General features: G+C 55.1%; 6 protein-coding genes, 1 non-coding gene and 1 pseudogene across 17 annotated transcripts; 4 read left to right on the top strand and 4 right to left on the bottom strand.

Moving 5' to 3' along the window:
- The first annotated feature begins 64,619 nt into the window (after positions 1-64,619).
- LOC115836515 lies at positions 64,620-64,745 on the top strand. The gene has a single exon (XR_004031588.1). It is a non-coding gene; the product is annotated as a U6atac minor spliceosomal RNA (small nuclear RNA).
- A 4,755-nt stretch (positions 64,746-69,500) lies between these two features.
- WDR5 (WD repeat domain 5) lies at positions 69,501-94,369 on the bottom strand. Of its 2 annotated transcripts, none has more exons than XM_030818140.1 (14): positions 93,892-94,369; positions 89,798-89,936; positions 88,793-88,901; positions 88,038-88,111; positions 87,589-87,678; positions 87,204-87,293; positions 86,907-86,990; positions 81,331-81,386; positions 77,356-77,402; positions 74,862-74,937; positions 74,030-74,063; positions 73,636-73,710; positions 72,808-72,895; positions 69,501-71,507 (listed from the first exon to the last, which is right to left on the bottom strand). In XM_030818140.1, exons 2-14 carry the CDS (start codon positions 89,876-89,878, stop codon positions 71,407-71,409), a joined length of 1,005 nt encoding a protein of 334 aa, XP_030674000.1. In that variant the 5' UTR covers positions 89,879-89,936; positions 93,892-94,369; the 3' UTR covers positions 69,501-71,406. The 2 variants fall into 2 exon arrangements, with proteins under 2 accessions (XP_030674000.1, XP_030673999.1); XM_030818139.1 differs by lacking the exon at positions 93,892-94,369 and adding an exon at positions 93,534-93,800.
- A 21,127-nt stretch (positions 94,370-115,496) lies between these two features.
- Positions 115,497-116,038, bottom strand: LOC100599311 (annotated as a pseudogene).
- Positions 116,039-126,024: 9,986 nt separating this feature from the next.
- BRD3 (bromodomain containing 3) lies at positions 126,025-162,204 on the top strand. Of its 3 annotated transcripts, none has more exons than XM_030818137.1 (12): positions 126,025-126,141; positions 140,443-140,768; positions 141,561-141,698; positions 142,737-142,884; positions 143,858-144,072; positions 146,004-146,375; positions 149,029-149,157; positions 152,410-152,601; positions 154,099-154,334; positions 157,466-157,758; positions 158,963-159,088; positions 160,081-162,204. In XM_030818137.1, exons 2-12 carry the CDS (start codon positions 140,556-140,558, stop codon positions 160,194-160,196), a joined length of 2,178 nt encoding a protein of 725 aa, XP_030673997.1. In that variant the 5' UTR covers positions 126,025-126,141; positions 140,443-140,555; the 3' UTR covers positions 160,197-162,204. The 3 variants fall into 3 exon arrangements, with proteins under 3 accessions (XP_030673997.1, XP_030673995.1, XP_030673996.1); XM_030818135.1 differs by having other exon boundaries at positions 158,960-159,088; XM_030818136.1 differs by lacking the exon at positions 126,025-126,141 and adding an exon at positions 139,449-139,549 and having other exon boundaries at positions 158,960-159,088; positions 160,081-160,925.
- A 47-nt stretch (positions 162,205-162,251) lies between these two features.
- Positions 162,252-168,331, bottom strand: BRD3OS (BRD3 opposite strand). Of its 2 annotated transcripts, none has more exons than XM_030818138.1 (3): positions 168,229-168,331; positions 167,675-167,920; positions 162,252-167,557 (listed from the first exon to the last, which is right to left on the bottom strand). In XM_030818138.1, the coding sequence occupies exon 3, from the start codon at positions 166,993-166,995 to the stop codon at positions 166,741-166,743; it is 255 nt and encodes an 84-aa protein (XP_030673998.1). In that variant the 5' UTR covers positions 166,996-167,557; positions 167,675-167,920; positions 168,229-168,331; the 3' UTR covers positions 162,252-166,740. The 2 variants fall into 2 exon arrangements, 1 of the variants encoding a protein (XP_030673998.1); XR_004031472.1 differs by having other exon boundaries at positions 165,657-167,557; positions 168,211-168,269.
- A 25,410-nt stretch (positions 168,332-193,741) lies between these two features.
- Positions 193,742-414,009, top strand: VAV2 (vav guanine nucleotide exchange factor 2). 7 transcript variants are annotated; one of them, XR_004031471.1, is made up of 30 exons: positions 193,742-194,440; positions 244,399-244,515; positions 317,387-317,445; positions 343,278-343,346; positions 363,182-363,284; positions 365,294-365,308; positions 366,365-366,463; positions 368,219-368,287; positions 369,343-369,443; positions 377,823-377,922; positions 379,083-379,178; positions 379,865-379,933; positions 383,684-383,770; positions 386,199-386,284; positions 387,061-387,193; positions 388,295-388,309; positions 389,653-389,762; positions 391,126-391,227; positions 391,953-392,041; positions 394,810-394,826; positions 395,577-395,598; positions 396,630-396,757; positions 398,029-398,103; positions 399,415-399,467; positions 400,434-400,550; positions 403,768-403,855; positions 405,322-405,445; positions 406,349-406,401; positions 407,235-407,389; positions 411,804-414,009. XR_004031471.1 is itself a non-coding variant. In XM_030818129.1 (30 exons), exons 1-30 carry the CDS (start codon positions 194,237-194,239, stop codon positions 411,849-411,851), a joined length of 2,637 nt encoding a protein of 878 aa, XP_030673989.1. In that variant the 5' UTR covers positions 193,742-194,236; the 3' UTR covers positions 411,852-414,009. The 7 variants fall into 7 exon arrangements, 6 of the variants coding, with proteins under 6 accessions (XP_030673989.1, XP_030673990.1, XP_030673991.1 ...); XM_030818129.1 differs by having other exon boundaries at positions 406,315-406,401; XM_030818130.1 differs by lacking the exon at positions 365,294-365,308 and having other exon boundaries at positions 406,315-406,401.
- Positions 414,010-437,349: 23,340 nt separating this feature from the next.
- SARDH (sarcosine dehydrogenase) lies at positions 437,350-510,637 on the top strand. Its single transcript, XM_030818128.1, has 21 exons — positions 437,350-437,382; positions 440,498-440,858; positions 442,098-442,276; positions 443,207-443,386; positions 444,505-444,628; positions 444,827-444,927; positions 455,882-455,986; positions 457,456-457,585; positions 461,746-461,832; positions 462,162-462,252; positions 466,413-466,554; positions 469,763-469,846; positions 471,753-471,866; positions 478,552-478,690; positions 480,560-480,673; positions 484,358-484,505; positions 489,603-489,696; positions 502,849-503,011; positions 503,749-503,917; positions 507,324-507,459; positions 510,199-510,637. The coding sequence occupies exons 2-21, from the start codon at positions 440,528-440,530 to the stop codon at positions 510,322-510,324; spliced, it is 2,757 nt and encodes a 918-aa protein (XP_030673988.1). The 5' UTR covers positions 437,350-437,382; positions 440,498-440,527; the 3' UTR covers positions 510,325-510,637.
- A 4,197-nt stretch (positions 510,638-514,834) lies between these two features.
- Positions 514,835-537,592, bottom strand: DBH (dopamine beta-hydroxylase). The gene is made up of 12 exons (XM_030818127.1): positions 537,251-537,592; positions 533,997-534,143; positions 531,527-531,784; positions 530,392-530,568; positions 529,656-529,758; positions 526,022-526,188; positions 522,230-522,373; positions 521,723-521,761; positions 521,032-521,091; positions 517,391-517,518; positions 516,831-516,990; positions 514,835-515,839 (listed from the first exon to the last, which is right to left on the bottom strand). Exons 1-12 carry the CDS (start codon positions 537,587-537,589, stop codon positions 515,708-515,710), a joined length of 1,854 nt encoding a protein of 617 aa, XP_030673987.1. The 5' UTR covers positions 537,590-537,592; the 3' UTR covers positions 514,835-515,707.
- Positions 537,593-562,931: the final 25,339 nt, after the last annotated feature.

Genomic DNA, 562,931 nt, shown 5'->3' with positions numbered 1-562,931 from the left:
CCAAGGTGGCAAGTGGGAAGCCACAGAGCAGGATGCCCCCATTTTTGCCTGTCCTGACCTGGGCCCTGCCCTGCCTTCGTGGTTGGGAAGAGGTGGATCTAGCTGGGAAGGGCAGAGCCCTGGCTCCCAATGCCCGCCACCCCCTACATGGGGTAGGCGCCTCCCCACGTCTGAGCTTATAACCAGGAGTGGGCTCTGGCCTTGGGGCTGCCGCGAGCCAGAGGGCACTGGAACAGCCAACCCCAGGACCCCAGCCGAACCGTCGGGGACAGCCCCTGGGGGCAGAGGAGCATCCTCCCGCCTGGCTGCAGCGGGACACGGCCCGGTCAGAGGCCCAGCTGGGAACTGGGTGTCGAGCCAGAGCCAGCCAGCGTTAGGATTGCCAGGCTGTCCACCCCTCTGGCTCCCAGCCACTGGCGGGGGACTCCACAGGCGGGCTGAGCTCTGGGCACCTGTGAGCCAAAACCGCTCAGAAACCACAAGGCCAATAAATCCACTTTCTAAAGTGGCCAGTGAGAGAGGGAGGCACTGCGGTTTGGGTTCTAGCAGCCCCAGCCCACTTAAAGCACCAAAAGGCCTGGGGTTGGGGGATGTTCCCTGACCTGTCCCCAAGTCCTAAGCCTTGGGTGGACTGCAGGTGACAGGAATGCAGTAAGGACCCTTTCATGTGTCCAGCACTGTCCTGGCCCTGAGAGGCCTGACACCTGGGCACCTCTCTTCCCAAAAGGCAATGAGAGCTTTGTTCCAGCCGGTAGGGGGTGGGCTGAAGCCACAAGGTGAGAAAGTGGCACAGCCATGCCAACCAGACAGCAGTAGGACCCAACCCCTGGCCCACACCATCTTCCTCCCACAGCCCAGGGGTTCGCGGGACAGGACTGGCTGTCCCTCCCTCCCTCAGCCCACAGTGCTTGCACAGCACCCTAGACCTACCGTCGCTGGGTGCCACAGACCCCATCACCCGGGAGCTGGGCCCCACGACACCAGGCGAGGTCACCTGAACTCATCCAAGCTCACACAGTCAGTAAAGGGACAGGGCTTTGAACCCAGGGTCCCAAGAGCTAAATCTCAGGGACAAAGACTCAGCTAAACTCCTCCCCCAAAAGGGGAGAAAGGAGGAAGGGGGACAGGTACCCAGCGTGGAGTAGCAGGGAGAGGGGAGGTGGGTTCGGCCAGAGAGCCAGGGGTGTGCTCGGGCGTGCACAGGAGGCAGGGTGGGCATTGGCCAGGCCCGGCCATCACCTGAGCTCCTCCCCCTGCACCTGTGAGAGGGGTTCCTTCTGCCTCAGGGCCCAGCCCCAGGTCCTGCCCCACACATCCTCAGAAGGCCCCGGCGGGGTAGTCAACTCCTCAGCAATTACACTGGACATGAAGGACTTTGTGAGGCTGGCGTCCGTCCCCAAGGCCATGCATTCACCCTGCAGAGGGAGGAGAAGGTGCTCCCTTTGGGGAGGGGGCCCCAGCATCCTGGGGTGGGACTCCAACAACCCCCACCCCTTGCCTCAAATACCCACCAGAGCCCTTGCCTTATAGAATGCGGGCCTTGCTCAGGCGGTGGACCTGCGGGGAGAAGGGTAGGGCGCTCAGGCGGTGGACCTGCAGGGAGATGCCAGGGCCTATGAGAATTAACACTGAGGGGTGGATGGATCCCTGGGGAAATTTCTCTAGGCAAAGACCCCCAGGGGGCTGCTGAGGGAGAGAGAGGAGAATGAGAGCACTGAGCCAGAGGCACGAGGTGGGAGGCGAAAACAGAACGGCCCTCCCAGGACCCAGTGGCATCCCAAAGACAGAGCAGCCAAGGGCAGGGGGTGGGGCTGACCCGGGCCATCAAGGAAAGAGGCCACCAGAGAGGCCACCAGACCCGGGGGCGGGAGTGGGAAGTACATGTTTGTCCCTCCTCCAGCCCAGCGGACATCAGATAAGGCTGCGAAGGGCCAGGCTGGGGAGAGGCTGCAGTCGCCTGGATGGGGGAACCTCTGCGTGCCTCAGTGTCCTGCTCTGTACAGCCCCCACCCTTGCAGCACGGACCTTGAAGGCTGCTGTGAGGCTCAGGCAGGCTATGCAGTCTGGGTGCTGAGCCTCGGAGCGCTGGACAGCGGGACTTTCCCTCCCAGCCCCCATCCAGACAGCCAGGGCCTCCCTTACTGCTCTCCCCCAGGAGGTGAAGGCAGGCATAGGCTAACCCCACCCAAAAGGGGTCCCTGCCCAAGTGGTAGAGTGGCACAAGTCCTGGAGTGGCAAAATTTTGAAGAACAAGGCGTATCGAGCAGGCTTGGCGGGTGGCCCGGCAGGTGCAAAGTAAAGGCTCAGGAAGTCTCTCGGTAAAGACGGGGTTGGACCTGAACTAGGATTCCTGGGACCTCGGACCCCAGGGCCCTTCCCTCGGGAAGCTCTGACAGCTCCCTCCGCAGGGCTGGTGCGCCAGGAGCAGCTTCCGACGCTCTGGGCAACCGAACGCCTTCCACTGCTGCAGAGTGTGGTGCTTCGGGGTGCCCCTGGGCTTCAGGTTTGATGTGGCTGCACGCGGGCAGGGCCTCTTAGCCATCAAACAGCCACCCAGCTAAAAGGCAGAGAGCAGCCTCCACAGGTGACCCAGAGGAGACGCCACTCCCCAGAGGCCAAGGAAGACTCCAAGTCTCTTTTCACAGGGTGAGTGGTCATTTAAGTGCTCAGGTCTTATGCCCAACTCTCCTACCCCAGTTCATCACAGACTTCTAAAAGACAGGGGTTAGCCCACGACCCCTTGCCTGACAACCTTCCTGGGCCCCCAGTTACCCCAGTGAAGGTTTTGAGGCATCTCAGCTCACTCACCATCCACAGGCTCCACCACCCAGCACTGACCCTTTCCCAACTCAGCTCCCAAAACAGATGTCACAGCTCCTCCTCCCAGGGCCCCTTCCCAAAGACCTCCAAGACATTCAGCTTTACCACAAGGTACCTCCCAGTCTGCGCCTGCCCCTCCAATGACTCAACCCCCAGCACCACCCCCCTGCCCGCTGCAGCTACGTCCAAGGTGGTCTGCGTGCATTTTCCCTGGTCACACATCAGTATGGATATGGGGCTCCTAGAAGTCACCCCGTAGCTGAAGGCATGGAGTTTCGGGCCAAGGAAGGCTTCTGGACTTTGGGTCAGCCGAGTGAACCTCCACTGCCCAACTCCCCATGTCACCTCCAAGCTCCCCCACTCTCCCCTCCCTTCTCAGAACCAAGGCCTTCAGGGGGACAGTGGCCCCACCGGCCCCTCAGAGAGTTGGTGGCAGGAATAGTTTGAGATCCCTGGGGTCTGGACAGCGGGGAAGTCTCTGCTCCCCTCCCCCGTGAGGGGCTAAGATGGGGGAGCTGAGCACCCTCTGACCCCCAGAGGCGTCCCTGGGTCGTGGGACTCCAGCAGTTGTCTGGCGAGGGCAGAGAGGGGTCTGGGAGTGGATCCCAGGGTTCTATCACCAGGCAGGCGGGAGGTCACTGTCCTGCATAGCAGGCTAATTGGGGTCTGGCAGGGTGCACTCTCAGACAGCAGGTCTGGCTGTGTAGCCCTGCACGCTGAACTCCCCCCACGACACACCCCAAAATCCAAATTGACCCAGCCCCATCCCACCTGGGCTGCCCCAGGAGGCCCCTGAGCCAGGCCCTTTCCCAGCCAGGAGGCACCAGGATGTCTGGGAGCTTCCCACCCAGGGATGTCACAACAGGCAGGGGGCTGGGCGGCCAGGAGACACGCACGCTCCAGGGGCTTGGGAGGAGATGGGGGCTGGCCACATAAACCGTGACAGTGAGCCGTGGCTGCGCTTATCCAAACAGTGGATGTCAAACCCCAGCTCCCAGCAGACAACGTCTCCCCCACAGGAATTGCCTAACGGGTCTGTCGAAACGGTTTCAAATTCCCGCGCCGCCGGCCCTCCAGATGCTGCTGGGGCCAGGCCTCCCAGCGGAACCGACTCCCCAGCCCCCTGCCTCCCAGCCACCCAGGAGCGCCCAAGGTTTGGGAGACTACAGCCCCAGAGCAGGGGCTGAAATGTCAGGTTCCTCTGGGCCCTGGGGCAGAATGCAGCGTTGGACTCGGGGCTGGACAATTTCTCGTTCCCAGAAGGGTCGGAGGAATGTCATCTGCTTGACCCCAGGAAGCGGAAAAGACTCCTGGGTGGCTTGGGGCCTGGCAGCCCTCCCACAGGGTCCCGCCATGAGCAGGGACCCCCATCTTCCTCACATCTTGGTGGGCCCTTGGGGAGCAGGACGGGTCTTAAACCTGCCCCCACCAATGCAGCTCCGGCCTCAGGAAGCCCCCAAGCTCATGATTCTGCTCCGGTCTCAAACACCCTAGCTTCTCCTCCGGGTCACAGTGCAGACAGGCCAGCATTAAACACCACCTCCCCCACTTTCCTTTCTCGAACAAAGGGCAAACCCAACCCCACTCCTCTCTCTGTCACTTACCAATCTTTCCTTTCGTCTACAGAATCTATTTTTCCCTAGTCTTCCCACCATGACTCAGCGCTTTATAAAGTACCATTGGATATGACCTCATCTCATCTCCAGGAACCCACCATGAAACAAGTGTCACCACCACATCTTACAGGTAAGGAAACTGAGGCTGGGGGAGGTGACAGGACATGGCCAGGACCACAGCCCAGAGCCGCAGCGTTTGCTCCTGTGAGCACCCATCTGCCTTGCTCTGAGGGAGAGCCAAGCTCTGCCCCTGCCCACCTCCCACTGCCCAGCAGAGCAGCATCTCCTGCCTCAGACTCCTTCTGACTGGCCAGCCTACATCACCTGGTTCCAGTGGGCAGTGGACCTGGCACAGGCAAACAACCCCTGGGGGCAGAGCACCCCATCAGACAGACTCGCTGTGGCCTGAGCCTCCCTGGGCCTCTTCAAAAGGGGGAGGTGCTTGCACAGGTGTGGTTCTGCAGGGGGAGGCACTTCTGCAGGTGTGGTTCTGCAGGGGAGGTGCTTCTGCAGGTGTGATACTGCAGGGAGAGGCACTTCTGCAGGTGTGATTCTGCAGGGGGAGATGCTTCTGCAGGTGTGGTTCTGCAGGGGAGGCACTTCTGCAGGTGTGATTCTGCAGGGGGAGGCACTTCTGCAGGTGTGGTTCTGCAAGGGCTCAGGGCAGCTGTCTAGGGAGGGCTGCTTCCCTGTAACAGTCCTTTGGCTGCAGGGCCAACCTCAGAGGAGGCCCCCACCCCTAAGGGACCCCCAGTTCCTCACTCATTGCCCTGGTGAGGGGTCCGCCATCCAGGGGCTTCCCCTGGGCCTTCCACCTCAGAATCAGATTTTCCTGGGTCCTGCTCAGTCTCAGGCTCACCAAGGCCCCCAACTCACATGGGGAGGCAGGAACACCCCAGACTGGTGCCCAGGGGTGGGTCAGGCTCACGGCTCATCAGTCAGGTGCCCCGGACAGCCAGAGCCCTCCCTGGGCCTCAGTGCCTTGTAAACAGGAGAGGGACCTAAGAAGCTGGTGTGTGACTGGGTTCTCAGTGCACTGATGGTGACGGCACTGTCCTCTCGGGAGGGCTCAGGTCCTCATGCTCACTCGGGCCTCAGCCCGGCTGCTGGGCTCCCTGCCGGGTTCTGGGTGGGCAACGCTGGTCTCTGGGCCCGCACCTCCTACTCAATTCATGTCATGACCGTGGGACCCCAAGCAGAAGCCAGAACCTTCCAGAAGTTCAAAGGTGAGCCACCCCATCAGAGAGCCCTGCTGTCCAGCTCCGCCAAGTTCAGGGGCCTGTCCAGGATGCCCGTCCACCTTAGGGCCCGCACTGCACGGAGCACCAAGGCAAGTTAAAAGTTTTATTGATTGAACACAATTGAGTGTAAGTAGTAAAAGTTCTCCTGATGTAACCCACTTTTTCTTAATGGGTAATCTCAGACACTCCAGTTTGTATGGTAAAGGAGGTTTAGGACAATTTAATAGCTCATAAAATTTTATAGTCCCAGTTGAAATCAGAGTGCTAACTCCGGCCTGCTCAGCTATAGAGCTGTCGTTTGCTAAATGCCTCTCATCTATTTTTTTCCCCCCATTTATTGGAAAGTTAACATCTGCTCTGCTATGGTCGGGGAGAGGGGGGTCGGGAAGAAGGAAAAAACATGATCTATTTCTTCCAGAAGAAAGGTAAGAGATTCGGGCTCTCCTGGCAGCATCCTCTCCCAAGCACACGATTTTCCTTTAAGTCAGAAAGAGGTTCAGTAAACTGGGGCTGACCCAGAGTTCACCGAACTCCACAGCAGGCGCCGGTCCCCCATGGTGGCTGCTGAGAGATTTGAGTGTATCCAGGCCAAGGCCACGTCCGGGGATCAGCCAGAATCTGGTAGAGTCCATTAACAGTCATGCCCTGGTAATTTATGAAGCACCTACTGTGTGCATGGTCGGGGGTGGGAAGGGGTGCAAAAAAATAGGACACAAGCTCACCAGCTCCCGAGGAACTTACCCTCGGAAACTAAAACTTCAGAAGCAAAGGGGACGAGGGCTCCGGGAAGAGGCCGGGGCCCCAGGGGTGTGTAAAATGCAGGCGGATGGAAGTAACAGAGCCTGGGGTTCTGCCTGCCGTGCTCACCAGCAAGTCCCTGACCTTGGAGAGCCTCAGCATCCTTGTCTTTCAAATGAGAACCACACTGGCGCCTACATCGTAGGGTCAGCGTGAGGATAAAATAAAGTATGGAAAACAGCCGGTAGCTGGAACTTGAGACATGTTACCAAAAAGAGAGAGATTGAGAAAAACAGTTTGGCAGTTCCTGAAAAAGTTAGACATAGAATCAGCCTAGCGCCCAGCGTGCCACCCCTAGGGTTACAGTATGCCCAGGAAAATTGAAAACTGGCACCCAGGCAGCTTCACATACACACAGGTTCACAGCAGCGCCATTCACCGCCACCAAGAGATGGAAACATCCAGAGGCCCTTCCCCGGATGAAGGATAAACAGAATGTGGCCCATCCTCATCCCTGCAGTGGAATGCGATTCAGCCATGGAAGGAGCAAGGCACTGACACAGGCCACAATGTGGATGAATCCTGGAAACACCATGCTCAGTGAAAGAAACCAGACATGAAAGGCCAGTGTGGTGTGATTCCATTTACACGAAATAACCAGAACAAGTAAATCCTTGGAAATAAAAAGCAGGCCAGGTGATGTGTGGCTCATGGCTGTAATCCCAGCACTTTGGGAGGCCAAGGCAAGCAGATCACTTGAGCTCAGGAATTTGAGACTAGCCTGGGCATCATGGCAAAATCCGTCTCCACAAACACAAAAGAATTAGCCATGCATGGTGGCGTGTGTCTGTGGTCCCAGCTACTCAAGAGGCTGAGGTGGGAGGATCGCTGGAGCCCAGGAGGTTGAGGCTGCAGTGAGCCAAGATTGCACCACTGTATTCCAGCCTGGGTGACAGAGTGAGACCCTGTCAGGAAAGGAAATGAAAGGAAAGGAAAGGAGAGGAGAGGAGAGGAGAGGAGAGGAGAGGAGAGGAGAGGAGAGGAGAGGAGAGGGGAGGGAAGGAAAGGGAGGGGAAGGGAGGGGAGGGAGGGGAGGGGAGGGGAAGAGAGGAGAGGGGAGGGAAGGGGAAGGGGGGAGGGGAGGAGGGGAGGGGAGGTGGGGAGGGGAGGGGAGGGGAACGGAGGAGAGGGGAAGGGAGGGGAAGGGAATGGAGGGGAGGGGAGGGGAAGGAAGGGGAGGGGAGGGGAAGGAAGGGGAGGGGAGGGGAGGGGAGGAGAGGGGAAGGGGCAGATTGGTGGTGTCGGGGGATGAGGAGTGGACAATGAGGAGTTGACTGTTCATGGGTATAGGTCTCCTTTTGGGGGGTAGTGACAACGTTTTGGAACTAGATAGAAGTACTGGTTGTACAACATTGTGAATGAACTAAATGCCACTGAATTGTACACTTTAAAATAGTTAATTTTATGCTGTGTTAATTTCACTTCAATAAAAACAAATGCTTTAATGAAGGAAATTCAGACACACAAGCATGACACACGGAATGCCCGCTGGGCCAGCCCCAGACACCGTGCCTCCTTTAACCCTCCAGGCTGTGCCAGGAGCCATCGGCTCTCTCTCCAGCTGACAGTGGCAGCGCAGAGGCTGGCAGGCCAGTGCCCGGTGGTCATGGCCGGCGGGAGGATGGTGGATCAGGTTGGAGCATCTATGAAGTGCAATGGTGAAGCCTGCCTCCTGGGGCTGAGGGAAGAGCTAAATTAAGCTGGAGATCATTGATGGGGGGATGTGTTATAAACGGCTAAAGGTGGCTCGAACAAGCTCTCAGGTACGCTGGCCGTGGATGCCAGACAGTGACTGCCATGGGATCCAACCTGCAGGGGCTGGGGCAGAGCCGCCACCTGCCCAGGCTTGCAGGAGGCCTGCTCCTCTCCCCATTGTCCTCCAGCTATGCTGTCCCCTCCTGACTTCTCTAGATCCCTCCCAAACTTCCCACTCCAAATTTCCGCCGGTGAGTCAGTGCTGCACAGTACATAGCAACTTGCCCAGAGAGAAGGTCTGCCATGGCCCAGGGCCACAGAGGAGGGTCCCAGACACACATGACCACCAGTAAGGTGGATCTCAGGATCCCTCTCAGCCATTGGAATCCCTGCTGACCAGCTGCACCCCGTCCCGGCCTCCTGGGCTTTTGCCCACCTCGGTAACAGGATAAAAAGGTGTTAGCCGAGTGCAGTGGATCACTCCCGTAATCCCAACACTTTGGGAGGCCAAGGTGGGTAGATCACCTAAGGTCAGGAGTTCAAAACAAGCCTGGCCAACGTGGTGAAATCCCATCTCTACTAAAACTACAAAAATTAGCTGAGCGTGGTGGTGGGCGCCTGTAATCCCAGCTACTCGAAGAGGCTGAGGCAGGGGAATCACCGGAACCCAGGAGGCAGAGGTGGCAGTGAGCCGAGATCACACCGTTGCACTCCAGCCTGGGCAACAGAGTGAGATTCTGTCTCAAAAAAAAAAAAAAAAAAAAAAAAAAAAACAAAAAAAAAAGATGCTGAGACCTTTGCCTCCTGCCACATGGCAGCATCCATGCATGGTGAGGCAACACTGTCAACAGACCTCAGGTGCCAGAGCACAGGTGGAGGGAAGCCGGGAGAGAGGCACAGTGGGACCCGTATCGCCGCTCAGTGGCTGCCGGGGCTGTGGGGGTTCCAAGGCTCCAGGAGCTGCGCTGAGACGGACTCACCACGTTAGTCTCGGACCAGGTCGGAGGAAGCCTCCAGTACTGGGAACCTTGCTTGACTGGCAGCAAAGAGGCCTGCCATGGAACCTGCACACCTTCCAAATGCACACATACCCTTTGGGGTGTACTTATGCCCTGGAAAAGCAGAGAAATATCCCAGAAAAGCCTATGCATTTCTTTCCTACCCATGATGATGCCTCATGCGCAGAACAATAGAGATTTCCAGAGCACTGGCCTTTCCTCAAGGCGGGCTCACCACCTTCTCCAAGGGGCCAGTTAGGAGGGTGGGGTTTTGTGGGGTTTTTTTTTTTTTTTTTCTATTTCTTAAGAACTGTTTAGGTTTACAGCAAAAGTGGGAGAAAGGTACAGAATTCCCATATACTGCAAGGGGCAGGTCTTATGGGTCCCTGGCACCCAAGTCTCTGGTGAGGGTCTAGCCACTGAAGGGCAGGGCTGGACGGTGGCCAGCGGCAAACTGACCAACAGCAGGCACCCGCATCCTATTCTCATCTGTAGCTAGAACAAGGGGCAAATTTCCCCACATCATGAGCCCACGTGGAAACTTCACAAACCGTCGAGACAGCAGCAGGTGTCTGCGGCCCTGCCTTCCCCCGGAGCCCTCTGCTGCCCACCCTGCGTATCAGACCCCATCGCCATTGACACATACCCTTGGGGCCTCCTCCCAAAGCCCTCGGTGGTGTTGAAGTTATCCTGGGACTTTGCCCGGCCCCCCACGCATAGCGCCCTGGAACTCACGTGATCACTGTCTGTTGAATGACGACTGAATATTGAAAGGGAAACCACTGTGTTCCAGACACCTGAGTTAGAAGCCTCGCCCTGCCCCTCGGTTGTTCTGTAACCTGGTGCGTGTTACTCAATCTCTTGGAACGAGGAGAACACCGCCAGGGTACACAGACCGGCACTGCGTCCCCAACACTCCTGCTCACCCACGAACCTGAGGGATAAAATGACTTTGTAGGGGGTCTCCATACCCACGCCACTCCCAAAGAGAGAGCGCGCAGACAAGGCCTGTTTATTTCACTTGTGTGCGCCCTCAGGAGAGGCCCAGGGATGTTGGCACAGGTGCATTGTGGGCCCCGAAATAATCAAATTGCGGAAGGAGAGAGAGGGAGAGAGAGCGGGAAGGGTAATTGAATATCGGAGCGGAAGCTATTCTCAAGTCAGCCATTTCATGGTTCTTTCTCCTGTTTATGTTTTCTAAGAGATCTCCAAAATAAAATAGTTCTATTATTTTATGACTCATAGATATACGTTATAGTGATAACATATTACAGCTACAGCAACGATGCTTATGGAATGGCCGCTCCGTGCCACGCCGGAGAACTCTGCAAGGTGAATCTCTCTCGCGCGCGCCTCATAGCTGGGGAAGCCTCGGCTCTGAAAGGCCAGGCTCCGGCCACGCCATCCAGACCACGGGGCCACGGGGCCACGGGGCCACGGGGCCAGCTGAGCCCGCAGTCACTCTCCTCCTCTGCTCCTCCGCCTCTAAAAGGTCCTTTTCAGACGCTCAGGCACTCGCAGGCGCCCCTCTTTCATCATGGTTAGGCGCCACACGCTTTTCATCTCCAAGTCTGGCTACTGCAGATGCAGAATGAAAAACGAGCCAATAACAGCAAACCCGAGCAACTCGGCACGAAAGGCAATAACCGTGGTGAGGGGCCAGGCGGCGATTCCAGCCAGACAGATGAGCGGGCGTCACGGGCTCCGGGTGACGTAGAAAGGGCACAGAAAGGTCTCACCCTGAAGGGAGAGAACATGGGGCAGGGGCTGCAGTGAGTGTGGAGACCCGGGTTCCAGCTCCCTCTCTCCTCGTCCTGCCGGGGACTGGGCCAGGTAGACTTGGGCCCTCTGCCCCTCGGCTTCCAGGTCTGTCAAATGGGGCAATAGGAGAGTGCTGACAGCCCAGGGCTCCCCTGAGAGCTTTAAGAACACACCTGGAAAGTTCTAGCACAAGGTGAAGACTCTAAGAACGTTAGTGGCCACCCCGTTTGTGAACTAGGCACAGTCCTGTAGATCTCAAATGACCACCTTTCAAGTGAGGACAACACGGGTGGTGACGGTGCTGGGAAAAAAGAACTCACGCCTCGGCCATGAGGCCTCTCCGAGAAAGGGACAGGAGGCAGTGGCACTGCCCATGCAGAAGCATGGCCACCCAAACTCAGGCAGGCGGGTCAGGTGGGTCCCAAGGACTCTCAGTCCTTGCTGAATGGTACAGTCCCCTGGGGAGAGACTCTAAAACATTCCTGCCCAGACACCACCCCCAGAGACTGGGATTTCACTGGCCTGAGTGTGGCCTGGGTAGAGGATGCTTAGAACCAACCCCAGGTGGGCCGGGTGCGGTGGCTCACGCCTGTAATCCCAGCACTGTGGGAGGCCGAGGCGGGCGGATCATGAGGTCAGGAGATCGAGACGATCCCGGCTAACACGGTGAAAGCCCATCCCTACTAAAAATACAACAAATTAGCCGGGTGTGGTGGCGGGCGCCTGTAGTCCCAGCTACTCGGGAGGCTGAGGCAGGAGAATGGCGTGAACCCAGGAGGCAGAGCTTGCAGTGAGCGGAAATCACACCACTGCACTCCAGCCTGGGCGACAGAGTGAGACTCTGTCTCAAAAAAAAAAAAAAAAGAACCAGCCCCATGTGTCTGGCTGGGCTGAGAACTGCCAGCCCAGACTGCCTGACGCCTGTGCCCCACAGGGCACCCTCCAGTGGCTCCCACCTCTGTGCCCGCCTGAAGGGGCCTCAAGGCTGCCAACCACCCCAAGTGGGTCAGCCACACCCAGCCTAGCACAGCCACCTTGTGAGGGTTCTGCCCAAGCCCCACAGCCCTGCAGCCATCTGTGGGGAGCTACTGACCACCCAGATGTGATCTTGCAGATGCACAGAAGACCAGGTTTCCACCACCCTGAGCCAAGGAGGCCTCTGCCATAGAGAGAGGCCATCAGAGTCCAGTGTCCGGCAGCGCCCTGCCTGGCTCCGGAGCCTGGGGCAAAAGGGAATGTCAGGACCGCTGACCCTTTTCCTCTAAAACTTCAGTATTTCCTTCCTCATCGATATCTTGCATTCGTTTTGCATTAACTTTATTTAAAACATTGCATTAAAACATCATTTCTGCCTCTCTCCTCGCACTGGTCCCACCCTGGCCCCTCTCCAGCCCTCCAGACTCTGATGGCTGCAAGCTTTACACGGGTGGCCCACCAGGCCCTGCAGCAAGTGACCCTCCCTGCAAGCTCCTCCTGTCCCCAGAGCGTCTATTGTCATCACGACACCAAAATGGCTGAACACTAGGTGGCTCCACTCCCAAGGGGCATTTTGGAAATTCAGGAAAGGCTGTTTTGAGTTGTCACAATGACCTTCAGTAAATACACAGGCCAGCCCTGCAGGTAACTCCGTCCCTGGTCTTACCAGACGTTCAGGTAAGCAAAGAGGCTGCTTATAATTACCTGAGCTAGAATCTTAGAAAATACGTCTTGGGGATCTTTGCTGCACATTTAATCCTCGCTGACTTTTCTAGGAAAGCATCTCCTGTGTCCATTGAAGGGAGGGCACGTTGCTGCATTTGGAACTTGACCACCTGGGAAAGTCACATCACAGGCACACGCGCAGCTGCTGGAGGCCGGAACGCCAGGCCTGGCCTGTCCGCATCGGCCGTGGGGGCTGGCGTGGGGATGTGATGACCCAGGCATGCCTCGGGGGGGCTTCTGGGCTCCCCCTGGAGACAGAGCCAGGCCTTTACATATTGAAAAACACACGATTTTATCATACAATTTCCCTTTAATTCCTCCGCCATATAACAGGGCATTATATTGACTCTTGCAAAATCGTGTGTGAGGTGAGTTATCTCAGCTATGATTTTCTTTTCAGATGGTACAGGGAGTGCCCCTGGCCTGAGGAGGGTGAGGATGAGGGGTTGTCAGTGGCCCAGGATGCCATTACAAAATGCTGGTGCCCAGGCTGCACCCCAGGATACTGATATACGTGGTCCGGGAGCAGCCTGGGTTGGGCTGGGGGCATTCTCCAGAGCAGCTGAGGTTAAGAGTCCCTGGGCCAGATGCATTCAGTCCCATCAAGGATGTTATCTGGGCGCTCTCGGCCTCCGTTTTCTCATCAGCGAAATGGGAATGATGAGATGGCCCGAAGCCATCCACAGACACTGGGAATGGCTGCCTTCATTCCTTCATTCTCCTTCCGGTTCTCCTGACCTGAAGGTCATAGGAGCTGAGAGCCTGCGCCTCCTCGGGACAGCCTACCCGGGGCTCCCCATTCCTCCGTTGTCGGGGAAAGTAGCTCAGTTACAAGTGGCCAATCTAATGTGGCCTATAGGATAATTGGCCAATAGGATAATAGGGCCCCAGCGTACGTGCGTACGTAGTAGCTGCGTGTTACTAGGTCCACGGCAAAGGCCGGAGATTCTCAGGGAGGAGAAGACCCATAGAGGCTGTTTTACCTGCAGGTAATTCCCGCAGAGGGCTGTGGGGGGCCCAGGGGGAGAGGCTGGGAGCCAGTCTGCAGGAAAGGAGGGAGCCGGCCCTTCTCCAGAGCAGTCCTGGAATCTCTGTTGCTGCCATGCAGGAGGAAATTGGAGTCCCAATGCTTCCTTAGCCAACGACCTTTGAAGGCATCTGGCTGGAACGAGAGAGAAGCCGAGGGGCTGAGCGGCTCTGAGGTGCCACTCCTCGACCTCTGTTCCCCCTCCCCCCCCACATGGCTTAACCTTTTTGGTGTTGGCTTGTTTGTGAGTTTGGTGACACTTCCCCAGCTGTTATGTCAATGGAAGCAGGGCTCCTCCTAACAGAGTCCTGCCTTTCAGCCCAAGGACACCTCCCAGTCCCCCCTCGAGGCCCACCCCGCTGGCCACTCTCCCCCAGGCCAGGCAAGTGCTGGGGAGGGCTCCACTGTTGTCCACAGGCAGCCAGGCCTGTGAGAGAAGACCCCCACCCCGAGAGCCCTTCCTGGGCTCCAGGTCCAGCGACGGACGAAGGGACAGACGGCATGAGGTCCTCTCCCGGCTGTCACGGTGAGCATGGAGCCGCCTCTGCTTTCTCAGCAGAGCCCAGCTGGGCCCGTTCCAGGCTGCCGTCTGTGTGGCGTGCAAAGAAAGAGCCCTTTCCAGTGTTTTATTTACATACAGCACATTACATACAGGAAAACGCCGCTTTTTCATCCACAGCTCTGGGAGTTTTGACCAATGCATGTGGTCATGTCACTGTGACCATAATCAAGATATAGCACCCTCCATCCCCACAAGGAGCCCCACGGCCCTGGCAACGGCAGCCCGAGCTCTGTGCCGACAGCAGAACCCGACCAGCACAGCCTTGTGGGGCAGCTCCAGCGATGTGCACCTTTTTGTCACCGAGTAGTATTCCATTGCAGGGGCGGGCCACAGCCTGTTTATCCAGCCCCAGCTGAGGGACATCTGGGTTGTTTCCTGTTTTTGCTTAGTCAGGTTCTAAAAACTGGTTTCTCATCTCACAGCCACCAGCTCGGGAACAAAGCTCTTTACAAATGAGCCGCTGTGTGCTGACATCCGGGCGATCATGGAGCTCCCCTGGCGGTGAGGCTCAGGGACCCCCAGGCACCCGCACGTTCTCAACCCCAGGCAATCTGGCTCCAAGCTCCTGCCCAAAGTTGGCAGGCTGGGGGCTGCTATGAGGCCCAGCTGCACCCAACTCCCTAGAACCCTGGGCTGTTTATAAGGGAGTGACAGAGGCCTGCGGTCTTGAGGATGCCCGAGGAGGGCTGCTGCCCCTCTGAGCCCCTGAGCCATTGAGCCCCCTCGCCTCCCCACATGGGTGGCATGTTAGGGTTGCTCCTGCCTTCCCCCAGCCCCTCCAGGGGAAAAAGAATGGAATGACAGGATGCCAGCTAGTGATGAGCTGAGCCCAACCCCAGCACAGGGCCTGGGTGGGACTCAGGGAGATGATCACGGGCAGCATGCAGCTGTTTCTCAGCCCTGTCGGCCATGGCCCACGACTCCCTTTGTTCCCAAGGCAGGGGATGGCTGGGCTCAGGGGTGGCCTCGTGGGTGGGGGCTCCTGGCCTACTGGCTGCCCTTGCGTCTCTGCTGCCCGCCAGCGAGGAGATCACTCAGGCCCTGATACGATCGCCGCGGGACAGGCGGAAATTGGAATGTCCCGGGTGCTTGATCGAGGCAGCTTTTGAGCTGCGGCCACAGGGACATTAGAAGCCAATGTAATGGCCTCATTCAGCTCCCCTCGCAGCCCCATGACCTTGGACAGCCTGAGAGCCTGTGTGCTGTTTTGATGAAAAATCAGGAGTTAGGGAAGTGAGGGAGGCTGGCACGAGGGCAGGGTGGCTGGGCAGGAGCTCTGGTGTGCTGCTATCCGTCTGTCTGTCCTCACTGGCTGCAGGCCACCTGCCCCCTACCACGGGCCATCCGTCCATGCTGGCTTCCTGACAACAGAGCCTGAGGACCCCAAAGGGACAAAGAAATCCTCACCCCAGGGGACCCTGGGTACAACCTGTGATGAGGAGGCTGGGGCCTCAGCTGGGGAGGGGAGGGGCTCTCACAGGATAAAGGGACCCCCCCCACCTGAGCTCCCACTCGGGCCTCAGTCTCCCCATCTCCAGTAGCTCAGCCGCCTCCGCCTCCGCCTCCCCTAGTGGCATCTGAGGGCGTCAATGGAGCGCTGCTGTGTGTCCCCTGTCCACACGGCCCCTGCTGCTGGGCGATCACACAGCCCCTTTTCCGATGGAAACCAAAGTGACTCGCCCCAGGCCACACTGCACAGGATGGGACAGCCCCTGGCGGGCCTCCCCTCTGCTACTCAAGCCCCAGGCTCTTGTGTAAAGACGGCCAGGCCAGGACCCTTCTCCCACTTGTCCCAAGTTCAAAGTCAAGAAACCTTGTCCACCCCAAAACCCTGCTCAGCTCCTGGGGCTGGCACTTCTCAGCCAGCACCTGCCCAGGCAGAGCCCATGAGGCCAGCCCTCCCCTCACTGTCTGCAGCTGCCTCCAAACCCGTTTGACACATCGGCTCTGATGAATAGTGCCTGAGCCATGTTGGAGCATCTGGGGGCTCACAGCCCTCCTTCCCTCCAGGGCCCTGGCAGAAAGGCCAGCAGGGTCTGCAGCCGTGTGAAAGGCCCGCAGAGGGGCCACCCCCTCACAGACACACACAAAGGCATTGCGACCTCAGGCTGACCCCAGCCTTGAACCAAGAGCTGATGGATGTGGGGCAGGGCTGGGGGCTGCCCATCACTCTCCCAAGTTGGGAGAGGAGTCTTCCTGTACCACCCCACCCCTCCCCAGAGGTGCAGGCAGCATTGCCCAGCAGACCTAGGAGATGCGGGTGGGGAGAATTCAGATAGGATGGCCCTGTCACTGCTTCCCCTCCCCCAGGCCTAGGATTCTGTCCCAGGGCTAAGTCTTCTCCCAGCCTGAGCCCCTTCTCTTGGGCTCCTCCTGCCCACACAGTCCAGAACCAGTGGATGGAGCCAGCTGGAAACCAGGTGGGCTCCCTGCGGGAAACTGCCTGGGAACCTTGGCTCTCTCTTGGCTCTGCTCTGTTCTCCACTGGCCCCTCCTTGAACTCCCCTGGGATTCTGGAAGGACGGGCCCCTCCCCAGGTGGATCAGACCCTCTTGTCCCAGTCTTGGGGAACCTCCAGGCCAACCTTCCACTCCCTGAGCCGAGTGTCCCCGATCAGCATCCTGGGCAGGCAGGAGCAGGCAGCCCCACTCTGAGGTCAGAACAGGCAGCCCCACTCTGAGGTCAGGATGAGGGAAAACAAAATGCACACTGGTAATAGCCAGTGGGCACAATGCTCTTCCCAGAGGACAAGCTTTTCAATGTTGTAATACTCACAGCAACCCCACTCAGCAGGGTCCATGTGGACAAAGGACACACAGCAGCACTCCATTGACACCCTCAGATGCCACTAGGGGAGGTGGAGGCAGCCGAGCTACTGTCTGACCTGAAGTCAGACAGGTCCCACCTTCCACTTTCTGGTTTTCCTACTACTTCCTGCTCCTTTTTAGAAAGTGATGAAAGGTCCCTTTTCCATGATGGGAATATTGAGGCATGAAGGGTTAAATTGGCACCCCACCTGGCCCTGTCTACCACTACTCACATCCCATGTCCCTCCTTATCCCCTCAGGGGCCCCTCACTCAGTACCACAGACATGCTCACTTCTACAAGAAGGCTTGGATGGTTCAATCCCTGCTCCCAAAGACGGTGAGCCCTGGAACTCTTACCTGTGTATCCTCCTCGTTCTTGTTCCCAGCATGTTGCACACAAACTGCATGCAGTAGATAGTGAAAAATGCTGACCTACCAGGCCACTCCTGGAGTTGCATAGGGACCACCCTGTAGCTGAGCCAGAGACCAGGTTCTCACGTGCTCCACTGGCCCAAGAAGGGAGGAAATGGGGGCCAGGAGGTGAAGGGAATTCCCTTTACCACATGCTCCCCAGGGCCTGGCTGAGCCCGCTGCTCTGTCTACACCTCCCCTCATAACTCCTACTGGTGAGTCAGATGGTCTCCCTTGGTTAGGAAAATGAGGCCCAAACAGGTGAAATTACTTGAGTTTGATTACTTGGGAGCTAGAGGCAGCCCTGGAGTTTGAACCCCAAGTCTTGACACCACCCCACACTGGCTCTCGTGATACCTGACACATAGTAGGTGCTCAACAAAGGATATAGGACAGAAAGCCCCTGAAGACTATTCCAGCTGCAAACACTGCCCCTCGCCCACCCCAAAGGGCACATCCTCAGCCAATCTGCAAGGGCACCAGCTGCCCTTGCCCTACGTACTCATGGTTGTTCAAAGCCCTGTGGGGTTTTTAATCGTCCCCCACATGCACACAGGTGTGATTTATAAAGTGGGTCTTAAACCCCACTGCCTCCAATCAGCAGATGAATGCAGGGTCTTGGCAGCATACACTGGGCTGTGCATTTGGTCCTGAATAAGTCACCCTTGACAGTTCCTGCCATGGTGCCAACAGCAACAATAGAGATATGTCATCCCCTTTGCAGGGGTTAGGGGCAGTCACACCCTTGCCAGGCCAGAGGGCAGTGGGATTGTGGCTTCTAAGGGTCCTGGAAGGACAATGTTATTGCTGCCCACAGTGGCCATGCCATGTGGCCTCCTCCACAACCCCAGCCAGGCGGACTTGGGGTATGAAGCCAGTGAGGGCAGGAGTGCAAGGCTTGGGTGAAGCTCTTGGGGGTAGGAGAGGGGGAAGAGCAAGCCCCAGGTGTGGGGGGCAGGGAAGGTGGGAGAGACTTACACCCTCCCTGTTCTGACCTCAACCCTCCTTTCCACTCCAGGGTGCCTCCAATGGCAGCCCCATCTCCCAGCCCTGAGTCACCATCACTCCTCTCTTGGGGCCTCCCCTGTGGGCTACCCTCTGCCTTCTGTCTCTACAGCAGCTAAAAGGCCAGGGAGGAGGCGTTAGATCTGGAGGCCAGACTCTGCTGATGAGCAGCTCATAAGTGATGGCATCTCTGGGCCTCAGTTTCCCCATCTGTAAAATGGTGCCTATGCTACGAGGATGTGGTATGTTTTCAGTGAGGCACAATAAGTAAGGCAGTGGCACGGAGCTCAGGGAATGCCCCAGCACCCCACCTCTCGGCACAAGCCACCAGAGCTCTCCTCCTGAGGAGAAGGGTGAGCCCCTGGCTCCCGGCTCCACAGCCCAGACTTCTCTCCAGCCACCAACCCGAGTCTCAGCCCCCCACCCCCTGCAGCCTTGGAGGCCGCTGGGCAGCGGCTCTGGCTCACTTCTGCTAATCCACAGGGCCCCATGGGCCTAGCCCTGCCAAGTTCAGGCAGCTCCAGCCCCAGCACCCCCAGCGAGGGGGGCTTCCGTGGAGCTGAGGCCTAGTTGGCCACACACCGTCCACGTGGTTGGGTTGGTTTGTGGCAGAAAGGCTGATGGGCTAGAACTCGGGGTGGGGACTGGAAATCTCCAACCAGCAAGATGAACTGACTCCGACGTGGCCAGAAGAGGTCCCACGGGGGCCCCTCTAGTGCGTAGAGACCCTGCCACACTGGTGTGGGAGGTCCAGGGCCCGAGTAACACACCCAGTTGCTGCGGACCTGGGAGCGGAGGTTCCGAGCTCTTTGCCCTGCTTGTCCCCCAGTGTGTGCCAAGACTTCCCTTGCCAAATAATTTCCCAAACAGGTTTTTAGAAGAGAGTTGGCAGAGAGCGTTCTGGCTGTGTCTAAAGGAGACAAAGGAAAGCGGAGAGTCAGCATTTGCTGGGGCTGCTTTGACCCCAGTAGAGCATTTTGGCCCCATGAATGATGATTGCAATGTGTTCATGGGTGACACGATGAAGAAACTGGGAGGGCACTGAGACTCGGTTTCCAAATCCACTGGGGATGCTCATTCCAGCTGCTGGGGAGCCTCTGCGGTGGAGGCTGCAACTGGGGCGACCTGGGGGCTGTGGCCCATCAGCACCAGGGCCATGGTCACAGCAGACAGCCTGGGACCCCAGCCACCGGCCTCCATTCCCGGGGTCTCTCGGAGATGAGGTTTGTACCAGGGACTCACAAGCCCCCTCCCCAGCCTGGGCTCTGTTGATGACAAGGTCTTCCCCCACTGATGCTCAAACAATAAGTTTGATGGGCAGTTCTGCACCCTGAGTCCACGCAGCTGCCCCTTTCTGAGCGTGTAAATGTCCTTTATTTTCTGCAGTGCTGGCGATTGCAGTCGGCATCTGGAGATGTGGTTGGTTTCCTTGAGAGAATTAGCCACTCTGTTAGTCCTCAGATGGCTCCCTGGGCTTGGGCTGGACTTGCTGTAGAGTTAGGATTAGGGTTAGGGTTAGGGTTAGGGTTAGGGTTAGGGTTAGGGTTAGGGTTAGGGTTAGGGTTAGGGTTAGAGTTAGGACACGTGTTCACTGGAACTTGCTCAAGGGCAGGAGAGCCTGGAAATGCCTCATGAAGAAAGGCTGGGGTGGGGGCCATCCACCGTCTCCACTGCCGGCAGCTCAGGGGCACCAGGAAATGGCCACCATTTTGTCCATGGGAACCCGGGATCTTCGTCACCTAGGCCCATCAGTGTGCACCCTGGCACACATCGAGTGGGGGTCTTCCCTGCCTCTGTGCCCCGCCCCCACCTCTGTGACTACTGCTTAAAGCACTCAGTGGCAGCAGGCTCCAGCCAGCATTTGAAGTAGGACCCTACTCCAGAGCTCAGGGAGGCCAGGTCACTGGCCAGGGGCACGGTCACCAGGGGACAGGAACTGATCGGTGCACCCCCCCCACAAACAATCCTCAGCCCCGAGCACCCTGCTGTACCGGGCCGTGAGCCCTGACACCTTGGGCCTGAAGCCCAGAGTCAGATTCGTTTTTCTCAAAACCCACACCGGGAGGCCCGATCCTGGAGGGGGACCGGTAGAAATTCTCTGCAGCCATCATGCATGCTTGGCTGAGCCCCCAGCCCCAGAAGCCAGCCCTGCCACTCCTCCTGCAGGCAGCGTGCGGGGCAGCCAGTCTCCCTGAGCTCCCAGGCAACTGGGCCTCAGCTTAGGGACAGGGACAGGGATGTTTCCCCTGGAGGCTTCCAGGGCCCAGGACCCACCCCTTGTGGTGCATCCTTCACATTCCCAGCTCAGAAAGTTCTTTCCCAGGGAATGCCCGCCCAGCCCAGCCTCAGGAGCTCTTGCCTACGCCTCGGCTCTGCATCACTCTTCCTGCAGGCTGAAAGCACAGGATCCATGGATGCAGAGGCCACTCCTCACGGCCTGCACCATCCTCCTTTCCTGTGCCAGTGACAGCGACACCCCCTGACCCGCCAACTCTCAGGTAAGTCACTGAGTCACTAAGCCCTCGAACCATCTCACCAAAGCTGGGGACAAAGGGTCTTTGTCCTGCTTCAGGAGACAATGTCCCAACACGTTGCTGTCCCCCAAATGTCCCCAAGCCACGCTGGGTGTCTCACCTGTGTCCACCAGCTCCAGTTTCTCACTCATTCAACAACTCACCTTGAACCTAGACGTAAACAATATGGAGCACCATCTTGTGCGTCATGCGGCCTGTGGTGTATTGGGAAGACAGGTTGGGAGGACGGCAGTGGGGGCGGGGAGGGGCTGCTCCCGGAAGGGATGAGGAGAAGGCAGTACAGTGCCCCTCGAGAATGGAGTGGGTTTGGCAACACAGAGGTCACTGGAGCCCTTGGTGAGACCTCTTTTGATGCTCAATACTCCACTGGTTTAGTGGAGCTTCCAATTCCAGGAAGAGAAACTGACAACTCATTAGTGAACATGAATATAGTTTCTACACAGCAAATCAAACAAGTAAGGGACTGGGAACAGTGGGGAGCAGGTGTGGGGGAGGGCAGGACCCTGAGGAGGGGACACATGAGCTGAGGCTGAATACAGTGAGGGTGGGGACCCCGAGAATACCTCGGTGCAGGGTGGGCATTACAGGTGTGGGGAATGGCGAGTACAAAGGCCCTGGGGTGGGAATGAGCTACACGCTGGACCCAGGGAACCTGGCAGAACACAGTGTGGCAGGGTGCCCAGGAGGGTGTCACGGGGTTGGCAGAGCCAGATGGAGAATGGGGGCTATTTAAGGAATAGGAAGACAGGGGAGGTCAGGTTTCCGGCGTGGATGTGCTGCTGTGAGCTGTTGGCAATTGTCCGATTCAGCCTGTAAGCTGTTGAGATGCTGAGGTGTTGAGTGGGGGGACAAACATCTGGATCACAGGGTGGAGGTCAGAGGACCGCAGGGTAGAGATCAGAGAGGTCAGAGTTGGGTAGATGCATGTGGGGCTATCACCATAGGAATGGCATTTAAAGGGACTGGACTGTCGGCCGGTCATGGTGGCTCATGCCTGTAATCCCAGCACTTCAGGAAGCCAAGGCGGGCGGTTCACCTGAGGTCAGGAGTTTAAGACCAGCCTGGCCAACATGGTGAAACCTCATCTCTACTAAAAATACAAAAATTAGCTGAGCATGGTGGCACGCATCTGTAATCCCAGCTTCTCGGGAGGCTGAGGCAGGAGAATCACTTGAACCTGCGAGGCGAGGCGGAGGTTGCAGTGAGCTGAGATTGCAACATTGCACTCCAGTCTGGGCAACAGAGTGAGACTTTGTCTCAAAAAAATAAAAATAAATAAATAAATAAAATAAAGGCACTGGACTGGGAGGATCCTGGGGAGGGGTGTACATGGGGCTTAACCCAGGCCCTCCTGGGTGGGGAAAAGGCAAAAGAGCCATGGAGAGAGACTGAGAAGGTGTGGCCCATTATGTAGTGGGAGGACTGGTAGGGAGGACTGGTGGGGAGGACAGGTGGGGAGGACGGGGGAGGACAGGGGGGAGGACAGGTGGGGAGGACAGGTGGGGAGGACAGGTGGGGAGGATGGGGGGAGGACCGGTGGAGAGGACAGGTGGGGAGGATGGGGGGAGGACAGGTGGAGAGGACAGGTAGGGAGGACAGGTGGGGAGGATGGGGGAGGACAGGTGGAGAAGACAGGTGGGGAGGATGTGGGGAGGACAGGTGGGGAGGACAGGTGGGGAGGACAGGTGGGGAGGAGGGAAGGGGGACGGGTGGAGAGGACAGGTGGGGAGGATAGGTGGGGAGGACTGATGGGACGGGGGCTCCCAGAAGGCACCAGGAGAAGGCAGTACAGGGCTGCTGGAGAATAGAGTGTGTTTGGCAACACAGAGGTCGCTGGAGACCTTGGCAAGACTTCTTTTATGTCAGATTCGTTTCTACGGGGACTGAGGAAGAGGAGTCTATAAAGCGAAATAGCTGTGGGGTGTCGTGGGGTTGGCGGGCCAGCTTGGCTGGGGGTGGCCAGGAATGAGCCCGCACACAGGGAAGTTGACAGGGCGGATGAGAGCTGCTCTGAAGCCATCCTGACCCCAAACTCAGATTTCCCCCCGGCTGCATTTTGATTCTTATCCCCACCCCCAACCCCTCTTCATGCTGCAGCCAGAGGAGGCTGGGGTTCAGGGAAGACCGAGCTGCAGCTCCCCAGCAAATCCCAAGTCCCTCTCCGGCTCAGGAGGCCCAAGCTCCAGCCATGCCCCTTCTCAAGCCCCTGTAGGAAGCGCTGCCTCAGCCTCAGGCACTGGGTAGACCTTCTCCATATGCCCCTGGTGAGCCTCACTCCTCATGGTCCCAAACTCTCAGAGGCCTCAGCTGTGTGTCCAGCCTGGCTCAGGGTGGGCACTTAGACACAAACACAGAGCCCTAACCTTCGACCTCCCACCCTCCCCTTCCTCTCTGCTCCAGTCATCCAGCTTCTTCTGGAATGTCTCCCATGATGGGGTGCTCAGCATCACTCAAGCCAGCTGTGTCCCTGCTTTGGTTTTTCCCCTGGTATGAGTTCGGGGCAAGAGCAGGGAGCCGGGGCCCATCATAGTGCAGGGGTGGGGGCTCTCCCCAGCTGGGGGGACGTCCCAGGTCTCCTGGGAGACCTGGGCACCTGTGCAGCTGCTGTGCACAGGCAGGAAGACGGCGGCCTCCACTGACCAATCTCTCAGACGACTCATCGGCTGTGACACACGCCTTTTCATTTGGACCCATTAGGGTAACCTGGTGGAAATAAAGCATCTATCATACCCCAGGAAAGTGTCACACAGGTATTCCCAAATTCTCTTTCTCCACAGCCCTCAGAGGTCTGACGGCCATTCATACCCATCAACCGGGAGAAAAATAATGTCGTTTCCATAATGCACACCCTCTCCGCGGAGGCGCTATAAATATGTAGAGATGACATCTCCGCAGCGCGGCTTGTGTGAGTGATGTCATCTTGGGGGGTTGCCTAGCAACCCCGACAACGTTTGGGAGGCTCTAATTCTTGAGTGGGATAAAGTCACATTTATGCAGTTCAGTTAATCAGCTTCCTGGCAACTCTGCCAAGATGATCTCATTTTATTCATGATTATTTTATGTGAAATGCACTTTTAGCTCTAAGAGAACACAAAGATTTAATTCAAAACTCGCTATTGCTTTGTGTTTCCAGGGTGTCGTTAACACGGCGTCCATGCAAATAACCATGGTAACACACGGATAATTAGTATATATGGCACACGGTATTAATACAGAGCCGGGGCCGGCTCCCAATCAGCGCCGATTACCGCGTGTTATTACTGGAGTAATTACCTGCAGTAACACACAAATTGAACTAAATGGTCAATTGAAGTAAAGTGAATGGCTTTTTATTCTAGTCCCTAAATAATGTGTCTGCTTGGCTGAGTAAATAAAAGGTAAATAAAAGTCTTAAATTGATGGCCTCTCCCCACCGCCCCTCCCTGGGTGGAGAATTGGGCTTCGTGGGTCTTGCAGTCTGGTAACCAGACAGTTACTCCTGGAAGCATCTGCCTCTCCTCCAGCCTCCCCACCTCAAAAACGAGCACCCCCATCAAGCATCCCTGCAGAGCTCTGGCCCATATTAAAAATTCCCAAGCCCTGTGTGCCGTCTTACTCATCCCCCCAGAGAAGAGGGCACGGAACTTTCCAGATAGAAGATGAAGAGCAAAAGGCAGCAGCCTTCCTCCCAGGGATGTTTTCTTGCCCCTCTGGTAGGTGGGGCAGAAAGGAATCACTGGCTTCCTGTTACAGGATGGAAGCGGGGAGGGGAGGTCAAAGATCACTTCTGCCTTATTAGCAGAGCGTTTCTAAAATCCCATAAACTTAGAAGATCTTCAAACAGGAAGTCACACTGGACCTCTCAAAGAGACAGGGCACATTCCGAATTTGAGCTGCTTCGCTCCCTTCAGAGAGGGACAGGGAGAAGGGAATGCATGCAGGCGATCCTCGGATTGGGCGCAGAGGAGACCAGATGCCCAGCGATGGGGACAGGGGATAGAGTCAGTCTTATTCTGGTCCTTTCTCTGTGACAGGAGCAGTGTCGGGACGGAAGCAGGCCTGGGGAGGTGGGAAAGAAACGTCAAGTCCTTCGTTTGGCTGCAGGGTGGTTCCGACCCCCACTGTCTGGGATGATGGGCCAGGGTGCCCACATGGGCATCGAACGCCTAGAAGGCAAAGACAGAGTGCAGAGGAGTATAAAGAAGGCCTGGCTTCTCAGGGCTTTTCTGAGGGAGCCGTGTTTAAGCTGAAACTGGAAGGGTGAGGGAGGTTGCAGGGAAGGAGTTTGCAGGGAAGGAGGTTGCAGGGAAGGAGGCTGCAGGGAAGGAGGGCAGAGGAGGACAGTAGCAGTCAGGGAAGGGCCAGCAAAAAGCCCTGTGCCTGAGAGAGGCCACTCCACTGCACCACCATCTTGAAATGCCACATGTGTGGAAATGCGTAAGTACAGAAATCTAGGAGGAGGAAAGAAAAACATGGCTTGAAAACCCACAGCCATGTCTGCATTCCAGGGTGGCAGGGGCAGAATTCATTACAGGGCAAGCTGCTCTGTTACTCAGAAAACTCTCTTAAAGGACTTTCCTTGTCAAGGTGAGGCCACCTGTCTACTCTGGATTGGAGAGTCTGAGACCAACCAAGAGAGCAGATTGCATTTCAAAACAGAGGAATTTCTGATCAAAACACTTGCAGGTGCACAGCTGCTCACACCCACTGCCCCAGCACAAGGCAGCCATCAATGCAATATAAACAAGGGGCCCAGAACATATGCCTGGGCTGAAAACAAGACAAGCCTCTCACAAATCAGAAACAGAAGGAGCACAGTGAGCACCACAGCCCACAGGGCTCCAGGTTGGGAGTGGCAGGATCTGGACACTCAGCACTCCCAAAGGGCAATAAGGACTGGAATCCAGTTCAGGCCAGGATACAGGCTTGCAAAAGAGGGCAAGAAAACAGCTCAGCAGCCTTGGTGCTGAAGTTATAGTTTAGGGACACTGCAGTCTATGGAGGAGGCAGGTGGTAGGGGTGGCAGGGAAGGGCTGACGCCACAACCTCAAAATGAGAAGCCTCACCAAGATGCCTTCTGCCTCCAGGACCATATCTGCTTTGTGCTCCATGTCACAGCACTGCAGAAACACCAACTTAAGATCTGATTCTAGACTAGTCAGGGAGAGAAAGGGAGCAAACGATATAAAACCAGATGAAGCAAAACCTCAACTCCTCCCAATCGAAATGAGCAAACTAACATTTTAAAACACAAGAAGAAATGGTAGGAAGAAGAAACTGATTTTGTATGGCAATCTGACAAAGACTTCAAAATAACATTGTGTTCCATAATGACATAAATTAAAGGCTCACATCTATTGAAAAATGAATAATATTATCAATATATCCAAAAATCGTATGAAACTGGACAAAATGGGAAAATCTTAAGAACAAATACATAACTCATTGAAACAAGCTCAAGAAGAAATAGAAAACTAATAGAAATAGAAAAACTAAGTAGTCCTATAACCATTCCATGAATTTAATCAATAATTTTAAAAGAAAAAAACTTCCTAAGTAGAGAACCTCAGTTCTAGATGACTTCATTGGTACCAAATGTTTAAGTACAAGTTACAGTAATTCCAATCCTGCATAAACTTTACCAGAAAATAAACAGGATATACTCCTCAATTATTTTGCAAGGATAGCATAAATTTAAAATCAAACCTCACCAAAACTATGAGAAAACTAAGACCTAAATAAATGGGCAGCATATATCATGTTCATAATTTAGAAAACTCAACATTATGAAGATGTTAATTCTCCCAAATTCTTGTTTTAAAGTCAGTTTTATTGAGGTATAATTATCTAGAGCATAACTTACCTTTTTTTAGCATATAGTTCTGTACGTTTTAACAAACTGAAATAGTCATGTGACCACCACCGTAATCAAGCTATAGAACACTTCCATTACTCCCCAAAATTCCCCAGGCCCTTTTGTAGTAAATTCACTCCCCCAGCCCAGTAAATTTATTACCCCAGCCATTGATCTGTTGTCTGTTCCATAGTTTTGCCTTTTCTAGAAAGTAATTTAAGTGGAATTATAACTATGCAGCCTTTTTGAGTCTGGCTTCTTTTTTGAAAAATCATTTATTTTTATTAAAATACAGACAGGGTCTCGCTATGTTGCCCAGGCTGGTCTCAAACTCCTGGGCTCAAGCAATCCTCATGCCTTGACCTCTCAAAGTGCTAGGATTACAGGAGTGAGCCACCACACCTGGCCTGGCTTCTTTTACTTAGCATAATTCACTTGAAACTCACTCATGTTCTTGCATTTATCTATAGCTCATTCATTTTTCTTGCTGAGTAGTATTTTATTATATGGACATACCATGGTTTACAGAATATTTGAATTGTTTTTCCAGTTTGGGACAATTACAAATCATGCTGCTATAAACATTCATCCACAGATTTTCATGTGATTTATCTTGAATAAATATCTAGGAGTGGGATTGCTGGGTTATATCGTAAGTATATGTTTAACTTTATGAGAAACTGCCAAACTGTTTCCATAGTAGCCATGCCATTTTGTGTTTGCATCAATAATGTACAAGAGTTGCAGTCGCTCTGCATTCTCACCAACGCTTGTCATTGTCAGGTTTTAAAAAAGCCATTGTAACAGCTGTATAGTGATATCTCATCTCAGCATTACATAATGACTAATTACATTGAGCATATTTTTCTGTCCTTATTTGGTATCCATAAATATTCTTTTGATGAACTGTCCATATCTTTTGTCCACTTTTTATTTTGGTTGCTTACTTATTATTGAGTTTTGAGAGTGTTTTATATATCTGGCTACAAACTCTTTGTCAGAATTGTGTTTTGGAAATGTTTTCACCAAATCTGTGAATTGCCTTTTCATTAATTTTTTTAATTTTGATAAAGTCTAATTTATCAAATTTTAAGCAGGTTGTGTTTTAGTTGTCAGATATAAGAAATCTTTGCCAAAACCAAAACCACAAATGTTTTTCCTATGTTTTCTTATAAAAGTTTTATAGTTTCAGATTTAAAAGTTAGTTTACGTTCTGTTTTTTGTTTGTTTGTTTTTTGAGACAGAGTCTTGCTCTGTCGCCCAGGTTGGAGTGCAGTGGCACAATATTGGCTCACTGCAACCTCCGCTTCCTGGGTTCAAGCAATTCTGCTGCCTCAGCCTCCCAAGTAGCTGAGACTACAGGCGTGGGCCACCACGCCCAGCTAATTTTTATATTTTTAGTAGAAACAAGGTTTCTCCATGTTGGCCAGGCTAGTCTCGAACTCCTGACCTCAGGTGATCCTCCCAAAGTGCTGGGATTACAGGCGGGAGCCACTGTGCCTGGCCTAGGTTGTGTTTTCAGTTCATTTTTGTATATGGTGCAATGTGTGAGTCAAATTTCATTTTTTTTTTTGCATACAAATGTCCAATTATTCCAGAATCATTTCTTTAAAAGATGGTCCTTCTATATTGAGTTATACTGAAACTTTGATGAAAATAAATTAAGTATATATACATGGGAGTGTATTTTGGTTCCACTGATCTATTTATATACCTTTTGCCAACACTGCACTGTCTTGATTATCATAGCTTTAAAGTAAGTCTTCAAATCAGACAGTGAGAACCCTCCAAGGTTTGTTCTTTTTTAAAAGATATTTTGGCTCTTCTAGTCTATTGCCTTTCCATATACATTTTAGAATCAGCTTGTTGATTTCTACAAACACTCCTGCTGAGATTTTGATCAAGATTGTATTAAGTCCCAAATTTCAGAATAATTGACAATTTAACCATATTGAGTCTTTCAATTCATGAACATAGTATATCTCTCCATTCCGGTCTTCTTTGATTTCTTTCATTAGTGTTTTTCGGTTTCAACATAATGATATTGTACACGTTTTGTTAAATTTATACCTAAGCATTTTACGGTTTTGATGCTATGGTAAATGGTATTGTTTCTTTTCTAATTTCAATTTCAAAGGATTCATTTCTGGTCCACAAAATTATAATTACTTCTTTGTATATTGACCTTGTATCTTATGACATTGCTACACTTGGTTTTTTGGGTTTTTTTAGAGATGGGGTCACTGTTGCCCAGGCTGGAGTACAGTGGTGCAATCATAGCTCACTGCAGCCTCAAACTCCTGGAGTTCCCACCTCAGTCTCCCAAGTAGCTGGTATTATAGGCATGAGCCACCGCACTTGACAAAATGAGCTCTAAGAAAGCTGAGTCTGGAGCAACAGACCCAGAGTAAGCCAGTCTCAAAGGTGACCAGAAATAGTGTGCTACTTTTATTATTATTATTAGAGAAAGGGTCTTACTTTGTTGCCCAGACTGGTCTCAAACACCTGAGCTCAAGTGATCTTCCCACGCCAGCCTGCTGAGTAGCTGAGACTACAGGTGCACACCACCATGCCTGGCACACTAATATTAGTTCTAATAACTTTTTCATAGATTTTTTGAGATTTTTTATATAATCACATTGAATGGAAATAGAAGCTGTTTCATTTCTTCCTCTCCAATTTGTATATCTTTTATTTCTTTTTCTTGCCTTATTCCACTGGCTAGGCTTTCCAGTACAATAATGACACTGCATACCTTTGCTTTCTTTCTGATCTTGGAAAATATTTAGTATTTCATTATTAATTAGATATTAGCTGCAGGTTTTTTATAGATGCCTTTTATGAGGTTGAAGAAACTCCTTTCTCTTACTGGTTTGCTGAGAGGTTTTTTTCATGAGTAGATGTTGAAATTTGTCAATGCTTTTTTTAATATCTATTAAGATGATCATATGGTTTTTCTTTTTTAATCTGTTGGTATCATGAATTACATTAATTCCTTTTTTTTTTTTTTTTTTTTTGAGACAGGGTCTCTCTCTGTCACCCAGTCTGGAGTGCAATAGCACAAACACAGCTCACTGCAGCCTCAACCTCCTGAGCTCAAGCAATCCTCCTGCTTCAGCCTCCCATATAGCCGGGACCACAGGCATGCTCCCCCACCCAGCTAATTTTTTTAATTTTTTGTAGAGATGGGGTTCTCACTTTGTTGCCCAGGCTGGTCTCCAACTCCCGGGCTCAAGTGATCCTCCCACCTTAACCCCCAAAAGTGCTGGGGTTATAGCCACCATACCTGGTCTGATTATTGTTATGATGATGATGATTATTATTATTGAGACAGGGTCTCATTCCGTTGCCCAGGCTAGAGTGCAGTGGCATGGTTGTGGCTCACTACGGCCTCAACCTCCTCAGGCTCAGATGATCCTCCCTCCTCCCAAGTAACTGGGATTACGAGTGTGCATCACCACGCCCAGCTAATTTTTTTTATTTGCCATGTTGCCCAGGCTGGTCTCCAACTCCTGGGTTCAAGTGATCCACCCACCTCGGCCTCCCAGTGCTGGGATTACAGATGCAAGCCACTGCACCCAGCCCTGATTGTTTTTTGAATGTTGAACCAGACTTGCATCCTTGCATAAACCTCATTGGTCAGATGTGTTATCCTTTTCATAGATTGCTGGATTTGATTTGCTGGTATTTTATTGAGGATTTATGTGTCTTTGCTCATGGGGAATATTGCTCTATAGCTTTCTTTTTTTTTTTTCAATCTCTGGTTTTGATATCAAGGTAATGTTGGCCTCATAAAAAGGGTTGGTAATTGTTCCCTCCTATTCTATTTTCTGGAAGAGATAATGTAGAGTTGGCATTAATTCTTTCTTAAGTATTGGTAGAATTCACAAGGAAAGTCATCTAGGCCCAGAGTTTGTTATTGTTGTTGTTAGGTTTTTAACAACAAATTTAATTTCTTTAATTTATATGGTACCATCTATTTTTTCTTGAGTGAGCTTTGGTAACTGTCTTTCAAGGAATTTGTCCATTTTTTCTAAGTCGTAAAATGTGGGAACATAAAATTGTTTGTAACATTCTTTTTGTTTATTTCTTTAGAGACAAGGTCTCTCTCTGTCATCCAGGCTGGAGTGCAGTGGTGCGATCATAGCTCACTGCAGACTCTAACTCCTGGGCTTAAGCAATCCTCCCACCTCAGCCTACCAAGTCGCTGGGACTACAGGCCCACACAACCATGCCCAGCTATTTGTTTGTTTGTTTGGTTTTTGTAGGAAATCCTCTTGCAGTGTTCTCTATCTCATCATCTACCTAATTACAGAAACCAGAAACCTCAAACCCTCACCCCCAAATCTAGTCTGTCCCTACATTAGTTGATGGGATCACTTTACACTGTTTATCCCACCGACTTTCCTCCAGCAGCTGCCAACACCACCAGCACCAGCATCAGCACCAGCTCCTTAACCCACATCATTGTCTACATGATTAAGTTGGCTTCTAACTACTCTGCCCACCTCGCTCCAGCAACTCTCCTGTCTACTCTATGAAGGGGAGCTGGAATGAACCTTCCAAAGGTCACAAACCTGACTGCATCATCCCCCTGCTTAAAACTCTCCAAATATTTTCTACTGTTTTATTGTTTTAATACCAACTTTCTTTTTTTTTTTTCTTTTTCTTTGAGACAAGGTCTTGCTCTGTCACCCAGGCTGGAGTACACTGGTGCCATCACAGCTCACTGTAGCCTCTAACTCCCAGGATCAAGTAATCCTCCTGCCTTAGCTTCCTGAGTAGCTGGGATGACAGGCACATCCACCAAGCCCAGCTAATTTAAATTTTTTTTTTTTTTTTTTTTTTTTGTAGAGACAGGGTCTTGCTATGTTGCCAGGCTGGTCTCAAACTTCTGGCCTCAAGTGATCCTCCTGCTTTGTCCTCTCAGGGCACTGGGATTACAGGTATGAGTCACCACGCCCAGCCTATAACGTTCTGTATTAACCTTTTAATATCTGTAGGACCTGTAATGATATCTCCTCTTTCATTTCTGATATTGGTAATTTGTGTCTCTTTTTTTCTTGATCAGTCTGATCAGAGACTTGTCAATTATATTAATCTTTTCATAGAAGCAACTTTGGTTTCCTTGATTATGTTTTCCTATTGCTTTTCCGTTTTCTATTTCATGGACTTCTGCTCTTGTCTTTAGTGTTTCCTTCCACCTGTTTCCTTTAAGGTTGTTTTTTGTTTTTTATTTTTGAGACGAAGTCTCGCTCTGTCGCCTAGGCTGGAGTGCAATGGCACAATCTCGGTTCACAGCAACCTCCACTTCCCAGGTTCAAGCAATTCTCCTACCTCAGCCGCCCGAGTAGCTGGGATCACAGGCGTGCACCACCACCACAACCAGCTAATTTTTTGTATTAGTAGAGACAGGGTTTCACCATGTTGGCAAGGCTGGTCTCGAACTCCTGACCTCAAGTGATCTGCCCGCCTGGGCTTCCCAAAGTGCTGGGATTACAGGAGTCAGCCACCATGCTCAGCCTGCTTTAAGTTTAATTTGTTTCTTTTTCTAGTTTCTAAAGGTGGAAGCATAGATCATTGATTTCCTTTTATTAATATAAGCATTTAATGCTATAAATTTTCCCTTAAACATTGTTTTAGCTATATCACACGAAGTCAATATGTTCTGTTCAGACATGTTATAAGAAGTCAGTATAGTTTATTTTGGTGCAAAAAACTTTGAAATTCCTATGTAGCTTATTCATAATAGGCATTTTCCATGAAGTTGTCAAAGATCTCCAGAATCCCACTTTACAATCCCAGTTTAATTTTTTAGTCATCTATTGATCCATTCGACAAATATTGTGATGCTTACTATATATAAAGCACTATGCTAGGCTGATCAGAGAGATGGCTATTAATCAAACTATCACATAAATAAATATACGATGCTGTGAGGCAGAGGTTAAGGAGGATGCAGCATGGGTCAGCTTCTGGAGGCTGAGGAAGAGCTAGTGCAGTACAGAGCACCAGCACAGCAGTGGGACTGGCGAGCGTAGAGCCCTTGACAGAAGCGGGACCTTCAAGGGGTTGCATGAGGAAGAGGAGGGGCCTTCTGGCCTGTGGTGAAGCTGGAGGGGTCAGCAGTGGCCAACCTATGCAGGTCTCTGCAAGTCAGGTAGGAAAAGTTGATACCAGCCAGGTGCGGTGGCTCACACCTGTAATCCCAGCACTTTGGGAGGCCGAGGCAGGAGGATCACTTGGGGCCAGGAGTTAGAGACCAGCCTGGGCAACATAGCAAGACCCCATCTCTACTGAGAAATTCAAAAAATAGCCAGGTGTGGTGGCACACACCTGTGGTCCTGGCTACTCAGGAGGCTAAGGCAGGAGGATCACTGGAGCCCTGGAGCTCGAGGCAGCGGTGAGATGTGATTGTGCCACTGCACTCCAGCTTGAATGACAGAGCAAGACCCTGTCTCAAAAGAAAAAAAAATGATAAGGATAAAAAAGAAGGTTGGTATTAATACAAAGAACAATAGGCAATATTTGAAGAGTTTTAAGCAAAGGGATGAGGCAATGGCATTTGTATTTTAGAAAGGTCACTCCAGCTTCCCTCCATAGAGGCAGAGGTGCCAGAGCACATGTGGGCAAAGTAGTTAGAAGTCACTGCATTTTTTTTTTTTGAGATAGAGTCTTACTCTGTTGCCCAGGCTGGAGTGCAATGTCGTGATCTCAGCTCACTGCAACCTCCACCTCCTGGGTTCAAGCAGTTCTCCCCGCCTCAGCCTCCTGAGTAACTGGGATTACAGGTGCCCACCACCATGCCCAGCTAATTTTTGTCATTGTTGGGTTTTTGTTTTTTGTTTTTGAGATGGAGTTTTTGCTCTTCACCCAGGTTGGAGTGCAGTGGTGCAATCTCAGCTCACTACAACCTCTGCCTCCTGGGTTCAAGAAATTCTACTGCTTCAGCCTCCCTAGTAGCTGGGATTATAGGTGCCCACCACCAGGCCCAGCTAATTTTTTTTTTCTATTTTTAGTAGAGACAGTGTTTCACCATGTTGGCCAGGCTGGTCTCAAACTCCTGACCTTAGGTGATCCACCCACCTCGGCCTCCCAAAGTGCTGGGATTACAGGTGTGAGCCACCGCACCTGGCCTAATTTTGTATTTTTTTTTTTTTTTTGAGACGGAGTCTCACTGTCACCCAGGCTGGAGTGCAGTGGCACGATCTCGGCATAGAAATGGGGTTTCGCCATGTTGGCCAGGCTGGTCTCAAACTCCTGACCTCAGGCAATCCACCCACCTCAGCTTCCCAAAGTGCTGGGATTACAGGTGTGAACCATTGCACCCACTGTTTTTTTAAGAGACAGGGTCTCACTGTGTTGCCCAGGATAAGTTCCTGGCCTCAACTCATCCTCCTTCCTCGGCCTCCCAAAGTGCTAGGATGGGATTACAGGCATGAGCCACTGTGGGATTACAGGTGTGAGCCACCGTGCCCGGCCAGAAGCCACTTTAGTCTTGTAAGCAATGATGTGGATTAAGAGGCTGGCACTGGTGTTGGTGGTGATGGCAGCTGCTCTAGGAAAGTCGATGGAAAAACCAGCGTAAAGTGGTCACATCAACTGTCATAGGGGCAGACTAGATTTGGGGGCGAGGGTTAAGGAACATTAGATTTCTGGTTTGTGTAATCAAGTAGATGATGAGATAAGAACACTGCAAGAGGACTTCCTTTTTCCTGTGGTTGTGTGTGTGCAGATTTTTTTGGTTGTTGTTAAGGCAGTGAAGATGTGCAAACAGGAAGAATCTCATTTTTTTTACCTAATGCCTTCATTCGAGTTATTTATATGTGTATTTCCTCAATTAGCTTATGAGCTCTTTCAGTCCAGGAAGCACTTTTTATTTTCAAATATAACCCCAGAGCTTAGCTCATAGGTTTGTTTGTTTGTTTAATAGCATGGCTTTCCTTAAATTAAAAAACAGAGAAAAAATGTTTTAAATAAAATTAAGCACAGCAACATAAAAAACACTTTCAATATCAGTAAAACACAGGACAAGATTCAAGGAAATCCATGTAGAGGCATTATTAGTATTTTTGCTAACTTGGACAATCAAAGCTTAATCCGATCTTGACCTTATTTTTCAACTATATAATAAAGCCTTAAAAATATTCAGAATCTCTATTCTAAAGTCAGAACTAATTTTGAGGATTTGAAAAAAGAAAAAAATTGGGGCCGGGCACAGTGGCTCATGCCTGTAATCCCAACACTTTGGAAGGCCGAGGTGGCATCACGAGGTCAGGAGTTCGAGACCAGCCTGGCCAATGTAGTGAAACCTCATCTCTACTAAAAATACAAAAAATTAGCTGGGCGTGGTGGCGGGCACCTGTAATCCCAGCTACTCAGGAGGCTGAGGCAGGAGAATTGCTTGAACCTGGGAGGCAGACGTTGCAGTGAGCCAAGATGGTGCCATTACATTCCAGCCTGGGCGACAGTGTGAGACTCCATCTCAAAACAAAAAAAAGAAAAAAAAGTTTATATGGTGTGTTTTTTGCTTGTTGTTTTGTTATTACTACTATTATTATTATTTTTAGACAGAGTTTTGCTCTTGCTGCCCAGGCTGGAGTGCAATGGCGCGATCTCGGCTCACTGCAACCTCCACCTCCTGGGTTCACGCAATTCTCCTGCCTCAGCCTCCCAAGTAGCTGGGATTACAGGCATGCACCACCATGCCCAGCTGTTTTTCTATTTTTAGTAGAGATGGGGTTTTACCATGTTGGTCAGGCTGGTCTCAAACTCCTGACCTCAAAGGCTCCACCCACCTTGGCCTCCCAAAGTGCTGGTATTACAGGTGTGAGCCACTGCACCTACTGTTTTTTTTAAGAGGCAGGGTCTTACTATGTTGCCCAGGATGAGTTCCTGGCCTCAACTCATCCTCCTGCCTCGGCCTCCCAAAGTGCTAGGATGGGATTACAGGCATGAGCCACTGTGTCTAGCCAATATGTTGTGTTTTAATTTTCATTCAATTCTAATATGTTGTAATTTCCGTTGCCGTTAACCATTCCCCTGTGGCCCTGGAGAGACAAGATACGCAGGGGCTGGGAGACACATAGGCGGGGACTCTGGGATTCTGTGCTGCCCCAGGCCAACCCCCAGAGAGCGCCTCGAAGGAGAGAGGCTGCATCAGAGTTCCCAGGCCTTCCTGAATGCCTTCCCAGCACAGACTCTCTCAGGCCATCCTGCCTGGGGTGGCATTAGGGCTGCAGCCTTCCTGATGCTGGGCCCCTCTTAGCACCCAGGGCCCACTTCACCCATGCTCCGAGGGGGACGGGTCCTTCCCTGGGTAGCTCTGTGTCCACTGGCCTCACTGCTGGCCAGAGAGAGGGTTAGCACCTCTTAGTCTTGATGTCCCTGAGCGCACAGCGCTCATTTTGGAGTAGGGAGCATTAGGATTCCTTATCCAAGGTCACCAGCCAGGAGGGTCTGGTGTCAGAGCAGAAGTGGGACAGGAGTCTTCCGGAGGTGTCCCCAGGACTCGGGGAAGGTTTACTGCAGGAAGCAGTGCTGTACGGAGCCAGGGTTGGGTGTGTGGCGCCAGCATCACCCGGATGCTGTCACTCTTGCTTTCCTTGTGGAACCTGAGTGGGCATCTGTGTTTCTGAACCAAGAGGCAAGGACACGTTTGAGAAGAAATGCCAAGTCCTGAACCACAGCTTCACCCCACAGCCAGCTGTGACCCTGGCATGGCTGCTGGCTCTGCTCATGGGCCAAGGAGGGCAGGGGATGACCCAGAGCCCCCGCCTCACCATGCTCACCTCGGACCCCTCCTGTTACTCCTGGGACGAAAAAGGGAAGCGAGGGAGAGAGTGCGGGCAGTGGGCAGGTGCATGGGACCTGCCTTGGGCACTGAGCTCGCCCAGGATGCCGCTCCCAGGAGGCTCTGCCCCGCCCTGCGGAAGGGTGCCTTTTCCGCGAGTCCCCACCGGCCACAGGTGCCCAGCCCAGGCCCTGGCAGGGGGCAGTGGCTGGCAGGGCCCCAGCCCGAGTGCCTTTGCCACACTCACCACCCCCACACACTAGGCCCCTGATGCAGCATCCTCCCCCGGCCCCTTTGTGCTGATGGCCCCCAAGCTCCTCCAAGATGCAGAACCTGCCGGTGGTGTCGTGTTCTTGTACCAAATTAGCCACACTTAACTCAAGTGCCCGCCGCCCGAGCCCGCTGCAGGAGCTGACTCACTCACTTGAGGCCACTCGAAATGCACAGGTCCCCGGAAGCCCTCGCCTTCCACCCAAGGCTCTGCCGAGGACCTGACTTCAGCAGGAGCTCATTTTAAGGGGCTAGGGGCAGAGAGTGGGGGCTGCAGCCATTTAAGGAGGCAGCTGTGCCCGCAGCTTTGCTGCAGCTCTGCGGGGGCGGCTCGGTCATTCTGCCATAAGAGCAGCCCCGTGCAAGAGGCGATGGCGACAGATCTAAACCTCAGGCTGTCCAAATCCGGCCCCAGGAGAGATGAAGCCTCAGACTCTCCCTCCTGAGTCCTCCCGTTGGCCTCTCTGGGTGGCCTGAGCAAGGTGAACCCAGGGGGCTCAAGCCGTGGGGAAAACAGAGGGGCTCCAGGTCCCAGGGCACAGCCCACAAGCCCCAGCTTGGTGTAGCTGCTGAACGCCTTGGGCAGTCGCCTGCTCCTCCGGGAGACTGAGTTTCATGGTAAACCAGGCCTCTGCATTCCCACTGAGCCCCCACCAGCACTGACCCCAGAGAAGAGATGCAGAAGCCCAAAGAACCCCCGCTGCATCTCCCCCACAAGCCCACCTCCCAGTGTGTCCCCCACCTGCCCACCTCCCACTGTGTCCCCCACCAGCCCACCTCCCAGTGTGTCCCCCACCAGCCCACCTCACCTGCCAGTGTGTCCCCCACCAGCCCACCTCCCAGTGTGTCCCCCACCAGCCCACCTCCCAGTGTGTCCCCCACCAGCCCACCTCCCGCTGTGTCCCCCACCAGCCCACCTCACGGTGTGTCCCCCACCCAGCCCATCTCCCGCTGTGTGCCCCACCAGCCCACCTCCCACTGTGTGCCCCACCAGCCCACCTCACGGTGTGTCCCCTACCAGCCCACCTCCCGCTGTGTCCCCCACCTGCCCACCTCCCACTGTGTGCCCCACCCAGCCCACCTCACGGTGTGTCCCCCACCCAGCCCACCTCCCGCTGTGTCCCCCACCAGCCCACCTCCCACTGTGTGCCCCACCAGCCCACCTCACGGTGTGTCCCCTACCAGCCCACCTCCCGCTGTGTCCCCCACCTGCCCACCTCCCACTGTGTGCCCCACCCAGCCCACCTCACGGTGTGTCCCCTACCCAGCCCACCTCCCGCTGTGTCCCCCACCTGCCCACCTCACGGTGTGTCCCCTACCCAGCCCACCTCCCGCTGTGTCCCCCACCAGCCCACCTCCCACTGTGTGCCCCACCAGCCCACCTCACGGTGTGTCCCCTACCCAGCCCACCTCCCGCTGTGTCCCCCACCAGCCCACCTCACGGTGTGTCCCCTACCCAGCCCACCTCCCGCTGTGTCCCCCACCAGCCCACCTCCCACTGTGTCCCCCACCAGCCCACCTCCCAGTGTGTCCCCCACCAGCCCACCTCACCTCCCAGTGTGTCCCCCACCAGCCCACCTCCCAGTGTGTCCCCCATCAGCCCACCTCCCACTGTGTCCCCCACCAGCCCACCTCCCACTGTGTGCCCCACCAGCCCACCTCACGGTGTGTCCCCTACCCAGCCCACCTCCCGCTGTGTCCCCCACCAGCCCACCTCACGGTGTGTCCCCTACCCAGCCCACCTCCCGCTGTGTCCCCCACCAGCCCACCTCACGGTGTGTCCCCTACCCAGCCCACCTCCCGCTGTGTCCCCCACCCAGCCCACCTCACGCTGTGTCCCCCACCATCCCAACTCGCCACACCTCCTCCTGGTGCTCCTGCTGAGACCCGTGCTGTCCCCACCCCACCAAGAACCCCCAATGTCACTGACAGAGCTGCAGAAGACCTGCTGGTTGGGGCCAATCCAGTGCGGGGGTGAAACTCTAAGAAGGCAGGTCAAGGGGCTTTCAGATGAGCTCTGCCCAGGTTCAGTCCCTCCTACCCCACTGCTCTGTGGCTGTGTGACCTCAGGCAAGTCTCTGACCCTCTCTGAGCCTTGGTTTCCTCATCTATAACCTGGGGATAATCATTCCTGCATCACTGCATCTGAAAGATCGGCCCAGTGTTTGGTACGCATCAAAGTCTATGGACACCTGTTGAACAATTGAACAAAAGAATGAATGAGTGGGCCAGGCATGGTGGCTCAAGCCTGTAATCCCGAAAATGAGTGAAAAATGAGTGAGTGAATGAATGAAAGGATGAATGAGTGAATGAATGAGTCAATGAATGACTGAAAGGATGAGTGGATGAATGACTGAAAGGATGAATGAATGAGCGAATGAATGACTGAAAGGATGAATGAGTGAATGAATGAATGTGTGAGTGACTAAATGAGTGAGTGAATGAATGAGTGTGTGAATGACTAAATGAGTGAGTGAATGAGTGCCTGCTGACAGCACTCTCAAAGCTCCATGCCATGGGGCTGGTGGTTTCAGCTTCTTGGGAAGCTCCTTAGGGAAGGGACCCCAGATAGGGTGGGCTGCTGTGCAAAGAGCACTGGAATGAGAGTCCAGAGACACTGGCATCAGCCCAGCGTGTCTCTTCCCACCCGCGACTGCTGCCCTCTCTCAGCCACAGTGGCCTCTCCTGTTGGCCGCAAACAGTAATTCCTGGCTCACCGGACAGCAGGGAGGTGGTAAAAGTCACGTTCTCTGCCAAGGGAGCCTGGTGTGCGGCGTCATTACCTCTCTAGCCACCACAATGGCGCTGAGTCCTATAAACTCTGCTAAAGTCTGTGTTTCGGCCCAGCCACAGTGGCTCACGCCTATAATCCCAGTGCTTTGAGAGGCTGAGGCAGGAGGATGACTTGAACTCGGAGCTGGAGACCAGCATGGGCAACATGGTAGGAACCCTGTCTCTACCCAAAAAAAATTAATTAATTAATGAGCTGGGCACGGTGGCTCACACCTGTGGTCCCAGCTACTTGGGAGGCTGAGGCAGGAGGATCTCTTGAACCTGGGAAGTTGAGGCAGCAGTGAGCTGTGATTGCACCACTGCACTCCAGCCTGGCTGACAGAGTGAGACCCTCTCAAAAATACAACAAAATCTGTGTTTTGTTAAATTAAAAAGTTATACATAAAGGGAACACCCCACCATCCCCTTTGGGGGACACCTCCAGAGGGAAGGTAGGACCCCCAGACTTCAAGCTCCAGGGTCAGGGCCCCGCCTGTTGAGTCCTTGGTGAACGCCTGCCCGAAGCTGCAAGCCCCATTCTGAGGGAACAGAAGGACAGGAGTCAGCCTTGGGAAGAGGCGGGAGAAGCGCTGTGAGCAGTGGCCCTGCTTCCAGCCACTCCAATGACTGGGAAGTCCAGGCCACGCTCCACACCCAGAACCCGGCCCCACAAAACCGCCCAACAGGAGCCGGCCCAGGGACTAAGGGTCAAGAGCCGATGGCAGCAAGGATGGAAGTAATCTCAAGGCCTGGGACCTGCAGGGACCCATGCTCAGCCCCCAGAAGGCTCCCAGGGCCTCCACAGTTGGGAAGTGGGGCGAGAGCGGGTGGCTCGGAGCTGAACTGGCTGAAATTCTGCCCTGGAACATGCACTTCTTTCTCTGCCACAAGCTTCTCCATGCTGGGCACTGTGCCAGCCCCTTCACGGGTAAAGGGGAGACCCTCAAGCCGCCGGCAGCTTTGTCACCAGGACCCAGCATCTGCTCTCAGAGAGGCCTCAGCATTTACCATCAGGACACAGGGGCTGGAACCAGGGCCCAGAGCTGCACCATCCACCACAGGGCTGCTGGCCTCGCTGGCCCCGGAGTGCTCACAGGTGGCCGGCCCTTAAGGGGACCCTGTGCGCATGAAATACAGCCCTGTCCCAAAGATTCGACACGAGAAATGATTGCAGGAGGCATTGTTCTGTGTTGATTACCTGCTGAGATGACTGCATTTGGAGTACGTTGAGTTCAAAGCTCATTATTGAAACTAATGGCACCTGCCCCATTTTCCTTTTGTACATGGTTGTTACAAATTGAAACTTTGCTGTGTGGCTCACTCGCATTCTGGTTCCTGTATAGCGCAGGTCTGGAACCCAGCTGCGGGGAGGTGGGAGGGGGATGGTGGGATGGAGAGGCGCAGGGCCTTGGGGACACACTGGGGAGGGCACTAGCCACAGGGAGCCCAGCAGGGGGGCATGTGGCTGCGAGGAGGAGCCCCTATCCCACTCTGCTCAGTGCCCTGGGCCTCACCTGGGGCTTCCAGTCTCCCTGCTCCGGACTTGGCCTTCCCGGCCTCTGAGCAAGGCCTTCGGGTCCTCACTCCCACCACGTGCCTGGGTTGGGCCCACTGCATCAGGCCCTGCTTTGCACCTGATGGAAGGAGGGAGGGAGCAGGAGAGCCTGTCCTCCCATGGCAGGGCCACCTCGGCCACCCCACCAGCAGCTGCTTCAAGACCAGCAGCGCCACCCCCCTCTCAGCTGCCACCCCCTTCAGACTGCCAGGAAAAATGAATAAGCAATTAGCTATCCCTCCCAGCCACCCTGCACCGGACGCCCACTCCCTCGCCTGCCTTTCCGCACCTCCTTGCTCTCTTTTCACCTCCCTCTCTTCCTCTTCCTCTCTCCCTCCCTCTCTTGCTCCCAACCTCCCTCCACCACTCTCAATTTCTGCCTCTCTCTCTCTGTTGCTTTCTCTCTGTCCTCTTTCATCCCACAATGGTCTCTCGCCCTCTCTGCCTCTCCACTCTCCCTGTCTCTCTGTCTCTGTGTGTGTGCATCTCTCCGTCTATCTGTCCTCCCTCATCCTCGCAATGGTCTCCCGCCCTCTCTGCCTCTCCACTCTCCCTCTGTCTCTGTATCTCCCTCTGTCTGTCTGTCTGTGTGTGTGTGTCTCCCTCCCTGTCATCTCTCTCTCTCCCTCTCTCTCTGTCCTCTCTCGCCCTGCCCAGTGGTCTGCCCCGTCTCCGTCCCTCCACTCTCCTTCTGTCTCTCCCTCCCTCCACCCCGCACTGCAGCCCCTAATAGCACGGCGGAGTGGGAAGTGAAGCCGCGCCGCACACAGTCACAAATCTTCCGTATTACTCCCTCTCCTTTATTTACACCGGGCACACAGTAGCAATTCAATCTGAAAAAGGGCTGTGTTTTCGGAGGCGCGCAGCCCAAGAAATTGATGTTTGTGTTAATCAATCTTGTAGGAGCCTGCGGGGCTCAGAGAGGTGTGACACAGAGATTTCTATTGATTAATTGAATTCTGGGCAGGGAGGATGGGAAGAAAAATCAAACCCTCCAAGTACCTGGAAGCTTTGGAGCTAGGTCAGGCGCCCTGCCAACCCCTGCCCAGCCTGAGGTGTGGGGGGTCCCCGGGCCCTGAGCTCCCATAATGTCCTCTTAGCTCAGCCTCAAACCTGGTCGGGGGTGAGGACTCCAGTTCCAAGGCCGGCTGTGGCTGGCTCTAGGGGGATTTTGGGGTCACCCCTCTCCTGTCTGGAAAGGCTGGAGACAACCCTGCCTCTAGTCCCCTCCCACTGCCCACCCAGCAGGTCAGAAGCTCCAGGCCTCCGTCCTGAGGACGCTGTGTCCCCCACAGCCAGCGTGTCCCGAGTTTGGGCTCTGAACGTGAGCAGCAGTGTGTGGGCTCAGAGCCCCTTGCCGGCTTCCCTGAGCCTCCGCCCTCCCCCCGCCATGGAAAGTCTTTGGGCGCTGGCCTGGAGCCGTGTGTCTGCTGGCTCAGACCGTGGAAATGAGGCAGCCACGTGGGTATGGGAGCCAGCGTGTCCTCCCAGACGGCCACCCCAAGCTTCCATCATCCAAGACCCAGACTCTGCAGACAGCTGGAGGAGCATCTGTGACCTCCCCGGGGACCTGGGAGGACCAGGAGGCAGCAGGCAAGAAGGAGCTCTGGACCCACAGGAGGGACAGGACAAACACTCGGGGTCAGAAGGCTCTGCATTTGGATGGCATCTAAAAGGTGACCTCAGAAACTGACACTGCCATTCACGGTTCTCATTAAGGGGGTGGGACAAACAGACAGTGTTCATCAGGCCCATTTTATGGATGGGAACACTGAGGCTCTAACAAGAGATCGCCCAGCTAGAGAAAGACGGAGCCAGGACCTGCTACCAGGCCTCAGGACCCCGGGGCAGGTCCTCCGTTCCAAGTGTCCTGGTCCTCAGGAGTCTGAGGACCTGGGCCTGGCCATGACCCTCGTCACCCAGGGGGGTGGTTGGGAGGTGCAAGGTGGACTGGCTCCAGCGCATCCTGTGGGGGCTGGCCAGCTGACCACTTTCCAGATGGCTGAAGCTCTGCACCTGTGGGAAGGAGGGCACTTGCTGGATAGGTGCATAGGAGAACCATCAAATCACTCCTCCCTCTCCAGGCAGAGAGCCCCGGCGCCATCTTCCAGGAGGCATTCATGTTAGAACAATCAACATGTACAAATGCATCCCTCGCCTGTCCTACAGCATCATCACCACCAACCACGCACCTGCTGGGTGCCAGCGACAATGTTCTCAGTATCTGCGACCCTATCCCAGAAGGTCTGTCCCATCCCACAGAGGCAGAAACTGGGAACAGAGACCAACCTTATCTCTTTTTTTTTTTTTTTTTCAAGGCGGAGTTTTGCCCTTTCCCCCAGGCTGGAGTGCAATGGCACAATTTCAGCTCACTGCAACCTTCGCCTTCCGGTTTCAAGTGATTCTCCTGCCTCAGCCTCCTGAGTAGCTGGGATTACAGGTGCCTGCCACCACGCCCAGATGATTTTTGTATTTTTTGTAGAGACGAGGTTTCACCATGTTGGCCAGGCTGGTCTTGAACTCCTGACCTCATGATCCGCCCGCCTCGGCCTCCCAAAGTACTGGGATTACAGGCGTGAGCCACTGTGCCCGGCCAAACCAACCTCATTTCAGTAGTGAGAAGTCAGCGTTCCTCCACAGGCAGAGGTCGGCTCCCCGGCCTTTTCTTAGGCTGCTGATAGATGGCAGGACCAGCATCTCGCTGTTTTGCCCGCAGTCCTGTGACGGCGGGGCAGAAAGCACTGGGGCAGGAGCAGAAGGGTGTCCTGCCCTGCCTGGGCCTCTCGCTCCCAGGCCTGCTCTGGGTGTCAGGCACATTGGCCCCATTACCTGACCTCAGCATCCCCATCTGTAAAATGGGTCTGAAGAGAAGCCTCAGCAGTGCCCACCACCCAGAACACTGTGCTAGGAAGCACGTTTCTGGCACCATTCAGGTGTGACCTTGTCCAGAGCAAACGTGACCTCTGTGACCCTTGATGGAATGCACTGGAAAAGGCTCAGGGAGTCCTTGGCTTGCCGGCTTTTTTGGGGGGCAGGGGGGCTAGGTCAGGGGGAACAGAGGCATGGGGATCCAGGGTCCTGTCTGCCTTGGATGCTCGTGGGCTGCTGTCCCAGGCTAGCTCCCCTCGTGCTCACTGTGACTCCCTCGGAAGGACTTCCCATGACACCAGAGATCTGAGCCCTCGGCGAGGCGCCCAGCCCCTCAGACTCGAAAGGAAGTGGATTTTTAAGGATGAGCTTTTTAAAACTGCTAATTGGGTGACTCTTGCCCCATTTCCTTGCACAAGCTCACACACGCACTTGCATATCTTGCCGATTTTCCAACAAACAAAGCATAATTTGTGTTACTGCAACAGAATGTCCTGTTTAGGCTGACATGAGCCAACGGGGTGACCCTGAACCATCCTACCACGAAACGCACTTCCAGGAAGAGTTCATTGGACCAACACGCAACCCTCAGCCGGAAAGCGTCCAAGAGCACACAGCAGAGCCTCAAAGGGCAGCCACCCCCAGCCCCAGCCACGCCATGACCGCACCTGGCCCGGGGCCACTGTCCCAGCGTCCCCCTCCCAGGCCTCACCCTTCAAACCACCCAACACACACACCCTCGAGACCACCATCAAGGAAAGAAAGTTCAACTGCAAATGTAAATTATGTAGCCCAAGACAAAACTAAAGGACAAAGACGATCTTGGGAAAACATTTGGAATCCACGCAGTTGAAAAAGATTTTATATTATTAATATAAAGAGCTCCTGCAAATGCATTTAAGAAAGAGGGCTATCCCATTAGGAAAAAAACAGGCTGTGGCCAGGAACACCAATTCACACAATGCAGCCAACAAGCCCGTCAAATGTGTAACTGCACAAAGCTCCAAATGTAACAATTAAAAGGACAAAGACATCTCTACACCTACTAAATTGGCAATGATTTTTATGTTAATGACACGGAGGGAAAAGGCCGTCAGTTTCCCCACTACCATTCTAGAAGGAAATACAGTAGCAATTTTTACCCACACACAAAACATCTGACACACGGGCAGCCCCTTGGCCCAAGAATTTTACTTCGTGCCTTCCTGATCAGAGGAATGGGCGACGGTGTTTGTCTAATGTGGGGGTTTCTGAGGCAGAGACCTTCAAACAGCTCCTCAGTGGGAGGCGCACAGCCAGGTGCAGTTCGCACATTTTCTCTTGTTTTATAAAATGTAACACTTTGTGGTTACTGCTTTTTTTCTCTTTTTTTTAGAGATGGGAGGTCTAGCTCTACTGCTCAGGCTCCCATCCCAACCTCGGGAGTAGCTGGGACCACAGGCGCGAGCAACCATGCACAGCTAATTTTTTTTTTAATGTTTTGTAGAGACAGGGGTCTCACCATGTGGCCCAGGTTGTACTCATACTCTTGGGCTGAGGGATCTTCCTGCCTCGGCCTCCCAAAGTGCTGGGATCACAGGCTAAGACACACTACACACACCACAAACCACACACCACTGAGTCACATGGCAGAAGATCTCATGAAAGGGTGTGATAGAGAAAATAGTGAGGTGGGGGCCCCAGTGGTAGAAACACCCACACGCCCTCAAACACATGTGCACACACCACACACACCACACCTCATCATACACACCACACACACCACACCTCACCATACACACCACACACATGCCACACACACACCACACACACCACACCTCACCATACACACCACACACACCACACCTCACCATACACATCACACACATGCCACACACACACCACACACACCACACCTCACCATACACACCACACACCACACCTCACCATACACACCACACACCACACCTCATCATACACACCACACACATGCCACACACACACCACACACACACCTCACCATACACACCACACACATGCCATACACACACCACACACACCACACCTCACCATACACACCACACCTCACCATACACACACACCACATGCAGCACACATCACACCACACACCACACACACCACACCTCACCACACACACCACACACGCCACACATACACCACACACCACACACCACACACACCACACATATACCACACACACACCACACCTCACCACACACAACACACATACCACACACACCACACACATCACACACACCACACCTCACCACACATACCACACTTAACCATACATACCACACACATGCCACACATACACCACACACACCACACCTCACCATACACACACACCACATGCAGCACACATCACACCACACACCACACACACCACACCTCACCACACACACCACACCACACACACAACACCTCACCATAGACACCACACACACAACACCTCACCACACACACCACACCTCACCATACACTCCACACACATGCCACACATACACCACACACACCACACACCACATGCAGCACACATCACACCACACAAACACCACACATGCCACACACACCACATGCACACCACACACACCACACCACACACATCACAATACACCAAACACTAAACACACCACACACACCACACATGCCACACACACACACCACACACCACATACCACACACACCAACACATCACATATACACCACACAGACTGACACCACACACAGCACACCACATGCACGTCATACACACACACCACACACATCACACAGCACACACAGCACACCACACACACCACGCCACATACACTACACACATGCCACACACGCCACACACCACACAGCACATGGGGAAAACAGCAGCAAAAATTTACTACAAAATCTTGACAGGGGTAGTCCAATTGATTTTCTTTTTTACTTTTCTATACCTCTAAGTCCCTTTGTCTTTTCTTTTCTCTTTTTTTTTTTAAGACAGAGTCTCACTCTCACTCTGCCACCCAGGCTGGAGTGCAGTGGCACAATCACAGCTCACTGCAGCCTCGACCTCCCGGGCTCAAGCCATCCCTCCTGCCTCAGCCTCCAGAGTACCTGGAACCACAGGCGCACACCACCACGCCCGGCTCATTTTTTTTATCTCTCAGTAGAGATGGGGTTTCATCATGTTACCCAGGGTGGTCTCGAATTCCTGGGTAACATGGGATTTGCCCGCCTCAGCCTCCGAAAATGCTGAGGTTACACGCATGAGCCACCATGCCTGGCCTATTCTTCTATATTTTGAGTAACGAATCTGTTTCACTTTCCTGATGACAATAAAACACTAAACATTACTGCTTTTCAACAACTCCTTGCAGAGCTGGGAAGGGGGCTGTGGTCTGGCGCCTGGGAGTCCTGTCTGCAAACCCCGCGGCAGTTTCCTGAATGAGTGACTCCACCCCTGGCTGCAGCTCTCACCTAGAACCACAGTGGCGACACCTGACCCCACCCGCTGCCTCAGAGGGCAAAATTGGAGCGTGGCTGTGACTAGGCCGTCCCAGGCCGGTGCCCTGTCACCATCTCAGTTCCAGGCAGTGGCCTTTGAAATCAAGGCCACCCTGTGTCACCTGATGATCTGCTATTCAACCTTCAGGTCCTGGCACAGGGATCCCGCGTTCTGCACGCCTCTCCAGCTGGGCCCAGCTGCAGCAGGACCCGTGGGCAGGTGGCAGCTAGTGCGCATGCCGTGCCCACCTCACAGGCGAAGACAGGCCACCTCCAGGAGGCCCCTGAAAGCAAGAGGATGTCCACCCTCAGCACTGCCTGGGCATGTGTGCTCAGTGACCCCCAAACTCTGTGGGTCCTGCAGGCGGCACAGTTGGGAGTGCACACTGCTAAGACCCCGCCACTCCGGGGGACCTGCCACTCCGGGGGACCTGCCACTCCGGGGGACCTGCCACTCTGGGGGACCTGCCCTCCTACACGGTCCAGGGGCAGAGGGAGGCCACCTCACCCCCTCTCCCTGCTCTCTCTGATGGGGGACTCTGCCTCCATCTCTCCTGACTTCCTCTCCTTCTCCCGTCCTCCCAGCCCCAGTCCCCACGCTCCTGTTGGCTGCTTCCCTGAGCCAGGCCCTGCTGCAGCCCTGGAATTCCACCATGAACAGCCAGCCCTCGAGGAGGCTGCATGCCGGGAGGAGACCGGGGCAGAGAGACGGCTGTGCACATGGGAACCCGTCCCCACTGTGAAGAACAGGGGGCCAATGGGACACAGGGATGCTGAGGCAGCCAGGGAAGGCCTTGCAGGTGTGGAGAGAGAAGTGAGGGCGGGAGGGGAGTGTGATGCTCTTAGCATGGCCCAGGCTGAAGAGGGCAGGGGCCATCACGGAGTGGAGCCAGCTCGGCCATCCAGGGAGGAGCCAGGAGATAGTGGAGGCCCAAGGGACGGTGGGCGGCCCCACAGGGCCTCAGAACCCAGGGGTTTGCTGAGCCCTGGCTGGCTGGGGCAGAGGAGCTCCAGGCTCTGACCTGGGCTGGCTGCCTGGTGGATAGGAGACCAGGCCAGTACCAGGGCAGCCACAGGAGACCAGGAAGAGACCCTGGCACGTGGGTGCATGCTGGGGAAGAAGATGGATCCTGGGCCTGCAGGGAGAAGCCAGCAGGGATTCCTCATGGATGCGGGCAGATGTGAGCGAAAGGAAGCCAGCAAGGGTCCAGGATTTGGGGCCTGAGCACCTTGGACGGAGCAGGGAAGCTGGCCTGGGCAGTGGGCAAGGGGCCATCCGACTTGGGCACGGGACACGTTGAATTGTAGACACCCTGGTGGAAAAACAGGGCAGCCCAGCAGGGACGGAGAAGGGACAGTGGAGGGGGGCGCCCAGAGACCTCGAGAGGGAAGGTGAAAGGAGGAGGCCACGTTGAGGAGGAGACACACCCCCATGAGGAGGTCACAGGGCCCCCAGGGGAGGGGGAGCCGGGCTGGAGTGGAGGAGATTTGTGGGTGAATGGGGAGGGAGTGGGGGCTGCAAGGGCATCGTGCCCCCCAGAGGTTTCTCTGTGAGACGAGCCAGGGAATGGCGGGACGGCCAGAGGGGTGCGGGGTGGAATGGGAGCTCACCGCACAGGGATGCAGTGAAAGGAGGCAGCTCCCAAGAGGGACAGACACAGAGAGGACACCGCGGGGATGAGGCTCACCCGGCCCTGGGGGTTTTGGTTTGTGAGGTGAGAGGGTGTGACAGATGCTGGAAGTTGGGGTGTCGATGGGTGTGGGGTTAAGGTGGGACTGCAGACGTCAGGGGCCTGGAGTGTGAGGGTCAGGGGACTTGCTTGGTACTGGGGGGAGTGAGGGGCCAAAGGCGACAAGGATCAAGTGCACGAGGGAGCCATCGGCTGAGGCAGACAGAGGACAAGGCCAGGGTAGGAAGGACCACCTACAAGGACCACAGAGGAAGACAGGCTTGGTGGGGCCGCTTCCTGGAGGCTGAGATGGGGAGCTGTCTGCACAAGGAGGCATCTCTGGGCTCCCGAAGCCCCCCATCCACCGGCTTTGTCCTGTTCCTAGGCTCATCCACCAAGGACTGGTTCATTCTCACCCCAGGGCCTTTGCACGTGCTGGCCCCAGCATCTGGAATTCCCCTTCTCCAGATCTCCGTGTCACCAGCTCCTTCTTGTCCTTCAGATCAAAACTGAGCCTCACCTCTTTGGAGAAGACTTCCCAGAACTCCTGGCTGACACCTGCTAGGCTGCTTCCTGAGCTCTGCAGTTTCCTAACCTGTTCACATGCTTGCCCCCAGACTCCTCCTTCTAGAAGCCATGCCCATCCATGCTACCTCTTCCCAGTGTGGGACATCCGGACGGCCCCTCCCGAGGGCTTCCTGGCCTCCCTAGAAACCTGAAATGCGCTCTCAGCTCAGACAAAACTGTCCGAAGCGCACCAGGCCCCTCCAGGAGCCCACGCCCACGAATCACTTCATCTGGTCTTCTCCAGCGCCTACGGTGTGTGCTGGTGTCATTCAGACTGTGCACACAGGGCCTTGTCTGCTCCTAGCCTGGCCCCTCCAGAGAGGTGGGCTCACCCCAGTTTGCAGGGGAGGAAACAGGAAGCAGGGGAGAGAGCTCAATACTCAGCAGCACCGGCCCCGGGTGCTCAGTCCACACTGCAGCCTGAACGATGGGTCCCTTGGGCCCACCCTGGACAGCAGCCTGGAAAGACAGAGGAACACGGGGACTAGAATCCCAAGGTAGCAGGGCCAAGCACAGAGGACGCTAGCTCCCAGCTGAGCAGAGGCAACAGCAGGGGTTACTCCAGGCTAAATAAATAGGAGACCCAGGCAGGAAGAAATGAGAGCACGCGGGTATCCGTTAGCCAGCAAGGGCGGCCTGCAGGGAGCCGGGCAGCCACACGGACTGGCAGTGGCGGAGGGGCTGCGGGCCTGTTTGCTGACGAGAAGGGCGGACGGCAGGATCTTCCGGGCCAAGGCACTGTGTGTGCGGACAGCCTGACCTGGCCGCCAGCCCCCGCCATTCCCGTCTTCATCACGGACCCCACGCAGAGAGGAGGGCCTGACTGGGAGACACTGGGGGTGCATGTGCCTCTCTAAGGAGATGTTGCTTCATCTGAAATGAGGCCAGTGGCACCAAACTGAAAGGGGCATTGGGAGGGTCAGTGCCCAGGCAGTTGCCCCACCTGGCAGGGCCCTCGGCTGCGGCTGGCTGGGCCATTTCAGCCTCCCCAGAGGCCAGGAACACCGCGGGCCCATGGAGATGCCCTGGCACAGAAGTGTGCTTTGCCCCTACCCACCGGTGGGCAGAGCACACTCACACGGCAACCCCCATGCCTGGTGGGCATCCATGCCAGGCCCGGGCAGGCCTCCTCTCTCACCTTCACTCCTGTCGCCCCGACCTGGAGCCCTCTCCTTCTCCCCTGCCATCCCTCAGCTGTGAACTTGAAGCCCCTCGGTGCCACCTTTGCCATGAAGCCCCCTGCTTGTGCCCTCTGGATGGCATGGTAGGCCTGGCCAGGGCAGGAGTGGGGCCTCAGCAGTGGGTGCCTCCTCAGGGCCCTGCAAAGGGTGAGGCGACCCCATCCAGCTCGGGCACTCGGTGGACACAGCACAGCCAGCCCAGCGGGCTGGAGGAGATGGGGCAGCAGCAGAGACCCTGAAGCAGGAAGAACTGGGGGTGCTCGAGGGGCGGAAAGGAGGGGTGAGGGCCGAAGGGGTGCAGCTGGGGTTGGCGTGGATGGCGGGTGCCGTGCCACCTGTGCGTTTCATCGGGGCTGACAGAACGTGCATTGGAAGCACTAAAAAGCCCAGTTTCTCGGGTCCACGAGGCCCTGGAATCACGTGCTCCACATGTCACAGCACAGACCTCCATCGGGGGCTAAAGACCCCAGCCCCTGCCCATCCCCAGCAAGAATCTCCCCATTCCCCACACACAGGAGGGACAGGCTGCCCAGCAGGGGCCAAAACCCCAGTCCTGGCTCCTGGGAGGGGCGGTTTCACCTCGGGTGGCAAAGGAGGAGGGTCTGGGCTGGCACAGAAGAGGGGTTGACAAAAGTCACGGTGCCATTACGCCACCTCACTGCCCGGCCCGACAGGCTTCACCGCATCCCCATTCTACAGATGTGAAAACTGAAGCTTGGAGAGCGTCCTGGGCTGACGGTGGGCCCTGGAGCCTGTGGCTGGAACCTTCTTTAGAAAGGGGGTCTTCCCACATGTGGCTAAGTTGCTGGGGAGAAGATGGTCAGGATTGTCCTGGTGGCCCTTAATCCAATGACAACTGTCCTTAGGAGACATACAGAGGGGAGACACGGGGGGAAGAGGAGAGACACGGGGAGGAGGAGAGACACGGGCGGAAGAGGAGAGACACAGGGGGGAGAGGAGGAACACGGGGGGGAGAGACACGGGGGAGGAGAGACACGGGGGGGAGGGAGAGGGGGGGAGCACGGGGGGGAGGAGAGACACAGGGGGGAGAGGAGAGACACGGGGGGAGGAGAGACAGGGGGGGGGGGGAGGGGGGGGGAGAGACACGGGGGGGGAGGAGAGACACGGGGGGAGGAGAGACACGGGGGGAGGAGAGACACGGGGGGAGGAGGAGAGACACGGGGGCGGGGGAGGAGAGACACGGGGGAGAGGAGAGACACGGGGGGAGGAGAGACAGGGGGAGGAGGAGAGACAGGGGGGAGGAGAGACACGGGGGAGAGACAGGGGGGAGGGAGGAGAGACACGGGGGGAGAGGAGAGACACGGGGGAGACATGGGGGAGGAGAGACACGGGGGGGAGGAGGACAGGGGGAGAGACACGGAGGAGGAGAGGAGGAGAGGAGACACCAGGCAGAGGAAAGACATAGGCAGTAGTGGAGCGACATGGAGGAAGTGGAGGTTTGTGTGAAGACAGAGGTAGAGATGGGAATCATGTGGCCACAAGCCAGGGAACCCCTGGAGCTCTAGAAGCTGGAAGCAGCAGGCAGGACCCTCCCCTGGAGCCTCTGAGGGGGCCGAGCCCTGAGACATCCCAATTCTTCGGCCCCCAGCACTAGGAGAGAATCATTCTCTGTTTTCTGAAGCCTCCCAGCATGTGCTCATTGGTCACAGCAGCCGCTGGACACCCACAGAGAGAGCGAAATTTCCTTGCTTCCCAGGGACCAAGCGGGACCCAGCCTTAGTTAGCGGGACCTCCATGTCTGTGTCCCCGACACCGCTGGGTGCTGACCACACTGGATTCAGAGCTCCATGGGGCAGCACCAGGGCCCTTCCTGCCTTTATTTAGGGTTCGCACGGCACCCCCAGCATCCAGCCCAAGGCCAGCTGACAGGAGGTGCTCGGTCACCCTGCACTTCTAGAGCATATGCAGGGGTCCCCTCTGCGGCCAGCAACCGCGTGCGGTGCCTGCAGGGAGCGGCAGCCATAAGCAGCCCCAGCTCAGCAGGACCAGAAATAGCAGAGGCTGCCGAGGCCACGGGGCAAGGCCAGGGTCCCTGGGTCAGGGTCAAGGCGCTCTGGGCAGTGTCCTCACTGTTCTCCAGGACGTTGGGCCAGGGCCTGTGGCCTGAAAGATGACACCCACCCCGACCGTCCCATGATCCTCGGCAAAGTACCTCCCCTGCCTCCAGGTGGGAGCCGGGACAGAGCTGCCCCCAAGTGGACACCGTGCCCCTCACAGCAGGAGGGACCAACAGAAGCCCCCACAGTGACCTCCACACTTCCCTCACCAAGGACAGCTCTGGGAGCCCCTCCTGCTCTGTCACTCACCGCGCTGGGTCCTTCAGCCCACCCTGGGCCCCCCCAGCCCCTCAGAACCCGGCACCGTGACAGACCGCACGTGGGCAGGGGCATCCAGCGTGCACCTCCAGACCTGCGTCCCCAGATTTCCAACACAGCGTTACTTCCCGCCCCTCTCCAAAGCAGCATCTCTCACAGTGGGGGCTATCAGGGGATGGGGGCAGCTGGGAGGGGCGAGCTGTTTGCAGAGGATCTGGGCTGGCCACCTCCCCAGGGCAAGGCCCAGACAGAGCGCCCTCCAGACGGCAGCACCCGGGGGCCCGGGGCAAGATGGACGGGCTGGGTGAGGGCTGCTGGGTGCCTGGAGCGCGTACGTCCCCACCGGGGCAGGCCAGCCCCACGCTCCCCCCGGGCAACCACAGCGATTCCCTGGCCGCCTCTTCCATGCTGCCCACCTCTGCCCAAACCACCTCTCAGGGAAGGGAGAAAGCTGGATCCTGTGGAATCTGACCCCATCACCTTCCTCCTCCCTGGCTCCGCCCTCGCCTGGGCCCCGCCCCCGCCTGGCCATCCTTGGGGAGGGGCTGCTCTTTCCAGCCTCAGGGCCTTTGCAGAGCCGTCTCTTCTTACCAGAGCTCTCTCCTTCCCCTCTTCCCTGGCAAACTCCAACTCGTCCTCCACGCTGTTTCCTCAGGAACAAGCTCTGCCCACCCCTAAACGAGTTTCCCCAGCTCCCAGAACCTGCATGGCTCAAATCCAGAAATCATCTGCTTAGAGCTGGCTCTTCCACCCCGCCAGCCCGAAGCTCTGGCAAAAACAGAAGTCCCGCATGGAAGAAATCTGCAGCCCCTTGCCCACCCAGTGCTCCCCAAACTTCCACCACCACAGAGCAGCACTCATAACCCCAGACCCCGGTGCTCCCAAACTTCCACCACCACAGAGCGGCACCCATAACCCCCGACCCCTGGTCTAGGGCTCCGCAGACACATGCTTTGAAAAGTGCTGCCCTTTAGAGAGCTGGGGGCAGGACCTGAACTGATGGGAGTGGGAGGCGGACTCCTGTCTCTCCTCTGCCCGCAGGGTCCATCCCAGGCAGGAGTGGATGGTCCCTGGGGATCAGGTGTGGCGCTGGGCTGCTGTGAGGGGCTGCAGTCAGGCTGTCTAGATGCCGGGGACCCCAGGGCCACCCAGGGCTCCCCAGCCCCAGAGTACACAGCGTGGTGCACGGGGGTGCAGGGCGCGGGAGGCAGGCGAGGGGCGCGGGAGGCAGGCGAGGGGCGTGGAGGCAACGGGTATCATTCAAGACGGGCTATTCGGGTCCTCTCATGGGTGCTGGGAATGCTGGGCTCTTCCTCTGGCCGGAGGGTCTCGGGGGTCCAACCACAGGGACCAGCACCCACCCGAGTTAAATCCCTGCAGCCTCTGGGATGGTCCAAATGCCCAGGCAGGGGAGGGCACCCAACAAAGCGACCCCAGGCCCACAGGATTCGGCCCAGCCTGTCGGCCCGGGGCGTTTACCGCAGGGAGAACAGGCAGCCTCTCCCCGCCAATGTGCCCTAGGGCCTCGCGGGGACACTGAAATGTCACCTGGAGGGACCCCCGAGGCTGGCCCGCACTTTGATGCTGTGACATCTTTTGGGCCAATCCCAAGAAGGTTCTACCTCCTGCTCCAGCCCCAACCAGGCAGCCTCACCAGCAGCCCTCCCGGGGCCTCTGCCTGGGCCAGGCCCCTGCCTGGAGTGCCTTCTTCCTTGGCACAGCGGTGACCGCACAGGCCCCGGCCTCCCTCCCGAAGGTCCCAGCCTCACTCGGCCTCTCAGGCCAGAAAAGCCCCTCCTGGTGGCACCACCCGCCCCTGAAGCATGGCCTCTGTTTCCGCTCAAAACCCGCACTCAGGGTTGCCGCAAAGTTCTCCTAAGTAGGGGCTGCCGCAGTGTGTGCGGAGTTATCCCAGAGTCATTCCGCACTCCCTGTGTGGCGTGGGGCCGGCAGGTGGCCTCTCTGGACAACAGCAGTGGCCACCTCTCGCCAGCCTTGCTGTCCTTAGAATGACTTGTTAAAATCGCCTGCCTCCCCTCCTGGGGTACCGAGGACCTCAGCCCCAGAGAACTGCACGGGGGTCCGTGAGTGGCTAAACCAAGACACACAAGCTGGGCTCACTGGCCTGCACCACATGCCCCTGTGTCTGCAGCACAGGCCGGGCTTCTGACGGTGGAGAGGACTTGTCCTGCTGCCTGTCCCCAGCCCACACCCACAAACACCTGTGGAAACAACTGAACGAGAGAGAGCTAGAGCAAGAGCCCTCTTCCAGGCTGCCTCTGGGGTCTAGAGGCAGAGCCGGACCGCGGGCAGCCTGGGAAGTTTCCAGAACAGCTGTGAGCCAGCTCCTGGAGGGTGGATGGCCTATGTCTGAGTCCCGCCTGGTCCCATAGGCCTGAGGCTCCGTCCCTCCTTCTTTCAGGCCCTCAGGACGCTCGCAGGGAGCCAGTCCAGGGAGATTTATGTCCCTGAGGAAGGGGAGCCCCCGCACTTGATCCACGCAGGGCTTCCGGCCCATCGGAGCCTCGGGGGCCAGGGCAGAACCGGAGGGGCCAGGGCAGAACCGGAGTGCTCAGGAGGCCAGCTGGGTCAGGCAAGAAGGGTCTCCGGCCAAACGCCAGCCCTGGGAACATTCTGTCCCCTCCTCCCTCCCGTACGTCCGGGGTCAGCAGTCACTTTATTAATAGAGGCCCCTGAGCCCTGAGAAGAGGTCTTCACCCCCTAGAGGGTCATCACCCTCTCTGCAGAAGGAGGGAACGGCAGCCCCTTGAGCAGGCTTGACTGGGAGGCCATGGGGACCTCCCTGCAGAGTTGGAGCAATCCAGGGAGTCCTGGGCCTGCCAGGCAGGGCGGTTACCACTCTGCCAGAGGTCACCACAGGCACTGGGAAGGGAAATGCTTTTTCTCCTTCCTAAGACACCATCTACTTCAAGGCCAATATCCATTTCATAACAGTGCTGGGGGCGGGGGGTGGGGCAGCAAAAAGAAACCACAGCCACCGTGTACTTCGGGCAAAGTGCCTGGTCCTCAGGAACCCAGGACGTGACAGGGAAGGCATCTGCATGCAGGGAAACATCCCATTGTAAACCCTCTGGGCCTTCAATACACAGCACCGAAAGGGCCTTATCTGGACCCTCCTGCTCCCCCTGCACATCATTGACAGAGTCTTCCGATCCCAGGAAACCTTGGAACACACAAAAAGGCACGCTGCGTCCTTCCCTCACCCTTCCAGGGCCTCCCCGAGCTGCTCCACACTCTGGACCCAGTGGGAAATAGAAAACCCACAGGAACACCAACGACTCTCCTCCATAGAAACGGAGGTGACTGGTAAGATTAGGGCTCTTTTTAGTTTTTATTGTACTCTTTCTCCATGTCGTTCAGTTTGTTGTTTGTTTTTAGAGATGGGGTCTCACTCTGTCGCCCAGGCTGGAGTGCAGTGGCATAATCACAGCTCACTGCAGCCTCGACCTCCCAAGTTCAAGCAATCCTCCCACCTCAGCCTCCTGAGTAGCTGGGGCCACAGGTGCGTGCCACCACGCCTGGGTAATTTTTAAAATTTTTGTACAGATGGGGTCTTGCTATGTTGCCCTGGCTGGTCTTGAACTCCTGGGCTCAAGTCATCCTCCAGTCTCAGCCTCCTGAGTAGCTGAAACTACAGGCATGAGCCACTGCGCCCGGCTCAGTGTGGCTTTAAATGCCTCTATAGTGAGCAGGTATTCTGTGTATCACACAGAAAACATGACCTTCTGAAAAAAACAATGCCAGAGAGAGTCTGGTCTGCAACTGGAACCGTTGTGTACTGGGCGCATACCAAGAACCCCACAAATCTAGGCACTTCCCAGCATCTCCTGGGGCCCTGCTGCCAGCTGCACCTGAGGGTGTCACCTTCGATGTCCAGTGGACACTCCAGCCTCAGTTTCTCCATGGGGTAAACAGGGCAGTCAGGGCTGACTGCCACGGAGCCCTCACCATAAGGCCAACCCCGGGGCAGGCACTCTGCAGATCAGTCCCTTCAAGGGGAAGACACTGAGGCACAGAACAGTTAGGGGCCTTGCCCAAGCCCAGAGAAGCCGGGTGGAGAGGGCTGTGCTGAGAGCCGGGAGCCCCAGCCAAGACGCGGGTTGGTGGCTCCAGCTCCACCCTGAGCGGTGCGGCCCCGCCCCCTGGTGGACACTGCTGGAACTGCCCAGCCCTGAGCCCTAAAACGCGGGTCCCCTGTGTTCCATGCCTGTTGGGTGTCCCACCCCAAGAGGGGCGACTGACTGGGGCAGACACCCAAGCCCCCGGGCCCAGCAGCCTGACACTGGAATACTGTTCCCAAAGTGACCAAAGCAGACAGGCGCTGTGGCTCAAGCCTGTAATCCCAGCACTTTGGGAGGCTGAGGCAGGTGGATTGCCTGAGGTCTGGAGTTTTAGACCACCCTGGGTAACATGGTGAAACCTCATCTCTACTAACATACAAAAATTAGCCAGGAGTGGTGGTGGGCACCTGTAATCCCAGCTACTCGGGAGACTGAGGCAGGAGAATTGTTTGAACTCAGGAGGCAGAGGTCACAATGAGTTGAGATGGTGCCACTGCACTCCAGCCTGAGCAACAGAGATGCTGTCTCAAAAAAAAAAAAAGAAAAAAAGTGATGGAAGCAGAGGCAGGGGTAAGAGGAACACCCCACCCTGGGGCCAGCCCACCACCCAGGCCAAGGCCAGCAGGATGGGGGCTGGCAGGCAGGGACACCCACCAGCCAGGGGCAGTTCCAAAGGACCGGCCCATTCTAAAAGCTGCTGGTCAGCGTGGTGGCCGTTAGGAGTGGCCTTGAAGCTGACCCTCTGGGCCCCAGTGGTTACTCGAAGACTTGTGACGGCCCCAGGAGGGTCCTGGGTCACCGAGGCCTTCCGTTCCAAGAGGCAATGAGTCCTTGGGGCCTCTCGTTATTCCTGGGAATGTCGCCCTGGCTCTGACACTTCCGCCGGCTCCCAGCGGAGAGCCTCCCAGGAACCTAGGAAGGCCTCTGGGACCAGCCAGCAGGTGGGTGTAGGTGTGTGAGTGAGAGGTGGGAAGGGCAGGGGTCAGGCGACCCCAATCAGGCAGCCCACAGATGCTGCCAGTAAGATGTGTCTCCAGGGGACATTCCCTATAAAGACTGAGCTCTGATCCCACCAGCACATCGCTAACTCTGCAGGATGGTGCTGACGGCCGGAAGGAGCATTTCTCACTGCGCTCACTCCACCCTTGCTTCGTCCTTCCTTCCTTGTGGGTGCCTGGAGCTTGGAGTTTCGAAAGAGGGGGCAGCCTCGGCCAACCACATGGCTGGGCTTCTGGGGAGGGAGAATGGCCACCTGTGGGGGCCCAAACTGTCCTCAGCCTTCTCTCCTGCTGAGTACTGACTCACCAACGCTTCCCCAGATCTGGAGCAGAAATGTCATCAGCATTCTGGAAAATGCAGGCTCCCCAAAGTCATGTAAGCCTGGAAATAAGAGTACAGGGCCGAGCGCGGTGGCTCATGCCTATAATCCCAGCACTTTGGGAGGTAGAAGCAGGCGGATTGCTTGAGGCCAGGAGTTCAAGACCAGCCTGGCCAACATGGTGAAACCCTGTCTCTACTAAAAACACAAAATTGGGACAGGCATGGTGGCTCACGCCTGTAATCCCAGCACTTTGGGTGGCTGAGGTGGGCGGATCACCTGAGGTAGGGAGTTCGAGACCAGCCTGACCAACATGGAGACACCCCATCTCCACTAAAAATACAAAATTAGCCGGGTATGGTGGTACACGCCTGTAATCCCAGCTACTCGGGAGGCTGACACAGGAGAATCGCTTGAACCCAGGAGGCAGAGGTTGCACTAAGCCAAGATCACACCACTGCACTCCAGCCTGGGCAACAGAGTAAGACTCTGTCTCAAAAAAAAAAAAAAAAAAAAAAAAAAAAAAAAAAAAAAAAAAAAAAAAAAAAAGAGTACATTAGTCCCCGCTTATCTGAGTTTCTGCTTTCTGCAATTTCAGGTACCCATGGTCAATAGTGGCCGGAAACTAGGTGAGCATGGAACACTACGATATTGTGAAAGAGAGATCACAACACTAACTTTATTACAGCAGTATATTGTGGCAATCATTCTGTTTATCATTAGTAATTACTGTTAGGCCGGGTGCGGTGGCTCACGCTTGTAATCCCAGCACTTTGGGAGGCCGAGGCGGGCGGATCACGAGGTCAGGAGATCGAGACCACGGTGAAACCCCGTCTCTAATAAAAATACAACAAAAAAAATTAGCCGGGCATGGTGGTGGGCGCCTGTAGTCCCAGCTACTCGGAGAGGCTGAGGCAGGAGAATGGCGTGAACCCAGGAGGCGGAGCTTGCAGTGAGCCGAGATTGCGTCACTGCACTTCAGCCTGGGCGACAGAGCGAGACTCCGTCTCAAAAAAAAAAAAAAAAAAAGTAATTACTGTTAATCTCTTACTGTGCCTAGCTTTATCATAGGTATGTATGTATAGGAAAAAAACAGTACTGTATTTCTACAGTTCGGTACAATCCACAGTTTCAAGACTGGGGGTCTTGGAAGGTATCCCTGCATCCAGATGAGCGGGGAGTACTTTTCTGTAATCAGAGCCCTAGCAGCTTTCTGCTCTAAATAATCTGGATCACTGCCTGAAGTCATCCATTTAGTACATACTTGTTGAGTGCTTTCCGGGGCCATACCCATGTGGACAGGGATAAGGCTGAATTTGCAGAGCCGGTCTCAAAGCTCTTTGCCTGCAAATCAAGTGGCTGCCACTGGGAGGTGCCCAGAGTGAACTCTGACTGGTCTGGGTTAGGCCAAAGAGCTAAAGCCACTCAGCCTTCCTCCTGCTCTGTCTTCAGCCTTCCTCTTCCCTGCTGTTTTCTTCCCTTCCCAGGCCCCTCTTTTCTCCTCCCTGCACTGTTTTCCTTTACAGAACATAGAACACAGCCAGGCACGGTGCCTCACGCCTATAATCCCAGAACTCTGGGAGGCCAAGGTGGGCGGATCACTTGAGGTCAGGAGTTCAAGACCAACCTGGCCAACATGGTGAAATCCTGTCTCTACAAAAAACACAAAAAATTAGCTGGGCATGGTGGCACATGCCTGTAATCCCAGCTACTCTGGAGGCTGAGGCATGAGAATTGCTTGAACCTGGGAGGCAGAGGTTGCAGCGAGCCAAGATCGCACCACTGCCAACCTGGCCAACATGGTGAAATCCAGTCTCTACAAAAAACACAAAAAATTAGCTGGGCATGGTGGCACATGCCTGTAATCCCAGCTACTCTGGGGGCTGAGGCATGAGAATTGCTTGAACCTGGGAGGCAGAGGTTGCAGCGAGCTGATATCACACCACTGCACTCCACCCTCAGCAACAGAGCGGACTCCGTCTCAAAAAAAAAAAAAAAAAAGCACAGAACACAACCTCACCAGCCTAGAGATCCCATTAGCCAAGACAGTTGAGTAAATGACACATTCCCCAGGCCTCATTTTCATAAGCCCTCCTGCCAACTAATAGGCTTTTCTCTTTTCTTTTTTTTTTTTTTTTTTTTGAGACAGAGTCTCACTCTGTTGCCCAGGCTGGAGTGCAGCGGCGTGATCTCAGCTCACTGCAACCTCCCTCCTGGGTTCAAGCAACTCTCCTGCCTCAGGCTTCCAAGTAGCTGGGATTACAGGCGCCCGCCACCACACCCAGCTAAGTTTTTTATTTTTAGTAGAGATGGGGTTTCACCACATTGGCCAGGCTAGTCTCGAACTCCTGACCTTGTGATCCGCCCTCCTTGGCCTCCCAAAGTGCTGGGATTACAGGTGTGAGCCACCGCACCCGGCTAGGCTTTTCTTTAAAGAAAAAAAAAGGAATTGTGCAAGTTTATTTAACACAGTATTTCCCAGTTTTGTTCCCTTCTGTCCGTGGGACATTTCAAGAGACAACTGGTCACTGGGGCCAATGCCAGGAAATGCTGCTTGAGGGCAAGTAACAAAAGCCTTCCAGCTCCCGTTACTAGGGCTGCCAAATTTAGCAAATAAAAATACAGGGCACTCCATTACATCTGAAGCTCAGATAAACAATGAGTAAGTTTTAGCATAAGTGTGTCCCATGAAATATTTGGGATATGCTTTCAGTAAAACATGACTCATTTGTCTGAGATTCCATCTCAATGGGGCATCTTGTATCCTATGCAGCAGCCCTGCCTGCCTCGACACATGAGGGGAAAAGCGCACATAGCCCAGGGCTCTGCCAGGGCTGGAAGGGAACCCACGCCCGCCCTGCCCATGTCCAGCCCTGGGAGCTGGGGGCCGGGTCCCTACCCCACCACTCTAGTAATAACTTGTGTGGTGGGCCGGGCACGTTGGCTCATGCCCGTGATCCTGGCACTTTGGGAGACTGAGGCAGATGGATCACTTGAGGTCAGGAGTTCGAGACCAGCCTGGCCAACATGGTGAAGCCCCATCTCTACTAAAAATACAAAATTAGCCGGGCCTGGTGGTGTGCGCCTGTAATCCCAGCTACTCAGGAGGCTAAGGCCAGAGAATCGCTTGAATCTGGGAGACGGAAGTTGCAGTGAGCCGAGGCGGCACTACTGCACTCCAGTCTGGGAGACAGGGCGGGATCTGGGAGGGCATCCTCTATGCCACGTCGGACTGTGGATCCCCAGGTGGGGACAGACCCTAGCTCCATGAGACATTCATTTTCCACTATTCGGGATAAGCGTTCAAATTCCTCGTAGTTGGAGGAATTCTCCGTCTTTGAGACTCCATCTCAAAAAAAAAAATTGTGTGGTGCCCTTGAGCAAGTTCCTCCCCTCCCTCAGTCTCCGTGTGCAAAAAATGGGAGGGTCAGTAGGCGATCTCACCTTTTCTTATTTCTGGACCTTTCTCTGGATGTAGCCTGATTTCATACAGGAGACTCTAAGAACAGCCCTCAGAAAGTGAGACTTAGGATGCAGTGAGTTCTATCCCTGGTGACTCGAGTGGAGTGCAAAGTGGACTCCCCGAGGGTGACCACTCTGATTGCCCCGTCCACCTTTCTGCCCCAGGCACCAGGCACGTGGAGCCAGGCCGACTCTTCCTCTGGTCCAGAGACATTTGTGGGCCCCAGAGGGACTTCCAGCAGTTGACATGAGCATGTGCCCGAATCAGGGCTGAGGGCATGAGTCTCACGGCAATACCAATACTGATCATGCCTTTGTTCAACAAACACTTTGGGACGCCCTGTGTGCAAGCGCTGGGCTCATCTTGGGATGCAGCGGTTAGCAGGAGACGCGGCGTCTGTCAGAGCCGGAGTTCCAGAGGCACCAGCAGACATGGGGCAAAGCCGCCTCCATCCGTGCATCACAGGCTGCTTCCGTGGATTCTGCACCGAGTCCGAGAGGGTGCTGTGGCCTCCCAGGTCCTTCCAGCCTGGCCCTCCCAACCCTGCAAAGACCCTCTTGCCATCTTCCCTCTTCTTGGGTTACCACTGGTAAGTCTCCTGGGTGACGTGCAGACCTCCGACCTCCACCCAAAGTAAAGACAGGCTGCTATGATGGCAGGACCCAAAGGGCCTCAATGAATACAGATTCCCGGGCCTGACCACAGACCCTGGACTCAGACTAGGGAAGAGACAAGAATCTGCATTTTAGCAAACCCCATCCTCATGACAACACAGGCAGGTGGGCAGTGCACAGAACGCCAGCTGGGCAGATGCTTGAGCCCCCTGGATCACGCAGATCCCCAAAGCCACCAGTCCTTCACAGTCTGGGCCCCAGGGTGACACCAGGCCTCCCACTGCCAAAGATCACCAGCCAGGCACACCACTCTCGGCGCACAAGGTCCCGGCTCTGACCTCCAGGCTGCTGCTCCCCGCCCCACACCCTGACTGTCTTTGCAGGGTGAGCAGTGCCTTCCTCATGCACTTGGTTTCCTATCTGTAATCCAGGGCTTACTCTGAACCTTCTGGAGAAGACCTGACTCAGGGTGCAGCTAGCCTTCTGCAGCAGTGCCAAACCCAGCCGGCCAGGTCTCCAGGGAGAGGAAGTTAAGGAAACTTAAGGACCTGCCTTAACCTACAAATTCACTTTTGTTTTTTCTAATTAATATGCACAACTGGAAACACACACAACTCAAAAGCTCTGAGAAATGAGTATGGCCATTCACAGCCCCACAGCACATGGCCACCAGGAGTGGGCCACTGAGGACTTCTGTGCTTGTTTGTGCACACATCCATGTGGGCAGGCACATGTGTCTGCATGTGTATACACATATTCACGTGTGTAAACGCGTGTCCACCATCCATGCGTGCACTTGCACGTGACTCGTGTGCAGACGTGCGTGTGCAGACATGTGCGTGTGCAGACGTGCGCGTGTAGACATGTGCGCGTGTAGACATGGGCGTGTGTAGACATGCGTATGTACATACGTGTAAGGACGTGTGTGCACCCATGTATGGGCACGTGCATGAATGTGCAGAGGTGTTGAGGGCTCAGGTGCATCGCGCGCACAGCGATCATCCTCACCAGGCCAGGTGGTGCCCCAGGCTGTGCAGACCCTCGGGCTCCTTGTCAGGAAGGCCGCGCGTCCCCGGTCCCCGAGCCTCGCAGAGCCCTGCCCATCGAGGCGATGGGAGGGGCCCGGCCTGCGGGACGCCAGAACCGCCCGGGGGTCCACGAAACGGAGGACGAGAGCAGGACGGGACCGCGCCAAGGCGCCAATACTGACGTTGTAACCTGGAGCCCGAGGACACGCGCGGACGCCAGAGCCGAAACCGGTTCCAGGGCACTTGTCCGTTCTAAGGCTCGAACTCGCCACCCAAGACCGCGCAGAGCTTACGAGAACGTAGCGGAGCCCGCGCGGCGCATGCGCAGGCGGCGTCCCGCGCACCACAGGGTCTTGTCTTGAACACCCGCAGTTCCCGGGGCAGGGCCGCGTCCGGAAGTCCGTGGAACGGATCTTCCGATCCTTGTTCTCTGATTCGTTACCAACCTTCCACTTCCGTAGACAGTTCTTCCCGCCTTCCGCCGTCTGCTAGGCGTGTCGCCGCAGGAGGTGCGCGCCCGCCCTGTTTTGTTTCCGGGGGAATCTACTTCTCTGAAGGACGCTCGGGACTTCCGTTTGTTCTCCTCAGCTTCTAATTGGCTACTTTTATGAATATATTAGGGAACGAAAAATGGTAGATTTTTTCTTATACGTTCAAATTAATAAAGACGATTGAATGCGAATAGCTGGGTTTCCCACTGGACACTGGCATGTTTATAAATGTACCTCCATGGATGGCGAACAAGAAGTCGCCCTCATCGAAAGGCAATTGGAGCTTTGGTCCTTAAATAAGATACCTCACAAAAACCAAGCGTGTTGTATGAAAGGAGAGAAGGTTAGCACTCCCCTTGACAAGGATGGAAGAGGCCCTCGGGCCTGACAACACGCATACGGTTAAGGCATTGCCACCTACTTCGTGGCATCTAACCATCGTTTTTCTTTTCTTTGTTTTTTTTTGTTTTTCTTCAGACGGAGTCTCACTCTGTCGCCCCGACTGGAGTGCAATGGCGCGATCTCGGCTCACTACAACCTGCACCTCCTGGATTCAAGCGATTCTCCTGCCTCAGCCTCCCGAGTAGCTGGGATTACAGGCGCCTGCCACCACGCCTGACTAATTTTTCGTAATTTTAGTAGAGACGGGGTTTCGCCATGTTGTCCAGGCTGGTCTTGAACTCCTGACCTCAGGTGATCCGCCGGCCTCGGCCTCCCAAAGTGCGGGGATTACAGGCGTGAGCCACCGCAAAGCTCGGGGCATTTTTTATCTTCTTTTGTCTTCTTTCCTTGGGACACGGGCGCGGGTCGTACTTGTGCACGGGTGCGCCGTTCCGCCGCTGCTTGGGGCTTTTCCGTTCATCTTCACCGCCCCTTCTTGGCATTGGGTCGTGTTCTCGTCTCGACACCCGGCAGGGCCCGTCTCCCGAGGGCGCCCGGGTCGCCGCATGAGGCACAGGGCGGCTCGGCGGGTTGACGGGCGCGTCCCCAGCATCGCAAACGTTCAGGGCCTCGTTCAAAGCCTGACGGAAGTTTCTGCATTCACAGAAAACTAAGCATTGGGCACGACCCGGAGATACGGCAGCTACCGAGAGAAGCCGCTGCCCGCCCGGAGCGCATTCCCGGCCATTCCAGAGCCTCCGCCCCGAGCCCCGTGGAGACCTGCTCCAGCGAGCAGGGCGGACGGGGAGGTCCACACCCAAGTCCGGATCCAAGGAGGCGCGAGGACCTCGGAGCCCTGAGACGCAGGGAGGTCCCCGCAAGGCCCCGGGGCTGGAGGGGAGCCAGGGGCCAGGAGGGGGATCGGGGGATCAGGGGACGACCCGTTTGGCCCGGGGCCCCAGGGACCTGTGCAAGGACCTGAGCTTCGACCCTCAGCAAGGGCGAGACCTTGGAGAACCTCCCGCAGGGGAGGGACGGGACCGAATGAGCTCAAAGGACATCCCTCCGGCGGCCACGCTGAGAACAGCCCAGCAGGCAAGGATGGCAGCGGGAAGACCTTCGCGGCTGCGGCGGGGCGAGGCCGGAGGCCGGGTGCGGGCACCATGGAGGGGCTGAGAGCCCTGGGTTCTGGAAAAGATGTGCCAACAGCCGTGGAGGGCAGGGTCAGGGGTAACTGCAGGGTGTCAGTCCCCCTCCGGGGAAGGACGCGGTGCCACCTGCTGAGACAGCCAAGGCTGAGGGAGGCGCAGGCACCGGGTGCTGGAGGGCCCGGCACTGAGGCCTAGGATGGGGAAAATAGGCAGGCCAAGGGCGCGCCGCTCCAGGGCTCAGGCCTGCGCAGTCAGCACACCAGCCACGTTAAAGCCACAGCCTGGCTGCATCCCTTAGGAGAGAGTGGGCTGATCCAGGTGAGGGCTCAGCCTGGAGGTTGGAAACCGCAGCCCAGCTCGCCCCCTGCACCCCGACAATGAAGCTACCAAGCGGCCTTCCTCTGTTACAGCCCCTCCCCTCGGGGTCACCCCATATTCTGGTATTTCCCTCCCCAAAAGGCCTTATGGGAACCCTCCCTCCTGCTCACCAAGCTTTTGACAGACGAGTCGACTATAAGGAAAAACAGACCTTGAAATAGGCATAAGGAAAAAACCCTCTGCTCAACCTAAGGAGTCTAAGCAGCCATCCAGGTCCTCTCCACCTTTGGTCTTTGCTGTTCACTGTTCACAGCTCGAAACTGTAGGAAGCTGGCTGGGCGCGGTGGCTCACGCCTGTAATCCCAGCACTTTGGGAGGCCGAGGCAGGTGGATCACGAGGTCAGGAGATCAAGACCATCCTGGCTAACACCGTGAAACCCCGTCTCTACTAAAAATACAAAAAAATTAGCCGGGCGTGGTGGCGGGCGCCTGTAGTCCCAAGTTCTCGGGAGGCTGAGGCAGGAGAATGGCGGGAACCCGGGAGGCGGAATTTGCAGTGAGCCGAGATCACGCCACTGCACTCCAGCCTGGGCGACAGAGCGAGACACCGTCTCAAAAAAAAAAAAAAAGAAATTGTAGGAAGCTGAATGTGCCTGCCCAGTGGGATGTGATTATTACTGTGGATTTTGACCTTTTGCCGGTTTTGAATCTATTTCCAATTTGTCTCAGCATTCGTTTGCCTGCATAAGTGTAGTACTTTCAAGCGGTTGTAACATCTTACAGGTCCCCTCATTAGTTGAGTTACATAAAATCTTTGCCAAGTGGATCTCGCCTTTAACAGTACCTGCGCCCCCTGCTCCCCTGCACCCGTCAGGCTTGGTGGTGAGGGTCAGGGTCTCCCCCAAGGGCGTGAAATGCCATCTCAGCCCACAGCCCAGGAGCGGGCATCACTCTACTGGGATTCAGCATCCTTTGCCCTTCCTCTGGGTAACCATACCTGATTCTCCTCTTCACTGAGTCCTTCTTTTCTCCTATTTCTCAGAACTCATCCTTGACCCTAAGGGAGCTCCTTGCTGTGGCGGTGAATCCACACGGCCAACACCTTACCCCACCACAGTGTTTTGAGAGCTTCATGGGCTGAAGAGCAGGATGTGGCACACAGCTTGTTTTCCTAAATGACACAGATGGACCCCACCTGTGCATGGTTCCCATAGATGGAAACCACCAGAAAGGCACCCCAGAGAGTGAGAATGGCAAGCGTGGTGACAGCATTCGCCTGGCCTCTGTGTGCGTCCCCGTCCATCACGTCTGTCATGGGCGCAAACTCCTGTATGTTTTTTTAACATAGGACATAAGTAAGGACTGGAAAGATGTTTATTAAATGAAACCAATCTGCTGATGAGTCAGCTGTTTGAACACGCACACAGCACCACCCACTGTGGTGGGTGCATGGAGCGTGGCCGGCTGCGTCCCCCACTGCCAGGTTACAGGGAACACAGGAGACAGGAAGAGGCTGAACAGCCCCATGGAGACGCACTCAGCAAAACCAGACCAGGAGGCCACAGGATAAACGACCTGGTTTCAACGATACATGGCACAGAAAAAAGAGGGATGACCTGGCGATTTAAAGACTTGAGGGGCTGGGCTCGGTGGCTCACGCCTGTAATCCCAGAACTTTGGAAGGCCAAGGCAGGCGGAGCACTTGAGGTCAAGAGTTTGAGACCAGCCTGGCAACATGGTGAAACCCCATCTCTGCTAAAAATACAAAAATTAGATGGGCGTGGTGGGTGGGTGCCTGTAGTCCCAGCTACTCAGGAGGCTGGGGCAGGAGAATCACCTGAACCTGGGAGGCAGAGGTTGCAGCGAGCTGAGGTCACGCCACTGCACTCCAGCCTGGGCAACAGAGCAAGACGTCTCAAAAAAAAAAAAAAAAAGGCTCGAGGTAAACTAACCAGATGCAGGTGAAGACCTTGTCTGGATCCCGATTCCATACACAGGCATACATGTGTGCAAACATACATGCATTTGTGCATGTGCACACACATACCCTATGCACACATACCTTGCAGGTACATCTACACACACATACACATGCTATGGTTTGCTGTATAAATGTACTTGTGTGCACCCATGTACAGGTGTGCACTACATGCATATATATATGTGTACACGTGCATGTGATGTGTATATGCGTGTATGTGTGCACATACAGGCACACTTTTTTAAAACATACTAAGACAACAGGGGAAATCTGAGCATCAGATATTCAATTAAATAATTTTAGGGGGGCTGGGTACAATGGCTCACGCCTGCAGTCCCAGCACTTTAGGAGGCAGAAGTGGATCACTGGAGGCCAGGAGTTTGAGACAGGCCTAGGCACCACAGTGAGACCCTGTCTCTGCAAAGTTAAATATTCAAAAATTCGCTGGCCTGCCCGGCCAACATGGCAAAACCCCAACTCTACTAAAAATACACAAAATAGCCAGGCCTGTAATCCCAGCTACTGGGGAGGCGAGGCACAAGAATCGCTTGAATCCGGGATGTGGGGATTGCAGTGAGCTGAGATGGCACCACTGCACTCCAGCCTGGGTGACAGAGTTAAACTCTGTCTCAAAAATGAAATAATTAGACAGGCATGGTATCATGTGCCTGTGGTCCCAGCTACTTGGGAGGCTGAGGTGGGAGGATCACTCGTGTCGAAGAGGTTGAGGCTGCAGTGAGTCGTAATCACACCACTGTACTCCAACCTGGGCAACAGAGCAAGACCCCATCTCAAAAAAAAAAAAAAAAAAAAAAAAAAGCAGGGGGTTGGAGAACTTTTTTGGTATGAAAATGGCATTGTGGTAATAATGCTTCTGGAGACTTATTCTGAGATACCACGCGCTCACCTCTTACATGGTAGAATGTCTGGGATTTGTACTGAAATAACAGGAGGAGCCAATGAACAACAATGAAGTTCCTGCAGCAGGGACAGGAACCTGGGGGCGCCGTGCTCTTCACATCTGAAAGCTCCTGTTAGTTTGTAACGCATACCCTGGAAGATACTCCCCAGCATGGTGGTGGCAGCAGGACTTTGGAGGACCTCTCCTCATCCATGCCTACCTGCCTAACAGTCAGTAATTAGCACACAGGTATATACCTAAGAGTGGAAAAACCAATACAAAATACATAGAATAATTAGCACAAATAGATGACTTTCCTAAGGTTACTGTAAAAACCCAGGACTGTCCTGCGGGGCACACTAGCTCACCAGACACCACCCCCACCACCGGGGACAAAGCCCCAGGGCGGCCGCCCTCCCACCCCACAGAGACAGCTACGTTTTAAGTTAAGAAATTCTCACAAGACTAAATTAGAAGACATGAAAATTTTTATTTTCAAAAAGAATGTATTTTTACATAAATCTACAACAGAATTCAAATGTAGAAAAAATAAACTATATTCAGGGATACAGCGCTCAGCACAGCACACCCCCTCCCCGGAGTGGGCCGTACTCCCAGAACAAGACTGAAGGGGCCTCGCCAGCCCCAGGACCCCCACAGCAGGGCAGTCACAGGCTGCCACGCGGAGCTCCCCGTGTCTGTCACAACAGACTGCAAATGTGAGGCGCCCAGACCCTGAGCGTCGAAGACAAAAACCAACCCATTTTCACTGTGGCAACTCACTTCTTAGTGCAGGTCACTCATCCGTACACCTCATCGGAAACAGAGGGGCAGGGGAAACCACAGGACATCCATCTCCAGATGCCTCAGATAATCCCCTCCTCACCCCTGCCACTCAAGGACCCCCAGGACAGCCCACCTGACAAACCCCCCCTTCCTCCCTGGGCTGGTGCAACCAAAAATCTGCAGGATTCACCCAGGACTCCAGGCCCTGAGAGAGGCAGAGCTGGCTGGGCTCCGGGGCCGGGGCCCTCCATAGACCCAGGACCCAAGCTGGCTTCCCAGAGCATCACAGCCCCAAAGCCCTGCCCCGTGGGACCTGTGCCCTCGGCCACCCTGCTCCGCGCTGTGTGGCAACCCTCACCACAACTGTCTCCAAGGGCAGGTTCAGGTTTCAGCCTCGCTCCCCAGAGGCTCCCGCTCGGCCTCTGCTGTAAACTGCCGTGCAGGTGAGCACCGGGAAGCCGCACTGCCAGGAGCAGAGGCAGGTGGGCAGGTGGGTGAGGGCTCCGGCAGGGATGGCGAGGCTCGCGCTTAGCACCCAACCCCTTGAGGAGGCCGAGGGGCAGCACTGGCCCTGCAGCCCTCATAGGGCACGAGTCCCACTGGCATCTGACCTGGAGTGAGGGACTCGGGGAGCCTTCCCATGCCACAGGCGTCCCCCACATCCCAACGGGAGTCCATCAGGAGCTTGGCTCCTTTGCAACTAAGAACCTCCCCACCCCCGCTCCTCCCCCAGCAACACTGAACAATGAACCTAGGGAGGAAGGCGTCTTCAGAGAGCAGGTGCAGCCAGCCTCAGCACCTTCTTTCCGAAAAAACCTTCCGCCCTCTTGCCCCAGGGGAGCCTTTCTCCAAGAAAGCCACATGGAGACGAGCTTCACAAGGACGCACTTGCCACAACCATTCACAAAACCCCACCTTTTATTACAGTCTGCGGTGCTGCTTGTTGCAGGGACACTGAGACAAACGGGAGCATCGTGTGCGATGACCGTGCTATCGGCGTGTGGGCCACAAGCTCCCAAGACACAAATGGCTCTTTACACGGAAAACAACCACACAATGCTGTTTTCCAGAAAGACAAAAATACACTAGGAACAGCTACTGGTGGGAATGGAGGAGTCAGGGCCCTGGACCAGGGCATCTACGCAGCACAGAATGGGGCGGCTGGCGTGGACCAAAGGGGAGGCCAGCTGGCAGGGCCACGGTGGTGGTGACAGGCCACAGCGTGCACTGGGTCATGGAATATCAAAAAGATACAGAACGTTTACTGAAAAAACACAACGCATGTTAAATTGAACTTCACCCTTCTGTAATAAAAAATTAAAAACTTTTGTTGACTCTGTTTGAACACAATAGACTAGGAACTCTTCCCTAGACAGTGTTAGAATTGGCAAGAAATGTCACCAGCAACTTTTAGAACTTTCCGGTGGTCCACACCTTCCACTCAGCCAAATCTTCTTCAAAGAGGAGGCTCAAATCAGGCCCTGTCCTGACCCCCAGGTGCAGATCCGGGGGACCACCTCCAAGACACCCTGTTTCTTGCCAATCCGGGTCAACTTCCTGACAGTCTCTCGAGGGCAGGAGCAAAGGGACTTAGCAGTCACTCTTCCACAGTTTAATTGTTTTGTCATTTTCTAGTGCAGCAGAGGCGATGATGTTTTCTGTTGGGTGACAAGCTGTTGAGATCACGACATCTGAAAACAAAGACACAGTCAGAACCAGAGCCATCCCTGCGCCTGGGTCGGGGGCGCCATCCCACACTGAGCTCCACCTTTCTCCAGAAACGTGGATAGCGCCTGCCCGCCACCTGGGAGGTCACAGGACAAGCACCCACTGCCCACCCTCGATACAGGGAGCCCAGGGGAGGGGAACGAGGGGACAGCAGCCGGTATCAGGGCAACAAAGCCGGTTGGGGGACAGGGGCAGGAGGCCACAGGGAGTGCCAGCCCTGCCTGCAGACCAGGAGCCCCACACGCCCCCACCAGCAGCAGCTCGGCACCCACAAGGAGGAACGTGGCAGCAGGACTGGCTCAGAGGCTGGCGCGCACAAGGAATGCAGTCAGACCCCTCACAGTCCTCAGTCCTTTATTGACAACGTCCCTCTTTTCCTCGGACCCTGAGCCGCCCACTCCCACCGCCTCCCCCCAATGCTAAGCCCCAGAGCACCCCACAGGGCTGGCTCTGTCACAGCAAGGACAAGTCCACCACCCAAGCAGGGCGGTCAGATCTAACAGGCTGGTGGTGCAAGGTCGGCCACATCAAAGTGTTTACAGCTTCTACGTAGACCAAAGGAACCCCAGAACGCCGGCGAGGACCCGGGGGAAAGGCCCAGGCCTGCCATGGAGCATGAGCACTGACCCCAGGCTGGGTGAAGCTGCTTGCATGGAGGGAGAAGCAGCGCCTCCCCAGATTTCCACGAGGGCTCGAACCCCCTGCTCTCGATGGCTCCATGAGACGTGGAAATGCAGGGCCAGAGGGTGAGGAAGCAGCGGCGGCTGCAGAGGGCAGCCGGGACCCACAGAGGGGGCAACCCCAGGTCGCTTGGGAACCAGCACCGCCGTGAGCCCACCAGGCCTGCATGCAGCTGGGGGTCTCTCTGGGACAGGGAACAGGTATCCGAAAGGAGCCAGAGCCTCTAGAATGGGGCAGCGATGACCTCACTGTCCCCGGCCCAGGAAACACAGCTCGCCGTGAAGTGGGACAGGCTGTACCCACCTAAAGTCCCACAGCCACACACACCTTCCGGACCAGAATGCCTGGCAGAACAGGGAGAAACAGGGTTCAAGCCAGGAGCCCTGGGTCTGAGTCGGCAGCGCAGTGACCAGCTCCATGCCTTGGGCAAGAGCTCTTAGGAGCGGCTCCTCAATGGGGCCAGCAGAGGGCTGAGGTGGGAAGGGGAAGACGACGGCACCCTACAGGCAGACCACGCTTCACCTGCGCTAACTGTCCTCACATCAACAGGCAGCCAGTGACTGCAGGAGCGCAGGTCCTCACCTGTGTGGCCTTGTAGTTTCTGTACAATCTCTTTTGTCTGAAGGTTCCAGATGTAAACAAGGTTATCCTCTGAGCCAGACACAATCCACTAGGTAACAACAAGCAGGGAAAACAGGGCAAGGAAAAGCAGGTCAGAGCTCGTGCACGTGGAAGGGACAGAATCTCCAGTTATGCCCTGCCCCACGCCCACCCCGCTGGTGGCTGCCTCGCTGAACTCAACCAAAAAGCCCTGCCTGCCCTCCAGCCAGGCCTGAGGCTTCCTCTCCCAGTGGGGACAGCCCCGCCTGCTCTACCCCAGCACTGGCCTCGCTCACAGAAGCCAGGCACCTGCCTGCCCCAGAAGAGGCTTCCAGGATGGAAGATGCTTCTCAGGTCCCCCTTTTCTGAGTCTGTGTGTCACACACATGCTGCCCGAGAGTCACCCCGGTCTAAGACAGGAGCATCGAGACCAGTGTGGGTGGGCGGGAAAACACACTCCCCTCCCTGCTGAAGCCAGCGCCCGACAGCCTCGGAGCCAGTGCACCCACCCGCGGACACCCTGAGCACACAGAACTCCACCTGTTGGGTCCCAACGCCCTCGGAAGGTGTCGGCCAAGCACTGGCAGCAGAGCCCGACAACAGGCTGCCTGCCTCCGTTAAGGAGATGGACCTAGAAACAGACGGGACAAGGTGTCCCCGGTACTTGGCGCAGCGCACTTTGGTTGAAATGGAAATTCATTTTGTGGGCACGGAAAAGCGTCTCTGAGTATAAAGCAACCTGTATCAGGCATGACCTCTCGGGAGAGTAAGCTGGGAACGGGTGAGACGCTTCAAGGTTCTGAGACTCACCTTCCCGCCAGTAACAGAGAAATTGGCAAATATACAGTATTTCTCATTCTTGTGGCCAGTGTACGTCTTCAGGCACTGAAACAGGAGGGGACAGGCTGGTCACAGAGTCATGGTTCCCCTTGATTTTGCTTAATTCTACGTTCTAAGCAAGGCGTTTCACCACTCACTACACTTATTTCTGAAAAGTACAAGTACCAAACCCACACAATCGAAGATTTAACTTGCAGACTGCCACCCTACAAATACCCAATTCTCTCAGGAATTCACACCAAACCCAGTGGAGATAGCTCTCTGAGCTCCTCTCCTTTGTCATCACTGGGGCCAGCTCTGTCCCCACCACAGGCCATGACCCAGGGACGGCGCACAATGGGGGTCCAAGCCTGCGGGAGCTCACCTTCCCCTTGCTGTAGTCCCAGAGCTTCAGAGTGCTGCAAGACAGAGAGAGGGGTGAGGCGGCACATCTGGAGGTGTCCTTCTGTCCCCACGCCCAACTCTGCAGCCACTACGTCACAGCCACCATCAGTGCCAGGTGTAAATGCCAGCGGGGCTGGAACCCCCTTCCCCATCAGGGTGAGGGGCCCCTCAGGCTCAAAGTCCAGTGACTTGGCGTCTGAGAGCACAGTGTGAGAGCTGCAAGTATTTGTAGTTCCAAGAGAGACTTTAACAGGAAGCTGATGGGTGTTACTGTCCCTGACTCAGGTCATCCTCAAAAGGGTGAGGAAGTCCTCTTGGTTCTGGAAACATCCAGAACAGGTTTTACCACCCAACTACACAGCCCTCAGAGGATTGGGGCCCAGGTTCGGACCCACAGGGCTGAGGGTGCACACGTGGGAAAGCTGGAGCTTAGAGAACAGCCCAGGAGAGCAGTGGCTTTGTGAGACGTAAAATCAAGGCACTCAGAGGTCAGAAAGAGAAAGGGCCTTGGAGGCCCCTGGACCACCCACTCCTTCATGCAGGATGGCTAGGCCTGCCCCGGCCACAGTCACTCAACCAGAAAACCGACCCTAAATCCTCCTTTAGTTGGACCTGAGGTTCAGCCTCGGGAAGGGATGGGCAGGGGCCTGCCCTCCGACCTAACAGGCCACTGCCCAGAAGCTGAAGCTCCACCAGGAGCCTGCGTCCCGTGCCAAGCCCACAACATGCTCTCCAAAGGCTCACACTGGCAAGCAGGTGTCTCTGGCTGGGGAGGCCACACGCTCGCCCCTGCGGTCCCACACAGTACTCACTTGTCTAGCGTGGCGGCCAGGATGTATTTGCCGTTCGGGGAGAACTTCACAAAAGACACTGGGGGGTTGTCATCATCTGCAATAAAAATGGACAGGTGACACGGGGCGGGCGCTGACAGCTGGGCAGGGACAGGAGGTGGGACCCGCTCCCCGTCCCCCACGTGCAACATCTGAGTGAGGTCGGCCACCACCACCAGTGCCAGCACCACCACCCCTCGGTGCCCCGAAGGGTGGCCTTGCCACGCACAGCAGCTGTGAGCAGGTTCTTGACACCTCAAGACCATGGGCCCGGGGGCCCCTTGACACCAGGACTTTAGGAGTACAGGCCTCCTGGGGCACCGGGCCATGGGCACTCTCAGGAATCGCCTGCCTCACAGGGGACGGATAAGGTTGGCGAATGCCCACCTCAACAGAGGGACACCATCACCAGCAGCACAGAGGGCTGGGAAATGACCTCAGAAATTCTCCTTTAAGAATTTATCGACGCAAGGGGCATTCGCGCCCACAGAACCCATCTGTTTGTTGTCACACCCACAGCTAATGCCCCAGGCCTATCAGCTGGACCCCGCAGCCCTGGGGGCAGAGCAGAGCCACTCTTTCTCACACAGCTGAAAAAGAGTCAGGGTTCCCAGAAGCTGTCGATGTACAGGTCAGAGTTTTCAGGACACGGCAACCCCATAACCCTCACAACTGGAGGAAGGCGTCTCCTCTCACCCGAGTGAGGAGGAAGGAATCTCAAGGAAGGTGTGTCCTGGTGCAGGCCCCACCCCTGGGCCCCATCAGAGACCCCCCCGCCCACCCTCAAGCGTGTGCACGCGCTGGTGTGTCCCGAGCACCGGGAAGGACACGGCCCTCAGCATTACCACCACGGGGACGCCTGGCCTCGCCAGGCACGTGGCATCTCCACTCCCTCAGCCCGGTCACATACACTGAAAAGGCACGGGAGACGCTGTGAGGCCACGCGGTCCCTCCCTCAGGGGCATACCACATCACACCGCCAGGCAGGCCGAGGTCACAGTGAGGGCCGGGGGGCCAGGCTCCCCTAACACAGCTGATGGCAAGTGTGTCCGCATGCCTAACCCAGGCTGCCTGGGCAGAGCCTCACAAGAGAATGTACACATCAGCCGACCTGTCTCAGTGAAGTCCAGAAGAGTCTAACTTGCTAGACCTGAGGAGACGCCAATGGGAAAACTGCTATGCAGCGACCCCTCTGTCCCCACCCTGGGCTGAGAGGCGCCCAAAACTACCCGTGCCCAGGCTGGAATCCCAGTCCCTGCACCTGCTTGCTGCGGAGCTTTGGGCTAGTGAATGAGTCTCTATGCAGGATGAGGACAACACCCCTCCCCACAGGTGGCCCATTCAGGGGACACCAAGTGTGATGTGATCCCGATCAGGAGAGATGCATGGCAAAAGGCTGGCCCCACAAGGCAGGAAGCTACAAAGTCCGCTGTGGCAAGGGGACTCATGCTGAAGCCCAGGCCTCCAGAGCCTCAGAGGTGAGTGTACTGGAGATGGGGCCTTCAAAGAGGGCGACAGAGTGAAAATGAGGCCCAAGGGTGGTGTCCTTACAAGAGGACATTTGGACACACAGAGGCACCAGGGACACCGGTGTGAAGCCAGGGTAAGGCAGCGTCTATAAGCCAAGAAGAGGCCTCCTCGATCCTGACTGCAGCCTCCTGGACTGCAGGGAAACACATTGCTGCCGCAGATAGCCTCCCAGTCTGTGGGGCTTGGTCTCAGCTAGGCCAGCAGGCTACGACAGACTAGGGAGAAGAAGAGCACAAACAGGGTGCCTCCCTACACAGGGGTCCATTCCCCCATCCTCACCACCCAGCTCCCTCCTCAAGGTACGCCCCATCCCACACATCTGGCCTAGGCTTCTTAAACACAAACACTCCCCGGATGAAACCCTTCCACTCCTTTCTGCAGGCTCTGCAAGGGGCGGCTGGGAACCCCGAGCCGTCACAGACCCTCAGGCCACACCCTGCCCAGCACCTGGCCTTCCCATCCAGGCCACACCATGTCCCTCCTTCCTCTCCTCCCACCGAGGCATGGAGACCTCTGGCCTGTCCTCCGTGCCCCCAGGGCACCTCAATCCACCTCTGCAGCACCCCCAGCAGATGGGCAGGTGCTCAGCCTGTCACTCAAGGAATGATCCAAGAGGCTGGCACAACAGCAGGGGCCCGAAGCCAGGAGGCGATGGGGGTGCCCAGAAGACGCTAGTGAGCAGCTGGAGTGAGGCCCGACAGCACAGGTGGAGGGGCCCCAGACTGACCAAAAGAAAGGCCACGGCAGGAAAACTTCACCAGAAGGAGCAACAGGGCCAGCGGGCGGTCAGAGGGAGCTAGCGGAACGGTCAGACAAGGAGGAAGGTTCCTCCTTCAGGGGCAGACCCAGGGCAGAGGAGGGAAGAAGAGCTGGTGAAGAACAGAGGCAGGGACCCAGCAGGGGAGGCCTCCCCACAGACCCAGCCTCCACACAGAGCCACACTCACCGATAAGCGTCTTCAGGCACTGGCCCGAGGCGGTGTCCCAGATGCGACTTCGAAGCAAAGAGAACAAAAAAGTGTAAGCAGACAAGTTACGATCTGATGCGGCCTGCTGGGAGTCAGATCTAAGTTTTAGGACTAGCACGCTTTTCCCTATCTTTTTTTAAAAGTTATGCTTCACCTGTTTAACAGTCATTCTCTTCTATTCTAGGGACAAAGACTAAACACTGTCCATACAAACATCAACAGTCCACACACACTACACACGTGCCAACTATGTGTGGGGTACCTCTGGATCTCTCCTACACAAGCCACGGTTTACCCCTAACACAGAGGGGGAAGCCTGTTGCTCTCTCCATTCTCCCTGGCCAAGGAGAGGGGGAGTGGCAGCCCAGTGCTGCTCGCAGGCTCTGCCCACGCTCATGCAAACACATGCAAGCAATGAGAGGGCTTCTTTCAAAACAAAAATGTAAGAGTATTGTAAGCAGTCTCCTGGACTATTCCCAGAAGGGACGAGCCAGGCATTTACATTGTTCCAATTTCGGGGTTTCTGTGATTTCTGCCAATACAGACGCATTCTGGAAGTAGAGCCCACTATGTTAGCACCCACAATTCTACTGCACAGATGCCAGCAGCGGGGCACAGGCTCGGGGCAGACGTGGACAAACCATTCCCCAGGCACGAGACCCCCTGGCCGCCATGCACGGTCCCTCCCATCTCTCACCCATGCAGAAGCCGCCTCTGGGAGGGCCCCGGAGCTCTCTGCTCTGCACACCCACCTCCTGTTCTGCCCACACTTCAATAATCCCGGGACGAGACCACACTGGACCTCAGACACTTCACCCAGGGTTTTCAAACCCAGAAGCAGCAACTCTCCTCCCAACTCTGCATCTTCTCAATTCTCTCAGCAACAGCTCCATCCTGCTGCCCCATGGATCTCAAATTCATGTCCTCTAGCTCCGCAATCACTGCGGGAGGGCCTCTCCGGAGCCGCCTCATCTCCTAACCCTCAAGACCTAACCCCGGTGTGTCCTTTCAGTTCCGTTTCTCATTTCCTGCATGGGTCCTGCTCTTTCTCGCTAGCCGCATTCCTAAACATCTTAGCATTTTTGTCACTGTTAAAATGGAAACATTTTCCCCATCTTCTAACTGGCAATTCCTAGTATACAGAAAAACAGTCAATTTTCAAGCACTGATGGCACTAAACGTGAGATCACACCACGTAGCCAGCAGGGCTGGGGGTTCCAGGCCCAGACTCCAGAGCTAACACGGGGTCTGGGTCCTGCACTGACCAACTGAGAGACCGTCGTAAGTGTCCCTGCCTGAAAAACAAGGCTGACAGTACCCATGTCACAGGGTTAAATGGGTATTTGAAAAGCAGTGTTGGTGGCTTTTAAATATTTTAAAACATGCAAACATATCTACAAAAATGTGTATCTCTATTCAATTTTCATAGGACTATTTTTTCATTTTCTTACACTAACTAGAAACTCCCAACAATGCTGAGTAACATGGGAACCAGGCACACCTGTCCCACTTCTGATTTTCAGAGATCGTTTTAGCGTGTCACCACGTGAAAATTATTAGTTACCAGTAAGTAGTCAACAATACTGCTCTATCTTAGGCCGGGCGCGCTGGCTCACGCTTGTAATCCCAGCATTTTGGAAGGCTGAGGCGGGTGGATCACGGGGTCAGGAGATCGAGACCACGGTGAAACCCCGTCTCTACTAAAAATACAAAAAAATTAGCCGGGCGTGGTGGCGGGCGCCTGTAGTCCCAGCTACTCAGAAAGGCTGAGGCAGGAGAATGGCGTGAACCCGGGAGGCGGAGCTTGCAGTGAGCCGAGATTGCGCCACTGCACTCCAGCCTGGGCGACAGAGCGAGACTCCGTCTCAAAAAAAAAAAAAAAAAAATACTGCTCTATCTTGCTGAAGGGTTGGCTGCTGGAAATTATCAATCAGGCACCTTTTTGACCTCTACGAATTAATAACAGGGACATTTAACACCTTGAATCTGTTGGTAGAATTAGATAATAGGTTTCCTGATGTTTACATTATAATCCTTTCATTATTCAATAATGAATGAATTACTTGGCTGTGGGAATTCCTTTCTGTGCACGGTAGGCTCAGGAGGCTGCTACTTCCTCTGGAATCCTGGCATCAACGTTCACCAGTGAGTTGCCCTCTGTGGTCTTCCTCTGGGACCAGCAATCAAGACTTAGGTAGCAAGGTCATGCTAAATCCAAAAAAATGAACCAGGGAGCTCCCTCCCGTCTGTGGTCTGGAATCGTTTGGATAAGCTTCGATGTTCGCTATTTAACTGGATTCAGATATAAAGTCACAGGGAATTATGTTCTTTTTAGGCCTTCAATCCCCTTTTCCAGCCTCTTCAGCGGTGACTGGTCCTTAAGGCACCATGCCCGGGGCCCCTTTAAGAGCTGTGGCCGACCTCGCTGCTGGCAGAGCAGTGGCACTGCTCAGCCTGGACGGAGCCTTCTGACTCCCGCTTCCTCCCCCTGCAGTGCTTCCACCCACCTCCTAGTTCTCATCTGGCTTATTTTGCTTTTTCCATTATAAGACTTAAAAGGTTTTCATTACTAGCCTCATGAAAGAACACATCTTATATCATCTGTATTTTCATTTGTTTCCCATTTCCCTCCTAATTTCCTTGGTATCCTTTTTCCGATTTCTTCAGAAAGTTCTTAGAGCCAGGTCCATGAGTAATTCTGAGACTGTCCCGTGCTCACTTCCCTGTTGGTGACACACACACAGAGGGGCCGGGAGGGTGGCACCAGAGAGGCCCTGACAGCTCCACACTTCCCCATAGCTCACCCTGTGCACCCCTTCCCTCTGGCTGTTCCTGAATTGTATCCTTTATAAGAAGCTGGTAAATGGTCAAGTGTAAACGATGGCTTTAACCGTGGAGACTACTGGCCAATGTGGGGCTCCAGATGACCTCATTTTTGCCACAGCACATCCCAGTGACCTCAGCCCCAAACGCCATCACAGTGCTGCAACTGCAGCTTGAACCTCACGAGACGATGGCCCAGAAGCGTGTGCTGTAAAGCCCATGGGAGGCCGGTGGTTGGGTGCAACTCGACTGTGACCCTCTCCCACCAGACCCGTCTTCTCAAGACTGATGGGGGGTCATGCATGGCGACTACAGACTGTGACCCCCTGGAATCCCCACGCCAACAGTCACCGGGGAGTCACACTGGGAAACAGGTTTCGAGTGTGTGTGTCCACCTCAGGGTTCCCTGCAGGAAGTCCTAGTAAGATCTTCAATTCCGCCAGTGGCTGCCACCGTCCCACTCCTCTCTAGTGACCAATCTGAACAGCTTATGATGTGTCCGCCCCACACCCAAAACACAACCCAAACACTCCACTCCCCCAACTCGCTTCCATCAGACATTTCGCTGAGTTAACCTCTACTTCTCTACTTCCCTTGTTTCTCCTGAGGAGTGCTGGACACAGATTACCAAGTCCAAGCACTACAAACGCCTGCTGAGATCTAGGTGGGCTTTCCCTGTCACTCTTCCTCCTGCCCTTCTCTATGCTGCCATCTGCTCGGGTTCACCTGCCCGGGATGGTGATGCGTCCTCACTGGGCAAGACAGCATCACTCAGCATCCTCCCAGAACAGCACAACTTTCACCTCAAGGGGTCCAAACACCCATTTTCCACGAGCGTGTGAACAGCACATGTCAGTGTCTACACGGAGCTCAAGTCTGATGGAAGAGGCCCTCCCTGACCCATCCTAACAAGGACATCTTCCCAGGCATGCCGCCCCACCACTGTGCTGCCAACCTCAAAACTGCACTGCGTTATCTGCTAACACGTCTGCGGCATGGCCAGAAGAGAAGCTTCGGAAATTAAGGAATTGGGTCTTTTGTCACTGCTGTACCCCCAGATGCAGGAATGGTGCAAGAGCTGGCCCTTAGTTAAGTACTCATTGCTTAATGAAGTAAAATGTTTTCACTTACCAAAGACCATCATAGCTACTTGAAACTATCAAGGATCCATCACGATTAAAATGAACCTAAGAATTAAGGAGAGGGAGAAGAGACAAAAACTTACTTTCAAGTCACGGACACGACTGCTTCTTACCTGATCTCAAAAACAAAAAACACTGAGTTATGTTTTTTTGTTTGTTTTCAGAAAGAGTCTTGCTCTGTCACCCAGGCTGGGGTGCAATCTCAGCTCACTGCAACCTCTGATTCCCGGGTTTAAGCGATTCTCGTGCCTCAGCCTCCCGAGTAGCTGGGATTACAGGCGCACACCACCACGTCCAGCTAACTTTTTTATACTTTTTTTTTTTAGTAGAGACAGGGTTTCGCCATGTTGGCCAGCCTGGTCTTGAACTCCTGACCTCAAGTGATCCACCCGCCTCGGCTTCCCAAACTGCGAGATTACAGACGTGAGGCACCGCACCCACCCTTCTTTTTTTCTTAATAAGAGAAACAGGGTCTCCCTATCTTGCCCAGGCTGGTCTCGAACTCCTGAGCTCACACGATCCTCCCACCTTGGTCTTCCAAAGTGCTGGGAGTACAGGCATGAACCACTGCACCCAGCCAAGGATAAGCCTTCTCACAAGCAAACAGCACCTTTGGAAACTGTCTTGTCTCAGGCTATGGATGCCGGTACATTTCCTGGGTGAAATTAAGCCACACAAGGAAGCCGTGGTTTAATGATTCGGGGATGGGACTGAGGTTGTCTGCTTCTACTGTCTAGACTGGAGTATCCCAGCCTTGGCACCACTGACATCTTAGACCAGACTCTTCCGGGGGGGACAGGGTGGTGCTGCCCCTGTGCAGTGGCAACCTTTTCCTTTGCTCACTAGATGCCTATAGCTGTGATAACCAAAAATGTCTCCAGACATTGCCATGTGTCCCCAGAGGCAAATCCACACATATCAAAGGCACCCGTGAGCTACTACGGCAGAGACTGCTAGGCCCCATCCCCAAGGCTTCTGATTTGACCAGTCCAGGTGGGGGAGTCCAAGAACATAAATTGCGAACAGGTTCGCGGGGCATGCTGCCTGCTGCTGCACGCCCGGAGAAGCACTAAGCTAGACTCTACAAGAGCCTGCCAGCCACACATGTAATTTTAATTGTTCTAGAAGCTACATTAGAAAAGCTTAAAAGACAAGTGAAATTACTTTGATTATGTGTAACCCAATGTATCTAAAATATTATTTCAACACAATCAACACAAAAAGTTATTACAAGACACTTTCTTTTTTTGTGCCAGGTCTCTGAAATCTGCAGGTACCTCACACAGCCCTGAGCTCTGGGCCATCATGTGGCTGGCAGCCTCTATGCTGGGCATGCTGGGTGCTACGGCCCTATGTTCTCCAGCAGACACAGAGGGGTGAGTACCTGTTTCTGCTCTGACAGGGTGCTCTCACCGTGCCAGCTGCTTAACTGTAACCATCTGGCTGGCAGCCTCTCAAAGTACTTTTCTAACTCACAGTGATCCATCTAACCACATTCATCCCTACCTTTAAATGTGCAAAACAGTCTCCTATTGAGACGATTACGACGGATGTAACAGTAACAAGACAAAACAAGTCCCCAAAACTCACAAGGCCAACTCCATGCTTTGCTTTGTTCAGCTTCTTAACCACATCCAAATACCACCCACTGGTAAACATGGCCCAGCTCTGCCATTCCACCCACATTCAGGTGCAAGGGGCAATACAGCCCATCCCCTGCACTCCAGCAGAAGGCTGCCAGAAAAGTGAAGTGCGAAGAAGCAGATAAGGGAGACTGGGCGCGGTGGCTTACACCTGTAAACCCAGCACTTTAGGAAATCGAGGGGGGCGGATCACTTGAGGCCAGGAATTCGAGACCAGCCTGGCCAACATGGTGAAATCTTGTCTCTACAAAAAAATACAAAACTTAACCAGGTGTGGTGGCATGAACCTGTAGTCCCGGCTACGCAGGGGGGCTGAGGCAGGAGAATCACTTTAACCCAGGAGGCGGAGGTTGCAGTGAGCTAAGATCGTGCCACTGTACTCCAACCTGGGCGACAGTGAGACCCTGTCTCAAAAAAAAAAAAACACCCAGCACTTTGGGAGGCCGAGGCGGGTGGATCCTGAGGTTAAGAGATCGAGACCATCCCGGCTAACACGGTGAAACCCCGTCTCTACTAAAAATACAAAAAAAATTAACCAGGCGTGGTGGCAGGCGTCTGTAGTCCCAGCTACTCGGGAGGCTGAGGCAGGAAAATGGCATGAACCTGGGAGGCAGAGCTTGCAGTGAGCCGAGATCGTGCCACTGCACTCCAGCCTGGGCGACAGAGCAAAACTCCGTCTCTAAATAAATAAATAAATAATTTTTAAAAAAAAAGAAAGAAAGAAGGCAATCAGCCACAATCCAGCAGGGGATGGCAAGGCCCCTAGCCAAGGAGCACTCCAAGTGGGCAGACAAGCAGTAGCAGAAGCTCCAGGGCAGGAAAAACACAGGTCCCGGGTGCAAGGAGGGCGCAAGCGCTGTGGATGACGGGGGTCGGCAGCGGCCCTCAGCCGAGGAGCCCTGGCCAGAGAGGGCAAACCCTGGACAGAGAGGGGACAGGGATGGGGGGCAGTTAGCAGGGGGCTACATGCCTCAAAGTCTCTAAAGCTCCAAAATGTACCTGTCAAAAAGCTAAACACATATCCTGACTACTGCATTTCCCCTCCAAAGCCATCCTACACAAACTGCCACAGACGCAAACAGGATGCTCACTGCACTCCTTTTTGTTAAAGTGAGAATTACACATAAGCACTCACTGAGAGGTGACTGGCAGAGTCCTTGCTCACACAGCAGGCCCACACCAGCAGTCTAAGGGCATAGATGTGTGCAGACATCAAAGGTGCCCTAGGACGGGCGCAGTGGCTCACGCCTGTAATCCCAGCACTTTGGGAGGACCAGGCGGGCTGATCACTTGAGGTCAGGAGATCGAGACCAGCCTGGCCAACATGGTGAAATGCTGTCTCTACTAAAAATACAAAAATTAGCCAGTCGTGGTAGTGGGTGCCTGTAATCCCAGCTACTCGGGAGGCTGAGGCAGGAGAATCTCTTGAACCCAGGAGGCAGAGGCTGCAGTGAGCCAAGATCGCACCACTGCACTCCAGCCTGGGCAACAGAGTAAGACTCCGCCTCAAAAAAAAACAAAAAACAAAGCCCCACAAACCTCTCTGCAGTGGAGACGGCTACGGAGCAGCAGCTGTGGAGTGGAGACAGCTATGGAGCAGCAGCTGTGGTGCGGTACCAGTTATTTAAAGGACAGGAGTGAGCTACCCTGGAAAATATGCGCCTAAAAAAGCAAAGTAGAAGAACACAGAGGGACCGACTCCACCTCCTGGCAGCTGACCCCAGGGGTGGCTCAGGGAATTCATTTTCTACTTCCTACATTTGCTCACCTTTGCAGTTTTTTTAAGACATGGGGTCTCACTCTATCACCCAGGCTGGAGTGCAGTGGTACCATCTTGTTCACTGCGGCCTTAAACTCCTGGGCCCAAGCAATCCTCCCACCCTGTCCTCCCAAGCAGCTGGGACCACACGTGTGCACCACTACACCTGGCTAATTTTTTGCTTTTTGTATAGAGACGGGGTCTCACTATGTTGTCCAGGCTAGTCTCAAACTCCTGGTCTCATGGGATCCTCCTGCCTCAGCCACCCAAAGTGCTGGAATTACAGGTGGGAGCCATGGCACCCAACCTGTTTTTGTTTTTTTATGAGCAAACGTTACTTTTGTAGGAAAAAAGGACTTTTAAAATCCTACTTATCACCTGCGAGTCCCACCTGCACTATCTTTGGCCTCTAGGATGCTAACAGAATTCTTTCTTCCAACTCAAAGGCCACCAGCGAACCCCTTTCTCAGGTTACTTCACAAGTGTTCATTTGTCAGCCCCAGTCTGAAGGTCAGCTCTGCTGACTGTGACCCAAGGTGTCCTGAAGGGCAGCAGCTGGCACCAAGGGGCTGGGCCCGCGAGCACACAGCCACAAGCACAGGACCACGTGGTGCCACCCCCACAGCAGACAGCCTCCCTGCAGCAGTGACACTGGGCCCGCGAGGGCCTTGTGGCCCAGCTATGTGCAGGGCTCCGACCCCACAGCCCTGCCCCGGCCTGACACACTATCCATCCGGTCAGTATCAGGGCTTCGCCTGCCATCTCACTCAGGCAAAGCCTTGCAAGGGTAAAAATGCTTAAACCCATCCACCGCCAAGATGACACAAAGTGAAAGGCACACGGGCGGGCAGCATGGGACAAACACTGCATCCACCCTTCCTTCCACTTCTCAACGAAGGGCAGGCTTGGCTGAGAAACTACCTCAGGCACTTTGTTAACAAAAGAACCTTCTGGCCACTTTGTGAAATGGAGCGGTTTATGATACTGCATAGTTTAACTCTCGGCCATTTGTTCTTGGTTTTTGTTTTTGGTTTTTGTTTTTTTAAGACAGAGTTTCGGCCAGGCGCAGTGGCTCACGCTTGTAATCCCAGCACTTTGGGTGGCCGAGGCAGGCGGATCACGAGGTGAGGAGATCGAGACCACGGTGAAACCCCATCTCTACTAAAAATACAAAAAATTAGCCGGGCATGGTGGCGGGCACCTGTAGTCCTAGCTACTCGGAGAGGCTGAGGCAGAAGAATGGCGTGAACCCAGGAGGCGGAGCTTGCAGTGAGCCAAGATTGCGCCACTGCACTCCAGCCTGGGCAACAGTGCAAGACTCCGTCTCAAAACAAACAAACAAACAAACAAAAAAGACAGTTTCACTCTTGTCACCTAGGCAGTGGTGCCATCTCGGCTCACTGCAACCTCCACCTCCCAGGTTCAAGCGATTCTCCGGCCTCAGCCTCCCCAGGAGCTGGGATTACAGGGGCGCGCCACCACGTCCGGCTGATTTTTTTATTTTTAGTAGAGATGGGGTTTCACCACGTTGGCCAGGCTGGTCTCAAACTTCTGACCTCAAGTGATCCACCCGCCTCGGCCTCCCAAAGTGCTGGGATTACAGGCATGAGCCACCATGCCTGGCCTCTCGGTCATTTGGTTTGCACAATGGCATGGCAACAGCAAAATGGCAGGATGTGTTCCTGTGCAAAGCCCATTCTCCAGAGAACTCCAGTTTCCAATGGTTCCCACCAGGACTGGGTCATCCCCACCCACCCCGTCCATCAAAGCTAACTCCACTCAAAACTCACACTTCACCTATGCTCCCACCACTCCCAGTGCCCTTCCCAGCCTGGCTGCCCTTCCTGTCCCGTGCATCAGTTCAGGGTACACTACCTCCTGAACGCCTGTGGCCACTGCCCCCAAGTCTGCACAAAGAGTCCCTTGGTGCTCATCACAGGGCACCCCACTGACACCTCACCACCTCCTCGCCATCCCTCCACTGCACACAGGACTCATCTCCCAAGCCTCCAACCTGATTGCTCTAGACTGTGGCATGACAGCAGGAATCAGCTAGGCCCAGGCCATGTCCAGGCTTACGCCCCTCAGGGAGACAGCTGGCCACATCCGATGTCAGAGGGACGCAGTACCGGACACCACCCCATCTGTGTCAGAGGGACTTACAGCCGAGACTGGATCCGAGTGAGCTGGCAAAGTCTTGAGGCACTTCCCTGTTTTCACATCCCATATCCTCACACTTTCGTCAAACTGAACACAAAAGAGATGACAGTGATTTTACAGATAGGAGAGGGGACAAACCTCCCCAGAACCTAAGACCTGCCATCAGCCCATCCTCCCCACAAACAGTACGGAAAGGACTCGGGGCCCACCTGCCTTCTCCATGGTGGCTATAAGCAAATTCAACAGCCTTCCCACATCCGACACCACCTCCCCTAGGGAAGACACCCCAGCCACACTTACGGATCCTGAGACAATAAGGTTGGACTGGGGATTGAAGTTACAGCAAAAGACATAATTACTGTGTCCCTTCAGGGTTTTCAGACACTTTCCCTAAAACAGAGTATTATTAGTATTATTCCAGTGCTTATGTCCCCCAAACATAAGCATCGGGTCACACTCATCAATGCCTCACAGCTCAGAGCATGCCTGATGCCCCACCAGTGACTGGCTATTCCCCGGAGTCAACTCGGCCTCCCCTACCCGTCCCCACCCTATGCCCCTGCAGCCAGTCTTCCCTGGAGAGGAGCACTGAGTCTTGCTTACTGAGCGGTCAACTCAGTTCCCGCCACCTACCCCATGCCCTGCAGCCCGTCTCCCCTGGAGAGAAGCGCTGAGTGTCACTTACCGAGCTCACGTCCCATATCTTCAAGGTTTTGTCATCTGAGGCGGAAACAAGAAGGTTAGAATCTGACGACCAGGCTACATCGGATATTCCCTTGGGGAGAAAAAACAGGGTCAGTAACTTGACAAGACAAAATAGGACCAGTCGGCAAAAGGTCAAAATCCCAAACATTGCCACTGCCCTCAGGAAATCGTCCCACTAGCGTTAACCTTACAAAAGACACACGGCCCAGGAGGAAAACAGCAGGCTTTCTGCAGCTCTGCCAGCCCCACAGACATTCCTCCATGGAAGTCAAACATATTTGCATTAAAAGTTCAAGATGCAAATAACTATTAAAAAACAACAGGGAAAACTTAAACCTGAACCCACAGCTCTCGAAGCAGCCCTGATCCCTTGATCACTAGAGCCACCCTGTTCAACAGTCAACTTCACCGCACAGGGCTGAAACCTACCAGCTTGTGACCAGATATGGTTTTCTCAAATTTCCCATCATACGCGCCCCAAATTTTAATGAGTTTATCAGCAGCTGAAAGAAAACAAAAGGATCTGAGGCTAAGAGCAGGACACAGTTGTCCAGTCATCCAGAGTCCAAAGTCTGAGCTTTTCCCACATGAGCCCCAGGTGATGAGCACGAACCACATGGCTCAGAACCCATTCAGCATGGCCACGTGCCTGAGAGGGCCAGTCCCCTTCCCCTCCCTCCCAGGGCCCACAGGCAATTTCTTTTCTTTCTTCTTTTGTTTTTCTTTTTTTGAGACGGAGTCTCGCTCTCTCGCCCAGGCTGTAGTGCAGTGGCATGATCTCGGCTCACTGCAACCTCCACCTCCCAGGTTCAAGCGATTCTCCTGCCTCAGCCTCCCGAGTAGCTGGGACTACAGGCATGTGCCACCACGCCAGGCTAATTTTTTTTTTTTGTATTTTTAGTAGAGACGGGGTTTCACCATATTGGCCAGGCTGGTCTTGACCGCCTGACCTCGTGATCCGCCTGCCTCCGCCTCCCAAAGTGCTGAGATTACAGGCGTGAGCCACCACACCCGGCCCCCATGGGCAATTTCAACCAGCACTGAGGTCACAGTTCCAGGAGGAGACACGCCTGCCTGCTACGGCCCCCCAGCGGTAGGTGAGGAAGCAAGCCATCCCCTCGCCGGTTTTTTGTCTGCAGCTCAGACCACCTCTCCCAGCAGCTAAGGGCCTCAGTGCTACGTACATGAACTTGCCAGCCACTCTCCATTCGGGCTGAATTTCACGGAGGACACTGCTTTGGTGTGGCCAGCAAGGGTGAACTTTAGAGCATAGTTTGGCTTCACGGGCGTAGGCTGTGGGAGAGACCAGTTAGCAAAAAGTCACCACCACTGTGCGTTCCACCCGTGACCAGTTTGGATTTTGACTCCCACCATTTAATTTCAGCTCAGATCTTTAGGGCTCCAAATCCACATGCCCAGTGCCTTCCACCAATCTCTATATGGACAGTACCTTTCAAGTGGAACACATCTGAATCTGAGCCCACTACTTCCCCATAAGACCTCCTCTTCTGTAGTCTCCAAACTCAGTCCCAACAGCACCAGCCGAGCCAGAAACATCTGAGGCCCCCTCAATCCACCTCATCCCCCCACCTCAATCTCACCTCTGATCCTGCTACAGCACAGGAGGCCCCCACCAGCTCATCCCCCCACCTCAATCCCACCTCTGATCCTGCTACAGCACAGGAGGCCCCCACCAGCTCATCACCCCACCTCAATCCCACCTCTGATCCTGCTACAGCACAGGAGGCCCCCACCAGCTCATCACCCCACCTTAATCCCACCTCTGATCCTGCAACAGTACAGGAGGCCCCCACTCCAGCCTTGGTCCAGCGCCCCCCACCCCACCCCACCCCAACACACCTGACGCCCTGTTCCCTTTGCTAAAGGGCGTCAGATTGTAGCCGGGGTGGGGGCAACTATGAAGAGATGTTTTCTGGGTCCTACAGAGACTCTTACAATCAGGACCAAGAATCTGTATTTTTGATAACAGCCTCCCTCCTCCAGGTGACAGATTTGGGATCCCTGACACAGCAGGCAACAAGCATTTGCTAGATATGTGGTCAGTAAATAAAAATTAGCAGTGACATTTAACTGAGTAGGGAAGACAAGGCTTATGAGCTTGAAATGTTCCCGAGAATCTGTAAGCGTATTGCCCCCGGAAGGCGCCCAAGGGGCCCCTGGGCACGCACCTTGCTCTGAGTGGCGGATGACGAAGGGGTCGGCTGTGCTCTGGCAGCCTCGGTCTCCGGCTTCTTCTCCTCCGTCGCCATGGCTCTGACACTGGCCGCACAGGAGATGCGGATGGAGGGACCCGGTGACAGAGGGAGTCTGTTGAGCGAGATGCAGAACAGGGAGCCAAGAAACAAACCATATTTTTAAAAATTGATTTCCAGGAAAAAGGATGAAAAGAAAAACATTTGACTACCATATTGAGCCCTGTAGCAAACAAACCATTCCAAATTGAAGACCCTATTAATTCCCCTAAGTCCCTGCTAATACTTTCCAGCTGCTCCACTGATACCCCCATCCTCTCCCCTTTTGTCATCATAATGAAAGACCCCACCCTCAAGGGCGCTTCTTATTTTGTTATCCAGAAGTCTGTAGGAATGCAGCAGTTTGTGCAAACAAAATGCAGTTTTCTTCAAAGAGCCCTGGACACATTAAAAAAAGAACAGCAAAAGGTTTCCTGACAGAAAGCTAACACACCAAGTGACAGAAGACTGAGCTTCAGGGTGTAGAAGTTTGGGAGTATATCCAAGTCCTAAAATGCACCCCAAGTGACGCGATCACGTTCACAGCCATGTTTGAAAACACAAGCGCAGGCACCCAGTGGCCTACGCCTCATGGGTGGGCTCCAGTGCCTCCATGCACAGGCTGCAGGCGCGAGGCTGCCTTCCAGAATGCTAACAGCTCACAGGGTTCGCGCGCTCAGTGAGGAGCTACAAAACACAGAGATGAGAGCAAGCCAGAGCCAGCTCTGCCTGCTGGAATTTCCACATCCTGCCTTCTGGAAAAGCAGCCTCAAGTACACCAACGATATTCTAAGAGGAAGACTCACACTGCAGGGGAATGAAAAAGACTGCAGTTCAATCGGTTTCACCTTGACAAGGAAAATTACCCCAAATCTGTACAGTAAGCAGCTAGTTTCCTCTACCATGGGAATAGATTCATTACTTGAAAACATCTCATAAAAGCACAACAGGTTACTCGGAAAGGAGGGACAGCATTATTAAAAGGGAAAGCCACTGAGACATACTTGCAAATACCAATGGCCATCGCAATCCCGGAAGCTAGCCCTACCATCAATCTAATGAGTTTACACACTGTAAATTCTAGCTTGGAACTGAAATCTTGCACAGGCTGCTTGTAACACTAACGCAAAATGGAAGGCATCAAAAAGCATGTCTCAAAGTCTTCATCCAAGAGGAAGGCAGAGAAATTACAACACCCACTTTGCAGAGAACAGGTGTGGCCACGGCTCCATTTCACCTGCAGCAAAGATTCCCTGCGCAAAGATGGATCACGCTGCATCTAGGGCCGAGTACCGTACAAGAGTGGGGGAGGGGAGGGGCAGGCCCTGTAGCACTGCCCAGGGGACAAAGTGCCAGTACAAAACCGGTCCTCGGTAAATGCCAGCTACATGGTGCTTGTCATTAGTGCAACCTGGCCATGCCAATTTAACCCAACTGCTGCCTTTTCCTTGGCAGGCTGGACAAATACAGGGAGAGAGAGGAACTAAGGAAATCCAAGCAAAAAGCTGCAAAGTCCACTGCAAAGGTCCTAGCGTGAGACAGCCAGGCCAGGGAAAGAGCTGAGTGAAGTGTGGCCATGCCCTACCCAAGTGAAACACCAGAGGAACAGAAGGTGAAACAGGCAGCTCAGAAGGCCGAGCAGCTCTTGTCAGCATCAACTCACTTAGGTGAGTCTAGATGCCTGGAAACATCCTCAGGGGAGGAACAACAGATAGGCGGTCTTACAAAAAAGGTGCCCAGCCCCTCCCAGCTCAAGCCCAACCTGCCCCACCCTTTGGGCTCAAAAAACATGAACATGTAAAAGAAACAAACAAAACAACCTTAACTTGATTTTTAAGAATATGATGGCTGGGCACGGTGGCTGATGCCTGTAATCTCAGCACTTTGGGAGGCTGAGGCGGGCGGATCACGAGGTCAGGAAGTTCAAGACCAGCCTGACCAACATGGACAAATCCCGTCCCTACTAAAAATACAAAAATTAGCCGGGTGTGGTGGCCAGTCCCTGTAATCTCAGCTACTCGGGAGGCTGAGGCAGAAGAATCACTTGAAACTGGAAGGCAGAGGTAGCAGTGAACCAAGATTGCGCCACTGCACTCCAGCCTGGGCCAAAGAGCAAAACTCCGTCGGGGGGTGGGGGGAATACAATTTCTTGACCCAACACACCCACCAAGTTTCTACATCGGTTGAGTCTAGGCTTGGCGTTTTTGGTTTTTTTTTTTTTGAGACACAGTCCAAAGATTCCAGGTGCACGATCTGAGCTCACTACAACCTCCACCTTCCGGGTTCAAGTAATTCTTGTGCCTCAGCCTCCAGTTTAGCCGGGATTACAGGCGCGTACCACCGCGCCCGGCTAATTTTTTGTATTTTTAGTAGAGACGGAGTTTCGCCATGTTGCCCAGGCTAGTCTCGAACTCCTGAGCTCAGGCAATCCACCCGCCTCAGCCTCCCAAAGTGCTAGGATTACAGGCGTGAACCACCGCGCCGGGCCAAGGCTTGGCATTTTCATGAACACCCAGGTGTCTCTGTGGAACAATCATTTTGAGGGAACAGGAATGCTGGAGACTTGATCTTGAGGAAAGCGGGGGCCAAGGTTACAGGCATGGTGATGAGGAGTTGGCCCCTAAACCAGGTGCTGCCTGGCTCCTCCTAGCAGCCACTGCTTTTCATCCAGGTAAGCCTGACCACCTGAAGCCCAGCAACCAAACCTCAGTATGCCCTCCTGGACTGCATGGCACAGGCCGATTCTGAGTCCCTCAGTCCCTGAGGTGGAGCCCAGGAATCTGCCTGTGGCATGCAGTCAGAAGAGCATACTGTGTGCAAAGATAGGAATTAATCTGCATCTTAAACACCAGCCAAGTGGCCGGCCCAATGGAGGTGGGAACCTGGCTCTCCCTATCTCAGATCCTGGACAGGCTCCTGCCTGGGTCCTTCGCTTACCTGTCTTCCCCACCGGCTAGCACAGCACCCGCCCAAGTCACAGATTAAACTAGCATTTGAGGAGATGAGTAAACGGACCTGGGTGAGTGGAAACTTGCAAGCGAGACAGCAAGGAGTGTCATTAGCGATGTAACAAGCCGACCTCAGTTTGGTCTGGCTCAAAATGGCTCTCGCAGACCGGCCACGACAGGTCTGCGGCCCCGCGCGAGGAGGCACGGTGGGCCCACCGTTCAGCACCGAGGACCTGCAACCCAGGACCCCACCTAGCGAGCTGCAGCCTGGCTGCCTCGGGTTGGGGTGAGCGGCGGGAGCGGGCTGGGGGCGTTTCTACGAGGAGGGGAACGCACCACGTCCACAGACTGAGTGGCTTGGTGGGTCTGGGGTCCTTCCCTGAATGGGGCAGTGGAAGGAGAGGGGCGATGTGAGGCCGGGGACGCCGCCTGCGGGAAAGAGGCCCCAGTGCCGGCGCTTTGGCCTTGTCAGCGGCCCGCCGGGGAGGCGGAGGTGAGGGTGCGAGTGGGGGCGGACCGGGTGGAGGGGCCTGCGCGCGGCCGTCCACCGAGGGGTCGGGACGGGGGTCCCGGGAGGGGCCGCTGCAGCGGGAGCAGCGCCCGGGGCTGGGCCTGGCCCGAGGCCCGGCGGGGAACACGTGCGGCGGCCGGGTGCGGTTTGGGAGCTCCTGGCGCCGCCCCGCTGCCCGCCTCGTGTTCCCTGGGCCGGGCGGCTGCCCGCTTACCTGCCGGGCCGCGGCGGCGGGGCCGGGCGCTCGGGGCGTCGCGTCAGCCGCCGCCTGGGCGGGAGCGCGGACTTGGCTCGACGAGGCGGCAGCTCGGGCGGGCGCCAGGCGGCGGGGGCTCAGTGCGCGTGCGCGAGGGGAGGGGGCGGTGTCCAGAGGGCGGGGCGAGCGCACAAAGCCGTCCTCTCGGAGGAGCGCTACGGGCAGCGACAGCGGCCAGAATGCCTCGGGCCGGCCCAACGCTTTAAAGGGACAGCACGGGGCGCGCGCTTCCCGCTTAAAAGCTTTAATCCCCGAATTTGGCTGGTGCAGGCCCTTCTAATGCACTTCCTAAAAACTGAAGTATAATAATACATACAGGAAAGTGCTAGTGTGCCCTCGCGTTTCCACAGACAGCACGCCCTGCACACAGACACAAGCGGCCCTCCGGGACCTGCGCAGGTGGTGTCGCCCGGCGTTGTCTCCGGAGTCGATTCGGGCCGGGGCACCTCCCCGGGCGACCAAGCCCCTTCTTGATCATCGCTGGTACGGATGAGAGCGGCAGTGGGCATTTGGAAAGCACCTGGAGCCGCGCCCAGGCGCAGTGCCCCCATGTGGCCTCCCACCCCGGGCGGGCAGGACGATTCCTGCCCATTTGGAAGATCAGGAACCTGCGCGTTCACAGGGTTCGGAAGCCCGGGCTGCGCCTTCCCGCGGGGCCAGCTGCCGGGCTGGGGGCTCTTCCCGCCTCTGCATGCACAGAGCCCGCGGTACACGAACCTGTTCCCCGCCAGCCCCGCGGACTGGCAGAGCCGCTCTGGAGTCACCCGCGCCCGCTCCGCAGTGCGCAAACTCACTTCGCAGCGGGCTCTCTGGGGGCCAGCCCTTCCCTCCTGGGCGGGCATTTTCACCTCCAGGTACAAGGGGGTGGTCCCCAGAGGAGGACTCAGGGGCTTAAGGAGAAGCTGAGGCCCGGTCCTCTGGCCTCAACGACTGTACATTCTCGCCGCCTGCTTCACTTCTTAGAGCCTTGGAGGTAGGCACGGCCTCCCTATCCCCTCAGCTAGGCCTGTGGGTAGAATAACATACAGTCCCTTATTCTCCAATTAAAAATGGGAACACAGAACATGACACAGGAACCCATGCAAACAAAGGGACAGAGCATTTGAAATAAAAATGCCAAGGAGGGCGAGGTGAGCGGTTGTCAGAGAGGAACCGGAAGACTGGCAGATGGTCTGGAGTCCCCTTCCCAGTAAGGACACAGAGAAGGCAGGGTCCCTGTCTGGTCCTTCAGGGCTCCATACGGATCTGTGTGCCCAAGAGGCCTGATCCCTTGGGCCAGGTGCCCTGGAGCATGGAGTAGTGACAGTCACAGGTTAGCAAACCCAGTTCGGATGAAGAAGCGCATCTCTATCTCCGTCCACCTGGCCGCCTGGGCCGGAATCCCGAGCCCGTGACACGCTGCTCTCCCTCCACCCCGCCTCAGCTCTCAGATCGTCCACTTCTCTCCCTCCCCACCCCAGCCCTATCTCCCACCTGCGTCTTTTCTAAACCTCCAGACAGAGAAACTCCTAAAAATCCAGCTCTGATCTGTCACTCCCCAATTTAAAACTCAGAACCAGCCTCCCACTGCCCTCAATTCCCTAATTCCCACTGCTCAATTCGGCTAAAGTGCTTACCAGACCCCGCCTCCTCTTCCAATCTAGCACCGCCTCCCAAACTGCAGTCCTGGTTCCAGCCCCAAAACAAAAGTATTTCCAGTCCTTCAGCCCTCCAGGCAAAGTAAGATAAGGGGCTGAACCCCAGAACCCTCAGAACTCAAACCAAGTTCCCAGCTTGCACTTCCAGGTGAATTAGTCTCACCACCCCACCCCACCCCCAGGAGATAGAGCCTTCTAGTAAAAATGAGAAAATCCGGCCGGGCGCGGTGGCTCACGCCTGTAATCCCAGCACTTTGGGAGGCTGAGGCGAGTGGATCACCTGAGGTTGGGATCACCTGAGTCTGAGGCTGAGGCAGGAGAATCGCTTGAACCCAGGAGGCAGAAGTTGCAGTGAGCCGAGATCGCGCCATTGCACTCCAGCCTGGGCAACAAGAGCGAAACTCCGTCTCAAAAAAAAAAATTGTTCAGAGAAACAGTTCCATTTACTAAGTCACTCCTGGTGGCCAAAGCCTAGTTAATGTTCTGAAAATCTCCAACGTGTTTGTTCCTCTTCTGTGATTCTTATTTTCTCTTCTATTTTTTTTTTTTTTTTTTTGAGACAGAGTCTCGCTCTGTCGCCCAGGCTGGAGTGCAGTGGCGCAGTCTCAGCTCACTGCAAGCTCCGCCTCCCGGGTTCACACCATTCTCCTGCCTCAGCCTCTCCGAGTAGCTGGGACTACAGGCGCCCGCCACCACGCCCGGCTAATTTTTTTTTTGTATTTTTAGTAGAGACGGGGTTTCACCGTGGTCTCGATCTCCTGACCTCGTGATCCGCCCACCTCAGCCTCCCAAAGTGCTGGGATTACAAGCGTGAGCCACCGTGCCCGGCCTACTTCTCTTCTATTTTCACCTGCGATATTTTTTCCTGAGCCTGACAACAGTTTGGTAGGATATAAGAGGATTTAAAACTTAGTAAAGCAAATTACTTGCCTTTGTTAAATTCTCCTCCTTGCTGGCGTTATATGGTTTCAGAATTTTAGCTATGACTGCAGGGGTGGATTGCAAAAATTGCTAAACGGGGTTAGAGGATTTTCTCTTTTTTTTTTTTTGAGACAGAGTTTGCTCTTGTTGCCCAGGCTGGAGTGCAACGGGGTGATCACCGCAACCTTCGCCTCCCGAGTTCAATCAATTCTCCTGCCTCAGCCTCCGGAGTAGCTGGGATTACAGGCATGCGCCAACACGCCCAGCTAATTTTGTATTTTCAGTAGAGATGGGGTTTCACCATGTTGGTCAGGCTGGTCTCAAACTCCTAACCTCAGGTGACCCACCCGCCTTGGCCTCCAAAGTGCTGGGATTGCAGGTGTGAGCCATCATGCCCGGCCTTCTCTAAACAATTTTTATAAATACAACATTTCGGCCAGGCACAGTGGCTCACGCCTGTAATCCCAGCACTTTGAGAAGCCAAGGTGGGCAGATCACAAGAACAAGAGATCAAGACCATCCTGGTCAACATGGTGAAACCCCATCTCTACTGAAAATACCAAACAATTAGCCAGGCATGGTGACGGGCGCCTGTAGTCCCAGCTACTTGGGAGGCTGAGGCAGGAGAATCGCTTGAACCCAGGAGGTGGAGGTTGCAGTGAGCTGAGATTGCACCACTGCACTCCAGCCTGGCAACAGAGCGAGACTCTGTCTCATAAATAAATAAACAAACAAACATTTCTAGAAGGTTTCTCCCCACCCGCACTCAAGGATCTCTGATCAGCCCAACAGTCCAGGCCTGCTGGCCACCCTCCCCACTGGCCCAGGTCCCTCCACCAGTCTCTCCTCCCCAGGGCATCCCCGACCAGCCAATGTCCACTTGGGCCTCCCTAAACCTGGCAAGTCTTCCAGCCCCCAGCTCCTCCACAGTGAAAACATCTTCCATTGTAATTCCTGGGTCAGTGTCCCCTGGGTCTGGCTGAGTTGAGTCTGACCCTCATCACAGCACTCTGGGCACTTGGCCCAGGAGGGTGGGGGTGACATGTAGCACTGAGGAGCATTTGTGTACCCAACTCTGTATTCAGTTTGTTACATTTAGTACCTCCTTGCACCCTCCCAACAAGCCTGTGACATGATGCCTTTATTATCTTCTTTTTACAATGAGGAAACCAAGGCTCAGAGAGGTTGAGAAGCTGCCCAAGGACCCACAGCTAGTGGGCACAACCAGGGAAGTGAGCCCTGGCTCTAGGCAGGACCCGCACGCCCGCCAGTCTGCTCTCAGTGCTTCCAGGGGTGGCCTCCTCAGAGACGGCACCTGTGGGATCAGGAGCAGGCGGCACGGCTCTGAGGTTGCAGCAGGGCTGAAATGCAGAACAGCAGCCTGTTTTAGGACTTGGGGCTTTCGAAGAACCGTGTTGTCACCTGGTAACTAGTATTTCCTCGGGGACAGTGGACTGCCGAACTCTGAGAGGGAGGGCCACTGGCAGCGATGGACAAACGGCCCATGGCAGGAGTGCTGGTGTCCTCGAAGCAGGCAGCCCGGGAGCACTGGCCCCTTCATGGCCAGCCCAGAGCTTTGGGGGGCAGCGGATTCCGATGGCAGTTGATTCGGGAGGGTGGAGGAAGCCGAGGGACGGGGGAATGCCCAGGACCCAGGGTTTCCCGGAGCTGCTGATCAGATTTCCAGGCTGGTGGGCCACCTCAACCTGGCCACCGTGCAGGGAGCTGTTGCTGCTGCCTGGAGATCCTATGGCTCCCTGCCAGCCCAGGTCAGTGGGATTTTATGTTAAATTCCTTTTCCCCTGGTAACTATGCCAGGGCAGCCAGTTGGGGGATTCATGTCCCCATCCCCCATCCCCAGGATCTCCCCAGGGGCCCATCAGGGCCCTGTGGGCCTTCACCTGACAGCTTTATGCTGATTGGCCACACTCAACCCAGGTATCCAGAAAGCCACTTCCAGTCCTCACTGTACCACTGTCCTTCTCTTCTTCCCCTGGCCGTAGCTTCCCGGTACAGAAAGAGCAGGGTAGACGGAGAAGCCCATCTTGTTGTTGACACGGACTGTGTGGTTTCTTCCTTATGTAAAATTCTCTCCTTCCACTCCGTTCTCCTTCCCACCAGCCTCGTTCTCCATTCATCACATCCCCTCCCCTGGCCACCCTCTAAGGTGACCCCTCTAGATTGCCCCTGTCTCCAGTGATGACACTCCACTTTGACTGGCCCAGCCCCAGTTCCAGAACCAGAGTCCCTGCCCCTGGCAGCCCCTCAATCCCAAAGAAATCCAGATGGTTGGTCACCTGGGTTGTCCCTTCCTTAAGGCCCCTCCATCCTTGCCAGCATCCTGGCCCTCACCGGGGGCCGCTCCCTTGTCCACCTCCCTCGCTACTGTGGGCTCACGAGAGAGGGACACCCTGTCCACCTCGGTGCCTGCCAGGAGGGACGCACGGCAGGTGCTCAATAAAGACCCTCACAATGAAGCATGTTCGCTTCCACTTCCTGTTGGGATTTAAACCTGTGTTAAACTTGCTTAAAAGTCCCTATGACTGTCTGCCCGCCTCACCCTCCACCCCACTCCAGGCCAAGGTATCCCCGGGGACGGCCCCCCTCTTCCCCCAGGTGGTGCTGGGAGCTCAGCCGCGCGTGCCCAGAAGCGATGCAGGCACCAGTCTGGGTCAGGCCAAGCTGGGCGGGTCTCCCAGCGAGAATTCCAGGAATGCGGCCCTTGTTTCCAAAGCCAGGCTGCACCTGGCGCAGTCTGCAAATCTCCTCCCCACCTCGGGTTCTCGGCGGCGCTGGTGGCGGCAGCATAATCCCACTGGTTACAGAGGGTCCCGGCAAAGACCACTGTGAAAGATACAGCTCCTGGGACAGACCAGGTGGAAATCAGAGGCCCAAAGAGCGAAGGGGATTTTTCGAAGGCTTTAGTTTGTTTTGTTTAGTTTTGTTTGGCAGGGCCGGGTGGGAGGAGTGTGGCTAGTGCAGTGGTGGTTTGTAGGAGTCATTTCTTAAGGCTCTTTATGCGGCTGCTAGCAGCAGTACTCCACCCGTGCTTCCCTGTCATACCAAACTATTTCCATCTGTCCAAGCTATTAAAAACCACCACAGCTGTTATTCCTGAGCGCCTACTGTGTGCCTTTCACCCGCCTAAGGACTTCATTTATTTTTATTTATTTATTTATTTATTTATTTATTTATTTATTTTTGAGACGGAGTCTCGCTCTGTCACCCAGGCTGGAGTGCAGTGGCGCAATCTCGGCTCACTGCAATCTCCACCTTCCAGGTTCACGCCATTCTCCTGCCTCAGCCTCCCGAGTAGCTGGGATTACAGGCGCCCGCCACCACGCCTGGCTAATTTTTTGTATTTTAGTAGAGACAGCGTTTCACTGTGTTAGCCAGGATGGTCTCCATCTCCTGACCTCGTGATCCACCTGCCTTGACCTCCCAAAGTGCTGGGATTACAGGCGTGAGCCACTGCGCCAGGCCTATTTTTATTTTATTTTTATTTTTGAGACAGAGTCTCGCTTTGTTGAACCTCCGCCTCCTGGGTTCACGTGATTCTCCTGCCTCAGCCTCCCAAGTAGCTGGAATTACAGGCCTGCACCACCTCAGTCGGCTAATTTTTGTATTTTTAGTAGAGACGGGGTTTCACCATGTTGTCCAGGCTGGTCTTGAACTCCCGACCTCAGGTGATCTGCCCACCTCGGCCTCCCAAAGTGCTGGGAGTACAGGTGTGAGCCACCATGCCCGGCCCACCTAAGAACTTTAGATACTATCTCATTCAGTCCCAAATGTGGGAGCTATTCTGATCTTTACAGATGAGGAAAATGATTTAAAAGACCTCCACGCTCTGGTAGATGAGGAAAATGAGGGGTCCAGAGAGCCTCAGTGACTTGCCCAATGTCACACAGCAAGTGCATACAGGCTGGGGCTTGCCCCTGCTCTGCAGACCTCCATAGGCTCCGCGTGTCCCTGGGAGTCATACCGGAACTCTTCTAAGTGTGGACGTCATCCCTGAGCGCCTGTCCTCACAGCAGCTCTGTGGTCCGCCCTCCACGACACCCGCTCCCAGTTGCTTCCCTCCCGCGCCGCCGGCTGCACTTTAGCCCCGCTGCCCATTCCCATTGTTTCTGGGATTTCACAGTGATCAAGTGTTTCTTTGGGATAAAATAGAAGCGCTCCCTGACTTGGTTAAGAGGCAGCACAGTCTCCACAGGGATAAGCAGGCTAAGGAAAGGGGTGACGTGGGATTAGGCGAGCGTACCAGCCTTGAGTGGGGCGGCCCTCGCCAGCCCGAGGCACTGAAGGCCGGGCCCTGGGGGCAGGAGCCGAGGAACAGAGTAAGAAGCCGCAGATGCAGGGCCCGCCCTGCTGCGTTTCCCACAAGCTCGCGGAGAATTCCCTAGGCGGGGAGCAGCTGCCTGAAATAGGAAAGCTGACACAGAGGAGAGGCTCGGGCTCAGGTGGAGGCCTTGGCCTGGGCTCTGGCTCCCAGCAGCTCCCTTCTTTCCTGGCTCCCCCAAGGACCCTCGCGGCCCCTCCATCTGCCCGCCCCTGCCCTATACCTCTGTGGTCTTTAACGCGCCGCAAAACCAGCTAAGGCCTGAGCACCTCCACGAATGCGGCGGACGAGGCTTCTCCAAGGCGGTCAGCCTGGGCCTTACTCCCAGCTGTCTTCCAGTGGCCACAGAGCTGGGGGGACAGCCTTGGAGGCAGGGAGCAGCCACCCCACCACGCCCCCGGCGGCTAGAGGCAGGCAGGCAGACACATGGGGCCGATCTCAGCACCGTGGGCTGTGGGAAGGGCGGGCAGGCTCGAATTCGGGCAGAGGAGGTGCAGTCCATGGGACGTGGCTGGTCCTGGATAGTTCTGACCTCAAGACATTGATTTCCTCATCTTGGGGTCTCATGTTAAAGCTGTCGGAAACCAGAGAGGCGGCAGGGACTACCAGAGCGTGGAGGTCATTTAAATCACAACCGTGGTCTCTAAGACAGAAATAAAAGATGGATCCCAAGTGCCTGTTGGTTTGTTTACTGGAGATGAAGTCTCACTCTGTTGCCCAAGCTGGGGTGCAGTGGCATGGTCACACCTCACTGCAGCCTCGATCCCCCGGGGTGCAAGTGATCCTCCTGCCTCAGTCTCGCGAGGAGGTGGAACTACAGGTGTGCACCACCATGCCCGGCTAACTTTTGTTATTTTTTGTGGAGGTGGGGTTTTACTATGTTGCCCAGGCTGGTCTCAAACTCCTGGCCTCAAGGTATCCTCCTAAAGTTCTGGGATTACAGCACTGGCCTCAGTGCCCATTTAGAATGTACAACCCTTTGTGAATTCCCTCCCAGGAATCTTTCCTTCAGAGACACCTGCAGAGGGGCCCGAGGCTGCCCCAGGATGTCCGTGGCAGCAATATTTATCATGATGAACTCATTGGAAACAAATGTCCATCTGTAGAGGAATAGGTAAATACGCCATGGGACATCCGGATTCTGGAACAGTCCGCGGCCACCAAAATGATAAGGTAGCTTGGGCAGTCCTGCCACAGAGCAACGGCAGTGACATGTTGTTAAGAGGAAGAAACAAGCAATGGGAAAATGAGCACAGAATGACCAGTTTTGTAAAACAAAGCTAGATGCGGGGAGGAAGGCAGGCTCTGGAGGGTGCAGAAGAAATGGTTCCACAGGAACCCACAAGGAATGAAAGTAGGAAGGACCAAGGCCAGGAGCGGTGGCTCACGCCTGTAATCCCAGCACTTTGGGAGGCCGAGGCAGGCGGAGCACCTGAGGTCAGGAGTTTGAGAGCAGCCTGACCAACATGGCGAAACCCTGTCTCTACTAAAAATACAAAAAACAGCCGTGCATGGTGGCAGGTGCCTGTACTCCCAACTACTCGGGAGGCTGAGGCATGAGAATTGTTTGAACCTGGGAGGCAGAAGTTGTAGTGTGCCGAGATGGCGCCACTGCACTCCAGCCTGGGCGACAGAGCGAGACTCCGTCTCAAAAAAAATAATAAAATAAAAAAACATCATTTTGGGGTAGCAGTCTAGAAGGATGGACCCTAACTTGGACCCCGGTGCCCAAAGGCTGACCGGGTCTCAGAGGGGGGCCTGGACACACTTGTTTCTGCAGGTTCTGCCTTTCACCCCAAACGAGGCGGGTAGTGTGGGCAGGGTCCTGCCCTGCAGGGCTGTTTATGAGGGGCAGAGACACCGTGAGCTTTAGGCCAGTCGGGTGAGAGCAGGACCGGCAGGAAGTGGTGAAGGGCAGCAGCAGAGGGAACCCTTGCAAAAGTCGCTGCAGATGGGCTGGGCCACGTTTCCAGCTCCTCACTTCGGCAAAGTGCCTCTCAGGCTTCAGGATGCAACAGAGTGACCTGGGGAGCTGGCGGAATGCAGGTTCCCCGGCCCCCCGGTAGATCTGGGGAGGAGCCCAGGAATCTGTAGGTCTTTTTTTTGAGACGGAGCTCACTCTGTCACCTCCTCTGGAGTGCAGTGGCACGACCTCGGCTCACTGCAACCTCCGACTCCCTAGTTCAAGTGATTCTCCTGCCTCAACCTCCCAAGTAGCTGGGACTACAGGCATGTGCCACCACGCCCAGCTAATTTTTGTATTTTTAGTAGAGGGGGGTTTCACCATGTTAGCCAAGATGGTCTCCATCTCTTGACCTTGTGATCCACCCACCTCGGCCTCCCAAAGTGCTGGGATTACAGGCGAGAGCCACCACACCTGACCGGAATCTGTAGTTCTAACCAACCACCTGTAAGCTCCTGGCGACACTTGGAGAAACTGCTCTGGGCCCAGCCCAATGTGACCTGGACGCAAGTCCTCACAGCCTCCCCTCCCCCTCTCTGGCTCTCCCCTCGGCTGAAGTCTCAGCGCCTCCTTCCCAGCCACTCCTTCCTCTGGCGCTGAGCCAGCCATGGTCCTGGGACTACACCGCCCGCACAGCCTCATCCCCTCCTCCAGCCTCAGCTCATCCCTCAAGGGCCTCAGTCTCTCCAGGGTCCCCTGATCCCCTTCCTGAGGGAGAATCTTGCAGTGTAGGATCCCACACAAGCCTGTGGAGGCTGCCTAGGGGCAGTGCCCTCCTCACCAGCTATGTCTGTTGGGAGTGGGGAGTGTCCCGGCTCAGGGCTGCCCCTTCAGCAGGGCCCGTGGTGGCCGAGAGGAGCTGAGAGCAGCTGTGATGTGACCGGCCACTTTGGCCTGCCTGGCACAGCATCCAGACGGTTCCAGCCATCCTGGGATGCTCTTCCAGCAACGCACCCAGAGACTATGTGTCTGTCCATCCGGGCGCTGCTAGCCTGGCTCTCGTGTCTCCTCTTTCTGTCCCGAAATCCCTGACCCTTCCCATCGGATGGTCTGTCTGGGGTGAGATCCCCATCTGCCCCTTCTACAGCATGGGCCTCGTCCCCATCTCCTGTGTCCAGCCCTGCCACCTGTGCTGAGCTCTCAGCAGAGGGATCCTGATGAGAACATGGAGCCAGATGTTTACAAGGCTCTGAACTGCATAGTGGTTAAAAACATGTGTTTAGCTTGGAGTCAGACACACCTAGGCACCTCCCTACACCTCAGTTTCCTCTGCTGTAAAATGGGAAGCCCAACCCGTCTGGGGTTTTAAGGATTCTTATGCAATAAGGGGGCTAGACCCGGCGAGCCCTCAAAGGTACAGCTTTGTTTTTGTTAGATGGAGTTGCCCTCCTGTTGCCCAGGCTGGAGTGCAGTGGTGTGGTTTTGGCTCACCGCAACCTCCGCCTCCCAGGTTCAAGCAATTCTCCTGCCTCAGCCTCCTGAGTAGCTGGGATTACAGGTGCCTGCCACGACGCCCAGCTAATTTTTTGTATTTTTAGTACAGATGGGATTTCATCACGTTGGCCAGGCTGGTCTCGAACTCACCCCAGGTGACCCACCCACCTCGGCCTCCCAAAATGCTGGGATTACAGACGTGAGCCACCATTGCCCAGCCAAAGGTACAGTTTTTATTTATTTATTTTTTATTTTTTGAGACAAAGTTTCATTTCTACGTCCTGGCTAGAGTGTGGTGGTGTGATCATAGCTCGCTGTAGCCTCAACCCCCCAGGCTCAAGCAATTCTCCTGCCTCAGCCTCCTGAGTAGCTGGAACCACAGGTGCATGTCACTGCACCCAGCTGATTTTTTATTTTTAGTAGAGACAGGGCTCTTCCTATGTTGCCCAGTCTGGTCTTGAACTCTTGGACTCAAGCAGTCCTCCCACCTCGGCATCCCAAGGTGTCGCGATTACAGGTGTGAGCCAATGTGCCCAGCCAGGTACAGTTCTTTACAAAACATTTTTTTCTTAAATAAATAAATTGTAAACATTAAATTGGATGGGACTATACATTTCTATGTTTTTTTTTGTTTTTGTTTTTTTTATTATACTTCAGGTTTTAGGGTACATGTGCACAATGTGCAGGTTTGTTACATATGTATCCATGTGCCATGTTGATTTCCTGCACCCATTAACTCATCATTTAGCATTAGGTGTATCTCCTAATGCTGTCCCTCCCCCCTCCCCCCACCCCATAACAGTCCCCGGAGTGTGATGATCCCCTTCCTCTGTCCATGAGCTCTCACTGTTCAATTCCCACCTATGAGAGAGAACATGCGGTGTTTGGTTTTTTGTCCTTGCGATAGTTTACTGAGAATGATGTTTTCCAGTTTCATCCATGTCCCTACAAAGGACACGAACTCATCATTTTTTATGGCTGCATAGTATTCCATGGTGTATATGTGCCACATTTTCTTAATCCAGTCTATCGTTGTTGGACATTTGGGTTGGTTCCAACTCTTTGCTATTGTGAATAGTGCCGCAATAAACATACATGTGCATGTGTCTTTATAGCAGCATGATTTATAGTCCTTTGGGTATATACCCAGTAATGGGATGGCTGGGTCAAATGGGATTTCTAGTTCGAGATCCCTGACATTTCTATGTTTTACACATGTGTAGATTTGTGGACCACCACCATGATCAGGACTATAGGCGAGTTCAAACCTCCAACCCCTCCCGGCTGCCCCTTGGAAGTCAGACCACCTCCCGCCCCCAAGCCCTGGCTATCACTGATCCACGCTGCCTCCCTCCAGTGTCGTTTTCTCCAGAATGACATACATGGAGTTACGCAATAGGTAACCTTTTGAGACTGGCTTCCTTCGTTCAGCACAATGCCTTTGACATTCATCTTTCACGTTGCATGTTTCAGTTTGTTTGTTTTTTTGTTGTTGTTTGTTTGTTTGTTTTCTGTAGCCCAGGCTGGAGTGCAATGGTGCGATCTCAGCTCACTGCAACCTCTGCCTTCCGGGTTCCAGTGATTCTACTGCCTCAGCCTCCCGAGTAGCTGGGATTAGAGGCGCCTGCCACTACGCCTGGCTAATTTTCTTTTTTCTTTCTTTCTTTTTTTTTTTTTTTGAGACGGAGTTACACTCTTGTTGCCCAGGCTGGAGTGCAATGGCGCGATCTCAACTCACCACAACCTCTGCCTCCCGGGTTCAAGCGATTCTCCTGCCTCAGCCTCCCGAGTAGCTGGGACTGCAGCCGCCCGCCACCATGTCCAGCTAATTTTTTGTGTTTAAGAGACAGGGCTTCACTGTGTTAGCCAGGATGGTCTCGATCTCCTGACCTCGTGATCCACCCGCCTCAGCCTCCCCAAGTGCTGGGATTACAGGCGTGAGCCACCGTGCCCAGCCGAAAAGTTTTAAACTGTTAGCCAATCTGGTTTTAGTTTAGATTGTGCAGTCTGGCTCCAGCCAATGGAGACAGGACACAGTAGCAGGGACAAACTGCGTGAGTATTAAAAATTGCTTCCCTCCTTTGTTCGGATGTGCTCTCGCCATTATTCCATCTGCGATGAGCACCCTTTCTGCAGAAAGTACAAGAGGCCTTGCTGACAGAGTTAAATTTATGTTCAAGTGCTATTTCTTTGCAGCACCGGGGAACAAGCATTTACATATAATAGTGTGTCTAGGGGCAGCACGGCCTTGCTGTGAACTCCTGGTCAGTGCTGGTCCCTGTACCTAGGATGTTGTCCTCTCTGATTTCCATTCTGGAATGCTGGACCCTGCCAGGGGGAGAGGGTCTTAGCCGAGGGCCCCGGGCTCTGGGGTCCTGAACACAGCCTCCGTTTCTCCATCCGCATGATGTGGAACTAGATGGCCTGGTCCCATTCTGGCCCCCATGAAATGAGAGAAGTTTCTGGAAAGGTGCTTTATCTAGAGCCACGCAGTCAGTGGGAGGATTGCAGCAGCAGCTCGCTCCAAAGATCTAGGGTAGAGCCCAGGCTTACCACGTCTGCCTGCCACAAACGGCTCCAAGCTCTCCCCACTAGCCCCCTTGGTAGCCTCAGCAGGGTTCACCGCACACAGCTGCTGCTGTCATTATGATTTTAGGTCTCTCTGCACCACTCAGGTGCATGTTCTGCAAGGGCAGGGGTCTCATCTGCTATGTTCTGCAGAATCCCCTAAGCCTGATACAACTCTGGGGACACAGCACGGGCTTGATGGGCTGTTGTTTGAAGATATGGATGGAGGAAGCCTTTATGAACACCGACTATGTTCCCGGCACTCTTACAGCAGTGGGTATGCAGCAGGTGCTTAACAAAGACTTGCCAGAAGACTAAATGAATCAGCTGGGAAGTCGGGCTGATATCTTTTTTTTTTTTTCTTTTTTAGACAGAGTGTCACTCTGCCTCCCGGGCTGGAGTGTGGAGTGCAATGGCACGATCTTGGCTCACTGGAACCTCTGTCTCCTGGGTTCAAGCGATTCTTGTGCCTCAGCCTTCTGAGTACCTGGGATTACAGGCATGTGCTCCAACATCTGGCAAATTCTTTGTATTTTTAGTAGAGACAGGGTTTCGCCATGTTGGCCAGGCTGGTCTCAAACTGCGGGCCTCAAGTGATCCATCCACCTCTGCCTCCCAAAGTGCTGGGATTATAGGTGTAAGCCATTGCACCCGGTCAGAGTGACATCTTTTGTTACAAGCCTGGAGCATTAAGTAATAACAGAAAGTAGGGAATTGCTCAAGAAACAAAAGGACGGGGCAGGTCACAGGGACACGGGGCCAACCTGGAAACAGCACCCAGTGGCCAAAGCTGGGATAATTAGAACAACAAAATAAATAACGTAGCATTGGATTATGACCCAAAGTATGACATAAATATACATCAGTTCATAGTGATTGAATAAATGGTGGAGAGACAGGTCTTCCTTAGGGAAGAATGGAAGAATCCCAAGTGACATGTAGTACTGTCCCCCTCCAGGAGGTGGAGCTAAAACCTTTGCCCTGTGAGAGTGCAATGTGCTTAGTGCCTCTCTTCTCTCTCCCAAAGAACAGAGTATGGAGTGAGGGAACAGCAACGTCACAGTGCAGGTGCCTGGTGGGTGTGACCCCGGGCGATGAGGTCTCGTGGGCTGCATGGGTCCCTGCTGTGATGAACGTGAGCAGAAGGCACTTGGCTTCACGGTCTTCTCTCTAGACTGATCAGGAGCAAACCTCAGACAGCCCCAGATTGGGGGGCATTCTGCAGAATACCTCATCAGCGCTTCTCAAACCTGTCTCGGTCATAAACAGCAAGAAAAAAACTGATAAATTGTCAGAGATGGGAGGGAACTCACACCTCAGTGCAAAGCAGTGCCCTAGGTTGGATTCCGAACAGAAAAAGGGCATTGGCAGGCAGACTGGTGAAATCCAAATGTAACCTGAGTTTAATTAATAGCAATGTGGCCGGGCAGGGTGGCTCACGCCTGTAATCCCAGCACTTTGGGAGGCCAAGGCGCACGGATCACGAGGTCAGGGGATCGAGACCATCCTGGCTAACACGGTGAAACTCCGTCTCTACTAAAAATACAAAAAATTAGCCGGGCGTGGTGGCGGGCACCTATAGTCCCAGCTACTCGGGAGGCTGAGGCAGGAGAATGGCGTGAACCTGGGAGGCAGAGCTTGCAGTGAGCTGAGATCGCGCCACTGCACTCCAGCCTGGGTGACAGAGTGAGACTCCGTCTCAAAAAAAAAAAAAAAAAATAGCAATGTACCGGCCGAGTGTGGTGCTGCACTCCTGTAATCCCAGTACTTTGGGAGGCTGAGGCAGGAGGATCACTTTGGGCCAGAAGTTCAAGGCTGCAGTGAGCTTCGATTGCACCACTGCATGCCAGCCTGGGTGATAGAGTGAGACCCTGTCTAGAAAAAAAAATAGCAATATATCCATGTCAGTTTCTTTATTATTATTAAATATATGCTATTTAATATATACCTAATGTACTATTTAAGGAATAGTTTGGGTTTTTTTTTTGAGACAGAGTCTCACTCTTGTCAACCAGGCTGGAATGCAATGGCATGATCTCAGCACACTGTAGCCTCTGCCTCCCAGGTTCAAGTGATTCTCCTGCCTCAGCCTCCCGAGTAGCTGGGATTATAGGCGTGTGCCACCATGCCCAACTAATTTTGTATTTTTAGTGGAGACGGGGGTTTCGCCATGTTGACTAGGCTGGTCTCAAACTCTTGACCTCAAGTGATCCACCCACCATGTCTTCCCAAAGTGTTGGGATTACAGGCGTCTTGCTATCTCCCAGTCAGTCCTATTTGTTTATTTAATGCTTTTGTTGCCTGAGCTTTTGGTGTGATATCTAAAAAATCATTGCCAAAGCCAATGTTAAGGGGCCTTCCCCGTTTTCTTCTAGGGACTTTATGGTTTCAGGTCTTACATTTAGGTCTTTAATTCACTTTGACTTGATTTTTTGTATGGTGTAAGATAAGGGTTTAATTGCATTCTCTCGTGCATGGATATCCAGTCTTCCCAATATCATTTATTGAGGAGACTATACTTTCCCCATTGTGTCCCTCATATGGCTTGGCTCTGTGTCGCCACCCAAATCCCATGTTGAATTGTAATCCCCAGTGTTGGAGGTGGGGCCTGGTGGGAGATGACTGGATCACAGGGGAGTTTCTAATGGTTTAGCACCATCCCCCCATTTTGCTGTCTTGTGATAGAGTTCTTACGAGATCTGGTTGTTTGAAAGTGTGTAGCGTGTCGCCATTCACTCTCTCTTCCTGCTCCTGCCAGGTAGATGTGACTGCTTCTCCTTCACCTTCAGCCATGATTGTAAGTTTCCTGAGGTATTCCCAGAAGCAGAAGCCTGTACAGCCTGCAGAACCGTGAGCCGATCACACCTCTTTAGAAATTACCCAGTCTCAGGTTCTTGCACATTATAGCAGTGTATGAACAGGCTAATACAGTCCTCTTGGCACGCTTATTGAAAATTAGTTGACTGTATCTGCTTGGGTTTATTTCTGGGCTGACTTTCCACTCGTCTGTGTGTCTGTTTTTATGCTAGTACCATCCCACTTTGATCACTCTAGCTTTACTATACGATATATAGTAAATACACTATAGTGTATATAGTATATATGGTATACAGTAAATAATAGTATATAGTATATAGTAAATATATACTATATTGTATATATATACTGTAGTATTTATATAGACAGTATAGTATATATATACTATAGTATTTATATATACAGTATAGTATATATATACTATATATATATTCTCTCTCTTTCTCTCTCTCTCTATATATATACATATAAAACATATATATATATTTTTTTAGATAGGGCCACTCTGTCACCCAGGCTGGAGTGCTATGGCACAATCATGGCTCGCTGCAGCCTCTGTGTCCCAGGCTAAAGCAGTCCTCCCACCTCAGCCTCTGGAGTAGCAGAGACTACAGGCACGTGTCACCACACCTGGCTAATTTTTGTATTTTCTGTAGAGATGGGGTTTCACCATGTTGCCCAGGCTGGTCTTCAGCTCCTGGGCTCAAGGGATCCACCTGCCTTGGCCTCCTGCTGAGATTACAGGCATGAGCCACCACAGCTAGCCTCAAAATCCTTTCTTGATTGAAAACTTTCCACAGTTTAGATATACAAGGAAATTCCCTCAATATAATAAAGGCCATTTATGAAAAGCCAACAGTTAAACCAAAACAGCTAACTTTCAGCTAAACTGAATGCTTTTCCTTTAAAGTCAGGAACAAGAAGACAATATGCTCATTCTTGTCTCTTCTATTCAACATAGCACTGGAAGTAGTAGCAAGAGGAATCAGACAAGAAAAAATAAATAAAAGCAATCCCAACTGGAAAGGAAGAAGTCAAATTATCTCTGTTTGCTATGACATGATTCTATTTGTAGAAAACCCTGAAGACTCCACAAAACAATTGTTAGTTGAACTAACAAACAAATTCAGAATAAATTCACAGGATACAAAATCAACATACAAAAATCAGTTCTGGCTGGGCACAGTGGCTCACACCTGTAATGCCAGCACTTTGGGAGGCTGAGGCAGGAGGACTACTTGAGGCCAAGAGTTTGAGACCAGGTTGGGCCACACAGCAAGACCCTCTCTCTCTTTTTTAACAAAAAAATCAGTTATATTTCTTTATATCAATAATGGGACAGCTGAAAAGGAAAGCAAGAAAACAATGCCATTTACAAAGGCATCCAAAATAATAAAGTACTTAGGAATCAATTTAACCAAGATGAAAGACCTGTATACTGAAAACTATAAAACATTGATAAGGCTGGGCACGGTGCCTCACGCCTGTAATCCCAGCACTTTGGGAGGCCGAGGTGGGCAGATCACGAGGTCAGGAGATCGAGACCATCCTGGCTAACATGGTGAAACCCCGTCTCTACTAAAAATACAAAAAATTAGCTGGGCACATTGGCAGGTGCCTGTAGTCCCAGCTACTCAGGAGGCTGAGGCAGGAGAATGGCGTGAACCTGGGAGGCAAAGCTTGCAGTGAGCCGAGATCGTGCCACTGCACTCCAGCCTGGGCGACAAAACGAGACTCCATCTCAAAAAAAAAAAATCATTCTAAAATAAAACGTTTTTAAAAAGTGAGTAGAAACATGATCTTTGGCCAGGAGGGTGTCTTTTGGGGCCTTGGCTCATCACGGCCTAGTGACACTCTCGGGCAAGCATCCATCCTCCATTCTTTGTCGGCTACAGCTGGTGTCCCTACCCTGAACAGCCTTGGGCACAAGTAGGGACTCAAAAGTCCGGGCACCTAGGAAGACCAGGAGGGCTGCAACTCCTTCTGCAATGTCACCTCAGCTGGGAAAGCTCTAGGGGTCACCATGATTGTGTATAGTCTCCACATTCTGACCCCCTTCTTAACCTGCAACTTCCTGGCCTCTGTGGACACCCTGGTGTTGTATGCACAACCTTGTACATACAGGCACAAGGCCAGGGAGCCAAGTGGTTATGCCCACGGGCATTGGCACTAGCCTGTGTCCAGTCCTGGCTCTGACACCTATCCACACGTGTCTCCTCTAACCTGTGGTTTCCTCACATAAGGTGGGACAGGAACAGCAGCCACCATGTTGAATCCAAGCTAGTCCAGGGCTGGAGCAGAGAAGGGCTGTCTGATCCTGGATGGGCTGTGCCTCACTTGCAGGTGACAGCACGCAGGGAGGAACAGGAACAGAGGCCCCAGGAATGAGAGGCAGCTGGCAGGACCCCGCCTCCCCTTTCACCTTCTCTCTCCTACACCTACTCCTGTTCTGTCTGAAGGCTTTTAGGAAGACAGGATCTTCATGCCTCTCTTTCTCTCTTTCTTCTCTCTCTGTCTGTCTCTCTCACACACACACACACACACACACGCACACACACACACAGTCTCATTCCCATTCCCTGACTTATTTCAGAGAACTTTCACGTCAGCATCACTCTCCCCATCCCCAAAAATGCAGACACGCCCCACGGGAGTGCAAGGATATGAGCAACAATGTCTTTCCCTTCTTTTATTTCTTAAAACTTATTTATTTATTTATTTATTTATTTATTTATTTATTTATTTATTTATTTTGAGATGGAGTCTCACTCTTGTCGCCCAGGCTAGAGTGCAGTGGCATGATCTCGGCTCACTGCAGCCTCTCCCTCCCGGGTTCAAGCGATTCTCCTGCCTCAGCCTCCTGAATAGCTGGAACTACAGGCACCCACCACCACGCCCAGCTAATTTTTTTATTTTTGGTAGAGACGGGTGTCACCATGTTGGCCAGGTTGGTCTCAAACTCCTGACCTTGTAATCTGCCTACCTTGGCCTCCCAAAGTGCTGGGATTACAGGCGTGACCACTGTGCCCAGCTGTTGTCTTTCCCTTCTTCTTCTTTTTTTTTTTTTTTTTGAGATGGAGTCTCGCTCTGTCGCCCAGGCTGGAGTGCAGTGGCACTATCTCCGGTCACTGCAAGCTCTGCCTCCCAGGTTCACACCATTTTCCTGCCTCAGCCTCCCAAGTAGCTGGGACTACAGGCACCCGCCACCACGCCCAGCTAATTTTTGGTATTTTTAGTAGAGACAGGGTTTCACCATGTTAGCCAGGATGGTCTCAATCTCCTGACCTTGTGATCTGCCCACCTCGGCCTCCCAAAGTGCTGGGATTACAGGCATGAGCCACCACGCCCGGCTGGCTTTCACTCTTATATGTAGGTCGTTGATCCATTTTGAGTTAATTTTTATATATGGTGTGAGATAAGGGTCCACATTCACTCTTTTTTAAAAAACTTTTTTTGATAGAGATGGGGGTCTTACCATGTTGCCCAGGTTGTTCTCAAATTCCTGGACTCAAGCAATCCTTCCATCTCAGCCTCCCAAAGTGCTGAGCTTACGGGCATGAGCTACCTCACCTGGCCCAACTTCATTCTTTTTTTTGAGACAGGGTCTCACTCTGTCATCCAGACTGGATTGCAGTGGCATGATCTCAGCTCACCGCAACCTCTGTGTCTCAAGCTCTAAGCAATTCTCCTGTGTCAGCCTCCCAAGTAGCTGGGATTATAGGCATGTATCACCATGCCCAGCTAATTTCTGTATTTTTAGTAGAGACAGGGTTTCACCATATTGGCCGAGCTGTTCTTGAACTCCAGACCTCAAATGATCCACCCGCCTCAGCCTCCCAAAGTGCTGGGATTACAGGCGTGCGCCACTGCGCCCAGCTTTAACTTCATTCTTTTGCATGTGAATATATAGTTATAACAGCACCATTTGTTGAAAAGACTATTTTTTCCCCATTAGATAGTCTTGGTGCCCTTGTCAAAAATCAATTGACCACAGATATATGGTTTATTTCTGGACTGTCAATTCTGTTCCATTGATCTATATGTCTATGTTTGTGCCAGTACCACACTGTAATAGTCTATTCTCACACTGGTAATAAAGACATACCTGAGACTGGGTAATTTATAAAGGAAAGAGGTTTAATGCACTCACAATTCCACATGGCTGGGGAGGCCTCACAATCATGGCAGAAGGCAAAGGAAGAGCAACAGCACATCTTACGTGGCAGCAGGCAAGAGAGTGTGTGCAGGGACTCCCTCTCTCCGTTCCTTCCTTCCTTCCATCTCTCTCTGTCACTCAGGCTGGAGCACAATGCTGCGATCAAGGCTCAAAGGCTCACTGCATCCTTGAACTCCTGGGCTCAAGTGATCCTCCCACCTCAGTCTCCCAAGTAGTTGGAACTACAGACGTGTCCTACTATGACCGGTTAATTTTTAAACTTTTTTTGTAGAGACAGAGTCTAATTTATAGCCCAGCCTGGACATGAACTCCTAGCCTTAGCACTTCTCCTGCCTCAACTTCCCAAAGTGCTGGGATTACATGTATGAGTCACTGTGCTCAGACTAGGATTGGTTTCTTATGAGACCTATCTCCTTGGCTTGTAGACAACCATCTTCTCCCTATGTCTTCACCTCTGTACTGTCTGTGTCTAGATATTTTTCTTCTTATAAGGACACATGTCATATTAGCTTAGGGCCCACCTTAATGATCTTATTTTAACTTACTGACTTCTTTAGAGGCACTATCTCCAAATACAGTCACATTCTGAGGTACTGAGGATTAAGACTTCAACATATAAATTTTGGGGGCTGACCAGGCACAGTGGCTTATGCCTGTAATCCCAGCACTTTGGGAGGCTGAGGCGGGGCGATCACTTGAGGTCAAGAGTTCAAGACCAGCCTGGCCAACATGGTGAAACCCCGTCTCTACTAAAAATACAAAAATTAATCAGTTGTGTTGACACCTGCATATAGTCCCAGATACTCAGGGGGCTGAGGCAGCAGAATTATTGGGACCCAAGAGGAGGAGGTTGCAGTGAGATGAGATGTGCCACTGCACTCCAGCCTGGGTGACAAAGCAAGCATCTCAAAAAAACAAAAACAAAACAAAACAACAACAACAAGAAGAAAGTGGGGTGTTGGCTACGTGCAGTGGCTCATGCTTGTAATCCCAGTATTTTCAGAGGCCAAGGCAGGTGGATTGCTTGAGCCTAGAAGTTGGAGACCATTCTGGGTAACATGGCAAAACCCATCTCTACAAAAAATGCACACACAAAAATTAGCCAGGCATGGTGGTACACACCTGTAGTCCCAGCTACTTGGGAGACTGAGGTGGGAGGATCACTTGAGCCTAGAAGGCAGAGTTTTCAGTGAGCCAAGATCCCTCCAGTCTGGGCAACAAAGACTCTATCTGGAAAAAAAAAAGAAAGAAAAGAAAAGAAAGGAAAAGAAGAGAAAATGGAGTGTTAAAGTCTCCAACTATTATTGTTGGACTAATGTTTCTCACTTCAGTTTTGTTAGTTTTTGCTCATATGTGTTGGAGCTTTGTTGTTATGTGCATGGATGTTTATAATTGTTATGTATTTTTAATTTATTGAGTATTTTAGTATTATATAATGTCTTTCTTTGTTTCTTATAAGAATTTTTGTCTTAAAGTCTATTTTGTCTGATATGAGTATAGCCAGGCCAGCTCTCTTTTAGTTACTGTTTACATAAAATAGCTTTTTTCATACTTTTACTTTTAACCTATTTTATTTTTTGACTGTAAAGTGAATATCTTATATATAGACAGCATATAGTTAGATCCTGGTTTTTTAAAAAAAATCCATTCTGTCAGTCTCTGCCTTTTACTTAGAGAATTTAATTCATTTAGATTTAATATAATTATTTATGCAGAAGTATTTACTTCTGTTATTTTTCTATTTGTTTTCTAAATATCCCTTTTTTTAACACTCAAAATTGATTTATTTAAAGGTTTCACAATAGCTATGTCCAGGCATTTAGGCTTATGGGAAGTAAAGTTAAAAGAGGATACTTTTTTCCCAAGGAGAATTTCTTTAAAACCAAGCACATTGCTAAATAGCAACATTATACTTGGTAAGCAATAATTGGCAACAAAATAAGTTTAATATTCTGCCCAAACCAGTCCCAGATACTGTTTAATAACCAAGATACAAACTAATTTTGTTGTAAGAAGCCTAGACCAATTTTATCAAACAAGTCCTTGGTCAGATATCCGGTTTCATTTAACGTTTTGAAAGTTCATTTGACAGTCAGTCAAGTCCCTCTTACAGACCAGTTCCTTGTGTTGCACAAGTGGCTTGAACATACCATGTTCTGTTATGAAGAGACTGAAGACCTAGTTTATCTGTCATTTCACTGATGGCCATATCATTTGGCAAATCCTGTTTGTTTGCAAAAAGCAGCAGCACTGCATCTCTCAAGTCATCTACCAGAAGCATTTTCTGCAGCTCATCTGCTACTTCCTGAATTCTCCCATGATCATTGCTATCTACCAAAAAATAAGACCCTGGGTATTCTGGAAGTAATGCTTCCAGAGAGGCCTAATTCTATCTTGATCACCAACATCCCATACTGTGAAACAAGTGTTCTTATACTCTACTGTTTACACGTTAAAACCAGTGGTAAGAATGGCGGTGACTATCTCTACTAACTTCAGTTTATACAGAATGATCATCTTGCCAGCAGCATCCAATCCAAACAGCAAAATGTGCATTTACTTCTTGCCAAAGAAGCAGGAGAAGAGGGAGGAGATGGTGAGGCCCATGGTGGTAGTGCCACTTGCAATGAGCAGAAGCAGATGTGGTTTGGGGCAGCCCCCTGCTTTCTCCTTACACACTCCCAGGCAAACTGAACAAGAGAGAAGAGAAAGAGCAGAGGAAGAAAGAGGGAGGTAGGAACATTTCACTGGCCGCTGTGCCAATGAAGCTCCAGGACACGAATTCTTGCGAAGAGGACCTTCTGGGCGACTGGCAAGGCAGCTCCAGCTCTAGCCTTTAGGCTTTGGCTGTGCCATGTCACGCGGCTGCTGCAGCAACTCCCAAATATCTTAACTTTTTTATGCCCCTGTTCCTCCACTGCTGCTGCTGCTGCTGCTTTTTTTTTTTTTTTTTTTTTTGAGACAGGGGGTCTCACTCTGTCACCCAGGAAGGAGTGCAGTGGCATGATCTCCACTCACTGCAACCTATGCCTCCCTCATTCAAGCAATTCGCCTGCCTCAGCCTCCCAACTTAGGTGGGATTACAGGTGCCCACCACCATGCCTGGCTAATTTTTGTACTTTTAGTAGAGACAGGGTTTCACCATGTTGGCCAGGCTGGTCTCGAACTTCTGACCTCAGGTGATCCTCCCGCCTCAGCCTCCCAAAGTGCTGGGATTACAGGCATGAGCCACCACGCCTGCCCCCTCCAGGGGTTCTTTTGCGTTGGATACTTGGAGGTGTACCATTTTAATTTCCTTCTCTTTTAATATATATTTTGTTTTTTAAAAATTATTTGCCCTAGGCTGGGCGCAGTGGCTCACACCTATAATCCCAGCACTTTGGGAAACCGAGGTGGGCAGATCACTTGAGGTCAGGAGTTCGAGACCAGCCTGGCTATCGCTAACATGGTGAAACCCCACTTCTACTAAAAATACAAAAATTAGCCGGGCATGGTGGCAGATGCCTGTAATCCCAGCTACTTGGGAGGCTAAGGCAGGAGAATCGCTTGAACCCGGGAGGCGGAGGTTGCAGCCAGCTGAGATCGCACCACTGCACTCCCGCCTGGGTGACAGAGTGAGACTCTGCCTCAAAAAAAAAAAAAATTATTTGCCCTAGGGATTACAATTAACATCTTAATTCATAACAGAATTCTGATTAATTTTAACAGTATCCAAACTCTTTGCTCTTATATTGGCTCATCCCCCATCTTGTTCTGATTAAAAATTATATATATATATACACATTGTGTGTTCATTGACATATATTTATAATCATATAGTTTGTTTTTTGTTTGTTTGTTTTTTTTTTGAGACGGAGTCTCGCTCTGTCGCCCAGGCTGGAGTGCAGTGGCGCAATCTTGGCTCACTGCAAGCTCCGCCTCCCGGGTTCACGTCATTCTCCTGCCTCAGGCTCTCCGAGTAGCTGGGACTACAGGTGCCCGCCACCACGCCCGGCTAATTCTTTTGTATTTTTAGTAGAGACGGGGTTTCACTGTGGTCTCGATCTCCTGACCTCGTGATCCGCCCGCCTCGGCCTCCCAAAGTGCTGGGATTACAAGCGTGAGCCACCGCGCCCAGCCACATAGTTATTTTTTAAATCATTTGAAAGGGAAAGAAGAGTTACTAACCAAAAATGTATTATTAATGGTGACTTTTAAATTTGCATATGTAATTACCTTTACTGGTATTCTTTATCTCTTTTTTTTTTTCTTTTTTGAGACGGAGTCTCACTTTGTCGCCCAGGCTGGAGTGCAGTGGTGCGATCTCGGCTCACTACAACTTCCGCCTCCCGGCTTCAAGCAATTATCCTGCCTCAGCCTCCTGAGTAGCTGGGATTACAGGTGTGCGCCACCATGCCAGCTAATTTTTTTTTTTTTTTTTGAGACGATTCGTCTGTCACCAGCTGAGTGCTGCCAGTCTGCTCACTCCTCCCCTCCGGTTCCCCTCCCCCCCCCCCTCCCCCCCCCCCCCCTATTTTTGTATTTTGTAGACGGTTCACTGGTCTCATCTCCCCCTTCCCCCCCCCCCCAAGTCTGGATTACAGCGTGCCCCGCCCCCCATCCCAGCTAATTTTTGTATTTTTAGTAGAGACAGAGTTTCACCATGTTGGCCAGGCTGGTCTCTAACTCTTGACCTTGTGATATGCCTGCCTTGGCCTCCCAAAGTGCTGGGATTACAGGCATGAGCCACTGCACCCAGCCTATTCTTTATCTCTTTACATGGATTCAAGTTACTGTCCAGTGTTCATTTATTCCAGCCTGACTGACTGCCTTTAGCATTTCTTAAATGGCAGGTCTACTAGAAGTAAACATCTTGGTTTTTGTTTATCTGGGAATGTCTTAATTTCTCCTTTTTTCTTGAGAAATAGTTTTGTAAGATATACAGTTTTTGGTTGACAAGTTTTTTTGTTTCTTTTAGCACTTTGCATATATCATCCCACTACCTTTTGGCCTTTGTGGTTTATGTCCACTGTTAACTCTATTGAGGATCCCTTGTACATGAGTTGCTTCTCTCCCTACTTTCAGGATTTTTTTTTTTTTTTTTTTTTGAGATGGAGTCTCGCTCTGTCGCCCAGGCTGGAGTGCAGTGGCACCATCTCAGCTCACTGCAAGCTCTGCCTCCCGGGTTCACGCCATTCTCCTGCCTCAGCGTCTCTGAGTAGCTGGGACTACAGGTGCCCGCCACCACGCCCGGCTAATTTTTTGTATTTTTTTTAGTAGAGACGGGGTTTCACCGTGGTCTCGATCTCCTGACCTCGTGATCCCCCCACCTCGGCCTCCCAAAGTGCTGGGATTACAAGCGTGAGCCACCGCGCCCAGCACTTTCAGGATTTCCTTGTTTTTTGTTTTTTTGGTTTTTTTTTTTGAGACACAGTCTTATTCTGTTGCCCAGGCTGCTGGAATGCAGTGGTGCAATCTTGGCTCATTGCAACGTCTGCCTCCTGGGTTCAAGCAATTCTCCTACCTCAGCCTCCTGAGTAGCTGGGACTACAGGCACCCGCCACCACGCCTGGCTAATTTTTGTGTTTTTAGTAGATACAGGGTTTCACCATGCTGGTCAGGCTGATCTCGAAATCCTGACCTCAGGTGATCCACCTGCCTCAGCCTCCCAAAGTCCTGGGATTACAGGTGTGAGCCACCATGCCCAGCCTTTTTCTTGTCTTTCAACTGTTTGATGATAATGTAGCTTGGTATGGATCTATTTGAGTTTATCTCACCTTGAAAAAACTTTTTTGAGTTTCTTGGATATGTAGATTCATATCTTTCACTAAAAATTTGGGAAATTTTTGGCCATTATTCACCGAAATAATCTTTCCTCCTTACTCTTTCTCTCTTTTTTCTCTGTGACTCCCATTGTACATATATTGGTATGCTTGATAGTGTCTGGCAGTTTTAAGGCTTTGTTAATTTTTTTCTTTATTCTTTTTTTCCTTTCTGTTCCTCCAATTGCATAATTTCAATTGACTTATCTTTACATTTGCTGATTATTTTTTCCGTCTTCTCAAATATGGTATGAAATTTCTCTAGTGAATTTTTAATTTCAGATAAGATTGGGTTTGTTCAGGGAGGTATGGCTGTAGATGGAATTTTTAATTTCAGTTATTGCTCTTTTCAACTCTAATCTTTCTATTTGGTTCCTTTTTATAATTTCTCTTTTCTACTTGGTGAGATATCATACTCATAGTTTCCTTTGGCTCTTTGTACATGGTTTTCTTTAGCTCTTGAGCATATTTAAGATTAGTCGATTTAAAGTCTTTGTGTAGTAAGTCCAATGCCTGGGCTTCCTAAGGATGAGCTCCTATTAATTCCTTTTTTGTCCCTGTGTATGGGCCACACTTTCTTTGCTTCTTTCCATGCTTCATAGCTTTTTTGTTGAAAACTGGACATTTCAAATATTATAATGTGGCAACTCTGGAAATCAGATCCTCCCTGCTCCCCAGGGATTGTTACTGCCATCTAAGTGTAATTGCTGTCATTCGTTTGGTGACTTTTCTGAACTAACTTTGTATAACCATCCCTTTCCTGTTTCTTACCTGAATTTTCCAATTTTTATGCTTTTTGTCTCTGTTTCTCTAAGCTTCATTCTAGCTGATTTCCTTAGATCTATCTTTCAAGGAACTAACTCTTTCCTCAGTTTTGTCTAAGCTTGTTTTCCGAGATGGAGTCTTGCTCTGTCACCCAGGTTGGAGTGCAGTGGCGCGATCTCAGCTCACTGCAACCTCCACCTCCCAGGTTCAAGCAATTCCCCTGACTCAGCCTCCCGAGTAACTGGGATTACAGGTGCGCACCACCATGCCTGGCTAACCCTTACCCTAAGATTTAAATTTCCATGTAGCCCATATTTTTTATTTTCCAAAGTTCTGGGATTATTTTCAAAACTTCCAGAAAATTTCATTAGTCTTTTTTTTTTAAAGTTTATTTTATGTTTTTAATCCTTTTAAACACACTTGTTTTATTGTCTTGGGGCTCCTTCTCTGTGGCTGGGGATATGAGGAGGGAACACAGAGAGGGCCATGGTGTCCCAGGACAGCAATGCAGAAAGCCTTCCTGTGGATGGCAAAGCCAAGACGGGCTGGCACATCATGAGGTAGGAATACTCATTTATCCTATGAGGTAAGTGTTTTCTTTTTTTTTGAGACCGAGTTTTGCTCTTGTTGCCCAGGCTGGAGTGCAATGGTGCAACCTTGGCTCACTGCAACCTCCGCCTCCCAGGTTCAAGCAATTCTCCTGCCTCAGCCTCCCGAGTAGCTGGGATTACAGGCATAAGCCTCCATGCCCGGCTAATTTTCTATTTTTAGTAGAGACAGGGTTTCCCCAGGTTGGTCAGGCTGGTCTCAAACTTCCGACCTCAGGTGATCCACCTGCCTCGGCCTCCCAAAGTGCTGGGATTACAGGCATGAGCCACCACGCCCAGCCGGTTTTTTTGTTTTGTTTTGTTTTTTGTTTTCTGAGACGCAGTCTTGCTCTGTCACCCAGGTTGGAGTGCAGTGGCACGATCTCAGCTCACTGCAACCTCCACCTCCCGGGTTCAAGCAATTCTCCTGACTCAGCCTCCCGAGTAACTGGGATTACAGATGTGCACCACCATGTCTGGCTAATTTTTGTATTTTTAGTAGAGATGGGGTTTCACCATGTTGGCTAGGCTGGTCTCGAATTCCTGACCTCGTGATCTGTCTGCCTCAGCCTCCCAAAGAGCTGGGATTACAGGCATGAGCCACTGCGCCCAGCAGAGGTAAGTATTTATTGTACCCATCTTACAGATGTGAAGACTAAGACTCAGTGAGGGTCACCTGTTCTGTCCTTTTTTTTTTTTCAGATAGGGGTCTCACTCTGCCGCCCACGCATTGGAGTGCAGTGGCGCCAACACAGTTCACTGCAGCCTCAACCTCCTTGGGCTCCAGCGACCCTCCTGCCTCAGCCTCTTGTGTAGCTGGGACCACAGGTGTGCACCACCACACCCAGCTAAATTTTTTATTTTTCGTAGATACTGGCACTCACTTTGTTGCCCAGATTGGCCTCCAACTACTGGGCTCAAGCGATCCCCCACCTCAGCCTCCCAAACTGTGGGAGTGCAGGTGTGAGCCCCTGAGCCCGGCCCACCTGTCTTCTTGTCCTGCCTGCCTCCTCTTGACTGTCTTTCTGCAACCACATTTATGCAGCTGCAGCACAGCTCTCTCTCCCTGTTCACCAGGGCTCCCAGGTTACACCAGAGACCTTTCCACTCTATGCCTTTAAGGACTTTACTATTATTTTTGTGCAAACAATTTTCCATATTGGGGACAGGAAGAACAGGAAAGTGAGAAGGCTCAACTCCAAAGTTCCCTCCTTTCCATGGGGCTCCCCACCATTTTCTTTTTATTTTTTTGAGACAGAGTTTCGCTCTTGTTGCCCAGGCTGGAGTGCAATGGCACGATCTCGGCTCACTGCAACCTCTGCCTCCCGGGTTCAAGCAATTCTCCTGCCTCAGCCTCCCGAGTAGCTGGGATGACAGACATGAGCCACCACGCCCGGCTAATTTTGTATTTTTAGTAAAGACAGGGTTTCTCCATGTTGGTCAAGCTGGTCTTGAACTCCCGACCTCAGGTGATCCACCCAACTTTGGCCTCCCAAAGTGCTGGGATTACAGGTATGAGCCACAGTGCCCGGCCTCCCACCCTTTTCTAAGAGAAGTTTAATGAACTTAGATCTGGGCATTTGCTTCCTCAAGTTAATGCCTCACCTTCCCCTATCAAGGTGCAGTCTTCTGGAATATATTTTGTAAATGAAAGATGAACCCACATTTGGGTTCATGGCTCAGGCTAGTAATTTAACCTCACTGTGCCTCCATTTTCACCTGTAAAGTAGACATAATCATCCCTACGTCATAGAACTGTTGTGGGATTCAGTAAAATGGTGTAATAAGGCTCTTGACACAGGGCCTGGCACATAGTAGGCACTAAATTATTGTATAATTAAAAACCTCTGCTCCTCCACCCTCCAGAGTTCTCTGTAGCCCAGCCTCTGCTTGGTGGAGACAGAAATTCATTTTCTTAAAAAGTTGTGCTGAGAGCTGGTCAATCCTGGGGAAAGACACGTGATAATGAAACTTTCAAGAAACTGGTGTATAAACTTCAGTGCCATAATGTAACTGCTCTGTGCCTTAAGGCGGGATTCCCAACCCCTGGACCTTGGATTGTTACTGGTCTGTGGCCTGTTAGGAATGGGGCCGCACGGCAGGAGGTGAGCACTTGTGAGCGAGCATTCCCGCCTGAGCTCCGGCTCCTGTCAGATCAGCAGCGGCATTAGATTCTCACAGGAGTGCAAACCATACTCTGAACTGCGCATGCGAGGGACCTAGGTTGTGAGCTCCTTATGAGAATCTAATGCCTGATGATCTGAGGCGGAACAGTTTCATTCCAAAACCATTATCCGCCCCCACTCATCCGTGGAAAAATTGTCTTCCATGAAACTGGTCCCTGTTGCCCAAAAGGCTGGGGACTGCTGCCTTAAGGGGCATTGTGGGTGAAGGAGGAGGAGGCAGCTGAGGCCCTGGCTCCTGTACTGGTTGGGGCCTGGCTCTGGGGCCTCTTTAGATGTGAGCAGGTGGCTGCTTCACTGGTAGAGCTTGGGCTACACTGAGGTTTGCAGATGGAGGCTGGAGGGCAGGACAGAGGTGCAGAAGAGAACATTTATTCATTCAACAACTATGTATTGAGCACCCACGAGGTGCCAGATACTGTTGAAGGATGTTTAGGGATATCTCATGGACAAAGTGCTCTGCTCTCATGGAGCCGTTGAGACAGCCCACAAGGAGGCTCAGGAAGTAAAACGTGAAGGTAGAGAGGTGAGTGACGGCCAAGCAGGCAAAGGCAGCGGCCTGCTCCCGCTCACAGCCCCAGCCTTTGCACATACCCCCCTCCCTTCCCAGAGCTTCGGGATCAGGTCCTATTTTTATCCTCCTGTGACAGGGGAGGAAACCTGGGTCGGGGAGATTAAGTGGCTTCACTTGGGAAATTCAGCAGTATCAGAGGTTAAAATTCCAAGAGCCTCAGGCTAGGAAGAGAGAGGATGATGGGCTGTTGGGGGCTGGAGGGGACTGCAGAGCCACCTCAAATCCCTTCTCAGTGGCAGCCCTGCTGGCTTTCAGCTGTTTGCCACCGTGGCCCCTAAACTAGTCTTCAGAGATAGTAGCACAAGGGCTGAGATGCTCAAATGAGGGTTTCTGTCCTGTTCCCTTACAGATTCCGCTTCCTAGAACTTCTCCAGCCTCAGGAAAGTTGGTTCCATGGAGCCATCCGGGCCACTCATGAGTGGGTGAGCAGTGGGAAGGGAAAGAAGGAGACCTTGGTGCTTCCATCAGAGCCAGTGCCCAGGGAGGGCCTGGGTTCCTGCCATACTCCTGGGGGTCATCTTAGGGCAGTGGGACGCCCATAAGGGTTGGTCAGCAGCCTCAGACACGCTGGCTGGTCAGGGCAGCCTGCTGTGTGCATGTACCTGGGCTCCTTGAGGTCAAGACCAGGTGGAAAGGCTTTTTGTTCTGGCCTTGGGAGGAGTGCAGTGGGGTCTGTGTAAGTGGTGAGGTGGCCATCCTGGTGGCCAGAGTGCTAAAGATACCCAAAGAGATGAGATGCATACAGCAGGAATGGGTTGCAGCCTCCAAGGTGGCCAACACAGAAGCCTGTAGGTTGAGGAACTCCACCGGGGGTTTGGGGACACAACCAGGATGATAGTTCTAAGGGACCTGCCTGCAGATCCTCACCTCCCATATTCCCCCTCTCCGACCTTCCTGTCCCTGAGGACTGCACTTTGTCCATTTTGCCAACTAGAAAGGCAAGGCTGGAACCTTGTCCTAGAGCCTTGCCCTGGAGTGTAAGAAGGTCCTGGGCTCCCAGCAGAAACAGAGGGACAGGGTTGGGAAAGGTGTTGGCTTCCTCTGCAAACTCTTCCTAAGACCCCAGGGCTTTGGGGTCTCAGCCGTCCTGCAAATTGGCTCTGTGACCTTGGGCAGGACCCTTTGCCTCACTGAGCCTGTTTCCTTACCTGTCAGCCTGGAACAGAACACCTGCCTTCCGGGTGTGCATGGGGATGAATTGTCTCTGTGCTGGCACTCGCTTTGTGAATATTGCATAGATGTGTGCATTTCAGGCAGTGGAGCTGCTGCTCAACTTGGAATACACCTGGGGACCCCAGGGGCTTGGGGTGGGTGCAGCCCACACAAGGAAACTCGACCTAGCAGGTGGCAGGTTCAGCAGGCACCGAGGAACCTTGTTTTGTTTTTGACGTTTTTATTGGGGTCTAATATACACAACGTGTAACCACCTTAAGTTACAGTTGGATTAAAATTGATTTATGTGGCCGGGTGCGTTGGCTCACGCTTGTAATCCCAGCACTTTGGGAGGCGGCGGTGGGTGGATCATCTCACGCCAGGAGTTTGAGACCAGCCTGGCCAACATGGTGAAACCCCATCTCTACTAAAAAATACAAAAGCTAGCCGGGCGTGGTGGCGGGTGCCTGTAATCTCAGCTACTCGGGAGGCTGAGCCAGGAGAATCGCCTGAACCCGAGAGGCGGACGTTGCAGTGAGCCGAGATCGAGCCACTGCACGACAGCACTCCAGCCTGGGTGACAAGAGCGAAACTAATGTCTCAAAAAAAAACAAACACCAAAAAAACAAAAAAACCCCACACAACTTGATTTATGTGTAAACCCGAGTCGTCATCGTCCAAAACAAGATGCAAAACGTGTCCACGGGCTGAACCTTTCAAGATACAGAAAAAGGGCCAGGGGTGGCCCTCTCCCGGAATCTCAGGCTGGGAACCTGGTATCTAGTTCCTGCCCCTCACTGGGCAGATGGGGAAACCGGGGCTTGGGGAGAGAAGGTCCTCAGGCAGAGCTGGGAACACCCCTAACTCTTCGCCAGCTCTGGGGACTTGGCGCCCTCTCCAGCAACAGCGAACTTGGGCGCCCGCGCCCCAGCAAGTCAAGGGTGGGGGAGATGGGGACACGGAGGGCGCGGCAGAGCGCGGCTCCTCCCCGGGCGGGGCCGACCTGCCCGCGCGCACCGACGCCCCGCCCCCCGCCCCGCGCGCGCGCTCCCGCCAGGCTAATTAGGCGCGCGGTTTGTTTACAAACACGGGCTCCCGGCAGGTGCGCGCCGCGCCGCCCCGCCCGTGCGCGGCCGGTGTTCGAGGGTGGCTCCCGCGGGCCTCGGGGTGCCCGGACGGGGGCTGCGGTGCTGGCTGCGTTCCTGCTTCTTCCACGCCGTCCTGGGGCACCGGAAAATCCGCCGCCAGGCGCTGTCCCCGACACAGGGTGGGGAGAGCCGCGCGGGCCCGGGCGGGGAACGGCCCACGGGGTCCCAGCGTTGCTGCCCTGCCAGGCGGGCGCCGAGCCCCGCCCCCGCGCGCCCCCCGGGCCAGGCCCGCTCTCGGCCGGGTCGGCGGGGCGGGCGGGGGCGCGCGGGGCGGGGCGCGGCGCCAGCGGGGCCGGGACATGTAGTCCGCGCGCCGCGGCCTCCCCTGGGCGGTCCCGGCGCGGGCCCGGCCGCGGACTACGACTCCCGCCAGGCGCCGCGGCGCAGCGCATGAGCCCTGCTCGGCTCCGGCGCGTCTATTATGCTGCCGGGGCCGGCGAGCCAAAGAGGAGCCGGCCGCGCGGGCCGGGAGGGGACGGCCGCCGGAGCCGCGAGGCCAAGTACGCCTTTCTCTTGCTTCCTTGCGCGCGCGGGGCGGCGGGCGGCGCGGGCAGCGGCGGGCCGGGCCGGGACGGGGAGCGCGGCCCCGAGCGCCCCGCGCAGTCCGCCGGCGCGTCCGGGTGAACCGGGCGCCCGGGGCCGCCGCCGCCGCCGCCTTTGTGCGCGGCCACGATGCAACAAAGCGCGGCGGCCGCCCGGGGTCGCGGCGGCGGTAGCGGCGGCGGCGGCGCGGGCTCCGCTCCCCTCCTCCCGCTCCCGCCTGGCCGCCTCCGTCCCGGACTCGGGGCGTCGCTGCGGCCGGGGCGCGCAGCCCGGAGTTGGCGCGGCCCGCGCGCCCCGCGCCAGCCCGGCCTCCGCGCGCCCTCCCTCACGGAAGGGATTTTTTTCCCCCTTTCCTCCGCCCGCCATCTTTCGAAGGGGGAACCCAGGGAGGACGCGGAGGGGGAAGGTGCGCGCGGCGGCCCCGGCCTGCGGCCGTGCGCTCCGCGGCGCCACTTTCCCCGCGCCTGCCCCGCCGGCCTCGCTCCTGAGCCGTTGCTGGGGACCGTCGCTGCGGCTGGGGCGGGGGGCAAGGCCGGGCTCGGGCCTGGGCTCTGCGCGGCCTCCTCCCAGAGTTACGGGCCCAGAGCTGACTTTGAGCCCCCCTGAGTTGCCGGATTATTGCACCCAAACCAGGGGGAGACCAAGTTCCCGTTTCGAAATCAGCCTGAAAATCGCTTAATCCGGGCGAGGGCGAGTTGGAGCGGGAGGGACGGGGGTGTTTCCCCTCCTTCCCACTTTTGGGGGCGCCGGAGTGACAGCGTGATACAAGCCCATCCGGGGAGAAATGCGCACCCCGAACCTTGTACACCCACATGGCCCTGGTGGGCCCCCTGTGAATAAAGCTGGGGCGTGCGGGAAGTCTTATTCCACCGGTTGCTTGTTCGGGGGCAGGGCCGGGATGGGGGCTTCGCGCAGCCTCCTTTCCCTCGAGGGCGGGTGTCCCAGAACTCGGCCCACCGAGACCCACCGGGGGCAGGGACCCGGCGTCCATCGTGTGGGTTCCTCCGTTGGACCCAGTCCTTGAGTGGTTGCGATCCTTAATTTTAGTTGAAAGCTTTCTGCTCAGAAATACATAGCTGGGGTTTCTCCCCCTTACATTAAACTTGGTCATTGTCTGCAAAAGTTAACCAGGAGGGGAGACTGTAGTGCATTGGTGGGCAGAGTAATTGGGCTGGAACTGCAAGAGGCAGCTTCGTGTGTCCCGTCCTCCCCCACCCTCCCCTGTGAGAAGGAACAGAAGAGGAAAAGAGTTTTCTTTTTACCCTGCTCTTTTGTAGGCTTTTCCCCTTACTCTTTCCTTTAAAATGGAGGGGTTTTTTTCCTGGGTCCTCGTAGTAGCCCTGGGGAGATCCTGGGATCTATGCAAAGTTGTATGGCATTTTTCTGGGGAAAGTGGTTTGTTACTGGCTTCCAATGGGGTCTAAGGAAGGTCTGAACCCCTGCAAGGGGCTGGCGTCAGGGGTTAGGGAGCCCTCCCTCCGGGGTCCTTCCCTGGCAGCCCTGATGCAGCCACTCATTTGCAAATAAAGATCTGTGTTTGCCGGTTTCTCTGTTGAGGCCTTGATGGGTGCTGGTGGTTACTGATCATGAAAGATAAGGCACACGCTGTGACAGGACGGGCTGCAGGCGAGCGAGGGGCGTTTCTTTCTGACCTTCCCGGTAGCCTCAGAGGCCCAGTGCCTCAGCGGGGCACCGGGTGCCTGGAAAGACTGGGAGCAGCTCCAGCCTGAGCCCTGCTGCTGGGACATCCGGGGAGGAGGGATTTCAAAAGCCTTCTCCGAGTGGGCAGTCACTCCGTTTTTATTTTTGTTTTGTTTTTAGAAAGTAGAGTAATTACTTTCCTTTGACAACAGCTCGCGCCTGCTTCGGAAGTGTGAGCTATGAATGAAGGACGGGACTTGCAAACACTGCCTGCCCTACACTCCGAAGTAGTCATACCCAGAAAGTGAAAGTGGGGGTGTGCAGAGCGAAGCAGCCAGGCCTGCTGCAGCCGGTGGTACCTTCCTTTGCCCTCTTCCTCCAGGCTCCGGAGATGGCAGCCACAGGAGCCCTGTGCACCAGGCGGCAGTGATGGCCTTCTCTGATTCCTGGTGCCACCAGAAGTGCCACCACTTTCCCTGAGGCATGGTGGCTCAGGGTTTCCCAAGTGGGGTGATTGGCACAAAACCAACAGCTATGCCCAGTTCTCAATGGGAACGATGTTTTGCTGTGGATACACACGGTACCGGGGCGGGTTATGGGGAGCCGGGGCCTACCGTTCCCAGCGTTGCTGCCTGGGAGATGGGGGCATGCCTGAAGTCGTGCTTCAGGTCTCTTGGTTTTCAAAGCAGTTAATGCAGTTGGTCAGAGGATCCTCCGCTTGCTTCCTTTACCGGTCATCAAAGTATAACTGACCTGACGGGGTTCCTGTCCTAGGCAGGTTCCTTTTTTTTTTTTTTCCTTGAGATGGAGTCTTGCGTTGTCGCCCAGGCTGGAGTGCAGTGGCACGATCTCAGCTCACTGCAACCTCCACCTCCCGGGTTCTAGCAATTCTCCTGCTTCAGCCTCCCTAGTAGTTGGGATTACAGGCGTCCGCCACCACGCCCGACTAACTTTTTGTATTTTTAGTAGAGACGGGGTTTCACTGTGTTGGACAGGCTGGTCTTGAACTCCTCACCTCGTGATCCACCTGCCTCAGCCTCCCAAAGTGCTGGGATTACAGGCGTGAGCCACCGCGCCTAGCAGGTAGGTCCCTTATATCACGAAGCCAGTACCTGGTTGAAGCTAGAAGGTAACTGGATGAATCAAGGTAGAATGCAAGGCTTCTTGCTGTAAAAGGTTTTGGAACTTATGGGTCTGCCTTGGGCCTTTCTGACCCCTGTGGCTCCGCCCCCTTGTTGGAGCGGAAGAGATGCACAGGTGGCAAAGCATGATGGGGCGCCAGGTGCATTTGGGTCAGCGTTTGCCAAGAATGGCCTTGCTCCTGTGTTTTTGTTGGTACTGCCACCTTGTAGAGGTGCCCAGCTGGTGGCGGAGCATAGGGCTTTCTTTGCCTATTCTCCTTTCTGTGAACTCGTGGGCACAGAAATCATGGGCCCCTGTGCCCGGGCCTCCCTGCTCCGGTTCCTGGGCTCCTGCCATCTGAGAGGCTTGAGGACTTGCTTATTTGTTTGTTTGTATTTTTAGTAGAGATGGCGTTTTACCATGTTGGCCAGGCTGGTCTCAAACTCCTGGCCGTAAGTGACCCACCCGTCTCAGCCTCCTGAAGTGCTGGGATTACAAGCATGTGCCCACATGCTCGGCCAGGATGCTTGAGAGCTCAGTTATTTATGTATTTATTTTGAGACAGAGTCTCCCTCTGTTGCCCAGGCTGGTGTGTAATGGCGTGATTTCCCCTCACTGCAACCGCCGCCTCCTGGGTTCAAGCAGTTCTACCTGCCTCAGCCTCCCAAGTAGCTGGGATTACAGGTGCCCGCCACCACACCCGGCTATTTTTTTTTTTTTTTTTTGTATTTTTTAGTAAAGATGGGGTTTCGCCATGTTGGCCAGACTGGTCTTGAACTCCTGACCTCAGGTGATCCACCCATCTCAGCCTCCCAAAGTGCTGAGATTACAGGTGTGAGCCACCATGCCTGACCGAGAGCTCTTTTAAAGAGAAAGTGTCACTTTGGGCCATTCACCTGTTGGTGGTTTAAATTGTCAGTCTTCTGGCCACTCCTGATTGAGCTCGCAGTGGAGACAGGACCTGTGCGTGTGGCTGGAAGCTCGGACCCTGTCGTGTCCGTGCTGTTGTCGGGTCTCGCAGCAGTCTGTGGCTGTTCCCTGCGAGTCAGTTCGCAGGCTGCCTCCTCGCGGGGCCTTCAGAGCCTGGTGTTGGGAAGATGGGGCGTGCAATGTGCCCCCGCCCCCCTCCTTGCCACAGGCCCCCGAGGTACTGAGTTTGTCAGAAGTTAACATGGTGTTGTTGGAGACAACTTCTCCAGCCACTTGGAAAAGTGTCCCGCTGAGGGTGCGGTGAGGTTCAGGAGTCAACGGCTGGATCTTTGTGAGTGTGGCTTGATAACCAGCTGCAGCATTTTGCAAAGCGCCCAGTGGACTCAGGTGTGATCTGCAGAGGCAGCTGCTGGCTGGGCCTGGAGTCTGAGGCAGAGGGAGCGCCCTCAGTGCATGAGGACCTGGGGCTCCGAGTCGGTACCTGGGAGCTGTGGGACTCTGGGGCGGGACTGCCTTAGCCTCCGTGTGAGCACTGACCGAGACGAGGCACAGATGCATCTGTGCGAGGTGCCCGGCCCCTGCAGGAGTGCTGAGTGTTGTAGCTATAACCTGTCATGTGGCGGAAGGAAGAATCTACCTATAAGCGGCTGAGAGGATGCCCTCCCTGTGCCATGCGTCCCTGGAGCCGTGGCCCGACAATCCCACAAGGAGCAAAGTGTGCAAAGGGGCAGCTGTGTGAGCCTGCGGGTCCAGGGTGCCACCCGCCCCCATCTGCCCACACCACAGGACAGAGCCCTGGGTACGCTGACCAGGCCCTCACTGGTGCCAGGGGCTGGGTAGGAGGCAAGGGTCAAGCATGGTGGCTCCGTGGGCTGTGGACTCACAGACAGATGTGCCGCACGCCCGCGCTCTGCTCTTAGCTCTGCCTCCGGTCTGTCCCGGCAACAGGCCTGGGGATATCCTACAGTCCTCAGCGTTTGTGGTTGGGGGTGGGCAGAGAACATAGACGAGATAACCAAGGGGATGGTCTGAGAGCTGCGGCCCTGCTGGCGCCTTGTCCTGGCTCAGCATGGCTGAGTGGGACAGCAGCGAGGCCAGGCCTGTCTCCTGGGGCCGGGTTGTTTTGTGAGTTTGGTTCTTGTCAGGCCGGCTGAGAGGAGATGGAGCAGACAGATGGATGCTAGGTGGGCCTGCCGCAGCTTTGTTTTAGGAAGTGCGGAGCACCAGGGCCTGACCCTGAGGCTGTGTCCCTCTAAGAGCACGGTGTCCCCTTCCCTCTAAAGGGCCAGGTGCTGTCCTCACTGCTCCTCTGAACAGAGTCCCCTGCCTGAGTCGTGGCTCTCCTGCCCTTCCCAGGCCCGTGGGAGACCCTGACTACGTGGCGGTGGCCTGGGGTTGGGAGGGCCTGACTGGAGTCTGTGGGGCCGGCTTCCTCGTTCCCAGCGTGTGCGGAGGGTCGGGTCTCCTCACGCCCCTCATGAGGGTCCCACGGGGGTAGAGCGTCCTTTGAGTCCTCTCTATTCAAGGAGTGGGTAGAGAGGTGGGTAGGGACGGAGCTTGGAAGAGGTGACAGGGTGTGGCCAGAAGGCTGTGGGGGCGTCATGGCAGGAAGGGAAACCTTCAGAGAGGCCGTTCTCCCAGGGCCGTAGGGCCATGGAGAAGCACAGGCCTTGGGTTCAGAAAGCAGGAGGCATGTGAGGTCTTAGGTCTAGAAGGCACTGGTGGGTGCAGAGTGGGGAGAACTGTGGGGTGCAGGGGACAGTCACGGGAGAGGCAGTGCTGGCAGCTGCACCTGCCCAGCGTGTCTGGGGCCATGCCCCAGGACAGCCCCACCAGTCTGCTGAAGCGCCCCAGGACAGGGCTGGGCCTATAGAGCCGGGCCCTCCAGGCAGCCAGACAGCTGCGGGAGAGCAGGTGCACTGTGCATGGGGGGCTCATGGCCCCTGGGGCAGATCCCCCTGGGGAGTAGGCGCCAGGGCTGGCCGTGCCTGCTTGGGTGGGGCCCACGATGCCCAGCTGCCCTCCCCAGGGCTCCTCCAGGGCTACAGGGGGCCCCCAGCCCCCAACTTCTCCTCTGACTCCATAGAAGGAAGCAGTTGGCTCCGTCTGTCACTGAAGGCAGCCCTGCCCTGACAGATCCAGTTTCCTGAGTCCTGGAGGGTGGCTGCTGGTCACCACATGGGCCGGGGAGGCCCCTCTGGCCGCCTGGGGACAGGTGCTAGGTTGGCCGGGTTAGATGGGGCTGTGGGGGCAGTAGGCTGGGATCCCTTCTCACAGACTCAGCTCCCTCCTGCCACAGCCGATCACAGCACTGCTCCCAGCATTATCCCGAGAATTCTGGGGCCGTGGGGTGCTGGCGGTGAGTCTGGCGTGGATGTCCAGCTTTGTTCAAGCTGGCTCTGGCCTTCTCTGTCTGGGCGACATTGTGCCCCTTCACCTCTGAGCGTCCCCTCCACTTACGGAAGATGGGGCTCATCTGACCCCCACTGACACAGGACAGAGTCCAGGAGACGGGCTGGATTGCCCCAGTGGGGGCCACCCAGTCAGGGACACAGGGACCCAGGTACAGAGGCCCAGAGCTATGGAAATCCCAGGGCTGGAGACCCGTGGGGAATGGGGAGCCCCTGGGAAAGGCCTCCCCTCGCTTCCTCCGGCACCCCCACCCCTGGTTCCAGTGCTCCTGTCTCCCACCCTTTAGCTGGCAGGCCTGATTGAGCCCCTGCAGAGCTGTGTAGCCCTGCCCCTCCCTGCCACCGCTCCTCCCGACCCATGCTATAGCCGGAATGGCCTTGGTAAGCCATCCTCCCACCCCTGCCTGTTTGCAGAAAGCTAGGACTCCCCATCCCTGGACCCCAAATAAGGACTTTTTGCTCTGGGGCCAGGCCAGGCTGGAGATGCCCCCATGGTCCAGCCGCTGCCCCTTGGCTGGTTTGCCCCAGGGTGTGGCGTTGGGGCAGCACCCTTCTGTCCTCCCTCTGTGGAGTGCCTGAAGGCTGGGCTGCTGTGCTGGCCAGGTGGCGTGCCTGCTCCTGCCCCTCTGGGTCCCCGTTCCCCAGGAGGAGGGGTCAGGGGGGCTGCTTCCGGCTTTTCTGGGTGTTTTCTTTGGTGGCAACTGGACAGATTCCCATTCCCTCCCCGTTTGTCCACAGCCCTGGACTCAGCATCTTTTCTGATAAATTCTGGGCTGGGCCAGCCTAAAGGGGGCTGAATTTCTGCTTTTCATTGAGGTCCTCCTGTGCCCTGTGGAGAGGAAGGCAGAGTCCAGGGACCTTGGGAAGGGTTCAGGGGACCACCCACAGCTTCAAGGCCAGAGGTGGGCCTGCCTGGGGCCACACAGCAAGGGTGAGGATAGGTAGGATTCGGGCCACCTCACCAACATTCCTTCCATGTCCAGCACAGAGCCCTTCCTGGATAGGGCATGAGTGGGACCCAGAAAGGGTGCTAGTCAGTATTAGGGGAGCCTGGCCACTGCCCTCCCCACTGGCTACTTTGGAAATCTCCATGGCATTCCACATCGTGAGTGTGTGTGTGTGTGTGTGTGTGTGTGTGTGTGTGTGTGTGTGTGTGTGTCAGGGTCTTGCTCTGACATCCAGGCTGGAGTGCGGCAGCGTGATCACAGCTGACTGCGTCCTCAAACTCCCAGGCTCAAGTGATCCTCCCACCTCAGCCTCCTGAATAGCTGGGATTCTAGGTGCACCACCAGGCCTGGCTAATTTTTTTAAATTTTCGTAGAATCAGAGTGTTACTAGGTTGCCCAGGCTGGTCTCGAACTCCTGGCGTCAGGGGATCCTCCTGCCCTTCCCAAGGTGCTGGGGTCACAGGCCTGAGCCACTGCGCGTGGCCTGGGTCCTTCTTGAGGATTTCACCAGAGCCACTCACTACTGGGTTTTCGCTTGGCGTTCGAGGACTTTTGTGGTTTGTCTGAGTTTCCTCTCTGGGCAGTTTCGGATCCTCTTGTGTCTAAGGCAGGCTGCCTGCTCACTCCGACTTTTACCCGACTGGCAAGGGTGGCCTCTGCCTCAGTCTCTGCTGGGCCCGGCGGGCAGTGCCTGTGGGCTCTCTAGCACGGGCTTTGTGGGCAGCTGAGTGGGAGACCTGGGGAGGTGGGCCCCAGGGAGGGTCTCTGAGCCTCCGCCTTCTCCTCTGGGAGACAGAGCTCCATCCCTGTCCTGCAGTGCCCAGGGGAGAGCAGCAGTGGCACATCTGGCTCCCCAGGCCTGTCCCCCAAGGACCCACAGCTTCCCTGCCATGGTCCCGGGGATGGAGTGCGTTTGCTGAGGACGAGGCTGCTGCTGCTGCGACAGACAGCTAATGGCCGGGCTGCCTTCCTGAGGGGGCCTTGCCTGCACAGCAAAGAGCCCCCCGGAGCGAAGTGGCTGCTAGCAGGCTGTGTGGGAGCCCGTTCACCAAAGGAAGGCTGAGTGGTGAAATTCGTTCTTCCTGCACTGTACATGCTTACAGACCCTTCAGGTTCACATTTTAGCAGATGGGCTTCCAGCCCCACCAGTGTCCAGGGTCCCTGTGACATGGGGCCCCCCTGCTCCCCGAGAAAAGGAGCAAGGGTTTACCCCCAGGAGACCACACCCCCTTCTGCTGCACATTCCCGCAGGGCAGGTGCGAGGGGTGGAGGAGGGATTGCGGCACGAAGGTTTCATGTGTCTCATGTCTAGACTTTAAGGCACTGGGGTCTCTGGCACCGCTGCCTTCCTCCAGCCTGAGTCACTCCACCTGAGTCCATCTGCCCCACCCCTGCCCCACTTCCTCACAGGAGTCCCCTCGGCTTCTTCCCCATCCCATGAAGGTGGAGAATGGGTGCAAGGCAGAACCCTGGACCCCACAGTTGCTGTGAGGACCCAGGATGCACAGTGTGTGTTGAGGAACAGGGTGCTGGGGGCCTGGGGAGAAGGGAGGTGCACCCTCTTCCCTCTGAGCAGCTTCCGCAGGCAGGGGCAGCTCTGGGCTGGCCCGTTTCTTCCAGGCCCCACTCATTTTCACCCCCCACGTTATCATGAAGCAAATTCCAGACACATTTCATTCATAGAATTTTCAGTCCAAATCTGTGAAAGATGAGGACTTTTGAAAGGTTATAACCACAATGCCACCACACCCGCGATATTAACTCTGGTTCCGGAAATACAGTGTTGAATCAGTGCCCCTTGGCTCCTCCAGCAGGCGCTGCCAGCACACCGGCCCAAGGCACAGCCTCCAGTGCCCAGCTTTGCTTCAAATCCAGTGCCACTGCCCCACCAGCCGTGGGGCCCAGGCCACCCCTTCCTGGACAATAAAATGGAGCCCTCTTCGGCCACCTGCCCACCCTCCCTCTTGGTGACACAGTGGGCTGAGCGAGGGGATACCGGGTTTTTTCTTCTGCAGCAAAATCTGGACCCTTTACAGCTGATACAAGGCTGTCTGTAGTTTGAACCTTTGTGTATCTCTGCAGAATACCGGGTTTGATTTGGGATGTCATCTCAGACCCTGGGGTAGGGGTCTGTGGAGGAGAGACACCTCCACCCTCCGGGGAAAGGCTCCCCTTGTGGGTTTGGCTTTCTGAAATCCAGAAAGTTGATAGTCACTACAGAAGTAGAGGCGGGTGACACGGAGTGGTCAGGCTCTGGCCTGGGCCGGGGGGACAGGGATGTAACAGTGAGGGGCTGGTCCCTGGTGTCCAGACATGATCCTTCTGTTTACTTTGTTTCTGGGAGCTGGGAGAAGTGAAGGCCATGTTTGTTTTGGGCAGACGTGTTCTGAATGTCCAACACTGCCAGCCACGTTCCCAATGTTACCTCTGTTCGTCCACGTGGCACCCTGGAGTGTTGCAAGGTCCTCCTCCCTTTGCTGCAGCCCCAGGGGACTTGGGATCTAGGGGCACCTCCTTTTCTCCACAGTCAAGGGGGCCCATGGTCACACCCAGTTCTAGCCGCTGGCTGGGACGCCCCAGCCCCCAGAATGTCCTTGCATGAGTGAAGCTGTGGCCTGTGGGAGGCATGACTCTCGTGCCTGCCCATGGGCTATGGTGGGAAGCACTTGGTAGACGGCCTTGCTAAGCTCTCAGCACAAACCATCTCTTAACTTCACAGCGAGGTCAGCCGGGGGTGGAGAGCCGGGCTGTGAATCCTGGTGTGCTGACACCCCGGGTGCTCCATGCCTCCCTCTCGCAGGGCCTCTGTGTCTGGTGTGGGGGCCCTGCAGTCAGCCCTTTTGGAGTCTCCACTGGACCTTGGGTTCTGGAGGGGCTTTGTGGCTGGCGGCTGGCCCTGCCCTGGGCTGCCTTTGTGTCCTTGCTGGCCGTTGGGGGTGGGGGAAGCAGGAGCGCCTCGTTCTTTAACTGCCCAGGGTCTTCTTGCTGTGTGGCCGCCTGCAGGTTGAGGAGCCTGGGACAGGAAGCCCAGGGTCTTGATCTTAGGCTGTGCCTCCACGACCGACTGCTGAGTGCTTTGCGTCCCAAAGCCTCTGCACTCAGGTGGCACTCCGGAGGTGAAGGAGGAAGGGCCTCAGCTTAGTCGTCTGTACATGTGCACAATCATTCTGACCTTGCAGGTTTGTTGCGGGGATTGCGGGGGTCTCGGCATCGGTGAGCTGAAGGGCTCGTGGCCCTGGCCGACCACCTGTGCTGTTTGTGGTATTTCTCCACTGTCTGCTCCCACCTCACCTCGCCTCGCCCCACAGAGGAGCCACCAACGTCTGGGCCAGAGGGCGGAGGTGGGGTGAGCATGGTGTGAAAGCACCACACTGTGCAACAGGTGGCTGTCCTGCTTGTGCGCCCTCTGGGGCACTCGGAGGCTGGAGTAGGGTGACCCCACCATTGTCTTTCTCTTGTTGGAACCTCCACGTCGATTTGGACCATAGTCCATCACTGATTTTCAGCTGGCCTGGCCAGTGTCTGTTTCATTGTAATTTCTTTGTGGAAGCCTCAGTTGTCTTTCCCATCTCGGGATGTGGCCCCGAGCTCCCTGCACAGATGTGGAAGGTGCATGAGCTCTGGTCGGGAAGCCGTTTGCCTCATCTCATTTCCATCGCCGTAGGGGAGGTCTTTCAAGTTGATCTGCAGGTCGCCCTGGTTCTTTCCAGTGTCCGTGTGGGGCTCCCTTGCACAGACGCCTTCTGGTTTCTTCAGCTTCTCTGTCTGGACAGTTGAGACTCTGAGGGTGGCAGAGCCAGGCCCTGGCTGTGGTTCTCGCCTGTCCACCCACTGCACTTGGAGGGAAGGTGTCTGCGGTTGGTACCAGCCCTCGGCCTCAGAGGGGATGACATGGTGTGAATATGCTGTGGACGGGCACCTGAGGCACTGAGCCCGTCTCAGCCCTCCCTCTCCCCGGGACTCTGGGAACCGCACATTCTCCCACAGGGAGGGGTCACGCTGGGCTCTCACCTGACTGTCGCCTCCTGGTCTCATCCTGCCCGGCGTGGTCCCTGCCAGGTGTTGGGTCCTGGTACCTGGTAGCGGAGGGAGCTTGAGGGGGATGCCACCCCTTTGCCCTCTGGCTGCCCTCCCTCCCTGCCCCTCCCACTGGCTGGTGCCAGGCTGCCTGGGGGCTCCGCTTCTGTGCCAAGGGCTTCTGGGGGAGGCAGGGCCACTTACCATGGTATCGTGTTGTCCTCGAGTTTTTGCAAAAATCTGAGTGTGTGGGGTGTAGGTGTCTCAGAGGGCAGGGTTTGTGTTCCAGGAGAGGAGAGGTGAGGTCACCATGCCTCGCCACTGAGGGTGGGGTAGTCGCCTGCCAGTGTGTGCCAGGGGCTTTTTACACTGCACCCCTCAGCCTTCCAGTTCTTGTTGGGGTCGGTGTGTTTCTGCCAGGTAGTGGAGCTGGAGGCAAGCTGCACCCTCAGGGCCTGTAGTGACCACTGGCATTCAGTGAGCGCATGCTGGCACCAGGTGCAGCCCCAGAGCTTTAACCACATTGGCCAGGATTTCCCTGGCAGCAGCAAGAGGGCTCCTGGGCTGGGCCTTAGGCGGCTCTGCCGTGGCTGGTGGGCTGGCGCCAACCAGAGCCCAGGGCGCCCCTCCCTCTGCCTTGTTCAAGCTCACAGTCCATGGCTGGGCGAGGCTGCCCTCCCCACCCAGGACGAGGCGTGCACTCCGGTGTCCACAGTGGGCAGGTGGTTGGAAGTGGGTAGCTTAGAGGGCCTGATCTGGCCAGGCGTGGGGTCCCGACGGCAGCATAAGCAGGTCCCCCGTGTTGAGCTGTGACCGTCCATCCTCACGCTTGGAGGAAGCTGGCCTGCAGCCTGGGAGCCTTCCTTTGTGCCCTGACCACCCCCACATCCCCAAAGGTCAGTTTCAGCCCCATTTCCTGGCTCCTGGGCCTGTGCAGCAGCAGTGGATACTGGGAATGTCCCCACCTGACTGACACCTGGGAGCCGACATCTGGGCCCTGGGAGGCGGCAGCAACACAGCCTGGGCCTTCTGTCAGAGTGCTGCCCGGCAGTCTCAGTGGAGCTGCGTGTGGTGCTTGGTGCCCGTCACTGGCGTGAGCTCTCTTTGTGCCTGACTCCTCCTCCACCCTCAGGAGCCTCGTGGGGAAGCGGAAGGACCAGGTCGTGTGGCTGGCCCCAGCGTCTGTCCTGCCTGGGGGTCCAGCAGGAAGGGTGTTCTGGGAGGTACCTGGAGGCCTTGGAAGGGCAGGAGCCTGCTGCTGTCCAGGCCTTGAGGGAGGGCCGCAAGTCACAGGAGACAGGATACAGGTCTCAGGACCCGGTCACCCTGGGTCACCCCAGGTCCCACCAGCCGGGGGGAGGGGCAGGACTCGCTTTCACTCTGAGTCACATGGAGCCCCTGGGAGGTTTTGAGGGGACCAGTGACTTGATCCGACTTGGTTTTAACAGGATCACCTTGCAGTGTGGACTAGGCGGTCCTTGTGGGGCAGAGCAGGGAGCCCTGCTGGGAGGGCTTCATGGAAATCCTAGCAAGTGGTGGTGGTGAGGGGCACTGCTGCCACGCTCTGGCCTGGGGCAGCAGGAAGAGAGGCGTTTGGGGTGACCCCAGGCTTGTGCCCGGCACAGCAGCTGTCTGTCTGGGGTGAGGACACAGAAACCGGCACAGCTGCCCTCCCCACCAGGGTTGCAGCCTGGGGCTGTGAGCACTGGATCGGTGAGATGGAGAGGCATGGAGGCAACTGCTCACCTCAGGAGGGTGTAGAAGAGGGTGGGTGTGAGGAGCTTCCCTGGATGAGACCCTGGCACAGGTGGGCACCCCAGGAGTTGAGGCATGTTCTCTCATGCTGGCATGCTTGGTGGGTGAGCTGTGTTGCGTGTAGTTTGAAGTCCTTTGCACTCTGGGGTGGGGTGGGAGGAAGTGAGGTTGCCACGCAGGGTGCTGACAACATTGAGCATCCAGCTTGGGGAGGGGGTCCTGGTTTGCAGCATTTGCCCGTGGCTGTGGTGTAACTGCCCACCGTGGCAGATTTCAGGGGACCAACCAGATGTCACCCAGCTCACAAACTTCCCCTAGTCTTGACTGTCTGCTCCGAGCATCTATAAGTGGCCGGTTCTGTGGCCGAAGCCGGCTCCTTCCACGGCAGGAAGGAGCTGCCTGTGCTCCGAGGGGAGCCTCCAGCCCTGACCTGTCAGTTATACGACTGCAGGAAAGGCCCACATGGCAGCAAGGCACGAGGCTGAAGTTGAAGTCCCAGGCGCCGGGTTAGAGCTCCTCAAGTCTGCCCCACACCTTTACAGGTAGACACGGGGCCACGCCACAGGGCCCTGGCCGTGGTTGGAGGCCTGCATGCGTTCTCCACTGTGCAGTGTTCCTATGGGCGCTCTCAACTGTCCATGCCCTCCTGGGACACGAAGGGTGGTGGTGGCCTCCTCCTGCCAGCCCTGCCTGTGGCCAGCCATTCGGGGCCAGGGAAGCCCCAGCATCTCACCTGTGCAGAGCTCCCTGTGGTCAGCTGGGGTGCGGAGTTCAGCAGGGTCTGAGCCGCCGCTCCCGCCTCTCTGATTGGCCGAGAGCCGGGCCGGGTCACAGCCACGCTGCCATCACAAACCTGGGCTTGTTCTCCTGGCTACGGTAGAACCTCACTGCTTGGCCTTGCTCAAGGGTGCCACCTCCTTGCACCGTGTTTGGGTCTGCAAACGTCTGTGTTGTGCCGGCCCCACTTGCCCTGGCTGTGTTGGGCCCACACTGTGCTGTCCACGCATGGGTCACTCGTCAGTACATTGTCGTGGCCAAGCTGTCAGAGCCCAGTAGCAACGAGTCAGTCCCACGAGTGGGTGGTTGGTGGGCAGAAGGCTGCCAGTGGCTGAGTCCCTTGGCATACCTGCCTCCCAGTGTGTGCCCCAAGCCCCCACCTGGGAGCAAGTGGCATGTGCCTGAGCTCCCTCCACCGCCCAGGCCTTCCCTTCCGTGCCTGAGAGCAGTGGTTGGAGAGTCATTCTGAGCTGGTGGTGCTTGGCCTGAGCAGCTTTCCCGACAGCCTCTCACCTGGGTGGCTGGGCAATGGGGGTGAGTGAGTAGAGCAGGCCCTGCTGGGGCCCGACAGGTGCCCTCAGGAGCCCACCGAGGCTGGGAGAGGTGGGGGTCCCTGGGGTGACTGGCCCGCCTCTCTGTTGTGCTTCCTCCTCTGCAGCTGTCGCCTGGTTGGGCCCGGAAATGGGACGTCGCGCCTCCTCAGGGAGCGTAGAAGCAGCCAGGGCCTCTCCAAGCCGCTGCTGTGACAGAAAGTGAGCGAGCTGCCGGAGGATGTCCACCACCACGACAGTCGCCCCTGCGGGGATCCCGGCGGCCCCGGGCCCTGTGAACCCACCCCCCCCGGAGGTCTCCAACCCCAGCAAGCCTGGCCGCAAGACCAACCAGCTGCAGTACATGCAGAATGTGGTGGTGAAGACGCTCTGGAAACACCAGTTCGCCTGGCCCTTCTACCAGCCCGTGGACGCAATCAAATTGAACCTGCCGGTGCGTAGCTGCTGCCTCCCCAAGAGCCACGCTCTGCTGCGGCCGTCCTCTGTCCCCTCCTGCTTCCCCCACTCCTGGAAAGACTGCCTGTCTGGCCTTGGGAATTTGCTGCTAAGCTGGGGACAGCACAAAGGCGCACAGGGGCCACGTGGGTGTGGGAGAGTGGAGGGCAGCTGCCCTAGATGCAGGAAATAGGGAGAAGCCACGCGTGTCCAGGAGGAAAGCGGTGATGGGGCTTAGGAGTCGAGGCTCACTGGGGCCTTCTTCCACCTCACTGGCTCCTGCAGGATGGCCCATCTGCCAGCTTGGTGAGCCCACTTGGAGTTAGAGGCCGAGTGTATGTTGAGGTCTGCTTTTCAGGTGATGGTGCCCTCATCTGCATGCTCATTTTTGACCAGGGCCCACACAGACAAACCCTGAGCATTGCAGAGGAAGCCCTGGGCTGGCACTTGGTGGCCTGGGCTCTGGGCCCTGCTGGGCCCTGGTCACCTGCAGGTTTGGACCCTGGAAGGTTTGGCCCCATCTCCAGTATGTAGACCTGTCCTGGGGTCTGCCCTAGCTCCGTGGGCTCCCCTCTGCACATGCTTGGGGTCCAGAGAGAGGTTGGGCAGGAGTTTGGAGCTGGCCAAGTGCCCACCTCACCATAGCCCACTGCCTTCAGAGACCAGAAAGTGCCTCCGGGCCAGCCCCAGTCCTCAGTCCACTTGGGAAGGCCAGGCTGTGTCCACTTGGGAATTGTGAAAATAATTATATAGAATCTTCTGGTAATGCCTCTGAAAATCTCTTTCCTAGGATTATCATAAAATAATAAAAAACCCAATGGATATGGGGACTATTAAGAAGAGACTAGAAAATAATTATTATTGGAGTGCAAGCGAATGTATGCAGGACTTCAACACCATGTTTACAAATTGTTACATTTATAACAAGGTAAGAAGATGGGGGCCCAGCAGGCCGCATGCAGTAAGGATTCGGGCGCTGTGCCACGTGGATCCCCTAGCCATTCTTGGCCAGTGCCAGGTCGGCCTGGGCGCTTTGCAGCAGCTATTGGGCAGGCCCAAAGCGCATCACCTGGCCGGGTGCCATGGCTCACACCTGTAATCCCAGCACTTTGAGAGGCCAAGGTGGGTGGATCACTTGAGCTCAGGAGTTCGTGACCAGCCTGTGCAACATGGTGAAACCCCGTCTCTACTAAAAATACAAAAAAAATTAGCCAGGTGTGGTAGCAGGCACCTGTAATCCCAGCTACTCAGAAGGCTAAGGCAGGAGAATCGCTTAAACCCGGGAGGTGGAGGTTGCAGTGAGCCGAGATCGTGCCACTGCACTCCAGCCTGGGCGACAGAGCAAGACTCAAAAAAAAAAAAAAATTTATATATATATATATATATATATATATACACACACACACACACATACAGGAGTATATACATACATATACGTGTATATATATACACATACATATACGTGTATATATATACACATACATACACGTGTATATATATACACATACATATACATGTATATATATATTCATTTTGTTCTCTCCTGCACTGCCAAATCTGTTAACAAATTTTTTTTTTTTTTTTTTGAGACGGAGTCTCGCTCTGTCGCCCAGGGTGGAGTGCGGTGGCGCGATCTCGGCTCACTGCAAGCTCCGCCTCCCGGGTTCACGCCATTCTCCTGCCTCAGCCTCTCCGAGTAGCTGGGACTACAGGCGTCCGCCACCACGCCCGGCTAATTTTTTTGTATCTTTTTAGTAGAGACGGGGTTTCACCGTGGTCTCGATCTGCTGACCTCGTGATCCGCCCGCCTCGGCCTCCCAAAATGCTGGGATTACAAGCTTGAGCCACCGCACCCGGCCTCTGTTAACAAATTTTAAATATTTTTTTGAGCTACAACTAATAATGTCCTTTGCAAGCATACAGCTCCTTTCCTGACACGTGACCTGAACTCTCTCTGTGTCTTCAGCCCACAGATGACATAGTGCTAATGGCCCAAGCCTTAGAGAAAATTTTTCTACAAAAAGTGGCCCAGATGCCCCAAGAGGAAGTTGAATTATTACCCCCTGCTCCAAAGGGCAAAGGCCGGAAGCCAGCTGCGGGAGCCCAGAGCACAGGTAAAGGGAGCCAGGGTGGGCGAGGGGCTGGGCCTCTCTGCAGAGGCCTACGGGTGGATGGGCTGGGATTCGAGTCCTTTAGCCATCTGAGCTGTTTCCCATCTGTCATGAAGAGCTTGTGGGTGCCGGGTCTTGGCTGAGTGTGGCCTGTGGGTGATGTTGGAGGGGCAGCTGGCCCGGGGATACAGAAGACGTTAACGCCGTAGCCGGCTGCCTTTGAGCCCACTCTGGGGAGGAGCTCACGGTCTAGGAGGATCACCTGTCCCTGCTCTCCACCTCCCAAATCCTGCTCCCCCTTCCAGTTCCAGCCCTGAAGTCACTTCTTCCATGATGCCTGGGGCCTGTGCCCCTCCTAGGGCTTTGTCTCTTTAGCACTCATTTGATTCTCTGTGACCTGAGAGTCACTGTCACCTGCCTGGCTCCCTGGTCAAGTAAGACCGCGTCTCCCTGTCAGGGAGCACGGTAGTGATAAGTGCCGTGAGCCCCGGGATCCCACCTGGCCTGGGAAACCGGCATGCAGGCGTGTCTGGGTGGAGAGGCTGACCAAGCGGGATGGCCAGTGCCACGGGCTGTCCCGTGTTGCAGATGGGAGAAGCTGGGGGCTTAAGTACGGCCATGTCCTTGGTCACTCAGCTTGTTACTGAGGGAACCGAGTTCAGTACCAGCTTTCCGTGACTCCAGGGTGGCCCTTGACTGCCAGGCCATGGGACTGCCCTGGCTTCCTCATTCCGCCTCCTGTGGTCTGTGGCGGGGGGCCTCCACTTCATGCAGAGAGCCCTCAGCCAAGATGAGCCAGACCATCCCTGCCCCCAAGATGCAGGATGGGGGGCATCTCAGCATGGAGGGTTCTTATGGTCGGGGGTCTTAGCAGCACAGAGCTGGCCCCCGTGTTCTGGCTGGAGGGGTGGCACTGGAAGCTTCTGGAAATACTAGTGGAGCCTGGCGTGCTGAACATCGCTTCCTTGTCTTGAAGGTACGCAGCAAGTGGCGGCTGTGTCCTCTGTCTCCCCAGCAACCCCCTTTCAGAGCGTGCCCCCCACTGTCTCCCAGACGCCCGTCATCGCTGCCACCCCTGTACCAACCATCACTGCAAACGTCACGTCGGTCCCAGTCCCCCCAGCTGCCGCCCCACCTCCTCCTGCCACACCCATCGTCCCCGTGGTCCCTCCTACGCCGCCTGTCGTCAAGGTGAGCACCCTGAGTCTAGATGGCTGGGGCGTCTGAGACCAGCCAGGGTTCCTGAGGTCATGGCAGGAGCAGCGGGCGGGGTCTCCCACCTTACCCTGAGTGCCGGCTCTTGGGAGTGGTTCTCTCTGCGCCCTGGGAGGTCAGGCCGTTGTTACTGACGCAGATGAGGAGACCTAGGCCTGGGGAGCTGAAGGTCACACAGCTGGTAAGGGAGGGCCTGGCTGAACTTGAATCCCAGCTTCTCTGGCCAGAAGCCCTGGCCAAAGGCTTGGTCAAGGTGGGGAAGTTGTGGGAGAGAAGCCAGGGTGGGAGGGGTCCTGGTCCTCCCCTTCTCACACTCAGGAGAGTGGTGCCAGCTGTACCCACCTGGGTGCATTGTGAGGTGCCAGCACCCAAGTCGGCCCCGCCTGTGGGCTCCACATGGGAGCATGGAGACCTGCCTGTCCTGCTCCCCACTTGGCTGGGAGCTTTTCACAGCGGGCCCTGTCGGTCTCGGCAGGGAGTGGGTGCTCCCTGCAAGATTTGGGGCTAGTGAGGCCTGGTGAGTCTCCTGCTTTGAGCAGGGCCCGTGCCAGGCACTTATGTGTATTATCTTCTTCAATTTGATCCTCACAGCAACCCTCTGGGGCAGACAGTATTTCCCCCATCTTACAGATGAGGAAGCGGGCGCTCAAAGGGGTTAAATGGCTCGCCCAAGGTAAAACGCCACCTCCGTTGCTTCCCCTCCCCATGGCCTTCACTGCCTGCACTTATGGGTGGCCTCTGGCCAAGCCGCCTCCCCCCAGCGGGGGCTGTTTCTGGAGCATGTCCCATTTGCCACGGCCAGACGAGTCTCTCCCTGCTCCTACCCGCCCTCTGCGGCACGCGCCTGGCGCTTGGCAGCCCGTCGGTGCCTGTCAAGTGTTTGTGGATAGCCAGCTCTGGCCCCTGCCAGTCTGAGGGTGGCGGCTTGGCTGGGCAGTGACTGTGGGTGGCTCTCTAGACGGCAGGTGCCGTGGGCTGGGAGCCGTGGCTCCCCCTGGCTCTTCTCCCGCTGGGCTAAGATTAGAAGCCAGCTGAGCTGGTCTCAGGGTGCACACTGAGCCCTGGCCCTGGAACGCTAAGGTGATGCCCATGGGTGCTGGGTGCTGAGGCCCTTGCAGGCTGCCCAGAGAGGCCTGCACACCCCCACAAGGCCTGGACGTTAAACGTGCGTCTGCCTGGTGCCTGGCTCCGTCCCCAGGACACACCCACAGAAGGCTCTGTGGGTCATTTCCCTCCTCTCCTTGCTTGAAATAGCCTTAGGTGGCTCCCATTGCTGCTGGGATGGAGTCCAGACTTGCCCACTCACTCCCTGAAGTCCCTTGTTCCCAGAGCTGCTGTGGCTGCTTCATGCCTCCTGGTTGGGCTGCCCCCTGCCCTGTGTCCGGAATGCTCTCCTGCCTCCCTCTTGTCCCGCAAAACTTGTGTTTGTCCGCGGAGCCCCTGCTCTCAGGCCCTTGTCTGGAACTTTCCTGCTGGTCTCTAAAAGCAGGGAGTTCCTCCCAGGTCTCTGCAGCACCGAGGTCCCCGGGTCCTGGTCTGGGTGCTTGTTAGGTGTCTGGCGAATTGCATGCAGCACCTCACACGGCTTGGGGTGTGAGGTGCGAGCCCACCTGGGACCCCTGAGCCCTCGGGGCTAAGGGAGAGAGGTGTCTCCCCACACCCAGGTGAGGGTGGGTTTCAGAGTTGAGCCTGAGGGAGAGTCCCAGCCTCACCACTGCCAGCTGTGTGACCTTGGGCCAGTGACATGGCCCCTGAGCCTTGGTGTCCTCTCCTGTGGGGCCGTGCATGTGGCCGCTTAGCCCAGCACCAGGCAGGCAGACAGTGCCCCAGAAACGCGGCTGCAGCGACATGCGTCTTTGGGGCCACAGCCTGGTTTCCGGGGTTCACTGGTTATTTCACTGTCGCAGAAAAAGGGCGTGAAGCGGAAAGCAGACACAACCACTCCCACGACGTCGGCCATCACTGCCAGCCGGAGTGAGTCGCCCCCGCCGTTGTCAGACCCCAAGCAGGCCAAAGTGGTGGCCCGGCGGGAGAGTGGTGGCCGCCCCATCAAGCCTCCCAAGAAGGACCTGGAGGACGGCGAGGTGCCCCAGCACGCAGGCAAGAAGGGCAAGCTGTCGGAGCACCTGCGCTACTGTGACAGCATCCTCAGGGAGATGCTATCCAAGAAGCACGCGGCCTACGCCTGGCCCTTCTACAAGCCGGTGGACGCCGAGGCCCTGGAGCTGCACGACTACCATGACATCATCAAGCACCCGATGGACCTCAGCACCGTGAAGGTACGTGGCTGCGCGGCAGGCCCTGCTCTGCCCACATCCTGCGGCTCTGCCGTGGGTGCTGATGTCTTGTGCCGGCTGAGTGGGGGCTCTCGGGGAGCAGGGTCTCGCCTGCCGGAGAAGCGCACCCTCCGGGCTGGCCCCCGCATCCCCGGCTGTGGCTGGCAGGGCTCAGCGAGGAAGGCGTGCCCTGCTTGTGGGTCCCGGAGTCTGTGGCTCTGTTGTTGTTTATTCCCATCGAACCTGTTTGGTGATTTCATTGATTTCCTTCCCACCTCCCATTCTGTATCATCAGGTCAGGGGGCCCCTAGAGCTGGGCCACTCTCACAGTTGGCACAAGTTTTAAAGCTGCACTTTGCTTCCCTCAAGCCCCGGATACAGGCGCCTCACAGCAGACAGGAGTGAGGCGGCCAGTGGGGATGGCCTGGCTTCTGTCCCTTAAGTGCCTCCAAACTCCACCCCCTCACCAGACGGAAGTGGGCCCTGGGCAGGTGGCAGAGCTGAGACCGAGAGCCTGGCCTCCCCCATGCCAGTCTTCTCAAGGCGGCAGCCTCTGCCTGGGCTCTTGTGTGCCTCGCAGCAGGTCAGAGTGAGTCTGGTCCCTATGGCGGGTGGTGGTGGGGGCGGCATTTGAGCTGCACCGCCCCAAGGCAGGGTGAGCTCCACTGAGTCTTCCCTGAGCACCTTTCCAGACTTCTGGTTGGCACCTGCCTTCCCTCTGGGAGAGCTCCAGGCCAGCTCCCAGGGACGTGCAGGCAGTTGGCAGAGGTGTGGCCCGCCTCCTCCGCGGCCCTGGGAAGAGCTGCTGGGAGCCCTGTTGGGCAGTTGTTTTCATCCTGGGAAGCCAGTCGCAGTCGTTCTGCCCACCTGAGGCAGGATCTCCTGATGAAAGCCTTTTCTTCCTTGGTTGACTGGATCTCAGGGGCAGGACAGACCTGGCTGGCCCAGGCCCCAGAGCCCAGTGCAGTCAGGTGAAAGTGACACGCAGGGCCGCCTGGCTCCACTGCCGTGGGTGGGGAAGCTGAGAGCCGGAGCTACGCAGCCCAGAGCTGCCAGGAGCCTCGGCTGCAGCCTCCAGGGCTGGGGTTGGTGTGTCTCTACCACAGCACAGTTAGCACAGTTAGCAGGGATTTCTGGAACATCACTGGGGGTTCCAGTGTTTGGGCTGGACTCAAGCTCAGCTTAATTCCGTTTTGGTCAAAGGGTCTGATTTGCCCTTGAAACCATAATAAAGAAGCTCTAGAAAATCAGTTCACTTTAAAGTCATGATCTGCTTTGTTCGGAGCTTCCCACCTCTGTCTGTCCTGGCATGGGGAGAAGCCAGGTGCGTTGGCAGCACTTGCTGCCCGCGAGTGTGGCGCGGACACTGTGGAAAAGGGGCGGTGAATCAGGGAGAGAGGCCTCAGGACCTATAGATTTTACAGATGGAGCTTTTGGGGATGGTTTGTCCCGGCACATGCTAAAACGGAAAACAAGCTTTTCTCCCAACATCAGAGGCTTTCAGGTCCCACTGTGTCCCCGGGTTCTTTCTGCCAGCCCTTCCTTCTGGATGGGTCTCATGTCTGAGTGCATAGGGTGCGGGCCCTGAGTTGGGGGCGCCCTCTGCAGGTTAGGACCCGGCCCCTCCATCTGACTGGCACCTGGACGAATGCAGCCTGGACCCCACGGAGCGGTCGGGGTAGATTCGCCCTGCCCTTGCGTGTGTCATCCCTCGAGGTCCCCGACAAGGTCCCTCTCCTTGAAGCCATCCCGGGATAGGAAACTCACTCCCTCGGGCACAGCATGACCTCTTTTTGCCCCAACTAGTGTGTTCCCAGTGGTCACCTTGAAGTGTCCCTCGACGATCCTGCCTCTGGCCACTCCCCGGCAGAGCCACCTGCACCTCCCAGCTCTGGGGACTGATTGTGTGCCCCTCCTCACCCCTGCCGCCTGGCACTGTCTGCCCAGGCCTTGGCCTCAGTTCTCTGCTTGCCAAAGCCAGGTGGGACCTGCGGTGGGTTTTGCTGTAGGGTCTCTGTGTGGCCGAGTAAACGTGGGTGGGTGTCAGCCGACACGTCCCCGTTGCCTCCACCCCTGTGGGGTTCAGGAGCTGCGGCTGGACACAGCGTGGAGTCCCTTAGGTCCAGCTAGGCCCCTGGGATACCGGGGTGCTTCTGTAGGAAGCAAGCTGGCTAACAGCTACTGGCTTCCTTGAGGGAAAAATTTACATTTCCTTGTGTAGACTGAGCAGGCCCCCTGTTGTTGGTGGAATCTGACTTTGCTGCAGCCTCACGCCCCCCGGGGCTGCTGATGGCACATCAGCATGTGAAGATTTACCCACTTTGTGTGAAGGGAAGCTCTGGACAAGGAAGGGGCCGAGGGACACCTACGGGAACCTGGGATTTCTCGTTGAGTGCATTTTTCTTCCTACCGGGAGATCTGTCTCTGGAGTCCCAGACCCTCCCTGCCAAGCCATCGAGTCACCCTCTCATGTCCTCACTTTGGGTTTCCTCGTACGAGGTCCTGGAGAGCTGGGGTGTCCTGCCGGCCAGGCCAGTAGGCACTGTCCTGGAGCTGGCGGTGGCTCGTGAGGCTCCAGAGTTCATGTCGTGGGGTGTGGCAGAGAGTCCAGAGGCCACGGGCCACGCTCACTGGCCCCTGTCACTGTGTGTTGCAGAGGAAGATGGATGGCCGAGAGTACCCAGACGCACAGGGCTTTGCTGCTGATGTCCGGCTGATGTTCTCGAATTGCTACAAATACAATCCCCCAGACCACGAGGTGGTGGCCATGGCCCGGAAGCTCCAGGTAACCCGAGGCTGGGCACGCGTGGGGCGGCTCAGCTCGGCACTGTGGGCATCCTGGCCTCGGTGTGGGGTGGGCGCCCAGGTGAATGTCCAGCCGAGGAAGGCCTCAGAGAGCCTCATTCCCTCAACACGTTTTTCCCTAGTGCCAACCAGGTCCTTGCCAGGCTCTGAGCTGGGTTCCAGGAGCTGCCACTGGGGCAGGGCAGCCAGCGAGCTGGTGGAACCACTGGGGCTCCGTGGGGGTGTTGCAGCAGTGAGCCTTTCCCGCCAGGGGCTGGTGCGTGTACCAGGTGGGACGGCAGATGCCCTTTCTCTTCTGGCTTCCCCGACTGTAGTTTCCAGCAAGTCTCTGTGGCAAGGAGAGGCTTGGACACTAGCCTGTCAGTGCAGCCGGTGGATGAATTAGGTGACAGTGACTTGTGTAGCATTTTGCTTTTCTGACAACAGAAGTAAAAGGTGGATTGGAGACAATGCAGGAAGCAGTGAGGTGTCTTAAGGGAAAACAGGAGTGTCTTGGTCTGGCTCTCAGCACAGGGACTTTGTGAACATGCACAAACCTCACAGAGATTTGTATGTGTGTGTGCGTGTGTGTGTGCTCCTGCCTGCATGTGCATTTTTCTGCCAAAGTCCAGGTCCCACACACATATTTTGGTGGGGTGGATGTGCCAGAATCTATTCTCACCTTTTCTAATTGTGATCGCAGGTGGTTTGCTTTTATAAGTAACAGCACCACTGTTATAAATGTTATTTAATCAAAGGACTTGATTTTTGGAGGAAAGGGGTATGTGTTCTCTTCCAGCATGCTTTTCCTTTTCATGGGACCCAGAATGTCGTCTTAGATGTTCTCAGTCCTTGGACAGACTGTTTTGAAATCCCCGAGCAGCCCATGGTATTATTGTGGATGACACAGGACCCATAAAAGGGGCAGAGAGAGAAACTCGTTCCCCCTGTGGGTCCCGCTCCCTTTCCCACTCGCCCGTGCACAGGGCCTGCCCAAGGTCCTCTCCCAGGCACTGCTGCCGTTGCCACCCTCTCTGTGCACTGGGTCCTGTGGGGGATGATGGCAGAGTGGTCCTGGAGGTCCCATTACATCCAGAGGAAGCCATCAGAACCCTGGTTTTATACTGAGACCTCGCTCACTGTGTCTTGAACCCAAAAGACCTTGCAAAGCGCAGTCCTCTGGAGCCTGGTAAATACTGGCTTGAGTTTAACGAGGGAGCTGAGCATAGAGGACGGAAACCCAGGCTTGCAGACCAAGCAGGGAAGCCAGCAGCTCTGCCCCTGCTCCTACAACAGGTGCTGTTGGATAGACATGGTGCTCATGCCTGTAATCCCAGCACTTTGGGAGGCGGAGGTGGGAGGATCACTTGAGGGCAAGAGTTTGAGACGAGCTGTCTCTACAACAGATTTTTAAAATGAGCCAGGTGTGGTGGTGTGTCCCTGTAGTACCAGCTACTCAGGAAAGTGAGATGGGAGGATCACCTGAGCCCAGGCGTTTGAGACTGCAGTGAGCTGTGATTGCACAGCACTCCAGCCTGGGCAACACAGTGAGACCCTGAGGCTGATGGATTTCCATGACTGAGCACTATTTAGCAATTGTGCAGTTTTATCAGTTGAGCTGTGGGGTTAGAGCCCAACAGCAAAACGACCTGACCTGAATGGCCTTCAAGGCTGTCGGCCGAGCAGGGGCCTGGATCGCTGCTCTGTGGGTTGGGTTGCCTCTGGGGACATCTCCTGAGAGGAGAGCCTGGGATATGAGAGCCTGGGGTGGGCTTCTCCAGAGCTGGCTCCAACCTGAACAGTGGAGGCATGTCACGTGTGCAGACAGTGTGGATTCAGGTTTCTGAGCTTGGCAAAGAGAAATCTCCCTCATTTCCACATCACTGTGCATCCCTGTCTTCGGTGAGCCTGGGCTGCCCCAGGGAGGGAGATGTTTGCTGAGAGGGGCGACTGAGGGCCTAGGTCCTGGTCCAAAGGCTTTCCAAAGTCAATTTTGATAGGAAGTCCGGGTGTGGTGGCTTACGCCTGTAATCTCAGCACTTTGGGAGGCCAGAGTGGGAGGATCACTTGAGCTCAGGGGTTCAAGAGCAGCCTGGGCAACAGGGCAGGACCCTGTCCCTAAAACAAATAAAGTAGGCCAGGCGTGGTGGCTCACACCTGTAAGCCCAGCACTTTAGGAGGCCAAGGCAGGCAGATCACAAGGTCAGGAGTTCGAGAACAGCCTGGCCAACATGGTGAAACTTCGGCTCTACTAAAAATACAAAAAATTAGCCAGGAGTGGTGGTGCGTGCTTGTGATCCCAGCTACTCAGGAAGCTGAGGCAAGAGAATCACTTGAAACCAGGATGTGGAGGATGCAGTGAGCTGAGATCACGCCATTGCACTCCAGCCTGGGCAAAAGAGCAAGACTCTGTCTTGAGAGAAAAAAAAAAATTAGTAAAAGAGAAACTTAAAAATGTGTATATGTGTGTGTGTGTGTATGTGTATATGTGTATATATGTGTGTGTATATATATATGTGTATATGTGTGTGTGTGTGTGTGTGTGTGTGTGTATATATATATGTATATATTTGAGACAGGGTCTCACTCTGTCACCCAGGCTGGAGTGCAGTGGCATGATTTCGGCTCACTGCAGCCTCAACCTCCTGGGTTCAAGCAATCCACCCATCGCATCCTCCCGAGCAGCTAGGATCACAGACATGTGCTGCCATGACTGGCTAATTTTTATATTTTTTTGTAAATAAAATATCAATAGGACTAGACTTTGGCCTTTTGGGCCAACTTTTGGAGTTAACCATTCATGAGATGTGATGCTGCAGTCAGTTCCGGGGTGAAGAGATGGGAAGAGGTCAACACTCTTGGACTCCTGTGGCTATGGAGGACCCTGTCTAAGCTCAAGGGAAGACACTCTTTCCCGTTTCACAGCAGGGGCAGCCCCGGGGAGCTTTGGGCCAGGAGGCTACAAGGATGCGTGCATCTTCTAGAGAGGGCTCATGGAGTTGCTGAAGGGAGCTGTGGGCCAGCTCCTGTATCCCCTCCTCCCAGGCCTGTCCCCAGGAATTGCCTGGGGAGGGAGGGCAAGTTGGAAACAACCACAGCCCCCCAGGCAGGCAGGACCCTGTCTCCTCCTAGCCCGACCTTTGTAACAGCTGTGGGTGCTGCCCCAGGGGCACCTCAGAAACCCTGAGGGCCCACACCAAGGGGCAGCCCCATGGGCATCCACGTCTTCAGGACAGCCTCTGTTCTGCCGCAGGACGTGTTTGAGATGAGGTTTGCCAAGATGCCGGATGAACCCGTGGAGGCACCGGCACTGCCTGCCCCCGCAGCCCCCATGGTGAGCAAGGGCGCTGAGAGCAGCCGCAGCAGTGAGGAGAGCTCTTCGGACTCGGGCAGCTCGGACTCGGAGGAGGAGCGGGCCACCAGGCTGGCAGAGCTGCAGGAGCAGGTGGGCACTGGCACGCTTGGGTGGGGTTCAGGGGCTGAGGCGGGATTGCTGGCACAGCAGCCCAAGGTCCGTCCCTTTGCATGGTACCCTCCTCTGCCCTGTGTCCCTCAGCAGCCGCGGTAGTGCTTCCTCGTAAAGACACTCAGAGTGCCCTCCCCAGGTCTGGGGTGGTGCGAGCCTAAACCACAGCACACATGGGTGGCTGCGGGGACACATGGCTGGGATGTTTCTGAAGACCTGGCGGGCCTCAGGTGGGAGCTCAGTGGTCATGTGTGGTTAATGTGTGCCTTGCTCTGCTCCAGAAAGGCCTGTGAGGCACTTGCAGAGGCCACAGTAGTGCCTGGGCTCCAAGCAGTCACTCGCAGTGGGGTGGGGTGCGGGCACCAGGGTCCTGAGGGCCCTGCCGTGCAGCTGCCCAGCCCCAGCCCCGCTGCCAGGCTGTGCTTCCTCCCCCTTCTCTGCTTTCCTCGTTTGCAGTATGGGACAAATGTCACTCACTCTGAGCTGTCTTGAGGTCAAATTGAGAAAGATGTGAATTGTTTCCCCAGACCTCTGGCAGCCAGCCAGATGCATGATTTCTGGGACCCCAGATTGGGAGAAAGTAGAGCAGGGCTGTTGAGTCAGAAGGGGAACAGCATGATTCAGGGCTGCAAGGGCAGCGATGGCCCTGCAGTCCCCAGAGTGGGGCTGGACATTTGATTTTGAAGTGGCAAGGACACACAGCAGGGAAGACGGCTGTGAGGTGGCAGCTCCTCCACCTGCCCGCTGCCTTCCTTGCACAGACCACCCAGAGGCAGGGACAGGCCGTGGCCTCACCTGGGCAGTGCCTCTCAAGGGGCCTCTCCTCTCCCATGGGGGTGGCTGCAATGGCGAGGGCGAGGCGCTTGGCACACTGCCAGCTGCAGGGCGGCCCTGGATGAATGCTGGTTGCTGGCAGTGGATTGTTTTAACCCCGGAGTCCTGCGTGTTATCAAATGGCTTCCCAGAAGTCACTGATGAAAATCTCCTTTGTGCGGGCATTTAAACTTCTAGAGAGTCCTTCCTTATCTGAACAATGGTAATAATAAAAATGTTAGCTGCCCACCTAGGGTAGATGACAGGTTGATGGGTGCAGCAAACCACCGTGGCACATGTATACCTATGTGACAAACCTGCACGTTCTGCACATGTATCCCAGAACTTACAGTATAATAAATTTTTTTTTAAAAGTTAGCTGTCCTTACCGAGTCCCTGTTGTGCCACCTGCGCAGTGCTGAGCCTGTGGCCAGGCAGCTCTTCCCCACTGCAGGTGAAGAAGCCGAGGCGGAGAGGGCTCATGACTCACTGGGGGTCACGGGAGTGAGGGGCAGAGCAGGGCCCGGGTGCTCCTGGTTCACCTCCTCGCCCAGCTGAGGCGGCTCCGACATCGCCCCAAGCCCCCTCCAATCCCAGGGTCCCACGCAGCCTCAGTAGTGTGGGCTGTGCCCAGCACCTGCTCAGCCGCCCGCTCTTTTCCAGCTGAAGGCCGTGCACGAGCAGCTGGCCGCCCTGTCTCAGGCCCCAGTAAACAAACCAAAGAAGAAGAAGGAGAAGAAGGAGAAGGAGAAGAAGAAGAAGGACAAGGAGAAGGAGAAGGAGAAGCACAAATTGAAGGCTGAGGAAGAGAAGAAGGCCAAGGTGGCTCCGCCTGCCAAGCAGGCCCAGCAGAAGAAGGCTCCTGCCAAGAAGGCCAACAGCACGACCGCGGCCGGCAGGTGGGCTCCAGACCCGCTCGGGCTCCAAGAGCCCAGCACTCTCAGCGCGCCATGGGGACTCACGTAGCAGCAGTGCTGGGATTGGGGGCTTTGTGCCTTGGCCACCTGGAAACCAGGGTGATGGGGGTGGGGAGACAGAGGGCCTGATGAGACCTGTGCTGGGAAGTCCGGCGGCCCAGGTGGTGCTGCTCAGCTGTCTGCGGGGCTGGCCTGGATTCTGGGCATTGAAGCGCTGGCACGGCCTGGTTTCCACATGATGAAGCTTTTGGGATGTTTTTCTGGTCTGGGCCAAGGATCTTGACTAGGGGGAGTTGAACGCCCCATTTTGGACTTGCCCATAGGCAGGGGGCAGGGATGGTGGAATCGTGCACAGCCGCATTCAGCCTCCTTCGGGAGCCCGTGCTGTGGCTGGGCACCACCCTGAGGAGTGTCTGCTAGGGACACGCAGGAGCCACAAAGCAATGTGAGCTAGTAGGGAAGGAGCTCAGGCCCAGGATGGGGGCTCTCCTGGCCAGGTGGAAGGGAGGCTTCCCAAGGGGGAGGCAACAGCTGTGTGGGGGCAAGCTTGGCAGCAGAGGGCCAGGGAGGGAGTTCCAAGAACAGGGAACAGCGGGTACAAAGCCACAGAGTCCAGTAGGACGTGTTCCTTTTGGGAATGAGGGCAAAGTTGGCACCACTGAAAAAGAACAAGTTGGGAAAAAAGGTGAGTTGAGGCTGCTGAGATCAGCCGGCTTTGTTTGAGGTGTTCATGCTTCCTTTTCAAGCAAATGAAGGAGAGTTAGGATTTAAGCTCAACATGATCAGATCCTCGCCGCTATGGAGAATAGCTTAGTGGGAATCAGGAATGGAAGAAAGGATACCCCTTTGGAAGTTATCGTGGTTGTGCAGGCAAAAGAAATTGGTGTGGCTCTGGATATAGACTCATTTGGGAGGCGGCATGGCCAGGCCCTGGTGCTTGGAGGGAGGAAGAGAGGAGCATGGGGGTCCTGGGTTTGGGCTTAGACAGCTGGGTCAGCCATTAATGAAGACAGCGAGTGGAATGGTCGGGGTAGGTCTTCCCTTCTTTTCTCCCTCCCTCCCTGTCTCCTTTTTGGAGGTGGATGCAAAAATCCATGTTTCTTATACAGGTTGAGTATCCTTTATCTGAAATAAGGATGCTTCCAAAATAAAAGGTGCTTCCGATTTTGGATTTTTTCAGATTTTGGAATATTTGCATTATACTCCCTATTGAGCATCTCAAAACTGAAGCATCTCAAAACTGAAGCATCTCAAATCTGAAAATCTGAAATGCCCCAGTGAGCATTTCCTTTGAGCGTCACGTTGAGACTCAGACAGTTTCAGATTTTGGAGCATTTTGGATTTTTGGATTTGGGATACCCAGCCTGTACTATCTTTGTCTGTTTTTAGTATCAGGATAATGCTGGCCTCAAAAATGAGTTGCACCCAGGTGTGGTGGCTTCCACCTGTAATCCCAGCACTTTGGGAGGCCAAGGCAGGAGGATCACTTGAGCTCAGGAGTTTGAGACCACCATGGGCAACACAGTAGGATTCTATCTCTTTAAAAAAAAAAAAGTGTTGGTTGGGATATAATATTTGAGTGATTAGAGACAATTAAAAAGTGATTTGAGGCCAGGTGCAGTGGCTCACGCCTGTAATCCCAGAAATTTGGGCCAACATGGTGAAACCCTGTCTCCACTAAGAACAGAAAAAATTAGCCAGGCTTGGTGACGGGTGCCTGTAATCCTAGCTACTCAGGAGGCTGAGACGGGAGAATCTCTTGAACCCGGGAGGCAGAGGTTGCAGTGAGCCGAGATCACGCCACTGCACTCCAGCCTGGGCGACAGAGCAAGACTCGGCCTTGGGGAAAAAAAAAAAAGGATTTGAAAAGTGTTGCCCCTCTTCTGTTTTGTGGAGTGAATGTATAGAATTGATACTAATACTTAAATGTTTGGTAGGATTCACTAGCAGAACCATCTGGGCCTGGAGTTTTGATTGTTGGAAGATTTTTAATCATGAATTCAATTATTTTAATAGGTATAGGCTTATTAGATTATCAGTTTCTTCTTGAGTGAGTTTTAGAGGTTTATGCCTAAGGCGTTAATCCATTCCACTCAGATTGTCAAACTTATGGACATAAGTTTATTGGTTAGTATTTCTCTATTATCCTTTTATTGTCTGTAGGGCCTGTAGTGACGTGTCTTTTTCATTCCTGATATTGCTAATTTGTGTCTTTTTTCTTGGTGAATCTGGATAGAGACATACCAATTTTATTGAACTTTCAAAGAAACATAATTAGATTTCATTGATTTTTTTTTAAATTATTTTTACTTTTATTTATTTCTGATCTTTACTGTTGCCTTTGCTTAGTTTAGACTTGGCTTCTTTTTACTTTTTAAGGTAGAAGATTAGATTACTGACTTGAAATCTTTTTTTTATTTTTTATTTTTTAAATTTTTTTGAGAAGGAGTCTCACTCTGTTGCCTAGGCTGGAGTGCAGTAGCACGATCTCGGCTCACTGCAACCTCCACCTCCAGGGTTCGAGTGATCCTCCTGCCTCAGCATCCCGAGTAGCTGGTATTACAGGTGCCTGCCACCATGCCTGGCTCATTTTTGTATTTTTGGTAGAGACAGGGTTTCACCATGTTGGCCAGACTAGTCTCGAACTCCTGACCTCAGGTGATCCACCTGCCTCAGCCTCCCAAAGTGCTGGGATTACAGGCGTGAGCCACCATGCCTGGCCCTAGATCGTTTATATTTCACATAATTATTGATATAATTGGATTTTGGTCTATCATTTTATTATTTTCTTTTTCCTCTGTGTTTTTTGTTCCTTTGTTCCTGCTTTTTGGATTACCTAAATACAGAGATCATTTCTTGACCTGTGGAGTTGGAGATGCCTGTGGGGTGTAGAGAGGAACTGACCTCTGTAATTGTTTCCTGGCCAAGGTCTGGAAACCCCGCAGCTGGGAGCAACTTTTCTAACCTTGGATTTTCTGCCTTGGGGCACCACTTTGGGAAGAAAGCTTGGTCCCAGAGAGCAGCCTGCTGGTGGGAGGAAGGGGTGTGTGCATTGGGCTCCCACGGCAGGTGGACAGAGACTCAACGCCACGTTGCTCTGTCTTCTGCCCCAGACAGCTGAAGAAAGGCGGCAAGCAGGCATCTGCCTCCTACGACTCGGAGGAAGAGGAGGAGGGCCTGCCCATGAGCTACGATGAAAAGCGCCAGCTTAGCCTGGACATCAACCGGCTGCCTGGGGAGAAGCTGGGCCGGGTGGTGCACATCATTCAATCTCGGGAGCCCTCGCTCAGGGACTCCAACCCCGACGAGATAGAAATTGACTTTGAGACTCTGAAACCCACCACTTTGAGGGAACTGGAGAGATACGTCAAGTCTTGTTTACAGAAAAAGCAAAGGAAACCGTTCTGTAAGTTGCCTGCGTGGAGCGTGGTGCTCGAAGCTCCTCTCCCCTCCTTGGCCTGCCCCTCCTGTCACTCCTCACAGACCCTGTGCAGCGAGCGTGGGCACAGGGCTGCCACGCTGTCTTGGCTCCTTCGTCCCACCACAGATGCCCTGAGGATATCTGTGCTCAGCCAGGGCCAGTGGGCTTGGGGCTGAACCCAGGCCTGAGCCCCCCCAGCCAGAACCCTCTTTCCCTGTTCTTGGGGACATGGGCAGCACTGTGTGCCTTGGCCTTAACCTTGTCCAGGGAAGGCGCGACCCTTGGGCTGGGCTCCGGCCCCAAACCCCATTCATTCAGGGCCCAGTTGGGGTCCTCACTGCATGCCTTCCTGAGGCTCCCCTCCATTTGGGGCCTTGGCTGCAGATGACCTCTCATGGTCCCTTGCAGGGCAGACCAGCTTCTCTTGTAACAAGGACACCCTCCCTTTGACTGGGGTCACAAGTCCAGAGGCCTCACAGGATGGACCCTGGGGCACCAGCCCAGGCTTCCCTGAAGTCAGTGGCAGGAACGAGTCACTGCTGGGGTCTGCAGGTCTGGGAGAGTAGGAGGGAGGGCAGACCCGAGGCAGCCCTTGTGGCAGCCCCCATAGGCTGTCAAGTGAGTGCAGGGCTCACTCGAACTTGCATGTGGCCTCTCGGGTGTGCGTGGGCCTCACTTGCTCCTTTTCCTGGATGGAATGTCTGTGTGGTCACAGTGCGTCTGACCCACGGTAAGTCACCGGGTCAACTTGGAGGGAGCGACTCCGGAGTGTCAGGCAGTGGAGACCGGGCCTCCTGCTCGGGCAGATGGAGAGCAGTGGCCCTGCTGAGGCAGGTCCATGAATCAGAGGCTCTGCCCTGCACATGAGGGACGTTGGCCAAACCACATCCTGTCCGTGCACCTGTTGGCACCATAGGAATGGCCTCTGTCACCTTAGGATCCAGGCTTTGCACACCCTGAGGGCTCAGCAGATGTGGGTGGTGGTGGGTCTGTCTCATCCCAGTCATTTCTGCCACTGGAAGCCCTGGTGACAGCTTTGCATCTGTCAGCTCCCAGACCCATGAAAGCTGGGCAGCTGGCATGGATGCCAGTGTGCAGGGCTGGGGCCTTGGCCACCTGGATACAGCCCTGGCTCCTGCCCCATCGGTCCCCTCTGCAGTCTGAGTGCCCATTTGTTCCCCGACAGCAGCAAGCGGGAAGAAACAGGCAGCCAAGTCGAAAGAGGAGCTAGCTCAGGAAAAGAAGAAGGAGCTGGAAAAGCGTCTGCAGGACGTCAGCGGGCAGCTGAGCAGCAGCAAGAAGCCCGCCCGGAAAGGTACCGCTGGCGGCCGCCATGCCACCCCTCTTTGGTGGGGGTGGGGGGTGTCAGCAGTAGGGGTTTGAGCATCGAGCAGGCCCACGTCTGAGTGTGGCTCACCTCCTCATGAGCTCCATGTTCTTAGATGAGCTCTTGAGCTCCTGAAACCTCGATTTCCTTGTCTGTCACCGGGGGTCATACTCCAGCCCTGCAGGGTGGTGTGCACATGTGGGGTGTGTGTGAACACAGCCCATTCCAGGGCACCACAGACAGAGGACCCAGGAGGGGGCTCTTGTGGGGCTGGACCGGGCAGCCCAGCCAGTGAGCTGGGCTCACCGTGAGCTTTCTGACTGTTCCCTGGCAGTGGCATGAGTTCCACGGCAGGCTGAGGTAGCAGAGGCGGGAGGCCCAGCTCCATGCCCTGCGCTTTGCCAGCTCTTGTGCTCAGGGGAGCCAGCATTGGAGCCCTTGCCTCCTTTTCCTGGACCCTGTTAGAGCACACATCTCTTTCCCTGGCTTCCGGGACACATATATGGGGGGACAGTAGGGTCCTGTCTGGACTGGAGCATGTTCTAGCTGGGGGCCATGGCCTTGCGACATGGTTTGCCCAGTGTCGAGACAGGGCCCATGACCCTGCCCGCTGAAGGGGTCTGTCTCCTGTAGTCACTCTTTGGATGCCCCAGGCAGAGTAAGCGCTCCAGAAACGCCAGCAGCTGGTGTTCCTGTCGCTGCTGGTGGCCATGTGACTGGTGGATGTTTTTGATGGGCAGCCTTTGTCGCATCCATCATTTCCTATTAGTAGTCTGCATTCATTTTTTTCTGTCTCAAGTATATTCAGATAGTCTTGTTGACCTGATTAATTTCAATAAATACTTATTAAACGACTGGGTCAGGAAGTGGGTGGATCGTGGCACACAGTGTGGTGGTGTCACACTGGCATGGACGACATGCCGCCAAGTGGGTCAAGAAGCAGGTGTGCAGAGCGCATGTCCCTGCCCGTGTCTCCACAGAGAAGCCCGGCTCAGCACCCTCAGGGGGCCCGTCGAGGCTCAGCAGCAGCAGTTCCTCCGAGTCTGGGAGCAGCAGCTCCAGCGGGTCCAGCTCTGACAGCAGCGACTCAGAATGAACTGGCTTCGGACAGAACAGGACAGATGGATGTCGCACACGCCGAGACTGCCGTACCCCTCTGTGGTTCATATACTACTTTTATTCCATGGTGTGCAGGTCTGCTTCTTAATTCAGTGTTATGATATCTTCCAGTTTTTGCTTTCATAGGTCAGAGATCTATCTTGTGTGTGCGTTAGACTTGATGAGAAGGTGTGAACTCTGCAGAAAGTCTCTTCTTCGTCACTGAATTCAGTCACTTGGAGATGACAACTTCAAATGCTAACCCGATGACCCCAGAAAACCGTGTGAGATTCGTACCGAAGAACCTTGTGGAATCCCTTTGCTTAGGCCCAACCTGGTCGATAGCTCGAGAAAGAATTTCTTCCAAGGAAACGTCTCGGACATGGGTACTGTATTTGAAAGCTGTTAGCTCTGTCAACACACATCGTCCTTGTCATTTGGGCCCCGAGCTCTGACCCTCGTGTCTGACGTGGGCACCTCTTTCTGGGGGGCGCTGAGGACAGATGTGCCTGCTTGTGGAGACCAGGCTGGGCCTAAGCGAAGGGTCATCGCAGCCCCAGCCCGGAGCGTGGAGCCTTTGGGGGGTGGTCGGGTGGGATGTGCGTTCTCCGCTCGTGGTGATGTCACGAGCTCCTCGGAGGGAACAGAGCGGCTGTGTGTGCAGCCTGCAGGTTTCCATACACTGAAGCTTTTACCTCAACTTTAAAAAAAAAAAGAAGAAAAGATTAAAAAAAAAAAAAGGAGACTTTTTTTGTAAGGTTCGGCAATTTTCTACGGAAGTCCAGCCCGCTGTGAGTCCCTGCCTGGCTAGCGCTGCCCCTGCTGCTGCTGCTGCTGCGCCGCCCTTGGGAACCACTTCCCGAGCTTATGTGTATATAAATAGTTATTTATTAACATCATTGGTCATTTTTTTTAAAAAAAGAAAAAACCGCAGAAGAAATGCATTCACACAATCGCAGAGATGCAGGCCTTGTCAGTGGTGTGCCGGGCCCGGATCCTGTCTGGCGGCGGCCTGTTGTCTCCAGGTGCTAACTCCTGCCACCGCGCGGTGCTCACCCACGTCTGTTCGCGCGCTCGCCCCTGGGTTTGTTGGGTTTTTTGGTTTTTTTGTGGGGTTTTTTTTTTTTTTTTTGTATGAAACTTGGAGGCTTACAGGTATAGACAGCTTTCAGCTACAGCACATTCTAATTTTTTATTTTGTTTAGTTCTTTTGTATTCACTTCTGGTCTCTTTAAGACTGTTTTAAAAGAAATCAATTTAGGGAACCCCAGTTATATAATATAAACTTTGTAATCTGAGAGAAAAAATGTATAGTAAATCTAAGTCTTGATTTTTAACTTTCTATTGTAAAAAATAATAATATACAGAGTTTAATAGAAGGTGATGTTTTGGTTTTGTTTTCCCAGAGGCTGCCATATGGCCTTTGAGTACGGGGATGCCCCAAACTGGCCCACCAGTGAGCACGGTGGCTCCGGCCAGGAATGCCAGGGTTAGCCTCCAGGGGCCTGGCCAGGCCCTCCCCAGCCTGTCTGCCCTCCCCAGGGGTGGAGGAGTCTCTGGGCCCCAGGAGGACTCCCTCCCGGCGACTCGCACGGTGCTCCCTGCTCACATGTTGTCACACTTAGTCCAGAAATAACTGAAACCAGGCATTCTCCCGGACCTCGGCGTCGGGGAGCCTCCAGGCAGATGCTGGGTATGGAGCTGTGGTATGATCTGTCCTGTATGGTGGCCAGTGCTTTCTGCCAGCATTTCTGGATGGATATAGGGACTATCATTAGTATCCTAATACCTGGTGATTTAAAAAAAAAAAAAAAACCATAAAATTGATTCAGAGTCCACTGACCCTTACAGATGTAGGTATACCCTTACCGGAGAGGGGACTCTGATGAGGAAATGCTGGTAAATTATCATTTTTTAAATTGCTGGTGAGTCTGACACTTGGTGAGTTTTCAGCCAGTTTGTTAAGCTTTTAATTAAGTTTTGTTTATAATAAAAATATAAATGGATTTGAAAGTTTCCATTTTTTAAAGTTACCCTTGTTTTTCAAAGGTATTTTCTAAACAGATCTTTAATGGACTATTTAAACCGAATTTAAGGAATTCACACACGACAGTTGACAGGTCTTCACGCAGGCTGGTTGGTAACATGCTGCCAGCACAGGGCTGGGTGATACGCACCCCCTAAGCCGGGGGTGCCTGGGGCTGGGGGGCACTCCTTGCAATGTCCCTCCAGCCACAGGGCAGTGAGGTGCTGCCTGTGTGAGCCGTCGGGAGCGGCCGGCTGTGGGGGCAGCGCAGCAGGATCATCGTGGGGCCTTTCCTTCTTGGCTGGTTCTCTGTGACGGTAGTGGGCGTTGGCTCGCCTCTGCTCCTTTCATCTAGAAAGAAGCCGCTGACCCTGACGGCCCACCACGGGTACACTGAGCAGCTGTATTGGTGCTGTCACTTTTTTAAGGCTTTCTGTCCAGACTTCAACACTGGTTTCTTTTCAGAGTTTCGAAGGGTTGATGACTTCCTCAACGCCCTCGCCGGTGGGCTGAGGGTGACGGTCACGTCCGTTTCTTCTGTTATTAGAAGGCTGCGGTGATTCAATTAGATTGTCCCACTGCTGAGACCTGTAGGGCAGCTTCTAACATGCTTTTTTCAAGGGGAGAGGAGCAGTGACAAGTCGTGTGTCGGAATTGGATTTGAGAACGCTCTGAATGACCCCTGGAGGCCGAGGGGGCAGGCTTCGGGCGTGAACTGAACTCCAGACCCCTCTTTGTGTTGGGCGGTGTCATCTTGCTTACAAACTGTAAGACACATTTTCTTTTGTGTTTGTTTTTGTTGTTGTTCTTTTGCAGCACTCACGCCTCTGACAGTCTTTTTGGAAAGAGTAACACCCACATACAGAATTTGTCACATCCAGAGTAGCGCTGTTTCTTAATACTGGCATAATGCTTCCAGGAAGTTTTTCTTTTTTATATTTAAAATGTTACTTTTCTGTATGATGTGCATGCAAGTTTACCGTAACTTTTCTTAAACTTTTTAGTGCCGTTTCTAGTATATTCCTGTAAATGTCAGTTACTGAAAATGAGTCCAATGTAAGTAGTTTAGCTTGTTTATTGCAATGCTGGCCTCAACACAACAGAATAAAAATGGTAGAAAGTACTCTTTGATGTTTCTGGTAATCATGGACCCTTCTCCTGGGGCATTTGTTTTGTTTTCATAATAAAAAGCAAAAAAAAAACAAACAAACAAAAACCAGACGTTTTTTTTTTTTTTTTCGCATTCTCCTGTGCTTTCTGTGGGGGCTCCCAGCCTCTCTCCTAGAGCCTGGAGATGTCTGGAAGCACCTGGTCTGGAACAGCCTTCACTGGTCCACAGCGAGGGTGCTGAGCTCCCCACACTTGACATCCTGTAACTCTTGGCAAAAACACCCGGAGCATCCAAAAGAGGCCCCAAAAAACCATTTAAAGGCAGGATGCAGTGGCTCGTGCCTGTGATCGCAGCACTTTGGGAGGCCGAGGCAGGAGGATGGCCTGAGGCCAGGAGTTTGAGGCTGCAGTAAGCCATGATGGCATCACTGCACTCCAGCCTGGACAGCATCTCTTAATAATAATAACCAAACCATTAAGTAGCTCATGTCTTGAGCCCTGGCAGGATGAAGGGAGCATCATATCTTGCCTCACTAAGAAGCTACAATCCCCTTTACTGACAGTTCACTGGTTCCCTGGAACAAGGTGCCCTCTTCCAGACGGCCAGGTTCTGTGCTCTTCTAGTCGACCTGGCCACTTGTCCCCTCCCTCTGCACCTCAGTCTATCCTGAAGTGGCTTCCTGTGATGTGCTCAGTCCTAATGGAAATGCAAATAAAATCCCAAAAGCAGATTTTCATAGTGAGGTTTAACTGCCAGACTGCAGAGGCTGGCGCGCAGTGCGGCTCACTGAAGAACGACAGCTCTGGAACTAGGCCTGGAAGAGACATGCCGGGGGAGAAGGTTCTGGCTGGGCCCACATCTAGGCCTGAGGACCTGTCCAACCCGACCCCAGACGGGGTCAGGGGGCACGGTGTCACTCTTGGCCAGACTGTGACCCTTCTTATCCAGACCAGCCTCCTTGAGGACGGACATGGGGCCTTGTCCGCCCCAGGCAGATGGTATCTTCCTGCAGCCTAAGCGGCTTAGTGCCAGCTGGCTTGTGCATGGCCCACACGCCCTGACCGCTGCAGAGACTGGCCCTTGGGCACACATCCTGCCAGCGCTGCAACGTGACCTCAGACCCCATTCTGTGTGTCAGCGCTGCCTCCCATGCTTGGGGCCAACCCCACCACCACCCGTCCTCAGGGGAGTCTGGTGCGGTAAGAAGGTGGCACACAGGCATTCCAGATTTGCCTCTGGAGTTTGCTTTCTTCCCAGGCAGGACTTAAACTGAAGAACTGAAAAGATGTAGACAAACCCTACCTAGCAGATGTGGAGTGCTTCCTTGGCGGGCCTGCCTTGCTGTGGGAGTGTCAGCCGGCGGGGCAGGCCCTCCAGCCCCATGCTCACTCCCTCTGCAGCTCCATGTGGCAATCCTGGAAGTCTGACTTCAAATCTCCCAGCTGCAGGCTGCAAACAAGCCAGGAATCTTGCAGAAAGGACTTGGGCTGTGCAGGAGGCTGCTGCTGACCAGGCCTCTGGCAGGACATTTGGGGAATGCACTTTGACCCAGCAGTTCCACTTCTAGGATATTTGCGAATGAACTTGCACAGCTGCAAAGAGAAGCACGAAGAGAGTACAGGCACATTCAGAACATGCTGTTTGCACAGATGACAACCTTGACACTGTCACTGCCCATCTGTGGGCTCACGGGAGAGCTGGGAGTCAGAGGTTAAAAGCATGAAGTGGGCCGGGTGCGGTGGCTCACGCCTGTAATCCCAGTACTTTGGGAGGCCGAGGCGGGCAGATCACCTGAGATTGGGAGTTCCAGACCAGCCTGGCCAACATGGTGAAACCCTGTCTCTACTAAAAATACAAAAATTAGCCAGGCGTGGTGGCAGGCACCTGTAATTCCAGCTACTCAGGAGGCTGAGGCAGGAGAATCGCCTGAACCCAGGAGGCAGAGGTGGCAGTGAGCTGAGATTGTGCCACTGCACTCCAGTCTGGGCAACAGAGTAAGACTCTGTCTAAAAAAAAAAAAAAAAGCATTAAGTGAATGCCCAGTCTGTACAGTTGAGCAAGAAAGAAAATGGCAGATACAAGAGGCACGGTGCAGGATGAGGCCGTCAGAATCACGTGACTGTGTGTGCGCGCTGAGGAGCCATGGGACACATCCCCAGCTGCCCGCCAGGTTCTCCCCAGGGAGAGCACTTTTGCTTTGCTTTATGCCTTTCTGTATTGCAGTTTTTAGCAATCAGATATTACTGCTATAAAAAATGGGAAGCCAAGCAGGATATTATGAACAAGGATAAAAATAAGAATGTGAGGAAGGGGAGGAGTGTAAGGATGTTTATTTAGAAAAGAAAAATTAGCTTTGACAAGAGACACCTGCACATTTGTGTAGCCAAGGAGATGTCAGTGAGAGCAGAAGGTGAATCCTTCATGGAGACTGAACGCACAGGTGGCCAGCTGTGGCAGCAACAGTGAACACGTCAGTGTCGGTCTGGGGGCAGAGAGGCTGAATGCTTTAAGTCTGACGGAGAGCCTGCCTTGCTCAGCCCTGTTACTACATGGAAGTCACTGTAGGCCACACATGTGCAACTTACAACTCTCGGGTTTCCTGAAAATGTTTTGGATGCACTGGCCGGTGGGCCGCAAATGCTTGGAAGCTACCATGATGCTTCATACATGACGATCATTTTGGTAACTCAAAATATAAATGCAGGCTTGGTGCGGTGACCCATGCCTGTAATCCCAGCACTCTGGGAGGCTTGAGCCCAGAAGTATAAGACCAGCCTGGGCAACATAGGGAAACCCTGTCTCTATACACAGTAGTTCACCTGGAGCCACAGCTATCTGGGAGGCTGAGTTTGGGAGGATCACCTGAGCCCAGGAGATCGAGCCTACAGTGAGCTGTGATCGTGCCACTGTATTCCAGCCTGGGTAACAGAGTGAGACCCTGTCTCAAAAAAGCAAAATACAAATGTAATGCGACAAAGCTCCTGGTGAGATGCTGCTGCTACGCCACCATTTATGCTAAAAACAAAAAACTAAAACCTATAAAAACTTGAAAAGGTGGTTTGCAATGGGGATGGGAGGGTTACTCTTGGCCTGGTTTAAACCAAGCATCTAGCAGTGCCCAGGCCTATGCTGTCCCTAGCAGCACCTGGAGAATTCGAATGTCACAACAGCTGACCACGGAGGGGACTCTAGAGGGGAAGTGTCCTGTGCACCAGTCACACCGCAGCTGTGCTGAGGGGCTCGGGGGCCGATTCTGTGCTTCTTGGGTTCTTACACCACAGTTTGATCTTCACACTCATTATTCAAAATCTTCCAGCAAGGACCGGAAATCAACAAGACAACTGAATGAAACCCAGGTCTGTTCTCCTCAAAGTGTGGTCCTGGGTTCAGGTGCTCACAGCGGAATTACATAATTGTGCAAAACTTGGACTGCCCTGTGTCCCTAGAGACCTCGAGCTTGTTTTTGTCTCGGACCAAGATGGCCTCATTTCCATACTGTGAGTACCACATGCTTCGGCTCCTGCTCAGGTACGTCCCAGGTGGCACCGACTCCAACTTCTGCTGTTGCTGCTGCCAGATGAGCAAAGAGGTGTCCCTGTACCGGAGGCGGGCGTAGCCTTCAGACAAGGCCTTCTCTGCCAGGGGGACGCGGCCACTCATCCCCTCCCCTGTCCCGCTGGACTCCTGGGAACCCTGCTGTTCTGAGACGGCCCACGTGTGGACAGCTGCCACAAGCGTCGCCCTAAATTAACGGACAGCTTTCCCAGCTTTGGGGTTTAAGGATCCCTCGTTTAACTGAATGGTAGAAATTAGGAATTCAGCCCATTTGCAGGCAACGTCCTCAGGAGCGTTGTGGGGTGAGGAAATGAGGCAGGCTTGCCATTCTGAAGACACCTGAGACCCATCCAGGGGACGGCACGCAGGTCAGAGCGGCGCCTGGCCACAGCTCTTCCGGGTGCAGCTGTGTGGAATTGACAGGGACGAAGCGTCACACCCTGGGGGGTGATTCTGCCACCACGGTCTGGACCACTGAGCTTGAAGAGATGGATCCAGCGCCCTGAGGAAGGGACATGGTGGCCCCAGACGCAAGCTGGAAGGAGCTCCGGTGGCACGCCCTGCACGCATCTGTCCGGGCCAGCTTTCAGGGCAACGGCTGTTCTGACCCACCCTGGGGATCCGGCCCCAGCGTTTGTTCAGGTCTCGTCTCTCCCCAAACGTGCTGCTGCAAAGGAACGAAACTGCTGTCAGGAGAGGGGAAGTCAAGCGCCCCGGCAGCGGCAGCAGTCTGCAGCGTAGCATCAACTCTCTGGGGGTCAGCAGCCTAGATCGAGCTACTTACGTCCCGTGGGGCAGCCTGGGAGCTGGGTGGAGAGTGAGACGGGCGACCAGTGCCAGCTTTTTCAGTCACTGGGTAGTGCTGGGGGAGCTACTTGTTGGGGCTTCAGGGTCTCTATCTGTGAAACAGGAGCCAACGGCGTTTGAAAGGGCGCGGGTTCCCGGAGACGCCGCCAGGCGTCAGCCGCGGGACCGGAATGGGCCCCCAGGGCCGCCTTTCTGCTCGGAGCATCCAGCTCCCGGGAGGCCCCTGGACCCAAACAAAAACGATGTCAGGAGAAAACGAACAGGGAAGCATCGCAACCCACTCCCGAACGCCTTCCCAGCTGCGCAGCGTCAGGGACCTCCCCTCCTGGGATGCCCGCCGTAGGTCAGCCTCAGCGTCCCGAGCCTCCATCGCGCGTCCCCGCCACCTGCGCGCATCCTGGGGTCCCCGTCGCGTGGCCCGCGGCCCCCATCCCCGCACCCCAGACCCCGCGCGCTCTGGATCGCCCCATCCTCCAGCCCCCTATCGTCTGCCCGCATCCCCGGGTCCCCTACGTCGCCCGCCCCAGTCACCGCGCGTCGTGGGCCTCTGAGATGCGGGCAGCGGGGCGACGCGCTGCGGGGCTCCCAGGGCGGGGCCTGGGGCCGCTGGGCCGTGTCTCCATGGCAGCGCCGCAGGCCTGGCGAGCCGAGCGCAGAGGCTGGGCAGGCGTGTGCGACGAGCTCGAGCCATCGATCGCTCCGCGAGGCCGGGCTGGGCCCGCCCCGAATAGGAACTGGAAGAGGAGGAAGAGGGGCTGGAGGAGGAGGGGCTGGAGGAGGGGCTGGAGGAGGAGGAGGGGCTGGAGGAGGAGGAGGGGCTGGAGGAGGAGGGGCTGGAGGAGGGGCTGAAGGAGGAGGAGGGGCTGGAGGAGGGGCTGAAGGAAGAAGGGCTGGAGGAGGAGTGGCTGGATGGTGAGGGTCTGCGCGAGGAGGAGGAGGGGCTGGAGGAGGAGGCGCTGGAGGAGGAGGGGCTGGGAGAGGAGGAGGAGCTGGGAGAGGAGGAGGGGCTGGAGGAGGAGGAGGAGGAGCTGGGAGAGGAGGAGGGGCTGGAAGAGGAGGAGGAGCTGGGAGAGGAGGGGCTGGGAGAGGAGGGGCTGGGAGAGGAGAAAGGGCTGGATGAGGAGGAGGGGCTGGGAGAGGAGGAGGGCTGGATGAGGAGGAGGGGCTGGGAGAGGAGGAGGGGCTGGAAGAGGAGGAGGAGCTGGGAGAGGAGGAGGGCTGGAAGAGGAGGAGGAGCTGGGAGAGGAGGGGCTGGGAGAGGAGAAAGGGCTGGATGAGGAGGGGGCTGGAGAGGAGGAGGGGCTGGGAGAGGAGGGGCTGGGAGAGGAGAAAGGGCTGGATGAGGAGGAGGGGCTGGGAGAGGAGGAGGGGCTGGGAGAGGAGGGGCTGGGAGAGGAGAAGGGCTGGATGAGGAGGAGGGGCTGGATGAGGAGGAGGGGCTGGGAGAGGAGGGGCTGGGAGAGGAGAAGGGCTGGAGAGGAGGAGGGGCTGGGAGAGGAGGAGGGGCTGGGAGAGGAGGGGCTGGGAGAGGAGGAGGGGCTGGGAGAGGAGGAGGGGCTGGGAGAGGAGGGGCTGGGAGAGGAGGAGGGCTGGGGAGGGGGGGGCTGGGAGGAGGAGGGGCTGGGAGAGGAGGAGGGGCTGGGAGAGGAGGAGGGGCTGGGAGAGGAGGGGCTGGGAGAGGAGGAGGGGCTGGGAGAGGAGGGGCTGGGAGAGGAGGAGGGGCTGGGAGAGGAGGAGCTGGAGGAGAATGAGGAGCAGGAGGAGGAGCTGGGGGAGGAGGAGGAGCTGGGAGAGGAGGAGGAGATGGAGGAGGAGGGGCTGAATGGTGAGGGGCTGGGAGAGGAGGAGGGGCTGGGAGCGGAGGTGGGAGGAGGGGCTGGAAGAGGAGAAGGGGCTGAGGAGGTACTGGAAGAGAAAGAGGAGCAGGAGGGAAGACGTGGAGAAGGAGCTGGAGGAAGACGTGGAGGAGGAGCTGGAGGAGGAGGAAGAGAAGGAGTGGGGACGCCTACAACCCTGTTAGTAAGACACTGCCGGACTGTAGGGTCTTATCATCTTGGTGGTTTTCGTATTTCTGCTTGTGTGGTTACTTTTGCCACTGCTGTTACTGTTTTTATTAGTATTCTTACTCCCAATAATTGATACAATTATTTTTAATTAATTAAATGTCCGGGCTTACTATCTCAAAAATAGTACTTTCTTTCTTACTTTCTCCATCTCACCCAACCAAGCCAGGCCTCTATACTGCTCATTTGGACTCAACAGCCCCAGGAAAGCGAGGTCTATTTCCTTTTCACACTCTACCTCTAATCATACTCCAAAAACATTCTTTTAGTATCTACCCTTTTCCCCTAATTTTATGGTTTTCTCCAATGCCAATTAAGAAAACTAGCATAATGGAACCTGGTGTGGTGGCTCACCTCTGAGTCCCACCTACTTGGGAGGCTGAGGCAGGAGGATCCCTTGAACCAGGAGTTCGAGGCTGCAGTGAGCCAAAATCATGCCACTGTACTTCAGCTGGGACGAAAGAGCAAGACCCCATCTCTGAAAAAAAGAAAATGAGCATAACAGACATCCAAAGAAGATGCTTAGTGTGAGCACTAAGCCCACAGCTGTGGAACGCACATTCTTTTTTTTTTTTTTTGAAAGGGAATCTCACTCTGTCACCCAGGCTGGAGTGCAGTGGCACGATCTCAGCTCACTGCAGCCTCTGCCCCCCAGGTTCAAGCGATTCTCCTGCCTCAGCCTCCTGAGTAGCTGGGACTACAGGCACCCGCCACCACGCCCAGGTAATTTTTGTATTTTTAGTAGAGACAGGGTTTCATCGTATTGGCCAGGCTGGTCTTGAACTCCTGACCTTGTGATCCGCCTGCCTCGCACTTTCTTTGCAAGTACCTACACAGGACGTTTAGCAAAACTGATCACGTGCCGGACCATAAATCAGTTTCAACAAATTTGAAAGCATTTAAATCTTACATGATCTCCCAGTCTTCCGAGCTGGGAAAAGACAGCAACTGAAGTTATACTGCTTTCAAGAGACACAAGAACAGGCCTGTATTCAAAGACCCATTTAACACTTTTGCCTCTATCTGGCTGGGTGCGGTTTTCACACCTGTAATCCCAGCACTTTGGGAGGCCTAGGCGGTCAGATCACTTGAGGTCAGAAGTTCGAGACCAGCCTAGCCAACATGATGAAACCCTGTCTCTACTAAAAATATAAAAAATTAGCCCAGTGTGGTGGCAGGTGCCCATAATCCCAGCTACTCAGGAGGCTGAGGTAGGAGAATCTCTTGAACCCAGGAAGCGGAGGTTGCAGTGAGATGAGATTGCACCATTGCACTCCAGCTTGGGTAACGGAGTGAGACCACATCTCAAAAAAAAAAAAAAAAAAAAAAAAAGCCTCTGAGCTAATATAATTTGTTCTATGCCTTGAACTAAATAATTTGAATATTTAGTTACCTGTAAGCTTCCTTTTCCTGTCGTTGTCAAAACCAAATAGGACTTATATTTCTGTTCGAAACATTTACTTATGTTTTGTTTTCCAGAGTCAAAAAACTGTTTTTCCCTTTGAGCTATTTTATAGCTACAACAATTAAGTAAAAAATGAAGATTATCTCTCTTTTTCTACCTGATATCTCCAGAATCTGAAAATGATTTAAAATCCCATTGGCCCCAATCTGATTTGATATCAAGCACCCTCCCTCTAGGCCCAGGGACAATTGCAGAAGAGGTAAACGCATGAGATTGTAAGGGCTGGTTTCGAGGGATACAATTTGTTCAGACCCTCTGAATCAAAGATGGTTCACAAATACCTAAATAGCTGATAGCTCAATACATAAAACTTAGAGATAAGTCAATTTTGTAACCTCACGTTTTGGATTTTGGTTTTTGGCTCTTATGTTGCACAAAAGGTTGGTTTTTTGTTGTTGTTGTTGTTGTTTGTTTTGGTTTGTTTTGTTTCGATTTTTTTGAGATGGAATCTCGCTCTGTTGCCCAGGCCTGAGTACCATGGTGCAATCTCAGCTCACTGCAATCTCTGCCTCCCGGGTTCAAGTGATTCTCCTGCCTCAGCCTCCCGAGTAGCTAGGGTTACAGGTGTGTGCCACCATGCCTGGCTCATTTTGTATTTTTAGTAGAGACAGGGTTTCACTATGTTGATCAGGCTGGTCTCAAACTCCTGACCTCGTGATCCACCTGCCTTGGACTCCCAAAGTGCTAGGATTACAGGCGTGGGCCACTGCACCTGGCTGCACAAAAGGTTTTTAAGGGTGAATGAATGCCTGCCCATCTCCTTTCCTATCTGACCTAAAACATTTAATTCGCTGTCTTTCAGTCTTTTGGCTCTAAGTCTCTTGGCCATGGGGTCCCACCAACGGACAAGATGGACCCAGTGCAGGTAGCACACAGCCCCAGCAACTATATAGGAGAAAATTAAAGTTTGGTCATCAATGCCATCTCTGGCAAATCTTGGCCAAAAGAAGGGAATATAAACTCAAAATAAAATCCTAAACTCCTCACTGACTGAATGGATCCCCTCTTGGCCAAGGGGACCTCAGAAAAAACTTAAAACTGAGTTCCCAGCCACGATGGGATAGGAGAGCCGACTCGCATCATTATAACTCCTCCCTTTTGTGACTTAGATACAAGTCAATAGCGTTTGTGTTAAAATATGTAAGACTGAAAAAATATAAGACTGAAAAACAGACTCTTTATGGCGATAACATACCAAATTATAAATAAGACCTGTGGCTGGGCACGGTGGCTCACATCTGTGATCCCAGCACTTTGAGAGGCCAAGGCAGGCAGATCACTTGAGGCTGAGAGTTCGAGACCAGTCTGGCCAACATGGTGAAACCCCATCTCTACAAAAAATACAAAAATTAGCCGGACATAGTGGTGCATGCCTGTAATCCCAGCTACTTGGGAGGCTGAGGCAGGAAAACCACTTGAACCCAGGAGGTGGAGGTTGCAGTGAGCCAAGATTGCACAACTGCACTCCAGTCTAGGTGACAAAGTGAGACTCTGATTCCAAAAATAAATAAATTAATGAATAAGATTTAGGGCCATGCCAGGCACAGGTTAAGTCCTACACCTCTACACTTAAAGAATAAACTCTATTCTCACTGCCACGAGGTTGTTCCTTTTCTCTAGCAGCTAAGTAAGTACTGACCTCAAGATAAACAACGTTAAAACAATTTGCAGCTCATCCAGCTCCAGATGCTAACTGACCCCATTCACCCACCATAACTAGCTTTCTCTTCTTTTGAAACAGCGTCTCACTCTGTCCTCCAGGCTAGAGTGCAGTGGTGCAATCCTGGCTGACTGCAGCTTCAACCTCCCAGCCTCAAGCAATCCTCCCACCTCAGCCTCCCAAGTAGCTGGGCCTACAGGCGTGCACCAGTAGGTGTACCAGTAGGTCCACCCGGGAGGTGGAGTTTGCACCCAGCTACTTTTTGTATTTTTGGTAGAGATGGGGTTTTGCCATGTTGCCTAGGCTGATCTCAAATTCCTGGGCTCAAACAGTCCTCCCATCGTGGCCTCCCAAAGTGCTGGGACTACCGGTGTGAGCCACTATGCCCAGCCAACTACAGCTTTCATTGAACAAGAGACTGATTTCAGCAACTTTCTCCAGGTAAGACCGCTGACTATGGATTGGTTCTGGCTGGTTTAGAGAGGCTGCATACTTGTGTGCCTTTGTGTCCTGGAAAGACCTTTTGACTATAAGGCCTAATTTTATTTTATGTGTGTATGTATGTATGTATTTATTTATTTGAGACGGAGTCTCCCACTATTGCCCAGGCTGGAATGCCATGGCGCCATCTCGGCTCACTGCAACCTCCGCCTCCTTGGTTCAACTGATTCTCCTGCCTCAGCCTCCCAAGTAGCTAAGACTACAGATGTGTGCCACGATGCCCAGCTAGTTTTTTTATTTTTTTTATTTTTAGTAGAGACTGGGTTTCACCATATTGGCCAGACCTCGGCCTCCCAAAGTGCTGAGATTACAGGCGTGAGCCACCGCGCCCGGCGTATAAGGCCTAATTTTAATACATTTTGATGCTAAGTCTCCATCCACCCCAAGGTGAACATGAGTTGTATGTTACATGCATGTTTGTTCAGTATGCGTGTTGTCAGGACCTTCATGAATATTCATAACTCCTCCTATAACCTGTTGAATGTGTATGTTTAGCCAACCTGTTCAGCATGGAGCTCCTGCCCCAACCTCTCCTCCTTCAGAGGCACACTCTCCAGCCTATGGGATGGCCACCTTGCTGGCTGTTACCCTTTATGGGAAAGAAAGTCACCCAGACGCAGTGGCTCACACCTGTAGTCCCAGCAATTTGGGAGGCCGAGGCGGGCAGATCACTTGAACTCAGGAGTTCAAGACCAGCCTGGCCAACATGGCGAAACCCCGTTTCTACAAAAAGTACCTGGGTATGGTGAAAGGCACCTATAGACCCAGCTACCCAGGAGGCTGAGGCAGGAGGGTTGCTTGAGCCCAGGAGGCAGCGGTTGCAGCGAGTCATGATTGCATCACTGTACTCCAGCCTGGGCAACAGAGTATTTCTGGATATTGTGGGTTTTTTTTTTCAATTAACAGTACAAATTCAGGAGAATCTCAGACAAATTATTAAAATTAATAAGATAGGGCTGGGCGTGGTGGCTCACACCTGTAATCCTAGCACTTTGGGAGGCTGAGGCGGGTGGATCACGAGGTCAGGAGTTGGAGACCAGCCTGGCCAACATAGTGGAACCCTGTCTCTACCAAAAATACAAAAAATTAACCAGGCGTAGTGGTGGGTGCCTGTAATCCCAGCTACTCAGGAGGCTGAGGCAGGAGAATCGCTTGAACCCGGGAGGCGGAGGTTGCAGTGAGCCGAGATTGCGCCACTGCACTCCAGCCTGGGCGACAGAGACAGACCACGTCTGAAAGAAAAAAAAAAAAAAGTCTTTTCGTTCCTGGCTAGCTGCCCCACCCATTGTCTTCATGTTCCTGGAATATGTGTATAAAAAACAATGGCTAGCCAATCAATAGCTTGTTATTTTAATGTAAATTTTTGGTAAACAATTCAGGAACTCCCCTTCTTTTCCTTTAAAAATCCTCCAGTAACCACTACTAACTGGAGTGGATATTCAGGGCAACTTGAATGCACGCTCCAGGTTGCAGTCCTCAAGCTTGGCCCAAATAAACTCTCTGCTTACATTAATTTTTCCTCAGCTTCTTCCTTTTAGGTTGCAAACCAAAAGTAAAATCCCGGCCAGCCATGTTGGCTCACGCCTGTAATCCCAACATTTTGGGACGCCAAGGCGGGTGGATCGCTTGAGCCCAGGAGTTCAAGATCAGCCTGGGCAACATGGTAAAACCCCTTTTTAAATAAAAATACAAAGAATTAGCCAGGCATGATGGTGCGTACCTGAAGTCCCAGTTACTTGGGAGGCTGAAGTGGGAGGAATGCTTGAGCCCGGGAGGTCAAGGCTGCAGTGAGCTGTGGTTGCAGCACTGTACTCCAGCCTTGGTGACAGAGTGAGACCCTATATCAAAAAAGTTTTAAGGGCCAGGCACAGTGGCTCACGCCTGTAATCTCAGTACTTTGGGAGGCCAAGGCGGGCAGGTCACCTGAGGTCAGGAGTTTGAGACCAGCCTGACCAATATGATAAAACCCTGTCTCTACTAAAAATACAAAAATTAGCTGGGCGTGGTGGCGGGCACCTGTAATCCCAGCTACTCAGGAGGCTGGGACAGGAGAATTTCTTGAACCCGGGAGGTGGAGGTTGCAATGAGCCGAGATCACACCATTGCACTCTAGCCTGGGAGACAAGAGTGAAACTCTGTCTCAAAAAAAAAAAAAAAAAAAAACTTTAAAAATAAAAAATAATAATAAATAAAATCCTAAGCCCCCCAGTGGACTGAATAGACCCCCTCTTGGCTAAGGGGACCCCAGAGAAACCTGAAAAACAGCATTCCTGGCCATGACGAGAAGGGAGGCTGGACATGCCTCGTTCTCCCCTCTCCCTTTTGGAGTTTAGGCACCACTGGCCAGCATCATTAAAATAGAGGTCGTGAGACTGACAAAACAGACTTTTTTTTTTTTTTTTTTTGAGACAGAATCATGCTCTGTCGCCAGGCTGGAGTGCAGTGGCGTGATCTCAGCTCACTGCAACCTCCGCCTCCTGGGTTCAAGCGATTCTCCTGCCTCAGCCTCCCGAGTAGCTGGGACTGCAGGCGTGCACCACCATGCCCAGCTAATTTTTGTATTTTTACTAGAGACAGGGTTTCAACATGTTGGCCAGGATGGTCTCGATCTCTTGACCTCGTGATTCACCTGCCTTGGCCTCCCAAAGTACTGGGATTACATGCCTGGCCAAAACAGACTCTTTAGGGCAACAAGATACCAAATTCCAACCAGACCCTTTTTTTTTTTTTTTTTTTTGAGACAGAGTCTCGCTCTGTCGCCTAGGCTGGAGTGCAGTGGCGCAATCTCGGCTCACTGCAAGCTCCGCCTCCCGGGTTCACGCCATTCTCCCGCCTCAGCCTCTCTGACTAGCTGGGACTGCAGGTGCCCGCCACCATGCCCGGCTAATTTTTTTGTATTTTTAGTAGAGACGGGGTTTCACCGTGGTCTCGATCTCCTGACCTCGTGATCCGCCCGCCTCGGCCTCCCAAAGTGCTGGGATTACAAGCATGAGCCACCGCGCCCGGCCCAACCAGACCCTTGTATAGCACCACATGACAGATAGCAGACCCTGAAGGAAAGGAAAATATTTTACCTCAAAATATATTTCTTTTTTTTTTTTGAGATGGAGTCTTGCTCTGTTGCCCAGGCTGGAGTGCAGTGCCACGATCGTGGCTCACTGCAATCTCCACCTCCCAGGTTCAAGCAATTCCCCTGCTTCAGCCTCCTGAGTAGCTGGGATTACAGGTGCCCGCCACCATGCCCAGCTAATGTTTGTATTTTTAGTACAGACGGGGTTTCACCGTATTGGTCAGGCTGATCTCGAACTCTCACCGTATTGGTCAGGCTGATCTCAAACTCCTGACCTCAGGTGATCCACTGGCTTCGGCCTCCCAAAGTGCTGGTATTACAGACACGAGCCACCGTGCCCAACCCCCAAATACATTTCTTTGACATATTTTGGAATGGCCCTGCAAAGCCGTCTTCTGTGGGGGAAGTTCTTCTTAGGTGCGTAAGCCACCGCACCTAGCCAGGGGGGTCCAATCTTGTGGCATCCCTAGGCCACACTGGAAGAAGGAAAATTATCTTGGGCCATGCATAAAATACATTGACACTAACGATAGCTGATGAGCTTAAAAAAATCACAAAAATATCTCATAATATTTTAAGAAAATTTATGAATTTGTGTTGGGCCACATTCAAAGCTGTGCTGGGCCTCATGTGACCCACGGACCACAGGTTGGACAAGCTTGGTCTAACACCTTTAGGGTCTGAGAAGAGACATTCACCCTCTATTATCTCTAAGGCTGCTACTTGGAGGCTTCATCTACATAATAAGAACCTCGGTGTCCATAACGCCCTTATCTTAACTCAAGAATTTCTTTCTTTTTTTTTTGAGATAGAGTTTCACTCTGTTGCTTAAGCTAGAGTTCAATAGCATGATTTCGGCTCACTGCAACCTCTGCCTCCCGGGTTCAAGCTATTATCATGCCTCAGCCTCCCAAGTAGCTGGGATTACAGGCATGTGCCACCACGCCCAGCATATTTTTGTATTTTTAGTAGAGATGGGATTTCACCATGTTGGCAAGGCTGATCTCAAACTCCTGACCTCAGGTGATCGCCCACCTCCACCTCTCAAAGTGCTGGGATTATAGACTTGAGCCACCACACCCAGCCAACTCAAGCATTTCTTTCTACTGACTTCAAGTCTTTAGACAAAGCTTAGCTCTTTGAACCAGTTGTCAATCAGAAATTCTTTGAATCTACTTATGATCTGTAAGCCCCCCTCAGCTTCAAGACCTCCCACCTGTTTAGGCTGAACCAATGTAACCTTCCATGTATTGATTTATAATTTTACCTGTATATCCTGTCTCTCTAAAATGTATAAAACCAAACTGTAACCCAACCACCTCGATTGCACTTTCTCTGGACCTCTTGAGACTGTTTTCTGGACCATGGTCACTCATTGGCTCAGAATAAACTTCTTTAAATATTTTACAGCTTTTTTTTTTTTTTTTCACCAACAAAGTTGACACAAGGTTGCTTGATGGAAAATTAATCTACAGAATTAACTACTGTTCTAAATGACAGCAAAAAGCAGAAAACAAATGTTTAAAAGATACCATTTACAGGCCAGGCATGGTGGCTCACGCCTGTAATCCCAGTACTCTGGGAGGCCAAGACAGGCAAATCACCGGAGGTGGGCAGTTCGAGACCAGCCTGACCAACATGATGAAACTCTGTTTCTACTAAATATAAAAAGTTAGCTGGGCATGGTGGTGCATGCCTGTAATCGCAGCTACTTGGGAGGCTGAGGCAGGAGAATCGCTTGAACCTGGACGGTGGAGGTTGCAGTGAGCTGAGATTGCACCATTGCACTCCAGCCTGGGCAACAAGAGCAAAATTCTGTCTCAAAAAAAAAAAGATACCATTTACAATAATTTCAAAATATATCAAATACCTAGAAATGGGGATGGATGCCCCATTCTCCATGGTGTGGTTATTCCACATTGCCTGCCTGCATCAGAACGTCTCATGTACCCCATAAGTATATGTATCTATTATGTATCACACAAATTAAAAATTAAAAAATAACCTAGGAATATCCAGGGCTTCACAAAAACTTTATTTTATTTTATTATTATTATTTTTTTGAGAGAAAGCTAAAATTCCTTTTTTTTTTTTTTGAGATGGAGTCTCGCTCTGTAGCCCAGGCTGGAGTACAGTGACGCAATCTCGGCTCACTGCAAGCTCCGCCTCCCGGGTTCAGGCCATTCTCCTGCCTCAGCCTCCCGAGTAGCTGGGACTACAGGCACCCGCCACCACACCCGGCTCATTTTTTGTACTTTTAGTAGAAACGGGGTTTCACCGTCTTAGCCAGGATGGTCTCGATCTCCTGACCTCATGATCTGCCTGCCTCGGCCTCCCAAAGTGCTAGGATTACAGGCATGAGCCCCTGCGCCCGGCCAAGATTTTTTTTTTGAGACGGAGTCTTGCTCAGTCACCCAGGCTGGAGTGCAGTGGCCAGATCGCGGCTCACTGCAAGCTCCGCCTCCCGGGTTCACGCCATTCTCCTGCCTCAGCCTCCCGAGTAGCTGGGACTACAGGTGCCCGCCACCACGCCCGGCTAATTTTTTTTGTATTTTTAGTAGAGACGGGGTTTCACCGTGTTGGCCAGGATGGTCTCGATCTCCTGACCTCGTGACCCACCCACCTTGGCCTCCCAAAGTGCTGGGATTACAGGCGTGAGCCACCGTGCCTGGCCTAAAATTCCTAAATTTTAGTTCAGAGAACAGACCAATAGCCCAAGGTGCCATCTGCCTGAAGCCGACCTTTGGCACCACATCCAGGAAGGGGCCTCAGGGCAGCTTCCAGCAAGGGGCCCATGCCAGCCTCTAACAGGCCCAGAGGTTTCTTTTTTCTTGTCTTTTTTTTGAGACAGAGTCTCGCTCCGTTGCCTAGGCTAGAGTGCAGTGGTGTGATCTTGGCTCATGCAACTTCTGCCTCCAGGTTCAAGTGATTCTCCTGCCTCAGCTTCCCGAGTAGCTGGGATTACAGGCGTGCACCACCACGCCCGGCTATTTTTTTGCATTTTTAGTAGAGACGGGGTTTCACCATGTTGGCCAGGCTGGTCTCGGACTCCTGACCTCAGGTGATCCACCCGCCTTGGCTTCCTAAAGTGCTGGGATTACAGGCATGAGCCACTACACTGGGCCAGGCCCAGAGGTTTCAGAGGGGTCACAAGGAGTATGACTTTTGGGTGTGTTGCCCTAGGTGTCCCCGACCTGAGCCTGTGGCCACACTGGGTCCCAGTCAGGGTCCTGCTGTTGCCCGAAAAGACTTGCCAAGCTTGTGAATCTGCCCTTCTCTGGAGCTCCTCAGCTTGGGCTGGGCCAGATCTCAGCTTTTTCTCCCTGGCAGCCACCAGAGCTGAAAGCCTCTTTATAGAGGCTGCCAAAGAGGTCCTCTGGCTTTCCTGCCTCACTGGAAAGGGTGATTAATGGCCCTCAGCTGCTCGCTGACTTTCCTCAGTGCATTCAGGGCTCCCTGCAACAGCCATCCATGGCCACCCATCTAACGATGAACCCCCAGCTGCTCAAAAGTCTGAGGCATTGCACCCACCAGTGTGTTCCCTCCCATGGGCGTCTCATCCCAGCTCACCACTGGGGAAGGTTTTAGCGATTGCTCCCTTGTGCTAGGAACTCTCCGTGCCCACCTGCCCTCAGCAATGGGGTTCCTTAAGGTGAGCCAGCCCATAATAGCACACAGGGGTCAGCATCCTTGGGCTCCTCCAGGCACCAAGTGGTGGGAGGGGAGGGGAGGGGAGAGGCGGGGGCAGGACGCCACTGGCTTTTGGAGTATAGCAGGGTCCATTTCACCTGGAGAAGAGGCAGCGGGGCCAGGAAGTCAGCAGGTCCCTCCTGGGGCGCGGCTGGCAGCACTGCTTGACCCTCTCGGGCCGTGGTAGCAGGAGGGCCGGGGACACAGCTGGGCGTGGATATGTGGGGATGGCGGCCATTAACAAAGGCCTGTCGCAAGCGCAATAAGAACATCAGTGATCAGCACCTGGGTGCAGAGCTGGCCGGGTTCATGACACCCCGGGCTGCCAAGGCAGACAGATCATGAGGACCGTGATCTGCGTTTTGGCCCTGGAGGGACAGAGAAGGGAGGCCGTGGGCTGGGGGAGGAGAAATAACGCAGGGCCTGGTGTGGCTTAAGTTAAATGTTCCACAGGAGGACACACCTGTGTTGGTGTGTGTGCCTGTCGCCGTGGGATAGCCCCATGTCCAGGTGCAGTGGCGAGGGTGTGAGCAGGGGCCTCAGAGTGGCCACCTCCAAGCTCACATGTGAGGCAGCCAGGGCCTGGGAGGAGCCAGGCCAGCTAGGCCACACTCTGGGCCAAAGGTTCCCGGTGACAGACACAGAGGGGAGCTGTCCAGGCTGCACGTGACCTGCGGGGGCTGAGCATCCACCTCCCCACTGCTTGCCTTCTTTGTGGCGGGGCGCTGGGACCCTGGATGGCCCCACCGGTGTTTGAGAGAAGCGGGTCCACTCTGCCGAGTAAGCCCGTGGGAGCTTGGACCATTCAGGGAAGTGGAGATGGCTATGGGAGGGACTTCCTAGCGTCACGACAGGTGAGCATGGAGCTCTGAGCTAGGACCGTGGAGGGGACTGCATGGGCCCTGAGCCAGGGGAGGGTCAGCTGTACTCAAGTGCTGGGCATGCAGCCATCTCAGGGCCCTGGGTACCTGCTGTGCCCATTTCACACAGAGGCCAGAGGCCAGAGGTTTGACTCACCTGCCTAGGGCCTCAGAGTGGCTGGGTGGAGCCCCCACTTGGGGAAGCCCCTGGCTCTCCTACAGTCAGCCCCTAGCATGTGTGAGAGGCTTGGGGGGCAGACCTTGGGGTTCTTCTCAAGGGGTTCCCAGTCTCAGGAGGCCATTCCTCCTGGCCTCTCCCATCCTGGATGTGCCACAGCCACCACCGGGGTCTGAGATCAACGTCTCCAGCCTGAGCCCACCCCGGGGCCCCACAGAAGCTGCAATCAGACCTTCAAATCCTCCCACGGGATGGAGCCAAGAAATTCACCATGGCCCTAGCAGCAAAACCCACTCCTTTGGAGCCAGGCTGAGCCTGGTGACCCTGGGAGAACACTTGCCTTGGAGACCTCTGTTAGGTTCAGCACAGTTGCCACACAGCATCAACATGAAGCTCGGGGTGTGTGGTGGGATGGGAGGGGGCTCAGGGCATCTGCAGGTGTCTGACTCTGCTCAGAAACAACACAGCACCCTCTAGGACCCCTGGAACCTCCCTAGCAGATAAGAGGCCAGGGCGGCAGCCTCTGTTTCTCAGACACATCTGACACCTCCCTCCTGACACTGTGACAATCCTAGACTGGCTCTGCATCTCCCCAGGCCTTGCACAGGGTGGATGGATGGATGGATTGGTGGATGGATGGATAAATGTACAGATGGATGGATGGATGGTTGGGTGGATGGATGGATGGATACATTTACGGATGGATGGATGGATGGATGGATACATGTACAGATGGATGGTGGATGGATGGTTGGGTAGATGGATAGACACATGGGTGGATGGGTAGATGGGTGGATAAATGGGTGGATGAATGGATGGATGATGGATGGATGGATGAGTGGATGAGTGGATGGGTAGAGGGTGGATGGATAGATGGAGGGCTGAGTGGATGGATGGGTGGGAGGATGGAATGGTGGATGGGTAGATGTGTAGAGGGATGGGTGGATGGATGGGTGGGTGGATGGATGGGTGGATGGATGGATGGATGGATGGATGGATGGATGGGTGGATGGGTGGATGGATGGGTGGGTGCATGGATGGGTGGATGGATGGATGGATGGATGGGTGGATGGGTGGATGGATGGGTGGGTGCATGGATGGATGAGTGGATGGATGGGTGGGTGGATGGATGGATGGATGGATGGATGGATGGATGGATGGATAGATGCATGGGTGGATGGATGGATGGATGGATGGATGGATGGATGGGTGGATGGGTGGGTGGGTGGGTGGGTGGGTGGATGGATGGATGCATGGGTGGATGGATGGATGGATGGATGGATGGATGGGTGGATGGGTGGGTGGGTGGGTGGGTGGATGGATGGATGCATGGGTGGATGGATGGATGGATGGATGGGTGGATGGATGGATGGATGGGTGGGTGGATGGATGGATGCATGGGTGGATGGATGGATGGATGGATGGATGGGTGCATGGATGGATGGGTGGATGGATGGGTGGGTGGATGGATGGATGGATGGGTGGATGGATGGGTGGGTGGATGGATGGATGGGTGGGTGGGTGGGTGGATGGATGGATGGATGGATACATGTACAGATGGATGGTGGATGGATGGATGGATGGATACATGTACAGATGGATGGTGGATGGATGGTTGGGTAGATGGATAGACACATGGGTGGATGGGTAGATGGGTGGATAAATGCGTGGATGAATGGATGGATGATGGATGGATGGATGAGTGGATGGGTAGGGGGTGGATGGATAGATGGAGGGCTGAGTGGATGGATGGGTGGGAGGATGGAATGGTGGATGGGTAGATGTGTAGAGGGATGGGTGGATGGGTGGATGGGTGGGTGGGTGGATGGATGGGTGGATGGATGGATGGGTGGATGGGTGGATGGGTGGATGGATGGGTGGGTGCATGGATGGATGAGTGGATGGATGGGTGGGTGGATGGATGGATGCATGCATGGGTGGATGGATGGATGGGTGGATGGGTGGGTGGATGGGTGGATGGATGCATGGGTGGATGGATGGATGGATGGATGGATGGATGGATGGGTGGGTGGGTGGATGGATGGATGGGTGGATGGATGGATGGGTGGATGGATGGGTGGGTGCATGGATGTGTGGGTGGATGGATGGGTGGGTGGATGGATGGGTGGGTGGATGGATGGATGGATGGATGGATGGGTGGGTGGATGGGTGGGTGGATGGATGGGTGGGTGGGTGGGTGGGTGGATGGATGGATGGATGTGTGGGTGGGTGGGTGGATGGATGGGTGGATGGGTGGGTGGGTGGGTGGATGGGTGAGTGGATGAATGGATGGGTGGGTGGGTGGGTGGATGGATGGATGGATGGATGGATGGGTGGATGGGTGGATGGATGGGTGGGTGGATGGGTGAGTGGGTGGATGGGTGGGTGGGTGGATGGGTGAGTGGGTGGGTGGGTGGGTGGATAGGAGAATGAACTCATGCTGGTGTGTAACTCTCATCAGTTGTGCTCAGAAAGAACACAGCACCCTCTGGGACCCCTGAGACCTCCCCAGGAGGCAAGAGGCCACGGTGGCAGCCTCTGTTGCCCAGAAACATGCAAGACCCTGTTCTGGGTGCTAGGAGGGCACAAAGGAGGTAAGCCCACAGGCCAAGCCCACAGGAGGCCACCCCACACCCAGGTAGACATTGCAGGACCTCTAAGCAAGGTACAGAGGGCACTGGGGAGGCCAGGAGATGGTCCCTGAAGGAAGTGATGGCTGAGCTGGGTTTTAGGAGACATACACATTTCCTGGGGGACCAACCTCCCATGGGCCCACTGCTGGACAAAGCCAGACACAGCTTGGTGTGGAGAGAATTTCAAGGGCATGAGTACTGTAGGATTTGGGGTGGGTCTGGAGAGTGACATAAATTAGACAGAGGGCTGTGAGGGGTGCAGAGGGCCTTGTGGATCATGCTCAGGAGGCTGGATGTGCTCAGAAGGCAGGGGGACCCAAGATTGTTGTTTTGTTTTGAAATATAACAAACAGCTTTATTGAAATATAAGTTGCATACTGTACAATCCACCCACAATTCAGTGGACAATTCAGTGGTTCTTAATGTATTCACAGAGTTGTGCAGCCATCGCCACCATCAATTTCATAACATTTTCATCACTCCCCAAACCCCTGTACCCACGAGCAGTCACTCCCCCTCCCCACCTCCTGGCATCTCGAAATCTATTTTCTGTTTCTCTGGATTTGCCTGTTCTGGACACTTCATAGAAATGGAATCATACAACGTGTAGCCTTTGTGTCTGGCTTCTTTCACTGAACATAAAATTTTGAGCTGCATCCATGTTGTAGCATGGATCAGAAAACTTCATTCCTTTTTAAGGCTGAGTAATATTCCACCATATGTTTATCCGTGTTTTTTGTTTTTGTTTTCGCTCTTGTTGCCCAGGCTGGAGTGCAATGGCACGATCTCAGCTCACTGCAACCTCCACATCCCAGGTTCAAGCAATTCTCTGCCTCAGCCTCCCAAGTAGCTAGGATTACAGGTGCCCGCCACCACACCTGGCTAGTTGTTATTGGTTTTTGTGTGTATTTTTAGTAGAGATTTTTTTTTTATTTTTATTGAGGCGGAGTCTTGCTCTGTCACCCAGGCTGGAGTGCAGTGGTGCAATCTCCACTCACTGCAAGCTCCGCCTCCCGGGTTCACGCCATTCTTCTGCCTCAGCCTCCCGAGTAGCTGGGACTACAGGCACCTGCCACCACACCCGGCTAATTTTTTGTATTTTTAGTAGAGATGGGGTTTCACCATGCTAGCCAGGATGGTCTCGATCTCCTGACCTGGTGATCCACCCGCCTCGGCCTCCCAAAGTGCTGGGATTACAGGCGTGAGCCACCGCACCTGGCCGAGATGGGGTTTTACCATGCTGGCCAGGCTGGTCTTGAACTCCTGACCTCAGGTGATCCACCTGCTTCAGCCTCCCAAAGTGTTGGAATTACAGGTGTGAGCCACTGCACTCAGCCCCGTGTTTTGTTTTGTTGGACTTTTGGGTTGTTTCAGCATTTTGGCTGTTTTGAACAATGCTGCTATAAATACAGGTGTGTAAGGTTTTATGTAGACACAAAGGTGGGCTTTGAGCAGCAGGGGGCATGATCAGATTTAAAGGGGTCATTCTTCCTGCAGGTGGGGATGGGGGTCATATGGAGAAAAGGGCCCAGAAAGGCTTGGCCAACCCTTGGGGAAGTATCACCCACACTCTCTCCCCAGTTCCCAGCATACGCACATGCACGCATACACGTATGTGTGTACATCTGAGCAGCCTCCAAGGCCTGCTATTGTTGAGTCTCCCAGGGACAGGCAAAGCTGGCTCAGTTCTGAGCTGATGGAGGAGAAGGGTCTCTTTAGTAGCGATCCTTGCATTCTTGTATTGATATGGGGGGTCAGCCTCAGTGCGGAACTGTTTACATCCCCGCTCTCCCAGAACCCCCATGGCCACGGGTGGGGCAGATCGCAATATGGCCGCTCATGGGAGAGGAGACAGAAGGTCATGCTGGTGAGGCAGAACCAGGCTTCAGGCAGGTAGACCCAAGCCCAAGTTCGAGATATCAGTGGCCACCAGGCATGTGTGGCTTCTGAGCTCTTGAAATGAGGCTTGTCTGACTGAGGAACTGAACCTTTATCTAATTTATTTTTTGTTTTTTGAGACAGGGCCTTGCTCTGTCTCCCAGGTGAAAGTGCAGTGGTGCAAACATTGCTTGCTGCAGCCTGGACCTCCTGGGCTCAAGCGATCCTCCCACCTCAGCCTCCTGAGTAGCTGGTACCACAGGTGTGTGCCACCATGCTTGGCTAATTAAAAAAAATATTGTAGAGATGGGGTCTCACTGTGTTGCCCATACTGGTCTCAAACTCCTGGCCTCAAGCAGTCCTCCTGCCTCGGCCTCCCAAAGTGTTGAGATTACAGGCGTGAGCCACTATGCCCGGCCTCTAATTTTATTTAATTTAAAAATTGATACTCAATTTCATTTTTGGCAAACTTCTAAGTTTATGTGAAACAATTTGGGTATGCAAATCTACTTGTTCAACTGTGAATTCTGTGAAACCTAAACACGTATCAAATGTGTCTGATGAAAATTTAGGGTTCAAACTGAAATATGCTATCAGTGCAAACCCCATGCTGGATTTTGAAACTTGGTGAGAAAAAAGAATGGCAAATGTCTCTCTAATAGATTTGTACATTGATTACATATTGAAATGATAACATTGCAAATATACTGGATCAAGTGCAGTGTATTACTAAAGTTGATTCCACTTCCTATTAATTATTTGTCAGCCATAAAAAGGGATGAAGTCCTTCCTGGTGCACGTTCATGGTGAATGGAACTTGGCATCATGCTGGAGGGAAGAAGCCAGGCACAAAAGGCCACACGTTGGCTGATTTCATTTAGATGAAGTGTCCTGAATGGGCAAATCCATAGAGACAGGAAGCAGCTTAGTGGTTGCCATGGCTGAGGGTGGGCAGGGTTGAGGAGGGCAGCTAAGGGATACGGGGTCTCTTTTGGGAGTGGCAGAAATGTCCCAGAGTTGGAGTACGTGACCTGTGGTCTGGCAGGGATGCTGTCTAGCAGGGTAGGGGTGGGCATGTCTCCTTGACAGTGCCCTTACTGCCCCTCAGAAGGTGCTGTGGCTAGAGGACAGCTGGAGGGGCCCAGGACAGGGTGGCATTGAACACCATTAAGGGCGTGGACAGGCTTAGAGCCCGGTGTCCCTTGACCGTGTCTTCCTAACAGCAGGGTGTGCTGCCTCCCTTTCAATAAGAGCCAAAGCTTCCAGAGTTTGGCAGGCTGAGCCTGCCAAAGAACACATTCAGGAGGCTCCCCAGCCTCCCCCTTGCATCGCATAACTCATAACCCATTCCCATAACTCACAGCCGGCCATGTGGGGCTTGGCTCATCCTCCTAGCTGGTCTGGGCCTCGCCTCCCTCTCCTGCATTGGGTTGGCCTGCTGGGCTGTGATGAGAGGGCTCCTGTAGAGATCCCAAGTCCACCTCCACACGCTGCCCAGCCTCCAGCCTACACGTGCATGAAGTCCGTTCACGTTCACGGAGGGAAGACTGTTTTCCCCTTCCTTAAAGCCTTGATTAGGTGCCCCTGAACTCGTGAGCTCAAAGACTCAAGGCAGTGCTCACAGAAAACTGCCCTGGTCTCCTAAATAGTCACTAGAAGGTGTTCAAACAATGGCCACTTGGCAGTAAGATTTCAGAGATTTCAGTTTAGGGTACGATCCATGGATTATGGCATTTGATTTAATTTTGAAAGTTGAACAAGAAGTAAAAAATCTATATTTTGCTCTTTCAAACAAAATGTAAAAGCCCCCACCCAGTAATTCAGTCAGACATCCTCTGACTCCATGGTGGGCCAGATGGTCTTTTTCTACACCTATAATTTCCCAGGAAATTGTGACAGCTGAATTTGCATGATGTAGCTACAAATGGAATTTGCACAATGTGTGTGTTCATGTGGTTTGGACATGAGAATAATTCCTTTATCCCGTCATGTTGGGAAGAGTCAAAACATTCACTTGCCCTTCCTCATGAACAAAGCCAGTGCTCAGTCAGTATTTTCTATGTGGAGGATGGAAGGATGGGTGGAGGGATGTGAGAGGGATACACAGAGGGATGAATACAGGGATGAATGGAGGGATGGGTGGGGGAGGGATGGAGAGATGAATTTAATAGGTGGAGAGATGAATAGAGAGATGGATGGGTGGATGGATGGAGGGATAGGTGGATGGATGGAGAGATGGGTGGAGGAATGGATGGGTGGAAGAATGGGTGGAGGGATAGATGAAGGGAGGGATGAATGGGGGGTGGGTTGAGGGATGGATGGGAGAGTAATGGGTGAAGGGATGGGTTGAGGGATGGGAGAAGGATGGAGGGATATAGGAGGGATGGGTGGAAGAATGAATGGAAGGATGGGTGGAGGGATGGATGGATGGAGGGATAGATGGAGGGAACAGTGGAGGAATAGATTGGTGGAAGGATGGAGGGATAGGTGGAAGGATGAGTAGAGGGATGGATGGAGGGAGGGATGGGTGGAAGAATGGATGGAAGGATGGGTTGAGGGATAGATGGGGAAGGATGGAAGGATGTAGGAGGGATGGGTGGAAGAATGGATTCCAGGACGGGTGGAGGGATGGATAGAGGGAGGGATGGTGGAGGAATGTGGGAGGGATGGATGGAGGGGTGAATGGAGGGAAGAACGGAGGGATGGGTGGAGGGATGGGTGGAGGGATGAGTGGAAGGATGGGTGGAGGGGTGGGTGGAGGGATGTGGTTTGGGTGGAGGGAGGGATGGGTGGAGGGATGTGGGATGGATGGAGGGGATGGATGGAGGGATGGATGGAAGGAGGGATAGGTGGAGGGATGGGTGGAGGGATGGGTGGAGGAATGTGGGATGGATGGAGGGAGGGATGGATGGATGGAGGGAGGGATGGGTGGAGGGATGTGGGATGGATGGAGGGATGGGTGGAGGAATGTGGGAGGGATGGATGGAAGGAGGGATGGATGGAGGGATGAGTGGAGGAATGTGGCATGGATGGAAGGATGGGTTGAGAGATGGATGTATGGAAGAGTGGGTAGCAAGATATAGGAGGGATGGATGGAGGGGCAGGTGGAGGGATGATGGACAGACTCCAGCCTTGGGTGGAGCTCCTTTGAAGAAGCTTCAGTCTATCCCTGGGATGCTGGCTGTGGAATGAGGGTCCCCTGAGCCTTGGACCTTTTGATGAAAAGTACTGAGACCTTGCAGCAGGTCTTGGTGTTTTGTTGGGGAAAACTGGACTGAGAAAGTGCCCAGGCTGGCTGTATGGAGGTTCTCTGGGAGGGCCTGTATGGAAAGAAACAGTCTTGAGTAAGAGGTAAACTCTTAAGCCTTTCCACTGTGGCATGTAATGCGCTAAGGGACACATGTATTCCTGTTCAGAAACCAGACCCTGGGGCTGCCCAGCGAATGAGGACACCAATTTGATGAGGGCAGCTCTGCAGAAACCCAGGAGTGGGGCGCTGGGCCGGTCGTGGACTCAGATTGTCCTGTGCCAGTGCCCTTGAAATCATTATTTATCAGCAGAAAACAAAAGCAAACCTTTCAGCTGGAGGCATGGGAGAAGGTGGACCCGAGTTCGAATGTGAACTCTGCCAGTTGCATAACCTTGGCCAAGTCACTCAAGCTATGTGAGCCAACCTCATCTGTAGCACAGTACGATGACAGTCCTCTCCTCCTAGGGTGTGGGTGGTCCTGGCTCAGGGCCTGGGTGCAGGAAGGACGTGCTGAGTGGTAGGCGGAGCATCACTCGTGGTGTGAGTGACTGTCTGGGCAGAGAAGCCAGAGGGGAAGCCCAGCCATGCTGCCCACATAAGGGCAGCCACCTGTCTACCCACTCCTTCCTCCAAAGGTCTCCTCTCTGGGACCCCGAGGATCTAAGAGTCACCAGGCTTCCAGGACCTCCAGGATGTGTGGAGATACTTCCAGTTGCCCTTCCCTCCTTTAAGTCAGATTCAGACCCTTCAGCTCCCGTTTCTCAGCCTTGCTACTCCTGCCTGTACTAAGGGCTCATTTCGGTACCACAGTGCGGGGGGCGGGGGTGTGTGCCTGTGGGTTCTAGGCACTGCGCTCTGTTGCTGACTCAGTATCCATGTGTTCTGGACATCAGATCATTTTCCCTCCCTCGTCACCTCCCCACCCACATCAGTGCATTAAGGGAAAGCAGAAAGTTCTAGGCGTGGAAAGCCCTTTCAGCAGCAGCCTCTATTTGGGGGTGCCCACAGGTGTCAATAAGGCCTGGTGTTTGGACTTGGCTTTTTCCTGTGTTGCTGGGTGACCTGGGGCAGCTCACCAATGTGCTTGGTGAGCTGGTTTTTCTGTTGGACCACTCAGTACAATAACAGTGACTAGAAGTGACGGAGTGGCTTGTGGTTTAAAGGAGGTGACCATCACCTACGCCAGCCACTCAGACTCAAGACACAGGATTGGTTACTGCAACTATGAATGCTGTTAAAACATAACAACTTGAAAGTGACAATGTGCGATGTAACTGCAATCTTATGTAGTGTAATGTTAATTCACATAGCGATAGTGTTAAAATATGCCACAAGTCAATAGATAAGATTATATGGCCTTTTATTTATTTTTTATTTTTTTGAAATGGGGTCTCACTTTGTCACCCAGGCTGGAGTGCAGTGGTACGATCTCGACTCGATGCAACCTCTGCCTCCTGGGCTCAAGTGATCCTCCCACCTCAGCCTCCCAGGGAGCTGGGACTATAGGCGTGCACCACCATGCCAGGCTAATTTTTGTATTTTGGTGGAGACAGCGTTTCACCATGTTGCCCAGGCTGGTCTTGAACTCCTGGACTCAAGGGATCCACCCGCCTCAGCCTCCCAAAGTGCTGGGATTACAGGCATGAGCCACCACGTCCAGCCTCCGATTACATTGCCTTTATAAGTTGTCTTTGGATCAGTTTAACTCATCTGTGGCTTCCGTGAAAGAATATATTGGATTTAAAAACCACAGTTACAGTGATTTGCTAGATTTCACCTGCAGTGAGGGGGGAGCCCAGAGGGTGCCCATCCGTGCAGAAGAGAGACAGGGTGTTACTGAGGGCTGACTGGGTGCTTGCTGGCTGCGGAGGACAGGTGGAAGGGCGGAAGCGGGTCCAAGGAGAGGGGGCCTGGGGCTTGGGGGGGGTGGGCCAGGAGGGGGCAGATGCTGGACAGAACAGGAAGGTGGACTGCTGGGACTCGCTGCCCGCATGGCTGCCGGGCAGAATGAGACAGGCGCTCAGGACACTGTGGTTTATTGTTCAATGCCTGAGATCATGGCAACACTGAAGTCCTTTGTGGTTTAAAAATCAACTCCTGCCCAAGCCCCACTCCAGGCAGAAGTAGTTCTCCCATGTCTGTCCCTCCATCCTCCATGTCACCCTCTCCTAGTCACCGCAACCATGATGAATCTCTGGTTGTCAACTCAAACCTCAGTTTCTCCTGGAAGCCTTGCCGCCCCCTCCCCGGGTGTGCCCTGCCTCGTGCCCTCCTCCACCGCCTGTGACCCTCCCCCATACTTGGGGTATGTGGCCCATGCTGGCACTTCTCGCTCCCTGGTTTAATCTACTCAGCTGGACTGGCAGCTGCTCACTGGCAGTCTGTGTAAGCAGCTCCCCCTGGAGCCCATCTCCAAGGTGTGATGGGACTCTCGCCCCCTGGAGGTGTGCAGCAGGCAGTCCTGGCGGACAGCCCTGAGTCCAAGTGGACGTGGATGGTGGTAGGATTTTCTGGAACAGCGTCCCCTCTATTATAGTCTTCCCGGCATGTGCCTTGAGTCCACACAATCTCGACCTACTAATTACACTCACACTAAAGGTTACAAAGGGAGCTCCTGCCCCATTTCCTTTACCTTTTATTTTATTTTTGAGACAGGGACCCACTGTGTTGCCCAGGCTGGTCTTGAACTCCTGGACTCAAGCCATCTGCCTGCCTGAGCCTCCCAAAGTGCTGGGACTACAGGCATGAGCTGCTGTACCTGGCCCCACCAAACTTTTATTCATTGATTCACATCCATCCTGCCCTCAGATCCTCCAAGGATTCTGGGAGGTGCACAGGGCCGGTGAATGTCCTATGCAGATCAGGACCTGGGAACCAGGGACGCCTGAGTGGCTCAGGGCCACTGTGGTGAAGTCTGTGTCTCCTGACTTGGGTCTTCTCAAGGGTCAACCCCAGATTTTCTGTGCAGCCCCTCCTGGGTGCAGCCACGTGCCCCGTGGCGACAGCACCACCAGGGGGCAGCAGGTACCCATGGCATTGTTGGCGGGCGGCTGCCTGGGTCCCAGACCTGGCCGGTCCTCTTGGCCAGAGCAGGCAGGCCCAGGACAGTGAAGACAGAGGCCCCCTTCTTGCTGAGGGAGCCACCTGGGGAAAGAGACATTTAGTGCATCAATGTGCCGTGCTCCAGGCGAGGGGTTGGGAGAGTGGGTAGCTCTTCCTCTCTGAGCCCTTTCTGTCCCAGCACAGTGGGAAGGCTCTGGGTAATTTATCCATCCATTCTTCACAAGCAAGTCCGGTGGGAGCCGGGTCTCCCCACTCTAGAAACGAGGGGATGAGGCTTTGCACGAGGAGGGATCAGTGCAGGCTCTCAGATGGGGCTGGAGGGCCCCGCTCAGGTTTCACTCCTGGCTTTCTGATTTCGTAGGGAGATGCTGATGGGTCCACTTGCTGCCCCATCTTGCTTCGGTGAGGAAGGCTCTCCTCCTTGCCCTAAAGGTGCCCACTGCTGCTTCCTCGGGGAAGGGCAAGAGACAGGAGCCCCAGCTCACCAGCCACCTGGCCTGAGTTTACTGCTGCAGGGGCCAGCTCCTTCCTGACCTCTCTCTACGGGCCAGACCCTAAGCTGGAACCCCCTGCTTCCACCTCAAGTGGAGAAGGGATGAGTCTCACTCTCTGCAGAGGCCAGTTTCCAGGACAGGACCCCCATCGGAGGCCCTGGGCCCAGGGGACCCTCTCTGGGCTCGCATCCCCCTGTTCCGGCCCCTGCACAGGGAAGCCAAGGGGTAAGGGGCCTGGGGGCTGCCCAGTGCTGCCCCAGCTCATACAGGCCCAGGATTCCACCGGAGTCCAGGGTGGGAGCCCTTAGAAACCGCACCCCAGCCTCTGGGGCTGAGCCAGTCTCAGAGAAGGGCTTGGACTTGCCCGGTGTCCCCCAGTGAATCAGCAGTGAAAACCCGCGGTTCCCGGCAGCTGAGCCAGGATCCATATAATTTCAGTTGCAGAATCTGTTTGTCCTTGAAGCCCCTCCTACCGTCACACGTTGCCAGCTGGACAGACCGCGCCCCCACCACCCAGGGTGTGGCCTAGAAGGGAGATCAGGGCGGATCAGCACCGGGGCCGGCTGCGACCCTGGGCCGGAGAGCACCTTCCTGCCCTCACTCTTGTCACGCATTCCGCCCTGGACGCCAGGAACTGCCCGCTGGGCAGCTGCGAGTGGCCAGGACTCTGGCCAAAAGCTGGGGAATCCTGGCCTTTATGCAGGGTCGGGGGTCTTCCTGTGGGCCCCCGGCCAGGGCGGAGGACAGGAAGAGGGTTCTAAGAGTCCTGGGCCCGCGTGCTTTCAGCCTCAGCCTCGGGTATCCCGCCGGGGCGGCTTGATGGGCTAAGGGGGCTCAGGAAGCCTCGGCCCAGCCCGGTGCCCCCTCCCGAGTCTGTCGTTTCCGAACGGCCATGCGAGGGCGCCCAGCGCGACAGGGACCACCTCCTGACCTCCACGGAGGACCAAAGGCACCGGGGGGACGCCCGGCCATCACTCCACGGGCGAGGTCGCTCCCCCACGGAGAAGGGCTCCCCAAAGTCCGAGCGCCCTTGGAGAAAGCCGGCTGGACCTAGGCCTGCGCCGCAACCCCCGCCCACCGCAACTTTCGCGGGCGGTAGCGGGGCAGGAAGTGGGGGGGCGGGGGCGGCGCTTGGAACGCGGGGAGGTGCCGGGCGAGTGCTCCGGCCCCGCCCCTGCCCCGCCCGGCCGTGGCCGCGCCCCCTGCGCCCCCAGCGCCCCGAAGCCGCCGAGCCGCGGAGTCGTCGAGTCGCAGCGCCGGGCGTGGGGATTGCGGGCGGGGCGAACAAAGCGGCGGCGAAGCGGGCGGCCCAGGCCCGGGACGCGCGGAGCGAGCGACCCCGCCGGGCCTTTGTCTCGGGTGGGGTAGGAGCGGCGGCGGCCGCGGGGCGCCCCGAGCGCAGAATGCGGCGCCCGGCGGCGCAGATTGGGGAGTGCTGCGGCGACTGGCTGCGTGGAGACCGGCCCGGGGCCCGCAGGCACTTGCGTGTGTGAAGCGGGGAGATCCGGCGCGCTGCCCGTTGCCCGCCCCGCGGCCGCACGTGGGCGGGAGCGGCGGCCCGAGAGGAGCCCGAGGAGGAAGAGGAGGGGACGCGCGGCGGCGCAGCGGGGGACCTGGGGCAGCCCGCGCGAAGCCCCGCCCCGGCCCTGAGCCCCGCGCGCGCGGGCGGGATGCCCCGCGGCCGCTGCACTTTGGCTCGAGCACTGCCCTGAGCCGGTCGGGCCCGCGGGCGCCATGGAGCAGTGGCGGCAGTGCGGCCGCTGGCTCATCGACTGCAAGGTCCTGCCGCCCAACCACCGGGTGGTGTGGCCCTCGGCCGTGGTCTTCGACCTGGCGCAGGCGCTGCGCGACGGGGTCCTTCTGTGCCAGCTGCTGCACAACCTCTCCCCCGGCTCCATCGACCTCAAGGACATCAACTTCCGGCCGCAGATGTCCCAGGTGAGCGCCCGGCACGGCGGGAGGGCCCCGGGGCTGCGGCGTTCGCGCTGCCTGACGCGCGGACTGAACGCGGAGGTCGCAGCGGCGGCGGCCCAGGCGCCCTGGCTGGGGCGGCCGGGCCCCGGGACGCGGGCGGGCGGCTGGGAGGGTGCGCCCTGGGCCTCCGAGACGCGACCTCAGGAGGCGCGAAGTTGGCCAAAGTCCCTCCAGCCTGGGTCGCGGCGCCGCTGCCGCCCGCGGGCACTGCTCTGGTGCGCCGGTTCCGCGGTCTGCGCGGCCTGGGATGGGGGAGGCTCCGGTGCTGCGCTCGCTGTGCGGGGCCCTGCGAGTGGCCCCTCATTCCCCAGGGAGCCTGCCGAGCCGGGTGTGCGCGTCATGAGTCGCATCCTCGGGCCTCGCGGCTTCTGGCCGGACGTCGGTGGAAGAGCGGGCGCGGTCGCTGCGCCGGCCCGGGGCGCGGCTGGAGGGCCCGGGAGGGGCGCGGGGCGGGAGCCCTCGGGGCCAGAGGGAGCTGGGTTCGCCCCGGGCACCGCTCCCTCGCCGGCCTCCACCTCTTCCCGGACCCGGGCCCGGGTCGAGCCGCCTCGAGGATCCCCAGGGCCACTTGGCGCCAGTCCTGGCCCCCATCGCTTTCCCAACACCCCCACCCCTCCTTCGGGCGCTGAGTGTGGCCTTTGTGGCGGCGGAGGCACGCGTGTCGCCGCAGGGCCAGGCAGGAAAATGCCTGCCCCGCCGAACGGAGCTGCTTTTTTGGCCTCTTAAAGGGAACTTGGCTAAGACTTGAGAGAATCGAGGCCTCCGTCGTGTTCTCGGGGGGTCGCTGAATCCTTACCGGGAGCAGCTTAGAAGAGGTCGGGGGAAGCAGAGGGGGTGCCAGCCGGGTCCAGCCAGCACCGACGAGGCGCGACCTTCCAGCCAGCTCAGCAGCCCCTCACCGCGCGCAGTGACAATTCCATGTGGAGAGGGACCATTCACCAGTGGGACTTAGGACGTGGTTCCTGGGAAGGAGAGTGAGTCACCAACGATTCCAGGCTGGGCTGCGAGGCCTCTGCCCTTTGGCGGTGACTGCGTTTCCTAGGAGACCGGGCCCTTCTCTGCTGGGTTGGGGGACGCTGACAAAGGCAAGCCCTGAGGGGAAGGGGCCGCCTTCCCACTGGATGGTGATTACCCAGCACTGCCTGGACCGGCTTAGCAGGAGCCCTCAGGGGCCTCCCTGGGAGCCAGCCCCTCTTCCCGCAGGATGTCAGTGGTCAGGTGCAGGTGGCGGGGGTGGCGGTCACCGCTGCAGAGGGCTTCTCCAGATCTGTTCTCAGAGCCCCACGGAGACTGAGAAGTCTGGATTCCATTTTATGGCTGGAGAAGCTGAGGAGAAGAGTAGCTGTGGGGGAGCAGGGCTGGACCTCGAACCAAGGCTCCCGCCTTTGATATGAGTTCCAGGGGCTGCCCAGGCTGACTTGCTCGGGCAGGATTCCCTGCTGCTTGCAGGCTGGGGCTCAGGGCAGAGGCAGGGCAGCTGGGTCCGCACAGAGGAGGCTTGGGAGGAGCCCAGCCTTGCCTGGTGGACTCGCTGGGTCTGGGGGCTGCCCCTCACCAGCTGTGGTTTGGGAAGATGGGAAGAGGAGGGGTCCGTGGCTGTGGCAGGTGGCTTGGCTCAGCCCCTGCACTGGAAGTTCAAGCCAGAGACTTCCTGGGGTCTCTGGAGCCATTGGCCAGGCAGCAGTACGAACCCTGACACAGGCCCCTTGAGCCCTGCTGCTGGGTGGGTGGACGGGTGTCTAGGGGTCCCGCTGCTGGGCTGGTAGGGGGGTGTTTAGGGGCTCTGCTGCCGGACTGGTGGAGGGTGTGTAGGGGCCTGGATGGTAGGAGGACCAGATGGGTGTGTGTCTGTGTGGCTCTCCGCTCTGGTTGAATCCTGTCACTATCCCCTCCCAGGTAGGCAACGACCTCCAGAGCCTCAGTTTCCCCATCTCTGTCATGAGAAGAGTCATAGCAGTTCCCTCTTAGCCATGCTGTGAGGATTTGCTGAGGGCAGGCACAGAAGGCACACCCTTAGCACAGTGCCCAGGAAATGTCCATCACCTGGACACTGGCACATATTGCCCTGGGTAGCTGAGGCTGATCTTGCCATCCACTCCTCTGTCCCGTGGAGGGTGGGCCACCTTTGTACGGCTGTTGCCTGCACAGGGATGGCTGCAGGTGCTCTCTTAACCCTCATGTTGGCTATGACAGCCCCGTCTGTACATTCACACGTGGAGAAACCACTTTACTGCATCTGGCTGCACACAGGGGTTGGGAGAGGGACTTCATTTCTCTGTATGGCTGGTATTTGTTATCTGGGAAACTCACCTTTTTTTTTTCTTTTTGGATATGGAGTCTTGCTCTGTCACCCAGGCTGGAGTGCGGTGGCGCAATCTCAGCTCACTGCAACCTCCACCTCCTGGGTTCAAGTGATTCTGCTGCCTCAGTTTCCTGAGTAGCTGGGACTACAGGCATCCTCCACCACGCCCAGCTATTTTTTTTTTTTTGAGATGGAGTCTCACTCTGTTGCCCAGGCTGGAGTGCAGTGGCACGGTCTCGGCTCACTGCAACCTCCACCTCCTGGGTTCAAGCAATTCTCCTGCCTCAGCCTTCTGAGTAGCTGGGATTACAGGGGTCTGCCACCATGCCCGGCTAATTTTTTGTATTTTTTTTTTTTTTTTTGGAGATGGAGTTTTGCTCTTGTTGCCCAGGCTGGAGTGCAATGGCGCTATCTCAGCTCACCACAACCTCCGCCTCCCGGGTTCAAGTGATTCTCCTGAATCAGCCTCCCAAGTAGCTGGGATTACAGGCATGCGCCACCATGCCCGGCTAATTTTGTATTTTTAGTAGAGACGGGGTTTCTCTATGTTGGTCAGGCTGGTCTTGAATTCCTGACCTCAGGTGATCCACCCGCCTCGGCCTCCCAAAGTGTTGGGATTACAGGCCTGAGCCACTGCACCCAGCCTATATTTTTAGTAGAGACGGAGTTTCACCATGTTGACCAGGCTGGGCTCGAACTCCTGACCTCGTGATCCACCCGCCTAGGCCTCCATAAGTGTTGGGATTACAGGCGTGAGCCACCGTGCCTGGCCCACGCCCAGCTATTTTTTGTATTTTTAGTAGAGACGGTGTTTCACTATGTTGACCAGGCTGATCTTGAACTGCTGACCTCGTGATCTGCCCGCCTTGGCCTCCCAAAGTGTTGGGATTACAGGCGTGAGCCATGGTGCCCCACCCACACCCAGCTCTTTTGTATTTTTAGTAGAGACGGGGTTTCATTATGTTGGCCAGGCTGGTCTCGAACTCCTGACCTTGTGATCTGCTCGCCTCAGCCTCCCAAAGTTCTGGGATTACAGGCATTAGCCCCTGCGCCCGGCTGAAACTCACGTTTCTTAAGGGGTGGGGATGGGAGAGGGAAGAGGTCATCTCCACCCTTGGTGGTTGGGTCATAGAAAAATCACATCTGCCCTTTCTTATCTGCCCTGCTGTGGCCTAAGCACAACCCTAGGTGGGGGTTGCCGCCTGTGTTTAATAGGTGAGGCCATCAAGGTTCGGAGAGCTTGAGTGACTCCCCATCACCCCACCACTCCTGCCCAGAGCAGTAAGTGGGAAAACTAACATAGGGATTGCAGTCTTCCTCCCAGGACTGTTCAAATAAATGATGACTGCAGGCCTTCCTAAGCTGGCTTACTGTCTTGTGTACTTTCTGAGGGATGTCCCTGGCCTCATTCTTGGGTTTTGGGTTATCACGGTGTGTGTCTGTTTTCATGGGGTGGCTGGGGTGGGGGGTGGGTGCGTGGGATCCCCGGCTGGTGAGTTGCAGAGCCCCTCGAGGGCACACCGTGGGGAGTCGCCCACCTCCCTGCCAGTCATGGCATATGGGGCCGTCTAGCCCGGAGGCCTCTATGATGTTCCCTCCTTCCAGAATTTCCCCTGGCTTCTCATGGTGACATCCTATTTTCAGAGGACTTGGAGCACCCCTCCCACTCTGAGTTTAATCTAGGCTGGGTTATTTGCCCTAATGGAGCATCATAGCAATGTGCATTTATGCAGCACCTTCTGTGTGCAGAGCCGGGTGCTAGGAGGTGGTCACAGAGATCCCAGTTGCCCACCTGGTCATTTCTTCTGAAGCTGGCAGGATCTACTTTATTTTATTTTGTTTTTTATCCAAAGTGCCTGGAAGCCCCATGGGTTTAATTAAACTAATTGGGTATGGCCACAATCTGCTGGCCCTAACAAGAGATCGGGTATGTCTGGAGCAGCTTCGGTTGGGAGGTCCCGAGGTTGCCTGTGCCAGCATCTGCAGTTTGCACCCTTAAGGTACCACCCGCCGTCCAGCCTCTGACTTGCCCACATCGCCCTGGTGGCCTCCTCCCCATAAAACAGATCAGGCAGCCATTGCTGGGACACCATGCAAAGGCTTGGCCCTGGGCCTGCCAGAGTCTGTCCCCCACCTCCACCTCAACTGCCTGTGCTCCCTGCCTCTTCCCGGACACACCAGCCTGGCGATGGTTTTGGCATCCCCCCTCCGGGCCTTTTTGATGTGTGCCATCATGAGCTGTGCCCTTGCTGGAAGACCGTCTCTCCTTCTAGCCTGGTTCTTCCTGTAGGAGCTGGTATAGGGGCTCCCTCCCCTTGGCAGCCTCCTTGGATTTCACCCTCTCCCCACCCTGTCCTTCACACGCTTTGAACCTCGATCTCACTCCTCCACTGTTCCAGGTGTCTCTCTGACCTCATCCTCTCCACTCTTTGTTTCATTACACGGTACCCTTGCTGCTCGTTCTGCAAAACTCAGCAGCTGGACAGCTGGAGAGTGTGAAGGATGATCCTAACGAGAGACCGAGTGTGTCTGGAGCACCTTTGTGTGTCTGCCCCCCTTCCAGGTCTGAGCCCCTCCAAGGCAGGGCCACGGCTGGGCTTCCTCCTCTCTGGGTCCCTCAGAACCTTGTGCCTTCATTCGAGAAATAATAAATAAATAAATAATAATAAATAAAATAAATAAATGTAATAATAATAAAACCCTGCTGTGTGCCACACAGGCTTTGTGCCTGCAAGGGGAGGGAGGAGAACAGGCCGGGGCTGTCCCCGATCTCATGAGGCTTCTGGTCATGCAAGGACCCCAGTGGATGTTGATGAGGTGCTTGGTGACTGAAAAGCGACATGGAAATACCCAAAGGGCCCCCGGTGCCAGCAGAAGGGGCTTGGCTGGTATAGCCGAGGTCCAAAACACAGGGCTGCTGGGAGCAGAGGAGGGAATGCTGGTTGTAAGGAAGACAAGGGCGTCTTTTCTTTTTTGGGGGATAGATTTTATTTTCTAAAAAAATTTGAAAATATCTCAGTCGTTGGAAGAGTTGTAAGTACAGCACAGGTAATTTTTTCTTGAACCATTTGAGGGTAAGTATGGGGCATCAGTGCGTTTCCTGCAAACAAGGGCATTCTCCTCTGTAACCACAGCAGTGCTGTCTCCATCCAGCCAACAGTAGCAATCCGTGACCCGTCCACTTCTCCACAGTTGTCCCAGCAAATGCCCTTCACAGCATAGAGCAGCCTCAGGACCCTGGGCTGCCTGTGGCTGTGTCCGCCTCTGTCAACCTGGGGCTTTCTCCTCGGCCTTCCTTTGATGTTCATGACCTTGACTCTTTGGAAGGTTATAGCCTCCTTTGGTTACAGAATGCTCCCCCATCAGCAGGGTCAGGCCATGCACCTGTAGGGGCCTAGCTCAGCCTCCGCACTGCATCCTTCTTGCCTCCTCCTAGCAGGCGGCGTGGGGCTTGGCTGTGCCCCATTGCGGGTGATGTAGTTACTTGGTTAAGGTGGAGTTTGCTTGATTTCACTGTAAAGTTACTTTGTTTCCGTTTGCTGTTAACACATACTTAAAGAAGATACTTTGAGTCTATAAATATCTTGATATTTGCTTCTCCTTTTCTCCCTGCTTTCCTTCCTCTCTTGTCCTTCTCTGCTCATCTCTCTCAATCTTTTCTTCCTTTTCTTCTCATCCATCTCTGCTTTTCTTTTCCCTCTCTCCCTCCCTCATTCTGTCCCTTCCTGTCATGTCTCCAGTTTGGGTTATGGTTTCCTATTTTATTCCATGCATATAACCTGTTACCATCATTATTTCTATTGATGCTCACACAGTCTCAGGTTTGACCAGTGGGAACTGTGTTACACCAGCTTCCCTGTGTCTTTTGATTCGTCCTCATCATTCTTCGAGCTGCAGAGGACGTGTGAATACCGTGCCTGACTTTCTGGCTGGTAACCCAGGCTGATCAACAAGATGTTCCAGGCTCACCTTGCATTTCCATTGTCCCCGCTTAGGAACCAGCTGTTTGTCCAAGGAGCTCTGGTTCCTTGGTAGTGGAGAGGGGTATTTAGAAGGCAAGATCAGGGCTGGGCGCAGTGGCTCATGCCTGCAGTCCCAGCACTTTGGGAGGCCTAGGTGGGCAGATCATTTGAGGTCAGGAGTTTGAGACCAGCCTGGCCAACATGGTGAAGCCTCGTCTCTACTAAAAATTCCAAAATCAGCCGGGGGTGGTGGCACGCACCTGTAGTTCCAGCTACTCGGGAGGCTGAGGCAGGAGAATTGCTTGAACCCAGAAGGCAGAGGTTGCAGTGAGCTGAGATCACGCCATTGCACTCCAGCCTGGGTGACAGAGTGAGACTCCATCTCAAAGAAAAAACAAAACAAAAAACCCACAGAAACAGTGCATCTGCAGTATTAAAATTTCATGCAGGGAGGGAGATTAGGAAAAATATCTGAAAAGGCTCCTTGGAGGGACAGTAATGAAAATGAGGGTGAGAAACACTCATCTTGCGAGCACTGGCATTCCTGCTGGGCAGGAGCCAGGGAGCATGGAGTGGGGTGGGGTGGGGTGGGGTGGGAGCCCTGGCTGTTAGTGACAGGGACTGACTGGGAGTGGGACTTGAAGGCTGTGTTGAGTGGGATTCTAGGCTCAGGCCTAGGGTCAGCAGGAAGGACCTCGGGCTGCAAGGAGGGCATAGCCTGGCGTTGGCGAAGAGCGAGAGTTCTCTGCCAAGTGCTGTGATTGCAGAAAACCTGGCTTTGGTGTGGGGCAGGATGATACCGGGAGGAATGCTGGGTGTGAGGTGTGGAGGCCGCCGTGAGAGTGACCCGCATCTGCCTGCGGTTTGGGCCTTGGAGATGGGTCGGGGCCCTGGCATCAGGGCGGTGGACTCCTGGAGGCAGGACCTTGTTGGGGGCCTGGCGTGGGTGAGCATCCGCCCCACCCCGTGCCTCTGCTGAGCCCTTTCTTGCTCTGAGGCGAGGGTCATGAGGATGTCTCCTCCCTGGAGGATCTTCCTGGTCTTCCTGGAAGGACGCTGGGTTCTGGCCTGGGTGCTGGGCAGCGCGATGCCCTCTTTTGAGGAGACTTGTGGGGACACATGTTCGTCCCTGTGTCCAGGCCACGTCTGTGGGCTGCGGCTTCCCAGTTTGAGGGGTGGGACTCCCAGGACAGGGACAGCGTTGGCAACCCGGTGGGGCCAGTGTGGAAGACCCTGGCTTTATGCAGATGCCCAGACCCGAGTCCCCAGCGGAGGTCCCAGCAGGCGTCCCTCCTGACTGCCCCTGAAGTCACTTCCTTCTCTCCCAGTGTCCCAGCCAGCCACTGCCGTCTCTCTCCTAGAGCAGGTGGCGGTCTCTCCCAGTGTCCCAGCCTGGCCACCGCTGTCTCTCTCCTAGAGCAGGCGGCGGCAGATGTTCCAGCGCAGGGCTGGATGGTAAATATTTTAGGTTTCGTGAGCCAGATGGTCTCTGTCACGACTATGCAACTCTGCCCTTGCAGCACGACAGCAGCCCTGGGTGGTCTGTAAATGGAGGAGCGTGGCGGTGCTCCCATGAAATTTATTTTTGTAGAATTTTCACATATCATGAAATATTATTCTTAAGCTTCCCCCACCACCCTGCTCAACCATTTAAAAACGTAAAAACCTTTCTTGGCTTGCAGGATGTACAAAACCAGGCGGCGGGCCCTCCAAAACCAGGCGGCGGGCCCTGCAAAACCAGGCGGCGGGCCCTGCAAAACCAGGCGGCGGGCCCTCCAAAACCAGGCGGCGGGCCCTGCAAAACCAGGCGGCGGGCCCTGCAAAACCAGGCGGCGGGCCCTATGAAACCAGGCGGCGGGCCCTATGAAACCAGGCGGCGGGCCCTATGAAACCAGGCGGCGGGCCCTATGAAACCAGGCAGCGACCCTCCAAAACCAGGTGGCAGCCAGAGTCTGCCGCACCCTCCTGCCCCGCCAGCCAGAGACTCCTGCGCCCGGTCCTAGGTCCCCTCTTGCGGCCTCCTGCCCCGCCAGCCAGAGTCTGCCGTGCCCCATCCTAGGTCCCCTCTTGTGGCCTCCTGCCCTGCCAGCCTGGTCAGCCGTGTCCCATCCCAGGTGCCCCTGTTGCGGCCTCCTGCCCCACCAGCCTAGTCTGCAGCCACGTGTGCTGCAGCCATGCACAGTTTGGTGCTCCTGCCCTGGAGGCACCCCCCTGCCTGCTGTCACCCCTGCGGAGTCTCCCTGGCCTTCGGTGCCCCAGCCTCAGGCACACTGGCCACCTTCCTGGGCCTCCCAGTTCAGGGCCTTTCCCCTGCAGTTCCCTGAAGGGGAACCTTCTTGCCTGGCTCACTGCTGCCGTCTGCTTAGAGGTCTGTCCTGGGAAGCCTTTCCTGCCCCCAGGCCCGCTCGAGTCCCCTGACAAGGGCTCTTGGTCCCCCAGGCTTTCCCCTTCCGGGTCGCACAGTTTGTTGCATTTACTGTTCCATTTGTATCTAAAGCCTTTGGCAGGGGCTGCTCAAACAGGAAGTGCTCAGTCAGAGCTAAGCTTTCTCTCAGGCCCTCTTCGTGCCAGGAGGCGGACGGAGCGCCTCCATGACCCCCACCCCGCCCTTGGGGCAGTCTAGAGGGGGCTTTGCTCTCAGCCCCGTTTTCCTGATGGAGGCCGGGCTCCTCGTGTCTGGAATGACACTGCCAGAAAGAGATCCTTGGAAATGCTTGGAGACGTGATGAGTGGCCCGCAGCGGCAGCAGTGGGGAACCACACTCGCCTGCTCGGCCTCGCTTAGCATCTTCATGGTGGCCGTGTCCCTCGAGCTCAGCCTCCTTGTCTGAAATGGGACGACGGTGGTTACCTTGCAGACTCTTGGAAAGATTTGGTGCAAAAAGTGTGTGCCTGGCGCCCAGCGCAGTTTCTACCCCACAGCAGGCCCCACTGAGCCTCAGGACATGGCACCCTCACCCCGAGCCCGGTGGCTCACTCCCAGTGAAGGGCACTGGCCCTCGTCCGCCGCCTGCCCTCCCTCAGCATCAGAGCAGAGCAGAGTGCAGCGGGCGGCCTGAGGGAGTGGTTCTCTTCCTGAGACTGGTGCCTCACCACCCACCTCTTTTCCCCTCCCCTCTGGCCGCCAAGTGGAAGTTGAAGCCCTCGGCGCGCTGCTGGGCGCACCTGGACACCGCACTGGTACAGTGAGGGCTGTGGTTGTGGTCACTAGTGCCCGTCTGCAGGAGGCATTCTGGGGCAAGCAGAATCAGGTGAGCCAGATGGTCCTGCAACACCTAAGTCTGAGATGGGGAAGGGAGCTGTTAATAGTCACATGAGGACCATGAGTGAGGAAGAACCTGCTGGCAACATGGGACGCTGAAGAAGGGGCCTCACCCTGTCTCCTGCTTCCCCCCAGGGCCTCCTGGGTTGGACTGGGCAGAAGATGGGGCACGTGCAGGCTTTGCTGTTGGCAGGGTCAACAGCTGTGCTAGTCCTCAGCAAATGAGGTATTTAGATCCCTGGGGGCAGGGTGATGGCGGAGAGCTTCCTGGAGGAGGTGGTACTTGAGATGCCCTGAAAAGTAGATGGCTTTTGGTAGCTAAGGGTTGGAGACAGGTGGTTGTTCTACAGAGAGGGCTCTGTGTGGCCACAGACTGGAGGCGCTGCCACACTGCTTCATCCTGGATCATTTGTGTTGCAGTTTTTGAAATCCGCGTTCCCGCAGCAGTTGGGGCAGAGGAAGCTGCATGCCACCAGCTCTGATGATTAGAGACATAAGGCAGCAGCCACCTCTCACTGCAGAGCTCGACCTGGCTGGCACTGGGCCACCTGCTTGGTGTCCTTCCCTCTGCCTTGCAGGGGATGGTGTTTCCCTGCAGCAGATGATGAGTCTGAGACCCAGGGAGATGTGTGATAGAAGGTTCCAGAGAGGTGGCCATGCCCCATGGCTGGCCGGGCAGCTGGGTGGTGATTGGCCTCTGCGGTGTCAGGGTTGGGGGCAGCACCCCAGTGTCCTGGGGAAAGATCTTGTTGCCAGGGCCCCTCTGCCCTGACACATGCCCTTTCTCTATTCTGGGTGGGTTTGTTTCAGGACCGCCCAGCACTGGCACCTCCCCTGGTCCTTGGAAGACTGGGCAGCACCAGGTGGGGGCGGCTCTGCCCTGGTTAATGGATGAAGGAGGGACAGGTGACGGGCCAGTCTGAGGTCATGCAGCTGTGTGGGGGTTGAGGCCTCATGCCAGCCCGTGTAGGTCTCTTGCCTCTGGAGCGCCATTCCCTTCCCCCCTCCACCAGTAAAATGGCCCCTTGGGTTGGTGGGAGGTTGGGAGACAGAGAACCAGGTGCCCGAGTCCAGAGATGGCCCCAGGGCTGACCAGTTCTGCCCTCTGGCCACTTGGCTTCCGGTCCTGGGCCTCCTGCTCCCGGGTGGCTGGTGGCCCAGCCTGTCCTCCACCCGACTCTGTCTGTCACGCACTGGCTTGTGGCATTGAGCAGCAGAGGCAGGAACCCTGTGCTTGGTGTCGCTGGCTTTCCGGAGGGGGCACAGAATCAGGATGAAGGGAGAGAGGAAGACGGCACTTTCAGATCAGAGAGAGAAGGCAGGCAGAAGGCAGGGCTGCCTTCAGGTGACTCCGGCAGGCTCCCTGACGAGGTGACAGGGCGGTGGGGTGTGCAGCTGGCGCCACCTTCCCCTCACCACTAGCACCTGTGCTCCCTGAATGCTGTTTCAGCTGAGTGAGTTCAGCTGGGGCCTGTTGGGGAGCTCGGGGCCCTGGCAAAGTCGGCAGGCTGACAGCAGGAGGTCCTCGTGGGCCAGAGGTCAGTGGTGGGGCTCTGGGACATGGCCGGAGGCGGGGCTGGATGCGGGTTAGTGCCTGGCTGCCTGTCCTGCCGGCGGCCGTGGCTCCGGGCACTGTCTCTGCTGCAGGAAGTCTCCATTTGCTCGCCCTCCTGCCCCGTCAACATCCTCTGTCCGAGTTCCAGACGGCTGCGGCGTCCACTCCTTCCTGCTGCCCTGGGAGCTGAGCCGTCCTCATGCAGCCCCAGCCTGGGGACCCGTCTCCTCTGGGCCTGGCTTCGTGTGTGGTTGGGCACTGAGCGGCTGACACATTCCTAGGGTGGAGACGGCACAGCCTCTGACACCCGCGTTCAGATCCTGGCTCAGCACCTCGTGACAGTCCCATGGTGCCTCTCTGGGCCCTGCATTCTCCTCTGTCAAAGGGGGTATTTTAGGAGCCCCTCCCAAGGGTTGGCCGAGGACCCGGCTCTCAGCCCGGTGCCTGGCAAGTGGGAAGTGCTCGGCTGACATGTCTCCCAGCCCCTGCAGGGTGGAGCCATGTGCTCGCCTCTCCGACACCCCCACCCCTGGCATGGAAGCTCTTCCAAAGCCTTAGTGCCCCTCCCCATGTGCTCACTTGACACGGCTGGGGTGGGCACTCCGGGACCTGCAGACCTGCTCTCACACTGGGGTCAGGAGCTGGCTGGAGGAGACCCTAAACCCAGCGAACTCCCCTGCCCTGCCCCCGCCAGCTCTGATGAGCCCCCTTCTTCACCGCGGCAAGCCCCATGCTCAGGTGCCCGGTTTTTGGGCCCCCGAAGCTTCATGCTCTGAAGAACTCTTTGCCTGGAGCTGCGGACACTGTTTGGCTTCTGAATCCAAAAGATAAACAAGAATGACAAATACAGGACCGCGGAGGGGACAGGACTGGGCAGTGGGAGCTTGAACTTCCGGCCAGACTGAGCGGCTGCGCCCCTGAGTTAGGTCTCCCGGTGCCTGGCAGCTGCAGGTTTTGCAATCCTGATGCTGCTAGAAACTGTTTCTGTTTTGTGGGGTTCGTCAGTCTTTAAAGAGTTTGTGTAAGGAAGAAGAAAAATCATTTTAACAGACCCACTCCTTGTCCCCCTAGGCCAGCTTGGCCTTGAAGTCATCAATATTTCTGTTGGTTTGTTTTGTACTTTTAGTTTCAAAGGCAGCGCGAAAACACGGTATCTTTCCGATCCCTGCCAGGTGCTTGCGGGCCATGGCCTTCCCGGGATTGGGGAGCCCGTCTCCAAGTTTCCTCAAGGCCTCCAAGCCCTGTGTTCTTTGAAATCTGCGCAGGGGTGGGGGAGGGGGTGCCTGTCTGTCTTCTGTTGTTAGGGACTTTAAAAATGCGGCGTTGGCTGCCTCCAGGGTCATCCTTCCACAGGGGGATCCTTCCTGCAGTGGCTGGAGTAGGAGAGGGTCCCCCAGCCCGCAATGGAGGCGGTGGCAGTGAGATCCTCCTAGTGGGCCCTGGGACCAGCATCCTCTGGCAGGTGGGCCAGGGAGGGCGGTTTCCCCAGCCCTGCCTCTCCTGGCCTCACCCTTGAACACCGTGTGCCTCCCCGCCCCTGGTCTTGGACACATGTCCAGTTTTCAGCCAGATTTCTTGGATCATCACATTTGTCTCATACACGTACGACATCTCCAGAGGCAGGGGGCGTGGGAGCTGCATGCCCCAGGGCAGGTGGACACCCCATCCTCTTTGCCAGCTGAGGGGCAGAGGCCTGAGGCACTGAGCCACCTGGACTTGGCCTGGCCTTCCTGATTCAGGCGCTGCCCCCTTGACCTCGGCTGCTCCCCCGAGTTTGGAGGCCTATGCTTTGGTCTTTCTGCCTTGTTCTGTTCTCTGGCATGTCTGTGGTTGGCGTCCAGCAGGGGCTGCAGGCTGCGTGTTGAGGGGCAGGCTCTGGACACTTGCCTGCAGCTCCAATGTCCCACCTCTGACCGTTGTCAGGAACCAGAGGTGCTGGGTGAGTGACAGCTGTCATGGATGGGGATGGACCGCCTGCCATGTCATTTGCCTGGGTGAGTGACAGCTGTCATGCATGGAGGGTGACTGGCCCCAGGGCCATTGCCATGTGTCCCCGGTGCACAAGGTGCCTAGACAATCCTGTAGGAGAGGCACATCCTTCATCCCTGGGGTGTGCAGGCACAGGGCAGTGTGGTTAGGACCTAGGGCTGGAGTCCTGGAGCTGCTGACACCGTGTGCTTTTGAGCTTGACCTTCCTGGAGCCTCAGTTTCCTTCTCTGTAGGATGGGGATAAAAAGAATGGCTTCCTCAGTGGATGAATGGGGGATCCGCACAGACTCCATCCATGCAGTGGAATATCTGTGGATGAACCTGGAAAACGTAATGCTAAGTGGGGGAAGCCAGGCCTGAAAGACGAGTCCCGCGTAATTCCCTTAAAACGTCCAGAATAGCAGCTCCGACGCAGAACAGAAAGCAGATGCGCAGCTGCCGGGATAAGGCGCCGGGGAGAGAGTTCTCTTGGGCTTGGGGGTCTGTTTGCCGGGCGTGAAAAAGTTCCACAACTTCATAGTGCAGAAGGTTTGTGGCATTGTGAATGTATTACACTAAATGTCACTAACGGTAAGGTTTATGTTATGTGCACTTTATAAATAGCCTCTCCCTTGTGTGGAATGAAGGCCTCATTTCATCAACTCCCACCCCGAGGCAGAGCCCAACTTCTTACTGGGGCTCCAATCTAGGGTCTCACTGTCTCCTCCTCCATCGAGGGTGAGGCCAGGAGAGGCAGGGCTGGGAGGGGCTGGGGGGACTGCCCCCGCTGGACTGCCGGCCGGAGGATGCTGGTCCCAGAGTCCACTCAGAGGATCTCACTGTCGCCTCCTCCATCGGGGGATGAGGGACCCCATCCTAACCTAGCCGCTGCAGAAAGGATCCGCCAGTGGGAGAATGACCCTAGGGGCGGCCAACATAGCATTTTTTTTTTTTTTTTTGAGATGGAATCTCACTCTGTCGCCCAGTCTGGGGTGCAGTGGTGCAATCTCGGCTCACTGCAACTTCTGCCTCCTGGGTTTAAGCAGTTCTCTGCCTCAGCCTCCCTAGTAGCTGGGATTACAGCCACCATGCCCGGCTAATTTTTGTATTTTTTTTTTTTAGTAGAAATGGGGTTTTACCATCTTGTTCAGGCTGGTCTTGAACTCCTGACCTCGTGATCCACCCACCTCAGCCTCCCAAAGTGCTGGGATTACAGGTGTGAGCCATGGCGCCCGGCCGACATAGCATTTTTAAAAGTCCCCTGACAACAGAAGAAGTGTGGGAGGATTGGAGGAGACCCCTCTGCCTTCCTGGGTCCTCTCTCCATGACAAATATTGAAAGTTCTATTCTGTAACTGCATTGGTATAAAGGTGAACATACAGGTATAAGATATTTAAATATTCCCTTAGAGCTCAACACTCTCTTGGACCCAGGGCACTGTGCCTCTGTGCTCTTGGGTGAGGAGCCCCGTGCGGGCTTCCCTTGGCCATGCCAGGCAGGCTGGGGGCTCGGACTTTGGAGGGAGCTAGACTTTGTGTCCTTTGTCAATTCTCAGTTGTGTGATTTTGGCCACATCACTTCTGAGCCTCAGTTTCCTTATCTGTAAACTGGGGCTGTTGCTGCTGCTGATAATACTTTCTGCAATACGTGTCGTGTTTTGAAAGTTGAGGGGTTCATGTGAGTAACAGTCTCTGCCCAGGGCTGGCAAGTTTAATTTAATCCTGTTTTGTAAGGCTCTGAGGCTGGGCACCCAGAAACAGACCCCAAGATGGCAGGTAAGCCAAGTGTGGGAGGCCAGGTAGGGAAGGAGAGAGGCAGATAACATTGACCCAGTAGGTTCCTGCTGTGGGCGACAGGCTTGGCCCACTGAGTACTGAGCGAGGATGTGGGTTTGTGTCCAGCCCTCCTAGCTCCTGGTGGGGGAGGCCATGGACATGGAGGGGTGCTGGGGCAGGCTGGGGTGCCCGCCGCTCCTAGTAAGGGGATGGGTTCTGCCTCGGGGTGGGAGTTGATGAAATGAGACCTTCATTCCCTTCATTCTATGAAACGGCCTGTTGGTGCTTTCACCTGCGTTGGTTGGCGTCAGCAGGAAAAGGCCGTAAAAAGGGCCGTGAGGTGGACCACACCCGCTCTGGGCCATGACGCACGCTGGGTTCTGCCAGGGGCATGAATCACGTCGAAGGCCTTGCAGGAGGGTGAGTGAGGCCCGCTCTCCACGGTACCGCAAGGTACAGACCTTGAGGGAAACTGTTGGCCTGAGAGATTGGAGGTTCTTGGAAGACTTTGGGGGCCAGTCAGAAAAATGGGTGTCCTGTCTGGAAGTCCTGGAAGCAGAATCCTTGTGTGCTGACCTGTCTGTCCGTGGTGCAGTGCTGGGCGCAGGGCGTGACCTGCCTCTCCGTGGCACAGTGCTGGGTGCAGGGCGCAGGGAGCGTGTGGATTTTCTGAGTGGGTGAATGGCACAGTGAGGAAGAGGACCACGTTAAGGGAGCTGTTTCCAAATCCAGCTTGGAAACTGCAGCTTGCTCATGCCCTTGGGCAACTTGCCCCACCTTTCTGAGCCTCAGTTTACCCATTTACACAGTAGGAAGGTGGTGCACTCCCCGTCCTCCGGGTGGATGTGGGGTGGTCACACCTGACACAGGGTGCAGGTGTGTGCTTGGCCCAGCGCAAAAGCAGGCAGCAAACGGAGGCCACTGCCGATGTGACCGCTGCTGCCCTGTGCCCTGGTCACCTCGCCTGATGCCCACTCCCACCTGGCGAGTGGCTGCCTTAAGGGGAGGCTGGAGGTTGGAGGGGCACTGTGGGCCGTTCTGGGACCACCTCCCTGTCTAGGCCCTTGTGCAAGGGAGCCGGAGTTGTGGTGGGTCTGGGTGTTCACTCAGCCAGCAAGCATTTACTGACCGCTACCCCGTGCCTGGCTCCGGGCAGACAGGCAGCCCTGCTTGCGGCCCAGGAGGACACAGGCAGATACCACACAGGCAGTGCAGAGGGAGTGTGAGGAGACGCTGGGCCCGGCCAGGAATGTGGCCAGCGGGTGGGTGGGGCAGGGTCTGGGGCTTCCTGGAGGAAGTGACCTTTTAGCTGAGCCCTGTGTGACAGTCAGAGTGCGCCAGGTGAGCGTGAAGGGAGTGTTCTGGAACAGGTTCACAACACCCAGCCCCCACCTTCCTGGCCTGGTGATCTGGGGTCAGGACTCTGACCTGCTGGATCCTGCTTCCGCGTCCTCATTTTCCTCCTGAATTGCCGTGTTGTTTTTCTGCCCCACGGTTCTTTCCCAGCGGTCAGCTGAGTGGGAATTTGATGCTTATCCCAAGGCCTGGGGGGGCCCTGCATTTTGTCTTCCTCTTTAGGGACACACAGGTGTCCTTTCTCATGATGGGGGTGTTGATGGGTGGGTAGGCGTGGGTAGCCACACACTGGCAATGTCCCAGGGACGAAGGGCGAGGGCGTCACCCTTGTGTGGGGTGTCTAGGGTTCCTCACCCGCCACCTTGATCACTGGAATTGGCAGGGAGAGCGTCATCTTATTTTGAGCTCATCTTCCTTCTCTGTAGGGCGTGCGTGGGTTGGGCACTGTCAGCTCGTCTGCCCCGGCTTCTTTGGGTCTCCTTCCTCTCTGGGGGTGGTTTTCTGCACCGCTGCCCTTTGCAGATGGCCTTCCGGGGAGGGCCCACCTCCAGGGTCAGGACCAGAGGCCAGCGGCATAGGGATGTCGGGGTGACGGGATAACTCTCCAGTCCCGCCCGGGGGGCATGGGAGGGAGGCTGATGTTACCACACACCAGAAGAAGCCTGTTCTTTCCTGGTTGTGGGACTTTGGCACATTTCTGAACTCCAAGTTTCGCGGTACAGCGCCAGTTTTTCTTGTGCAGAGTGGGTGTGAGGATGCGGGGAGGTGATGCCCTGGGCGGGCTGAGTGCTGGCCCAGGCGGGCCGGATGCTGGACAGAGGTCTCTGCATCTGTGTGAAGACAGGGGGGCTTGCAGATCCCCTGTGCCCGTGGACCTTCCTTGGGCCCTCCGTGGCACTGGGTCTTCACTGCCTGCTGCTGACTCGGTACCGAGGCAGGGCTGCCTGGGGATTCCTTACCGTTCCCTTCTCTCTCCAGGAGGGAGGCTGGTTGGTGAGCCAGGCAACGGCTTCCCCAGTGCCCGCCTCCTCCGCCTCCTACCCTTCCCTCGGCATCTTCAAGGTGGTGATGGGGAGCTTCTCCACGGACTTGTGAGAGATCCCTTGTCATGCGAGTAGCCAGTGCCTAACTCAGGTTAAATGATGAAGGAACATGGGGCCAGTGGGCATGTGAGATCTCGGGCCACTTGCATCATGCCTGGGCCTTGGTTGCCTCATCTGTAAAATGGGGCCATCATTTCTGCCTGACGCCTCCAGGAGCGGGTGGGAGGAGGGCTTGGGCGGGTGTCTGCGGTCAGGTTCCCCTCGCTGGAGTGAGTAGCAAGAGCCGCCACTGCCTTTGGATCTGCGTGTGTGATGACTCTTGCGGGAGGCCCTGCCGATGACTCCAACTGTCTGTGCTCTGTGCTCTGGGCGACAAGTTCCCTCTTCTGCTGTTTCTTAAGGAGATGTTTCTCAGGGTGGCTCAGGCTTGCAGGAGGCGGGCCGCCCCTTGGCTACATGTGTCTGCGGGAGCCAGTGGCAAAGACAGTGTTTGCTTTTAATCATGACGTGGGTTCTCTGCTGTTTTCTTTGGGTGAATCCATTTTTCTACATTAGCTAATGATGCAGTGTGTTCTGGAGCCTCCCCCACCCCTGCCCTGCCCCAGCATCGGGGCGCCTGGGCTGCGAGCCTGGAGATGTTCTTAGAGAAGGGTCGGACGGACGGGTGCCCAGCAATTCCTGACTGTTTAGTTAGCGGGAGCTGAGGGGCGTGCCCGGTGAGGACAGGTGCCTTATCTGGGAGTGAATAACCGAGTCAATAAATCCAGGCCATAAACCTCACCTTTCGAAGCAGTCATGTGTGTGTTTTATGGGTTGGCTGATCTGTGCGGCCCAAATTCTTGGCAGCATGAATTCTTGGGACTTTGGGGTGTGTGTGGGTGCGTGTGGCTATGGGTGAATCAGAATGGCCTTTGGGGACAGGAATTGGGGCTTGGTCTGCATCCGCGCTGTGTGACCTGGGGCAGAAGACTTCCCTTCTGTGCCTGTCTGCGTCTCTGGTGAATCCGGGCCATGCCGTCCACTTCCTTGAGGTTGTTTTCTGCCCTTTGAAGTGACCAAGGGCTTGGGGATCCGCAGCCCCAGGGGCCTTTTTTGCCTGCAGAGGTCTGTGCACTCTACGGGGATGCTGTTGGACCAGGAGCTGCCCTTTCTGTTGGGGGAAGTCCTGGCCGCCTCCCCATTGTGAGTCAGGACCCGGGTGGTGCAGGTGGCCCCAGGCTGTGGGTTTTGTTGACAGCTGGGGACCCATGACTGGCTCAGCCCACACCGTGGACCAGCTCCTGGGGCCCCTGTCCTGCCCTGCTCCTTCCCACGCCGGCCTTGACCCTGCATGTCAGCAGCCTCCAGATGCTGGCCGTGGTTGTCCTATGCAGCGTGAAATGGGTGGCCTGGGCAGGAGGCCAGCGTCACGGTCACGACTCGCCTCCCCAGTGGAGCAGCTCAGGGCCCCCAGCCTTTCTCTGGCGTTGCCTGGGAGGCGTTGTCTGGTGGCCTGGGAGGGGCGGGCCGGCTCCTGGGCTGCCCCTCTGCTTGTGGGTGGGTCATGGGCCTGGCCGGGACCGTTTCTAGGCTAAAGAGTCATTGGCCTAGAACATGTGGCCCCCTCCCGGGTTCCTGGGGCACAGTGGAGTCACCGGTTCCACAGTGCCTGCTTGCGGCTGCCCCTGTGCTGCTGCGGCGACCCAGATGGTGAGATCAGTTAAACACCGAGGGGCCAAGTGGGCCTGGCCCCCAGAGGGCTTTCCCTGCCCCCGACAGCGCCTCGCAGCAGCAGTTACGACTGTTCCATCTGCAAGCTTTGGAGACTGAGGCTCAGAGGGCACACAGACTCTGCCTGAATTCACTGGGGATAGTGATGGTGGCAGTGGAACCCAGGGCTTCCTGGTCCAGACCTTGGTGTCCCCCCTCCCCACAGGAGGCACCGCGGGCTCCTGAGATACTGTGACTTGCACCTGTAATATGTATATATTTTTTTTTTCAAAAAGGAAAAGATAGAATTTTCACACACCATTCCCTTCTCATGCAAATGAACCTTGGGAGAAATTGGCCTGTCATCTCTTTGGGTGTATTTTGTGGTAATTTAGCTGCTTAAACGAAACATCTGTTAACCAGGGAGAGCCAGGCTGTAGATTAAAGCAAGAGTACAGAGGCCATCTGCATTTACTGTGATTGAGGAGAGGCCTGCTAGGTCAGGGCTGCCCTGCAGACGGACGAGACCATTTGACACGAGAGGCTGTGGGGCAGGTGACAAGCCCGAGGCTTTCTGCTGCCTGCCCCTGGGACCTGAGATGAGGCAACTTTCTTTTTTGGTAGCTGGGCCAGAGGCTGGGGCTGGGCTTCGAAGTTGGAGGTGCTGGGCCAGCAAGGCTGGGCCCAGGGAAGGAATCGCCCCCATCTTTGCAGCCCCACATGTGTCTGTCAGAGGGACCAGGTGCACCAACCACAGGGCTGTGGGTGCCGTGGACAGCCTCGTGATCGCCACCGCCAGGCCTCCGTGGGCTCCTCTGTAGAACGGGCTGCGGGGGTGGTCAGGTGAGGTCTGGTGAGGTCCTGTGAGCCTCAGTGGCCTCGTGTGGGCCAAGGTCCCTGGCTCTCAGCAAGCACCGAACGTGGTGCTGTCCCCCAGCCTCCGCTTGGGAAACTGCCTTTTTACGACACTTGTGTTTTCCAGACATGGCAGGCAGGGGTTTTCATTATGTCGCTGGCTGTGTGGGGTCATTGGGTGGGGCCCTTCCCCAGGCCTTCCTGTGCCCAGGGAGCTGAGGACCTGGCACTTGTGAGTGATTGGCCCTTGGGGCAAGGGAGAGATGGTCGAGAGTGAGTCTGTCCTTCAAGGAGTCCTGCAGAGTCTGAGGGAAGTGGGAGGAGTGTGGTCATTGCGGGAGCTGTTGAGTGGGCAGGGAGGGTGGAGGCCCGGGACGGCAGGAGTAGTGGGTGCTGAGGCCAGGGGGTGCAGACCACCCTGCACGGCTAGGGGGTGGCAGGAACTCTGAGCCACTGCCTTGAAGGCTGCAGGGAGGCAGGGCCGGCTTCATCCTGGGTGTGCCAGGGAGACCTGGGCAGGGTTGGTGCGGACGTGGTGTGCTCAGATTTGGCTTTGGAAAGCTCCACTGTGTCTGCACTACAGGGACCACTGGAGAGGGAGGCCTGGAGCCCCAGAGGCTGGGGCAGAGGCAGAGGCAGATGGGGGTGTCCAGGCTGGGGGGTGGGGAGAGAAGTGGGAATGGAGAGAGACGGATGGCCCCGCTGGAGCACAGGAGTGGGTGGGCTTGGGATGGATTGGACTTGGGTGATGAAGAGGGTGCTCTGGGGTCAGGCTTGAACAGTGCAGTGGGCAGTGGGGCCCATCTGGAGTTGGCCCTAGGGGTTCAAGTCCCCCATTGGCCAAGGTTGCAGGGATGTCTGGGTTCTCCCAGCGGCCTTCCTGGAATCTGCCCTGAGCAAGGTTGGGGTGTTTCAGCTCCACCCCTGAGGTTCCCTGGTTGGCCTCAGGCTTCTTGTCTCAGTGGCGCTGATGCCGGTTGGTGTCCAGGTTTGCTGGACTTGAAGGTGGGAGGTCAGTGGTCTTGGTGGGTCTGGCCCCAGCCTGGGAGTGACCAAACTTAGCAGCCTCTGGCATAGTCAGATCCCTGGAGAGAGACGTCTTTGATTGGCACAGACTGAATTCCAGATTCTCCCACCTTCCCTGTTTGTTGTATTCTCTACCATGCGAGCAGCGCAGCCATGAGAAGCCGCAGTTTATCCGGCAGGAGGGAAGCAGGTGCAGACGCTCGTCCTCGCAGGCCTGGCGGGCGTGGTGGAATCCAGCTCTCTGGGGAAGTGTGAATCCCGGCATGTGGGATTCATCTCAGGCAACAAGACGGCTTTCACCGACACCCGGCCAAACTGCCTCAAAACTCAAAACAGTTGTCTCTTATTTTTAAGTGGTTTTTGCCTGTGGAAAGAGTGCTCTTTCTTAAAAAAGGGCACTGCCTTAGATTGATTTTTGGGGGACTCATGTATTGCTATTGATCTGTTAAAGCTTTAATTGGGAAATAGCCTCGTGATGTTTCTGTTGAGTGGAAATAGCCTCGTGGTGGTTCTCAGTGAGGCACATTTGCTGCAACCGAGGGTGGTTGCGCTGTTGTGAGCCACTAAGCCAGCCAGCCAGGGGTCTCGAGACACCCTCCAGATCCGAGCTGGGGACAGGGTCCTACCCCAGCAGGTCCCAGGAGTGAGCCCAGGGCTGACAGAAGACAGTGCCATGGTCTGAAGCTGCACGAGAGGCAGAGGCCGAGGGTGGCTCTCTCTCCCGGCTGCCAGGCTCTGTGATGGGACAGTGTGTGGCCGGAGGATGTCCCTAGGCAGCCCCAGAGCCCGGGTGGCGTAGGCTTTGCTCTCTAGAGGACTGGCAGCTCTGTCCAGGCCCCCGGGATGGCCCCAGGGGTAGGGACCCCTGGGGACCATGGGACTGGCCCCGAGCGCGTTTCTCTTCCTCTTCATGTTGCCTGGTGCATGGGTGGCACCAGAGCTTTGACAACTGCATCTCTGAGCCTCTCTTGCCTTTTGGTGGTTTTTTTTCCCCCCACAACCTTTTAAAATGTATTATTTATTTATTTAATTGGTACATAATAATTGTACGTTGTTTATGGGGTACGTGTGATGCTTTGTTACACATATACCGTTGTTTATGGGGTATGTGTGACATTTTAATACACATATACCGTGTGTGATGATGAAATGAGGGTCATTAGGATACCCATGATCCCAAACATGTGGCATGTCTTTGTGTTGGGAACATTTCACGTCGTCTCTTCTAGTTATTTTGAAATATACAGTAAGTTGTCGTTAACTCTAATCCTCCTACTCTGGGACTCATTCCTAATTGCATGTTCGCCCCCATTAACCAACCTCTCTTCACCTTCCTGCCGCCCCACCCAGTCCCTGATGTCCATCATTCCACTCTCTCCCTCCATGAGATCAACTATTTTAGCTTTCACATATGAGAGAGAGATCATACAATATTTAGCTTTTTTTTTTTTTTTTTGTGATGGAGCCTTCCTCTGTTGCCCAGGCTGGAGTGCAGTGGTGTGATCTTGGCTCACTGCAACCTCCACCTGGTGGGTTCAAGCCATTCTCCTGCCTCAGCCTCCTGAGTAGCTGGTACTACAGGTGCACACCACCACACCCGGCTAATTTTTATATTTTTAGTAGAGATGGGGTTTCACCACATTGGGCAGGCTGGTCTCAAACTCCTGGCCTCAAGTGATCCACCAGCCTAGGCCTCCTAAAGTGCTGGGATTATAGGTGTGAGCCACGGCACCTGGCCCATATGATATTTAGCCTTCTGTGTCTGGCTTTTTTCACTTAACGATGACCTCTAGTTCCATCCACAGTGCTGCAATGACAGGATTTTATTCTTTTTCGTGGCTGAATAGTATTCCATTGTGTATATATGTCACATTTTCTCTATCCATTCATTCACTGATGGATATTTAGGTTGATTGTGAATAGTGCTACGGTAAACATGGGAGTGCAGATATATCTCAAATACTGATTTCCTTTCTTTCGTTTATATGCCTGGTGGTAGGATTGCTGGATCAGGCAGATCTACTTTTAGTTTTTTGAGGACCCTCTGTACCGTTTCCTATAGTGGCTGTATCAATCTACATTCTGACCAGCAGTGTACTAGCGTTCCCCTTTCTCCACATCCTTGCCAGCCTCTGTTGGTTTCTTGTGGATAATAGCTATTATAACTGGGGTGAGATGGTATCTCATTGTGGTTTTGGCTTGCATCCCTGTGATGATTAGTGATATTGAGCATTTTTTCACATGCTCATTGGCCATTTGCACGTCTTTTGAGGAATGTCTTCTTATTGATAACGGATTATTTACCCATTTAAAAATCAGATTATGATTATTGTTACTATTTGCTTTTTTTTTTTTTTTTTTTGAGACAGAGTCTTGCACGGCCACCCAGGCTCCCAGGCTGGAGTGTAGTGGTGCGATCTTGGCTCACTGCAACCTCTGCCTCCCGGGTTCAAGCAATTCTCCTGTCTCAGCCTCCCAAGTAGCTGGGTTTGCAGGCACCCACCACCGTGCCCATCTAATTGTTTGTATTGTTAGTAGAGACACGGTTTACCATGTTGGCCAGGCTGGTCTCAAACTCTTGACCTCAAGTGATCTGCCCGCCACGGCCTCCCAGCGTGCTGGGATTACAGGCATGAGCCACCGCGCCCGGTCCTGCTATTAAGTTGACTTCTTTTTTTTTAAGTTTTAAATTTTTTATGTTTTTTGAGGCAGGGTCTTGCTCTGTCACCTGGCTGGAGTGCAGTGGTGTGATCACAGCTCACTGCAGCCTCTACCTCCTAGGCTCAAGTGAGCCTCCCACCTCAGCCCCCAAGTAGCTGGGACAATAGGTGTGTGCCACCACACCTGGCTAATTTTTGTATGTTTTGTAGAGACGGGGTCTTTCCATATTGCACAGGCCAGTCTCGAACTCCTGGCCTCAAGCCATCTTCCCGCCTCGGCCTCTCAAAGTGTTGGGATTATAGGTGTGAGCCACCCCACTGGACCGAGTTCTTTATGTATTCTGGTTATTAAAAATCCCTTGTCGGATGAATAGTTTGCAGATTTGTTCCCCTATCCTGTAGGTTTTCTCTTCACTGTGTTGATTGTTTGCTTTGCTGTGTGGAAGCTTTTAGCTTGATGTAATCCCATTTGTCTATTTTTCATTTTGTTCTGTCCTCTTTTGAGGTTTTACCCAAAAAATCTTTGCCCAGACCAATGTCCGGAAGCGTTTCCCCAATGTTTTCTTTCAGTAGTTTTATGGTTTTGGGTCTTATGGGTAAGTCTTTAATCCCTTTTGATTTGATTCTTGCGTATGGGGAGACATGGGAATCTAGTTTCATTTTTCTGCATATGGATATCCAGTTTACCTATCACCATTTATTAGAGATTGTTCTTTCCCCACTGAATGTTCTTGGTGCCTTTGTTGAAAATGAGTTGACTGTAAATGTGTGGATTCATTTCTGGGTTATTTTGTTCCATTGGTCTAGGTATGTGTTTGTTTTCATGCCAGTATCATGCCGTTTTTGTTGCTGTAGCTTTGGAGTATGTTTTGAAGTCAGGTAGTGTGATGCCTCCAGCTTTGTTGTTTTTGCTCAGGATTGCTTTGGCTCTTCAGGGTCTTCTGTGTTTTCAATATGTATTTTAGGATTGTTTTTTCTATTTCTGTGAAGAATATCATTGGTGTTTTGATAGGAATTGCATTTAATCTGTAGATATTTTGGTAGTATGGTCATTTTCAAATTATTAATTCTTCCAATGCATGAACATGGGATGTCTGCCATTTTTTGGTGACCACTTGAATTTTTTTTAATCAGTATTTTACAGTTTCCCTTGTAGGGATCTTTTACCTCCTTGGTTAAATTTATTCTTAGAAATTTTAATTATTTTGTAGCTGTTATAAATGGTATTGCTTTCTTGACTTTTTTTTTTTTTTAGACAGAGTCTCGCTCTGTCACCCAGGCTGGAGTGCAGTGGCATGATCTTGGCTCATTGCAACCTTCATCTCGTGGGTTCAAATGATTCTCCTGTCTCAGCCTCCCTAGTAGCTGGGTCTATAGGTTCCCACCAGCATTCCCGCCTAACTTTTGTATTTTTTTTTTTTAAGAGATGGGGTTTCACCATGTTGGCCAGGCTGGTCTCAAACTTCTGACCTCAGGTGATCTGCCCACCTTGGCCTCCCAAAGTGCTATGATTAGAGGCATGAGGCCACCGTGCCCGGTCTTTCTTAATTTTTTTTTTATTCTGCTAGTCCATTGTTGGTGTATGGAAATGCTACTGGTTTCTATATGTTAGTTTTGTGTCCTGCAATGTTACTGAATTTGTTATGAGTTCCGGGTTTTTTTGGTCGAGCTTTTAGGGTTTTCTATATCTAAGATCATGTCTGCAAACAGGGACAGTTTGACTTCCTCCTTTCCAATTTGCAGGCCCTCTATTTCTTTCTTGTGCTTAATTGCTCTGGCTAGTACTTCTAGTACTACGTCGAATAAGAATGGTGAGAGTGGGCATCTTTATTTTGTTCCAGTTCTTAGAGAAAAAGCTTTCAGGTTCCCCCATTCAGTAAAATGTTACCTATGGGTTTCTCATATATGACTTTTATTGTGTTGAGGGAGTGCTCCTTCTGTACCTACATTTTTGGGGGTTTTTATCCCAAAGGGATATTGAATTTTATCAAATGCTTTTTCTGCATCTGTTGAGATGATCTTATGGTTTTTGTCATTCATTCTGCTGATGTGATAGATCATGTTTATTGATTTCTGTATGTTGAGCCATCCTTGCATTCCTGGGATAAATCCCATTTGATCATGGTAAGGGATCTTTATATTGTGTTGTTGGATTTGGTTTGCTAGGATTTTGTGGATGATTTTTGCATCTATGTTCATTAGGGTATTGGCCTATAATTTTCTTTTTATGTTGTGCTAAAATGTATTTTTCATCATACATATGTGACATTCATTATAAAAAGCATACACATGCAAAATTATATATTACATAATAGATACATAAATATGTGTATGCATATATATTTATGCAACTAAATACATGTATTTGTGTGTATATATTTGTACAAATGTAAATACATGTATTTGTGTGTGTATACATATGTGTATAGATGTACGTATGTGTATATACGTATAGATGTACTCATGTACATATGTGTATAGATGTACGCATGTACATATGTGTATAGATGTACGCATGTACATATGTGTATAGATGTACGCATGTACATATGTGTATAGATGTACGCATGTACATATGTGTATAGATGTACGCATGTACATATATACATATACATATATAGACATGTATATGCATACGTATGCATGCATATGTATGCATATATATATATATATACATATATATATATATATATATCAGGGCTCACTGCAGCCTTGACCTCCCGGGCTCAAGCCATTTTCCTGCCTCAGCCTCCTGAGTAACTGGGACTACAGGCGTGTGCCACCATGCCTGGCCAATTTTTGTATGTTTTGTAGAGAGAGGGTTTTGCCATATTGCTCAGGCTGGTCTTGAACTCCTGGGCTCACGCAATCTGCACCTCAGACTCCCAAAGTGCTGGGACTACAGGCGTGAGCCAACATGCCTGGCCTATTCACTCATATATATGTATATATATAATTTTTTTTAAAGTTTACTAGTCTTCTTATCACCTAGAGGAGAGCTATTTACATTTAATTGTGGGCACCCCTGTTTGATTTACAGAACTGGGCTGTGCTATACTTTCCATTTAGGACTCAGCTTTTCTCATATCCTTGCCTATCCTAAATGGTTTTCCATGTACTTTATTTCATTGATTCCAAGATGACATAGTTTTCCTTGCATGTTCTGACATCTCTGAAGCCAGAGTGGGTCATGGAAGCCTTGTAATCAGAGGCATAATTAGAGTTTCACTGGCATTTTTTCTCCTGGAGATACATAAAATCATGCCATGTTTCACATGTGACAGTCCTTGGATGTGATACAGTGTGGCGTTTTATATTCTTGTTTCAATGGCTTTCTGGTGCTTGGAAGTTCTGGAGTTGACCAGACCAAGCCCTGCTGTGTAGAAGGCCTACCTTGGTTACCCCCAGCACAGGGATAGCCACCCTGAGAGCTGCCTATGGGCATGACTGGACCCTGCTGGCCGACTTGGAGTGTGGAGCTCATGTGCAGGCTCTCTGTTGACACACACCCTTAGCGAGCTGGCTCATGAGGACAGGCTGCGCCGTTTCTGCCCACCCTGGGTACCCTCAGCCCTCCCCGCTTGATGGCCTCCGTGCCCTCTCTCACTTGGTTCTGGTCAGCGGCGTTTCCTGGGTCTTCCTGGCCGTGCTAGTAACCCTGGGCTGCCGACTCTGCTGAGGGCTCAGATCCCTGATTGATTGATCATTAATTGATACTTACTAGAGGAATACTGTATTCACAGAGCCTCCTGGTGCTGGGTCCTGGGGAAGCTCTTGTAGCTTCGACCCCAAGTTCTGCCGAGCACCATCCTAGTTTCCGTGCAAAGGGCCTTTGCTCCAAGACATAATGACTGCCTTTAATTAAGTTCTAAGATGCTTATTGGTAGAAATAATCAGTCCAAAATAAAAATGACTGTTAATAAAGCTGTACCCAATCACGTTATTGACTAAAGTGGATGAAAAGTCAAACCTCTTGGCGAAATTGAGATTTGCAAAATTTGCTCTGGAAAAAGAAGACTTTTAGCAGCCATGAAAGAACCTCAGGAAGGAGGAAGGTCAGAGGTCTGGGGAAAACCTAGGGATGGAGCCAAGCCCTCAATGTGGTTTTGAAGCAGAAAAGATACTCTTAATAACATAAAAGGGAAAGTTGAAAACTACAAAAACAATGATATCTAGAAAACCATTCAAGGTATTAATGCACTTGGTAGAGCTCAAATCAAATGGTGCTTTCAATTTCCTTAATGTTGATGAAATTATCACTTTAGTGATAATTGGTGATGTTGGTGTTCACAGCCCCCCGAGTCCCAGCACCAGGAGTTTTGTGGGGGGCGGGGCAGGGGCGAGGCTTCTGCTAACTGTGCTTGGAGAGCTGGAGCCAGGCCTGGGTGGGCGTCCCAGGGTACCCTGATCTGCAGGACCCTCGCAGCAGCCCAGGTGCCCTGGGTTGTGGGATGAGCAGCCCCTCAAGACCCAGGGGAGTAGGGAAGACCCAGCTGCTCCCACCAGCTTATCTCTGCAGGGACACCCGCACCCCTCTGCCTCTAGATAGAAAGCCTACCTTGGTTACCCCAGCTGAGAGGGGACTGCCACTTCGAGAGATGCCTGTGGGCATGGCTGGACTCTGCTGGCTGACTTGAGTGTGGACCTCAAGTCCAGGCCCTCCTAGAAGCTGGGGCTTCCCTGCATCTCCTTCCTGCCTTCAAAAGACACTGGTTATTGAATCTGGGGTCCACCCTGATCCTGGGTGGCCTCATCTTGAGATCCTTACCTGTTACCCCTTCTTCGTCCCCCTCTGTGCCCAGGAGGGTCCCATAGAGGAGCTGGTGGGCAGGGTGGTGTTGGAACTCCTGTGGGGTTCTGTCTGCTCATTCCCTCCACCCCCAGTGCTGAGCCAGCTGGCTCTGCTATGTCAGTGCCAAGCCTCTGGCTTCCATGAGGCCATTAAGGTGGGGATGGTGGTGGCTGAGGACCATTCGGGAAGAGGGTGTCCAGCACCCGGCATGGGGGATGATGCGGGGTTCTGGCAGGGGCCGCCGTGGGGTGAGGAATCAGGGTGGGGGCACCCTCTGGGTGGATGAGGCTCATGGTGAGGGTCTCCCTGTTCCCAGCCTAGGCCTGGGTGGCCACCAGAACGAGGGGCCGCTCTGCTCCTGTGGGCTCTCTGGTGTACGCCATGCAAGCCCGGGTCTTCTCCCTGAGCCACTGGGCCGTAGCTGTGTCCTTTGTCTTTTCTGCAACTGGCTCGGGAGTTCGCAGACAAACTGGCGAGGGGTTTGCAATGGGAAGTAAAACTGGCTGAGGCTTATGCGTGCTCTGGGGGCTGGGGCACCTGCGCTGGGCCTCCCAAGCCAGCCCCGTGGGTCTTTGTGAGGTCAGAGGGCATTACAGACCCTGGAGAGGTGAAGCAGCTGTGCTCCGTTGAGTGGCGGGTGGGAAAGGGCTCCCTCTGTGCCTCTGACCTTGAGTCACTGAAACCGGACTGGGCTGGAGAAGGGGATTCCGGGGCCCTCTGTGGTCTGCAGCCCTAGATGCTAGTGTTCCCTGACCCCGGTTCCCATCAGAAGCCTGACCAGTTTCTGGGTGCAAAACTGCACATTGCTCATTCCACTGCCCATGGCGTCTTGGCCACAGGCCGAAGCTTCAGCCTTCATTGGCTGGCTTGAGTCCTGGCCGGGGTCCCTGGGAGGCCTGCCCTGAGAGTGAGGGACCCTACTCTTACTGGACACTCCTCTGAGATCAAAAGGTTGACTATTCTGTTGGACTGCCGTGATTGTTTCTTGGGGACCGCTTGGTGAATGAAGCCGAGGTGGCCTTGGTCCATGTTGGGCTAGCTAAAAGCGCTCAGCAGCTCCCACCTGGAGAGCTCGGGGCCGCCCATGATGTGTGCCAGGTGTGGGCCAGTGGAGGCCCCTGCTCCCTCACCTGTGCTCCCAGGTAGGTGTTGCATTGCAAGGCGGCAGGCCTGTGGTCACCGTTCCTCTCCAAGCATACCCTGTCCTGCCTGTGTGCTCACCATCCTCCTGGACTTCTCCAAGGCCGGCTCGAGCACCCTTCCCATGACGGCCTCCTGCCCCGTTGGCTCTGTCCCTGGGGAGCCTGGCATCAGCCAGTGTGGAGTAGGTGGCCCCTGAGCTTTACTGATGAGAGTCCTTCTTTCCTGAGTGAGGCTGTAGCTCCTCTCTGGGTTCGGGACTCCTGCGTTCCACAAAGGGTGTCACAGAGTCAGGCAGACAAAGCGCCACATGCCGGGGCTGGAGGAGGAAAGAGCCTGGCCCGGATACCGGGCACCTCCCTTTTCTGTGCCAGTCAGCAGGGCGTTCGCTGACTCCTAGTGAACAGGAAAAGAATGCACTTTACTTCCCGTTTTCTCCGCAGATAAGTCCTTGATCCCCTGGCTTGGGAAATAATTGGCGGCCGCTATTAAGTGGAGACACGATTTGGGGGAGAGGCTTTGAGGAGCCACTTTCATGACACCTCCCATGCATGTGGGAGTCAGAGGCTCCCGTGGCCGGCACTCAGGGTCAGCCTGCAGGGTGTGAGGCTCCAGCGGGGTCCCCCAGCTCCCCTGGGCCTCTGTCCAGTGTCTCTGGAGCTTGCCAGAGACCAAGGAGCAGGTGACCAGGGCAGGCAGGAAGATTGAGAATTTAAACTGAGAGATGATGAAAACCCCACGGATAAGAACTTTCTGGTCCAGCCTGGTCCCGGAGGGCGCCCTGACATCACGGTGCGCCTGCAGCGATGCCTGTGGGAACACGTTGTCTTGCTGGGATCCGCTGGACTGTCAGCCCCAGCTTGGTTCATTTGCTGCTTTTTCGCAGTTCTTTCTCCTGATAGTGAGTGGAGCAATGAGCGGTAGCCCCGGGGCAGGGGCGACGGCAAAAAGAATGCCTTAGAGACGAGGGCCTGGCGGTTGTAAGGTTTGGGGGCACCCGTGTTCCCGGCTCTCACTGTGTGCTTTGTGGCTGCCACAGCAAATGACCACAGACTCAGGAGCTTTGGACAACAAACGTGCATTCTCCTCCAGTTCCCGAGGCCAGAGGTCCGAATTCTCAGGGACGTCAGGGCTGCAGCCCCTCCTTCCAGAGGCACTAGGGGAGGGTCCCCCAGCCTCCTCCACCTCTCGTGGCTCTGGGCCCTCTTTGGCTGGCCAGCCTCTGTCTTCATCTTCTCAGGGCCTCGTCCCTATGCCTGTCTCCTCTTCTGTCTCTTAAGAGGATGCTGGTCATTGGATTCGGGGCCCACCCTAACCTGGGATGGCCTCTTCTTGAGGTCCTTACCTCAGTTACATCTGCAAAGACCCTTTTCCTAAATCAGGTCACATTTGGAGGTTCTGGGAGTCAGGACAAGGTCGGGGGCGTGGTGCACAGTCCAGCCCCTACACTGCTTACTCTTTCTTCCATCCAGACGGTCACGGGGCGCTTGGTGCCTCTGTGCCCTGGGCTCCCTGGTAGGGAGGGGCAGGGGTCAGAGCCTGCCCTGAAAGCTCAGACCTGCAGCAGAATGGGGTGTGAAGGGGGTGGTGAGAGGAACAGCTTGAGAGGTGGGCACCCTGGGAAGGAGCATCTGGCGCAGAGGGTGGGCAGGAGCTTGGGGAGGTCACCATCGGGGAAGCTCGGAGCAGAGGCCTGAGTGGGGCGGATCGGGGTGCAGGGCCTGGGTTTGTGCCTCCCAGCTGTGCCTCTCTTGTGGCTTCCATGCAGCAGCTGCCCCAGGTGACAGCCAGGGGCTTGGCCCAGCAAGTTCTGAGCATCTCTCCTGCAGCCTGGGGTTGAGGACTGTTGGTGGCAGTGGGACCATCTCTAGTGCCTATGGATTTGCCATTTTCAGTAGCTGTGAGCATGGAGGAGAGCTCAGTCAGGAACCCCATGGTCTGGGGCTGTCTCTGCTGCAAGCCCTGGGCCTGGGCCCCTGGGGTTGTGGCTGATGCGGTGGCCTGTGCTGTTTCTCGGCACCTCTCACTTCCCTGAGAGGCCCCCACCCCCTCCTCCAAAAATAATACCTGGGGCGGGGCAGGGAGCACCTCGCAGGCCTGGCCTGGGAACTTCGGGTTGTGACTGTCTCTTCCTGTGGGCAGGGCCCAGGGCTTTCTTCCTGGTGCCTGGAGCCTGGCACAAAGTAGGACCAGACACAAGATTGAGGAATGAATGAATGAAGGATGAATGGATGAATGCAGGTGGTGATGGAGCTGTGCTCTGCAGCGTCCTCGTTGGCTCCACCATTTTTACTTGGTGGAGCTCATCTCGGCCATAGGCTCTCGGGTTGTGACAGTCACTTGGCGTGGCCTGGACAGGGTGTCCCGGCTGAGGTGGGGCCAGCTGTGACGGTGACAGCAGGTGCAGGGAACTCAACACTCTTCCATTTCCTGCTCTGCCCACGGGGATGACGTCCCTCTTGCCCTCCTGGAAGGTACCAGGCCCGCCTGTCCCTGGCCTCCCCTCCTCGCCCTGCCCTGCAGCCGGGGAGGCAGGGAGCTGGGACAACTGTGCTGTCAGCGAAGGGGCGCCAGGACTCAATATGCCGTATTATTCCCAGTAGTCAGATATGTAGAAAACACCACACACACACACACATAAAAAACCCCTAAAAACCCAGAGTCAAGAGATGACAGAAAAACGCCCTCAGTGGTTAGTGGTGTTTTAGGATGGGAGTTCTTGTCGGTTTCATTTTATTCTACTTCCCTGCCCTTATCCAGGCAGGGTTATTTCTATACTGGGAGAAAAAAACAAACCCGTTTCATCCCAGGGAGCAGCATCCTGGGCACACATCCTTCCCTGGTGAAATGAGACCGGACCTGCAGCAGCTGGTACAGGGGAGGCCCGTAACTGCCAGGCCGAGCCTCAGTTTCCCCACCTGGTAAAGCAGGGACGATTATCCCAAACGGGAGCGCACCAGAGGGTAGGCCTGCACAGAGTGAGGAACCAGAGAGACACCGGTGGCGTTGGAGAGAGTCCTGAGTACCCCAGGCGGGTGGGCAGGTGGGGAGCTGGGCGGGGAGCTGGGCAGCTGGGTGGGCGCTGCAGTCTGCCCTTTTTGTGACTTCGAGCAGGTGCGCCCAGGACTGGAATTCAGCTCCCTCCTGAAGTACCAGCTCTGGCCCAGCTTTCCTGCTTGAGGACGGCCGGGTTTCCTGCCTGTCCTGTCCCCTGCAGAGGGCTCTGTCCCAGGCCCTGGCAGGGGCAGCCTCCCTCCCACTGGGCTCCTGCCTGGGTGGGGGCGGAAGGCGAGGCTGCAGCTGCAGCATTCCTGACCTTGGCTGGCCCAGCTGTTGGCCTGGCAGCAGGGAATCCCCCTCCCGCTCCCTTGCCCCCTGGTGCTCTGCCCGCCAGCCGAGGGGCCTGGTGTTGGTTCGCCTGGAATTTCCAGAAAGCACAGCTTCTCAGTTGATCTTCGCATTTTCTGACTTCTCAGAAACTAGCTGGCTGCGTGCTTTTTATACATTCACAGGACTCCCTCCTCCCAAACCCAACCCAAAGCTGAGATAACTTTTTAAGAAATTCTAAAAGTAATGTCTACTCGTTGGAAAAAACAAAACGAAACAAAACAAAGCAAAAGAAGAAACAACTCAAAGGTAGAAAGACGGAGTACCCCAGACCCCCTTTCCCCGCCAGGCCCCCAGACCTGCTGGGCCCAACCCCACGGCTGAGAACCAGAGACCCTCCCCAGGGGCTTGGGCTGAGGGTCACAGGGTAGGGAGGGGCTGTGGGGCCCAGGGGAGGCTGGGTAGACGAGGGGATCATGGCACCTCCGGAGATCATCGAGTTCCTGACTTGCAGACCTGTTTTTAAGCGTCAGAACCCCCTTCCCCCTCTCTCTCCCTGTGAACTAGTGAGGAAGCTCCCTTCTCCTCAGGAATCCAGGGAATTAATTCAGAGCCACTGGGTTGGGGAAACTGAGGCTCCAGGAGGGTCAGCGACTTGTCCCAGGTCACCCGGGAAGCTGTGCTTTGTGCCTCCTGGCCCCGTGGGCTCCAGGTCTTGACTTTGTGAGTAAGCAGGAAAGGAGCAGCAGATGGGCAGTGAGGTGCTTGCTGCCCGTCCAAGAGTTCCCCGGAGCAGGGGCCTCCAGCAGGGGCCGTGCCCTTGTGCTGAGCAGAAGAGGCAGGAACTGAGCTTCACTGAGCAGCCTGAGCTGGAGGGTTTAGAGGGCTCCCCTCAGGCTGGGGGAGGCCAGAGCCATGGGGAGGAGTGGGGAAGAGTAGGAGCGGGAGCGGAGTGCAAGTGGGGGGAGTGGGGAGCAGCGTGGGGGGAGTGGGGAGGAGTATGGGGAGAGTGGGGAGAAGCAAGGGGATGAGGAGGACTTTGGGGAGTGGGGAGGAGTGGGGAGTGGGGAGGAGCGTGTGGGGGAGTGAGGAGGAGTGTGGGGGCCGTGCTTCCGACTCAGCTTCAGCAGCCAGGAGCCTCGCCTTGGCATCGGGCATGGGGCCACACTCCCTGGCTGGGCTTGTGGAGGGTGGCATGACTCTGTTGCTCTGTGTGGGGTCCCCAGAATCTGAGTGATTGAAGGGTTAGGACCTGAAGGGGCAGGAGCTCCCCACAGGAAGCAGAGTCTGGCTGGAAATGGCCTGGTCAGGTTCTGCCCTTCCTGTACCACCGGCCAAGCCTGGAGGCGACCTCACCATTGCCTCCCATCTGCAGGGGTGCCTAGTTTCTCATGGTGTGGGTGTCTGTGGGGTAGCCGGAGGAAGGAGTGTCTGCCTTCCTTTTTCCTCGCCTCAGTACACTTGCATTCATTGCACGCAAACAGCAGTATAATGAAAACGAAGTACGTTTAAACAACAGGAAAAATCTGTTTACATCTTACCCTCCACCTGTTTGGAGTTCAGAATGATTTATCTCAGTCCTTGCCCTCCTGCAGATGTATTTTTGCTTAGCTTTATTTATCGTAATGCAGACACACACACCACACATACATACGCAGGTACATACATCACGAGCATGCACACATACTCACATGTGCACACACATGAACACACGCACGCCTGTACACCCCTAAGCACCTGCACACCCCCACATGTATGTGCATGGGCACCCCACACGCATACACATGAGGACACACATCACAGACCTTGCCCTGCTCGAGTGTCAGCAGCATGCCCCGCCTGCCACGCAGGTGTGTGGCACATGTAAGTGTTTGGCTGCAGTGCCACAGCTCCCGCTCCCCACAACCTCCCATGGCTGGACCTGGGATGCCTCCTCTGGAAGCCTTCAGGCGCGCATGGATTTCGCGCATATTCACCGCGCACCTGCGATGTGCTCCTGGGGCGCTGAGCACTTTGGGTCCTTTCCAGCACCAGGCAAGAAAGCTCCTTGAAGTACAGGCACCTCTACTGTTGGGCATCTCACACACACTTGCTCCTCCTTGTGCCTTGCTGCCCCATGGTGACAGAACTGATTTGGCAGCCTGGGCCATGCGTGCAGGGCCACAGGCGCTCAGCAGGTGCTGGTGGGCGGATGGACAGATGGACAGAGGGACATTAGCTGTGGCGTGTGCCCGTGGGGACGGCGTCTTAACACCAGGCACACGCCACTTCTCAGAAATCCCTGGAAACAATTGGGATAGTAACAGAACATCACAACTGACTTTCTTCTCGAAGTGATGGGTGCTAACCACGGAGTGATTCCCCAGCAGCAGGCAGGCGCGGTGCTTTCGGTGACGGTTTCGGCCGTGTTTGTTGCATGTTGAGAAGAGTGTTTTACATCCCGTGGCGTTTATAGTGCTGGGATCTTAAGAATGTCACACATGTGCAGTGGGTTGTCCCACATGAGGGGGCCACCTGCCTGTGCAAGGGGTGGTGGGAGGCGCTGCCTGTCAGGTGCTGGCTGCAGCCTCTGGCAAGTAGTGGGTGCTTCTGCAGAGGGAGGACACCTAGGGATGGAGGCCCACAGGTCTTGGTTTTGGGGTACTCGGGCCAGGTGCCTTCTTTGGAGACAGGGAGGCAGCTGTTGGACAGGCAGGCCCGGGAGCGTGAGACGTGTGGTTAGCCTGGAGCCAGGGTCGTGGGAGCTGGGTTTCCCAGGGTGGGTGTGGGGGAACTTCAGGATTTGAACCTGCATCTCGCTGCTGGAAAGGTGCCCCACCCTGTGGCTGAGCCCCCTGTCCCCACTCAAGGGTGTCTGAAGCTGGGCCCCATGGGGGTCAGAGGGAGCTGGGTCTGAGGTTCCACACAGGTGCTTCCTGACTTCCCACCCTGCCAGAGTCCCTCTGGGGACTTTGCTTCCCAAAGAGCCCTGAATTGAGCCTGGGAGTCAAAACCACATTTTCAGAGGGCCCCAGTGTGCCAGGCCCAGGGTCCAGAGTCTCCCAGCTCTGAGCCGGGGTGCAGGGCATTGCGAAACCCATGCTGGCATGAACGGGAACAAAGGGTGGAAGAAACCAGGAGAACTCTTGCCTCAGTTTCTCATCCAAGCCCTATTCATTCCACTGTGTGCCCATTCATCCCACAGCCATTCCAAGTGCCTGTTGTGGTGGGCTTGGGGGGCACCGCGCCAAGGGCACAGGACTGCCTGCCACCAGCTGGCCACTGGAGTTGCCCAACAAAGAACCACAGACCAGCGCCTTCCAGCAGCAGCCCTGGAGGCCACAAGTCTGAAACCAAGGTGTCAGCAGGGCTGTGCTCCCTCTGGAAGCTCTAGGTGTTGGCAGGGCTGTGCTGCCTCCGGAGGTTCTAGATGTTGGCAGGCCGTGCTCCCCCCAGGTTCTAGGTGTCCGTGGGGCCGTGCTCCCTCCAGGTTCTAGGTGTCCGTGGGGCCGTGCTCCCTCCAGGTTCTAGGTGTCCGTGGGGCCGTGCTCCCTCCAGGTTCTAGGTGTCCGTGGGGCCGTGCTCCCTCCGCAGGCTCTAAGGGAGGATCCATCTGCCTCTTCAAGATTCTGGTGGCCCCAGGCACTCCTTGGCTTGTGGCCGCATCACCCCAACCTCTGTCTCTGTCATCACACGACCTCTTGTCTTCTTTATTCTCTTCTAGGGACACTTGGATTTAGGGCCCACTGGGTAATCTGGGATTATCTTATCTCGAGAGCCTCAGGGTTTTTTGTTGTTGTTGTTGTTGAGACAGAGTCTTGCTCTGTTGCCCAGGCTGGAGTGCAATGGTGCGATCTCGGCTCCCTGCAACTTCCGCCTCCTGGGTTCAAGTAATTCTCCTGCCTCAGCCTCCCGAGTAGCTGGGATTACAGGTGTGCGCCACCACACCTGGCTAATTTTTTGTATCTTTAGTAGAGACGGGGTTTCACCACGTTGGCCAGGCTGCTCTCGAACTCCTGACCTCATGATCTGCTTGCCTCGGCCTCCCAAAGTGGTGGGACTATAGGCTTGAGCCACCGCACCCGGCCTTGAGAGCATCAGTTTAATTTTACCTGCAAAGACTGTTGTTCCAAGTAAGGTCACAAATAGGCTTCTCAGGGTCTGGATGCAGATCTGCCTCTTTGGGGCCCACCCATTCAACCCATTACACTTGCTGTTATGGACTGAATGTGTCTCCCCAAAATTCCTGTGTTGAAACACTACCCTAAAATGTGATGTTATTAGGAGCTGGAGCCTTTTGAGGTAACTGGGTTGAGATGAGGTCGTAAGAGCGGACCCTTCATGAATAGGATGGTCTCTTTTTAAGAGGACCAAAAGGGACCGCTTCTGTCTACTCTCTGCTGTGTAAGGGTACAAGGAGAAGTCACTGGAACCTGACCATGCTGGCACTGGGCTTCCAGGCTCTGGAACTGCAAGAAAGAAACCCCTGGGCTTACAAGCTTCCCGCGCTGTGGGATTTTGCTGTAGCATCCTGAGCTGCTGCCTAAGACTCTGGGCAGATAACTACACTTCCTGAAGCTGCTCTCTGCTCATCTGTAAATGGGGAAAACGCCTCTGCTTTCCTCTGCTTTGGAGATCATGGTCCTGTAGCAGAGCCGAGCAGCCTAAAAGCCCTGTCCCCAGCACAAGGTGAGTGACCCACCCGTGGCCTGGTGTCAGCTGCTGTGGGTATGACTGCCACCTCTGCTTGACAGGTGAGGAAACTGAGGCTCTGAGAGGTGAAGGGCAGGTCCTGGGGGTCCAGACTGAGAGGGGTTCTAGTCTAGCGCTCCCAGCTCCCACATATGGGCCTCACGAAGCACAGGGACTGCTAGGGAGGAGGTGCCACATTGGATCCAGCTGGGGTGGCCTGGCGGGTGATGACCACTCCCCGGTGGGTGGGGCTTTGTAGGCACCTGCAGGAGAGGCTCCAGCAGGAGCTCCAAATGGGGACATGGCGGGCGTGAGGGACTCTTTCAGGGTGAAAGCCCCACAGTGCCTGTCCCACTCCTGCTCTGACCCTGCTGGGTGCCAGCTCTTGTCCTCCAGCCTCCATAGTTGCCCGTTTGGCAATTGGCTAAGGAGAGTTTTTGACACTTTGCTGTCGCGTGGCTGGCTTGTGGCCTTCTGCAGGGGGAGAGGCCGCCTCCCACCTTGCTGCCTCCATAGCCAAGGGCCGTGCCTGCCTTTTGTTTCCAATCGTAGAAGGAGGCTCGGTTTTACCCCCCTGCTTGGGAAGCTCTCTGGTGCTGCGGTTGCATTTTTCCTTCAATATTTTTAGCCCAGCAGGAAGGGATAATAGCGAGAATCGTTCCTTCAGATTGGAGAGCGATCATCCGGTGTCTGCTGGCTGTGAAGGGATCCATTTGGCTTTAATTTTAGTGGGCGGTGGGGGAACGGGAAAAATCGCGCGCTCTGCTTGGGTCCGTCTGGAGTTGGATTGTCCAATTGCGCTGGAGATAGGGCACTCCAGAGGGCGTGCGAATGCCCTCATGTTGACCTCGGAGGCCGCTTTCCGGAAGGGGGAAGAAATGGAGAAAATGAGGTGGCAGAGACAAGAGCCTGTTTCACAGGCGGCTTGTGGGCTGCAGCAGAGAGGAGGGGCTGAGGTCCTATGAGAGCAACCCGGAGGGCCGAGGCGCGGGCGTGCGTCTGGGCTAATTGCTCAGAGCCAGGCGGCAAGAGAGTAGGATTCGAACGCTGAGGGACTCGGAAGCTGGCTCAGGGAAGATGGTTATAAAGAGAAATACTAGAAAAGCAATTTCCTGCTAGCTTTATAGAAAACCTTTGGTTTGACCCTGACCTTGAAGTCCTGATTATGTGGGCCACTCTGTATACTCCCCCACCTTGGCTTAAACCCACCGTCAGCAGCAGAAGTGGGTCCTTGGAGGGCTTCGGGGGAGCAGGCGTGGAAAGCTGAGACCTCTCTCAGCTGCTGGCTCTGAACAGGCACGGCTGGGCTGTGGCCTAGCACGCAGTAGGTGCCGCCTATTCGGCGTCTGACTGTGGACTGGAGCGGGGTGCAGAGTTGAGTAGGAGCCTGCCAGCTGCCCACCTGCTCCACTCAGACTTCCAAATGACACTTTTCCAGAATTGACTTTTCTTGCTGGGTTTTCTCTCCAGTGCTGCTGAGGAAGGACTTGACCGTCAGGATGGAGAGGGGCAATTCTGCAGCTTGGCCTGGCCCTGCCTGCATGTGCCCAGGGCTGCTGGGCAGCCAGAGTGTGTCTCTTTTCTTGAGATCTTGACTTTTCAGCCTTTGAGAACCCACTCCCCATGGCTCAGGGGCTGTGGACAGACAGACCCTGGCAGCGGGTGGGAGCCCCAGCACCGGGGTTCCTGGACTTCATGGCTGCTGGTCCTTGCTGGTCCTTGCTGGTCCTTGCTGGTTCTCACCGGCTGGGCACTTGAAGTTTGCAGCAGAGCTTGTCTGGAAATCAGGCTGCACAGGAGCGGACCGTGAGAAAAGCTGAGCGTGAAGCCCCTAACCAGCAGGAGACGCCCGGGGCGGGGGCAGGTGTTCTGCCTCTCTGGGACCTCCTGGCCTTGAGCCACAAAGCAACCTCGCCCCATCCCTTTTTGGGGAAGATCCTGGGATTCTGGACCCGGGGCTGCCTGCGTGCTGCAGGTTGGAGTCTGGGGTCTGGGCTCTGGTAGCAGACATTTCGAATCCATGTCTCCAGGGCCCTGTTTTGGAGACAGCTGGCTGGGCCCTCTAAGTCTTCTGGCATCTTCTCTGGGAAGCCCGTTTCCCATCTCGCAGCAGCATTGCCTGCAGTGTGGTGAGCAGGTGACCCGCCACTCGAGGGGGCAGGTACAGTGGAGGAGAAAGGCCATTTCTTCCTTTCATGAGCTGGGCTTGGGTTGAAAGAGACAAGGTCAGGAAGTGGGGTTAGGGAACAGTATTCAGGCCACAGGGACAGCACAGTGAAAGGCTCAGAGCCCTAGCGGGTGCCAAGTGTCAGCCACGTGTCTCCACCATCCAGGGCCCCCAGCCCACTTTGGGCGAACCAAAGCCGGAAAGCTGGGGGTGGGGGTGGCCAGGAGACCTCGTGGAAGGTGACGGAAGGCACCGGAATTGGGTCAGGGCATCCTGGGGGAAGGAGGGGAAGTGTGCAGAGACAGGGGTACAGAAGCTTCCTAAGGGCAGGGACTTGCCTCTGTGGGTCTGACTTGGAGGGCTACCTCTACCAGTGCCAAGGTGGTATAGTGCGTTGCGAGTCGCATTTTGGTAGTCATCCTGGGAGGTGCCTGGTTCCAGTCATCCTGGGAGGTGCCCTGGGAAGCAGGAGGGCCCAGCGTAAGGGAGGAGCATGTTTCCCCACAGGACCGCCAATGTCAGAGGGATGGAGAGGCACCCACCTACAGAGCCGGTTTGCAGCTAGTTCTGCCTTCACCCGAGCCAGCCCGGACCCTCCCTCCTCCCAGCTTGTCCGCAGAGTAGGCTGCCTCTTGCCTATGCCGTGGGGCTCCCATGGGGACAGGACCAGACCACCTGGATTAGACCTGGGTACTCTCCTCACTACCCTGATGAGCAGGGTGGTCCCTGAGCCATTTCTCCACCTGTAGACCAGGGATACATGACAGCTCCTGAACATGTTAGCAGGATGAACCAGAGAGGAATGTCAAGAGCTTAGTGCTGCGCCAGGCACGGACCCAGCGGACGCTGTTTGTTATTGGAGAAAGTGGAAGTGCCGCCTGACATTGTTTTAGCATATTGAGTGTTAGTGAGACTCAGAATGCTGGAAACTTTTACAGAATAGTGAAATGAGACACGCTGTTGATGCAGCCCTTTCTGTCATTCCTGTGGACAAATGTAGCAGCCATGGCTCAAGCTGCCTGCTCTTGGTGGGGGGAGCTCCACTCCTGAGGGCACGCGGGCCGCCTGCCCTGCTGATCTGGCCTGCCCCTCTCTCTGCCAGTTGCCTGCCCCTGACCTGGGGGCAAGGCTGGCCCCTGGAAGACCTTGATATGCACGAAGAAAACACCACCCCACTCCTCCAGATCACAGCAGGTAAAGCAGCTCCGCACCCCAGCTGGGCGAAGGGGGACACGCATGCGAGGCCATGCGCAAAGGCCGGTCGGGTTCGTTACTCAGCCTGCTGGCCTGACGCCTTGGCCCTGGTGCGTGCGCAGCTGAGGAAATGGGCCCGAGCGAAGAAAGTGTTCATGTTCAATTGTCCAGACAAAATCGACTCTCGACACTCCTCAGTCAATCCCTGGCTGAGCTGTGCTTTCCCTGCCTGGAGCAGTGAACGAGCTGGAGCGGCCTCGGATGTCTGCCTTGGGAGCCCCGCACTGCAGCCTCTCTTTAAGGGCTCAGTGCGGTCTGGGCATAGTTGCCTGTAATCCCAGTACCTTGGGAGGCCGAGGCAGGTGGATCACTTGAGGCCAGGAGTTTGAGACCAGCCTGACCAACATGGGGAAACCCTGTCTCTACTAAAAATACAAAAATGAGCTCATTATGGTGGCACAGGCCTGTAGTCCCAGCTGCTCGGGAGGCTGAGGCGGGACAATCGCTTGAACCTGGGAGGCGAAGGTTGCAGTGAGCCGAGATCACGCCACTGCACTCCAGCCTGGTTGATGCAGTGAGACTCTGTCTCACACACACACTCACAAAGGCCTCAGTGCGGGGGCCCTGGTGATGGCCTGGGAAGCCTTTCAGTGTTGATGATGACTGTTAAGTTAGACCAGTTTTTTTTTTTTTTTTTTTTTGAGATGGAGTTTCAGTCTTGTTGCCCAGGCTGGAGTGCAATGGCACGATCTCAGCTCACTGCAACCTCCACCTCCCGAGTTCAAGCGATTCTCCTGCCCCAGCCTCCTGAGTAGCTGGAATTATAGGCATGTGCCACCATGCCCGGCTAATTTTGTATTTTTAGTAGAGATGGGGTTTCACCATGTTGCTCAGGCTAGTCTCAAACTCCTGACCTCAGGTGATCCACCCACCTTGGTCTCCCAAAGTGCCAGGATTATAGGCGTGCGCCACTGCGCCTGGTGACAGACCAGTTTTAATGCAGATGCAGGCCTCCCTGAGTGTCGTCTCCTCGTTTGTAAAATGGGCTATAAAGGACCACCCACCTGCTAGAATGGTTATTGGATCTGACCAGCTAATGGGTCCCTGGTGGGCTGGTGTGTAGAGTTTTGCAGGTGACATTGATGTGTGCAGGAATAAGCGGTCGAGGCCAGACCCTACATTCTGCCTGCTTGCTTGTTTTCGGAAGAGATGCTTCCGGAAGTGAGGTTGCCACCTAAGCAGCAGTGGCTGTCCTTGGGGGCCCCGGACGCCTTGGAAGGCATCGTGGACTCTCTGCTGCTTGAGGGGAAAGCAGGGCCCTTTGAGAGGTGTCAGCAGTCAGAGGGCACCTAAGAGTGCTTCCTAGACATTCATGCATTTGTTCATTCATTAATTCATTGGTTCATTTGTTCGTCTACCAGATACGGAGCCCCTGTGATGGGCTAGGCATTGTCCAGGGTATTTGCGACCCAGAGGGAGCAAACGGCCTCAGCTTCTGTCTCCGTGAGCACCTGGCCAGCCTGTCACCCAGGGTCACCGGTTTATCTACCTGATGGATGGGCCCCAAATTTGATCCATTCCATCAAGCTGCATCTGTTGAATAGTAACCGAGCTATTTGAGGTGGTTTTTGGAAAGAGCATGGCATAAATAAAACAGGAAATTAATTTGTTTTCCGATTTTTTTATTGATCAAAGACATCCTCAGCTGCCAGTCAAAGCTTCTGATCAGCACAACGCAGCACTGTGGCCCCAGGGAGTCAGCGCCCCTCCAGCAGGAAGCAGAGCAGCCGGGCGTGTGCAATCGGTCTCTGCTAAGCGCAGTGTTAGTGACACTTGTTGAAGTATTTCAAGAAAATGCACTATGTCTATCTATGTCTGTGGGTACTTCCTGGAGCCTTTGCTGCAGAGCGTGGAGGCTGCACATGGAGACCCCGACTTGGTCAGAAAGACCCAGGGGCTTCAAAAGAGAGTGCCTGTTCTCCTGAGGCCCAGAAGCTGTGGTGCCCTGTTTCTTTCAGGGCCGTGGTGCCTAGGTTCCCTTTTGCAGCAAGGGGCACGTGGGGTGGGGGTCTTCACCTCCCAGTTGCTGGGCTGCTCTGGCCGTGAGCAGAGAGCCTGAGGTCTGGCCCCAGAAGTCCCTTGTCGGCCTATGTCCCTCCACCAGTCCCTGGCAGCTGCCTTGAGGAGCTCTGCTGTGAACTGAAGGCCAGCGGTGTGGCGGGCTAACAGCTCCAGGGTGGGACCATGGTGATGAAGGGCCCAGGTTCTCGTGCGGTGTGGCTGCTCCTCAGCTCCAGCCAACTGTGCCCCCCCAATCCCCACCCCCCGCCAGCTCTCTCAGTGACCAATGTCTCAGGGGACGTCTGGACTTCCCCAGTGAGATGGCCTCAGTACCGTCTCTTTATTTTGAGTGAGAGTCCCAGCATCGTGGAAGTCAGAGGGCAGGGTTCTCCTTGCCCATTTTACAGATTGGGAAACTGAGGTACAGAGAAGCCGTGTGGCTGTTGAGTAGGAGCAGGCCTGGGTTGTCCCCACCTGGAGTACCTGCTGTGGGGTCTGCACTGGAATGTGGTTGTGCGCAAGAGGCCGGTGGGGGAGGTAGGACTGTGCAGGACAGGAGTAGGTGGTTAGGGATGCCAGCCAGAGGCCTGGGAGGAGCCCTGCCTGTTGGTGACAATCTACATGGATGGGGAAGGTTGGGCCAGGCGATCTGGAGACCCCAGTGTGGGGCTTTCCCTGTGGGACCCCACCCCCAGCTGAGTGTCACTCCTGGAACTGAGGACACCTGGGCCCCTGACCTTCCTGGTGGGGCAGCCGAAGGGACTTTCCCGGGGATGGGCCTGCCAGAGGCTGGGGGCATCCTGAGAGGAACCGGGCCTGGGTTCAGATCACGGGTCACCTGCCTTCTGGTGCCTCCATTTCCACATCTGTAAACTGGGGCTCAAAATGCAAGTTGTTTGTGGGGACGGAGCAAATGTGGATGTGAAAGTGCTAGTAGGCTGTGAAATGGCGCATGCGTGCTAGTTAGTTAGTATATGCCGATCAATCAGTTCAGCCCCCTCCTTTCTGGCCCCATTCCCAAGCCTTGGTTTCTGTGGGTGGGGCCTGCCCCTCAAGCCGAAAGGCCGGGCTCCTACACTCAGCGCCTCCCCATCTCCTCTGAACAGACTGAGTTTTCGTCAAAGTACTGTTGTCATTTTAAAAAAGAAAAAAATAATGGGATTTCCCTGCCCAGAAACCCATAGACAGGATAGCTTAAAGGCCAGCAGTCTGGCCTTGGGGGTCAAACCATCCCAGATCTGTTGTTAGCTCAATTATATCCTTGCTAGTGACCTTGGGCAGGCCAGGTGACCTCCTGAAACCTCAGTTTCCTCATCTGTAAATCAGGAATTGCTGCAGTGACTCAAGGGAGTTCTTAGCCCAGTGCCTGGCCTTCTGGAAAACCTGGCGGCCGTGGAGCACCTGTAATCACTGTGAGTCAGCGCACCAAGACGTGCAGCCAGTCTTGGCCGGAAGGGCCTGGAGCGCTGTGCCAGAGCCTCACTGTGCAGATGAGGAGACTTGCCCGAGCTCTCCTGGGAGGAGGGAGCAGCGAGGGTCACCTCCCATAAAGGTCAGCCCGGCCCCACGCTCCTGCATGGCCCAGGTGGGGCCGAGGAGTCAGGCCCTGAGACAATGTGGCACCTGCCTTGAAGATGCAGGCCTTGTGCTGCCGTCCTTGGCGAGACAGGACTTTCTTGCATCTCCTTAGGTGGGGGCCTGCCGCCCTTTCGCATCCTGGCCACTCCATTTGCCCCTGAACCCTGGGCCTACCCATGAGCTCACTGCTTGGAGCTTGGTTGTCTGTCTGTGCAGTGGGCCAGTGCACACCTCACAGGCTTTGCAGGTGAGTGAGTGAGTTGGCTGTTGGTGCATGTCAGCATCCACCCTGCCTGTGGTCATTGTCAAGCTCTGCCATTACTCCATCCCCATTGCCCAGAGGTCGATGCCCAAGCCACCTGTTTTCAAACTGCAACTCCCCAGCTGAGGTGGGCTGGCTATGTGACTCAGGCAAGTGGATTTGCCTCCCCCGGCTTAGTTTCCCCTTTTGTACCCTCTCAGGGCATGCCGGCTAGATGCCAGTGCTGGAGGGCGAGGCAGGCCTGTCCTGTGTCCCACTCCAGCACTGCCGGTGACCCGTTGCCAGTAAGGTGCAGTGGAAGGGCCCACATAGGCTGAAGGGCGCCCCTGCTCTCGGTGGGCTGCCATGGGTTCTGCAGGGCAGAGAGGCCTGTCCCTGCCATTGTGTCCCCATCACAATAGATTGTTTCAGAGACCCTAAAGAGACATGACCGTCCTGTGAGCATGTGAGCTTGGCCGGTGAAGCTTGCCATCCAGGATGCCCTTGGGACTCACCTGTGGGTCAGACCTGGGGTCCTGGCTCTGGGGTCTTGGCTCTCCGGCCCTCCCCTGCCTCTCCTGTCTGTGACGCCCCGCCCTGGCGCCTTGCAAGAGCTGAAGGACAGTGCAGCTGAGCCTGGAGAGGTGGGCGGCTGGGCATGGAGCCTGTGTCACCACACTAATCCGATTTCAGCCTGATTAGATCTGCGGCTGCCGATGAATGGGCCGGAGAGAAAGGGGCTGACGTTTCCAGGGCACACTACACGCTGCCTCTCATTGCAGTGGCAGAGCCTGGACAAGGGATTCTTGGGGCCCAGGGGTGGGAGCCCTCCCTGCAGTCTGGGGCTGTGGAGAGCAGGAGGTGGGGTAGCCCATGCCCCCTCAGAGTGCCCTAAACAAACACAGTGGGGACCCCATAGCCGCCAGCCTGGGGGAGAGGGCACTCAGCCCTGGGACCCTTGTCACAGGGCTTGTTTTCTGGGGACAGACCCTTGCTGTGGCCACTCAGCTGGACTTAAAAGTCCAGGATGCTGCCTTTGTGGGGGGTCCCGAAGGCCAGGTTGGATCAGTGAGAGAGAAGAATGCTGCTTGCTCCTGCAGCCACAGGTGACAGCTGAAGCCAGCCCCCACAGCTTGGGCATGGACAGGGGACTTTTCACCTGGCACTGACCACCATCTGGGCCTCCCTTGCCTACTGTCCCTCGGCCTGTGTCCTCAGTGGGCCCCTGTGGCCAAGATGCACCTGCAGCAACCTCAGCCTTGGGTCCAGTCCCTGCCAACCGTCAGGGTCTCTGTCTAGAACCTGGACCTTGAGGCTCTGATTGGCTCTAAGAGCGACCACAGACCTTGCAAACCGGGCCACTGAGGAAAGGGGCGCAGGGACGGCAGGAGGGACCTGGTGCCTGCCCACACACCCGTCCTCTCAGAGGGCCTTTCCCTGGCCAATGCCGACATGGCTTCATTCTTGGTGCTGCCGCCTTCTGGTCAGGTGCCCACGTCCTTAACTCTCTGTGCCTCAGTTTCCCTTCATGGAAAATGGGATGAACTATAGAAAGCACAGGAGATGCTCCCTGAAGGGAGGCCGGGCCATGTGTGGCCTCCCTCGAGGTGGAGCCTGACGTGGCCCCCAGGCTTTGTCCCGGTCTCCGTTGTCCCCGTCCATGCAGTCCGTGTCCCTGCCATCTGCATCAGCCTGTGTGGCTCAGTTTTGCAGAGACCACCCTGGGTTGGGCCCAGAGCTGCACCAGGAGGACTTCTTAAAGGTTAGGGTGGCCAGAGTGGCCACGGGTGGGACCGGGCCAGGCACAGCAGTTGCTGGGTCCACAGGAAAGGGGTGCTCTGGCCCCGTCCTGCGCCCGAAAGGAAGCCTGGGCCTGGCCGGCTGTGATTATGGTTGGGATCTGTGTAATTAACTCTAAACTTGGGAGGCTGAGGAAGAATGAAAATAAATGCTTAGTGGAAATTACAGACGAGCCACATTCAAAAAATAGTCACGCCGGGCTGGAAGCCGCAGCGCGCAGCAGCGCAGACGAGCAAGAGGGCGCAGCCCCTGCCCCGGCTCAGGCCAGCTCCCAGCTGCAGTGTCTGGGGCTGTCCTAACCAAGCACCATCGACCATGGTGGCTTTAAGCAGCAGAACCTTATTGTTCCCAGGGCTGCAGGCCAGCAGCCTGAATCAGTTGTGTGCGGCAGCAACAGCTCCTTCGGGGGGCTGCGGGGGAGAACCCGTCCCACGCCCTCTCCCGCTTCTGGCAACAGTGGCCACCCTTGGTGTGGCTGGCCCACAGCTGTGTCACTCCCAGTTGCTAAGGAAAGGGGCCCATCGTCACATGCACTCCTCGTGGGTCTGTGTCTCCATGTCTGTCTGTCTCTCTTCTAATTAATCTTTTTATTGTGGTAAAATACACATAACATAAAACTCAGTATCTTCTCCCGTTTTCCTCTAGAGCACTGTCCAGTAGCGTCAAGCACGTTTACTTTGTTGGAAAGCGCCATCACCACCATTCACAGAACTCTCTCATCTTCCCAAGCAAGGGCTCTGTTCCCCTTGAAACCACCCCATCGCTCAGCCCTTCGAGGGCGCCCACCATTCTGCTTTCTCTCTCTGTGGATCTGACGATTCCAGGGGCCTCGTGAAAGTGGAATCACGGCCGGGCGCGGTGGCTCATGCCTGTAATCCCAGCACTTTGGGAGGCCGAGGCAGGCAGATCACCTGAGGTCGAGAGTTGGAGACCAGCCTGACCAACATGGAGAAACCCCGTCTCTATTAAAAATAGAAAAATTATCTGGGCATGCTGGCGCACGCCTGTAATCCCAGCTACTTGGGAGGCTCAGGCAGGAGAATCGCTTGAACCCGGGAGGCAGAGGTTGTGGTGAGCTGAGATTGCGCCACTGCACTCCCAGCCTGGGCAACAAGGGCAAAATTCCGTCCCCTCCAAAAAAAAAAAAAGTAGACTCACACAGGATTTGTCCTTTCGTGTCTGTATTCTTCAGAATTAACAGGTCGTGAAAAACAAAGATCATGGAGTGTTTTAGATTCACATTGTCTAAACTAGCCGTTACTAGCCACATGTAGCTTTAAAATTTAACTTAAAATTAGCAATCCAGTTTTTCAGTAGCCACCTTTTTTTTTTTTTTTTTTTTTTTTTGAGACGGTGTCTTGCTCTGTCACCCAGGCTGGAGTGCAGTGGTGCGATCTCAGCTCACTGCAACCTCCGCCTCCTGGGTTCAAACGATTCTCTTGCTGCAGCCTCCCGAGTAGCTGGGACTTCCGGCATGTGCCACCATGCCCGGCTAATTTTTGTATTTTTAGTAGAGATGGGGTTTCACCATGTTGGCCAGGCTGGTCTCGAACTCCTGACCTCTAGTGATCCACCCGCCTCATCCTCCCAAAGTGCTGGGATTACAGGCGTGAGCTGCTGCGCCTGGCCGGACTAGCCACATTTCGAGTGTTCGGTGGGCACAGGTGTCTAGTGGCTGCCCTATTGGATGGTACATGGATAGAATGTTCCTATCATTCCAGAAAGTTCTGTTGGAGAAGGTTGTATCAGATTAATGGAGACTGAAGAGGCATGGCGGCGGAAACTGTGTGTGATCCCAGATTGGAACCTGGGCCAGTTTTTTTTTTTTTTTCTTTTAGCTATAAGGACATTTTGGTTGTCCTTTATGTATTAAGGAAATGCAAGTAAGGTCTATAGATAAGATAACTGTGTGGTGTCCGTGTTAATCTCCTGGTTTTGGTATAGGTACTGTGATTGTGGAAGAAGATGTCCTTGTTCTTAGGAAATACACACTCAGGTATTTAGGGATAAAAGAGTATCATTACTGCGGTTAATCTCAGGTGTTCAGAAACACACACACACACGGACAAAGAGGGACTGTAGGATAAAACAAACGAGTCTGTTGTCTATGAACAGCAGCCGACCCCTGCCAGGATGGGAGGAGTGGCCTGAGGCAGAGGGGGCTGGGGTGGGCACTGCCTGCTGTGAGGTAGAGGAAGGGGCAGGCAAGGGCATGTGTCCTGGCTAGGGGACCCTCCGCTCCCAGGGCGTTCTCAGTGCTGCTTGGTTTACGCTCTTAGGCTCTGATTCTGACCTGCACTATCTCTAAGTCTGTCCATTTGTCTAAATTTCCAGTGAGCAGGGACAGGCTCTCTGAACTTCTCTTGGAGCTGGGCAGTTTGTCCATAGGGGATGGTTATTGATGAGGACGACAATCCTGGGCTTTTCTTGGGCCGTGTGTGCCACGCCCTCCCCTTGTTAATCCCCGTGCTGAGCCGGACTGGGGGGCTGATGGCTCCCACACCCCAGTGCCCACTCTGGTCATCAGGGCACGTGATTAATCCCGTGAGGCAGGTGGCGGTAGGATACCAGGCCTGGCAAAACCACTCACCCTGGTCTCCCTGCTGGAGTCAGCAGACAGGATTCCAACCTGGGGCCTGAGTGACTCCAGAGCCTGCCCCCCGGGCCACCTCACCTGCTGCCTTATAAGTTTCCTTACCAGCTATTTCTCCATGAGGACTGGGCAGATGGCCGTTCCGCCCCCGCCAAGCCTTCCGCCCCCATGGCACATCAGGCGCGATGAGGGCCGAGAGCTCACTGGTTGGCAGTGGGCAGAGAGGAGATGACCCACGCATTGATTTGGGAATTCTGGCTTTTGTGCTTCCTCCACCCTTCCACTGTAGTTGGTACCTGCCACTCTCTGGGTCCTCCGTGGCTTCCTGGGGGTGGCCCCTGGCTGTTGGCTTTGTCACTCATGATTAGGAAGGATGTGTTGGTGCTGTCAGAAGCCTCGTATGTGTATGCACGCCTGTGCACGTGCCCACGTGAGCATGCGCCAGCCATTCTTGTTGACTCAAGGCTGGCATATTCTGCTCCGGCCGTGACTGTCAGCCTGGACACGTGCTGGGTGCGCCTGGGAGGCCTGGGTTGGATGTTCATGGAGGGCCCAGGGTGCTGCCTTGCCGCCGTGACCAATGTTGCGGAGAGTGGCGTATCTTCTGAATGCAAAGGCCTTGGGGGTTTTGCAGCTGTGTGATGAGAAGGCTGGGGGCGGTGGTGGTTACACACTCGGACGTGGAGCTGGGCTGCCTGCTTCCATCCAGGCCTGGCTTCTCACCCCTGAGCCTCGGGACGGGGGGTTTCGTCATCTTTCTGAGCCCATTTCCTCCTTGAGAAAACAGGAATGGGCTTGGATGTGCTGGCGCACGGAAGCCAGAGCTTGCTGCTGTTGCTGTTACAGTTTTTACAGAGCTTACAGTTTTAATAAGTTTTTCCTTGCCCTTTGTTTTTTCCCTTTAGTTCCTGTGTTTGAAGAACATACGCACCTTCCTGAAAGTCTGCCACGATAAATTCGGATTAAGGAACAGCGAACTGTTTGACCCCTTTGACCTCTTCGATGTGCGAGACTTTGGAAGGGTGAGCAGTCACTTTCTCCAGCCTCGGTCGCCCAGCTGTGGTGGCCGATTTGCCGGCTCAGTGGCAGGTGGGCCAGATCCACGGAGCAGGCTGATCGGCTCTAACACAGAGCCAGTGGATCTCTGCACCCTCGTGTCTGGGAGGTGCAGGCAGGTCGTGTTACAAACAGGAAGGTGTGGAAGCCAGATTTGTGTGTCGGGCCTGGGACAACGGGATGGCCCCTTTCTCCCTCCAGTCAGGGTGAGGCCAGGCGTGGTGAATTCAGGCGGGTGGGGGAAGAGCAGAGTGCAGACAACCCTGGCCCTGCAGTTCTAGCCAGGGGACCCTGAGCATTTACCTCCTGCCCTGAATCTCGATATCCTTCCTCTGAGAATGGGCCGGAGTTAGCACCACCTCCTAAGGGGCTGGGGAGATGAGGTGGGGAAAGTGTCTACTGTGTGCTCTGTGAATGGATTATCTCGGTACCCCGGGACTAGCAGAGCTGCTTCTGACTCCGGGAAGGTGTTGGACAAAGAGGGGGTATTCTCCAGTGGTGACCCTGGGAAGTGTCTCTGTGTTCTTAGGAAGCCTCACATGGCACCAGTCCTGCAGGAGCCCGGCTGGTGCACATGAGGGGACCCTGAGGCTGGCAGGTGCAAAGGCCCTGGGAGGCTGTAGTTCATTGGTGGCCTCCTGGTGAGCCTGGGTACAGAGGGACGTAGGGGCCACCTGCCTTCCAGAGCCCAGCAGCTCCACGGTTACTCTTTTTAAATGGATGGGATCAGGGCCTCGATAGCTTCCTGATGGATTCGGGGCTGGACGCCGGAGGTGCTGACAGTGGCCGAGGAGGCCCCAGGCCCCCGCCTGCTGTTGGGCTGCCTCTAGGAGACACTGCTTCCCAGACCACCGGGAGAATGGATTTCCACCTGCTGACGGGAAATAACAAGATATTTACTGCCTGATTTATTTGAGCATCATTGTCAGGGACTTGGTGTCTAAGGAAATACTCTGTGAATGCGTGATTTGTGAGGCGCAGAGGGAATTTGGGTTTGCAGTGGCGCATGCTGAGAAGTCAGTTCTGGGAGGAACGTGTGGAAGTGCTGCACGGCCTCAGGTCAGGACCTGGAACAAGGGTGTTCCCGGAACCATCGGTCCTGGCGCTTCCCTTCCTTGCTCCTGAAATTCTCCAGACATGAAATCTGGGGACCTCTTCATGAGCCCATCTGTGTGTAATCATCCAATTCTTAGAAGTTTGTGTCTCTTAAATGACTCACTGAAGCCCCCCCTGCAGCAGCACACATGCCTGGGAGTTTGATGCCCTGTTGAGGCCCATGGGTCCTGCTGTCCAGGGGCTTGCCTGCTGGGCTGGAGTCAGGGAGGCTTGAATGGCCTGGGCCTGTTTCCTTTCCTGTAAGTGGCTTCTCAATTCCTACAGATTTGTTTTGAAATGATTTAGAACTCTCTCCTGCTCCTTCCTTGCAAACAGCAGAGATGAATTTGCCTGCAGGGCCCCGGGTAATGGAGAGGCTGATGGTTCTGGACTTAGAGAAGGACCTTCCGAACACACACACACATTCTTGCACCCACCCCACACATGTTCACACTCACGCTGAGACACACACAGCTCACATACACACACATACACACATTGACACAGACACCCATGGACACACCACACACAAACACACATACACACACTTGAACCCATCTTCCATATTCACAGCCACACCCAGACACACACAGCTTACACACACACATTCACAGACTTATAGTCACCCATACATATTCACACAGACATCCATGGACAGCCCCCCAACACGGACATATCACACACATTCATACACAGTCTCACATGTACACACATACTTACACACACAACTGGTATTTATAATAACTGTAAAGAGAAAAATATAAGAAAACCTTGGCCAAACCTATTTCTTGGCCAACAGTTAAAATGCAGCATATTAAGTATATAATTTCATTTTGCTTTTAATTTGCTATGGCGGAATGCAGTGATGTAAGACGTACATAAATTTGGATTAAACTCTCATTATTCAACTTGCCAGCTGTGTGGCCAAGCAGTTTGCAAATGGGCAGCCCTTGTCATCGTCCGTGGTTTCCAGTGAGGCAGCTGCGGCTCTGAGGGGTTGCAGAGGGGACTTCTTCTCGCGCTGGCCTCTGGTCTCCCCACGTCTCACTGTGGTGGTCAGTGGTGGTGCTGGCCAAGCTGTACCATCTCTTGTGGGGACCTGGGAGTAGACGGCAGGTTTGGACCATGAGTCATGGTGTGGGGTGCTGGGAATGGGGGTGATGTCACTGTGCAGACCCCTGGGCTGAGCTGAGGGGCATGGGTGAGGCCCACAGGAGGTGTTTGTGAAGTGCAGGTCGCTGTTGCTGCCACCCCCACTGGGCACTTAAAAGAAGTCCAGACTTCCACACAGAGATGGCAGCGCCTACTGTTTTTCTCTCTATTATTTTATACATAAAGATGCAATGGCTGGGCCGGGTGTGGTGGCTCACGCCTGTAATCTCAGCACTTTGGAAGGCTGAGGTGGGCGGATCATTTGAAGTTAGGAGTTCGAAACCAGTCTGGGCAACACGGTGAAACCCTGTCTCTAATACAAATACAAAAAGCAACTGGGCGAGGTGGTGGGCGTATGTAATCCCAGCTACTCGCAGGAGAGTTGCTTGAGCCCAGGAGGCGAAGGTTGGAGTGAGCAGAGATCACACCACTGCACTTTAGCCTGAGTGATAGAGTGAGACTCTGTCTTAAAAAAAAAAAAAAAAAAAAAAGGACGCAATGGCTGTACCTTTGGGAGACAGAGCAGGTGGCTGAGCACGTGGACTTGGACCCCGGCAGGCTGGCTTTGAGTCCCAGCCCTGCCATCTCCAGGGTGCGGCCTTGCCCAAGTGACTCAGCTTCTCCAAGTCCCATTTGTAAAATGGCAGTGACACTCCCACCCTCAAAGGTCCCTTGAGCGGGTCAAGCCGTGTGTGCAGGGTCTCAGCACCGCATGTGCCCCAGGGCCCTGCCACTCTGGGGCCTTGCTGCTTCTGGTCTCTGCATCTGAGCCATGCCCTTTGCCTCCTGGAGGCCAAGTGAATGTGGCCTGTGGTGTGTCAGGGACAGTTGGCTGGGGACCGGGCCCCCTGGGACTGTGGGCTGGGTGCTAGCGCCCTTGGGAGCAATGGAGCCGGAGCCCGCACTTCCCCTCCAGGGTGGGCCTGACCTCGGCCCCGCCAGCCCTGTTCTCCGTGACGGTGCTTTCTTCCTTCCCTGGATGTTTTTCCTACCGTGGTCAAGCTGTGGTCAGCACTTCCAAATGGAGTCTGGCCTGGGGCCAGCGGAGGCTGGGGAGCCGGGACGTTTACCACAGTCTGGAGCCTGACGGTTCTGCTCTGCCAGAGCCTCCTGGCTTCTCTGGGACAGGTGCTCCGGAAAAATAAACCACAAGCAAAAGGCCAGCTCCTCCCTGCGGCCTGGTCTGCCCAGGTGCTCGGACTCCTGGGGACCTCTTGCTGGGCGGGGGCGTTTTGTTCCAGTCCCTGCCATGGACAGAGGGGAGGAAGGGTCAGAGCAGGGAGGGGACTTGCTGAGGCTGCTCGTCTTTGGCCTCCCGGACTCCCAGCTTGTTGACCACAAAGAGCCGGTGTGGAGGGTGGGGCTGATATGCCTGGTTCCTTACTTGGCCATTCCCTGCATCCGTCCCTCTGGCCACAGAGATGAAGAGCGAATGCCCCTTTCATTTCTTCGGGGCATTTACTGAGCGTTTCCTACACGTCCAGATTCATCTTTTGTCGTTCATGAGCTCAGCCCAGTAGGGACACCCTGGCCATTCCAAATGAGCTCGGCGGGCTCCAGCAACCTCAGACTATGAAGATATGGCTGCATGCCCTCCCCCTGTTCCTCCCACGCTTGGCCTGCCCAGGAGCGGGGTGGCAGCTGTTTCTCCCCAGAACACAAAGCTCTGCAGTCAGAACTGACTGTCGTCTGGGGTGGGTGGGGCTGGTCAGGGGTAACCAATGGGATGTGGGGGCTGGGGACTCCAGGGCTACCAGGGGCAGAGCTGACTCTCTTACTCCTTGTCTGATCGGCTCCTACTTACATTCACAGCATTCAGGGCTGAAAGGAGCCTGATGGACTGGCCAGCGCATTAGTCAGGGCCCTCCAGAGACCAGAGAGACAGAAGCAGCCGGGTAGAGGCAGACAAGAGGGGCTAATTAGGAGCATCAGCTCTCGCGACTGTGGAGGCTGAGGGCCCCCAGCAGGCTTTCTGTGAGCTAGAGACCCAGGAACGGGGGTGACAGGGCTCGGCCCCAGTCCCAAAGCCTCAGAACCGGGGAAGCAATGGTGTGATCTTCAGTCTAAGGCCAAAGGCCTGAGAACCTGTGGGGCAAGTCTTGGAGACCAAAGGCTGGAGAGCCTGGAGTTCTCATGTCCAGGGGCAGGAGACCAAGAGTCCCAGCTCCAGGAGGGGGAGAGGGAATCACGTTTTCTCTGGCTTTTTGTTCTATCTGAGCCCCCAGCCACTTGGATGGTGCCGCCCACAGGAAGGGGATCTCACCCGCTTACACGCCAGTCTCTTCTGGAAACACCTGCACAGCCACACCCAGAAACAGTGCTTCCCCAGTTCTCCAGGTGTTCCTTCATCCAGTCAGGTTGACACCTAAAATTCACCATCACAGCTGGCTGGTGTCTCTGGCTGGTTTAGAAATGCCATTTCCCCTATTATTTAAGGAGGTTTGTGGTGTTTCAGGTCTTGTCTAGGCTCTGGGTTTGTTGTCATTCATTTTCTAAACAGCTGCCTCCCGGCTCCCCAAGTCTCTCATGTTGTGGGAGTCATTCCTTGGGAAGACAAAAAGCATTCATTTATTCATTCATTCACTCCTCCATCCATTTATCCATCCATCCATCTAGCCATCATCCATCTATCCATCCATCCATCCATCCATCAATCATTCATCTATCCATCCATCTATCCATCCATCCATCCATCCATCCATCCATCCATTCACTGGTCCATCCATCCATTCACTGGTCCATCCATCCATCCATCCATCCATCCATTTATCCATCTATCCATCTATCCATCGTCCATCCATCCACCCACCCACTCACCATCCATCCATACATCAATCATTCATCTGTCCATCTACCCATCCACCCATCTGTCCGTCCATCCATCCATCCATCCATCCTTCATCCATCCACCCACCCATTCACCCATCCTTCCACCCATCCATCCACCATCCATCCACTCATCCATTTATCCATCATTCATCCATCCATCCACCCATCCATTCATCCATTCCATCCACCATTCATCCACCCATTCATTCATTCATTCATTCATCCATCTATCATTCTGTTAAGCATATAATTTGCCAAGTATTTAGTAAGCACTTACTATGCTGGAGTTAAAATGAAGAGACTCACATAGTCTTTGCCCTCACAGGGAACCCCAGATTAGCTGCTGAGCAATTAATGGTAGGAGAGAGGAGTGAGAAAGTGAAAACTCTGGAGCTTTGGCCCCAAGGCCTGCTGGCCCTGGCCCACATTCAGCCCTGGACACTGGAGTCTTTCCTCTGTGATTTTATCATGGAAAGGATCACTCTGTATGTTAAAGGGACACTAACGTGAATGAGACTGTCTCCCTCTCCCAGGGATGGCCCCATGTGGAGGCTGGTTTGGCCAGTGTTTTCCCTGCTCATGGCCCTCACCTGCTGCTTAAGGGCGGTCTCCACCCCCAGCCCTTGGGTTTTTTCTTCTGCCTTCCCTTTGGGACAGGGGCAGAGGGTTTCCTTAACCCAGGAGGAGCACTGGGAGGGGACCCACCATGAGCCAGCCAGATTCCCTCTGCTCCTGGCCCCTGCCACCTGGGGAGACCTGGGCAGCAGGCGGATGGACCCCTGGAAACCCTCCAGGTTTCAGGAGCCCTGGGAAGCCCGCCAGGTGGTCCACTGCACCTGCCTTCTGGTGCCTCCTCTCATCCAGGCTCCATGGGGCCAGGCAGGCCCTGGAGGAGCGGGCAGGTGAGAGCAAAGCTTCAGTCAGACCTGGATGCGAGTTGGACTCTGCAGATACTTGGTCTCGTTGAGCCTTTGTTTCTGCAGGGCTCAAATGAAGCTCGAGACTGTCCCCTTGGAGGTGTTGCTGTAAAGGACTCAGTGAAAAAATGAACGGCAGGTCCTAGTCATTTTTATTAGCATTTTCTTCCTCTTCACTCACCCCGCAAGTTCCAGTAGCAACTAAAGGATCCAGAAAGTTTATTCGGGAAGTGTTTCTCTTCTGGCTGCCTTTCCTGGTCTTTTTTTCAAAGGGTTGCATTAAAGAGATTAGGTTTCGGCTCAAATAAGTTGTGTCCGGCTTCCTGTGCTGCCTGGGGTGGGCTTGCTCGGGCCGAGTTATGGCTGAGCATGAAGAGTGAGTCTGCAGCCCTTGTTGATGGGAGCCGTTGGCCCTGCTCCCTGCCGCGGCCCGTAGATCCTTTCCTGTTTTCCTCTGTGCCCAGTGTCTGTGCGGTTTGTCCAGTTGCCCGGCTGGGGAGGAGTGTGGAGAAGCCCATGGGCTGCCAGCTCTGGCGGGTTCTTCCAGGGGTTGGTTTGCCCCAGCTTGGAATCTGGTCGGGCATTTGGAGGGAGGGTTCTGGCGAGGCCGCGGGGTTTCTGTGGCTTGCTTCTGAGATTCTGGTCCCTGGACTCTGCAAATGATAATAATTCCAACCGTAGGGACTCTGATCTTATTGCGAGCTGGGGCTGAGCACGGGCCTGCGGGAGGGCAGGAAGGCATCCTGGCAGCGCACTGACTGTTTACCATGCGCCCTGGCGTCGCCTCTTTTATCCCCACCTAAGCAACTGGTGCACGGTCACGTGGCTGTGAGTTTTTTGGGTCCTCAAACCCTTGCTGTCCTCCCTCCCCAGGTGCCTGGTCATGGCATTGTCATTGGGATTCGTCCAGCTCCTTCGCGGGGCCCTGGGCGGGCGGCTTTCGCTGAGCCTGACATCCTGGCCTGTGACGTGAGGACAGTGGTCCTGCTTTCCCTGTTGATCAGAGGCTCCTGGGCGCCGGGTCACAGGCAGCTCTTTCTGTAGAGATGGAGCAGGGTGAGCAGAGCGTGATGAGGATGCTGTTGCTGTCTCCGTTTGTGGGGACAGTTGCCATTGACAGTGTGCACTTGCACCCTAGGTCGGGGACAAAGGGACAGACTCGTTCAGGAGGTGAGGGCTGCGCTTCTGGGCAGAGGACAGGGAAGGCAGGCAGGCAGGAGGGAGGGAGAAGGGAGGGAAGAAAGGAGGGGAGGAGGGAAGAGGGAAGGACGTGCTTCTCTTTAGCAGCACAGGGTGCTCCCTGCCTGCAGGAGGGGGGCCCCCTGGGCACAGGTGCTTCTGGTTGTCGGAGGGAAAGCTTAGTCCTCCCTGGGCCCTGCCCCCTGCTCCTCCTCGCTGCTGTGGAGCTGCTTCAGCCCCTCCTGCTGCTGGGCTCTCTGGCTGCCCCCTGCCTGGAAGATTCTCCCCAGAGCTGCCGGTGCCTTCCCACCCTCCTGCAGGCCCTTACTCAGCTCTGGTCCAGTGGGGCATGCCCTGATGGCGCCTTGCCCTGTGCAGGGACAGGTTTCGGAGTGAAGTCTGATGCTGCTTCTCTGGTGTCCCAGCCCAGGCCACCCTGCCCAGGCCACCCTGCCCAGCCCCAGGAACCCGCGGCGCTGGCTGGGCAGTGCAATTCACTCCAGCCTCACTCGGGGCGGAATGAACCTTCCCAGAGGAAATCGCTAGGCCGCTTCCATTGCTCGAGTTGAAGAGCAGTGTGCACCTTCCAATAAACGGGCTTAGTTCTCCTATTTATTATTCATTAAAGCATTTTGGGAGGCTCAGAGACTTCTGAAGCAGTTCAAACTGGCTCTCGGCACTGTCTGGGGGCAGCTCCATGGCTGCCTACGGATTCTCAAGTGCCAGCTGGCGATGCTGGACACACACCACCGGTCACCTGAGTGCCAGCCTCTCCTGCTGCCCCTCCCTCCCTCCTCCACGGGAGCAATCACTTGTGGCTACTGGACCTTTATGTCCACGAGCACCTGCATCCCGCAGGGAACTTAAGAAGTGAGGAAGGAAACAGGCATAGAGAAGATGCATCTCACTTGTGCTCTGCAGTACAGTGGAGCTGGGGGCATCCTCAAGTCCTGTTGTTGGCAGAGGCCCCGTTTTTATCTGCTCAGCTGTGCCCTCTTCCCTCTGACTAGCAAGGCAGCTGTTGCACACAGCACAGTTGGCTGTATGGAAGGTACACGGAAGACAGCCAGGATGCCGGGAGGCAGAGAGGAGGCCGGGTGGCAGTGAAGAGGCCAAGAGGCAGTGAGGATGCTGGAGGGCAGTGAGGAGGCAGGGTAGGGAGGCCAGGAGGCAGCAAGGAGGCAGGGAGGGTAGTGAAGAGGCCAGGAGGCAACAAGGCTGCTGGGAGGCAGTGTGGATGCCAGGGAGGCCAGGAGGCAGGGTGGAGGCAGGGAGGGTAGTGAAGAGGCCAGGAGGCAGTGAGGATGCCGGGAGGCAGAGAGGAGGCCGGGAGGCAGAGAGGAGGCCAGTGGGGCTGTCTGGGGAGAGGAAGTAAAAGGCCTGACCCTGGAGGGGAGGGCGCTGACCAGCAGTCTTTAGAGGACGCAGTGCAATGACCACCAGTGTCTGTGCTGATGGCGTCAGTGCACGTACGGATTGTTCCCTTCAGCTGAGAATCTCAGACCACTCTGGGCCTTCTCAAGGGGCTGGGAAGAGGCAGGGAGGGCAGGGCCGTGCTGAATCGGAACAGCTCCACTTTTATCTGTTTTTTATACGGCATTTTGCTGACATTTTGCTTAAAGAAAGGGTTCTGAAGAGGCTAAAAACATAGTTGGAAACCACTGATCTGTCACAGCTGAGGAAACCTGCCTCCTTTGAGTTGGGCCTGGAGGCACTGGTGGTGGGGACAGGCTGCATCACTACATCCAGGATGACAGAGTCAGCTGTGCACCTGCTGCAGATGATGGATGGGCAGCTGCTGTCATCCTGGTCCCTCTGGCCCTGGGTTTGTCAGCAGCTGAGAGGCCCCTTGGCTTTTGCGTGCAGGCAAAGGGGCCCTTCCTCCTTGCTGGAGTAAGGCCCCTCCCTCGCTACCTCTGTTCCTCTCCTCTTCTGCCTGGGACCCTTGTCCATCAGCCTTGGGTCCCCCCACCCCCGTGGAAGCGCCTGGCATGCACTGTCACTCTATCCACCTGAGCCAGGGCAGGCACCTCGAATCCATCCTGGCACCTCCCACCTGTCAGCACAGCACCCCAGCACCCCAGCACCTGGCAGTCACCAGGAGCTGGCACGAGGGGGGACCCCAGTTTGTCACCCCGGACTTCCCATCCGCTCCCCGGTTGTTGCCACAACCCCTGCCATTGCCCCTTCCCCCACCACAAACACCCACCCACCACTGTCCGGACTTGACCTTGAGGGCTCAGGGTGGAGACTGCTGGTGCTTCTGGGGCCAGGTGAGAGTGGACCCGTGAAGACACCATTGAGGGCTGGGGACAGGTTGTGATGCCGAAGATCAGGCCGTCATCAGGACCCAGTTTGTTCCACAGTTTGCTTCAGGTCTCGTAGCTGTCATTTCCCCATCTGTAAAGTGGGTCTAAAGATTTGCCTTCCCCTTGCTGAGGGCTGCGGGAGGGAGATTCCAGATGGTGCCGCCGTGTGTCTGCGTGGGGCGGGTCTCGTACGGAAGCTCCTGGGAGTGGTGCTGTGATTCTACCAGCCTCGTTTCAGCACGTGGGTGATGACCCTGACAGTGCTGGGGTGCATCTGATGGCCATTCCAGTGGCCTGGAATGCCAGCCTCACCCGGCCAGTGCGTCCTGCCCCACACCCGCCATCCACCCGCCCTGTGTCTAGGGCTGGACAAGTGTATCCAGATGCCGTCTCAGCCATGTCATTGATTTCTCCATTTTACATCTGCATTGATGGATGTGTCCGCCAGGCTCTGTCTGGCCAGGGGGGAATGCAGCAGTAACCTTGGGGTATCGATCCAGCACCCCTTATCTCCACACCCAGGCCCCGGGGCTGCACGTGTTTGTTCATTTCCTCTTCGTATTTATTCATTAATTTGCTGAGTGCAGAAGACTTTGTGCTCACCCGAGGCCTTTCTGCCAGTCGGTCTGATGACTCTCAGATGCTGATGCTGCGGTGAGTTCATTTACACTCCCTGCCTTAATGCTGGCAGTGAGACGTGCTAGTCTTTTTAGCAGCATCCACTCCGCACTAATTACTTATTAAAATGCAGTCGCTCCTCACTGGGGAGGGTAGCCGCCTCGGGCTGCCGGCAGAGCCCGGCGCAGGGGCTGTTGGCAAAGGCCTTCAGAGTTTCTGCTTGAAAACATTTCCTCTTTTATCTGCTAGTTGTTGTCATTTCAGGACGTTATTCACCCACCCACTTTCAGATGAACTTGACAACCAGATATGCTGCACGTGGGCACAGACACACACATGCACGCACACACACATGCACACGCACACACACCCACCCACACACACACACACACACACACACACACACACAGAGTCGGTAAGCCCAGCGGATGCTGACCTGCCATTTTATAACTGGTGATGGGAGAGGTTTTTCTCTGCTTCCCTTTCCAGGCAGGAGCCGTGCCCGTCATTACATTCACACTGGGCAAGGGTGGAGGGTGGTTCAATTTTGGTAGCCAAGTCCCTACAGGTCTGATGAGCTGTGTGCCTGGAGGTCAGGTTCAGCCCACTGTACTTCATGTGAGGTGGCTGAGCCTGGTGCGCCAGGCCAGGAAGCCTATGGGTCTTTGCCTCAACCCTGCTCACAGGATCCTAGGAGGCTGTGATTTCAAGACCTGAGTTCAAGCTCTGGGAGCGGCCTTGGCTAATGAGTGGATCCCTTGATCTCCATGCCAGTGGTGTGAGGTAGGGATTCTTGGTCCTGTGCTAGGAAATATGGTGCCAGGTTGGGAACTTGTACCTGCTTGAGGGTCATTACTGTTGGCTTTTTATAGAAGGCTGGGGGGTGAAGGAATAGAAACCAGAGTGATAAATGCAGAGGGAAGGATCTGGGGGCCGGTTGGAGTGGGGCCAACTCCAGACAGAAAGGCAAGGGTGCAGGGGGTGAGTTGGGGTGCTGGGTGTGGATGTGTGGCCAAGACCTGAAGAACAGTGTTTCAGTGAATGCCAGGCCCCACGGGCCACCCAGCACATGGATATCCAGTTTTCCCAGCCCTATTTGTTGAAAAGACTGCCCCATGGAATCAGGACAAGAGCCTCTGGGCTGACCATCTGCTGTGTTCTGTGACCGTAGGTGGCCTCCCGTCTCTTCCCTGTGCCTACTACATCAGTAGAGGTAGGAGCCTAATTGAAGACTTGGTTAATCCTGATCAATTGGTAGTGGCTGACTGGAGGGCTCAGCTGAGAAGGGTCCCGAGGCACAGCCATTGATTAGCGTTGTCTGCTGTGGGTGTGGTGTGAGGGCATGGGTACATGTGCCAGGGGTTTCCCACTCCTGGGCTAGCTGGTCTCAGGTTTCGTGTCCCCAGAGAGAGGAGAGAGCACAATAGCTGAGGGGTGCTTTCCAGAAGCCTGCCTTGTTCTTGCCACCGCTGGTAAGGTAGGTCCTGATAAGAGCATGTGTGGGGGGGACTCAGCCTGAGTAAAGCAAGGACTGGATGCTGGGTGGGCACCTGCAGAGGTGCTGCGGGTGTCTGTGACAGGCTGCCCGGTGTCTGCAGAATTACATTGATTTTTCTGAGATGGCTGAGGTTTGGGGAGTTGCTATAGTTGTGGCCAGGGCTGGTGCTGGGCCTCCCCATTCCTCTGCAGTGAGGCTGTTGCCAGGAGGGTGGCCCTCTCTGCTTCTGTGTGCTCTGCTCAGCTCAGCTGGTGCCAGGACATGCAGCCTCAGATTATTGGAGCCTGGGAAGACAGGGAGCCAGGGGCCACTGCCTACTGTGCAGAGTGACAGGGACTGTGGTGGGCAGAGACGTGTTAGACAGTTGAGCTGGTCAAGGAGGGCTTCCTGGAGGAGGTGCTGAGGTTCGAGATGTGAGCTGCAGTTCACCAGGTGAAGGTGGGGGTGTGGGAGGGCTCAGGGTCAGCATGTGCAAAGGTCCAGAGGCTGATGGTGGTGGCCTGGTCTGCTCAGGTTTAGAAGGGAGGTCTGCTTGGAGTAGGAGACTGGGAGGGGCAGGAGCTAGGGCAGTGCCAGAGAGCACTACCAGAGAGCCCTACCAGAGAGATTTGGGGTGCTATCCTGGGGTTTTCAGAAGGGAGACCCATGATCTACAAAGCTGCAAGCCGGGTTGTTCGAATTAGTAATAATAACTTAGCACCTGCTGGGCTGCCGGGGGCTGGCACCCTGGGGAGTGATGCCCACCTGTTGTCTCCCTTCCCTCTTAGGATTTGGCTCTGGGAAGAGGGGCCTCTGGGTGGCTGTGGTGGCAGCAGCCCACACCTGAGGATGCACTAGGAGCAGAGGAGGTGTGCTCAGGCCCTGCCATTGTTCCTCATTGTACGTGGACTGGTCACTGCTCTACTCCCTGGGCCTCAGTTTCCCCATCTGGGAGTCAATCCATTTGGTTGGACTGGCTGGATGACCTCTTGGGTGGGTCTTTGTCACTTCTCTTTCCTGTGAGTCCCCACCCCGTTGGCTGAGAGCTTGCATTTTCTTAGGGGTCCTGGTGCAACTTGTGCATGCTTTTTTTTTTTTTTTTTGGTCCATGTCCGCAGTTAATTAAGTTTTAAATGGCTAATTGTTTCTCCCCAGTGCCCCCAAGACATTAATTGTGTCTGTTGGAGCCTGACAATTTGATGTTTGCAGCAAAAAAGCTGAATGAGACCAAGAAGGAGAAAAGAAAAAAAAATAACCAAAGTGTAAATAATTAATTATAACAAAGTGTCATTTCTTGGCACCCTGGAAGACCTTTCTCCAGGAGTACCGGTTTTTTGAAGGTAGATAGGAGCGGGCGGCCAGCCTGGGAACAGGTATCAGCCGTGGGGTCAGGCCCTTGGGGCTGGGGAAGGCAGCGGCTCTGGAATGACAAAGTGTGTGGCTGTGAACTTGCTGGGCTTCCCAGATCCCCAGCAGCAAGGGCGATGGAGAAACATGCAGATTCCTTGGCCACTCTGCCCCTGGGGACTTTGGGGCTGGAGCCCTGGGTGATCCTTTTGATTCTCAATCTTTAAAAAAAATTATTGTGGCCGGGTACAGTGGCTCATGCCTGTAATCCCAGCACTTTGGGAAGCTGAGGCAGGTGGATTGCCTGAGCTCAGGAGTTTGAGACCAGCCTGGGCAACGTGAAACCCCGTCTGTACTAAAAATACAAAAAATTAGCAGGACGTAGTGGCGCCCACCTGTAATCCCAGCAACGTGGGAGGCTGAGGCAGAAGAATTGCTTGAGCCCGGGAGGCGGAGGTTGCAGTGTCCCAAGATTGTGCCACTGCACTCCAGCCTGGGCAACGGAGCGAGACCCTGTCTCCAGGGGGTGGGGGGGGGGAAGAAAAAATTATTGTGATAAAATAACATAACATAAAAGTTACCATTTTAAAGTGTGCAGTTCAGCAGCATCGAAAGATTCTCAGCGTTGTACAACCATCCCCTCTGTCTTGTTCTGGAATTTTTTCATCACCCTGAAACAAAATCCCATTTCCTCCTGCCCTATCCACCAGTTCCTGGTAACTACTAATGCATTTTCTGTTTCTATGGATTTGCCTGTTCTGGACATTTCATATAAATGGAATCCTACAATATGTGGCCTGTAGCGCCGGCTTCTTGAACTGAGCGTGGTTTCAGGTTTCACCTGCACTGTGGCAGCCGCCAGTGGGTCATTCCTTTTTGTGGCTGAATCATATTTTACTGTTTGGATCGACCACAGCTTGTCCATCTATGCACCTGTCGGTGGACACTGGGCTGTTTTCACCTTCGGCTCCTGTGAATATTCATGGTCATTTAGTCCTGAGCCCTCTGGCCCGTAGCCGCCCTCCCTTCCAGGGCTCAGGAGACCATCACTATGAGGAGCCCAGGAGGTGACATTGCTCCTTGGACCCTGAAGGCTGTTCCCCTTGAGGGAAGAGCTGGTGGTGAGCGGCCTCCTGGTGGACGTGTTCTTGTCTGAGCTCGGGCAGGCCTGCTGCAGTATGGGTGGCTTAGTGTACAGCTTGGAGCCGTGGGTAAGGCGAGGCTGGGGGCTGTTGTGATTAGTGCTACTGTTAACTGTAACACAAATAATAAGGGCCAGGCGCAGTGGTGGCTCAAGCCTGTAATCCTGGCACTTTGGGAGGCCGAGGCCAGTGGATCACTTGAGGCCAGGAGTTCGAGACCAGCCTGGCCAATATGGCAAAACCCCATCTCTACTAAAAATACAAAAATAGCTGGGTGTGGTGGTGCATAACTGTAGTCTACCCCAGCTACTCGGGAGGCTAAGGCAGGAGGATGGCTTGAACCCGGGAATTGGAGGTTGCAGTGAGCAGAGATACACCACTGTGCTTCCAGCCTGGGCGACAGGGCGAGACTGTCTCAAAAAAATAAAAATAAAAATAAATAATGCCTTCAAGACCTTGCTTTGAATTCTTTTTTTAAAAATTATACTTTAAGTTTTAGGGTACATGTGCACAATGTGCAGGTTTGATACATAGGTATACATGTGCCTGTTGGTTTGCTACACCCATCAACTCATCATTTACATGAGGTATTTCTCCTGATGCTATCCCTCCCCCCTCCCCCCACCCCCCGACAGGCTGCGGTGTGTGATGTTCCCCTTCCTGTGTCCAAGTGTTCTCATTGTTCAATTCCCACCTATGAGTGAGAACATGTGGTGTTTGGTTTTCTGTCTTTGTGATAGTTTGCTGAGAATGATGGTTTCCAGCTTCATCCATGTCCCTGCAAAGGACATGAACTCATCCTTTTTTATGGCTGCATAGTATTCCATGGTGTATATGTGCCACATTTTCTTAATCCAGTCTATCATTGATGGACATTTGGGTTGGTTCCAAGTCCTTGCTATTGTGAATAGTGCCGCAATAAATATACGTGTGCATGTGTCTTTATAGTAGCATTATTTATAATCCTTTGAGTATATACCCAGTAATGGGATGGCTGGGTCAAATGGTATTTCTAGTTCTAGATCCTTGAGGAATCGCCACACTGTCTTCCACAATGGTTGAACCAATTTACACTCCCACCAACAGTGTAAAAGTGTTCCTATTTCTCCACATCCTCTCCAGCATCTATTGTTTCCTGACTTTTTAATGATGGCCATTCTAACTGGCGTGAGATGGTATCTCATTGTGGTTTTGATTTGCATTTCTCTGATGGCCAGTGATGATGAGCATTTTCTCATGTGTCTGTTGGCTGCATCGCTTTGAATTCTTTTGGCTACATACCCAGAAGTGGAATTGGTGGATCATATCACATAGTAGTTCTGTGTTTAATTTTTTGAGGAACCTCTGTACTGTTCTCCCCAGTGGCGTCACCAGTTTCCACGCCCACCAGCTGTGAGCGGGACTCCCATTTCTCCACATCCTCACCAACACGTGTCTTTTTGTTTGTTTGATAATAGCCATCCTACTGCCTAGGTCTGAAGCTCACTGTGGTTTTGCTTTGTATCCCCAAATGATTAGTGATGTTGAGCATCTTTTCATGTGCTTGCTGACCAGGTTTTTGGTCTTTGGAGAAATGTCTATTCAAGCCTTTTGCCCACTTTAAAATCAGATTTTGTTGTTGTTGAGTTGTAGGAATTCTTTACATATTGTGGATATTAACCCCTCATGAGAGACATGGTTTGCAAATACTTGCTTCTATTCAGTAGATTGCCTTTCACCCTGTGGATGAGTTCTTTTCCTGGGCAGAAGTTTTAAAGTCTGATGTAGTCTCATTTGTCTATTTTCGTTTTTGTTGCCTGTGCTTTGGGGTTATATCAATAAATCATTGCAAATCCAGTGTCATGAAACTTTTCCCCTATGTTTTTGTCTAAGAGTTTTATAGTTTTAGCTCTTATGTTTAGGTCTTTGATCCATTTTGCCTTAATTTAATTTTTTATATGGTGTAAGATAAGGATCCACCTGCGTTGTTTTACATATAGGTGTCCAGTTTTCCCAGCACCATGTGTTGGAACGATGATTCTTTCCCATTGAATGGCCTTGGAATCTTTGTGAGAAGTCATTCAGCCATGTACCTGAGGACAGGTGTTTGGTTCATAATATAGAGCCTGCAGGTTGGCAGCCAGAAGTCATCACCTGATGGGCAGGAAGGTAAATGCTCACAGATGACCAGGTCAGCTGCTCACCATGAAGGGGCTGCCCCGCCAAGCCCAGTTCTTTTCTGCCCCTGCCCCTACATTTAAATTCCCCCAACCCGGCATTGTCACCGCCAGGCCCCTTGGTCCACTGGGCCCATCTGCTTCCCCGTGGGTGTCAGGTCCCTTCCTGGGTATGTGAAGCCCAGGCAGGTAGACGCTCTGGGGTCACAGCTATGACAGAGCCAGAGGGAGGACTTCTGCAGGGCGAGGTTCCTTCTCCTAGCCCAGCCAGGCATAGCAGGTGGGTGCTGCCCCACCGCCTCCCAAGACTGGGCTGGAGAAGCTTCCCACTGCCACCGGGCAAACAAAACAGAGGGAGCCTGGTCCCCCCTGCAGCACGGGGCTTGGGGTCCAGCAGGCGGGGCCCATTCCGTGCCTGCATGCATGGCGTCTGCACCAGCCAAACACACCTGTGCGCCATCAGCTGGCCCGCTCGCCCCGCCAGTGCCGGGAAGCAAGCAGGCTGACTACTGCCCACCAACAGAATTAGAACCACCCTTGCTTCTAGTCCCATCACGATCAGAACCACACTCGCATCCAGCACCATGAGAGCCACCGTGACGGTTCATTTCCATGACGGGTGGGGCTCTGCTGAAACTCAAGTTCATCCGCGGTTGATTTTTTTTGTTCTTGCTCAGGCTGGGGGTCCTTGTGCCTGGCCGAGCCCCTCCGTGCCGCAGAGGCTGCTGAGAGCACTTGGTCAGGGGAGCAGGTCCTGGGCGGTGTCTGGGCTTGTTGTAGGAGTTCTTTACATATTGTGGATATTAACCCCTTATGAGAGACATGGTTTAATCAAAGACTAATTATGAGCTATATCCCCAATTAGAGTTTCTTTCCCCAGCCTGCCGGGAGAGGCACAGGGAGAGGCTGCAGGGAGAGGCACTGGGAAGCTGGGTTTCTTCGAGTGAGACACAACTTTCTTTCTTTTTTTATGACTGTTTTTGAAAAATAGAGATAGGGTCTTGCTGTGTTGCCCAGGCTGGTCTCCTGGCCCCAATCAGTCCTCCCATCTCTGCCTCCCGAAGTGCTGAGATGACAGATGTGAGCCACCATACCTGGCCTCTGGACGTTCAGTGGTCTGAAGAACAAGCCATTCATTCACTCATGTCTTCATTCATTCATTCAGCAAACATGGTGCTCCTGCCATGGCCAGGTGCAGGGGTGGAGTGGTAAGGGAGCAGAGCCCACAGCCCGGCACGCACAGAGCTGTCATCTGGTGGGGACTCTCCGGTGTCTGAGACAGCAGGCGGAGGGAAGTAGGCTGACTCTGCATCCCCTGCCGTCGACATTTATTAAGTAATTGGTTTTCTCATTTTTTAATTAATCAAAGACTAATTATGAGCTGTATCCCCAATTAGAGTTTCTGATCCCGAACGATAGTAGGGCCCCCCACGGAGGGCACTCAGGGCCAGCCAGGAAGGGGGTGGGCAGAAGGGTATGAATTAGACTTTTGGGGATGTTCAGCGTGCTTGGAGACTCCTGGGACATGACCTTCAGGGACCTTGGTTGGGGTCCCTTTCACTAGTGGAAGTGCGGCCCCGTGTTGTCAGGCAGCTGCAGCAGTAGGTGGCCAGTATGTTGCCCGGCACTGGCCTGCTGTGGGGAGACAGTGACAGGCAGTGTCCCCCGTCTTGAGCCGAGCAGCTGAGCCAAGGCTCCTCTGTGTGATGGGGCCTAGGGGTGGGCAGGACCTGGTCCTGGATGGGTCTGTGGGACGCTCAGAGGGAGGGACACCTGGGCAGGGGGCACCTCCCCTGTTGGTATCAGCGACGCTTTTCCATGTGGCCTCATGGACCTCAGTGCTCAGGCCTCCCAGGCCAGCTGGGCAGGTGGAGGGGGCACTGGACACCTCTGCCCAATGACCATGGGCTTTCAGTGAGTGATCCAGTGGCATGGTTCAGGGCCAGCCCAGCACCGCCTCCTCTGTGAAGCCACCCAGGATTGCCCCAGCCTGCAGGGAGAGGCACAGGTGCTCACATGGCTGGCGAAAAGAGCCCTCAGCTGTCCTGCAGCCTGAGCCCCTGCTGTGCAGTGCGGACACTGAGGCCTGGTGAGGGCCAGGGCTGCTTCGTGGCCCTTTGTGGACTGGAGGCAGAGCCCGGGCTCTCTCTCATGGCCCCTGGCCTCCGTCTAGGCCTTTCTGGGGCTGACTAGAAGGAGGCTTTCAGCTGTGCCTTTGATGGCAGATCCCTCTACCTGCTGAGTTGTCTGCTGGCTGCATGTGCAGGAGTGAGTGAGGCCTGGTTCTCGGTGTGCAGTAAGAGGGAGTACCTGTCAGTTCCCCGTGCAGCTGGAGGATGGGGTCCACACTGGGGCCCACGCCCAGGCCTGTTTGGCCTCCTGGCACGTGGCTCAGCTCAGGGAACAGGTGCTGACTGATGCCTGGGGCCTGGCAGAGCAGGACTGGGCAACGTGGAAAGCGGCCTTGGGTCTACCACTGTATGTCCAGCAGAACTGTCTCTGGGCTCTGCGGAGGACATGCGGTTGGGTGGTGGGTGAGGCAGGGGTGGCAGGGGCGGCAGGGACAGCCGGGGCAGCGGGGACCTTCCATCTTCCATGTCTCTGCCCCACGGATGCCAAGAATGTGCTGTTTGTGTTGCTCCCCTGAGACCGGCCACGTCCATCTGGCCCCGCTCTCTGCGCTGTTTCCGGCTTGCATTCCTCTCTGATCTGAGACTGAAATATTTGAGCTGGTGGCAAAAGTGGCTGAGCATCTTTTCTCTCTCCCAAGATGGGAGGAGTGTTCAGGAAAAACCCGGTGTCCCGGTGGCTTCCCTTGCTGAGTGGGCAGCCCTTGACCCGTGGCTTAGAACAGCCTGGAAATTGCCAGCTGACCTGGCCCCGGGGGACAGCGAGGCCCTGGGCTGGGAGCCGGAACACCTGGGCTCCTGGAACCCCTCACCCAGGGCTGTCCAGTGAGGAGGCCCCACCTAGTGAAGCAGAGATTATGGCCTGCAGCTCCCAGGATCTGGTTTCAAAGCCTGGTGGGGCCCTAAGAGTCTCTAGCCTTTCTGAGCCTCTATTTTCCCACAAGTGCCAGCTTAGCAGGATTGCTGTGAAACTCAGGTGCCAGCCCCAGAGAAGGTTCCAGGACAGCAGGCACTTGTGATTTTACCTTTCATTGGTCGGTGGGAAGTGTCAGAGGTGCCAGGGCACAGCAGTGAGGGGGTGTGTGGAGAAGCTGTGGGCGGAGCCAGGCCTGATGGAGAGGGCGGAGCTAGGTCAGTGAAGAAAGCGTGAGGACAGGAGGTGGGGAAGTCTTTAAAAACATGACGGCGGCCGGGGATGGTAGCTCTCGCCTATAATCCCAGCACTTTGGGAGGCCGAGGTGGGAGGATCACAAGGTCAGGAGTTCGAGACCAGCCTGGCCAACATGGTGAAACCCCGTCTCTACTAAAAATACAAAATTAGCCTGGTGTGGTGGCTCATGCCTGTAATCTCAGCTGCTTGGGAGGCTGAGGTAGGGGAATCGCTTGAACCCAGGAGGCGGAGGTTGCAGTAAGCCAAGATCGCACCACTGCACTTCAGCCTGGTGACAGAACAAGACTCTGTCTCAGAACAAACACACACACACACACACACACACACACACACACACACACACACACACACACGGCGGCTGCTCCTTGGGAGGCTTAGGAGCCCAGGGGTTGAGAATGGGACTTTTGGACTCAGATGGGCCTAGATTTGAGGTCTGCCTGTATGTTTATTAAAGGTGCGACCTCGGGCATGCTACATGACTCTGTGGGCCTCAGTTTTCTTACCTACGAAATGGACATAACAGTATCAGCCACGTGGAGTTGTGAGTCAGGAAAGAATGAGCTGCTGTAAAGGACTTGGCACTGTCCTGGCACTAGTGGGGGCTCAGAGATTCCAGGCTGACTCTTACAGTGGGTGCCACCGAGAAGGAGCCTGCCGCCTTTCCAGGGTCGCTGGCCTGGGTTTCTGAGTGTTTCCTGGTCTGAGAAGGAGGCTGCCGCCTTTCCAGGACCCCTGGCCTGGTTTTCTGAGTGTTTCCTGGTCTGAGAAGGAGGCTGCCGCCTTTCCAGGACCCCTGGCCTGGGTTTCTGAGTGTTTCCTGGTCCGAGAAGGAGCCTGCTGCCTTTCCAGGGCCTCTGGCCTGAGTTTCTGAGTGTTTCCTGGTGGTGGTGGTAGCCTGGGCTAGCAGTTGGGCCCGGGTCCGGACCAGCAGATAGAAGTGTGGGAAATGCAGACACAAGGCTCGGAGCCAGTGCCGCCTTCGTGCTCTCTGGTTCACTTTTCTGCCGCTGCTGAGACCGCACTTCTTTGTTTAAAAATAGTTTCTAGCCGAGCTGGAGGCACTGAGTCCTCTTTAGCATTTCCGATGGTTTCCCTATTAATGTCACTGGAGAAAACCACCCCGAGATGCCTTTCAAGTGGAAAAGGAGAGCTGTCCTCACACTGTGGGCATATCATTAGGAAAAGCAAATTAAATCATGTTTAATGGTGTTAGAGTCTCAATCACTTTGGAAAATGGAGTTGGTGAAGCAGGGAAATGAGAAATTGCTGACGTCCTTTGGAAGGAGGTCAGTGAAGGAGAATCTGGGAGCTGTGCTCGTGGAAGTGGCGATGGGCGGGGGCTTAGGGGCTGGGGATTCAGCCGGGAGGGTGGGGCAGACCAGGGCGGGGGACCAGGGTCTCCAGGAGGCTGTGTCAATTCTCTCTCCCACTGTCCTGGTCTCCCTCGGGAGGATGTGGGTCCAGCCAGCCTTTTCTGTCCACAGTGTTCTCTCTCTGGGATCTGTTCGGTCCTGTCCTTGGGGGCCCAGCGTAGATCAGTGTCAGATGGGACCAGCTCAGTCCTTCAACTGGATGCCCTGCCTACGCCAGTCGCTTTCCTCCCTAAGCCTTGGATTCCCCGTCAATAAAGGGGAGGATGGCACTCGCTCAGGCAGGCTAGGACAGAGAGTGAGGCCCAGAGGGGGCAGGCAGAGTCCCAACTGCATGGCCTCTGTGGGATGGGCAGGGCCCCTCTGTGCTGTGTTGACATTTTCAGTGGCATAAGTATTCCCTTTGGAGTTTATGTGTCTTTGTGACTTACTAGAAATGATAAGCAAATAAAACTCTTCTAGCCAAAAAAAAAAAAAAAAAAAAAAGAGTTTTCTGTTTTTCTCATGGTGGGTTCCCAGCTCTCTGTTAAGTCAAAAAATATTCAGCTTAACATTCCACCATTAGAGAATCATTCCTTTGACTTAAGGGTTTGTCCCTGTTGGCGTAGGTAATCCATTAGGCTCCACCATTGCCTTCTGAGTGCTGAGTTTGTCACCTCCTGTCCTAAAAATGGGTTCCGATCAGGAACAGGTAAAGAACTTGGCCTCTGGAAGAGGAGGATGGGGATAGGGCCCCTCAGGGAAGGGAGATGATTTAGTGAGCTCTAGGGCTAGGCCGTCATAGGCCCCTGGGTGGGGAGCAGGTCTGGGGCCTGCTGGGTGGGCTTTTGTGCAAGAGATTTGCAGTAGACAAAGAGGAAAGCCCAGGGTGGGATATACAGGGGACAGGACCCTGTGAGAGTGGCAACCTCGTCCTTGTTAGTCCTTGCTGAGTGTTCGAAAAGCTCTAGGTTTCTTTGTATGTGTGTCTCATTTAATCCTCACATTTGATGGACGGGGGTGCTGAGGCTTAGAGGGGGTTGGGTGAGTGGCTATGGATGACACAGACAATGGCAAAGCCAGGACATTCTCTTCAACTCTGCCATGCTGGCATCTTCCTTCCCACCCCTTGACCTAAGCGGTCCCAACATCTGCATTCAGAAGGTACTTAATTAATGCTTTTGGCATGGCTGGAGGCATCCGGGGCGTCCTTTGCAGGGGAACCGACAAAGTTGTGCTGGTCCTGGAGGCCCAGCCATGAGCCTCTAGCCAACAATTTCTTCCAGCTCAGCTTCTGGAATCAACACACAGGCACTCCCGGCTCTTCTCTCTCCCTTTCTCTGTTCACCCCCTCCTTTCCCCTTCTCCATCCTTATCACCAGTGAGACCCCCACTCACCCAGCCCCACATCCTCAAAGTGCCCGGCTCCCCAGCAAGAGTCCCAGCACTTCCTAGGGTGGCAGAGAGCCAGGCTCTGGGATGGTGACGCCGACGCTTTTGTTAGTCCTGGGCCTGTGCGCCCGGGCCCTCGTTAGCGCCCGCCACCTTCCCTTTCTACAAAGAGGGCTTTATCCCGTGGAGAGAAACTTTCCACATGAATCACTGTCAGTTAGCATTCAGCGCAAGTCACAGGCTCGGCCGGCAATTCATCTTGCGCCTTTCTTCCTTCTTATCGAGCGGGACCAAGCCCAGCTCAGTGTTGCCTGTACGCCTCCTCCATGGAGCCTTGAATAACCCCACTAGCTGGGAGCAGAGAGGTGTGTTTGAGCAAAGCCCCTCCTTCCCTCCATTCTCCCTGGGGGAGCAGCCGTGGCCTGTGCCCGTTTCCTGCCAGGCTTCCTTCAGAAGGGAAGGCGCGTGTGTGCACGTGTGTATCTTGTGTGCATGTGTGTATCTTGTGTGCATGTGCATTGTGTGTGAGTGTGCATGGGTGCCTCGTGTGCATTCCGTGCATGTGTGCACATGTATATCATGTGTGCATTGTGTGTACACGTGTACGTGTGTGCATCATGTGTACATGTACAGCGTGTGTGTGTGTGTGCACGTGTGTGCATTGTGTGTGCACGTGTGCATCGTGTGTAAGTGCATGTGTGTGTCGTGTGTACATGTACATCATGTGTATGTGCACATGTGCATTGTGTGTGCATTGTGTGGGAGTGTGCGTGTGTGTGCCTTGTCTGTGAGACTGGCACCAGTTTTTCTAGGGGGCTTCTCCATGGAGACAAGGGGCCCAGCGAGGGCTCTTGTTTTCAGGGTGCTTTGTAAAGTGGGCACAGCCCCTTGTCCGGCATTTTTTTCAGTAGAGACTTCCTCATTGCACCAACTCTGCTCCTTGGGAGAAAGTCAGCTGGCCGTTGGCAGGTGGAGTCTGTGGAACGCCAGATCGTGCTGAATCCCCTTGAAAATATCAGATTGAGGGGTGTGGATGGTGGCTGCCGGGAATTCAAAAAGTGTAGTCATGAAACCACGTGATCACAGGGAGGGCGGGACGGTGGTGTGGGGGCTGACTGTGGCTTCCATCTGTGGATGTCCCCGCTCCGCCCCACCATGGAGAATTCCCCAATGTCCCCAGAGGCAATGAGGACTAGAGCCAAGGCCTCAGAAAGTGGTGTGAACTCCCTGAGCCAGGAAAAGGGGACACTAACGGAGAACAGGCCGGCGCTCTTCCTGCCAAGCGGACCATTTCAAAGTGCTCTTTGCTGTTTTCAAGATTCCCACACACAGCACCCGTGCTTTCCTCCTCCCTCTCAGCTCCTGCCCATGCACGAGCTGCCCTGTGGGCTTGATGCCCCTTGGCCCAGCGCTGGTGTGGCACTGGGTGGACCAGTGACCTTGGTCACATTCATCTGTTCCACAGTCCCAAACCTCCTTCTCCACTTTGTGGAGCTGAAGGACAGCACCAGAGATAGAGAAATGAGTGTCAACCTCTCCCCTCCCCTCCTTCTCCCCTTCCCTTGCTCCCTCCCCTCCCCCTACCCTCTCTCTCCTCCTGCCTCCCTCCATCTCTCTCCCTCTATCCCCCTCCTCTCTCTGTCTCTCTCTCTGGTGGTAGGAATACACACAGCAGAAATCCCATCCCTCAGCAGCCATTCCCCCTGCCCCCACTGCCTTCGGTCACCGCAGATCTGTTCTCTGACCCCGTGGGTTTCCTCTCTTGGGCCCTGCACGTAAACAGAGTCACATGCTGTGCGTCCTTCGAGTCTGCGTCTTCCCCTGAGTGTGGTGTCCTCCAGGTTCACTAAGTCAGCGCTTCGTTTCTTTTTCTGGCTGAAGAATATTCCACGGTCCAGGTAGACCACGTTTTGTTTATCCATCCATCTGCTGATGAACATTTGGGGTGTCTACATCTCTTGGCCACGGTGAAGATCGCTGCTGGGGACATTCGTGTCCCAGTGCGTTTTTGAACACCTGTCTTCCGTCCTGTTGGGTACATACCCAGGAGCGGGATTGCTGGGCTCCACGATAATTCTTTGGCCCAGTGAGCACTGCCTTTTCTGATGTGTACTTGGCCCACTGTGAGACACGTCTGTCTCGAAGCCGGAAGCCCCAGGCAGCCCATGCTGGGTTTGGGGGCCGGCCTTCCTGACTGAGTTGGACCGTCCAGGGCACCTCCTGGGGCTTAGGGTCTCAGGGCTTTGTGCTAAGTGTTGTCTTTGGTTGCTTGTTAGTTTATGTTTCAGAATAATGTTAAGTTATAGCCAGTGGCCCTTGGAGTGGGGACCGAACAGAAACCCCTTCAAAGAGCTCCAGGGAAGTGGGAGGCAGAGTCTGGGGGAGTGGCTGAGGAGAGCCAGGCTGGCATTGCTGGACCTCTGTCTGCTGCGGGCTCCACCTCCTGCACCTCCTTTGCTCACCGGCTCCCCGGAGATCCCACCATGGCTGCCCCCAATGGCAGCGTCAGCTTCCACGAGCATACAGCCGGCCCCGAGGCTCACTGACCCGGGCGCGGTGCCCCAGGCCTGGCATCTGAGCATCTCCGTGGGGTTGGGTGTTCTCAGCCGTGGCCTTGCTGTTTGCCCTGACTTTGGCCCCTCCTTGTAGGTCTTCAGAAAACTGGCAGGTTCCGTGATGAGTGTTGATTGTGCACCTACTGTGTGGGCGTCCGGTCCCCCGCCTCCTGGGACCATGTGCGCAGGCTCTGCCTTTGGTTTTTTACCAAGGGCAGATGGGGCAAAGGATCGGTCATTTCTGCACTTTTTTGGAGAAACCGCCCTTGAAGATTCTGATTGGCATCCCTGGCATAGAAGCATCCGGAGTGGGGCATCAGCAAAGAGTGCACCACCCCTGACAAGGGCTTTGGTTTCTTCTTCTCGCTGGTGAAGTGAGGTCCCTTCTGTGCTGACTGCCAGGTGGCTGGTGCCTGTGATCATTCCCACCTTCCTGTCCTACCTTTTGCGTCTCCCGCTCTGTGTGGTGGCGATGTGTGTTTTTATTGTCCTTCTCATGGGGGCCGTGGCGCCAGCTATGAGCTGTTGTTTGGGAGCACAGGGGGCATTCCAGCCCAGAGTCACCAAAACACTGGGCCCTGGGACATTGTCTCACCAGAGGTGGGTGTTGGGGGCACCCCTCTCAGAGTGCCAGCTCCCTGGAGATGAAGAGGGGGCAAAGGCCTCCACCCAGAGGTGGCGTTTGTCTTGGAAGTGAGGTGAGGTTTGCACGGTCTGCGAACAGCCCTGGGTGTGCGGGGTCAGGCTGGGCCTTCAGAGAATAGTGCCTGCCTCCCAAACCCGGTTCCAAATGGCACCCCACCGCCCGTGGACTGTGCTGGCTGAAGTTGGATTTTCCTCCTTAAAGTCACCGGGATCAGGAGCCCTGATTCTGATGAATGGAAGCCATGTCTGGGATGAGTGGTCACTGGCTCACTGGACGACTCTGATTTTAGAGGGACGGAACGAGTACAGGACGATTGTGATTTTAGAGGGGCTGAACAAGTACTTATTAGCTTAGTGCAGAAATAAAAGAACACAACTATCCCGCCTAATAGTCAACCACTGGTGACTGCAGTCCCTGAGGACGGCTGCCTGGCAGCTTGGGAGCGCCTCAGGAGTGCTGTACACGCGTGGAGAACAGCATCACGCGTGTAATTTGTGTTCCGCGATTGAAGTGGGCAGAGAAGCAACACATTAGGGTGCAGGAGCCTCTCCCCGTGTGCCCCCAGCCCCGGAATTTGGCTGCAGCTCCCATCCTCGGACCCAGCACCAGTGACATATGGGTGTTGATATATCCTGACATGTTGGGGTACAGATGGAAAAGCACCACTCCTGTCCTGGTTCCGTCGTCTAGGCACACCGTCCTCCGGAAGCCTCTGGCTCGTTTGTGTGGCAGGACTGTGGGGATTTGGACATAGCCTCGTGTTCAGCCTGCGTCTCGTGTTCCCAGGCCTGGAAGGCCTTCCCTCCTTCTCGGACGGTCCTCTGGTGACGGTGTCCTGATGCCGTAGGTTTCTGGTTTGTCTGTTTTGTACTAAAACATTCCTGGTAGTCAGCCCTTCTCCCACATGTGCTAGAGGCTGGGACCGTAGCTGCAGCTTATCCAAGTTCACCAGCGGGAGCTGGTGCCTGTCCTGAGCTGGGCTGACGCCCCATCTTTGAAAATCAGGCATCTTTGGAGGGCAGGGAGGGGATCAGGAAAGATAGCTAATGGATGCCAGGCCTAATACCTAGGTGATGGGATGCTCTGTGTAGCAAACCAGCATGGCACACGTTTACCTATGGAACAGACCTGCACATCCTGCACGTGTACCCCTGAAGTTAAAAGTTGGAAATAAAAAACAAAGAAAATCCGACTGGCTTTCTTGGCCTGGCAGTCCTGACCTGTGGGGCTCTGGGCCACGTGAGAGTGGGTTTGGAGGACGTTCGGTGTGTGGTTGGTAACTGGCACCCCTGAGGCTCTTGCTGAAGGCCTGTGCTGACGAGCAGTCCTCCCCGCCCAGGCGGACCTTGTTCAACGCGTTTACTTTTGGACGTGGTGTCTTTAGTGTGTGTGCGATGCAGAGGTCAGGAGGTTGATGGGGGAGCAGGAAAGACGAGTTACCCGATGCTCAGCTAAAGTGCCTGCCACCCTGGCTTAGGCCTCAGGAGCGATGCTGGCCGTACAGTGGGTGGTCACCAGTGGGTACTAGAAAACATTTTGGGGCCGGTGAATATGTTCACCATCTTGACTGTATTGACATTTCACAGGTGCGCACATATGTAAAAATAAGGACCTGACACGTTCTGGAGCGTGTGCAGCTTATCGTCTGTGGATCATACCTCCGTAGAGCTGGTAACTTCAATACAGTTGAACGTCAAGGTCTTAGTCTCGCCAGCCACATTTCACGTGTGCAGGCTGCGTGTGGCTGGCGGCCCAGGCATCCGCAGCACAGACACGGCGTTTCTCTCGTCACAGAAAGTTCTCCTGGGCGGCACGCTCCAGGGCCAAGGGCTGGGGAACGGGTGTTCCTGGTGGGACTTGCTTAGTGAGTGAGCAGGCTCTTTCCTTTTTAGTTTTTATTAAAAATGTGCTTCCGGTCCCCAGTGCATGCGTGAATACATTCCTTTCGGTAAATATGAAACGGTAGAGATCAGACCTGTGCTCCCGAGAAGGGGTGTGCCTGGCCCTGCTTCCTGCAGCCCATGTAACCTGGCCGGGAGCTGGGGTGCTCAGGAGACCACGGCGCTCCCAGTTGTAGCTTCATCTCTGGCTCTGTCCCATCACTGCCGTGACCCATAGACAAACACAGCGTGCTGGGATGGGCTTGCCCTCTGTAGGACTATGTTAGACTCCCATGCCCGCCTCTGTACTGGTGCAGACAGCTCTGGCTGCATTTCTGGTCCCCAGTTTTCTTTTTTTTTTTTTTTTTTTTTTTTTTGAGACAGAGTCTTGCTCTGTCACCCAGGCTGGAGTGCAGTGGCGCGATCTCGGCTCACTGCAAGCTCCACCTCCCGGGTTCACGCCATTCTCCTGCCTCAGCCTCCCGAGTAGCTGGGACTACATGTGCCCACTGCCACGCTCGGCTAAATTTTGTAATTTTTTTTTTTTTTTTTTTTTAGTAGAGTCGGGGTTTCACCATGTTAGCCAGGATGGTCTCGATCTCCTGACCTCGTGATCTGCCCGCCTCATCCTCCCAAAGTGGTGGGATTAAAGGTGTGAGCTACTGCGCCCAGCCTTCTGTCCCTGATTTTCTAGCTGTGTGACTCTGGGGAAGTGACTCACTGAACCTTGGCACCTCATCTGTCAAATGGGCTTGGTGCTGGTTACATGAGAGAGCCCACCACATGGTGCCCCCTTGAGTCCGGTGTCTCCATCTGGAAGATCTGAACTCGCAGCCTGCGCCAGTTAGAATAGGCTTGACTGCTTCTAACAAAAACCCCAGTACATCAGGAGCTGAAACTCACAAGGGTTTGTTCGTCTTGGAGGGTTGCAGGTATAGGGGTGACGGTGTCATAGTCTCAGGGACCCAGGTGCACCCAGCTTCTTGTTCTACCTCTTCCATCCTCATGGTCATGGTTCACAATGGCTGCAAGAGCTCCAGCCATCACTTCTTCATTCTAGGCAACAGAGAGGGCTGGGGTGGGGGAAGCTGATTCATTGAAGCCGACTTTTCAGAAGCTCCAGTCATTGTGTTAATTCCTCTTTATTGGCCAGATTCTAGTCACATGGCCTCACATAGCTCCTGTGGCTCGTGGCGGGGCTGTCTGATGGAGTGCTAGCATAGCTGGTAAGGATGCAGGGGAGGATGGAGGATGGGAGGCCACCAGCCCTGTCCTTGCCCTGTGAGCAGCCAAGTGAAGGAGGGAGAGTGAGTGGCAGGCTCATCCCTCTTGGCACGCATAAAGAATCTGAAGCTAATACATGTGTTTTGGGATGTAAGAGGGCATGTTAATCAATGGAAATATTAATACAATCCTCAGGTGCAGTTTCCAATCGAGGAGAGCAGTCTCAGGGCAGAGTGTTTCTTCCGGCCTCACACACCGTGTGTCTGTCATCCTCTGCAAGGCTGTCTCCCCGTCTTTGCCCAGTGGGACCGTCTAGTCTGCAAGCTCTGGCTTCAGGTTGTAAGTGACAAGGAGGAAGAGATAGCCGCTGGCTGGGCTTGTGGACGGCACAGCCCTCCATCCTCGCGAACCTGCAGTGAGCACGGATTTGTGCCAGGCGCTGTTCTGAGCACTCTGTGTGGCTCATCGAGGTGGGCGCCATAGCTGGATGGTATTTAGATCCAGGCTTTGTTTGCTGCCGTAGTTGACCTACCCTGACCCATTTTGCAGATGAAGAAACAGAGGCAGAGAGAGATGGTTAGTTGCTCCCACAGTTAGCAGTGCGAGAACTGAGTTTTGAGCCTGCTGCTGCGCTCCAGGACTCAGACTCAGCTCTGTGAGTGGCTTCCAGGCCAGGGACTTGGGGGAGGCAGCTCACATCTTCACCCCCCCTTCTGAGGAGGCAATGAGACCAAAACACCCAGCCCAACCTCCCCGTGTCCCGATTTGTCTCCACCGGGAGACAGTTTCTCGGAACGGTCAATAACCATCTTCATCAAATGCTTCCTCTGCGAGTCTGGGTCGGCCAAATCCATCCTTCCTCGCGATTGCTGGGGGTGCCTGGAGTTGGGTCCCTACTTTGCAGTTTTGTAACTCAAAGTTAATTTCCTTTTGAATTCGACGTTCTTACCGGATCAGGTTCATTCCCAATCATTCCTCGTGGGTCCCTGCCCCTTTTAGTGGAAGGTGTGAGTTCTGTGTGGAGATTCTGGGAGCGCAGCTGCCTGCATGCCCACTGGGCCCACGATGGCCTTGCCCTCACCAGATTGTGGGTGCCTGGGTCCCCGCACTCTGTTTTCAGAACTGCAGGGGCTGCAAAACCAAACCAGGCAAGCGGTTGGAGGTCCGCTCCTGAGGGGGCCTGCTCCTGGCGCCTGGTTTGTAGCTGCGTCTGCCCCAGAGGGGTGCAGCCCTGGCAAGGGCGTGGGGACACCCTCCCAGCAGTTCCCATGGTGGAGGCGCAGATCCACCACAGCCTGCTGCCTTCCCTGCCCCGAGTCTTCCTGGGCCGTTAGGTTCAAAGATTCCAGACTTCCAAGGAAGCTCTGGGCTTGGTGCAGGCTGCCCTTGTGTACCAGGTGGTGCTGTGGAGGCCTAGGATGGGCTGGGGGTGGACACCAGGTTGGGGTGGTCACTGCATTTGCGGGGTGGGTCCTTGTCTGGCTTGGGGGCATCAGGGAAGGGTCTGAGAGGTGAGGGGAGATTTCCAGGGAAAAGGGTGTGAGGTCAAGTGACCGAGGGCCCCCACTGGGGAAGGACGAGGTGCCCACCGGCCTTGCATGGGGGGGGGGGGTTCAGCTTTGGGTGTGGTGATGCTGGGGGACGAAGTCTCGGTTTTTAGGGTGGCATTTTCCCTCTGTCTTTTCCTGCGGTGGGTCCAGGCTTACCCCCTCTCTGCCCATCTCCTGGCCCCTTGGAGCTCATGCTTTAAGTGGCTGCAAGGACTGTGGTGCCAGTTCAAAGGGGAGGGCTGCCCCTCACTTTAGCCTCCACTTACTTCCACTCTTTGGGGGGCCAGTGAAGGAAGGGGGACATGGTGGGAGGGGCGCCCCCAGACCTTCCCTCCACTCTCTGGGGGAGGGCAGTGAAGGAAGGGGGTGGGGTGGGGGAGGGGCGCCTTCAGACCCTCCCTCCACTCTCTGGGGAAGGGCGGTGAAGGAAGGGGGGTGGGGTGGGGGAGGGGCGCCCCAGACCCTTCCTCCACTCTCTGGGGGAGGGCAGTGAAGGAAGGGAGACGTGGTGGGAGGGGCGCCCCAGACCCTCCCTCCACTCTGGGGTAGGGCAGTGAAGGAAGGGAGACGTGATGGGAGGGGCGCCCCCGGCCCTCCCCACTGCGCCGTTTGTGCCACTGCAGTTGGGACTGCCAATGACTGGCATTCTCTTTGTTACTTTCAGCCTGGTTGTTTCAAAACTCATTAGGCTTGGCACTTATTTACAAAGGCTGGCATGGCCCAAGCCGAGCGGAGAGCAGGAATTGATTTACGAGGATGGCGGTGGATCTAGGAAATGTCAGCGTCCCTTCCAGAGTCTATAAATCAGTTGTGATTCCGGCGAGGCCTTCTCCCATCCCCTAAAGCAGCTCCCAGGGGGCTCCCCAACTTGGTGGAGCTTAGTCAGCCGAGGAGCTAGTCTCCTGGGTTTGTTGAACCAGCTGGATTAAAGAGCTTTCTCCCCATTCTGTCTCCAGGCCACCAAGGTCAGCTGGGGCGTGGCTGTGAGGTTCCTTCTGTCTTTTGTTTGAGGGACAAGTGCCCAGCCAGGATCAGCCTGGGCTCAAACGATGATGGGATGGAGTGACCGGCATCCGGGAGCTGCCTTGGGGAGCGGTGGCCATCTCCCTGTATCACTGCTCTTGGCAACATGTTTGGGGCCTTGGCTGAAGGAGGTATGGACAAGAGAGTGTGGACACCGGAGAGCCACACCAGGTCCTTGCCCCTTCCCTCGCCGCCGGCCAGCCAGGCTGAGGCAGGCCTGAGGGGGCCGAGCAGCACAGCAGCCGTCACTCATGGAGGGGCTCACTGGGCCCAGTGGCAGGCCAGGGGTCCCTGCTCCTGCAGGTCTCTATGTCTGTCTGTTGTGAAGGGGTGGGACAGGGCGAGGGTCCCCAAAGAGTGACTTGAGTGGGCCCCCGGTGTAGAGCCATGGGGCTCCGCATGTCAGAAGGGAGGGCTGAGGACCCAGAGCCTGGCTCTGCGGGGACCCCGCTGCCCCCAGCTCTCCAGGCGCCACTGGGTTTTGTGTCTGTGGTTCTGACTTGTGAGCTGTGCCAGGTTCTGTGGTGTGAGGTCATAGGTTACTTGGGGAGATGTGGATTCCAGTTCTGTGTGCAGAGGTCTAGGGTGTGGGGTTAGTCTCTTGGCCTTGGGGGTGCCTTGAGGCTCCGCCCAACCATGGTCTCATCAGTGTTTTCATGGACCTGGTTTCATTGCCGGCTGATCGGGCCCAGTGGCTCCCACGTCCTGGCAGGATTGAAGCTGGGGGTCCTGGCTGGCTCTCTGCAGCCTTCCTGCTTGGTGCAGTCTGAGCTATGAGTGGGGCAGGTGGGCAGGGCGGGGGCGGCTCCCCGGAGGACTGTGCTGGGCCTAGAACTTGCATTTGGAGCAGGACGTTGTCACACACCATGATTCCTCCCACACAGAGAGATGTGGCTGCGTTTAATAGAGGTCCCCTCGTGGAAAACAGCCCTGCGTTTCCGTCACTGTCGTGGGCGTTTTGACCCTGGCGGATAGTGCAGGCTCATGGTGACGTGTGCAGGGATGTTTGAAGGTCCCCACAGAGCCCCAGGCCATGGAGGGGCCAGCACCTGTAGCTTTTGGGATCCGCGCCACACTGGGGACTGCCAGTACCTCCAGACTTACTGTCTGGAAGGTCTAGGGGCCAGGCAGTTTCCTTGTAGGAACCTCTTTCTTTTTTTATATATTTTGAGACAAGGTCTCACTCTGTTGCCCAGGCTGGATTCAGTGGCACGATCATGGCTTACTACAGCCTCTACCTCCCAGGCTCAGGCGATCCTCCTACCTCAGCCTCCCAAGTAGCTGGGACTACAGTTGTGTACCACCAAGCCCAGCTAATTTTTGTATTTTTTTGTAGAGATGGGGTTTCGCCATGTTACCCAGGCTGGTCTTGAACTCCTGGGCTCAAGTGATCCTCCTGTCTCGGCCTCCCAAAGTGCTGGGATTACAGGTGTGTGAGTCACCTCACCCAGCTACAGGAGCCTCATCTGTGCTGCAGCTGCAGTGACCCACTACAGAGGTGGCTACTGCCCCGGGCTGGCTTTCAGGCCCCATTGTCCATCAGCTCCCCAGACATCACGGGGCCCCGAGGGTCTTCCAGGTCATTTCTGTGCTGCTTCAGTCTCCAGGCTGGCAGGAAGGGCAATGGCAGTCAGCAGGGCCCAGGTAGCTGGAGCTGGGGAGAAGGGATGGGCATGTTGGGCTCAGGATGGCATCGTGTCCTTGGTAGGCAAATCCCTGACTCAGAGCTGCTGTTCTTTTTTTTTTTTTTTTTTGAGACAGAGTCTTGCTCTGTCGCCTAGGCTGGAGTGCAGTGGCGCGATCTCAGCTCATTGCAAGCTCTGCCTCCCAGGTTCACACCATTCTCCTGCCTCAGCCTCCCGAGTAGCTGGGACTACAGGCGCCCGCCACCACGCCTGGCTAATTTTTTGTATTTTTTATTTTAGCAGAGACGGGGTTTCACCGTGTTGGCCAAGCTGGTCTTGAACTCCTGACCTCAGGTGATCCACCCGCCTTGGCCCTCTGAAGTGCTGGGATTACAGGCGTGAGCCATGGCGCCTGGCCGAGCCACTGTTCTTTCTGTGGTGCTGTGAAGTGTGGGCCAGGGTTTGGTGAGTGACTTTGCACAGCGCAGCTGCTCAGAGCCGCCGCCCTGGGAGAAGCCTCCATGTGTGGTGCTGCCCATGGCACTGCCCAAGCCACAGGATGCACCCTCTCCCTTCACCAGTGTCCCAAGCGCTCCCTACATCCCCTCCCTGCCAGGGCCCCGAGTCTGACTGCCCAGTGCAGCAGTGCTGGTGCTGTGGCCCTGGACGCTGGTCGAGGGCCAAAAACACCATCATTACTCAGGCGAAAGAGTATTTTGTGCTCAGAGGCCCAGAGAGGGCTTCTGTTCATACCCCGGTACTCCGGGGCCTTCTTGGGGAGGTGAGTTTCACGGGGTCCTCAGCACTGACTCAGCAGCTTGGACAGTAAGGGGTGCATTGAGAAGCTTGCGGGGAGGACGGAGCCCTGTCTGCAGACCTGGCACCCGACGGCCCCGTGGCTGGTTGCTGTGGCCTGGGAGCAGCGGGTGTGTTGTCGGACTCCACCGTGAGAGCGTGTGCTGCACGCCTGCACGCCTGCATGCCTGTGCCCATGTGCCTGGTACCCACATTTGGGCTGGGCTGGGCACGGCACGTGCTTTGTTGCAGGGGCTGCTTTCCTGCAAGTGCATTTGCCGTCCTGAGCCTGGGCACTCGTCGAATTCACGTGGTCGTCTGGGAGTGATTCCAGGTGCTTCCTGGTTTGAATTTCACAGGACCCTCGAGGACATGAACTCAGAAAATGAGGCATTGATGGTCGCTTTTATTGGTTTATTAGATTCATTGAGGTTTTGAAAGGGAGGACTTGGGATTCGTCTCTGCCTTTTTAATGTCTTAGAGCGTCTAGAAATAGCATTTGCTCTTCAGTTCTCTAGAGGGGTCTCCAGAAGAACAAAGCTGTGTGTGGCAGAGACGTTCCCTTTAGAATGTGGAGCTCCGGGGGAGAGCCTGCCGCTTGGGCTGGAGCCGGCCCGCCAGGGCACAGGCTGGAGCCCCATTCGCTCATCTGTGATTTGGGGCACAGAATATGCCCAGATAGGAAGCAGCTCAAAATACAAGCTGATTCCACCCCTTTCCCAGTAAGAGGATTTTAAGTTTCTTGGTCAACATGATTTTATAAGCTTTTAGGGATAGATGAAGTAGTTCAACATTTACTTAAATATTAATTTGCTCAACTGTTTACATCTTTAAAAACACAAAAATAACGTGTTCTTGTAGAGTTGCCCTTGTTTACTCAGTGTGTGAGATGCGTTTCTTCAGACTCTTCCCCTGGGGTCTCTCCCTCCCCGAGCCGCTCTCCGGGTCTCGGTGTGGACCTGACGAAGTGGATTTGCGTGCCCTCCAGGGACCCCTTTTCCCTCGCCAGCATCCCCCTGTTGAGAGTTTTTTTCTGACGCTGTTTTTCAGTGACGCCCACGCTTGTGAGATCAGAGCCCTAGAAGCGGGAGTAGACCTTTGCTAAATTTCTTTATGGTTCAAAACCAAGTGAGCCTCTGTGAGCCTCTGTAAGCCACCAGACCCGAGCTGCCTGAGCTGTGTCCGACTCTGTGTCCCGAGAACCCCAGAAAAGACTTGTATGCAACCCCCACCCCCATATTTTCTAAGTGATACAAAACCTCTCCTGACTGGCAGGTGATGTGGCCGTCACATCTCCCAGGATTGTCATTTCAGCCCGTCTTTTGAGCCCGATGTGGGGCTCCAGGGACGGGGCGGACCTGGCACGCCCTCATAGAGGGAATCCTGGTGCAGGGTGGGCATGGGACCCTGAGCTGGGAGCACCACCCAGCGTGGGGTAGAGGAAGGGCCTGAGGGACGGTGCGGCGGGGAGGGAGGGAGCCCAGTGAAACAACCGAAATGTACTGGAACCGCAATGAGGCTGGAAGTCTGAGATCAGGGTGGCGGCGGGGCTGGTGCCTTCTGGGGCACAGGGAGACCGTGTCCTGGGGCACTCTCCTTGGCTTGCAGATGGCGTCTTTTCTTTTTGTATTCTCTTCATCTTTCCTCTGTGCCTACCTCTATATCCAAACTACTTTTTTTTTTTTTTTGAGGCAGGGTTTCGCTCTTGTTGCCCAGGCCGGAGTGCAATGGCGTGATCTCGGCTCATCGCAACCTCCACCTCCCGGGTTCAAGCAATTCTTTTGCCTTAGTCTCCCTAGTAGCTACTAGGGAGCTGGGATTACAGGTGTGCATCACCATGCCTGGCTAATTTTGTATTTTTAGTAGAGATGGGGTTTCACCATTTTGGCCAGGCTGGTCTTGAACTCTTGACCTCAAGTGATCCACCTGTCTTGGCCTCCCAAAGTGCTGGGATTACAGGCGTGAGCCACCGTGCCTGGCAAACTTCCTCTTTTTATAAGGACGGGGTCATATTTGATTAGGGCCCATCCCAGTGACAACCTTTTAACCTGATTTCTCTTTGAAGTCTCTGTACAAGTAAGGTGAAATTCTGAGGTCCTGGGGGTTAACACCCCTATGTATCTTTTTTGAGTGGACACAGTTCAACCCAAAACACTCCCTCATTTTTCTTTTGAGCAGATGTGTATCTTCCCCTGCACCAAATGTGGGAACCTGTCTGCAGCCTGCACCCCAGTACCCCCTGGCCTCTGGATACCCTGGGGGGCTTGTGGGTGAACAGTTTCTCTACTGGAGCTCTGGGAAAACAGAAACATCTCAATGTGGGAAGTCTCCCCGCTTCCAGTGAGGGCGTATTTCAGGCTCCTTGAATCTGGGGATATGGTAGCCCCAAGGCCGCAGCTGTGTCTGCATGGAGGAGGTTTGCCTTCGCGGGGCCGGGTGTCCTGTATCCTGCAGCAGAGGCTCCTGACATGTCCCAGGCCCCGTGCATATTGTGTGGATTGTCCTGCGTGGTCCTCACACGTCTGAAGCAGATGCCCATTCCTATCCCAGTGTATAGACAATGAAGTTGGGGCTCAGGGAGGCCAACTGCAGGGAGAGCTGATAGGCCTGGCCTTAAATTGGGTCTCCCTGGGTGCAAGTCTGTGATCTCCGTGGTCCTGACGAAATTGTGTCACTTTTGGCTCAGAGAGGTGGGGGTGGGAGGTTCTGCTCTGACCTGCAGGACACGGAGGCTCGGAGCATCCACAGAGTCTCCTGACGTGCAGTCCGCTAAGGTGGGCAGAGATGTGTGGTAGGAGCAGGTGCACGGTAGGGACGTCGGCCCATCTCCTTTGGCCTCGGGAGCGCAGCTGTCCTCCCCACCCCAAGCCCCCTCCGATGGCGGCGGCACATTGCCACTGACCCCATCGGCCCGTCTCTTGGGAAAGGGTAGAATCTGGCAGTGGGCGCTGGGGTTCCAGAGTCAGGGACAGTGGGACTCTCTGTGCTCACGGAAGGGCCTGGTGTCAGAACAGTGGGGAAATAAATACCCGAGGAGGGCTGGGCCCAGCCCAGTGCCTACAGACCTAGGCAGAGTCACCAGGCTGGGCCGGCAGGAGCCCCCTCAGGGCAGCTCCGGGCCCTTGCTGGAGGGCAGGAGAGGCCCCTGCGGCTCAGGGCCAGCCTCCCCGTGTGGGCTGTCTGGCAAGGTAGTTGGACTTTTTTATGTGGCACCCACGGAAGCTTCTAGGCCTTATGAGCCCAGGCTCGAGCTGGTGCCATGGCTCTCCCAACAGGCTCCCCTGGTCAGAGCCATCACAGGCCATCCTGGATCTGGGGAGGACACAGACCCTGCCTCTTGATGGGAGGAGCCTCAGAGAGTGTGCAGCCATCTTTACTCAGCCTCAGGGTCCCTGTCACAAACGGGGAATAACCATGCCTCCTCTGAGGCTCGGAAGGAGACGATCTGAGGAGACCCTTGGGGAGTGGGTAGCCGGCCTGTCGAGTGGCAAGTGCCCAATAAATGTTCGCCACTGTGACCACTGGGCCCCCGGAGTGGTACTTTTACATGAAATGTTCCTAAAACTGGGCCATGGTTTTCAACATCGGTTGAGAGTGTTGGGGCTAAGGTTCTTGGCCCCCTTAAGGTTCACTGGAAAATCAGACAGGAGAGGCCGGGCACGGTGGCTCATGCCTATAATATCAGCACTTTGGGAGGCCGAGGCGGGCAGATCACCTGAGGTCGGGAGTTGGAGACCAGCCTGGCCAAAACGGTGAAACCTCGTCTCTACTAAAAATACAAAAATTAGCCAGGCGTGATGACACGCACCTGTAATCCCAGCTTCTCGGGGGAGCCGAGACAGGAGAATTGCATGAACCTGAGAGGTGGAGGTTGCGGTGAGTTGAGATCCTGCCACTGCACTCCAGCCTGGGCAACAGAACAAGACCCTGTCTCAAAAATAAATAAATAAATAAATAAATCAGGAGGTAGATAGACTAATTGGAGAAAAGGCAAGAAGACTGAACATTTATACAGGGGAACCTTCTAAATAAAGTCCCAAAGATAGGGGACATTGCTCATTTTAATGCATAGGTTCCACAAAGCATGGGCATGCAGATGAGCCTGGATTCTTCCTGGCCTCTCTGAGCCGCGCCCTTTCCTTCTGGGTGTGGGGCAGGACCCTCTCTGGAATGGTGGGTCTTATGACCTACAGTCAAACAAGGTAGGTCAGGGAATTTCTTTATGGCCAGTTTTTACACAGATAGGGTGGAGGGACAGTTAGAGTATTATTTTTAGGTTTGATGACTGGCTTTAGGGGAAAGGAGTTCTGGTTTCTAAGACCTGCTTGGGGGAAAAGGCATTCTAGTTTCTATGGCCAGCTCCAGGGGAGAATGGAACTAGTGACAGGAGGGCCTTCATGTTGGAGTGTTTTCTGAGCCCCAGTATTACCATGGGGCCTCAGGAGTGGCTTTTTTCATGAAATGTTCCTAAAATGGGTCCATGGTTTTACTTTTCTTTTCCCTCCCTCCCTCCCTGCCTCCCTTCCTTCCTTCCCTCCTTCCCTCCTTCCTTCCTTTCACAGGGTCTTACTTACTCTGTCACCCAGGCTGGAGTGCAGTGGTGTAATCGTGGCTCACTGTGGCCTTGATCTCTGAGTTCCAGTGATCCTTCCTGCCTTCACCTCCTGAGTAGCTGGGACCACAGGCGTGTGGTCCAGCTATTTATTTATTTATTTAATTATTATTTTAGTTTTTTAATTGTTATTTTTTTGAGTTGGAGTCTTGCTCTGTCGCCCAGGCTGGAGTGCAGTGGTGCAATCTCGGCTCACTGCAAGCTCCGCCTCCCGGGGTTCACGCCATTCTCCTGCCTCAGCCTCCCGAGTAGCTGGGACTACGGGTGCCCGCCACCACGCCTGGCTAATTTTTTGTATTTTTAGTAGAGACAGGGTTTCACCGTGTTAGCCAGGATGGTCTATGGTCTCGATCTCGTGATTCACCCGCTTCGGCCTCCCAAAGTGCTGGGATTACAGGCATGAGCCACCACACCCAGCACACCCAGCTAATTTTTAAATTTTTGGTAGAGGCCAGGCATGGTGGCTCATGCTGGGTGTGGTGGCGGGCGCTTGTAATCCCAGCTACTTGCTACTTGGGAGGCTGAGGCACGAGAATCGCTTGAACCCAGGAGGCAGAGATTGCGGTGAGCTGAGATCGTGCTATTGCAGTCCAGCCTGGGTGACAGAGCCAGACTCCGTCTCATAAATAAATAAATAAAATATATTAAATTTTTGGTAGAGATGGGGTCTCACTGTGTTGCCCAGACTGGTCTCAAACTCCTGGGCTCAAGTGATCCACCCACCTCGGCCTCCCAAAGTGCTGGGGTTACAGGTATGAACCACTGCACCCGGCCTGAGGAGTCCCAAGAGCCCTCAGAGATCTCCATAGAGCCCAGCCCTGGATTCCCTGCTTTCAGCACCTGTTGGTTCTTTGCTGTAGGAGATGAGCCCCTGTCCCACTCCCCTGCCCCTTATGCTGGTGTCATTCTCCTGCGGGCGGCGCTCGGCACTTCGGCTTGGAGCTTAACTCCCTCTTTCTTGCCGCCGTGTCCCACGCCATCTCTGGACGCCCCCCACGCAATCTTCAGAACATCAACCCCTGCCCTTCCTCCTGCCTCCCGCGTCAACAGCGGCGACACCAATGTCCAGGGCTCTGTGTTCCGCCTGTGCTGTCTCCCATCCTTTACCCCAGGGTCTAGGGCAGGTGAGGGCCAGCAGAGTGCTCAGCTCTGGACCCTGCCTGGGGTCATGGCAGGCCTTGCTGGTGGACAGGCTGCTGTTTCACCTCGGGGGCCCCAGGTCTGGGCTTCTTTCCCTGGGGGTCCAGGGTGGGTGCCAGGATCTGGAGCCTCCTGGGGTGCCCTGTGTTCTGGGGAGAGGCCCACAGTCTTCCTTAGGTTCCTGGAGGGGTTTGTGGTCCCCTTGGGGTTAAGGATCTGCCTGAGACGGTGGGGAAAGTGCTGGCCCCTCCTCCTCCTGGGAGCCTGTGAACCCTGCTGGGCCCTCAGGCCTCCCTGGACAGAGGGCAACTGTGGCAAAGTTTCCCAATAGCCGCCTTGTGCAGGGTCACCTGGGGGGTTCTGGAGGTTTTGGGGGGCTTCTCCTTTGGGCTCAGAAGCCATAAAGGTGGTTTCCGCCTTTGCTGGGCCCTGTGATCCTTGTGGCCACGGTGTTCCTGTTGGTTTTGTGGATGGATGCACCCAGCCACCTCTCCGGTCACTGGCCTTTGTTGAAGGACCTTAGGTCTCCTTCTTGGGTCAGTTGCACCAGGTCTGGGTCTGGCTGCAGCTGGTGCTAATGGCCGGCACCATCCCTGGCCAGGCCAGGCCCCGGTTCCCCCATCCTTGGGAAAGGGTGGAACCCTGTGCATCCACGGTCCCTGGAGCCCTCACAATGCACTTTAGAGCAGACATGGTGGTGGCAGTGGATACTGTGGGGGATCCAGCGAGGTGACCTCTAGGGTCCCACCCGCGCAGCTTCCCCGAATTCTGACGGGCAGTGGAGGCAGGGAGTGGGGGATGGATTCTCAGCCATGGGCTGTGGGGTGCATGTCATGCTGCTTGGCAGGCTGGCCTTGGGCCCGTTACTGTCTTCCTTCTCCCCGAAACTCAGTTTCTGCAGATGTAAGGTGGAGATTACGACAGAACTTTCCAGAGGGCTGTGAGGGTCCGTGAGGTCCTGTAAAGCATTCAGCTGTGTGTGTGGTACACGTGGGTGCCCGACTCTCGCGGCTGCCGTGTGGGTCAGGTGCGGTGGGTTTCGGGGCAGTGGTTGGACTCTGGCTTCTCTGCCACTTGCTGCGATGCTGGGCCTCGGTCATCGCAGCTGTGGGTGGAATTGCTGTCCCGCCACCCTCCGAGGATCAGGCAGTGAAAGCTGCCGCGTGGCGACAGAGGAAGGCTTGGGCTCCTCCTGTCCTTGGCTGGGCTGGGCGCTTGCCCCTGTTCTGCAGGCACCGTTGACTTCCTGCAAACCCCATTTCTTGAAGGTGACCTTGGGAGCGGGCCGGAGTGGATGTTGGCCCTCTTGGCTCCTTTGTCTAGATTTCGCTTTCATGAAGGCCGGGGAGGGAGGGCTCGCCCCTGGTAGGCGGCCGTGCGGGGCAAGTCTCTTGCCACCTGAGGACCCCAGAGTTGTCAGTAGGGCCTCCTCCTCCACGCTGCCCCTCTGCGGCGCTGCCCGACTATGGGACTGGGGACCAGCCGAGCCCCAGCTGCTGTTGCCGCTGCCTCCACCACCCGAGCCTCCTTCCTTCTTTGCTCCCTCCCTTTCTTCTTCCCTTCCTCTTCAGCCCTCTCCACCCTCCACCCTGCAGCTGTGGGGCCTTCGTGTGACCCCTCCACAGCCTGAAGGCACCTGGCTGTCAGATTCCCACCTTTAGAGGCCTGTGGATTTGGGAGGGTGGCGGGAGGAGTCTGCGGGGGAGGTGGGACTCAGGCTGTCTGGGAAGTGCCCAGACTGGACTCAGAGCCGTAGATCTTGGACCTTCTGTCCTCTGACAGAAACGGCAGCTGAGTCCGCCTTACTGCGTCTCTAAGGGCCAGGGCCCTTCACCGCCCAGCAAAAGCTGCGCCTCATGACCAGGAGGGAGGTGTTCCTGGGCTCACTTTGAAGTCTTTCTGTGAGACATCATCCTGATGATAATTCTCGGGGTGCGCTCGGGCAAGTTCCCCGTGGATAGAAACCGCTTGGCTCTCTCTTTCCCCGTTACAAGAACCTGGAATGCTTTTTATTGCCAAGGCTGGGCCAGGTCCGCTTTTCTCGTCTGCAATGGCCTCTGAGCCGAAGCCTGGCTCGGATTCGCCCCTCCTCTTGCATCTCTGGCCTGTGAATCCTCTCCTGCCTCCAGCCCTGCAGCTCAGCCTGCCCTGCCCTCCCGAGCTCCTCTTGCCCCCATGTCCCTGTTGGAGCCGAAGGACAGTTGTCTCTGCTGGACTCTGACGCCCAATTCAGGCACGGAGACCCAGGAGGGACGGCCAGGCAGGTTAGGTGCTCGGCTGCCCTTTGGCCGAGCCCTTCATGGGGCCCAGGGATCGATGCAGATTGATTTTTGCTGACCCCTGGGATGACTTTGGCCAAGTGACTTAACTCTGTCTCCTCCCCAGTGTGCTTATAGACAGAGGTGTATGCACCGGTAAGGGTGCTCTAACGAGTGTCGGCTTTCACGCCCCGCCTCCTCAGCCTCCACATTTCCAAAATAAACAGAGGGTTGTTTGTGTTCAAAGGAGGCTCCTGGCTCACAAAGCCCTGCAGCCCCGCGGAGGCACCAGGAGGCCTCACTTCCAAGCAGCACGGCCCCATGGAGCCAACCCAGGCCACCTGTTACCACTGGCACTTGAGCAGGCCCCTTGCTGATCCCCACCCCCTCCCCTGCATTTCCCCTTTATCCCCCTCTACCCCTCCCCTGCACTGCTGGCCTCTGTTCCATCATCCCCCACCCCACCCTGGGGTCCCCTCCACCCCCTACCCAATGCCCCCATCCCTCTCCTTCCCCCTCCTCCCCACACCCCACCTCTTTCATCCCTTTCCTCTCCCCACACCCCTGGCACCCCGTCCTTTGTCCCTGTCCTTCATCCTCCCCATCCCCCTTTCCTCTCTCCCCCTCTCTCCGTCTCTCCCATGACTGCCTTGGTCCACTCACTCACTTCTTTTACCCCTCTGCTCCATTCACACTCTACGCCCTCTATCCCCACCTCTCCCAACCCCATCCCCATGCCTCCCCCTCCATCCCTCCTCTCCATCCTTCCCCTCCATCCCCTTCCATCCTTCTCCCCCTTCACCCTCCATCCCTCCCCTCCATCCCTCTCCCTCCCTCCCTTCCCTCCCCTCCCTCCCCTCCATACCTCTCCTTCCATCCCTCTCCATCCCTCCCCCTCCCTGCCTCTCCTCCATGCCTCCTCTCCATCCCTTCCCTCCATCCCTCCCCTTCCATCCCTCCTCTTCATCCCTCCCGCTTCATCCCCCCATCCCTCCCCTTCATCCCTCCCCCTCCATCCCTCCCTGTTCATCCCTCCCCTTTATCCCTCCCCCTCCATCCCTCCCCTTCATCCCCTCCATCCCTCTCCCTCCTTCCCCTCCCTTCCTTCCCTCCCCTTCATCCCTTCCCTCCATACCTCGCCTTCCGTCCCTCTCCATCCTTCCCCCTCTATGCCTCCCCTCCATCCCTCTCCTCCATCCCTCCCCCTTCATCCCTCCCCCTCCATCCCTCCTCTTCATCCCTCCCCTTCCGTCCCCCTCCATCTCCCCTCCATCTCTCCTCCCACCCCCTCCATCCCTCCCCTTTATCCCTCCCCCTCCATCCCTTCCCTTCTATTCCTCCCCTGTGTCTCTCCCCCACCATCCCTCCCCACCATCCTCCCCCCCATCCTCCCCCCCATCCCTCCTGCTGAGAGTGGGAGGGAGGGAGGGACAAGAAGCTGTAGCTGGAGACTGTGTTCCTGAGGGTGGCGTGAGTGCCGACCCCTGGCAGCCCCCTGCACCCTTGTCCTCCAGGCCTCTGCTTGCTGAGCACCTTGAGCAGGGCTCTGGTGCTCCCTTGCAAGAGCCTCGGAGATAAAATCCTCTTTGCCTTTTTTACTTTTTTCACTCCTCTACCTTATTTCATTTAACTTCCCCACTTCAGACCAGAAAATGCCCAAATAGATATTAGAAGAACTTAAAATATTTTTGTTTATCAGGTGTGAAAGGCGGCAGGTCCTTGCCAGTTTGCAGGGATGGGTGGCTGGCAGTGAGGTAGCGAGAGAGATGCTCCTCCATAGTGCCCACGTCCCAGGCAGTGCCATAGTCCCCACAAGCAGCTCAGGCGTGCTGAATATCTCACTCTGCTGTCACCAGCATGCGGCTTCCACCTCGTGCTTCAAGGTGGCTGCTGAGCTCCTGCCATCTTGTCCATGTTCCATGCAGCAGGAAAGAAGCAGGGGAGGCAGCTGTTTCCTTTTAAGTGCATGACCCTTCCTCACCTCCCCTTCCTTTCTTACACAGTGTCCAGAACGTGGTTCTGGGGCCATTCCTTTCTGCAAGGGACGGTGGGGAGTGCTGTCTTTAGCAGGCAGCCCTGAGCCATCAAGCATCTGCTTCTCATGGACAAAGGGGAGAAGGACTCCAGGGGGTGGTGGGGGGCAGTCGTCCTTGCTGCAACCAGGGAGAGCCCTTGAGCCTCGGCACTTTTCCCATTTCCGCCCTCCCAAGTGGTTTCTTCCTGAACCTCCTGGAAGGAAGAAATGTAGTCCGGGGCTGGGAAGCTGCAGTCCATGCTCACTCCTGAGCTCACGGCCACGATTCCTCCTGGATGCCCCACGGCCTGCGTGAGGCGCGCCGTCAGTCCCTCTGTGACAGGCAGCAAGGCTCCGTGTGGTTGCGGTAGAGCTGAGTTCTGGCTCCTCGGAAGAAACCACTGCCCGGACTCCCGGCCTGGGCTCCCTGGTTCCACCCCCTGGAGTCTCGGCTGTGTGGAGGGCTCTGTGCCCTGTGGACATGCCAGGCTGGCACGATCCATGCTGCCCATGCCCTGGCTGCCACTCCTGCCTGGGGACCTGCCTCAGCCCCTGTGGGTCACCCTCCTACACCCTGGCACCATAGCCTCCCGGATTGTGCCCGTATCCTGTTAGTTACTGGCTAATTTTCCCAGCCAGGATGACAGGTCCTTCCACTGCAGAGACAGTAATTCGTGGGGTCATCCCAGGAGTGGCCCTGCGGGGTTATGTATTATTCATGGGAAACACTAATATTCCAGCCTGGAGTTCTTTCTTCGTGGAAGCTGTGGAGTCTTCAGCCTTGTATCGATATTAACAGTTGAGACATGAATGAAACACCATCACATTGCGAAACGGGGGGCAGAGAAGAAAGAATTTTTTATTTTTATTTTTTGTAAATGAAATGTCTTATGAACAAACAGCCGAGCCTCGTTGGATGCCCTGGGGAGTTTCCTGGGATTTCATGACGCACTCGGTCGCTGAGGAAGCAGGTGCCCACGGGCCAGCTGGCTTAATGTATTTGTGCAGTTGCAGTGTGGGACTGGGGTGGTCCTCATTGCGGAGCTGTGGGCTGCCCGCACCTGCCCCAAGGAAAGCTGTGTGCTCCCCCAGGCCCTGGACCCCGTGCCTTTCCCTCTCAATTATCCCTCAGTCTTTCCAGGGGTCTCAGGGCGGCCCTGGGGAGAGAAGGGAACCGAGGACCGCAGATCACTTAGCCGCCTTCCCCCACCCCTTTGACTCCTAGGCTCTTAGGAGGGGTCAGGCTAGCCTAGAAAGCCGGCAGCTAGCACCCAGAGTGGGCATACTGTCTCCCACACAGGCGCAGGCGTGTTCTAGGCTCGTGCCCGTGAGCCGCCACTCTTCAGCACCCCCGTAAGAGGAGCACTGTGATGACTCTAATTTCCTGGACGAGGAACCCAGGCCAAGACCTGGGGGTCAGCTTGCCCGGGGTCGCTTGCTATCCGACCCCTAGCCTGTGGTTTTCTGGGCCTCCGTTTCCCACCCCGAGGGCGGAAGAGCAGGCGGCACTGAGACCCCTTTCAGCTCAGCTCCAGATCCCTGCTGGGCCTGCCTCAGGCCATCTTGATCTCAGCAAAGAGCTCCTCAGAAGTGAGGCTTCCCCGGGGACGGGGACGCAGTGTCCCTGCCCCCCTGGTAGGGGCGCTTCATTTTCATGCTGTTCCTGTCGTCTCCTTGTGAATGACGGGCCGTCCGCCAGGGCCCGGCATCCTGTAATTGGGGTAAGTGTCACTTTTGTTTCTGAGGTGGGGGAAATTAAATTGTGTGTGCACACAATTAATCTTGCTAATGGCAGCCTCCCTGGATCTGGAAATTAAATGTTAAGTATCTTGAAGCCAGTCGTTGGGATGACGCCCTTTGGAACAGATCAGTTGGCTCAGGCTCATGATACTAATTGGGATGGAGTCTGGTGTTTGTCTAGCTCTGACCCTGTTTAGGGGACATTGGTCTCACCATGTCCACGGTGAGGCTGAGACTTGGAGATGTGGAGGCTGGAAAAGCCCTTCCCAGAGCTGCATCCGTCTGTCCGTCCGTCTGTGAGAGTGACCTGGCTCCTGGACACAGCGGTTTCTATGGAAACTGCCCCATGACCCAGGGCCGGTGGTGTAGGGACAGACATGTCTGGGCCCGCCTGGCGCTGTTTGGCCTTGGGTTCAAAAGAGCTGGCGGCCCGGAAGGTCCAGGTATGCGTGGCCCCCACATGCAGCTGCTGCTTTGTTTTGTTTTATTGACTGTGGTAAAATACACAGAACATAATATTTAGCTTCGTAACCATTTTCCAGGGCACAGGTCGGTGGCTCTGAACACACTCGCGTTGCTGTGCAGCCATCACCACCATCCGTCTCCAGAACTGCTTCATCTGCCCAGGCGGACACTCTGCCCCCATTCAGTGCTCACCCCAGCCTTCCCTGGCCCCTGGCTCCCCACTTCTGCTTGCTGTCTGCATGAGTCTGCCGGCTCCAGGGGCCTCACATAAGAGAGTCCTGCGGGGACCTCCTGTAGGGAATCCCGTGGTATTTGTCCTTTGTGACTGGCTTATTTCCTTTAGCACAAGGCCCTCAAGGCTCATCCAAGGGGTGCTCCTGGGCAGGGTCTGCCCCTTCAGCCTGAGCTTGGGCTTGGGAACTGGGGGTTCCCGGTGGTGAGCAGCAAGGAGTGGCTACCTTCTGTGGATGCCGCATTGCTCTGCATGGAGGAGGGTCGCTGTGAATGCACCTTGTCTTTCCTTCAGGGCTGGTGGTGAGGAGGCTGGCCACGCAGGAGCCTTACCTTCCCTCCCCTGAAGATGCAAAAGCAGCCCCTGGGTGGGGGGCAGGGGATGGGAGGCAGAGGCAGGGGCAGGGGTGGCTCCTGGCCTCACTGATCACGGTGTCAGGACGGCCATCATCCCTCTGGTCTGTGTCCTGGCTGCTGTGATCTCATCCCTCAGCCTCTGATGTCCCTGGGGTGCTGGGGTTGGGGAGGGTCTCTGCTGGGGGTAAGCGGAGTCCGTGGTGTCCCCAGGGAGGCGCGTGGGGAATGTGTGTGTGACGGTGGTGATGGCTGCACAGTGTGAGTGCGTTCAGTGCTGCTGACTTGTGCATTTGAAAATGGTTAAGAAGTTACATTTTGTGGGGTGGGGTAGGGTGGGATCCGCGTGGCCCTGGGGCTGCCGTTGCTGTTTTTAGAGTTAGGGCAGGATCTTAGGCCCTGTGAATTCCCTGGGGCCAGATGTCCATGCCTCTGAAAATCCAGCTTCTGCTGGGGCATGCGGTCCCTGGAGTAGCAGGTGGGTGGGCTTGGAGCAGCTGCGTTCAGCTTTGTTTCCCATCCAAGGGGGTCTGGGGCCCTCACTGCCCCTTCCCCCACCCCCGTCCTGGGGTGGTTTTATGCTTCGAGGCAATTAGTTTCCATGGCGAGTCCCCTAGGGCTGTGGAGGTGAAGAGGTCCCTTCCTGCTGAATGGGCCCGGCAGATGGCCCTTACCCCACCCTGCCCCAAAGGAGGTGCAATTTCTGCGTGGGGCCTGCTGCCTGGGCCCTCCTCTGAGTTGGGCTGAGCCCCAGGGAACCCCTCTGGGAACCACCACTGCTGAGGGAGAGCAGGAGGGCCCGGGGTGGGGAGCGGGGGCTTGGCACCTGCCTTGTCTGGCTTCCCTCCCCTGTGGGACTGGGAAAGTCCTGTGTGAAGGGCAGCCTCAGTCCCTGGGCCTCCTGTACATCTTGGAAGAGTGGAACACACCTTTTCCTGTCCATCTGCCCTAAGCCAGGTCGCTGTGCTCTGTGAGCCCGGCAGACCCCTGGAGTATGGATTATGAACACAGGCTTTTGCGCTTGCAGAATTCACCTGCTCTCCTGGTAACCGAGCTCTGACCCTGTGTGCAGCCACTGGGGTTGTTCTGGACGTGGGTGTTGCCAGCAGAAGAGGAAGGTCTTGGCGGGGTAAATAATGTGTGCAGGTGCCCCGCGGGGCAGGGCCGAGCGGGCTCCGTGCTGTCTCTGGGCCTGTCTTGTTTTCTTGTCTCCAGTAGGAGATTGGGGATTTGCACCCTCCAGACACAGGCGCAAACACGTGGGCCTCACTGACTCGGACAGGGGGCCCGGGCTCAGGTGTGTGGTGCCGTCAAGTCTGGGGCACCCTCTTGTCTGGGACGAGGTTAGAGCTGGACCCTGGCCAGAGCTCAGACTGTGGCGTCAGACGGACATGGGTTTGAGTCCTTCGAGCTGGGCGACCTTCAGCGGGTTACTTAGCCTCTCTGAATTATAATGGACCTCCCCGTGGCAGGGTTAGGCACGCGGTAGGCTCTGAGACTCCTCCTCCAGGATGGAGACTTTGTGGCCACTGCTCAGATGCCTCTGGGCCGAGGCAAGCATCAGACGAGGCCCAGTCCCTCATGTGCTGTTCTCGCGGAGTTTCTTGCACGTGGCGGAGCCTTCCAACCTGCGGGAAGCTTTGGGGTTGCCCGGGACCCTGGGTCCCACATGGGTGCTCCTTTCTGTCTTTCCCTTCCCGCCTGCTCCAGCCCCTTCACCCCTGGTTTCTGAGCTGCATCTCAGCCTCCCAGGGTGGCTCTGGTCCCGGCTGGACCTTCCCACCCCCCAACTGTCAGTACGGAGATGGGACCAGATCAGTCTCCTGCACACGCTTCTCTCTCTGGGGTCTGTAACAAGTTTAAACTTGGTCGTCTAGCACAGTCCCCTTAATGGTGGGTTTGTAGGTAGCTGAGAACTTCGGTTTTCAGGAACACTCTGGAGCAGCTGAGTTTGGTTGTCACCAGTGGGCCATCCCAGTGGCACCTGTGGTTCCTTCCAGCCCAAGGGTAAGTGGGTGAGTGCTTTGTGAAGGGTTTGTGCCGGCACCGTGGTGGGTTTGCAAGGTCAGGGAGATGGCATGGAGCGTGTGCCCACTTCTACCTTGGGGCAGCTGAGTATCACCAGGTGAGGCCAGATGCAGAGTCCAGTCATTTCAGAGCTGTTAGATGGAAATTGGAGGTGGGGGCCTAGTAGAACACCATGCCAAGCTTGGGAGGGGTCCGCCCTGGGGTCACGTCTCACCTGCAGCCTGAGCACCTTGCTTGTGTAAAATCTGAATGACATTGCACGCTCCTGGCGGTGCACCATTATTAATAGATACGACACTTGCAGACTCCACAGCGGCAGGCCCTCAGGAAGTACCGGCCACCGCTGTGCCCTTGGATCAAGACTTGTTTTCGAATGAGAGGGCTCTGAGAAACACAAGTCGCTGGGCCGTGTTTGCTCATCGATGTGACAGGGATGCCAGAGCACACCGACCTTGAACTTGTGGGGAAGAAGCAGAGGCAGACAGTGCAGCTGGGCGGGGCAGGCGCTTCCACTGCAGCTGGACGTGAACCAAGTAGACAGCCATGGGGGCTGCATGCATGCCCCTCCCTGGGCCGCCCTTGGTCGAGTGGGCTCAGAAGTTCAGAAGAATCAATCGCAGGACACTGGAGCAAATGAAGTCACTGGTTCAGAGAAGATTCATGCATTTTGATGAATATTGGCTGTGCTTTCCAGTTCTCTGGAGAGAACCCTCCGGAAGGGCCCAACTTATCTAGGCTCTGCCTGTCACTGTGGCTGGCTCGGATGGGGTCATCAGGCTGGAAGTGGGGCTGAGGGTGTGAGTTGTGGACAGCGCTGCGCCCCTCTGGCTGAGTGGAAGGGGATGCTGATGTGCACCTGCAGTCCCTGATAGAGCTGCCTGCCCAGTGGTCCTTCCTTCCCTCGGTGTTTGGTGTTTGGTTCTGCTCCATATCAGCATTCTCATGGAGCCATCAAGCTTATCCGTGTGTTTTGAGTGAATAAAGCTAATTAAAAATCTTTGGAGTTAAAACATTTTTAAAGCCAGAGGTGTTTTTTTTTTTTTCTTTTTAGCTAACTTCTTTTTGAAGCATCTTATGCATGTAGAAAAAGGCAGCTGTGCCAAGCAGTCAGCTTGGTGATGTTCCATAAAGTAACAGCCCAGGAACCAGCCTGGGTGGAGAGACTGGCCTGGGTGGGCCAGCATCTGTTGAGTGCTTGTGGAGTCCCCACCATGCCCCCCAGGCTGGCACCTCCCTCCCTAATCAATTGACACAAAGTGTGGCAGGTGTTGAGAAGGGCAGCCGGCCCACTGCAGTGAGCACCCAAGCGCCTAAGGAAGCACCGCTTTGATGAGTGTCCTTTGAGTTGTACTTCGGAGGAGCCTGGGGTCCAGCTGGGAGGCAGGGCAAGGGCGCCCCGGTGGAGGGAACGGCGCCGGCACTGGCGTAGGAGCGTGAGGCAGGGCGCGTGGTGGTGGTAGGTAATTAATGATCACATGTTCATTCAGTGTGCTCCCGTGCTGCTCATCTAGGTGGCTTCATTGCACGTGTGCACATGGGGGTTGGTTACCGTTTATTTTGGATTCCCTCTTTTTGCTCATGAGTTGCTAGAATCATTTTTTTGTTGTTGTTGTTGTTGTTGAGACTGAGTCTCACTCTGTTGCCAGGCAGGAATGCGGTGGTGCAATCTCGGCTTACTGCAACCTCTGCCTCACTGCAACCTCCGCCTCCCGGGTTCAAGCGATTCCCCTGCCTCAGCCTCCCAAGTAGTTGGGACTACAGGCATGTGCCACCATGCCCGGCTAATTTTTTGTATTTTAGTAGAGACGGGGTTTCACCATATTGGTCAAGATGGTCTTGATCTCCTGACCTCGTGATCTGCCTGCTTCAGCCTCCCAAAGTGCTGGGATTACAGGTGTAAGCCACCACACCCGGCCTACTAGAATCAATTTAAGCAAAGTTGCTAGTCACCTGTGGACCTCAAGTGTGAGTTTTGGGATGTACTTGAGCCTCACAGTGGCACTGGATCCCGGGGAGGCTTCTCGTCTGCCGCCTTGGGTAGTGAGCTCCCTGTCATGGGAGGCATGCAAGAAGCTGCTGGTGGCATTGCACAGGTGACCGGAAGCCTCCCCAGGTCCAGTGCCTGGGGGCCTGCTCCGGCCGAGCTGAAACCTGCCTGCTGCTGGGCCGCCTGCCTGCCGTGGCCGGGGATGACTTGGGAGTCTCTGCTGGGCTGCCTGCCTGCTGTGGCTGCAGATGACTTGGGAGTCTGCAGGGTGAGTGGTTGTTCTATCCCCTCATTGTTTCAACATGTTTCGATGAATTTTTAAGTGCCTGAGCTTCTGTAGCAGGTCAGCAGCTGACTCGGCTCTGTTCCTGTCCCCGGCCCTGACTGCCCACTGTGGCTCACACCCGTCAGCCCCACACTCACTTGGTGCACCCCGGCAGGGAGGCTGTCTCAGCAAATGGGTCTCCGCGCCTTCGCTCCTCTGTGGGTCCGCCATTTGTGCAGAGAATCGTTGTCAGTTACCAGGGCTCTTTGCATGATTAGGGGAACGTAAAATGAGCAAATGATGAAGGGCCCATCTGCTCCAGGAGTGGTGTGTGGGGACATCCGAGTCTTTTGCAGGCTCAGGGACTTGACTTTCCATGCCAATTAGGAGGGAAGGATCCAGAGAGAGCAGCAGGGGGTGGGGGCACAGGGATGGAGCCTGGGGAGGTTGTTCCCTGGGAAAGAGGGCCATTAGGGGGCCAAGCCTGGCATGGGGTGGGTGTGGGGCCCACATCCCGAACCCGGGGCCTCTGGGGAAGGTGGAACCCCTGTCCCTGCAGTCACAGCACACCGTCCCTGACTTCTTGGCATGGCAGAGTCCCTCTTGTCCTCCTGGGCCTCTCAGCTGTCGCTCCCCGCTCCCTGGGGGTCCTGTCTCAGTGGCCAGCTGCCTCTGCTGCAGGGGTTCAGGGGCCCAGGGAGTCACCTTATGGCATTTGTATCCCTGAGTCTATCTGCTCTGAAGAGCTGAGCACTGTGTTTGCGACATTTATCCCTGTTCTGGCGTCCACTCTCTGCCGTAACAAAGTATCACGGGCCTGGTGCCGCAAAACAAGGGGGATTTATTCTGCCCTCTCCTGGAGGCCAGAATTCCAAAGTCAAGGTGTTGTCGACAGGGCCAGGCTCCTTCCGGAGGTCCTGGGGGCGGCATCTGACTTCACATGGCCTCCCCTTTCTCCCCATGTCTTTTCTTTTGAGGGCCCTGGTCACAGTGGATTGAGGGCCCACCTTACTCCAGGGTGACCCCATCTTCACTCATTATATCCGCAGGGATCCTATTTCCAAAGAAGGTGGCATTCTGAGGTTCTAGGAAGGGCATGAACCGTAGGGGATGCTCTCCAGCCCCGTACAGATGTCGGTTGGCTGTGACGGCAGCATGTTCGGGCCAGGCACAGCAGGGCCGCCCCTTCGGGGCTGTGAAGGCTGAACAGACAGGGTCTGTGCTGTTGGCAGCCTGCGTGCTTCACCTCCTCCTTCATTGTAGGGTTCGGTCTGGACCCAGCATGTTCTTCGCCTTGCTTTCTGTTTATTGACAGTCTGCTTCCTGCCCTGGAATCTCCAAGAGCTCTGCAGGGCATGGCTGGGCCTGTCTGTCCACTGTGTCCCGTACAGCCTGGGGCCTGCCGCACAACTGTCTGGGGACGGCTGCCTCTTGCCTCTTTTGTTTTTGGCACCATATCTCTTGTGGGAGGATTCTTCTGGAGAGTCAGTGGAGACTAAGTTGAAACCTTGATGCCCTCCTCTGTAGCCCCGCACACCCGCTGGGCACCTGCCACGCACGAGGCGTCATGCTGGGATCCTGTGCCAGGCGCCCTGGCAGGTTCTCAGCACGTACTTGCTGTGTGTCTGATCTGCGCCCTCCCCGGTGTTGCCGTGATGCCAGCCGGGATCACTGAACTCTTCCGCCCCCACACACTGCCTGGAGTAGTATGAAGGATGGAATTGGTTTTGATAGGACATTAAATAATTAATGCCTGTCTGGGCTGAAAATACAGAATATTACATTATACATTTGGTATCAGACACATGAGAGAGCCTCTCAAAGTTCCTGGCCACTTGTAGGCCACCCTCGAGGACGTCTGAGACCTCGGAGGTTTCCAGTGGCTGGCTGCCAGGCCCACCCTGGATCTCAGGCCTTTCTCTCCACCTTCCTCCTTCCTCGTGTTCCTGGCTGTGGGCTGGGGAGGCTGCTGGACGCTGTTCAGGGGCCCAGGGCCCTGTCAGTTCCTCGTCTCCACCTGCTGCCTCTGCCGGAGGCTCGAGCTGCCTGGGAATCCGTCAGAGCTTGGCTTGGAGACTCCTTTGCAGCCTTCGTGCAGGGCCTCCCCTCCCGTCACCCAGGCCCCGCGATGGGATGCAGGAGAGCGGGGCACTCCTCCTTCTCAGTCCTGTTCACAAGCCCCGTCTCACTGGGAGGAACCTTGTGGGACAACTCCAGACACATTCCAAAGGGCCTTGTCCCACGTCTGCGCTCTGCTGTCTGCAGGTAGCATCACGCCTGCGGGAAGGCCGCATCTCTGTGTGTCTGGAGCCCATGGCTCCGAGGCAGCTTTTCTGGGGACAAGTTCTCCGGGTCGTGTGGTGGGAAGCCCAGCAGCCTGAAGGCAAGTCCTAGCTCCACCACCCCGGGCCCTGTGCCGGCAGGGCCTCTCTCCCTGCCCAGCCTCTCTGGGACGTGGATGGGCCATGGCTCCCAGCTCTGGGCTGCTGGCCCCTCGCTGGGACCTGCCCCTGTGGGGAGGGGTGTGTTGCTGCCCCTGGGAGCACCTGACAGTGGGGGGCTGTGCCGTAGCCACCGAAGGCAACACCTAGGCTTGTGCCCGGGGATCCTTGCATGCCTCACCTGCCTCCATCCTGAGCCACGGCCAGTGTCCTGGAGGGCCGACCGCAGAAGCTGACCTGCTGCCCACCTGACCCACTAAAGGGGCAGCCCCCGCTTTACCTAGATATTTTAGAGCAGTTTTAGACTTAGCAAAATTGAGAAGCTAGTGCAGAAGAAGATTGTATTCCACACCCGGGTCCCCCATCCACACCTTCCAGTAGTTGGTGCTTTGGTTACAATGAATGAACCGGTGTGGACACATTGTCACTAACTGAAGTGACTCTGGCTTCCTCAGTTTCCCCCTTATGTCCTCTGTCCCAACACCCATCAGGGACCGTGCATCACATTCACTTGGCCATCTCTCGGTCTCCTGGGTGGTGGCATTGGCAGTGCCTCCCCGCACCCACCCCTTCTTTATATACAAGATTCCTACTGGAGAAGCTGTCCCTGGTGCTTCGTGTAAAAGGCATCTTTTATAAAACCATCGGTCAGATCCAGCCTTATCTGACCTGGGAGTTCCCCGTGGCTGCCCCTAAGGCCATTGTCCTTCCCTGCCCACCTTTATCATCTCATGAGTCCCTGAGCCTGGCTGACAGGTCCCTCACCACCTGCCTGGTTCAGAGGCTCCCTCTCAGCTTAGCTGCTTCCTGCCCACTCTCCCTCCCCGCGATGCCTGCCGGCTCCTTCCTCCGGTGGGGCACACAGAGCTTCTTGGGGACACACCTTGTACCCTGGTGTCCAGGGCTTCTCGTGAGTGCCAGGTGGGCAAGGGGCTGGTGGAGGGATGCCTAGCCCCTCTTCCTGCGGACGGCACAGGTGGGTCCAGGTGGGTCCTTCCTTGGCCTGTCTTCCCCACACAGTGTCTCTTCTTTCTCCCCCACTTCCTGATGGCCTTGTTCTTATCCGTGTCCTCACTCTCATGGTCTTAGAAAATCTATTCTGGGAAAAGTGCATTTTTGAATCCTACCCTTAGACAGGAAAAGAAAAATCCATAAAGTGGCCATTTTGGGAATTCCCTTGATGGGCCAGGATTAAGCAGTCATCAAGGTAAAACCGCTTGGAAGCGAATCTGGATGCCAGAGCTTCGTCTGCGGCCGGTTTCCATCTGTTTCCATAAACACAAAGCACAGGGGAGGAAAAATCACTTTAGACTTTTTTCCTGCAGGGGCTCACATTGCACAGATCGGACTTGCAGCTCGCGAGGCGGTAGGGATTCTCGGATCGGTTCTGCTTTGGAAAGGAGAGCAGGTTCTTGGTGGTTCATCTGAGCCAGCAGTGCTGTTCGTCCTGGTGTGTGCAGCTTGTTGCTTAGATTTGCATTTGGCAGAGGACTCAGATGTGCACTAGGTTGCCCTGTGGGTCTGTGATGTCAGGTGCTCAAGGCTGTGGCAGTGCCCTGGGGCCATCTACTGATTGATGCCTTCTTACAGGAGGCTTGCCCACGTTTATGGTGAGCCTCTGACACACACTTGTCCATCACCCAGCTAACTCCTGCTCATCCCGCAGGCCTCAGGGTGGCAGCACCTCCTCCAGGGGGCCTTCTCTGATTCCTGGACAGCTCCTGCCCCTTGCTTTGCTTGGTTAGGGACCCTGCTGGACTCCTGTGCTTCCCAGCTGCTCTGTTCTTTACCCTGCGGCATTGATCACACCCTGCTGGTTCCTTGGAGCTCCAGAGGTCACCCTAGCACAGTGCTTGGTACGCAGCAGCTGCTCAAAGTGTATTGCACACCTGAGTGAGGAAGCAAGAGCCCCTAAGGGGCCTCGTTACAGAGGAGGGCCTGGGGCGCAGAGAGCTCCAGCACTGCTGCAAGTCTGCAGCTGAGAAAGGGTCCAGAGCCAGGTTCAGCAGCACAAGCCCGGCCCGGTCCCCTCTGGAAGGCTGTGTCACAGGATGCCTGGGATGGGGGCGGATGATGCCTGAGGAATGGGGGGATCCTGAGGAGAGACCTCCCTGCCCCTGTCCCGCCATGCTCCTGCTCCATGGAGTCAAAGGCTGGATTTGTTGATCTCTCGAATGGGGCGACCCGACCCTGGGGAAAGGGTTTCTGCCCTTGCGGAGGAGCCTGGCATACGTGCAAAGAAGGCCAGGCTGCCCGGGCCGAGGGCGCTTCCACACCGAGTGCTCAGCCGCTGTCCCCGGCCCCTGCCCCCACCACCCACAGCTCTGCACACCCATTGGAAACCCACTGGCTGGATGGGGACCCCCTGATGTGGGTGCTGGGGACGTGGCCACTGCTTGGGGGATCCCCTTGCAGTTGTGACTTCCTGGGAGCCCTCCTCCTGAGACGGGCGGCAGGTGGGGTCAGCAGGGATGGCCTCTCGAAGGTTAAGCTCTGTCCTGTGACAGATGTGCACCGGGGACTTGGCAGTGGTGGAGGTGGGGGCTTGCGTCTGCAGGAGGGGCAGCAACGATGATGGCGACCGCAGCGGAGCAGCCGCGGGCGGTGTGTTGTCTCCTTTACTCTCGTGGGTGCGGCTGCCCCCATCTCACAGCTGAGGAAACAAAGACTGCCTCACTCACCGTGGGCCGCCTCGCTGGGGATGGATGGGGAGCTGCGTCGGCCAGACTCTGAACAATCCTAGTGCTCAGTTTGGTCAGATCCTTTCAGAAACACCCACCCAGCCTCGATCATGCTTGGATCGCAGTTGGCTCTGTCGTGCGTGTGGTTCGCGTGAGGTCTTCCTTCTGTGGCTCCTACGGCCTTGGCGGTGCCAGCAACCTGTCCCCGGCCTCTGAGCCTCCCCCAGCTGCCACCTGTCAGCAGAGGTGCCCGCCCCGTGGTACACCCGGAGCATCTGTGAGACGCAGGCCGGCGGACAGTGCTGAGCTCAGCCCTACGCTAAGAGACTGGTCAAAGAGACTTTGCCTGCTGAGCCTAAGGGCCTGGGTGGGTCCCACGCCCTCCTTCGCCATCAGACAGCCTGGGGAAGAAATGCTGGGGGGTGTCGGGGGGCCAAGTGCTTTCCCAGGCTCTTCTAGGCACTCCTGCGGGAGTTCAGAGCAGGAGCAGGTGTGGACTCGATATCGCAGAGGAGATTCACGCATTTTCCTGTCCCGTGTTAACGCTTGCACTTAATAACCGAGTTACTAAGTCATAGCTTCAGAGATAAGGGTAGATACTGGAAAGTTATTGCCGCAGTGTTAGAGATACAGTTGTTAGTCCCCTTCGCATTAAAATGGCCATTAATTAGGGAGGCCAGTGAAGCCACTGGAAACCCATCAGCCCCTCCAGGTGATGGCTGCTGTCACCTGTCCCCATCAGCAGACTGGGAACGTGCAGTGGATGACCAGGCCATGAGAGAGGGGTTCTGGGGCAAGGCTCAGTCGGGAGGCTGAGGCCGTTCCTTCTGGGTGCCTTTCCTTTAAGAGCTTGCATCAGACCATCAAGCTGATGTGTGCAGGTGACCACTCTGACCCTCAGTTTCATCATTTGACAAGGGGCATCGTAACATTGACCTCATTGGGTGGTTGAGGATTCATAGAGGCAGTGGGGTAACTTCTGAGCCCAGAGCCAAACATGTCACCCGGAACATGAACATAGGCTGTTTCAAGAAGCTTCCTGGCAGTGTGATGCTCCCGCCCTGCTTGTGGGCAGTGGCTGATTTTGGGCTTGTCTGCCTGGCCAGTGGATAGCTGTGTGTCTGGGGTGTGGGTCCCAGCTTTGTGGGCTGCGTCTTGGCATCGTTGCGCAGAGTGTGGAGTGTGCCAATTATCTTCTGGGGAAGAAAGGCTGCTAGCAACTGTTTGAGGGCAGAGGGAGCCTCTCCTCGTACAGCCAGGGCATCCTGGGGCCAGAGGAAGGTGGCAGAAGGGTGTCTGGCAGGCCGGGTGGGGGTTCTGTGGGAAGCAGAAATGGGGTGGTGGTGGCTCAGATAACCACGTGTCTCTCAGCCTCCCCTTTCCCCAGGTGGGTGGGGAGGGAGACTCGGGGCAGGCAGCGACTTGCTCAAGGCCGCACCAAGGGTTTAAGCTTAGCCTCGCCCAGACGCCAGTCCAGGCATCCCCTGCCCTCCCCTCCATAGCTGGCCACTGTGCGTCCAGACCCCAGTGGCCATCCTCCCCCATTGTCCCCTTTCTTCAGGCCAGCTCTTTCTGTGTCTCCTGGCAGAAAGGACAGAGATGGCTTCTCTCTTCCCTGCCTCACCCCTGCACCCAGGCAGCTTTGATCAATCTCTTAAACAGTTCTGGCTGTGTCCATCCCTGTGGCCCCCTGCCTGGGCCTTCCTGCCATTGTGCACCTGGTCTGGTCAGAAGACTCCTTGGGGCTGCCCCCCTCCCGCGGTCCTGACTTCCCTCCACCCAGTATCCTCTTTGCAGCCGGAAGCATCTCTCAAACACCAGCCTGACCCTGCACTCCCACTGCCCCAGGCGAGGCCAGCTCCTTGGCTCCTGTGTCCGACAGGCCTCCACTCTTTGGTCCCCTGTGTGGCCATGGCTGCTGTCCAGGCCTGTGCGTGGGCCCACCCCCTGCATGTTCTCCTGGCCTTGGCTGACTGGCTGCTCTCCCTCAGTCCCAGGGGGCCTGCCTTCCTTAGGGGAATTGTCTTTGCTCCACACCCACCCTGTCCCTTGCCGCCCTACCACTATTGTCTCCACAGCGCCTCTGCTGGCAGCAGTCAGTGGTGCTGGGCGTGGGAGCAGGGTGTGCCTGATGGGGCCATCCCGGGGGAGATGCATGCTCCTTTCCAATATTGTATTAGTCAGGGTTCTCCAGAGCAGCAGCGCCGATAGCATATGGGTAGATAGGAAGATTTAATACCAGGGACTGGCTCACACGATCCTTGGGGGCTGAGAAGTCCTGAAACCAGCTGCTGTGAAGCTGGAGGTCAGGAAGGCTGGTAGTGCAGCTCCAGTCCTGATCCGAAGGCCCGAGACCCAAGGGGCCTGATGGCGTGAGTCTCAGTCTGAGCCCAAAGGCCTGAGAACGAGGAGCATCAGTGTCCGAGGGGCAGGAGATGATGGCTGTGCCCGCTGGGCAGTGAGTGAATAAGGCCTTCCTCTGCCATCTTGACCTGTTTGGGCCCCGCAGTTGGGTGAGGCCCGAGGGCACGGGAGGCGTCTGCTATACTCAGCTACTGACTCAAATGCTGGTCTCTTCTGGAAACACTGCTCAGCCACTCGGGAGATAATGTCCTCCCTGCCCTCTGGGCACCCCTTAGCCCAGGCAGGATGGCGCCGTAGCATTAGCCATCACAAACGTCAATTCATTTTATAGCCTCTTGTGCTGGAGGGGACTAGAGCGGGGGCCTCGAGTGTGTTCCTGTGGTGTTTGTCAGCAGGCCCTGGCGCAGGGCGGTTGGGAGCTGAGCTTTTGAAGGGACTGGCAGGGTCAGCCCCACCGTGCGCTGCAGTGCCGGGCAGTCTGTGCCTCGAAGGGGATCACCTGTTTCTGTGCTACTTTATCATAGGCCTGCGCCTTCTCCAGGCAACCCTCACTTCGAGCTGCTCAGACTCTCTGACTAGGATTCTGGGTTGCCCAGAGCCTGCCTTCTGTCTGGGGGGCCCCCTGTGCCTGCTCAGGGCCTGCCCTCTGCCTGATGAGCTCCTTAACCGGCAGAAAGGTGGCCTGTTCCCATCAGCTGTGGATAGCCCCCCGGGGCTGTGACGCTGGGCTGTGTGGTGGGGGCGGTTGGCTCTGTGAAGCCAGGCCAGGCAGTGGCTGGGGCCTGGGTCTGGCCTTGGCACGGAGGGTTTAGCACTCGGCTCTGGCCCTGTGAACCCAGGTTCCCAGCCCACCGTGAGTGACCTCCTGAGCCCCGGCTTGCACACATGTGACCTGAGTGTGGTGAGAGTTCAGAGCCTGGGGGCAGTGAAAGAAACGCAGGTGATCCCATGAAGTGCTCAGTCTGGGGTCTGCAGCGGGAGAGCCTGTGATTCTGTTTTTATGGTGACCATCCTCATTCCCACCCTTGTTCTTTCTGGGCCTGCTCTGCCTCGACTAGCTATGGGGCCTTGGATGAGACGCACCCATTTCTAGACCCGTCTTCTCCGTGTGTAAGGTGAGGGTTCTGGACGCGTGTCTCCCCCAAGGCCTCTTGCGGCTGGGACCATGCACAGTGGTTGGCTCCATGAGGCCTCCACACCCCACTTCCTGCCTGGACAGCTCTCCTGCAGTTGTGGGCTGGGGAGGGAGATGGATCCTAGGGTCCCACATGGGAATCTGCCTGTGTAGACGCCTGTGTTCCAGCCCCTTGGTTCACTGTCTCCACCTCTGGGAAGAGGGAAGGGTCCAAGGAAGAAGCAGCACAGGAGGCTCTTGGAGGAGGTGAGACCTCCGTGCAGAGAGCGGGGTGGGGTGGGGGAGGCCAGAGCCCCTCCCTCCTGCCTTTGCGGTGCAACCGCGCATTGGCCTCAAGGTCTGGGCGGGTACCTTGGGCTTCCTGTGGGATTCTTGTACCTTGGAGGCAGTGACTCACACGCTAGGCAGCAGATCTGTGTCATGGTCTCTGGCCTTGCCTCTGGTTAAAGAGAGACTGATGCGGCTCGTCTGCAGCCCAGGTCTGGGATGCCTCCCACACTGGAACCCACCTTTATCCCCCCTTTTTCCTGGTGGGCAGGGGAGGGAGGCGCCATCTGTGCCTGGCTCCTGCAGCCACAGCAGAGCTGAGTGATGCCCAGGAGGGGCTGGGGAGTGTCTCTGGGAATGAGAGAGCAGCATTCGCAGACAGTGAGTGGCCCAGCCTACCCAGCCAGTCGTGCTGGGACAGGTTTACTGGCCTTGCAGGCTGCAGGGCCCCACTCCAGAAACCTTGCTTTCATGCCTGGAGGCTGTGGTTTGTCCCTCAGCTTCAAATCCAGGATGGATAGCCGGCCCTCTGGGGCAGGGCGGTGTGGAGAGCCGGGCTCTGCTGCCAGAGGCACCAGCTGTCTGCCCCAGCCCCAGTGACTCCTCCTCAGAAAGGGGAGAGCCACAGAACCGTCTCGTGGGGGTTTTGAGGGAATAAAATGAAATAAACCTGGGAAAGATCTGGCAGGCAGGCAGGAGGCCTAGACGGTGGTTAGCTGTCCTGGAGGACGCCACGTCTGGGAGAGAAGAGCCTTAGGCTCCAAACAGGAACCCCTGATTCTAGGCCGGGCCCTGCCTGGAAGTTGCTGGGTGGGCTTGTGAAGCTCTTGCATCTTCCCAGCTGGGTTTTAGGTTTCCCATCTCAAAATTGGAGAATTTGGACCAGATGGCTGCTAAGCTGCTTCCATGAAGGACGGGAAATTCCCCCTAACAGCCCCTGACCCCCGACTGATTCCTGTAGTTTCCTGGTGGGGAGCAGCTGCCGCCTGATGCCTCGTCTGTGCTTGCCCAACCCTGGGACACAGGGCTTCCGTGCTGGCATTAGGAACTGGGGACAGTGGGCAGTCAGTGCTCAGGGGACCCGAGGCTATTGTTCCAGGCGTTTCCCAGGGCGGTGCCGCTCCTGTCTTAGAGGGTGCCGATCACTTTCATAGGCAGCGTCTGCCCAGAGCACTGTGCAGAGACAGCTGCAGAGGCCAGTGTCTTCAGCGGGGGCACGGTGACCAGCTGGTGACTCCACCGTGAGCACAGTGGGAGTGGGAGTGTGGCAAGACGCCCTTTGCCATCTGTATGTCTTGCGGTTTCCTTATTCCACACACAGGGAAACCGAGGCCCAGAGAGGAGTGGCTGAGATCGTCCGTGGCAGGCTTAGGACTTGATCCCAGCTCTGGCATAATGTCCTGGTCTGAACCTCTGTACTGTTTTGCTCAGGATCTCAGATTAAATTGTAGCTTCCCTCACATGCCCAGCACAGAGCAGGCACTCAGCTAACATGTGAGTCCAGTTGCCATTGTGTGTTTTCCTGTCTTCCTTCCTCCCTCTCCTGCCCCCTCCCTCTGTCGCCCAGGCTGGAGTGCAGTGGCTCAAGCTTGGCTCACTGCAACCTCCGCCTCCTGGGTTCAAGCGATTCTTCTGCCCCAGCCTCCCAAGTAGCTGAGATTACAGGTGCACACCACCACCCCTGGCTAATTTTTGTATTTTTAGTAGAGATGGGGTTTCACCATGTTGCCCAGGCTGGTCTAGAACTCCTAGCTTCAAGTGATCTGCCCGCTTCTGCCTCCCAAAATGCTAGGATTACAGGCGTGAGCCACCCCCTTGTGTGCTTTTCTGTCCACTCGTCTGCCCCACTTCGTGAGCAGTAGACTCTGTCTTAGTCAAGAAGCTTCCAGAGCCCCATGGTTGGAGTGGCTGCCTGGAGAGGACGTGTTGCTCCAGATACTCCACCAGCTCATGCCTCCTCCTGTGCTCCAGGAGGCCGCCTGGTCCCACTTCTCCCTTCCAGCCTCTTCTCTCCCCGGGTCCCAAGGTGCACAAAGTAACTCTGACCCCCAGGGCTTCCCTGCCAGCCTTCCTGCCTCTGCTCCAAGCCTTGGGTTTCCTCTAGAAGTGTCGGGAACTGGGCCTAGAACCCTGACCCTTCAAGCCAAGGAGAGGCTGTGCCCCTACATCCTGGTTGGGGCAGCTGGGCCAGTGTAGCTGACTGCAGTGGGGAAAAGACGGTGTGCGGAATGAGGACGCCATCAGCCCTTTTCCTCTAGCCTGGCCACACCATGGCAGAGAAGAGGGGGATGTTAGTCACCCACCCAGCACTGCTGTGGAAACACGGAAGACATGGGTGCTGGGAGCCGAGCACGCAGGGAGGAAGCTAGGGCTTGCAGTTTTCTTTGGGGCTGGCCCCTGCCCCTTTTTTCTCTTCCCTCTTGGGGTCGGGCAGGTCACTGAGGCCCTGGTTCACATACGATCAGTCTTCCCACATCCCTGGCCCTGGCCAGTGTCCCATTCACAGCTGTGCCATCCCTGGGGGCTTCTGCTCAGCCACCCCCTTGAGGAGCTCACAGGGATCTTCAGGTCTGCCCTCTGTGCCAGTGCCTGAGAGTCCTGGATGTGATTCCAGCCGGGAGAACCTTCCAGACTAGAATCCCAGCCTTTCATTCCCAGTGGGGCAGACACTCAGAGGAAGGGTGGAGCGAGGACCCCATGAAGCCAGGGTCTGGCTGGAGGGTCTGTCCCTGAACCACCTGCTGGGGGCTCAGAAGGGGCAGGGCTGGCCCCTGTTCCTGGGCAGGTGGTGACTCTCAGGTACCTTTTATTGTTCGGAGCTGGGCTTTGAGTCAGACCCAGGCTTCAGCCTCCCACAGCAATGAGACCTTGGTCGAGTCATGTTACCTGTCTGAACTTGGGTTTTCTCAGTTGCAAAATAGGGTCAGTGGTGCCTCCATGGTAGGTGGTTGTGACCCCCACCATGAGGGAGGACATTTGTACAGAAATTGTCAAGGGTGTATTAGGGACTCAGGGAGATAGGTATGAGGCTGCCATCAGGGGCTCATCTTCTCTCTCTTCTCTGCTTACTTCATCAGAAGGGACTGAGGCAAAGGGATCCCTCTGAGTCAGCATCCATCTACCCACCGTCCGTCCGTCCATCCCTCCATCCATCCATCCATCCATCCATCCATCCATCCATCCCTCCATCCATCCCTCCATCCATCCATCCGCTTCTCCATCCATCCATCCATCCATCCTTCCATCCATCCATCTATTCATCCATCCACCCACCCACTTACCATCTGTCCATCTGCCCCTCTATTCATCCATCCACCCCGATTCATCCATCCACCCACCCACCCACCCACTTATCCATCCATCTGTCCATCCATCCATCTATCTGTTCACCCACCCACCCACTTAACCATCCACCCACCTATGCACCCACTTATCCAGCCATCCATTCATCCATCCACTCATCTATCCATCCATCTGCCCATCCATCCATCCATCTGTTCACCCACCCACTTATCCATCCATCCATCCATCCATCCATCCATCCATCCATCCATCCACCCATCCATCCACCCATCCACCCACCCACTCATCTGTCCACTCATCTGCCCATCCATCCATCCATCTGTTCACCCACCCACCCACTTATCCATCCATCCATCCACCCACCCGCCCACTCATCTGTCTACCCGTCTGCCCATCCATCCATCCATCCATCCATCTGTTCACCCACCCATACACTTATCCATCCACCCACCCACCTACCCACTTATCCATCCATCCACCCACCCGCTTATCCATCCATCCACCCACCCACCTACCCACTTATCCGTCCATCCACCCACCCCTCCACCTACCCATCTGTCTACCCATCAGGCCATCCATCCATCCATCCATCCATCCATCCATCCATCTACTGACCCACTTATCCACCCACACACCCACTTATCCATCCGTCTGTCCATCCGTCCATCTGTCCACCCAGCCACCCACCTGTCCACTCATCTGCTCATCCATCCATCCATCTGTTCACCCACCCACTCAGTTATCCACCCACCCACTTATCCATCCACCCACCCACCCACTTATCCATCTATGTTGTAGACAAGGAGCACCCACAGAGTTTAAGACACAAAGATTCAGGCTGCTGGTCTCCAAGGCTCAGGTGGTCTCTCCGACTCCTGCATTTGAGGGTGTTGATCCAGACCCACTGAGAGTGAGGAAGCATATATTTGGGCATCATTTTACATCATGTTGAAAGCTCTAGGAAGAGTGAGCCAATTCTGAGCTATTTGTTTACAGGGAAGACGCTCTCACCTTTTTCTTTCCTTCTAAACGACTTTCGAGCCCTGATCTTCTTAGTAAGGACACCCAGACCCTCCTTTCATGCATTCCCCTTCAGAGTTGCTGCCAGTCGCCTGGCTCGAGTGAGTGGCATTTTTTCATTTTGCCGCTCAGCTGTCCTGGGGCCTGTGGGCGGCTCCTACTTCTCTTCCTGCACTCTGCCGGCTCCCTAGAAGAAACTTCCGATGTTGATGTTAGGCCCCACAGCCCTGCCATTGCCGAATGCAGTGGCTGAGAAGTGCCTTTCCTGCTTGCTTTTGTTTTTCCAGCCTTCTCCTGGTGGCAAAACCTGAATATGAAGCCGTGATTGCACATGTTTTGTAATTATCACTGCTCGATGGTCGCTTGTCATTCTGAAGGCAAGAACCCCAAGTTTTTCTGACCATGCTTTCCACGTGAAAAAAGAAAAAAATGAAGGATAACACAGGCTGAGTTAGAGAAAGTAATTTATAATGATTTGCTTTTGAATATGCGGCAATAGTAGCTGTAGATTTCCAAGGCAGATAGGTGAGTTTCCGGGGCAACATATTTAAATGAGTTTGATAATCTTGCCATTTGGCTCTGTTGGGCTGCGTGTGTGTGTGTGTGTGTGTGTGTGTGTGTGTGTGTGTGTGTGTGTGTTTCCAGATGCGTGGTAATGGCTGATAAGGAAGGCCTGCGGCTGAGGCCAGGTCTGTGCAGTTCCTGCTTACTGATTGCTAATGACAGCAGGAGGGTCGGGGCCAGAAAGCTCTTCTGATCAGGAGAGCCTCTGAGAGCAGGCTGGGTCCGCAGATGGCTCATCATCACGTGGTCAGCAGCATGGCTCAGGGCTCCGATTTCTTTTTAATTTTTATTTATTTTTTGAGATAGGGTTTCACTGTGTTGCCCAGGCTGGAGTGCAGTGGCATGATCCTAGCTCACTGCAGCTTTGACCTCCTGGGCTTAAGTGATCCTCCCACCTCAGCCTCCCGAGTAGCCAGGACCACAGGTGCATGCCACCACATCTGGTTATTTTTACTTTTTTATTTTTTTTGTAGAGATAGAGTCTTGTTTCATTGCTCAGGCTGGCCTCAGACTCCTGGCTTCCAGCAATCCTCCTGTCTCAGCCTCCCAAAGTGCTGAGATTGCATGTGTGAGCCGCTGCACCTGGCCTTAAAGACTTTGTTGTTGTTGTTTAAGAGATGGGGCTGAGTGTGGTGCCTCCTGCCTGTAATCCCAGCACTTTGGGAGGCCGAGGTTGGCGGATCACCTGAGGTTAGACCAGCCTGGCCAACATGCTGAAACCCCATCTTTACTAAAAATACAAGATTAGCCAGGTGTGGTAACACTTGCCTGTAATCCCCAGCTACTCAGGAGGCTGAGGCAGGAGAATCGCTTCAGCCTGGGAGGCAGAGGTTGCAGTGGGCGGAGATGGTGCCACTGCACTCCAGCCTGGGTGACAAGAATGAAACTCTGTCTCAAAAAAAAAAAAAAAAAAAAAAAATTAGATGGGGATTCACCATATTGTCGAGGCTGGTCTCAAACTCCTCATCTCAAGTGAGGCTGTAGCTGGGATTACAGGCATGAGCCACTGCACCCAGCTCCATTTCCCTTTGTAAGGCACACCTGCATCCACCTGGGTCGTTGTTCTGGGTCACTATTGCCTGGCTTGAGTGTCTTGACTGAGGTTTGGCTGGAGGAACCACGTGCTCAGGTTCACATCCCAAGTACCAGGGGAAGCTGTGGGGATGCAGGGATAGGATGGGCCAGAGCGGCATTCCCAGGAGATGGTGGGACACTTCAGGGGTTCTGGGTGTCTTCTAAAGTCATAACAAACATGCACGCTTCTGGCCCTGAGCCTAGTACTTTGCTCTGTTTTTGTTTCTTCATTCGAGCAAGTGGAGGATGGAGTGCAGCCGTGAGTCCCTCCATGGGCCCTCCTGATTGGGCACAGTCCCCTTTCCGCAAGCTGTACGCGAGTCCCTGCTTTGGGCCAGGCTCTGTTTCATTCACCTACAGCCACACGGGTAGACACTGTTGTCCCCATCTCACAGATAAGCCAACCGAGCCTCAGGGAGCCTCAGCACGGTGCCCGGGAAGGGCGGATTTGAACCCAGGGCAGTCGGCTCTTCCCCCTTCGCAGAGCATCTGGCCAGAGCCAGAAGACTCATTTCTCTTCCTTCTCCCCACCGCGCCCCACCTCACGGGGATGCGGCGCCTGCTGTGCTGTGGGCACGTTGCCCCTCGTGTTGGCGCACAGACCCGTGCCCCGGGTAGCTCACAGCACTCAGGTTGAGTCAGGACCTGACCGTTACTTCAGATCGAGAAGCACGGAGGGCAGCGAGGATTCGCGTGGCGACCTTGGGCAGTTTCCTCAAGACGAAGGGGACTTTTAAATGTGGAACAAGACAGTTAACAATCGTTGGAGAAGCCACTGGCTCTCTCACTCCAAGTCTCCTGGTCTGTCTGTCCGAGGTGCACTTGGGGCCTTGGGTGGGGAGCAGCCGGGAGGTCTTCCTGAGACGTCAGATCCCTGTCTGAGCAATTCCTGTAGGCGGTGTGGGAGGAGTGGCTAATTTCCACTGGTTCAGGAAACGATGCTGGAGGCTGCTGTGAGCCCAGCACTCAGCTGAGCCCGGGGCCAGGTGGACTGCCCTACACTGGACCATTTCTCCTGGCAGCTGTTAGCATTCTCAGTCGTCCAGCTAGAGGACTGTGGATGGGTCGCTGGATGCGACAGAGCCTTGCTCCTCCTGGGAGAAGGTGCACGTACTTTCCAGCTCCAGGTGGCGAGAGCTGGGTGGGACATCTCGGGTCCAGCACTGCACTGAAAACTGTTGGCTGCTGCTACTCTTGTCTTCACCTGGTGCATTGGGGTCTGTAGGTGGTGGCCAGGAGGGTATGGCTGGCCCTGCCAGGGGGTCCTGGAAAGGGAGATTCCCTCCGGAGGCTCTAAGCAAAGCCAGTACTCCTGGAGGCTTGACGAGGGTCAGAGAGGGGCCTGCAGGGTGCCGGGGACTTGTAAACCTTGTCAGAGCACGTGGCACCCTTCCCTAGGGCCCCAGGTGGCCCCACCATGGGGGCACTCAGTGGCTTCACTGGCTCAAGTGCAGGGTGATTGGGTCACTTTTTTTGGCTTCCATCTCTCCGAGGCGCCAGAAAGAGAAAGCTAGAGTTGGGCACGCACCACCTGGCGAGATGGGCTTCCTGGAGGGAGGCCTGGTGGGCACTGGGTGTTGAGCCTTGCAGACCTGCTCTGAGGACCCTGTGGTCCCCTGTGTGGACAGACGCCTGCTCCGGCTCTGCAGGGAGTGCCGGGACCATCAGCAAGACCCATGGCCGTGTCCTCACTCAGCAATCACGGGCGGTGTTGTGTCCCCTCCAGGGGCGTGTCCTCCTGCAGGCCCCAGCAGCCTTGTGACGAGACCTCTGTTAGGACCGTGTTTTACTGTCGAGGAAACAGGCTCAGGGAGGCTGAAAGTTTGCCCCAGCTCCGAGGGGGAGGCTGACATTCGAACCTGAACCTGTGCGGCCCGGAGTTCCCGCTTCCGTGTCACTGCTCCACACTGCCACCCGGTGACATGTGCTAAACAGACACCACCCCATCATCTATCATCATAATGGCAAAATTGGCAGGCTCCCTTTTTTTTTTTTTTTGAGACGGAGTCTTGCTCTGTTGCCCAGGTTGGAGTGCAGTGGCGCAATCTCGGCCCACTGGAACCTCCACCTCCTGGGTTCAAGCCATTCTCCTGCCTCAGCCTCCCAGGTAGCTGGAACTACAGGCATGTGCCACCACGCCCAGCTAATTTTTTTGTATTTTTAATAGAGATGGGGTTTCACCATGCTGGCCAGGCTGGTCTTGAACTCCTGACCTCAAGTGATCCGCCCACCTCGGTCTCCCAAAGTGCTGGGATTACAGGCGTGAGCCACCGCGCCGGGCCAGGCTCCTCTTTAAAATCATCGCAGTGCAGTTGCCCCCACACTGACTGATGTTGAGTAGGTGTGTCCTCACTCCCACCAATGGGCTGCAGGCTCACGGGGATTTGACGGCTGTTTTGCTTGGAGGTTCTTGTGAGTTCCTACTCTGCGGAAGGTGTAGGGATTTCTGTGAAACACAGTGGTCCAGTGAGAGTGGGCTCCTCCCCTCCCCTCAACACATAGAATCCCTCTTTAAATGAAATAATGCAAACTAAAACATGATTACTAGGCTTAGAACTAGAAAGGGAAATCTTCAATTGTCAGAAAACAAGAGGGATGTCAAAGACAGAAAGAGGAGCCAGGCCACCTTGGCTCCCCACCCACCCCCTGGGAGGCCTGAAACCAGGCCCACCCTAGGGCCTGGGCCCTAACAGCTGGGGTTGCGTCATGGTGGAGGTAAGGGAGATGGAATGGAGGCAGTGCAGAGAGCTGAGCCAGGGAGGCCGAGAGGGCCATGGAATGGGGACCAGAGAGCTGTACCCTGGCACACAGAAGCAGCTGACCATCCCAGGCTGGGCAGGGAAACAGTCTTTGGCAGGATCCACCCTGCTTTGGCACCAGGCCTGGGGTGGGGCCTGAAGACCAGGAGAGCCTCACAGTTATATCCCTCAGAGCTTGGGGGCTCCCTCCACCCATGGAAAACAATTCCCACTGAGGATGCACTTACAGCATAGAACAATATATACGTGTGTTTGTACACAATACATGTAATCTGTGAATATATGTATGTTTACCAGACTAGCCAGCTGGTGCTCAAAAAGAAACAAATCAGCATGTGGGAGGGGGCTAGCAGATGCAATTGATGAGAGAGAATTTCTATTCTCGGAAAAAAGGAACAGAATGCAAAAGAAAAGAAGAGAAAATGATGAGCAAACAAGCAGGACAAAAAGAACAGATGGAATTTGAGAAAAGAACTAAATAGAAATTCTCAAAATGAAAATTGAGGTTGTTGAAATGAAAAACTCAGTATGTGTCTTAAACAGTAGTCTAGGTGGAGCTGAAGGGAGAATTAATGAATCAGAAGACAGAACTGAGGAAGTCCCTAAGAATACAGCACAGAGGGGTGAAGTTACAGGAGGTGTGAAAAAGAAGGGAGGCAGAAGATGCAGAGAGAAAGTGCAGAAGGTGCAGTGGAGACTGGGATGAGGTCACGTGTGAATAGCTAGACATCTGGGTTCTTTCCAGAAGGCCATGCAAGATTGGGTGATTGTCCTACAGTGAATCCGCAGTCTACATTTCCTTTTTCTTCCTGGCCCTGTGTTGAGTTTTGATTGTGGTTGTTTAAGTTGCAAATACTATGAGCACAGCACCTCTGTCCTCAGTTTGGAAACTTGGTGCAGTAAAGTAAAAATGCTGAAGCGTTTTTGCGGAAAGACCCGTCACGTGGAGTTTTCGGTGCCTGGGCTCTGGGATCACTGAGGCTTCCTATCCTCTGCTGAACCTGCAGCATAGAGCTTTGTATTTACAGTCACTGTGATCTAAAGGTTTCTCAGGTGGAGTTATAGCTGATGGGCCTACAACATGAAGACGTTGGAGATAAATCATTCGGCAAAGCCAACTTAGTTCCTACCCTGGAGGAGCTCACAGAGCGCATGCCCTTCCCTGTGTCCTTTCTGAACCCTCTGCTTCCCTGTCCAGTGTGGAGGGGCTTCAGGAACCCTGGCTCTGTGAGGCATCCACAAGTGAACAATTGGGACGTGCTCCTGGCTTCCCGCAGGCTTTGACCCAGTCTGTGGCGTTACCCATCTGGCCAGTCCCTAGGGGACAGAGGGCCCCAGCGGGCTGCATATCCAGCCATGTGGGCCCTGAACTATAAATGCAGATTCCCAGGCCCCAGAGCCTGTGGGGTCGGGGGTAGGACCTAGGGTCTGTCTTTTAAAGTGCCGCCTTTAAAAGGTTGTGCTGTGGCTGTGTGGAGGCTGACGGGCTGCCGGTGTCTTGGAACCTGAGGTCAGGGCAGGCCATGGTTGGGTGGGGACGGAGCCAGGGCTGCCATGCAGGATCCGGACTCAACCACCACAGCCTGTCCTCTGAGCTCTCCAGTCCCCACCTCGTTCCTCAGTGAGTCTCACCAAGCATGGCCTGGTGAGGCCTGGCCGTTGGTGAATGGCATAGAGGCCTGAAGCTTTGGGAGCTGGCGGTACGGGTGGGCTCCCCAGCATGCCTGGTCATTTTGAGTGGCACATCATTCCCCTTGTCTTTCCTCCCTGTTCCTTGTCCCCAGCACACACACACTCCTTTCCTCCTGAGCCGGTGGCTGTCTGCAGGAGAGGGAGGGAGGCAGGAAGGGAAGTGCAGCTGTGCGTCTTCATTCGTTTGTTAACTGGGACTCGGAACAGACGAGGTAATAAAAGTAGGGAAAATGTCATCCTTTGACATTTGCGATATTGGAAGAGTCAGCTGGGGCTGTGGGCTAAGAAGTGTTTGATCATTGCCTGAGAGCCGGGCCCCTGGGGACACCCAGCTCTCTGTCCTGGGAGTGGGGCGGGCACAGCCAGAGGTGCCCTGGGGAGCTACTGTAGGGCATCCCTCCTCCTGCAGGGAGGTACTTCTGCTCCTAACCTTTCAGGCCTGTGGGTTTCACATGGGGCCGCCTCTGCCCCATCTGACCCCACAGCTATCTGAGGGGTCTGGTGTCTGCTTCAGCAGCCCCTGCCCTGGGTTTTGGGTCACTGGAGTGTGGTTCCCTGTGGTGGGCCCCTGAGCTTCCCCCTATCCCCAGTGCCAGCCAGGAAGCCTGAAATTCAGGCCGATGGAGAGACAGGGCTCCTCCAGCATAGCTGGCCATGCTGAACCCATGGAAGGAGCCGCCCCATCGATGCTGCAGGCCCTCCAGAGCCCTTCATCAGCTACTCGCGACATGTTCATCCTGGGGCAAAGCGCCCCAAGCTCGGGGTCGAGGCTGCTGTGGTCACAGCAGCTATAGAAATTGTCCACAGGGGCCACAGATGCATGGACGCAGGAGACCCATGTTCTGGCCTTGGCTGGCTCGCCCTTCACGCCTTCTGTCTCCGGTTCCATCGGTACGACCCAACCTGGGGCCTTTGCGCTGACTCCAGGTTGACAAACAGGTTCTCGTGTGTCAGCGCTGACCGAATGCTGGTGCCTCCTTAGACTCCATGGAGGAGGGCTCTGGGCCTGCGCCCGGCTCCTCGGAGGGGTTGATCAGCCACGTCTGCCGCGGGAGGTGTGTGAGGGGGGGCTCGGGTGCGCTGTAGTTGCCAAACCCTTTGGGATCTAGCATTCTTCCAAATAACTATAAGGACATACAGCAATATTGCTTTCATTTTTGTTTTCCCTAAATGCTTAGAGCTCTTAAAAGCCAAAAACACTCCAGAGCCAAGTTCCTCATTATTTGTGAAAGGCCCCTGGTAGCATCAGCGTGGGAGTGCGGCTGGGCCGGCCGCATAATCGGCCCATTGAGTCTTGTCTGAGGAAGCACAGAAGGACCCTGTCCTTCCACGACCCCGGCTTCCCTGAGCGCCGGTCCCGAATCATGAGCACCTACAGGAAGGCAGCACACAGCCGCCGCCTCGTTGGTCGAACCCGCCGTCTCTATGGTTCATTTTCTTTCCTCTCCCTCTTTTGAAAATTGCTGCTGGAAGTGGAACAGGCTGAAAGGAAGCCTGGGGGGTGCATCCGGCTGGGGGGCTTTGGGCAAGTGACTGAGCCTTGGTTTTCCTGTCTAGCAAATGTGCACTGCAGGATGGCCTCGTGGGGTTCCCTGGTGTGGTGTGTGGCACACAGAGCGCCCTCTGGGCTCCGTTCCTGTGACGCCAGCACCCAGTGGAGGGTGTCTATGAATTTGGCACGTGGCCGTCGTGGGCCTTTTCTTGTTGCCCACCCCCAGACACACACATACACACATGCACATACAGCCATGCAGCCATGCAGTGCACACACAGACTTGTAGCACACGCAAACAACATGCACACACGACCACACACGCGAACTTTCACACACATGGACTCACACACGTACTCGGTGCAGTTTCAACATCGAGGCCGCACCTGCCTCCTCAGGGCCTGAGTCTGGCGCGCAGGACCTCCATTCACCCCATGAATTGTGACAGCTTCCCGCCCATCTCATGTGTGTGACAACCTGTGCCCCTGGGCCAGCCACCTCCCTGTCCCCTGCCCCGGGTTCCCCATATTCATCTGCAGAGCTTCTTGCCCTGTCTCCGGCCTGCTTGCCACCTGTCCCTTTGGAGATCTGTGGAGTAGCTGTGTTGGGCTTTCAATGCCAGGAGACAGGTGGATCCTGCCTATCCAGAGGAGGCCCACATCACGGGGCAGGCCAGTTAGGCAGAGCAGAGGGAGGAGGAGCGGCTACTGCTTCTCACCAAACCTTCCTCTTGACCAGTCTGCCAGCCAGGGGAGACAAGGAGAGATCCCGTTATGCCGCTGTGCACCTGGAGCTCTTGTCCTTCTGCATCCCGAGCCCTCCATGGAGCCAGGCATCTGTTTAAATGTCATGCAGGGGAGGGCTTGAAGGGAAGCAAGCAGTACCCGGGGATATTTGCATCTGCGTGGTGCCCTGGCTGCTGGGTGACTTTGGGCAGGTCACTTGACCTCTCTGGGCTCCCATTTCCCCATCTCTGAAATGTGTTGGCACCTACTGTGAACATGAACTGTACTTGGTCATATGGTACCTTGCAGAACAGCAGCATGGGATGCGTGAGCCCTTTAAGGGTGGCCTCGGTGAAGCCCTCTGGCAGCCCCTGACGAAGCAGACCCTTTCTGGGTGAGAAGCAGCTCGGGAGTTGTTAGCAGCACGGCCACAGGAGCCGGGAGTGCAGCAGTGCCCAGCAAATATCAGCGCATCCAAATGACAAGTTTTGCTCAGCAAATACAAAACAAGTATCTAGCCTACAAAACGCTATGCCGTGTTTCTTACCCAGATGCGATGTGCTTAGTTAACAGTTCTCAACGTCCTGCAAAGCACTGTCCCCAGTTCTGTGATGCCTTTCTGGTTTCTTGTGAAATTACAGGAGCGTCTTTTCTTGTCTCCCCCAGGTCATCTCTGCGGTGTCGAGGCTCTCCCTGCACAGCATCGCGCAGAACAAAGGGATCAGGTGAGCTCTCCGGAGTGCGCTGCCCAGGCCAGGTCCTTTCATCTCCATTGACACCAGCGTGCCTTGTCACAGATACTGGGGTTGGAAGCAGCTGCCCTCTGCCTGTGTCTTTATCATGCATTTGCAGCGTGTTGTCGCGTAACCTGTTGGCGGCTGCAGGAAGGGGTGTGGGGGGCGGGAGGCTTCAGCTCACACCAGGGAATCTTGCAAGCATGTTACTGACAGCTGCAAAATCTCTTTCGATTTAGGTAATAAGATCAGCAAATTAATCCTTTCACAGATCATTGCCTACCTAAATGCACTCTCCACACATCAGAACTGGGGGCTGTGCCGACAATGAGGTAGCTGGGGTCTGTTTGCAGGGATGGGGCCGGAGCATGGGGGACTTGCCTGGCTTAGGGGCTGTAGGTCAATGTGCCGGGCATCTGGACAAGCCAAGCCAAGGAATTTCTCCACTCTCCGTTTATTCTGCTTGGACTGCAAAATTCAGTCTCAGAGGGTCGCATGACCCCTGTGATCTGGCCTCCTGCTTCTGACACTTGGATGGGGCACTTGGGTGTCTGTGAGAGGAGAGAACAGCCCCAGATGAGAACTGGTCACTGTGGATTCTGACCCACAGATTGAGGTCAGGGAGACCAGGTTCCTGATTGGGTGGGGACGTGTGTCTGGGAGACCCTTGGGAGGACAGGGGCCAGAAGGGTGAGAAGGAGAGGCTGGGATGGCAGAGAGAGCCTGGCCTGAGAGCAGCGAGGATGGGGTCACATCTCGGCACAGGTGACATCATGAGGGTGCCCTGACTTTGGGAAGGGGCCTCACCCTGATGTGATCCGTGGGGGACGCTGTGACGCTGTGTGTGACTGCAGGCTGGGGGTCCCAGGACGGTGGTACTGGAGTATTTGGGTGGCGCAGTTGCCCCTTGGTGGGGACCATTTGCTCACGTTCACAGAAGCACTGGGCAGGGGTAAATGTTCCTAAACCCACGGGGACTTCCGTTGTTGGATTCTCAGAGGACACGGAAATTCCTTTGAATTGAGGTTTTTAAAAAATGTGAAATATAGGATAGACTCTTTTTTTTTTTTTTGAGACAGTCTCGCTCTCTCGCCCAGGCTGGAGTGCAGTGGCGCAATCTCGGCTCACTGCAAGCTCCGCCTCCCGGGTTCACGCCATTCTCCTGCCTCAGCCTCCCGAGTAGCTGGGATTACAGGCGCCCGCCACCACGCCTGGCTAATTTTTTGTATTTTTAGTAGAGACGGGGTTTCACCGTGGTCTCGATCTCCTGACCTCGTGATCTGCCCGCCTCGGCCTCCCAAAGTGCTGGGATTACAGGCATGAGCCACCGCTCCTGGCCATGGATTGACTCTTAAAATTAAATATTAAACACATACAAAAGAATATTTAGAACACATTTGGGGCATAAAGAATAGCAGTCAAAACCCCGGTGCCCAGCGCCCTGAGTACTTTCTAGAGGGTAACTAACGCCTCTGAGGCCCCACCAGTCCCTCTGCCAGGTGCCTAGGCTATTTTCCAGCTGGTGCAAAGTCTGTAATAGGCACCGTTTAAAACATGTTTAATTGTTTTTAAAAGTATCATTTCTGGATACAAAGACTGTGTTTTTTGTTTGTTTTTGTTTCCAGAAATGATGGTTCCTTCTTGCTTCCACCAGCCCATGACCATACAGGACTGTCAGTGGCGTGGTTGTACTCCCCAGCCTGGTTTTTTTTTTGTTTTTTTTTTTGTTTGTTTGTTTTTGTTTTTTAACATATTATTAGGCAGGAAAGAGATTCATGCAACAAAAAATCAGTCATTTTAATTGCTCCTGCACTAAATACTAGACTTTTGATCTCTTCTCCAAATCCATTAGACATTCTCCCAAACTGGAGGCCTGGTGCTACAGACCCCATGTCAGACGAGTGACCTGATTCTGTTCCTGGGGAGGCAATTGGCCCGGCTTGGCATTGGCGTGGTCCTTCCGCAGGTCCCCACAGCCCTATCCCCTCTCCTGCTGCAGACAGTCCTTGGTCACAGTCCTGGGTCCCAGCTGTGCCCATGTCAGGCTCTCGATGCCCCTGCCTTCCTGAGGCTGAGGTGCCCTGTCTGCAGCTCTGAGGGCCTGTTTCCCTTGGGGTTTACAGGTGGCAACAGGAGCCTACTGGTGGCTTCGGGGGTGGGGAGGACCGTGGAAAGGGCTGGCCCTGAATCTGTCCTGCATGTGTGTCCTGCTGTCTGATGAATGGGGAGGCCCTTTGAGGTCCGGGGTGGACACCCTCCCTCCGGGCCACCCCCTCCCTCCCCCACCTCTCTGGCCCCTCCACCCAGCCAACCCCAGAGGACGCTGCTGGTGCTTCCCGCTGCCGCTCCTCCCAGGACTGGCGGAGCAGTCGGTTGGCCCTGCTTGCTGGCCCTGGCCCTGGGGCTGGCAGATGTAGAGGGAAACCTGCCCTCTTCCCTCTCAGGTCGGGGAACTGCCCAGGCAGCACGTGGGCACAGTGGCCCCCTGGACTGGGACTGTAGACCCCCGATCTGAAGACTGCCACCCCACGGGAGACCCGAGTGGAGATGCGACGAGCCAGCGCTGCATGTCGGTGGACCCAGCTCTGAAGCCTGTGTCCTGCTTAGCTGTGGGCCTCGTGCCGGAGATGTCTCCCTGAGCCTCCCTTTTTATATCTGCAAGATGAGGATAAACACTGGGGGCATCTCAGGTTTATTGAGATGAGACCTATAAATCCCAGGGCTCAGGGCCCGGCCCAGGGAAGGGCTCACTAAATACTCTCAGTGACAGAAGCAGGGTGTGTGTGGGGTCCCCAAGACCACCCTCAGGCTCTGAGATTCACCAGGAGAAGCCATTATGGTTGCAGAGAAAGATCGAGACTCAAATCAGCAAATGGAAAAGGCCCCAGGGTGGAACCAGGATACATCGGGCGTGGGTTTCCATTTATCCCCTCCCCATGGAGCCTTCTGCATAGTGCTTAGTTTTCCCAGCAGCAGTGTGTGACAGTAGGCACGTGTGGCAACAGCCACAGAACATTGCCAGCCACGGAAGCCCACCCAAGCCCTGGAGTGTGGGTCCTCACTGGTGGTCGGTGGGGTTGGGCATGCCTGTGAGGCCGACCTTGGTTACTCCATCCCCAGCCCTTCCGGAGGCCACACTGATCCCGCGTTGCCCACAGCCCCACCATAAACCACATCATGAGCATACGCCGTGTGGCCCACCGCCTCAGGTATACAAAGACGCTCTTACCCGGAGGCCTTATCTGGCAGACACTCCAGGGCTTAGAGGTTAGAGGTCATCTCCTAGGAGCTGAGCAAGAGCCAGTCTTGTCTTTGGCATGTGGAGGGGTTGAGCACCCCAAGTCTGCTCAGTTACCCCTTTTTGCACACAGGATAGGCAGACGTGAGAGACGAAGGGGAGGTGTTTGCAGGCCAAAGGCAAGGGCCTCCTGGGCGCAGAGCGAGGCTTTGCAGGAAGACCTCTGCAGGCCCTCCTCCCCGGGGCCTGGCTTTCCTGCTCTTCTCCTCCACCCTCCCTCCTCTGAGCCCCACTCTGGGAGTTTTCCTGGGTCCTTTCCCTCTGCAGCCCTTGGGGTTGAGTGCGGACCTCCGCTGGTTCACATGCTCAGCCGAGAGCTCAGGAGACAGGTGACAGGCAACCCTTCCAGGCAGCCCCACTTGGTGGCTGAGTCTGAGCAATGTCCCACCTTGCTCTGGATGGGCTGAGATTTCCATGGGGAACTGAACCTTCTGGGGGCAGCCACCAGCACTTCACAAGACACTAAGTGTTTCATTTCGAGCATTTTGTAGTGTTAGTGATTAGCAAAAGGTTCTAGTTTAACACAACCCTTTCCTTCTTGAAAACCCACAAGCCAAGCCCACAGCCCTGAAGAATCTCTCCCTCGTTTCATGGCTGGGTAGGAACCCAACATGCTCCTTCAAAAAATCATTTTCACAACCCTTGCACTTTGCATAATGAGCTGATTTTCCATAAAAGCCCCAATTATACTTCTCAGAGGCTGATGAATTGGAGACTTAATCTAAGAATCCCGCCCTGGTGCCGGCTGGGGGATCAAACGTGTTGGGGAAGGGGGGCGAGGGGGAGGATTGTGGTTGTAGAGTGGGAGAGGGGTTTGAGGAAGGCACCCAGCGAGGCGTGTGGAGATGTGGGTCTTGTTGTGGCCAGAGCTAGCCCTCCAGATTGGGGGTGTCCTCCCTCACAGCTCTGAACGGCTAGGGAGGGAGGAGATGGTGAAGGGTAGGACTTCCTGAGAAGGAAACCGAAAGGTGCCCTCAGGCTGGGAGGTCAGGTCCCATGAAGGAAGCTTCTGTCAGCCAAATGACCTTGGGCAGGGATGCTCTTAGAACCTTTGTCTCTTCTGGGAGCATGACTCTGCCTCGCGGGGTTGCTCTGTGTCTGTGCACTGTGCAGCACAGCACCTGGTCCTTGGTGAAGGCCCACGGCTGCTGGTGGATGTCCTAACCCCCGAACCCTGAGAGTGTGACAAGGAAAAGGGTTTTCGCAGATGTAAATACACATAATTTTAAGAGGGAGGCAGGAAGGTCAGAGTCGGAAGAAGGAGATGTGACGGCAGAGACAGAGTTAGAGCGATGGGGCTGTGGGCCAAAGAATGCAGGCAGCTTCAGAAGCTGGAAAAGGTAAGGGACAGATTCTCCCCGGCACCTCCTGAAAGGGACCAGCCCCTCGATACCTTGATGCCAGCCCCTAAGACCCGCTTCAGACTTCTGACCCCCTGAACTGTAAGAGTCTGTGTCGCTTGAAGCCACCAACTCTCCAACTCTCTGGTGACCTGTTAGAGCAGGAGCAGAGCCCCCTGGATTGGCTGGGAGGCTGTCTGAAGGTCCAGCTATGTGGCGTGTCTGGGCACATATCAGCATGGGGTCCTGGTGGGGGCACAGCCCTGGCTCCTCACTGGGCTGGGCTCCTGGCTTTGATTGTCTCATCCTGGCCCAGCCCTGCCACCCTCTCTTCTGCTTTCTGACTTTTAAAAATTGAAATACATTCATATCACATAAACGTAACCCTTTTAAAGTACGCAATTCAGTGGCATTTAGTACGTTCACAATATTGTGCAACCACCACCTCTATCTGCTTTCAAAACATCTTCACACCCCAGAAAGAAACCAGTCGCCATGAGCAGTCACCGCCCTCCCAGCCTCAGGCAGCCCCCAGCCTGCTTTCTGTTTGTCTGTTCTGGATGTTTCACATCCACGGAATCATACGGTGCGTGCCTTTCGCACGTGGCTTCTCCCACTCCGCATCTTGTTTTCAAGGTTCACCCATCGGTAGCCGGTCATTGCGTCATTCCTCTTGATGGCCATGTAACATTCCATTGTGTGGCTAGGCCACATTTTGCATATCCGTTTATCACGTGATGAACTTTGGCCTGTTTCCACCTTTTGGCTCCTGTGAATAGCATTGCTGTGACAGCTGCAAGGCAGGGGACGGGGGTCAGGCTGAGGTTGGAGTGAGAGAAATGGAAGTAAGCCGGAACTTCCTGCTTCAATTTGAAGTGAATTCTCAGAATATCAGACATACCCGTATTGAATCTAAGCACAACGAAACATCAGGAACTGTAAGCAGTGACCTCGCATTTCGTTATGGCTTTGAGGACCTACCTTTTGGTCTTCCCACGTGCGGGGGGAGCTGGTGGTGGGTGGCGGGCTTTATCCTGGAGCACTGGGCAACGAGACATAAGATGTGGCTCGTGCAGGGAGAGGCCGGGTGCCCTTCCGGGATACAGAGGCAGCTTGCAGAGACAGCCTCTTGCTGAGTTCTTTCCGTTTAGCCTCTACTCCTGCAGTAGCTGGGAGAGCACTGGAACCCCATTCCTTGCTGGGTGGCCCAGATAATGAGAAAGTCTGTTTGTGCAGTGGTGAGGGCTGCGTCCTTGACTTCCACTCCCAAACCTGGTTTTGCCTTCCCGAATCACCTACAAGGTACCAAAGAACTCTCACTTGAGACATCTCAGCCGGAGGCTCCATGAATGGGCCTTGGCAGACTCTGCAGTTCCCACACCTCCGTGAACGAATGTGCTACCCTCTGTGCACACTGTGAGCCATGGTGCAGGGTCAGCACGCCGACACCTTGTCCTGCCCCGAGAGTCCCGGCCTCTTCTCCCCTGGTCTTTGCTGTGTTTGAAGACATTGCTGAGGCTCCTGTAGCCTTCTCTCTTGGGCGCAGCATCCCCGGCTCTCTCCGCTCTCTTCCATCCGGGCTGGTGTCCCTTTTCCCATCTGGTGCTGCCTGCTTAATTCCAGGTAATTGGGCTGAGAGGAGATGGGGACGGGAGGTGGCAGTCATTATATGCTTAGCAGCTCATCCCACCAGCAAGATGGGCTTAATTGTCCCACCTGGTGACATCAAATGTCCTGGCCACCTGTCCTCAGTGGGTCTGCTGTGAGGGGACAGGATGACATGTGAGTCCCTGGGCCAGCGTAATTGGAGAGTCTTTTTTTTCCTTTCATTACAATAGTGGATTCAACCTCCTCTGCATAGGGGGTGGGAGGGGAGTAATTGGAAGACATTAAACTCCTTCCTGGGGAGGGGAGGTCAGAAGAGGCCACCTTTGGATTGCTGGGCTTTGAGGCTCGGGTCCGGCCTCCACCAGCCTGCTTCTGGTCATAGCAGCCAGCTCTCTGAAGGGTAGGCTCGAGTCACCAGCTGGCTTGTTCCATCAATCTGGCACCTCTTCCACACCCCAGGCCCCTGTTGCCCTGGTCAGTAGCACAAGCCAAAGGCAACTCAGTGAGGAATAGCACTGGGCAGGCCCAGCACTCTGGCCTGGCACAGTCACTGCCTCATTCGCACCACTGCTCCTCCTCTGCATCCATCCAGCCATGGCTGGGGCCTCCAAGTTTAGGCAGAACAAACTGTGTTAGATGGTGCGTGTGTATGGGTGTGCGCATGTGTGTATGTACACGTGCACAAGGGTGCGTCCAGGTGTGTGTGCAGGTGCACATGGGTGTGTGTGTGTGTGTGCATGTGCAGATGAGTGCATGTATGTGTGCATATGCAGATGTGTGTGTGCAGGTGCATGGGGTGTGTGTGCATGTGCAGATGGGGGTGTGTGTGCAGGTGTGCAGGTTCATGGAGTGTGTGTGTATGTGCAGATGGGTGTATGTGTGTGTGCACATGTGTGTGTATATATGCTTATGCGCCCACACCCATCTCTGCACTGGGAGCTCCCAGCAGGCCTGGGTCTTGCTCATTCTCTATCCCAGTATCTCCAACAGTTGAGTCTGAATGTAGGGATCATGCCAGCGGGAGCGGCAGGCATCCAGAGTGTTTTGGATTCTCCCTGGGGCTTGGTTGCAGGTTCTCAAGGGCTGGTGCTCCTCATGGTGAGGACGGGTGAAGGGAGGGTGCTCGGCTGTCCTGTCTGGGCAGTGTTGGCATGGGGATGGAGAGCCCAGGGCACTTAGGCCTGGCTTGGTTTCTTTTGCTTTAGGGATGCCAATGCTGATGTGGCAGCCAAGGCTAGTGACAGAGCTGGCCCTGGGTGGGGAAGCGCTTTGGTGCAGCAAAGGGGGGCGGCATGTGTGGGTTGGCCGTAGTGCAGGGTGATGCAGACTCCGCTCTGCCGTTCCCTGCCCTGCTCTAGCCTTTTGGGTGCTTGTCAGATAGAACCTGCCACACCTGTGGGAGTTGCCGCTGGTGGGTGGGACTCAGAGTGCAGAGAGGGGACAAGCATGCATCAGCAGAGGCCACTGGGGCAGGGCCTCCCCAGTGCCTGAGGGATTCCTTTTCCGTGCACTAGACCTGGCCTAGTGTCCAGTTCTGCTGCTCAGCATGGGGGCAGCTCTGTACCAAGCCTTCCACCCTCTCTTGGCCAAGGACCCTCTCCCCATGCTTGCTGACCGGAGACCCACACTTGGGAAGGAGTGAGTGGCCCTGGGGTAGAGGGAGGCCACATCTGCAGGGGCAGCAGAACACTGACCTTTGCTGTACTAAAGCCACAACCTGGCCCACTGGCCATCAGGAGTGTGCACCTGGCCTCACGGAGAAGGCTTTGAACCCGCTCCCGCTGTCCCAGGCCTGCCACGGCTTTTACCTGACAGCCGAGTGGCTGGCGGCTGGAATCCGGTCTTGCCACCTCCAAGACCTGGGATGTCGTCTGTGAATAGGGTGACTATGGCATCTTGTGTGTGGGGTTTTCATAAGGACTGAATGAGAGAATCGGATGACTCTCTGGGCCTGGCACATGGGAAATGCTTGGCACACATTGGCCAGTGCGACCTGGGGTTAGTCTATGTGCAGCACAGAAATGGCTAGGGGGGCCCAATGGGTCAATAGGGGCTGTGCCCCCACCCTGCACCCCTAGCCGAGCAGCAGGGCTAGGGAACACTGGTGTGTCCTCTTTGCGGCTGCCACCATGAGGATGATGGTGTAAAGGAGACACATTTGTTCAGAAATACAGTAACTGGCTGTTTACCGCGTGGCTGGTGTAGATGAGCTCCCTCATGCTGGAGACGGTCGGGAGAAGCAGGGCTGGCAGCCTGGCAGGGGGGTGTGAACAGCCAGCCTGAGCTTCTGCAGTGGGGCAGGGATCTGCCTGTGTCTGTCTTTAAAAGACAAAATGCAGCTGAGTTTCTCTCTTTGCTCCACTCCCAGATCATCACAGCCATTGTCAGATGAACTTGCTGAGCTGCCAATTTGCCCACTGAGAATACTTCTCTGGCTCATCTAATGGATTTCATTATTGCTTTTCTTCTCTCACTCCCTCCTTCCCATCCCCCACCGCCCCCCCACCCTTCTGTTCTGCCTTCTTTCCTTCCTTCTTTTTATTCTTCTATATACTCATTTATCTACCCATCTACCATTCATTCATCATCTATCCACATATATATACCCATCTGCCTGTCCATTCTTTCATCCTTCCACCCATCCAGGTACCCTACAACCCATCCACGCACCCACCAAGCCACCCATCTCCCTGTCCCTTTTTCAGTCTGTCCATCGGTCCACTCATCCATACATCTACCCACCCATCCATCATTCAAGCACGCTACAACCCATCAAGCCACCCATACACCCATCCATTCTTCAGCTTGTCCATCTGTCCACTCATCAGCCCGTCTGTCACTCATTTATCCACCCATCTATCCTTCCATCCATACATCCTTCCACCACCCATCCATCCATCCATATATCCATCCGTGTATCCATCCATACATCCATCCATCCATCCATGAATCCATCCATCCATGTATCCATCCATCCATCCATCCATCCATGTATCCGTCCGTCCGTCCATCCATCCATCCATCCATCCATCCATCCATCCATCCATGCATCCATGCATCCATCCATTTATTCACCCACCTATCCATCCATCCATCCATCCATCCATCCATCCATCCATCCATCCATTTATTCACCCACCCATCCATGCATCCACCCATATACCCATCCACTCATTCATTCACTCATCTATTCATCCATTCATTCATCCACTCATCCATCCATCCGTCCACCCTTCTGTCCATTTCCCTCTGCCCTATTTCACATGAATATCAGGTGATTGGTCTCAGTGTAGTACTCTAGAATCATTAAGGCTGCAACTTCTGTTGTGAGGTTAGGACCCATCTACTCCCAGGCACATAGTAGGCACAGAACAATATGATGTGGGTGGATGAATGAGCTGACTTGGTTCACTCGGGTGCTGATGAGATGCTGGATCGGTTTCTTACCCCCTGAACCTCAGTGTCCTCACTGGCCTGTTGGAGTTACTGGATTATTATGAGGACTCAAAAGATGGTGTCTGTAAAGTTCTCAGTATAGTGCCTGGCACACAGTGGGTCCAAAAGCTGAGAGTCAGGAGGAGGAGCTGCCACTCTGTGCCTCAGGTTCCTCACCTGCAAATGGGGATCTCCTGGCACCCACCTGGAAGGCTGCAAGGGTTAAAGGAGGTCGTGTGACTAGCCTTTCCATGTGGCACATGGCAGCAAAGTTGTCTCCTGAGTGCACGGTGGAGGCCCTGTGGCACCATCTGCAGTGGAACTCAGGAATCTCCTAAAGCCCGCAGAGCCCCAGGGGCATGACTGTCCATGAAAATGGTTTTAGAAGATGCTGGAGGAAAGTGTGCATCGGCAGTTGTGTGTCTGCTCTACTTTTCAGCTCCCGAGCGTCACACCTGCCCTATGCCTACTTGGGCAGCTCAGGTGCCTGGAATTTGGGCTTGTTCTTCATGGCACCATGATGGGGGAGGACATCCTAGGTGTGCCAGTCGACAGCGGGGTGGTACCCTGCCCACCACTGGCTGATCCTCATGGATGAATGTCACTTGTGTCAAGATGAGAGAACCCTCTGTTTGAGGAAGAGCCTGAGGGTGTGAGCTTCCTCCTGGGCTGAGGCACATCAGGGCAGTGAGATGGGAAAACAAAGGGATTCAGGGCAAGTCCTGGGACCTGGCAGGTGTCTCCAGGTGACCCCAATGGACTCACGGGGCCCTGCTGGCTCACATTTCAGAGCCTATGTCCAGCTCCTAGAGCCTGGCACATTCACACTGGAAGGATCTTTCATTCCCTCCCGTTACAGATGGGGAAACTGAGGCCCAGAAAGCATCACTTTCTTGAGGTCTCATGAGGTTGATACTCAGCCCAAGGAGTCCATAGCCATCCATTTGTTTCTTTGTTTGTTTGTTCCCTCATTCCCTCATTCATTCCTCATTCTATTGGTGCCTTGTTCTGCTGGGCCGGGGGCCAGGCGCTGGGACATAGCAGGAGTTGGCCAGCCTTGGGATGTGCCTGGCCATGTGGGGAGTGGACACCAGGCCACTGGTCACGTGCAGGTGAACACACTGCAGCCGTACCTGGGTCAGGGCAGAGCAGGGCAGGGCATGGTGGGTCCCAGACCCAGAGGCTCATGGTTAAGGGCCTGGCCTGAGGTTGAGAGACCTGGGTTCAAGGCCTGGCTGGGATCCTTGCTCCTGGTGTGACCCTCACCAGGTTCCTTAGCCCTGAGCCTGTTCCCTCATCTACAAATGGAGGCCTACCTGGGCCCGATGGGCAGAGCTGGTGCTGAGGGACCCAACCAGTGAGGCACAGCCCCAAGTGGTGGTTCTCGAAGCAAGGCCTGAGGACCATGCATCTGGGCCCCCTGGCTTTCCATCTAGATCCCAGACATGCCTGGGGGAAGGGGGTGTATGGGGTGAATGGTGTTCCTCCAAAAGCTGTATCCCCCAGAACTTGTGAATGGGACTGTATTGGATAAAGTAGTCTTCACAAATGTAATTAAAGCAGGGTCCTCTAGATGAGATCATCCTGAATTACCTGGTTGGGCCCTAAATCCAATGACAAATGTCCTTGAAAGAACCACACAGAGGAGAGACACAGGGAGGAGACGAGAGGGTCGTGTGAAGAGGGAGGCAGGTGTTAGAGCGATGTAGCCATAAGCCAGGGAACACGGGGAGCCCACTCGAACTGGAAGAGGCAGGAAGGACCCTCCCCCAGTGCCTCCAGAGGGAGCACAGCTCTGCAGCACCTGGATCTCAGGCTTCTGGCCTCCAGAACTGGGAGAACTGGAGAGAAGAAATTTCTGTTGTTTTAAGCCCCCCATTTGATGGTGCTTGGTTACACAGCCCCAGGACACGAACACAGCAGGGACATGGGTTTTGCTGCACAGCCAGCTCTGGGACGCAGGGTCCAGGAGGTGGTCCCTCAGCCACGCCTCCCCAGCCTAGCCTGCCTGTGGGGTGGAGGCCGCGCTCCCTGGAGACCGGACCAGGACCCTCACGAGCCCTAACCAGTGCTTCTTAACATAGCTCTGGCATCCATGAGACCTCCCGGCCCAGGAGGAGGCCTGCAGCTGGTGGGGGAGGTTTGGGGTTCAAGGACCCCCCTCCAGGTAGCAGGGATGAGGGGTGAGCCTTCGGGGTCAGTGGCCTCCTCCTTCCCAGTGCCCTGTCCCAAGTATAATTGCATGGTGCGTTCGGGGCAGGAGGAATGTCCTGTGCCTGGTCATTGGCATGAGGCGAAGCCCTTTCCAACTCCTGTCCTTCCCTTTAGGGAGCGAAGATGGTTTTACTCTGTAACAAGCAAAACAAACCAAGGCCGCCTCTTCAGCGACTGTTGCCGTTAAAAATTGATCTGGGCGGCTGGGTAACATTATCGGCTCGTTTTCAGAGACTGAGAGGAAAAGACACATCATATTTTGTGGTGGGATTTATACGTAAGCAGATGAGACGTGCGATCATTAAAAATGTCCCGGAACAGAAGATGACGTCTTGGCATGATGGTGTCTTGGGGGACTGTGGTCATGCATTCAGGGTGTGGTGGAAACAAACCGAAACACGGGCCTGGGTGACTGCAGAGCCGGTGCCAGGCTGCCATGGGATGGGCTGCCAGGAGTTCAGGGGAGCCTGAAGGATGCAGGAGCCTGCCCGAGCCCGGAGCTGTCTGCCTCACCCCCGGCCCATGGCTTTCTTTCCCCGAAGATCCCGGCCCCACACGAGGCATGTTCGCAGTGGCCACTACAGGCGCCCACCACTACGCCCGACTAATTTTTTTTTTTTTGTATTTTTAGTAGAGATGGGGTTTCGCTGTGTTAGCCAGGACGGTCTCGATCTCCTGACCTCATGATCCGCCCGTCTCGGCCTCCGAAAGTGCTGGGATTACAGGCGTGAGCCACCGCACCCGGCCCATTGCTTTGGATCTTTACATGAAGAGACCCATCCCTGTTGAAGCAGACTCCTTGGACTTGCTTCTCTCCCTCCCTGTTAATGAACAGCACAGGTTTTGGCAAGCCACTCTGTGTCCCATCTGTCACAGTGGCCCTTCTGGAGCTGCCCCATCCACCCGCCATCATAGCAGCCATGACCAAGCGTGCACAGGGCTGAGCACCTCCCAGGTGTCAGCTTATTAAATGTTCCCCTTGATCCTGGGAGTCAGATTTTCACCCCCATTTTGCAGAGGAGGAAGCTGAGGCTCGGAGAAGTCACCTCTAGCCCAGGGCCAACCTGTTGGGCAGCGTGGGGCTGGAACTTTGTCTGACGTCCTCAAGTGGGGTCTGCCTGGGAGTCAGGGGGCCAGGGTTCCGGGCCCAGTATTGATCTAGGCATGGAGCCCCTGGCCCAGGGTGTCCAGGCTCTTCCCACTTGGTTCTTGGTAGGACTAGCCTCTGACAGCTGAGAAAACCAGCCTCAGGCCTCACCTGCTGACCCTGGGGACAGGAGAGGCTCCACTGCCCCTTTAGGGTTGCTGGTGGGGAGACTGAAGCAGGCTTCAACCTCTGTCCAGCACCGAGGTTCCAGCCCTCCTGGAGGTGGGGCTGCTCACGCTGAGGCGCAGTGTGAAGTCCTGGCTAGGGTTGGTGGCTGCCGGGTCCTGAGTTTTCTGCTATTTGGAGAATTTTGTTCTTGGATCCTCCCTTCCCTGGGCACCCACTTGGTGGGAGGGGCAGCTGCAGGACGGGAACCCTGCACGTGGCTCCAGGTTGGGGATCTGGCATTCTGGGAGCAGGGAGGGTTTGGCTGGAACAGGTATCCCAGGAAGGCAGAGGTGAGGCATGGCCAGTTCTGATTGGAACTTAAGGCTGTAGTCCTAAGGCTCCAAGGTGGGTAATTGGGGGCCCTCACCCAGCCCCACCCCACCCAGGACCGCCTTCAGGCTCACAGCTGGCACCACCTACAGAGGTCAAAGCCCAGTTCTCTGCTGCAAAGGAGCCCAGCCAAGCCCATCCCCTCGGGGTTACTGTGGAGAGCTGGGCTCCGTCCTCGTCCTCACGCTTGCTGGGAGCCCCTCCCCAGTGGCCTGGTGACCCGATCACTGGGCCAGATAAGTTGCCCCCTCTCATCCCTGCTGCCCGTCAGCCAGTCATGTTCACCTACTGTGTGCAGCCCCTCCAAGGCCCGGAGTTCCCGGGACACGGTCTCAGGGTGGCAGCAGAGGGATGGGGCGAGGTGGGAACCCTCGGATGCAGTGGTCTGTACGCCTCACTGAGGAGGCCACGCCCTGGCTGGGCCCTGACGGTCATGGGGAGGCCTGGGGCAGGGAGGCCCAGGCAGAAGCCCTGGGGAACTGTGTTTGGTGGCCCTGGATAGAGAGCGGCCAGGGCCAGGGCAGCCAGGGACAGGGCTGGACGGGGAGGAAGTAGCGTGTGAGGGGAGCCCTGGGGGTTCCAGCAGGGCAGCGGCCTCTGAGATTTTGTCCAGAGCCTTCCTCTGGCCCTGCCTGGCCTCGAGGGGCTCCAGAGTAGAGGCCAGGGCCACTGAGGGGCTGCTGTGGATGCCCGGGTGGGAGTGGCGGAGGGTTGTGGGGCGGGATAGCAGGAAGAGGGTGAGCGGGGCTGGTAGCCAACAGGAGGTGCCGACAAGAGGTGCCAGGGGTGACAGCCAGGCCCTTTGGTGTGGTCAGTCCCTTGCGATGACCCAGGGCTGCTGTCCGAGACATGGCCAGGTGGTGTGAGTTCCTGGCTGCCAGCCCAGCTCTGCCACTTTCTGGCTGGCCTCCTTGGGCAGCTTTCTTCACCTCTCTGGGCTTCAGTGTCCTCTTTGGGATGGTGACGGAACCTCATCTTGTGGGGCTGTCGGGAGCCTCAGCTTCCATCCTGTGAGGCCTTCCCTTTCCCCTGCTCTGTGAATGTAGAGGAAAGATTGGGGGCCCCACGGTGCCGTTTCAGCTGGGTGGATGTGCCCCCACCCCACTCCAAGACTCCACCAATGGACAGAGGCTGGTGTCTGTGGAGCAGCTTGACCAGGCTGTCCTGGGACTCCTGAGACTGGCCCCACCTCAGGCAGTTGATGCCACAATGGAGGGTTGTCCAGGGCTCTCCCAGAAACTTGCTCTCTGCTGGGACTGGCATCCCTGTCTCACCAGGGCTGATAAATCCATCCACCACCTGCAGTGTGTCCATCCCAGCTGGGCTCAGAGAGAACACTGTGATTGACTAGTGATGCCTGCCGTGGGCAGGGGGTGGAAGGGTAGTGGCTGCTCCTAGACAGGCCCTGGGGTTGCTGTTCCTATCACAGCCAATCCTGCAACGCGAGGCCCTGTCACACTAGGGAGACTGCCAAGGCCTTGGCCACCCAGCTGACCGTTCATTTCCCAGCAGACAGGTCGGCAGGAAGTGCGGGGAGGGGGAAGAGGGCCTTCAGCTGCTGTGTCGCCCAGTCCCCCTTGGCAGCCTAGAGAGGAGAGGGGTCTTGCCTGAGGTGACAGCAGATTGGTGGTTGCAGAGAACCCCCAGTGTGGCCCCCCTACTCTGGCCCTCCCACCCCAGCTCTCTGAGTAGGGGTCCTGCCTGCAGCTCCCAGCTTCCGAGTGTTTGCTGGAGGAAGGTCTGCATTTTAAGCTTGTTGCCTTGGGCATGCCATGTGGGCTCCTCCTTCTGGGTCTCGGACCAGAGCCCCTGCCACCTAGCCCGTGGATTCAGTCCCCGGCCTGGCCCAGCGTGTCCACGCTTCTGCCTCTGGCCAGGGTGGGACACACATGCAGACAAGCCGCTGTGGCCCATGTCCACCCACCCAAAACTGCCCAGCCTGGCTTATGTGTGCCGGCAACTGCGCCAGACGCGAGAGTGGGGGAAGCTCAGGAAGCCGTTTGCGTGCTGCCCTCCCGCAACAGACCCCCGCTGGCCCAAGGAAGGAAATTGCTGTGTTCAGGGAGAGGGAAACAAAGGAACGGTGTTTCCAGTAGCTGACAGAGCGTTCCACGTTCACAGGAGGATCTCAGAGCTGTCCTGGTTGGGGCTGCTGAGGAACTGGGGAGCTGTCTGGGGCCCTCATGGGCACCTTCAGGCACAGTGTTGACCTGCAGGCGTGGAGTCTGGAAGCTTGGGCAGACCCAAGCCTTGCCTCAGTTTCCTCCTCGTGAATCAGACCTGTCGTGTCTGGGTTCCTGTGCCACAGTCCTCATTAGTCACTCTGTCCACCTTTCTCTGCCCAGCATGACTGAGCTGGGTCAAGGGTCCCCAGGCCAAGGCCAGAGGACAGCTGGGGGCTCTGGCCCATCAGTGCCCAGTTTGGAAGTGTTCCGATCCCCGTCCTGCGTCTGCAGGGAGTATACTGTAGCCTTTGGTTTGCACAATTGAAATGCACGGAGGCCTGACCCAGCAGCTGGGTGGAGCAGCCATGCCAGGGACGGGGGGTGCAGGCCTCAGCCCTGGAAAGCCCCTGCTGGCCTGTGGGCTGCAATGCCCCTGTCCTAGAGCCTCCTCCCTCAGCCCTGTTTCCTGATAGACAGATCCTAAGTGTTTGTCCAGGGGGTTTCCTGCCAAGCCTGGGCAGGTGTCCCCTGGGAAGAGGGCTGGCGTGGAGCAAAAGGCAGAGTGGCTTCGGGGGCTCTGTATGCTCACCGGGGAAGGACACCCTGTGGGCCACTGGCCATTTCCTTCCAAACCGGTGCCAGCCGAGGTTCCCTTACGAGAAGCGTGTTGGAAAATAAAAATACATATTATGCTTTACAGCTGCTGAGAAGTCACATTCCTCTGTAATCAGCAGCCACGCCAGGCCGCCTTCCTCTCCCAGACAAAGTAGAGGGGGCAGGGGACCAAGCATTTCTTTCCACTTGTGAGATCCGTGTCTTCCTCTGCCTTGCCGAGGTTCTGGAAACAAGGGCAGAAACAGCCTCGCTGGGTTGGGGGTCACGTGGGGTCTCTCCTCTGGGGCTCTGGTGTATTCACCATCTCCACTGGTGGCCTTGGAACTGGCCACACCCCCACCTTGCTGGACCTGCCATGGCAGATGTGAAGGTCACTGCCGGGCCTATGGCAGTGGCTGTGCCTCAGTGCCCCCACCTTCCAACCCAGCACTCCATGGGGCAGAGACCCTCCTACTTCCATCCTGACTTTGGTTTCAGACCCTGGTGGCTACACGGGGCCAGCCCATTGGTCACGCTCGACTCCAGCCCCCTGAGACTCCTGCCACACTTGGCACTTGAGTCTTCATCTACCCCCTGCCCAGGCTGCCTGCTCCAGCCCCTAAACCATGCCCATGTCCATCATCACCTTCCCCTTCCTTCCTTCACGTATCACGTCTGAGGCAGGTGGCTTGTCCAAATATTACGGTGAGTGAGCTGAGGCCAGGGGTTGTAGGGCCCTTAGCAAGCCCATAGCTAGGAGGTTTGTGGCCAGGGTTCCTACCCTAGCCTGTGTTATACAAAGCTGGAACTCTGGGCCAGGTACAGTGCCTCACACCTGTAATCCCAACACTTGGAGGCCAAGGTGGGAGGATTGCGTGAGGCCAAGAGTTTGAGACCAGCCTGGACAATATAGCAAGACCCCATCTCTAAAAAAAAAAAAATACCAAAAAAAACCCAAACAAAGTCAGAACTCTGAACTCAAAATTAGACTTTACCCTTCACACCAGCTCCCTTGCCACCACCTCCTGCGAGAAGCCCTTCCTGGTTTCCCCAGGTTCAGACTCCCTGCCACCCCAAGGTGTCTCTGCGTGCTCCCTGCACCCCTCGGCCCTGTGCTGCCTTCGTACTGGGTGTGTCAGGCTCATCTCCGACACTGGCATCCCCGAGCCGGGTGCGGCCATGGGTAGGCCTCCTCCCATTGTGATTGCCCTTCTGGGCTGGGTGGGATGGCGCGCTGAGGAAAGAAACGCGATCCGTGGGCTTGTTTTGACAGTTGGAGCTGTTTAGCAGGAGAACCGTTTCTAATAAGCGAAGCCCTGGTGCTTCAAGGCCTCCCTGCCAATTAGAAGGCGGCACCCAGGTGACTCCCTCAATAATTAAACGGGCCTGGTGGGCCCTCCGCGCTGCGTTTCCTGATGTGCCTTTCAAGTTTGCCTGGCTGCTGTTTCCCCGGCACGCAGTGCCAAAAGGGCTATGGCCCGGCTCCCATGCCCTGGGCGTGGGGTCCCACAGGCCCTCTGCTCGCGCTGTTCTCTTTCTTCTCACGTGGCCTCCGCCTGGGTGAGATGCCACTGCATCTGGTGGTGTTCAGTGCCCGGCTGGCGCCTGGCCCTCCCAAAGCCTGATTTTGAAGCTGGTTTCAGAATTGGAAACTGAGGCTTAGCCAGGCCCCCCCATACCCGCCGGTAGTGTCAGCACCATAAATGGAAACACCGTTGTCTGCCATCTGCAAGACTAGGGTGGCCAACTTGTCCCAGTTTTAGCATCAAAAGTCCCACATCCCAAGAAATCCCTGTCCTGGGCAAACCTGGACAGTAGATGTCAGTGCTAGCCGCACCTGGCCTCAGAGGCCGAGGGCGCTCCCTTGGGGCCATGAACCGGTCTCACTCTCCAGGATGTAACTCAAGGCTCTGCCTGTTCTCTCAGAGGGCTCCGGCTGGGTGAGGAGCATCAGGGTCAGGTGGAGCAGCCTCCCTGATGCGCTGCTGGTGCATACGGTCCTTGGCAGTCACTGTGCGGGGCCTTCTCTTCTGTGAGTCGGGTCCCACTTTCTTTCTGTACCGGCCAAGTGGAGGCATTAGGGACTATCTCAAGCCCTGGATCCTTCACCTGAGATGCCAGCAGAGTGTGGGAAACAAAAACCGTGTCCCAGACTCTGTGCATGATGGCTGGATGAGCCAAGCACTCATGTCTGTACCTTCTGGAATCTTCAGTACCTTCCAGAATCCAAACATTCATTGAGGGCTGCATTCTTGTTCAGATGTACAGTGGGAGGAAGTGCTCGGTGGGGTGCCCTGCCTGAGCCATGGCAGGGCCAGGTGGACCATCTGTGGGGAGGGGGCGCTTTTCCAGTTGTGATCCAGGAATTGGTCCCACTGAGGCTGGCTCTGGAGGCAGAGTGGGCTCAGAGGGGAGCTGGTGGAAAGCGGAAGGGGAGAGACCCGCGTTGGCACATGCAGGATGCTCACTAGGAGGCTTGTGTACCATCTCCCTTGGTCTTAGCAATTGCTACTACCGGCCCCCATTCTGCAGTTGGGGAAACTGAGGCTCAGAGACGGGCAGAGCCAGGGCTTGAACCCAGACCCATTGCCTGCAGAGGCCTTGCCCTTAGCTCTCCCCACAAGGTCTCCCCTCCGGTGAGCACAGTTGCGGTGCTGCGGTCTGTGCTGTGGCTTCTCCCTGATGTTATCTCCGGGTGTTTGGGGATGGAGCCTGGGAGCTGCATGTTGGCCCCGGGCAGGGCTGTTTGTGGACACTCACTCCAGGATGAGACGCACACCTGCTGGGTGGATTCGCTCTTTAAGAGGCAAGAGGGGCTTCCCTGCTCTGAGGTGGCGATAGCTCCCAGGGAAACAGGGCCAGGACTCCAGGGCTGCAGGAGTGGCCACGAGCTCTGCATGATGGAGCCCTGGAGTCCACTTAATATGCAGAGGAGGCCGCTGCCAGATGAGGTCACCAGGCCCAGTGCTGCATCCAAGCTGGTTTTGAAGTGCTTGAGCAGAACCTGGGGCGGTGGTGTTGTGGGGGCCCAGCCTTCTCTCCCTGTGGCTGCTGCTGTTGTGAAATCTTAGATCAGCACCAACAAGCGGTCGTGCTCCCCATCGAACCCCACGTTTGAGGCTCCACAGTCCTCATGGAAGCACAGTAAGGCGTGAGCTGTCCAGGCTCGTCCCGTAGAACACAGGCACCTGCCACTTGCCTGGGAAGGAGGGCAGCTGTGTTTAGGGTCCTCTCTTTGCTACTCTGGTCTTTGTCTTAAAAACCAAATCTGGCTGCCGGCTCCTCAGGGCCTTCCAAGAAAGCAAACCCAAGCTGTTCTCCCTCTAGCTAAGATCCTGAGGGTCTGCACTGTCTCAGACCTGTGCTTGCTACCCTCAGCTTGGAGACCCCTGCGCGTCCAATGTGCCCCTCCCTCCGGACTGTGGGGCCACCATGCAGCTGTAGGCACGGTGAGTGACACAGGTGGTGCTCTGCAGACGCCATCGTTTCTAGCAGATTTTCACAGCAGTCCTGAGGGCAAGGATAGGAACCTGATTTATTATCCCAAAGCGAGATTCAAGCTGCTCCTTCTCCCTGAATCAGTGACAAATGGCTGCCCAGGCCAGCCCCACGCAGGTGCCCCGTAAATCCCCGGGGAAGGACGGGAGGAGAGTGAAGGAGCTCTTTGGAAGCAGGAGCTGTGTTTTCTCTGCTCTTTCTTCGGGATTTGGGTTTGGGCATCCCTGTAGGGTGTTGTGTTTTCTGGTCTGTGTCCTCTGGCTGGTGACTTTTCTGGCCGTAGCACTGGGACTGTGATTGTCCTGCCCAGAATTGAGCTCATGGGGGAGGCCTGTTGGGGGCTGGGGGCACTCCTTGAGCAAGTAGCGGCTCAGAGGCAGGAGTGGGGAGTGGGTGCTGAGGAAGCTTGGGGAGTGGGATTGGACAAGTCGTTTGGGAGGAGGGGCTGCTGCCCAGCGCGGGCTCTGCTGGGGGTTTCTCTGCACTCGGCACTTCTGGCTTCTGTGCTTCCTGTGCGGACATCCGCGTCGTCCCCTCGGCGGTGCAGTGGGAAACTCCGCTTCCCGAAGCCAGGCGTGAGGAAATGCATGCTCGGGAAGGCTCTGGGGGGAGGAGAGGGATGCGGCCGCTCCTGGGGAACCAGGATGACTGCTCTTGGGACAACTTCTGGATAGGCTCGGGTTGGCCTTCTCTGCTTCTCATTCTCTGCTCTTAATGAGCAAGGCAACACCCCAGGGCAAGGTGTGGGTAGGGGACACTAGGGGTAAGTGCGGGAAGGAAAATCAGCTGGTGCCTGAAGATGGCCTTGGGGGTGGGGAGTGGGGGGTGGAGCTAGGCCTTGCTGCAAAATGACCCGAGTCTCCACCCAAGCCACCCCCACTGGGCTTTAAGTTACAACTGGGATGTGGCCCCAGGAACTCTGTTCAGACATTCTCTGTGCAAATGTGTGTCACACGGTTTAATCGAGGTCAGTGTTTACCAAGTCCCGACTGAGGGGTGACTTGAATACCTCTGTGTGATCTCTTACAAGCTCTCCTTGAAAATGCCTCCTCGTGTAGGCCGGGCGCGGTGGCTCACGCCTGTAATCCCAGCACTTTGGGAGGCTGAGGCAGGTGGATCACGAGGTCAGGGGTTTTTGAGACCAGCCTGGCCAACATAGTGAAACCCTGTCTCTACTAAAAATACAAAAAATTAGCTGGACGTGGTGGTGGGCACCTGTAATCCCAGTTACTTGGGAGGCTGAGACAGGAGAATCACTTGAACCCGGGAGGTGGAGGTTGCAGTGAGCCGAGATCGTGCCATTGCACTCCAGCCCGGGCGACAGTGTGAGACTCCGTCTCAAAAAAAAAAAAGCTTCCTCGTATCTAATTTGAGGCTGCCATTTCAGGGGGTAAAGAGCAGCCTGAGAATATCTGACACCCACCTTTCTGTCCACTTATCCATGCACCCACTAATCCCACCCAACAACCCACTCATTTGTTCATCCATCCACTCATCCATCTATCAGCCCACAAAGTCCAACTGCTCTCTCATTCATCTGTCCTTCCAGACATCCGTCCATACACCCATGAATCCAGCCACCCAACAACCCATTTATCTATCCTTCCATCCACCTACTTACCCACCCACCCATCTACCACTCATCCACCCATCCCACCAACCCAGCCATTTACCCATCTAGCTACCCATCCATCCTTCCATCCATCCATGCACCCACCTAGCCAGTCATCCAACCACCCGCCCATCCATCCATTCATGCATCTGTTCATCCATCCACCCACCTACCCACCCATCCATCCATCTACCCATCCATCCATCTACCTACCCACCCACCCACCTACCCACCCACCCCATACATCCATTCATCCACCCATCCATCCATCCATTCACCCACCCACTTACCCACCCATCCATTCATTCATCTACCCACCCACCCATCCACCCACGCATCCATGCACCCACTCAGCCAGCCAACCATCTATCCCCCGCCATCTATCCTCCACCCACTCATCCATCCCTGTACTCATCCATGCTTTTCTAGCACCAGGCACTGTGCTAGGCAGAGGCAGACCCAGGCTGAGAGACTGATCAAGTCTTTCCACATGCAGTAGGGCTTAGATTCAGCCCTGAAGGATGCTAGCACTTGGGTGAATGGTGGGAGGGCAGGGGACTAAAGGCAGAGAGCAGAGCAGGTGCAAAGATCAGAGGTAGCATGGGCATGGAGGGCTGTGGGGAGAGTGGAGTGAAAGGGGACTGGGGCCTGGTGAAGCCTCCTGTATTCTCCTGCGTATTCCTGCCCCAGCGGCCGGGCGCTGAGGCCCTGCATGGTCCCTGACAGGCTGCCTCCCTCTCCTGCTCTTCCCCTTCTGGCAGAGCTTTTGTTGGGCTGTGGCAGAAATTAATTGGATTTGCAGCTCCATTCTCAAGGGGATTTGTGGCCTCAAGTAGGGATCTTAGAATAAAAGTAGTAAAGATTTTACGGGCAGCAGTGTAATTCTTTGGACTTGAACATTCCTGCTTTATCTCCTCTGGGTTGGGCAGGTAAAGGAGATGACAGGAGGGGTTGAAGAAGACACTGAATGAGATGCAGGGAAGGGAAACTTACAAGAACCATAGCTCAAGGTCAGGTTTTTTAAAAGGTTTTTTTTTTTTTTTTTTATTTGTTTGAGATGGAGTCTCACTCTGTCATCCAGGCTGGAGTGAAATGGCGCGATCTCGGCTCACAGCAACCTCCGCCTCCTGGGTTCAAGCGATTCTCCTGCCTCAGCCTCCCGAGTAGCTGGGATTACAGGCACCCGCCACCACGCCTGGCTAATTTTTTTGTATTTTTAGTAGAGACGGCGTTTCACCATATTCATCAGGTTGGTCTCAAACTCCTGACCTCAGGTGATCCACCCGCCTCGGGCCTCCCTAAGTCCTGGGATTACAGGTGTGAGCCACGGTGCCCGGCTGACAAAAGGTTTTGAAATGACTATTGTGCCTCATTTTAGTGGGCACTCACTTTCTGCATTAGGAAACAAGATTCCAAAATCATTGTGGCGAGTGGGGCTCTTAGGCCCTAATGAGGCACCAGAAGGCAGTTTTCTTGGGCAGTGGAAAGTGCCTTGAATGAGGATGATACTAGGAATACTAAATCACAGCTGCCATTGTTGGGCCCCACTAAGTACAGAGCATTCTGCCATCCTACAGCTGCTTTTCCCAGCAGACCTCTGAGAAGGCACTATTACTTCCATTTCCAGGGGGAGAAGGCTGACACTCAGAGAGGTTAAGTAGGTTGTCCAAGGTCACAGGGAGCAGGGGGTGGGCCTAGGGTTCACACCTGGGTTTTCCCAGCTCCAAAGCCTTTCCTCTCCTTCGCTGCCCCAGGCTCAGCTCTCCTGGCAGGGCAGGTGGGTTCTGTCTGAGTCCCAGGACTGATGGAGGAGTAGAGCCCTGTGTTAAGAACTCTGCACTGGGCTTCAGGGATAGGAGAGCTTTGATCGATGAGTGATGTCTGCCTGGGCACAGGAAGAGTGAGAGGCACGCGTGTGTGCTCACTCACCGTTAGGGTGGGTTTCCTTACAAAGCGTGAATGCATCTCTCGATCGGCTTAGCAGGGTGGATTCTAGAAGTACAGTCCCCGAATGGCCGTCCTGTCGATAATCCAGGGTTCGATGGGATGCCTTGTTTCCCTAAACTGTCGCCCACACTCAGTGATCAAATTTGAACAAGATCACAACCTCAGGAGTTTGATATTTTCTCTTCCCTGTCTACATTCTGCGTGAGAAAGCATGTTAATACTTTGCCACGATGTCATTTTATACATAACATACTTTTATAGGAGATGAGTGGGGTTTAAAATTTTTTACTTATGATGAGGACACATTTTCATAATGAGAATTTTGATTCCATTTTTCTTTATTATGGAAGTCATGCCAATCATCACTGAAAATTCAGAAAAAGCAGAAATGACTGATGAGGTCGGAGACAGGGATGGCTGGACGTAAGCGAGGGGCTGGCATGGGAGCGGGGACGGCCCGGGGCCAGTCCTGGCAGCGGGATTTCATGCTGAGGGGGAAGAAGCCTCCACCTCTGGGTCCTGAAGCCACATCTCAGCCTGGCAGAGCCTCCCTGGCTCCTGGCCCCCAACGTGCTCCTGCGCTTTCTGGGGTCACCTGCGTGTGGGCCAGTCCCTCCGGGTTGTGGCTCCTCAGCCCCACCCGCGTCAGCTGCGCGGGATCTGTGTCAGCCTGGGGCTCTGCATATCACGGGAGGAGATGGATTCCTTGGGGGCTTCTTGGCCGTGAATGGTGCTGTGTCAGCGACGGAGCCCTGATGGTGAGGATGTCGTGGCAGCCTCAGCTCTGCCTGTGACCCAGGGACACACACCTCCACTGGGGGATGCTGCTGTATGGTGATGGGTGGAAGGAGGGAGAGTGGCTGGGAGGAGAGAGCCGAGCTCACCCACGCAGAGGTCAGGCCTGGCCGTGCTGCGCCGTTGGACACGGGCTTTTACCAGGAAGCCACAGGGGCACGGTGACCAATGGCCCGGTCCCTGCAGGTCTGTGACAGAGCCAGGTAGGACCCAGGCCTCCAGCTCACAGCTCAGTGGACTCCCCCTGCCGTCCTGCAGGAGCACAGGTCCCCGGCCTCCGGGTGGGGCGGGGCTGCCAGGATGGACAGCGTCCCTGCTGGATCTCGGGCTGAGCAAATGTCAGCCTGACCCCAGGCGAGGAAGCAATCCCAGCTGGCATCTGGGCCTGGGCAGCCCCTCCAGCTGGGATCTCCCGTCCCATCCTTAGTGACAGGTTTCCTACCAGAACACGCACCCTGGGGCTACAGGGGGATGTTTGGTTTAATTGAGGGGCCTTTCAGGTCTCCTCTGGAGATGAGTGGATTTGGCCCATAGCATTGAGCCAGCTGCAGCCCCCGATTCTGGGTGTTTGATCTGCCTCTCCTGCCTCTCCTCCCTCCCCACCCCTCCCTCCCCTTCACCTCTCCCCCTTCCCCGAGGCTGGCCCGGCATTTCAGCTCTGAGTGGTTGGCCTGTGCTGGCCCAGGCTCGCCTTGTGCAGGGAGGCCTGTAGACTCGGGGCCACACCCATCTGTCTATCTGCAGAGGATGGAGCAGAGCGATGTTTTGGGTCCTGGGGGAGGAAAAACTGCTTCCTTCCACCCCTCCGGGTTCTTGGGCTGGTTTATGAATTAAATTGACATAAGACAGATGAGCGGGAGAAAAACAATTATAATTATGTACATATGCATGAGAGTTCCACAAAAATGAGACTCAAGAAGAGCCCAGATGATTAAAGTTTATGTGTGTATCTATTTCTATACCATCATGAACTGCAGAAAGGCACCAGGGTTGGGGCGTCTGGAGGGCGGAGTGTGAGGGGGAGCACCGCCATGTTCCTTCTGGGGAGTCCCCATGGGGCTTCTGCTCCCTTTGTAGGAGGGGAGGCTGCACATCCATGCAGAAGGTCCGAGGGCTTTTCATTTTCGGGACTCTCTTCCTGACCTCAAGCCAGTGGCTGGTGGGTGGGGTGGGTGAGCCCCTACCCTCGGTGCCTCAGAAGTCACCCCTCCCTTCCGGAGTCCCCTTCTGCTTCCTCTCCTTCGGGGACTGAGCTGGCAGCCCTGCCACCTGCCCACCAGGAGGTGTGCAAGGAGCCTCGTCTCCACTGTGAACCCCCTGGAAGTGGGAGGGCGGGTAAAGGGGAAGGCAGATCGCTGGGCAGATGAACGCTTTCTGCAGCCCCGACCTGGGCCTCTCATCTTCCCACTGGACACCCGGAGCCCGGAGTGGGCGTGACACGTTCCTTTCCCCCTGGCGAGCTGGGCATGGGTCTCCTTTTGCCCTGCGGCCCAGTTGGCACATCCTGTGACTCCGATCAGTGTCCGTGCACCCCGTGCCCTTCCAGAGAGTAGACAGGAGCCCCTTTGCTCCTGGCTGGGCCACACTGGGCTCTGCTGTGGGGTCCAGCTGGGGTCCCACTGGCCGGCAGTGCCGGGACCTGCTCACCTCCCTCTCGCCTTCTCTTCTGCAGGCCTTTTCCCTCAGAGGAGACCACAGAGAATGACGATGACGTCTACCGCAGCCTGGAGGAGCTGGCTGAGTAAGGCGGGGGGGGCGGGGGTGGGAGGAGGGCTGGAGAGGAGGGAGGGGAAGGGAGGTTCCTGGTGGTGTCCAGGGAGTCACGAGGAAACATGGCGGCCACAGTGCAGGCAGAGCTGGCCCTGGGCTCTTCCCACCGGGGCATCTCCTCATGATGGGTCACGCGTGGGCTGCCATGCTGAGTGGGAAGGCATGCATCTGAGAGGCCTCAGAGATGAGCAGATCTTCATATCCCTTGTACATTCTAGAAGGCTGCCCAGCCAGTCTAATGGCTGGCCCAGGTGTTGGCCCATTGCCCTAGCAGGGTCCTCCGTGAGGGCTTGTCTCTGTGAAGCTGTGGGGCAGAGAGGGGGCCTGGCCATGCTCCCCATGCCGGGTCCTGGGATGCCATGTCGTGAGGAAGGAGCGGTGCTGCCAGAAGGAGAGGTCCCTGGAGCGCAGGCTCAGGGCACAGGAGTGTGTGGGCTCGGGGTTAACACGCGGCCCGACAGGCACTGCCCTGCCTCAGTGGACCCGCCTCTGCTCTTCTCCGTGTCCACTTTATTCCTCTCTCTGAGAGGCCTCTGCTCCACCCAGGCGCTGCCCAAGCCTGGCCACAGCACCAGGGCTGCAGCCCCATCGGGACCGTGGGAATCTGTGGCCAGGGTGGGAACACGTGGCCCGCTCCGGGAGGAGGGAGGTAGGAGGGTAGGAGGAAGGGGCCTCATCTGCAGGTGAGGGACCTGGGCTGAGACCGAGCATCCTTGCTGGGGGCTCACGGTCTGGCTCATCCACCGCCCTCCCAGGCCACCGGGAGATGGTGCCTTCGGGCGTCCCTGCTGCCTGGGGGCCTCTGGAGCCGTCTGACAGCAGCTTGTGTGTTCTTAGCTCAACTAGATTTCTTCTGGGAAGACTTAGTGTTTCTCTCTCCCTTCGTCTTAGAGCACAGACTGAGAATGACAACCGGGAGAGGAGTAAGAGGGGGAGCTGCATGTATTGAGTGCCTGCTGTGTATGCTGGGGCTGTCCCTGTCTTACTGCTCAGCCCACGTCCAGGGCTGCCTTTAGCTTGCAGGGCCCAGGAAAATACTTTCCGCAGGATCCCTATGTATATACACAATTCAAGTTATCCCCAAATCAGCATGCGGCAGCACGCTGGCGGCCCAGTCTCATGCACTTCTGTGAAAGAAACTCCTCACCCACCAGCTGGAGTAGCTGCCACCAGCCCGTCCCTTTGATGCTGGGCTGGCCATGGGGTCCTTGGGAAATCCCACTGGCTGGACACCCAGAGCTCCTCTGGACATCCGGTCAGCCCCACGTGGGTCTGAGGGTTGTAGAGCATCCTAAAGGGGAGAGGTGGGAACAGGGGCCACGCAGGTCACAGCCAGGCCTGGGCGCCCACCTGGAGGCCACTGTCCACCCTGGCCAGCCTCAGGAATCTGAGGGAGACTTCGAAAATTCCAAAGAAAACTGTTCACTCCTGGAATCCCAGCGTTTTTTTGGGAGGCTGAGGCGGGCGGATCACCTGAGGTCAGGAGTCGGAGACCAGTCTGGCCAACATGGTGAAACCCTGTCTCTACTGAAAATACAAAAATTAGCCAGATGTAATGGTGGGCACTTGTAATCCCAGCTACTTGGGAGGCTGAGGCAGGAGAATCACTTGAACTCAGGAGGCGGAGGTTACACTGAGCCAAGATTGCGCCACCGCGCTCTAGCCTGGGCGACAAGAGTGAATCTCCGTCTGGGGAATAAAAAAAAAGAAAATTCCAAAAACAGCTCACTCCAGCATGCAGGCTCCTGAGACTGACTGAGGGACTGTCCGTCTCAACCCTGTAAGGGGGGAGGAAACGGAGGCTCAGAGAGGGCAGGGCTTCTGGCTGGTGGCATGGCCAGAGGGAAGTCCCTGAGGGGTAAGGCCCCAGCCCCCAGCAGAGTCTGCAGCCACCCTACTTGCTATGCTCAGAGTTGGAACATACCCCCCAGTACCCTTCCCGGCATTCCCGGCCTTGGAAATCCTTCTCTGCCACATCCAGGCCAAGGTGTCTCCCACTGTGTGAAGCCTCTCGTGCTCCATCCTGGCCAGCGCCCCCTCAGCACCCATGCCTCTGTTGGGCCTCTGGGCTGCCCAAGGGGTGCACCGTGATTAGGGGGTTAAATGCCTGTCCCCTGCCTATCAGAGGGTCAGACCCTGCATCTTCTTCCTGTCCTCTCCTGGTCCAGCCCTAGCAGGGCAAGCCTTCTGCACGTGGTAGGACGCCTGTACCCACAGGACAATGACAGCAGCAGTGGGCGGTGCTTACGAGCTTTTTTGGGACTGGTCACTGCTGGGCTTCATTCCCTCGCATCCCCCACCCTCAATTGCTCTGTGAGGTCTGTTATGTGGGTGTCCTCATTTTACAGATAAGAAAACTGAGGTCCAGAGAGGGGACACCACTGGCCCATGTCACCCAGCTAATAAGTGGCAGAGCCACGATTTGACCCTAACCCCCCACCACACAGAGCCTGTGCCCCCCAGAGCCTGGGGAGCTCCTGGCCGCTGTGAGGGCACGTTCCTGACCTGCTGTTTCTCCTAAGTTACCAGCCTGAGGTTGGGATTCTGTGCTCTCCAGAAACATGCCTCAGGGTTTCTGGACAGTCAGCACAGGAGGGCTCCGGGACGATGGGGACCACATCGGCCTTGTGTGGCCAAGGACTGGCATGAAAGGCCCACTCCGTAGGAGCCACCTGGGTGTTGAGCCCAGGACACTTCCTGAACTACAGCCCCCACATGGCCAGGCCTGCCCCTGCTGGTTTATAGTGCACATTCAATTTAGAGGATTTCTGCCTGGAGAGTCAGGCTAGATCCCAGGTTGCCCATTTTCTTTTTCATTTTTTTTTTTTCTTTTTTTGAGACAGAGTTTTGCTCTTGTCACCCAGGCTGGAGTGCAGTGGCGCGATCTCAGCTCACTGCAACCTCCACCTCCAGGGTTCAAGTGATTCTCCTGCCTCAGCCTCCCCAGTAGCTGGGATTACAGGCATGCACCACCACGCCTGGCTAATTTCTGTATTTTTAGTAGAGACAAGGTTTCACCATGTTGGCCAGGCTGGTCTTGGGCTCCTGACCTCAGTTGATCCACCTGCCTCAGCCTCCCACAGTGCTGGGGTTGCAGGTGTGAGCCACCGCGCCCGGCCAGGTTGCCCATTTTCCATCTTTCTCTGCCCATCCTGATTGTGACTGATCTCTTAAACCAAAATGCAAGGTGGAATTCCTCTCACCCAGAAAAGCAGCTCTGGGGAACATGTGGCTTTGCACCATCCAATAATGTTATTCCCTGACATTAAGACTGAGCCTCCTTAATCCGACGAGCTCTTTATGACTGCAGTTATTGCAAACGTAAATCATCAGTTCTAAGGAAGGGGAATGCATTTGAATCTTTAACTTGCAATTTGGTCCCAGTGGCTCGAGTTTAATAAATTTTTTATGTTGTTTTTCCCCTTCCTCCTTTCACTGAAAGGCAAGATTTCCTGTCCTTTCTCTGTGGACTTGGTGTGGATATTTAGCCATTATGGCAATTTACAAGACACAAGTGCATGCCATTTCTTACCTGGATCCTACTTGGGGAGAGAATGTAGTTGTGAATTTTCAAAGCTGGAGCTGGGGAAATGGTCTAATCAGAAGCCAGGTCTTATTAGTATTATAGTTTAAAGATTGCTTGAATTGTAAAGAAAAGAGGTTTAGTTGACTCAGTTCCACAGGGCTGGGGAGGCCCCAGGAAACCTACAGTCATGGTGGAAGGGGAAGCAAACACGCCTTTCACATGGCAGCAGCAAGAAGAAGTGCAGAGCAAAAGGGGGAAAGCCCCTTATAAAACCATCAGATCTCGTGAGAACTCACTCACTATCACGAGAACGGTATGAGGGATATGAGGGTCACCGCCTCCATGATTCAATGACCTCCCTCTAGGTCCCTCCCACAACACATGGGGATTATGGGAACTACAGTTCAAGATGAGATTTGGGTGGGAACACAGCCAGACCGTATCACCAGGCACAGGAGTGAGGAGAGGGAAGGGACATTTGGAGCAGAACCCACCTGTTCTTTGCTTTGGGCCCATAGCCAGATGCCCAACATGAGGGTCACCTTGAATGTCTAAAGGACTCCCCTGGCTGCCCAGACCCCAGACACTCTGCAGCTGTTTGGGGAAAGTCAGACTGGCTCACAGATGCAGCTTGTCTCCCAGAGAACCTGGAAATGTGGTTTTAGGAGACCAATGAGGGGTACCATGTGAGTGCCTGTGTGCTTTCATTCATTCACACGATCATCGTTCATTCCATCGTCAGCTGGTTCCTAAACACTCTCTGTGTGTCAGGCTTGGGACCAGGAGCTGGAAACACATTAGGATGAAGACACATTTCCTGCCTTCCAAGACCCAGGCCCCATGGGGAGTGTGGAGGCCGAAGGACAGTTTCAGGGCAGCGTGGTGGGATTACAGCAGAGCCACGTCAAAAAACAAGAAGGGAAAAATGAAATTAATCTTAAGAATGTATTTTATAGGCTGGGCGTAGTGGCTTACACCTGTAATCCCAGCACTTCACTTTGGGATTGCTTGAGGCCAGAAGTTCGAGACCAGCCTGGGCAACATAGATCCTGTCACTGCACTCCAGCCTGAGCGACAGAGCAAGACCTCATCTCTTAAAAAAAAAATGTATGTTATATTTAACCCAGCATATTCAAAATACTATCTGGGTCACCTTGTGATCAGTGTCACAGATCATCCTTGGGCAGCCTACGTTTTGTGGTGCTTGCGCTGAGTCCTCTGATCTGGCATATGGAGGTTGCACTTGGGCGCAGATCACTGCAGCTTGTCATGTTGTGAGCCGGAGTGCCACACGTGGCCAGTGGCTCTGTGCCTGGTAGCACAGGTCTTGGATCCAGAACATCTTTCTGGGAGCTGGAGCCAGTCCCCTGCGTGGGCACGTATAACACTGAAGTTATTTTCTCAAGTGCTCTAAGCTCGCTTTTGAGAGCTTTGAATAATGCATAATCAAATAATAAGAGCAGCTGGTTGAAAAAATTAACACAAAATATTGCCACTTAAAAATGCTTTATCAAGCAAAATAAGCCCAAATGGAGGGCCTGTTTTTAAATTGCTCTAATAATCAGTACCTTGCATTTGCATAATGGCTTTTCCTTGGCAGGCACTGCACTTCCCTTCCCGTTCCTGCCCAACTCTTGGGGGCCCAGGGCTAGATGCCTGCACTGGGGGGCTCCCAGCCTGGGGTCCGGAGGCAGGTTTGTACACAGAAGAGTGACACGCACAAAATGGTTGTCTGTGGGAGCAGAGTGGGGCTGGCGGAGTGCTGGGTCAGAAAGCAAGGAAGGCTTCTCAGAAGAGGTGACAGCCGAGCCTCAGCACCCAAGGAGGAGTTTGCTGAAGACCGGGACAGTATCCCAGCAGGAGGAGTTGGGCCGGGTGTGGAAGGCGAGGCTGGAGGGCAAGGTGAGGCTCCCCATCTGGAGGCGTGGCTGAGGGTTGTCCCAGCGCAAGTCCAGCGTATTGTGCTATTGTGGGACACGGCTTGGTGTTTGTAAGGAATCAGAATTATGGAAGTTCCCCGGGGACTCACAGGGAGGATCACCTTTCCCCCAGGAAGGCACAGGGCCCACATCGAAATGCCTGCTGTGACCCCAACTTGGTGGCACTGCAGTGACAGTGTTTCTCTGCGCGGTAGAAGGACACCTTGGGTCAGCCTGTGCTGGCTGCAGGGGGCAGCGCTGCTGGGTGTCCAGGAAGGTGGCCGCATGCTGGCGATGCCCGTGCTCAGTGGTCAGCCCCAGTGGGCACAGCGGTAGGTGGTGATGCCCGTACTCAGTGGTCAGCCTCAGTGGGCACAGCAGTAGCTGGCGATGCCCATGCTCAGTGGTCAGCCCCAGTGGGCACAGCGGTAGGTGGCACATTGGCTTCTTCCTTCCAGCTTCGAGAAGCATCTCTTTGATTGCTCTGGCCTGGAGTTCCGGGGCCCTCTGTCCCCCTCCTGGCGCTGCAGCCAGCGTTCCTGGTTCCCATTTGCTGTTCACTGAGGCTGGGCGTGGTCCGCTGCAGTCTGTGGGGGGCCCTGGGAATGCTTCCAGGCCTCGATGGGGGAAGATTTGGAAAGGGCACCCAGATTGGGTGCCACAGAGCGCCGTGATGAGTGCGTCTTGCAAGGACACTGGTGCCGCTGTGGCAGGGTTGCCCTTGCCTGTCTGTGAAGTAGGCTGCACACCCCAGTCCCCAGCAGGGCCAGGCCACCTGCCTCTGCCCTCCCTCCCGTGGTGCCGGCAGGTCAGAGGCCCCCGAGAATTCTTAGGGGAATTGAAGGGACATGGGAGAAATTTGAAAGCTCTCACTCGAGGCAGATGAGAGGCCAAAGGAAGGACGTGGACATGAGACCAAGCTTTATTTAGCCACCGCTTCATCCTGTGTGGCTGGGGGAGGGGTGGTTGGACCTGGAGCCTCTTCCCAGGGTGTGCTGCTAGATGTTTGACAGCCAGCTGGTAAACATGCCCCACCAGGAGCATCCTTGTCTGCAGAGCAGGGTCTTGCGACCTCACAGGCTGCTGTGGGAAGGCAACCCGCCACTCCAGTGGCTGCATGAGGTGTGAGTGATCCCAGACACAGCCAGGCTCTGTCAGGAACCGCTTGTTCTCCAGGCTTCTCCCCAGAGAGCATCTGGGCAGGAGCATCCTTGAAGGGAGAGCTGCCCCTGAGTGCCAGCAGAGAGGGAGATTCTGGGGCCAGGGCTCTGGGTGAGGGCTTGGATGTGAGACTGCAGCTGCTGGCTGCTTTATTGTGGCGGGTCACCAGGGCCCGAGGGCTAGCTGGCCTTGCCTTTCCTTTCAAGGGGCTGCTTCTCTGGGCCAGTTAAATGCCACACAGGGCCTCAGTTTCCAGTCTCTGAAACGAAAGCATCCGCCCAGATGGACTGTGAATCCCACTGAGCTTGACGAATCCACAATTTTATGATATAGGAGCCTGCTTTGCCTAACACTGGTTTCACTTTCCTGGGAGTTGAAGTGATTTTCAGGCTTAAACAAATGTGATCGTGACACGGCAGGGAATGTAATTTATCCACGAATGTAGAGCTGCATGCTTTATTGCATCATAAAATGACTGTGCAGCTTTAAATGTGTCATGTTAGCATCGTTGGGATAATTTTTTAGGGTGCATAAAATGTAGAAGGAGTTTCTGGTGTCGAGGAGGTTTGGACGTCTTCTTTCTACCTGGGGAGTGAGTGGGAGCTGCCTGCTGGCGGCGACCTGGGACGGTAGAGGCCACGCTTCTCCCATTGGATCCTGCCCTGGGGCCTTGGCCACTCTGTGCTGTGCCCTTTGTCTGCAGGGGTACAAGGAGTGAGGAACAAATCGCTGTCCTCTGTGGCCCACCCTCCCCGCTGTTGTCCTCACCCTGCCCACCTCTCCCAAAGGAAGTTTGTTTAGATACCATCTCCTGAGCTCATGTGTGTTCATCTTCACGCTGGGAGGTCCGTGCTGTGGAGGACCCCTGAGTGTGGAGCGTGAGTTGAGCTGGGAGGGGCTGGGTGTGGGACGCCTTATGTTCACCCTAGAGGATTGTTTTTCCAAAGGGGACAAGTTTGAAAGCAGACTCCACGAAAACGGCCCCACGAGAAACAAGCAAATGAATCCAGCCCTGTTAGACAGCCCCCGGCCCCAGGCACATGCAAAGCCTGCCCTGGTCTGAAGGAGGCCGGAATGAAGCCCCCTTCCCCAGCGGAGGTGTTGACAGGCGTCCCCCCGTCCCTCCCTGGTGGCCCGAGGCTCATGCGGGGATGGAGGGGAGGCTGGAGGGACAGAAGACAGGTGGGGTTTCTTAAAGCGGGTGACGGCCGGGACAGAAAGGCCTTTGCCCCCCGCCCCCCACCGCCAGGTCCTTCGTCAACAAGGACACCCGTGGCTGGACTGTGGCATCGTCTCCTTGGAGCTGCCTCCCCACTGGCCGTGGTGCCTCATTTGCACAACAGACCCTTTAAGACTGTGTGCTCGGCCCCACCTGGGCTTCTCCTTGGCAGCATGTGGCTCCCTCAAATGCTGCCAAGGGTCTCTTGCTCCTCAGTGTGACTCTGTGAGGCCAGGCCTCTAAAGGGACTGGCAGAATGGAGTAAATGAAGCCAGCATCTCCGGAGGGTACCTCTGTCAAGGCGCTTCCAGTTGCATCTCACTGAGCCCTGCAGGCCGGGCCCTGAGCCCCCTCGCTGGACAGGAAGGAGACGGGGCTCTGAGAGAGGAAGGCACCTGGTCAGGGTCACACAGAACTAACTAGGGGGCAGAGCTGCAATTTGAGCCCAGCTCTGTCTCTCCGAGGGTCATTGTCAGACCACCCCTCTCTAACCCCAGGGGTGGCTAAAAGAGCCCTCCCTGCCCTGCAGACCTGGGACCTGGGACCCTGTTGTGGGCCCCTGCACTTCTCACTGTTGAGGCTCCTCTACCTCCCACATGTGCTATCCAGGCAGCAGCCTCTGGGGGCAGACCCTGACAAGCCAGGAGGGCAAGAAGGCTTCCTGGAGGAGGTGTTCATTTTCAAGAGTGTGTAGGATTTGCCAAAGTGTGATTTAGGAAACCTGCTCTTACCCCCTGTGCCAGGCCAGTCACTGCCTTGTTTTGGGCTGGGGTTTTAAGAGTGTCTGGGTCTCTTCTGTGTCTGTTCTCGGGAACTGAGGGCCGGGGGGGGGGGGGGCCGGCTGGGTCTGTTCTCGGGAACTGAGGGCCGGTGGACCTGGCTCGGTGGGGACCCTCTGTAGGCAGTCCAGCCTTTCTCGCTCCTGTGGTCTAGACAAGCCCGGTCCCTGTCGGGAGGTGGCTTCGGGACTGCTGGGCGGGAGCCCCCTGTCCGCACCTTCCCTGTTAACGGGGCCATCAGCACTTCCCTGTGGGGCTGGCTGTGGAGGCCGCAGCTGGTTGGGATGAGAGCCCCACACTTTCAGGGGCCCTCCCTGCCCCCCTCGGACATCTTGTTGGCCCCTTGGTACTCTGGCACCACAGTGGGCCCCAGCTGTCTCCAGAGGCCCTGCTGCCACGTGGCTGGGGGCTTCAGTGACCTCGAAACCCTGCTCCCCGACCCCCACCACTGAGGGAGAGGCTGTTTGTTCCTTCTCAGTGGGAGATCGCAGGGGAGCCCTCTGACGCACGCAGAGCAGGCGCACGTGACCACCCGGCCCGCTCCACATTCCCGTGAGTGGGTGTGAGCAGGTATGGCCTGGGACTTCCAGGGGTTTTCATTTTTAATGCCTCGTTAAACTTGAGTGCTTTCAGGACTGATTCGGTCACAGCAACTCTCTGGTCTCATTTAATGTAGTCTCTGCAGAGGGAGGGGACTGGCACAGAAGGGGCAGCTTTAAAGACATACATGTTCATCCTGCCATTTTCCAGGAAGGAGTAGGCAGCTGTGCTGTGGCCCGAATGAGAGGGCTGTGCTGTGTCTGATGAAGGTCCCTCCCCCTCTAAATCGCCCTCCTGGGGCTGTTCTGGAACCCCAGGAGAGGAAGACTTCTCCCTTTTGACGTTATTTCCCTTGTATGCAGCATAGATCTGACTGACACACAGTGGCACGTAAGAAATATTGCTCAAAATGAACAAGCGTCACATGCTGGGTTTTATTGTAAAAGTCCCATCGTGTACATAGTATCTCCTATATTGATTGCCCAACTCCTATTCATTCTACAAAACCCAACCCACAGGTCACCTTCTCTAAGAAGCAGCCCCCAACCCTACCAGGCTGAATTGAAGTTCACCTTCACCAGATGCTTAGAAAGGACAGCAGGACAGTCTCTGCCACCAACTTTCCCTTGTCTTCCTGCTTCTGTTTCTCACTGCCGAGATAAACGCTCTATAAGGGTCATTCATAAAGGAGCAGAGCACAGAGACGACACCTAACTAGGCCTGGGCCTGGTTCGCTGTGGTAGGAGAAAGGGCTGGGGGTAATGAGGTCCCGAGAGCATTCACGATTCCTATACTGGAGGATCTGAGCCATAGGTCCATATGCTGTTCGACAGTCCCTGCTCCTGTCCCCTGAGAGGCAGGCCCTGGGCTTTACTGCTTTATCTCAGCCCTCACAACACTGCAAGGTGGGTGCTCCAGCCCCCATTTTGCAGTTGCATAAATTAAGGCTCAGAGAGGGTAGGTGACTTGCCGGAGGTCACACAGCATGCTTCACATGGCAAAGGGGGAAATGAAACCCTGTGCTGTGGCCTGGGACATTCCCCTGGGCCCAGTCCTTGTGACCTGGCCCCAGGGGCTATTCTTTTTTGGTTCCTGAATATTTTTAGATGGTGGGAGGCTCTTTTACTGCTTAGAAAGAAGACCCCCAAAAGAGGGAGTTACCGCCAGGAGGGGCAGTCTGGTGGACGGGTCTCCTTCCAGGAATCCGGTAGCCGGGGCCTGTGCAGGTGCACGCCTACGTGGCTTGGCGAGCTGGCTGCTCTCATGCCCTCTCTGAGCCCTGCTTTCCCCACCTGTAGAAAAAGCAAGGCCTCCCTCCTTCATGGGTCGTGGTGACGGTCTGCCAGGGCGTGTGAGAACAAGCTCCCTGATGTGTAAAGTGGTTCTTGTCTGTCTGTCTGTTCGTCCGTCCTTTCCCACATGCACACCATCCAGTTCCCAGCCGGCTTCTTCAGAAGCTTGATGCGCCTTCTCTCTGCCGCCCCCAACCAAGTCCCGGGGGATGAAGCACCCTGCGGTGCGGACCAGGTCAGGAGACATCTGACTCCGTTTCCTAGTAACACACTAATGGCAGCTTGGTACCCTGCTTGGCGGCATCAGACAGCCCCGGGGCCAGTGCAGCGCATCCCAGCCTGTCAGCAACACTATTTTATGTCCGCCGTAAACACACAGGCTCACCAGGGGCAGAAAGCAGAGTTTGTTGGTTTTCTTTGATTTTCTGTGGGCGGCAGGGGCAATGGCCTCTGAGCAGCTGCCTTTCTGTAACAGAATCGGGGTAGGCGGGCAAGGCTGTTGGGCTGGGGCCTCGGGGTCTCGGGCAGAAGGTGAAGGTGGCAGGTTTTGCCGTCCCTGGAGGGCTACAGCCGTGCTCGGGGCCCCTCCTGGAAGATTTCAGGCTATTGTGAGGACAAAAATAATGGTTGGGATTTAGCATCTGTCAGCGCAGCTGACTCCCAGAAAACAGCAGGAGTGAAAGGATGAGACGGGGCAGGAAGGAAGGAGGGGTGGTCACTGGCCCCGGGTGGAGGGAGCTGGGCTGGGGCCCAGGTCTGGCCGTGGAGGCCCATTCACGTCTGGGCTTCCACATTCCTGCCTGGCCATCTCAGGCCTCCTCATGGGCCACTGGACAGAGAAGAATGACCCCTGAAACCCACAAAAGCAACACAGCTGAGCAGGAACTAATGCAGCACCAACCCCTCCCCCCCATCCAACTTTATAGTCTCCTAGGTTTTAAAAATTATCATTTTTAATGCTGACCACACTGTGTGTTGAGCACCAGCCCCTGTGCTAAATGCCGTCTCATTGAATGAGCCCCTCCTCTCGCCCTCTGGGGTGATGGGCCGTGCTCCCACTTATTGAGCACCTACTGTATGCTCAGTCTCTACTGGTCTTATACATGATGGCTGATCCTTGCAACTGTCACCCTCCCGTCGCAGATGGGAAACTGAAGGTTAGGTTATCCTGGACACAGTTACAGAGCTAGAAAAAGGAAGGGCTACAAAGACAACCCTAGTTTGCCTCTCTGCCTCCCCTCCAGGGGCTCAGGAGTGACAGTCAAGTTCCTGCCAACAGGAGACCCACGGCGGCCCGCCTGTTCCAAAGTGATGAGGACCGGCCAGCTCTGTGGACCAGACACTGGTGTGGCATGGGTGTGGAGCTTTTCCACGAACTGTAGCCTCTGATGACACGGAGCCTCCGCACACTTCTTTCTAGCTGAGACACTGATGTGGAACGGATCAGTGTGTGACACAGCAACCTGCCACAAAGCCACGGGAGAGTGATGTAATTGTGCCATGGAGATTCCGCAGCCACTTGCAGACGTGGCAGGGCCTTGGGGTGCTTTTCAAGGACTGTGGGAGAGTGGGCTGGGTCCAGAGGGAAGGCACGACAGCCTGGCCCCTCCCCTATGGGACTGCGTGGAGGGCCATGTGGGGCTGGCTCTGGTTCCGTGTGCCGGGTCTTAGCTGAGTTCTCGTCAAGCTCATGTCTAGTGAGAACGCTGAGATGAGGGTCTTTGCACAATGGGACCCTCCTCCCCTGTCACTGCCCTGTGCTCCCAGGAGACTTCAGACCCCTCAGTGGGTCTCATGGTGTACCCCACTTCCCAGCCCAGCCCCTGAGAGTTCCCTCTTCCTCCCAGTGGACAGCTGTGGCTGTCAGGTACACTGGGCCTGCTGGTCATGACGTAAGTGAACCTGCCTTCCAGGTGACTAAGACTGGCCATGTGTCGCTTCACTGTGCAAGAAACTTGTTTATGGAGATGGCACCTTTGCCAAGAAGCCAGGGAGCAGTGGCATTTCCACGTCGGTGATGGCCAAAGGAAAGGAGCTATTAGGGAGCAGAGCTTGTTACCCCAAGTGACACCACAGTAGTGTCTGCCTCTAGGATCTGTTCCGTACGTGGGAGATTTCCTAGTGCCAGAATTCAGATGCAGCTGCTGCCCAGTCTCCCCACTTGGACTGTGAGGTCATTGGAACAGATGGCCATTGTCCCCTCTGTCCCAAGCAACATATTTCTGATGCAGAATTGGTCGTAGGAGAAATACTGGTTAAACCCATTACATCTGGTAGGTTTTTATCTTAATTACTAAGTTTATATTATTAACGTTGTTTTATCAAATATGTTTGATTTTATTTTCCTAATTTAATTTTTTAAAAAACCACTTCTTTACTGTTCCCTTTATTTCTGCCTCTCTCATAATTTAGAATATGTGTGTCATGAAATTTCAGTTCCACTGTTTTAGAATTTCAGATGACACACAGGAACCCATCTCTCCCAGTGTTCATTGACCAGAATACAGATGGTCGGGAGAGCACTTTCGACGAATGAAAAGTGCCATCCGTGTGGCCAGGCTGATGGCCAGTGCTCTGGGCTCCACAAGGAGGGCCCGGTAGGAAGGGAGCCTAAGGGCGTGACAGGCAGAACCAGGTGACCCCAGGTTCCCCCCCCCCGCCCCCACCCAGTATCAACAGGTTTCGGATAACTGACTTTGGACGGAAGGGAGAGAAGGGATGTTGTCTGCGTGTTTAAGATGATTCTGTCCCAGAGAAAGATTCCCAAACACAGCTTCTCCTCTAGTGTGTTTGGTTGCTCACTCTTTTTTTTTTTGAGACGGAGTCTCACTCTGTCTCCCAGGCTGGAGTGCAGTGACGCGATCTCGGCTCACTGCAAGCTCTGCCTCCCAGGTTCATGCCATTCTCCTGCCTCAGCCTCCCAAGTAGCTGGGACTACAGGCGCCTGCCACCACGCCCAGCTAATTTTTTTGTATTTTTTTAGTAGAGACGGGGTTTCACTGTGTTAGCCAGGATGGTCTCGATCTCCTGACCTCATGATCCGCCCACCTCGGCCTCCCAGAGTGCTGGGATTACAGGCGTGAGATTGCTCATTTTTAACCTTGGTGCCCCGGGTGAATGACAGGAGGTTAATGGGAAGTGGTGCATGAAGAATGAGCCTGTATGAAGGAATGTTCCTTGTAGTCTTGGATTAAAGAAAGAAAAACAACACAGGTGTGGCTGGGTGCGGTGGCTCATGCCTGTAATCCCAGCACTTCTGGAGGCGGGCGCATTGCTTGAGGCCAGGAGTTCGAGACCAGCCTGGCCAACATGGTGAAACCCCGTCTCTGGGAAAAATAAAACAATTAGCTGGGCATCATGGTGAGTGCCTGTAATCCCAGCTACTCGGGAGGCTGAGTATCGTTCATAGCATCTCAGGTCCAAGAAAGAAATCACCAAACACAAGAAACAGGAGAAAGTGAGTCATGCTCAGAAAAGAAGAGTCAATAGAAACCAACCCTCGGATGACCCAGATGTTGCAATTAGCGGCTTCCAAGAAGCATAACCAGTGAGATCTCCGTAGATGGCTGAGGGGATTTATTATGGGAATTGGCTTACGCAATTATGGAGGCCAGAAAGTCCCGCCATATGCTGCCTGCAAGCTGGAGACCCAGGAAAGCCAGTGATAAGTTAAATCCAAAGGTCAGAGAACCAGGGAGCCAGTGATGTGTCAGCCCAAGGCCAAAGGCCTGAGTCCTGGTGTGGGATGGGCAGGCGCTGGTGTGTGTTCTGGAGTCTGAAGATCTGACAACCAGGAGGAGTTCCAATGTCTGAGGGCAGGAGACAGTGGATGTCTCAACTTCAGAAGACAGCAAGTTCGTCGCCCTCTGCCTTTTTTTTTTTTCTTTTTGAGACAGAATCTTGCTTTGTCACCCAGGCTGGAGTGCAGTGGTGCGATCTCACCTCACTGCAAGCTCCGCCTCCCAGGCTCAAACGATTCTCCTGCCTCAGTCTCCAGAGTATTTTCAGTAGAGATGGGGTTTCACCATATTGGCCAGGCTGGCCTCGAACTCCTGACCTCAGGTGATCGACCAACCTCAGCCTCCCAAAGTGCTGGGATTACAGGCATGTGCCACCACGCCAGGCTGGAAGTTACACACTTTAAATAACAGGCAGGGAGGAAAGAAGCCTGGAGAGAAGGGACAGAGCCTGAGACGCGTGGGACGATGTGGGACGTCTAACACCAGTGTTATTGCAGTCTCAGAAGAGGAAGAATGAAGGAAGCAGAATAAACGTTGAAAAAGAAAAGGCCCAATTCTTCCTAAATTCCAAAGCCCCCGTCATAATACTACAAAATGTTTCTGAGAGAAATCAAGGAAGACTTAAATAAAGTATATACTATGTTTATGGATTGGAAGATGTTGTCATTAAGATGTCAGTTCTCCCCAAATTAAACTGTAGACTCAATACAGTGTCTACCATGATCCCAGCAGACATTTTTAAAAAATTGACAAGACGGTTGTACAGTTTACGTGGAGATGCAGAGGACCTTGGAATAGCTTAATCAGTCTTGTAGAAGAACAAAGCTAGATTTACATTACCTGATTTCAAGAGTTTCTATGAAATTTATCAAGACAGAGGTGTTAGCATAAAGATAGACAAATAGATTGATGGAGTAGAGTAGTTATTCCAAAATAGACTCACCCTTATTTGGTCAATTGGTTTCTGACAGAGATCCAAGCAATCCAATGGTAAGGTGTTTGTTTGTTTGTTTTCTAAGAGTCAGGGTCTCACTCTGTCGCCCAGGTTGGAGTGCAGTGGCACGATCATAACTTATTGCAGCCTCAAACTCCTGGACTCCAGCAATCCTCCTTCCTCAGCCTCCTTAGTAGCTGAGACGACAGGCATGAGCCACCATGCCCTGCTCGAAAAAGAGGAGTTTTGAGAAATTGTTCTGGAACGTGGATATTCCTATGGGAAAAAAGTGAACCCTACTACTTCATACCACGCACATAAATTAACTTGAGATGAATCAGAGACCTAAACATAATGGCTAAAACTATGAAGTTCCTATAAGAAAATATATTGTGATTGAAAGACAGCAAAGATTTCTTAGACAAGACACAAGGATTTCTTAGGACACAGGACAGAGCCAGGATGCGACTAAGGAAAGATGTGATAAATTAGGCTTTATTAAATTAAAGGTGAATGCTCAAATATCATTAAGAAAATGAATAGCCAAGCTAGAGACTGGGGGAAGAATCACAAAACATATCTGACTTGTATCCAGAATATGTAAAGAACTCACCGAATTCAATAAGAAGACAGACAACCAATTTTTAGAAGTGGACGAAAGTCTTGAACAGACTCTTCACGAAGGAAGGTATACAGTAAGGACACAGAAGACCTCCTGGAGCATTAGCCATCAGGAAAGTGCCAGATAGAACCACAGTTCTGTTTCACTCCACACGCACTCTGGGGTCTGAATGGAAAAAGACTGGCAACAGCAGAAGCTGACGAGGATGTGGAGCAGCTGGGGCTGGTGAGCGCTGCTGGCTGGGGGCGTGGAATGCACCCACTTTAGAAAAGCATTTGTCAGCTGCTTATGAGGTTGAGTCGAGACCTCCCCTTTGACCAGCAGTTCCACTCCTAGTGGAATTTTGTTTCCAAAGGAAAAGAAAGCCTGTGTGTAACCCCCCACCCACCACACATGCGTGCGCGCGCGCACACACACACACACACACACACACACACACAACTTGAATGCTCATATAGCAGCTTTTATTCACAATAACCAAAAACTTGAAGGCAACCCAAATGTCCATCAAGAAGGAGAATGGGTAACATGTTGTTATTCATGCCGTGGATCAGTACTCGGCAGTAAACAGGAATGAGCTGCAGATGTGGGCAAGTCAGAATGGATGTGTCTCAAACAAGATCCGATGTTGAGGGGAAGAAGCCGGGCACAAAACCAAATCTAACGCACAACACCGTTGACATTACTACAGACGAGGCTTGTCTAAATGCACGACAACATTGACATTCTACAGACAAGGCTCGTCTGTGGTGAAGAACAGTCAGAAGGGTGGTTGCTGGGGGCGGGAAGGAGACTGATGGGGAAGGGCAGGAGCTCCAGTGAGATGAAAATGCTCTATGATGTGGGAGGGCATGAGTGACACAGGTGTATCCACTTGTCAGAAAGGTACCACTAAGGGTGTATTTTGATCCTTAAAAAGCTTAGCAAAAATAGTGTGAGAACCCTGTACTTGGCATTTCTCACCAAGCTTCAGACACAGCAGGTGCTACATAGATGTGGACTTGTACCTAGATCCGGGCGTGACAATTCTGACTTCAAGATGGGGCCAGGGAAGAGGGAGGTGGGCGGGGGACTCTGCCTTCCACACCCCTTTTCTAGGTCCACCCGGGCTTCAAAGCATCTTTCGAGTCTCATCTGTTCAGGAAGATTCTGACCATCCCAGCCTTCCCTATCCTCTCCCTCCTTAATATGTTTGGGCTCGGGATGGAGCTTGTGCCTCTCCCATCCCGGGATCAGTGGATCGTATCCTGTATTTCCTCTTCCATCCCGGGATCAGTGGATCGTATCCTGTATTTCCCGAAATATGCCCAGGCCTTGTCAGAGCCAGGCACGTCATAGATAACTCAGCAAATGGCAGTGTGAGGCCACTGCGGTGGGAGGCATGAGTGAAGGATGTGTGTCCATGGCATCCGAGAGACCTGCAGCAGCCCGGGCTGGGCTTTCCCATCTGCACCGTGACAAGCCTGGGGCTCCTGGGGGAGAGGAAAGATGTTGCATGTCGTCAGCAGCCGGTTCTGGTCGACCCGTGATGGGGGCGGCACCGGGGCCTTTATGAACAGGCTCCTGAGTGGTGGGGGAGAGCCCTGGGCTCTGTGGGGACGCCCCACAGTGTGGCCGTTTGCCATCCCTGCACGGGACGACCTCCAGGCCCCTGTCCAGGTCCGGCTTGCAGCCGTTTTTGATCTATGTCATCAGCTCTTGCAGCATTTCACGGCCAACCCCCCTCCTTCCACCTGGCCTGTTGGACAAAAGCCGACGTCTGTCTCTAGACAGTCTGAGTGGCCTCATCTGCCCTTGAGTTGTCTCGTTCAGCAGCCTGGAAGCTTCCCTGTCTCGCCTCACCTCCAACTGTCAAGAGTTTTCGACAGAGGCTTTGCCGCCAGCCTCGCTCTGCCTCGTGACAGAAACGTGCGGTGGCTGGCAGCTGCTGAGAACAACCCCTGCAGTCACTTGCCTGCGTCCCTGGTAGCCTGGTGGGCAGAGAGGTGGGAGCTGTGTCCTTGGGGACAGCATCTGGAGAGGCAGGGGAGGTGATTTGTGTCATCACTGGTGACAGTTTCTAAGGCAGTCGCCGAACCTGGCTGGGGACAGACCTTTGAGATGGGTAAGAAAACCTGTGAGCTCACAAACACCCTTCCTGCCTTCATGTCTGTTCCCAGGGGGGCCTCTGTCACCAGAATGTGGGCCCAGCCCGTCTGACGGCTGCCTTTACCCTGGCTTCAGTTCTCCCGCACGGCTGAGCGACACCCGGATGGACCTCTCACGATGGAGGGCGGGTGGGGAGAGAGGAGAGGATGGTGAGCGAGGGCCGCAGCCCTGCCCCTTGCTGGCCATTTAACCTCAGTGTGTTTGTTTTAATCTGCACAATGGCCACAGTGCTGTTACCGCCAAGGATTCTGTGAGGCCCAAAAGAATAACTGTTTTTCTACAGGCACTGGCACACAGAGGGGCTTGCCCATGGGTGGGTGGCTCTTTGAATGCTGGTTGGAGGGTTCCATGAGCCCGGGCTGTCCCAGGGCCATCTGCCCTCTGCCAGCTTTGCTCCTCTGGCCGGCTTTCATCTGCCTCACTCACAACTGTAGTGGTGCAGAAAATGAAGTACCCGGAGCGACAGCTTCCTCCGCCTCCTTTGCCCACCTGCCTGCAGGAGGCTCCACAAGGCAGGAGCTGGGCTCGCCCCCGGCTTCCCCTCTAGAGAGGCACAGATGCTTTGCCCACAAACGTACACCGTGTGGCTTGTGCATTGCAGTGTGTCCTCCAGGGAAGGTGCTGAGGGCCTTCCTCGAATGCACACGGGCCCTCCCTCTCTCAAGTTGGCCTTGAATGGTCCTCCCCAACCCAAGCCTTAAAAGGCGACAGCTGATACTCAAAGGCAAGGTTTGGAATGAGGCCGTGGCATACAGCATGGCTGGGGAGCCCGTTCCTGAGTACCGCAGGGATTGTTCCTGCCCCGGTTTCCGTCGTGCCTTGCCTCCCTGTGTATTGGCCATGGTGGCAGTGGAAGGGGCTGCTCTGCATTTATTTCCGTCCTTCTAGCAGTGAACTTTGCCACCCACTTTGAGCCCAGGCTGTGAGATGCGTCCTTGTGCAGGGGTGAGGGCTTGCAGGACTGAATACACAACCGGCCTGGGCCTGGGGTAGCTCCTGCCCCTCCGCCCCCAGGTGCAGTGAGCTCCCAACGGGGCCTGTGGGAACAGGGGGTGGTTGGATTGGCTCAGTTACTGATTCAGTGAAAGACTTGCTGGGCCCCAGTAGGTCAGGTGTGGAGCGTCAGGAGGGCTGAGGAAGCCCAGTGTGGGGAGGGGCCAGGCTCATCCGCTGCCACTCACAGAGTCACTGGAAATGTAGCCACGGAGCTGCATCGAGTACTCGAGCGCCTGCAAGAGTCCAGATCACAGACCAAGCGGGGATCCTGGTGGGTGGGAGGTGGCCCGTGAACTGAGTCCTGCAGGCAGTGGGGTGGCTTATTGGAGTAGGACCGTGAGCTAAAACAAAGCTTTATTGTATTAGATTTTGGTGGGAATTTCTTTGGCTCTGGTTTCAGAAGGCAAATGACAAACTCCGGGTCACCCTCCATGTACCTGGAACCTTTGCACCTTGGCTCCAAGGACTGGAAGAGCCAGGGCTGGGCTGGAAGCACTCAGGTCTCCAGGTCACAGCCTTGGGTGCGGGGAGAGGGGCTTCTGGTCTGGAGGCAGGAGCTGGGTGCTCCCGTCAGGTGGGGGCGGGAAGATTCTGGTGAAGGCCGGGGTCCTGCCCCTGGACCTCTGGCCTATGTCCCCAGCATTTACCAAAGGGCTGGAGAAGTGGGGGCTTTGTCCTGGCACATCCCTCTGAAATGCACCTTGTGGAGGCAGAAGGCAGAGTGCTGGAGGATGCTCCCTACGCTGCCCAGTTCACACTCACAGATGCCCTGCAGGTGGGGCCCACCCCATTTTGTAGACTGAGGCCCGGGCAGGTGACCTCACTGTGGCCCCAGCTGCCTGCGTCCCTCGTGGACCCTCGTGGTCTGCGGCACTCCGGTCAGGGTGGCGGGAGCCTCCCCTCCCGTCTAACCTGCCTCCTCCTGTACAGCGAGCATGACCTGGGGGAGGACATCTACGACTGCGTCCCGTGTGAGGATGGAGGAGACGACATCTATGAGGACATCATCAAGGTGGAGGTGCAGCAGCCCATGGTGAGCCCTGCCCCGCTCCTCCCTCCCCTCCCCTCCCTCCCCTCCCCTCCCTTCTCTCTCTCCCCTCCCCTCCCCTGCCTTCCCTCCCTCCCCTCCCCTCCCCTCCCCTGTCTTCCCTCCCTCCCTCCCCTCCCCTCCCCTCCTTTCCCTCCCCTCCCCTCCCCTCCCTTCCCTCCCTCCCCTCCCCTTCCCTCCCTTCCCTTCCCTTCCCTAGAAGAGCAGCCTGGCCCTTGCTTAACACAATACCGAACCGTCCTTCCCAGTCCCCATGGGGCTCCTCTGAGGAGCATCCTTGGAAACCCTCGGTGCCTCCTGGTCCACTCTGTGCCCTTCCTCTCTATGGAGATGTTCTCAGGTGCCCCAGAGGTGACACCACCACTGTCATGACCCCTGCCCGTGTTGCCATGGGATTCTCCTTCCAAGGGTTTGCACGACCCTCAGTCCTTCCTGCCCAGGGAGCCTTAAGATAGTAACTTGGCACATGATCTAACAGCACGTATCATTTCCCCGCTTTGTGTGGAGAATGATGAGACCAATATTGGCCCAATTAGCCAGCTGTGCGTCTTTTATGTTTGGAGGATGTTTATTTCCAAGCAGGCACTGGCGAATAATCTCTCAGATGCCAGTTTGCTCTGCGTGGGTTTATTTCCAGCAGCTGCTGTGTGGAAGGTGGGGATCCAGCGGGGCTGGAATGAGGAGACAGGGACCTGGTGGGGCAGGTCACAGGCCCTCGGACCCCCAGGCTCCCGAAAGTGGGTGAGATGCCACTTGCCAACCATGGAGGCTTTTGATGCCATTGGCTTCCCCCGAAGAGAAGTGGGAAATTTCTCAAAAAGCTGATTGCAGTGTTTTCCTTTAGTGTGGGAGTAACCAGCTGGTGGTGGAGAGGCAGAAAGCTGGGGAAACAAATCCCTAAAGAGGCCTTGCCCTCTCTGCTGGCGTCCTGCTGGGAGAGACAGGCAGATGCAGGGCTGGGGGTCTCACAGCCCCCAAATTGACTCTTAAGAGCAGGTTTCTCTGCTTGTCCTTGAAGGGTCTCAAGCTGAGTTTTATTCCCTGCCATTACTGGGGGGTTTCCCTTCAGGGATGATGGCCCTTTGTGGAGGCAGCAGGACCTTCAGTTTGCCTTCCCGGGGAGCCTGGCTGGGTAGCTGTTAGGGCTGGAAGGCTGAGCCATAGCCCTGCTGCTGGGGGCTCCCCTCGCCTTCCCAGAGCTGGCCTGAGAGGTCCCGAGGTGGCCGGTGAGCCGTCTGGACTTGGGAATGAGCTCTGACTGGTCAAGGCCAGTTCACTCCCCAAGTTGTTTGAAAGCTGGGCATCCCATGGGTAAACTTCAGCAGGTGGGTGCGTTGTCTGTGAGGTTGTGTGGGTAATCCTGGCCCTGGATCATGCAGGCCCTCTCTCTCGAGACCCCCATCCGTGCCTGGTGAGAGTGGGTGCTCCATGGAGCCCGCTGCTGTCCCTGGTTCTGAAGAAACCAGGTTTGAGAAAACGCATGTGAAAGGACATGGAGTGTCCACAGAACCTGCCAGGCTGGGGAATAGCGCTGCCTGTGTCCCGCCCTGCACAGCGTCTTCATGCCCAGCACCGGTCCCGCTGGTCTCGAGCTGTCCAGTCCATCCAGGCAGGGGCTGGGGGCAAGGGGCAGTTCCTGCTTCCTGCCAGGGTTCTCTGAGATAAAACAGCTGCTTCCATGTCCTTCCCTGTCATGTCTGGAGCTCTCTGAACAGCCCCAGGAGAAGGTCATAGAGATGGTGACTTCCCCAAAGGAAGATGAAGCCAGAGGATGGCAGGTGCCATTTCCAGAGCCTGGGTAGGGGGGCTGCTGTGGGAGCTCTGGCCCATGAGCCATCGCCCTGCTCAGCTGGGCAGCCCAGGGAGCTGTGATGTGGCTTTGGGTCTGTTAGCTGGTTGTGGGGTGGTGTTCCTGATGTCTCAGGCCCAGCTTGTCAGGACAGCGTGGGCCCTGCTAACTGGCGCTGTTTCTGGTTCTTTCTCCACGCTTGCAGATTAGATACATGCAGGTGAGTGGTCCGGAAGGGGAGGTTGGGGACGTCCTGCCTGCGCCATCTTCTTGACCTTTCAGGGAGGTCTCAGACCTCTCTGAGAAAACTCAGGACCCTGCCCCCAGGGAGACATGGTCAGGCACACATGACTTCGGGCATCACAGACCCTTAGCACCCCCGTGGTCCTGTACCACCAGCCCCATCTTGCACGTTGCCTTAGAGATCTGCAGCCCAGCAGACCCAAGGGGACCCTTGGAGATTTCTTGGAGGATGATGGTCTTAGGGCCGACACGAGCGCTGTGAGTCACAGCACCATTTCTCCAGAGCCTTCTGACAGATGGGGTTCACCCAGCCTAGACAGAACCTTAAAGACAGTGTCGGGAAAATCCACCACTGCCCCACAGTGACCCCACCTGTCACCTCACCCTGGACCACTGGCCAGGCAATCTCTGAACAGTCCTGCCCCGGCCACATTCCACCAGAGGTGGGGGCAGGCCCTGCTCTGGAGGAGGCCCCAGGGACCCTGCCGGCGGCGGTGGGTCATCTCAGGCCCCCTGGCTAGAAACCAGTGGACACTCAGGGGAAGAGTCCAGCCTGCAGGTGGCTGGTACTGAGATGTGCAATGGTGGATGTGGCCTACATGGAGCCGAGCACACAGTCTGCCGTATAGAGAGGACTTATGCACGCAGTAGGTGCTTTAGCAAGTCACTCCTGTTCTGTGCTGGAGGGAGTAGCTTCTGAGGCCCTCGCCCCAGTCTGGTGAAGAATTGAGATTCAGAATCAGAGGAGTAGGAGCCTGGGATTCTAGAAGCCTCTGCCTCCAAGCCTTCCTTGGCACTGTCCCCACGTCATATCACCTCCCCGTGCATCAGTTTCTTCATCTGCAAAATGGATGGGAAGGGGTTGGCCCTCTCTGTCATCCATCTGGCTGAGCACTGCACACTCAGTGACCTCGTGGCCAAACCCGAGGAGGTGTCCTCTTTTGCAGAGGTGTCCGGGTGTCGTGGTGCAAACGTGCAGGTGGCAGGTGGCCGGGCCCATGGGATCCTACTGACGCCCCCTTCCCTCCTCTAGAAAATGGGCATGACTGAGGATGACAAGAGGAACTGCTGCCTGCTGGAGATCCAGGAGACCGAGGCCAAGTACTACCGCACCCTGGAGGACATTGAGAAGGTGAGGGCAGGTGGCGGCCGCCGGAAAATGGCAGCGGCCACTGTGGTCACTACAGGGCCACCCGTACCCTGGGAGTGCATTCCGGAGGCAGGGCCATAAGGCTCTCTGACAGGTGAAGGAGACTTGGTGGCCCTCCCAGCTCTGCCTCCAGGTACCCCCTACCCAAAAGGAGGGTGCCCTCTCCTTTCCTCTGCAGCCCCTGAAGTCCCAACCTGCACCTGTCCCCGCTCCTCCTCTGAGCTTAATCGGGGTGGGATTACGGCTTCAGCCCCTGAACCTTGCTCTCAGGCAGGCACTGAGCTAGCTCCTCGCATATTCCCCCCCACCCCACAGCCTCTCCACACTCAGCCTCCCCCTCTGTAAAATGGAACAAAGCTCCCATGGGGGCTGGGAGTGTCCTGCACAAGGCATGGTTGGGCCTAGTGACCAGAGCTGCAGACTCCAAGCTCCTTGCCCAGCTGTTCCACTCTTGTGCATCTGAGTCCTCTCTCCCGCTGGCCTGCTGAGCTCCTAGAGGGCTGAGGATTGGCCTTCACCTCCCCTCCCCAACTTGGGCCTCCTGTAGGCACCTGGTCGGCCTGGCCCTGGGACGTTGCCCCAGCACTTCTGAGTCTTCGCTGCCAACTGCCAGTGTTTACTGGGGAGAAAAGCCAACATTGTTTTTAAGCTGGAGTCTCATTTCTATCCTCTGGTTATGGCGTGGGGTCCAGGGTGGCCGTGGTGCCTCCAGCCAGGAGACCTGGGCTGCCCCCTTGGGTCCAGGCTGGCCTTGCTTCAGCCGGGCCCCCTCCTGCTGCCCCACCCTCTGGTCCTTGGCCAACGGCCTTTCTGCACGCACATCTGTACACCCTGGCCCAGGTCCTTCCAGCTCTCTCGAAGCCCTGCCCATGCCCTGGCTTCTGAGAATCCTGGCTCTGAGGTCGGCCTCTGCCGGGGTCCTGCCGGCCTCTGTATCCCTCCATAGCTGAGTGCTGCCACAGAAAGCAGGAGGGCTCCTGGGGTCTGTCTCCACCTGGCCTGGGGCTGCCACCGGGTGTGTTTGCTCGGACGATGCTCTCTGTGCCACGTGGTGGCCAAGGAGCGGTGCAGCAGCTGGGCCCAGAGGATGCCTGCAGAGCTGCTGGCTGCGCTGACCAGGAGCCACTCGGGGAGCAGGAGAGGAGAGGGTGGCAGGGCCTCCAGAGCCGGGTCGGCAGCCTCACACGTCCTCGTTTTGACTTCATATCCCACCTGAGGCTGGAGCAGGAGGACTCTCGTCCACAGCCTGCCCCGCTGCTGCCACACTCCTCAGGGTGGAGAGCATCCCTTTTGATGATAGTTTTGGGGTCATGCTCAGGAGCACAAGCTCAGTGTTTGAGTGCTGGGTGGGGACCATGGCCCTGTCCATCCAGAGAGTCCCCGCGGGTGATGCCCCTGCCTCCTGGGTCTCAGCCCCTCACCGCAAGCCACAACCCCAACGCCCACCTCAGGGCAGCCATAGCACCCAAGTCCACCCTGTGTGTGAGTGGCCACCACAGGACTCTGCCCCCATCACGATGGGAGCATTAGAATCTTTCCCCCCTCACCTCCCTGCCCTGCACTCACCCCCAAAGAATGGAGCCCGATGTGGCCAGAACACAGGCGCACCTCAGTAAGCATGGAGCACCCCAGTGCCTGCCTCGGAGCTGCCCTCAGGACCCTCCCCTGGCAGCTGTGACCTTGAGAGGGTGGGCGACAGCAGCGGCAGGGTGGCAGTGGTGGACTTCTCTCTTCCAGAACTACATGAGCCCCCTGCGGTTGGTGCTGAGCCCGGCGGACATGGCGGCTGTCTTCATTAACCTGGAGGTAAGGGTCCCTGTCCCCCTCGCTCATGCCAAGCTCTGGGCCCTAACTCGGCACTGGCCACACATGTCCTGCTGTCCTCAGGGCCTTAGAGAGCTGCACCCCTGTGGCTCCGTGGTGGCTCGTGCTGGCCAGAAGGAGGAGCCCCCACCGCTCTCTCCAGGGTCTTTGGATTTAGGAGCCAGGGTAGCAGGTTTCTGGGCTCCGCTTGTCTGCGGGTGAGGGCGGCACTGACATGCGTGGCTGGAGGCACGGATGACCCTGAGAATGTAAATGAAGTTTTTGTCAGCGGCCAGAGAGAAACGTGTCCCTCCACCCCTTTGAGCAGACCCCCTCGCCTGCCCTGCGGGTGTCTGAATGCAGTCATAGAAAGGCAGTTCCCCATGCAAAGAGTCACCTTGACGTGGTTAGCAGAGCAGGGCGCTGGCACCAGGTTCCGGCGGCAGTGCACGGGTGGGCTTCCTCTGGGGACACGCTGCTCCTGGCCCTTCCTCCTGGCCTGGCGGCCACAAGTGCCAGCAGCCCATGCGGTGGCTGTGTCCTGCCTCCCTGGGCGTCTCATTAGCTGCAAGGGTGGACTCTGGTGACGCTGACCTAGACGAGGCTGGCTTGGACCCCAGAGCTTCCTGTAGTCTGTGCCTCTGACCTAGAGTTCATCTGTCCTTGAACTGTGGCCAGGATGGAGGACCACAGACAGAAAGAGGCCTCGGGCAGGGATGGGGGTCCCCGGGTGCGGCCTGACCACAGGAGTACTGCGCTGTGCCGCCCCACTCTGTCTGCAGAGCCTGCCCCGAGTCGGCCGCTGCGTGTCGGATGGGCTGATGCGGGCCGTGGGCGGCTTCCCTCCCACACGTACTGGCTCCTCTGTGCGCCATCGCCAGAGAACCTTCTACGAATCATACCCTGGCATGCACAGAGATGTGGGGTGCAGGCCCAGCACCCGCGCCTCTCACCCCCTTGACAGGAACCACAGAACCACAAGGGTGCGTTAAGGGTGGCGCTCCCATCTTAGCCTTGGGTGAGCCTGGCCAGGCACTCACGGCTCGTTTTCAACCCAGGACCTGATCAAGGTGCATCACAGCTTCCTGAGGGCCATCGACGTGTCCATGATGGTGGGGGGCAGCACACTGGCCAAGGTCTTTCTCGATTTCAAGGAAAGGTGAGTAGCTGCTGGCCCCTGGGGCTCCTTGGCCCCTGCCCCCATCTGTGGGAGAGTTTACACAAGTGGGACTCTTGTGTAAGTGGGACTCTTGGGGTGTCCCGAGGAAGGGGCCGCCCCCTCTGGACCCCTGTTGACGATGCCGCCCACCCCGAGCCGCAGCCTGGTTGATGGAGAGGGTGCGGAGCCTCCTGCCCTGTGGGAGCTCGGCAGGGGCAGGATTGGGGTTCTGGATATTTCTAACTGGCTGTGAGGGGTGTGGCCATCCAAGTGGCTCAGCTGTCCCAGCGGAGATCTCAGGCTCCCACTTTTCCCTTCTGCGCCTTTGTGGCTGATTCTTTAGGATGTGGACAAGGATGAAAGGAGGTGGCACGTGGAGCTTAAATGATGCCCAGGCTGTCAGAGGCTGGGGAGGTGGCGTTTCTGGGGCTTAGATGATGCCCAGGCTGCCGGAGGCAAGAGAGATGGCATTTCTGGAGCTTAGACGATGCCCAGGCTGTCGGAGGCAAGAGAGATGGCATTTCTGGAGCTTAGACGATGCCCAGACTGTCGGAGGCAAGAGAGATGGTATTTCTGGAGCTTAGACGATGCCCAGGCTGTCGGAGGCCAGGGAGGCAGCGTTTCTGGGGGTTAGACGATGCCCAGGCTGTCGGAGGCTGGGGAGATGGCATTTCCAGCTACGGAAGTCTCGAGAGAGCCCCATCAGGGGATGGTGCCAAGCTCTCTGTGCCTCGGGGATCCTTTGGAGGAGCCCGAAGGGGTCTATGCTAATGCTTCCTGAACTTGGCTGCTCACTAGAGCCACTGGGGAGCTTGTTACAAATACCATGTCTGGGGTCCACTCTTGGAAGGGTCTGCTGTGGGGCTGGGGAGGTGTAGAAGACCCCACAGGTGCATCTTACCACGCGGCCCTGGGCCCAGGCATTGGGCGCCCAGGTCCATCTCTCCCTCATCTCTAGGAGGGTCCCCTGCGTCATCCGCCAGGTGGTCGTCAGCACAGCTCGCACCCCTCCCTGTCCAGGCAGCCGGGGACAGGCCCAGGGCTGGATTCTCAGGCATGTTGCCTGGGAAACCCTGCTGGTGCTTCCCCGTGTGCTCCCTAGCTCCAGGAAAGGCGCTCCCCATTCCCTGTAAGGAGGGTCCCGGAGCCTGCTCTCCAGGGGCCATGGCTTGGAGGGTTCCCGGAGACGCGAGGGAGCAGGCAGTGCTTGTGGTCAGGTGGCAGAGGGGACCAGGAGAGCTGACGAGGCCCAGCAGGTGTGAGCACACTGGCCAGCCCCGGAGGGGTAAGAGTGGGCAGGGGTCGGGGGAGGACAGCTCCCTAACCTGCCCCCAGCTGATAGTGGCCGGCCGGCAGGTCGCACTGGCTGTCGGCCCAGTCCTCGGCAGGTGTGGGGTACAGCGGACCTTCTCAGCGCCTTGTTCATGCTGTCCCTTGGCCAGGAAGGGAGGGAGCCATGGATGAGGCGTGGTTTGCTTCAAGGCCCATTAAAGGCTGAAGCCCTGGAGCAGGAATGGCTGGCTGTGTGGTAGAGTGACAGGGTGGATAACCTGCCCTCTCCCAGGAGCCTTCCTCCGCAGTCAGGCTGCCCGGCGACACCCCTGGCCCTGTCCTACCAGCAGGACCTTGCAGGCGTGGTTCCCGCCGAGGAACAGCAGGCATCTCCGCCTTGGAGCGCCACTGCAGTGCGGGCAGCACATCCAGTCACAGGCCCGACCCGAGAGTTCTGTGGTCGGGCGGCTCTGTCCCTGGCAGCGAGGCGCGTGGCGAGACACGTCAGTTGGGGTCTATTTGGGGAAGAGGCTGTCAGCGTTTCATCAGAGCTCGTCACCAAATCATCGTGGTTCCGTCCCAGCATCCAGCTTTTCTGCCCCTTTCCTCTCATTTTAGAGTCAGCCCCAAGGTCCTGGTTCTCACTTGCTGGCTGAGTCCTGAAGCTTTTATAAGGTTCCTGCTGTGTACAGCTCCTGAGCTCTGGACCGAGGACACCCAGTGAACAGAGCTACTGGCCTCTCGCTGGTGGGATGGATGAGAACCAAGACAAGACAGGAGCTCCGGGGGGGCTGTGGTGTTGCTGGAGAGCCCAGGAGACCCGTGAGGGCTGCACAGCCAAGGACGTGTCCCCCTGAGCACAGTCCTGCAGGGGCGGGGCAAGGCGGGTTGGGGAGCAGAAGCTCAGGGGAAGGTGAGAGGCACGAGCCCAGTAGGAAAGGGGTGGTTCTCCAAGGAAGGGCTGGAGGGTCCTGCAGGGGCTTCCAGGCCAAGGGAAGGATTTAGAATTTTTCTTTTTTTAAGCGAGGGCACGAGGAAGCTGCTGAAGGGCTTTGTGACAGGGTCCTGGCAGCTCGTCGGGGGTGAAGGGTGGAGTAGCATCCCGGTGTGGCATGACCAGCACTGAGTGGCAGGAGACAGTCACCTCCCTCATTTTGAGGTTATACTTTCATGAATGCAGCCTTGGTCCTCAGACAAGGCAGGAGCTCCTCTTAGCCTTGCCCTCTGGGCCTAATAGGGGGCATCTCCCACCCAGAGGGACACTGGGCCTTGGGAAGGAGCTTGCATTCTGCAGCTGTGGACATAAGACAAAGCCGTGTGGTTTTTCTCTGTGGCTGGGGCTGGCCAGGCTGGGTCTGGAGTTCAGCGCCTGGTGGCTTCCTTGAGTGGGGCAGTGAGTCATACTGGGGGCAGTGGGGGCATACGGGGACGTAGGGGCAGGAGAGCTACAAAGGGAACGGCCTCGGGGAGCTGGCAGCCCCTCAGGAAGGCCACAGACTGGCTTTCAAGAGGAGCTCTCTGTGGAGCTTTGCACAAACGCTTTTGGGAGGAATGCAGAACAGAACAAGACGAAGGCCACGCCCTCCTCCCCCGGGGCTGTGTGGGTCTCCCAGCGCGTTTGGAGATGAAGGATCCGAGACAGGCGAGCGCTTTGGTGCGCCGAGACCTCCGCTCAGAATCCTGGAACGAGTGAGGCTGTCCTCTGGATGGTTCCTACCCGAAGCCCAAGGCTGGGTGGTCCCGGGGTACGGCCTGCAGGGAGAATCCCCGGCCATGGTCCACCTCAAAAACGCCACTAGGGGTTGGCTTGGCCACCTCCTCTGGCAGGGCTGCCTTTGGGAAGCTCTGAAGTCAAGAAGCCTTAGCTCCCGCTCTGTCTAACCCCCACTTCCCAGATGGGGAACGGAGGCCAGAGCTGGCAGCTCAGCCGTGCACCCGCTTGTTCCTGCATCCTTGGTCCATACCTGAGCCCATGGCCTGTGGTCCTCAATCCGTGCTGGTCTGTCCCTGGGCATCTTGAGAGGTTGGGGCTGTGTGGACTGGAGGCAGAGGTGACACTGTGAGGAAAATGGGCAGAGGAGAGGCATCTCTGGAGGAGGCATTTGTGCGCCGTGTGGTGGGGTCAGAATTTGATGTACTCAGAAAGTTAAAAAACATAACCCTCATACAAATACCCACGGAGCTCGGGCCACGGGTCTGTCAGCTCACGAATGAGGGAACCACACACCTTGTCAGCAGAGAGGGGAGGTCGGGCAGGATGCTGGACACAGCGGGCCGTGCCTCACAAGGTGACCACACTGGGACGTTTGGGGCTGTGTCCTCTATCAGGACAGAAATCATTTGCACCTGAACAACTTTCTCCAGGGGAGGAGTCAGCTGGAGGAGGGGTGGGGAGGAGGAGGCTGCCCTGGGAGCTGCTCCAACCATACTAGGAATGCATGAAGTGTGTGTGCTTGTGTGTGTGTGTGCATGTGCATGTGTGCCCGTGTGTGTTGTCTTATTTCCAAGTTTTGGCTCCTTTTTCTTAACAGTAGTAAATGTGGTTAGAATTAAGGCCTGTAAACTTTTGCCTCCTTAACTGACTTCCTCCAATACGCTTGGAGTCACTGTCATTTTCTCTCCATTTTTCGGGGAAACGTCGGACTGTGCCCCCTGGGGACTCTGTCCCACGCTGCCTGGCATGTGGCAGGTGCTCAGAAGTCCTGTGGTGTGGACGGAGGGTGAAGGCATCTGTGTGAGTGACCTGGCTTGGCTGTAACAATTACCACAAACATGGTGGCTTGAAACAACAGAGATGTCTGCGTTCTGGAGGCCAGACTCCTGGTCTCACTGAGCCAAAGCCCAGGTGTGCCTGGGTCATGCTTCCTGCAGAGGCTCAGGGAGGTCCTTCCTACGTCCTGCGGCTGCTGGGGGCCCCGGGTCTTCCTGGCTGTGGCTGCTTCGTTCTCTGTCCCCGTCTCCACATGGCCTCCCCGCGTCTCTGTGTCCTTTTCTGAGGCCACTCTCATTGGAGTTAGGGCCACCTTCCTTCAGCATGGCCTCATCTCAGTCCTTACCTTGATTACATCTGCATCATGACCAAATAAGGTCACAGCGTGAGGCTTTGGTGGACCCACTGCAGCCAAGTTCTGGTCCGAGGCCCTCTCCATCGCCAGCTGCCCGTGGTCAATGGGGCTGGGGGTATGCAGGTGTTGGCATTTGCTCTGCACCTGGGTCAGGTGAGCGAGGGCGCGGGCCCCTTGAGAGTCCTTCTGGACTCAACGGAGAGAGAGTGTCCCTCTGCAGAGGCTTCACCCTGGGGCCCTGAGGGCCAGGGTTGGGAGCCACGTGCATTCGCTTTGGAATCTGGCCCTGTTCCCCTTTGCTGGGCGGCCTCAGAAGTCACGTCACCTCTCTGAGCCTCAGGGCCCCTGTCCTGAAGGTGGTGTTTCTGTGAGGATGCAGTGAGCCCAGGCGTGAAGCACATTCCACGGCCAGGGCCCTTTCAGGCTCTTCATGGAGGTCTGTCTGTCTTTACCCAGAAGTAGTTCTCCTGTTTGCTGCAAGTGTCTGCCATTCCCCCCACCCCCAACCCCCTGCATCCTTTTATCAAACGGATAGAAGGACCTGTGTCCAGGCTTGTGGCTGTGGCCACTCACAGCCGTGTGAGTGCCTGGTGCAGGCAGGCTCCAGGCTGGGTGCTGGGGTATGGGGAGGAGTGAGACCCATTGCAGGAGCTCAGAGCTGGTGGGCAGGGGTCACCCAGGGCAGTCTCCTCTTTGGGCTCCCACTGACCTTGGACAGGCCTCTACCTGCTGCCCTTTGACCTATCTCCTTGCTTTTCCCTCTGGCCCTGCTGGGGCAGGGGTTGAGGTGAAGAAAGGGCAATGATAGGGAAGAGTTTTGACGGATGAGTAGAAGTTTGCCAGGTGGAGAAGGCTGCCAACTCAGCTGTGCTGTGGCTGATGTGGGTGTTCCCAGCAGGGCATGGTGTGAGGAGAGTAAGGCTGGGATCTGCACCCCGGCCCCTCGTCTGCCTAAACCTGGGGCCTAGGTGACCTGGTGTGGAATTGAAAGGCAGAGCTCACAAAGCTGGTTTGGCCACACTAAAGCTGCTGGCACCCGGCATGTTATCCGCTGGGCTTCAGCTGGGTGCTTTTTCCACCTTCATGAAGACTTCCCGCGGCGGGGAGGGACTGGGGCCATCACTGGGCCCAGCTCACCTGAAATGCTGGAAGCCGAGTCCGCAGTGGCGCGGGGCCTGGTGGGAAGTCAGGCAGTGTGGTGTCACGTGTTCCCTCGGGCCCGAGCGTGGCCCCGGCTCCAGCAGCAGCAGACATGGCTCCATGCGGGGAGGACCCCTCACTGGGGGCTCTGGCTTTCCTTCTCCCCAGCCCAGACTCGTCCTCCCACCTCCAGGCGGTCTTGGGAAGCTCTGAAAGTCTTGAGGTTCACCACCTGCCCTGGCTTCCCCACCTAGAGTCCTCAGGCCAGGTCAGGGGCACTTTTCAAAGGGGCCACAGGGGTGGGCTGGGGGCCTTAGGGTTTGGGGTGCCCCTGGACCTCCTGCCGAGCTTCTGGTCTGGTGTCATCATCAGATGGGAGGCACAGCCAGGAGGCAGAGCAGTGCAGCCCCAGGACAGCCCCAGGACCTGGGCTTTGGGGTCGGTGACTGCTGGTGTGATTCCCTTCTCAGCTACGGGCCTCTCTGAGCCTCAATGTCCCCATGGGTAGAACGGCGACAGTCATGGTCCCAGAGCTTCCAGCCCAGGTCCCGGCACCAAGTGGTGTCCAGTGTGTGTGGTGTGTCTTCTGCGCATGGCTCTGACCGTTCTCTTCGGGTGGAGAAAAAGACCGATCCGGAGCGGGACAGGTGCAGGCGGCCGCCGGGAGTCAGTGTCTTATCTGCTCACTTTGAGGCTGTCCAGTGGTCTCTTAAATGTCCCTCTGTTCCTTCTCCCCACTCCTACTCTACCGGGGGCTTCTGAAGCTTTTCTTCATTTTTTTTTTTTTTTTTAAAAAGGGGAAAAACCCTTTTTCTCAATTGCTTCCAGAGATGATAGGTTTTCACCAACTTTTACATGAAAATGATCAGTGTAATAACAGACTCATTTAGGTGGAAACCAGGGGGCAGGTTCCCATTTAAAGTGGCTCCCGGTCAACACTCGGCCCCAGCACCAGGCAGGAGGCAGGCCCTTTGCAATGATGGTGATGCCTCCATGCAGACCTCCCAGGTCTGTGGACACGGGACCCACCCGTGGGGACACACCCGTGCAAGCCCCACATGTGGGCCCTGTGGGACCGGCCATGGGTGCTTTGCTTGACTGTGGCTGGGCCGGGTGAGCTTCGAGCAGATTCAGGTCCTTTATCAGAGTCGTGGACTGTCAGCCTCGCATGCCAGAGGTGTCCCTGCAGGCTTGTGAGGGAGGATTTTCGGGCGGCCTGAGGAGGTACCAGTCACCGGACCCCACGTGCGGCGCTGGGAGGGTGTCGGGGCCTCTGTCGCCCCTGGCCACGGTGAGGACAGCCTCATGAGCATTTATTGGAGTATGAAGTGTGTCAGGATGCCCGTCCCTGTGCCTGAGCCAGCTCCAAAGGGACATGCTCCCTGGGCAGGAAATGTGTTCCCAGCCACTGTTCTGTTCTTCCGAGCCCAGAACTCCAGAGTTGGGAAGAAAGTGGGCATCGTGTGGTCCAAAACCCCACAGGTGTGGGGAGTGGGGCCTGTCTAGGGACCCCTGTGGCAGAACCACTTGGATGGAAACCTGTCCCTGCATCAAGACCCCACGATCGGGACGCTTCTCCCTGAGGGCCACCCTCCACAGAAGCCGGGCTGCAGGCCCAGCTGCCCGCCCCGAGCCCCAGGCCGGGTGCCCTGTGGTAAAGCAGATCTCATGATGGAAAGAAAAATGGCCCAGAGGCCATGGTGACCTGGTCCCGAGAGCCTGCCCTGGGCTTCCCGGGCCAGGGAAGCCTCCAGACACTAACACGCAGCCCTGCCAGAGAGCACATCACCAGGACGCTGGGTCCGGTCCAGCCTTGCAGGCCAGACTGTCAGCTCCTAGCAAGTTCATGGAGGCCTCAGTCTCCCTCCCTGAAGAGTGGGGCTAATCACCCCCATCTTTACAAATGGGCAAATAAGTCATAAGGCTTTTCGGCAAAGCACCTGGCAGCAGCTGCCTCAGTGAGTGGTGGCTCTTGTCATCCTTGTCACCAATATCGTCACCTGGCGTGGTTCTTCTTCTTCTGCCCTGTCAGTGGGGTGACAGGGTTTTAAAGATGAAGTTTCAGGCTGGTGTCCTGAGACCCTGAGGCTCCAGAGGCCAGGAACCCTGGGTTCCAGTTTGTGGAGATGTGGGCCCAGTGCAGGGCGAGGGAGAAGGTGCCGTGGCTGAAGAGACCAGCACAAGGCACTGAAGTGGGAATCAGAATGGCTGGGAGGGAGCGATGCTGGGGCCAGGAGGAGGCGGTCGGCAGGACACGAGGGCCGGCCTCCTGGGCGTCCTCCCGAGACCCTGCTGGTCCTCCCAGGTCCGGGGGCCACCTGGCTGCCTGCATCCCTGGTGAAGAGGGGGCTGTCACTGCTTGTGGAATCCAGGCACCATGTAGAAGCAACAAGGGTGACCCTTAGGGGTTCCCCACCTGGCACAGCACGAGGGTGAGCCCTGAGCCAGCGCAGGCCTCGGTGCTCAGGGCCTGGGGGCAAGATTCTGAGCCCTCCTGGGGTCTTCCTTCCTCGGGGGGAGGATGTCAGGGGCTTGTCTTTCCTCCAGTGTTGGCCCTTTTTGGGGGTGGGATGGGGGGTTGAGAGCTCCACCCTGCATCCCAGCCGGCACCTGATCTAGAACCACCTGGGACTCAGGAAGAGCACGGGCACCTCCTCCCCCAGCACACCGGCAGCCCTCCTGCGGCCCGGTAGCTTCGGGAAGGGGAGAGCAGCCTCCTGGCCGTGGAATGTGTCCACGCGCAGGGAGCTGTCAGAGGAGGGCCTGTTGGTTGCGCACCTACAGCCTGCTGGGAAAAATGGACGGGCTCACTGCAGCCCTGAGCTGCTCATTAAACGTGTGTGTGTGTGTGTGTGTGTGTGTGTGTGTGTGTGTGTGTGTGCGTGCGCGCGCGTGTGTGCAGGCTCCTGATCTACGGGGAGTACTGCAGCCACATGGAGCACGCCCAGAACACGCTGAACCAGCTGCTGGCCAGCCGGGAGGACTTCAGGCAGAAAGTCGAGGTAAGTCCTGCCGGGCGTTGGCCCTGGCCCTGGCTCCACAGTTGCAGCTTGCAGGCCAGAGCTCGTTAGGTACCAGCCTCTCTCTTGCCCATTTGTTGGGAAGGTGGTGATGGGAGTGGTGACGTAATGGTTTTTTGTAGATTTTTCTTTTTTGCATTGTGTTGGGTTGGGGAGTGGGTTGGGTGGAGGTCACCATCCCAGGCCAGGACACAGCGAGACTCCTCATGGAGAAAGGGCCTTGGGACTGAATCTAACACAGCTGGGGGCTCTGACCCCTGATCCTGGCCTCTGCTGACTCCAGGGAGCCCCAGGTGCCATTTGCTGGGAACTGTGGGACCACCCACCCCTCATCCATCCTCACCCCAGGCCCAGGGCGAGTCTCTATCAACTGGGGGCTCTGACCCCTGATCCTGCCCTCTGCTGACCCCAGGGCGCCCCGGATAACATTTGCTGGGAACTGTGGGGCCACCCACCCCTCATCCATCCTCACCCCAGACCCAGGGCAAGTCTCTATCAACATCTAGTGTTTCTCACATGAGCCCCTCCCGGTTCCTCCTGTTCCCAGCTGGAGTTTCCAGGCTCCATCTGGTCAGTACAACCCGGTTTCTGCGTGGAGCCTGGTGTAGAGCCCCCTGGTTCTAGCAGTGATAGAGGCAGCGTGGCCCCCCAGTGGAGATGAACGATGCCCCCCAAGTCCAGTCAATGAATGGGGAAACGCCCTGGTTCCTGGGAGTGGCCCCACAGCTCAGTGCAAGTTGGTGCCCCACCTTTCTTCTCCCAGAGGCCAGACCAGAGAGGGGTCGGTCAATGGGGGATGGCCTGCTGCCCTTCTCCAAAGGACCTGGCCTGGCGGAAGAGTCAAAGCCACATCCAGGCAGGCCCAGCAGGCACCCCAAGAGGGTTCCTGTAGCATCACACGTGTCTCACTGCGTCCCAGTGTGGCCAGTGCAGACAGGCAGGGTGGGAGCCATGTGTTGTGAACCCGCCCCTCTGCACACACCTGATGCGTGGACTGGTTCTGGGAGCCTGGCTAGAGAAGGGCCAAACGTCTGGACCTGAGTTCTGGGCTTAGGTCTCCCCTCTCTGCGGGTGGGGGTACAGGTGGGTGGGTTCAGGCTTTCCTCCAGGAGGGTTCTCCCATTGCCCTGTCGCCCTCCCAGGAGTGCACGCTGAAGGTCCAGGATGGAAAATTTAAGCTGCAAGACCTGCTGGTGGTCCCCATGCAGAGGGTGCTCAAATACCACCTGCTCTTGAAGGTGAGGCCCTGGGCCCCGGGGGGCCCGTGGGGTCATCACTGCTGGAGTCAGATGAGGGCTGGCAGCTTCCGGGGGTGTGGGATGCAGCCCACAGACAGAGTAAGTTGAATATAAACAAGTCAGTTCGTGCTTAGCTCATAATCACTGCTCAGTGCATGTGATGGACGATTATCACAGTAAATATACACAGGAAAATGATAAGTCAAATCACTAAAGAGGTCAGAAAACTGAAAGAGACAGAAAAGCGTCCTCACACCTGGAATAAGAAAGCTACTGTGGTTGATCTCTGAGCTTCCTGGTGGCCACAGCAGAAATGGAAGTGGAAGGGTTTCAGGAAAGACAGACCTGGGAGGGAAGGCGGTGGTTTCTGCCTGGCTCCTTGTGAGGCCCTTTTCCCGTGAACTGCTGGCACAGTGCCTTGCTGCCTTCATGTCCCTTCTCACGGTCACTCCCTTCCTTTATCCACAAGGTTTGGGAGCACCCCTGCCAAGAGGTGGGGTGTCCCCTGTGGAGGAGTCACTCTCTGTCCTTTGGTATCAGGCAGCCAAACCCAGCCTGGCTGGCAGGTGGGGGTGGCTTTCTTCTGAGGACTTTGTTCTGTGCACACCCCCTGCCCCAGGTAGGGACCAGGGCAGAGGCCAGGACCCCCCGAGTGGTAACACATGACACTCTTCTCACCCTTCCAGGAGCTTCTGAGCCATTCTGCGGAACGGCCTGAGAGGCAGCAGCTCAAAGAAGCACTGGAAGCTATGCAGGTAGGTGGAGGCAGGGGAGAAGCCGTCATGCGGCTTAGCACACCGTGCCCGCGTTCTTGGACTGGAATTGGGCTCATCAACAAGCCGCGATTGTGACTGTAGACATTTTCCTGGGACAGCAGGAGTTGGGGCGGGGCGGGGCAGCGCAGGGCAGTGGGTGAGACCCACAAGAGGTAGAGGTGACGGGTGGAGGGCACTGCAGGTCAGGTGCCCCCTCAGGTGTCCCCAGTCCTAACCACCTGTCCAACAAGACCTCCCTTGAGCCTCCCCTCCCCCTGCTTTCCCCCCAGGCACTGGCCTCTATTCTGGGCTTTCTGGCCCAGTGCTTCTCACTCCCAGCCCTGAGGCTTCTGCTTGCAAAATGCCACCTCCAGTGCCATCTCTCTGCTGCCTACTTGGGAAGCTCCTTCGCTCCTGGCTGTTTCGAGGAACCCCCCCGCCCCGCCCCGCCCAGCCATGCATGCCTCCCTCTCTCCCCTTGTCGGAGTGAGCCTAGCTCATGCCACTCCCTTGCTCAGAAACCTTCCGTGGCTCCCTCTGCCCATGAAGCAGGCATGGGCTCCTCACTCTGGCACTCCAGGGCTTCTGCAGGATACTTGCCCCCGCTGTTGCAGCTGTGTTTACCACAGCTCCAGGCAGATTTGATCCCTCCCAGGCTCCTGCACGTGCCCTGCGCTTCCCCGGGTCTGGGTGTTGGCTCAGGTGCACCCTCCTCCTCGTCCCCTGGCTGCGTCCTGCTCTTCCTGCCTTCGCCACGGACAGGACGTTTTCCAGGGAGGATCGCCCGCCACTGGGTTCCGTCCTCAGGGAACTGGCTTCCCCGTGGGTGGCACTCTTACTCCTGGACACACTTGTTCATGCCAGCTCCCTCCCAGCCAGGCCTGTGTCAGCCACGGTCACCTGTGTCCCCAGGCCAGGCATGGCACCCAGCATGTGGTAGGTCCCCTCCGGCTGCATCTGGGTGGAGAGATGATGATTCCGCCAACATCTCCCTCGTCGGGAGCACAGGACACCTCTGCCAACCCCCCTCAGGGCTGCAGTCCTGCCCTCTGACACCTGGCCCCTGCCCTGTGGGCAGCCCCGTAGGCTCTGGGCCCCCTTTTTCTTTCCCAGGTACCTCATTTAAGGAGCTCCCTCTGGGTGGGGGAGGGACTGTAATCTGTCTCCACCTATAGCTGCTGTTGGGCCGGGACGGGAGTGGGGCCAGTGCCTGGCCGCCGGTGCTGAGAGGTTCTCTGAGCAGGGCTTGTGCTCTGGGAGAAATTTACTCCAAATCCTGTGGGCACTCGTGTGTGGGCACGAGAGATGGTCCCAGAGACCTTCAGATTCTGTGCCGCTCAGCTCCACTGGGCAGCGAGCACCCTGAGGAGTGCTCCAGGAAAGCCTCCTGCCATGACGGGCTGACAGAACTTTCTCGGTGTCAGCTCTGCGGCCCCCAAGCCGCCCCCCTCCAACACCTGCTCTGGCCTGTCTGCTGTGAGCCACGGTGTGTGAGCCAGCGCGGATGTGTCCCTGGGGGCTCTGAGACAGTGACAGCAGGTGCAGTGGGCCGTGCACCCGGGCCCTGAGTGTGGTCTTGCGTTTCATACTCTCAGCACTCAGTATCTGGCTGGCGGGTGGCTCTGAGCCCCTTGACGGGACAGTTTCCCAGGAGTGTAGCTCACGGTGCTGTACCGAGTACTCCGTGACTTGCGGGTGTGCATCTGCCTTTCTGAGAGCCACCGAACCTCATCATGAGAATTCAGGGCTGGGGGGATTTTAGAAGTCTTTTGATCCATTCCCAATTTATATAGGAAGTCATTTATGCAGCCACTATGGGAGTCTTTACTGTACCTGGGCTTGATTTCCCCTAGGGACTGAGAGCTCACTCCTTGTAAGGCAGTGTCTTTGAGAGTCGGCCCCCATGCCTCTGTGGGCCTGAGGTTTGTCTCCAAGGGAATTGCGGTTTTAGGTCCAAGTTCCATGAGCTGACTGCAGTCCTGCCTCTATATCAAAGTACAGACATTTCCTTCACCTGCTCATTCATTCAGGCAACTTCCATCTGTTCCTATTTCATGCCAGGCATTGGGCCAGGTGCACGCAGGGGCCACGGTGGTCACAGTTGTAATGTTTCTGCCTTTGGGAGGGGGGTGGTCCTGAGCTCTAGACTTGCTATTGGGGTCCTTGTCTCTGGGAATTTATTCCTTATTTTAAAGGCAAGTGGACAAGAAAACAGAACACCCCTTTCAGACAGCGTGCTGCAGCCTCCCCAGGAAGTTCCCTCCTGCAGGGTGGGTGGGGAGCCAATGGTGAGGTCTTCTAGGAACAAGGAAGGGTGGGAGGGATGGGAACCTGCTGACGACCTGGCTCTGGCTCTGGCTCTGGCTGGTCACTTGGATGTTGGGGAATTCCACCCGCTGCTCTGGGTGGGCAGGGCCAGGACCGCCCATGTGGCCGGCTCCCTTGGATTCCGCTGTGGGCCAGGTCTGGACACTGCGTTTTCTGGACTGAAGTGGGCACTGCTCCCTGGTGGCCAGCACGAGGACTGCAGCACGGCAGACAGGCGCCGGAGTGGGGATGGCCAGACCCATGGAGAGAGGGACTTCCTGACCCCTCATTCTGTCCAGGCTCCAAGGGGAGGCCGTGGCTTGGAGAGGCTGGGGAGGGGGAAGCTTCCTAAGAATGGGGACATAGGTCAGCCCAAGCCTAGGTGGCTCTTATGTGGCCTGATGTGGCTCTGACACACAGAGCTGCTTCCCTCTATTAGGATGTTTAAGAGGGACCATGTGATGGGGCAGAAAAAAGCGGCACTAGCCAGGAGTTTGGGGCTCTTGGCATCGTCACCGACGAGGTGTGGCTCTCAGTCAGTGTGCTCCCTTCCCTGCCTCAGTTTCCTCATCTGTCATGCAGAGGTGATGCTTTTCAGCCCTCCTGTCTCGAGGGCGGCCTCCCCAGCAGGATGGAGGAAGGAGGTCCAGAAACGCCCAGTGCCTGGATGCTGGGTGGTGGGGGGGAGGGGTCCTTGGGGGGCTGAGCTCCTGCATGCATGTGCGTGTATGCACACACATACTCACACACACACCCTGCACAGCACAGCTCGCTCACACACACAATCACACAGACACACCCCACCCAGCACAACCTGCTCACACACACAATCACACACACCCCACCCAGCACAACCCACTCACACACACAATCACACACACCCCACCCAGTACAGCCCACTCACACACACATGCTCTCACACAATCACTCACACATACACACCACAGCACAGCCTGCTCACACACACACACACATGCTCACACACGCACCCCACCCAGCACAGCTCACTCATACATACACACACACACACACCCCACCCAGCACAGCTCGCTCACACACCCCACACCCCACCCAGTACAGCCCGCTTACACACACAGTCACACACACCCCTCCCAGCACAACCCACTCACACACACAATCACACACACCCCACCCAGTACAGCCCGCTCACACACACATGCTCTCACACACACACACATGCACACCACAGCATAGCCCGCTCACACACTCACACACACGCACCCCACCCAGCACAGGTCGCTCACGCATACACACAATCACACACACACCCCATCCAGCACAGCTCACTCACACACAGTCACACACACCCCCCACGCAGCACAGCTTGTTTGCACACACGTGCACACACAGAATTACTCACACACACACCCCCCACCCAGCACAGCCAGCACAGCCCGCTCACCCCTGCCTCTTGTTTTCAAGGACTTGGCGATGTACATCAATGAAGTTAAACGGGACAAGGAGACCTTGAGGAAAATCAGTGAATTTCAGAGTTCTATAGAAAATTTGGTGAGTGGGACTAACTCTTCAGGCTAGGGAAGGTCGATGAGGACAGTACCTATAAAGTCACGTTCACAGCCCCAGTATTGAGTGAACTCTGTGGGCAGCCACACCATGGCTGCCTGTTGAGAGGGTGGTGCCCGGCAGCTTCTGAGTTTGATCTCAGACCCCCAGCATCCACGCTTCCTTGCCCACCACAGCCAACCCAAGTGCCCTATGCACTGAAGACTGCCTGTGCTCAGGGGGTAGGAGAAGGGGGAGGGGAGGGGACAGAGGAGGGACTGTATTCATTGCCCAGCCCCCCTTCTCCCTCTAGCATAGACAGAAGACCCCTTCAAGTCCAAGAGGAGAACCATGTCTCCCAGGGGCAGGAGACGCCCCCTGGTTCATGGCCCCCTGGCCCACCTTGACTCTCCCCTCCAGGGGCAATGGACAGGGTTTGGGCCCAGGCCCCCGTGGGGCCGGCAGTCGCCTCTGCTCCTCGGACCCCATCAGGCAGGGCTGCCACCTCCCGGGACTCTCCCCAGAGCCTGGCCCTGCAGAGGCCAGGCTTGGGCTGCCGAGTCAGTCACCTTGTCCTGCCTGGGGAGAGGGGATGCACCACCCCAGGAAGCAAACTCCCTGGTCTGTGCTGACCGGAGCCGACTTCCCGAGGATCTGCTGGTTCTAACCCGGGCTTCTCCACCTCAGCACTGCTGACATTTGGGGCCGGGTCATTCTTGGTTGTGGGACCTGCCCTGTGCGTTACGGGATGTGGAGCAGTGTACCTGGCTGCCACCCACCAGACACCAGTACCCCTCAAGTAATGCCAACCAGATATGCCTCTGGACATTGCCAGAGGGTCCTTTGGGTGGCAAAATTACTCCTGGTTGTGAATCACAAACATTTTCACCCTGGTGATTTCACTCATATGAAGCTGGCAGGGGAAGGTCCCCAATGCTCAGGCCACACCGGGTGCCGGCAGCACAAAGAGAATACCCTCCGCAAACGTGGGGCACGGAAGAGCACCTGCGATATGTCGGTGATGAAAGAAAAAAAAATAAGCTTCTGAAGGGCATTATGATACTGCCCCCTTCACCTTTCATTTTAGAAAGAAATTAAAATGTGTGGGTGCAGAGAAGGCCGAGGGCGGCCGCACCCTGCAGCGTCAGCACCTGGCGGGTCCATGCTGCCGTGAGCTCCTGTGCGAGGTGTTCACAAATGCGTACAGTGAGCAGGACATGAGGAGAAAAGTTCGTTTTGTTTTTGTTTCTTAAGTTTTTACATAGAAGTAATACTTGCTCATTAAACAACAAGAACAGGCTGGGTGCGGTGGTCATGCCTGTAATCCCAGCACTCTGGGAGGCTGAGGTGGAAGGATCACTTGAGGTCAGGAGTTCGAGACCAACCTGGCAAATGTGGTAAAACCCTGTCTCTACTGAAAATACAAAAATTAGCCAGGCGTGCTGGCGGGTGCCTGTAATCCCAGCTACTTGGGAGGCTGAGGTAGGAGAATCACTTGAACCCGGGAGGCAGAGGTTGCAGTGAGCCACGATTGCGCCATTGCACTCCAGCCTGGGTGATGGAGTGAGACTGTCTCAAAAATGACAACAACAAGAAGAATAAAACAGCATGGCCAGCAGGTGTCGAGCATTCCCATGAGCCAGGCCCTGTACCCAGTCCTGGCTCTGAATCCCATCACCACAGGGAAGGTGGTGAGAGCTGAGATTGGAGGCCTGGAGCAAGTTGACTGCGGCTATGTGGCACCAAAGCTGTCCTTGCAGCCTCTGGGGCTGAGACCTTGGAAGGAGACACTGAGCCCGTGCCTCGAGCACCTCCCAGGCAGGGCCCTGTTCGTGTCTTGAAGCATTTTTGTCCACCTTTTCTTGTCTGCGTGGACACTTTGAAAGCCACGCAGGGAACATGTCAAGAGAAGCTCTCTCTGAATCAGAAGAGTCACAGAGACAAAATCAGACAGACAACGAAAATGAAACCTCAGCGAACCACACGGGTCTGAGTCGAAGCCTCCTCACTCTTGGCAGGACCCCAGCCCCACCCACCCTGCAGCAGATAGGCGCTGTTTGTTCTCTCCTGAACATGGGGCTTGGGCGTCTGGCTTTTCCGACCGGGTCCTGCTTGGGGCTCCACACAGCGGCGGCCTCTGTGAACACCACTGGCGCCGTCAATCGCCCTTTGTCCCCAGAGCTGAAGGGAGCCCCTTGGCGGGGCTGGCCAGGGAAGGGAGAGAAGCTGCCAGGCCCCGTCCCTTCCCGGTCTTCTGCACCCTCCCTCGTCCATCCTGAGCACCAGCTGGGAGCCACGGGGGCTGTTTCCCTTCGTCCTGCCTCTGCTGCCTGTGGGGAGTTCCCTTGGGTGCACGACAGTCTGCCCTGCCCGTGCAGTCAGGAGAACTGGGGCTGCTCCAGCCCCGGCTGACGGCCCCTCTCCTTCTTCCCAGCAAGTGAAACTGGAGGAATTTGGAAGACCAAAGATTGATGGGGAACTGAAAGTCCGGTCCATAGTCAACCACACCAAGCAGGACAGGTGAGCGGGGCGGGGCGCGTGTTGTAGGTTGGGTGGCGTCCCGCCAGGGTCTGGCTCTCCCTCCCAGGGAGCTGCTCCTAAGTGGCTCTGGAAGCCAGGCCTTCCTGTGGAAAGAGCTGCCTGGCGGTGGCTTTGTGTTGTTCAGTTTTAATTGCTTCCTTCCTTCTCGTCAGCGAGCGGGCGCCACAGCAGTGGGGCTTTTGTGCCCATGGCGGGCACCAGGCTGGGCTGGGGCAGCCAAAGGTGAGGGCCAGGCCCCTCACTGCCAATGCTCAGCCTCCAGGGACCCAAGACAGGCCCAGAGTGGTCGGATGAGCTCTTTGCCAAATGACTGCCGGAGAGTGTCCAGGCCCACGGTGGCCCAGGCTTGTCCAGGGCCCTCCTTGTGCAACTACTGTGTGCTGGGGCAGGGGTCACAGCAGATCCGGGTCCCCCGCTCTTGAGGCTCCCAGTCCAGTGCGGGATCAACGGGGAGTGGCCGTCAGGGGTCAGTGCTGCGTGGGAGGCCAGCGTGGGGGACGCAGGAGCCCCTTGAAGGGCTCCTGGCACAGCCTCAGTCACGGGGGTAGGGAGCCAGGGAAGCCTTCCTGGAGAAGCAGTGTGGGAACAGCCGAGACCTGACCGAGGCTCAGCATTAGCCTGGTGAGCCAGGTGAGGGCAGGGCTCGCCCGGAGAGGGAGCTGCGTGCCAGAGCCTCAGGCTCAGCTCCTGCTGCCTCCTCGGAGCAGAGCACACAGTGCTGGGGTGCTGATGCCCCGCTGCGCTGCCTGGCCCAGGTACTTGTTCCTGTTTGACAAGGTGGTCATCGTCTGCAAGCGGAAGGGCTACAGCTACGAGCTCAAGGAGATCATCGAGCTGCTCTTCCATAAGATGACCGACGACCCCATGAACAACAAAGACGTCAAGAAGGTGGGGCCTTCCGGGTCCACCCTACTACCCAGGAACGTGGGGGTGGCCTGGAGAGAGGCACTGGGTTCCAGACCCCAGGGGAAGGGGACTCGAAGTCAGCCGCTGATGCTGGCCGGGTGGGTTGGGGTGGGCGTCTCCGCCCTGCGGGAAGCCTCCTCTCTGAGTCACTGCCTTGCCATCGTGACCACTGCTCATAGCAGGCCTGCTCCTCGCCGGGCCCAGCGCCCCCCAGAAAGGTGGGCAAGACCAGAATTCCACTCCCCAGTGAGGCGACTGAAGCAGAGGGGAGAGGCCTGCCCAAGGGCTCTAGCAAGGGTGGGACTTTCAACCTTGGCTTTCCATCTGGCCAGCCTGACTCTAGCCCATGTTGTCCCTTGTAGCAAGCAGGCCTTCCTCTCCTGTCCCACCCTGCAGTGCTTGGAGGAGGGCTGTGGGTAGGTTTGGCTGTGGCTTGTCCAAGACTCTACATGTGGCTGGCGGGGGCCTGTGGCTGCTGGGGTGTGGCCAGGGCTGCAGGGGTGGGGCCTGTGGCTGCTGGGGCGGGGCCAGGACTGCAGAGGTGGGCCTGTGGCTGCCAGGGGGTGGGGCCAGGGCTACAGGGGCGGGGCCAAAGCTGCTGTGGGGCAGGACCATGGCTACAGGGCTATTGCTGCCTGGCTGGCTGGTTCAGTCCTGCTTCAGCTGAGGCTTCTGCCCATGGCACTTGAGCACCTACCGTGTGCAGCCCTGGTGGGGCGGGAGGCAGGGAGTCAGGAGCCCATGTTCTGAACGTCCAGGCCCTGGCCTCCAGGGCTGGCAGTGTAGCCCTGGTCCAGACCCAGCGAGTGAGTGCAGGCTGGATGAGCCATTGAGGGCGACCCTCCCTGCCCTGATACTCAAAACAAATAACTGGGGCCCACGAGGCAGTCCCTGCCACCAGTACCCAACACTCTGCGAAGAAATTCCTTTCCCCGCTGATGGCCCCACCCCCAGCCTGGGCACTGGGGGGTGTCCCACCTGCCAGGGCTCCTGGCGCCCCCACACTGCGGCACCCACCACAGGGCCGGGCCGAGCCTCTCACTGATCGTCTCCCCCTTCCTCTCCTCTCCTCATGCTTCCCAGTCTCACGGGAAAATGGTAAGCACTTAGCACCCAGGTCCTCCCACCTGCCTCAATCATCCCAGCCTGGTGCTGGCACTTCTGCCCGGAGCCAGGGGACCCAGGGGACTCAGGGACCTGAGGGGCTGGGCTCAGGGTTTCCTTGGTCCTTTGTCCTCCTCTCCCTTTCCCGATGATGTAATGAGTTATATTCATGATCAAAGACTTGCCCACTGAGACCGTGTGAAGGGAAACCCCATGACCCTCAGTCCCTGGAGCTCGGGGTCAGGGGCTGGGGTTTCTTGGTCTCTCTTCAGCTCTCCATCATCCTTTTTTGTTTTCTGTGTTCTCTCCCTCCTCCCTCCTGCTTCCTCCCCTTTCCTCTCTCTTTCCTTGTTTCTTTCCTCCTCCCATCCCCGCTCCACCCTTCCCCTCTCCATCCCTCCCTTCTTTCCTCTTTCCCGCCATCTTTTCTAACCCAGTGGGCTCCTATTTGCCAAACCCTTTCTTCTGGACCACTTTGAAAGCCCTTTGTCCGAGAGCTCGAAGAGATGGCGAGGCCTATGGGGTGGCCGAAGGGGAGGCAGGGAAGGGGCAGCTGTGGGTTGCTCGGGGGGGATGGCTTCGCGGTGGGTGCCCCAGGCCCATGGCTGTTCCCTGCCTTTTTGTTGTTACTGTTCTACTTCAGAGAAGTGAGTTTTTTTTAGCATCACATTTAGGAAGTGAAACTGAGTGGTCAGGCCTCGTGGAGGGGCCCTGGGTGGGGCCCTGCGCTCATCCTCCCTGGGGTCCTGCCCCCACTTAACATGCATCTACATATGCACTCAGTGGAGCATCCTCGAACTCAGTGGAGCATCCTTGCACACGGGCGCAGGCAGGAGCGCAGATCTGCCCATGCATATGTGTGTGCACCCACAGGAGAGCACACACAGCATGGATGCACGCGTATCATACATGTTAGGACATGTGTACCTGCAGGGACAGACACAAGTGTGTGCGTGCACATGCTCACAGGAGCACTGGGCACACTCAGGCACAGGTGCACACGCATAGACACGCGTGCAGGTACAGGTGCACACCCATGCACACAGGAGCACACTAGCATGCATGCAGAGGTGAAGGCACAAGTGCGTATGTATTCTCACGTGAGAGTATGGGCACACAGCTGTGCATGCATGCATACAGAGGCACATGTGTGCACATACAGCGTGGGCAAGAGTGCAGGTACACACGTGAGAACATGTGTTCACACAGGCACAGGCACCTGTGCATGTATGCATATACACACGCACACATACTGCACAAGCAAGAGTACACGTGGACATGTGCCGGGATGTCTGACGCCGTGTCTGTTGCAAGCATGGCCCCTCTCCCCCCCGCAGTGGTCCTACGGCTTCTACCTAATTCACCTTCAAGGAAAGCAGGGCTTCCAGTTTTTCTGCAAAACAGAAGATATGAAGAGGAAGTGGATGGAGCAGTTTGAGATGGCCATGTGAGTTCCAGGGCGGCAGCCCCCAGGTCCCGCGCAGATGAGTTGTACGGGGGAGTGGAAGCCCAGGTGGATTGTGTCTGTGGTTCCTCTCAGACCAGGGGCGGTGGGAGGCAAAGTTGGAACGTCAAGGACACAGACAACCTCCGTCACCCCTGGGACACCAGCCTGAATCAGCGACATCCTCTTTAACAATCGATCCAGAGTGAGAGGGCTCTCCCTCTGCCACAGCCTGTCCCAGGCAGGCTCTGCTGTCCTGCTGGAATGAGCCATCCCACCCTTGAGGCTGAGCCTGGCACGCCTGGCCCACAGAGCAGTGACCGGCTGGGAGTGGCCATGATGCCAGAGGATTCCTGGTGACCCCAGTGTTCAGGGTCTTACGGGCTGGTGGCTTGGCACCTGTTTTTGAAGCCACAGAACTATTTTTCCATGAAATCCAAGAGGATTCACATCCTAGATATGTGAAACAGAGAAAGACAATGAGCGGGTTCCCGGAACACAGACCCTGGAGGGCCAGCAGGGTTGTCTGTGCTTGAGCTCTGCGGGCAGGTGAGCTGGGGCCTGCGGGCAGGTGCGCTCACCTCTCTGACCGTTTCCTCTGGTGAAATGGAGAGGGGAAGGCCTGTGTTCTGGCCTTTTTGGGAGGATCGAAAGGGAACAATTGGACACAGCAGGGCTAGGGCCTGGCTTGTGGGAATAGATGCAGCCAGCTGGTTTGCACCCAGGCTCTGTGGGGGAGGCCTGGGGCATCTTCTCTTCGGCCACTCACTTTCCATGGCCTGTAATTTTCTCCCCAACATCCTATTGTGGAAAAGTTCAAGTGTTCATGGAAGCTGAAGCGACATGATGGTGAATAGCCGTCTTCTCACCACACCGCCGCCATCCGCATCACCCCACCCCACCCCACCCCAGCCATCCAACAGCGGGTCTGTGTCAAAGTGAATTGCACACCAGTGCAGCCCCCCCAAGTACCTCAGGGGGCCCAATATTTGTTAAGCTTCTGAAATTTCAAGCTTATATCCAATGAGGCAAACAAATCTTAAGTATATGTTTTCTGAGTTTTAACAAATGCCCACACCTGCCCACATCCAATCCCAGTCAGGACCTTAGACCACCGCCCCCACCTGGAAGGTTCTCTCAGGCCAGTGCAGCAGTGTTAAAGCTTCCTCTCTGACCTGCCTTCTACCAGCAGGGAGTCTGGGCCCCGAGTCTGTCCCATGTTGGGGGCAGAGCCAGGCTTGGAGTCCCGGCCCTCTCGGATTCTGCACAGCTTGGGTCCGGAGCCCAGCTGGTTCCCAGGATGGCCACATGACGGGGCTCGGGGAATCTAGTGGCTGTAGCGTCTGCTCTCTTTCCCTCCCGCCAGGTCAAACATCAAGCCAGACAAAGCCAATGCTAACCACCACAGTTTCCAGATGTACACGTTTGACAAGACCACCAACTGCAAAGCCTGCAAAATGTTCCTCAGGTGTGGGAAACCCCCTTCTACAGCCCTCACCTCACTCCACACCCACCCCAGGCCCCCGAGAGAGCCTAGTGTTCTATCTATCCTGTGTTCCCTGTGGGAGGCCCTGAGGGGTTAAGGGAGTATACCCCACAAGAGTCAGGCCCGTGCCAGGCATGGTGGCTCAAGTCCCAGCACTTTGGGAGGCTGAGGCAGGCGAATCACTTGAGCCCAGTAGTTGAACACCAGCCTGGCAACATGGCAAAACTCTGTGTGTACAAAAAACACAAAAGTCAGCCAGGCATGTTGGCCTGCACCTGTGGCCCCAGCTACTTGGGAGGCTGATGTGGGAGAATTGAATAAGCCCTGGAGATTGAGCCTCCAGTGAGCTGTGATGTCACCACTGCGCTCCAGCCTGGGTGACAGAGTGAGACCCTGTCTCAAAAAAAAAAAAAAAAAAAAGAGGCCCGGCCTAGCCCTGGCTAGTTCAGATCTAGCCAGGAGGTGATTGTTCCTGGGTGCCCGGGATGCTGTGTGGGGCAGGGAGGCAGGCTGGCGGAGGTAGGGGAAAGCAGGTGTCAGGCTGCCTGGTAAGAGAGGGTCCTGGATACTCAGGGCTATGAGGGATGTGTGCGCTGGGAGACAGCCAGCCAGGTGAGCCTGGGTGGGGACAAGGGCCTTGACCTTGGCAGAGAGGCAGGAGGAGCCGGCCCCAGCCTCGACCTCACCTCCTGCCCTCCCCTGTGCAGGGGCACCTTCTACCAGGGATACATGTGTACCAAGTGTGGCGTCGGGGCACACAAGGAGTGTCTGGAAGTGATACCTCCCTGCAAGTTCAGTGAGTACCCCCCCACACACCCCAGTCCCTGGCCACGCCCTCTCACTTCTGCCCTCTACTACCTGGGTACTGGGCCTCGGGTGCCGTCTCCCATGGGGCAGCGACCAGATGAGGACACCAGTGCTCATGTGCCCCGGGGCAGACACCAGACACCTGCCGCACGTCACACACTTACCAGGAGACACAGCCGGGATGAATTCCATTCCAAGCCCTCTCTCCTAATGGGGGTACTTGAGGACCCCTCCCCATCTCCTGCATCCCCTGCCCCACTCCAGGAGGAAGCTTCTAGAATCTCCACCCCCAAACACGGCACAGAACATTCTCAACAGGTGCATGGAGGTTTCTCATCACAGAAACACCGGTCACCCTGGGTTCTCCAGCGGGTGAGGCCTGGCCATCAGTAGCTATAGCCATGTTAGTAAATGGTTCAGACACACACGCACATGCACGCGTACACACCTGGCACTTAACAGTGGTTCCCTTCTGTTCATGCCCATTTGGGGAAGCTTGAGACTCAGGGAGGGGAGAGGATTGAGCCAGGCTGGCAGTGGGCAGAGGCAGGGATGCCCTCTGGAGGCTCCTCGGAAGCATCTTGGGTCGGGGGCATACATTTGGGGTTGTGCCCAGCTCAGGGCAGCTGGACAGCGGTGCAAAGCCTGAGACGGTTCTCTCCTGAGAGGCCTCAGACATCGGGATGTCACCTCCATCATCAGCCCCAGAAACTGGGGCTTGAAACTTTCAGCGATTTGTCTACACTTATTAGCAGAGCTTCCATTCAACAAAGAGCCCCTGGTGGCCCCAGGCCGAGTCTCTGGGTCTTGTCTCCTTGGGCCTCCTGGAAGTGTCTTAAGGCAGAAAAACAAGTCAAGCCAGCTTGTCACCCGGAGACGCCATTGCCCAGAATACATTTTGCACTGTGACTTTAGATCAATAGTTAATTCACCATTTACTGTGAGTGCCAGCCCAGTACCCTAACCTGGGGAGAGGGCCAGAAGGTCAGCCCAGACCCCCTTGTCCCCACCACAGGCCCAATACAGCCCCCCAGCTGTGCACAGGATCCCGCAGCCCCTGGAGTTAGTGCCAGGGGATTCCACAGGCAGCCTGTGGCCTGAATGCAGCTTTTCGGCTTTTCAATACTGCCCTCTCGTGGCTGCATGTCCCCAGACGACTGGCTGCAGCTACTTAGAATCTTTTTTTTCTTTTTCTGATCCTAAAAGTAATACATTTACTTATCAAAAATTTGGAGAAAAAAAAAAGAAATGGAATTTTAAAGAAGTATCACCCGTGAACTTACCTAGAAATGATGAAAGGCAATATTTTGGTATATTTCCTTCCAAGTTTTCTTTTTTTTTGTAATTTTTCTGTTTTTCTCCCCTGATTATTAATTACTGATTTTCCACAGAAAATTTGGAAAATGTAGAGAAGTGTAAAGGGGGAGAGAAAAACTACTCCTATCCCCAGGCAAAGCCAGCTGCCACGCGGCCCCGAGCACTGTCCTGCTTTCTGCAGATGTGCACGCCCACCCACCCCGTCTCTGTATGGTTTTGAATTTTTCTTAGTATGCGTAGTTGGGGTCCCACCAGATAGGCAACTGCAGGTCTTTTGGAAGCCAGCATTGCTGTCTGCATTCTCCCATGTCCTGGCAGCGCCCTGGCTGGCACCAGCTCCATTCTCCCCAGGGGCCTGTGTCCTTGCCCCCCTCCTCATCCCTCTGATGGGAGACGCTGTCCTTGCCACATGTAGCCATTTTTCCCTTAAGAATGTCCAAGTGGCCTTCCCTCTGATCCAGGCTTCTACCTTTGCTCTGGGGTTTGGCTCTGGGCGGTGTTCCTTTGACCATTGTAGCCTTCACCCCTGGGCTCTGCCGGGGCTGGTTTAGCTGTTTGCTGCCCATGGGGGCTGAGATGTCCTGGAGAGATGCTCGCCTCTCCTGAGAGCCATGCCTGTGGGAAGCCCTCATCAGGCACAGTCATTGCTGCTATCCAGCTGCCCCCACCCCGACCCCTGCCCACTGAGCTGGAACCTGTTCTCTGGTGTCTGTGGATACCTCTGTCTGCCCAGAGCCATCTGCACTGTGACTGCTGGGTGGTGTGGAGGTCATGTCAGCCGAGTGTGTGAGCTGTTGGGTTCCTTGCCTCCTCTGGTGGTGGGTGGCAGCCAGCTTGGCAGATGGCTGGGCCCTAAAGGGTCTTGGGAACATTGACTCTCCTCTTGGCACCTAAGGTCTTGTGTTCTTGAGCGTGTTGGCACCTGGGTGTCTGAGGTGAGGATGGCAAGCAGGTAGCATGCGTACCAATGCCTCCTCGTCACTTGCCCCAGCAGGCATCACTAAGCGATTGTGGCAGGTAGCATGCATACCAATGCTTCCTCATCACTTGCCCCAGCAGGCATCACTAAGCGATTGTGGAAATCTCCCCTTTGAGTGCCAGGTACCACCCCATGATCCAGGCAGCTGCCGCCATTCAAAAGAGGTGGCCCAGGTGGGACAAGCTTTTTGCCAGCTCAGGTCTATTACCCGGTCCAAGTTCTCCCATGGGCCCCCTAAAGCCAGAGCTCAGAATTTGCTGCCAGAAGTAACTGAGACGCTTTCCCAGCCGTGAGCTCAGACCTACATGTCCACAATCCATGTCCAAAACAGACTACTTTGTAGCTTGGCTCACTTACCATCTTAAGCTCGGCCCCGAGGCTCGGGTCGGTGTGAGTGAGAGCTGCACGGGGACTTGGCGTCAATGGCCTCCCCTCTAACACCTGACCTGCTTCCTTTCCAGCTTCTCCTGCAGATCTGGTAAGTCCCCAGAGTGTTTCCCCTCCCTCTGCCCTGCCCTCGCCACAGCCCGGTGTGCCCAGAGCCAGAAAGACCCAATTGTCTGCCTCTCACCACTCCTGGGGCCACACCGGCTTGGATGAGCCACTTTCGGTTACAAGAGGCCTCCGCTTTCCTTCGTAGGTGTCAGTAGAGTCCTCCTAGGGTCTGCAGCGGTGTCTTCCTATCCCAGCTGCCCCCCCATTCCCTTGCCCAGTGGCTGCTCACGGCTATGGGTACAGCTCTGGGACCTGCACCAGCCCTTCTGCCCCCGAGTCCCCCAGTTGACTCAGAGCCGTCTGTTTAGCTGATGGGATGGAGTCACTTCCAGGGGCTTCGTGTGCCCCTCGAACTGTGGGGTCCACATGAACCAGCCTTCAGGGAGGATGGAAACTTAGTCGTATTTGGCACTGTGTGTCCCAGATGGACACCACAAAGCCCAGGCTCAGAGCGGGTGGTCAGGGCAGGCTTCCTGGAGGAGGTGGGGGCCTGTGGTACGGAGTGGGAGAGGGAAGGGCACAGACCTTTCAGGAGTGAGGGTGCACAGAGGTGGAGTATATTGCCAGGGTGGAGGAGTCACATAGGGAACAGTGTCCCTCTCCTTCCCTGCTCCTGCCTTGACCCCTCTATCTAGGAACGAGTGGGGACAGGGAGGGCGGGTTGGGTCGGTGCATGGGCCACAGTCAAAGAGCAGCCTTCCCTCATCACTGTGTTCTGTCCTTGTCCTCACAGGACGCCTCCGGAGCGGGACCAGGTGAGTCTTCTGGACCTGGGCCCTCTGCTGTCACCCATGTCAGCCGTCACATGGGAGCTGAGCCAGGGCCTGGGTGTGGTGATGGCCAGGTCTGCCCAGCCACCAGACGCTCCAGGCTCCTGGATGCTGCTGCCTGGGGCCCCTCCCTCCTGCCTCTCCGGCCTCCATGGCACCTCCTTGGGAGTTGGCTCTGTTTCTGATAAGGCAGCACCCGGCTGTGGGGACAGGACCCGGCCTGCAGAGGAGCAAGGGCCTTCTAGCCGGGGAGGGGCACCAAACTGCAGCCAGAGACCTGAGATCAAAAGGCGCTGCCATCCTCCCACCACGTCCTCCGTGCCCTTCCTGCCTTGCTGCGGGTTGCTTAATGGAAACGTGGTTTTAGACACAGCATAGAAAGCATCGTGTTCTCTGCAAACTTGAGTGCAGTCCAGGCAGTGCTCAGTTCAGCCTCACCCTCATCGGCAGAGGACAAAAGATGAAAAACGCCGCTGCTGCTGGGGCCAGGCGGGAGCTGGGCTGGGAGAGCCGTGGGCTCCCTGAGAGCTACAGGCAGGGCTGGGTCAGAGCAAGGCTTGTCTAAGAGCAGCCTCCACATTCCCTGGGGGCACAGCCAGGACCCCCATTTCAGGCCCAGAGCACCTCTGTGAGCTCTGTGGCCTTGGGCAAGCTGCTGGGCCTGCTGACCCGTCACCTGTCTCTGACACGAGGGATCCCCCGTCTTCTGCCCCGCACAGCTGCCTGTGGGCCACAGATCTGAAGGGTGTTTGGAAAAAAACACAAAGTGCCATCTGAAAATAAGTTGCTGTTCCATGATGACCCCTGAATCTGTTTATTGCATAAATAATTTACTTATGATATTTATCAAAAAGACACGAGGCTTATGGAAAGGATTTAGGGAGGGGAGATGCAGGCGCAGGGCTGCGTGTGCTGGGGGAGGCCGAGCTCAGTGATGGGGTGGGCTGCGGGCTGGGGCCGAGTCCGTCACCGAGTGAGCTGCTGAGTCACCGAGTGAGCTGTCCTATCCTTTGCAGGTCCCAAGATGGTGGCCGTGCAGAATTACCATGGCACCCCAGCCCCTCCCGGGAAGCCTGTGCTGACCTTCCAGACAGGCGATGTGCTTGAGCTGCTGAGGGGCGACCCTGAGTCTCCGTGGTGGGAGGTGGGTCCTGGGGCCCGGGAGGGTCGAGGGTCCCTGGCTCCGGCTCCTCCCAGCTCCCCAGGGCAGAAGCATAAAGTCCTGCACATCCCCAGGCAGAGGCAGAGGGGTGAGAGACCACCAGGGAGGAGGAGGCACAGGGCAGCTGGCAAGGCCTCTCCCGCCTCAGTGCTCCGGTTCTGCGCCGTGGCATGCGTTCTTAGGAACCTTAGCCTGGGCTCTCCAGGTGTTTGCTTTCACACGGTAGGCAATGCTGTGTCCCTTCCCGGGAGGGGCCCTCCTGCCCTGGCACCCAAGGCCTTTCTCCATTGGCCCCTGCCCTTCCTGCCTCTGCTGTATCCCATAGGCCCTTCCCAGGCTTCTGCCCTGGCCACACCATGCCCACCCTCCTCCCCACCCTACGTCAGTTCAGGTCAGCAATCTTCGCATGATCGTGGGGTGAGCGGGCAGGTTCGCTCCTTCCCCAGGTGGGCACAGATGGCGTCATCCTGATGTGGTTTATGGTTCTGAGCCAGGAATGTGCTGCTCTGTTTCCAGGGCCCACAGAGTGGAGACCTTTGTGGGTGTTCATCAGCCCAGCAGATGGCTGGGCTGTAAAGGGTTCTGGGAGCATTTGCCCTTCTCCTGACACGCTGAGACCCCATGTCCTTGAGCATGCTGGCACCTGGGCATGTGAGCCAAGGACTCACACACCCACTCCTGGGCTCCTCTACCAAGCCCCAGTGCTCAAGGGAGCCCCAAGACCCTCAGGTCAGCAGAGCGCCACGGGGCCTCGAGGGCACTTAGCCCAGCAAGGCAGCCTCCCGCGGGAGCTGACATTAGAGCCGAATGTTTGTTAATGTTCAGGTTACGATGATGCTGTGGTCATTTTGTCATGGTCGTTATCAGTCCATACTCGGTGATGGATTTCTTGTACCAGACCCTACATTCATGTAACAGGAGGTTCAGAGGGTGCAAAAGGCCGTCTGCGCTATGCAGAGTCTCGGTCCTGCTCTGTCCCTCCCCGGGTATGACCAGGGCTGCCAGCTTCTTGGGGGGCCTTGCAGAGGTGCTTTGCTGCTGTGCCAGGTCTTAGTGCTCTCATGTCTAGGGAGGGACGCCCTGCACCTCCCTGCCCTAACTGGCTGCCGGGTCAGCTGAGGTTGGGAAAGAAGACGTTGGCTCTCCCACCCTCCAGGAGCGGGATTGGCATACGCTGAGTCCGTCTAAATGGCCCCACACTCCCCTAGGCCAGGCTCGGCCGCCTTGTCCTAACCATCTCTTTCCTCTGCCAGGGTCGTCTGGTGCAAACCAGGAAGTCAGGGTATTTCCCCAGCTCATCTGTGAAGCCCTGCCCTGTGGATGGAAGGGTGAGTCCTTTCCCACAGAAGCTTCTGGAGCACGGTGGCCTGGGAGCTGAGGGTTCTGGGAGCTGCCTCCTCACGTGGACATTTTTGGCTTGTTTGGGACGTCCTTGCTAAATTTAGGCTGCTGTGAGCTGCTTCCTGGAGCTGGAGCCCAGAGATAAGCTGGGTGGGGGGCTGTGGGGCGGCACGCTCTCTTCTGTTTAAAGGGCTCAGCCGATCGGGTGTCGTTTCGTTGTGGTTTTAGAAACACCAAAACAGGCATCTCTGCAGCAGCTGTAATGAGGTGGAGACCAGCCAGCTGCCTTTCACCAGATTTCGGGGACTCTATAAGTTCTCTTGGACTATTACGCAGCCTTAGAGAGAAAAAAGGCTCCCCTCAACCATAAGGCTTCAAAGCTAGACTTTCTGCTATTTCAAACAAAAGCAATATGGCATTTCTTTCATCCGAGGGGTATGGAGCGAATTCTCGGCTCTGTGACGAAAGGCAGCAGGCAGGCTTGAGTAAATGAGTTTCCCCACCTCCACCCCGAAAGGACAGCTCAGAGTCAGAGCGTGGAACCTCTGAAGGTGCAGGGGTGGGTTCCCCACCCCACTGCGGCAGCCCCGGTGTCCCCCAGCGCAGCCCCAGTCCCGTCAGCCTGTGTGCTACCTCTGCTGAAGGGCAAGTGCTCAGCACTTAGGGCGCTTTGCGTGACCAAGGGGACCAGGCAGCAGGGGAGGACAAGGGTCACGAACTCACTAGGTGGCCTGGGGCAGGTTCCTTCCCTTCCCAGGCCTCAGTTTCCCCATCTGCATGGTGAACAGGGTGCGAGGGAAGAGGTAGTCTCTGAGGCTCTGCCCAGCCTGTGGCCCAGTGAGGCCTGGGTGGGGGGCTGTAGCCAGGGAGGGAACCCTACCTGCTCACTGGAGCGGCAGCACCTGCCTGAGTGTGGCCACCACCAGACCCCCACCGCGGGGTTTCCAGACCTCTGGAGCAGGGAGCTTTGGCTGTGGGTGTGCTCACATCCACTGGCTGAGAACTGCCCGCACCTTCGGTCCTTGCTCTCCCAGGGGATCAAGTCAGTGTTAGCTGGTGGCTAATGCCAACATCTGTTCCATCAGACCTGCGGGCCGTCTACTCAGAGATGAGGTTGTCCCGGCCACTGCCCTTGGGCACCTCCCAGGCCAGGGGCGTGGGGCTAAGTCCACAGATGATCCCATCCAGGCCAGCCAATGCTGGGCCTGGGGGTTAGGTCACTGACAACGACCCCCTCTGAGCCCTGCTCTGTGGGTGGCCCTAGGGGGGACGTTAACACTCTTGTGCTCTGCCGCCAGCCGCCCATCAGCCGACCGCCGTCCCGGGAGATCGACTACACTGCATACCCCTGGTGAGTGGATCGTGGGCTGCAGACATGGGCATCTGGTGGCCTCTTTGTTATGGGGGCATGCCCGCTGGGCCTGGGTGGTGCTTGTGAGCGGCCCGGCAGGGTGGAGGCCCCAGGCTGCCTCTTGCCATCTCCAGAGCACTGAGCCCAGTGGCTCCCAAATGCCTTCTCCCTCCTGGGCTGTAACTCTCCAGGAGCCTGGGGGAGTCCTTCTCCTGTAGGCAGCTGTTAACCATCTCTAAAACAGCTCAACTGGCTCAGCTATTTCAGGGAATTAAACCCTTTTTAAATTTTATCTGCACGATATAAAAGTGGTATATTTAAGGTCACAGGTGTAATCCACTTACTGATAATACAGTTGCTTGGTGGGAACAGTGAGGCTGTTTGAAATCACAGAAGTCCCAACTCTCCTGACAATGTGGCAGCAGATTTTGGGAGGGAGCTTGCCTTGCCCTCTCAGGGTGGGCTTCATTGCAGTACAGGCGGCAGGAAGAGCTTCATTTCAAAATCTGTTCAAAATTCAACTGACATAGATGTTGGCAGCCTCCAACGTGTTACCAAAAAAATCCACAGAAGCAGTTATGCCTTTACTGCTTTTAAAATAGTGAAAATATATTTTAGGAAAGAAATTGGATCTACTGAATACTCTGAACTCCTCTGGCAGGCCCTCGGGGTCTGTAGAGCAGAAGACAGCATGTGGGGCTGGCTGGCGGCCACAGTCACCCCTCTATTTTACCCCTCTCAAGATCTGTCCTGAGCCTCCCTGTATCCCACCGTAGACAGGGTCAGATGCCAGACCCCACTCACAGTGGTGCCCCGCTCATAGGGACCCAGCCTGTTCTCTTGGGTTCATTAGGAGATGAGCTCTCAGATGAGGACTGCAGAGTATTTCATGTGGCCTGCCATGCACGGAGGGCTGGGCACCCCTCAGACACTGCGGCTCTCGTTTCTTCTGGCCCCCTCCTGCAGGTTTGCAGGTAACATGGAGAGGCAGCAGACGGACAACCTGCTCAAGTCCCACGCCAGCGGGACCTACCTGATCAGGGAGCGGCCTGCCGAGGCTGAGCGTTTTGCAATAAGCATCAAGTAAGTGGCGGCTCTGGGCTCAAGGAGACCCATACCCCAATGCCGTTCTGAAGTGGAGACTACCATCCTCTCCACGTCCTGAGCTCGTGGGGTTGGGGTGGACATGTCATCTGTTGCCCAAGTGAGGACATTATTGAGATGAAAGCGGTGCTGAGGGGTCAGGGGGTCTCTACAGGTGTGCTGGGCAGGGCCTGAAACCCTGGCATGCACAGATGGTCCATGTTTACATCACTCCTGGCTGCCCTGTGGGCTGGGTTGGACATTCCTGGGTTACAGGAAGCAGATAAGTTCAGGTACAAGTGGGTGGGTGAGATGCTGTGTGAGCTCAGGGATTTCCCAGCAGCCCCACAGATTGAGAGAATGGACCTGTCATGCTGCTCTGAGGCAGCTGGGGGCCTAGGAGGGCATCTCCTGTGACTACTGCTGCCTTGCGGCTTTGGCAGAGTCTGGGCATCCTCCTGCCCTATGCCCTCTCCCTGGGAGCTGCCTCCTTGTGGGGCTGCAGTTAACTCTCCAAGAGACAGACCCTGATGGGCTGGAGCCCACCAAGCACTGAGCTGGTGGGACATTGCCCACCTGAAAGAAATTCAGAAAGCCTTCTATGTGCCTGGCCTGCAGGAGGCTAAGATGGGCCTTGCCGACCAGGAGCTGGGGGTGGGGTGCACACACTCATGGCACACATTAAATCCAGGGAGAAACAAGATGGGTGCTGTATGCAGGCCTCACAGAGGACCAGGCAGCCAGGCCACCATTTGTTTAATGACTGTTTATTACATTAGCTGATTTCCAGATGTTAAACCAACCTTGCATTCCTGGAATGTCCCACTGGGTTGTGGTGTGGAGTCCTTGCTATGTGTCTGGTTTATGTAGATAAATACAGTCATGGGCCACATAATGACATTCCAGTCTGTGAGGGACCCCATATGTGGTGGTGGTCCCATAAGATTATAACGGAGCTGAAAAGTTCCCACGGCCTGGTGACATCACAGCGCAGCCCATTACTCAGGTGAGCGTGGTTATGCTGGTGTAAACAAACCTACAGTGCTGCCAGTCATATAGAAGCGTAGCACAAACAATTCTGCACATACATAGTATGTGATCATTGTAATACATGAATGTGTGACTGGTTTATGGATTCACTATACAGTGCTTTTTATTTTAGAGCATACTCCTACTCATCAAAAAAATACTTAATTGTAAAACAGCCTCAGGCAAGTCCTTCAGGAGACATTCCAGAAGAAGGCATTGTTGTCGTAGGAGTAAAAACAACAACAAAGAAAAAAAACAGGAAAGCTTATAGAATAAGGATACAAAGAAATCAAATATTTTTGTACAGCTGTATAATATGTTTGTGTTTTAAGCTAAGCATTATTACCCAAGATTCAAAAAGTTAACAAAAATTAAGAAGTTCATCAAGTAAAAGAGTGACGGTAAGCTAAGGTTAATTTACGATTGAAGAAAGAAGGTTTTAAAAATAAATGTAGTGTAGCCTCAGTGTCCAGCGTTGATAAAGTCTACAGTGGTGCACAGCAATGTCCTAGGCCTTCACATTCACTTACCACTCTCCAGCTCACCCAGAGCAACTTCCAGTCCTGCACGTTCCAGTCATGATAAGCGCCCCATACAGCTGTCCTGTTTTTTATCTTTTCTACTGTGTTTTTACCATACCTTTTCTAGGTTGACCTCATGGTACAACTGCCTACGGTATTCAGTAGGTCTGTAGCCGGGGAGCAATAGGCTCTGCCATCCAGCCTAGGTGTGGGGTGTGCAGTAGGCTCCACCGTCCAGCCTAGGTGTGGGGTGTGTGGTAGGCTCTGCCGTCCAGCCTAGGTGTGGGGTGTGCAGTAGGCTCGTCATTCAGCCAGGTTGGGTGTGCGGTAGGCTCTGCCATCCAGCCTAGGTGTGGGGCGTGCGGTAGGCTCCGCCTCCAGCCTAGGTGTGGGGTGTGCGGTAGGCTCTGCCGTCCAGCCTAGGTGTGGGGCGTGCGGTAGGCTCTGCCGTCCAGCCTAGGTGTGGGGCGTGCGGTAGGCTCTGCCGTCCAGCCTAGGTGTGGGGCGTGCGGTAGGCTCTGCCGTCCAGCCTAGGTGTGGGGCGTGCGGTAGGCTCTGCCGTCCAGCCTAGGTGTGGGGCGTGCGGTAGGCTCTGCCGTCCAGCCTAGGTGTGGGGCGTGCGGTAGGCTCTGCCGTCCAGCCTAGGTGTGGGGTGTGCGGTATGCTCTGCCGTCCAGCCTAGGTGTGGGGTGTGCGGTAGGCTCTGCCGTCCAGCCTAGGTGTGGGGCGTGCAGTAGGCTCCACTATTCAGCTTAGGTATAGGGTGTGCAGTAGGCTCTGCCGTCCAGCCTAGGTGTGGGGTGTGCGGTAGGGGATGCCATCCAGGCTTATATAAGTGCACTCTGTGGCGTTCGTACAGTGATGGAAGCACCTGCCTGCATCTCTCAGGACAGGTCTCCCTGGTTATACGCCACCTGACTGTATGGGAGAGAGATTTGGTTTGCCAGCTGCTTGCTAAGGATTTCTGCATCCATAGTCATTAGGGACATTGGGCTGTAGTTTTCTTGTGATGTCTGTGTCTGGCAAGGGGGTGGGTGGCATTCAGGGGAGGGATATGGGGGCTCCTCTGTAAGGTCACATTTGAATTGAGACCTGAGGACATAAGGGGGCCTTGAGGACAGAAGGAGGTGAGTGGCAGGGGCAGCAGCCGGTGCCGAGGCCCAGACAGGCTTGCTCTCGGCACCTCTGAGGAGCAGGCCCGAGGCCTTGCCAGCCAAGTGGACATGCAGGGAAGGATGTCAGGGGATGTCAGGGCTGGGCTCGGCTGCTCCACAGGGAGGAGGAGAGGCTCCTGGTTCCAAAAAGCAAATGAGCAGAAGCCCAGGACAGGAGGCCTCAGCAGGGCTGGAGGCCAGGAGAGGCGGGGAGCTGAGCAGCCAGGGTTCCGGGCCCCAAATGAGCAAGGAGGGCAGGCAGGCAGGTGGCAGGAGCTGTCTGGGGCTGGTGGCCCGAAGGGCTGGGGTAGGACAGGGCTGACAGGGAGTGGCCCTAGGGGCCGGGGACGAGGGGCTTTGCTGCAGCAAACACAGAATGAGCCTGGCTGCCAAGGGGGCCGGGGCCGTGTGGCCCTCATGTGGTGACCGCCGGGGCTGTGTGACCCTCATCTGGTGACTGCCGGGGCCGTGTGGCCCTCATGCAGCGACCACCGGGACCATGTGTTTGCCCAGGTTCAACGACGAGGTGAAGCACATCAAGGTCGTGGAGAAGGACAACTGGATCCACATCACAGAGGCCAAGAAATTCGACAGCCTCCTGGTAGGTGACTCCCGGCTCCGGCCGGCTCCCACCCCAGCCACAGGGGACAGGTGCTTCCTCCCGGCCCTGAGCGAGTGGCCATGTTTCCTGTGAGGATTGAATCTTCCCAGAGTGGGAAAGATTTAGGGAATTGGTTTTTAAGGCACTAGGACAGCTAGAGCTATGTCACAGCCTTCTGAATTGGGACTTCTGACCCCCAAAGCCTGAGCAAGGTGGCTGACCCTGGTAAACAGTGCAGGGGTGGGGTGGGGGCAGCCCAGGCCACCAGCAGCCCCAGATTCCTCTCGTGCCCATCCTCCTGCAATAGCAGAAACTGACGCCCCGTGGGGCTTCCAGCTGGGGCCTGGCTGGGTAGCCCCGTTACACATGTATGGCTTCAAACAGCGTCTTCTCTGACTCACCTCCACCCTCCGTCCCAGCCGGAATGCAGTTAGAGGGCATAGTCCTTGACATGATTTTAAAGTGATGCCTACATTTTTTTTTCTTAATTACAAAAGTTGTGTATATTGAGAACTCCTGATTAGAGCCCCCAAGCTCTTAGCTTCCCCGCTATGGCCACAGAAAAGCACAAGGTCAAGCAGAAATCCATAATCTCGGGCTGAGCATAGTGGCTCATGCCTGTAATCCCTGCACTTTGGGAGGCCGAGGTGGGTGAATCACTTGAGGTCAGGAGTTCGAGACCAGCCTGGCCAACATGGCAAAACCCCATGTCTACAAAAAATACAAAAATTAGCCGGGCATGGTGGCACACACCTGTAGTCCCTGCTACTTGGGAGGCTGAGGCACGAGAATTGTTTGTACCCAGGAGGCGGAGATTGCAGTGAGCCGAGATTGCGCCACTGCACTCCAGCCTGGGTGACAGAGTGAGACTCTGTCTCAAAAAAAAAAAAAAAAAAAAAAAAAAAAAATCATAATCCCATCCCCACCTCCAGAAAAAGCAAAAGCAGAAACCAATGTTCGCATCTCAGTGAGTCCTCAGGACCTCTCTACACACAGCTTAGGTCTGGTTTATATTATATAAATAATAATGCTGGCAATACCCCAGCTGATTTTTAGCCGACTTTTCAAGGCCACAAACATTCACCATTAATGAATCTTTCCCTGGCTGTTGGCCGCATGGCTCTCTGTCACTTGGAGATCCTGTTATTTCTAGAAGCTTGCCCCAAGTGCTGGGTACAGAGTGTTTCCATTTTTTCCATTATAAAGGCTGTTGAGGTCAGCGTCCTTGCTGGTCAGCCTTGGCATCTTTTGCAGATTATTTTTTCCAGAAACATTTGGGGGAATTGCTGGTACCTTCAAGGTACTGACCACCCACTGTGGTCTTGGGGGAAGTGGGGAGTTCTGAGGAGTCCAGGAGGCTATAGTCTCCCCCACCTGAACCAGGAGGTGGGAGAGGGAGGCCAGGTCACTGGGGGAGGACTTCCTGGAGGTGGCAGCAGCTGTCAGTGAGTGTGTACGCCCTGCAGGAGTTGGTGGAGTACTACCAGTGCCACTCACTCAAGGAGAGCTTCAAGCAGCTGGATACCACACTCAAGTACCCCTACAAGTCCCGGGAACGCTCAGCCTCCAGGGCTTCCAGCCGGTCCCCAGGTAACGCCCCAGCCTAGCCGGCACACCAGCACTCCTCAGAGGGGTCTGCCCTGGCCCACTTCCCAGGGCCCAGATCCTGCCCTTACAGACCCAGGCAAGGAGTCCCACCCCGGGAACACAGCCCCGGCCCCTCCCCCAGCCATCGCAGATGCTATCGTGTGGCATCTCCTGGGCCATGTGACAGGCGGGGACTCTGCACCTGCTTAGAATTGCTGCTCTGTGTCTTGGCTCCCTCACCCAGAGACCAGTGGGGGTTGGAGGGGCCAGGTCTAGGCAGAGACCCCTGTGCATGGAGCTGTCACTGGTGGGAGAGAAAAGGGCAGGCCCACCTGTTCCCAGATCCCTCCCTATGCCCAGCCCCTGGGCCTCCTCTGTGAGATGCAGCCTGTTTGCAGATCGGACTCCACAGCTCAGAACAGGGAAGGCCACATGGAATCAGGGGCAGGGGCAGGCCCCGAACATGCGGCTTCCCGCTCAGGACTCTGTGCAGAGTCACCCTACATCCTCCAGCCTGCAGGGACCTGCAGGGCCATGGGTCCCACACAGGCCGAGCTGGACAGGAGAGGAACAGCTGGCCTTAGCACCTGCTGGGTGCCAGGCGAGGGCATGAGAGGAGGTGGTCCCAATTTGCTCTGGAGGACACAGGTGCAGAGAGTGGCTCCAGGGTAGCTCAGGTGTGGCCGAGCAGCACCTGTGCCAGGGTGGGGCTTGACAACCCGTGCTGCCCTCTGCCTCCTTTGTCCCCCTGTAGGGCCTCTCCTGCCAAAGGGCCTGCCCCACCCCATGCTCCCCAGCCTGTAGCTGTGCCCACCGTGACTGTGCGTGGATGCCCTGCTGCCCGCCTCACGTTCTCTCTCGCCTCTTTGCAGCTTCCTGTGCTTCCTACAACTTTTCTTTTCTCAGTCCTCAGGGCCTCAGCTTTGCTTCTCAGGGCCCCTCCGCTCCCTTCTGGTCAGGTACCGCTGCTCCCCAGGGCGTGGGGGGACTGGGCCTGTGGCACCTGCCTTGGGAGACCCAGCACGGAGCTGCCCGCTGGCCCCACAGCCCTGCCTGATGTGGCCACAGTTGTCCGCAGTCTGGCGCTGGGTGGAGGGGAGGAAGGGGCTGGGGAGGCCCGGCAGAGGCTGCTGCGGGCACCTGAGGACACGTCAGGCTTGGCCCCGCCCTTGTCACCACCCACCCCCTGTGGACACGCCCACCCTGATGGCCACTTCCCCAGCCCCATCCACTGTCATTCCTCCTTGTTCATCAAGAGCTTTGCCTCTGGTAGCAAAAAGCAGGTGGCCACGAGGAGGAGCTGTGGGACTTGGGTGCAGGGAGGAGGGGCTTTCAGTCAGCCCTGACCTCATGGCTTTTGGCTGCCAGAGTCAAAGTCCCTTCCTAGCAGCTGTGTGTGTTTCACCCTCAGCCATGGTCATTATCACCAGTCTATCAGGATTCTGCATCTGGGCCAAGCTGGTTCCACTGGGTTTCTGGTTGGATTTGGGCTCTGGAACTGGGGGACCACTGGAATGATGATGGTCAAAGCCTGGGAACCTGCTCTTGTCCCTAAGAACGTCCTCGTTATAGGGACTTGGATGTGCTGTGTCCCCAGACCCAGAGGGCAAGAGGCCCTGGGATTGGAGGCCAGTGTGTCCCTCCAGAGCCTTTCTGCTTGACATCCTTCCTCTCTGGGTACAGAGCAGGGTTCTGGGCACCAGGGGAGAGACCCAGCTTGGCCCAAGGGCCTCCTGGATCACTGGTTGGGCTCCTCCTGCAGCTGTATGACGCTGCCCATCTCCCTCAACAGTGTTCACACCCCGCGTCATCGGCACGGCTGTGGCCAGGTACAACTTTGCCGCCCGAGACATGAGGGAGCTTTCGCTGCGGGAGGGTGACGTGGTGAGGATCTACAGCCGCATCGGCGGAGACCAAGGCTGGTGGAAGGGCGAGACCAACGGACGGGTGAGTGGCCCCATCCTGAAGGTGCGGGGCTGGCCTCGCTGCAGCCCCCACCTGGTCAGGCTCAGGCAGACGAGCACCACAGCTACGTCCACACCCCAGGCCCTGTCCCAGACACCCCCTGCCATCTCCCTCATCCTCACAGCAGCCCAGAAGGTTGGCATTCACAGGGGGAAACCGAGGCTCCAGATGTTTACCACCAACCCAAGGTCACACAGCCAGGAATCGGCTACAGAGGTCTGATGTGGATCCAGGCTCCTAGGATACCCCCCGACCCTGTTGCATTTTTATTCTGGGCTGCCCTCATAGCTTAACTCGCCAAATTACTTGCAAGTCCCCAAGCTCTGTTTGCAGGAAGGGAGGTCACAGCACTGAGGAGGACACGGTGTCCTTGCTGGGCTCCTCCTGCCATTCTCTAAGTCCCCATCTATGCCCTGGTGAGGCAGTTGGGACACACTGTGTCCCTACCCACCCCAGTCCCTTCACACTTTCCCAAGTGCCAGGTGGGCCTAAGAGTGCCCTGACCACCCTAAGATTCTGCATAAGTCCATGGCCTCTTCATCCCAACACCCCATCTGGACCTCTAGCTTTGACCCATGTCTCTCAGTACCTATCCATCCAAGCACCAGAGCTCCCTGTGCCACCAATTAGAAAATGCCCAGCTTTCTCTGTGAGCTGCAAGCTGCACAGGGCAGGTGCACAGGGCTTCAGAGGGCCAGCCAGTTAACCTTGGCTCCCAGTGCTGACCCTTCCATTGTCCAGTGGCCAGAGCCACTCTGCCTTTACCTATCAGTCTGCCCCTTGCAGGCCCTCAAGTCTGATCCATTTTTTACCCAACTGCCCTGCAGAAGTGTCAAGGCTACTGAGGCTTAGGTAGCCCACCTAGGGGGCTGGGACCACTGGTTCTCAAAGTGGTCCTTGTGTGATTGGCATTAAAAGTGCCTGAAGCTGTAATTTAATAAGCGCATACCTGGGCCCTTTCCCAGATCCAGGTATTTTCTATACAGCATTAAGTTTTAGAACAACTAGTTTGAGTATTACTGGATAATTCCTGTCAATTTGACCTTGTTACCATTATGAAACATCTCTTCTTTTCTCTGGCATTTATTCTTGCTGTAGTCTCCTTGATCTGCTGTTGTGACACCAGCTTTCTTGGGATTACTGCTTTGTGTGGCATACTATTTTCTTTCATGCTACTTAAACTTTTCTATTTCCTTACATTTAAAATGGATCTCTTATAAATAGTTGGGGAAGCCAGTCTGATCTGACAGTCTTTGGCTTTTAATAGGCATATATAGTCCATTTACATTTAATGTAATTACTGAGCTGTTTGGGTTTAAATTATCTAACTTTATTTTCTAGTTGTCACATCTACTCCTTTTTTCTTCTTTCCTGCCTACTTTTGAATTAATCAATATATTTTTAATTCTACTTCCCCTGCGCTACATTGGTTTGTTAGTTACACACTTTTTTTCTTAAGTGGTAACCTTAGACTAGACATTACCTTAAATGAGTACTTTTTTTACTATTTCCCAGACAATGCAAGGAAGGACCTTGCAACTTTTGATTGTATCCATTTTCCTCCCAACTTTTGTGCAAGTGTCATCATGTATCTTAATTCTGTATATATTCAAACCTTAGAAGACATTGTTTTTGTTTTTTTGTTTTTATTTTATATATATATATATATATTTCTTTTTATTACACTTTAAGTTCTAGGGTACATGTGTACAACGTGCAGGTTTGTTACATGTGTATACATGTGCCATGTTGGTGTGCTGCACCCATTAACTAACTTAATTTACATTAGGTGTATCTCCTAATGTTATCCCTTCCCCCTCCCCCCACCCCACAACAGGCCCCAGTATGTGATGTTCCCCTTCCTGTGTCCAAATGTTCTCATTGTTCAGTTCCCACCTATGAGTGAGAACATGTGGTGTTTGGTTTTTTGTCCTTGCGATAGTTTGCTGAGAATGATGGTTGCCAGCTTCATCCATGTCCCTACAAAGGACATGAACTCATCATTTTTTATGGCTGCATAATATTCCATGGTGTATATGTGCCACATTTTCTTAATCCAGTCTATCATTGTTGGACATTTGGGTTGGTTCCAAGTCTTTGCTATTGTGAGTAGTGCCACAATAAACATACACTGGAGAGGATGTGGAGAAATAGGAACACTTTTACACTGTTGATGGGACTGTAAACTAGTTCAACTATTGTGGAAGACAGTGTGGCGATTCCTCAGGAATCTAGAACTAGAAATACCATTTGACGTTGTTTTTGTTTTGGGCAGTTGTGCTTATTTAGATTCACCCCCTGTTTACCTTTCCCAGGGCTCCCCATTTCCTCCTGCATTATTGTATTTCCACCCAACACCATTTCCCTGCTGCTTGACATCCCTTCTCTTTCATATTTTTTAAAGCGTATCTGCTATTAATGAATTCTCAGTTTCTTTTGAATCTAAAACCATCCTTATTCACTTTCTTTTTAAATATTCACATTGTAAAATGTTTGTAACTTATAATTTTGAAACAAAATTTCAAACGTAAAATTTCAACTTAAAAGTGTCAGTAACCTGCCCAGATTTACCAATTGTGAACGTTTTGCCCTATTTGCTTTATCATTTGCACTGTGTATGTGTATGTTTGTCTATTTCTCTCTAACTCATCTGAGAGTAAATTGCAGAAATGGTATTTCTTTACCCCTAAGTATTTCCTAAGACCAAGGACATTCCCCTTTGATATAATACAATTATCTAATCCACTGTCCATATTCAAATCTTACCAGTCATCCCAATCATGTCTTCTCTAGCTCTTCTCTCCTAGTCCTGGATCCAATCCAGGATCATGAATTGCATTGACTTGCTATGATCCTTAACTCTCTTTAATCTGGAATATTCCTCAGCCTTTCTCTGCCTTATATGACTTTTACATTTTTGAAGAGTTTTGAGCCAACTATTTTTATAGGATATCTCTCAATGTAGGTTTGTTTGATGTTTCTTCATGATTAGATTGAGGTTCCATTGGCAACACCACAGTGGGGACGTTGGCACTTCCTCAGTGCCGTAGTGTCCTGTTAGGAGATGAATTATGCCAGTTTGTCTCATTATTTGTGATATTAACTTTGGTCATGTGTTTGAGATTATATTTGCTATGTTTTATGGTGAAGTTACTGTTGACTGTAATTAGCAAGTAATTTTCAGGGTAATACTTTGAGGTTAGGTAAATATCCTATTCCTCTTCAAACTTTCATGTACTAGTTTTATCTTCCCTTGATGAATTTTATCTATTCTATTATTTCTATTATGGCTGAAAAATAGTGATTTTTTTGACTATCTATAGATATTAGTTGGCATTCTACTGTAAGGAAAACTTTCTTTTCTCCTGTACTTATTCATTCTCCCCCAGGAATCAGTCATTTTTCCAAGGAGACCTAGTTCCATTTTGTGAGGAGTTGTTTTGAGTTCAATTTTGAAGTTCATTTGAAGTTTTGAGTTCATTTTAAGTTCATTTTGAAGTTCATTTTGAAGTTTTGAGTTCATTTTACCATAATGTGCCTAGGTGTGATTTTCTCTTTATTTATTCTGCTTAGGATTTGCAGAGATTTTTTTGAACCTGTGGCTTGATATCCATCACTTTTGGAAATTTCTCAGCCAGAATAGTATCTGCAGACAGCGTGCCTGTTGCGTTTTCTCTCTTTTCTCCTTGTAGGACTTCGTTCACATGGATGTTAGAACTTTTTACCATGGCCTTATATTATTTCCACAATTTTATGTGTTTTTCATCCTTTTTTCTCTCTGGTTTTCTATCTAGTCACTTTTTAGTGACCTATCTTACAGTTTATTTGTCTTCTCTTCTGCTTTGTCTAAATCCCTCTATTGGATTCTTCATTTCATTCATTGTATTTTTCATTTCTAGGATTTCTATTTGATTTCTGATTTAGGTTCTGTGGTAAAATTGTCTGCCTTTTCATCCATTTTCTTAAACATATGAATTAGAGTTATTTATCTGCCCTGACAGATGACCTCAGTACCTGTGGGTTGATTTCTACTACCTGCTTTTTCTGTTGGTTTTTGTTGTTTGGTCCTGACTGAATGCCAAGCTTGTGTATTAAGAAAAAACTGTAGTTGTTCTGGGTGATGTTCTTTTCCTAAGGAGGATTTGCTTTTTTTCTGACTGGCAGCTGGAGAGTGGGCAGATAATCTTAGACTGGCCAAGGGTGGTGTTTTTCTGGGTTGCTCTTATTCCCAGGCAATGGTTCCACCAGGTCCTTCTGAGAACTCTGGACTTCCGAAGGGCCCCCATCTTCATGAGTCTCTACTTGCCCCCACCCCAACACAGACATGCACACACCTGCTTACACACACACACACACACACACACACACACAGACACGATCTTGCCATCTTTTTCAGATTGGCTGGTTTCCTTCAACGTACGTAGAAGAGGAGGGCATCCAGTGATGGCAGGAACGTGGACAAGACTCGCAGATTTTCTTGAGAGAGTCACTCCAGCCCTGAAGTCTGTCTCTGGCTCCTCTGTGACTCAGAGGGGAAATACCAACCTCCCAGTCTTCCACCACCCACAGGGATAGGGAGGGTGTTGAGAATCCTAAACTCGAACCGTTTCACTGTCAGCCTGCCCTCGGCGACCCATCACTGGGTATGCTATTGTACATAGAGGAAACCTGGTCTAGCCCCACCCAGAGCGCAGAGGAGGGGGCACCAGCAGCGCTGCGAGCCAGGCTCTGGGTGGCAGTTGAGGCCAGAAGCCCATCGCCTGCCCCCGTCCAACTGAGATGGCGTTCAGGAGCCTAGGTTTGAACAGCAGATGCTGTCCCAGGAAAGGCTAGGGACAGCAGAGGGGACCTGCCCCCAGCCCCTCTGCTCAGGCCCTGGACTCAGCCTTGCCTGTCTTTTCCTGCTGCTCCCAGGGGGAGGTGTCAGGCCTCGGGAGGCAGACGGGACCAGAGCCAGGCTGTTCACTGTGGGCCCACTTGCCCCACTGCGCTAGGGCGCAGGAGGAGAGAGCACTGTGGTCGCCCTCTGCAGCCACTCTGGCTCCCCAGACTTCCCTGACTCCCCCACTCCCCTCCATGCCAGGGGCACACCCAGACCCCACAGGGCAGGCCCCTCTCTTGGAAGGGGCCTTTGGAATGATGAAATTCCAACCCTGCTCCCCGGTCAGCGGTACCGTTTCCTGCCCTCTCTGAGAGGCCCTTTCTGGAGTCCTGGGAAGGTGTCTGCCTGGCCCCACTGCCAGGTCAGTACATCTTTTGTAAAAACCCTGAAATGGGCAGGGAAGAAAACAGGGATTTCCCCTCTCTAGATCCCTGCCGGGTCCCTCTCCAGGAGGCCCCTCTGCTCTCCTGCAGGGTGGTCCCTGAGGGTCGGCCCAGCCTTGGCACGAGAGGTTGGTTCCAGCCCCTGGCAGGGCTTCCTTTCAAGGGCCCCTGCAGCCTACAAACTGGGCCTTGGGCAACTCAAAATAAGTGCTCTTGGGGGTGGCTCTACCCCATTACCTCCCCCAGCCACAACTCCCGGCCTTTGACCTCTGGCTGGGTTAGCCAGACCCTCGTTTCTCTACCCTGATATTGCATGAGACCTGGTAACAGTGTCTCCCTCCCAGCAACTTGCCAAAGCCTCTGTTGAGACCTGGGCTTCCTGTAGCCCCTTCTCCCTCTGGCCAGCTGCACAGCCTGTGGGAGGTGCCCGGCCCAGGTTGGGTGTCGGGGAGGCTGGTCCCTGCTGTGGGTGGCACTGGGGACCTAGAGGCTCTTTCTGAGGTTGGCCTTGTGGCCTCTGGGGTGTAGGGAAGAGGCGGGAGGAGTCATGGGGATGGGGAGCGGCAGGGGGAGAGAGGGGCCCCCGACAAAGGCTTGAGAAATGAGGGGAGGTGGAGGCAGGGCAGGGGAAGCAAAGAGTCGGCCTGGGAGAGAGCACCCTGGGGCCTCCGTGTCGGGGTACACCCAGCACTTTGCGCCCTGCAGCCCGGCAGGCGCCAAAGATGGCGGGGAGGAAGGCAGCAGCCCCTGTGTTTACTGTCGTCAGAAAGGCCTTGTGTTTTGGTTTGGGGTTTTTGTTTTGTTTGTGTTTTGTTTGGCTTGTTTGTTTTTTAAGGGGAAAAAAGTTTGTAATTATTTCCTCCAAATCTCCCATTATATATCTGTGAATAATAAGAGATTTTATAATAGCAAGGAAATGATGTATATTTTAGTTTGTTGAAAAATAAGTCATCATGATCACAAAGGACACTGAGAAAAATAATTTAGAACCCTGGTTTTTGTGAATTTTTTTTGTTTTGTGTGTGTTTGTTTGTTTTGAGATTTGTATTTGGCCTGGTTTGGTTTTTGCACTGCACTAAGGCAGGAAGGTTGGAGGGCTGGGTGCAGCCTGAGAGTCCGATGGTTTTCAGCAGGAGACAGGGTGTCCCCTGCAGGGGGCTAAACTGCAGGGGCCTGAGATTAGCTGTGAACATGTGGGAGCCCGATGCATGCGGGTCAGGGATCTGGGGGCCCCCGCAGTTGGCGGCAACCCCAAATGGACACAAACTGTACATTTGCCTATGGGTTTTTTTGAGACCATGGTTTTTACTCGCAAATAAACCTGAGTTCTTTTCTGCGGGAGTTGTCAGCCTTTCATGCCAGGGGAGGAGGGAATGGCTGGATTCTTCCACCTAAGTCCAGCAGGGTCTGTCTGACTGGGGTGCTTAGATCTCAGGGTGGCCCATTCTCAGCAGGGTCTGAGAGATATGGAGGTAATGGTGCCATGGCCCCCTCCCAGCTGGCACAGCACCGTGGGTTTCCCATGCGGTGCCCTGGAATTCTCCAGGTGGCATTGGGCATACAAATGGGATTCTAATTCCTGCCCCATCGCTTGGGTACCTCCTAAGCCCCTGTTTCTTTACATGTATATTGAAGATAAAAGTAGCCTCAGTGCAGTGGCACACACCTGTCATTCTAGCACTTTGGGAGGCTGAGGTGAGAGGATGGCTTGAGCCCAGGAAGTTGAGACCAGCCTGGGCAACATGGCGAGACCCTGTCTCTACAACATTTTTTTTTAATAGTTGGACACATGGTGGTGCACATCTGTGGTCCCAGCTTCTTGGGAGGGTGAGGTGGGAGGATCGCTTGAGCCCAGGAGGTCGAGGCTGCAGTGAGCTGTGATTGCACCACTGTACTCCAGCCTGGGCAACAGAGCAAGACCCTGAATCTAAGAAAAGAAAAAAAAAAACTCTCCATTTTGGTGGGTTCTGTGGTGTATGATAGAGAAAACCAAAATAGAAAATGAGAGATTTATTTCTCCTTCCCCTCATGGAGGACCGTCCAGAGGCAGCAGCTCCTTTGCCTTGCCCTGGTTCCCGAGCCATCAGGAACCCTGGCTCCCCGCTCCCTGATCCCCTGGCCTCAGGGGGCTCCTCTTTCCTGATTCCCCGTCCTCAGAGGCTCCGCCCTCCCTGATCCTGCGTCCTCAATGGCTCCTCCTTCCTGATCCCCCATTCTCAGAAGCTCCTGCTTCCTGATCCCTCGTCCTCAGAGGCTCCTCCTCTCTGATCTCCCGTCCTCAGCATGCCCTTGCCTCCTTGTGGCTGCCTCGTGGTCCACGGTGGCTGCTGGAGCACCTGCCACAGGGCCATGAGAGAGGACAGAGATCCCCTTACAGCTCTGGCCAGTGCTTGGTGAGGAAACAGCCCATTTTCTAGAGGTGGAAACTGAGGCTGAGATATATGAAGTGACTCATCCAAGGTCACACGTGGCCCTTGCGCAGCTCGGTCTGATGCCGGAGCCCACGTTTCTGTTTGGTCAGCACCCAGCTCCTAAGCGATGAATTTCTGCCTCTCTGGCCAGCCCCTGGGTCTCCCACCCTTCCTGCAGACTGGACCCTGGCCAGCCTTCACCCCACTGAGGCTGCAGGGAGGCGAACTGGATGGGCAGGGTGAAAATGCCCCCTTCTCCAGGAGCTTCCAACCCCGGGATCCTCTCCCTTGGGCCAAGCCTTCTCCCGTACGTGCAGGCTGCACCATGCCCATCTGACACGCCCTCGCCCCCATTCACCGGTATGACAGCCGAGTGCCCAGGAGGGACCACTTCCCAGGGCCGGCCCCACCCTCCTCACGCAGCCCTCCCTGCTGCTCCTGGCCCCCTGGGGGTGGCAGGCAGGTGTGGGTGCAGGGCGACCCCTGGACAGCTGACCGTGGAGTGGGTGTCCCAGGCTGGTGATCAGAAGGCTGAATCAGGGAGAAGTGATGGGGCCTTGCATTCTCAGAGAAAATAAAATAGCTCCCATTTACTGAGTGTTTTCTTCTACCAGGCATGGGGGCTCTGGGCGAGCACATCCCTCCCCTTCCTCCGTCCTTGCCCTCCCTCCATCCCTGCCCTCCCTCCATCCCTGCCCTCCGTCTGTCCCTCCCCTCGCTCCACCTCTCCCCTATCTTCCTCCCTCCCCTAGCTCCATTCCTCCCGGTGTTCCGTCCCTGCCCCGCTCCGTCCCTCCCCCTCGCCCCGCCCCGTCCCTGGCCCCGCCCCGTCCCTCGCCCCGCCCCGTCCCTCCCCCGCCCCGCCCCTCCCTCGCCCCGCCCCTCCCCTCGCTCGTTCCTCCCCTTGTTCCCTCCCTGCCTCGCCCTGTCCTGGTTGGCTCAGGCTGCCGTGACCGCTGTGGCTCAGGCCCCAGACCCGGCTGCCTCAACTCTGAAATCTCCTTTCGCACTGTTCTGAGGCTGGAAGTTGGAGTGCAGTACGGGAGGTCGTTGGTTCCTCCTGAGGCCTCTGCACGCTCATCCCAGAGGTCTCTCCCTCTTCTCATGGGGACCCCGTCCTCTTGGATTAGGGCCCACCCTCAGGACCTCGTGTCACCTCACTTCTTCAGAGTCAACATTTGCAGCAAGTTCTCCAGGATGGCTTTGCAGCAAGAATCACTTCCACTCACTCCACAATCCTAGCGAGGGCCCACTCTATGCCTTTTTGATGCCCGGGAGGAAACCAAACGGAAAAGCCGCGGCCCGGGAAGCTGATATGTTGGGGGTGGGGAGGGGTGGGGGAGGAATTGAGGAAGCTCTGGATTGTTTTTCTTTCTGCTCCTTTTCTCTCTCCCCCTGCTTGTCCCTCTCCCCCCCTTTCCCTGAATGTGTTGCAATTTTCTGCAGGACTCAAAGAATTCCTACTTGACCCACTTTAGGTGTTTTCTTTTCTTTCTTTGAAGAGATAGGGTCTCACTCTGTCACCCAGGCTGGAGTGCAGTAGCCCAGTCGTAGCTCACTGCAGCCTCACGGTCCTGGACTCAAGCAGTCCTCCCGCCTCAGCCTCCCAAGTAGTTGAGACTGCAGGCATGTGCCGCCCTGCCCAGCTAATTTTTTTGTTTAATTTTTTGTAGAGGTGGGGTGTTGCTGCTTCACCCAGGCTGGTCTTGAACTCCTGGCCTCGAATGACTTTCCCACCTTGGCCTCCCAAAAAACCGAGATTATACGTGTGAGCCATCGCACCCAGCCTAGGTGTTTTCTTTTATGTATTAAGTGTTGCAAAAAATGTGAATTTTGTGCTTGTGCTGCATTTTCTCATTTATCCAATCAATTTTTATTGATTCCTTACCTGAGATTCAACGTTGAACAAGACCAACAAGGTCTCAGCCAGTTTCTAGTAGCATATCAGGCTGAGCCAACATGGAGGCCTCTCTCCCTCCACTGCCAACACAGAAATCCTTGAAAAAACCATGCATAAGGCATAGCTGAGCTGGAAAGAAGGGCCCATTCCAGAAAAAGAGAAATCGAAACCCGAGGAGATATTGGGAGCTAACCCCGGGGCAGTCTCCAGGGTCTTGGCTCCTCTGAGCCTGGGACCGGTTCCAACACTCTCCTGGCATTGGGAGCCACAGTTGCAGATCCCCCGAGGCCAGAAGCCAGCACTGGGCCCCCTGCATAAAGTTAAGCATCTCAGAGAACCCCCATTGTGCAGAGGAGACTGACACACATGGATAGTTGGGAGTGTCTGGAAAATAAAGCCAAAATCACGGAGAAGGATAAATGTTTTAAAATATTTTTTAAAGTTTACAGAAACAGAATGAAAAGGCACGCCATACCCCACGCCAAATGAACCAAGAATGGTTAACCTTGGAGTTCAAAGATAAAAAGTAATCTACTGGGCATCCGAGCAGAAAGAACGAGTCTCTAAGGAGAAAAAAAACCAATCAGGTTTGCTTTAGACATTACCCTGGTAACACTCAACATTACCCCAGTAACACTAGACATTACCCCCGTAACACTCAACGCTAGAAGGCAATGAACAATTCGCACAAGGTCTTCGTGGCAAGAGAGACCCAAGAGTTTGATGCTCAAATAGTTGCTCACTTGTCAGGCAGCAAGTAAGGCATTGCCGCATGTAAAGACTCGGGCGGCCCGGTGGGGGTGGCTCAAGCCTGTAATCCCAGCACTTTGGGAGGTGGAGGCAGGTGAATCACTTGAGGTCAGGAGTTCGAGACCAGCCTGGCCAACATGGCAAAACCCCTTCTTTACTAAAAATACAAAAATTAGCCGGGCGTGGTGGCGGGCGCCTGTAATCCCAGCTACTCCGAGGCTGAGGCAGGAGAATCGATTGAACCCGAGAGGCGGAGGTTGCAGTGAGCTGAGATTGCACCACTGCACTCCAGCCTGGTGACAGAGTGAGACTCCATCTCAAAAAAAAAAAAAAAAAAAAAAAAAGACTCGGGCCGGGCTGTTACTCAGGGGAGCACTTGTTAGAACAATGAGCAGGGGCAAATCCCGGCTGGATGACTGGGAAGCTGCCCCAGGGACTGGGGCAGAGTGTGGAACCGGAATCTCTGGAAACAAGTCTTTTTTTTTTTTTTTTAATCAAACAAAAGAGATTTCTAAGTTTTTTGCGTTCCTTAGAAGTGAGGGCTTTGTCAAACATTTTTATCTACTCTGGGAAATGCACAATGATTAGAAAAGTCCATGTCATAATAGTTTCCTTTTTTTTCTTTGAGACGGAGTCTCACTCTGTCACCCAGGCTGGAGTGCAGTGGCACAACCTCAGTTCACTGCAGCCTCCGCCTCCCGGGTTCAAGTGATTCTCCTCCCTCAGCCTCCCAAGTAGCTGGGACTACAGGCGCCCGCCACCACGCCTGGCTAGTTTTTGTGTTTTTAGTAGAGATGGGGTTTCACCATCTTGGCCAGGCTGGTCTTGAACTCCTAACCTCGTGATCTGCCCGCCTCGGCCTCCAAAAGTGCTGGGATTACAGGCGTGAACCACCTCCCCCGGCCATCATAGTAATTTTCCAAACTTCTAGTAGTACTCCAAAACCTTGAAAGTACTCCAGAACATCATAGTAGTACTCCAAAACCTCGAAAACAGCTTGGAATAGCTTAAGAAGTATAACCTGAAGATTTTAAAATGTCAGAAATTAGCCTTTTATAAATTGTACAGAATATTTATTTTTATAAAAAAAAGATGATGTTTTCTGGACACATAGGTATTTAGATTACTTCTACCCTGCAAGACTCTTGTGAAAATAAAACAAATAGAAAAGGAGAAACAAGTCAAAGGGAAGAAAGGAAAAGCTGGCTTACAGCATGTGAATTACTTCTGGACGCTCTGGTTCTTGAACGGCCCTATGCAGCCTCCTCTGTGTATCTGAGCATTCCATGTCTTCAATACCAGATTTGAAAGAAAGAAATTGGAGAAAGCACAGAAACAAGTCTTCAACGCAGTGGAAGAGGTGGTGCTGCCAGGCAGCTGTGGTAAACCCTGCAGAAGGCAATCACGAATGTAAAGAAGTATAGTGAGTTCTTAGACCTGTTGCTTTGATGTCCATTTTGAATATAAGTTTAACTCTCTCACACCAGAAGCAGGGCTCGGTCACCCTCGACATGGTTTACAGTTTTTTTATTATTTTTGTTTCTGTTTTTGAGACGGAGTCTCGCTCTGTTGCCCAGGCTGGAGTGCGGTGGCACGATCTCGGCTCAATGCAACCTCTGCCTCCTGGGTTCAAGCGATTCTCCTGCCTCAGCCTCCCAAGTGGCTGCGATTACAGGCATCCGCCACCACCCCCAGCTAATTTTTGTATTTTTAGTAGAGATGGGGTTTCACCATGTTGGCCAGGCTGGTCTCGAACTCCTGACATCAGGTGATCCACCCACCTCGGCCTCCCAAAGTGTCAGGATTACAGGCGTGAGCCGCCGCGCCCGGACGGTTTATAGTTCTGCACCTGCAGCACTTCCCCAGTTCCTCAGTGTGGTCGATCCAGACGTCTGCCTTGTGCCACTTCCTCCTGGTGACCACCTCGCTGTGGGACAGCGGGAACAGCCGGCCGGACCAACCCACCCCCTGTGTGGCTGTGCAAGTAGGCCACAGGGATGGCCTCTCAGTCAGTCGGCGACCACGGACCTTGAGGCTGCCTGTCCTAACCCCACCAATTAGAACCCTTGTGGGAAAGCTGCTTGGGTAACACCCTGGGCCCCAGTAAAGGCTTTGGCCCACAGGTCTCTCCTCCCTCTTCCTCTCCCTCTCTTCACCCGTGGTTGAGCATGCGTGTCCTGGACCATCCCCCCTTATCAGCCCCGAGAGGCACAGCCCTTTCTGGATCTGGAAGGAGCGCGCTGCTTTGATTCCATGTGTCCTGTGCCGCTGCCCCCTCTGTGTCCACCTGAGCCACACGCCCCAGCCTCACCCTCCTCTGGGTCCCAGCCTCACCCTCCTCTGGGTCCAGCCTCTCCTGGAAGGTGAATGACATGGATATGACCTCTCCAGAGAGAGGCCTCAAGACTAAATTGGAGAAAAACAAGACAAAAAGAGATAAAGACAAGACAGCGGGGAAGGGAAAGAGGAGCGGGTTGGGGAGGGCAGAGGCACTGGTTTCCTCAGTTTGTCGGGCTTCAATGATGTTTCCTGACTTTTACCTGGAAAATCGAGTGATGGAGGCCTAAGTAGACTTCACGGCACAAATACAAACACCAAGAAAGATAATGAGTTAAAGTTGGATGAAGACGAGAGAAAGGAAGGGTGAGGAAGATAAAGTAATACAGTTTCTGCACAGGGAAAGAGCAATGTGTGCTGTCTCCAGAGGCTTGACTTCTGCTTCCAGCCGTGTGTGAGTGCATTCATTTTTCTATCGCTGTGTCACAGATTACAGACGTGGGGGCTTAAAACAACACATTTATTATCTCATGGTTCTGTAGGTCATAGAAGCCCAGCCTAGGTCTCGCTGGGCTAAAATGGGAGGTGTCAGCAGAGTTACGTTCCTTCCTGGAGGCTCCAGGGGGAAACCATTTCCTTCCCTTTTCCGGCTTCTAGAAGCTGCCGCATCTGTTGAATCATGGCCCCCTGCTCCATCTTCAAAGCCAGCATAGTGGCATCTCTCTGGCCCCTCTTCCAAAATCACATCTGTCTCCCTCTGGTTACAGCTGGGAAGGGGTCTTCACTTTTCAGGACTTATGTGATTAGATTCACCCAGATGATCCAGGACAGTCTCCCTGGATCACATCTGCAAAGTCTCTTTTGCAATGAAAGGTAACATATGGACAGGTTCCAGAATGTGACATAGTCTGGAGCGTGGATATCTTTGGGGGGGCCGTTATTCTGTCTTCTGCAGTGGGTTACGTATCCTGATCAACCCTTCTGTTAAGACAACAAAAACACTGGGAACATATTTGTAAAAATCAATGAGCTGGTGATAAAGAAACAAAAACACATGCCGAAGTAAAGGCAGGAATCCAGACAGGTGGGCTGACTTCCTCCTTATGGGTGTTTGCCCAACTGGGTGAGCTTAAGGGCCAATCTTTATCACCTGGCTGGGCATGCGAGCGAGACAAAACCCAGGGCCCGCCCAAGGCAAGCCCCCCTTTAAAGCCGGGACCCCAACAGGCCTCACCCCCAACGTCAGGAAGAGTAGAAGTACCCACCTCCATACACACACTGCTGCCACCACCACCACCAAGGGATTGCAAAAGAAATTCTCTTTCTCGTACTTTGATGTTAGCAGGACGAGCCGCAGACAAAATCCTCAGACACGGGATTAAAGGAGGAAGAGGTTTATTCAGCTGGGAGCATCAGCAGACTTGCATCTTAAGAACCGAGCTCCCTGAAAAAGAAATTCTTGGCCTTTTTAAAGGCTTATGGCTCTAAGGGGTCCACGTGAAAAGGTCATGATAAATCGAGCAAGCATGGGGAACGTGACTGGGGGCTACACGCATCAGCTAACAGAACAAAGTTTTGCAATGCTTTTTCATACAATGTCTGGAATTTACAGATAACACAAGTAGTTTAGGTTAGGGGTTGATATTATTATTATTACTTTTTTTTAACTCCTAGGACCGGGTAGTGGTGCCAAGGTTGTCTGGCTATTTATCTTACTTCTGTTTATTTCTAACTTTTTGCTTTCTCTCTTTCCTCCTGTCTTGTGAACTAAGCAAGGTTGGGGGAGGAGGGCAGCAGGAGTAGTAGTGGTCTCCTTCCTTATTGACAGTAGGTGGAAAGAGAACTAACCTAGAGCACGTGTTACAGATTGCATTGTGCCCCACCCCCCATCTTGAAACTCTTAACTCTCAATACCTGTAAATGTGCTCTTATTTGGAAATAGGGTCTTTACAGATGTAATCAATTTAAGATGAGGTCATTAAGGTGGACCCTAATCCAGTCTTACCAGGGTCCTTGTAGAAAGGGGAAACTTGGACACAGAGAGAGACCTGCACACAGAACACCGTGTGAAGATGGAGACAAAGATTGGGATGACAATCTTGTAGAAGCTAAGGAACATCAAAGATTGCCAGCAACCACCAGGCACTAGGGGAGAGGCATGGAACGGATTCTCCCCTAGAGCCTCCAGAGGGAACCAACCCTGCCGACACCCATATCTTGGACTTCGGGCCTCCAGAACTATGAGACAACAAATTGTTGTTCCAGCCATGGAGTGTGTGGTACTTTGTACTGCACCAGTAATACGATATGCAACTCTGATTTGCCACCTAAGAAGGTTCCAGCCTGAAATTACACTTCCTTTGGTTCTGAAAAACCTGGAGCTAAGAGTTTAAAGTAGAATACGGGGATTTTGGCTCTCCTCGGTGCCTGGAAAAAGGAAATGCAAATCCAGTTTCACCCTCAAATAATCCCCAGAGGTAATGTTCTAAGAAATACACATTAACTGTCAAAAAGCATAGATCACACAAGGAAACAAGATGCATTGCACAGAGGCAGCAAAAACCACGGGGTGCAGAATCAGATCCACAGAAGCAGAATACAAAATAGTTGTGTGTAATGTAGAATAGAAAGGATTGGAAATACGTGTAAAGAGTAAGAAACTCTGAAAATAACCAAGTCAGTTGGGAAAAGATCAAGCAGAACTTCTAGTGCTGCAAAATCTGGGTTGGAACTGGCAGGAAATTGGATTTGGAATGGACACCACGTCGCATGGTGTGGCCCAAAGAAGAGGTGCAGTTCGGCGGGGACATTTATAAGGCGTGCAGGAAGGCCAGTGCCATTGCTAGACACACAGTGGGTTTGCATTCCAGAGAAAGACACTGTTGCCTCCACCCCATGACTACCTTCTTATAGTGCAAGCATGAGAAAATGGCTTGTCAGGTGGAGGAAACATGGAAACTACTTGGGTCCCAGTGGCTTCTGGGAATTTTCAGAAAACGCCTGCTGCCCAGCCCCCCAGGACCTTGGAGTGCAGGGGAACTTGTACCTCCCTTTGCTAACAGAAGAAAGTTCTTGGTCCTGGGGGAAGCTGGATTTTGAAGCAGTCTGTCTGAGAGAAGGAAAATGGCCCTTGATGTCTCGCTGTTCATCACAGTGAGCTCTCAGGGTCAAGCAGCCCTTTTGTACCACAGATATTTACATCACAATGTATGGGTTTAACCTTGGATTAGACAAGAAAGAATCGGTGAACTGGAAAATAGTTCTAATGACATCCTTGACGATGCAGAGATGAAACTAATGAAGGCAGAGATGGAAGGAGAAGTTCCAACGTACATATAATTTAGACATTCCAGAAGAAGAAAGTAAAATGGATGAGGAAGTAGAATGGATAAGAAGCAATATTTGAAGAGACACTGGGTTTGTGTCTGCAAGTAAACTTGAGAGGTAATCTAGGTGTTCAACATAAGGACTGTAACTCTTAGGTGAGTCCCAGTGCTGAACTAGGCCCAGAGACAGTGGACTCGTGGGGCAGGGGGCAGGGGAGCATGCAACATACTGAGACACCAGCTGGGGCAGCCAAGAGGGTTCTGGCATCAGCCCTCCCCTAACCCTAGGCTGCACAGCTTGTAGTTCTAAAAGAGACCCCTTTCTTCCGCTTGAGGAGAGGACAAGGAAGAGTGGGGAGGACTTTGTTTTGCATCTTGGATACCAGCTCAGCCACAGCAGGATAGGGCACTGGTCAGAGTCATGAGGCCCCTGTTCCAGGCCAAGCTCCCAGATGACATTTCTAGACACACCCTGGGTCAGAAGGGAACCTGCTACTTTGAAGGGAAGGACCCAGTCCTGGAAGCATTCTCAATCACCTGTTAACTGAAGAGCCCTTGGGCCCTGAATAACCAGCAGTGATACCCAGGTACTATAAGTTGAGAGCCTTGGGTGAGCCTCTGAGACTTGCTGGCTTCAAGTACTGGCACGGCCACAGTGGGGTAGAGCGCCAAGTGGGCTGTTGAGGTCCTCGATTCCAGGACTTGACTCTTGGACAGCATTTCTGGATGTGCCCTGGGCCAGAGGAGAGCCCATTGCCCTGAACGGTGAGTCCCAGGCCAGGCAGCATTCACCACGAGCTGCCTTAAGAGACCTTGGGTCTTAAGGGAACATTGGCTGATAGTCTAGCAGTACTCCTCATGGCCTGGGGTGGTGGTGGCTTTGGGGTGAGGCTCCTCTGCCTTTGGAAAGGAGACGGAAGAGTGGGAAGGACTGCTGCTTGTGGTTGGAGTGCCAGCTCAGCCACAATACAATGGAACACCAGGTAGACTTCTAAACTTTTTGACGCTAGTCCCTGACTCCCAGATGGCACCTCTGGACCCACCTGAGGCCTAGGGGACGTTGCTGCCCTGAAGGGAAAGACACAGGCATAGCTGGCTTTGCCACCTTCCGATTGCAGAGCCCCAGGGCCTTGAGTGAACATAGGCAATAGCCATGGAGTTTATAGCAGGCCTTGGGCAAGACCCAGTGCTGTACTGGCTTCAGGTCTGACCCAGTGCAGTCACAGTGGTGGTGGTCACAGGGGTGCTTTTGTCACTCCATCCCCAGCTTTAGGTGACTCAGAACAGAGAGAGAGAGACTCTGTTTGTTTGGGAGAAGGAAAGGGAAGAGAACAAGAGTCTCTGCCTGATAATCCAGAGAATTCTCCTGCATCTTTTCCAAGACCATCAAGGCAGTACCTCTATGAGTCTGCAAGAACCACAGAGTTACTAAGCTTGGGGTGCCCCCTAAAGCAGATACAGCTTAGATCACGACATCCAAGTCTTTTCAAATCCGGAAAGCCTTCCCAAGAAGGATGGCTACAAATAAGCCCAGACAGAGAAGACTATAATAAATACCTAACTCTTCAATGCCCAGGTGCCAAAAAACATCTACTAGCATCAATCCCATCCAGGAAAACATGACCTCACCAAATGAACTAAGTAGAAGGCACCAGGAACCAATTCTGGAAAAACAGAGATACGTGACCTTTCAGACAGAGAATTCAAACAGTAGCTGTGTTGAGGAGACTTAAAGAAATTCCAGATAAACACAGAGAAGGAATTCAGAATTATATCAGATAAATTTACAAAGATACTGAAATAATTTAAAAGAATCAAGCAGAAATTCTGAAGCTGAAAAATGCAATTGGTATACTGAAGATTGCACCAGGATCCTTTAACATCAGAATTGATCAAGCAGAAGAAAGCATTAGTGAGCTCGAAGATAGGCTATTTGAAAATACACAGTCAGAGGAGACAAAAAAGAATAAAAGCAATGAAACACACCTACAGGATCTAGAAAATAGCCTCAAAGGGGGCAAATCTAAGCGTTATTAGCGTTAAAGAGGAGGTAGAGAAACATATAGGGGCAGAAAATTATTCAAAGGGATAATAGAGAACTTCCCAAACCTAAAGAAAGAGATCGATATCCAAGTACAAGAAGGTTATAGAACACCAAGCAGATTTAACCCAAGAAAACTACCTCAAGGCATTTAATAATCAAACTCCCAAAGGTCAAGGATAAAGAAAAGATCCTAAAAGCCGCAAGGGAAAGGGAACAAATAACACACAATGGGGCTCCAATATGTCTGGCAGCAGACTTTTCAGTAGAAACCTTACAGGCCAGGAGACAGAGGCATGACATACTTAAAGTGGTGAAGCCAAAAAAAAAAAAAAAAAAAAAAAAAAACCGTTTACCCTAGAATAGTATATCCAGTGAAAATATCCTTCAAACATGAAGGAGAAATAGACTTTCCCAGACAAACCAAAGCTTAGGGATTTCACCAACATCAGACCTGTCCTACAAGAAATGCTAAAGGGAGTAATTTGATCAGAAGGAAAAGAACATTAATGAGCAATAAATGATCACCTGAAGGTACAAAACTCACTGGTAATAGTAAGTACACAGAAGAACACAGAATATTATCACACTGTAACTGTGGTGTAAACTAGTCTTATCCTAAGTAGAAAGATGAAACAATGAACCCATCAAAAAGAATAACTACAACAACTTTTCAGGACATACTCAGTATAATAAAATATAAATAGAAACATCAAAAAGTTAAAAAACAGGGACGAAGTTAAGGCATAGAGTCTTTATTAGTTTTCTTTTTGCTTATTCGTTTATGCAGATAGTGTTAAGTTGTTATCAGGTTAAAATCATGAGTTATAAGATAGTATTTGCAAGTCTCATGGTAACCTCAAACCAAAAAACATACAATAGATACACAAAATATAAAAAGCAAGAAACTAAATCATATCACCAGAGAAAATCACTTTCACTAGAGGAAGACGGAGAGGAAAGATAGAAGAAGGCGAAGACCACAAAACCAGAAAACAAATCAAAATGGCAGGAATAAGCCCTTCCTTATCAATAATAACATTGAATATAAATGGACTAAACTCTCCAATCAAAAGACATAGACTGGCTGAATGGATGAACAAACAAGACCATTGATCTGTTGCCTACAAGAAACATACTTCACTTATAAAAACACACATAGATTTAAAATAAATGGATGGAAAAAGATATTTCATGGAAACCAAAGAGCGGGAGTTGCTATACCTAGACAAAATAGATTTCAAGACAAAAACTGTAATAAGAGACAAAGAAGGTCACTATATAATGATAAAGGGGTCAATTCAGTAAGAGCATATTTTCAAAGTAATTCTGTGAGGCCATTATTACCCTGATATTGAAACCAGACAAAGACACATCATAAAAAGAAAACTACAGGCCAATATCTCTGATGAATATTGATGTAACAGTCCTCAGTAAAATACTAGCAAACCAAATTCAACAATACATTAGAAAGATCATTCATCATGACCAAGTGGGATACATCATATGCAAGTGGTTCAACATGTGCAAATCAATCAATGTGATACATATCAACAGAATGAAGAATATAAACCATATGATCATTTCAATTGCTGCTGAAAAAGTATTTAATAAAATTCAACGTCCCTTCATAATTAAAAAAAAAATTAAAAACTGGGGATAGAATGGCTGGGTGCGGTTAATCCCAGCACTTTGGGAGGCCGAGGTGGGCGGATCACGAGGTCAGGAGATCGAGACCATCCTGGCTAACATGGTGATACCCTGTCTCTACTAAAAATACAAAAAATGTAGCCGGGTGTGATGGCGGGCACCTGTAGTCCCAGCTACTCAGGAGGCTGAGGCAGGAGAATGGCATGAACCTGGGAGGTGGAGTTTGCAGTGAGCTGAGATCGCACCACTGCACTCCAGCCTGGGTGACAGAGTGAAACTCCATCTCAAAAAAAAAAAAAAAAAAAAAAAAATTGGGGACAGAAGGAACATAGCTCAACATAATAAAAGCCATATACAAAAGACCCACAGCTAGGATTATACTGAATGGGGAAAAACTGAAACCCTTTCCTCTAAAATCTGGACCATGACAAGGATGCCACTGTCATCACTGTTATTCAACATAGTACTAGAAGTCATAGCTAGAACAATCAGACAAGAGAAAGATACAAAGGGCCTCCACAATGGAAAGGTAGAAGTCAAATTAACTTAATTGCACACTTTAAAATAACTTAGTGTAATTGGATTTTTGGTAACTCAAAGGATAAATACTTGAGGGGATTTATACCCCATTCTCCATGATGTACCTATTTCATATTGCATAACTGTATCAAAGCATCTCATGTACCCCATAAATATATACACTTACTGTGTACACACAAAAATTAAAAATAAAAGAAATCTTCAAAAAAGAGAAACTCTCAGAAGTCAAAGACAGAGATAAATTTGAAAGCAGTGAGAGAAATGCAATTCATCACATATAAGGAAACCCCTAGAAGATTATCAGTGAATTTCTCAGAAGAAATCTCATAGGCCAGGAGAGAGTGGGATCATATATTCACAGGGCTGAAAGGATAAAACTGTCAACCTTGGGAAAGATGTCCAGAAATGAAGGAGAGATCAAGGCTTTCCCAAACAAACAAAAGCTGTGGGAATTCATTATCACTGCCTTACAAGAAATGCTAAAGGGAGTTTCTCAAGTTGAAATGAAAGGACAGTAACAACATGAAGACACAAAAGTATAAAAACTCTGTAAAGATAAAAATATAGTCAAATTGGGAGTACTCTCCCACTGTGTCTTAGTCCATTTTGCACTGCCGTAACAGGGTGACACGGACTGGGTAATTTATAAAGAACAAAAATGTATTTCTCACAGTTTCGGAAGCTGGGGAGTCCAAGATCAAGGCATCAGCATCTGGTGTCTGGTGAGGGTCTTCTTGCTACATTCTCACATGGCAGAGGCAGAGGGTAGAAGAGCAAAAGGGGACAAACTTCTTCCATCAAGCCCTTTAATAATGGCAGAGCCATCGTGATCTAAACACCCCAAAGGACACGCTTCCCAATACTGTTGCACTGGGGACTAAATTTTAATATGAATTTTGTAGAAGACAAAAACATCCAAAGCATAGCATATTGTAATGGTGACACATAAATTATTTTTAACTCTAGTATAAAATTTAAAGAATAATTATAGCAATAATTTGTTAATGGATACACAATATATAAAAGATGTAAAGTATGACCCCAATAACATAAAATGTGGGAGAAATTAAAGTGTAGAGTTTTTGTATGTGGCTAAAGTTTAGTTGTTATCAGCTTAAACTGTTATAACTATAAAATGTTGTACATAAACCTCCTGGTAACCACAAAGAAAAATAATTGTAGTACACCCACAAAAGATAAAAGGGAGTCAAAGCATACCACTACAAAAAAAAAAATCTCACAAAGACAGCGAGAGAGGAAGATAGGAACAATGAAACTACAAAACAATCAGAAAACAATGAACAAAATGGCAGTAGTAAGTCCTTACCTATTAATAATTACTTTAAATTTAAGTTGATTAAATTATCTACTCAGAAGCCACTAAGCGGTTGAATGGATTAAAAACCAAAACAAAACAAAATCCAACTATATGCTGCTTACGGGAGACTTGGTTTAGCTTTAAGGACACAGATAAGCTGAAAAATGTTACTCTATCCAAATGAGAAGCAAAAGAGAACATAAGTGGCTACACTTACATCAGACAAAATAGACTTTAAATCAAAACTATCCCAAGAGACAAAGACGGTTGTCATATAATGATAAATGGATCAATTCATCAAGAGGAGGTAACAATTCAAAAAATACATATACTAGGCTGGGCGCGGTGGCTCACGCCTGTAATCCCAGCACTTTGGGAGGTCAAGGCGGGCAGATCACAAGGTCAGGAGTTCGAGACCAGACTGACCAATATGGTGAAACCCTGTCTCTACTAAAAAAATACAAAAATTAGCCGGGTATGGTGGTGTGTGCCTGTAGTCCCAGCTACTCAGGAGGCTGAGACAGAAGAATCCCTTGAACCTGGGAGGCGGAGGTTGCAATGAGCCGAGATCATGCCACGGCACTCTAGCCTGGGCAACAGAGCAAGACTCTGTCTCTCTCTCTCTCTCTCTCTCTCTATATATATACACACACACACACACACACACACACACACACACACACACCCAACATGGGAGCACCTAACTCTGTAAAGCAAATATTAACATAACTGAAGGGAAAATAGATTACAATAATAGTAGAGGACTTCAACACTTTAAATAGTGGACAGATTATCCAGGTGGAAAATCAGTAAGAAAACAGGAGACTTGAGCAACACTACAGAGCAAATGGCCCTAACAGATAGATTCAGAACATCCCATCCAATGACAGCAGAACACACATTCTTGTCAAGTGCACATGGAACATTCTCCAGGAAAGATCATATGTTAGCTCACAAAACAAGTCTTAACACATTTAAGAAGATTGAAATCATATCAAGTATTTCCAACCACAATGGTATAAAACTAGAAATCAATAACAGGAGGAAAAGTGGAAATTTTAAACGTGTGGAAATTTAACAACACACTCCCGAACAACCAATGAGTGGAATAAGAAATCAAAAGGGAAATAAAATAATATCTTGAGGCAAATGAAAATGGAAATGTAACATACCAAACCTCATAGGAGGCAGCAAAAGTGATTCCAGGTGGGAAGTTTATAGCAATAAATGCCTACATGAAGAATGATCTCAAATAAACAACCTAACTTCACACCTCAAGGAACTATAAAATGAGGAACAAATTAAGCCCAAAGTTAGCAGAAGGAAAGAAAGAAAGATCAGAGCAGAAATAAAAATAAATGAAATACAGACTTAAGAAACAATACACAGGATCAACAAAACTAAGAGTTGAGGTTTTTTGAAAAGGTTACCAAAACTGACAAACCTTAGGCTAGACTAAAATAAAAAGACTCAAATAAATAAAATTATAAATGAAAGAGGAAAGATTACAACTGATACCAAAGAAATAATAGATAACTATGCCAACAAATTGGATAACCTAGAAATGAATAAATTGCTAGAAGCAGACAGCCGACCAAGACTGAATCCCAAAACAAACTAGAAAATCGGCCAGGGCGTGGTGGCTCACGTCTGTAATCCCAGCACTTTGGGAGGCCGAGGCGGGTGGATCACCTGAGGTCAGGAGACCAGCCTGGCCAACATGGTGAAACCCCGTCTATACTAAAAATACAAAAATTAGCCAGGCGTGGTGGTGCAGCCTGTAATCCCAGCTACTCAGGAGGCTGAGGAAGGAGAATCACTTGAACTCGGGAGGTGGAGGTTGCAGTGAGCTGAGATTGTGCCACTGCACTCCAGCCTGCATGATGGGAGCAAGACTGCACCTCAAAAAAACAAACACACAAAAACAAAACAAACAAAAAACTAGAAAATCTGAACAGACCAATAATGAGTAAGGAGATTGAATCAGTGATCAAACACCTCCCAACAAAAAATAGCCCAGGATATCTGATGCCTTCGCTGGTGAATTCTGCCAAACATTTAAGAAAGAATTAATGCTGATTCTTCTCAAACTCTTCCAAAAAATTCAAGAGGAAAGAACACTTCCAAACTCATTTTATGAGGCCAGAATTACCCTGATACCAAAGCCAGACAAGGACATTACAAGAAAAGAAAATTATGGGCCAATATCCTTGATGAACACAGGTGCAAAAATCCTCACCAAAATATTAGCAAACCAAATTCAACAGCACATTACAAAGATGATGCATAGTGATCAAGTGGATTTTATCCTTGGCGGAGGTGACTTCTTTGAGGTGACAGCCCCTCTGCTGGTGTGGTCTGGAAGAGAAGATCTGAGCCAGGCTGAGCCTAGGCTGTCAGTCCCAGCCAGTGTTAAGATCAGCCCCCATTTGCCTGCTAGTCCCCTTCTGAGCCTAGGTCCAGCTCCCCCAGGTTGTAATACTCACGTGTGGCCACCAGGGGCGGTGTTTCCTGCCAAGGCTACTCTTCCAGGGCAGACAGCCTGGAGGTGACCAATGACTTTCATCCGTGGTGGGCTGCTGCCCTCACCTGAGTATCTGGAAGGGCATTCAGATTCTGGGGCCCAAAGAGAGCATTGCACAGTCCTCCCACCCTCCGTTCTGTGCAAGACGCACAGTTCCCTGGCTGCCCAGCCAGCACCAGCATCTCCTTTGAAGGTTACTCTTGCTCCTGCAGCCGGATGGAGAGTCCTGGTCAGTGCTGGAAGGGCAAAGCTCCCAGACACCAGTGGGAAATGCAAAAAGGCAAAATGCAGGGTAAGAACTGTGGCCAGCTGGACTAGGAGTGACCCACCTAAGTGTGTCCAATGGGTTTTGGGCCCCATGTGGCCAGCTTTTCAAGATTGAAGCTTGGAAATCTGGATTTTTACAGGAAGTTTCCAGGGCAACACATACAAAGACACAAAGCACGGCATGGGTCATGCCAGGGGTCCCCTGCCCCTGGGCAGGCAGCATGAGAGCCCTGGAAGCTTTGGCTGACCAGCCGAGGGGTCTAGGTGGTGCTTGTGGGTCTCAGACCCTGGCTGAGCCCAGGCTTCCAGCTTCTGCCCTCACTCTTGCTTCTCCATCCTCTCCAAACCCCCAGTGCAGACTGGGGCCCTACGCCAGGGCTGAGGTCAGCTCCCCACTGTGGGCAGGAAGTCCTTCTGAAGCTCCATGTCCTGTGTCCCCATCAGACGGTGGCAGTGCCTGTGGCCATGGACACAGTGCCCCGAGATGATTTCTTTTCTTTTTTCTTTTTTTTGAGATGGAGTCTAGCTCTAGTCTCAGGCTAGAGTGCAGTGGTGCAATCTCGGCTCACTGCAACCTCTGCCTCCCGGGTTCGAGCCATTCTCCTGCCTCAGCTTCCCAAGTAGCTGGGACTACAGGCGCACACCACCACGCCCGGCTAATATATATTTTTTAAATTTTAGTAGAGATGGGGTTTCACCATGTTAGCCAGGATGGTCTTGATCTCCTGACCTCATGATCTGCCTGCCTCGGCCTCCCATAGTGCTGGGATTACAGACGTCAGCCACCGCGTCTGACCCCGAGATGACTTTGAAGCACTCCTGGCACCTCCTGGCACGGGCTCAGCCGCCGGGATCCACCATGTTTCTGTGGATTCCACTGCAGATTCCATCCACCATGTTTCTTTCACTCACAAACAGTGCTAGGCCATGGAGTGGAGAGGGTGCTCCGGGGAATAAGGATCTGCATTCCGGCCCTCAGGAGCCCCAGCCCACAACTGCCAGGTGGGGGTCACTTCAGCAGCTCATTCCTGGGAATGCCTGTGCCCAGATGGCTTCAGGCCTGGAGCCATTTCCACCTGCCCCTGTGCGTCGGTGTCAGGCAGATGGGGGCAGCCACCTGCTTCTCAGGAAGGACCTCACCGTTACCCTGGGAGGGCATCTCTTCTACTTTGACAGAGGGTAGAAAACATTCTGCCTTCATGAAATCATGGGGATATTCAGTGGTAGTTTTCTTTGTCAGGTTCTTATTGAAAAATAAAATCTTGGCAGTGGAAATTCAGCCCTTGAAAATTGTTCTGGAAATTTCCCTGGCCCATGAATCACCTGAGTCTGGCACCTGTTGGCTGTGTTCTCCCTCAGTTTTCCCATCTCCACGATGGGTAGCAGTTGTTGCTGTCTCATTTGAGATGACATGTGCAAAGCCTTTAGCACGCCGCCTGACTCCCAGCAGGCCCTCAGAGGTGACTGGGACACTGCCTTCCTCCTGGTCAGTGGTGATGTTGGCTGTTATAGTTTGGGTTGGGGTTGCTGTTGCTCATGTCCTCTTTCACAGGGCTGCACGCAGAGCTCGGTGGAGGAGCCTCCTCCCCCAACACCTCCGCTTTTTCCTCCCTGGACTTCTGCCCCGTCACATGGCAGCCTGCAGGCACCTCCCTCTGTCCTGGAAGCCTGGCCAGCAAGTGGGGGCCAAGGGCTGGTGGGGGCCTGCAGAGAGGGCCAGCCTGAGCCAGAGGAAGAGTATTGGGGTTGGCCCAGGTATGTCCAGGCCATGAGGGCAGAGGAACAAGTCCACCACAGTCCCCACTGGAGTGGTGGCGGGGAGGGCAGTGAACCTGGAGGCAGCCCCTCACTCCTGAATGTAGAGTCAACTGTGACTTTGATTTGCACCACAATTTTCTTCAGAGTGCACTAAACGTAGAGTCATACTCATTTTACCAGGCCAGCATTACCCTGATACCAAAGCCAGATAACATTACAAGAAAGAAAATTATAGACCGATATCCTTGATGAACATAGATGCAAAAATCCTCATCAAAATATTAGCAAACGAGCCAGGCGCGGAGGCTCACACCTGCAATCCTAACACGCTGGGAGGCTGAGGTGGGGGGATCAGGAGTCAGGAGTCAGGGGGATTGAGGTCAGGAGTTCCAAACCTGTTAGGTAACATGGGGTACCTTAAAATGGCGCCGTACCTTAAGATGGGGCCGGTTCCGGGTTCTTCTCCCCTCCTTGACCGAGCACTGTCTGAACCTGCCAAAGGAGGGCCAATCAGAAAGAAGCATCTCCCGCCTTCCCTTGGGCCCGCCCCAGCCCAATCCACGTAGGCCCAAGGGTTATAAAACCCAGCACACCAGCAGCCCTCTCTCTCTTCTCTTCCTTCTCCTTGCGTGGTGCCGCTCAATACCTCCAATAAAGATCTCTTGACCGCGACCGGTGTAGTTTGGTCTCCGCCAGGCCCCTTTCAAAACCAGCTTGGCCATTCATGGTGAAACCTCGTCTCTACTAAAAATACAAAAAATTAGCTGGGCATGGTGGTGCACACCTATAATCCCAGCTACTTGGGAGGCTGAGGCAGGAGAATCGCTTGAACCGGGAAGGCAGAGGTTGCAGTGAGCCGAGATTGTGCTACCGCACTCCAGCCTGGGCGACAGAGCAAGACTCCGTCTAAAAAAAAAAAAATTAGCAAACCAAATTCAACAGCACATTAAAAAGATCATGCACCGTGATCAAGTGGATTTTATCCCTGGTGGAGGTGACTTCTTTGAGGTGGCAGCCCCTCTGTTGGTGTGATCTAGAGCAGGACTGAAGGAAATTTACTCAGGGAAATTTACAAGGCTTCTGTGAAACTGACATGGCAGGGCTTCCAGCCTCCCGTTCCAAGATGGGAAAACTAAGTCTCAGCAAAGGGAGAGGTGATGAGACCACCCCGAGATCGTATAGAACCCTGTCTTGGCCTCTTTTTCTGGAGCCTGGCCCCTCCAGAGCTGTGACTACTAGTCCCTGGGGGGGGAGACAGCCTTTCCACCTCTCCCAGACCTGAGCTGGGTGCTAACAGGCCCTGCTGGATGAAAATCCTACGATGCTAACAGACAGCTAACAGGCCAGGACCGGCCCCCAGCCACCACCCCTTGTCCAAAGTGCAGGGTCATTGTGCTGCCCTCTTGGCTTGTAACAGTTTTGCAACAGTTGCCACTTGTCTTTGAGTGCAGGGACAGGAGAGGTGTGGGCTACCCGGCCACTGCCCTGGGGCTGTGGTGACTGTTGTGTCTCTCTCTGATGCACCTGCACGTCCAGGGCTCCTGGAAGAACTCGGGCCACACTCCTTCCTTGCCCTATTGAGCTCATTCGTCACCCTGTTGGGTGAGAACAGCCCTAGCTCAGGCCGCTGGTCAAGCCACACCATCCAAAGAAGAGGTCCTCTGCCCCAGGACCCCCACACCACCCCAGGTAAGCCTCAAACTGGTGGGGCCAGCTTTCCACTAGGCAGCCAGGGGCCTAAGCCAGTGGGCCCTTTGCCTTTGAGGCAGGGACTGAGAATGGTGTCGGCACATGGTCAGGCCCTGAGCCCAGGCCCCCTCCTCTAAGAGGTCCTCCTGGATTCCCTGCTGGAGGGAAGCCAGCCTCATGGTGTCATGCCTCTCCCTGGATCTGTCTGCTTCGTGGACCCTGAGCCCCTCGAGGGCAGGGGCTGGGTCTTAGATGTCACTATAGGTTTCCCAGCAGTGCTTTGTATACATTAGGCGTTCAGTAAATGTAGAGGATAGACAAGCTGGCAACAAGACAGTCGTACATCCTCGGTGTGAATAAGAACACAATGATTCGATTGGTATTAATTACAGCAGTTTACTATATGATCGCTTCCGGTATTGGCAGCTGGCATCACTACAATATTAACAGACTGCCATTGAAATGCCCCTGTCTTTGATCCAGCACGAGGAGGAGATCTTACTTTACATCAGCACCTGTTCTGATTCTTTGGGCATCCAGAGGTGTATTCTTTCTGGGTTTCCTCCACACACCTCCTCTGGGTGTCTACTTCTGTCTGGGAATGGGTATTTGCCCCAGCCCAGAGTCAGGCTGCAGCATCCAGTCTGCCTCCTCCACCAGCTTGTTGTGTGGCCCCCTCCCTGGGCACTGTTGTCCCCAACAGTCAGTGGAGGCTGGAATCCCTGCCCTGGGGCCTATGTGCTGTGCAGTAAAAGCCAGTGGCTCGGGGGCGTCTCCCCAGACACCAGAGGGATCTGGGAGCTTGGGAAAGCAGGACACAGACAGACCAGGAGACCCTGTCCCTGGGAAGCTGACCCAGGCCTTCTCACTCGCCTCTGAAGGCAGAGAGCGTCCCGTCCCTGGGGGTGAGCAAACTGGGGCATGTGCTGAGATGACCTCACCAAAGGAGCCTCCCTGCGATGGACGGGCCCCTGGCCCAAGCTGCTGCTGACCCCACCTTTCCTGCCCACCCTGCCTGTGCGTAGCTCCTTTTGGGCATGGGGAGCTCAGGCAGGCTCCAGCAGGCAGGGGTGCCTGGGTTCACTGCAGCAACCCTGACGCCTCTGTTTCAGAGACGAGGAAATGAGGGTTGGAGCGGGAGGCTGACTGCCAGGTCGCCTACGGGTAATGGGGCATGGGGTTCACAGTCCTGCTCTGCCGCCCTCAGGGGGAGCTGCCCACAGGGCTGGCCTAGAAGCCCGGACTAAGCTGGCCAAGAAGCCGCGGTGGTGGGCGGTACGCTCCGCCCAGATCCTGGGCGGCGACATGGGGCTGGCAGCGAGGGTGGGGGGCGGGGGAGGCCTGGAGTTCCGGCCAGGCCGCTGCTTGGGAAGCAAGAAGGTGAAGGCACCTCTGCTGGGCCAAGCACTCTTAGGGCCGAGGGGCGCTGCAGCTGACTAGAGGTACTTGGAGGTACACCCTCAGGGAGGGACAAGGCTGGGGCCTCCCCTATGTGGGCGGGGCTGGGCCTGGTGGGAGCTGGCTGGGATCTCCCTCTGCCTCTGGCTGCAGGGACTATCCAGCTGCATGAGCAGGACCAGGGTTCACCATATGGGCAGCTGCCTCCCCGCCCCCTGCCGCTCCTCCCCACAACAGTCTGCCTTCCCCCACCAGGCAAAGGTGCCAGGCCCTCTCCTCACTTGACCCCCGCCACCCCGAGCCTGGGCGGAGGAGGGCGTTCCTGGGTCCCCTGCTTTGCAGTGAGGTTAAGTTGTTGCTCAAGGCCCCAGTCCTGTGACAAAACCCCCACCCGTCTGTCTGATCCCAAGCCCAGGGCTGTCCTCAGCCCTCACTCCTGGGAAGCTGACTCAGGTACGGGACAGAGTTGGAGGGGGCAAGAGAGCGGGTTAATGTGGAGGCAGCTGTTTCCAGGGAGGTGGCAGGCAGGAGAGGCTCCGGGCTGTCCCCACTGGGGCCGCTGCCAGCCCCCAGCCCCCAGTCTGGCAGTCAGGAGAGCCCTGACTGACCAGGCAGGTGGTGAAGGGGCACGTGGCAGCCTCCGGCGCCAGCAGCCATCGCATTGGGCACAGTCGGAAGGAGGAGGGAGGCTTTTGCCCAGAGCTGACCAGGTGTGCTGTGCCAGGTGGCACCATGGTGGGGGGTGGGGCGGGGGTGTTCAGCCTTGGAGAGCCTTCTTCGGTGCCACTGAAGCTGGCTTTCCCCTGGTGGGGCACCACTTCTGGGGGCTCCTGGAAGACTGTGAACCTTCAAGGACTGAAGGTATGTACAGACATGCGCAGGAGGCATGCCTCCTTGTCCGGGGCCACCTCTGCAGGCAGGAGGCAGGCGGGCTGACACACTGAGGGCTGAGATGCTGAGGACAAGCTCCAACACCTCCGCGCTCCCCTATGCCGCTCCAATCAGACTCCCTGCTCCCTCCCTTGGGATGGGGCACTGGGGCAGGAGATGGGGGACAGCCCTGACAAGCCTGAGAGCTGGGATCCCCCTCACATCCCCACCGTGCCTAGGACAGGGCTCTGCACCTCATCAGGGCTTGGGCGGTGCCCGCAGTTCAGGTGGGACAGGGTGTGGCAGTGGGTCCTGAGTCCCCCTGGGATGGTCAGAAGAGGGGGCAGGAGAGAGTCCCCGACACGGCCACATGGAGGCCCTGGGACCCTGGTCACCTCAGGGAGCCTCTCCATATGTCAGACTCCCCCGCCGTGAAGTAGAGACATTATCATGTGCCTATAGGTGTTCAATGAGAGTGAACGAACGTGCATAGCTACGGTCCGCTCTTGAAAAAGGAGGCTGACTTTCTTAGCTAATTACATCAGTCATTGGTACTGACGTAGGAGGCACAGCACTTCACACCTTGGATCACAGCCACATCCCTTTCACTTTTCCTGCAGATCCCAGAAAAGGGCAGTGGAGGTGCACATTGGGCAGGACACCACCCCACCCCTCCATTGAGGGCTGTTGTGAGACCTTGGTTCTTAACTTCTTAGGTTAAAGAAGTTAGGCTGGGCACAGTGGCTCACGCCTGTAATCCCAGCACTTTGGGAGGCCGAGGCACGCGGATCACCTGAGGTCAGGAGTTCAAGACCAGCCTGGCCAACATGGTGAAACCCTGTCTCTACTAAAGATACAAAAATTAGCCAGGCACGGTGGCATGCACCTATAATCCCAGCTACTTGGGAGGCTGAGGTGGGAGAATCGCTTGAACCCGGGAGGCAGAGGTTGCAGTGAGCTGAGATCATGCCACTGCACTGTAGCCTGGATGACAGAGTGAGACTCTTTCTCAAAAAAAAAAAAAAAAAGAATTTAAACATGAGACACATAGCAAAAGAGCTGCAGCATACAGCAATTTATTGCAAAGGAAAAAGAACATTTTGAAAAGTTAGGTGCAGATGCACCCTGGGAGAGAAAGGATTCCGGGGGGTTGCTGCTCCTGAGGGTGAGGCAGCGTTGACGATTGCTGGAGAAACCCCCTTTCAGGGAGTCTTCCACAATTATTCATAAGCGGGTGGAAAGAGAGGAAGAGAGGTTACTAGGCAGCATGTGATGGCAGGTCCTCTGGGTGCACATGTGGTAGCTGTACATGCTTGTTCATGTGTCACATGTCTCATTCGCATCTTTTTTTTTTTTTTTGAGATGGAGTTTCACTCTTGTTGCCCAGGCTGGAGTGCAATGGCACAATCTTGGCTCACTGCAACCTCCGCCTCCTGGGTTTAAGCAAATCTCCTGTCTCAGCCTCCCGAGTAGCTGGGATTACAGGCATGCGCCACCACACCCGGCTAATGTTGTATTTTTAGTAGAGATGGGTTTTCTCCATGTTGGTCAGGCTGGTCTCGAACTCCTGACCTCAGGTAATCTGCCTGCCTCGGCCTCCCAAAGTGCTGGGATTACAGGCATGAGCCACGGAGCGCGGCCTCATTAGCATCTTAAAATCTCCACCCAGGGATGTGTTTTTTTACTATTAGAATGAGCAAAGGGTCAGTTTGAGGACAGGTAAAATCAATGTGCGCGTGCCTTCTCCAGGGGAAAGGCCCTACTGCAGACAGCTTTGCTTGAACGAGCTCAGTTAACACCAGCTCAGTTACAATGCAAATGTGGAGGCTGATTGTGTTGATTGCAGTCACCACGGTTGCTGCGTCCCCAGGACATGGTGACTCCTTTGACAGCCTGTCCTGCCTCGCTCGCACCCAAGGAGACATCTGTCTTCATCAGCGCCTTCTCTCCTGAGAAGGAGGGCTCCCTCTCCCTCTTGCATTCTCATTGTTATCGGATTTTTCTGGCTGGGGAGATCTGGGAGGGCTTCCTGAAGGAGGAGGGAATTGGGATAGGTCAGCTGGGAAGGAGCAGAGGGGAGGAAGGCCTGTTAACCCAGCTTCTGAGCCCCTACTCTGCAATCCCAGGTGGCCCCAAGGGAGCAGAGCCGGGACACCACATCCTTCATCACCTTCCGCCTTAGGTCCCACCAAGCTTTGGGGCTGATGAGGGGGCAACACCTCTTGTCTGGGTTTGGGAGGGGCCTGCCCAGGAGGAGGTGCTGGCTCCAGGCTTGGGGGTTGGGTGCCCCATCTCAATGCTGCCTGCTGATACCCTGTGGCCTCTGCTGTAGCATCCACAATGCCTCTCCCTCCTCCTGGCTCTCTGTCTGGTAGTGTAAGTGACTCCATCCCTCAATACAACCCCGCCCTGCCCTGCTGTGCCACCACCACCGCCTTCTCTGGGCACTCCTGCCTCCTGGGTCCCATCCCCATACCGCAGGACCTGGGGTCTGCCCCAGCACAGACCTGTGGGGTCCTAGGGCCGCTTGGCCCCTCAGGAGCATCTTGAGCTCTGAAAGGTCTCTTGAGGCTGGCGGGACAGCTCCCTCCCAGCCCCAGCCTCTCGCTGTCTGTGATCTGGAGGTGAGTGTCCCTGAGACTGAAGCTCCTCCTTTCCAGCTGTTGGTCCTCTGTCCTCAGTCCCCTCCCCATCCTCCCTGCCCGGCCTCATGGGGCAGCCTGCTTTCCTCAGGTCTCACTTTGGATCTCTGCCAGCCACATCAACCACTCTTCTCTGCACCCCCCCTTGTGGCCCTGACCCCCGCTCCTACCCAGAGCTTGGCACTCCCTGTCTTTTCTGTGTGCTGGCAGGGACCTATCCTCACCATGGTTGCCCCTGGCACTGAGCCTACTGCATACCAGGCCCTTAATACATACACACAGAATGAATGAATGAATGAATGAATGAGTGAATGAATGAATGAGTGAATGAATGAATGCCATGGGGAAGCGGCAGGAGGAAGGCCCTGGGAGGTAACACCATAGGGCCCTTATTCCCCTGGGTACTCAGCACAGCCCCCACCATGTCCCCTCTGCACCCCACCCAGCTCTGATTCTCTCCCCAGCTCCCTGTTTTGCTGAGGCCCGGAGACCCCATGGCCTCACTGAGTCGAGCCCTACGTGTGGCCGCTGCCCATCCTCGCCAGAGCCCTACCCGGGGCGTAGGGCCATTCAACCTGTCCAATGCAGCTGGCCCCACAGCCGAGAAGAGTGTGCCGCATCAGCGGACCCTGAAGGAGGGACAAGGCACCTCGGTGGTGGCTCAAGGCCCAAGCCGGCCCCTGCCCAGCACAGCCAACGTGGTGGTCATCGGTGGAGGCAGCTTGGGCTGCCAGACCCTGTACCACCTGGCCAAGCTGGGCATGAGTGGGGCGGTGCTGCTGGAGCGGGAGCGGCTGACCTCCGGGACCACCTGGCACACGGCAGGTAGGGACTGGGGGCCAGGTAGGGGCAGGGAAGGATAGGACATAACGAGGGGCCACAGCCCATTGCTAGCTGGGACCGTTCTTGGTTCACAACCACCAGCCTGGGGAAGAGACCCTGGGGAAGGGTGCATGGCCAATTTGCAGGTGGGCGGAGCTGGGGGCACCACTTGCCCTCCAAGTCTCTGAAGAGCTGTGGTGGGAGGAGGGAGCAGATGCTGCTTGTGTGGCCTGGAGAGTGAAGCTGGGGCCAGGGCTGGAAACTCCAGGCAGCTGTCCAGAGGGCAGAAGCCCCTTTCCTGGACAGAGCCACCAGGATTGAAGGCATTCCAGGGAGTGGAGGAGGACGGACGGGGACCATTGAGGGTGAAGCAGACCTGTGTCTTCCGTGAGCACCAGAGGCTTCTACAGTTCTCATTCTCCTAACTAACCAGTGGGCATATATTAAACACCTATGGTGTGCATGTCCCAGGATAGCCGACCTTCTGCCTTCACCCTTTCAACCATGGGTGTCCTGGTAAACTGGATCTCCTGACCTGCAGTGTTGGCCAGTTCCTGTGGTATAAACACTCCCACCTTGGCCAATAGCAAGCCACCAGTATGAGGTCACTGACTGTGGAGTTGGGAAGAGGTTTACCCCCGGGCTCCTGAGAGTTGATGCGAGCCGGCTCCCACACACCACTGCTCCAACTCTTGCTCTTGCCTTCTCACTGGCCCCCTAGCTGGGCTGTCATAGCCCCTTCCCTGATGTTTCACCAGCCATACCCCTGGCCTGCCACCCCTCAGATTCAGCTGCTGGAGGGCAGCCTTTGTTGGGGAGAGTGCAGATTTAGGCTTCATTCAGTAGTGGGTTGGTGTCTCGGCCCCCCCTCCACTCACCTGCTCTGTGACTTTGGCCACAGAACTGTTGGTGCCACTTGAACTTGATCTATAAGAGAATCACGGCCTCCTCATAGGGCATGACAGGCTTAGCACAGGGCTTGGCACACAACGGGTGCTCCAAAAATGGGGGCCTTTGCTGTGTCACTCTCTGAACTGCCTAAGGGCGGGACCTCCCTCACATTCATCTTGGTCCAGTTATTTCCTGCTCAACAACCTCTCCAGGCCCCCTAGGGCCTGCAGAGAAAGACCCTGCAGAGAAAGACACCCATAGTTGAATATCAGGGTATCCCCTGATATTCGTCTGGGGGAAGGAGGTGCAGTCCCCTCCCTGGGGAGTGATGGTACCCACCCTCCTGGGCAGGACTGCTGTGGCAGCTGAGGCCCAGTGACGTGGAGGTGGAGCTTCTGGCCCACACTCGGCGCGTGGTGAGCCGGGACCTGGAGGAGGAGACGGGACTACACACAGGCTGGATCCAGAACGGGGGCCTCTTCATTGCGTCCAACCGGCAGCGCCTGGACGAGTACAAGAGGCTCATGTCGGTGTGTGCTCCCCTGCGGGGGACAAGGAGGGGGGCTTGGGTGGGTGGGTGCATCCCTGGGGGGTCCTATTGGTGGGTGCACCCCCTGTGGGGGGTGGGGTGGGCTCCCTGCGAGGGTGGAGGTACGCGGGGGGTTCATGTCCGTGTGCGCATCCCTTACGGGGCTGGGGGTGGGGGGCTCGTGTGGATGAGTCTGCCTCCTGCGGGGTCGGGGGTGGGGCTCATGTCGGTGGGCACCCTTCTGCTGCGAGAGGACACGCCACAGGCAAGGAGCCCCAGCAGGTGACAGATCTGGGTTCCAGCCCTAGCGCTGCCCCTTGCTGGCTGTGCCACCTGGAAAAAGCGACTTTCCCAGGCTTCATTCAGAATTCCCAGACAGAGAATCTGATTGGCTCAACTCTTGCCTGTCCCAGTGGTCCACGCCTGAGGACACTGATTGGCTGTCCTTGGGCCAATCAAATGTGGGGGCGTGGTCTATCTGACAGTCTGAAACTGAGGATCTTGGCCTCTCTTGGCAGCTGGTCTGACTGGGAAACCGCTCAGGCCCAAAGTATTAGACCTGTGGGGTTATTTACTTTATATAATAGACAGGCACTGGTCTGCGTTCTTTGTCAATGACCTGCACTATTCTCACCCCCACTTCACCTGAGTGAGCCTGAAGCGACTTTGTCCCAGGTTGGTCACACAGCTGGTGAGGGTCGGATTGGCACAGGCAGCCTGGCCCCCGAGCCTGCCTCAATGCAGTATCCCCTGCTCCTTAACTCTTATGCTTGAAGCGGGTTCAAGGGACAGGCTCCAGGGGCTTGGGGACCGGCTAAGGTTTCTGGGAGAAAGCGAGGCTGGGGTTTGCTGTGGATGCCCAGTTGGGGAGGGGAGTGGCCCAGGGATCTGCTCCCCACGGACTCAGTTAACCTCCCCTGGGTCCCCCTAGCTGGGCAAGGCGTATGGTGTGGAATCCCATGTGCTGAGCCCGGCAGAGACCAAGACTCTGTACCCGCTGATGAATGTGGACGACCTCTATGGGACCCTGTATGTGCCTCACGACGGTACCATGGACCCCGCTGGCACCTGTACCACCCTTGCCAGGGCAGCTTCTGCCCGAGGAGCACAGGTACTGATGGCTGCCCGGCTCTGGGTCCCCTTTTCCCAGCCCACTCCTCCTGCCTTAGAACCCCGAGAGCAGAAGGCAAGAGAACAGGAGCCATTCTCTGACTGCTGTGTGACTTTGGGCCAGTGAGGACCTCTCTGGGCCTTCTGGCCCACTCCTGCCAAGGGGACGCAATGCCTTCGGTCTGTTCACAGACATCAGGTCGTGCCGTGAGTGCACCCATTCCTCTGCTGCACAAGCAAATCATATCAAAAGCCCTTCTTGTAATTTGTATCTGCGTTTGTCTCAACTCCGCATATCATTGTAGAACAATTTTTGTTTGTTTGTTTGTTTGAGACGGAATCTCGCTCTGTCGCCCGGGCTGGAGTGCAGTGGCGTGATCTCTGCTCACTGCAAGCTCCGCCTCCCGGGTTCACGCCATTCTCCTGCCTCAGCCTCTGGAGTAGCTGGGACTACAGGCACCCGCCACCACGCCCGGCTAATTTTTTGTATTTTTAGTAGAGACGGGGTTTCACCATGTTAGCCAGGATGGTCTTGATCTCCTGACCTCGTGATCCACCCACCTTTGGCCTCCCAAAGTCCTGGGATTACAGGCATGAGCCACCGACCCCGGCCTGTAGAACAATTTTAAGAAAACACATAAGCAAAAAAGAAGTCAAAATCACCCAGCAGTAACTAGTATTTACATTTTAGTATGTTTTACTCCAAATATTTTTCTATGAAAATATATATGTGTGCAAAATAGAACCAAGCTGTTGTTGCTTTGTGATTTTTTTTTTTTTTTACCAAGCAGTAGACTGCAAACATCTTTCCATTAATCAAATATCTTGCTTTAAAAAAAAAAAGTCATCCACTTTTTCACGTTATGAAAAGAGGGTTCCCCCCACAAGTCAAGTGAAAGAACTTGCCCAACTTTCAAGTTCTCCAAGTCAAGTCATGGGTGGGTCTAGTTTTCTGGCGCTGTGGTCATCCTGTTTCCCTGACAGTGTCGCAGGGGGCCTGCTGCTAGCAGAAATAGTGTCCCCAGCTCCCCTCTGGAAGGAGGGGTTGGTTGGAGCGGGGTGGTAAGCACCCCCCAGGGAGTCCCGTGGGATTTTAAAAGCAGTTCCTCTCAATCCCAGGTCATTGAGAATTGCCCAGTGACTGGCATTCGTGTGTGGACGGATGATTTTGGGGTGCGGCGGGTCGCAGGTGTGGAGACGCAGCATGGTTCCATCCAGACACCCTGCGTGGTCAACTGTGCAGGTGGGAGTGGCATTTCTCCTGACTCCTGTGTGGCCATGCTGGCTGCTCCCTAAACCTGCTCCCACCTCTGCAGGGCTTCTTTCTGGGGTGCGGAGCCCTTGCTAGGGCAGACAGGTCTGCAGAGGCAGCCTGTGCACACCTGAGAGGCAGCTCCCACCAGGTGTCAGCAGAGCTGAGCTGTCTGTGCTCTGCCCGCAGGAGTGTGGGCAAGTGCTGTGGGCCGGATGGCTGGAGTCAAGGTCCCGCTGGTGGCCATGCACCATGCTTATGTCGTCACCGAGCGCATTGAGGGGATTCAGGTAGGTGGACAGCCCTGGGTTGTGTGTCAGTCTGTGGGGGGCACAGAGACCTGGCTCTGAATCCCAGCTTGAACCCAGGTGGTGTGACCTTTGTGGGTTCCCTCACTGCCCCAAGCCTCAGTCACCTCATCTGTGAAGGGATTGTAACGCGGAGTGTTTCCAGGTGGTGTGAGGATTAAACTAGGTAGCACAGGTGTATCCCTGTTGGGGCTGACCCCCTTGTTCCTCAGGACCTGGCCTCTCCTTGATGCTCAGAACACAGTCCAGCCTGTCCTGCGTGGCACAGACAGCCTAGCTTTTTGCCATGCTCTGTGCCCAGGAGTTTCAGGGAAGCCCCAAATGTTTGCATGCTCTCAGTGTGCCTGGGGTGCCTGTCTCGGAGGGTGCTGGTTCCTGGCATGAATAACCTCTCTGAGAGCCTTCTGCCAAGGGAGGTTGGGGGCCTGGGTGCACCTGCTGGCACCTGGGGCTGGGTGCCTCCTGCCCTCTCTTCTCTCCTGTCCTCAACTCCTCCCTCCAGGGATGGTGGCTGGGAGCTTCCTGCCACCTTGTTACTGACTGACCTCTTTCCATCCATTCATCATGCAACCCTCCTTACTCATTCCTCTCTCTGTCCAGCCCTCTGTCTCTCCATCCATCTACTCCCGTATCTATCTACACCTTCTCCCATTTATTCCCTCATCCCTCTACCCATCTCCCTTCCCTTCGTCCATTCCTCCCTGCACTCATTCCCTCCTTCTATTCATCTTGCCATCTCTCCATCCATTCTTCCCTCCTCCATCTCTCTTCATCTATCTATTCATCTATTTATCCACATGTTCATCTGTCCACCCCTTCTTTCATATATCCCTCCATCCACCCACCCACCCAACCTTCTACCCATCCATCCCTCCCTCCCTCCCTCTAGCCACTCATCTCTCCCTCTGCCCTTCCTCCAGCATCCACCCATGTATTAATCCAACCATTCACATTCCATTGAACCCTCCCTGCATCAGACATTGAGTGAGCTCGGTGTTTCAAGCTCTATTCTAGAAGCTGTGGCCGTAACACAGACAGAGACCTAGTTCTTGCTGGGTAGAGCTGGGGGGAGGTACAGACAAGTACATGTGCAATTCCAGAGCATGCTGATAAGGGCTCTGATGGGGTCTCGGGGGCTATAGGAATTCCCAGCCCTAGTGGACCAGGGGAGGCTCCCTGAAGGAGGCGGCTGCATCTAGGTGAGGCTCTTTAGGGTGGCGTGGTGGACAAGGAGCGTGCACAGAGCATGGCCGTTCAGAAAGCCAGGGCCAGAGGCTGTGGGGCAGGGTCAGTGTGAGAACAGACTGCCCTTGTTTAGGGTCGGGGCCATTGAGAGGAAGCCTGGGCCCCTGAGCTGGGAGCCTCATCCCTGGGGGCTGCCCATCGCCACCCTGTGCCAGCCTGGCTTCCCTATGGTCACCGGGGAGATACCAGGCTTGGCTGCTTTGTAGACCAGGGTGGTGAAGAGGGTGGCGAAATGGGGCCAGAACCCGGGTCCCAGTGCGTTCCTGCCTCTGACTCCTGTGCACTGGGCAAGCCACGCCCCACTCGTTCATAGAATGAGTCTATAGAATGAGCTGCTCACTGCAGGTGGCTGGTGCCACGTGCCGGGTTAGGGACTAAGAGTAGTCACACGGTGGGTGTCGGAGCTGAGTGCTGAGGCCTCTTCCCTGGCTCCAGGTCCGTGGGGAGAGCCTCCTCTCCTAGGTGGCCACCAGGGGTCGCGCTCAGGTCGCAGTGGGCTCCGGGAAGGTGGGCAGAGCTGTGTCCTGGGGCTTCAGGGAGGGTGGCCACAGAGTGTCCACCGAGCCCAGGACTGTGGCTCCATCCTCCATCCCTGATTCCTCCCAAGGCCTGCCTTTGAGGTGCCTTTCCAGGGAAGAAGCAAGGCAGAGTTGGCCTAGGTCCCTGCAGCTGCCCCCTCCTGTGTATGTCGAGATTCAAGCGAAGCTAGGGGCTGTTACTTACAAAGCCAGTCCAGATCCCAGCATGCCTCTGGTACCAGAGCACAGGAAAATGGCCATCAGCCCCAGCAGCTCCGAGACCTGGTAGAGAAAAGTGGAGATCTGGGGCTTCGCACAAAGCCCCTCATGTTCCTCTGACACCTGGCCATGGGCAGGTGTCTGGAAGTTGTCCCTTCCAAAGGCTGCAGCTAGGCAGTTGGTGTGAATCTGAGGAAGGAGCCAGGCCGCTGGCCCTGACCTGCCCACCTGCTGTGGTCTGACCCTTGGATGGGCCACAGAACAAGCCAGGGGGCCCTCTCCTGGGTGCATGGTACCTGTGCAGCCCATTTCTGTCTGCTCAGGAAGCTCCCCGGGCGTGGCAGCTTCATGTAGCAGGACGCTGTCCACCCTGATCGGACACAGCCACACACATCGGGGCCTGGGGGCTCCAGCTGGCTGGTGAGGGCTCAGGTCTCACGTGTGGTTCATCTTTCTTCTTGGGTGGTCGGAGGGCTGTGTGGCCCCAAGGACCTCCCTTTTCTGAGGATCTGTCCCAGGCCTGGGTCCTAGAGATCTCTGCCCACAGCTTCCTTTGTGGCTAGGGCTCATCTCTTCCCTCTCTGAGCTATCATTAAAGCAGGTGGCTCGGGCGCTGTTAGGTGGTTTCACAGTCGTGCTCTGGCGTACTTTTGCAGCGGCAAGGAGCGGCTGCTCCATCCGTGGGCAGAGCTGTGGGTAAGAGCCCAGGTGCTGGGTTTAAACGCTGACTCCTCCATTACCCAGGCTGGGCAAGTCTGTCACCGCTCTGGGCCTTGGTTCCCTTTTCTGCAAAATGGGTAATAACCATCCCTACTGCCTCAGGCTGTGCTGCAGGAAGGACAGAGTGATGCAGCTGGGCGTGGTGCCTGGCATACAGCAGGTGCTCGTGAGGTGGTAGCTGGTGATGACAAGGACAAGGACAGAGGGGTGTGGAGTCGTCACCAGCTGGCGCTTAAGGGGAGAACACGGAGGGCAGGAGCAATCAGGCAGGGATCAGATGGAAGAAAGAGGCAGATGGAAGGCATGGGCTGAGGTCAGGAGGCAGGGAGGCAGTGGCACCAGGGCCAGACTGGGGACAGCCAGAGCAGGAGGCTGCTGCCTGGAGAGAAAGGCCAGGGCTCCACTGGACGCTGATGCTGAACTGGGCACTCCGCTGGATGCTCAGAGGCAGCAGGATCTGTGCAAGGGGCAGGAAAGACCAGACATGGATCCTGCTGGGACAAACGTCAGGGGCTTCCCTGGCCACCAGGTGTCCCCACTGTCCTGCTCTATGGAACTCTGGGGCTGGCTTTGTTTTTAGAGTAGTAGTGTTGGCAGAAGTAAAGATATAACTATTATTATTATTATTAGTTGAGGCAGGGTCTCACTCTGTTTCCCAGGCTGGAGTGCAGTGGCACGAGCATAGCTCACTGCAGCCTCAACCTCCTGGGCTCAAGCGATCCTCCCACCTCCACCTCCCGAGTAGCTGGGACTACAGGCATGTGCCACCACTCCTGGCTGTTTTTTATAGAGATGGGTTTTGCTATGTTGCCCAGGCTGGTTTCAAACTGCTCAAGCGATCCTCCTGCCTCAGCCCCCTAAAGTCCTGGGATTACAGGTGTGAGCCAGCTCGCCTGGCTATTATTATTTTTAAACAGTGCTCAGTTACTGGGAACTTCTATGTGCTGCCTGACAACGATCCCCTGGTGCAGATATTCTTATTCCAATGAACAGGACTCCTGGGATCCTGGCGGAGAGGGATGGAGCATCTGCCAGAATGTCCCTTCTGGTCTCTGCACATCCCCTTTCCTGCTCTCGGAGACGGGACAGGGGTCACATCTCCCTGTGCTCATCTCCAGTTCGGGGGCAGGTGACAGAGGGATTGAGAGAAGGCTGTTCCTCGCGTGCAGAGGGGCCACAGTGGAGGTGGACACCAGGCCTGCTTGCTTTCTAAACGGTCTTGTTTGGTTTGGTTTGTTTATTGGTTAAATCAGTAGTTCCTGCCTGCAATATTATGATTATGTAAACATTGCTCTTTTTTTTTTTTTTTTTTTTTGAGACAGAGTTTCACTTTGTTTCCCAGGCTGGAGTACAGTGGCACAGTCTCGGCTCACTGCAACCTCCGCCTCCTGGGTTCAAGCAATTCTTGTGCCTCAGCCTCCCATGTAGCTGGGATTAAAGGCGCCTGTCACCACGCCCGGCTGATTTTTTTTGTATTTTAGTAGAGACAGAGTTTCACCATGTTGCCAAGGCTGGTCTCGAACTCCTGAGCTCAGGCAATCTGCCCATCTCGGCCTTCCAAAGTGCTAGGATTACAGACGTGAGCCACCATGCCCAGCTGATTATGTAAACATTGTTAATTCCTGAGCAAGTAGTGTCCAACTTTTTGTGTTTCTTGGAGTTATTAATAGTTTTTGTCCCAGCTGCTCAGTTTCTTCTGTAACTGTTATGTGTGTGTAACATTATCTCCATGCCCCGAAACCCATACCCCTTATCAATCACTCCCCATTTCCCACTGTATCCCCAGACTTACGCAATCCCAAATCTGATTTCTGCCTCGATGGAGTTTCCTATTCTGGACGTTTAGTATAAATGGAATCACGCGATGTCTGGCTTCTTTCGGGTGTTGTGTTTTCACAGTTTGTCCGTGTAGTACACGTATCAGTATTTCATTCTTTTTTGCAGCTGAATAATACTCCATTGTGTGGATAGAATGCACTTTATCCATTCACCCACTGGTGGACATTTGGTGTTTCTCGTTTCTGGTTATTTTGAATAGTGCTGCTGTGAACATCCATATGCACGTTTTTGTGGGGACCTATGTTGTTATTTCTCTTGAGTTTATACAAGTTGAGCACCCCAAATCCGAAAATCCAAAATGCTCCAAAATCCAACACTTTTTGAGCACTAACATGATGCTCAAATAAAATGCTCACTGGAGTATTTTGGATTTTGATTTTGGGTTTGGGGATGCTCAACAGGTTAAGTATAATGCAAATATCCAAAATCCAAAAAAATAAAAAATGTGAAACACTGCTGGTCCCAAGCATTTCAGATAAGGAATACTCAGTCTATACATTGGAGTGGAATTACTGAGTCATATGGTAACTCTATTTAACATTTCAACGAACCGTCGGACTATTTTCCAAAGAAGCTGCACCATTTTACATTCCCACCAGTGAGGTATACGGAGGGGTTCCAGTTCCCCTCCATCCTCACCAACTCTTGTTATTTTTTGTCTTTTTTTATGCTGGTCATCCTAGAAGGTGTGAGGTGGTGTCTCACCGTGGGTTTGATTTGCATTTCCCTAATGACTAATGAGGTGGAGCATCTTTTCATGTGCTTACTAACTATTTGTATATCTTCTTTGGAGAAATGTTTACTCAGACACTTTGCCAATTTAAAAATAGGGTTGCTTATCTTTTTATGGAGTTGTAGGAGTTCCTTAAATATTCTGGATACAGGTCCTTTGTTACATACATGATTTATGAACATTTTCTTCCATTCAGTGGTTGAAACTTCTATTCAGTGGTTGTCTTTTCACTTTCTTTTTTTCCCCCAGAATCCATAAGTCATTACAAAGCCTTTTCACTTTTTTATGGTATGGTTTGTAGCACAAGTTTTAAATTTTAGTAATGTCCAATTCATCTCTTTTTTTCCCCTTTTGTCATTTGTGCTCTTGGTGTCATATTTAAGAAGACATTTCCCAACCCAAGACTATAAAGATTTACTTCTAATATTTTCTTCTAAGGCTTTTATAGTTTTAGCTCTTATACTTATGTCTGTAGTCCATCTCGAGTTAAATTTTGTGCATGGTGTGAGGTAGGGGTCCAACTGCATTCTTTTGCATGTGGCTATCCAGTTGGCCCAGCAACATTTTTTGCAAAGTCTGCTTTCCCCCAAGGAATTGTCTTAGCACCCTTGTTGAAAATCAATTGACTCTCAAGAAGAAGGTTTTTTTTTTATTATTTTACTTTTTTGAGACGGAGTCTTGCTCTTTTGCCCAGGCTGGAGTGCAGTGGCGCAATCTCTGCTCACTGCAAGCTCTGCCTCCTGGGTTCCTGCCATTCTCCTGCCTCAGCCTCCCAAGTAGCTGGGACTACAGGTGCCTGCCACCACACCCAGCTAATTTTTTGTATTTTTTAGTAGAGACGGGGTTTCACCATGTTAGCCAGGATGCTCTCCATCTCCTGACCTCGTGATCCACCCGCCTCAGCCTCCCAAAGTGCTGGGATTACAGGCGTGAGCCACCACGCTGGCAGAAGAAGGTTTATTTCTCAGCTCTCAATTCTAATCCATTGATCTGTAGGTCTATCCTTATTTAGTACCTCACTGTCTTGATTATGTAGCTTTGCGGTAAGTTTGGAATCAAGAAGTGTGAATCCTCCAACTTTGTTTTTCCTTTTCAAAAATTTTTTTTTTTTTTTTTTTTTTTGAGACAGTCTCTCTCTGTCGCCCAGGCTGGAGTGCAGTGGCGCAATCTCAGCTCACTGCAAGCTCCGCCTCCCGGGTTCACGCCATTCTCCTGCCTCAGCCTCTCCGAGTAGCTGGGACTACAGGCACCCGCCACCACGCCCGGCTAATTTTTTGTATTTTTAGTAGAGATGGGGTTTCACTGTGGTCTCGATCTCCTGACCTCGTGATCCGCCCGCCTCAGCCTCCCAAAGTGCTGGGATTACAAGCGTGAGCCACCGCGCCCAACCTCAAAATTGTTTTGAGTATTCTTGGTCCCTTGCATCTCTGTATGAACTTTAGTGTCAGCTATTTAATTTCTTCAAAAAAACTAGCTGAGATTCTGACAGGCATTGTGTTGAAGCTATAGATCAATTTGGGGTGTGTTGTCAGCTTAACAAAAATAAGTCTTTCATTTCATGAACATGAGATGTCTTTCTATTTATTTAGGTATTCTTTAATTTCTTTCAAAAGTATTTTCTAGTGTTTAGAGTACAAGTTTTGCAATTCTTTTGTCAAATTTGTTCCTAAGCATATTTATTATTTTTGATGATATTGTAAATGAAATTATTTCTTAACTTCCTTTTCAGATTATTCAATGCTAGAGTATAGAAATATATTAGTTTTTTGGCTGAGCCCAGTGGCTCACGCCTATAATCCCAGCACTTTGGGAAGCTGAGGTGGGTGGATTGCTTGAGGTCGGGAGTTCAAGACCAGCCTGGCCAACATGGTGAAACCCTGTCTCTACTAAAAATACAAAAATTAGTCAGGCGTGGTGGCACGCGCTTGTAATCCCAGCTACTCGGTAGGCTGAGGCAGGAGAATCACTTGAACCCAGGAGGTGGAGGTTGCAGTGAGTTGAGATGGCACCACTGCACCCTAGCCCGGGCGATAGAGTGAGACACTGTCAGAAAGAAAGAGAGAAAGAGAGAGAGAGAGAGCGCTAGTAGTTTTTTAGTGGTTTCCTTAGGATTTTGTATATACAAAACCTTATTATCTGCAAATAGGAATATTTTTACTTCTTCTTTTTCAATCTGGGTGCCTTTTGTTAGTTTTGCTGCCTAATTGCTGCCCTGGCTAACACCTCCAATGTTGGGTAGAAAGGGTAAGAATGGATATCTTTCTCTTATTCCTGATCTTGGGGGGAAATCTGCCATCCTTCTTCCTTGAAGTATCACATTCGATGTGGGTTTTTGTAGATACCCTTCAGCACTTTGAGGAAGTTCCCTTCTTCCAAGTTTGTTAAGTGTTTGTTGAGGCTTTTTTTAAAAAAAATCATTAAAGATGTTGGATTCTGTCAAATATTTCTTATGCATCTACTGGGATGAATATGTGGTTTTTGTCCTGTACCTTGTTGTTGTGGTGTATTCTATTGATTGGTTTTCATACATTATACCAAACTCGCATTTCTAGGATAAATTCCAGTTGGCCATGGTGTTTTGTTTTGTGTTTTTGAGACAGAGTGAGACTCTGTTGCCCAGGCTGGAGTGCAGTGGTGTGATCTTGGCTTACTGCAACCTTTGCTTCCTGGGTTCAAGCAAATTCTCCTGCCTCACCCTCCTGAGTAGCTGGGATTACAGGCATGTGCCATGACACCCAGCTGATTTTTGTATTTTTAGTAAGATGGGGTTTCACCGTGTTGCCAAGGCTGGTCTCGAACTCCTGACCTCAAGTGACCCTCCCGCCTCGGCCTCCCAAAGTGCTGGGATTACAGGCATGAGCCACCACGTCCAGTCTGGCCGTGGTGTATCATCCCTTTTTTATATTGCTGGATTCAGTTTTGCTATTGTTTTGTTGAGGGTATTTGCACGTGTATACATAACTGTCACTATTTTTCCCCAATTGTGTCAAGGGATCTGTCAAACATATTGATACTATTGATACTATTTTCTGAATATGCACACACATCAGATAAACCACTTAACGCCTCTAAGTCCCATTTCCCTCCCCTGGAGGACTTCCTGCTGCCTTCAGATCTTCCGCTCCCTTTCGGACTGACCGCTGTGTGGTCTAAGCTGTTACTCCAGGGCCTTCTTCACGCCTCCCTGCTGGAGCCATGGCTTTCACTCTTTCTGGGCTAATTTCCCTCCTTTTGTCACAGCGTGTTCTCTGGCTGTTTACTGCAAAGGAGTATGTGAGAAGTACATGTTTTGTGTCCACGAATGTCTGAAAAAGCCTTTATTCTTTTCTTACACTCGATTGATGGCTTGACAGGATCTAGAATTCTGTGTTGAAAATCATCCGTTAGACGTTTGAAGAGTTTGCTCCATGCCTTCCAGCCTCCAGCGATGCGGTCCCCTGTTGATGGCCCTGCTGGCCACCCGGTGTTGTGATGTTTCCCACGGCGTAGCCTTGGTGCAGGCCTCTGTCCAGGCCCAGGGCTTGGTGGGCACTCTTGGGCCCTTCCATATGAATGCGTGATTTTTCAATCGGAGGACTCTTCTTGGATTGTCACTTGGACATTTTTCTCGACTCCATTTTTCTCTGTCTTCTCTTTCTGCAACCCCTGTAAAATGGATGTTGAACTTTCAAGATGGACCTTCTGATTTTCTTATTTTTTTCCACTCCTGATTTCTGTTTTGTTGTCTTTTTCTTTAGCCTAATCGCTATATGATGGCCCCAGCCTTATCTGGCCCTTCCATTGAATTTTAAATTTTGACTATCATATCTAATTTAAAGACCTCTTTCTTCATCTTAGATTCCTTTTTCATAGCACTGTCTTTCACTCTGATACGGTTTGGCTGTGTCCCCATCCAAATCTCACCTTGAATTGTAATAATCCCCATATGTCAAGGTGGTGCCAGGTGGAGATAACTGAGTCATGGGGTGGTTCCCCCATACTGTTCTCATGGTAGGGAATAAGTCTCAGGAGATCTGATGGTTTTATAAAGGGAGTTCCCCTGCACATGCTCTTTTTCTTTCCTGCCGCCATGTAAGACATGCCTTTGCTCCTCATTTGCCTTCCACCAGGATTGTGAGGCCTCCCAGCCATGTGGAACTGTGAGTCCATTAAACTTCTTTGCTGTATAAATTACCCAGTCTTGGGTGTGTCTTTATTAGCAGTGTGAGAACACACAAATACACCATCTTCTGGTAATCTTGATGCTCTTGTTATGGTTTGTGGTTATTTATTTATGAGATGGAGTTTCACTCTTATTGCCCAGGCTGGAGAGCAATGGCACAATCTTGGCTCACTGCCACCTTCGCCTCCCGGGTTCAAGCCATTCTCCTGTCTCAGCCTCCTGAGTAGCTGGGATTACAGCTGCGCACCACCATGCCTGGTTAATTTTTTGTATTTTTAGTAGAGATGGGGTTTCATCATGTTGGCCAGGCTGATTTCGAACTCCTGACCTCAGGTGACCCACCCGCCTCGGCCTCCCAAAGTGCTGGGATTACAGGCGTGAGCCACTGTGCCTGGCCTGTGGTTTTGTTTGTTTTATTTATTTATTTATTTACTTTGAGACAGAGTCTTGCTCTGTCACCCAGGCTGGAGTGCAGTGGCGCGATCCCGGCTGACTGCAAGCTCCGCCTTCTGGGTTCATGCCATTCTCCTGCCTCAGCCTCCCAAATAGCTGGGACTACAGGTGCCTGCCACCACACCTAGCTAATTTTTTGTATTTTTAGTAGAGACGAGGTTTCACCATCTTAGCCAGGATGGTCTCGATTTCCTGACCTCGTGATCCGCCCACCTCAGCCTCCCAAAGTGCTGGGATTACAGGTGTGAGCCACCGTGCCTGGCCTTGTGGTTTAATTTTTATGAGAGAGTGAGCGGCAGTCTGATTGGAGGCTTGGAGGGGAGGACTGGAGAGCCTCTCAGGAAGGTTGGGCGGCAAGCCCTTTGCTTTTAGAGGGACCCTGGTGTCAGCATCTCAAGTCTTCCCTGGGCCTCTCCGTGTCTCACAGAAGAGTCTCCAATCTGCTCCTGGGGTGGGGGGCTGGGGGGATGGCAGTCCACACTACCCACGTCTGGAGCCTCTCAGGACCCACCTCTCCTGAGGAAGATCCTTCCATACATGAGCAAGCACATCACCCCCTGCAGAGGGACCTGGGATGGCTCTGAAGATTCAAGAGGAGGCAGGAGGGGCACGCTGGCTTGCCTTGCTCAATCTCCCTCTCCTCCAGCCCCAGCTAAGGCTCACCCCTCCTCCATCCACTCTGCATCCTCCAGGGTTGGTTGGAATCTCCCCTCCTCTGCTGTTGCCTCTGCCTGTTCTCTCATCTTTGTGGGTTATATGTTTTGCTTCCCTCCCTCCCTTGCTCTCATCCTCAATCCATTCCTTCTTCCTTCTTCCCCTTTTGCTGTTATTTTATGGGATTTGGGGAAGGAGAGGCTTGAATGGCAGTGACCCGTTCACTGTGTGTAACTCGAGGCCCCGTGTCCACTCTGTCCTCAGGGTCCTACAACGAGGAGGACCATCTCGAGCCCATGACCCTGGGTGGAGGTGCTGGCCCACCAGGGGGCATGGGGAACCAAGTCCCCACCCAGTCTGGCTGATGCCAAGGCCTCTCTCTCTGCCTTCCAGAACATGCCCAACGTCCGTGATCACGATGCCTCTGTCTACCTCCGCCTCCAAGGGGATGCCTTGTCTGTGGGTGGCTATGAGGCCAACCCCATCTTTTGGGAGGAGGTAAGATGCCAGGGCCCTGGGATAATGGGAGGGAGTTGGGGCTGCATCTCAGCATGGAGAGGGCCTCTTTCAGGAAGTCTACCCTCCTGAAGCTCCTCAGAGGCACACCCGAGAAGTGGCCGGTCCCCTGGCCCCACCGAGCACAAAGCCATCTTGCTCTTACCCTGACGGTCCTGGCGGGCAGTCAAATACAGAACCAGGGCAGCTGGAGGGCTTTGCCTCAAAACATCAACAGTGAAGGGCTATGCACTGTGGAGTGATGACCTCAGAAGGGCATGAGAGCACACAAGTCCCATGTCCTTCAGCAAATGACACTGCCCTCCCAGCCAGCTGCTGCAGCGGCATTTCCCCTGGCCTGCCCTGTTCCCCAGGCAGCTTCTGGGGTTAGGGCAGCCCTGCAGCCCTGTTCTATGTGTATATGCATTTAGTCCACACGTGGAACGACTGAGTGGCTACTTTGGGCTAAAAACTGCTTTAATTTCTGGAGAAAGAGGGAAACTAAGATAAAAGTCCCTGACTCTGGGTGCCTATATTTTGGTTGGGAGACATACAATAAACAAATGGCTGGCAAGATGGCTCACACCTGTAATCCCAGCACTTTGGGAGGCTGAGGTGGGTGGATCACCTGAGGTCAGGAGTTTGAGGCCAGCCTGGCCAACATGGTGAAATCTCGTCTCTACTAAAAATACAAAAATTAGCTAGGCGTGGTGGCAGGCACCTGTAATCCTGGCTACTTGGGAGGCTGAGGCGGGAGAATCACTTGAACCCGGGAGATGGAGGTTTCAGTGAGCCAAGATCGCACCACTTTACTCCAGCCTGGGTGACAGAGTGAGACTGTTACAAACAAACAAACGAACAAGGAATGAAATTCTGGAAGATGATTGTGCACTGAATAAAATTAGCAGGTTAAGGATCAGCCTAGAGAGACTGGAGCAGAAGGATATCCTTTAGATGGGTGGTCAGGGCAGAGTTTTTTAGGGAGGGGACATCCAAGCAGAGCCCTGCATCGAGGCAACAAACCAGCGTGCCGGGTCTGGGCGAAGAACTGCCCCAGTGAGGGGTGAAGGCCTTGAGCTCACACAAGCTTGCTCTTCCCAAACAGCTGCAGGAAGGTCCGGGTGGCGGGCCCAGTGGTAGAGGTAGGCAGGCTGGCACATGCCATACAGGGCTTTGGGGCCATTGTGAGCCGCAGGGGGCCAGAGGAGGCTTGTGAGTAGGGAAGGGGCATGGTGGGATCTAGGGGAGTGGGTGGAGGCCTGGGCTGGGGTGGGGAGGGGGAGCAGACAGACCTCGCTGATGGGTTGGTGGGTGGGGGAGACAAACGACCGGGACGTGTGGGTGACCACCAGCCCTCTAACACATCTGATTCAGCAGAGGCTGGCCTGGCAGCCATCACAAGGCAGGTTTGGCATGGGGATGCATGGCCTTCTTGGGGACAAAGGAGACGTCCCCCTGCCCTGCCTTGGCAGGTGTCAGACAAGTTTGCCTTCGGCCTCTTTGACCTGGACTGGGAGGTGTTCACCCCACACATTGAAGGCGCCATCAACAGGGTCCCTGTGCTGGAGAAGACAGGAATCAAGTCCACGGTCTGCGGCCCTGGTGAGTGAGAGCCTCGGAGCTGGGGTGGGCGTCCGTGGGTCATTTGGTCTGACGACTGTTAGTAGTGATGCTCTGTGAGGCCAGCCTGTGTCACACAGGGGACCCAGGGCTGTCTCCGGGCCCTCTTGCTGCACAGCTCCAGCAGCCCTGGGTGCTAGGTGTGGCCTTTATTCCTCTCTACGGGCAAGAGGCCTGGGCTTCACGAGGGCTGTCATCTGCCCCAAGCACGAGGCCAGAGCCTCCTCCTGCCTCAAGGGTGGCTGGTCCTGCCTTCCCCACATGGGCTTCTTCATTCTTAGACTCGACTTGTCCCTGGAATTCTGTGTTTTCATCTGTAAAATGGGAATAGTGGGCCACATCCCAGCACCCTGTGAGGCTGAGGCAGGAATGGAAGGGCTGAGACCTTCCCTGATGAGAGGCTTATACAGCTGTGAGTCCCGGTCCTGCCTCCAGCTCCAGCCCCCACCACTCCCAGAGAGCACTGCCCTGGCCAGGACCCCATGCTGCTGGCCTCCCCGCTGTTCTTGGCGGCTTGCACCTGGAGGCCAGCTCAGCAGGGGAAGGCTCTTGTGCCAAGATTCCCCTAACTCTGGCCCTCCTTGCTAGCCCCAGGAGAACTTAGCTGGAGGAGGCTGGAGCAAAAAGGTGGGCTCAGCTCCCAGATGCCCCACGTGGGTCATCCGCAGGGCAGCTCAGCCCTGCCCCACCCTGCTGGCCTGGGGAGCCCGGAAGGCTCTGCCCCAGGGGGCGGGTGTGGGGCTGAGGCTGCTGGCCTGGGCCCTGGCAAAGGTGCACTCCCTGGGAAGCAGGAGGGGCTGGAGCTGACCTTGGCACCCCGGTGTTTATAGCCACGGGACTTTGAGCCAGACGTCCTTGAATTGAGTGTGGGGCAGTCCAGGAGCTACCAGTGACCCCAGAGCACCAGCGTTCCTTCATGAGGGCATTCATTCTACATTAAGTGGCACTTCGTCTGTGCCAGAGGCAGGCACGCTCAGGGCCAGTGCCCTCCTTCTGGCAGAGGAGACCCAATCCAAGTCACTGACCACAGCCAGTGGGTGGGCGCTCTGACAGGAGGCATGGGGTGACTGGGTGGCCACAGCCTGAGGACACAGACGGGCGGCCGGGAGGAGGGGCAGCCTAGCCCGGCCCTGGAGGGCGAGTCGGCGCTGGGCCTGCCGCGGATACGTGATCTGGGCAGGGGAGCACCAGGTGGGCACAGAGAATCCCCCACATCAGGGTTCCAGCAGAATCACATGGTGTTCCCCGCTGCTTCCTGGTGGGGGGAGCTCTGGCCCCGCTTCAGGGCTGGGAGAGAGGTTCAGGAAGATACAGTGTTGCCCCCAGGGAAACTTCGTGTCAGAAGCCTGGTGAGTCTCTCTGTGCCTTTAGTGAAGGGCACTGGAGTGCGTGCCCTCCGGAGCAGGTGCATCTGTGAGATGGTGACGGAGCACTGACTCGGCAGGGTGACCTAGGGACGAGAAGCCACAGGGGCGGTGCAGGGCATGGGCCAGGCCCAGCAGCTGTAGACGGCATTTGAATAGACGTGGGCGGCATGAAGCGGGGAGCCCAGGGACTTCCACGGGCCATGCAGGAAGCGGACGAGGGCCCTAAGGACAGGGAAGAGTCCCAACACAGAAAGGCTGTGGCCCGCTGGGGAGTCCAGCCCCCTCTGTCCTGGCACGCTCAGCATCTGCTCAGCCATCGGCAGGGGCTACTTTAATGGATTCGACTCCTATGGGAGCCTTTGGTGTGAAGTGCAGCCCCGGGGAGAAGCAGATGGAGCCCCAGGGGCCAGGGCAGCGTGCAGGGTGGGAGCACATGGCTGTGACTCACTGCCCCCACCCCTGCGACCCCCCGACCCCCACCAGCTTGCGTGGGCCTGGCAGCGAGAAACACAGACCTGGAAGAATCCCAGGGGCACAGATAACCCCAGGCGTCTCTCTGTCTATCTCTATCTTTCTCTTCCTCTCTCTTATTTTAATTAGCCTGGGGAGCCGGTACTCCCCACAAAGCCCTATTTTGGGGAAGACGTGCAGGCAAGGACATCTTGGAACTGGTCTGTCGGCTGGATGGGAGACTCGTGGGGAATCAGCATTTCTCCTTGCCAGGCACGGCCAATGGCCTTTGACCTCCAGGAAAGAGCAGGGAAGTCCCAGGACCCCGTGACTTAGGGAGCGCCTCGGAGGGCAGGCAGAGCTCTCATTCCAGGATGGTGGAGCTCACCAAGGTCAGGGTGGGAGCTGCAGGCCTGGCCCCCGGCCATGCTGCCTGGAGGTCCCATGTGTCCTCGGTTTACTCAACCCGCCTGAGTCATTTGTGAAACATCCAAGAGACCCTTGTTCCCTGCAGCTGCCCCCCTGCTAGCTGTTGTTAGCGCTCCCCACAGATTCCCTGTGAGGTTGTTCAGAGCTTCTTTCCTGCCCTCCTTGGGCCTGGAAATAGTTCCAGCCCTCCCAAGGTGCTCCCTGGGCCATCCCCAAACCCAGCCCAGGTTACCTCCCCCACCACGTTTTTTTAAAGGTCTTGCTGTGCTACCCAGGCTGGAGAGTAGTGGTGTGATTTTGGCTCCCTGCAGTCTCGACCTCCAGGGCTCAAGCCATCCTCCCTTCTCCGCCTCCTGAGTAGCTGGAACTACAGGCTCGCTCCACCACATCCGGCTAATCTTTTGATGTTTCTGTGGAGATGGCGTCTCACTATGTTACTCAGGCTGGTGCTGAACTCCTGGGCTCCAGACATCCGCCTGCCTTGGCCTCCCATAGTACTGGGATTACAGGCGTGAACCACTGCACCCAGCCTCAGCTCACTCTTTCTGCCCCATCATCACCTTCTCTGGAGCCTTCTTTGTCTCTCACCCAGATGGCTGCTCCGGCCTCTGCCCTCTGCCCTGATAACCCAGGCCCTCCACGTAGGGCCCTGACCCTCTGGCCTTCCTCTTCCATCCTCCCCTGCAGTGGCCCTGCCACCTTCTGCCCCTCAAAGAGCTCTGCCTCTCCTGGCCAGGCTCTCAGCCCAGGCTCCCTGTGGCTCTCTGCCCCCTCAGCTCCTAGCTTGGGGGCCCTGATAGCCCTCCAGGGAGCGGGATGGCGCTTGCTCCTGGTCTGCATGCAGAGGATGACCCCCCCAGACTTGGAGCCATCCCTGCATCATTGTTCACAAACGAAGTGCCCTGGGGTCCCTCAGACCAGGGCCGGCCGCTTCCTCTTCTAGAGTCTAACACAGTGTTCTGTGGGGCACCAACAGTAGCAGCCAGCACCTCAGTGACACGTGGCCCTCAGCTCGTCGTATTTTCTTTACCAGACCGTCTGTTTTTTGCTTATTTAAGTATTTGTCCCTCCCTCCCTCAGCTCCTGGAGGGCTGGGACACGTCCTGCTCAGCGCTGCCTCCCAGGGCCAAGCCCAGGACATGAATGTCTGTGGGCTGGCGAGCGCACAGCCCTCTGGAGGTTCTGCTATTCCAGTTTTATAGACTAGGACGCTAAGCCTTGCTCAGAGAGGCGAAGTGACTTGCCCAATGCCACACAGATAGGAAGGAGTGGAGCAGGGTTTGAATCCAGGACTGTGGCTGCAGAGAGCCAGGGTTCCCCTCCCACCGTGTCCTGGCTTCTGAGGCTCAGCGATGGCCGCTGGAGCGGGACATTGGTCTCCTCCCCCGCAGAACTTGGGAGCCTTTGTTGGCTCAACAAACATTTATCAAGCACCTGCACTTGCTGGGCTCTGACCCTGTGCTAGGCCGGGGGACGTGGAGTGAGAACACTGGTCCCTGCCCTCTCAAGGTCCAGTGGGCAGGAGTGACAAGTCTCTGGCAGGGACACAGCAGGACGCTGGTGCAGTGGGGAGCCGCAGCGTGGTCTCCAGGGTCAGAGAAAGGCTCCTTGTCGGCAGGACAATGGCCACAAGACAGAGCGGGACCCCACCAGGCAGAACCCCGCCAGGTCGCCATCAGCTGGTTCTAAGCACACGTGGAGGGGCTCGGAGAGCACAGGCAGGAGCCAGCGGGGAGGCCCCCATGAGGAAGTGGCGCTGAGCAGGGCCTAGAGGAGGGAGAGGGTTTGGGTGGAGGGGCACCTGCAGACCCCTGCCTGATCACTGCTCTCTTGGAAGACCCCACCCCAAGAGTGTGTGCACTGCAAAAGGGACTCCAGGCTTCTCTCTCCTTTCAGAATCCTTCACGCCAGACCACAAGCCCCTGATGGGGGAGGCACCTGAGCTCCGAGGGTTCTTCCTGGGCTGTGGCTTCAACAGCGCGGGTGAGTCCAGGCAGCAGCCCTCCTGGTCCCCAAGAGGGAGGTCCTGTCATTCCCAGAGCTCTGGGGGAGGCGGGCGCAGGAGCACCGTGGTCCCCGACAGTGGTGGAGACAGGAGAGGCTGGGGAGTCCAGCCCCTCCTGCTTCCCAGAGTGCACCTGTGCCAGGGCCCAGTCCAGCAGCAGTCCAGTCGGGAGGCGCGCAGCACCCCAGGTGTGAGAGCAGGGCTTGGAGTTGGAGTGTCTGTGCTGTCCATGGAGATGGGGGCACGGGACTGGACATGGGTGGCGGATGGGTGGCAGACCGCAGCCCTGTGCTTCTCTTCCTGCCAGGAATGATGCTGGGTGGTGGCTGTGGGCAGGAGCTGGCCCACTGGATCATCCATGGGCGCCCAGAGAAGGACATGCATGGCTATGACATCAGGCAAGTGCCCGTTGGGACCTAAGGGCAGGGCCCGCCACTCAGGAGAGGTGGGGTGGGGTAAACAGTGAGGGCTACTTAGAAAGGAGCCTTGCCTGAAATCCAAGTGGCTTCCTGGAAGGGGCAGCAGTGAGGGAGGAAGGCCACCAGCAGAAGGTGGGCAGTGCTGAGGGGGTGGCTGGGGGGGCAGGTCCACGCCCCTTTACAACTTCCAAGATCTCTTGTCCCAGGGTCCTGCCTGAGCCCCTGGACAGCTCTGGAGTCATCAGTGGGATGGCATCACCCCACCTCACAGATGGGGAGACTGAGGCCTGGGGGCAGGAGGGAGCAGGGCTGAGCTGGGAAAATTGCTCTGAGTGTGTGTGCCGCGGCTTGCAGGCAGGTAGCCCTGGCTGTCCCGTTCAATCGTACACTGACAAAGTGGCCAGGAATGAGACCCAGTGCAAGCCACTTCCTCGTCTCTAATGCAGGGTGATGGGGAGGGGCTGCAGAGGTTTTGGGAGCAGGGAGGGCATTTATGCTGGTGAGGCGCCCGGCACGGGGTCTGCACATGGAAATGCTAAGTCATCCCCAGCTGATGCATGGACTGGGGTGCTGGTGGCCAGAGCCAGTGACGGCAGCCTAGCCCGATGGCCTTCTGCCAGTCAGGGCCATCTCTTGCAGAGCACAGGACAGTGGTGCAGGCGCTCCCCAGCAAAGAGGGAGGCTCCTCCTGTGTCTCGTCCCCATGGCAGTGGCCTCTCCGACCCACACAGCAGGGCCTGTGGCCTGGGCCGCACCCTGTACGTTGTGGGGTGGCTGTCGAGGCAGGGCCGCTTGGAGGGAGGCCGGCCTCCTGGTCTCTCCAGCCCACTCTGCTCCCGGCTGCTGCTGGTGGACAGCCTCCCTGGGGAGGCAGTAGGTGGGGTGGGCTCCGGAGGGAGAAGGCCTGGCTCAGCTCAGTGCACCCCTCGCCTCTGCTGACCTAGTCCTTTCCTGGCCTGATGAGGACATTACGCCCATTGTGGGGGAGAATGTCTGACCCCACAGAGACAGACAGTGACACTGAGGTACCCCAGCTGCCACCCCTCCATGGCGCCTAACACAGTGAAGCCTCCTCTGGCTGACTCAGAGCCCATCTGGGCCTGCGCCCCTGCACTCTCCCAAGAGAGGAATGTTCCGGAAATGATAAAGCTCTAAAGGACTTCAAGGAAGGGCCAGTTCAGGCCCCTCCTGCTACAAACAGCAAAATGGAGGTGACTTGCCTGAAGTCACCCAGCTTTTGAACCAGAGCCAGGTAGGGACCCAGCTCCCTCCCCAGGAGGGACAGTCTTCATGCCCTGGCCTTCCTTGGGGACTCCAGCTCTGGAACCCACCAACCAGATTCTGTGTGGCCTCGCTGTGCCTCTGTGTCCTCGGCTGCAAAATGGAGCTGCCCAGCCTGCCCAGCTCCTGACCTGGGGCCTAGTCACGCACTCAGCAGGCAGGATGTTTGCTCATGGGCTGGCAGAGGCCCTGAGGCGACCCCTGGCAAGTTGGGGACAGGCCTGGGCCTCCCTGGGTCAGCTGTCTTCCTTCCATCACTGAGACTTTGGTGGGAGTGTGCCATGGGCTGCTGTGGGGCTGGGAGCCAAGGGCACAGGTCGGGGGCCGCTGAGAGCTGGAGTACAGCAGGAGGAGGAGTACCCACCTTGTTGGTCCCAGACCCCTGCCAAGCAGCCTGGCTGGTGGCACCCAGGACACACAGGCTAATGCCATCCTCAGCCCAGCCGTCACTGATGTGGGGCTTCCAATCCCCTTCAGTGTGCCAGAGTGGACGGCCGCCACCAGCAGGACCAGCCACCGGCCCCCAGGGGCTGTAGCGCTAATGCAATGCTCTGCCACCTCGGGCCTGTGCCCGGGGACAGAGACAAGACACAGACCCTGCAGGAGAGAGACACAGCGAGGAGAGGAAGGAGGTGCCTGAGAAAGTCATTGAAAGACCCAGAAAAGAAAGCGAACAGAGAGCATCGGCGCCAGAACGGAGCTTTCCCCTGCCCAGAGACTCCTGGTTGTTCCCCTCAGGCCAGAGCCAGAACACACCTGGGTCGTCCTTCATCATACACATGGGAGACACGCACAGCGAGGGGGCGTCCCGGGAGACCAGGCAGCCAGAGCTGTCCCTGGATGCAGGGCCTCTCTGGGCTCCAGGCTGCGCGTGAGGGTCCCAAGGCTGGCCGGGTACCAGGCAGCTTCCAGGCCACGGCAGCTGCCCTGCGCGTGAGTTCCTTTTGAAATCAGATAAGAGGCAGTCACTCCAGCCCCACGTCTGTCAGCTATATGGCCCTTGGTCAGTTGCTCCTGTTCTCTGAGCCTCAGTTTCGCCGTCTGGAAAATGGGAACAATGTACCACCCTCTTGGAGTGCACTTGAGGCTCATGCATGTGGACACTTGGCCCAGTACCCAACAGAGGCAGAGCTAGAGTGTGGGCTGGGCTGTTTTTTTCAGGGAAATTCCTTGGGGACCGGGTGAGCCAGGGAAGAGTTGCTCTTTATTTAAGTGAAGAGGGTGGTCTGGGCCGGCCTGGTCCCTCTGCCCACTTGCTCACAGGCAGAATTGGCAGCTGGGACTCTGTAGGTCACTCGCTGCTCCTGCCGCCCGACGTGCACCTCACTGCTGCCCCCAAGAACCCTCCCAGATCTTCACCGGCTCCATCACTCCCTCCTTCAGCTCCTCGTCAGCGTAGCCTGGCGCAGGTGTGGGCTGCCTTTGCCGTGGCCTTGCCGTGTGACCGTGAACACTTGTGAGACCCTTCTGAGCCTCAGTTTCCCTCTCACGTGAAAGAGTTAATCTTGGGTCCCATGCAGAAGGCAGCTCTGGGGACAAAGAGAGAGGGATTTTCTCCCATGGCAGCACTCAGCTCTGGGCCTGCACTGGAGCTGGGTGCCATGAGTGACAGCAGCTGTTAATGATAATGTCATTAATAATAATCCTCACGTCTGCACCTCTCCTCCCCACCCGTCCAGATCAGAAAATCCTGCTTGCTAGAATTACGTGCAGACTAAGAATCAGCCCTGACAGGTGTCACTGAGGATAGAAACGCCTCTGATGTGGCTGCTGAGGCAGCCCTGAGTGATAAGCGAGGTTCTAGCAGGTGGAGTGTGAGGGGGAGGCAGGGTGCTGGGAAAGCCGGGGGCTGACAGGGAGGTTTGTGCGTGGGAGGCGGCTGCAGGGCCCTGACGCAGCTGGGCCCAGGTCTCACTCCAGCCAGCAGTTCCGCACTGTCTGATCCGGGAGGGGCAGCTGGTCTGAGGAGACCAGGGAACAAGCCGCGGGGCACTGGCTGCTCTGCCCACTCAGGGGCAGCAGAGGCCTAGGCCACAGGTGCAGCCACAGAGCTCCATAGCTCCATGAGAAATCGCGTGGGGCCCGCCGGGCTCACGTTGGACACCACCAGGGGCTGCAGTGGCTGCACACTGTGTCCCCAGCCTCGAAGGAACAAACCCAAAACTATCGCAGCCACATCATCTCTGGTCCCAGGGGCTGGACTGGAAGCTGCTCCCCAGCCACAGCTGGGATTTCCCCCAGAGACTCTGTACCTCTTGGGTCCCTGGTCTGACCCACAGACGAGGCCCAGCTTTGGGATCACAGACTTGGGGAGGCCTGATGGGACAGGCGGCCACCCTTGCCCCCACTCCCCTGCTGGCGGGTGGAAAGGGGGGTCTCTTGCCGAGGAGGGAGACACTGGTGTTCTGACGCATTGCCAGGCTAAACTTTAAAGACCCTTCACATGGACCCTTCCCAGAGCATTCTGGGGATCTGAGCCCATCCCTCCCAGGGGCCGCTCCCTCCCCAGTCATGTAGGGGGTGCCAGGACTCCCCAGCACTGGAACCTAGGCCGCAGACAGCAATGTGTGGAGAGCGAGGCCAGAACCCCATGCCCCCGTGGGGGATGAGAGCCTCGGCTGGGCCCTCTGTCCGCAGTGCCCACTCACTGAGGGCCACCGGGGTGGGGTAGCTCTGGGGGGGAAAGCCAAGTTCACCCAAGTGTGGGGCGAATGGAGAGTCAGGGGCCCACTCAATGCTGAGCCACAAAGGGGACTCTGGTGGAGGGGACCGGGGTCCAGGCTTGCCCGGGGTCCCAGGCCAGCCCTTCCCTGATGGGCCGTCCCCAAAGCAGTGACCTGTCCCCCTGTCTGCGGCAGGCGCTTCCATCACTCGCTCACGGATCACCCCCGCTGGATCCGAGAGCGAAGCCATGAGTCCTACGCCAAGAACTACTCTGTCGCCTTCCCCCACGATGAGCCGCTGGCCGGGCGCAACATGAGGAAAGACCCGCTGCACGAGGTAACGCCCCTACAGCTCCTGCTGGGGACTGGCGGTGAGGATCTGGGACATCCTCAGGGCAGCAGGGTGACAGAAATGCAAGGCGTACCCCAACCGCAGGTCAGGCGCGGTGACAAGGTGTCTGTCATTCCCCAGGTAGTAACCCGGCACCCCCATGTATTGGGCACAGTGCTCAGGGCCAAGGACGTTAGGGAATAAAGTGGAAATGGCTCCCTCCCACCCGGGGGGCTTCCATTCTAGTGGAGGAGCAGGAACACGCACCCAGGAACCCCCCCCACCCCCCGCCAACTGCTGGCAGCAGCGCCAACAGGGCAGGGGTCCTGGGGAGTGGGGTCTTGGTGGGTGTATGCAGCCACATGTTGGGGGAGCAGCCAGAACATGGCGTACCCGGGAGAGGGGCTCCTGCTTGTAGAGCCTGCTGCGGAGGCTCTTCTGCCCTGGTGAGCTTCGACTCACCCATTCAGTGAAACCCACTGTCAGGTGCCCCTTTCTCAGGTCTGCCCCTGTGCCCTCCTCTGGGTCCCCAAAGACCCAGGAGCTCCTTCCCCACGCTCCCAGCCCCGTCTCCATTCCTTCCCCCTCTCCCTGGCCATCTCGTGCTGGACGCTTTGCTTGCTGGGGAACAAGGGCCATGTCCTAGGCACTCTGGTTCCTGGGCATTGAGGTGCTCGGGGGATGTTTGTTGAACAGATGGATGGGCAGGGAGGCAAGAGGGAGGCTCAGGGAGCAGGTGGCATTTAAACTGGAGAAGGGGCCTCCCTCATCTGAGATTCCAGTGTCTGGCCCCAAGAGAGATCCCGGTATTAGCTGTACCTCCTGGGGAGAGGCCCAGAGTGGTTAGAGGGCTGGCTCCCAGGCTGCCCTGGCCCTTTGGCCTGGCTTGGTGGACCAGCTATGATCTCAGGCCACACGCGGCCCTGGGGTCTCCCTAGCATGCCCCCGGGCTTGTAATCAGTAATCACGCCCTTGCCAGTCCTGACAGTTCAGAAGCCTCCCTGGGTGAATGCAGGGTTTGCTCCTCTCGCAGTCAGCTCAGACGCATTCCTCAGAACCGAGCAGCTCTACCGAAGAAACTTGGCAGGGGCTGAAGCATGCCCCTGCCCCCCAGGGAAATCTTGGTTCACCCACGCCTCGACTTCCCTTCCTAGTTAGCAGCCTTCTTGCGACACTTGACAGCCGCTTAAGTTTGTTCTCTTTCTTTCTTTTATAAAGAGGGGAGCCTGCCCTCTTTTAATGGACTCTTGAGATGAACACTTTCCCTCCTTGGAAAGGTGGCCTGTGGGATGTCCCCGTGGCTCACTGAGGGGTGGGTGGATTTTGTGCCCTCAATTGCCACCCCTCAGAATCCCAGGCAGGCAGAGAGGACACGTCCATGTCACTGATGAATGCTGCGGCCTTGGGCATGCCTCCTCCTTCTTGGAGCCTCGGGGGTGGAGGGGAGGGCAGGTGCTGTTGGGACAGGCCCTCAGCTGGCCGTCCGGCACCAGATGCGGCCCCCGAGGCCCTCTCAGCCCTGGGCTCGGGGCCTCGTTCCAGTCAGAGGGGGTGGCCCCCGGGTAGGGCCCTTCCAAACCTGAGACTGGGTATTCTTTTTTTTCCCAAACCAAATTTATTTTTAAAGAAATCTCCCACTCTGTTTCTCTAGTGTGTTCATTACATTCGTTGTTGTGATTAAGTAGGCAGATCTTAAAATGAGCCACTTTAACTGCTCTAAAGTGTACAATTCAGTGGCATTAAGTGCATTTACAGTGCTGTGCAACCATTCCCATTACCCAGTTCCAGAACATTCTCATCACCCCACGGGGAAACACCATCCCCTGTAAACAGCCCTTCCTCATCTCCTCCCGCCAGCCCCGGCAACCACTAAGCTGTTTCGGCCTCTATGGATTTGCCTGTTCGGGTCACTTCATGTGCAGGGAATCATCCAATACATGACCTTTGGTGTCTGGCTTCATTCCTGTAGCATGTTTTCAAGGTTCATCCACATCATAAAATGTGTCCAAATTTCGTTGCTTTTTATGGCTGAATAATATTCCATGGCGTATGCAGACCACGCTTTGTTGATCCACTCATCAGCTGAGGGCCACGTGGGTTCTCTTCCCTGGTTAGTGGTTGTGCATAGAGCTCAGTGAACATGCGTGAACAGAATTTGTTTGCAACCCCACTCTCGGTTCTGTTGTGCATACTTGGGAGCGGAATTGCTGGGTCGTATGGTGCATCTTTCTGCGAGGGCAGCCACAGCAAAAGGCCACAGGTGGGGAGGGTTCAACAGACCTTTTTTTTCTCACATTTCCGGAGACCGGGAGGTCCAAGATCAAGGTGTCGGACGATGGGTTCCTGGAGAGGGATCTCCTGGCTCGTAGTCGGCCACCTTCTCACTGTCCTCATGCAGCGGGGAGAGGGCCCTGGCGTCGCTTCCTCCTCCTATAAGGGCTCCAGCCGTGTGGGATTAGAACCTTCCCTGATGACCTCACTTAACCTAAAGATCCCATCTCCAAGTAGAGTCACGTCGGGGTCAGGCCTTTGACATATGAATTTATGTGCGGATGTGATTCCATCCCATAGCAGATGGTAATTCTACAGATGGGGGTTCTCAGGGCAAAGGCAGATCAGGGCAGGTGGTAATTCTACAGATGAGGGTTATCGGGGCCAGGGCAGATGGGGCAGGTGCTATTCTATAGCTGGGGGTTCTCAGGATGAGGGCAGATAGGGGAAGGTGATAATTCTACAGATGGGGGTTCTCAGGGTGAGGGCAGTTGGGGCAGGCGGTAAGTCTATAGATGGGATTCCTGGGGCAAGGGCAGATCAGGGCAGGTGGTAATTCTATAGATGGGGGTTCTAGGGGCAAGGGCAGATCGGGGCAGGTGATAATTCTATAGATGGCGTTTTTGGGGCAAGGGCAGATCAGGGCAGATGGTAATTCTATAGACGGGGTTTTTGGGGCAAGGGCAGATCGGGGCAGGTAGTAATTCTATAGATAGGGTTCTCAGGGCGAGGGCAGACGAGGCAGGTGGTAATTCTATGCATAGGGGTTCTCAGGGTGAGGCAGTGAGGGTAGCTGCAAACACTGGGCTGGGGGCCTGGTTCCAAGAATCAGGGCCTCCTTGCTCTCCGCACCCTTGGGTGTAAGGTGGCGGATGTGGCACTCTGCCCCGCGCAGGGGTATCGGACAGTGCGTGACAGGTGCCTGCTCCCCACTCCTGCTCAGGAACTCCTTGAACAAGGCTGCGTGTTCCAGGAGCGGCACGGCTGGGAGCGACCGGGATGGTTTCATCCCCGAGGCCCAGCTCCGGTGAGTAGCGCCTGCTGGGCTGTGCCGCTGGGAGGCCCTGCCCTGTCAACCCCCTTGCCCCTCTGTGTACCCCATCCTTGCCCCTCCGTGTACCCCGCCTCCCCAGGTGGTTCCACTGTCATGATCAGTTATTCTGCACATGGGAAGCCCAGCCCTGCCGACCTGCCCCCAAGGCTCAGTGCATTCTTTGTGCTGTTCACGCAGTCCCCACTCCCTGTCCTCCCCACTCCCCATCCGCTGTGGCCAGGCCTTCCATGGCCTAAGTGGGAAGGGTTGCAGGCAGAGCAGAAGGGGTGTCCTGTGGTGGGGAGACAGCAAGAAGACTCCCCCAGATTGCAGGAGGAATGGAGCGTCTTCTGCATCTATTTTTGGCCACTCCGACTGCTGGTTTATGTCCGTAGGAGGGCAGGCACTGGGTGGGTTGATGCACCCAGGGTGCTCAGTTTCCCATGGAGGTTTCACAGTGGACTGGACTCTGGGCGTCCTCTGGGGCCTCCCAGGGACCTGGGTCCTCAGAGGGAGGAACAAAGGCAGTCCTGCTGTGAAACCTGGGACCCAGACCCTCGGGAGCAGGCGACGCAAGGCCTTAAGGCCAGCTGAGGGGTAGCATTTGATCCAGATTTACAGAAATCGAAATCCCCTTCCTGGGGCTGCGTCTCACCAGTCCCCTCTTGTGCACCCACCTTCCATCCCCATGGCAACCCACAGCCCAAGACAGGCTCCAGAGCTCCAGGGCATCGGGAGGGGAGACGGGAGCCAGAGCTGGCTAATGGGGCCTCGGCTCTGAGGTCAGAGCGTTGCCCGTCATCGTCTCTTCTCCTGCTGGCCCCTAGGGACATGCCGTCCTCTTGAACCCTACGGGGAGGAAGGGTCTGGGCAGACCCTGCCTTGAAGCGCAGCCCACTGTGTTCCAGGCAGATCTGGCCCTGGAAGCCCCTCTCCCCTGTCCCTGGGCAAGGAGAGGAGAGTCAGGAACACACCCCAGGTCCCAAGATGGGCAGATTTTGCACCCCCACCTGGGAGCCAGCCTGGGTGTCCAGGACACCTTGGCAGGGCTGCAGCGGGTGGGATGTCCCTGCTGGGGACGGGGGGACTCCATGCAGAGATGCCAGCAAAGCCTGACTCCCTAACAACCTCACACTGGCTCCCACCTGTGTGTGATGAGGAGGTGAGGCTTGGGCGGATGGGCAGGGCTGCCGGCCCTGGGAGGTAAGAATTGCCCGCACCTGCCTTCACAGCTGTGCCGTGTCAGCAGTTAGGAGGGCAGGTGGTGGGGGGTGGGGGGATTATCTGCAGGAGCAGAGGCCAGGGAGGGGCATGGGGCTGTGGGGTGTCTGATGGGGGCAGATCCCAGGGAGGCCAAGGCAGTGGCAGAAAAGCTGGACTCTGGAGCCCACGCACCTGCCTGGCTTCGTGCCACTGCCCAGTCCAGGACTTGTCTGTGCCCTTGGGTGAGATGTAACTTCTCTGCGCCTCACTCTCCTCATCTGTAGAAAGGGGCACACCTGGTAGGAGTGTAAGGCACTTCCCGCAGGGCCTGGCCCAGAGCAGGAGCTGGGCCTGGGATTGCCGTGGCTCCAGGGAGCAGTCCTGGCTGAGGTCCTGGGTAACCACCTCTCCATGTCGTTCCCCGCCTTGGGTGCACCCAGATTCTCCTCCAGCCTCCTGGGCCCTGGCTGGGCTCTCAGACCCACCAGGCAACCCTGCTGCCTCCTTTGTGCCCCTATGTTGCCTGGACCTCTGGGAGCCCCCCGCCCGTGTCCGCAACACACTCGCACTCAGTGCAGGGCTCTCCGAGGGCAGGGCCAGGCCTGACTCCATCACAGCCTCAGCGGGACCCCGCTCTGGGGAGGGAAGCGGCGAGGGACCAACGAGGGAGGCTGAGGACCACGTCTTGTCTTCCCAGGTCCTCGAGTACGACTACTACGGGGCTTATGGGAGCCGCGCGCACGAGGACTACGCCTACGGCAGGCTGCTGGCGGACGAGTACACCTTCGCCTTCCCGCCCCACCACGACACGGTGCGTAGCTGGGGTCCACCGTGGGGGTCCGTCCCTCTCCTTGTCCCTCAGATGAGCCTCCCATTGCGCCGGCCCTCGGCTGGCCCTGCAGGGGCCCCCCTCCCCCGGGAGTCTCTTCAGGCTCTGCATTCACGCTTTTTTCAGCTGACTCCATTTTGAGGAGGATTCATGCGTTTTCCTCTCCCCCCTCCTCCCTCTGTGCCGGGATTTTGCCAGCAGCCAGGCCTGAGCGGAAGTGGCGCTGCTGGGGATGGGGTGAGGTGGGGGCTGAGGCGACGGGCTGGAGCCCGGCGGGGCTGCACCGCTCTGAGCCTCCCCCTCCCGCTCTCCGGAGCTGCGCCGAGGCTGGCATGAGACGTGGTGGGGGAAGGGGTTCCTCCTTCCTGGAAGCCAGCGCAGAGCAGATCCAGGACAAGGTGGCCGGAGGCTCCTGGGCATCAGGCCCCGTATGGGCCCCTCCAAGGGACAAGCAGAGGGAACCAGAGCTGGGAGGGCCGTGGCCTGGAGCCTGCTTGCTGTTGCTCTTGCTCCAAAGTGGGCAGGCGAGGCTGGTCACACGGGGCAGCTGGCAGCCCGTCGACCCTGCCTGGGGACCTGTCTTCCACGTGCAGGAGGTGGAGGTGAGGAGTCTTGGGGTTCTCCGCTGCAGTGGCCTGCACCACACAGGGGCGTTCTCCCCCGCAGCTGTCCGGGAAGGAGCGAGGCCAGCGTCTGCCCTGGCCTGCCCAATCGCGTTGTAAAGTGCTCACAGGTGGAGCACAGCTGCTGTTCCCCGTGCCACCCCAGGGAGACGCGTGACCTCTCACTGCGAATCTGACATAGGAGCAGAGCCAAGGCCTGAGCCCAGAGTCTCAGAGCCCAGGGACAGCTTAGGAGGCATCCACGAGGGGGTTCCTTCCTGGGGCCTCTGGGACCGTCACAAGCCCGGCTTCGGTAGGGTCTGACCCTGCGGTCGCCTGTTGCCTTGAAGGACGCAGCTTGGGTTCATGCTCTGCTGTCAGTGCCTTGAAACTCTTCATGGTCTTTGAACAAGGGCCCCCCTGGGTCCCGCACTGGGTTCTGTAGCCAGTCCTGAAGGGAAGAAGCCGTTCGTTTCCACCATCTCCCCCAAAGCTTGCTCTAGTGGCAGAACATCTGTTCAAGGCGTTGGAAGAGGGGGCTCCTGCAGGAAGGAGGAGGCGTGTGTGTCATGAAGTGCCTGAGCAGCAGGGCCGGCTCAGTGCCCGAGTCCCTTGTCGCTGCCTCCCAGGGAGTGCTCGGGGCTCCGTCTGGCACCTCCGCACCCACAGCTTCTAAAGCCTGTGGGACTCTGGCCCTCGAGGATGTGGGAGCTCGGGGGAGATGCCAACTTGGCTTTGTGGCTTCATCCGGCCTCCGCAAAAGCGCCTGAAGCCGTCCTAAAGCACGAAACACGTGCTTGTTCTTGGCGCTGGCAGCTTCCCGGGCCCGCTAGAGGAGCCCAGCGCGGGAGGCTGCTGAGGGTTTTGGTTGGCAGCCCCGGTGGCATCAGCAAAGGTACAGCAGAAACTGACAAAGGGGAGCCCTGTCCTGAAGGACAGTGATGCCTGGCGGGGCTGGAGAAGCCACGGAGAGCTCAGGAGGCAGACGGTCCCAGTGGTATGCTGGTAACAGCTTAACAACCAGCTCTCTGGGGCAGAGGGGAGGAAGCTGGCTCTGTAGCACTGGCCAATTTCCCTGATGTAAATACTTTCTCCATGGCTGATTTCAATCCAGTCTGCCAATGAGGCATCACTGAATGTGGAGCTGGGCAGGGATCTGCGTGACCAGCTGTCAGGGTCAGTGCACCCCTGCACAGCCTGGCTGGACCATAACTCTGCCACTGCCTGGCTGTGCCACCATCCCTGGCCTCCCTGGGTGCGTGAGGGGTAATATGAGTTCCCTTGTGTAAACTCAAAGGGAGTTTGGGGGAGATGAAACAGCTTCCCGACACACGGCAACTGTTCAGGAAGCTGTGGTTGTTGCTGTCATGATTATTTTTTTCCCATAACAACAATGAGGTGGGCACATCTGCTCAGCAGTGGGGGGGCATGTTGAGCCCTGAAGGGGAAGACCAAGTAGAAAATACAGTGAAAAATAGAAGATTCTGAAAACCTCACCCAGGCATTTGTAAACCTGGGGAAGGAAATAGGGAGTGAAGTTGTGTGTACGTGTGTGTGTGTGTGTGTTTTAAAAACAGCTTTATTGAGATCTAATTCACATACTATATGATTTATTCATTTAAAGGGTACAACTCAGTGTTTTTTAGTGAGTTCACGGGATTGCTCAACCATCACCATGATCTAGGTTTTAGAATGTTTTCATCTCCCAGCAAAAGACCCGATACCTCAACCTATCCCCAGCCCAGGGCAACCCTACTCTGCTTTCTCTCTCTGTAGATATATCTAGTTTGGACGTTTCACATAAGTAGAATAATAAAATATGTGTTCTTTTGTGATCAACTTCTTCCGCTTAGCGTGATATTCTCAAGGCACATCCATGTTGTAGTGTGTGTGTCAGCACTTCATTCCTTTTTTAAAATTTTTTTAGTTTTATATATTTGTTTATTTTTTGAGATGGAGTCTTGCTCTGTTGCCCCAGGCTGGAGTGCAGGGGTGCGATCTCGGCTCAGTGGAACCTCTGCCTCCCAGGTTCAAGCGATTCTTCTGCCTCAGCCTCCCAAGTAGGTGGGATTACAGGCACAGGCCAACACGACCAACTAATTTTTGTATTTTTAATAGAGACAGGATTTCACCATGTTGGCCAGGCTGGTCTCGAACTCCTGATCTCAGGTGATCCACCTGCCTTGGCCTCCCAAAGTGCTGGGATTACAGGCATAAGTCACCATGCCTGGCCACTTCATTCCTTTTTATCCCAATCATATTCCATTGTATGGACCCATCAGATTTTACTCATCCATTGATCCGTTGGTGGACATTGGAGTTGTTTTCACTTTTGAGCTCTTATGAGCAGTGCTGCTGTGAACATCCATATACTAGGTATTGTATGCATGTATGTTATCATTTCTCATGGGTGTGTAACTAGGCCTGGATCAAGTGGTATCTCTGTTTAACATTTTGGGGGAACGCCAACTGTTCTCCACAGTAACTGTACCACATTACATTCGCCACCACAGTGCAAGAGGGTTCCAATGTCTCCACATCCTCGCCAACACTTGTTATTATCTGACTTTTTGATTCTAGCCATCCTGGTGGGTGTGAAATGGCATTTCAGTGTGGTTTTGATTTGCATTTCTGGAACAACTAATGATATTGAGCACATTTTCATGGGCCTGTTGTCCACTTGCATATATTCTGTGGAGAGATGTCTGTTCAGGTCCTTTGTCCCTTTTAAAATTGGGTTATTTGTCTTATTATTATTATTGTTTGAGAGGGGGCTTCGCTCTTGTTGCCCAGGCTGGAGTGCAATGGTGTAATCTCGGTTCACTGCAGCCTCCGCCTCCCGGGTTCAAGCAATGCTCCTGCCTCAGTCTCCCGAGTAGCTAGGATTACAGGCATGCGCCACCACGCCCAGCTAATTTTGTATTTTTAGTAGAGATGGGATTTCTCCATGTTGGTCAGGCTGGTCTCGAACTCCTGACATCAGGTGATCCACCTGCCTCAGCCTCCCAAAGTGCTGGGATTACAGGCATGAGCCACCGCACCCGACTTTTTATTATCGGGTTGCAAATGTTTTTATATAGTTTAGACACAAGTCCCTTATCAGATCTGTAATGTGCACACACTCTCCCCATCCTGTGGTTGTCATCTCTCTTCCTTGATGGCATTGTTTGCAGCTTTTAAAATATTGATGCTGTCCAATTCATCTCTATGTTTTTCTTTTGTCGCTTGTGTTTTTGGTGTCATTTCTAAGAACCTAACCAAAGGTAAAAAACATTTATGTTTTCTTCTAAGAGTTTTATAGTCTTCGCTTTTACACTTAGGTCTAGGATCCATGAAAATTAATTTTTGTGCATGGCGTGAGATCGGGTCCAGGCACGTTCTTTTGCATGTGGCCACCCAGTTGGCCCAGCACCAATTGTTGAAAAGATTGCTCTACCCTTGAAATTGTCTTAGCACCCTTGTTGAAAATCAGTTGACTGTAAAGATGAGGGCTTATTTCTGGACTCTTAATTCTATTCCATTGATCTATAGTTCTATTCTTATTTAGTACCTCACTGTCTTGATTATGTAGCTTTGTATTGTTTTGTTTTGTTTTGTTTTGTTTTTTTGAGACGGAGTCTCGCTCTGTTGCCTAGGCTGGAGTGCAGTGGCGCAATCTCGGCTCACTGCAAGCTCCACCTCCCGGGTTCACGCCATTCTCCTGCCTCAGCCTCTCCGAGTAGCTGGGACTACAGGCACCCGCCACCACGCCCGGCTAATTTTTTGTATTTTTAGTAGAGACGGGGTTTCACCGTGGTCTGGATCTCCTGACCTCGTGATCCGCCCGCCTCGGCCTCCCAAAGTACTGGGATTACAAGCGTGAGCCACCGCACCTGGCCAGCTTTGTATTTTAATAGCAAGTTTGGAATCAAGAAGTGTGAATTCTGCAACTTTGTTTTTCCTTTTCAGTATTGTTTTGAGTATTCTTGGCCCCTTTGAATCTCCATATGAGTTTTAGGATTGGCTAGTCAATTTCTGCAAAGAAACCAGCTGAGAATTTTGATAGGAACTGTGTTAGGTCTGTAGATCAATTTGGGGCATATTGTCATTTCAACAATAGTAAGTATTTTGTTTCATAAACATGGGCTGTCTTTCCACTTATTTAGGTCTTCTCTCATTTCTTTCAAAAAAATCTAGATTTTGGAATATAAGTTTTGGACTTTTAATTAAATTTATTCCTGAGCATTTTATTATCTTGATGATATTATAAATATAATTTTTTAAAACTTCCTTTTGAGATTGTTCATTGCTAATATAGAAATACAATAGATTTTTGTGTATTTTTACATATTGACCTCATATCCTGCAACCTTGTTGAACTATTTTATTAGTTCTAACAGTTTTTTTTTGTTTGTTTGTTTTGTTTTTTAGTGGATTCCTTAGGATTTCCTGTATACAAGATACTGTTATTGGCAAATAGGGATGTTTTTATTTCTTCTTTTCTGATCTGGGTGCCTTTTCTTTTTCTTTTCCTGCCTAATTGCCCTGGCTAGAGCCTTCAGTACAATGTTGAATAGAGTGGCAAGAATGGACCCCCCTGTCTTGTTCCTGATCTTTCATCATGAAGTATAATGTTTGCGACGTGATTTTTATAGATGTCTTTCATCAGCTGAGGGAAGCTCCCTTACAGTCCTAGTTTGTTGTGCGTTTTTATCATGAACGGGTGAATTTTGTCAAATACTTTTCTGTATCTGTTGGAGGATCAGACAGTTTTTGTCCTTTGTTCTCTTAATATGTTGCATTACATCAGTTGATTTTTGAATGTTAAACCAACCTCATATTCCTGGGATAAATCCCATTGATTATGGCGTTTAATCTCTTCCCTATGTTGTTGGATTTGATTTGCTAGTATTTTGTTGAGGATTTTTTTGTATCTATATTTGTAAGAAATATTGGTCTGTAGTTTTCTTATAATATCTTTTTCTGCTTTTGGCATCAGGGTAATGCTGGCCTCCTAGAGTGAATTGGCAAGTATTTCCTATTCATATTTTTTGGAAGAGTTCGGGAAAAATGGGTATTAGTTCTTCTTTGACTGTTTGGTAAAATTCATCAGGGAAGCCATCTGGACCTGGGATTGTGGATAATTTTTCAATTACGAATTCCATCTCTTTTTTGTTTTAGTTCTATTAAGATTTGTCATGTCTTCATTCTGTTTCAGTAATTTGTGTGTTTCTAGGAATTTGTCCATTTCGTGTCTAGTCTGTTGGCATACAATTGTTCAGAGTTCCCTCAGAATCCCTTTTATTTCTGTAGGGTAGGCATGATATCCTGTCTTTCATTCCTGATTTTAGCACTTTGAGTCCTCTCATTTTCTCTGTCACTCTAGCTAGAAATTTGTCAGTTTTGTTGATCTTTTCAAAACATCAACTTTTTGTTTTGCTGGTTTTTTTCTATTTTTCGATTCTTATTTATTTCTGTTCTAACATTTCATTCCTTCTGCTTGCTTTGGGTTTAATTATGCTCTTTTTCTGGTGTCTCAAAGTGGAAGATCAGGCTATTGATCTGAGATCTTCTTTTATAATACAAGCATATACAAGCAGAAATTTCCCTGTGAGCATTGCTTTAGCTGCATCTCATAAGTGGTTGTGTGTTGTGCTTTCATTTTCACTTAATTCAGTAGCTTCTGATTCCCTTTGTGATTCTTTTCTTTGATCCATTGCTTCTTTAGCAGTGTGTTGTGTAATTTCCACTTATTTGTGAATTTTCCAATTTTTCTTCTGCTATTGATTTCTAATTTAATTAGATCGTGGTCAGAGGACATCCGTTGTATGATTTCAACCTTTTTGAATTTATTGAGCCTTGTTTTGTGGGTTAGCATATAATCTATCCTGGGGAGCATGTCCTGTGCTTGAGAAGCATGTGTCACAGTGTGCACCTGAGCTGAGAAGGGCTTGGTGCGGGCTGGAAGAGAGGGAGGGGAGGCTCAGTACAGGTGTGTTGGAAAGACCCCTCGTTCTCCACATTCTTGAGCAAGAAGCATGCCCCAAAGGCCCCCTTGGCATTCCCACCTGCCTGGAACTTTTCAGATCAAGAAGGAGTGCCTGGCCTGCAGAGGGGCCGCCGCTGTGTTTGACATGTCCTACTTCGGGAAGTTCTACCTGGTGGGGCTGGATGCAAGGAAGGCTGCCGACTGGCTCTTCTCCGCAGATGTCAGCCGACCCCCAGGTATGGAGCCTGAGGTTGGGGAGTATGTTCCTGTCACTCCATGGGCACAGCCTCAGGCACTGAGATGAGCTGGCAAGCCACCCTGTCCCCTCGGGCACCCTGAGCACACTGCTCCTTGCCCTCACCTGGCCTCGAGCCCCCCTGTCCGGCCTCCTTTGCCCCATCCCAGGCCCCAGGCCCTCATTACTTTCCTCCACCTCTCCCTCCTGTCTTCCTTCTCCTCCCCACCTCTGCCTTCCTCTCTACTCTTCCAGAAAGGATGTGTGGCAGCTGGCCCTCAGCCACCTCTCTCCTGGGACTGTGGGACCCAGTACCCCCCATGCTCTCACAGGTGGGATTGCCAGAATTAAATAGAAACACAGGATGCTAAGCTACATTTGAATTTTGGATACGTAATGACTCATTTTTAATGTAAGTATGTCCCAAGCCATATTTGGGACATACTTGGGATGTTCATCTGCCTTTTCGTCACCCACCCACCCACCCACCCAACAGCTCATGTGTCCCCATCTTCATGACTGTCCTGGGCTGCCAGAACAGAGGATCACAAACCTGGTGGCTTAAAACAACAGCAATTTATTGTCACGGTTCTGGAAGCTGGAAATCAAAATGAGGGTGTCTGTACCTGACACTCTGCAGAGGACCCTTCCTTGCTCTTCCAGCTGCTGGCGGTGGCCGGGAATCTTGGCCTTCCTGGGCATGCAGCCGCGTCACTGCAGTCTCTGCGTGTGTCACAAGGCCTTCTCCAGGTGTTCTCTTGTTTGTTTGTTTGTTTGTTTTGAGATGGAGTCTCGCTCTGTCGCTCAGGCTGGAGTGCAATGGTGCGATCTCAGCTCACTGCAACCTCCGCCTCCTAGGTCCAAGTGATTCTCATGCCTCAGCCTCCAGAGTAGCTGGGATTACAGGCGCACACCAACATGCCCAGCTATTTTTTCTGTTTTTAGCAGAGACAGGGTTTCACCATGTTGGCCAGGCTGGTCTGAAACTCCTGACCTTAGGTGATCCTCCCGCCTTGGCCTCCCAAAGTGCTGGGATTACAGGCGTGAGCCACCGTGCCCAACCGTGTTCTCTTAGAAGGACAGCAGTCAGATTAGATGAGGGCCCACACTAATGACCTCACTTTAACCTGATCACATCTGCAAAGACCCCATTTCCAAATAAGATCACATTCCCAGTCCTGGTGAGGACTTTCTCACATATCTTTTGCGGGGGACACAATTCAAGCCCTAACATCATCTCTCCAGCCACAGCCAACCAACAAACCCACTCCCCAGACTCCCAGGCACCTGCTGCTCACCTCCCATTAATCCAGCCACCCACTCAGTCTTGCATCCACCCATCCACCAGCCCACACATCCCTGTTTCTCTATACATCTGTTCCCCCTTCTACTCACCCACTCCCATCCTCCCATCCATCTGCCCACCTTCCCATCTGTCCATCCATCCTCCATCCACAAAGTAATTTATGCCAGAGACATTTATGGAGTCTTCTCCGGTACCAGGCACGGTGCTAGGAGCCCCAGAATGAATGGGGGGCATGAATCCTGTCCCTAGAAACTTCTCAGCGTGGTGGTGGATGGGTGGGAGGGACCAGTGCCAAGGCATTTCAAGAAGAAAGAAGCTTCCTTCCCACAAGGGTGACGGTGATGGGATGACCTGCCCATGGCCAGTCCTCTCTGGGTCATTCAGCTGAAATGGCATCCCTGGGCTGAGGGGCTCTCCAGGTCACCTCCCAGTAGGGCATCCTGTCTGGGGGTTATCCAGCCTCTGAGACAAGGAGCTGCCCCTGTGAGCGGCCCTGGGGAAACTGAGGCAGCACAGACCCGGCTGGGCCTCAGCACAGACCCGGTTTCCTTCTCCCTCTCGCAGGCTCTACCGTGTACACTTGCATGCTCAACCACCGTGGGGGCACCGAGAGTGACCTGACTGTCAGCCGCCTGGCACCCAGCCACCAGGCCTCCCCGCTGGCCCCCGCCTTTGAAGGTATGGGATGCCTCTCTGCGCATGGCTCTGTGACTGCGGCCTGCTCTGTGGACTGGTGGTTGTGGACAGGGCATGATGGACGGGATGGGTTGCTGACGGCAGCTCTGTCATTAGCCGTTGTGCCCGCTGTGGTCAGAGCTGGGAGATTAGAGGTCTCGTTTCAGGCTAAATGGGGGCTTTGTTCAGGCGGCACTGCTGGAGCTCCAAGTACTCGGTGATTGCATCTCTGAACCTGTCCACACTGCTGTGGATCGGAGTGGCTGCAGCGTGGGCATGTTCAGCTTGGTTGCCCGGAACAGAGTGTGCCAATGCTAGGCTGTGCCTCCCACTCAAAGCAGTCAGCTCCTTTCGGCCACTGACATCCTTGCTGGCTTGACTTCTCAGGCCCATGTGACCCCCTAGTCTGGGGCTTGGATAGACCCTTAGAAGATGTCCGGCTCAGGGCCCACGCTGATGCCTGGTTGCTTGCTGCAGTCCCTCCATGTCTGCTTGCATGCTGTCAGGGACGGGTAGCTCAGTACCCTCATCCCTTGTTTGCTCAGCCCCAACTGTTACACAGAGCCAGGACCCGCCTCCTGTCCCTTCGGCTCCTGGATCCTGTCCCTGGGTTCACACAGGAGCCATCTGATCTCTCGTCCTGTAACCCATCCCCACTAGGGATGAAGAAGCAGAGAGGGAAACATTCTCTAGGAAGGGGCGTTGCTGCCTCTGGGACGGGAGCTGCACAGGGGAAGGTGCTGACTGTGCAGCTCTCTGTGCTGTCCCCGGGGCAGGGGCACAGTCAGTGGGGAGGGCTCAGCCCATTCAGAAAAGCTGGCATCTGCTGGTTCTTGACCTGACTCCATGCTGCCGGCAAAGGTAGTGGTTTCCTCACTGGGACTCGGTCAGTGTTGAGCCCCAGCTTGGGCACTGGGAAGAGAGGCAAGGGGAGAAAGGGGCTCATTCACGATCAGCTCATAACCCGCACCTTCAGCAGCAGTCCTTGAGCACCGACTGTGTGTCAGGCTCGATTTGAGGCACGGAGGACCCAGCAGTGAACCAAACACAGAAGGTTCTGGCCCATGTGGAGTTTGTATCTCTGGTGGGAGGATTAAAATAAAATAAGTGGAAGGTGTAGGATGTTAGATGGGTCAAGAGGAAAAATGAAGACTGGAGGGGGTGGGATATTGGGGGCCAGGGTGGGAAGACAGCGTTCCTCACTGCCCAGGGGGTCTTCGAGGCTGGGGGCTGGCAGGGGCTCCTGGGCCTCTGCGGTTCTGCCGAAAGCAGGGAGTAGTGAGGTGAGCCCTGCAGTCTCGAGGCTGGTGGCGGAGATGAGGCTGGGAGCATGAGTGAGGGGTCCTATGGGGTGTGCAGAGCTCGCCCACCCCTTCCTTCCTGCCGTTGGTGACATAGAGGCTGAGAGAGCCATGGGCTGAGCCAGAGCGCCTGTGCTTCATGGATCCACGAGCTCATTCCTTCACTCGTTCCCTCAACAGTCATTGTGGAGCCTGTACTGTGCGGCAGCGCCAGGGCAGCCAGAGTCGGGAGGAGTTGAAGGAGGCCGGTGGTGCTTCAGGGACCCCACAGTGGGCTGTATGTCCGGATGGGGGCAGGAAGGGCCCTGTAACACCTGGAGGGGGACATGCAAGGGGATGGGAAAGAGTGAGGTGTTAGGGAAGGCCATGTGAAGCTGCTGAGCCGGGATGAGCAAGGCTTCCTGGAGGGGATGGCCGGCCTGAGCTTGGAAGAATGGGTAGAAGCTGCTGACTACAAGGGTGTAGAAGTGACAACCAGTGTGACCTGCCCATCGCTGGTCCTCTCTGGGTCATTCAGCTGAAATGGCATCCCTGAGCTGAGAGGAGTGATGCCTGTAAGGAGCTGGGCATCAGCCCCCAGTAGAGGGGCGGCCCAGGCACAGCCCATAGCTGCAGACTTAGTGAGTCTAACTAGGGAGACAGTAGAGGGGCCAAAATGAGGACACAGGTCACCAAAAATCCTGGCCAGGTTCTGCCACTGCCTGGCTCAGCAACCTGCCTCCCTGAGCCTCAGTTTCCCCGATCTGTGAAACGGAGTGAGGAAGACGTGCCTCCCAGAGCTGCAATGGAGAATTGCGTCAGAGTCTGGGGGTGCTGGGAGGGTAAGGGAGCAGCCTCCCTGAACCTCAGTTTCCCTGGCTGGGGAATGAGGACCTTGCTCGTCCCCCTTCATAAGTGGAAGCTGTCAGGAAAGTGCTTTCAACGCTGAGCCATCTCCCAGTGGTGCACAATTAGCTTTCCAGAGGATTCTGGTGGATTCCTAGAGCTGAGGGCTGGGGATCGGCGGGGCTGGTTGCTGGGAAAGTTTGCACTTGGTGGGTGTGGAGTTAGCGCAGTGAGTCACATCTCCCAGGGCTCTGCGGGTCCTGGGGACACCACTCAACAGGAGAAAACCACCATGTGGCCTTTGCTTTACTTTCAGGCTTCAAAACTGCACTGAGTTATGAATATGCATGGGCATTAAATATGCACGTATTGAATACGTGTGGTACCTACCCATGCCACATCAGATCACCACGAAGCCAAGAGAATGTGATGATGTACACGATGTGATCAAGGTGGCGTACAAAGCAGCTGTCAATCTGAAAAGTAATTTTAAATGATCTTTATTGATCTTTTTGTAAGATTACAGAAGGATGCATGCTCCTGGGAACCATTCCAATGATACTGAAAAGCACAAAATCAGCTGCACAGCCCACAGCTCCCCTGACACCCAGTGCCAATGGCGCAAGTCCCCGGCCACCCTGCCTTCTCACTGCTCTCTGTCATGTCAGCTTTGCAGGCCAGGCCTGGACCTGGGCTGACTGACCTCTGGCCTCAGGACTGGCATCTTGTTTTCAGGGAAGTTGATCATGGATAGTCAGGGCCACAGGAGGCCAGGCCCATCAGCTGCCATCTCCCTGGGTACCAATTGGCCTCAGTAGCTCCCATGCCCTCCTGGGAGAGGCCTGGGATGGCTGCAGACTGGTGGGGCCACCCAGGGGCCTGAGAGTGGCTGTGTGTGTGTGTGTGTGTGTGTGTATTGGGGGAGGTGAGGTGGGGTGTCTGTCTGGCATAGAGCTGAGGATGCTGTCCAGAAACGGCCCTAGTCCAGGTGTCGGGGAACCCCTTGAGGACTGGCTTGTGTCTTTGCCTTCATTGTCTGTTGTGCTTATGGTGTCAAGAGGAGGAAGGGAGAGAGCAGCCTGGCTGGGGCCTGCCTGGGGCCCTGAGAGTTCTCTTGTCCAAGGGGTGCTTCCAATAGCCCTGTGGGGCCAGATGTTGTGGGTCTGCCCCTTTTACAGATGAGAAAATGGGGGCTCAGAGAGGTGAGAAGCGAGGTCAGTGAGCTGCAGAACTGCATCTGGGCCAGGCTGGCCTAAGCCTGTGTGTTCCCAAGACACCGTCCTCCCAGGGTAGGGGCATCCCTTTGAGGTGCCTGCAGGCGGGTAGGTGGTAGGGGTTGAGAAGCAGGTCCTTCTCCTAACCCCCATGGCTCAGAGGATACTCCGCAGGGCGTGGCCCTGGGGGACCGAGGGAGGGACAGATACAGTCCCTGGGCACTGTGAAGGTGCAGGCCCCTAAGAGGGCATTTGTTTTCTCAGCCGGGAGACCCTTGGGCCACCCTCTCTGTCCCCACCTCCCAGGTCCTGAAATCCTGCTCTAAGTCCAGGTGTCTCTCTTCCAGGGGACGGTTACTACCTGGCTGTAGGCGGGGCCGTGGCCCAGCACAACTGGTCCCACATCACCACCGTGCTGCAGGACCAGAAGTTCCAGTGCCAGCTCATCGACAGCTCCGAGGACCTGGGCATGATCAGCATCCAGGGCCCAGCCAGGTGAGAGAGGACTGGGAGCCCGCCCCTGGGTGCACCTGCTGCCTGGACCCAGGTCCTCCAATGGGCCCTTGGGCAGAACAGCTTGTCCAGAATGGGCCATTCTGAATAGTTAAGCGCTCTGGTAAACCAGAGATGCCATTCTGAATAAATATCTTCAAAGCACTGGAACGCAGATAAGCCAGTAACACAAGTCAGACTGAAATTTACAGCTGTTCAGTCACTGAGGACCCCAGGATCCCAGAGGGGAGCGCAGTCTCTGCGTCACCAGTGCAGTCTAGGAATTACCGTCCACCATCCCAAAGTGGGCAGAACCAGGCCAGGGTTCGCCCTGCTACCTGGTAATTTCTGTACACCACCTTGATCACATGGGCAGAATAATATCCTACACCGAGGGGTCCCTGGCTCCTCCGGAAACACCCCCCATGACAAGGTCTCCGCATGGCTTATCCACGTGTGCATTCCTTCTATAAACACCTGCCAGGCTGTGTTCCCCACCCATGAAAAACCAGGACCGGGGAAGACCCTCGGCTGCTGGCTCATGCACACAGCCACGGAAGAGTCTTGGGCAAAAGGACGGCTGAGCAGGTGTGCACCTTGGAAAGACCCCTCTGACTGTGCTTCGGGGGCTGGGAGAAGGGACTGGGGGTGGGGGACAGAGAGGAAGGGCATCATGTTAGCAGCCACCAGTGGAGCACCTGTGACTTGCCAAGCCTGAGACAACATCTCCCATCCCCAGAGTAGCCCTTTGAGGTGGTCATAATTGTTCTGACTTTTACTGATGCAGAAACTGAGAAACAGAGAGGTAGAGACATTCGCCCAAGGTCACACACTGGTCAGTGCCAGGGCTGATGGGGATGCATCCCCCTTGTGCTCAGAAGCCTGCACACACTCACTGCCACCCTTTTTCAAGAGTTAAAAATCCTCTGTGAGAAAACAGCCTAGTCTAGGCCTTCCATTGGTGACACCCCCATCCAGGCTAAGGGGCCAGGACACTCATCTCAGTGTGCTTCCTGCCGCCACATCTGCCTTGGGGCTGGACAGGGTGGCTCTGCTGGACTGGGCAGGAGGAAGAGGCACGAGATGAGGCCACTGCTTCTGGGGACATGGAGGGTATCAAAGGGGTGATCGATCTCTGGAAAATGATGGGGGCAGCTTCGGGGAGAGGACAGGAAAGCAGAGGAGGAGAGGCGGGGAGGGGTGGGGGGAGATGCGTCTCCAGCCCGAAGGTCGCCGAGGTGAGCACTTGACATAGCAGGGCTGCGTCCCGGTGATATCCTGTCAGCCTGGGATTCTGCCGAGACCTCTGGCTGGAGTGCCCAGACCCTGCTGTGGGGTCCGTTTTCCCTGGCACCCCACGCTGAGTCCTGGGCCAGTCGCTCCCCTCTTGGGCTGCAAGGGACTGAGTTGTTGCTGTCTGTCCAAGCATCGCACTGTGGTGCTCAGAGGCACACGGTAGACGTGTGCTTGCTGATGAAGGGATAGAATCGGAGAGGGTCGAGTGCTTTAACATTAACTGGCTTCATGCCAAGTGTTTGACTTGAGGCTGCTCATAGAAACCAACATGCATTAAGGAGACATTTGGGCAGAACCCTGCAGGAAACAAGTGACCCAGCCTTGGTGTTCTGGGGGAACTGCTCCCGGCAGTGGCAACAGCAGGTGCAAAGGCCCTGTGGCAGGCAAGTGCGTATGTCTGAGGCACGCATTGAGGCTGGGATGGAGCAGGCCAGGAGCTGGGCTCAGAGGGCAGCAGGGTGAGATACTGGAGGCCCAGCGGCTGCTCCTCTGAGGGAGGGGTGCTGAGCAGAGGAGGAACATGGTCGGGCTTGGGCTTTGGTTGGGGGGGAGAGGGTGTCTGCTATTGGGCCAGCGGGCAGGGGGCCAGCAGGCCTGTGAGGAGCCTCAGGCCAGGCGAGGCAGGGATGTCCAGGAGGGAGTGATGAGCTGAGTCCACACGGCTCACGGGCGAGGGTTTGGCGTTGTGGTGATTCCCACGGACTGGGCAAGGCTCATAGCGCCCGACAGTGGATGGGGTGTGCTGAGAGGGTCAGGGGGAGGGGAGGGGACAGAGACAGCTTCCACGTGCATGATGAAGAGTGGAGGGTGCCGGCCACAGCGACAGAGAAAGAGACTGGGATGCGGTGGAATCATGCAGGCCCCAGCCTGGCTCACAGGCAGCCGCGATGCTATGTGCTTTTCATTTCTCACCTGGGTGACCCCAACCTCCGCATCTCTGGGGTAGAGGGAGGGGTGTCAAGGCCTGGTCCTTGGAATCCTCTGGCTTCATTGCCACGCCAACCTTGGACAAGCAGTGGGGATATTTTTAGTGTGGGGGAGGCAGGTGGGCTGTGGAGGGAGGAGGTGGCAGATGGACAGATCAAGGTGCGGCCCGGGGGTGGCCGGTGCGCCCAGCCTCATTATAAGCTGCTCCAGGCGGCGGCGGGGGAGGAAGCCAGGGCGGGAAGAGGAGCTCACTGCCTCCTGGTAATTTCTTAACTTTCTCCTCCAAAATGTCCTCTATCTTTCAAAAATAACCCAAAGTTTCTTAGATGAATAATAATACTGGTGCTGCTGATGAAGGCTGCACTTTCGGAATTGTTATTCAGGACATGCTCAGCACACCTACTGGACCATAGAGCAGGGGCTGTGTGAGCTGCTGCCCCGTGGAACTTTCTAGAAATGTTCCATAACTGAGTGGTCCAGCACACAGCTACTAAGCCCTGTGTGGCTACGGAGCCTTTGAAATGTGGCTAGTGGGACTGCATTTTTAATACTAGGGAATGTAAACTCAAATAGCCTCATGTGCTGGTGGAGGCTGGGCTCGGTGGCTCATGCCTGCAACCCCAGCACTTTGGGAGGCGGAGGTGGTAAGATCACTTGAGTCCAAGAGTTTGAGACCAGCCTGAGCAACATAGCGAGATCCTATCTCTAAAAAAGCAAAAAAAATTTTTTTTCAATTAGCTCAGCATGGTGGTGCACACCTGTAGTCACAGTTACTTGGGAGTCCAAGGCTGGAGGATCGCTTGAGCCCAGGAGGTCAAGGCTGCAGCGAGCTGTGATTGTGCCACTGCAAGCCAGCCTGGGTGACAGGGTGACCTTGTCTCGAGCCAAAATGAAACAAAACAAACCAAAACCAATATCCTGGCGTGGCTGGGAGAGACGGTGTCGTGCAGCCCAGAACTGGCCATCGCTGTGGTCATGGTTAATGCCAGGGGCTTTGCGTGTGCTTTCTTGCTGGTTCCTCACAATGGCCCATGGCATCACAGATGAGGGACTGGGGCTTGGTAGGGTTGAGGGGTAAGTACAGGGCCTGGGACTAGAACTGGGGCCTCTGACTGGGACGCTCGTGGACCCCTGGAGCTGGACTTCCCCTGAGGTTGCTGAGCCCACAGCCTGGGTCAGAGCCCTTCAAAACCTTGGACCAAGTGGCAGCTCCAGGCTTCTGCCCCAGGGTCCCTTCCATGTGGCTGCTTCTCAAGGCTGCAGAGCATGTGCTGGTCAGGTCTGAGGTGCTGGTATCACTCTCCAGGGCTTGGCACCACGTGAGTGCTGAGTGGTTACATAAGGGTCTTGGCCAACTGTACCACAGCTGAGTACCTCAGGCTGACGTGGGTGGCGGCTCCCAGCACTGTGACGATTGGGATTAGGGTCAGCAGTACTTCTGGGCAGCCCACCCTGCAGCCTCAACACCTGCTGGGACCCCAGAGGGACAGAAGTGGGGGGGGTGTCTCCTAGCAATGGGGGCCTCACCCTGCTGTGCCAAGCCAGGGCATTCACAGTCAGTCCTATTGACTGAGAGCCTTCTCTGTGCCAGGCACATTGGGATGGGGGACGCTGTTGCCATGGAGCTCCTGGGGGTGGATGCATTGGGGGTGGGTACAACCAACGTGTGAGACACCTGGCAGGAGACTGTGGGATCTTGGACAACGAGTACCTGCCCAAGACCTAGGGAGTCAGGGAGGGCTTCCTGGAGGAGGTGACAGCTGAGCCAAGAGCTGAAGGATGACAAAGGGTTAAATGGTGACAGGGGAAGGGGTGAGAATGCGGAGGGGCACAAGAAGGCTAGACCTGGAGGTGGGCACGGTGCCCAGGAGGTGAGGGCTTCCTTGGAGACCATGGGTGTTGGTTCCAGTGAGGTCTCTGGTACTTGGGCAAGTGTGAGAGTAGATGCGGTGCTGGGTACCACAGAGCGGGGAAAGTGGGGAGCGAAGCCCCGCCCTTGCAGAGCTTATAAACCAGGGGTGGACCCAGCAAGTCTGTGCCAACTGTCGAGTATGGACTGAGTGTCCACTGCTCAGGAACATTCCCGGGCCCTCGTAGCACTGTGGCACTCGGGTGCGGCCCTGCCCTCACTCAGTGACAGTCCCCTAGGAGGTTGAAATGGCTCTTAGCACCTGCTGGGTGCTAAGCCCAGCTCTCTACCTCCTCCAAGTCTGCAGCCTCAGCGTCTCACACCCACGTCAGGCAGAGGACTTTGGGGCCGAGGTGCCCGGCTGGAGGGTTAGGTCAGGGAACAGAGCGGGGTGATGTCTGGGAAGAGCACTTTCTGCAGGGGGCTGGGAGGAGGTCGGAATCTGCTCCAATCCTGCTCTGCCTTGGGCAAGTTACTCTACTCTTCTGTACAGCACTGAGGGCACCACAGCCAGCTCCTCTCTCGGGCCGTGGCTCCGAAGCAGCAGCTGAGGCCCCTCTGGCCTCTGAAGAGTTGGAAACCTGGAGGGGCCTGGGGATGTGGATTGTGGACCTGGCCCAGATGCTCTGTTCCTCCTGGCCTGTGGGCTTCAAGGGCATTCTATGGTTAGATAACCACTCTGGACTCAGTTCCCCATCTAAGAATCACGAGTCCCGTTAGAGCTGTCTCCAAGTCTGGCCTCCCTCAGGGGTCCTGCTAGCCCTAGCGTTACCCTGCTGGAAGGTGGCTGTCTTATGTATATTTGGAACGTACATCTGTCTTGGTGTATTTTTATTAATCCATGTTTATTGTCATCTGTCTCCTGAGGACAGGGACTTGTCCCACTCATGGCAGGTCCCCGGGGCCTTTCCTGCCCAGGCCCCACCCGTGAGCACTTGCTGACCGAGCGACTTTGCTTTTGCCTGCAGCCGAGCCATTCTGCAGGAGGTGCTGGACGCAGACCTGAGCAACGAGGCCTTCCCGTTCTCCACCCACAAGCTGCTGAGAGCCGCAGGGCACCTGGTAGGTTCCAGCTGGCCACGTCCTCTGGGTCGTGGGTGGCAGCATGGTGTGAGGGGCGCACCGGGGGATCTGGGGGCCAGGGGCTCTTGGGCAGGTTCCTTTGCCTCTCTGGGCCTCGGTCCCCAACTGTGAAGGGGGGACAGTGGGACCAGGCGGCCCTCCTACAGGCTGTTGGGAGCTTGGAGAGGTCATGGGGATCAAAGTCACAGCGTCTTCCATCTCTCCCCAGTGCCTGGTGCATGCCAGGGACTCAGTCCCAGGGAAGGTGGCCTTGGCCTCACCGCCTGCATCGCCACCTGTTGTATCCCCTGAAAGGCACGAGGCAGCCCTCCCGAGGCCGAGTGACCTCCTGGAAACAGGAGGGCTGAGCTCTGCTGAGCAGTAGCCAGCTCCGGAGATCTCCATGTGGCCGCCTCCCAGCTGCCATTGTGGGTGTGGGAGGAGGGGCTGCTGGGGTGGGAGCACAGCCAGTCCCCAAACAGCACCCCACACGTCCCCCGCCAGCTCTAGAAAGCCTCTATCCTGGGGGCCAGGGCCCGTCCCTTCTGAGATAGTGGTGGTGTCCGGAGCCAGCACTCCATGGGACCCGGCCCCAGGCAGGAGGCTCCCTCAGAGACCAGGATCGGGGCCCAGGTTCTAGTTCTGGGCCAGCGCGTCCCTCTTCTGGGCTTTGTTTCCTTGTTGGAAAACAGGCGTCTTGGCATCTGCTTTGACTTCTCGAGGCTGAGATGCGGATGGTAAATACAGCAGCCCCTGTTTGCTGAGGGCTTCCTGTGTGCCAGACACTGTTCCGAGAACATTACAGCACACTTCCCCATGTAATCCTCGCCGCAGCATGGGCAGCTCTGTTACAGGGTCTCCCAACCTCAGCACTACTGACGTTTTGGAGCAGATCCTCTCTGCTGTGAGGGCCCTCCTGTGTGACACAGGTGTGTGGCAGCCTCCCTGGCTGCCGCCCGCTAGGTGCCAGTGGCACCTACCATTGTGACAGCCACAAGTGTGTTCAGACATGGCCAAGGGTCCGCTGGGGGCAGGATCGCCCATTGAGAACCTCGGTGCATGACCACCCTGCTTGTTTGCAGGGGTGTAAGCCATCTAGTGGCAGCGGGGGCCGGGCCTCCAGAGCCCTCCAGCGCTCATGCTGGAGGAGATGTCGCCCTGTATGACGGATGTTACCCAGATGGAGCTCAGAGAGGCTGGATGGGCCAGGCTGCTCAGGGCCACCCGGTTGAAGAAACCCAAAAAGCCCCCGATATGTGTCAGTGACACGGATGTGGCCTTCAGGAGGGGGTGGGCCGGTGCATAGCCGCATTTGGAGGCAGCTCCCTGTCTCTCCTTCCTGTACGTTTGTCTGGGGTTTGGGTGGGGAAAATGCTAAGGAAGGCTGGGGAGGAGTGAGGTCCTGGCCTGCAGAGGGACTGGAGGTCCTGGGGGACAAATCTGGGTTCTGTTAGCATATAAACAACGTGGCGATGACTGTCGGGGAGGAGGCGGCCAGAAACTAGGGAGATCCCGGCGGCTCTGCTCTCACCTCTGCTCTCCAGAGGCTGCACAGGGGCAGGAAGCAGGGCCAGCTGTGTCTAGCTTGCTTCCTGCCTCTGTGGTGCAAAGCTGCCTGTTGGGACCAGAGAGGGTGGGCACTCGGAGAGAGCAGCACAGCTGGATCCAGGCCACACGGCCTTCAGACGGCCCGACTCCAGCTCTGGCAGGCTGGCCATGGGGTCCACGCAGCATCCAGCTTTGTCTGCAGCTGGACTGTGGTTTGCAGAAGGGGAGGGGGGGCTGCGGGTTCTCCCACCTTGCTGAGGCTTGGCGTAGGTGCTGCCTCTGACTGGTTTGGCTACAGGAGGGGGAGACAACCAGGTGGGAACACGTCCCCTCCCATTTGAGGCCCAGCAGCCTCGCCCCCACCCGCACGGCCCCTCCAGCAAAGCTGCTGGGACTTGTTCTCAGACAGGCGGCTCCAGCTGCCTCCCCTCCCCTGGGGCTGGCCCTTTCCCGGCCTTGGCGGCCTCCCCAAGCCTAGGCAGTGGCTGCCTGGGTCAGCCTCCGCCTGTGTGGCCTAGGAGCCAGGCCAGGCCAGGTGCTCGCTGAGCTGACACAAAGGCTGTGCTTCCGGGATAACGTCCCCCAGAGGAACAGGCCAGGCCAAACACAGCTTTGGGGGTGCAGGGGGTGCAGGGGCCGCCTCTCCCCACAGTCTCCTTCTCACTGGTATAAAATCACTGGTGTTATAAAAAGCACATCACGGCTGCGTAAAATACTGCTCATTGCTCGGTTTCCAGCCATCACTGTGCGTGGGTTTCAGCACAGGGGCTGAGTGCAGACCTCGCTTCTAGCAAGCCCACTTTGGGCACGACCCTTGCCCCCTCAGAACAAGGACGCTGGGTCTGTGGGCAGGTCTCATGAGCTGAGGCACGAAGCTTGTCTGGCTGGGACATGGTGGTCAGCGGCATCTCAGAGGACTGTTGGGGACATTCATAGCCTGCCAACGAGTTAGCGAAAACCCCTCTAATCCCATCCCCAGAGAAACTACGGTTGACAGTTGAGTGTGTTGCCCGCCATCTTCTTTCCTTCATCTGTGACTATCTGTGGATTTTAAAACGTAATCACGGTATCCCATGCAGTCTGTACAGACTGCTTTATTCTCCGAATGTTGTGACTGTTCTCCTGTTCCTTTGAACGTTCCCCGAGAACCACTTGGAACGCCCTCAGCTGCGTCGCCAGTGTCCTGGGCACGCATTTCACACCGGGTCCACCTCTTTGCTTTGGAAGTGGCCTCGTAAGGAACTTCTCTTGAACACTGTCCTCCCAGTAAACGCTGACTATTGGTCTGAGAGAGGGTAGAGCTGGGCCCACCAGGTCGGAGGTGTGTGCGGTTCATGGTCCCGGGTCACTCTGTGGTGTGTTCTTCTCTGTCCTTCGGTATCTCTGCGCCCCTCGCTTGCCCAGTGCTACCCTAGGTCTCAGGCGGAGTGGGAGAGAAGCACAATGCTTTCTAGGCTGGGGTCCCTGCCTGTGGGATGGGTGGGAGGGGAAACACAGGGAAGGTGGGATATGAGCGTCAGCTGGCGTGCGCGATCGTGGGGACACAGGAAACCGGCGGTGGGGAGGTGCTGCACGCATAAGGAGGCCCAGCTGCCGGGAAACATGCTGCGCACCGGCCGTGGCAGCTATCCATGGCGTACCTCCCAGCACCGTCAGCTCACGTTGGGCCACTTGGGACTCTCAGTCAAGCACTATGTTTTACTAAACTTAAGGATCCGTTCCCAGTGCTGTGCTGCTTTCTCGCCCTCTCCCTCACCGGTGCTCGAGGGACTCTGGAGTGAACTCTGGACATGCTGCCTGGGAGCCTGCTGGGTGCCGGACTGGGGTCCCAGGATGGAAGATGTGGCTCCTGCCCTCGATGGGCTCAGACCCCGAGTGAGGTTGGGGCCCAGGAAGGGACCTGCAGCCACAGCCCAGCCTGTACTGGAGAGAGGTCCTAGGCAGGGTGAGAGGTGACCCCAGGCCAACTGGTTCTCATGGAACCGAGAGTCCTGCAAAGATGGCCACAGAGAACTGAGTGTTGGCAAGAAACAGACAGGGTGGGGCAAGGCCCCGAGTGTCTCAACCTCTCGGCTGGGAACAAAGTGTGTCCTGTGTTGGGGGGCTCTGCCCTGGGACTGACCCCAGGGGCCTGTAGACGAGCCGGAGCCCGCATCAGCTGCCCCTGCTCCACCCACTACCCACCAGCATTCTCCCTGTCCCTGCGGGCCCCATCCCGACACCTCCCAGCCCCTGTGGCAGGACCAGGGCAGCAGATGTCCCGGTGCTGAGGGCAGGCTTCCATCCCCCCACAGCCCCAGCCAGGAACTCATCCCTGCCGACAGCCAGTGCCCCAGGGCCATACTCCTTAGGAAGACAGACGACCTTAGTGCACACAGATTTACTGTCACCTGGGCTGAGTGGCCGGCTCTGCAGGGTCATTCCCGTGCTCATGTTCTTGGAGTCCGTGGGGTCCGTCGGGGACGGGCTGGGGGTAAGCTGGGGCTAACCGTCTTCACCTAGAGACCCTGATGCCCAGCACTGAGCACAGCCGCACTGGCTTCTCGTCCCTCTCCCTCCTTGTCCTCCCGGCGGCTCTCTGGAGTGGCCAGTGTGGGCCTGGCCCCCAGGTCCGCGTGTGTCTGGAGGACGACTGTGGCCCTCAGGGGCTTGAAGCTGCTGGGTGGCCGGTGCGTCCAGATCTCGTGAGATGAAGCCGGGGACTCGAGGAGTGTGTGGAGGACAGAGCGGCCAGAGATCCTGTCCTCAGTGACCTCTGCCTTCTCTTGAGGGCCCTGGGGAGGTGTGGGCCAGGAGAGCAGAGGTTTTGGGCCCTTAGTGTCAATGTTACACTTTTTGCTGACCTGGGAGGCTGTCCCTCAAAATGGCCAGGTGGCCCCAGCCTGGGACACAGTGCCCTCCCCACTTCCTGGCCAGCAAGACGGGTGGGGATACGGCCACTGGCCACGGCCAGTTCCCCCTGTAGGGGGGCCTCACAGGCAGGTGAGAGATGGGAGTTGAGTCAGCCACAGACACTGGGGGGTTTGGGACCAAAGCGTCCGTGTTACCCAAGGCTCGGTGGAGCTCAGGCCAGAAGCCTGGCTTCCCATCCTGCCCCGTCCTTCTGCGGGAGGCCTCCCTGGGCCTCAGTGTCCCCACCTGTAGCACGAAGTCTAGCACAATGTCTAAAATTCTTTCCGGGCCTTTCCATAAGTCTGTCCAGACACTCTGGATTCTCTGAATCCAGGGAGAATTTCATATTCTCCTAAATAATATCTTGTGCTGGCTTAAAAATGTGTTGATGACATATCCCTCGACGTGAAGAAACGTTGGGCTGGAGCGTGGGCCTGAGCCAAGTATTTATAGGCGATCAGTTGGGTTCCAGCCAACCAGATGCAGGCGAGGAATGTGTGTGCCTGCGCAGTCGGCGGAACCTCTGGGTTGAAAGCAGATGCAAGGGCCGATGAGGACAAGGGCCAGAGCTGCAGACCCGGGCCCCGGGTGCGAGAGCGGGCTCCTGCCGCTGCCCAAAGATCTCCTCACCACCAGATGAATTGGGTGCGATTCCCAGCTGAGCACTGCTGCTGTTGTGCAGCGATTCTTCTCTGAGAGGCTGGGATCTGACCCAGGCTGCCACGATCCCTGGACTGCTAGAGGAAGACGCAGGGTGGGGAGAAGTTATCGTCCGCTCAGCAGCCAGCAGACCAGCTGTCCTTGCTCCCCAAATATCTGCCTCGAGGCCAGCAAGATTCCCCGTGGGTCAGTGCTCTCCCGGCGTGTCTCCCAGAGCTCCGCTTGGCCAGACACGGTGTTCCCAGAGCCCCTGCCGAGGACAGGCCCCGCTGCAAAGCAGCATGCTGGGCTGGGAGCGCTCCGTGGGGCACGGCGATAAAGTGATTTTCTCTGAAAATTAATTTCAGCTCAAAAGGAAATTGAATCTCTTTTCCTGACAGTGAGAAGTCCTAGTTGCGGCACTGTTAGGATTTGATTAGTTCAGGATGGAGCAGTTGTGCACCCACACACATTAGATAACCATGACATGCCAGTCAAGAGACCAGCTGAGTTCCAGCCACTGCCTAAACACTCGCTTTACAGAACCTGTGCAGATTTGCTGAGGCCTGAGACAGATACCCGATATCACAGGCAGGTTCCCTGATGCAGCGCAGAGAGACTGGTGGCTGCAGGCTGGGGCACTGCGTTCCCTGTCATGGGTCAAGCTGTTGCCATGATAGTGTGAAGTGCCTGGGCCCCAAGAGGAGGTTGGAGCAAGGGTGTTTGTGGAGTGGGTGGTGGGAAGCTTCGACCTGCCCCGGGTTTGCTGCTTCTGTCTGGGGCAAGTGACCTCATGCAGAACTGGGTGCAGAGGGCCCTGAGCTGGGGGCCTTGGAGACTTCAGGGGCAATCGGTCCCAGGTTCTCATCTTTCCCTTGTAAGGAAAGAAAAGGTGTGATCCTTCCCCTCACCCATTATCAGGGGCATGGGAGACAGCCCTGTAACAAAAGACAGGTTCACAAGAGAAAAGTACGCCAGATATATTTAATCAAAGCTTTATGTGACATAGGAGCCATCAGAAAGGGGGACCCAGAGACCCAGGGAAGATGGTTCCTCTGCTTAAGGTCAGTGAAGAATGGGGAGCTATTTGGAGAGGTGTCGGAAGGCAGGGGATGCCTGTGGGGATGGACTGCGGGGAGGCCGGCAAGGCCAGCTGTGCAGCTCCCCCTTGGCCTCTCCATGCAGTGCTTCTCACTCCCAGGCGTGGGGCAGGACCCCTGGAGCAAGGGTTTTATGACCCACAGTCAGACAAGGTGGGCGGAGAAAATCTTTATGGCCAGCTCCTTCCCAGAAAAGTGGGGAAGGCTTGAGTTGTATTTCTAGGTCTCATGGCTGGCTTTGGGGGAGAGGGCCTCTACTGTCCATGACCCACCTGGGGAAAGAGGAATTCTGGCTTCTGTGACTTGCTGTGGGGGAGAAAGAGGGCGGGAGACAGGAGGGGAGGAGGAGGTCAGAGAGCCTTGGGCTGCATCAGAGGCCTTCTGGTCTCCTTTAGTCCCGAGTCCTCATGCCAGGTGCCCTGCTTGGGGGCTCATGGTCTGAATCCTAGAACCTTTGCAGCAGATGAGCCTCGAGCCTGCTGGCCACTGGTGGAGGCTGGTGGGAATGGGTACCAGTGCTGTGTGGCCCAGGGAGGGAGGCCTCCTGCACCTGCCCGCTGACCGACACTTGCCACCCAAGTGGCCTGAATGGAATGGGACAGGCAGGGCGGGGGTCCGGTCCTCTCATCCTTGGGGACCAGTGGCATCCCACAGAACTCCCTCCAGGGCCTGGAAGGGTCTGACCTCCAGAACCTTCCAAAAAGACAGGGTCCTCAGGCCAATTTGGAGGGAGATAGCCATGGTCATAGTAGTGACGCTTGCCTAAGTGTGGGGGACTCATTGGGGCTCAGCCCCGCCCCACATGATCTCTTTCCACAGAGGGATCCTCTCTCATCACAACCTACAGTCCAGGAGTCTGAGCCCCAGCAAAGGCCACCAGTGGCAGGTGGCTCTGCTGGCTTCAGGAATCATTCCCCTCTTGTCCAGGCCGACTGGCTGGGAACAGCGCCTGGCCACTGGGAAGACGGGCAACAGGCAGCCTTGTGGGTCCTGAGCCCTTGCCCCCAGCCAGGGCCAAGCAGGAAGGGGACTCAGCTCCCAGCAGGGTCCACGCTGTCACAAAGGACCCCTGCCCCAACCCTTTATGTGCAGAGCTACATCTGATAATAACAGACATGTCACTCCAGGGGACTGATTAGTTCCATGGGTGGAGAGGTCCCCTGTAGCCCCACCCTTCATGGGTTTGATTCCAAAGCACCTATTCCTAAACAGGAGGCAGAGTTCCCCTCATCTTGGTCTTCCTCCCTCCCAGCTCGACCCCCACCTGGCCAGGTATCTGCTCTGGTCTGACCCTCAAGCTGCACCCAAGTGAGGTCAGGGGCCCAGGCTTGAAGGTGCATCCCCTACGGATTCTTTCAACAAGAATCGTGCGTAATAAGCTCTGTCTGGGTCTGAGAACATTGTCGATTCACCTCACTCCTCCCACCCCTGCAGGATGTGGGTTTCCAGGCTGACAGTTATGTTCGAAGCTCTGTGCTTCAAAGATACTGTTCTACAGTAGATTAGCATCTACTAGAGCCACGCCAAGGGGTGGTTTCAGGGTTTCAGGCCTCTCTCTCTGTCTTATTTATTTGAGATGGAGTCTCACTCTGTTGGCCAGTGCAGTGGGGCAACCTTGGCTCACTACAGCCTCTGCCTCTCAGGTTCCACCAATTCTCCTGCCTCAGCCTCCCAAGTAGCTGGGACTAAAGGTGCCCGTCACCACAGCTAGCTAATTTTTGTATTTTTAGTAGAGATGGGGTTTCACCGTGTTGGCCAGGCTGGTCTCAAACTCCAGGCCTCAAGTGATCCGCCCGACTCGGCCTCCCAGTGCTGGGATTGCAGGCGTGAGCCACTGCGCCCGGCCTCGTTCTGTGATTTCCATGCAGGGATTCACTGGTATTTATCCTGTTTGGTACCCACTGTGCTTTCTGCAGTCTGACAGCTCATGAACGACCATCTTCACTTCTGGAACATTCTCTGCTGTTATCTTTTTAAGTACCGCCTTTCCCCCTCGTCTCTCTGGTATCTCCTTGACCTTCTGTTGGACACAGGCTGCAGCTTCCTGTCCAGCCCGGGGCCATTCCCTCACATTCCCCGAATTCCCATCTCTGTGTCTACACCCCCGCCGGCCTCGCCTGGCTCCTCTGTTCCTGTGGCCCAGGATGTTGAGAAAGTGCCGGTCACTTAGTTCCTAGCCTCAGTTTCCTATGAAGAAAAGGAGTTGGTTTGTTGGCTCGTTTGTTAATTTAAGTGTATAGTTCGGTAGTGTTAAGTATGTTCACATTGTTGGGAAACAAACGTCCAGAATGTCTTCATTTTGTGAAACTGAAGCTCTGTCCCCATTGAGGCAACTCCCTTTCCCTCTCCCCAGCCCCTGTGCCCTCCATTCTGCTCTTGATGTCTACGAATTTGGTGACTCCAGGGACCTCATATGAGTGGAATCAGACAGGATTTGTCCTTCTGTGACTGGCTCCCTTCACTTAGCGTGATGTATTTATAATGTGTTGGTCCGCGTTGTGTTATGCATCCGAATTTCCTTCCTTTTTAAGGCTAAATAACATTCTTTCATGTGGATAGAACACTTTTTGTCTGTTCAACAACTGTTTTTGGTGTGGTTGTTTTTTTTTTTTATTTTATTTCAGACAGGGTCTTACTCTGTCGCCCAGGCTGGAGTGCAGCAGTGCGATCTCAGCTCGCTGCCTCAACCTCCTGGGCTCAAGTGATCCTCCCCCTTCAGCCTTCCAAGTAGCTGGGACTACAGGCACACGCCACCATACCCAGCTAACTCTAAAATTTTTTTATATAGACAGGGCCTCCGTATGTTGCCCAGGCTGGTCTCAGACTCCTGGGCTCAAACGGTCCTCCTGCCTTGGCCTCCCCAAGTACTGGGATTACAGGTGTGAGCCACTATGCCCTGCTTGTTCATCCTCTGCTGATGGACACTTGGGTTGCGTCTACCTCTTGGCTGTTGTGAATAACCCTGTGAATATGAGTATGCAAATACCTCTTCGAATCCCTCCTTTCAATTCCTCTGGGTGTATACCCAGAAGTGGGGTTGCTGGATCACATGGAAGTTATATTTTTAATGTTTTAAAGAACTGCCACCCTGTTTTCCACAGTGCTGGCACCATTTTCCATTTCCACCAACAATACACAAGGGTTCCAGTTTCTCCACATCCTCACCAACACTCGTTACTTTCTTTTTCTTGTTTTTATCATTGTCATCCTCCTGGGCACAAAGTGATAACTCACTGTGACTTGGGTTTGCGTGCCTCTGATGGGTAGCGATGTGAAGCATCTTTTCCTGGGCCTGTTGGCCATTTGCATTTGCTTTTGAGAATTGTCGACTCAAGTCCCTTGCCCATTTTTTTTTTTAAGATGGAGTCTCACCACTCTGTTGCCCAGGCTGGAGTGCAGTGGCACGATCTCAGCTCACTGCAGCCTCCACCTCCTGGATTCAAGTGATTCTCCCACCTCAGCCCTCCCGAGTAGCTGGGACTACAGGCACGCACCACCACGCCCAACTAATTTTTTTTTAAATATTTTTAATGGAAACAGCGTTTCACTATGTTGGCCAGGATGGTCTCGAACTCCTGACCTCAGATGGTCCTCCCACCTTGGTCTCCCAAAGTGCTGGGATTACAGGCATGAGCCCCCACACCCGGCCCCTTTGCCCATTTTTAATGGTGGTATTTGACTTTTTATTGTTAAGTTGTAGAAGTTCTTTATTCTGTCTGGGTAGAAGGCCCTTATCATATGTAAGACTTGCAAATGTTCTCTCCCATCCCATGGGTTGCCTTTTCACTTTATTAGCGTCCTTCGATGCACAAATGTGCTTGTGATGAATGTCCTTCCATCTGACTTTTGCTTTTGTGACCTGTGCTTTTGGTGTCCTCGCCAGGAAACCCTTGCCATTTCCAACTCCCCATGCTTTCTTCCAGAGGTTGTACAGCTACAGATATTACCCTCGTGTCTTTGTTCCATGTCTAGTTAATTTTTGGACAAGATGTAAGGTAAGCCACCAGCTTCTCGCTTCTGCATGTGGCTATGGGATCCTCCCAGCACCACATGTTGGAGACTCCCCGTGAGTGGCTTCGGCGCCCTTGTCGAGATCACGTGAACACATACGTGACAGTTCATTTGACTTCGCTTTCTGCAACTTTGCTGACTTCATTTAATAGTTTCAGCAGTTTTTTTTTTGGCATGGAATTTTCAGGATGTGGAAAGGGTTTAAGCAAAACCTGACATAAGGCCTTTCCTGCTGATCTTCCATAATTCTGTGACTCCATCCACGTCCAGGAGTTCCATCTTGCAATTTGGGGCTTTCAGAGCCCACCTGAGCCAGAGTGGCCAAGGCCCACGTGCTTGGTGCACACGCGCCCATCCCTGGCCGACGGGTCAGAGGAGGGCACTGGGGCCGAGTGGGCCGACCCCCGTGGGTGCTGGGAGATGCTATTCCCACCCAAGCCTGGCTGACTGGGAGCCTGTGTTTGTTCCAGATGTCCTCACTTGGCCTGTCCCTTTCCTTGTGGGTCCCCACTTGGAAGAACTGGGGACTGATTCCACTCCACTGCTTTGGTGGAGAAAAATGCAAGATGCCTCAACAACTAGTGATTCTGTGAACTTAGAGAGGCCCCTGGATTCCCCAGACTCCCTCCCTTCAGCGGGAAACAGGTGTGGCCCCCGTTTTGCTCCTTCGTTCAGGGACTGTTTCTTGGGCCAGGCTGTGCACGGGGTACAATGGAGACCCAGACCCAGCTGACCCCATCCTTGCTGAGCTGCTGGAGCCAGGAAGGATGGGACTGCTCCCTCCCTTCTACCTGTGAACTCCGACCCTCTCACTGAGCTGGGTGACGGGTCTTTGTCTGAACAGGGATCCACAACTGGAGGGCCGTGGATAGGTGCACTTTAAAAATTATTTTTCCTGTTTCAAAATGAGATTGGCTTTGAGCCCCGAGCTCCTCCATAGGCTATCTAAAATTAGAACCCCGTTGACAAGGCAATCTTTGTCAGGGGCCTATGGCTTGCACCAGGGAAGCAGGGAAATGTCAACAGTACATTTTCTGCATCAATTTTGAGTTTTTTAGGAGGCCTGGGCAGATGGCAACTTAGAGCAAATTAGTGCTATTTCCAAAGCTTTTAGAATCCAGCCCCTCGGCGGCCATATGATTAAAGCGTCAGGTTTATAAGGAGCTGCCCCTGTGGTTGGGAGAGCGGCCTCTGCCCTCCCTCCCACAGGCGTATCCCAGCGGGAGCTGTACAGGGAGGGCCTTTCCGCTCAGAGCAGCGGTGGAATCAGCTCCTCCGCTGTCTGGGATCCTGCAGTCAGCCTAGCTCTCCCCATTCCTTTTGTGAGCTCTGTGGTCCCAGGGCTGAGCACTCAGGCCTTCCCATGGGAGTCAGTGGGTTCAAGGGTTTGCCTGAAGGTGAGGAAGCAGACTCCAGTTACTGGGTGTGGACGTGCCACGCACCCGAACCAAGTGTGTGAGGAAAATCACGCCTCCTGCGCAAGGAGCCCCCCACGCTGCCTGTGGCCTCCACGCAGCCGAGTGCTAGCCTGATGTGCAGGTGTGCGGGACACACCCTCCCAAAGACACCAGCTGTCCTCGGCGGAGCAGGGTGTGCCTAGGCCCGGCTCAGTGCCTCTGGGAGCCTCTGTGTCCGCCTCAGCCCACGGACTGTTATTGACTGTGTTCCCACCGTTGCAAGGGCCGCGGAGGGACGAGATGAAGCTCAGCCCACGAGCACCTGATAATCAGCACTGTCACTTCTGCAGGGCTTGGGGCCACCGTGTCTTTCACAGTCAGGTATCCACAGCCCCACAGGCCTTTCTCTCCTGCCTCCCACCACGTGCACTGCCCAGCACTGGGCCTTTGCACCCTCACCTGGAAGGCCCGTCCGCGATGGCAATCCCCTGCTCTGCCTGCCAGCCTGGTCTGGCGTCTCAGGCAGGGGCCTTGCTTTCCGGCCCCTTCCTCACCCAGAACATGGTTGTGCTCACGGCCGAGCTGAGTCCTGAAGGGCAGAGGTTATGGCTGTCTTCAGAGCCCGGTGCCGGGCCAGGGCTGACCAGAATGGTGGGTGATGGGCTCCTCGGACAACAGGCTTGGCACCTGGCTGTCCCCTTCCCCGATGGCTCTGTCCCCACTGGGTGCAGCCAGGGTGGTGTCCCCTGAGCCGGGCTGCTGCCTTCCCCCTGCTCCTCGCAGATGTGTCTCAGAGCTTCTGAAACAGATAAAGCTGGGCTCCCAACCCCATCTTACAGACAAGGAAAGGTGAGAAGCTTGCCCCAGGTCACTGCTGTGGACTGAATGGTGACAACTAAAACACGTGTCTACATCCTAACTCACCAGAACCTGTGAATGGGGCCTTATTTGGAAATAGGATCTTTGCAGGTGTAATTAAGGTCAGGATCTCCAGATGACATTATGTAGGGCTAGGGAAGGTCCTAAATCCAGTGACAAGTGTCCTTAGAAGACAGAGACACAGAGGGGAGGCTGTGAGGGCTAAGGCAGAGATCGCAGTGATGCAGCCACAAGCCGAGGGGCGCCTGAGGTGCCCACGAGGACACTCCCTGGAGAGTGGAAGGGTCATCTCCAGAGCCTGCAGAGGGAGCATGGCTCGCCCACACGGTGATTTTGGAGTTTGAGCCTCTAGAACCGAGAGAGAGTTTACTGCTATTGTTTTAAGCCACCAGTTGTGGTCATTTGTTATGACAGATGGGAAACTAACCCAGTCCTGGAGAAGATCTGAGGTCTGCAGACAGCAAACCTGCCATCTCCCCTTCCCAAAGGTGACCCCCTACTTCTCCTCAAAGATTTCCAGAGCAGCTGGAGGGAGCAGCTCTCCTTGAAGACCCCATTTCTTGGTGGCAGTCTGGCTGGGACCCAGGGCCAGTGACGGTAGGAGCTGTCCACCAGGAAGTGGTGGCCTGGGCCTGGACCTCAGCCATCTTACATGGCCACATCTAAGCCATGACCTTTTCCCCCAGGTCCGGGCCATGCGGCTGTCCTTCGTGGGGGAGCTGGGCTGGGAGCTGCACATTCCAAAGGCGTCCTGCGTGCCTGTGTACCGGGCTGTGATGGCCGCGGGTGCCAAGCACGGCCTCGTCAACGCAGGGTACCGCGCCATCGACTCCCTGAGCATTGAGAAAGGTGAGTGCAGGGTCTGGACAGCACAGGGCAGGGGCGGGCGGAGTAGAGGGGAGTGACACTCGAGACACCTGGAGGCCGAGAAGCTGTTTACCTTCCCCGTGTTGTCACCCGGCTTCCTTCTTTCTACACCATGATTTCCTCCCCCACACCCCAGCGCCTGACATCCTACATTTCCCCAAACCCTCTTGCTGCCCAGGGTCTTCGTGCGGGGCCCCAGGGACAGTGTTGGGATCCGCGACACCTACACAAACCTGAACTCAGAGAGCTGAGGTGCTGCCTGACACCCGGGGGGCAGGCCCAGGCTGGGTTGGAATTGAGGGCCTTGGTTTCTCAGAGCTGTGAAGAATGGAGCCGGGGAGCAGGTGCTACGGCCTCTGGAAGAAGCCCAGACCCTGTCCAGAGCAAGGATGGAGGCTCAGAGCGGGCTTTGGGCAGTTCCCCAGGGTGTTGGGCACCCAGCTTGGGCATTGGGAAGCTCCCTCTTCACGAGCCCCTCCCTGATGCCCCCACCTGAGGGTGCAGAGGGCTGCAGTGCTGATGGGCAGTCTGCTGGGGGGGGGTCACCCCAGGGAACCTTCTGGAGTTGGGGATGCCCCTGCCTCCTGCCCAGGTGACTAAGCAGCTCTGAGAGTGTGGGTAGGGGCTGGAGGGGGTGGTTTAGGCAGCATCTTCATGCATCTCCTGAAGGCCTTATCCCCCTCGGGGTGGCACCAACCCCGTGGTTTCCCTTCCCACAGGCTACCGGCACTGGCACGCGGACCTGCGGCCAGACGACAGCCCCCTGGAAGCAGGCCTGGCCTTCACCTGCAAGCTCAAGTCGCCGGTGCCCTTCCTGGGGAGGGAGGCCCTGCAGCAGCAGCGGGCCGCAGGCCTCCGCCGGCGCCTGGTGTGCTTCACCGTGGAGGAGTGAGTATCCCGCTGTCCCACGCTCACCCGGAAGCAACTGCCTACAGCCAGGGCAGGCAGGCACTTCTCGGTCCCCCAGTCAAAGCCCCTGGTACCAACACTTCTCATGTGCCAGCCATGCTCTTCCAGAATGCACCCAACAGCCCACTGCAGATAAGGAAATCGAGGCCAAAGAGAGAGGCCATCTGGCCAGGTCACATGCTGCTGTTAAAGGCAGAAAGGCAGAGAGAGTTTGCTCTTTTTTTTTTTTTTTTTGAGACGGAGTCTCACTCTATTGCCCAGGCTGAAGTGCAGTTGTGCGATCTTGGCTCACTGCAACCTCCGCCTCTCAGGTTCAAGTGATTCTCCTGCCTCAGCCTCCCAAGTAGCTGGGATTACAGGCGTGCACCACCACACCCAGCTAATTTTTGTACTTTTAGTAGAGATGGGGTTTCACCATGTTGGCCAGGCTGGTCTTGAACTCTCCTGACCTCGTGCTCTGCCTGCCTCGGCTTCCCAAAGTGCTGGGATTACAAGTGTGAGGATCCCAGCGTGCTGGGATTGAAACCAGGCCAGTGCGAGGTTGCGCACCTGGGGCCCCTTCCAGGCCAGCAGGGCCCGTGGGGAGGTAGGGAAGGCTCCACACTCTTCCAATGCAGGTCTCAAAAGAGAAAGGTGCAGCCAAGCCCAGGCCACCCCTCTGCGGCGGGTCTAGGCTGAGAGCCTTGGGAGGGTGAAACCAGGGAGCCTGACCTCCCAGTCACTGCAACACGACCTCCCATCCTGTTCCGGTTCAGTCTCCCCACAGCCCTGTGATAGGGGGAGAGGGGCTCGGCTGGGGCCGTCATCCCCACTTACGAATGGAGACCACGTGGTGCCAAGGAGCAGGGGACTCATGCCCAGTCACTCGGCAGAGGTGGAAGGAGAGACTCTGCCTGGGGGCGACCTGACCTCCCACTCTCCCCACTGAGAGTGGCTTTGAGCATGCTGCTGGAGCCCGGCGCACGTGATCCCTGGGCTAGTGGGAGAGTTTGGATTCCAGGAACCCGAGTCCCACTTGGGGTGCAGGGCAGTCTGAGAAGATCAGGCCCTGATCAGAGGCCCTCCCGTGGTGCCCACGGGGGTCTGAAGCACAGGTTTCCGGGGAAGTGGGCGGCTGTGGGCGGCTTTGGGCTCTGTGGACATGGAGCTGACAGCCAGCTGCCAACACTGCCACTTCTCCCAGATTTCTGGAGCCTTCAAAAGGAGTGTCAGAGTGAGGAGGGGAGGGAGAGGGAGGGTGAGGGAGAGGGAGGGTGAGGGAGGGTGAGGGGAGAGGGATGGTGAGGGAGAGGAGGGAGAGGGAGGGTGAGGGAGAGGGAGGGTGAGGTGAGAGGGTGGAGGGAGAGGGAGGGTGAGGGGAGAGGGAGGATGAGGGAGGGTGAGGGGAGAGAGGGAGAGAGAGGGTGAGGGGAGGGGAGGGAGAGGGAGAGGGGACAGGGAGGGTGAAGGGAGAGGGAGGGTGAGGTGATAGGGAGGGTGAGGGAGAGGGAGGGTGAGGGAGAGGGAGGGTGAGGGGAGAGGGAGGGTGAAGGGAGAGGGAGGGTGAGGGAGAGAGAGGGAGAGGGAGGGTGAGGGGAGAGAGGGAGAGGGAGGGTGAGGGGAGAGGGAGGGTGAGGGAGAGGGTGAGGGAGAGAGAGGGGGAGGGGAGGGGAGGGAGAGGGAGAGGGGAAGGGAGGGTGAGGGGAGAGGGAGGGTGAGGGAGAGGGTGAGGGAGAGAGAGGGGGAGGGGAGGGGAGGGAGAGGGAGAGGGGAAGGGAGGGTGAAGGGAGAGGGAGGGTGAGGGGAGAGGGAGGGTGAGGGGAGAGGGAGAGGGAGGGTGAGGGAGAGAGGGAGAGGGAGGGTGAGGGGAGAGGGAGAGGAGGGAGAGGGAGGGTGAGGGAGAGAGAGGGAGGGAGGGTGAGGGGAGAGGGAGGAGAGGGAGGGGAGGGAGAGAGAGGGAGAGGGAGGGTGAGGGGAGAGGGAGGGAGAGGGACGGTGAGTGGAGCCATGTTGTCGTTATCCTGTGGCTTCTCCCTGGGTGCCTGTCAGGCTCTGCCTCTTGCGTGACAGCCTGTCCAGCTCCCAGGATCAGCTTTAGCTCCTGAAGAGGGGGCCCCTTGCAGACAGGTCAGCGTCCATGGGTCCTTTCTGCTTGCCTGACCCTGACCTTCTGACCCTCCATGAAGTACCTGCAGCCTGATATCTGGGTTTAGGAGGGCCTCGGACGGCCCCTGTGACCCAGTGCGCTCTGCTCAGGGGTTTTCTGTCAGGCTGCATAATAGCTGCCCTGCACCTCGGCTCTGCACTGTTGCAGTTCCAGGACAGATGCAGAGAAGATGCTGGCAGTGGAGTCACAGAGAATGGCCCTGCCACACTGCTCTGGGACTCCAGGCAGTTGGGGCCTCAGTGTCCTCACGTGGAGAATGGAAACTAGGGCAAAACCAAAGATATTTACAAAACCTCCTTCCAGCCTCATCCTAATCCAGTTGACAGGTGGGACCCAAACAGTGACTCCAGGCTGAGGATGCAGGAGGTGCCCTCAACATCACCCCAGCCCTTCCATTCAGGGACCCCTTTGCACAGCTGCAGCCGGGATGACCCGTCGCACAGGGAGAAGTCTGCAGACTGGGAACAAAGTGTTATCAGTTAGCCCTGGGTGCTGGCCTTTCTTTGATTTTAGCTTACTTTTTTTTTTTTGTCTTCCTGCTTTTAATTTTTAAAACTTTTACAGTGAGTATTCATGTGTTACATGTAGTCAAGTCCTTTGAATAAAGTATGTATTGTACTATAAAAAAAATGAACCTGGCCGGGCACGGTGGCTCAAGCCTGTAATCCCAGCACTTTGGGAGGCTGAGGTGGGCAGATCACTTGAGGTCAGGAGTTCGAGACCAGCCTGGCCAACATGATGAAACCCTGTCTCTATTAAAAATTCAAAAATTAGCCGGGCATGGTGGTGGGTGCCTGTAATCCCAGCTACTCCAGAGGCTGAGGCAGGAGAATCATTTGAACCTGGGAGGTGGAGGTTGCAGTGAGTCTAGATTGCGCCACTGCACCAAAAAAAAAACAAAAACAAAAAAACAACCCAGAGTTGAACAACAATGGAAGGAAATCGGAAGCAGGGGCCCTCCCAAATATACAGGACTCACTTCTGGAAACAGCAAAGTCCACTCCTGGTTTTAATGTTTTCTGTTCATCACTTTTACTTACTTGAAGCCTGAGCCCTGGTATCCAGGCCAGGTGCTGGGCTGGCTCTGGGGACCAGTGAAGTCCTAGTAGGCCAGCCCTATCTGCGTGGAGCCACGGTTGGGTGGGCACCATGCAGCCCCCCATTCTTCTCCAGGCCACTGTGGATGCGTCCCCACCCTGTGGTTTCTGGGTCCCCAGCTTTCTCTACTGCTTTTTCCAGCAAAGTACCCATGTTTGGCCTGGAGGCCATCTGGAGGAACGGCCAAGTGGTGGGCCATGTCCGGAGGGCTGACTTTGGGTTCGCCATCGACAAGACCATCGCCTACGGTTACATCCATGACCCCAGCGGTGGGCCGGTGAGTCCCCTTCTCTGGCCCTGCTAAGGCAAATGCCTATCCCTCCCCAACTCCAAACCAGCTCCCTGCACTGCACCCTGAGTGTGCTGGGCATAGGGAGGAGGCACGGGTGGGGTCCAGAAGAAGAGGAGGGAAGAGAAAGGAGGGAGGAGGGAGGGGAGGAAGAAGGAGGGAGGAGGGAGGGGAGGAAGAAGGAGGGAGGAGGGAAGAGGGGGAGGAAGGAAGGAGGAGAAGGAGGGGGAAGGAAAAAGGGGAGAGAGGAAGGAGAGGGAAGAGGGAGGGGGAAGGATAAGGGGGAGAAAGAGGCCTCAGCAGGTGGAGGACTCCCCAGCTGTGCCTGGGCAGAGCCAAAGCTGCTCTCTGTTTTCTTTCTGGAAGAATCTGACTTTGGTGGTTCCAGGCTTTTTTTGGTTAGAAGGAGGTACCAGCTAGCCAGGCTGATACCTTCCAGCAACTCACACCAGAGACCCAAACCTCAAGCCACCCACAGCCCACCCTTTGCCTGGGGTGCAGGGGGGGCCCCCAGGGTGACCGACCAGAGACTCAGAGACCCATGTTCCTGTCCTCCTCTCTTTCCTCACCGCCAACACCCCGACCCCAGGCAACCCCACACCCTCCAGGTGACTCTGACCCCTGACTGCAGGAGGCAGGAGCTGGCTGGAAAGAGCAGGCACTGCCCCCAGGGGCAAGTCCCAGGACAGCTCTGGGTGGCCAGGGGTGGTGGGGCAGGGGGTGGGCAGCCTCCCCAGAAGGGGAAGGGGTGGTCTCTACCTCCACCTCCTTTTCCCATCTTTCTGGCGCCGCAGGTAGAGGTGCCGGTGAGGAGGGTCACGTCTCTCCATGGGAGCCGATCTGACATTTGGCCCAAGCCCTAAGTAAGGCCGGGAGGTGCTGGCCTGGCTCCAGAGCCTTCCAGCCTGAGCCCCTGATGGACATGTAGAGGGAATATGGGGAGGGAGGGAGCACTTGGGAGAAGCCACGAGGAGGGGTAGGCTGGAGACGGAGCAGCCTTAGCAAGAGCTGCAGAACATGCGCAGGCCCAGCCCGCAGGCCCAAGGGGGAGGGGACACCGCCAGGCCTCGGGCAAGGCCGTGGTCCTGTGGGGAAGTGGCAGCCCATGGGGCTGAGTCTGGCAGTGGAGCTGGGAGGCTCAGGACACACTAGATGCCACTAGCTTTTGGGATCTGCCTTTTACTTGCTTTGTGACCTTGGGTAAGGATCCTCTCTTGGAGCCTCGGTTTCCTCATTTATAAAATGTGGACACTCACCTACCATGCAGGGCTGTCGTACAGGCCACTGCGCAGAGTGGGGTCTTAATACGCCGGGACTGTGATGGCATGGCTCTCACGGTGGGCAGGGCCTCCTGACACGGCCCTGGGACCACGGTCCTGGGGGCCACAGCCCTGGGGCCCAGCCAAACTGGAGTTCATGGGCTCCATGCCAGGGTGGGCTGGGGAGTGGAGGCTCCGTTGCCATTTCTTCAAAGGATAGTAACACTCTCCTTTCTCCGGAGTCGGGGATGGATCCATAACCACCGTGACCCGGGAAGCCGAGGTTAAACGGCATCCAGACAGGCAGCCAGGAACCAGTCGACGCACCCAGAGCCGCCGGTGCATGTCCCCTGCCCCCTCCATCAGGGCTGTCCAGAGCATTTGCACCATGGAAATGGGCAGGTGCTACAGTCACGCCCGCCTCACCCCAGAGCTGGTTGTTAAACATTTTCTAGCACCCAAGTGGGGTGACAGAGGTTTCTTCCTAAGATAGGGAAACCTGCTCATTGATGGGAAAGGCTCCGAGATAGGGAAGGAGTTTCTGCCTCGTAGGTATTTGTGAGCAAGGCCAGATGCCCGCTTTGAGTTGTGCCTGCCTGTGGACATCTGAAGGCTACCAGCTCTCCATGCTGCCTGCCTGCGGGGGGGCAGCTCAGAGCTCTCAGCCCTGCAGGTGCACACGTGGCTCAGAAGCACCACTCCTAAAGCTCCTGTCACAGAAAAAGCTTGGTTTGTTTTTTATTTTTTTCACCCAGTCCTGAGCTGCTAGGAACAAGAAGGAGCCCTCTGACTCCCAGAGCAGAGCCCGAGACTCCCTCCTGTGGCCCTGGCCATGGGTTTAATTGCTGTAAAGGAAGAACAGCTTCCCTGAGTGGCCTAGCCTGCCCTCCTCATAGCAGCCGCAGCAAAAGTGCCAGGCATCACCAGCTGTGCCAGGCTGGAGGTGACGCCCTCTTCCTGCCTAAGAGCACCTGCACCTGGGGCTGACTGGCTCCTGAGGGCTTGCTGGGGAGGCTGAGCCAGGGTGTGGGATGGGAGCATGCAGAGGCCAAGCTGTCTAGAAGGCTGTTCTAGCCGCCCCTGCCCCGAGGGATCCGAGCCGGATTGGCCGCCAGCCTCGGCGCTGCTCTGGCCGCTGTGCTTGCCCGGGTCCGGGGAAGCCACTGTGTTTCCCAGGCATCTGGAATCGCTGGGGTGGGAGGTGTGTCGTCCTGTGGAAGTCGTATTGGCTGCCAGATCTTGGCTTTGCTGGACCCCAGATGCCCATGTCCAACTCAAGATCACATGGACACGAACTGCACCTGCTCTGGGGCAATGCCTGGGTTCAGAAAGGAGTCCCTGGCATAGGGATGAGTTTGCCCACAGGGCAGGCAGCCAAGACCAAGACCCCCTCCTCCAGAGAAGCAGGCAGGTGTGAGCCCCATGCCTACCAACAGAGAGTGAGCCTCATCCCCACCTCTGCTCCTAGGTCTCGCTGGACTTTGTGAGGAGTGGGGACTATGCCCTGGAGAGAATGGGGGTGACCTACGGTGCCCGGGCTCACCTGAAGTCACCCTTCGACCCCAACAACAAGAGGATGAAGGGAATCTACTGAGGGCTCAGACCCCATGCCCCATCCCATGCTGTCCATCCATTCTCACAGGTCCCAAATGGCCCTGGGTCCCAGGACCCTGGACCCAGCCAGAACTTGTGCCCTCCCTGTCCTTAGTCTAGGCCTAGTCCTGTGAAAACCCCCAAACCAGATACGGACAGAGACCAAGATGGCCCATAGAAGGCAGTCTCTAATCCACCCCAGTCCTCCCAGAAAGCAAGCCTGTAAGTGTCTTGGGCTCAGGGACCATGGCTTGTAGCCCTCTCCAAGCTTCTAGAAGGTGCTTGGTAAGTACTTGATAAGCCCCACGTGAAAACAGGGAAGCAAATAGGCTTCATCTTTTACTCCAAGCTTGACTGATCGGTAGTGGGCTTCCCTGGGGCACTTGGCTGAAGAGCATGAGGCTGTGTCTGGGTCAGCAAAGAGCGGTGATCGACTGGCACTGTCTGCCACAGCGCACCTGGAGGCCTGGGACAAAGGCCATTCTTCAGGGTGGTGCGTCTCGGATCTCAGGTCGGCACGGGAGCTGGAAAGCTATTCTCACCTTGCTCGACCTCCCTGTTCTTCAGGTGGCAAAGCCTCCTGAGAGTCGGCAGCCCGGGAACAGAGGAGCTGAAGCAGGGAGCGGGCGGGGCCTCAGATTGGTGCCCTCCTCACCCACACAGAAGTGCCAGCCCCTGCCTCAGTTTCCCCTTGAGCCTCTCGCTCACCAGGCCCAGGCAGGAGGGGCGTGCTGCTGGGTAACAGTCTGGTGGAGTCCCCCTTTCTAGGTGACCTTTGTCTTTGCTGTTGATTTGGACGCAGTTTCTGCCCATGCCTTCCTCCTTGTCTGGCCCTTGCAGGAGGACCCTGTCTTAGGCTCTGCCCTGCACGCTGCCTTGAGATGGGGTGGCTCCTCTGCCTGCCTTCTCTTCCCCCCCGATAACTGCCTGTGTGTCGGAAACACCTCTGCCTCTCCTGCCTGGGAGGGGTGTCCATCTCTGTCCATCCCACGTGCTCAGTCCCCTCCCTCGTCCCCCTGAACCCAGGTTCAGATCAGGCCTGTCAGAGTGGCACTGCGTAGTCTTGCCAGCCATGCCCTGCAATCTGGGAAGAGCGGGTGGCAGATGCTTGAGGGTATCGTGGAGCCGGGGCCCCACAGAGCCACACACACAGTAAATGGTGATCTGGGGGCAGCAGTCCTGGCAGGCCCCAGCTGCCACTGGACACTCCCAGGCCACGTGGCCCGCTGTGGACTGAGCTCGGACAAAGCTGCGGGCAGACGTTTGGGTTACAGATGGCTGTGAAAGGCCGGTTTGGCCCCCCGAGTCTGGGGAGGGGGCTGCGGCTGGAGAGCAGGGTGGGGGCCTTTGGCTTTCACACACTTCAGGCTGAAGGAACACCTGCAGCCTCCCCTCGCTCACAGGCAGGCCTGGCTCCTGGATGAGACAGCTTTGTGGGAGCCAGAGGAGGAGAGGAGGGGAGCCGGCTTCCCAGATGGCCTGGCCTGCTTCCTCCGGGTCTGCGGTTTGGCCACAGACCCCTGGATTGGGCCGGTGACCACATTCATCTTATGGCCCATCCTTGGGGGAAGGCTGAGGATGAGGGGAGGTCAGAGCCCGGGTTCCGCTCCAAATTGTTTCTCGTGGCTGCAGCTGGGGAACGCATGTGATGGCACCACCCTGTCCTGAGGAGAGAGAACCTGGCCGCACTCTCTGTCCCAAGGAGAGAGAACCCGGCCGCCCTCCCTGTCCAGAGGAGAGAGAACCCAGCACCCCTCCCTGTCCCCTGTGTGCTTCCCCTGCCCCTGTGGAGAGAGAACCTGGCCCCTGGGGGAGGGCACTGGGCATTGATGTGAGCGCAGCCTCCACAACTCGCCCCCCAGCTCACCACCCGCGGGCTCCATCCCTGGGCTGCAAGAGGTCCTGGCCCCGCCATGGCTCCCAAGCGCACCGCCCAGGGACCACATCACAAGACCCATCTCCCCGGACCCCGAGCCAGGTCTTCCAGACCTCGACTCTAAAAACGCCGTTTCATAGCTATTTTTAAATTTTTTTCTGGAAGTATTAATACCATGACGCTCACTGTGGCTGAGTACTGCCTCTCAGGAATTCCGAGCAAACTGTTTTGAAAGTGCCTACACTGGCCGGGCGGGTGGCTCACGCCTGTAATCCCAGCACTTTGGGAGGCCGAGGGGGGCGGATCACCTGAGGTTGGGAGTTTGAGACCAGCCTGACCAATATGGTGAAACCTCGTCTCTACTAAAAACACAAAATTAGCTGGGCATGGTGGTGCACGCCTGTAATCCCAGATACTCGGGAGGCTGAGGTGGAAGAATCGCTTGAACTCGGGAGGTGGAGGTTGTGGTGAGCCGAGATTATGCCATTGCACTCCAGCCTGGGCAACAAGAGGGAAATTCTGTCTCAAAAAAGAAAGTGCCTACCTTGTCACCGGCAGAGCTCTACACAGCACTGTGCAGTGGAACAGCCTTGGGCCATGTGGAAAGCTGGGGTTGTGAATGGGACACAGAAGGTTCCATTTTGTATTTTTTTTTTTTTTTTTTGAGACCGGATTTTACTCTGTTGCCCAAGCTGGAGTGCAGTGGTGTGATCTCAGCTCACTACAACCTCCACCTCCCAGGTTCAAGCGATTCTCCCACCTCAGCCACCCAAATAGCTAGGATTACAAACACGCACCACCACAGCCTGGCTAATTTTTGTATTTTTAGTAGAGACGGGGTTTCACCATATTGGCCAGGCTGAACTACTGACCTCAGGTGATCTGCCCGCCTCAGTCTCCCAAAATGCTGGGATTACAGGCGTGAGCCACAGTGCCCAGCCCTAATTACTGTATTTTTTGTAGAGACAGGGTTTCACTATGTTGCCCAGGCTGGTCTTGAACTCCCGGGCTGAAGTGATCCTCCCATCTCAGCCTCCCAAAGTGCTGGGATTACAGGCGTGAGCCATAGCACCTGACCTTGTATCATTTTAATTAATTTAAAATTAATCATAAGTAGCCACGAGGCTAGCGGCCACCAGACAGCACAGCCCTGGCGTGCTCTGGGACCCACTCGGGCAGGCGCCCCTATGCTGGCTGGAGCCTGGGGTCCGGGGCCGCCCCACCTCTCTCAACACCGGTGGGCATGAGCATTCCTCACCCCAGGGCTCTGAGCACCTCACAGATGGTGGGTTGTGCCACCCTAGCAGTCCCCGCCCCCTGGGAGGCTGGGGAACCCTCTCCTCAGTGGGCAGATAGGGAGACCCAAGCCCAGGGAGGGAAAGTAACTAACTCAGGGACACACAGCAGGGGCAGGAATAGCAACCTGGGCTGCTGGACTCACACCCCAATCAATCATTCAGAAGGTGGGTGAGCCGAGTCCCTTTGGCTTGGGGCACGTAGGTCATTTTCAGGTAATAAAGCACTTCCCCTAAGCCTCCAAATAAGGAACTTTAGATAAAATCCCCCACAAAGGTCCTGGGGAAATTCCTGTTTCCTAAGTAAGCAAACAGAGGTTGAGCGTTCAGACACTGGAGTCAGACCTGGGGACACTTCGAGCTCCCTGGCTTATTCTGGGTGACCTTGGCACCTAACTTTAGGTCTCTGAGCCTCAGTTTCCTCCTCTGTCAATGAAAACAGAAACTACATGGCTTCACGAGATTGCTACGGCTGTGCAGAGCCTCAGTGTGGGGCAAGTGGCAGCTCTCAGCGACCACGGGGTTATGCTCATCTGGGTGTGGGAGATGCGGGTGCTGCTGGAGCAGGGTGGGGGGGACACGGCTGCTGTCTCTGCAAGAGGAAGAGGATAACCAGCCTGAGAGCCAGTGGGGAGTGAGATGGGGGTGGGGTTGTCACTGTGGCAGGTTCCAGAGCTGGCTGGGATTCCCAATCACTGCTGCTCTTGGGCCCCGGGTGAGGTACTTGTCTGGGAGTCTCAGTTTCCCTGCCCGAGTTCGGCAGGCTACAAGTGCCCCCCAGGTGTTTGGGCAGGACCCTGGGACCCTTCTCTGGGCTGGCAATTGGGTATGATCGCAGGAGGCGACTTCTTGGGCCTGCTCCGTGCCTACTGTCACCCAGGCTGTAAAGATGACGGAGGGCCGGAGGGGCTCTCCAGGCTGGGGCCTGGCATTTCACAGCGCTAGCGCCCTGTGACTTACGGGCCACAAGAAGCTGTGATTTATACAACGTGAGGCAGAGCTCCTGGGCTCGTGAGTTCCCTTCTGTGATGAAGTGCCTTGCAGAAGCAGCAGCTGCTTAGCTGATGCGGGGGGGGGGACTCCGAGGCCCATCCATCTCCCTCTCTTCCCCTGGAGGCTGGTCAGCGTTTTGCTGAACTGGCTGAACAGAGCTGCATCTGTTACTCTCTCCAGAAACCATCAAAGAGCTGAACTTGTCCCTGAGAGGCAGCTCAGAGGGCAAGAAGGGGAGACCCACCCAGGCCGGCTGGGGAAGCACTTTTGGTACCACGCCTGGCACAGGGAGGAGGCTCCGAGCAAGCTTCTCTCTCCTGGAGTGCCAGCCCGGAGTGCAAACATATCCACCGCCAGTGGGTGCCAGCCCAAGTGTGAGCTTTATTGGCTCATTAGCCTGCATGGCATCAGCCCCGTTTTACAGATGAGAAAAGTGAGGGTCAGGAATGTGAAATGGCCCGCCCAAGGCACACTCCACTGAGTGGCAGAACCATGCGGAAAGCACAGCCCTGACTCCACCCCTGTCTGTTCCTCGCTGGCCCCACCGCCAGAGAAGCAAGCTGGTGCTAATAATTCCACCCCCCGTGGAACCGGCGCCCAGAAGCCCCGCTGGATCTTTGCCGCCTCGTCTTTTGGTGATAGTTGTTGTCAGGGCTTCCCTTTAGGTGGGCGAAAATATCTGTTTACTCAGGAATGGAGCAATTTCCCAGGCGAGTCTCTAACTAGCTAAATGCCTGGTCCTGCCTCCGTCGCAGGGAGGCCGCCCACTGTGAAACACAAGCCACTCAGCAGGGAAATGTTTAAGCGGCACCCGCACCCGCTGTACACCAGGAGCAGCGGGGCGGGGGCGTTCCCGGTGATTCCACGCCCCGGCCCAGCATGGCGCCTGTCCCAGCAGCCTGGCCACACCCAGTGAGGCAGAACGGGGCTGGCGGAGGGCTGGACCCTGGACCACTGTGCAGGCTGTCCCTGCACTGAGTCAGCCGGTATTTAAATGGACGAGGTCGTGGTCCACTCGGTCCAGGGGAGGTCAACAGGGCACCCACACCCCCTCAGCCATGCAGGGGACCCTGGGGGAAGAAGGCTGGACTGGACCGTGGTCTGGCCCCTTCATCGTGGGCGTGCAGGGCTGTTCCATGGGGATCGTCGCAGAGTAGAGGGCACAGTGCAGTGTGAGCCCACAGGGACAGCAGGGAGGAGGGGGAGGAGTAGGTCCCCCCTCAGCCTTTGCCCCCACCAATGCTGACAATGGTGGGGCCGGCAGGGCTTCGGCCCTGGCTGGTGGGGCAGTGTGGGGTGGGCTCTTCCAGTGTGGAGATGACCTTGGGCAAGGGCTGCAGGTTCCATTCACCCTGCAAGGAAGGGAGCAGGAGGTAAACTGAGGCTGGAGGGGCAAGATGGGTGGCTGCTTCCCCGGCCACTTCCCAGCCACCTCTTGGGTTCTTGCCCTCAAACTCAGCTCGTCTCAAACTGAACTCACTCTTCTCCTCCAAGTTGGTTTTTGGGGGTCCTCACCTCAGTAAATGCCCCCTCCCCTGGCTTCCCATTCGCCTAGTCAGGAACCTGGGAGTCATCCAGGCCTCTCGCTGCCTCTGTCCCCACCCAATTTAATCATTCACCCTAATGTAGCAACCAGAGCCCCTGGCTGCAGGTTCTGATATTTTTTAGCTATCTCTTGCCCTCAAGGCTACACCAAATGCCAAGTTTTCAACCCCATCAGACATCCACCCCACACTATCCTCGGCAAGGCAGTATTAGCCCTTCCTCCCCTTGCTGCTGAGGATGTTTGACTTAGCAGTTAATCCGGCTCCCAAATGCTTCTGGGAAGGATCTTCCTGGATCTCCAGGCTGCGACACCTTATGCGACTAACTCCATATAGGCCCTGGGCTCCTGACTGCAGCCCGCTGGGCTCGGGATAAATTAGGTGCCTTCGAATACCACTGGGTATCAGATAAGGAGGAAAAAACCAGCTTGCAGTTTCAGACTGGTTCATTTCTCACCTTCCCCTACCCTGGCACTTTATTTTTAGGCGCAGGGGGCAGGTTAGTGCGCCCTGCTCACACCACCGGCATTTGGTATTCAGTACCAGTGTGGAGGTGTCACCCGGAGAGGGTGCCTGCCCTCCCTTCCTTGCCTCGTTCTTGGCGCTGTCTCTCTTTCTCTCTCTCCTCTCTCTGCTGGCTGGCTGTCTAGGCCTGTGTGTCACCACCTGGCACTTGCTCTAATTGTCTTGTGCGAGTGCTTTTGCCGGCAGTTTGGAGTGCAGGCCCATCACCCTGCACTGGGACCCCCCCATGAGGCCTGCCCGACTGCGTGCCCCACCCATGCCCATGGCAGCGCACCTGGAAGCGGACGGCTGAGGACTTGTTGCAGTGCATGGAGATGGGCGCGAAGCTGTACAGGGCCTTCAGTGTGTCGCGGTTGAAGGAGTTCCAGGGAACAGAGGCGAACTGCTGAGACACGGACGCCTGAGGGCAGGTGCAGACGTCCTCGTTGTTGAACCTGGTGGGGACAAGGAACAGCCAGGCTGGGGAGCAGTGGGCACCAGCGACACCGCCCTGCAGCTCGAGTCCTGTCCCTGGGGCAACCCTCCTGCCGCCTCCTCCCCAGCCCCGCTGCCTCCGCCGGGCCACCCCACATGCTGCCTTCACCAGCAACGGCTTCACTTCTCCTGTCACCTTGGCGGGTGGGTAATGGCTGCTCCAGGCTGGGTTGAGGAGGCTCTCAAGCCGAATCCAGACTCAGCAGGAAACGAGTGAGGGGAGGGGTGAGTGATGCCGCCACAGGTCTCTGCTGCTAGAACTTAGCCTGGACTCCTCCAATCTGCCCAGCCGTCTAACAGGCCCTGAGGTTCTGTGTCGGGGCTGCCTGGGGGCAGGGAGCTTGTGCAGGGAGCCCTCACCTGTTGATGAGGTGGAAGTACTTCTGCAGGAAGCCGGCGTCCACAGCGCTCTTGCAGAGTTCCAGCTGCGTCTGGGGGTAGTAGTGCACGTAGTTGACACACATCTCCTCCAGGATCCCAAAGCCCCCCTGCAAGTTGGAGAAGACCCGTCAGCCCCGGGCCGTGCCACGCAGATGCTGCCGTCCAGCAGCTTTCGCCGCACCCACGTGTTCACTGCGCCCACTCGTCTGTTCACCGCACCGTGCCAGGCCTGCTCTAGGGAACTAAGTCCCTGCCCTCATGGAATTGCCACCGTTGGCAGGAGAGACAGGCAGCGAGTGAGTCAACCAGGAAATTCCTGTCAGGTACTGATGATGCTGTGAAGAAAAATGAAACGGGACAAGCGGGTGGGGTGTTGTGTCCATTTTATGGGTACAGAAACTGAATCTCAGAGCAGGCAAGGGGATGCCCCGTGTTGGCCACAGCATCAGTGGCACAGCCTGAGTGGACCCAGCCTCCCGGCCGTTGTCTGGAAGCTGTCCCCATGACTTCCAGCGAGAGCCTGGAGCCAAGGACTGCAAGGGAGGCCCTTTCCACAGCAGCCCCGCACCGTCCACCAGTCCTTTCTCGAACGTGGCTCTGAGGGGAGCAGGGACTCTAGAAGACAGGACTGTGACTAGAGGCCGCGACAACCTCCAGCCTCTCAGGGCAACCCTACGGCCTGCCATCACATGGGAGGGGCAGGGCAGGTGCCCTCTGGGTCCCCACTGCCAGCTTTAAGCCCCTCGCTGGGTTGCTGCTCGTGGAGCCTCAGCCATAGGAGGAAGAACAGCAGCAGCAGCTTGGAGGAGCTGGGGCTGGAGAGAGCAAAGCTCCCCTGGCAGCAGCTCAGAGGCTGGGACATGATGCCCTGGCCACCCTTGCCCCTCCAGGCTTCCCGCTGTTTGTGAAGCTGCTGTGGGCCTGGGGATTTCATCTGGCTGGTGGGGAAGAAAGGCAATCGTTACTCTATGGCAGAACAAAGGGACTGGGCAAAGCTCGGCATGGCACTTACACCAGCTGCCGCCCCCTCCTCCCGTGCAGACAAAGAGCATGGGACAGTTCTACCCAGAGGCCAGACCTGGCACCTGTTGGCGAGGATGGGTTTTTGCCAGCATCGTTCCCTGAGCCAGATTCCTCGTTTCCCAGCTTTTCTCATCCATCCCGCCCGCGTCAGATCGGGACGATAGCCCTCCTGTGTGAGTTCCTGTCCCTCCCCACCCTCCACCGCCGCAGACATCAAAAGGGAACTGAGTCCGACCCTGTGTAGGATCTTTCTCCTCTTTCACCTGGGGAAGGAAATCGGATTTCAAAGGCCACTGTCTCTTGAATCAGCAGGCGAGCGCTTGTCAGAGCGTGAGAAGCTCAGATCCACCTGGGGCGCTGCCCTCCCCTTTGATCCCACCTGGTTCTGTGATGTAGCCACTGCTAAGAGGAGGGCATGGGCCAGGGAAGCCGCAGAACTGCCTGCCGGGACACTGGCACCGAGGGCCTCGACCTGAAGAACGGGCATCTGAGATGTCAGTGGTGCTCACCAGGCCTGGCAGCCCTGAACGCCCTGGGACGTGGCATCAGTTCCACCGCCGTGAAGCCAGGTTGGGCAGGGAATATGCAGTCTCCTCGCTGGATGCCCGGCAAGACCCTCCCATCCCTGGCCCTGGGGCTGCGCCTGCAGAATGGGGCCGATGGTGGGGCCCTGCCTGGCGTGTTCCACCTGCAGAGCCCTCTGTCTGCGAGCTCACTCAGTCACTGCACAGGCGCCTAGCCGAGAGGCGGCAGCCAGGGTTGGCACCTGCACCCATACCAGCCCTGCCTCCTGTTCGCTGTGTGGCCTGAGTGGCTGGACCTCACTGTGTCTCCTGGTGGGATCTGCTCAGAGGTCTCCGCAAGGCTTGGTGTGGTTAGGATGGGTTATTAGAGCAGTGCTGAGCTGTGGCAAGCACCCGACATCAGCCACTGCTGTGGTGTACTGAGCACCTCCTCTAGAGAGAATAAAGGACTGACAAAGCTGTCCTGCCCCCCACCCTGAGTTTGTGATCAGGGACCTAGGGCACTTGTCACCTGAAATCCAAGAGAGACAGGAAGGGTGTGATAAGAGCTGTGAGGCACAAGGCCCTGGGTCAAATCCCAGCTCAGCCATCTATCAGCTGTGTGACTTTGGTCAAGTGCCTGCCCTCTCTAAGCCTTTATGTCTCACCTGTGAAAATACAAACACTGTCTGGGTGCTATGGCTCATGCCTGTAATCCCAGCATTAGGGATTACACGAGGAGTTCGAGACCAGCCTGGCCAACATGGTGAAAATCTGTCTCTACTAAAAATACAAAAATTAGCCAGGCATGGTGGTGGGTGCCTGTAGTCCCAGCTATTCAGGAGGCTGAGGCAGGAGAATCACTTGAACTCAGGAGGTGGAGGTTGCAGCAAGCTGAGATCACGCCACTGCACTCCAGCCTGGGCGACAGAGTGAGACTCCGTCTCCAAAAAAAAAACAAAAACAACAAAAAAAACCACAACACTGGCAGTCTGGGCTCAGTAAACAGGTGAATCCACATTGGATTAAAACACAAAGAATAGGGCTGTGACATGGACCTGAGTTCCTGGCACTGAGGGGTGTCCGGGTAGCTGTAACCCAGGTCTGCTTCACTCTGAGCCACATAATTCACAGGATAATTATTGGAGACCACCATGGTTACCGAAGCAGCTGGCACAGATGCACTGGCAAGGTGGCCCATTTGCCAGGACAGCCCTGGCTTGTGCCTGGGACCCAGGTAATTGTGAACAGCATCCCCTTTGGCTCCCGGAAGCAGCCCTGCTGTGTGATGCATCACATGGCTGCCCGTGTCCTGGTGCTGCCTGCATACCCAGCCTTGAAAATAGATCTCTCCAGTGAAGATTCTCCTTGAACTATCTGCAGTCCAGCTAAAATGCATCCTTAGCTGATGCTCGCCCTGCCTGACCCCCACCCATGTCTGCACCCTCTCCACCTCTCCTTTCCATCCTGAGAATGTTCTTGGTCCTCTGGGCCTTCCTGCACGCAGCCCCTGCACGGAGCCTTCCTTCACCTCCTCCCCTCTCCCCTGGGCTCCATGTGACAGCCACATTTCTGACGAGGCCCTCCCAGGTCCCTGCACCTCTGGCTCCTCAACCTGGTTTTTAAAGTGTTATTTTGTAATTTTGCTTGTTGTTAGCAGCAGGTGCTCCAGGCCTGTCTCCCTGGTGCACCTTGAGCTCCACGGGGCAAAGGTCAACCTCTTGTCCTACAGCGTCTCCCCACACCAGCCCCAGGTGCTGAGAAGCTTCTTGGTGTGAGTGCTTCTTAACCTTGAGCAGGGGTCAACATCCGCTGGGAGCTTGTTAAAACATGGACTGCCTGATGCCACCGCCCGTGTCTCTGACTCAGTGGGCCTGGGGTGGCACCCAGGACGTTGCATTTATCCCAAGCTACCTGGTGATGCTGCCGCTGTGGGTTCAGGGAGCTGAGAACGACTGGCTTATTGAGGGGCTGGGAACGACTGGCTTATGAGCCCAAGCCCTAAGTGAGGAGACAAGACCTGTCCTCCTTCCTCAGACGGCTCTGGCTGAACACTCACCCTGGGCAGTGCAGGGGGAAGCGGGGGTGACTTACCACCGTGGCCAGCTCCCGGTCTTCCGTGTTGTACGTGCAGGACGTGATGAGCACATCTCCCTGAGGAAAAGCCAACATGACCATCAGCACCTGCCACCTGGCACTGGCGGGTGCTCGAGGCCCCGCCCCCATGGGGCCACGCCACTGTGCGTGCCACGGCACCTCTGGGGCACAGTCCCTGTCGTCCACTACATGGAGCCCAGCAGATTCATGCATGAAGGTCACAGGCTGAGTGTCCCCGGGGGAGTTATAAACCATCAGCTCCTGTGACCCAGTGGGTCACAACAGGGCCCAGGCCAGCGGGGGTGCAGGCTGGTGGGTCATGACACATCTCAAGGGACTTGGGCAAGTCCCCACCGAGGCCTGGGCTTGGTCTTCTGTGGGATCAGGGCTCTACTGCCTGCCTTAGTGCCCTCATCTCCCCCAAACACTTTCAGGTTTGTGGTCGGCCCATCAGGCTGCGGACACACGTCCCCTGGGAGTGTCCTGTCTGCTCCCCCACTTCTGATGTCCCTCCATGAACTCCCAAGTGAGTCTCCCCATGAGGCAGCCTAGCCCAGAGCCCCTGCCCTGGATGGCTCTCCCCTCCCCCCATCACTTTCTCTGTCCCTCTTCTTCTGGCAGCACCCCCAGCCCTCAGCCACCCCAGCTGGTGGCAGTGACTGGGACAGCCTTCCTGCTGGGTACTCACCGGATGGACCGACACAATCTTCTTTAACATGCGGATCTCCTGGGGCAGGCAGAGCCAAGGGGTGGGGGGAGAGGAGACCTTAGAGAGCTGCAGACCGGACCCCTGGCCGCTGTGTCCTCCCCTCAGGTCTCCCTGACCTCTGGGGGTGTCTGTTTAGCCCCAGCCTCTACAGTGGAAGCCAGGGCCGGCTAAGTGTGGCTTCTGGCCAGGGAGGGCATTAGATTCAAACCAGAAGGTGGTTATCCAAGACCGAGATTGATGTGACCAGAGGGCTGCCTGGGTCTCCTGAAACCCACCACCATCTGCCATGTGCCAGAGGCCCTCCCTACGATCAGACACCAGACACCCAAGCGGGGAGCACAGCCCACATCGGGGGGCGGGTGGGGCTGGCCCAGGAGAAAGAAGCCAGCCTGGAGCCATCCCTATGGTGTCAGGAGACAGTAGGTCCAGCAGGTCGTGTGGGGGCCGGGTGTGGGGGTGGGGCAGGGGTGGGGCGCAGGTCCCTACCTGGAAGTGAGGGCTGTAGTGATTGTCCTGGTTCACGATCTCCCACTCCCGGCCGTCCCGGACCAGCACCGTGACCACCTTTCTCCCGGTCAGGTGTGTGTGGAGCTGAGAGGCGAAGATGCGGATCCCGGAGGGAGGCAGTGCCTGTGGGGTCGGGGGGCTGCAGTGTCAGGGCCTGACCCCCGAGGGGACCCTCCCGTCCATGGCCAGGACCCGGCAGGCAGCAGCCACCCTGAGCAGTTTGCTTCCCTGGAACACTTGCATTTTCCAGGTCTTTCTCCCCGGCCAGGTTAGAGCCACCATCAGAAACCCCACGGGGAAGAGCAAAGTGGCTGCAACAGCCCCCGGCTCCCAAAGCAGCAGCCCCCAGTCCCACTCAGGAGCAACTTTCTTTCTGAGTCCTTCATCCTCTCCTGAGCCCCTGAAGCCTGACAGGTTCATCTTCACTCAGTCAACAGGCCTTTAAGGCGAGGCCCCCGTGGACAGGGTGTGGCAAAGCCACCAAGCTGAGCAGCACCCAGCCTCTGTGCTCAAGGGCTTGCTGTCCAGGGAAAAGCAAGTGGCAGAAGGTGGTACTTGGCAGGTCCCCTACGTGCTGGGCCGAGCAGGCCCTTCAGCTGCCCTGCGGCGTGGCTTCCTTTCAGCTTCAAAGCAGCCAAGGCTGCATTCTCCCTGTGCTCAGCATCGCCCCGTGCTATAGCTGGGAGCTGTAGCTACAACTGGAAGGTGGTCATCCAGGACCAAGATGGATGTTACCATGGGGTGCTGCAGCTGGACACTCTGAGGCTGCAGGCCGGCCTCACAGAAAAGATGGCAGCCCTCACATCAAGAGGTCTTATGCCATCACTGGGGCATGAGAGAATCTTCCAGAGAACGAAAGTTTTCTCTAACCTAATGTTAACTTTTCTTAGATAGAAAATGCATTTCCATGGCTGGGCATGGTGGCTCGTGCTTGTAATCCCAGCACTTTGGGAGGCTGAGGCACATGGATCATTTGAGATAAGGAGTTTGAGAATAGTCTGGCCAACATGGTAAAACCCTGCCTCTACTAAAAACACAAAAATTGGCCAGGCATGGTGGCACGTGCCTGTAATCCCAGCTACTCAGGAGGCTGAGACAGGAGAATCACTTGAACCTGGGAGGCAGAGGTTACAGTGAGCCAAGATTATGCCATTGCACTCCAGCCTGGGCAACAGGAGCGAAACTCCATCAAAAAAAAAAAGGAAGAAAGAAGGAAGGAAGGAAGGAAGGAAGGAAGGAAGGAAGGAAGGAAGGAAGGAAGGAAGGAGACGGGGAAGGGGAAGGGGAAGGGAGGGGACGGGGACGGGACGGGGACGGGGAAGGAAAGGAAGGGGAAGGAAAGGAAAGGAAAGGAAAGGAGTTTCCTGAAATCGAGCATTTTCTTTGTGAGTCAGTTGTCCTTTTGCCCACCCGCTGCCAGGCTCTGCCCAGTTTGTTCATGCGGTCAGCAGGTCCCAGAGCTCGAGGTCCCGACAGCCCCATCCCTGAAGGTCCCAGATGGCCGAGCTTTTTAGGACTCACTTTCTCTCCTTCCCTCTCGCTCCCAAGCAGCAGCCACCGTTGACCTTGCCATCACCTATAGCTTTGTGTCCCTTGCAATGGCTTGAGGGGCCATCGTGTGCCAGGCCTGGGAGCCCAAAGGGTCCCAATGACCCTTTGGCCCCCAGAGGCCAACCCTGGCCCAGAGATGCCGGGTGTCGGCCAGGTGGAGGGAGGACTACGCTCTTGTGAGCACTCTGGTCCAAAGCAGCACTCTTGCCTTGGCCTGTCTATTTCACTGGGATAGGTAGACTAGGCTGGATTTTGGCTGCAGAATTTGTGCCCCTCTTTTATCTGCTAAAGGAGAGACAAGACAGAACATTCACATTCTGTCACTTAAGGTAGTGGAGGACTCTGGCGAGGGGAGGCGGGTCTGCATTTCTGAGGCTGGAGAGAGGCGTTCTCACGGTCAGCAGTCAGCGGTCCGCGGGATCAAAGGCCCCAAGGCCCTGCAAGGGGCAGTGAGTGCTGCCTGGCCGGAAGCTGCTCTTCCCCATGAGCCCTGGCCAAGGTGCCTTTTACATGGGCCCACACTTCACCAGTGGGGGCTTTAGGGTAGTGGGAGAGAGTGTCCACCCCCATCTGGGACAAAAGGAGCTGATTTCCTGCTGGAGACAACGGGTGCCGTGCCGGCCGAGCACTCCATCTCCCTTCAGCCTTAAGGAACCTTTGCTTAGAAGACTGGGACACTCTGGGGGCTCATCCACATGAAGAACAAATCCCAATTGACCCATTTACTAGGAAGGAAAATCCACTATAAACCTCATTACAACGAAATCTGCTGTCACGGCCACAACTTTCAAAGTCAGACTGGTATTTGAATCTTCACTCGGCGTGACTGCTGGCACTGTGATCCCAGCAAGCCTCAGTTTCCCCATCTGTGAAATGGGTACGTCAACACTTAAACTGAAGGTCTTTGTGAGAAGTAAAGCTACCGCACAGGAGGAAATGTTTGTAACATATACACAAACTATGAAATAACATCCATCATATAAGAAGAACTCCCAGAAAGCAATAGTAAGAAAAACAAACCACCCACTGCAAAAACCGAGCACAGGAATGAACAGAAAAGAGGAACAAATGGCCAAGAGGCAGAGGAAAAGGTCCTCAAGTCCACAAATAGAAAATTCAAGTTAAACAACACTGACATGTCTTCCTCCCAAATGACAGAAAATATTTACAATATTAATAATCCAATGGGTCAGTAAAACCGGGCACCCTCTCGTCCTGTGTGTGGGAGGAAGCAGCAGATGGGCTTTCTGAGGGGCGTTCTGCAAGATTTACTCAAAGGAACGTTCACATCTCTGAGCAGCAATTTCACGCCTAGAAATCTACATGAGAAAACGGTTTCCTACATGGACAAGGATTTCCGGGAAGCTTCTTTCTATTGGTGAAAAGTCGAGAATAGCCTAGACACTGATTGATAGGGAGACAGTTCAGCACAGGCTTGGACCAAGATAGGGCAAGCAAAGGAGGAGATTTTAGTAGTCACACCCTGAACTCACCAGAAGCCAAGGACAGGACCCGCTGTTGGCACCAGCCTAAGCGCCAACCTGTGCCTCCACCCAGCGTGCACAACCCTGAGGACGGGTGCTCCCTGAGATCCTGTACCTGGCACTTCACTTCCTCACCTAGTCCTGCCTTGGTCAGGTGCATGGTGGAAACCCCATCCTGTGAAATACTATGCAGCGATAAAAAGGCAAATCACCAGAAAAATGCCTCTCATTTGTTGAAAAATTTGTAAACTATTCAATACGACTTTTTTAAAAACACAAAAGGTTTCTAACACCTGCAAGGGCTTCCTGAAATACACAGGAAAAAGGCCTGGAAGGACACAAAGAGCCAACAAGTGGATATCTCAGGGGAGGTGGCAGCAGATGAGGGGAGCATTCTCTTTAGCTGCAGTGCCTGTGCTTTTGAGTGGCAAGTGCATGTGTGTGTTGCTTACATAATGAAGGCATATTTTAAAATGCAGCGCGTGGAAGCCTGGCACGTGGGTGTGGACTAGTGGGAGCCATGGTTATTGCTGGAGAGGGAGGTGCATACACACACAAATGGCCTCTCAGCAACAGGGCTCCCTTGCATACAGAAAAGAGGGAAGACCACAGGGGGATTCAGGGTCAGGGGAAACCAAAGCTGTGCTTGCCACCGTTCCTGGGCCACCACCTGCCAGACCTCCACTGGGGGACGCAGGAGGAGGGAGGGTACAGTGCTGGGCCCAGCCCTACTCACCAGCTGGGTGCACTTGTCCGTGCAGTAGCCAGTGAGGACGAAGGCAGTCTCCCGCGGTGGAATGGCCATCACTGGCGTGTACACCAGTCCCAGCTCCATGATCCCCGCATCAAAGGGCCGCAGCTTGGCTGTGTAGTACAAGCGGATGCCTGAGGAGTCGTTTCGTCCTGGGAGAAGGTGGGATGGATGGAGGTGAGCGGTGAGTGGAGGCCCCTGCCGACAGATTATCCCTATGACCCCAGCCACCCTCAGCCAGGAGGCAGGGCCGTCACCCCCCATCTGCTCCCACCTGCTAGGCAGACCAAGAGCTGGCTGTCTTTGTTTCCACACCTGTGGATGCTAGGCAGCTCGCAAGATCAATTAACGCAAACAGGCTACACACACTGGGAAGAAAGAGCTGTTGTTTCTATGAAAACTAATTGAATGCTATGGAAAGATGTGATCAAGGTGAGCCACTTAAAGCCTCCATGGAATCAGGTGCGGGTGAGATGCTGCCGATAAATGGAAACTCAAACAACTTGGGTCCTGTGCTCAGATTGTTTCATAAGTGCTTTGATGTTCTTCTTCCACTTTCAGAGGAACCTAAGCTGGAAATCAGCCTGCAGGACGGTGAAAACCTGCAGGGTGTGGTCTGGGAAAGAAGAGGGCATGGAACTCACATCTGCCGATGGCACAGAAGAGCCCTGGCCCTGCGTCAAAGCTGGGCAAGTGTGAGTGTATCTCTGTGTTGAGGTTAACAAGAAGCATTCAAGGAGCACATCCTCCCAGCAGCCCCCACTTTTACTACTTTATGTCCTGCAGACCCAAGGAATCCACCTACCAAGCTGACATCTCAGGAACAATTTGAGTGAGATTGTGGCCCCCCAGGAGGAGCATTGCAGGTTTAGCCCCCGTTCATGCACAGCCCCAGGTCCCGCTTGGTCAACAGCATGCTGTGTGCTGTCAGATGACTCGCTGTCCCTTTCTGAGCCTCAGCCCACAGTCAAGGGCCTCTTCCAAAGGAATAACGTGGTGCTTCTTCCAATCACGGAGACTGTGTCTCCTGATTATGGTGTGGCCACACTTGTTGGTTCTCCTTGCAGTTTGCTAATTGGAGAGTCCCTGAAGCTCCCTGGGCCAGCCTCCCAGCGGTCACATGAAACTGATGGTCAGGGGGCCGGGCACGGTGGCTCACGCCTGTAATCTCAGCACTTTGGGAGGCCGAGGTGGGTGGATCACCTGAGGTTGGGAGTTCGAGACCAGCCTGACCAACATGGAGAAACCCCGTCTCTACTAAAAATACAAAAATTAGCCAGGTGTGGTGGCACGCGCCTATAATCCCAGCTACTCGGGAGGCTGAGGCAGGAGAATCGCTTGAACCTGGGAGGCGGAGGTTGCAGTGAGCCGAGATTGCGCTATTGCACTCCAGCCTGGGTGACAGAGTGAGATTTCGTCTCAAAACAAAAAACAAAAAAACAGAAGTTCAGGGATGCTGGCACCCACTGGAACATCCTCACAACCAGGCGTCATCCAGGTAGCCCCACCGTTCCTGAAACTCCATGCCTAGTGAATCAGCAGCCAGGCTCTGAGTACAGGCTGGGCTCATGGTTGGGGGAGGATCTAAAGGCCTGGCCATGGCCCCATGCCCCCGGATGCATGGTGGACATGGCGGGGTGGTCTGGAAGGGCTGTGCAGCAGGGGGCTCTGCCCCCTGGGTTATGTATAGGAAAGGGATGTCAGGGGGCAAGGAGTGTGAAATTGACAAGGGGTTTTAATTCACAAGGAAGAGGCTTCTGATGAAGTAAAAAAAAAACAAACAACGACAACAAAAAAAGATATAAAATTCTGGTCACAAGAAAAAAATTAATGGGCCAGAAAAGCAGTCAGGACAGACCCACAGCCGGGTGACCAGTTGTCACTCCAAAACCGGGAGCCGGGAGCTGGGGTGGTTTCATCTTCTTCATGCCTTTCTGCTCTCCATCTTCTCACCAGTGTACCTGCATTGCCCTTTCTGATCAAACAAAGAGGGTGGTACAGATACTGACATCTTCCCTGGGTGCCAAAAATGCTCTAAGCATAACCTATCCCCTTCATGGGAGTTTTGCACAGTGAGAATCCTCAGCCCTATTTTACAGATGAGGAAACTGAGGATGGAGCGTGAACTGAACACTCCGCACAGGATCACAGGGCTGGGAAGTGGCCAAGCTGAGATTCAAACCCAGGGCTGTGGACTGGGGTGCAGGGCATTTTCAGGGGGCCCAACCATCTGCCTGCTTGTTTCCTTTAAGACGAGGCCAAAACCACACTCCTCTTGCCTCTGCCTTCTTCCCTCGACACCCCTACACCATCCAGACTCAAACGGCTCCTGTATCTCCAGGCTGATTACATCAGAGGATAATAATAAAAAGGGTGTTGCAATTGGTTAAAATTCAGATGGGGATTAAATCATGAAATAATTGTGGGATTTTGATATTTATAGAGAAGCAGCCCATCTCAAGATTGGTGAAGTGACAGGAGCGTCCTTATATTTGGCAAAGGATCCATAAATACAACCAGATAATCATAAAGAGACAGACTTCCCTGATGCTTAAGGAGTTTTCAAAAATCCATTTGCTTTCAGGGTTTAAATGAGCAATAAATCCTGTATCATGCTAAGGCCCGAGCTGACTTATATCCTTCTCTGTGCATGTGGAGATAACTCCAACAGTGGCGGAAGGTATTACTTATGCAGCCAGGAAAAGAAAAAACCACAGGCGACTGTTAGCTGAGCACAGCCCCGTGCCCACAGCGAGTTCTGTGCGTGAGCCTTTCCCAGCTTCACAATAGCTGTGGGAGGTGGGAGAACAAGCAGCGGGTGAGGTCACCCACCCAGCGTCCCTGAGGTGGTGAGGCACAGCCTAGCACCTATCTCTTAGGCCACTTCTGCGCCTTGCACAAATGAAAATAAGAAGCACCATTCAGAGAGAGAGAAAAAGTGTGTGCATGTGTGTGCTTCTGCGTGCGTATGTGTACGTGTGTGTGCATATGTGCATGTGTGTGCGTGTGTATCTATATATGGTGGAAGATGCTGGTGCAACAGAGAGAGGGAAGTATTTTTTTCCGTTTCTGAGACAGCATCACCTGGCCTTGCCATGCTAAGAGCCGACCCTGCTCATTCTGCCCTCAGGTATGGGTGATCCAACAGCAGCTGCCCCCAGTTCCCCTTCCCGTCCCTGCACTCCGGCCAGGCCAGAGCTCCTATGTCCTGGAATATGCCCTGCTTTACCACCTCCCTGTTTATGCACATACCCCTCCCTGTATTTGGAACTTGGCATCTGGCAGCTTCCCTTATGAAAATTCTCCTTGTCCTTTCCCCTGGGATGCACAGTGCTGCGCCGATGGCAGCCAGTATTATAGGGACGAGAAGGGAGGTGTGGGGCCACTGCAGGGCCCTGGCGAAGCTGTGAGGAGTGAGCCCCTCGAGGTCCTGTCCCTGGGAGCCCACCACGGCCATGGAAGATGGACAGTGGATGAGGCAGACGCAAGGGCCTCGTGCCAAGAGGAGCTGTACAGCAGGGGTGCCGTGCTGGGCAGACAAAGGGCAGGACTTTCTCACTGGCTCAACACAGCTGAGCCCTAGGGCTTCTGAGGGGAGGATGGCAGCAGAGCCCCCTACCTGCTATCACCAGCGGGTTGTGGTAGTGAACTTCCAGGCGGAGATATCTGGAGGACCCAGGGCCCCCAAAGGCAAGGCCGGCTTCCTCTGGGTAGTAAAATGCCTGTGTGGGGCAAGGTGTCAGACAGACGGGTGTGTCCTGAGAGGGTCCCAGGTCCGGGCAGGGGCAAACCCAGTCAACTATTGGGGCCTGAACCTCAGGGGTGGTGGAGGGGGCGCAGCAGGATTACAGCGACGCCTCCTGACAGGCAGCTCATTACATGCCCCAGGAACATCCTGTGAGACTCGGGTCAGGGAGTTGGGGAGAGGAGCTGGTGCCTAGGGCTGAGCCTTCCCCCAAAACCCCTTCTCTAGACGGGTGTAAGAGCTGGGGAGACCCCCATCGTCTCAGCCTGTGGAGGCCTCAACACTGGCCCCACTGCCAGCCAGCCCTGGGACCACTCTGTGCACAAAACCCTGACTCCAGTTGGGAAACAGAATCAGGACCCACTGAGGGCATAAGGTCCTGGGGCACTTGCGTTTCTGTGGAAAATAAGAACAAGGCTGGAAGCAGGTGGCATTTCAGACATCACAGAGGCGAGGGGGCCACCTCAGGCCTGGCCCTTCTGGTGGCCTCGTGAGCTCCCTTAGGAGCCCCTTCTTGGGGCCTCTGAGGCAGTGAAGCTGGGGAAACAGAGGTGTGGGGACGCCAGGGGCCCAGGCAGGAGACACCATGCTGGGGTCGCAGGGCACGCACCTTGGCGCCCAGGGCCCAGGCGGCCAGCACGTGGCGGCAGTAGTTGAGGCGGTCGGGTTTCATCTTGGAGTCGCAGGGCCCGCTGAAGTGGGGGACGCTGTCCATCTCAGGGGCGCACTGGAAGACTTCCATGTGGTGCACGAGGGCCTCGTTGCCCTTGGTGACGATGGGCTCGTACTGTGAGGAGGCAGCCCCCTGAGCCTGGGAACCGGCCGCCCACCCTCCCCTCCCCAGCAGCCCCCCTCCACGGGCCTCCGAATGCCCATGTGTAAAATGGGAGGGATGATCGAGACAATTTCAGGGGCACTTCTAGGGTTCACAGCCGTGAGGGTGGAGCCACCAGCCCAGAAAGAAATCCCATAGACAGCTCCAGAGTGAAGGAAGTGAGGTTCGTACAGGCCTTTCCTGCCAAGGCAGGGACAGGACGCAGCCATCCTCATGCATGTGGGGCCATGGCCGGGCCAGCTCCTGCAGCCCCAGCGGGAGGCAGGGCAGCCCTGAGGTTAGAGCCCCGGCCCAGAGCGCACCTTCAAGGCCATGCGTCTTCCTGCTGTGTGACTCTGGACACCCACATAACCTCTCTGAGTGCGCCGTCAAGGCCATGCCCCTTCCTGCTGTGTGACCCTGGACACTAAACCTCCCTGGGCCACACTTCCTCTGCTGGAAACTAGGGGCTCTTGTGATGAAGGAGGGATCACCTCGCCCCTCCAGGGCCAGCGACATAGTGGACAGTTGGCAGCTATCGCCTTTGCTATTCTGTCTTCCCCGGGCGGGTGTTCCAGAGCAAGTGAGTTCTGAGTTGAGCTGCTTTTTCATGAAGGGGGAGGTGGCCTGGCAGACAGACAGCAGTTCCAGTCCCAAGGAAAGATGCAGAAGTCAAGATGTTGGTCGCTTTGGTCCAGGCAGGGAAGTGGGAGCTCAGAGGCCCATTGAGGGTGGGAGGAGTGAGCAGAGTGATGGGGAAGCCAAGACCACTCGCTGCTCTGCGGGACTTCAGGCAGGTGCCTGAGGTTCCGGCGATAAGAGGACACCTGGTCCAACCAGGACTGTGGACAGCTCTCCAGGGTCAGGGACAACCCAGGCCCGGGAGGAAAGCAGGGCTGGGCGAGGACCTCGGCCCTGGACCCACACGTACCTTGATAATGTGGTGCCGAGAGAAGCCCTTTGGAAGCTCCTTGATGTAGCACCAGTACGTGGTCTCCCGGCTGGGGATCTGGATATTGGGAGCTTGGACCTCCATGGTGCACGCATCTGAGGGCAACTCCGGGTCGGGGATATCGGGCTTCAGGAGCTGCACCCTCTGCAGCCCCGTCTGCAGGCCCGAGCTGTTGATGGCCTCCAGTGACCGGAATGGCTCCTCCAGGATCCCGTAGGCCAAGTGGACGGTGCCGTCCTGCAGCCAAGACGGGGCTCAGTTGGTCACCCACTCAGAGCCCCCAGAGTTGGGCTCCTGAGGGGATGCCACATCCTTGCCCACCCACACCTACCAGGCGACACACCTCACTCTCATCTCTGTGTGTAAGGGACCCTTGAGGCTTGCATGGCCCTAGCTGGGACCAAATCCCGGGCTGACGACCCCCAGGATCCCCTATTTGCACCGGCCATCAAATACTTTTCTCTTCTAAACACATTCCACCTATGTTCACTTAACATCCATTCAACCGGTGACTACTGGGCCCGCCGTGAGCCACTGTGGCTGGAACATTTGTTCCCTCCACCAACCCCAAGGCTACTGGGGACTGGGTGTGGGAGATCATTGGTCAGTTCAGCAGCCCAGCCTGAGGATTCAGTGCCCTCTATGAAGGGAAGGAACCACCCTGGGGCTTGCTGATAGTCACACTGAGCTGCAGAGCCACGCTATATTATGTAGTCACCACCAGCTTGGCAGGAGAGGACCAAGCAGCCACAGAAAGCTCCGTGGATCTACGCGGTGCTGGAGGCCACAGGCAGACCCAGGAGGAAAGATGTGGGGCTGGCTTCCTCACATGCTGTCATGAATGGAAACGGGGATCGGGTATGGAAAGTACCTTTCGTAGCTTTCTGGGCACTCCACAGTGCAGACCCGTGTGGGTGGCTAATTTGCTCTTTGAGTTTGTGGAAAGCCGGTGGGCCGCCCTGTGCAGAGGACGCCCAGAGCTCCAGGCAGAGGCCCCTATACCTGGCCTGGAGCCTCTGGGCTGAGCACACACAGGCATTGGCCTCCCCTGTGGGGGGCTTCCGGAGGGTTCTCTGCTCACCCTTGCCTCACCCACTGGGAAGCAGGGTAAGGGCTCAACAGCCTCCCGGAAGAACACCTCTTCTGGCACCAGGTCTGCCCCAGCACACCCCGAACCCCTGGGTACGTCCACTCCCCACCTCTGGGCCTTAGTTTCCTCATCTGGCAAACAGCCAGATGTTCTGTTTTCTTAGATTCCGTATTTGTCTATTTGGCATCTATTAATGGATTACAGGCTCAAACAGATGGCCAGAGTTGTTTACACCTGCCCTTCCCTCCAACATTCATGTGTGTGTGAGAATCATATTCCCAACCCTCCAACCCATCCCAAGCCCATATCCCTAGCCACCTCCTCCACCTGACTCGTACCCCAGGCCAATATTGCCCCAGCCCTAAATCACCCTAGGAGCCAGGAACCAGGCAACTAGAGACCACCCCAGCCACCCAGAGGCCACCAGAATTGTCCAAATGAAGCATCTTCCCTGCCCTGCCCGGCCTTTCCCATGGAAACCCCAAGAAAGCTTCAGGCCTAGGCTCTCCCTTAGATCCTGCATCTGCCTCCTAACCAAACCCAGGGCTCCGCAGGTGGCCCTGCACGGCACAGGTGCCCCTTCTCTCGGGAAATGCAATCAATCTTTCGATGGCACTGGCCTCCCGTGTGGTCACTCAGCTACCCCCATGATTAAGACCTGGCACTAACTGCCAGCCCAGGCCACTGCCACACCAAAGGATTATTTACACAAGACAAAAGGTGTCAGGTGTGCTAGAGTTAAAAGGGTTTTGTCTTCAAGGGCAAAGTGGGTTGCTTTCCCTAAGAGGTTGGGGGGCTCTTAGAAAAGCATAAGAAGCTTATGGCTTTTGCAATGTTTTATGGCTCCCATGAACTCCCAGACAGAGTTGGTCAGGCCGTACAGATCATCTGGTTCCCATCCCTGTTTTACAGATGGGCAAAATGAGGTCCAGAGGAGGAGGGGAGCTGTCTCAAGCCTCACAGCGAGATGGTGACAGGGCCAGGATGGAAAGCCAGGTCTCCTGGGCTCCAGAATTCCACCTGATGGTTAATAGTACCAGGAGGAGAGAGATATCCAGGAGCAAGGTCTAGTCCAATGGGAGAGGCTTCAGCACAAGCCCCGCATCTAGAAACCATGTCAGCTACGTGTTGGCAAAGAGCTGCTTGAGGGCTCAGGGGCGACAGCAGAACTGGACCATCCTAAGTGCCTTGGCCCCGCCACTGCCTCTGGCCATCCTCCTTGGCTTTCTCTCTGTCATAGCTGGCCAGGCCCAGGCCCCAGACTTATCAGGGACAGGAAAGGTACTATGACATTGGCGCAGGATGGCAGCATGGTACATGCAGCCCACGACCTCCTGGGTGCTCGCGGCCACCCCTTACCTCAATGAGGTAATCCTTGGGGTCGCAGGTGTCAAAGGGCCTCTTGAAAAGCAGAGTCAGGCCTTCTGGGGTCCTCTGCACCTGCAGCAGCTGGTAGTCCTGCTGGGGATCCAGGTGGATCTGCCCCTTCTGGTCACTCCAGGCGTCCTGCAGAGACAAGCACTGGGCTCCAGGCATGAAGGAGCCAAGCTGAGCCAATCCACAGGGGAAGAGGGCATTCCCCAGCAGAGTTCTGCATTCGTTGCCAGCTGAGCTGGGGATGCTGGGCCTCAGTCCCTGTGGATCTGAGGGTTCTGCCTGGGGTTGGGGCTTCACTCACACCTTCTATGTCCATTTCTGCCTGGAGGCAGTGGAGTTGAGCCCTGACAGTGGAGTTGGTTCCTCTGCAGCCAGGAACCAGGGCTCTCACAGGTTCTGTTAGCCATGGGGATTCCCAGGCCTGGGGGGCGGGACACTGAGCTTCTTAAGAAGATGCCTGAGGCTCCCAAGGCCTCATCAGGACTGGGAACAATGCCTCAGACCAATGCTGCCCACATTCATGCAGGCAGGAGAGTTGCGGAGCCTCAGAAAGGGGAGAGTTGGAAACAGGGTGGGACATGAACAGGAAGGGAGAGAGAAACCAGGGTGCCACATCTAAGGTGGTGATTGATAGCAGGTGCCCACCCTGCACTGGCACAACCCTGAGAACAAGCACTGCTTTATTACTTTATAAATACATGTAATTTTAGAATTTTTTTTTTTTTTTTTTTTTTGAGATAGGGTCTAGCTATGTTGCCTAGGCTGGTCCTGAACTCCTGGCCTCAAGCGATCCTCCTGCCTTGCCCTCCCAAAGTGCTGGAATTACAGGCATGAGCCACCACACCCAGCCTGAAGCACCACTTTAAACCCTGCAGCCTAGGCATTGCTCCCCTCACCTTAGTCCCAGCCCTGCTTGGAGAAGGTAAACTGAGGCCCAGGGAGGCACTGGACCTGCTGCATTCTCCCAGGATGCTTCCTGGGATCTGGATCGGTGACCTCTGCCCTCCCCGCCGGCTGCTCCCCTTGCACTGGGCCCTAAGGGGCAGGGACACGGTGGCCCCAGGCCAGTTCACAGGGAAGACGACCAGCGGGGAGACCCACTGAGAGACAGCGAGGAGCCTTCCCCGACAAGCAGGCTGCCCTTCGTACTCAAGAAGGGCCCTTCTTAGATTCCATATTTGTCTATTTGGCATCTATTAATTGATTGAAGGCTCAAACAGATGGTCAGAGTTGTTTACACCTGTCCTGCCCTCCAACATTCACGCGTGTGTGAGAATCACATTCCTAACCTTCCGGCCCACCCCAAGACCATATCCCTAGCCACCTCCTCCACCTGACTCTCACACCCCAGGCCAATATTGCCCCAACCCTAAATCACCCTAGGGCCAGGAACCAGGCAACTGGAGACCACCCCAGCCACCCAGAGCCCACCAGAATTGTCCAAACGAAGCTGCTTCCCTGCCCTGCCTGGCCTTTCCCATGGAAACCCCAAGACGGCCTCGGGTCCTTGGCCTTAAGGACTTTGGATTGTGTTTCTTTTTAATCTTACATTCAGGGTAAAACATCTTTTCTTCATTTCCTTGAGAAAAAAGAAATCTGCAAAAGATACTGCAAAACTTTCCCTAGAGAAAAAAGCCACACAGTGCAACCCTGCGGGGGACACCGCTGGTTTGCCGAGAGACTGATTTTAAACAGAGGCAGAAAGTTCACCTGTGATATTTCAGCTGGAAATCAAGAAGATATTAGTTGAACATGTTGCTTAGGGAGGACTAACAAGGCTGACATTTGTTTTCGTAGGAATTTGTTGTGCAAATTAACCTTGCCAGTGCACGGAAAGGCAAAGTCACCTGGCTTCCTCTGGCTTCCCTAGCAGCCGGGAAATGCAGGCAGGGGGGACCCCGCCCCAGAGAGGAGCAAACACTCCTGCACTCAGGGTGCCTCATGACAGAGGCTTGCGAAGAACCCTAAACTGTCAGCGATGGGGTTCAGCTGCTCCTCTAGACGGCTGACGGCTCAGAATCGGGGCTGTCCCAGGTCTTTCTTGGCTGGAACCTGAGCCACAGAGTGTCTCTGTGCACAGGAATCTGTGCAGCCCCATGGGTCAGAGCAGGGCCCTTCCCAGGCAGCTCCACCCATACTACCTGGGTGGCCCTAAGCCTCACTAGTGACACAGGCAAGTGCCTCCTGGCCGAGTCTTCGGAATTGGAGGGGGCAAGCTCAGCTCCAGAAACAGCGCCACCATCTGCCCTCATGAATTCACAACACCCAAAAAGGCAGGGACTGTCAGCCCCACCATCCCATGGTGAGACCAAGGCGCAGAGCTGGAGCCGGCCGCTCCGCACAGACACAGCTCCCTGGCTCCAGCTCTGCATTCCCAGATAAAGCAGGCACCTCCTGACTATGGAAATAAAACTTTTTTGTCACTCCTTTGTCTGTTTCTGTGGAGAGAGTTGGGTTTCATCCACAAAGAGGCCCTGGTGGCCAGTCCCATATTGGAAGGAAGGCGGGAGCAGGACCCATTGTGGGCTCGCCCACTTCGGGGACCCCCTGCAGCTTGTGGAAGGGCCTAAAGTCCTCTCCAGTTTGAAGGGAAACTTTTCCCCTTTCTCCACCCTGTGAAACAAGAGTGGAGGTAAATTTGGACGGAAAGGAGTCAAGAGCCCATCCTAAGTTTTGGCTGAGCCCTGTGGGGCTTGTTCGACACCTATGGGTGGGGGCAGGGTGTCTGCACCTCCTCAGTCGGTCCATGGGTACAAGCACAGTAGGTCAGGCTGGATCCCACGGGTGCGCAGGCCTCATGCTGTGCCCGGCCACAAACCACCACCTGGCCCACATCAGCGGGCATGTGTGCTCTGGGGATGTGGTACTGGGCCTTGTTTACAGGGCCGAGGGTCGTGGGGTCTGTGCTCACGCGCGTGTGGGGTGTGGAGCGGCATGAGTTTGTGTGGTGTGTGTGTCCTCTGTGTATAGTTCCATTCCTTGGGATTGCTGGGTCCCGTGATTTGGGGTGGGCAGTCAAGGACGATGGGAAGCGTGTCTTTCCTATTTTGTCCTCAAACTGAGATTCCCATGACGCCCAAGCTCGGGGTGCAGACTTGGCTCAGAGCAGAGTCAATTCAAACACTGAGAGGTGGCAGAAAAACTTTCTGGGTTAAGGAGGGTGAGTGTAGACAGACGGCCAGATGGGGTGCCGGGTTGGGAAGGGTTTGGAGAGCTGGCAGGGAGGAGAGACTCACCGCAAAATAGGCAGTGTCCCCATCGGTCCAGAGCACCACGAGGTCCGCGTTCTCAAGCTCGCCACGGTCGGACATCCCAAACAGGACCCCGGCCTTGAGCCTGCGCACCAGGAGCTGGAAGTGGATGGCCTCCTGGGCGTAGCTGACATTCCATGAGAGCTCCAGGGACCCCTCGGGGTCCAGGGGGATGTGGTAGGGGAGGGGGCTCTCACGGGGAGCTGAGCCCTGCAGTGCGGCCACGAGGATGACCAGGAAGACGGCCACTGCTGTGCTGTACATGAAGGCTGCCTCCCGCACGCTGGGGCCGGGCAGGCTGGCCCAGCGACTGAGGGCGGGCATGGCTGGGGTGAGCTCTCTGGTCCCACCTGGCCATTTATGCCCTGGCCCTGAATGGGGTGGGTCCAGGCAGCACGGGTAATCACATTTGTCTAGTGGGGAATTCAATTTTCCCTCCCACAGGCTTGCGCCCCGGGCCAAGCACTCTGCCTGCTGCCCTCCTCTAATTGGCACTAATGACACATGGACGTCATCAGTGGGAGTTGAAGCAGACAGGCGGATGCTGTCCCTTCTGAGATGTCTCTGAAGAGCTGTCCCAAAAGCAGACGCCCCCCGCAGCCAAGAGGCCTTTCAGACGCCCTCTGGCCAGGCACCGGCTGACTGCCTCACAGGCTGCCCGGCCCAGTCCCCAGTGGGATGGGGTCTGCGCCGCCTCTACCCAAGGGATGAGCAGACTGAGGTCCGAGGAGCTGCTCCAGGCTGACCAGTGAAGGATAGGCCCGTAGCCACTGCAAGGCCTGGCCCGGCGAGCAGAGTCGTTTGTACAATACTAGCAGGTGGGCCCATTTCAAACCAAAAATAAGACAATCTCCAAATAGTCCCTGTGTTTAGACACTCTCTCCACGGCCTGCTGTTCCCATTTTGTCTCCTCTCAATTTTCCCCACAGCCTCCAGCTGGTACCACTGCTGCTCCAGAAGGCACGAGAGCATCACAGGGAGTGGGGGACCTGGGCGTGGGGTGCATTGCTGGGGACAGACGGAGCTGGAGCTGCACAGGAGATAGGCAGGCTGCAGGATGCACTGCTGGGGGTGACAGCCTTTAAGGAAGAGAGGGTGAGTGACAGGTCTGCTCCCCTGTCTCTGAAGCTCCCAAACCCACAGCTTCCTCTTGCCCAGAGCAGATCTGGCCTGAATTTGAAGCCTCTCAGGGCAGCTGGCCGCAGCCCTGCTTCTCCCACACCTGCCACAGGACCTTTGCTGTCATCCACCCATGGGCCCGAGGGTCAGTCTCACCACGACACCTCTCCCTCCTGTCCTCTCCCACAAGTAGACTGAGGGCAGCTGCCTCCAGGACATTCTGCTTGATCCCTCCAGCTCCACCCCCCAGACTGGATTGACAGATCTCTCCAGCTGGACTAGAAGCTGTCCCTCCTCCCTCCCTTCCTTCCTTTTTCCTCCTCTTGTTTCTCATCTCTCTGGAGAAACCCAGAATCTAGCCTTAGGGGCACATTAATGTCATAGGCTGACAGTGACATTTAAGTCCTCAAATACCCATGACGGCAGGTCTGGAGGCTGCTTCAGCTCCGAGCTCTGTGCTGTAGAAAGGAATGACTGTCTTTGCATGAACATGAAATCTGGAGAAAGTGCCAGCCTTCCCCTGGCCCTGGCAGGCGGTGCTCTCTGCCCCACAGTGGCCAGGCCAGCCTGCAAAGCCAAGCTCAGGCCATGAGCCCCTCCCCACTGACTGCACCCAGAGGGGCACCGTTTGCCCCCACCCACAGCCCAGGCAGGTGGGGACCAAGTGCATAAGCACCTCTGCAATAGAGTGTGGCATTGGTGTGAAATTGACTCCCAGGCCAGGGGAAAAACACTCTTGGGAGTTCTCTGCTGAGCCTTCGGAAGCGTCTCAGCCTCCGAAGGCCTGGCTTTCCCATCAGGACATGCCACCTCCGTCACCTGAGAGCACCTCACCTTCATGCCTCAGATTATTTCCAAAACCTCCTCACCTGTGCCACGTAAGCAGGTGTCTGCTGCATCCTGGACATTCACTCTCGGGACTGGGGAGCGGCCACAGCGAGCCGGTGATACGAAGAGCCTCCAGGGTGGGCAGGCACCGGTGTTCCCAGCATGGGATAACAAAAGCCAGCAGAGGCAGAGGTGGGGGTCACGGGCTCCACAGCACACCCAGCTCAGGGGTGAGCCCTCCCAGCAGCCTGGTGGCCAGCCAGGTGGCTCCAGCTAGACAACAGGCTAAACGAGCACCAGCTGGGGCCTGCGTTGTGGGAAGCGGGGCGCCTCTCTCCCCTCTGGGGTATTGAGGCCCCAGGCACCCCTCCTGCTCCTCCAGGGTCAGAGCTCTGGGGTCACATCCTGCTCTGCCCTCCTGAATGCGCAGCTGGCGTCCTCAGAGAAGCACTTTCCAACCCAGCGCCTCCTCCCCATCTACAGAGGAAGTTGGATGACAAGGACAATTGATCCCTCTAGCTTCCTTCAACCCAGCGTTTCTGTGGAGTGAGAGGCAGTGAAGAGCCCCGGATGCTGCCCGCCCTCGGACGGCTCACCACACCTCGGGGCCTCGCTCCTCTCCTGGATACGCCAAAGACCCACAGCTGCTGGGAGCTCTAAGGAGGGACGGCAGGTGTGGTCTCGTACACAGCAGTGTTATGCACACGTGTTTATTTTTAACAGGAATCAAAAGACAATTTTCTTTATCCAACTCAAAACTGACTTTCCTCTCGCATTTGACAGAAATGATTCAGCTGATTCCAAAATAATGATGACTAAGCCCTAGGGAGGGACAGGAGACACAAGTCAGGCCGCACCAGGCCTTCCCCTGCCCTGCCTCCCTCCATCCTGGCCAGCCTGGGGTGGCTGGGTGCGCAATCATCCCTGTCTCAGACACAGGAGAGGCAGCCTCGGAGAGGCGAGACAACGCACCTGAGCTCACAGGGTGGGGCAGTGCCTGGGGCAAGCACCCCAAAGAGGGTGCCCTGAGCTGGAGGGGGCTGTACACCTTGGCAGCCAAGGTCAGAAAAATTCCGCTGGAGTCAGGAGGAAGGGACGCTCAGATAAGAAATGCAATCACAGAAAAAATCTGCGGAGACTGGGGCCCCACGGGAGGGAGCGGATCCAATCAGATGGCCCTGTGGCTGCGCCCTTCCTTGTATTAATGGATTTTAAAAGGGAGCAATCTGACCCCAGGGTAAGGAAGCAGCGGTCAGCTCTCCTCCTGCCCTCACCCTCCTCAGAGGTGACACCTGCCTGCCAGGTGCTCTCCAGGCCACATACCTCCCTGTGGTGCCCCCCGGGGGGCTTTCCTCCCTGCTCCCACCCCTGCTGCCTCTGCTCCTGTGTCCGGGTGCACGTTGCACTCCAGAGGTGGGGGTGGGAGTGGGGATGGGGGTGGGGTAGGCTGGGGAGGTGCAGGGTGTCACGGCCACGGTGTCAGGAAATAAGCCCCATTCCTGCTGCTCAGCGCCTGGCTTCCCTCCAAGGCGTGTCGACGGCTGACCTTGTTTAGAACCAATTTCAGCTTTTTAATAAGCCCTTTGCTTTCCTGCATCTCTCTGATGCCATCAGCCTTTGCAGGCTGTAATTCCCCATCGCCTCTGCCACATGAGGCTGGCCTCTGCTGACGTCCTAACCTCGGGCAGTGACAACCCCGAGTGGAGTGACTGTGGTGCAGACCAGAGCTGGGTGAGTGAACAGGCCAGGCCACTCCCCAGTGACAACGGGGCCTGGCCACGGGACAGCACTGTCCCTCGCCTGTGGCTCAGGCTCTTAGGAACCTCCTCTTGGCAGGAAAAATTCAACTATCAAACTGATGGCAGTGCCCAGACCCAACTTGTGATGGGATGGATTGGGAGCTGCTGGGAGACAGTGACTCTGTCCACCACGGAGCCCACTCCAGGGTGGCACAGTCCCCTTGGGGAACTTGGGGCAGCTGGCCTACGTCTCTCCTCGTCCTGAGCACAGGGGCTGTGGTATGAAAGTTAAGAGGCACATTCTGGGCTGGGCACGGTGACTCATACCTCTATAATCCCAGGACTTTAGGAGGCAAAGACAGGAGGATTGCTTGAACCCAGGAGTTGGAGACCAGCCTGGGGAACATAGCACGAACCAGTCTCTACCAAAATAAAAATAAAACCAAATTAGCCAGGCATGGTGGCGCAAGACTGTAGTCCCAGCTACTCGGGAGGCTGAGGCCAGAGGATCGCTTGAGCCCAGGAGTTCGAGGCTGCAGTGAGCCATGACGGCACCACTGCACTCCAGCCTGAATGACAGAGAACAATCCTGTCTCAAAACAAACAAACAAACAAAAAGCATATCTTGCCTGAGGAGGCAGAGGTGGCACCATGCCCCTGCATCTGCTCATAAGTGTAGGTGGCTGCGAGAGTTTGAATGCATGGGACATCCCATGGCCTGAGGTGTCCAGGGCCTGGGGCACCGAGTAGGGTGGCTACAGTGGGATCAAGATGAGGGCTGGGCCCAGGGCAAGTCACAGAGGTGCCCAGAGCACCACCAAAAGCTTTCCTCAGCTACTGGACCAGACGCACCCTCTGGCCCTGAAGCTCTGTGCCAAAAGCAAGGGGCCACTAATCCCAGAAGGGGTTGGTATCATGAGCCCCAGTGACACTCCCATGGAAGCTCCCAGGGAAGCAGAACCAGGAGTCCCTGGCTGGCTCCGGGGCTGGGGCTGCGAGGCCTGCCAGGCCACTCCTGTGTGACCCCAAGCAGCCCCACCGTAAGCAAGTCCTCCACTGTCACTGGCAGGTGGCTGGCCTGGGCAGGACACAGCCTCCCCCGCCTCCATCTCTCCTGTGTACACAGGGGTCAGTGAGACGGGGAGGTGGACCCTCACACCTGCGTGGCCTGCACCCCCAGCTCTGGTCTCATGCTCACATACTCAGTTTTACACACACACACACACACACACACACACCCCTCCAATAATTCGGCCTCAATCTTGGGGCTGAGGCCTGCTGGGCCCTCAGGAATCTTGCAGGGAAACCGTTTCTGGGTCCTGCTTCTCCTTTTCTCATAAGGATGCATGACTCTTCCTCTCTCTTGAGTAGCTCATGGGGGAGGTGCATGTGCCTGATTTTTGCATTTTCAGCTTTTCTGAAGGGACCACACTGCCAGGATGGTGGTGGGTCCTGAGGCAGTAGCTCCAGACCACACCCAAGCCACAGCGTAGCTGTGGGCACCGGATGGACAGAGAGGCCCTGAAACCTGCCGGCCATGTGACCCACCCGGACAATCCCCACGGCCCTGAGCCTTCTTTCCCCATCTGTTAAATGGCCATCTTGCCCAGGACCGGCACTGGCGCTGACTTCTGGCTGCAGAGGCTGGGCCATGTGTGGCCTGCACCAGCACTCAGGGCTGCTAGTCTTGCCCCCCGCTGGCTCCTGCCAGCCATGACCCTCTTCCTGAGGCTGCAGCTCATCTGCCAGTAAGCTCGGTCACCTCAGAGATCCACCAGGTTGACCCACTGTTGACCCGGAATGGGCCAATGTAGTGAGGGCTAGCAAGACAGCCCCGTGCTGCCCTCACCTGCATCCATCTCGGCGGCTGCTGCAGCCACTGACATCACAGGGTCCAACAGGCAGGGCTCTGGCCCAGGAGGCTCCCGGAGAACGTGAGAATCCGCCTCCCTCCCTGGAATCTCTCTGAGCTTCCGGTGCATGGTGTGACAGATAGAGGGATGTCCCCCAATAGCCACATCCACATCCCTGCGAGTCGGGTAGGCTACCTGGGGAAGGGACTTTCAGTGTGATTAGATTAAGGACCCGGAGGTGGGAGGTGGTCTTAGATTGGCTGGGTGGACCCCATGTCATCACAAAAGTCCTACGAGAGGGAGAAGGAGATGCAGCGATGGGGTCCAAGGAGAGGAGGCTGCTTCCAAGACAGAGCAGGGGCCGTGAGCCAAGGGATATGGAGGCCTCTGGTAGCTGGAAAAGGCAGGAACAGATTCCCCTCCCAGAGCCCCGAAGGAGCCAGCCCTGCAGACACCTTGATTTTAGAGCTTCTGACCTTCAGAACTGCAAAAAAAAAATCGTGTTGTTTTAAGCCTCAGAGTGTTTCATCATTTGTTACAGTGGCCACAGGAAATACAAGCGCCCTCCTCTCCCAGTGTCTGCTGGCACTGTCACGCTCTGGTGGGACCCCCAAGTGCAGTCAGAGACTGTGTTCCCTTTTTTTGTCCTGTTATGGTTTTGGTTCCCCCAAAAGCAGGTGCTGAGGCAAGGGTCTGGGTGTGAGCGGGCTGTGTGGAAGGGGAGCTCAGAGTGTACGGAGAGGGGTGGGCAGGGGAGTGGGAACACTCATGAACCATACCTTCATAATCAGTTTCCGCCATGGGCAGTGGGGACTTAGACCCAAGGGGACCCTGGAGAGACTGTGGAATGCACCCCAAAACTGTCACATCAAGGGTGAAGAAACCGGGGCCCTCACCTTCCCACCCCCATCCCTCACTGGGAGAAGGACGCTGCTGGGGTATCGGAGCCCAGCATGGGGGCTGCCAGCTGGTGGGCCAAGCCCTCTTCCACAGCCAAGCCCACCCCAGGGTGGGAGGGGGGCAGAGATGCAGGAAGTTGTGGGGTACCAGTTGCCTTGGGCAGGCCCAGGAGATGGGGGTTGTGGTGAGGACTGAGGGTCAATGCCCTTTGCACCATGCCAGTGTGCAGTGGGAGCCCTGTGTGGGACAGCTGTCACCTGGCTGTGGTCTGGGCTCCCGAGTCCTGAGATGCCCTCTGAGTCCACAGGCTCGTAGGACCCCTGTCTGCAGCCCACCTGCCTCTTTCCTAGACGAGGATGCAGGCACTGGGCGTTCTCGTGAGTGAGGGCACCCAACCCTTCCAAGTCACACAGAGGTCCTGACTGTCACCATTTCACAACTTGGGATGCCGAGGCCTAGAGACAAGTGGCACTGGCCAGGGCTCCGTGGTCACGGCTGGTGGCTGCAGAGTGGTAGGCCTGGAAGAGCATGGCGTCTGGCATCCATGGAGTCTGGAGAGGAAGGCTGGCCTGGGCCTCCTGGGAAGTTCCATGCAGGCTCTGCTGACTCTCAAGATGGGGCTGTGGCAGCCTCGGAGTGGGCGGGCAGGGGTCGAGTGAGCTGCCTGGCAAAGGCTACAATGCCAGCAACCAGCTCTCAGACCCCCGCTCAGGGCTCATGGGCCACTTCACCACCAGCCCCTGGAGCTTGGGGCTGCCACACCCCACGGGACACAGACAGGCCCTATGCGGCTGAGACTGGCGCCACCCAGCCCAGGACCCCCGGACCTGCCCTGACTCCCCGGGCCTTGGCTGAGAACAGGGGACTTGGGCCCCAAGGTCTGAGTGGTCAGTCAGCCTTCATCCCACCCCCCATGCCCATTTCGGGGCCAGGTGTTCTTGGAAACCTGATCCCAGAGATGCTGAAGGGCAGAGCCTCACAGGCTCAGCAGGGCTTCCACCAGCCTCAGCGCCCAGGGCCAAGGGGGCATCTGAGGTCCTGCCCGGGGGCAGACAATGTGGAGGCTGAGGCTCAGGAGCACTGTCCCTTGACGTTTAGGTGACTTTCACTGGAGGGGACATGGTCCTTATCCCAGAGAAGTAATCAAGACAAAGGCAGAACGAGGCAGGTGCATGTTCCTCAACCTCTGTACCTTGTTTCCTCAGCTTATGGGGACAGTGACAGAACCACACTGTCATGTCCTCAGGCTGGGGGCTCCCCAAGTCAGTGCAGCCAGAGGCTGGACCATCTGTGCTTAGTAAGGGCTCCCTCCATGGTGGCAAGCTCTATTATTATAAACATCCAGACATGCCTGAAAAACGCGGCGCAGAATCGCTCCCTCAAATATGACTACCATTAACAGCTCAAATATGTCGTCTTTCAGAACAGCTTTTCATTCTCTGAAATTTTTTAAGTTGTTTATTATTGATTTGTCACATCATGTAAAATGTCCCGCCTTAACCACTGTAAGTGTGCAGTTCAATGGCTTTCAGTGCATATTCCTATTACTGTACAACCATCACCACCATCTGTCTTCAGAACGCTTCATCTCACAAAACTGAAGTTCTGTGCCCATGAAACAACAGCTCCCTATTCCCCCTCCCCCAACCCTGGGCACCTACCATTCTACTTTCTGTCTCCATGATTTTGATGACTCTAAGACCACGTAGACATAGAGCCATACAGGATTTATCCTTTGTGTCTGGTCTATTTCACTGAGCATACTATCCTCAAGGTTAATCCAGGTTGTAACATGTATCAGCTCTTCCTTGCCTTTTAAGGCTGGAGAAGAGTCCATTGTGTGAATGATCACGCGAGATGTGTCCATCATCAGTAGATGGACAGTTGGGTTGCTTCCTTCTTTCAGCTGTTGTGAATCATGCTGCTGGGTGTGCAAATACCTCTTTGAATCCTTGTTGTGAATTCCTTTGAGTGTGTACCCAGAAATGGCATTGATCCATCCTGTGATAATTCTACTTTTAATTTTTAAGGAGCCATCACTCTTTGTTAAATGGCCTGCTGTACACATTATCCTGCCACTGGTGTTTTCCATGTGCATGTTGGATATATATCAAGTATACACACTCAGTGCTGCCTCCCCCTTTGACAGCTCTCAAGTATCCTACTGTATGCATGGTCTCCGATTGATTTAGCCAACTCCCTGTTGATAAATACATGCGTTGTTTGTTTCTTAAACTATCAGTGACAGTGGTGCAACTCTTGCTCTTGTCTGCCAACCCTCATGCACTTGTACCCACGGTTCTTTAGCATCAGTCCCTAGAGCAGGAGCTGTGGAGCCAAGGACTTTGGGCTCCCTAATTGAAATCAACCCCCAGGTTCAAAAGGCTTTGGTCAACGGGGATGCTCAGACACTGGCTGTTATGCCACCAACCAAAGGCACAACTGCCTCCATGGAACAAATAGTTTCTAACAGGTAAGTAGGTTTAAACCCTGTTGATGGGCCAAATTAGCTATTGGACCAGGCAGCCTCCCTCCAGCTACAATCAAATGCATCACATACATAAACACAAATTCAATCAAGCCTAAGCCTTGCCATCTGCTTTTCAAAGATGAGACTTTGGAAACGAGCAGGTCTCTGTGCCTGGGGGCCTCTGACATTCACAGAGTAAGAAGCGGGCAACGATCTGCACACCCTGATCCAATTTCCCCTCTGCTGATCAAGTTATGGAGAGACTAGGCCCCATAAGGCCCTGGGGAAAGGGCGAATTAAAATGACCAGGACAGAGATGGTCTGTGTCACGTAGGAGGTGAGGAGGTAGCATGAGCTACAGCGCTGATGAGGATATCTTTCTGGGTGGCACTGGTCAATATCTGGCGCAACAGGATGTCTTGGAAGTGCTGGGATTGCCAAAGGCCTCTTTGGTCCCAGGAGAACAGGTCTCGATTTGAAGTGTCTCAGCACGGTGGGATGGCCAAGGCCACTGAAATGGTTTGGCTCTGTGTTCCTGCCCAAATCTCGTGTTGAATTGTAATTCTCAATGTTGGAGGAGGGACTGGTGGAAGCTAATTGAATCATGGGGGCAGGTCTTTCCTATGCTGTTCTCGTGATGATGAATAGGTCTCACGAGATCTGATGGTTTTATAAAAGGGAGTTCCCCTGCACATGCTCTCTTGCCTGCAGCCATGTAAGACGTGACTTTGCTTCTCCTTTGCCTTCTGCCATGATTGTGAGGCCTCCCCAGCCACGTGGAACTGTGAATCCATTAAACCTCTTTTTTTTAAATAAACTACCCAGTCTCAGGTTTGTCGTTATTAGCAGCATGAGAACAGACTAATACACTATCCTCGTGATAGTGAGTGAGTTCTCATAACATCTGGTTGTTTAAAAGCATGTAGCACTTCCCTCCTCTCTCTCTCCTGCCACCGTGTGAAGATATGCTTGCCTCCCCTTTACCTTCCACCAAGATAGTAATCTTCCTGAGGCCTTCTCAACCATGCTTTCTTTACAGCCTACAGAACTGTGAGTCAATTAAACCTCTTTTCTTTATACATCACCCAGTATCAGGTAGTTCTTTATAGCAGTGTGAGAATGAACTAATACAAAAAATTGGTACCAAAGAAGTGGGGCATTGACATAAAGATATCTAAAAATGTGGAAGTTACTTTGGAACTGGGTAATGGGCAAGGGGCTGGAACAGCTTGGAGGGCTCAGAAGAAGGCAGGAAAATGAGGGAAGGTTTGGAACTTCCTAGAGACTTGTTGAACGGTTTTGACCAAAATACTGATAGTGATGTTGACAGAGATGGCTGGGCTGATGAGGTCTCAGATGGAGATGAGGAACTTATTGGGAACTAGAGTAAAGATCACTCTCACTATGCTTTAGCAAAGAGACTGGTGGCATTGTGCCCCTGCTCTAGAGATCTGTTGAACTTTAAACTTGAGAGAGATGATTTAGTGTATCTGGTGGAAGAAATCTCTAAGCAGCAAAGCATCCAAGACATAACCTGGCTGCTTCTAACAGCATATACTCATATGTGTTCACAAAGAGATGGTCTGAAATTGGAACTTATATTTAAAAGGGAAGCACAGCATAAAAGTTTGGGAAATTTGCAGCCTAACCATGTGGTAGAAAAGAAAAACCCATTTTCTGGGGAAGAATTCAAAGTTGCAGAAATTTGCGTAAGTAAAGAGGAGGCAAATGTTAATAGCCGAGACTATGGGGAAAAATGCCTCCAGGGCATTACAGAAAACTTTGAGGCAGCCCCTCCCATCACAGGCCTGGAAGCCTAGGAGGGAAACATAATTTAGTGGGCCAGGCCCAGGGCCCTGCTGCTCTGTGCAGCCTCTGGACATGGTGCCCTGCATCCTCGCTGCTCCAGTTCCAGCTGTGGCTAAAAGGGACTGAGGTACAACTTGGCCATTGCTTCAGAGGGTGCAAGCCCCAAGCCTCGGTGGCTTCCATGTGGTGTTGGGCCTATGGGTGCAAAGAAGGCAGGAGTTGAGGCTTAGGAACCTTTGCCTAGATTTCAGAGGATGTATGGAAATATCTGGATGTCCAGGCATAAGTCTGCTGCAAAAGCAGAGCCCTCATGGAGACCCTCTACTAGGGCAGTGCAGAAGGGAATTGTGGGGTTGGAGCCCCCACACAGAGTCCCCACTGGGGCACTGCCTACTGGAGCTGTGAGAAGGGGGCCACCATCCTCCAGACCCCAGAATGGTAGATCCACTGACAGCCTGCACCATGCACCTGGAAAAGCTGCAGGCACTCAATGCCATCCTGTGAAAGCAGCTGCAGGGGGTTTGCCCTGCAGAATCACAGGGATGGAGGTCCATTCCAGGTTCTTGTAAATGGTCACCTCTTGTGGAATTCCTAGTGCCAATCTCTTTGTCTAGTCTGGTTGATGTTGTCACCCCTTTGGCAGAAATCATCTGTTGCCATTAACAATACGTCAGTATGGGATAGGAGGGAATCTATTGACTGATTGATTGATTGAAATATTCCAAAGCCTTGGGAGTGCACCCCTTGCATCAGTGTTGCATGGATGTGAGACATGGAGTCAAAGATTATTTTGGAGCTTCAAGATTTAATGACTGCCATGCTGGGTTTTGGACTTGCCTGGGGCCTATAGCCCCTTTGTTTCAGTCAATTTCTCCCTTTTGGAATGGGTGCATTTACCCAATGCCTATACCCCCATTGTATCGTGGAAGTAGCTAGCTTGTTTTTTATTTTACAGACTCATAGGCAGAGGGACTTGACTTGTCTCAGATGAGACTTTGGACTTGAACTTTAAGTTAATGCTGGAATAAGTTAAGACTTTGGGGGACTGTTAGGAAGGCATGATTGGTTTTGAAATGTGAGAAAGACATGAGACTTTGGAGGGGCCGGGGTGGAATTATATGGTTTGGCTCTGTGCCCCCACCCAAATCTCATGTTGAATTATAATCCTCAGTGTTAGGGGAGGGACCTGGTGGGAGGTGATTGGATCATGGGGGTGGATTTCCCCCTTGCTGTTCTCATGATAGTGAGTGAGTTCTCATGAGATCTGGTTGTTTAAAAGTGTGTAGCACTAACCTACTTCACTCTCTCTCTCCTGTTGCCACATGAAGATGTTCCTGTTTCCCCTTCACCTTCTACCATGATTGTAAGTTTCCTGAGGCCTCCTCAGCCATTGCTCCTGTACAACCAGTGGAACTGTGAGTCAATTAAACCTCTATTCTTTATAAACTACCCAGTTCCAGGTAATTCTTTATATCAGTGAGAGAACAGACTAATACAGTCACTGTGTGGTCATTGCTAAGAGTTCTTGGTCCATTCCAGGTTCTTGTAAATGGTCACCTCTTGTGGAATTCCTAGTGCCAATCTCTTTGTCTAGTCTGGTTGATGTTGTCACCCCTTTGGCAGAAATCATCTGTTGCCATTAACAGTACGTCAATATGGAATAGGAGGGAGTCTATTGACTGATTGATTGATTTAAACAAAGTCTTTCTCCATTGTCTGGGCTGGAGTACAATGGTGTGATCAAAGCTCACTGCAGCCTCGACCTCCTGGGCTCAAGCAATCCTCCTGCCTCAGCCTCCCAAGTAGCTGGGATGACAGGTGTGAGCCACTGTGGCTGGCTAATTTTCCATTTTTTTTTGGTAGAGATAGGGTCTCACTATGTTGCTTAGGCTGATCTCAAACTCCAGGCTTCAAGCAATCCTCCCACCTCAGCCTCCCAAAGCACTGGGATGACAGGTGTGAGCCACCATGCCCAGCCTAACCAAAATATTAACCAGCCTTTTCCACGTTTGTACAGATAGGAGCTACAAGGCCAGCATCTTGAGGGGCAAAGGGGAGCTCCAGGTGAACTGGAGGCTCCAGTCAGAGAGAGGATGTCATATCCCCAGCTCAGAGAAAGGTCTGGGAGTTTTCCATTAAGTTTGTGGCTTAAGCATTGTATTAGTCTGTTCTCATACTGCTATAAAGACATACCTGAGACTGGGTAATTTATAAAGGAAAGAGGTTTAATGGATTCACAGTTCCACATGGCTGGAGAGGGCTCAGGAAACTTACAATCATGGTGGACGGTGAGACTAAAGCAAAGGCATGTCTTTCATGTCAGCAGGTGAGAGAGAGTGAACAAGTGAAGGGGGAAGAGCCCTTTATAAAGCCATAAAGTCTTATGAGAACTCGCTCACTATCACAAGAACAGTATGGGGTAACTGCCCCCATGATCCAGTCACCTCCCACCAAGTCCCACCCTTGACACACGGGGATTATGGGGATTACAATTTGAGATGAGACTTGGGTGGGACCACAGAGCCAAACCATATCAAGCATCCCGATTATCTTCTGTTGTGTGGTCTCAGAATGTCAAGCAGATCCAAGTTTTAGTCTCAACCCAAAAGCATCATTCAAATGAAAGAATGCTACCTCTTGGTGGTAGGTGCTCCATCCAGGGGACCTGCCAGTGCCTCACCTGTCCTGAAGAAGGTTCCCTTGGGCATCCAGGTGAACATGTCCTTTGGAGTGTGTTCAGTGATATTCTTGGCCTTCTGTCAAATAGCAAACTAAGTATATCCCCAACCCCCACCAAAATCCCACAGTTTCAGAAAAATATTTTAAAAGAAAAAATTATAAGAAGATTGATTGTAAAAAAAGATCAACTAAAAGTCTTTTTAGTGGATCAGACTTACATACAAATCACAGAAAGATGCAAAGAAACGTTGGAGGAAACCACACCCCAGAAGGTGTTCTAAGATGGCAGCAGAGGTAGCCTGCAGCTCCACAGTCATGGCCAGGGTGGGTGGATGACAGTCAGGGTGATGAGTTGAGTTGTTGCGTTGGGACCAGCGACTTGAACATCTGCTCCTCCCTGCCATGGTGGGCAGCAGGGAGCCTCTGAGCCCTTAGGCCGAGCAGAGTAGTCGCCGTAGCAGGGCAGTGGCCAGACAGCTACTGACCTCAGTGAAAGATAGGAACTCCCAACCCAAGGAGAGTGACTCCCTGCCGCTCAGTTGGTTGCATATTCCTCCCCATCTTCCATCAGAGGCACAGGAGCAGACACAGCAGTGGCAGATGAACAGGGACTCTTAAGTGCAGACAGACATACACACACTGCCTGCAGGACCAAGCGTGTAGGAAAAACAACCCCACAAAAGAGAAACATCATCTCAGAAACAGAAACTCCGACGCCCAGAGAAGCAGCATAGATTGAGTCAACAGAAGAAGCCTTTTAAAAATAAGTATAATTACTATCCTTAGAGAGATAAGAGAGGTTATCTATTCATGAAGCAAGAATGGGCTTTTATATAAAAGAACTAATTAGAGATCATGGAAATTTAAAATAGACGGGCTGAAAAGCAGAAAGAAACAGCTGAGGAGCAAATTAATAAGCAGGAAGATCAGGCAGGCGCTGCTAGAGAAACTCAGCTTAAAGGGCAAAGTGGAGGAAATGAGAGGGGAAAGGTAGAAGATCTGGGGGAGCTTCGGGTCCCCCAGCCTGGGGAGTGGACATCTCCAAAGTATGGAGCCGCCAAGAGGGAAGAAAGAAAGTGGCTAGACACCCCAGAGCCACAGAACGATGTCGGTCTTCAGAGTCAATGAACCCGACAGGTGCTGCACAGAGCAAATGCAAACAGACCCACAATAGGTATAGTGCAGCTGTTTGCCGTTAACCAAAAACAGAGCGAGGGCTCTGATGCTTCCAGAGAGAGCAGGAAAGCAAGAGCCTGAGGGCCAAAGTGGGAATGAGAATGAGGGCGAGCAGAGAGGGTCTCCATGGAGGAAGAGGAACTAGACCCACGTCACCCTTCATAGCAGCGGCATCGGGTGATAGGAGACCACGGATCTCTCCTGCAAAGTTGTAAGAGGAAACGTTGTGGAACCTGCTATTCCAAACCCAGCATTCTAGTTTGAGAGCGAAAGGAAACATTCAAACATGCAAACATGCAATAGCTCCGAAATTTTATTGCTATCTTCCTTTCTGAGAGAATTACTCAAGGGTATATTCTTAAAAAAAAAAAAAAAAAAAAAATCTTGGCCAGTCGCGGTGGCTTATGCCTGTAATCCCAGCACTTTGGGAGGCTGAGGCAGGCGGATCACAAAGTCAGGAGATCGAGACCAACCTGGCTAACACGGTGAAACCCCGTCTCAACTAAAAAAAAAAAAAATACAAAAAATTAGCTGGGTGTGGTGGTGGGCACCTGTAGTCCCAGCTACTTGGGAGGCTGAGGCAGGAGAATGGCGTGAACCCAGGAGGCGGAGCTTGCAGTGAGCTGAGATCACGCCACTGCACTCCAGCCTGGGCGACAGAGTGAGACTCTGTCTCAAAAAATAAAAAAAAGTAAAAAAAAATATTAACCCAAGGAAGAGAAAGCCTGGGGACAGAGGAAATAAGGGAGAGGTTGACACAAACCTTTAAAACATAGAGTTAAGTCGAAAGAATTGCGTCACTATCATAGTAGACTCCATTACCCACAGTTTCACTTTCTGAGGTTTCAGTTACCTGAGGTCAACGGGGGTCTAAAAATATTACATGGAAAATTCTAGAAATGAACAATTCATAAGTTTTAGACTGTGTGCCGTTCTGAGTGGCGTGATGAAACCTTGCAATGTCCCTCTCTATCACATCCTGGACATGCCCAGCATCTCCACACTGTCTGCACTGCTGGCCTGTTAGTTGCTTAGTATCTGTCTTGGTGACAAGAACAACTGCCCATAGTACAGTGCTCATGTTCATATAACCCTTATTTCACTCAGTAACTGTCCCAATGGACAGGAGCAGTGAGGCTGGCAATTCGGATGCCAAAAAGAAGCCATAAAGTGCTGTCTTTACAGGAAAAGGTGAAAGTTCTTAATAAGGAAAGAAAAGAATCATATGCTGAGGTTACTTAGATGTACAGTAAGAACATATCTGTTAGCTATGAAATAGTGAAGGAGAGCCAGGCGCAGTGGCTCACACCTGTAATCCCAGCACTTTGGGAGGCTGAGGCAGGTGGATCACTTGAGGCCAGGAGTTTGAGACCAGCCTGGCCAGCATGGCGAAACCCCATCTCTACTAAAAATACAAAAAATTAGCCGGGCGTGGTTGCGTGTGCCTGTAGCCCCAGCTACTCAGAAGGCTGAGGCAAGAGAATCACTTGAACCAGGGAGGCAGAGGTTGCAGTGAACCGAGATCACACCACTGCCCTCCAGCCTGGGTGACAGAGCGAGACTCCATCAAAAAAAAAAAAAAAGTGAAGGAGGAAGAAGAAATTCTTCTCCAAGCTTAGTATCTATAGGGCTCAGCCCTATCCAAGGTTCCCGGCATCCAATGGAGTGGGAGGAATTACCCTACTGCCTTCTTCATTTTATGAAATATTTCAAACATAAGAAAAATATAGAGAATGATGATGAACAATATTCATCTGCTCACCTCCCAGATCTTCCATGTGTTTATTACCTGTATTTGCTTAATATTTTTAAATCACAGATTCCATTAAGCCCCTTCTGTGCTTCTCTAATGGAACCAGGTTTTCATCACTTGTCTAATTGGGTTATGGTAATAGGAGCAAAAACTTTGACTTAAAAAAAATGTTTATTGTGTATCTGGTCAACTTGCTAAACTTGTAATTGTGCTAATAAATCTTCATTGGGTTTGCTTGAGTTTACCAAGTGGAATTTTCCAGGTGTCGGTGAGCAGTCACAGAACTGCCTCCTCTGGTTCAATACTAGTGTCTTTCATTTCGGCTTCTGTCTCGTGGGTTCGCCAGCCCTCCCTTGCTGTGGCTGATGCGGTGGCTGGAAGGCAGGGCTCAACTGCTTCCCGCAAACGCTCCTGGAGTTTCCCACGTGCGGGATGCCTGCGGTGGGTGCTATTCAATCCCCGTCAGCGGGCTAGTGAGTTTCTCCTGTGTCTTTAAATCATCAATGGTGCTGACTTTGATTAGCTGCTTTCTCAGCATCTGTCAAGATGATCAGGAGTTTCCCAACCTCTCTGTTAATATAGACCTGTGGTTCTCAAATTTTGTGGCTTTAGGACTCTTTTGTCTTCCTAAAGATTATTAAAGACACTAAAAACTTTATATAAAGAACTCTACAAAGTTTTGCTGACTGTTAAAAAAATAGAAATTCTAAATAAATAAAGACAAAAATCCCAATCCATAATGGGAAGACCCTGTAGCATGGTAAAAGTAAGATCCCGCTGTGTGGATTCTAAGGTATACACCTTCTGCATTGAAACATCCCTGAAACAGACACATTTTACAATCAAGGGCATATCTCAGCTTAACTGGCAGCATTGTTTTCCTTCCAAGTAGTAAATACAATAATGATTTATCTTAAAAGAAGTGATGTCTGATTTAATATGCACTCTATATATCTTAGCTTATTCATTCTGTCAACCCTGCAAGTAGCATCGGTGTTATTATTACTCCATATTACAGGTAATGAAGCTGAGAGACAGAGAAGTCAAGCAACTTGTCCAATATCACACAGCTAGTGAATGGCAGAGCTGGGATTCAAACCCAGGTAGTCTGGTCCCAGAGCCTCTGCCACTCTGCTCCACCTCTGAAAGGGTTGAGTTTCTTAAAAGTCATCTAGCGTTCAATCCAGTCTTAATTAAAGCCCCCAAAGGTAAAAGAACATGGACTGGGATCTCGACCTTCTAGAGAACAAGTGCTCTATAGAACTGTGGTAGCCGCATCGGTCATGCATCAGTGAATGGACAGATGAGTCGACGGGTAGGGTGGCCAGGGCCAGACACAGAGCCCACGGGGAGGAATGAGATGTGTGGTTGAATGCAGGTTGCACCTCAATTGGGAAGGGAGTGACAATGGGTTATTCATGTGTCAAAAAAAAAATAAAGACAAAAACAGTTAAACCTCTAGCTCACATCACACCCACAAAAATTCTAGATGGGTTGAAAACCAAACATACAAATCAGAGCATTGGCCAGGCACAGTGGCTCACGCCTGTAAATCCTAGCACTTTGGGAGGCTGAGGTGGGTGGATCACCTGAGGTCAGGAGTTCGAGACCAGCCTGGCCAACATGGTGAAACCCCGTCTCTACTAAAAAAAAAAAAAAAATACAAAAAATTATCTGGGCGTGGTAGCAGATGCCTGTAATCCCAGCTACTCGGGAGGCCGAGGCAGAAGAATCTCTTGAACCTGGGAGGCAGAGGTTGTAGTGACCAGAGACTGCACCATAGCACTCCATCCTGGGCAACAAGAGCAAAACTCCATCTCAAAAAAAAAAAAAAAAAAAAATCAGAGCACCTATGACGACTATGAAGATGCAGAGACACAGGAATGGGGGAAAATGGACAAACTGAGGTATGTGAAAACAATCTTACCTGCCACAGTAAACGCCAAGTCAACCCTTAAGAGGTCATTTTCTACCCAGTGGGTTGGAAGGAACCGTACAGATTGGTAACATGTGGGATGGTGAGGATTTGGGGAGAGGGTCCCTGTCCCATGTGGGTGGAAGGAGGGTCCCAAGAGGAAACCGATGGGCCATTCAAACTAAGACATCCAAGAGGGTTTAATAAGTGAGGTTGTTTACAAGGAAGGGCCAGGGAAGGAAAGGCACCGGTGAAGGTGAATAACTGGTGTTGTTAGCACACTCCTGTGTCTGAAGGGATGAGGGAGGAGAAGTTTCTGACCCCAGAAGGAGAGACCTGGGTCAAGTGATCCAACCCTACTACATATGGCCCCACAGAGAGGGAGCCAGGGGTGCAGACAGCCCCACCCCTTCCTCCCTCCCTCCCATTGGCCACGCCCAGGAGGAGGCTGGAAGTCCCAGGAGCTGGTCAGTGACATCCGTACAAGACAGATTCCTGGGCAAAAACCAACCACCATTCATTTATTGCCTACGTGGCTCACGGACACATTCCCACAGCTTTCCACCCACTCTTGTGAGCTGCAAGCCATCACACAGAAAGGAGGCAGGGCGTGTTTCTGGGGTGGGGAGGCTATTCAACCCCAGAAAAGTCCACTCTGGCCCAAGCCCCTGAAACCTAGCCCTGCCCGTCACACACAGACATAAGGCTTTCCAGACAGAGGGCCTCCAATGGAGGGGCATGGGGCAGCAGGGAGCCCTCCCCAGCTACTCCAAGGGGAAAACTACAGCTCCCAAATGTGACAGGGTTCCAGAGCACACAGGACATGTGCTACCTGTTTGGTGGTGGTATTCCTACCCCAACTTTTCATCAAAACAAAACAAAGCAAACGCAAGCTGAGAGAGGCCGAGCCGACATGGGGAAGGGCAGGGTGCCTCGTGTGTGACTGTGACTTTCCTAACAAGGACAGTGTCCGAGCACCATTTCCCCGAGCAGAGGCGGGCTGCACCCCAGGCTTTCAGAACTCGGCCCTTGAGGGATACCAGAAGCTCTAATAGAGAGAGTGTTCACTCCCCTCCTGTAATGTGCTGAGCTCTGACCCCATTTCAGGGTGACAGTGGTCAGCCACGAGACCAAGAAAGGTGTGGAGGGAAGGGGCTGGAAGGCTCCATAGTGAGGGCTGGATGTGTCCTGGCTGGCTCTCCCCGTGCCTGCCATGCTGCCTGCTGCGATGCTGGGAGCAGCTCAGTGGCAGGGACGGGCATCAGCTGGCTTGCTTTGGAGGCACTCTACCACACAGCAAAGCAGCCTCCCTGCAGCCTGAGCATGCTAATTTCCCTCCAGATGTTCTCTCCAAAGCCTCAGGCACCCACTGCTGTCACCCCCAGCCCCCAAAGCCAGAGCATTGCCAAGGGAAAGACCAAGAAGGCAGAGCCCTTCCTAACCAGGCAAGGAGGGATGGCCTGCAGAGTGGATCCTCAGAGGGGCTCCCCAGAGAGTCCACAGGGCCATCAGGAGGTGGGCACCACAGCAGGGGCCCGAGGGTGGAAGGCCAACCTGCACCACTGTGGGCAGCTCAGCCTCCCGGCTCCATCAGGGCCATGCAGACTGTCAGGCCAAGGCCCTTCCCACGTCCCCCACCCGCCCACCCACCACTGAGCTCTTTAGGATGAAGTTGGCGAGATGGGGACTCCCAAGACCAGCACCCGGTGGCTGGAGTTAGGAGCACCAGGAGGAAGAGGAGGGATTTGTGGTACAAAAGCAGGGGTGTGGGATTTGAGGGACAAAAGCAGAGGGCAGCCACTGCTGCTGGGACAGGCACAGGCTTTTCCTCCAGCTCTGGCCTGTGGAGCATCATGCCAGGTCAAGACGCCAGAGGGTCACCCTCACCACCATACTGCACGGCTCCACACCACACATGGAGAAACTGAGGCTCAGAGAGGCTGAGAGAAGGGCTTTGTTCATCTATCTAGAAATCAGGGGGCCAGGATGAAGCCCCATTCTGCCGGACTCCAAAACCATATATTCCCACTGCACTGCCTTGGGGTAGAAAAGCTGTGCTGTATGGGCACCCCCAGATCTACATCCCCAGGCCCCAAATCTGGACCCCCCCCAATTGTGCGCCTGACCCGGAGGAGATGGCGGCAGCTCCATTAGGCCATCCACCCTCAGAGGGCAAGACGGTTCCTGCCCTGTTCATTCCTGCATCCCAGCACCCAGTGCTGAGCCTGCACACAGTAGGTGCTCAGTAAATGTGTGGGTCAGTCTGACTTGGCCCCCAGGGTTAAGAGGCTCATGTTCAAATAGATTTAAACAAACAGTTGCAGAGAAACCAGCATTAGAACTTTGATCAATGCATTATATGCTGCCTTTGACCCTCCTGGTCTCCCAGAGGCTGCGACATTTGAGCTGTGCCTTGCAGGGTGTGTAGGAGTTTGTGGGATGGAGACAGACAGGAAGGACACCTCTGGCAGAGGGACCAGCCTGCTAAAGGCAGTGAGGAGGGAGCATTTGGAAACAGCCAGTCTGGGTATAGCTGGAGTAACAAGCCTGGGGGCGGTTGTGGGGATTCAAACGGTGGCCGCGGGGCAGACGCCATCCTGGGGCGAGGAGGAGCAGCCAAGGGGCTTGTGCAGGGGAAGGCTGCCCTGGCTGAGGGTGCTCAAGACAAGGTTCGATGCACCCGGGCGGGGAATGGGGAGGGTGCAGAGAGGGAGGCTGGAGGCTAGAGGCCTCTCTCTTCAGCCTAGGGCCTCGTGCCATGGTCCAAGCGTCCTCAGGGCAGATTGGCTGAGTCGGGCTCTGCCCCTTCTCTAGGGAGCCAGTGGTGCAGGGAAGGAGGCTCTGGGCCAGCGCTCACCACTGAGCTATTCATTATCTCTGCACCCCTGGCCGGTCGCTTGCCTCTGGCTGCCTCAGATTCCCCCTCAGTCCAATCACGATGGCCAGTGGTCTCAGTGTGGGGTTTCCAGAGCAGGGGGAGGCTCTGCTGCATGCCACCTCTTGTCTGGGTGGCTGCCAATCTCGGGCCAGCTGTGTTTGCAAGGGACGCTGCGTCTGACTCCACAGAGCGGCAGGCAGACGCTTTCTCACATGAACATCTTTCATTCATTCAACAAACAGCTGCTGTGGCTGGTGCTGGGAGACAGCAGAGAACAAGAGGCACGAAGCCCCTGCCCTTGGGGATGTGCCATTCCAGTGCAGAGAGGCGGGGAATGAGTGACCAAACAGATGAGACTGTGCCCTGCTCCCCTTCCCGCAGTCTGCGGCAGATTGTAACAGGGCCAGGCCCCTCTCCCGTTTCACAGCGGGAGACTAACCTGGCAGCAGGGTTCATCTGCTCCTGCAAAGACCCATAGCTGATGCTCTTTCTGCTTCCCCAAGCCAGCCAGATGAGGAAGGAGGTGGCATTCAGGCCAGGGCAGAAGGGGCCTGGCCTCCTGTGGCTCCCACCGCCCCTGGGTGACACAGCACTGGCCTCATGTCCTCACTCTGCCACAACCATCTGCTTACCCACGATTACCCCTGCCGTTCTCCTTTTTCTCCTCCCACGCCCTCCTCCTCCTCACCCCCATCCAAATCTGCCATTGTTAGGCAGGCTTTGGGGCTGGTGGCTTGGATAGAGTCTGACAGGAGAGCAACGGGTAAGTCCAAGTTTTCATTCTTTGTGCCCAAGAGGAGACTGTGTCCATGAGGTGAGTCCTTGGGTGGCAGAGCTGCCCCACGGGTGCTCCAGGGACTGTCCTGAGGGGAGGAACTGCTCTGCATGGCTGAAATGAAAGGCTGGCATGTCAGTCTGGCATGACATTTTATTGTCATGTCCTGACGCTGGCCTGTGTCAGTCACCATGGGTGTTCTCTTTTCATCCCTCTATTAAAATGAACAGCATTCAGCAACCTCTGCAACCCTGTGCTAATAGAAGCAGAAAAGTTATGGGAAAATTGCTTCAGTATTAGGTTCCCCTAGTCCAGATAGGCAATCTCCGATTTTTATTTCTTATTTTCTAGTGAAATAGACTGAGGGTCACACCCCAGGCATAGGACGTGGTCTGGGTGGACTTCGGAGTCAGATGGGTCCTGGCCTCGGGCAGCCTTGGGCAGGTCATTCACTTTCTCTGTCTCAGGTTCTTTACTGTAAATCGGTAAAATGAATGAACTGTGCCTGTCTCCCAGGGCTGTCAGCACAGTTCAACAGTAATAAGCATAAGACACACGCTAGCTATCAGCCGGGTGGTCCCTGCCCTGCTCTGCCCGCCTCAGGAGGCCGTGTCCCATCAACCTTTGAAACCCTCACCTCCGCCTGAGTTCATGATGATGAGGACTCTTGCCTCTGTCTCTGTGCCCACAGTATGTGGGGAATGAATGAACGAATGTAGGCATGGCCTGCATTTATTTGCTCAAGCTGTGAAGAAGTGCTTTGGCTGAGAAAGTAAAACCCAGATTAGGAGTACTCTCTGTTAATGCTTCTCTGGAGTAAAAAATCCCTGCCATGGAGGAAGGCTCTGAAACAATAAATCCTCCATAACTCCTGTCTCACTTCTCCTCGCTCTGCAGCAGGATTTGTCAAGATGATCCGTGATTCACAGAAGGAGCTGGGAGAGACCCCTTGACGGGTCCCCGAGCGCCTCTCAGCACCATCTCCTCCTCATCCATCATCCGCGATGATTCTTAAAGAACGAACACATCAAGTTTGCTGTCACAACGTTTTAAAATGTTGCAGTAATTAAAAACCACCAGTAATTTCTTTTCACACAGATGAGGCTGTCTTTTCAAACCGGGGCAATGGAAACACCCCACACTCTGCACACCTGAGCCTGCGCACACCCTCCCACTCTGTCCGCTGGCACACTCTGCTCCCCGACCCTCTCACCCTCTCTTGCACACTTTGGTACCTCATCATTCTCCTGGTCCCATCTAAAAGGACGTCCAATCTAACAGCCCCAGGATGTGAGGCACACTCTGCCTATTCAGCATCACAGAGTCATCACAGTGACTTGCAGTTGCCCATCTCTCAATAGTTTCTTTTTAAAAAATTCATCTCTTCTCTAAATGGGCTTGACCTTGACCTGCACAGATCATCTGGAGTTGAGTGGACACAGGTTCAGTGACACAAACGGATCAAAGGGGCTGTCGCTGGGCCCAGTCAATCAACTGCAGAACGTCTTATGGCTGCAGGCTAAGAAGAGGAAACAATTCAATGACCAAACAAAGGTTAATCTAGTGACTGCCGCAAGGCCCAGGTAATTTCCATAAATATGTGCCAGTGGGAACAGCAACCACTTCAATAGTTTGGCCTGGCACCAATATGAGGAAGAGCTTGGAAAACCCGACACAGACCCCCTTTCAGTGCCCTGAGATCCATCGAGCAGCTGAATGGAGGTTGGTGCTGGGGGCCGGGGGACACCCACACAGACCAGTGAGCAGCTGCCCCTTCTGGAATCTCACAGACTTCCAACACCGAGGGGTCCCCAGGTGCCAGCTGTGCTGCAAGGGGACAGCCAGCCTCTGCCCAGACATGTCTGGAGGTGGCGAGCTCCCCCCTTCCAGAGGGTTCCCAGAAAGGGAACAGGAGAAGCTCTTGGCCATCATTCTCATTACTCTCCACATCCTGGCAGAAACTTCGTTCCTCGAGCGCTTTGTTCTTTCTGCCTCTGTGGAATGAGACTCAGCCATCAACGGCAGCTGCTCATATCCTCTGTTCCCAAGAACGTCGCTCCCTCCATTCGAGTGTGCAGGGGACTGTGCATGGGGTGCAGGTGTGATTGGAATGTCCGGGTTTCCCCGCCACCGCTGGTTTTGTTTTTTCCTCTATATCCAGCAATGAGCACCTCTTGTGCACATACAGATCCCTAGAGAGAAAGAAAGGCTGATGCCTCTTCTTCGGGAGGCTGTAAGTCTTTGAGCAATGAGGCTATCCAACTGGACTCCAAGAAACAGATGCGCACAGAGGTCCTGCTTGTTTAGTGTCAGGCTGATCTCATGCAAGCCCCATTTGCCCTAAGTGGAAAATGAACCTTTGTAAACTGCCACCCATGAACCAGTGTGTTGGGAGGTGTTCAGCCAACTTGGCCATCTGTTGAATTTGAGTTATATCCACGAAGCTCTGTTGTGGAACGATGCTGGTGGTGGGGACAGAGTAGCTGCCGTTGGCTGAGGTTGCCACACGACTAAACAGCTTATTGTAGTGGATGGAGCACCAGTTCGGCGGCAGAATGTCGCTCCTCCCACCTCCGGGCCTGTTTTTGGCCAACCTAAAAGAACTGCGTGTAACTAGGATCCTTTTTTTTGCACGCACCAGGAGAATTTGCTATTTAGGGAATCCTGATGATGAATTGTTTTTATAAAGTCAGACCAGAGACTCTTCCTTGTCTTTCTCTCCCCTCACCCATTTTTATTTTCTGAAATTGGTTTTTGCTTAAAATCAGGGCATGCTTTTGCACATAAATAATGAGTTTGGTGGTGACCATCTGGCATTGCGATCCAGATGAAATCTATTCAGTGTAGTCACCTCTTTGCTGGCTGTGTGACCTTGGCCAAGTCACTTCACCCCTTTGTTACCATCCGTAAAGTGAGGGCAATGCAGGCATCTACTGTACATATTGTGGGTAATATTCAGACCTCTTTCAAATAAAATGGGCTCCGTTTTAAATAAGGTTTCATCATCACGAGCATCAGGAACACATCTCTCTGCACAGCACGGGAAAGAAACCAGTATGTCAAGAGGCCAAGAGCTACAGAGTCTGAGCTGGTTCCACAGAGGTTTCCAGCTGCTCAGATCCACAGCTGCAGGATTCTGCAGAGTTTGAGTAAAAAGTCAGCATGGGGAGAAGTGGAAGGGCATTGAGCCGGTTGGTAAAGACAGGGCTTGGCAGTGATGTTGCTTTTAAAATTCTTGGCACACACTTGCAACTCTCAAATAAAAAACAAGTTGCTCAGTTGTCATAATGGGGGTTTTGACTAAAAATGATGATTTAAAGGATTCCTGTGTCAACTCCTAGGACATCGATTGGCTGGCTGGTTTGCCTGTTCCTCCTGGCTCTCTCTCTTTCTGCCTTTCTCTCTCTCTCCTTATAAGGCATTTCTATCCGTGTTTACCATCCTTCTTTCTAGGTGGGGCTGGTTGGGAAGGACATAGAAGTTCTAGAAGAAGAGGATTAGGAGCAATGGCTTGGGAATCAGGCCCATCCGCCTCAGGTCTGCTGCTGTTGAGCCTAAAGTTTTCACCTGCAAAGTCAGGGTAATGACAGTATCCATATCTCATCGGATCGCTGAGAAGACTAAATGAGGCAATGCTCGCACGGTGTTTAGCCTTGTGTCTGGCACGCATTAAGCACATAATGAGTGATGTTTATCATGAGACAAGTGCCTGGTGGGAGCAGGTACTACTCGCAGTTAATTAATGAATCAAACACAGCCCCTGGTCCCTTGG

The sequence above is a fragment of the Nomascus leucogenys genome, chromosome 8 (assembly GCF_006542625.1).
Source record: "Nomascus leucogenys isolate Asia chromosome 8, Asia_NLE_v1, whole genome shotgun sequence".
Lineage (NCBI taxonomy): Eukaryota > Metazoa > Chordata > Mammalia > Primates > Hylobatidae > Nomascus > Nomascus leucogenys.
Note: the sequence above shows the minus strand (reverse complement) of the source record. Positions and strands in the feature narration are given on the sequence as shown.

Excerpts from the sequence above, each read along its gene's own strand:
- WDR5 (XM_030818140.1), bottom strand. The coding sequence starts at position 89,878 with ATGGCGACGGAGGAGAAGAAGCCGGAGACCGAGGCTGCCAGAGCACAG. Across the intron at positions 87,679-88,037 it reads CCATATCTGGTCACAAGCTG|GGAATATCCGATGTAGCCTG; the intron begins GTAGGTTTCAGC and ends TTTCTCCCCAAG. Across the intron at positions 74,064-74,861 it reads CTGGCCGCCACGCTAGACAA|CACTCTGAAGCTCTGGGACT; the intron begins GTGAGTACTGTG and ends TCTGTCTTGCAG.
- BRD3 (XM_030818135.1), top strand. The coding sequence starts at position 140,556 with ATGTCCACCACCACGACAGTCGCCCCTGCGGGGATCCCGGCGGCCCCG. Across the intron at positions 152,602-154,098 it reads TGGCAGAGCTGCAGGAGCAG|CTGAAGGCCGTGCACGAGCA; the intron begins GTGGGCACTGGC and ends GCTCTTTTCCAG. Across the intron at positions 159,089-160,080 it reads CAAGAAGCCCGCCCGGAAAG|AGAAGCCCGGCTCAGCACCC; the intron begins GTACCGCTGGCG and ends GTGTCTCCACAG.
- BRD3OS (XM_030818138.1), bottom strand. The coding sequence starts at position 166,995 with ATGAGTGGCCGCGTCCCCCTGGCAGAGAAGGCCTTGTCTGAAGGCTAC.
- VAV2 (XM_030818129.1), top strand. The coding sequence starts at position 194,237 with ATGGAGCAGTGGCGGCAGTGCGGCCGCTGGCTCATCGACTGCAAGGTC. Across the intron at positions 368,288-369,342 it reads CTGTCTTCATTAACCTGGAG|GACCTGATCAAGGTGCATCA; the intron begins GTAAGGGTCCCT and ends TTTTCAACCCAG. Across the intron at positions 377,923-379,082 it reads ACTTCAGGCAGAAAGTCGAG|GAGTGCACGCTGAAGGTCCA; the intron begins GTAAGTCCTGCC and ends TCGCCCTCCCAG.
- SARDH (XM_030818128.1), top strand. The coding sequence starts at position 440,528 with ATGGCCTCACTGAGTCGAGCCCTACGTGTGGCCGCTGCCCATCCTCGC. Across the intron at positions 455,987-457,455 it reads ACCCCATCTTTTGGGAGGAG|GTGTCAGACAAGTTTGCCTT; the intron begins GTAAGATGCCAG and ends CTGCCTTGGCAG. Across the intron at positions 478,691-480,559 it reads AGATGTCAGCCGACCCCCAG|GCTCTACCGTGTACACTTGC; the intron begins GTATGGAGCCTG and ends TCCCTCTCGCAG.
- DBH (XM_030818127.1), bottom strand. The coding sequence starts at position 537,589 with ATGCCCGCCCTCAGTCGCTGGGCCAGCCTGCCCGGCCCCAGCGTGCGG. Across the intron at positions 531,785-533,996 it reads CCAAGGATTACCTCATTGAG|GACGGCACCGTCCACTTGGC; the intron begins GTAAGGGGTGGC and ends TCTTGGCTGCAG. Across the intron at positions 522,374-526,021 it reads CGGACAAGTGCACCCAGCTG|GCACTGCCTCCCTCCGGGAT; the intron begins GTGAGTAGGGCT and ends CCGACCCCACAG.